Source organism: Callithrix jacchus, chromosome 5 (assembly GCF_049354715.1).
Source record: "Callithrix jacchus isolate 240 chromosome 5, calJac240_pri, whole genome shotgun sequence".
In the NCBI taxonomy this organism is placed as follows: domain Eukaryota; kingdom Metazoa; phylum Chordata; class Mammalia; order Primates; family Cebidae; genus Callithrix; species Callithrix jacchus.
This window is the reverse complement of record NC_133506.1, coordinates 42,696,636-43,273,351: the sequence shown is the minus strand read 5'-3', so window position 1 is coordinate 43,273,351 and position 576,716 is coordinate 42,696,636. Positions and strand designations below refer to the sequence as shown.

The 576,716-nt window shown below is 45.9% G+C and overlaps 4 protein-coding genes, 1 long non-coding RNA gene and 1 other non-coding gene across 71 annotated transcripts in view; 3 read left to right on the top strand and 3 right to left on the bottom strand.

The window, feature by feature from the left end:
- The window catches only part of LOC128932055 (uncharacterized), an 18,853-nt gene extending 1,457 nt beyond the window's left edge, over positions 1-17,396 (bottom strand). The window contains exons 1-3 of one of the 2 annotated variants that reach the window (XR_013536365.1): positions 16,966-17,396; positions 12,188-12,386; positions 11,022-11,117 (exon numbers count right to left, since the gene is read on the bottom strand). This is a non-coding gene — a long non-coding RNA (uncharacterized LOC128932055). The other variant, XR_008481333.2, reaches the window with a different exon arrangement.
- Positions 17,397-212,546: 195,150 nt separating this feature from the next.
- LOC118153477 (uncharacterized) lies at positions 212,547-216,958 on the top strand. The gene is made up of 3 exons (XM_054257139.2): positions 212,547-213,108; positions 215,149-215,331; positions 215,763-216,958. The coding sequence occupies exons 1-3, from the start codon at positions 213,051-213,053 to the stop codon at positions 216,239-216,241; spliced, it is 720 nt and encodes a 239-aa protein (XP_054113114.2). The 5' UTR covers positions 212,547-213,050; the 3' UTR covers positions 216,242-216,958.
- Positions 216,959-296,536: 79,578 nt separating this feature from the next.
- LOC144582801 (uncharacterized) lies at positions 296,537-302,985 on the bottom strand. Its single transcript, XM_078375400.1, has 5 exons — positions 302,929-302,985; positions 300,962-301,070; positions 298,447-298,531; positions 296,958-298,382; positions 296,537-296,711 (listed from the first exon to the last, which is right to left on the bottom strand). The coding sequence occupies exons 1-5, from the start codon at positions 302,983-302,985 to the stop codon at positions 296,672-296,674; spliced, it is 1,716 nt and encodes a 571-aa protein (XP_078231526.1). The 3' UTR covers positions 296,537-296,671.
- SULF2 (sulfatase 2) lies at positions 297,025-422,413 on the top strand. 16 transcript variants are annotated; one of them, XM_008996099.4, is made up of 21 exons: positions 297,025-297,069; positions 321,488-321,764; positions 341,942-342,181; positions 378,250-378,401; positions 391,130-391,299; positions 397,578-397,728; positions 399,266-399,441; positions 403,971-404,099; positions 405,634-405,687; positions 406,195-406,324; positions 408,975-409,170; positions 413,478-413,706; positions 414,757-414,853; positions 415,713-415,807; positions 416,754-416,813; positions 417,303-417,472; positions 417,749-417,891; positions 419,332-419,455; positions 420,383-420,416; positions 420,655-420,708; positions 421,724-422,413. In XM_008996099.4, exons 2-21 carry the CDS (start codon positions 321,590-321,592, stop codon positions 421,752-421,754), a joined length of 2,610 nt encoding a protein of 869 aa, XP_008994347.4. In that variant the 5' UTR covers positions 297,025-297,069; positions 321,488-321,589; the 3' UTR covers positions 421,755-422,413. The 16 variants fall into 16 exon arrangements, with proteins under 16 accessions (XP_008994347.4, XP_035154741.3, XP_054111413.2 ...); XM_035298850.3 differs by having other exon boundaries at positions 415,671-415,807; XM_054255438.2 differs by having other exon boundaries at positions 414,754-414,853.
- Positions 422,414-423,216: 803 nt separating this feature from the next.
- On the bottom strand, positions 423,217-570,407 carry NCOA3 (nuclear receptor coactivator 3). 50 transcript variants are annotated; one of them, XM_078371862.1, is made up of 25 exons: positions 570,300-570,407; positions 566,385-566,480; positions 494,071-494,149; positions 487,914-488,011; positions 456,215-456,316; positions 454,182-454,354; positions 452,777-452,877; positions 450,909-451,083; positions 450,342-450,527; positions 450,072-450,173; positions 445,970-446,110; positions 445,393-445,540; positions 443,929-444,320; positions 442,853-443,724; positions 441,804-441,939; positions 439,859-440,053; positions 439,169-439,423; positions 438,940-439,066; positions 437,418-437,589; positions 432,728-433,021; positions 430,974-431,093; positions 428,794-429,067; positions 427,388-427,562; positions 426,899-427,040; positions 423,217-426,630 (listed from the first exon to the last, which is right to left on the bottom strand). In XM_078371862.1, exons 5-25 carry the CDS (start codon positions 456,295-456,297, stop codon positions 426,619-426,621), a joined length of 4,275 nt encoding a protein of 1,424 aa, XP_078227988.1. In that variant the 5' UTR covers positions 456,298-456,316; positions 487,914-488,011; positions 494,071-494,149; positions 566,385-566,480; positions 570,300-570,407; the 3' UTR covers positions 423,217-426,618. The 50 variants fall into 50 exon arrangements, with proteins under 50 accessions (XP_078227988.1, XP_054111406.2, XP_078227998.1 ...); XM_054255431.2 differs by lacking the exon at positions 566,385-566,480 and adding an exon at positions 546,199-546,319; XM_078371872.1 differs by lacking the exon at positions 566,385-566,480 and adding an exon at positions 546,199-546,319 and having other exon boundaries at positions 430,986-431,078.
- Positions 570,408-572,288: 1,881 nt separating this feature from the next.
- On the top strand, positions 572,289-572,351 carry LOC118154316 (U7 small nuclear RNA). The gene has a single exon (XR_004744187.1). It is a non-coding gene; the product is annotated as a U7 small nuclear RNA (small nuclear RNA).
- The last annotated feature ends 4,365 nt before the right edge of the window (positions 572,352-576,716 follow it).

Sequence of the window (576,716 nt, the reverse complement as noted above, 5' to 3'; positions counted from 1 at the left end):
GTGAGGGTGGTGGGGAGGCACTTTCAGATTGGGGAGGAAAATTAGCTGGGTGTGATGGGGGGACTACACTTGTAGTCCCAGCTACTCAGGAGGCTGAGGAATGAGAAACGCTTAAACCTGTGAGGTGCAGGTTACAGTGAGCCAAGACTGAGCCACTGAACTCCAGCCTGAATGACAGAGTGAGATTTTGTTTCAAATTAAAAAAAAAAAAAAAAAACAGATTGGGGAGGAGTTTAGTGGTGAGGCAGTGGGGTGGTGTGGGAAGACATTGAGACCAGTCTGGATGTTGAAAATTAGCTGGAGCAAGGTGGGGGTGCCTGGTGGGAACAGCAGGTGCAAAGGCCCTGAGGCTGTGTCATGTTTTACACAAGGTGTGCATGATGGAGCTCTGTGGCTAGGGAGGAAGTCTGGAGGTGGGCAGTGGCCACACCATGGCTGACTGTGGCTGGGAATTTTTTTCTTCTAAGTACTCTGGGAAGGCCCAGCAGGATTTTAAGCTGAGTATATGAACATTCCAGAAAGTTCTCACCCACTCTTGGGGGCCTCTGCCTTTCCTGCCCCCTCTATCTGAAGTGCCTTTTCCCATTACCCCTTTCACCTGGCTAACAGAGCTTGACACTATTTCTTTCAAGAAGTTTTGCCTAATCCATTCTTCACATCACAGGACCAGTGCCTCTCTTAGGGCTCTCAGAGCCCCCAGTGCTCCTTCCACTTGGACACCTGCCCCATTATTTTCAGAGGCATTTGAACCAGAGCAATTCCATCTTGAATAGGGGCTGGGTGAAATAAGGCCGAGACCTACTGGGCTGCATTCCCAGGAGTTTACGTGTTCTTAAACACTTAAGTTACAGGATAAGATAGAAGAAGGTTGGCACAAAACACAGGTCGCAGAGACCCCACTGATAAAACAGGAGATGGTAAAGAAGCCTGTTGGGGACCCTCCCGTGTGAGACTGCAAAGCAGGTGTTCACTATACGGGAGGTTGGCCCCAGAAGCAGAGCCCCTAGGCAGAGGGAAGTTGAGATAGGGAAGTCGAGGACAGGAAAAAAGGAGAATCTAGCTAAAAGATAACCAGACGGGCGAAACCAGATGGCCCCCGGCATTCACGAGGAACAAACTTTTTTGATACAAGAAACTTGCTTATGACCAAAGATATTATTATCTTCCATAGCCACCTTTTGCTTAGCTGTCAATTTATTGTATAGAATTGATGATTTAGCTACTTATTTTTCTCCTTACCATGACATCAATCAAACCCTGAAAACTATATATTCTTAGCCCTCAGACAATAAACTTGATGATAGAGCAATGTCTCTTCATCCCTTCTGACCCCGCTTTCTGTCTCCTTTATTATTTCCTGCGCACTCCCCATTCAGGTTGGAACCCTCTTGCTGGTCAAGAGTTCCTGGCAGAAGCCCGCCAAAACCCACCAAGTCCAAGATGGTGATGAAAGTGATGTCTGGTCATCCTGGTTGCTCATTATGAGCTAATTATAATGCATTAGCATGCTAAAAGACACTCCCAACAGCACCATGACAGTTTACAAATGCCATGGCAATGTCCTGAAGTTATCCTATATCATCCAAAAAGGGGAGGAACTCTCAGTTCCACCCATTTCTCAGAAAACTCATGAATAACCCACCCCCTTGTTTAGCATGTGATCAAGAAATAACTGAGTATCCTCAGCCCAGCAGCCTGTCGCAGCTCTGCCTATGGAGTAGCCCTTCTTCTGTCTCTTCACTTTCTTAACAAACTTGCCTTTGCTTTACTCTATGGACTGGCCCCAAATTCTTTCTTGCATGAGGTCCACGAACCCTCTCTCGTGGCATTGGGACCCCTTTCTGGTAGCATTATGTTTTAATGAGTGGCTTCTCCACCTTCCTCCTCAGACTATGGGGTTCTTAAGCACAGGACAGGCTGTGTTTGCCTCTGGAGCCCCAGGGTCTGGCTTGGTAGGCTCAGCCCTGGATGCTCTTTAGCACCACCAGGGGGTCCCCAATCCCACACCCAGGCTGTACCCCACACTCTCTATGCTGTGACCCAGGCATCAATGTTTTTAAAGCTTCCCAGGAGATTAAAAGATGCAATCAAGTTGCCCATAAGATGTGCTCCAAATAAAGGAATGGATGCAGGTCTTCTGAGCTGCTACAATGACTGCTGCTGTGGGCATGAGTCCAACCCAAAAGCCCAGGCTGGCTAGAAACACCACTCCTCAGGTTTTCTGAAACTCAACCGAATTTTCATCTTAAGTCCCCATTTACCTTTGTGGGGGACACTCAGTCTCAGTCAGTATTGAACTCCCCCTCATGCCAGGATCCCAGCTGGAAGCGAAGGGCATGTGCCCATGAGGACTGCTTAGCAGATGCTAAGGGTCTCAGCAGGAGGGGTAGTGCAAGTGCCTTGGGCCAGGAATAGAAGAGGCAGGGGCTGTTGCTTGCTTGGGTCCAAAGGATCCTGGGAAGAGGTAGGTGACATAGGCTGGGAGAGGAGAGTCAAGTGGAGAAGGTGGCCTGGGAGGAGGCTGGGGTCTCTAGTCAAGGGACACAGGCAGGCTGTGCTAACCCCACAGGGCAGAGTCTAAGAAGTAAGCCCCCTGCCCCTCCTGCAGCCACCTGCAAAGCCTCCAGCAGCCAAACCCAGAAGCCAGAGGCCACAAGGGCCATGCTGCAATACACATGTATCAACCTCCGAGGGCAGAGAGCAGGATGGAGGAAGGGTGAATGGGCCTGGTGGGACAATGTGACAATGCCCAGCCACCCCCTTCCCCAGATCATGCTCACCATCTCATGATAGTTGAAAACACGGCGACTGGGGGTGGTGACTGGTACACAGTGGCACCTGTACACCCTGGAACACACAGAGAGGTCCGCAGGGACGACATCAAAATATCCACACAGCACAGTCATGACCAGCCAGAACACTGGTCATGGACCTCATGGTGCTCCAATGCTGGTGGACACTGAATCCCCTAGTTCTGGCTGGCATGGGGGCATTCCCCTCTCTCTACACCCTGGCTAGGTAGTTGAAGATCATCCTGCTGCCTCTGCAAACACCAGGAAATGGCAAGCCTTATTTGTAATATGTTCTAAATGTGATTTTGAATTTCGTGTCTAAAAAACTGCTCTCATGAATAAGTGATCAACTTCCACATTAGCACACCTTGGAGTAAAGTTCATAAGTAAGAATGTGCCCAGCATCCTGGAAGCAGAAAGGAGGGAGAGACAGAGGACTGAATCTCCACCTCTGTAGACCTGAATTATGAGCCCTAGCTTGGGACTCTGTGCTGCAGCCCTTGAACAGTTCAGGCAGGTGCTGGGGATGCCCCAGTGACTGTCCGCTGCACCAGAAGCTGAGTCCAGCAGCAGAGAGGGTGGTCACAGGCTGGGATATGGTGCTACATTGCCTTCATCTGCCTGAGAATATCTACAGCTCCTCTCGGTCCTGGTGGCCTCTGGTAAATCTCAGCAGGTTTCCAGGCATAAGGATGGTGTCGTGACTGCCACAGCACCCTAGCTGGGCAAGTGGCTGGGGGTGACTGGTGTGAGCTGAGACCACAGAGGAAGGAGGAATGGGGAGGAAGGAGGAAAGGGGAGGAAGGAGGAATAGGGTAGCCTTTCTGAGATGAAACAAACGTCAGGGAGCATCAACAGGTAGCAGGTGCTACTGGCATTTGAGGCAATTGTTCCAGTGCAAGGCTGCCCAGAGCACTGTGGGAGACTTAATGTCCTTGACCCGGTCCCCTGGAATGCCAGCAGTGCCCTTCAGTTACTGTGACAACAAAAACACCACCTTATCTTTCCACAGGACCCTGAGAAGGTGGTCCTCTTCTGGCCTACCACCATCTACCTATCTCATAGGTGACAGTGAGACGGGATAGTGACCTTGACCTGCTTCACAGGCAGGAACCGGAGCAGCTCATTTTACTCCTCTCACCACTGGCCACTCTTCATGCTGGAACCGGCCAGTCGCTCCTCTCTGGTGGGAGCAGACTCTGTGAGGACCCTGCGGCAGCCTCCAGGCATGTTACCACCAGTGCTCTTTCAGCTCTGCTGTCCAGGGATGGCCAGGTGACAACCAGCCCGGTGGAGGGTCAGGTTGGCAGCCTCTGCCCTCTTGGCACCTAGGTTCTTGTTCAACAAACCAGGAAGAACCAGGTCACACGAAGTGTTTGAAAGGTGATAAATGTGGAAGACTCTAGTGAGCAGTGGGTGGCTCTCAGTGGAAAGGGGGGCTGGAAAGGGGCTGGGAAGGTGATCTGTCCCTGAAGCCCAGCTGTCTCCTGCCAGGCCCCTCCCTGAAGCCACACTGTCTGAAGCTAGCTGTGTCTATCCATGATCTCCACTGCTCAGTTGCTTCTCTCCTTGCTGTTCAGCCACTTGTATCCTTGACACTCAGCCAGTCATGTTGCTTTTGCCAGCTGAAGTCTTTAATGGAGCACAGGATAGGGGTAGGGCAAGTGAAAAAAAAAGGCAACATTTGGGCAGAAAAACGAGGTCAGCTGTTTTCACTTAGGGCCATGATTCCAGGCTTAAGGGCAAGGTTTCACTGGGAGCCCAGCTCTGTATCAAGAGCGCATTCTAGAAATGCCATGATCTGTGTTGCAGCCTGTGGAAAGCCAGGACTATCTATACCCCAGGTCTTCCTTTGCTCCTGGTCCTACCATCTTCCACTTTATTACGGTAGAGCTGATCATAAGGGTCAAGTTTCCATAGGATTAGCAAGACCTTCCAGTAACAATTAGAGCAGTCATAGTCACTCACACTCTCGGCTGTCTACACGACAGCCATCACCTCCCACTTCTTCCCTACAAACAGATCCCCGATTTTGTGTCAAGGAAAGAGATGGGGATCTCAAGATCTCAGAGAAGCTTATCTTCAGTCACAGAAGATTAATCTCTCCTGAAACCACCACGGCACATCCTTTCCTTTTGCCAGTGACTGGTGCGGGAGTTGCCGTGTGAATCTGTTCTGGCTAATGAGGTGTAAAGAGAAGTATGTTAGTGGGTTGCCCACTTTGAAGTAAAAATTGACAAAATCTCAGGACAAAGCTTTTTAACACTGATTCTTTTTCCTTTCTAGGGGTGTGAGAGCTGGAGCTTGGCAGCCGTCTTGTGACCATGAAGATACAGACGTAAAGACGGAAAGTTAACATCCTGAGGAAGGCCGGGAAGAAACATGGAATGGCCCTGTATCCATGGGGGGCATTGCACTGTTGCCACATCAGCCCTGGAATCTCCAGGCTTCAGAGGTCTTGTTCATATGAGACAAGAAGCTGTCTGAAAAGAACACAAGGTGGAGCTAGTCAGGGGTTCTGCAGCTGCGGCCAAGTGCATTCCCGATGATGTGAGTATTTTCTTGCGTACAGAGGGCTCTGTTGAGTATCTCATTCATGAAAAAAATCAACAGACATGTTTACTGAGCCACAATTATGGGAGAAAAACGTTCTAGGCCCTTAGAATACAAAGACAAACCTAGTTTCTGATCTCACAAAAACTGAAAACACAGGAAAGGAAACACAAAATGGTCATATTCATAATAGCTGCCCTCAGGACATGCCATGCCAGGCACTGGGCTAAGTCACTTGATCCTGGGTGGTCAAAGCTGAGTGGAATAGCACATGCCTCGCTGAGTAGTAGCTGTTCTGCTTCTGTTCATCACCAACCCTGGGTCCGGTGTAAGTCTAGAAGCAAAATTCCAAGGGTGTGACTCCTCAGGCCTAGGGTGGATGGGAGCCTGAGACTGAATCTTTCTTTTCTTTGATGGGGTGGGGTGTGCAGACCCTGGCCATCAAAACTGCAATGAGGGAAAATTCCAGAAATCCCAGCTAATGGAGACTTGAGCCAACCAGCCAAATGGGACTCCCAACTTCCCATCTAGAGGGGACACATGTCTGTTGGCCTCTAGAGTGTATGTATGGCAGGAAGGTTATCAATAACCCCCACCCTGCCCTGCCACCCCACCCTATGAATGCCAAGCTCTTGGTTTTCCCTCCCTCTGAAAGCCTTGCCCAACCTGATGCTAATCCTAATTAAAATCACAGCCAGATTGACTCTTTAAAAACCATCTTTAATTCAACAGCCCTTTATGCTAAAAACCCTCAATAAACTCGGTATCGATGGAACGTATCTCAAAGTAATAAAAGCTATTTATGACAAACCAACAGCCAATATCATACTGAATGGGCAAAAACTGGAAGCATTCCCTTTGAAATCCGGCACTAGACAAGGATGCCCTCTTTCACCACTCCTATTCAATATAGTTCTGGAAGTTCTAGCTAGAGCAATCATGCAAGAAAAAGAAATAAAGGGTATTCAAATAGGAAAGGAGGAAGCCAAATTGTCTCTATTTGCAGACGACATGATAGTATACCTAGAAGACCCCATCACCTCAGCCCAAAAACTCCTGAAACTGATAAGCAACTTCAGCAAAGTCTCAGGATATAAAATCAATGTGCAAAAATCACAAGCATTCGTCTACACCAATAACAGACTTAAAGAAAGCCAAATCAAGAACGAACTGCCATTCACAATTGCTACAAAAAGAATAAAATACCTTGGAATACAACTCACAAGGAACGTAAGGGACCTCTTCAAGGAGAACTACAAACCACTGCTCAATGAAATCAGAGAGGACACAAACAGATGGAGAAACATTCCATGTTCATGGTTAGGAAGAATTTACATCGTGAAAATGGCTATACTGCCCAAAGTAATTTACAGAATTAACGCTATCCCCATCAAGCTACCATTGACTTTCTTCACAGAACTGGAAAAAACCACCATGAACTTCATATGGAACCAAAAGAGAGCCCACATAGCCAAGTCAATTCTAAGCAAAAAGAACACAGTGGGAGGCATCACACTACCGGATTTCAAACTATACTACAAGGCTACAGTAATCAAAACAGCATGGTACTGGTACCAAAACAGAGATATAGACCAATGGAACAAAACAGAGGCACCGGAGGCAACACAACATATCTACAACTATACAATCTTTGATAAACCTGACAAAAACAAGCAAGGGGGAAAGGATTCCCTGTTTAACAAATGGTGTTGGGAAAACTGGCTAGCCATGTGCAGAAAGCAGAAACTGGACCCCTTCCTGACACCTTACACTAAAATTAACTCCAGATGTATTAAAGACTTAAACATAAGACCTGGCACGATAAAAACCCTAGAAGGAAATCTAGGCAAAACTATCCAGGACATAGGAGTAGGCAAGGACTTCATGAACAAAACACCAAAAGCATTGGCAACAAAAGCCAAAATAGACAAATGGGACCTAATGAAACTCCACAGCTTCTGCACGGCAAAAGAAACAGTCACTAGAGTGGATCAGCAACCAACAGAATGGGAAAAAATTTTTGCGTTTACCCATCTGACAAAGGTCTGATATCCAGAATTTACAAAGAACTCAAACGGATTTACAGGAAAAAAACAAGCCCATTCAAAAGTGGACAAAGGATATGAACAGACACTTTACAAAAGAAGACATATATGAGGCCAACAATCATATGAAAAAATGCTCATCGTCACTGGTCATCAGAGAGATGCAAATCAAAACCACATTGAGATACCATCTCACGCCAGTTAGAATGGCGATCATTAATAAATCTGGAGACAGATGCTGGAGAGGATGTGGAGAAAAAGGAACACTTTTACACTGTTGGTGGGAGTGTAAATTAGTTCAACCATTGTGGAAGACAGTGTGGCGATTCCTCAAGGCCTTAGAAATAGAAATTCCATTTGACCCAGCAATCCCATTACTGGGTATATATCCAAAAGAATATAAATCATTCTACTATAAGGACACATGTACACGAATGTTCATTGCAGCACTGTTTACAATAGCAAAGACCTGGAATCAACCAAAATGCCCATTGATAATAGACTGGATTGGAAAAATGTGGCACATATACACCATGGAATATTATGCAGCAATCAGAAATGATGAGTTCGTGTCGTTTGTAGGGACATGGATGAATCTGGAGAACGTGATCCTCAGCAAACTGACACAAGAACAGAAAATGAAACACCGCATATTCTCACTCATAGGCGGGTGATGAAAAATGAGAACACATGGACACAGAAAGGGGAGTACTAAACACTGGGGTCTATTGGGGGGAAAAGGGGAGGGCCAGTGGGAGGGGGAGGTGGGGAGGGATAGCCTGGGGAGAAATGCCAAATGTGGGTGAAGGGGAGAAGGAAAGAAAAGCACACTGCCATGTGTGTTCCTACGCAACTGTCTTGCATGCTCTGCTCATGTACCCCAAAACCTAAAATCCAATAAAAAATTTAAAAAAAATAAAATAAAAAAATAAAGATAAAAACCATCTTTATGATGAAACGTCTTTATTAAATTTGAGTAAAATATGTAAACAAAGCACTTACTACTAGGAAAACTAAGGGAAGAGGATATGATGGCCACAATTGCTAAGTTAATTTCTGAAGAAGATTGTGGGTTCTGTCTAGAAAATGTTCCAAGGCCTCTGTTGAAGAGACCATATTTCAATTTCTTATTTTTTTAATTGTGTTAAGTTCTTACCACTTAATATGAGATCTACCCTTGTACAGGCTTTTAAGTGTACAATACAGTATTGCTATCTGCACACACAATGTCAGATGGCAGATCTCTAGAACATATTTATCTCACTTTAGTGTAATGTTACACCTGTTGATTAGAAAGTTCCCCTTTCACCCTCCCCTCAAGCCTCTGACAACCACCATTCTACACTCTGCTTCTATGAGTTTTGATACCCCGTATAAATGGAATCATGTAGCATGGAATCTGTGACCAGCCTTTTTCACTCAGCGTAATGGGTCATCCATGTTGTCATAGATTGTAAGATTTCTTTCTTTTTAAAGGCTGGATAGTATTTTATTACATATATATATTACATCACATTTTAAAAATCCATTCATCCAGCAGTCAAGGTTGTTTTCACATCTTGGCTGCTATGAAAAATGTTGCAATGAACAGGGTAGTGCAGAGATCTCTTCAAGGTCCTAATTGCAGTTCTTTTGAATAAATACTCAGAAGTGAGATTGCTGGTTCATATGATAGTTCTAATTTTAGTTTTTTGAGGAACCTTTATGCTTTTTTCCACAGGAGCTTTCCCACCAACAGTGTAGTAGGGTTCCAGTTTCTCCACAGCCTCACCAACACTTGCTGTCTTTTGCTTTTTTGATAACAGACATCCTAAAAGGTAATGTGAGGTGACATCTCATTTTGGTTTTAATTTGCATTCACCCGATGACTAGGGATGCTGAGCATCTTTTCACATGGCTGTTGTATGTGACATATAGCTGTTGTATGTGATACACCACATTAACAGGATGAAGGAGAAAAATCTCATTATCATCTCAAGGGATAGAAAAAGAGCATTTGATGAAACTCAATACTCTTTCATCATAAAAACGCTCAAAAACTAGGCATAGAGAAAAATTGTTAACTCAACATAATAAAGGCCATATATGAAAAGCCCACAGCTAGCATTACAGTCAATGCTGAAAAACTGAAAGCTTTTCTGCCAAGAATGGGAAAAAGACAAGGGTGCTCTTTTTCACCACTTCTATTAAACATAGTGCTGGAAGTCCTAGCCAACACAACTAGGCAAGAAAAAAACATAAAATCCCTCTAAATTGGAAAAGAGGAAGTTGAACTTTCCCTTTTGCAAATGACATGATCTTATATATGGAAAACCCTAAAAGAATGAAATTAGACCCTTATCATTGTCTTGCACCATTTACAAACATCACCTCAAAATAGATTAAAGACTTAAATGTAAGACCTAAAACTATAACGCTCCTAGTGGAAAGCATGGGGGAAAGCTTCATGACACTGGTCTTGGCAGTGACGTCATGGATACAACATCAAAAGGGGGGGCAACTAAAGCGAAAATAGACAACATGACTATGCCAAAGCAAACAGCTTCTGCACAGCAAAGGAAACAATCAGCAGAGTAAAAAGGCAGCCTGCAGAATGGGAGAAAATATTTGCAAACTATGTGTTTGATAAGGGTTAATTTCCAAAATATATGAAACGCCTACCACTTTATAGCAAAATAATCCCTGATAAGCCAATTAAAAAATGGCTAAGGACTTCAATAGACATTTCTCCAAAGAAGCATGAATTTCAATTAGCCTAAGCAGCCTCACAGAAGGTGTGGATATGGAGCAGGGTAATTGTGCAGAGAGACTTTCCCCTGAAGAATCAACTGCCCTGGATGTTCCAGCCAGTGGGAGGATGTACAACCCATGCCAGGGCAGGGCTACAAAAGGTTTGAGCTGAACATAAGCAACCACAGCTTTCGCCTGGGTGTGTGTCTTTGCAGCAAGGAGGCCATAACTTTTAATGGAGGGTTGCAGATTTATTTCATGTATGCTAAATGGGATTTTAACCAGACCTCAAGGAGCTAAGACAACTGCCCCCAAAAGGGCAGAGCTGGATTTTCTATCTTGGATCAAATAAGCAGGGATGAAGGTAGAGGAGGGGGGTATAGAGAGAGCCAAACCTGCTTTTTATGGCTGGGAAGGGGGAAGGGGAGTCTGAATCTAGACTTAAAGGGGGAAATAAATAGAAAATGAAATCCCTTTTCTTAACAAATAAAATAATCGGGGCACAGTGATTTCTTAAAGCAGAAATTATTTCACTCTTCTTCCTTCTCCAAAGCCATAGATTTTTCTATTCCTTTGCTCATTAATCAACTAGAAATGTGTGGCTTGGGGGAGGCAGAGTAACAGCATTTTTTGCTCTGGAGTTCATTAGGAATTCTGAAAGGCTGACATCATAACTCACTCCTAGTGTAGCTGGCTGCCAACTTCCCAGAATTCGAGGCTGGGGAGCCCATTTAAAGCTGCAGGCAGCCTTTCTGAAAAAAAAAACTCAGCTCATATAGAATGTCTGTTTATAAGCAGGACATCAGGATTTCCCTAGGAGTCTAGACTTCAACAGCTCCCCTGGTCCAGGGAAAAGTTGGCTTGAAAATTGTATTATGACAGGCTGGGTGTAGCGACTCACATCTGTTATCCCAGCACTTTGGGAGGCCAAGGCAGAAGGATCACTTGAGGCTGGGACTTTGAGGCCAGCTTGGGCAACATGGCGAAACATCCAACTCTACAAAAAACAAAAACAAAAAAAATTAACCAGGAGCGGTGGTGCATTCCTGTAGCTACTGCAGGCCCTTGGTAGGTTGAGGTGGGAGGACTGCTTGAGCCCAGGAGTTCAAGGTTGCAGGCAGCTGTGAATGTGGCACTGAACTCCAGCCTGAGCAACAGAGTGAGACCCTGTCTCTAATTTAAAAAATAAAAATTGTATTACGTACTGCAAGAGGGGCAGACCTGGAAAACCCTATAGTTAGTGAGAGAGCGAAAAATAAGTTAGACCTGTCAGAATTAATAACAACAGCCAATAGGAAAATAAGATTCTCACTGCTAAAAAGCAGACGCTCATAAGACAGATACCTACACATTGCTATTTTGCCAACCTAAGTGTGACATATAAATATAATGTAGTAGAGTTGGTTATTGACAATCTTTTCCCTTAAAATGTTTAAAAGTCTCTGTTCCTTACTTTATGAACTTGACATTTTTAAGGAGGCAAGATGGATTATTCAATTCATCAAATGGGTAATGATCTACAACAAAAGGCTACTTTGTTTATCTTGAATTTAAGAGGTAAAATAGATGTGGGGTTGCGGGAAGGGGTTGGTTGTCTTGATGCCACAGTTCTCCAGGCAATGCATATCTAAAGTGTTGGGTTGTCTCAGCCCTCCTTAAGGGCTGAGATCATAAACTCTTTCAGAAAATACAAGAGGAAGAAACACTTCCTAACTCATTTTATGACACTATAATACTCAAATATGACAGTCAGATTGCGGCACAGAACAGTCAGATTTGGGTATTATAGTTTCAAGACATATCAAATATATTCAAATGTCTCTGGGCTATGCTGTTTCCAGCAAATGGCTACTGGGAGCTTCTGTGATAGGTATGACCCATTTGGTGGAAAAGGACATCTACTCACTACCATTTGTTTCCTCCCTGGACTGGTGTCATCTTCCCACAGACAATAGCTGTTTTTATTTAAGTCACTTTTGTGAAACCCTTCTCATCACTCCATTGTCTTTGATCGGCCATGATGTTCGCCAGGTGCACAATTATGTCGGAGAGAGGCAACAGCCTGACCTTGCTTCTCCTCCTTCTCTCATGCTGGATTCGATGTGTCGGAGACTCCTGTTGGTTCTTCCTTCCAGTTCATCTGGAATCCGAATGCGACGCCTGGTCTCTGCCACTGTCATCTTGGGTCAAGCTTCATCCTCCTCCTCCTGGTTTGCCAACAGCCTCCTAACTGGACTTCTTGCTTCCCTCGTCTGTAGACTCCTGTCTATAGAAACGAAACTGTTCAGGGCTATGCTTTTTAGCCTTTTTATTTTAAAATTAAACACAGGTACAAAAAAAAAGCACAAAAATGTATAGCTTAGTGAAATATTACAAACAAATGTTCTTATCACCAAGACTAAGTCAAGAAAGAGCACCTAGCCAGAGTCCCCTCCATGGCTGTGTCCCAATCACAGTCTCTCCCTCCCTCCAAAAGTAACCCTCATGCTGATTCTCACAGTCAATCACCTCCGTACAGCCTGCATGGCTTTCTCACCCCAGTGCCTCCCTAGAAAGCAGAGGTCATGTTACCCACTTGGTAAATCTTGGTAAGTCTCTTAAGTTTCCAGGTTTCCCTTTTATGCCTGTCTTTTTTTCAGAACTCCTTTGTCACAGTGCCTGGGCCCTGTGACCTATGAAGATTTTCACAGTCTGAATTTTGGTGATTCTGTATTTATAATGCAGTCAGCACATTCCTGTCTCTGTCCTGTGTATTTCTTGCAAAATAGCAATTGGATCCAGCAACTTATTCAGAATTAAGAGTGATTATGGGGGCGGGGGGGGGGGAATGTCCTGAACTCTAAAGAAGCTCTTGGGGAACACAGAGAGATAAAGTTAGAAAGTTAGATGATGATGTTAGAGCCCACCCACCAAAGACTCCCAGGAACTTTCCTGCAGTCACAGTAATAAAGCAGATTTCCATACCCATGACCACCTGGGGGCATCTCAGTAAGAGGGAAGGGGCAGGGCTTCTTAGAGGACCAAGGCTTCTACTGAATGATTAGAAAAAGGAATTAAGGAGGCTAGGTCAAGAAGTGAGGGCAACTTGGTGATTGCATATCTTAAATACTTTATCTCAGGGGTGGGAAGCTTGAAGTAGGGCTAGAATTGTCATTGGTAAAGAGGCAGCTGTCACTCATGTTAGAAAAGGGGCACATTCAGTCACTTCTGCGGCTGCAGAGTGGTCTAGTCTTTGCCTCCCTCCAACCATGGTCAACTTGTGGCCTTGTCTGAACACGTTCATATTCTTTGAGCATTGTTCATGTTGACTCGGGAAGCTCATGGCTTGGAGGGTTGTGTTTCTCAGTTTCCTCCATTGACTAGATGCAAACAGGACTGTTTTTGTTTTTGTTTTCCTTACCAATGGTCATAGTATGGAAAGCCTTGGCTTTCAGCAGGAGAAGGTTTGTGTCTAATTTGGTAGACAAGACAGAGTTACCAAAGATACTTGGGTGCTGGAGCAATCAAGTTAGAGTTGTACTTGAGAGATCAGGCATCAGTCAGTCTTTTGGAAGAGAAAGGACAGGAGGTGGAGTGTTAGAGGCAATTATGGTCCAGGCTAGAGAAGGTGCAATGTGAATGAAGGTACCAGGCATAGGAAGAAAACAAACTGACCAATGGAGGAGGCATCTGAAGGAGGGAAATGACAAGGCTGTCCCCTGTATTGGATGCTGCCAGTGTAAGAAGCTAAAGTGGGAGGTGCTCATGTTTGCTCACCCAACAGCCATCCCCTCCCAACTCTTAATATGATTTTTTCTCTAGGCAAATGGAAATGGATCACACTTGGTCAAACCCAGTCTTGACTATGCCTATCACCTTTGCCAGATATTTCCCAGCTCCCTTTGCAGTGAGGACTTCCCTGTGACTCACTGTGGCCCCCAAGACCTAAGAGGATTGTGGCAGGGCTCCTGAGAAAGTTTTTCATTTCTTATAAAAAGAACAGATGTCGTTGGAAACAGATGCTCAGTGCCACAAAGAAAAATCAGCACTGAGACAAAGGATCTCTCAGCAAGGCAATTTTACTTTCTGCAGAAAGAGTACACTCACCAGCAGTCTTGCCACAAGAGTACAACGAACAAAGTAAAAGCAGACATATTTATCACTTACACATTTGGGGTCATCCTTACTGCTGTGTCTGATCTCCATTAGTTGGAGTCAGACCTCACAATCTAAAGCTGAACTCGACTGGCTAATAACTTAAAACTTCCTTGAATAGGTAAAGGCAGTGGAGAGCAAAAGGAATAGAGGAAGTCCAAATAAGGAAGGGACAGGAAGTTGCTTGCAAAAGGATATAGAAAAGTAATAGCATGAATATCTTGGATAAAGTAGAATGTACTACATGCCTGTGAGCATGTCTAACAGCTCCATAGGATAGGGCTTAACAGAGGGTTATTAGCAAAAAGCAAGAAGGCTTTGAAGAAAGTCTTTAAAACAAACTATTATTTCTAACATGATTTATTCTTTAACAAGAAAGGAAACTTTGAAGAGAAACTATTCTACTTCCCACAGGTGTAAAGTGGGTGTTCCCTTGATATTTCCTTGTTTTGGCTTTGACACTAAACTAGAAGCATGGAAGCCAAGCTTTTGATTAGCTCCCATTTTCTACAATAGGAAAATGGAATACATAATGCCTAGAGCGGCCCTCTCCCCTCTTTTCCTAAAACATTGGTATTTTCTTTTTTTTTTTTTGAGATGGAGTTTCACTCTTATTGACCAGGCTGGAGTGCAGTGGTGCAATCTTGGCTCACTGCAACCTCTGCCTCCCGGGTTCAAGCAATTCTCCTGCCTCAGTCTCCCGACTAGCTGGGATTACATATGCATGCCACCACACCTGGCTAATTTTTTGTCTTTTTAGTAGAGATGGGGTTTCACCATGTTGGTCAGGCTGGTTTCAAACTCCTGGCCTCAGATGATCCACCTGCCTTGGCCCCCAAAAGTGCTGGGATTACAGACGTGAGCCACCGCACCCAGCCAACATTGGTATTTTCTGACAACTGATGGTTGAAGGTGCTGTTCCCAGTTGCCCAAAGCATCCTAATCAACCCCAGGGGGAGCCACAGATGACAGGAATATCTTTGAACCTGGACAACTCATGAGATAGTGGGGGCTGCATGGAAATAAGAAAGTCTAGGGAAAAGCTGTATCAAGGATGGGAAAGAAAAGATATTTGAATCTTCCAGGTTTAAATGTACAGAAAATAAAATCTAGAGTTTGAGAGAATGGCAAAAATGTAAGGATATGGCAGGTAGGAGGGATCCAGAGGTAATGGTTCAAAGATCTGCCTCAGGTCTGTTTTGGGGGATCCTAGAAAATGTAGACTTTAATCCTTTCCCACATAGTCAGATACTTTTAGGGTGTTGTGAAATCATTGCCTGGCTTGGTTTTTGCACTTCCAAAGCCTTGTTAGAAAATAAATTCACATCCCTTGTATCAGTATAGTCACCAACCACTTCCCACTGAGAACTTATTTCCATTCTTCTGTGTATTTGTTTACTTTTTGAAAAACTTTTTCTTCATTTTCAGTTTTTCAAATGCAGCTGTTGCCACAGTCTCTGGGAGTCTGTGAATCAACAGAGCAGCCTACAAGGAATGATGGATCTTGGTGAAGCAGGAGGAGGAGAGGATGATGGCAAAAGGGCCAGGAGCCCAGGAGAGTGAATCAGGAAGGACAGGTCCAAGCAGAGTCAGGGAGGGGTGCCGGAGTTTTAGGGGTACGCAGACTGCTGACCCCTCTACCTCTTAAAATATCCATACCTAACAACTTAAAATAGGAGGAGATCTTAGATGAGAGGTATATTACTCTGTTTTCACACTGCTGTAAAGGTACTCCCTGAGACTATAATAAACAACATTTATTCTTTAAAAAAGAGGTTTTTCTAAACAAAAGAGGTTTAATTGACTCACAATTCCACATGGCTGAGGAGGCCTCAGGAGACTTACAATCCTGGTGGAAGGTGATGGGAAAGCAAGGCACACCTTATATGAAGGCAGGAGAGAGAGAGAGAGAGAGAAGGGGGAGGTGTCATATTTTTAAACCATCAGATCTCATAAGCACTCACTTACTATCACAAGAACAGCATGGGGGAAACAGCCCCCATGATCCGATCACCTCCTACCAGCGCCCTCCCTTGACATGCGGGGATTACAACTCAAAATGAGATTTGGATGGGGACACAGAGCCAAACCATATCAAGAGGAAACTGGGTGATGAAGACAGATGCCCACTTTTCCAAAGCCAGGGATGAAGTTGGCATAGGAGCTGGTTCTCCAAACTGTTGCCCATTCCTCTCTTCCTCTCCCCTATCACCTTTCCTTCAGGTTGAGATGTGAACTCAGTGGAACATTTTGAGCAGAGGAATCACAAGTCTGTTTTGTGTATAAATATATCACACAGAATGCTCTGACAAGGCAAAGAGGTCAGGATGGGGGTGATGGGTGGAGGACAGGAGGTGAGAGACTAGAGAGGGGTTGCTGCAAAAACCAGGTGAGAGATGATAGTAGCTTGGCCCAGAATGGGAGCAGTGGAGGTGGTGAGAAGTCACTGGACTAGGGATATATTCTGAAGATGGAGCCTACACAATTTCCAGATGGACTGGATGTGGTGTATGAGAGAAAGGAAGGAATATGAGAAAGAAGACACCCAGGTGTAGATCCTGAGCACCTGGAAGGCTGGACCTGCTTGGGCCGAGATGGGAAAGACTGCAGAAGAAGTAGATCTAGAGGGAGGATGTCACCATCTGCTCAGGCTTCTGTTACAAAATGCCATAGACTGGGCAGCTTGACAACAACAGAAATTTCTTCCTCACAATTCTGGAGGCTGGGAAGTCCGAGATCAAAGCGTCATCAGATTCAGTGTATGGCAGTGTATGGTAGGTGTCTGCTTCCTTGTTCACAGTTAGCACCTTAACCCTGTATCCTCGCCTGGTGGAAGGGGGTGAATGAACTCCCTCGAAGTTTCTTTCTTTGTTGTTTTTTCTTTTTTTAGACAGAGTCTTGCTTTGTCACCAGGCTGGAGGGCAGTGGTGTAATCTCTGCTCACTGCAACTTCTGCCTCCCAGGTTGAAGCAATTCTCCTGCCCCATCCTCCTGAGTAGCTGAGGCTATAGTTTTGTGCCACCATGCCCAGATAATTTTTGTATTTTTAGTAGAGAGGGGGTTTCACCATGTTGGCCAGGATTGTCTCAATCTCTTGAACTCATTATCCACCCACCTCCACCTCCCAAAGTGCAGGGATTACAGGCATGAGCTATGACATCTGCAATTAGTCCTATTCAGAAGGTTCTACCCTTATGACCTAGTCACCTTCCAAAGGTCCACCTTCTATATCATCACCTTGGGAGTTTGAATTGAAACATATAAACTCTGGGGGGACATAATCATTCAGATTGTGACACAGATATAAAGAATTTCATTTTGAACAGATTAAGTCTTGATATGTCTGGAGAGTTAAGTAGATGAATTCTGAATCCAGGGGAATTTCAGGCCAGAGATACAAATGTGGGTGCTGTCAGCATAGAGGAGACATTTAAAGCCTTTATCTTGGAGAAGATCAACCAGGGAGAGAGGATCTGATTTTCTCAGATAAGTTTACTGCATGATCTTGGGACTATTCCTCCACCCTTTGAACCTTTTGCTTGTTGGTAAAACCATGGGTTGAAGAACTTGATCTCCAATGTCCTGTCCTGCTCCGTCATTCTAGAATAGAGGGTCTTCAGGATTGACTGAGGCAGGCTGATGAAGTGGGTGCTGTCCACAGATTGGTGTTTATCTGCATTAGGGTGAAGACCTGGATTTACATGGATTTTCACCAGGTTGACAGACCCCGATGTACATGGACTGAGACATGGGACGTTCCCAGTGCTTCAAGCTGCTAAACTGGAAGCATTAACAGCCAAGCCTTTGATTAGCTCCTGTTTTCTACAACAGGAAATCAGAACCACAAGACAAACCAGTAGAGCTGGGAATCTCAGCCAGCATTCCCAGAGAGAACCCCCGCCTCTGTGATCAACCACATCACCAGGAACATGTCTGGCAACCTGTTGATCAGCTGGTGGTGAAACTGAGTGCTGTGCACACATCCAGGCCGGGCTGCTCAGCATGCTCTTCCCTATCAACAAGGGCCCTGTCATTCTTATTTCCTACCCAGGACCCTATAAAGGCAGTCATCTAATAATGATTTTACATGATGACCCAAGCTTGGTGGGGCATGGTAAACTTCTGCTCTAATTAGACGATAGCTCCAGCTGGTGCCTTAGAAATGGGGACCTGGAAAGTGAGAGAAAGTCTTTGCTTCCAGGCCAGGCAGCCTAGGCTGTTTGTGGCGAGAGAATAAAATGGGGGCTGGAATAGATTGGAGCGGCATATTGGGGTGGACTGAAAACTGCCTGGCACTCAAAAGGTCAAAGTCAGGAGGTTGCCTAATAGGTTGTACTGAGGAGATCAACATGAAAACCTGTGCATGTATCCCTCCAAGAGACAGTAGGTGTGATGGTTAGGAACCGGAATTCAGGAGACACGCTGCCTCAGTTGGAATCCTGGCTCTCTTTTTCTACCTGTGTCACCTTGGACACTGTGTTTAAAAGCTTCACATGAAAAATGGGTGCGATATTGGTACCCATTCCATCAGGTTGTTCTGAAGATTAAATGAGATAACATACCTAAAGTCCACAGACCAACACCTGGAGCACCGTGAGTATTACACAGGCTTGCTGTTCCTAAGGACTGAACCCTTAGCCAAATTCCAAATTCTGCCTACTATTTGAAAAATCACCCGACACCTCTAGACCCAGAACACTCTCAGTACATAAGAGGAAGAATTGGGCTCATGGACTTCTTACCTCTAGTCTTGCTCTTTAATCAGATAAGTCAATAGTTACTGATTAGGAAGCTGCAGTGTGGGCAGCTCTGGGCTGGATGTACAGAACATTCAAATCAAGATGTAGATCCAAGGCACAAACATGCAGCTTGCTGAACAGCAAGAGAGGCACCAAGGGATGATCAGGATAGTGATGGGAAAAGTGTCACAGGGCAGCACATGGTTAGGAACCAGATGCTCAGGCAGAGAGTGAGAGGTGCAGGAATTTGAACAGAGTATTAGTAGATAACCTACTAGGAAAACCTAAGAGAATCTACAAGAAGTTTTGGAGCTTGTAATTGTGTCCAGAATTCCAATGAGCTATAAAATCAGCATGTGGCCAGACACCATGGTTCATGCCTGTAATCCCAGCAATTCAGGAGTCAGACTCAGGCAGATCGCTCGAGTCCAGGAGTTCAAGACCAGCCTGAGTGACACAATGAAACCCTGTCTCTAAAAAATACAAAAATTGTCCAGGCATGGTGGCATGTGCCTGTAGTCCCAGCTACTCAGAAAGCTGAGACAGGAAGACTGCCTGAACACAGTAAGCAGAGGTTGCAGTGAACCAAGATCGTGCCACTGCACTCCAGCCTAGGTGACAGAGCCAGACCCTGTCTCAAAAAAACAAAAACAAAAAACAAAAAGAATAGCAGTTAAACTACAAACAGAAACAAATCCAATTTTAAGTTGCAACATACAACATTTTGATATTATTATAGAAAGTCTTTGGGATCCATATGAATAATACCATAACAAAAAATTAAGTAATAAGTGCATAGCACATTCCTTGATGTGGAGTTAATATTGATTTGATGTCTATTTCCTTCCACTCTATAAAATGTAAAATTCCAGTAAATTATCATGAGGAAAATGGTCTATAGTGAATTTAAAAACTTAAGTCATAAAAAAATGCTTTTTGGAAAAGAAAAGAAATTATGGATTTAGTTGTACCAGGTATTCTCACACATGGAATTATAAAAACTGAACTGTCAGGCTGACTGGAAACAAGGCCAAGAAAACTCAATAGGAAGCTCAAAAAGAGACCTGCAGATATAAAACTGCAACGTGATGAAGGTTGCATTTCCATTATTTGGAGGAAGATGGATTATTCAATAAATGGTATTCAGATCATTTTGAAGGTGCTTAATGATCTAGAGAAAAATATTAAATCTGATCTATATCTCATTTGTACATCAAAATACACTCCAGATGCATTGGTAAATTAAGTGCAGGAAACATAAAAGTCCTGAAAGGAAATAAATGAATGTTTACATAATATTGGGGGATGTTTAAACATAAGTGTGGAAAGCACAAGAACAACGTTTACTGGATATAAGAAACAACAATGGGAAACTTTTTTTTCGATATCTCTGAAATGTATTCATGTTTCAATTTCATACACTTACTCCAAGGTATCATTTCTTGCCTGAATTCATTCATTCATTCATTGAGTGACTACTATATGACAGACATTGTTCTTAGTGCCAGAAATACAGTAGTTTTTAAAAAGGGCAAAACTCCTGGCCCTTATGAAGCTTGCCTTCTAGCAGGGGAGACAGAGCAGGAACAGGATAGATAAGTGACATATACAACATGTCAGATTGTGTTTGGGTTGAGAAAGAACAATAAGGGAAGAGATGGAGACAGGGCTTGGGGGAAGTACTTTGCAATTTTATAAAGAGGGATCAGAGGCTGGGCATGGTGGTTCATACCTGTAATCCTGGCATTCAAGGAAGGAGGAATTTTTTTTTTTGAGCCCAGGAGATTGAGACCAGCCTGGGCAACATAGTGAGGCTCCATCTTGACAAATATTTTTGAAAAATTAGCCAGGCATGGCAGCACACACCTATAGTCTCAGCTACTCAGGAGACCAAGGAAGCTTGATTGCTTGAGACCAGGAGTTAGATACCATCCTGAGCAATGTAACAAGACCCCATCTCTACAAACCATAGCAACATTAGCCGGACATGATGGTGCACACCTCTACTCTGGAGGCTGAGGTGGGAGGATCGCCTGAGCCCAGGAGGTCAAGGCTGCAATGAGCTGTGATGGCACCACTGCACTGCAGCCTGGGCAACAGAGGGAGACCATGTTTCTAAGAAGTGGGGAAAGGTGTCAGAATAGCTTCTGTGAGAACTTGACATTTGAGCAAAGCATTCTAGGAAGAGAGCAGGTGATTTATGTGGACAATTTAGGCAAAGTATTCCAGGCAAGGAAACAAGGAAAAGGCAAGAACAAGGCTCCTGTGGCAGTCATGTGTCTGACAGTGGCTGAGGATCCTCAAGGAAGCTGGCGTGGCCAAAGCTAAGCAAGTGAGGGAGAAGCATAGCAAGAGATGAAGTCGGGAAATACTGGAGCTGATCACGTACACTCCTGTAATCCATTCAAGGAATGTTGGCGTACAGCTTCTTCCAATGAGAGGCTGTGGTTAATCCAGTGAATGGACAAAAGAGCAGATGGATGGGCAGATGGGGAGATAGGTGGGTGCATGGATGAGTGGATGGGTGGGTGAGCAAGTGGAAACAGATTCTGAGGGCACTCATTAGCACGCAGGAGGATTATTAGGGAAGAGGGAAATGGTCACTCAAGAATGTGACACGATCTGATGTCACTCTCTCTACTGTGTGGACAATGGGTCTTATAAAGAAAGGAAACAGGGAGGTCCATCAGGAGAGGTTGCAATCATTAAGTTATAAAATGATGGTGGTGCAACAGGCCGTCTTCCAGGGACAAAGGCCAGTCAATACGAAGTACTTGTATGGAGAGCATGAGACCAAGCATCAGCCTCAGGGGTCCTGTCTCCAGTCAAGGTCACTGTTAAGCCCCATGTGTATGCCCTGCATCTAGTTGGCTAAGCACATCTGGGACAAGGTGGGACAGGTCTAACCTTGGCATGAAAACACTTGAGTTTATAGACTTTGGGGCCTGTTCATATACAAGGACCTGGGCAAAGTTGATGAGGAAATGCAGTTTCTTCCTGACTTTCATTTAGGAAATAAGAGTCCATGAAGTGGAAGGATCAAAGGTCATCTACATACCTTGCCACAAATATGTCATCTCCCCAAAACACCCAGCTCATATTTCCAGAGTGCCTTCCGGCTTGACATTCAAAGCATTTTCATCTCCACCCGCACCAATATCTCTCTTGCTCTCTTTTTTTTTTTTTTTTTTTTTGGAAACAGAGTTTTGCTCTGTCACCCAGGCTGGAGTGTAGTGGCGCAATCATGGCTCATTGCAGCCTGAACTTCTGGGCTCAAGGAATCCTCCCACCTCAGCCTCCTGAGTAGCTGGGTCTAGAAGCAAGCACCATCATGTTTGGCTAATTTGGATGCAGATGCGTGGCAGGCAATCAGGAAATCCCAGGACAGGAGGGGCTTGGGTTGCATAAAGGTTCTATTACTGCTGTCACAAATCACCACTAACTTTGTGGTTTAAACAACCTAAATGTATTACCTTACAATTCTGGGGTTCAGAAGTCTGAAATGGGTCTCACTGGGCTAAAACGCAAGGGTTAGCAGGGCTGCATTCCTTCCAGAGGCTCTAGGGAAGAATGTGTTTCCCTGCCTAGCTCGGCTTCTAGAAGCCACCCACATTCCTTGGCTCATGGCCTCCTCCCTCCATATGTCCTTCATGTCAGGCCAAGTCCTTCTCATGGTGCCAGCTCTCTGGTGCTGCCTTCCTCATCTACTTTCAAGGACTCTCATGATTATATCAGGCCCACCCAGATAATCCACAATCATCTCCCTATTTTAAAGTTAGCTGAATTCCACAACCTGAATTCCATCTACAATGTTACTTCCCCTTTGCCATGTAACCTGGAATAATCACAGGTTCCAGAGATACAGATGAGACCATCTTGTGGGGCAGTTACTATTCTGCTTATCATGGAGGTCACTGAAACTGAATAGCCTCTTCCATCCTGCAGCAGGAATGCTGAAGCCCTGGAGAGGCAGGGAACTGCCCACAGTGCTATCGCTGTCATTGATGGTGATTAGACCCCTCCCCCACAACAAACCCTGCCTCCCAGGCCAAGCCTTTTCAGGTTTAGAATATTTTATGTAATATATTTTGCAACTGAGTTATTTAGAGGATGGTTGTCTATAAGAGGCAGTGTCATGACTGCTGTGGGAAGTACCTGGTGCGTTTTCTCAAGCTGCTCAGCTTGGAGTCTTTCCTTTTAGTAATAAAGGGTAAAAGTAAACCCAGTGACTGTCAGTGACTTTCTCTGTTGCTGGAAGTCACATCAAGTTCAGCAGGAATCATTGCTGAAGCACCCTTCACAAATCACAGATTCATTACTAAACATATTTCAAAATAAATGTCCGCTTTCCAGCCCTAGAATAGAAAATCAATACCACAGTCGTGCTCAGGCAGATGGCTGATTTAGAAGCTGACTTCGTCATATTCCTTCATCAGAAAGGTCACTCAGGAACTTCCATCATAAGCACACACCCTCTCCAACCCAAGCCAGGAAGGGACAAGAAGGTGGTAATTTATACATGTAATTATCCTCATGCGGTGAACAGATGGGAGATTTTCTCCAGGGTACATGGCGTACAACATCCCATTTCTCATGGGGGCAGCGGGAACAGTTCCAATTAGCCAACTTCCCATGAACCAGCCCCCAGCAGAACTCAGAGGAGGGAAAGGAAAGAGAAAAATGTTCAAGGCTTACATTAGCTTCTGTTGTAGCGTGGTGCCCACTTGAAAGCTTAATGTTCTTGCCACAGTCAGAAGCAATGTTCTCTGGTTTTTGATTCAAAAAGAATCTGCAAATTGTGCTCACATCAACTATAGCCCACAATGGCCTATCCTGTCCTCAGCAGGGAGACAATTGTGATGGGGCCTTGACAGGCTTCTCCACCTTGTAGTGGGAGCACAAGTCTCAGTTCTGACCTTGAGGACTGTGTGGTGTAAGTGGGAGAGATGTGTTATCTCTCTCCCAGTTAACAGGAGAACTTGCCATGAGCATTCAGTGAGCACTTACTCAGGCTACCTGGGGCTTCCATGGGAGCACGGTAGAGAGGAAAGGGCAGGCACTTGCAGGTGGAACAAACCCAGGTTCACATTCCTGCTGAGTCTCATAGTTAACCATGACCTTGGCAAGTCACTACTGTCCTCTGAGCCTTGGCTGCCCCGACCTACCAAGATATTCTTTCTGCAGCACCACGGCAGGGTTTCAAGCTGACATAGGTAAATCATTTCATTAGATTCTTTTTTTCTCTTCCTTTTTCACTTTAGTTTCTCAGGAGCAGATAGGCAGCCTATGCAGTGAGGATAAAAAGAGGACACGGTGGGGTGCAGTGTGAGCTGAGCCTTAAAGGTGTGGCAGACACTGCCAGTTGCCCAGTATCCACTCCTTTCTTCTACCTAAAGGACCCTGGCTTTGTTCAAGATGGCAAAGTGCCCAGCTAAGGCACTCACTTTCCCAGCCTCCCTTGCAGCTAACAGTGGTCACATGACCCAGTTCCAGTCAATAAGATGTAAACAGAGAGCGGCAGGAGGGTTCCCGAGAATGCCTTCCTACCCCAACTCCCTACCCTTTCCTTCCTGCCTGAAGGTGAAGCAGCCATTTTAGAATCAGACAGCAGTGCACCTGTGGGTAAAAACCAATGCACTGAGGATAAAGAGCAATAAGTCAGAAAGTTCCGGGCCCCTGATGCATCAGTGATTGACACAGCACTGGCTCAGGACTGCTCGTCTCTGAGTTTCTTTATTTAAACCAACTTTAGTTGGATTTCCTTGCAACTAAAAGAATTCTCAAAGGTGAGCCATATGATATTTCGGAATAGGTCAGGCATTCTGCAGGAGGAATGGCTGAAGCAAGTGGAGGAAAGTAGAAAAGCACAAAGCATGTGCAGTGGCCAGGGCTGCTGGCTCCCCAGTATCCAGTGGGTGCCAAATGAGACCAATCATGGCACCCTCACCACCCTTTCTGCCAGTGACTGGTCTAGGAAGGTGCATGTGACCCCATAGTGGCCATGGAGACCCAATGCAGAGTCTTCTACAAGATTCTGGAGAATGTTTTCAGGCTTCTAAGAGAATAACCAAGAAACACCAACCCCCTACCCCTTTATTGTACATTTCTCACATCTGGAGCTGCCTGGAACTGTGATCTGCCATCTTGTTGTCAACAGAAGGGTTGGCCTATGGATGGAGCTGATGCCCCAAAGATCACAGAACAGAAAAGGAGAAAGAACCAAGTTCTTTACTTATGTCTTTGAGCCCCTGGATGAACCAACCTCCAGTTACCTGAACTCCTAGGTGAGTAATACTAATCATTAAAGTCATGGTTGTTGAAAACACTTTGAGTTGGGTTAATTGTTACTTACAGATAAGATCATCCTAATTCCATTTATTTGAAGGAGAACAGCTTGATTGATCATCATAAGTTAACTAAGTAGGTAGCATGTGTTTGTCTTAAGTTCTTGCATACATGGCTTCTTTTTAATCTCCCAGAGTAAATCAGAAGCACTTGCTTCAGGGCAAGAATCTATCTGTCTTTGATTAGATCTATATCATATTGGCAGGCAGCATGGCATGATGGTAAGAACAAGAATTGTAAGCCAGACTGCTTAAGTCTGAATGTCAAGCTCTGTGACCTTGAGTGTATTGTTTCAACTCTCTTTACTTTGCTTACTTTACAAAGTAGAGATAACAATAGCATCTCCCTGCTGGGCTGGTTGTAAGTATGAAATGAACGAGTCCACATGATGAACCATTCCTGGAATGTGATAAGTACTGTATAAGAGTCAGCTTCTGCCACATTGATACCCAGGCAAACAGCACTGTTGATCCAATATGTCCTTCCACTGTTACAGTGAAAATATTCCCATCTTGCAGATAAGGAAATGAGGCATAGAGCATTAAAATTCTTTGTCAAAATCTCACACAACTGGTAAGCAGATAAGCTTGGATCTGAGCCCAGACAGTGGGGCCCCAGGTCCAGATCTCTTAACTACTGTTCTAATCTAGATCTTTTGCATGGTGGTCAAATTGAATGATCCAGGCAGCTAACTGAGGGGCTCATTAAGCTGGCTGGAATCCATCTTGCTTTGCTGGTCCATGAATACAGCTAAGTACCAGCGACAATGGCATGTTCCTTCTTTGCCAGGCTCCTTGCCATCTCCCAGCTCCAGTCATTTCAAAGCACCATTATCATTTCTCTCTTGCACTTTGGAGCCTCTGAATGGGTCAGCGGGCTTGCAGATAGAGAGGGAGCTCCGCCAAAGCCCCACCATCTGGCACAGACTGAGAGACCGCATATGCCATGGCCTTCTGCATGAGGCATCCTTTGCAATGAGTCCAAATGAGGTCCTAAATGCTCCCGATCAAGGATCAAAGCGGGTGGCCCACAAGGCCCCTGCAGAGAAGTGCCAGCTCCCCACAGCTAATAGGCCCCCAGGCCCCCAGGCCTTCTTCAGCTCCTGGGCCAGCAGCCCAAAAGGGAATCAAGTGTGGTGGGCAGCGATCTTCTACTTGCTCAGGCTGGAACAGTGCCCTTTATGTGGGAAGCATGAAAGAAACAACTGACATGAGACCAGACCGCAAGCACAGGACACCTATGTGGCAGCTCACAGGGCCAGGCATTGCATGGGGTGCCAGGAGCACAACGGTAAATAAAGCCTGGTCTGTGCCCTGAAGACACTCATAGTGTTGAGCTCCAGACAGGCAGTAAACAACTAAAAGGAGCCAACATGTATTGACCACTTCTTGCATGCCAGACACTGTGTAAAGGATGAACAGATTGGTTGGGTCTCCACACCTACGCCATGAAGTGGCTCCTATGATCATCTCCATTTTTGCCAGGAAACTGAGGCACATAACATACAGAGAGGTTAAATCACTTAACCAAGTTCACACAGCTCCTAAGCAGCTAGAGCCAGTGGATAACCCCAGTCCATCTGGTTCCAGAATCCAGCCTCTTAAGCCAACACTCTGCCTGCCTGTAGCACTCAGAAGAGGCATGTGCCTTAAGTAAGGACTGGGTGCAGGTGCCCTGGGAGCCCCGAGTGGAAAGCAACGATTCCTCCTCGCACTGGAGAGAGGATTCCCAGAGGAAACAGGAGCCGTGAGAGGTGGGCAGACGTGGATTTTGCCAGATGATGATGATGATAATGACAAAAAGAATAGTGGCCAACATTGACCATGTGTGCCCTAAGTGACAGCTACTCTTCTAAGTGACTTATCTGTGTTTTCTGTTATTCTGCTCAACACACTTAAAGGGGCTACCATCATCATCTTAATTTCATAGACAAGGCAACTGAGCCACAGAGAGATTTGGTGATTTGTCTAATCTCAGAAGAGACAGAGTCAGGATTTGAACCCAGGAAGTCTGGCTTCAGAGCCAGACCACAGAGATGGGGAAGACAGTTTGGGCAGAGAAAGCTCTCTGGCCAAAGGAGGGTGTGAGGGATGGTACCTGAGTTGGGGAGGCAGCACAGCACAGGCACAGCGTAGTGCAGGAATATGCTGTAGGCAAAGGGGCATTGGGGAAAGGGGGTTTACAAGGACCTTTCTTTCAGCACAAAGGAGAAGGGACCTCAGCCTGAATGTGGTTGAGTGGTGTTGATGCTTTCTCCAAAGCAACACCATGTGTTTGATGGAAGGGCGGGAGACCTGAGTCCTGATCCTGGCTCTGCAGCATCATGTGACCGTGTCCATGAGACTCAGCTGTCTCTTCTGAGAAGTGGGCACATCACAGTCATCAGTAAGATAAAAATTTCAGGCCGGGCGCGGTGGCTCAAGCCTGTAATCCCAGCACTTTGGGAGGCCGAGGCGGGTGGATCACGAGGTCAACAGATCGAGACCATCTTGGTCAACATGGTGAAACCCCGTCTCTACTAAAATTACAAAAAATTAGCTGGACATGGTGGCGCGTGCCTGTAATCCCAGCTACTCGGGAGGCTGAGGCAGGAGAATTGCCTGAACCCAGGAGGTGGAGGTTGCGGTGAGCCGAGATCGCGCCATTGCACTCCAGCCTGGGTAACAAGAGCGAAACTCCGTCTCAAAAAAAAAAAAAAAAAAAAAAAAAAAAAAAAAAAAAAAAAAAAAATTTCAATACACAGAATAGCATAAGAGGAGGAGCAGTGCAGAGCGTAGAGTTGGCGTATACTTGCAGTACAAATGTGAAATGAGGGCACCAGAAGGACAGGCTAGAGGAGTGGACAGGCAGGCAGGGGAACAAATTAAAACTTTTGTGTAGGCAGAGTTTGTATAGGAGAGTGATGTGATCTGTATCAATCAGTCTGCTTCATTGCAAGGAACAGAATCCACTCTGATTTAAGCAAAACTGGAATTCATTAAAGGGTAGTAGGTGGCACAGAGACTCTTCCAAAAGTCCAGGGCATAGGTCAGGAAACACAACTAGGAGTTGCACCCAATCATGGGGCACTCTGTGCCAGAAGGTGCACCTGCTACCCCAGAACAACCAGATGACTGCACTCCCTTGCTTTAAGAAAACCTCAGTTCCGTCTGTCTAAGATGCCTCCATATTCCCTTCAAAATCATAGCCTCAAATGAGAGGATGTGACTGGAGAATCCAAAGTCACATGACTGCCCCTAGCAGCAAGGGAGGCTGGAAGAATGTCTTCTGGTTTCTCTCCTGGAAAGGTAGAAACTGCACCACAGGAGACTCTCTCAACAGCAGGTGGACATTCAGAAGCTACTGGGAAGCTTCAGAATACCTCAGATGTCCCTTACATGGTCTTATTTGAATTTTAGTTTGATTTCTCCAGCAGGAACCTGGAATTGGGATTTTAGGACAAGGCTGGGAGATTAGCAGCAGATGACAGCAAGATAAAGGAACCTGAATGAGGGCAATGGCTGCAGAGAAGCGGGTGGATATAGGAAATATCTGGGAGACAAGAACATCAGGGGACACAAGTGGAATCAAAAGGATCAGCAGTACCTAAAGCACTGAACCCCTATTTAGGCAAAACTGAACTCTAGGGAAGGATATAAACCACTGGCAAGATTGGCTTTCAGACAGGGAAGTGGAAGTGAAGGGGCTTTCACGGTTTTATTCACAGGACATTGATCTCATTGATCTTCTTTGATTTTTTTGCAACAAGACTGTGTGCTGCTGCTGCTGCTGCTTTTTTTTTTTACAGGATCTCCGGAAATGGGATTTAGGACAAGACTGGAAACAAGGAGATCAATACCAGATAGGGACCTGAATGAGGCAGTGGTTGAGTGCAGTGGTGAAATCTTAGCTCACTGCAGCCTCCACCTCCCTGAGCTCAAGAAATCCTCCAGCCTCAGCCTCCCGAGTAGCTGGGACCACAGGCACACAACACCAAGCCCAGCTAATTTTCTGTAGAAAATTTTGCCTTGTTGCCCAGGTTGGTCACAAACTACTGGGCTCAAGCGATCTGCCTGCCTCAGCCTCCCAAAGTGCTGGGATTACAGGCATGAGCCACCACGCCCGGCCAAGACCGCTTCTTAGTTAGCCTTCTTTAGCTGTTGTGCTCGGATAGTGCTTTTCAAGGAAATAGAAGCCATAGGAGTTTGGTGAGAATGGGCAGCAAGATCTATGAGGGGGCTGGCATCTGTGGTTTGTTCACCATTTAATCCCAGGATCTTGGCATAAGGGCTGACCCACTGCGGGCACTCAGCCACAGCTGATTGTGGATTGCCACACTGGCTTGAGTTAGAGCTTCAAGAAGGCCAGTTACTTTAGAAAAATAAGGAAAAAGGAATGTTCTATGTCCCTGACCATCCTTTTAGGCAAGGATGTTCTCCATATATTCACTCTATAAGGTTTGATGATACATCCTCAGTAAGCCAGGCTAGGGTTCGGGGCGGGGTAAAGGCCACAGGACAGGCCTGTCCTCATTAGCTCTGCCCACTACAGGATTTAGATTTTTCAAGCCTCTATAAGATTTAAGGCTTGCTGGTAAAATGGAAGTGCAGAAGGGGAAGGAATTCCTAGTCTGGCAGGGAATGGAGGGAGTTCCAAGCCTGGCTCTATTGTTTACCAGGAGTGGGACCTGCGCAAGTTGACTAAACATCCCTGGGTCTCAGTTTCATGCTTTGTAAAATGAAGAAGAAAATCATGCCCACCACAGGGTGAAGGTTAAAGGATTTGGCACAGAGGAATGTCAAGAACCATGCCTAACGTGCAGTAAGCACACTGGGTAGCTCTTAGGATCTTAAGCTTTTCCTTATGAGAATGTGCCAAGCTGTTCCTGCCTCTGGGATTTTGCCCCTGCTGTTCCCTGACCATAAAGCCTTTCCATGCAGCTTCTTCTCCACTTGTAGGTTTCAGCTCTGATGTCAGCTCCTCTGACCACTAAGCGTAAAACAGCCTTTCCCACCAGAGGCCCTGCTTGCTTTCTTCAGAGGGCTCACCACTCACAGAAAAATATCATTTTTGTTTGTTTTTAACTTATTTATTGTCTGTTTTCTCACACGGGAATGGTCAGCACCATGAGATAATGTGCTGACCAGATTGTTTCACCACCTTATTCTCAGAGCAGAACAGTGCCCAGCCAAGGGCAGGCTCACCCTGCCTGCCTGCTGAATGCGTAGGCAGAGCTTAGATTCTATTCCATCTCACCCTAGGTCCAGGGGTCTGTCTCTGTCCTGACTTCATTCTTCTGAAGGGCATTGGTATGCTTGAGGGGAATTCTCTGGATTCTTCGAAGAGCTGCTCTATATGTGAGGCTGCTGCTACAAAAGACTCAAAGCAACAGTGACCTCAACAGGGGGCAGCTCCACTCTGCAATGGGGCAGGCAGGCACCAGGCTCCCTCTGCCTTGTGGTTCCCATCCTTAGGGTGTGGCCCTCTGCCACATGGCCCATGACAGCTCCCTAACATGTCTGGGTTCCAACCACATGAAAGGGTGAGCTGCCATCCTTGCCCTTTGAGAGCTCCAGAAGGGAGTCACACTTACCACTTCTGCTCAGTCTCATTGGCCAGAGTCTGGTCACATGGCCACACCCAGCCCCAAGAAGGCTGGGAAATGTAGTCTTCACTCTGTGCAGCTGTGCACCCCACTAGAATTCAGGAGTGCCATTATTATGAGAAAAGTGAGTAATGGAAGACATTCCTAACTTCCAGCCCATCTACCCCCACCTCTTTCCTTGGGGCCCTGTAAAATCAATGTCCATGTGAAAGGAAAGAGGAGAGAGCAGATGAGCCCTGGAGAGAGTCCTGAGGAATCCGTTCCCACTTTGGGGTTGTAGGAGGGTTTGAGCTGCCTCCTGGTGTATTTCCTCTGCCCCATCTTGTTCTCACCCCCTCCAGTCCTGCTTAGGGATTGTATCTGAGTTTCTCCTGTTGATGGGGTCAGAGTACAGTGATCTCCCCACCAAGCAGCTGATGCCCTGGTGTGCCCCAGCCGTGGCTGCCTGGTCTTGCTTTCCATGCCCAGTGCACAGAGGCTGGCTCTGTCTGGGCCAGAAGGACATTGAGCCATGCGTTTCACACTCAGTCCCACTGGGTCATGCCACTTGGCACAGACCCTGAGAAGGTCTTGGCTGCCAGGACTGGCAGCCCTGTCAAATGCCAGCCTCTTGGCCAGAGAGAGAGGACCAGTGCCACCACTCAGTCTCCTTAGAGCAGCGAGTGGGCTGCTTGTCTGTGAGGGTGTGGATATGCGGTCATCTCACTGGGGTGTCCGAGGATAGCCTCTCGGGGCAACGCTAGGTCTGCAGAAGGATCTGGCCAAAGGTTCCCTGTCCGCCATTATTCCTTGGAAGCTACAGAAAACAGGTTTTCTACTGTCTGTTAGCCTCCACCTCCTTCTCATGTCTGAGCCCAGGAACCTGGTGCCACCTTGTCCAGTGGGTCTTACGGAGAAGGAGCACTGGCATGGCCTTCCAGGTTTTGTCTGCCCCGCATGCATTCTGTTGCAATAGCAGCAATTGTCTTTCCCTCTGGAAAACCACCTCTTCTCCCTGTAGTTAGTGTGGGGCTGACCCCACCCTTGGCTAGAGTGGACATGTGACCTCAGCCTGGCCAATCAGAGTCATCCATTCTGCTGGGCCCAGTGTTGAATGGGAGATGGTCATTTTACCATGCCAAGCCAATGAGAGTTTGCACTGAGGGGTTGGCCAGCCCTCAGTGCTCTGAGGACTGAGGCGCTTTCTTTTTTTCTTTCTTTTTGAGACAGAGTTTCACTCTTGTTGCCCAGGCTGGAGTGCAGTGGCATGATCTCAGCTCACTGCGGCCTCCACTTCCCAGGTTCAAGGGATTCTCCGGCCTCGGCCCCCCAAGTAGCTAGGATTACAGGCACCCGCCACCATACTTGGCCAATCTTCTTTGTATTTTTAGTAGAGTTGGAGTTTCACCATGTTGACCAGGCTGGTCTCGAACTCCTGACCACAGGTGATCTACCTGTCTCGGCCTCCCAGGGATCTCTTTTATACTTCGGAAATTGCTGAGCTGTAAGATGTAGTCTAGAGCTTCTTGTGACCGTCTCTGCCATCGTGAGGGAGGAACTTGCCAGAAATTAAGCGAAAACAATGGAAGAAAAGCAGACGGATGGAATGAGAGAGGCAGATTCCTGAATGCAGCTGTGCCCAAAGCCTGTTATCCCTTGATGTCTCAGTCACATGAGCCAGTGAATTTCTTTTCGGCTTACACCAATTTGAGATAGGTTTATGTCTCCTGAAACAAAAAGATTTCTTGCCTATGATCTTCTTCCTGACTCCACAGAGCAGCCCTCCATGGATAAGGCCTAGGTCCACCCCAGGCACTGGGAGGGAGACTGGGGTTCCTATGACTGTGGACGTCTCTTGCCAGCTCAAGGTCAACCTGGCTGGATCTCAGGCCCCTGCCCTGTGAGGTGTTTCAGAACAACTTCACCCCCGGCCCTGACCCAGCTTTCTTTCCCTCAGGCCCCAGTCAGCCCCTTCCAGCTGTTTCTCACTCTCCTTTCTCCCTTTTCCTCTCCTTGGTCTTTTTGAAGTTGAGATCCCTTTAGCCAACCCCTGAAATAATCCCATAGTTGCCAAAGACCACTATTGTGTTTTGTGGCAACATATGACACTTCTGGGAGCCTTCTCTCTCTCTCCTTTTAAGCCAATATATTTATTTTATAATTGTAAAACAATACATTTAAAAATTAACCATGTTAATGGTTTTTAAGTGGACAGTTTGCCCATGAAGCACATTCCCATTGTCATGCAGTCATCACCAGCATTCGTGCACAGAATCCTTTTCATCTTGCAAAACTGCAACTCCGACCTCATTCAACACTAACTCCTCATTCTCCCCGCTCCCAGCCCCTGGCAACCACGCTCTCCTTCCTATCTCTATAAATTTTCCTATCCAGGTACTGCATTTGAATGGAATCATCAGCACAGATGGTCCCGACTCACAGGATTTTTCAACTTTACAATGGTGCGAAAGTGACACCTATGCAACCGAAAGCCTACTTCAGGTTCCCATCCGACCGTTCTGTTTTTCACTTTCAGCACAATATTCAACAAACGACATAAGATATTCCACCTTTCATTATAAAATAGGCTTCGTGTTGGATGCGTTTACCCAAAATCAGCTAATGTAAGTGTTCCGAATGAGGCAGGCCGGGCTCAGCTTCGATGCTCTGTGTCTTAGGTGTATTCAATGCGTTTTCAGCGTACATTATTTTCAGCGTATGAGGGGGTTACCGGGACGTAACTCCACTGTAGGTTGAGGAGCATCTACATTTGTTCCTTCATAACCGATTTATTTTATTTAGCATTATGTCATCAAGGCTCACCCATTGCATAGCATGGGCCAGAATTTGCCCATTTTTTGAGACTGAACAATGGTTCATTATACGTATGTACCACATTTTCTGTATTTGTTTGTCATGAGTGGCACAAGGTCAGATGTAACCAGGTCCTTGCACTTTTATGTCTTTTCACAAGGTCAGACTTTCATTGATGCTATTTCAACCAAAAAAGCCACAAGCTACATGGAGTTCCCAAAGTGGTAATTCTCTTTAGTACCCCCACCCTCCATTCACTTGGTCATCAAAGCCATGGGCACACACATTCAAGACAATCTGGGAATCAGTCAGTATTACAAGCCATACATAGTAATATATTAATTAAATATATAAATGTGTATTAATTAAATATATAAATGCTATAGATAGTACTACAGTATATGAATTAAATATATAAATGCTATAGATTAAACATTCTACATGAAACAAAATAAACATTTGACATCAAGAGAAAAGGGGATAGGAAACGTGGTTAATAAACCAGTCCACAGAGAGCGATATGGACAAGAAGAGCGTCCCGGCCTGATCTGGACGGATATCAATGATGTGCAAAGAACAAATTCAGTGGCAAATCCTGGGTGCCGATCACAAGGCACAGCAGACAGTGCCTCTTAAGACAGCTATCTCAAGCTGGCAAAGCTCTGCTCTCTTTATAGCTCCAGGGTCCCCTGGTGATGATAGTAAAAGGGCATGCCCGGTTATGTTCTTATCTGATTATGGACCGTCTCTGTTTATTAGGCAAATATCTGGTCCCTGTTGACATGACACTGTTTGACGTATAAGATGGAGTATTTTCCCAACATGGAGTCACTTATGTCAGGGGCACTCTCTACCCGGTTCATCTCTCAATAGACTCTTGTGTTACTTATACCTTTTGCATATTGTAAATAATACTGTTCTGAGCACAGGTGTACAAATCTCTCTTCAGGTCCCTGCTTTCAGTTCTTTTGGGTACGGACCCAGAAGTAGAATCCCTGGATTATGTGGTAATTCCATTTTTCATGCTTAGAGGATCTGCTCCAGTGTTTTTCATTGCACCAGGTTTCAATTTCTTCTCATTGTCACCAACACTTGTTCTTTTCTGTTTTCTTGTTTCTTCCTTTTTTTTTTTTTTTTTTTTTGAGACAGAGTCTTGCTCTGTCACCCAGGCTGGATTGATTTCAGCTCACCACAACCTCTGCCTCCCAGGTTCAAGCGATTCTCCTGCCTCAGCTTTCTGAGTTTTTTTTCTTTTATAATAGCTATCCTAATGGTTGCGATGTGGTATCTCACTGTAGTTTTGATTGGCTTTTCCCTAATGATTAGTGACATTGAGCATCTTTGCATGTACTTTATGGCCATTTGTACATCTTCTTTGTCAAAATATTCATATCTTAGAGAGTTCCTTATTCACTTTATTCATTCTTTAGCTTATTCATCCATCAGTATTTCTCAAGCACCTATGGTGTGTCAAGTATTGTTCTATGTGCTAAGCTACAACAATGACAAGACAAAACAAACGAAAAACAACCAAACAAAAGAGGCTGCCAATCTTCATCTATTTATAACATAATTCTTGCCTTGGAGGGCTTGTCACAAGAATGAAATAAAGTGATGTTTGTAAACCTCCAGCAGAGGATGGACCTAAGTCAGCTCCTCCCTGCATCTCCTCCCCTCACTTTCAGGATGTCCACACTCTCCCTCTGCTCTTCCTCCATCCCCTCTGCCATCTTCTCTCCACACCTTTTCCTGCATTTTTGCTTTACTGTGTGAATTTCAGTAGCTGGTGCATCTCAGAGCCAGGGCCACCATGCCTCCAGGGTCCTGGTGGGCGATTTCCACCCCTGCTTCAACTTTTCCTCTGAAATATCAGACCACATTTCAAAACACCAAATGTTCATTATTAACCCTTCCATGGAACCATTGTATGTCTAAACCCAGATGGAACCTCTATGAAGAAAGCTGCCATGTCACAATAACAGCCTTTGTCCGATACACATATTAGGAAGCAAGAGATACGTCAAGGCTGGAAACAGAAGAGAACTCAAATATCTGCAAGGAAGATGGATGCAGCATGTGAGTGGGAGCAATCGAGCATTGACCCTGAGTCGTGAACAACTGGCTAAAATACAAGCGACCATCCATCAACTTCTGGAAACTTCTCCCGATGGAGCGGGAGGGTCTTACAGCAGTGGCTAAACAAGTCTTCTTGTGTCCTTAGGAAGAGGTGAGTGGGGCCCTGATAAATGGCCTCTTCTTCTCCAGGCTTCTCCTGGGGGCTTATTTCCATGTGTCCAGTGAGTGGACGGGCCTCAGAGGCTGCCAGCTTTCCCCATTCTCTGGAGAGATGCATTCCACACTGTCTGCTGCTCCTGGACAGAGAAATTCTAGACGGGAGGGAAAACATGTGAAGCTGCCAGCCCTGGCCTCCTCCTCCATCAGGAGCTCCTCAGGCCCCTGTGTCCCGGCGCCAAGCAGCCCACACAGATGGGTTCTGTTCACTTCTCTCCGGGCACACATGCCCCAGATATTGGATTCACCACCAGCTTTGATGTATGGTGATGGGAGCTGGGACTCTGCCAGGCGCAGATGACTTGGAGGTGTTCAGATGACAGATGACTCTGGGTCTGGGACGGGGCAGGCATGAGCCTCACAATGTACCTTTCTGCTGGAAAAGAAGCATCCACAAGGGTCCGGGCCCAGCAGAAAAATGCATCCCCCTGTGAGGATGTGGGGGAGGGACTGTGACTTCAGCATGTCCCCATCACACTTCTCTCCATGGCCACCTCCCAGCCCCCTTCTAACAACCTTGCTCCCTGACTGTCCTCCGACCCCCAATTCCCAATTTCCTGGAGGCCAACCCTTTGTCCCTTCCCTGGCTGCCCATCCCTGGTGTCAAAGCTTCCTGCCTTCTGCCCCATTGAAACTTCTCTGTTTTCTTAGACCTCATCAAAAAAACCAGATGCTCTTCTTAGAGCATAACTAACCTGGTAAGTGAAGGTGCGCCAAGTATTGAAAGACACATGGCTGTGCAGCTGAGTGAGTGGAATTCCCGTTCAGACATCATTTCTAATTAGCATGGGAGATTAGGAAGCCCTTGTTTTCTGTGATGATAAGACATTGTTTGCACCCAACTGAACACCTCTCATTGGCTTAACCAAAAGAATGGAAAGAAAACAAGAAAGATGGGAACTTCATCAGTGTGTGGTCCACTGTTCAATTTTTCTTTTCTTTTTTTTTTTTTTTTTTTTGAGATGGAGTCTCGTTCTGTTGCCCAGGCTGGAGGGCAGTGGTGCAATCTTGGCTCACTGCAACCTCCGCCTCCTGGGTTCAAGTGATTCTCCTGCCTCAGCCTCCCAAGTAGCTGGGATACAGGCAGCCACCACCACACACAGGTAGTTTTTGTATTTTTAGTAGAGGCAGAGTTTCACCATATTGACCAGGCTGGTTTCGAACTTCTGACCTTGTTATCTGCCAGCCTTGGCTTCCCAAAGTGCTGGGATTACAGGCATGAGCCACTGTGCCCAGCTGGTCCACTATCATTTAATGCTCTTTCTTTCTCTGGGATGTTCTGTGCTGGTGGATGCAAAAGCATTTTGTAAACTGGCAGGACACAATCTCGGGAAGTGACATTCTCTGGTTTCTTGGTGGAGAAATTTTGTTTTCTTTTCTTTTCTTTCTGAGACAGGATCTTGCTCTGTCACCCAGGCTGGAGTACTGAGGCATGATCTCAGCTCACTGCAGCCTCAACCTCCCAGGGTTCAAGCCATCCTCCCACCTCCCACCCAAGTAGCTGGGACCACAGGCTTGCGCCACCATGCCTAGCTAATTTTTTGTATTTTTTTGTAGGGGCAGGGTTTCTCCATGTTACCCAGGCTGATCTCGAACTCCTGGATGCAAGGAATCCTCCTGCCTCAGATTCCCAAAGTGCTGGGATTACAGGTGTGAGCCACCACACCCGGCCCAGTTGTGCTTCTGACCCTAAATTCTGATGGTAAGAGGCAGAGTTTTAGCAAATCTCCAAATTCAGGTACCCACTTGAAGCTGGGTAATCCAAACCCCACCAGAATAATTGTAGCTGCTGTATATTGAACGCCTGCCATGGGCCACATCCTATGTCAGGCAGGGCGTTCTAACATACATGTACCACTGACCCTCACTAAACACTGCTGAGACTCAGATTTATCAGCCCATTTTTCAGATGGGAAACTTGAGGTTCAGGAGCTTGCCAAAGGCTGCATGACAGGAAAGAAGCCTGGGCCGGTTGGAGCCTCGCTGGACTCACATGACCCCAGGGTCTGTATTCTCTCTGTGGCCCATGCTCCTTCCTGCTTTGTGCTGGACTCTCTGTGTAATGAGAATGTGTGTTCCAAATAAGCCCAGCTCAAACCTTCGCTGTGTTTGTAAAGGGATTTTCTCTAAGACTCACAAAGAACTGTATTTTCTTAGAAGGCAGAATTGCCATGTCTCCTGATGTATCATTTGAGCACTCGGCATGCTTCATCTTCATCTCTCCTTGCCTTTCCACCTTGTCCTCTTCTCTTCTGACTACCCAGATAAAAAGATCCTTTATTACAAGAAACAAAATCTCCAACACAAAATGATGTAGAAATCTATGAAAAGAGTTGCTGGCTTTTGTCATTGAGAGCTGCAGCAATAGGGCTGGCTTCAGATACAGCTTGATCAAGTTAAGTATTCAACTGATGCCATCAGAATCTGGTGTCTTTATATCTTAGCTCAGACAGACTTTCCTTGTGTGGCTGTAGCATTTTTCATCTCTTCTTAGATTCAAGGCTTCTGGAAAAGAGTGATCATCTTTGTACCAGCATTCATATATTGATTCATTCATCTGGCAAATATTTAGGGAGTATTACTTTGTTCCAGAGTTTTTCCAGGTGCCGGGTATACAGGAGGAAAAACAAGACAAAAATCCCTGCCCTCCTGGAGCTTTCAGTCCAACTGGGGGTACTAACAATAAATGAACTGACAAATAAAAATATCAAAGATGTTGTATTTGGTTAGTGCAAAAGTAATTGCTGTTTTTGCCATTGCTGGCCCCATCTGTGTGAGCCTGCTGGGTCCACATGAAGGAAGAGGGAACCTCAAGAAGGGCAGTGGAGATGAGACCCCAGAGTGGGCACCAAGCAGGCTCACACAGATGGGGCCAGCACAGGCGACATAAGGCAGCCATGGTCTCTATTCACACAGCTATGTCTTCTTGTCTTCTCTGCTAGATCAGGAATTGGCCACCTATCACCCCCAGGCTAAATCCAGCCCACTCAGCCCATTTCTCTCCGGCCCCTGAACTAACAATGGGTTTTTGTTTTTTGTTTTGATACGGAGTTTCCCTCTTGTTACCCAGACTGGAGTGCAATGGCGTGATCTCGGCTCACCGCAACCTCCACCTCCTGGGTTCAGGCAATTCTCCTGCCTCAGCCTCCTGAGTAGCTGGGATTACAGGCACGCGCCACCATGCCCAGCTAATTTTTTTTTTTTTTTTTTTGTATTTTTAGTAGAGACGGGGTTTCACCATGTTGACCAGGATGGTCTCAATCTCTTGACCTCGTGATCCACCCGCCTCGGCCTCCCAAAGTGCTGGGATTACAGGCATGAGCCACCGCACCCGGCCTAACAATGGTTTTTATGTCACACACAACACACACACACACACACACACACACACAGAGAGAATACATGGCAGAGACAATAAGTGGCCCTCAAAGACTAAAATATTCACTATCTTGCCCTTTATAGAAAAAGTTTGCCCCTGCCCTAGATTACAAACTAGTTGGGGAAGGCCCTCCCCATCTCTGTGTCCCTCATATAATTGGTTCCAATGGCAACATCTGATTGTATGATGATATGTCCGTGATTATCAGTAATGGATACACAGTGTTTTACAGAGTGCAGAAAGAATTCAGTTTTGCCAATAAGTCTTTCATACAAAGGAGCCATAACAAATGGCTGGCCTTGAGAGTTAGGTTGGACATCTGCCATTTATCCGTGCATACCATCCATTCTACTTCTCTGGATCACAGCACTTCCCCCACCCTGTTTTAGTTGAGCAAAATTCCCTACTCTCAGCATTTGAGTTTCCTGGGGCATCAGCCGAGGTTCTACCAGAGAGTTCTAGACCTACCCTGGGCCAGTGAGCTGAAATTCTGATTTCTGTTGAAACTCTTGGTCAGGGGATGTCTCTTTTAATTGACTTTGGAAGTGAAAGGAACTCAGCCTGGGCAGCCTGGGGCCACAGGGTCCTCCCTATGGAGTAGGATCACCTGAAGGTGAGCCCAAGCAGGAAGGCAGAGAGATGGCGAAGGAGGGAGACTGAGTCTAGTGATGTCATTGGACCTCACTAGTGTGTCCTTGTCATCCAAACTTCTGTTCCTGGCTGTATGACCCTAGTAGAATGATGATTGAATCCACTGACTTTTGAGAATAAATGGGGGTGCTCATCATCATTGTTTTGGGAATAGCATTATGTTGGGACTGTCCCAGGGAAGCCAGGAGGGATGGTCAGCCTGGACCTGGGCAGGTTACTTTAGGCCTCTTTATCTCATATTCTTCATCCAAAGAAGACCAATCTCTGAAGGAATGTAGTGAGGATTAAATTAATGGACACAAGATCTTAGAAGACTTCCAGGCATCTAATAAATTATTGAAATGTGTTCGCCATTGTTGTTAATATTGTCTTTATTATTGTTTGCCCCCATTTAAATCTTCTCTCATGTTTAGAGAATTTTCCATCTCATAATTTCATGCCTTTCTAAATGAAAAATTAGCATTCAATAAGGCATTTATACTTAACGACTTAGATTGATTTCTCCTGCTTGTAACTAAGATTCATGATGGATAAAACCCCCTAGATGCAACCATGCCTGCAATCATCTTCTGTACTTTTCAGTTCAATAAACCAATCCTTCACAACCATCTCCTCTTATCTTCTAATGCATTTTAATTTAGATGCCTGCTGCTTACAGACGAAGCTTACTAATGAATACGCATACATGCTCTCAAAATTGGACAGACAGGAAAGGTGCTTGGAATAGAAAAAAAAAAAACCATCATTCTTGTGGCTGAGCATGGTGGCTCACGCCTGTAATCCCAGCACTTTGGGAAGCTGAGGTGGGCAGATCACTTGAGGTTAGGAGTTCAAGACCAGCCTGGCTAATATGGTGAAACCTCATCTCTACTAAAAACACAAAAATTTGCTGGGTGTAGTGGTGCGTACCTGTAGTCCCAGCTACCTGGGAGGCTGAGGCAGAAGAATCACTTGAACCCAGGAAATGGAGGTTGCCATGTGCTGAGATCGCACCACTGTGTTCCAGCCTGGGCAATAGAGTCAGACTCCATTTCAAAAATAAAAATAAACAAATAAAACAACATAAAAGTATTCTCACATAAAACTTTTAAACTGCAGTTCCTTAAACACGTTTCTCTCCGTTATGCAATACTTCCTCCCTCACTCACAAGCCATTTAAACAGAGTCCCCTGACCACCTAAAAACAAAGCTAAACACAGGCAATAGGTATTTCATATCTTACTACTGGTATTTCTTTCCTGATTTCTGGCTGAGAAAATGCAAATAAAAACTCTAGTCTGTTGTTGTTTCCTTTGGGAGGGCTCTATGAATACATTGAATCTTTGTGTGTGCTTTGAACAGGGATTGCTTTTGCAAAAGCCTGTCTTCCTTCTCACCTTGGTTTACAGTTGCCCAAGATCTGGAGTGCTTCGTGAATATATGAAGGGAAAAGAAAATACAGCAAGTTCAAAATGTCATGTAACCCACCAGTGCCTCCCATCCTCTAGAAAATGCACAGCCCCAAGAAGAGGTTCTCCGACTTCAGACCTTTGTGAAAACCCCAAAAGATTTATCCTCTTATCAACATCCCCAAATAATTTATTTGGATAAGATTAAGGGTTTCAACCCAAGAGAAAAAATTATAAACATCTCTGGAAATAGAATTCTCATTCATGCTCAAAGTTTACACTTCTGACACTTATTTCCATATGCCCTGTCAGAACCAGGAGGAGGAAGAGGAAGAAAAATGAGGCTTTAAGATCAGGACTTTGCTTGTCCTGCATTTTTAGAGGTAGGAACAGTGCTTGATGCCACCTTTGAAGTCAGGGCTGAGGGTCCTGTCCTTCTGCAGGGGTTTGAATATACAGATCCAGGCCATGTCTAGATGAGATTGGGGCCTGTAGGGTTGTCCTTTAAAAAAAAAATAACAGGGAATCCAACTAACACTTTCAGAGAGATCAGTTTTGTGTGAGTGTGACCTTAAATGTTATTTAGAAAATTATTATACAATAAAACTGACCTTTGTGTAGTGCACAGTGCTATGAATTTTAATGTGTGTATAGGTTTGTGTAACCACCATCATAATCAGGATACAGAACAGCTCAATCCTCCAAGGGAAAAAAAAGCCTTATGCTAGCTTCTCAAAGTCACCCCATCCCCTTTCTCATATAATCTCACACCCTTCTTGTATTGTGTGGTTTCTTTTTTTTGAGAAAGTCATATAAATGGAAATGTACAGTATGTATTCTTGAGACTGCTTTCTTTCACTCAACATAATGCCTTTGAGAATCAAAGAAGTTGCTGTGTTTATCAATAGTTCATTGCTTTGTATTGCTGAGTGGCATGACCCCAAATGTATCTGAAACAGATCTCAATCAATTTAGAAAGTTTATTTTGCCAAGGTTAAGGACGCGCCTGTGACACAGTCGCAGGAGGTCATGGTGGCACATGCCCAAGGTGATCGGGGCATAGCTTGGTTTTATACTTTTTAGGGAGACATGAGACATCAATTAATATGTGTGAGACACACACTGATTCTGTCCAGAAAGGCAAGACAACTCCAAGCAGGGAGGGGGCGTCCAGGTCACAGGTAGATAAGAGACAATCGGTTGCATTCTTTTGAGCCTGTTTATCCTTTCACTGAAAACACAATTCACACATGACAGGAGGATAGAGGAATAGTCACTTATGCCTTATGGCTTAGTGAAATAATATGGCAGAGGAAGCAATCAGATTTGCATTTATCTCAGTGAGCAGAGGGGTGACTGAGTTCTGTCTGTCCTTTGTCCACAGGAATTGTGGAGGCAAGTTTGCCTGACTCAGGTCCCAGCTTGACTTTTCACTTTGGCTTAGTGATTTCGGGGTCCTGAGGTTGATTTTCCTTTCACAGTAAAAAAAAAAAAAATCCCCACTATTTTTACCCCAGCATCTGATGAAGGCCATTTGCTTTCCTTCCATGTTTGAGTAATTATGAAGAGAGCTGCTATAAACATTTGTGCACAGGGTTTTGTGTGGACATAAGTTTTCTTTTCTCCAGGGTAAATACCCAGGAGTGGGGTTACTGGATCATCTGGTAAACGTACGCTTAACTTCATAAGGAAACACAAAACTGTTTTTCACAGTGACTGTGCCATTTTGTATTTTTCAAAGCAACGCATGAGTTCCAGTTGCTCCATAACCTCTTTACCACCTGGTGGTGTCAGGGTTTTTATTTTAATAAGTACAGAGTGGTATCTCATTGTGGCCTAATTTGCATCTCCCTAGTGACTAATGAGATAGAACGTTTTATCATGTGTGTGTCTGCCATCCGTATATTTTCTTTGATGAAGAGTCTATTCAAGTCTTTGCCAATTCTTTAATTGGACTGTTTTCCTATTGCTGTATTTTGGGAATTCTTTACATATTCTGCATTCAATTCTTTGTCAGATACATGATTTGCAAAGATTTTCTCCCAGTAACAAACTTGACTTTTTATTCTATTAATAGAGTCTTACACAGAATAAAAGTTCTTAATTTTATGACAAATATATTATTTCTATCCATTTTTTAATGAATTGTGCTTTTGGTATCACATCTAAAAGCTGTTTTCCTAGCTGCATATCCCCAAAATTCTTTTGGTTTACTTAGAATCTATTTCCCATTTGTTTCATGAGTGCTCATCATTGCTCATCGGAGGATTTTTATCATGGCTGCTTTAAAGCCCTTGTCAGAAAATCTCTATATTTGTGTCATTTCATTATTGGGGTCTATTCATGGTCTTTTCCTATGGATATTGGGATTTTCCTTGTTCTTAATAAGCAAGGAATTTTGGGTTTTACCCTGGACGTTTTATATATGATGTTATGGGACTCTGAGTCCTGTTCAATCTTGTCCACCAATATCATAAGGTTGCTTAAGAGCTTGGGCATGAGGAAATGGAGAAAAGAAAAAAACCACGGGGATGTCCACGCACTCTCTGAGTGTAAAAAGTTCCCTGAACCAGAACTAGAGGGCATCCCCGAGATCCCCCTGGAGCTCTGTCTTTGCCCCAAGGCTCACTTCTGAGTTTTGGGATCAGGTCTGGTGGTACCAAAGGGCAAAACACAGCAAAGTCACCACCAGTGCATTTGGTTTGGTTCTGTGTCTCCACCATCCCACGTTGAATTGTAATCCCCAGTGTTGGAAATGGGGCCCGAGAGCAGGTGATTGGATCACGCGGGTGGTCCTCCAGGAATGGTCTAGCACCATCATCTCCATGCTGTTCTCGTGATAGTGAGCACACGAGATAGAGATCACAGAGTTCTCATGAGATCTGGTTGTTTAAAGGTATGTAGCACCTTCCCCCTCTCTCTTCCTCCTGCTCCTGCTACGTAAGACATGCCTGCTTCCCCTTCACCTTCCACCATGAGTCAAAGCTCCCTGAGGCCTCCCCAGAAGCAGATGCTGCCATGCTTCCTGTACAGCCTGCAGAACCAGGAGCCAATTCTTTTCTTGATAAATTACTCAGTGTGGGAAGTAGAAAAGTTCCTTTTGAAAGTCTCCTTTCTTGTTAAAGAATAAGTGTGCTAATAACTTTGTTAAGCGTTATCCTATGCAGTTGTTAAAAGACATACCATGCTTACAGGCACCTCGTACACTCTATGTCCTTGTACTTTAACCAAAATATCTGCGGACGTGCTCACAGGCATGTCCCAGCTCTCCATGGCTTTTACCTGTTTAGAAAAGTTTTAAGTTGTTAGCCAATCGGGTTTTAGTTTAGAATGTGAGTTCTGGCTCCAACCAACAGAGATGAGATACAGCAGTAAGGACGACCCTAAATGCGTAAGGAACAAATTTGTGTGTATTCCCTTTGTTCTTTGTACTCTCATGGCACAATGGCTACCAGGAGTACCCTTTCTGCAGCCCAGGAAGTAAAAATTGCATTGCTGAAAGATCCTTTGTCTCAGTGCTGATTTTTCCTTGCAGCACCGAGCATCCATTTCTAACATCTATTTCCAACACTCAGTCTCAGGTATTTCTTTAAGCAGTGTGACAATGGACCAATACAAAGTTTCATTTGGTGAAACTTCACATTCTGACCTTCTTCTCTGAATCACCTACAACTATTTACTTTTCAGAGTCCTCAAATTACTGTTCTGCACGGTCTTTCCAGGTTCTATGTCTTTATTCAGCGGGAGAAACAGAGTAGACTATATATACATATATGTCAAACAGAATCTGTAACTATCAGTTTTTGATTTAAAAAAAAATTTTTTTGAGTTGGTCTGTCATTTGTTGCACAGGCTGGAATGCAGTGGCACAATCATGGCTCGTTGCAATCTCAAATTCTTAGGCTCACACAGTCCTCTCTCCTCAGCCTCCCAAGTAGCTGGGACTACTGACATGCACCACAAGGCCCAGGTAAGTTTTTCTATTTTTTGTGGAGACAGAGTCTCACTATATTAGCCAAGCTAGTCTCAAATTCCTGGCCTCAAGTTGTCTTCCCACCTTGGACTTCCAAAGTGTTGGAATTACAAGCAAGAGCCAATGCACCCAGCCAGTTTTATTAAAAAAATGATTCATTCATTCATTTAACATATTTATTACAATTATTCTTGTGTCGCAACCCCATGTATGTTTGCTACCTCTGCCTCTGGGATGTGAGCTTCTCTAGTTCACCTACCTGGTTTCATTCATTCCAAGTCTATTCCAGGACTAAGTTTAGGATGAGACTTTGAAGAAACCCTTATAAGAGTATTTAACATTAGTATATAGCAAAAGTCAGAAAATCTAACTCAAACTCGTTTAAACATTTTTTACACTGATAACTGAGAAGCCCAGAAGTAGCAGGCTTCATGACAGGCCGAATCCAGCATTGTGCATGATTTAATGCCTCTCCTTCATCTATTTTCTGCAACATTGGCTTTCACCTGTGGCCTTTAACTTTGGACAATTCTGAGTTCTCATCTGTGGCAGTAAAATGGCTCCTGGATGTCTAGAATGCAGATCTTCACACCACACAAACTAGGGGAAGGAAAATGGTCTCTTATTGTACCTACTACATAAGTCTTGAGATTTTTACCATTTCCCTAGTCATAATTGTTTTTTTTTAAATTGTACTTTAGGTTCTGGGGTACACGTGCAGATCTTGCAGGGTTGTTGCATAGGTACGCACATGCCATGGTTGTTTGCTGCCTTCATTCCCTGTCACATGCATCAGGCATTTCTCCCAATGTTATCCCTCCCCAACCTCCCCACCCCCTGCTGTCCCTCCCCTAGCACCCCCATCCCCAACAGACCCCAGTGTGTGATGTTCCCCTCCCTGTGACCATGTGTTCTCATTGTTCAACACCCACCTATGAGTGAGAACACGTGGTGTTTGGTTTTCTGTTCTCGTGTCAGTTTACTGAGAATGATGGTTTCCAGATTCATCCATGTCCCTACAAAGGACACAAATTCATCCTTTATGGCTGCATAGTATTCCATGGTGTATACGTGCCACATTTTCTTTGTCCAGTCTGTCATTGATGGGCATTTGGGTTGGTTCCAGGTCTTTGCTATTGTAAACAGTGCTGCAATGAACATATGTGTGCATGTGTCTTTATAATAGAATGATTTATAATCCTTCAGGTACATACCCAGTAATGGGATTGCTGGGTCAAATGGAATTTCTATTTCTAAGTCCTTGAGGAATTGTCACACTGTCTTCCACAATGGTTGAACTAATTTACACTCCTACCAACAGTGTAAAAGTGTTCCTATTTCTCCACATCCTCTCCAGCATTTGCTGTCTCCAGATTTTTTAGTGATCACCATTCTAACTGGCATGAAATAGTATGCCAATGTGGTTTTGATTTGTATTTCTCTAATGTCCAGTGATGATGAATATTTTTTCATATGTTTGTTGGCCTCATATATGTCTTCTTGTGAAAAGTGTCTGTTCATATCCTTTGCCCACTTTTGAATGAGTTTGTTTGTTTGTTTGTTTTCTTGTAAATCTGTTTTAGTTCTTTGTAGATTCTGGATATTAGTCCTATGTCAGATGGGTAGATTGCAAAAATTATTTCCCATTCTGTTGGTTGCTGGTTCATTCTAATGATTGTTTCTTTTGCTGTACAGAAACTCTGGAGTTTAATTAGATCCCACTTGTCTATTTTGGCTTTTGTTGCCAATGCTTTTGGTGTTTTAGTTATGAAGTCCTTGCCTATGCCTATGTCCTGAGTGGTATTGCCTAGGTTTTCTTCTAGGGTTTTTATGGTATTAGGTCTTATGTTTAAATCTTTAATCCATCTGGAGTTAATTTTAGTGTAAGGTGTCAGGAAGGGGTCCAGTTTCAGCTTTCTGCACATGGCTAGCCAGTTTTCCCAACACCATTTATTAAACAGGGAATCCTCTCCCCATTGCTTGTTTTTGTCAGGTTTGTCAAAGATCAGATGGTTGTAGATGTGTGGTATTGCTTCCAAGGCCTCTATACTGTTCCATTGGTCTGTATCTCTGTTTTGGTAACAGTACCATGCTGTTTTGATTACTGTCGCCTTGTAGTATAGTTTGAAGTCAGGTAGTGTGATGCCTCCAGCTTTGTTCTTTATGCTTAGGATTGTCTTGGCTATGTGGGCTCTCTTTTGGTTCTGTATAAAGTTTAAAGTGGTTTTTTCCAGTTCTGTGAAGAAGGTCAGTGGTAGCTTGATGGGGATAGAGTTGAATCTGTAAATTACTTTGGGCAGTATGGCCATTTTCACAATATTGATTCTTCCTAACCATGAGCATGGAAGGTTTCTCCATCTGTTTATGTCCTCTCTTATTTCATTGAGCAGCGTTTTGTAGTTCTCCTTTAAAAGGCCCTTCACATCCTTTGTTTGTTGTATTCCTAGGTATTTTGTTCTCTTTGTAGCAATTGTGAATGGGAGTTCGCTCATGATTTGGCTCTCTGTTTGTCTGTTATTGGTGTATAGGAATGATTGTGATTTCTGCACATTTATTTTGAATCCCGAGACTTTGCTGAAATTGCTTATCAGCTTAAGGAGATTTTGGGCTGAGACAATGGGGTCTTCTAAACATACAATCATGTCATCTGCACATAGAGACAATTTGACTTCCTCTTTCCTAATTGAATACCCTTCATTTCTTTGTCTTGCCTGATTGCTCTGGCTAGAACTTCCAATACTATATTGAATAGAAATGGTGATCAGTTCTGCTCTGATCTTAGTTATTTCTTGTCTTCTGCCAGCTTTTGAGTGTTTTTGATCTTGCTCCTCTAGCTCTTTCAATTTAGATGATAGGATGTCAATTTTAGATCTTTCCTTACTTCTCATGTGGATATTTGTTGCTATAAATTTCCCTCTAGATACCACATTAAATGTGTCCCAGAGATTCTTGTACATGATGTCTTCATTCTCATTGGTTTCGAAGAACATCTTTATTTCTGCCTTCATTCATTGTTTATCCAGTCATCATTCAAGAGCAAGTTGTTCAGTTTCCATGTAGTTGTGCAGTTTGGAGTGAGTTTCTTAATCCTGAGTTCTAGTTTGATTGCACTGTGGTCTGAGAGACTGTTTATGATTTCCATTCTTTTGCATTTGCTGAGGAGTGATTTACTTCCAATTATGTGGTCAATTTTAGAGTAAGTTTGATGTGGTGCTGAGAAGAATGTATATTCTGTGAATTTGGGTGGAGAGTTCTGTAGATGTCTATTAGATCCACTTGGTCTAGATCTGAGTTCAAGTCCTGGATATCCTTGTTGATTTTCTATCTTGTTGATCTGTCTAATATTGACAGTGGGGTGTTAAAGTCTCCCACTATTATTGCATGGGAGTCTAAGCCTCTTTGTAGGTCATTAAGAACTTGCTTTATGTATCTGGATGCTCCTATATTGGGTGCATATATATTTAGGATAGTTTTCTTGTTGCATTGATCCTTTTACCATTATGTAATGTCCTTCTCTGTCTCTTTTGATCTTTGTTGGTTTAAAGTCCATTTTATCAGAGGCTAGTATTGCAACCCCTGCTATTTTTTCTCTCCATTTGCTTTGTGAATCTTCTTACATCCCTTTATTTTTAGTCTATGTGTGTCTTTTCACGTGAGATGGGTCTCCAGAATACAGCACACCAATGGGTCTTGACTTTTTAATCCAGTTTTCCAGTCTGTGTTTTTTAATTGGGGCATTTAGGCAATTTACATTTAACATTAATATTGTTATATGTGAATTTGACCCTGCCATTTTTGTTACTGGCTGGTTGTTTGGCCTGTTAGTTGAAGTGGTTTGTTCATTGCATCATTGGACTTTACCATTTGGTATGTTTTTGCAGTGGTTGGTACTAATTGTTCCTTTCCATGTTTAGTGCTTCCTTCAGGAGCTCCTGTAAGGCAGATCTGGTGGTGATGAAATCTCTTAACAACTGCTTGTCCATAAAGGATTTTATTTCTCCTTCACTTATGAAGCTTAGTTTGGCTGGATATGAAATTCTGGGTTGAAAGTTCTTTTCTTTAAGGGTGTCGAATATTGGCCCCACTCTATTCTGGCTTGTAAGGTTTCTACTGAGATATCCGCTGTGAGTCTGATGGTCTTTCCTTTGTGGGTGACCTGACCTTTCTCTCTGGCTGCCCTTAGCATTTTTTTCCTTCATTTCAACCTTGTTGAATCTGACAATTATGAGCCTTGGGTTTGCTCTTCTTCAGGAATATATTTGTGGTGTTCTCTATTTCCTTGATTTGAATGTTGGCCTGCTTTGCTATGTCAGGGAAGTTCTCCTGGATAATATCCTGAAGAATGTTTTCCAGCTTGGATTCGCTCTTCCTGTCACATTCAGGTACACTGATCAAAGATAGATTAGGTTTCTTTTTACATATCCCATATTTTATGGAGGCTTTGTTCATTTCTTTTCAGTCTTTTTCCTCTAATCTTGCCTTCTCTTTTTATTTCATAGAGCTGATCTTCAATCTCTGATATCCTTTCTTCTGCTTGATTGATTTGGCTACTGAAACTTGTATATACTTCGTGAAGTTCTTGTGCTGTGTTTTTCATCTCCATCAAGTTGTTTATGTTCTTCTCCAAGCTGGTTATTATAGTTAGCAGTTTGTCTAACCTTTTTTCAAGGTTTTTGCTTTTTTTGCATTGGGTTAGAACATGTTCCTTTAGCTCAGAGAAGTTTGTTATTACCCACCTGCTGAAGCCTGCTTCTGTCAATTCGTCAAACTCATTCTCCATCCTGTTTTGTTCCCTTGTTGGAGAGGAGTTGTGATCCCTTGGAGGAGGGAGAGGCATTCTGGTCTTTGATGATTTCATCCTTTTTGCACTGGTTTCTTCCCATCTGCATGGATTTATCTACCTTTGATCTTTGAGGTTGGTGATTTTGGATGGGGTCTCTGAAAGACTATCTTTTCTGTTGATGTTGAAGCTATTTCTTTTTTTTTTTTTCTTTAGTTTTCCTTTAGTATCTAACAGCCAGGCCCCTGTGCTGCAGGACTGCTGGAGAGCCACTCCCGACCTTGCTTGCCTGAGAATCACCCCCAAGGGCTGCAGAACAGCAAGGATTGCTGCCTGATCTTTCCTCTGGTAGCTTCATCCCAGAAGGGTACCCACCAGATGTCAGCTAGAGCTCTCCTGTGCAAGGTGTCTTTTTGGTTATATAAGGGTCAGGGAGCTGTTTGAGGAGGCAATCTGTCCCTTGTATGCCTGCAGAAGCACTGCTGGACTACCAGAGGCTCAGTTCAGCTGCTGTGTAAGCTTCCTCTGGCTTTTGTTTACACAGGTAAGATTATAACTGCCTCAGCAATGGGGGACACCCTTTCCCCCACTGAGCTCGATCATCCTGGGTCGAGCTTGAGCTGATGTGCTGGCTGCAAAACTATCAAGCAAGAGGGCTTCAGTTTGCTGGTCTTTGTGGGGGTGGGACCCGCCAAGCTGTATCTCCTGTCTCCCTTCTTTCAGCTCTCCCTCTTTCTGGGAAGCAGGAAGCTCCATCCCACAGGCACTCCAGGCATTAGTCAAAATGTCCACCCACATCTGTGCTGAAAACCCATGGCACTGGCCAGAGCTGCCTCTCAGATCTGTGCTGGTAACTCACGGTGCTTTTCAGCCCAGAGGGATCTCCTGGTCTGTGAGTTGCAAAGGCCATGGGAGAAGCACAGTATCTGAACCAGCGTGCCAGAGGGGAAAAGCGCCCAAGCCTCCAGCTAGCTGCACTTCCTTGGTGAGGCAGTGCCCTACCCTGCCTCAGTTTGCCCTCCTTGGGCTACACCCACTGTCCAACCAGTCCCATCAAAATGAACCTGGTACCTCAGGTGGAAATGTGGAGATCACTTGTCTTCTGTGTTGCTCTCACTGGGGAACTGCGCTCTGGAGCTGTTCCTATTCCACCATCTTGGCTCAACCCTCCTTAATTGGGTTTTGTGTTTATCCCTAAACCAACTGTCAAAGCCAAAATGATAGAGTATGCTGATTGTTTTAAGCTAATCTAAACTGTCATATACAGCTGAATGTGGTAGGACTCCCACTCAAAACACATGCCTGAGAATATAGGAAGTTTACATTTCCCAAAAGAAAATCAGACTATAAACAATGGGAGAAAGAATAGATGGATGCTATGGAGCAAATCATTTAAATTAATTTTTAATGTTGACATCAAAAAATATTAATTCACCCTGGCTTAATTATTTTAAATCATCTATTGGTTCAGGTAAATAACAAGTCCAGAAATTTGAACATCAGGAGTGGCTTAATCAAGTTCCCTCTCCAATTTATCTCTTATCTTCTGTATTGTACCCTTCTCCTCATGCTCAGCCTGACCTTTCAAAATGACCCAGCAGTTCTGGGATCCAGATAACCATGTCTTTCACATTTAGATGGAAATTTCCAAAGAAAATATGAGTTTTTCACTGATTGAGCCATATTATGGGAGAGTATTATATGTTGGTTGGCTTAAGCCTGGTTTCACTGAATGAATCATTGGTTCATTAAAGTAGGATTACTCTAGTTAGCTTAGACCAATCAGGGTGTACCGCTGTAGTTGGGGGTGGGGTCAGTTTCCCTCAGAGATATGAGCTACCCGGAAAACAGGTGAATATCCACAGAGAGTACTACAAGGAAGGCGCATGGGTGATTTTATACTGGCTAGGCACATACACACACAGAAAAATTGTCAAAACTACCAAGTATCGCTACCAAATCTTTCCAAAGAAGATAATGAATCTTGTTCATTTTGAAATTCCAGAATGTTCAGTGTATGGCACTTAGTAGGCACTCAATCAATTTTTGATGACTGAATTAATGACTTAAAACAACCAGGCTCTAAGGAATAAAATTCTAATCACTCTTAAAATAGGATTCACAATTCTAGGACTAATTCCAGTTGTAGGCACTATCACTGAGAGATATACTTTGCTATAACTGTGTCTATGAAGAACTGTCAAAATATTTTGAAATTAGGTAATAATCTGATATCTATTGAGATTCTATCTCCTATCTCTAAAAGTCTTTTCTCAGTGAATACAGAGTATTGAGGACAAAGCAAACCAATGTAAAAATGTTCATTTCATATCATCTTATCTTGGCTTTCAGGCTAGGGGCTGTCATAAATCGACATGTCATAAAACTCAAAACATGGACGGTTCTTAGGAAGGAAGATGATGGTCGTTTATAACACCATGCTCGATAGGTGATTCTCATATCAAAGGCTACTGAATTCCAAGGAGGGTAAGAACTCTTCAGAATTCTTGGTCAAGGTGAGATTTGAACAGAGTACTGAGGATCAGTAAGATCATCCTAAAAGTCAGGGCCGGGGTCAGATGTTAGGTGAGATGAGGTATTAGGTCTCCAAAGCAAAGGCTGAGAATCCAGAAAAGGCAAGGTGTGTGGTACCCAAGACCACTCACAGGACTGATGGCTGACTGTGAGGATTCGCAGTCCTCAGCATAGTGTCATCCTCTTGGCTATGATGTAGTGCAGAAAAAAGCAAAATCAACAAAGAAAAAAATGGTGCATAGGTGAAGTCTAGGAGGAATCAGGCCCAAGCTTCCAAGGGTCTTTCCCACTGAAGTCATACAAGATGTGCTACATTCCCCCAGCAATGAGGTGTGGCAATGCATGGGAAGTGTTGTCTACCAGGGAAGATTATTAGAGACTCAGTGCCTGGGATTTTTATTGGGGGCTGGGTATGGGGCAGTCTTGGCCTGGCATGCACCAAAATTCCAGACTCTGAGAAGAAAAACCTGTTTACCAGGAACCATGTTGTTTTGTGTAAAGAGTTTAGGCATAAGGAGATGTCTCAAACGTCACATGCTACCTCGACATCTTTGAGCCTCACAGGAACCCAAAACTCTAACCATGCGTTCTCCGGCTCTCACCAGATGTGAATAGTCTAGGCTGGGCATGGTGGCTCACGCCTGTAATCCCAGCACTTTGGGAGGCCAAGGTGGGTGGATCATCTGACGTCAGGAGTTTGAGACCAGCCTGACCAACATGGCGCAACCCCATATTTACTAAAATTACAGAATTAGCCAGGAGTGGTGGCACATGCCTATAATCCCAACTACTCAGGAGGCTGAAGCAGGAAAATCACTTGAACCCAAAAAGTAGAGGTTTTGGTGAGCTGAGATTGCACCATTGCACTCCAGCCTGGGCAACAAGAGCAAAACTCCATCTCAAAAAAAGAAAAAAAAGAAAGCACCTCTACTTGGCCAGTTCCTCCACCAGCTACACCAGCTGTACCCCATCTGATTCTCAACCTCATGGTTGCACCTGCCTGCCAACCCACAGAATAATTGCAACCAAGCCAATTGCATCCTCCTGCAGCGGCCAGGGGCACCTCAACCTCTGGTTGCTACAAAGCCTGCCACCCACAGCCCTGGCTGGTTTTCTGTGCTCCCCAGCACAACTCTAGTAACTCCCCCCAGGTGTTACTAGACGTGACTGATGAGCTGCCACCATGGTTCATCAAGCGGTTGACTGGGCTCAGATCTGCTCGACACGTGTGCACACTGGACCCAGTATAAAGGGGCAGTACCTCCTGTTATAAAGCGCACATGCTCATCACAGCAGATCCCCAGGTGTGACAGCAAGACAAGCTGCACATTTAATCCCTTTACTCTCATCAGTCACTTCTGCTGACTTACAAAAGGTCAAAGCAAGTCACAGGGTCAAACATCAACAGGATGGGAAGTGTTCTCCACCTGCAGTGTGAAGGCAAGAGAATGAATATTTACTGAATGATCATCTAAACTGTCACACAAATCCTGGCCCTGGAGAGTGGCTCGACCAGCTTTAATGTTTTGATGAGTCATGATCTAAGAGGCTCTGAGATTGCTATTGCTTTAAAATTAATTAATACACGAAAATAAATGCCAGAATCTGACATCCCCTGAAGGATGAGTCAGTGGCAGCTAGTGCAAGCACACCCCACAGCCATCTGCCAGGAACTTCCAGTCTCAGAGGCACCAAGCATGTTGGGCAATTGACCTTGGAGGTTCTGGCCAACCCAGTGACGGGAGATTTGAAATTGTCACTTGCCCCTGCAGGTGGAACCAGCACATGCTTTAATAATTTCAAATTCAACTTGAAGCTGCAGCTGCTGTCGTCACCTGGGGACCCCTATCTTTTCAGTTGTTATTGTAGATCAGTTGCCCGCTGCTGCAATAAAGAACTCTCAATGGGTTGCCTGGAACTTCTAACTCAGTGTCGCAGAAAACCTGGTGGATAAACCAGATGGGCTCCCGTTCAAGGGTGATTGGTGCTAGACTCAAGCAGGCAATCCTGGGGTCTTGGCTTCCTGGAGGCAGCCCCCACTGCACATGTGGGCTCATGGGAGGACGTTTGCTTCCCCTGCAGATGAGGGTAGTGGTGGTGTGGCTGGGCAGCAGTCAATATGGAAGGTACTGGACAAACACCGTGCTGTATGGCATTCACCTGTATCATCTGGCATCCATGAAAAGGCACTTGCCAGCTTTTCTTAATGCTTGTTTGGTTCCCAACCACGTCCTTACCACTGTACAATGAAAAGAACAGGGGTGGTTTGTCAGGCATTAGATCAGCCATCACCCCATAATCAAAAAATCAAAAAAGAATAGATGTTGGCATGGATGTAGTGAAAAGGGAACAATTTTACACTGCTGGTGAGAATGTAAACTAGTACAACCACCATGGAAAACAGGGGTAAGAGTCCCTAAATAACCAAAAGTAGAATTACCATTGAATCCAGCAACCCCCCTACCAGGTATCTACCAGGAGGAAAATAAGTCATTACACGAAAAACATACTTGCTCACACATGTTTACAGTAGCATGATTCACAATTGCAAAAATGTGGAACCAATTCAAATGCCCATCAATCAATAAGTGGATAAAGAAACTGTGATCTTTGTGTGTGTGTGTGTGTGTGTGTGTGTGTGTGTGTGTGTGTGTAGTATACATACATATATACTAATCAGCCATAAAAAGGAATGAATTAATGGCATTTGCAGCAACCTGGATGGGATTGGAGACTATTATTCTAAGTGAAATAACTCAGGAAGGGAAAACCAAACATTGTAATGTTCTTGCTCCTAAATGGGAGCTAAGATATGAGAATACAAAGGCATAAGAATGACACAATGGACTTTGGGGATTCAGGGAAAAAGGGTAGGAAGGGAGTGAGGGATCAAAGACTACAAATTGGGTTCAGTGTATACTGCTTGGGAGCTGGGTGCAGCACCAAAATCTCACGAAGAACTTACTCATAGATCAGGCTTCCTCAAATTGGAGTACTCACACCCTGGGGGATACATGACAATTGTCTAAGGGTTCGGAGGCATAGACAGTTTTAAGATCATCAATTTCCAGACCCTCTATTCATATGTGTCTTATTGTTCACTTCCTCCTTCACAAATACCCTCTTTCATTATATTAAAAAATGGGTTATCAGTCAGGATACTAACACAAAACAGAAAGCATCCTCGAATTGGGTAATTTGAGGACAGTTTAATAGAGGAAATGTTTATAAAGGTATAGGTGAAGTAAAGAAAGCCACAGAGGATAGTGCAGCTCTCTGGGGATAGTGGGGCCCTGTGCAGAGTTAGAGAAGAAAGAGGTTTCTAGAATCTGGAGACAGGAGAGGCTGTGTAGAATGTGAAGGAGCTGTGACCTTCCTGAGAAAGATGCAGCCACCCTAGGTCACCCCACAGGTGGAGCCCAACTTTATTCTTCCCTGCCCTCACTTCCAACCACTGTCAGGGAACATGACCTGGAGGCAGTGGGGAAGGGAGCCCGTGGCTGTGGTCCATGCAGCCAGCATCCCAGGACAGAAGCAGGATGGGGAAGGGTGGATGGTGGAAGACATCCTCACACAACAGCCATCACCCAGCCTGCATCTTACAAAGGTGTCTTCCCCTGCTGGGAAATGTCCTTCAGGACATTTTGACATTTGACACCGGGCAAAGACACATTTTGAAATATTAGCCTGGACACGGAGAACATAAACATCTCTGATAACTGGGTACCCCCCATCTGGGTCTATAACTGGAACCACATCCCTTTACAGTCAGCTTGTTTTCAATTCTTCACTTTCACTGAAATTGAAGAGGAACCTAATAGGAATGTCAGTTTATAGATTATCAAAAATATTTTTATTATAAATCACTGTGTGATTTTTGGCACATAACCTGGAAGGAGTCCAAACAAGTGCATGGCTTCCAGCAGAAGGCCCCCCATTCCCATCTGCCTGTTTATGTGAACGAACATGCAGTGCTTACGCCAATAAAAACAAAAACCGTGCGAATAAAATTGATGATGAAACCTGCCTCCTTAAAATAACAAGTAATATTCATGAATACACTAATGGAAAAAAAACAGTCCCACCTATCATACTAAGAGAAGAATAGCCAAAGAATTTTACTTTTCTCCGATTAATAATTCTTTATCCTGAGCTCTGCCATACTTACGCTGCTTTGATGAATTGTGCCCCATGAACAAGCAGAATGATCATTCAGAATGATAAGTTTTTTAAAAACTTATTTTAAAATGTAAAGACTTAGAGAGACATTTTTTAAATTTAAATTTATAAGCATATTTTTGTTGCAGTCAATGATATGTGATAATCAATAAAAAAAACTTCCAAGAATAAAACTATGACACATTATGATCAAGTTGTTCTAGGGGAGTATAAGTTCAAGGGGAAAAAAGAACAATGCAAAATTCCTAACCCTGCAAAGCTTCTGTGTATTTTTTTTAATCAGTTATGGCAGGTATCAAATCACAATGGTATTGAGCCTCAGTTGGACATTCTTTGAGTTATATTACAGTTTTCTCTTAAAATATCCAGTATTTACAACATGCTGAAAATTTTACCCATTTATTTATTTATTTTACATAAGTAACTATCTTAAAAATATAAAATATATATGTAATTTATAAATATATAATTACATCCAAATATAAATTTAGACTCATAAAAATTTTAATTGGTAGCTTAGGAATGCAGAAGTATAGACGTGATTTTTCAAGTTGAAAGAGGTGCTAGGAGATGCATCTGCAGAAGTCAGCGGGGTCAGATCTTTTTTTTTCTGAAGGACCTTGTTTGCTTATTACATGCTGGGAAAACAAGGAACGAAATAAGATAAAATTCACAGAGGATGTCAAAGGATGTCTATTTCAGGTGTCCAATGACAAGGTAATAATGTGCTGTCAGAGAAGGAAAAGATTGCTATGGGGCAGGGTGATCACAATGGGAGGCGGAGGGGAACTGAGATTAACCTAGGATCTGGAGGAACATGTGTGAATCAGATCTGAGTATTGGAGAAAAAGTTGCCAGGGGTTGAATGTTGACCTGCTTTGCTAGTTTAGGAAAATTTTCCTGAATAATATCCTGAAGGGTATTTTCCAGCTTAGATTCATTCTCTCCATCGCATTCAGGCACACCTATCAAACGTAAATTTAGTCTTTTCACATAGTCCACATTTCTTGGAGACTTTGCTCATTCCTTTTTATCCTTTTTTCTCTAATCTTTTCTCCACGTTTTATTTCATTAAGTTGGACTTTGACCTCTGATATCCCTTCTTCTGCTTGAACAATTCGAGTGTTTAAACCTGTGCATACTTCTCGGAGTTCCTGTATTGTATTCTTCAGTTCCATTAATTCACTCATACTCCTCTCTAAGTTGTCTATTCTCAATAGGATTTCATCAAACGTTTTTCAAAGTTCCTAGTTTATGTTGGGCTACAACATGGTCTTTTAACTCACCGAAGTTTGTTATTATCCGTTCCTTGAAGAGTGATTCTGTCATCAGGATGCGCTCGTTCTCCATCAAGCCTTGTTCCATTGTTGATGTGGAACTGTGATCATCTTTAGAGGGAGAGAGAACACCACAAAGATATTCCTCAAGAAGAGCAACCCCAAGGCACATAATTGTTAGATTCACCAGGGTTGAAACGAAGGAGAAAATACTAAGGGCAGCCAGAGAGAAAGGTCAGGTTACCCACAAAGGCAAGCTTATCAGACTTACAGCAGATCTCTCAGCAGAAACTCTACAAGCCAGAAGAGAGTGGGGGCCAATATTCAACATCCTCAAAGAACAGAACCTTCAGCCCAGAATTTCATATCCAGCCAAACTAAGCTTCACAACTGAAGGAAAAATAAAATCTTTTATGAACAAGCAAGAACTCAGAGATTTTATTACCACCAGGCCTGCTTTACAAGAGCTTCTGAAAGAAGCATTACACACAGAAAGAAACAATTAGTATTAGCCTTTCTAAAAATACACCAAAAAGTAAAGAGCACCAACATAAAGAAGAATTTACACCAACGAATGGATAAAACAGCCAGTCAACATCAAATGGCAGTAACCCTAAATTTAAATTGACTAAAACCCCCAATCAAAAGACACAGCCAAAACCCAATGGCATGTTACATCCAGACCTGTTTCATATGCAAGGATACACAAAGACTCAAAACAAAGGGATGGAGAAAGATTTACCAACCAAATGGAGAGCAAAAATAAATAATAAATAAAAAGCAGGAATTGCAATTCTCGTATCGGATAAAATAGATTTTAAAGCAACAAAGATATAGTGGTAAAAGGATCAATGCAACAACAAGAGCTAATGATCCTAACACCCAGTTAGGAGACTTAGATTCAATGAGACAGAAAATTAATAAGCATATCAAGGACTCGAACTCAGATCCGGAACAAGTAAACTTAATAAATATTTATAGAGCTCTCCACTTCAAACACACAAAATATACATTCTTGTCAATACCACATCACACCTACCCATAATGTTTAAATGAAACATTGATTGGCCATTATTAATACTCAATTTTTTTCAAAATAAAACAATATTTCCATTTACTCTCCCTCTTTCTCTTCCTCTTTCTTCCTCTCCTTTACTTATTTTTTTTTTCTTTTCTTCTCTCAAAAAAAAAGAAATCAACTTGTAAACCTCTAGATCCAGGTCGGTAATGTCTCTCTCATTACTTGATTTCCTTCCCTCCCTCCCTCCCTCCCTCCCTCCCTCCCTCCCCGCTTCCTCCCTTCCTTCCTTCCTTCCTTCCTTCATCCCTTCCTTCCTCCCTACCGTCCTTCTTCCCTCCCTTCCTGCCTTCCTCCCCCCCCCCAAAAAAAAAAAAAAAAGAAAAAGTTGCCAGGGAAGCTGAGAAAAAGGGGAGTGACATAAGGAGCCTGGAGTACTCCCATTGGGACCAGATCAGCCAGGTGACACTCAGTTATTCTCAACCGTGACAATAGTAATAATATTCGTAGTCAATATTTACTGAACACTGTTTATAGGCATTGGTGTGAGACATCTGGATATACAGATCTAGGCTCTGGGATCCCAGCACCCATCCTTGGCCACTGCTCCGCACGGCTTCTCTTGTGTTTCTTGGGTTGTTATTCATGCAATCTTCCTTCCTTTCTTTTCTTTTTTTTTTTTTTTTTTGAGACGGAGTTTCGCTCTTGTTACCCAGGCTGGAGTGCAATGGTGCGATCTTGGCTCACTGCAACCTCCGCCTCCTGGGTTCAGGCAATTCTCCTGCCTCAGCCTCCCGAGTAGCTGGGATTACAGGTGTGCACCACCACGCCCAGCTAATTTTTTAAATAATTTTAGTAGAGATGGGGTTTCATCATGTTGACCAGGATGGTCTCAATCTCTTGACCTCGTGATCCACCCGCCTCAGCCTCCCAAAGTGCTGGGATTACAGGCTTGAGCCACTATGCCTGGCCCCTTCCCTTTCTTTTCTTTCTTTCCTTTTTTTTTTTTTTTTAACGGAGTCTCGCTCTGTCACCCAGGCTGGAGTGCACCAGTGCATCTCAGCTCACTGCAACCTCCGCCTCCTGGGTTCAAGCAATTCTGTCTCAGCCTCCCAAATAGCTGGGATTACAGGCACCCACCACCACGCCCAGCTAGTTTTGTATTTTTAGTAGAGACAGGGTTTCACCGTGTTGGCCAGGCTGGTTTCAAACTCTTGGCCTCAAGTAATCTGCCTGCCTCAGCCTCCCAAAAGCACTGGAATTACAGCTGTGAGCCACTGTGCTCAGCCCCTTTTTTCTTTCTTTTAGCAAATAATTGTTGCATGTTGACACAGGCCAAGCCATTGGATATATTTATCCATCTTAACAGTTGCTAAGTTCTCATCTGCATTGCTTTCCTTAGAAAAGCCTCGTTCTTGGCATGGTTTGATTCTCCCCTTCTAGCTTAGGAAGGAGTGGTGACTCCCTTCTCCTAGCCTTGGAAGGGAACCATGGTCTCTCTGCTCCAGGGTCCAACTAGTCCTGGCTAATTCTTCGAGTGTCCACTGTAGAGGGGACAAAACTCCACTTTCAATCTCTTAGGGTCCCAGTTGGGCTCTAGAATGAAATTGACATAAATAGATTAAGAAGAGAAAAGCATACAAATGTATTTAGTACAAGTTTTATGCGGCACAGGAGCCGTCTTAAGGAAATAAAGACCCAAAGAAGCAGTGAGAGTCAGTCCCTCACATGCTGAATTGGACAGAGAATAGTAAGTTGTGAAAAAGCAGCTCACTCGTGGGGAAGCTGAAAAGATAAGAATTGTTTTAACAAGGTCTGTACAGGATTATCTTGGCTAGGACTCCCCATCAAAGAATGTCTCTTTTCCCCTGGGACAAGGAGGGCATTTTTCACATGGGAATTTTTATCTCCTGTCTTCAGGAAGAAAATGTGGGATCAGAATGCCCTTCTTGCATCTGCTGTTTCCCAAGCACCTTCAGCTCACAGTAATCCTCAAGTTGAAGCAGCATATTTGGAGTGGCATTCTCTCTCACCCTTAACCACCTTTCTCAAAACCCCAACACCTCTTCCAGTCTGCACCACGCTCTCCTGCCCAAAGTTTATAAAGTTTTGCACGGGACATCTAATCATTTGGACACAAATAACACTTCTAAATCCCCCCAATATTTCTAGCTCAGAGATACCCTCTAAGATGAGATTTGAGCTCTTGTTTAGTTGTGAGTTCCCCCGAAAATGGACAGTACCCTAAACAAGATAAAGTGTCCCTGTGTCTTATGTAAAGGTGGACGGTCTAAGGCTAATATAGCGGCCCCTATGCCATTGAGGAGCCAGGTTCCTTCTAGCTTGTCACTCTGCCATGATCAGCAAAGGGTTTCTCACTCATAGCTCAAGGTGCCTGCTCCAGATCAGATATCTGAGTCTGCATTCCAGCTAGCAGATGGACAGAGGGAATGTTCTCACTCCTTAAGATGCCTCTCAGAATCTGAACACAGCAAATAGGTTTATATTCCCCCAACTCAAACTTCATAGCCACATCTGCCAGTAAGCCTGGATGGAAAATGGAGTTTCTATTCTATAAGGCCATATGCCAAGTAAAATATCTAATAAAAAAGAAGGAAAACAGATACAGAGGAGGAGCCACCACAGTCTGCCAGAGCATCTCAACATATCCTCTCCATCTTGACTTGACCCATCTCTCCAACCCAGCCCCATCCTCTGGTTCTATTTTCCCCCGAGGCTTGGAGATCAGGGCACAGAGCCTCCCTGTCTGTGAGCAGCCCTCCTCCCCATCACCCAGGAAAATCCTATCTCAGAAGTTACTAATACCAATACTGAGCATTTCCTGGGTCCTTATTCTCCTCTGACTTGTTACGTTTAGAAACTAAGAACATATTCACAGATGGGCCTTTCCATTAATTTATAATTTAATTTAATTTTCATCTTTTGAAGCAAAAATGAAGGTTTTCTGCCCAGTTTGTCTGTCAGCTGTCACCAGGAGGTGAGCCGGAAGAGACCTTACACGTCAGATGCTTGGGTGGTGGCTACACAGCCACCCAACAGCTGTTTGAGCATGGCAAGGAGGAGCTTGTGACTACACAAGGTCTTAACCAGAACATCTGCCAGGATGCTTGCAGAAAAGGAATTTAGTCACTGTCGGTGTCGAGGATCCTCTAGAAGGAACAGTAAATCAGCTTTTTGGAGTCTGAAGAGCTGAGAATAATGTGTGTTATCCCGTGAAGTACTGACATTTCCACTAAAGACACAGGAACTATGAACTGGAGCAGAAGCCCTGAGAAATTCCAAATTTAAAAATAATAATAATTTTTTAAAGTAAGCAGCTTAGGTGGTGATACCTGAATTAGTGCCACCCTTGCTCCTGGATCCCAAAGTGGAAGCCTTGATAAGCTCCGTGTACTAATAATCTCAAATATTTAGTGGAAGTAATAGTACAAACACCCACACTACACCCAATTGTTGGACCACGGGGCATTTATTCTAATCATTTGGTTAGAAAGCAATTTAGACTTTAGAAGGGCCCCATTGAAATATTTGTACGATAGGAACCAAGAAATAAACAATTATGAACTAGGTGTCAGTTTACTCCTCCAAGTTACCATATACCTTATTTACTCTTGAGTTTATCTACATTGTTTTTTTCCAAAGAAAACTTCTAATAAAGATTCCCCAGCGCATCTTTCCCTTCTTTTTCTTTTCTTGTGTGTGGCAAATAAACTGTTGATTTTGTTTTCATGGTAATTTAAGAGGTGATTGAGTTCCAATTTGATAACTACCACCTTAACTATTCAAAGTAAACAAATTTTAGGGTTTCCATTACTTATTTTTGCCATGAAAATCGACCACATGGTGACAGGCACTGTGGAGATTGCTGTGTGGGCTGCTTGGGCCCTAAGCTGTATGTGACGTTAATGATTTGGAGACCAATTGCCAAAGGGAAAAATTGGTATGAGACGCCAGGGAGGCTCATCCAGAGTTGTGTGCTCTTCAAGGGTAAGTTAGCACTGGATTCCTTAGTGAACTGGAATGCGGGAATTCAACAGAAGTGATTTCTAGTTAGGCCAAAAACATCTTTTGAATGTCTTTGCAGAGTGAGTGTGTTACTGGTTCACTGTGAAGGGAAAGAACACCCATTTTTAAAGAGGACACTCTATTTTGAGGACAGGAGTCCCCAGTCCCTAAGCACAGACCGACACCAGTCCATGATCGTTTGGGAACCAGGCCACACATCAGGAGGTGAGCAGAGGGTGAGCGAGCATTATTACCGCCTAAGCTCCATCTCCTGTCGGATCAGCAGAGGGATTCAAGCCTGTCCAACCCACGGCCTGGAGGCAGCATGCAGCCCAGGACGGCTCTGAACGCGCACAACAAAAATCTGTAAACATTGTGAATTTTTTTTGCATTTTTTTTTTTAGCTCATCAGCTATCGTTAGCGTTAGTGTATTCTATGTGTGGCCCAAGACAATTCCTCCAATGTGACCCAGAGAAGCCAAAAGACTGGCCATCCCTGCATTCGAGTCCCACAGGAGCCTTCACCTTGTTGTGAACTGCGTGTTGGAGGGGTCTAGGTTGTGGGCTCCTTATGAGAATGTAATGCCTAATGATCAGAGATGGAACAGTTTCATTCCGAAATGATCCCTCTCCCCTGCACCCCCCATGCATTGAAAAATTGTCTTCCATGAAACCAGTCCCTGGTGTGAAAAAGTTGGGGACAGCTGTTTTAGGAGACATTAGGTTGTAAGTGACACAAAACCCATGTCCGACTAAACAAAGGAAAGGAATGTGTTGCCTCATGCCAAGAAAAGGCCAACGACGAGCTGGCTTTGAGCATATCCAAATCCAGGGACTATGACTCTTTTTCTCTCCAACTCAGCACAACCTTTTTGACATCACCCTGAGGCACAGGCGACCCCCCACCCAGGTGGCTTAGCAGGCAGAGTTTATATCTTCCATCCTTCGGCCCCAAGCGAGGCCCAGGGTGAGCTCTGATTGGCTCTGAGTGGGTCACATGTCATTCCTGAGCCAATCATTGTGACCAGAGAGAGGTGGAGCTTCGTTGGTCAAGCCAGAGCCACATGACCACTTCTGGAGTTAGTCTGAGACCTGCAAAGCCATGGTTCCCAGAGCAAGCTCAGAACATGGCCCCAGAAGCATGGGGTGAGGGCTGGGCAGGCAGGCACAAGGCATCTGTCCACCACACGTCCATCCAGACATACACCTCTTCACCCTCCAGAGTCAACCTGAAATCATTGTGCCCCTGTCCCCATTGGCCTTCGGATGCTGGGCCTCATTACCCCATCTCTGTCCCCAGCTACGAACACAGGCTCCCCCCGAACCTCTGCTTCAGAGTTTGGCTTTGCCCACATGCCTCCCTTCCTCCCCTCTTCAGTTCCAACTCCTGGGAATGTCCCACATGCCCTCTTCTGACCCCAGCTCACTCCACTTTCCTCTCAGATGTCCTGACTGGGCTTCCAGCTGTGTCACCCGTCAAGCATCTGAGCTCCCTCATCCATGTTTCTGTCCTCTCTGATATCAGCTTGCCAACGACCAGTGAGCACATGGGTGAGAACCGTCTGCAGAGAACAGCCCTGCTCCCTTGCCCACATCAGGAAATACCAAACATGAACCCACCATTTTCTTCAGTCATTAAGTGGCCTTGGGCCAAAAGCCATAAAACTCTGACGCAATCCAAGTTTTCATAGGAATGAAACGAAATGGTGACTGGCTTGTATGGATGTATTGTGTAAGTGCATAATTTTGAAATAAAATGCGAGGTTATTGTTTCAGTCAGAGCACACATTTTTATCATTTTAAAATATGAAGAATAAAAAAAGAATTAAAATACAGTACAAAATGTCCTTATACTGTAGGATTAGACCAGACCAAAACAAAATTTAGGGTTTTTTTTCCTCAACTTCCTCGAAATAGAGATCATTCCCTTTGAGCAACTCCAGCCTTATTGTTCTGTGTAAGTGGTGGAATTCCAGCTGCTGACATAATCAGAAGAGTTTTATTGTGTTTTCCGCAGAGGCTGCAGGATGCAGAGTTCAGTGTGTGGCTTTTGGAGCCAGATATCTGGGTTTGAATCCTGTCTTGGCCACTAACTGTATAACCTTGGGTAAAATATTGAGCTCAGTTTCCTTATTGTGAAATGAAGATAATCATGCTGTGAGGATGATTATCTGTAAGATGTCTGGACTGAAGCCGGAACATCTATCCAAGGTGCTATTAATATGAAGTCGACTTCATATTTTAAAATGCTTTGCAAACTGTCAAGTCTTGTGAGGAAGTGTGTTTTTGGTTTTATTCTTATTCCATCCATGAGTTTATGCAGCTGGGACAATCATTATCAGCAGACAGGTCATGTTTTCCCGGCTGGTTTCCCGGCCTCACATATGTATATACTCCTTCATATTGTGTAATCCAGATTTCCCCAAGAGACATCAAGCCAGACCCTCCCCATTTTCTCCTTACCTAACAGGAAGTTCAATCTTTTCCTGGGTTCCTAATCCCAGATGATTTCGCAGAGCTTCTGCCCTCCCCAGGCTCCACCCCACTATCCTGGTGCTATCCCTGCCTCGTTTCCCTTATGAAGCAATGACCACAACAGTTCCAACCCCCTTACCTGCACAATACACGTGCTTCTTTAGGCACAGTGTCTGTAGGACTTAGACCTTGTTCAAGCTGACAGAGCTGTCAGCAGAGACGGGGCCAAAACCTGGGTCTCCGTCTTCCTCAGGCTGCACTCTACGAAACACAGTCAGCATTCCAAGAAGATTCCTGATGTCATGGGAGAGGCGCTGCATGGCCCTCACTCATTTGGCCAGTCATTGATTCGCTAATTACTTAACAAATAGTTACAATGTCTGCTGTGTGCCAGGCACTGTTCCAGGTAAGAGGACATTGGCTCTGCATTATGTAAAAGAGAAGAAAAGAAAAACTGGCTGATTTCTTCTGGAAAACACATTTGTTCCATACTGTGAAAGCATTCGTGGTTGCAGGATTTTTTACAGGAGGGTCTCAGATACGGTAATGTTCTGGAAGGAGGAACGATACAAACGTTGGGCACGCATGCATATCTGCTCCTCCCCTCCTTCTGGAAACAGAGGAGAACACCTCCTGGATTAGGCTGTTCTCACACTGCTAATAAAGACATATCTGAGACTGGGTAATTTATAAAGAAAAGAGGTTTAATGGACTCGTAGGTCCACATGGCTGGGGAGGCCTCACAATCACAGTGGAAGGTGAATGAGGAGCAAAGTCACATCTTACATGGTGGCAGGCAAGAGAGTTTGTGCAGGGGAACTCCCATTTATAAAACCATTCAGATCTTGTGAAACGTACTCGCTACCATGAGAACAGCCTGGAGGAAACTGCCCCCATGACTTAATTATCTCCACCTGGCCTGCCCTCAACACATGGAGATTATAATAATTCAAGGTGAGATTTGGGTGAGGGCACAGCCAAACCATATCACCTCCCCTCCCCTTGAAGTTAGGTGGAGCCATGGGGCATGTTCTAGGCAATTGGCATGGATGGAAGAAGATGAAGCTTTCACTTCAGAGTGAAGCGTTTCTGGGGCTCTCTGCCCTGCAGCATGATGGTGCCGGAGCTGCAAGGTGGACACTGCAGGATAGAGGCCACCTGGGTGGCTGAGTCCACACAGAGAATGCTGCCCACGAGGGTCATCTGGACTCACAGTTGATGTCTTGTGAAAAAGAGAGAGAAATGTTGCTGTGATCAATGGCTGCAATTCGAGGGTTATTTGTTATTAGAGCATTTCACAGTCTTTCCTGACTGATATGGGATTGGCAGAAAGAGGAGAAAGGTTAGGATACTGGTCTTGAAGCTGAATTTGAAGAGTGTCACACTTTCTACTTGGAGTGTAGGTCCCTAGAAGCAGCAGCAAAGCAGTCTCCTAGATATTCTTTTACGTAACTTTGTGTGTGTATTTTCCTTAGTACCCTGTGAGGCAGGATACAGAGAGAGCGCTGCCTGGGAAGTGAATGAACTAAAGCTTCTCTTTCCAAGTCCCTCCCTAGAAAACACTATTAATTAAAAAGTAGTAAATAATAATAGAATCGGTAAACACATTTTACTTTTACACTAAGGAAAGTTAAATATTAATAAATAAACTCAAGGCCTTGGATGTTTAGGAGTCTCTTTTTTTTTTTTTTTTTTTTTTTCTTTTGAGACAGAGTCTCACTCGGTCGCCCAGGATGGAGTGCAGTGCTGCGATCTTGGCTCACTGCAACCTCCTCCCTGCCAGGTTTAAGCAATTCTCGTGCCTCAGCCTCCTCAGTAGTGGGATTACAGGCTCCCACCATCACACCCAGCTAATTTTTTTGTATTTTTAGTAGAGATGGGGCTTTACCATGATGGTCAGGCTGGTTTCAAACTCAAGTGATCCACCCACCTCGGCCTCCCAAAGTGCTAGGATTAACAGGCATGAGCCACTACGTCCGGCATGTTTAAGAGTTTCTTAAGAGCCAGCTCTCACTGTGGCTTAATTAAGAAGCTCAGCTGAGAAGCATCGGGCCATTAAACAGAGGTTGACAGAGCCACGGTTGATTCAGGGCTGGGTAGAAGCATGGCCTTTATTAGTCTTCTTCCCTTCTATGAAAGCAAAGCAGGTTTGTGTTCCACTCGGGGACTAATCCATTTGTCACTGTGAAGTCTCTAAGGACAGGGATGTCCATTTCAAACCTCATTTGCAACTGCTCTTAGTGGTTTTGGAATGGAATTCATCTGCTTCGACCTCTTGTATATTCGGTTACCTCCTGCAAATATCTAGTGCCCACAGTGAAATTCCTATATAACACTAACAATTTGTTTTCCCTGATATCAGATCTGTTTGTCACTGGCTGGAACCCAGGCCCATAAAGAAATGTCATTTTCAGTCTCTTTGTAATAGTTTTATGCAAATAACATCCAAGCCTTCGCTCTGCGATAATAATTTCAAGAAGAAAGAAGACTGGATGAGGAGGAGTGGGGGTGGAAGGAGGGAAGTAGAAGGTAAAAGAGGAGGAGGGGAAGAAGGGGGTAGTGAGGGGGAGGTGGAGTCATGGAGAGAAGGGAGTCCTGGGGAAGGAATAGTATGAGGGTGCCCATGAGCAAATCAAAACACACCTCTGCCTCTACAACATGGTGGAGTGGTGGTCAAGGCCAGTTGCCCTGAGCAGCCTGGAGCATTGTCAGGGACAGACGGGATGCGGTGTGAGCAATGCTATGGAGAGGACTCAGTGCTCCTTACACAATATTCCAGTGCCAGCAGTGGACGGAATGCCAGGCCAGTAAGTCAGAGAGCAGAGAAAAGGTTTTTGAATTCAGATCAACTCACTCCTGAGGAGGTCACAAACACCGTGCAAGAGTACCTGGGTATGGACCTCAGACTCAGTGTGTTCTCACGCCCTGCAGTGCTCACCCTGATAACACACTTGCTGTACTTTCCCATCTCCCCTTTAGGAATCGCTCTTTTCCCTTTTAGAAAAAAAAAAAACAGTACCATCTTCACTTATCCAGAGCCTTCCCAGAATGCTTTGCTTTAGCCATGCAAATCCCTCCACCCCACATTCTACAAGAGGACAGCTTGTACGAGTGGGGTCTGGAGCAAATATCCTTTCATTAAGACTCCACACTCCCCTCCGTCCATCTCCTGAAGACATCACTTTTAATAAAGTATCACGTTGATGCTTAGTAATTATTTATCAAAATTTACTGTGTGTTTGTGTTGTTTGGATCACTTGATTGTTACAAATAACACCAATGATAACTCAGTTCAGATGAAATTGCAAACACAGTATATTTAAAGTAACACAATTGATAGCATAAAAATAAATTGAAATAAGATAAAACTATCAGGAGGAGGTAGAAGGAGGAAAGGAAATGATACACATTTCTAACTATTAACAAAATCTTGTTAATACACTTTTCAAGGACCATGCATATTAATCAACTGTGATTCTTAGCTTCCAGTGGATGCATTTCAAAGGACGATACAACAGTTTTATTGCAAGCATCAATATTTACACTACTCTGTCATTTACACAACCTTGTCATTTTTGTCCTTTGTATTTCACTCTCTGTTTTTTTTCCCTTGCTCTTTACTTCCATGACCAGAAACTGGCTTCTCATCAGGGCTCATTTTTCACAAGGAATTTGAATTTAAATCAAGTCATAAGAAATATACAAAGCAGATGAGAGAGAAGCTCAGGCTTTGCTGGCACCCACATTCTAAGTAGTGGGCCAGCCCTGCTCAGCAGCCAAGAGGACTGGGTCTACCCACCAGTCCTGCTCCACATTTCTGCATACCATGGAGTATGGTGGTTGTGACTGTTGCTCACCAAATATTCCCCCTGTTCCTCCAAGCACTTTCCCCCATATGACTGACTTTGCCCATGACATGTGGGAGGAAACGGCAGTGTTGCTCTTGGGCAAGTATTTTAAAAGGCAATCTTTATTAAGCCACGTTATCTTCCTCCTGCCACAGTGATTGTAGAAGGATGTGCCAAGAGGGACGTGCTGCAAGCCTGGGTCCCAATATACAGAAGTCTCAATGTACAGAAATCTCAGCTGACCTCTGGAAATGCAGCCTTCTTTTTTAACCTACTGATATTTTTGGTCTTATTTGTTACTGCAGCAAAACTTCACCCACCCTGAGTAGTACCATGAGTCATTTGCAAACAGTTGAAACTTCACATGTTAACTCTGTGAAATGCAAAGTTATTCCACATTCAGCTCCTCTTTATAACCATTTATTTTTATTTACAAAACCCACCATGCTTTGTCAAGTTAATTTTTTGTATCTGCCTTTTTGGAATAAATTTCTCAAATGGACAAATTTGCATTTTCTTTTCTGATTTGACCTCAGGACCTCTGACCGAAGACCAGGGGATTCACCACTCACCCTGCTGAGTTTTGCTACTTCCCATAGATCTTTGAGCTTGAAGTCAGTGGTGATCACTTCTTGGCTCCTGCATTCTATGCCTCTTGTGACAATTTCTTTAAAATCCTGTTTCCTGCTCTGAACCCAGGTCAGAAGCTCCTCTGCATAAGCAGGCCTGGTGCCCATCAATATTCGCTATCAAACAAGAATATCAGTGTGAAGGCCTTTCCCACAGAAACACCAGGTGAAGCTAAGGGAAGCCAGAGGAAGTGGGTCATTAGCCCAGAAGAGTGAGGGAAACTGATTCCTGGCCAAGTGAGGCATAAGGGAAGGGAGGCATCCAGCAGAATGGAGGGAGGTTCTGGATGGATCGTCAATACAACGTAACGACAATGAGGGGAGCCATGGGTGAAGCGCTTGCTATGTGCCAGGCACTATGCTAATTACTCTCTGTATATTAGCACATTCACATCTCACAACAATTTTAATGTTTATCAAACTTATTTCCATTTTACAGTAAGACAATTGGGACACGGAGAGCTTGATACAGCTAGTGGTGGTGATGCTGAGACTTGAACTCAGGCCGTCTGTTCCAAAGTTCACATGCTGAGACAAGATACCTAAGAATCTGGAACCAGAATACCAGAATGGTGCTGCTGGCAGTAGATGCTGAAGCTCCTTAGAGCAACTCTCTCCTCATGAGTGATGGGGAAACTGAGGCTTCTATACGTGGGCACTGTTCTACCCCAGGATATTAGTTAGGACCCCTTCCTTTGGTCCAGGATATTAGTTAGGAGCCCTTCCAGCAACAGAAAATGCATACCAGACTTGTTTTAATAAGAAAGGAATTTGTTTTCTCTGAAAACAAAATAACAAAATATCTAAGTATTGGGCTGGTTTCAAGGACAGTAGATTCTGGACTCAATTCAACTTGACTCAGTTTCTCTGATGCCTCGGCTCTATCGTCAGCTGTGTTAGCTTCATTCTAGGCTCTAGGTGGCAAGTTGTGGCAGCTCCAGCCTCATCATACAAGTTTCAACCCTGCGGAAAAAAAGCCACAAGCTTCCAGGGAAGTCTGGAGACTCATTCTGATTGGGTCACCTTAGGCCATGTGCTCACTCACCCCAATAAGTTGCTGTTGCCAGGGCACACCAGGTGGTAATTAGCTTAGCTCTGGAAAAGCTACATGCTGATTAGCTTAGCTCTGGAAAAGCTGCATGTTGATTAACGTACCTCTGGAAAAGCTACGTGCTGATTGGCTTAGCTCTGGAAAAGCTACATGCTGATTGGCTTAGCTCTGGAAAAGCGGCATGCTGATTGGCTTACCTCTAGAAAAGCTACATGCTGATTGGCTTCGCTCTGGAAAAACTACAAGCTGATTGGTTTTGCTCTGGGTCTTGGGCTCCAGTTCTGACTGCAGGTCATATCAATTGAAATATATAGGGGAGATTTTTCAAATGAAAGTGGTGAAGATGGGATTTTTCTGTTTCTAAAATAAAGCAATAGAGGTGCAAGGAATAAAGAACAGCTGTTCGTAATACCCAGTCTCCCATGTGAGAAAAGTTTATTTTTTTCTTAGCTTATATTGCAGCAAATTCAAATGCATGTAACACACAGTGACCTCTTCCAGGCTGTTATCTTGTAGGGTGACCCATATCTTTTCTTCTATTTCCATACTCACCTATGTGTGTTTGGAAAATGGATTTGAAACCATGGCCCTTGGATTTATAGGGTCTCTTGATTCACATATGAACTCCCTAGTCACTGCTGGTGAGCTCTTGTGTTGGTGTGGTCAAGCCATGTTCCCATGAAATTTGTCATCTGCCTCAAAAGAAAGGATGATTCCTTCTTCTCATTCCTGGGGCATGATTGGAGAGCAATTCTTTTATGGCAGCCAAGTTTTCTATGAGGTCTCTGCAGAGGAAGAAATGGAGACTGATATTTCTTGCCTACATAAAATGCACACCTATGGGAACGCTCTCACTGTGCTCATTTTGAGGACCTGCAGCCCCTTATGAGAATTCAATTCAAGCTTTCACTGGAGCCTCCCCAAGGGTGAAGAACCTATCTTCCCTATCAACACAGTGCCTAGCTCTACACGGGTGCTAGTTAAATATGACTAACAGCTCAGAATGATTTTTTTTCCTACTTAGGAATTGGCCACCTTACAAAAGAGCCATGCTCCAACTCCTCTTTGGGGCTGAATGGCTTGAGGCAGGAGAAGGGGAATAGTAAGGGCATCTGCCTGTGCTGGGTCCACTGAGAACCTGCCCACTTGCTATGGGCACATTCTATGGGTGGCTCTGCCAGTCTGGGATCTTTGGTTACATCCCACAGACACTGGGTCTACCCAACTTAAGCCAACAAAGGGGAGTTCGTGGAAGGATATGGGTCACCTCAAAAACAGAAAAGAAGGGAAGGCTTAGAAGGACAAGAACTGAGTCATCTCTGAGATTCCATAAAGGGGAATTATTTCCAAGGGCTCCACAATGGGTGCCAGTTATTCCCAGGCTACATCTTATTCCTCCCCACATTCAAATTTCCTGGAGAGAGAGCACCTGTCTCAACCAGGACAACACGCCCAAGTTGGGGACAGGAAGACCACCTTGATAAGTAGGTCCTACCAAGGATTCACCTAATGGGGAAGGATAATTCTCCAAAAGAAAGTCAAGGGGAGTTATCAAAAAACAGCAATGGCCCAATAGCTGGCGTGCAAAGCCTCCAGGAGGTCAAACACAATTGTCTGCCTGTACCGTGGTTCCCTGCCTCTATTGGGCGTCTTCCCTGGATCAACACAGACATAATCTGGAAATGCAAGCCTCTCTCCCGCCTAGGTAAATACCTAGAGACAACCCTGTGCAAATGCCCAGGGACCCATACCCAGAATGTTCATTGCAGCTTTGTGAGAGCAAAACATGATGGCGTCAAATTGGATATCCAAAGGCTGGAGACAGTGGCATGGTGGTTCAAGTAAACCAGAAAAATAGATACCAGCAAGAATCGAACTCAAAGACATTATGTTAAATAAAACTAAGCAAGGTATAGAAAAGATGCTTTCAGTATGATATTGTTACTATAAAGATTTGAAATATGTACCAATGAATATAATATTTGGGACTATTCAAAAATTCAGTAAAAATGTTACTCTAAAGATTTGAAATATGCCAACCAGTAAATATAATATTTGGAACTATAAAAAATTCATTAAAATATAATATACATGAACATGGCAAGAAAACAAAGTTAAGAGATGGCTACTCCCTGGGGAGAGAGCAGGAGATCTAATGGGAGACAGGGGCCCAGGAAGCCTCAAATGTACTTCTGAAGTCTGCTTTCTTATGGTGGAGTGGGAGTACCCAGGTGCTTGTTAACTAACATTTTGTTAGTCTGTATGTCTAAAAAGCTTCTCAAAAAATAATAATAACAACAAAAATCAAGTAGCAAGTGCATGGCCCATGCAGTGCATCATCTTTCCCCTAAGGTGATGTGATGTCTGCTCCACATGAGTCTGTGCATCTTCTTAGATAACCTCAGAAGCGTGAGGATGCTCGACTCCTTCTCCTTAGCAGTAGGCTCCTGCCCACTCTGTCCTCCTGGATCCCTTTGGATTTGTCTTGCTGGGCTGTTGGAGAAGTGGAGAAGCCCTCCTCCCTGCAGCGCTTCCTCACATGGTGATTTGTCTATTGAGCATCAGTCAGGATCCCTGGAGGAGCTGCGGGTGCGGCTGTCTCCCCACAGGGACCTGGACCTCCTCCAGCTTCCCAGAACCAGGAGACCCATTGTCAAATGCGACTCTGTGCTGGGATCCAAGTGGAACCACAGGTCTGTGCAGCAGAAGGTGAGAAGCTCATGACACAGAGAGAGGCATGGCTGGGGACCCGGGACCTCTGCCCTGTCTCTATCTCTGCACCTCAGGGCAGCAGAACACTCCAGGCCTCTCTCACAGTGGCTAGTGTGGCGTGAGGCTGCCCATCTCCCCACCAGCCTGTCCTGGGTGTGAAATTCCAGCATCAGAGATTCCTTCCTTTTTGGTCTTCCTTTTTTCTCTTTTATAACTGAGCATCTCCCAGGCAGGATGGCTGATTGAGCCACACCTGTTCACCTGCAACAGGGCTTCTGGCTGGCCTGTGGAGGCATGTCTTTTGGGTAGAGCAGAGCTCAGGGTGGGGACAGAACAGAGAGAGCTGGGAGAAAGGAGAAAGGAGAAAGGCACAAGCTTCCGTTCCTTCCTGCTTTTCCCTGAGGAAACCCAAGTCTCTGCTGGTGGCGGGGGCAGGGGAAGAATTGCTTTATCTTGAAGTCAATCATTGATGACACCTCCTATTACTGAGTATTGATTGAGTTAGGGTGGGTCTAACAGATAAACAATTCCTAAGAATTCAAGTTTAGAAAGTCGTTTATAACCAGAAGCTCTTGCATTACTTACAGAAAACAGATAACAAGCCTGGGGCAGAGGCAGAAGATCAAGTACCATGAAGGAGGGAAAGATTTATGCTGCCCTAAGTCAACAAGAAAAACCACAGTGGGAATCAAAGTGTCAGCATCTGCAAAGAAGATGCCCTTGGAGCTCTTCCCTGTGCTTCCAAATGAATGGAACTGAGAAAAGTACATCTATTAAAATGCGTGTGGCTGTCAGCACCCAAAGACCTGATTAACAGACTTGAAGAATCACGTAGATTGTCCCCTATAACGGAGGGCATGATGGATGCAGCTCAACCATATCTGTCTCTCTGCTCTGCCTTCCTTAGCAGATTGGCTTGTCCTTAAGCCTGGTAAGCCTGGCTCCTCATGCTCACAGAAAGGCTACTTCGGTTCCAGAATGCTGTTCTCCACTAATTATTCTCGAAGCCAGGAAGGAGAGTTTCTTCCTGTGTATCTGTTGCATTAGAGAATAAAATTTTTCCTCGAAGACTCTTCCCACTTCAGAATATTGACTCTTCCAATGCATTGGCCAGGCTTGGGTCCCATGGCTGCTTCTGGCTGCAAAAGAGGCTGAGCAAGATGCATTTGGTATATTTGGGCTTTAGAAGAGGAGAAGCAAGCATGTGCAAGACAGACACAGGAGACTGGGGCAGCGGCTGGCCACAGAGAGGAGGGCCCTTAGCTCCCACCTTGGAAAGACAGCTAAAGCCTGTCCAGTTTTGTTTTACCTTGGGGGCTACACGGGCATTTGGACAGGATTGTGTGTCATGCATTACCATCCCTGAACCTTTACACTAAATTCTAGAAATGACACCCATCATGAGTTACTGTGACAATGCAAAACTCCTCTAGATGTTTTTGAATGAGCAGAACTGTCCCTGTCTACACCAGATTCTTAAAATCTGTGAGTTTTGTCTGCAGTACTAAGAGACTATGGTTCAGGTCAGTGTGGTGTCTCACACCTTTAATCTTAGCACTTTGGGAAGCTGAGATGGGAGGATTGCTTAACTCCAGGAGCTGAAGACCAGTCTGGCAACACAGTGAGACCATGTCTCTACAAGAAATCAAAAAATTAGCCAGACATGGTGGCATGTACCTGTGGTCCCTGGTACTCAGGAGATTGAGGTGGGAGGATCGCCTGAGCCCTGGAGGTCGAGGGTACAGTGAGCTGTGATTGCTCCACTGCACTCAAGCCTGTGTGACAGAGAGAGAGAGAGGAGAGAGAGAGAGAGAGAGAGAGAGAGAGAGAGAGAGAGAGAGAGAGAGATTCCTGATGCCCAGGTCAAGGGGAGGGTTTCGGGGCTGTAACGTGTTTAATGTTTCACATGGAGCACCCACCCTTAGTTTCAGACAGAGCAACTGGGTTTCTGGCCAGTTTTACAAACTGAGATTTTATAGAAGGTTTTCCTTGCAGGAAATATTTACATTTGGAAATAGCTGAGAATGACTATTTGAGTCTCAGCTGGAGTTGGGTGAATTCAAACTGTCTATTTCAGGAGAACAATCAGTCAACATGGTTATGTTATTCAGCAAATATGTCAGACTAAATTTTTGATAGTTGATAGAATAAATTGTGGTTAGTTGACAGATTGGATTTTCTTCTGTTTCTTACTTTTAGGGGGCATCTGTTTTTCAAATTCAGCCTTCATTCTCACCAGAAATGGATCTTAGAAACTCTTGTGTGTGCTAGCCTCAGAGTCATGGAAAACATTTCAGGCAAAGTAATCTTGGCTGGTGGCCAAATTATTTCTTTTTGTTTGGGTTTTTAACAAATTTTTTCTTCTAATTCATGTATCTATGGTATGTTAAGGAAAATGGAAGAATTTGAGTTGTGCTTTGTTTTCTTCTTCCTTTAGAATGGAAAAATAAAACTTGGCTAGAGTTGACTGCCTCCTAATCCCCAGTAGGAACCTGACATTTTATTTTGCTTTTACACCCTCTCCAACCTGGCCTGAGGTGCAGGTGGAGAGCTGCTGGCAGAGTGTTACCGTAATCCCACCCAGCCATGACAGAGACCTGCCTGAGGGCTTCAAGAAAGACTGAAGAGTCCCAAACACATCTCTTGTCTAGAGTGACGAGAAGCTGATCTGGGCTTGGTACCAAATGTTATTTATCAGATTCCAAGTGGCATTATCTTCATGGCACCTGGTCCTGCCAGAGTGCTTGCTGAGGGTGGGCTCTTTCCAGAGAGCAGGAGGGGTGTCTGGGCACCAGGCAAGGTGGATTCAAGACCCCCGGTTCAGGTCCTGGCTATGACCACTGTTTGGTTCTGGCCATGACCAGATCATTGTGGAGATGGGGAAACAGAAAAGAAAATGATTCATCTGGCCGGGAGCCCAGAAAATGTATGCTAATGCCTTCGTACAGACAAAAATAAGATTATAAAGAGACATTGCAAAAAAAATGCCCAACCTTAATCCATAACATGGAGACTAATAATTTGCTGAGATTCAAAGAGTCAGAGAGAGAACCAACACATGAGTCAAGTTGTCAATAAAGCCAATTATTTCCTGTCCACATCCCATTCTCCTGGGCACACATTGCTAGAGCTCACAAATAGCCCTAGCCTCCTACTTATTCAAGGCTCACAGGACACATACACGTCTCTACCTGTTAAAGTCATGAATAAGCATGTGACCTCTCTCAGCCAATGAAATCTGTTAGAAAGCAACAGGTGCTATTTCCTTCTTTTATGATACAATTTTATTATACAGGATATAGATCAACACAAGCCAAATGAGGAGACACATAGTTCAAGGTCTCAGAGGGTCTTCAACATGAAGCATCTGTGCCCTCTCTATGGAATCAGGGCGCCTCACCTGCCTGGCACATCCAAACAGGAAGTTCCACTGAGCTTCTAACAGGTGCTAGTTCTAAGCAGAAGCATTTAAGAACTGCAGTGTGATTGGCTATGCTGTTTCCATGCTGTGGTGATCGTGGGAGCATGCATTGAGATGGTGAAGCCTCCATCAGACTGGATCACGGAATGACTACAATGAAGGGAGCCCTTCACAAGGAACCCACATGGGACATAAAGTATAAGTAATTTTAAAAACATTTGTTGTGTTTAGCCCTAGAGACTTGGGTCTTACTTGCTACTGCAACCTAACCTTGTCCATCCTGATTGATAGACTCAACATCCTCCATCATAATATCCCATAGATGGACACATTAGAGGCTCATGACTTCCTCTACACTTACACCCCAAAGATTATCAGTTCTCAGCTTCCTCCAGGCAAAAGAATCAGAATTGTTAGATGAGATGGCTGTGACCTCAGCACATCAGGGACTGCTGCTCCAATGCTGAATCTGACGAAAAAGAAAGGAGAATTTAAAAGTGCAGATATTGGAGAAAAACACTTTAATGGTTATGTCAAAGGAGATTTCAACTCAGAAATAGAAATACCGTTGATTCTTGAACAATACAGATTTTAACTGCATGGCTCCACTTATACACAGTTCTTCCACCTCTGCTACCCCGGAGACAGCCCCACCTCTTCCTCCCGTTCCTCAGCCTGGTCAACACAAAGATGATGAGGATGGAAACCTTTATAATGATCCACTTCCATTTAATGAATACTAAATACATTTTCTCTTTCTTATGGCTTTCTTCATAACACTTTTTCTCTAACTTATTTTATTGTAAAAAGATAGTATATAATGCATATAATATACAAAATAGCTTTCATCAACTGCATACATCATAGTCAAGCTTCTGGTCAGCAGGAGGCTATTAGTGAAGTTTGGGGGAAGTCAGAGTTATACACAGACTGCATGGGAGCATCAATGTCCCTAACGCCCACATTGTTCAAGGGTCAACTGCATGGGAGCATCAATGTCCCTAATGCCCACATTGTTCAAGGGTCAACTGTAGTCTGGTGACAGGTGGGAACAAACCTGTGGGACTTGGGTGGTGATGCTATTTGGGATTATCTGAGCTCAATAATTATTGCCACCTCCCATTGTGAGTATTTTAAATCCATTAAGAAGTGAGAGGAGAAAAATACGTTGTAACAAAAGGCTGGACAACATGTCTTACCCACAGCTACCGAAATCAAAAGTCTCTAGTTGCTTTTGTTCCTATAAAGGATGAACTGTGGGCTGGATGCAGTGGCCACCCCTGTAATCCTAGCACTTTGGAGAGGTCAAGGTAGAGTGATCACTTGAGCCCAGGAGTTCAAGTTCAGCCTGGATAACATAGCAAAACCTCACCTCTACAAAGAAATACAAAATTAGCTGTGTATGGTGGCCAGCTACTCAGAAGGCTGAGGCAGGAGGATCACCGGAGCCCAAGAGGTTGAAGCTACAGTGAGCTCTGATTGCACCACAGCACTCCAGCCTGGGCGACAGAGCAAGACCCTGTCTCAAAAAAGTAATGAGCTGTGAAGATATGTAAAAAGGTTGGCAAAATGCTAGTATAAAACACCAAAATCAATTTCATTTTATTAAAAAAAAAAAAAACTTGGCTCAGTGTAGTAGACAAGTGTTGATTTTGGCCCACATACACATACACACAAACATTATTTTTAGTAACAAAATATTCTCCATATATTTTCCAGGAGACCACCCCCTATCCTGCCATTTCAAGCCAAAAGAAATGGAAACATATGTCCAAATAAATATGTGTCTATGAATGTTCATAACAGCATTATTCATGGTAGCCAAGAAGTGGAAACAGCCCAACCTCCATCAATTGGTGAAAGAACTTAAAAAAAACAAAACAAAAAACAGAACTGTGGTGTATCTATATTATGTGCTATTATTTAACAACAAAAATAAACAAACTATGACACACACCATGACCTGAATAAGTCTCACAGACATTATGCTAAGCTAGAAAATAAAATTAATAAATAATGTTTGTAAAAAAGAAGGAAAAGTCAAGTTTAAAAAGTCACAGACTTATGACTCCATTTATAATCACGTTTTCGAAATGAAATTTTCATTTCGAAAACGTCATTATAAATAGATTAGGAATCAGATTAGGAATAAGGATTAGGAATCAGATTAGTGGTTGCCAACAGCTGGGGAGAGAAGATTGAGTACAAAGGGGCCACGCGAAGACATTTTGAGGGTAATGCAGCTGTTTTGTATCCTGATTTTGGTGGCGGACAGGCCAATCAACACATGTGTTATAATTCCGTAGGCCCATATGCCTACGGAAAGGTCAATTTAGCCATAGGATCATTTTATAAATAAAATTATTCTTAAAAATCTTATGTGGATTAAATCAGGCTTTGGGCTCTAAAATTGATCTCCTGAATCAGAAGCTCTTTGGAAAATAATTGGATGATCCTGCTTTATTAAAGCTGGATCTTTAAAGAAAATATATATATTCTATTCTTGAGCGAGCTGATTCCCTGAGGTTTCTTTTTAAAGTAAAATTTAACATTAAGCATTGATTTTGTTGGCATTCCAGCCAATTAGCATAGTTCGTTCGAATGTTTGGTTCAATCCAGGCAACTAAAAATGTTTATTTATGTAATTAAATACATATGTAAAAAAGTCACATTTCAGAAAATATGTAAATGCGATTTTTTAAAAATGAAGGTGCTTGATTTATGAGGTTCATCTTTCTTTGGGAGCTCTGAAGTTTCAAATCCTTCTCCAATATTTATGATTGTTCAGCTGTCTCTTAGAGAGGAGACCATGGGGTCTCTGTAGCCCAGATCCTATTTACTTTTTTGGGGGGTTTGTTTTGTTTCTGATACAGAGTCTCTCTCTGTAGCCCAGGCTGAAGTGCAGTGGTGCGATCTTGGCTCACTGCAACCTCTGCCTCCTGGGTCCCGATTCAAGCAGTTCTCCTGCCTCAGCCTCCTGAGCAGCTGGGATTATAGGCGCGTGCCACCATGCCCAGCTAATTTTTGTATTTTTAGTAGGGACAGGTTTTCACCATGTTGGCCAGGCTGGTCTTGAACTCCTGACCTTGTGATCTGCCTGCGTTGGCCTCCCAAAAAGTGCTGGGATTACAGGCGTGAGCCACCACGACTGGCCTTTTCTATTTAAATATATTTATTATTTATTATTATATATTTTTTATTTAAATATATTTATTATTATTAGATACAGGTCTTGCTCTGTCACCCAGGCTGGAGGGTATTGGCATGATTATGGCTCACTGCAACTGTGACCTCCCAGGCTCAAGGGATCCTCCCACATCAGCCTCCTGAATAGCTGGGACTATAGGCACACACCACCATGTCTGGCTAATTTTTTAAACAATTTTTATTTCATTTAACTTTTTTCCAGATGGGGTCTTGCTATGTTGCCCAGTCTGGTCTCAAACTCCTGGCCTCCAATGATCCTCCCATCTCAGTCGCCCAAAGCATTGTAATTACAGGCATGAGCTAGTGTGCCCAGCATTGGTCATGACTTGTGGGTGTCCAGAACCTTTTGAAAAAGGATCCAGCCACAGATCCTATTTGATCTAATCATTAAAGGAATAGGAGGAAGAAGAAGTAGAGTAAAAAAGAAATAGATTGTGCCATGTATTAGTCTGTTTTCACACTGCCATAAAGATACTACCCAAGATTGGGTAATTTATAAACAAAGGAGGTTTAATTGACCACAGTCCTGCCTGGCTGTGGAGGCCTCAGGAAACTTATGATCACGGCAGAAGGGGAAGCAGTCACCTTCTTCACAAGGCTGCAGGTGAGAGACAGTGAGCAAGAGCAAGAAAAACTATCTTGTAAACCCATCAGATCTCGAGAGAACTCCTTCACTATCAAGAGAACAGCATGGGGAACCACGCCCATGATCCAGTCACCTCCCTCCACTGACACGTGAAGGTTACAATTGGAGATGAGATTTGGGTGGGGGCACAGAGCCAAAGCATATCATGCTGCTTCTTGTCTTTGATGGAGGTTGAACAATAAATATTTTTTTTAAAATATGAAGAAGACAGAGGAAGCACTGGCAAAGAGGAAAGGGAGAAGTCAAAAGCACTGCCAGGTGTTAGAGCAAACTCTATGCAAAGAGACACTCAGACGCATCAGAGGCTCCAGACTGCCTTTCCTTCTTCCTTATTAACTGAACCCTGGTGTTATTTGGAGGGATTGTATTCCCAGCTAAAACTATTTCCCGGGCTCTCTTGCATCAAATGTTCACATGACACAGATCTAGCAAATGGTTACTCAACATAAGCTACTGGGCGGGGCTTCCGGAAAAACACTTTAAAAGGAGCTGACTCAGCAGGTGTCCATTGCCATTGCCAGTCGTGTTGGCTGGAGCTGCAGCAGCCATTTCGAGGGCATGAAGACGGGGCTCACAACAAAGGTGGGGTCATGGAAATCCAGAAAGGACATGGGTCCCAGATGTTATCATGGAGCTACCATTCTATCCCTGGACTGCCTGCCTCTAGACTTACTAACATGAGGAAGAATAAACCCCTAGGTTACTTGGTGAGGGGTGAGGGGGTCTCTGTAACTTGTAGAACTTGTAACCAAAACAAGTCTCAAGAAACTTCATTCCTGTTTTTCAACCACCCATAACAAACCACCTCCTGATGTGACAGTTCCTTTATCTCTCCTCTTTCCAGGGGGGCCCTTCCTTGAACTGAAATGATATATATTTCTGCTACTTTTCCATTTGCATGGAAAACATTAAATTATAATGTATCATTTTCAGTTCACTGTACCATCAAATACTTCTTTGAGGTCAATAAGAATAAATCTCATCCCAGAAGTAATTTCCCGATCATCAAATTTTTGAATATATAGTTTAATTTGCTATCCTGCTGGTAAGACAGTTGGTGGGTATGCTAAACCCTGGAGATTTCACTGTTATTTTTCCAAAGGGATACAAGTCAATCTTCAGATAACTTTCAATTGTATGCATTTGTTAAGAGACATCATAAGATCTGGAAATCAAAGAGCTAGATAGAACTTCAAGAATAATTCAAGCTGAGATATTGCTTATGTAGTAGGGTAAACATTTGTAAGAGTTGTCCACAAAGTAATCTGGTGGCAACTCAGAGCTTTTTTCTCAGTCTTCTGAAAACCTATAGATATCCTAGGACACATTCAGGAGAGTGAACTTTCTGTGGCCTCTTCCCAGTTGTCCCTGATTCCTGCATATCTGGGGTCCCCATGCCCCTTTATTAATGGTGTGGATCAGACTTGGCTATGAGTTGCAAATAGCAGAATCTACCTAACTAGTTTAAGCCAAAAAGGAATGTATTCAGTGGCTCCCAGGAGCACTGCAAGGCCAGAGAATCCGGCTTGGAGGCTATATAACAGAAAAAAAGGCAGACCCACTGCTCCTGGTGGTGCTGGGCACATCGCTGACACTGACAACAGGGGACAGTGTGACAGCCCCCCACACTGCCCTACAGCTTCTGCAAGCCCCGTGTGTCTCTTCAGTCCTCTGCAGAAAGGACTCTGCACGCTGCCGTCTTTTATACAACCTTCCCTTGTTAACGAGAGTCTAGTTTGTATCCTCTGATCAGTGTACTCCGTGTCACATGTTGGCTTTTTAGCTGTAAGGCAGATGGGAACGTAGATTTCTGGCTTTTCTTTTTGGGATGTGCAGACACACTGGGGAGAAATTTCCCTGACATGTAAGAGTTTTCAAAAGGTTCTAGACGCCCACAAATCATGGCCAATGCCATTATCAGTCATTCTCCCTAGCACAGGTATTGCAGCTCGGCTCTTGACCACAGTAACGTCACTTCCCATTTCCAGGCTAAAAATTGGCAAAGGAGCATAAGAAGAAAAGGAAAACAAAGCAGATTCAAATTCCCAACTGCCAGGTTGAGAAATACAAAGAAGGGGGCTAATGATTGGTAGAGAAAAGCCACGATGTAAATTCCAGAAAAAAGGTGTTTTTAGCATGAACTTGTAATTCTAACGTAATAAAAACCATTCCATTTCAGAAGAAACAGTGTCTAGTTTTCCGAATATGTGCGCGTGTATCAAAGTATGATTCTCAGATGTTGAAAGCATAATTTATAAGAGCTAGATGTAAGCATTTGTCAAATCTATTTCATTAATAATGGAACTAATAGGCTGGCAAAGTCGTTTCAAAATAGGGTATAAGAACAAGGATTCCGTGCAGTCAATCAACATGAAGAAAGGCTGCCATTCAATTGTTGATTTAGAGATACAATCACTTCCGTGTCTTAATGGGCAGTAACGTCATGATTTGGGGATTATCTTTGGTGCCATCAGAAAAGAAAAACATTCTACTTTATACATTTCGTATGTCTTAACCTCTAATTTTCCAGAGATAAAATGTCTGGGCCCTAATCAATGGTAAATAGGAAGTCAAACAAAGCCACATCTCATGAGGGACTCAGGTGCCCCTACATGGACTTGTTAGACTGCCCTATACCCCAGCCCTATGTGTCTCGATCATCTTTATACCTTATTTTCAAGTTTTGAGTATTTTTTAAACATATATGAGCTTTCCCCCGCATACCTCAAAGATCATTATATTGGTTTGATGAATACCTGTTCAGTCATTCATTTATCCAACAAATACTGATTGGGCTTCCATTCTGTGTCAAGAACTCATGTAGACAAAATTAAATTAGGCACAATTCCAACCCAAAGAAACAAAAACCTGAAGTTCATTCTTACAAAATGCAATAATGGAGTTGTTTAAAATACTAACAAAGTGCTGTGGGATGAAGGGGACGAGGAAGCAGGTTTGCCTTCAGTTTGGAGGTCAGAGGTGCAAGTAAGTTAGGCAGCCTCAACGTTTCTCAAAAACCTACTGAGTGGGCCAGATGCAGGGGCTCATGCCTATAATCCTCACACTTTGGGACGCTGAGGTGGGTGGATCACTTGAGGCCAGGAGTTTGAGACCAGCCTGGGCAACATGGGGAAACCCCGTCTCCATTAAAAATTAACCAGACAGTGGCACATGCCTATAATCCCAGCTACTTAGGAGGCTGAAGCATGAGAATTGCTTGAACCCAAGAGGCAGAGGTTGCAGTGAGCCGAGATCGTGCCACTGCACTCTACCCTAGGCGACAGAGTGAGATTTCCTCTCAAATAATAATAATAATAATAATATTTAAAATGGCTACTAAGTGCCAGACACATCCCAGGCTATGAGAATCCCAGGATGTGTTGCTCGTGCATATGGGCTGGGGCAGGCCTCTGGTGCTGTGGACAGGCCAGTGCCCATTCCCTACATTTCTGCCCTAGACAATTTCCCCTTGAGGATTCCATGCCCGCTTCATCACCATCTCAGTGGAATGGATGACCAAGGTGCTCTGCCAGAGAAGGGGTATGAGGCCCAAGCCCACACTTCCCTCCTGGGGAATTTTGCCTTGAGGGGACTGACACAAGAAACAAGAATGAGTAGACTCTCACCCCAAAATGTATGCCTCTAAGAGATTTCCCAGAGTTGACACAGATCTAGTCCTTCTGTCACCTGGTCCCTTAGCCCTTCTGTGTTCTCAGAGCACAGATCTGTTACATCCTTCCATAGATCCCTGTTTTGATAAGGCTGGTCAAAGCCAGCTTCCATTGCTTGCAAAAAGGATCCTGGCTGGTGAATGCAGCAGCTGGAAAAATGTGCCAAGGAAGGGAGATGGGTGGCCTTGCAGAAGATCCAATACTAACAATCCCTGCCCTATCCACCCCTCACCCCACTCCAGTATGTTCACAGTCTTTACCATGGGATGGGACTATGGCATGACTCTTTTGAGAGACTGACAAATCCCAGCTAGGGGAATTCACCTTATCAGCCCCAAAATCATAGTTTTCAGTCCCTTTTGGCTTCCAGTCATCATGCCAGGAAAAGAGGGTGTAATTCCTGCCCTTGAGGAGCTTCTGTAAATGATTTAGAAAAACACTCACAGAAGGGACCCACATGAGCTCAATGAGACAATGCTCCTATCATGTGCATTCCACACCTTATAGGGTTTGGATGTTTGTTTCCTCCAAATCTCATGGTGAAATATGATCCCCAGTGTTGGAGGGGGTGCTTGGTGGGAGCTGTTTGGATCACAGAGGCGAATTGCTCATGAAATGGCCTGGTGTCCTCCCACAGTAACGAGTTCGCTTGCCATCTGATTGTTAAAAGAGTCTGGGACCTCCCCAATCCCTGCTGTCTTGCTCCCTCTCTCATCATGTGACACCCAGACTCCCCTTCACCTTCTGCCATGCATAAAAGCTTCCTGAGGCCTCACCAGAAGCAGACGCTTCTTATGATTCTTGTACAGTCTGCAAAACTGTGAGCCAAATAAACCTCCTTTCCGTATAAATTACCCAGCCTCAGATATTTCTTTACAGAAACACAAAACAGAGGAATGCAACATCGAAAGGAGAGAACTGACTTGTGGAAGCCCTAGCTTCCTCGGGATGAGCTCCCACGGTGTCTCACAGCGGGAAGGAGCTCCCCTTGCTGTGAGGCAGGCATCACGATTCTGTCAACACGGCAGACCAAGCCCAGTGCTTGAAGTGTGCAGAGAGTTTGTGTCATCAGCATACAAGAGACCCACATAGGCCACGGTCAGTGATTTCCAATATGTTTTTCAACACCAAAGGATGATTCTCTTGAGGGGAGTTGTGCCTACCTGGATTTTGTTTGTTTGTTTTTTTTACTGCTTCATGGAGCATTTGAAGCAATAAAGTGCATCCTATTTTATATAGAAGGCTGCCTCAAGAAAACCTGCTGTTTGTCTTCTCAGTATTTATTCATTCAACAGATATCTAACGAGCTTCCGCTGTTGAGTGTTATCATTCTAGGTGCTCAAAATACAGCATTGAACAAAATGGACAAAAATCCATTTTGTTCCACAAAAGGGCATGCATTTTGGTGAGGGGAGTTTACGGCAGCAACTTTATTTTCATTTAGAAAACTCTTCCCTCCCCTCCCCAGCCAATGTGGTGTGGAGAGAAAGACATCCCAGAGTCAGGGTCTTGGACCTACGATCCAGTTTAAACCTACCAGCAACAGCGTTGCCCTGGCAACAAGAATTTATCACAGCTGGGCACGTGACCTAAGCTGATTCCATCTGAGTTAATCTCTGGCTTTTTGAAAGCTCCTGGAAAACCAGCTGACCCTAACTCATTGTTTGACAACCTCAGGAAAACAGATCCTGGGGCAATTTGCACACCCATCTAATCCCCAAGAGTTAAGCCCACTTTAAGATGCCCTGATGACCTCTGGATTTGCTATGCCTGATGATGATGCCAAAGATGACCAGATAACTTCCTCGCCAACTCTGGACATGTGTAAGTGTGAAGGGCAGCACCATTCACACTTACAGCAAAACAACCAGCATTGACCAGGACCACCTTGTGCAAATCAAGTGCGCTTAGCCAGTTCCTGGTTGATTTTTTCTTATTATATGAGGCAAGAAATTACCTCTTCATTAAGCCTCTCAATATTCTTGCAATGAAGTTCCTTTGCTTGGGCAGGGAGCAGCACTGAGGTTTAGTGATAGATTGCAGTTGTAAGGGAATGCTATTAATAATTAAGGCAGCAAACAGGCACACACAGGAACACCCCTGTTCAGACCAGGACAGAGGCTCCCATACACACTGAATGTCTGCTAGGTGCTGAAAGTGTGCATGCTGGGCATGGAGGTTCTAGGATGATCAAGGCACCAGTATCTTCCTCGAGGAGCTCACTGTCTTAGTCAGAGACATGAATACCTAAACACAATGGCAGCACAGGATGCTGAGAGGGAGCCACAGGTGAAGCCACCTGCTCAGCCGCCTCTTTCAATCATGATCGTGTTTGCAGAGTTTGGCTTTGTTCAGTAAAAACCCAGCGATGATGAATTGCTAGACAGAGCAACTGACTTGACTTTCTTACCTCCCCCAGCCTTAACTGAAAATTCCAGCCCTTCAAGCAAAAATGGCAGGCCATCTGTGGTTTACTTTTTGAGCTGCTTTGTCTCTCTGCTATTAGAATTTTAGCCCAGGAGATTTAGAAATGGAAGCCCCTCATCTTTGGTTCAAGAAGACAGTGGGGAGGGAACAAAGAGTAAGCTTAGCCTCTCCCTCCCTTCTTGCCCCAGAAGGTTTGGAGGAATGGGAGGCGTTTCTGCAACATCCACTCTCAATAGTACCTATTCTCGGTGTGCAGGGGATTGCCAGGGTGACTTCTCAACAACTTTTATTCTAAAATTCAAGCAAAAGCATAATTTTCCAAAGAGGAGAAAGACATCAGGTAGCACGGGCCACGCAGCTGCGTCTGATTGATTTCCCCGGCAGGAAGCACGCAGCAGCACAGGAGGGAGCCCTTGGCACTGGCGTTCAGCATGGCTGCGTTGGTTTTATTAGTTTGTCTTTTGTATTTGGAAAAATACAGAGCATTTGGCCAAGGATCTGTCTTTATTGAATGGCCCCGCATACCGTGGTCAACACATCAAGCTGGCATCTATTCCAAAACACGCCATGAGGAAAAGCAGAGATACGACGTCTCTTATCTTCCTGAGCGGTACAAGCCGTGTGACAAGTAAACGGGTGGGTTTGATGAAGTGTAAGACAGCTTGTCATCCAACAGCTAAGTGGCCTTGTTTCCTTTCCCTGGGATAATATTGGATTTCATACCGATAGCATCAACAAGAGAAAGGCTCGTACCTAACAGCTAATTTCTGAAGAACATATGTCTCTGCTCAATTTCGGCACCTTTATGGCCCCATGTGACATTGCAATACTTTCTGCTGCAAAACAGACCTCATTCAACCCATCTGTCTTACATCTAATTCAAGTCAAAACCAGTGAAGCGAGCCAACTCCTGGCCTATTTGTAATTCTTCCACAAATTATTGTCACTGATTCTCTCGTGCTACACTTTTTTTCAGGAACCAGCAGCTGAAAAAACAAAACGCTGATCAAGTTGCACATCTCATTTCCTGTTCCATATTATTCTCTTCAAAGAGGAGAGTCACAAATTGGGATCCTAATGGGACAACAAGTCTCATCTGCATAGGTAGTGTATTGTTATTTTTTTTTTTTTTAAATCACAAACCCGGGTACATGTCGACCTTTAACTCTGTAAACACAAAGCGAATCCTCTGGCAATCTGCATACTTCTCAGTGAACACAATACACTCCCACAGCTCAGCTTTCAGGGTGCTCAGACCAGAAAGCTTGGAGTCAACCTGTATCAGGGTTTTATTGTTCTCATTCAACCCATTTTACAAAAACATCCAGTCCGTTTTACAACCACTTCAAACACTTCCGTCACCACAACTGCTATTGCTGTGGTCCATCGCTATTGAAAATGAAACTGTGTCCTCTCTCATTTCCCAGAGTCTACACCTGCCCCTGCTGCTCCCCTATCCAATTCTGAGCACAATGGTCAGAGAAATCTTTCTATAGTCACAGACAGAATTGCAAGATGGCCCCACAATTCCTGCTCCTCCCCCACTGGAGTCTGGGCAGAAACTGGAAATGTGATAGGATGTCATGCCATGGATTTGATTGCTAACCAGCTGACTTGGAGCTAATCAAAGGAGGAAGTGTCTGGACGGGCCTGACCTAATCAAGCAAATCCTTGAAAGGAGCTGAGATCATTAGGAAGGAACGATGGAGGAGACCATGTGGCAAGGGCCTGGGAGCAGCAGCCAGAGGCTGAGTGCGGTGGCAAGCTGACAGCTAGCAAGGCACAGGGTCCTTGGCCCTTCAGGCCCATGGAAACTGATTCTGTCCAACCTGATGGAGTTTGGAAGTGGATCTTTCCCAGGTGGAGCCTCTGGATGAGGATGCAGCCAACATGTGGATTTCAGGCTTGTGAGGACCTGAGCAGATGGCCAGCTCTAACATGCCTGACTCCTTTACCCATAGAAACCACACGGTAATAAACCTGTGTCATATTCAGCTGCTCAGATTGTGGTCATGTATTACACAGCAATAGAAAATGAATATTAGAGAAAATAATATTTCTTCCCTCTGTTCAAAACCCCCCAAAGGCCTCCTAAGTCACTAAGGTAAAACCCAGATCCATGGCCAGGCGCGGTGGCTCACGTGTGTAATCCCAGTACTTAGGAAGGCCAAAGTGGGCAGATCATGAGGTCAGGAGATCGAGACCATCTGGCTAACATGGTGAAACCCCATCTCTACTAAAAATACAAACATTTAGCTGGGTATGGTGGCACGTGCCTGTAGTCCCAGCAACTCAGGAGGCTGAGGCAGGAGAATCACTTGAACCCAGGAGGCAGAGGTTACAGCGAGCCTAGATCTTACCACTGCACTCCAGCCTGGGCGACAGAGAGAGACTTCATCTTAAAACAAAACAGGCCAGGCATGGTGGCTCAAGCCTGTAATCCCAGCACTTTGGGAGGTCGAGGTGGGTGGATCATAAGGTCAAGAGCTCGAGACCATATTGGTCAACATGGTGAGACCCCATCTCTACTAAAAATACAAAAAATTAGCTGGGCATGGTGGCACGTGCCTGTAATCCCAGCTACTCGGGAGGCTGAGGCAGGGGAATTGCCTGAACCCAGGAGGTGGAGGTTGCAGTGAGCCGAGATTGCGCCATTGCACTCCAGCCTGGGTCACAAGAGCGAAACTCCATCTCAAAAAAAAAAAAAAAACCCAGATCCTCGCAGCAGCCCATGAGGCTTTGCAGGCGCCTGGCCTCCCTGCCTCTCTCGCTTCTCTGTCCATGAATCTCCCTCCACTCTGCTGTGGTCACACTGGTCACTCACTACTGCTTGAACATGCTCCTGCCTCGGGGCCTTTGCACTTACTGTTCCCTCTGCCTTTCCCCCAGATATTAGCCTGTCTCCCACTTTTGTGGCCTTCAGGTCTCTACTCCATGCCAGTATTCTCTGAGGATCTCTACTTGCTCCCAACCCCCCTTGCTGGCTTCACTGTCCCTCTCAGCATCAGCCTCCTCCAGGTACACACAAGACATATTTTGTCTTTTTATTGATTGTCTTTGACTGGAGCATGAGCTCCATAGTGTCAGAACCTTGGTTTTGGGTCCCCTGCTTTAGACTTTGAGTGAAGAACAATGCCTGGCACATGGAACGCACTCAGAAACCTCTTGAATGAATGAATGAATGAATGAGAGGTTAATTGGGAAACCAAGCAAAACACAGCATTCCTTGGAGTCTTAAATGCCAACAGAAATGCGACATGTGAACCTCAGGGTGTCTACATACAGAAAACGCTGAAACCACAAAATTCCATGAGACTGCTTTTTCAGCACCTCCCAATCTTTGTGCTTTTCGAAGAAGCCAATTAAACAGTTTCCACCTTGGCATGTGCTTTTTGCCGTTTTGTTTTGTTTTGTTTTGTTTGCAGATGGAGTCTCACTCTGTTGCCCAGGTCGGAGTGCAGTGACACAACTTCAGCTCAAGCGATTCTTGTGCCTCAGCCTCCCGAGTAACTGGGACTACAGGTGTGTGCCACCACGTCCAGCTAATTTTTTTGTATTTTAGTAGAGATGGGGTTTCACCATGTTGCCCACGTTGGTCTTGAACTCCTGAGCTTGGGCAATCTACACACTTCAGTCTCCCAAAGTGTTAACATTACAGGCGTGCGCCACCACACCCAGCCTTGATGTGTGTGTTTTTAATCAGCCTTTCTTTGCCTGCTCAGCAGCTACTGGAGCTCCTGGGTCCCTCAGATGCCCGTCTCATCATGAGGCCATTTTCACTTTGGAGAAAATGAGTTGGACATGAGCATTTTGCTGCCTTTGTCAGTCAGGACCAAGTTACATAGCACCAAATGTCAGCCAAAGATGAGATCCCAGCAACAAGGGGCTCTCGGTTGAAACATTTTATATAATCGGAAGATGAGGTTAACAGCAATAAGGAAAGTTCAGGTGGACATCCAAGGGTGTGTGAAGCAGATGCTGAAAAATAAACAGATCAGGAGGCATCCAACCAGCCCCGCCTGACTCTGAGATTTCTTGGAGAGTGATGGTGCCACGGGGAGGATGTGTGTTTGGTTAAAAACAAGAGCTGCAGAATTGGATCAGGGACTTGGGTTGAAATCCCGCTGCCTGCTCTCCAGCTGTGCAACCTTGACGAGGCTCGCTCCCTGACCTTTCCCTAGTCTGTAAAGTGGAACAACATTCCTGAGAAAAGCATGTCTACCTTAGGGGCCATTGGAGGGTCCATAACCCACTGGAGACTAGACATCTTGGGGCTTTCCAGGCCTCACAGGTGCAGGGCACTTTCCCACGCAGGGCTCCGCTGGCTGGATACTCATGTGCTCCAGGGAAGCCCCTCATCCACCCCAGAGGGTGGGTACTGTCACTCTCCTGCTTTCCAGAGGAGGAAACCAGGCATGCAGAGGGAGCCTCTTGCCCACAGGACACATCAAAAGCCCAGTGTCCTGAGCTCAGGGGCCAGCCTCATCCCACTGGCAGTTTTGCTTCTATGAAAGGATCATTTTCCCTCCTGCTATTGGCTTGTTTGATAATCAGTCACTGACGTCTGGGCCATTCCTTGAGCTGTAAATCTGAGGAGTCTGAAAGATTGATGCCTAGGCAGCTTGGGTGTGCCGAGAAGACCTAGTTTCCCTGACAGCCCACCCCAGACCCAGGGCAAAGTGAATTGCCCTCTGAGGAGCCAGTGTCAGCCAAAGCAAAGGAACTATGGCTGATGGAGGCCATACCAGGGGTCACTGCTCAGTGACGATGTCACATGATGCAAAATTCATGGGATAATGGAAAATAAATTTTCTGCAGGTCATGGGATGTCAGCTTTTCCTGAAAACCCAAATGCATAGAAAGGAAGAAAGTGGGAACAAAGGACAAGCACTTTTTAAAGAGAGGAAGAAAGATGAAAATATTTCTATTAATTACTCCTGGAAGACTTCATGAAATTATAGAAATTTTTAAGTCCCCAAAATGGATCTTGGCCAACTACGCCCCTCTCAGATTTAACTCCATGGTCAGAGGCTGGCAGGAGGCTCTCCCAGTTACAGGATCTGGCACCAGCCCATCCGCAGTGAGACCTACAGGGTCTGAGAGAATCCCCCTTAGCTCTTTGCTGAACCCCTGAGTCCCTGCTGTTTCCAACTCAGCAAACACAGGCACCTCAGAAGATCACTAGCATGAAGAGTTGGCAGCTTCGGGAAATACCCTCACTATCAGAGTCTGGTCATACCACAGGAAGGTTTATGAGCAAGATGGTTTGTACCAGAGAAGTCAGTGTTCTTGTCCTAGAACTTTTTTTTTTTTTTTTTTTTTTTGAGACAGACTCTCACTCACTTTGCCCAGGCTGGAGTGCAATGGTACAATCTCGGCTCACTGTAACCTCCACCTCCCAGGTTCAAGGAATTCTCCTGCCTCAGCCTCCCAAGTAGCTGGAATTACAGGTGTGTGCTGCCACTCCTGGCTGATTTTTGTATTTTTAAGAGACAGGGTTTCGCCATATTGGCCAGGCTTGTCTCAAACTCCCAACCTCAGGTGATCCACCCCCTCAGCCTCCCAAAGTTCTGGGGTTACAGGAATGAGCCACCATGCCCAGCCTTGTCCTAGAACTTTTCTCCTAGTTTAAAGCTTATGCTATCCTTTTACTTAGGTTATTAGTAACTATCACTAATCTTAATAACAAATGGAATTAAGGATAATCATTTTATAATTAATACCTACATACTAATAAATTGATTAATAATAACATAATTACTTTAATTCTTTACAAAATTGTGCAAAACAGCTCTCACATACTACATCTAGTTTGATCGCTAACAGTGGGCAGGGGAATTCTTACAACTCTACCTTATTGTAGATGAAAAGTAAAACTGGGCACAGAGAGGGGAAGTGACTTGCCTGAAGACACACCGTGAGTAAGGGTCCGAGCTGAAGCCTGGATCTGAGCACCTCTCCTAGGTCCAGGCTGGCTACTGGTGGGAGGAGGAGCACTGGAATGGGAGTCAGGAGCTCTGCACTCTCCCCGGCCTTCTCCCCAGCTAGCCCTGGGGCTTTGGATAAGTCACTCCTTCTCAGAACTGAGCTGTACCATTCTGGACATGCAAGCAATGAATCATGGAGCAACAGAATGCCCAAGGATGTTTTGAGTTCTGTTAGTCTGAGACACCGACACCTCAGCCTCCAACTCTCTTTGGTGCTTTCCCCAGCGCACCCTCCACTCTCCCCACTCCCACACCTAGGGAATCTTTAACAGTAATTTTATTCTACCTTTGGTAAGACAATTGCAGACAATAACTAATGTATTCTCCCCAGGTAACAGACAAAGGGACTTTATAATTATTCAAATATAATATTGTCACCTTTTAAAAGATCAAAACACTATAAACAGGAGCAAAGTCTCCCCTCATCATCTCCTTCCTGGGCCTGACCCCACTCCATAACTGTCCACGTGGTGATATCAGCGTGCTGCTGTCTAGACCTGATTCCACAGTTCTACCTGTTTGTGTGTCTATAAAGACAAGACCATGTTTTTTTAAGTACCTGTTTCTAAAGATGGCTTCTCACATCACATATGGTCCAGCATCTTGCTTTTTCCCCCTCAACCGTATGCACGAGAGACCTGTCTGCCTTGCTGCATAGATACCTCCTCCCTTATACCTGCTGTGCTCTGTATGTGTCTATGTCTATGGCTAACTCCCATGTATTAGTTCATTCTCACACTGCTATAAAGGCACCCCTGATACAGGGTAATTTATAAAGACAACAGATTTAATCAGTTCAAGGTTCTGTATGTTGTACAAGCTTCTGCTTCTGGGGAGGCCTTAGGAAACTCACAATCACAGTGGAAGGTGGAGGGGAAGCAAGCATATCTTTATTTGGCCAGTAGGAGAGAGAGAGAGAGAGAGAGAGAGCGAGAGAGAGAGAAAAGGTGCTACACACTTTTAAACAAGCAGATCTCAAAAGAGCACTATCACAAGAACAGCAAGAGGGAAGTCTGCCCCCATGATTCAGTCACCTCCCACCAGGATCCTCCTCCAACATTGAGGATTACAATTTGACATGAGATCTGGATGGGGACACAGAGCCACATCACATCACTCCATTTCATATCCCCTTTTGCTAAGGATGGCCATTTAGGCTGTGAGTGGTCACGAGTACGTTTGTGAACTAGTTCCGGTTCTCTGCCCTTCCCTGCCCTGACCTGAAGGTAGTCATGGTCATGGGACTTATACTGACCAATGAAATGGAAGCACAAGTCCCATGTGTCCCTTCCAGGCAGAAGAGGTAGTCCTGATTTTGCAGGTGTCCTTTGTCCTGCTGTCAGAGAGCATGAAGAAAATGTCGCCCTCTACAGGACCCCAGAGTAGGCATAGGTAGAGCAGAAGCCCCGCCTACCTGAGGCACATGTGGCGTGAGTGAAAAACCACCTTAGCTGTTCAACTCCCCTGGTGTTTTTGTGGTGCCTGTTATTGCAGTATAATCTCATCCGTTCTGGGTGCTGTAAATTCTTTTGGGGTGGACTGAATCATGGCACCCCCAAAGCTGCCCAGCAGATTCTGTTCCACAGAATCTGTGAATATGTTATCTTACATGACAAAAGGGACTTTGCAGATATAATTGAGAACATTAAGATGGAAAGATCAACCTGGATTATCCAGAAGGGCCTAAGGTAATGGCAAGGACCATTCTAAGAGGAAGGAAGGTCTCTGAGGAACCACCACCCTGGTCTTCACAATGGTTGAACTCATTTACACTCTCACCAACAGTGGGTAAGGGATCCTTTTTCTCTGAAACCTCACCAACCACCTGTTGTTCTTGACTTTTTAATAGGAGCCAGTCTGACTGGGTGTGAGGTGATAGCTCACTGTGATTTTGATTTGCATCTCTCAAATGATCAGTTGTGTTGAGCTTCTCATGTTTTTCTTGGCCGCATATATGTCTTCTTTGGAAAACTGTTCTGGGTATATACACAGAGGAATGCACATCATTCTATCATAAAAACACATGCACTTGTATGTTCATTGCAGCACTATTCATGACAGCAAAGATATGGACCCATGAATGGCAGACTGGATAATGCAAATGTGGTATATATACACCATGAAGTACTATGCAGCCATTAAAAAAGAACAAGATCATGTCCTTTGCAGGGGCATTGAGAAAGCTGACGGCCATTATCCTTAGCAAACTAATGCAGGAAGAGAAAACTAAATACCGTGTTTTCACTTATAAGTGGAAGCTAAATGATGAGAACACATGGACACATAGAGACAACACACAGTGGGGCCTGTTGAAGGCTGAAGGGTGGGAGGAGACAGAAAAGCAGGAAAATATAAGTAATGGGTACTAGGCTGAATACCTGGGTGATGAAATAATCTGTACAACAAACCCCCATGACTCACGTTTACCTATATAAAAAACCTGCACATGTGCCTGTTAACCTAAAATAAAAGTTTTGTTGTTGTTGTTGTTGCTTTAAAGAGGGAGACTGATTACAGTGTCTCACTCCTGTAACATCAGCCCTTTGGGAAGCCAAGGCAGGCGAATCACTTGAGGCCAGGAGTTTGAGACCAACCTGGCCAACATGGCAAAACTCCGTCTCTACTAAAAATACAAAAATTAGCTGGATGTGGTGGCAGCTACTTAGGAGGTTGAGGCATAAGAGTCTCTTGAACCCAGGAGGTGGAGGTTGCACTGAGCCAAGTTAGTGCCACTGCACTCCAGCCTGAGCAACAGATTGAGACTCTGTCTCAAAAAAAAAAAAAAAAAGGCAGGGGGAAGCGGGGTCAGAGTCAGAAACAAGTGACAAGGCAACAGAAGCAGAGATGGAGAGATTGGAAGATGCTCCATTGCTGGCTTAGAAGATGGAGGATAGGGCATGAGCTAAGGAATGCAAGTGGTCCTTGAAAGCTAGAAAAGGCAAGGAAATGGGTTCTCCCCAAGAGCGGCCTTGTCAAACCATTTCAGTCTCCAGACCCATAAGAGAATAAATGGTGTTGTTTTAAGACATGAAGTTTATGATGATTTGTTACAGCAAGAATAAGAAACTAATACATCTTCCAAATTTTTGTAAAACAAACTATGTTCAATGAACATCCCTCCAAATCTCTGTGCTATATATGGGTGTTACTCAAATTAGATTTTTAAACAAAAGATGTATCCTCTAAAAGTGTGTATTCTTTTTTAAGAATTAAAATGAACTTCCTGCTGAAGAAAATTTTATTTGAAATTTCTGAAATATCTGAGGTTAAATTCAGAATACTACGTCATAACCCACCACTCCCTGTTAAATATGCAGCTCCAGGTAATCAGCATCCATTCTCCCCATCTGATATTTGTATTGAATTAGGCATAGTCATAGTTTGTGGTTAGCCTGGGGATGGTGACTTTTGTTTCTTGGCCTGAAAGAATTCACAGAGAACCCCTTGCTGAAAAGAGACAAATTTGGTGTCCTCTTCTCCTACCCCTTTCTCCGTATTTATTTTCCCTGATCATAAATGTGTACCCTCTCTTGCCTGTAGATGGGAAATGACAAGACGGTCACCTTATAGGGTGTCCCCTGGTCTCAGAATTCCAATGTCATTTTGCATTTTGCTCCCCTGTATTTAGCCCAGGAGGGGGTTAGGGAAAGTCACAAACTGCCGGTGGAACGAAATCTACAACCTTGCCGACCTTTGTCCAGACCTGCCTGCCTGTTCCCTGCATTTATGGCTAAAACTTGTTTCCTTTTTCTTTTTCTCCCCGGGACCCCTGAGACGGAATAGGCCTATGGACGAAGCAAGATTCTTAATAGCTGGTTTGATTGATCAGTTCTCAGCTGGTCTCTCATTTTTGTGTACAAAGGTTACCTAGCTCCAGAAACAATCAATGGATCACTAATGTATGCGGGCATGTTCTCACCCCCTTTCAGGCTACAGGACATTTTATAGACAGACTGCCAAGTCATTTTAAAGCTGTGAGCACTCAAATGTTTTTATAGCTGAGTCCATCCTGGAACATGCTGATTTCAAGCCTTTGTGTGGCCCTGATTCTTTATAAGCTGCTAATGGGTACGTGGAGAGAGGAAAATTAGATTGGATGGCTTGCATTTAGGATGGTGGAGGTAGAATGCCCAACGGAAGATGGAGAGATGTCATTATGCTTCACAATGGCATCTGCCTCTACAGAGGATCTAAAGAGGTAAAGGCTAGAAGTGAGACTCTTTGAAAGATACCTGTGGCTTTAACGAGCATTGAGCTTGGCCCACAGTGACACTGGTCTAAACTGAGGCTCCCTGAATTCTCACCTAAAAGACACTGATTTCTAGAGAGGCAAATGGCATGGGTGGGAGAAGATGAGAATAAGGGAAGTACAGCGGAAAAGGAAAAGAGCTCATTAAAAAGTCCCTTTCACTATTTGCTGCTGAGAGAATAATGGGATGGAGAGAAAGTTACTAAAAGTCAGCATTAGCCAGAAACTCATGCTCTGAAATTGACATGACCACCAAGAATGATTATTCCACGTGCATGTGGTTTCTCTAGCGCAAATTTCATAATGTAAGTTTCTGGCACTCATTTCCCCATCTTCTGCTAACCAGATCCTGATAACTAAGCAGTTACTCTCCTGTTGCCCATCACCGGGTTCAGGATGAGCTCCATGTTTGGATCTAAGGGTAGAAATGTGACCCGGTCTGGCCAATTAGCTGGTAAGTTCCTCTGACCTGGAAGTGGTTCAGGATGAGCATGTGACAGGAATTAATCCAAGTGGAGTGAGCCCTGGCTCGGGAGCAGGAGTGGCTGGGAGAGATGCTCCTGGGACAGGCACTGCTGGATGTCCACCGAACAGCTCCCTACCCCTTAGAAACCCAATCCAGAGTCTGAGAGCGCTGGTTCCTTGCTTTCCCATCCTCCTTTGCAGGGAAGGCAGAGTCACATTTCCCAGTCCGGCCAGTGGCTTCTGCAGGAGTGTCTGTTGGGGTATGGGGTGGGGAGGTGGAGGGTTCTGGAGGCATTTGCCCTTTCTGGTAAAAGAGAGATGTACCTGACAAGAGGCTTCCTTTCCTGCCTTCACTGGACATTGTTGTGTGAACACAGCAAGTGGCAGCCATTTTAAGGCTGCCAAAATACTCACGGAATTACAAATAAATCTCCCTAGAGCCTTACATTTTGAGTTACTGAGTCATTCTCTGAGCTGACTACCTTCAGGCTTGTTATGTGCAGGGTGGGGTGGGGAAAGGGGGAACTAGGCCACTTTTTAGACTGAAGTTCTATTATTCTGCTCATATCAATTTAAGTGGACTTGTAACACAAATGGATCTGGAGCTACTGGAAGCCGTCTTACCTCCCAGAGAGCCCAAGAATGACTCTGTCATGGAGGAAAACAGAGCTGAAATAAATAATCCTGGCAGCATTGTTTAATCCCCTGAATCCACCGGAAGTCTTACCTCTTGAGTTTTTCAGTTGTATAAATCAATACTTTTGCTTAAATCAGTTAAGGGTGTCTTTCTCTTGCAATCGACTACATTAAACTTTAAAACTTTTGCATAACAAAGGATATCGTTAAAAATTTAAAGATGTTCTCTACAGTAATATTTATAACAGCAAAAGTAAATGAATGAATGAATGAATTATAAGCAAATGAAAAATACTTAGATGTCTATAACACAATGCTTAAATAATATATGGCACACCCATACTGTATGTGACTATGCAGGCATCTAAAGGAATAAGATGGGTCAGTGTGTATTTGCAAAGGACTATCTCCCAGACATCTATGACATGAAAAAAGGAGGCGAAGAATAATATTTATAGGCCAAGTACTTTTGAGGGGAAATCACTTGAGGTCAGGAGTTCGAGACCAGCCTGGCCAACATGGTGAAACCCCATCTCTACTAAAAATACAAAAATTAACTGGTCACGGTGGCCCACACCTGTGATCCCAGCTACTAGGGAGACTGAAGCAGGAGAATTGCTTGAGCCCAGAAGGCAGAGGTTGCAGTAGGCTGAGACGGTGCCATTGCACTCCAGCCTGAGCAACAGAGCAAGATTCCATCTCAAAAAAGAAAAGAAAAGAATATTTACCTGAATGAATAACTTACACATGTGTATTTTGCATGCCCACATTTATAGGAGTACATGCATAGAAAATAATCTAGAAGAACATAGACTATTTATATGAAATATTACTGGGTGAGAAAGTAGTGAAATTGTGGGAAAGGAGGATGCTTTTACCCTGTACGTTTCCAAATTGTTTCAATGTTGATAAAAGTCTATTTTTCGTATTCATTGTAAGATTAAAAATAAAATTAAAATTTGAAAAACATCTAAAATGGCTGTGATGCTCTAAGTGGGCTCTACTTAATACAGAACAACTCCTAATACAGAGAGAAGAAAGAAGGTAAGCAGTGTGGGCAAGTGGACATGCAGCATGGAAGCTGCAACGTTCTCCTTGGCTTTCCACCTTGGTCCTTCAGTCTCCATGATTGAAGCCCAAGAACCAACTAAGAATGTGCTTCCTGCCAGCATGTTGGGAGCACCCCTTTGTCCCCAGGGGGCCAGCCCTCCGACACTGATGGAACCCAGTCTTTGCCCTCTGCCCACCAAGCTCTGGCACCTTACAGCAGCTCTCCAGGCCCCCAAGCTAAACATGGCTATAGAAGGGCTTTTCTGTTCAGGCCCTCTGGTCCTTGTGGCAGCTCCATCCAGCCTGATTCCTCAGAGGCAGCCTTGAAAGGCATCGGTTCCACCCCCTAGGATGACGAAGAAGAGTGACTCTCCATCATTTTGTGTTTCCCTCCTACACAAACCCGCCGATTTCCTTCTGAGAAACCAGAAGTTGGGGTAGCCTGTTTCATGAGTATAAAGCTGCCACTCAAAACAGTATAGACCAGCCACATTGGCTCACACCTTTAGTTCCAGCACTTTGGGAGACTGAGGCGGGAGGATCATTTGAGCCCAGAAGTTTGAGACCAGCCTGGGCAACATAGGAAGATCTATTATTCTTAATGAGAATCACCATGCTGTACATTATGTCTCTGGAAATGTGTACTCTTTTGACTGTCTCCCCATTTCTAATGTACTTGTTTTGTTTTGTTTTGTTTTTGAGACAGAGTCTTGCTCTGTTGCCCAGGCTGGAATGCAGTGGCATGATCTTAGCTCACTACAGCCTCAATCTCCTGGGTACAAGTGATCCTCCCACCTCAGCCACCTGATTAGCTGGGTCTTCGGCCAGCTAACCACCACACACATGCCACCACACCCACCCATCTCTATTTAAATTTTTTAAAATAAAAAAATAATAATAAATTTAAAAAAAATTTTTTTAACTAAAAACAAGTATAGAACGCCACAGAAGTCAGCAAGAGTCTCACAAGGTGCTCACATTCTAGAATAACAACGTTCACAGTGGCCACAGTAGCAGGCGCTTCCTCATTCACCTGCTCAGTTAGAGAAGAAGAGTGTTCTGCCCTGAGCCTTGGCCGTGCTGAGTCTGAGAGGTAAGCTACCATCATGCTCCAAGGCAGATAGATGTGAGGAGAATGGTGGGACCTCGTGGATTCCATCATTGCCTTTTACTCCATGGGAGGTGACAAGCCACAGGCTTCTGTGAGCTGAGGAGTGGCAGAGTTGACTCCACTGTTGGCAGACTCTCAGAGCCCCATGGGGAGTCAACCATCTGCAAGGCAGTCTGAAGTCAGGGAAGAGCAAGAAGACCCGGGAAGAGGCACCCACAAGAATCCAGCGGGAGATGTTGGCAGTTAGGGCCAAGGTGGGAGAGGTGGCATGCTGAGAGGTGAACCAATTCTGCATGTGTTTTGAAAGTGAAACAGACAAGATTTGCTGCCAGGTGGGGGATGAGAAGGACAGAGAAAGGCATGAGGGCTGACTCTGGCTCAGAGGCGTCTATTTACACATGAAATCAACACGAAAAAATACATATTCTTTCCAATTTAATTATAATTTTTATCAAAGTCATCCAGGGCAAAAGGATTATATGACGGATCATGAAGAGCTGCCATTTCCCAACCCCACTACTGCTCTCCAGAAACAACCATTCCAGCACCTTTAGCATGTCCGCCATTAGCAACCTCTACGTCACTGACTAATACGTTCAGGTTGCCATTTGCTCATTTTTCTAGTTCACTACCTACTGCCTACTGGCTATGAAGCAAAAATCACGAGGGTTTCATTCTCAGACCACAGCCTCTCACACATTCCCCTTTTCTCATCATCCTGGGAGAGCCATATTGAGCCTTCACATACTTAAGAAATATGGAGGAGCCTCCCTCCCTCCCTCCCTCCCTCCCTTCCTTCCTTCCTTCTTCCTTCCTTCCTTCCTCCCTCTCTCCCTCCCTTTCTTCCTTCTTTCCTTCCTTCCTTCTTTCACTTCGGACCTTGGACCACCATGCTGGGTGCTCCCAAACCTGTCAGGCTCCAGGAGAAACTCACACCCAGGCATGTCACCTGGGCAGCCTGAGGCAAGGCATACCTGCACTCCCCACTCCTCGTGGCCCTCTGCCTGAGATGGCCTCTATCCGAGCAGTTTTGTGGATCTAGAAGCAGAGCCAGCCCTTCCTGACCGCCACAAAAGAACCTTCCAAGCACCTTCGGGGCTGGCACGAGCCCCCTCCTGCCTTGGGATGTAATCCCAGTCTTACCTTCTATTGCTGAGGGCAGGGAGCCTCCGGGAGACCAGGAGCAGGAGGCCAACCAGCTGTGTCAGCCTCTGAAACCGCAGCCCTCCCTGTGCAGAACCTCACCACTTGTGTTCTGTGGCCAGTAGGGCCCTGGCCCAGTGCACAGAAGACCTTGGGGAGTCGGGCATCCAGGACCAAACAGAGTCTCACAGACACATATGCAGTGTCAGGCTCCGTCTCCCTGCCGGGGGCCAGCCCTGTTTTTAACTTTCTTTGCTGGAGCTGCATAAATAAATAAACACACAAGTGTGTGGATGGATCCTGCCCTGCTTTGGATTCCTAACCCCAGCTGGTCTGCTCCCAAGTTGCCAAGATCTGAATAATTAAGATGAGAGAAAACCTCTGACTCCTCTCATCTGCCATTTGCAGGAGGGCAAAGGCCCCTCCTAGAAGACAATTATTTCACAATTTCTTGCATTGCATTGAGTGTGTGTTTGTATCAGCCCCTTGCTAAGCTCCAAGCTCCATAGCTAAAGCAGTCTGTTAAGTTTATCCCTCATCCCCATCCTTCCCATTCCATAGGTGAGGTCACTGTTTCTCCAGGAATGCTCTAAGTCTTATTGAAAATTCAGATTCTCAAACCCCAGCCCTAAACTACTGACGCTGGGCTCAGAGAATTAAACATTTTTAAAAGCTCCTCAGGGGATTCATACACACATCTATCTTTGAAATATTTTGGAGTAGATGACCCATTTATCCCTATGGATTAAAAATCAGACTGGTCTTTCTGTTTATATTTGATGCAGTTATTCATACAATTTAGGCCTAGTTTCTTACTATTTGCTTTCAATTTGCATCACCTTTCTCTCTTTCTCCCTTATTTTTTATAATCAAGTATTTTTATTATTCCATTTTGTCAATTCTAATTAGCTCATTCATTTTAATCTCTTCATTATTATTGTTGTTGTTATTATTATTTTGAGATGGAGTTTCACTCTTGTTGCCCAGGCTGGAGTGCACTGGAGCAATCTCAGCTCACTACAACCTCTGCCTCCTGGGTTCAAGCAATTCTCCTGCCTCAGCTCCCAAGTAGCTGGGATTACAGGCATGTGCCACCATGCCCAGCTAATTTTGTACTTTTAGTAGAGATGGGGGTTTTCCACATTGGTCAGGCTGGTCTTGAACTCCCGACCTCAGGTGATCTGCCTGCCTCTGCCTCAGCCTCCCAAAGTGCTGGGATTATAGGCGTGAGCCATCTCATTCAGCCTAATCTCTTCACTACTCTTTCACTGAAATACTAGGAAGTATAACATATCCCCACATTCATTATGGTCTGCCCTAAATTAGAATCTTGCCACTTCCTGGACCATGAAGAACCATAGAGCCCTGTAACACCATCACACATTTTTCTGGATAGATGCATCATCCTTGTCACACCATCTAATTCTACAGATATGCGGGGCCCCACAGGACATTCTTGTTGCTGTTTTGTGTGCTCATTACATTTACTGATGTCTTAACCCTTTCTGTGGCTCACCATTGTTTCTTGCACCTCTCCACTTCCGGTTAGAATCGTTTCCTTCTGCCCGAAGAACTCCCTTTGCTGTTGATTTCAGTGCAGGTCTGCTGCCAATAAAGTCTCTCAATTTTTGCTTCTCTAAAAATGCCTTTATTTCATCTTTGCTTTCAAAGCATATTTTTTATGGTATAAGATGGTAGGTTGGCAATTACGTTTTTTCAGCACTGGAATCTATGTCATTCTGTTATCTTCCAGTTCCATTGATCTTATTGAGAAATTCGCTGTTTACTTATTATTTCTTCTTTGAAGGAAATGTGTGGTTTTTCTCTGGCTGCGTTTAAGATATTCCCTTTGTCTTCCACGGTGGCAGTTTTACTACGGCGTGGTGAAGTGTATCTTTCCTCGTTTATATTGTGCTAGGAGTTCTTGAATCTTTGATTTGACATATTTCATTAGCTTTGGAAAATCCTCCGCTAATATCTTTTCATATAGTGCTTCTGTAAAATTTGTTTTTTGTTTTGTTTTTTGAGACAGGATCTCACTCTGTCACTCAGGCTGGAGTGCAGTTGTGCTATCTCAGCTCACTGCACCCTCTGCCTCCCAGGTTCAAGCGATTCTTTTGCCTCAGCCTCCTGAGTAACTGAGGTTACAGATGCCTGCCACCATGCTAGGCTAATTTTTGTACTTTTCTTAGAGACAGGGTTTCACCATGTTGCCCAGGCTGGTCTCAAACGCCTAGGCTCAAGCAATTCACTTACCTTGGCCTCCCAAAGTGCTGAGATTACAGGCATGAGCCACTACATCCGGCCTTAGAATTTTAATTACATGTATTTAGACCTTTCGCCATATTCCATATTTTCTGATGCTCTTTTTTATGTTTTCAAAGTTTTTATGCCATACCTTGGCCTGTATATTTTCAACATACCTATCTTCTGCTTTATCTAAATTGTTGATATACCAATCACTTGTACTTTCCATTTTAGTTATTTTCAGTTTGAGACTGTTCATCTGATTCTGTTTTATAAATTCCATTTTTCTGATGAAATGCTCCAGCTTTTCATTTTTTTAGTTAATATACCACTAATTGTTATTTCAGAGTTTGCATCTGATCATTTCAGTAACTAATCATCTGTGGGTCTTTCCTTGTCTTTTTTTGTTGTTGTTTTTACTTGGTTTCTGGTCATTTGCTCCTGCTCCTGTTATTAATATCTCTGGTGACTTTTTTGATGACTTCTGGATATTTTGTTTGAAAAATTGTCTCTTGATATATTTTCCTAGAGAATAAATTCTTCTGTCAACTACTATGGTAGGCACAGATTACCTTAATCAAATCTGGGATTACAGTAATTTAAGGCTGATTTTCTGTCTTTATAAGGCCTAGTTTATTTTGATCTTTCATTTTTTTTATTTTTTATTTTTTGAGATGGAGTTTCGCTCTTATTACCCAGGCTGGAGTGCAATGGGCACAATCTCGGCTCACCGCAACCTCCGCCTCCTGGGTCCAAGCAATTCTTCTACCTCAGCCTCCCAAGTAGCTGGGACTACAGGCGTGCGCCACTATGCCCAGCTAAGTTTTGTATTTTTAGTAGAGACGGGGTTTCACCATGTTGACCAGGATGGTCTCGATCTCTTGACCTAGTGATCTACCCGCCTTGGCTTCCCAAAGTGCTGGGATTATAGGCGTGAGCCACCGCGCCCGGCTATTTTGATCTTTCTTGTAGGGCAGTTCCTTGGAGGAGCTCAACTGAAAGACTTGCATATTTTCCAGAACACCTGTTCGTTGAGTCTTAAACTCTGATTTTTGTTGTTATGGCATCATAATACTGATGAAAACTGCTTCGTTTCTTAGCTTTTGAGGGGCCCACTTACAGCTTGGCTTCTGAGCATCTCATTCTGAATCAGCAAACGGTGATACAGAAATTCAGACTCACTGTCGGGGGTTCCATTTTCTCTGACATCTCTGGCCCTCGGACCCTAGCTTTCTTTTCAGCTTGAAAGTCAGTTGTCATCTCCCCAGATGTGTGAACTTGCCATGCAGCTCCGAGCCACCACTTCCTGCTTTCTCAATTCCTCTGCACTTACAAATTGGCTAGTAGCTCAAGGAGACTCAAGGCTACCAGCTTGCAGGGCTCACCTCTTTGCAGTTCATTTTTCCATGGGATTGTGGATCCTCAAGTCCTGGCAGCCTGGGTTGTTTTCTGATGCCTTCAAACAACTCCCAAATGCCTACCAGCACCAGGAAGTTAAGTCAAACAATGAAGCAGTCCAAGCATGACAAAGAGGGTAAATTCAGTTATCAAAGATGAGCTATATTCGGCCATGATGGGGAGACTCTGGGACTGGAGGGACTGAGGTAGACCAGGAAGAGAGCATTCTACCCTAAGGGCATGTTGGCAACAGCTTCCTGTGGCAAGGTAGGAAAGCAGACTGAGTACTGAGAGAGCTTGATTATTGCAACATATAAGCTATGTTTGATACTAGAAACACACACACGTAAATTTCTGACAATTTGATTTTAAACATTGTGCCTCCAATAATAATAATAAAACAGTTTGGCACAGAAGTTTACAGCATAGGCTCTGGAACCAGACCACCTGGGTTCAAACCCTGCCTTACTGCTGCCTGGTAGGTGACCCATAGTAATGCATTTAACCCCTCTTAGTCTGAGTTTTCCTATCTCTAAAATGGGAATAACAAGAGTGCCTGTCTCAAGGGGTGTTGGGAAAATTAGGCAAGTTAACATACATGAAACACACAGAACCCAAAATCGTGAGTGCTAGGAAAGTGTTCACTAAACAAATGAATAAAACCGTTAGCCAGACAGAGCCCCTCTTTAGGCTGATTTCAGCCCACAGCTCACATGTTGAAGCCTCTGCCCTGGTCCAGCCCTCCTTACTCTATGGATGGGGGCAAGGGGCGGTACAGAAAGAAGAGGGGACCTGCTCAGGCATTTGCACAGGTTGTTAGTTGTAAAACCGGCTCTAGGGCTGGAATTTTCTTTTCATACATTTTATCAATTAAATTGTGTGCTCTGTAAGCCAAGCAGCTAATTTCCCTTGAAGACAGAGGGGTCAAATCTTGCTCAAACTATAGATAATTTTCTAATTGCCGTGTCTGCCCCAAATCCATTGTGATCATTAGCAGAGCCCCTTGTGCTCTGGCTGGGAGAGGAGAGGGAGGCTCAGGCTCATCATTGCTCATCTAAATGTTTAATAATGTTCCAATCTGCAGATCACTGGGGCAATCAAGCCCAAATTAGCCTGATAATCAAAGCCACGAATAACAAGAGGCGTGAAAGGGATAATGTTTCTTTAATGAAAATTTTATCAATGCATATTTCTCATTGAATATTAAGGTTTGGGCTTGAAGACAGCATCAGAGTGGAGTCTGCTGTGACACTGACCTTTATTTATCCCTCAGAGACACAGGTGCAAAGTCAGGCTGGTTTCGCTGAGTGACAGCACAGTGGATCGTCCTGGCAGGAAGGTCCTGAGCCTGGGGTAGAGTTGGATCAGCCCTGTTCTTTTTTTTTTTTTTTTTTTTTTCTTGAAACAGACTCTTGCTCTATCACCCAGGCTGGAGTGCAGTGGTGTGATCTCAGCTCACTGCAACCTCTGCCTCCCCAGTTCAAGTGATTCTCCTGCCTCACCCTCCAGAGTAGCTGGCACTACACACACATGCCACCATGTCCAATTTTTTTTTTTTTTTGCATTTTTAGTAAAGATGGGGTTTCACAATTTAGTCAGATGGTCTCGATCTCCAGACCTCGTGATCAGCATTTGACCTCCCAAAGTGCTGGAATTTCAAGCCCCGTTTTTTTCAGGGAGTTTCTCTGCAGGTCCCATCAAAGCTGTGCTTCCCCATCACAGCTGCACTTCCCAAATCTCCCACTCCTCAGTCAGCAGCTCCTCCCTCCTTCCAGCTGTGCAGCCCAAATCCTGGGAGTCCTCCCTGATCCAGGCATGCTGTCCTCTTACTACCGCTGTTCAATTCATCCAAAAGTGCAGTCAGCCTGACCTCTGTGAAGACCTGCCCAGAGGCTCCAGTCACGACAGTGGCAGCCAGTGCCCTTTCAGTAGCATGCAAAGTCACGCACAGATCCAGTCCCGTCCCCTCTGACCTCAGCCCCAAGTGTCCTCCTCGCCTATCTCCCTCCAGCCACACTGGCCCCTGTCCCTCAGACATGCAGCACACACCTGCCCAGGCCCACAGTGGCTGTCCCTCTGCCTTGGACCATCTCCCCCAGAATCCATGAGACCCCCATTCCTTCAGCATCTTTGCCCAGTGTCACCTTCTCAAAGGGGCCTCCCCAGGTGTATGCTTAGAGCCTGGCTCCTGACATCACTATTGTTTTAAGTTCATTGTCTCCCTCCCCTGCCAACCTGGGAGCTCCCAGAGAACAGGGTTTTGTTTGCTTTTCCCCCACTGCCTGGAAGAGGCTTAGTCTGCAGCAGGTGCTCAGCAGCGAGGCTGAAGGAAATAGACATGAATAGCAAGAATCTGTTAATTTCTAACAATAAATCCACCAGGAGTGGTGCAGCACCTACTATGTGCCAGGCTGGGTCTAGGTCCTGGGGATACAGCAGAGGACAAATGAGCCAGAGTCCCTGCCCTCGCCAGCTGCCCCTCTGCACCTACAGACACTGACCTCCAGCAGGATGGGGAGGAGCCTTGGCTACAGGCACAGCTCTCAGGGAAGCCCTTTGGCGAAGGGGCCATTGAAGTTGAGCTCTAGAGAACAGAACAATCCACCAAGTGAAGATTGATGAAGAGGGCAAAGGTTCAGAGTTTTCTGGAAACAGGGAGGAGGGCTTTGCCTCCAGCCAGAGTGATGCAGGAGGACAGTGTGAGATGGTGGAGCCCTGTTTCCAGCTAAGTCACACACTGAGGTTCCGGTGGACCTGAATCTGGGGTGGGGGTGGAAACTCTCCAGCCCAGGACAGCTTCCCCTTTTCCCCAGATCAGCATCCAAGCACACACTCTGACTCACCTTTGCAAAGACCTTCAGGTCCTTAGGGAGGTCAGTGAATGTTCCTGGCGGTGAATTAAATTCCTGAGGGTTTCCCTTGTCTGTGTCCTTGCCTACAGCCGCCCAGGAGTTGAAGGTCACATTTGGGGCTCACCCACCTTCAAGTCTCCTCTTCCCTCCTCATCCTCAGGGCAGCCTTTCTGTTCCTCTGTCAACCCAAACACCCACTCCATCTCTGCTGAATGGCACTGTCTTTAGTCGTTTGCATTTTGAAAACTTTGTGCCCTTTGTCCCTATTTTCCTAGGCAATGAGTCAAAGGGCAGGAGAAGCCCTGTCACTCCCAGCCACACATCACCCTTATACACACAATAGCACAAAGGGTCCCTCTTCCATCAGAGCAGGGAGAAGACCCTCAGGCTTCGGGACGTGGAGCAAATCACTTGTTTCTCCTCAGCCTCAGTTTACCCCTTTGCAAATGAATAAGTTTGCCTAAATGACTTCCAAGGGCTTCTCCTGACTCCAACATTCTAGGATTCAAATATTTGTTGTAGAATTCTGAGCATTCCATTCTCTGAGTCTTTCCCTCATTCAACTCCTCAGCAAATCCTCATCCAGAGCTCACTCTGCCACAGGCCCTTTTCTTACAGCAGGGATCCAGCAGTGAAAAGACAGATGGAATTCCACTCTCATATGGGTGACATTCCTGTGGGTGCAAATGACAATAGCAAAATGGGAAGAGAGGGAATCAATTCCAGATGGTGACAGTTCTGTGCAGGTCACGGGGACATGGTGGCAGAGTGCAGAGGGCTTACTTGGGATGGTCAAGGTGTTCTCTGAGTGGGTGACATCTGGGTGAGGAACAAAGGGCAAGGGGTGCAGGTCACAGGGCGGCTATGGGAAGAGCATTCCAGGATGTAGGAGCAGCAGGTGCGCAGATCCTGGGGCAGGAGGACTGGGGCGGTGGAGGAGGAGCGGGAGGCCAGTGCAGCTGGGATGGGGGAGGGAGGGGAAGTGGTGGGAGGTGATTTCAGGAACCAGCAGGACTCTGTCAGGCCTTGGGGGAGGTGATGAGGAGGTGGTGTGTGCTCTTCCCAATGCAGTGGGAGCCGCTGAAACATCCACTCAGGGCCACGTGGTCATTTTCAGGAGCTCACTCTGGGTGCTTGCCGAGAGTAGATTTCAGATGTGGGAAAATGAGGGAGCAGGGGGTCCCATGGGGGCTGTTGTAGTGACCCAGGTGAGAACAGAGGTGCAGACTCGGGGACAGCAGCAGGGTGTAGACAGACAGAGAATGCATTTTCAATTTAATGGCTTCCATGGAAGCTGGAAGATGAGGGAGGGCCCAAGGACGCCACCTGCTCACTGGCTTGAGGAACAGGGCATTTGGTGGCACCACCAACTGGGAAGGGGCTCTGGGTCTTTGGTGGTTTTGTTGAAAAGTTGCCACATCTGAAAGCCTGAGAGGCTCTGAGGACTGAGCCTCCAAGCTCCCTTCCCAAGGCTCTTCTGGACAGGAGGCCGTGGGTATAGAAGGACCGGCATCCTGGTTCCCATACACCAGGCCCGACCCAGGGACTGAGCCCCGGGCAGACCACAAAACAGCACAAAGCCCAGATCTGGTGCTGCCTGGGGAGAGCTGAGCCTGGGATTTAGGAAGGAAACTGGCAGGAGCATCACCATCCTCGGTGGCACCCTCAACCGCAGGAAGGAGAACAGTTAGAGGATGGCGTTGTCACAGGGTCCTTCAAGATTACCATTTGCATTTGAACAAGGCTTTCTTAGCCCCAGCCCCCTCTCTAAGCCCAGGCTCTAAACTGGAAATAAATTTAATGGCATACAAATGTCAAGATTTCAGATACCTGGCTTAACCAAGGACATATTCTTTATTACTCGGCCTGTTGTACTTACTTCTCAGGAGACTCAGGGGCCCTCATTAGTGACTGAGTCATCTTGTAAGTACAATTGGAAAGATAGAAAGAGAGAATGAAAGCTGGAGAAAGAAAATAAACGAAGAGAGGGTGACAGACAAAATGAGAAAGGAGAAAAAGGGCTTTCAATATCCAGATGAGACCCAAAATTTTCGTTGACTTCTTCAAATGTTCTCTGGACAGGACTTTAAATATTCAGCCAGTTTTGTTTATTTAAATTTTTGAGACATTATTTGATGCTGTATATTAGACACAAAAACAGCCTCCTGAGCACCAAGTCTTTGTCTACGTTTCCCCTTTTGCAGGGGTGTCAGTCCATGTTGTGTGGATATAAAGGAATACCTGAGACTTAGTAATGATAATAAAGAGAGATTTAAGTGGCTCATGTTTCTGCAGGCTGGACAGAAAACATGGTGCCAGCATCTGTTTTGCTTCTGGTGAGACCTCAGGAAGCTTCCAACCATGGGGGAAAGTGGGCATTTCACATGGCAAGAGAGAGCAAGAGGGAGGGGAGGTGCCAGTCTCTATTAAACTATCAGATACTGAGTGACCTAACAGACCGAGAACTCACCCATTACCATGGGGAGAGCACCAAGCCTTTCATGAGGGCTCTGCCCCCCCATCACCTCCCACCAGATCTCACCTCCAACAATTGGGATCACATTTCAGCATGCAATTTGGAGGGGAAAATATCCAAACCATATCAGGGGCACTGGTAACTTTCTCAGGTCAGCACTAGAAACTCCCCTTTGGCTACAGTAGTCACCAACATAACACTAACTCAGACACAGGTAGCTCTACCGCATACCAGTTTGAAATGCTCAGCACGCAGCAACCAATTCCTGCCTTCCAGGACCTATGGAGGCAGAGATGCTCTCAGCCCACTCCCTGAGAAAGCACTGGAAAGGAAAGAACGGGAGGTGGAGAACTTTCCTGGGTCACAGATGAGCCCATAGGGCGGGTTGGGCTCCCAGGATCCCCTCCCATGGGCCCTTCTCCAAAGAGGTGGACCAAAGAAGGCAGTGGATTTATTTTCTGGCCAGATAGATGATTTCTGGCTAACCCCGGCCTTTGGAGGACTGGCCCTGGATGTGAATAGTGGGTTTGCCAAGTGAGACGAACTGTCTGTTTTTGGCGAGTTCCTGGTCAGTTCTGGATGGAGCCAGAGCAGTGGAAACCTGGCAGTGAAGCTCAGGTTGCCTCTTGGAGAGGCCTAGAGATGATGTGTGCTCACCCTGCTGGGACTGCACACACCAGCCCCCAGCAGCTATCCGCTCTGCAGGACCCAAAGACAAAGGCAGAGAATCAATGCTGCCTCCTGTGCTGTGACCATAAGGCAAGAGGTACTCAAGATGCATCCCAGCAAAATCTAGAAAGTTGGCCTCTGCGAAGAGTCTTAGGCTCATGTGGGATCACTGTATGTTTTCCCAGGCTAAAGAATTTAAACCAGTATCTCTATTACTGATGCTGGAAGGCTGCCTTTATTACTCCACATTTACAGTTACACAAAGCAGCGAGTTATTATTCACTTTAAGCAACCTTCCAACCACAGGAAATTTTGAGCCAAAATCCTGCCTCATCTTTCTCTCATGACGATCCTGGTCTTTGTGGCTTCGGTTTATGGAAGCCACTGGTGGGAAAGATATGAATGTTTGACGTCTTCTTTCCCCTATGACATACACATTGCAATGCCAAGATTATATTTTACGCATTGTATTGCCAAAATTCATTTGTATGCCTCTGAATAAAAGATTTCATTCACTAATAGCAGAGAGCATTGATGGAATTTACTTATTTAGGGAAACACATATAAATTATTTTTTCTTTGGAGATAAATTTTTTTGTGCATATGACAGCAAACTATGAGACAAATGAGGAGCATGAACATAACTCAAACAGAAGGAAAATCAGTGCTTTATAAAGAAATAGGTAAACAGTGCATAAAACAACACAGAACAGGGTGTGTTTATGGATTCTAAATCTTGCCAAATCAAAAAGAACTTTTAAGAAAATACTCAAAGTATCCTGGCAACCTTGAACATATCATGTTTAAATGTCTTTAGTAGACAATGGGACCCTCCAGGAATTAAAGCCGGTATTTAAGAAGAAACAAAAAATGAGACAAAGCTAACATTTTAAACCCGTAATGAGAAGGAAAAGTGTAGACACAAAGGAAAGTCCAAATCAAACAATGTTTATGGGAAGTTTCCAAAAAAAACCAAGGTCTTAAATTTTAATTTAATGTATCTGTTCCTGCCAAATATTAACTATTGTGTCTTTTGCATTTCTTTCAGGAAATAATAAAAAGGCTGATGAGTTTCGGGTGTGGTTCAGCCTGCGAAGTCTCCTTATTCACAGGAAGCCACTCCCACCTGAATTCAGGCAGCATCAGCACATCATCCACCACACTGTGATCTACACTGAGGCCTGCAGAAGTAGAAACAATATTAAGATGAAAGCTGAAATCAGCCCCAATTAAAAGATGATATTTCGCTGGGTGCGGTGGCTCACGCCTGTAATTCCAGCACTTTGGGAGGCCAAGGCAGGCAGATCACCTGAGGTTAGAAGTTGAGACCAGCCTGGCCAACATGGAGAAAACCTGTCTCTACTAAAAATACAAAATTAGCTGGGTGTGGTGGCACATGCCTGTAATCCCAGCTACTTGGGAGGCTTAGGCAGGAGAATCGCTTGAACCTGGGAGGCGGAGGTTGGGGTGAGCCGAGATTGCACCACTGCACTCCAGCCTGGGCAACAAGAGCAAAACTCCATCTCAAAAAAAAAAAAGATGGTTTGTTCTCTCCATTAATCAGGACTCTAGATTACAAGCGAAACAAAATAAATCAAATGGTTCAAATTAACTGGCAGACTCAGGATAGTCAGACTTCAGGCACGGTAGCTCAGGATTCTAATAGCAAGTGTTTTAGCAAATAAGGAGGAAGCTAAATGGTCTTTTATGACCAAGGCTTGGAAAGTCACATAACATAACTTTAGCTAGCTGGAAGAGTCACAGGAAAGGAGAGGGTGCATAGAGCCCACCTCTAGATTGGTGGAGCATCCAACATCTGCAGCCATATTTTAAAACGGCCACACAGTAACTAACTCAAAATGCATCCTCTGTTGGCTTCTTCTCTGTCTCCATTTCACGCTTTCCAGTCCTTCCACTTCAGTTCCTGGGATTTCTTTCTTTTTTTTTTTTTTTTTTGAGATGGAGTTTCCCTCTTGTTACCCAAACTGGAGTGCAATGTCGTGATCTCAGCTCACCGCAACCTCCGCCTCCTGGGTTCAGGCAATTCTCCTGCCTCAGCCTCCTGAGTAGCTGGGATTACAGGCGTGCACCACCATGCCCAGCTAATTTTTTGTATTTTTAGTAGAGACGGGGTTTCACCATGTTGACCAGGATGGTCTCGATCTCTTGACCTCGTGATCCACCCGCCTTGGCCTCCCAAAGTGCTGGGATTACAGGCATGAGCCACCGCACCCGGCCCGGGATTTCTTCCATAATCTATCTGAACACAAGCTCTTGACTCAGGCTCTGCTTGTGGGAGAACCCAACCAAAGTCACTCCCCATAGCTTCAACCTCAGACAATTTGGAGACCTTCCAGGTTTTCAAGATGTGGTTTGGTTTAGGCATTAATGAACTCTAAATTGAATTCCCTTCCATTGGAATTTCTAATGGTCATTGGAGCAAAGGAAACACCCCAAGATACAGTCTGACGTAGTCACACACTCTTTCTTTCATAGGACTACCTGAGTTTTCCACTTTTATTTCTCTCCTCCTTAGCAGCTGCCTACTTTTACTGGGCAGAATAATACATGGAAGAGCTTTATAATAACCTTTAAATTCTCTACCTTATGAAGAAAAGGAACAATAATGAATGCACGAATATTAACACAAGTGAATGTTTCCCCTCTCTTTTGATTTGGCTTCATAAACCCCGTGACATGGCAGGATTTGGATCAAATCAAATTGTATCAAATCTGAGTGGTCTCACTTTTTAAAACTCCTTTGGGAATTCACATATGTTTCCTCTACAGGTGATTCATTTTTCTCCCATCCACTTTGAACATATAAAATACAGAATATGTCAAGCACAGCATCAATTTATTTCAAAATTCACCATTAACTAGGACCATTTTTAGATCCTGTGTTGTTGCCCTTCCCTAAAAGTACCCTGCAGCATTTTCATAATAAAGAGAAGTTAGCATGCTTAAAAATCTCAAATGAAAATTATTTCCAAGAAATCCATGGGTCAATTTATAAGCAATAAGCTTTTTTTTTAAATTTGAGGTGTGCTTTACATTTTCCTACCTCCTCCAACTCTAGGTGATGGCTACTGATTCTGATTGTGGCTGAAACAATGATGATGAAGGTAATAGTGATGCTGATGATGGCAGAGGTGGTGACAGTGATGATGAAGTTGATGCTGCTGCTGATGGTGGAGGTGATAATAAAGTTGAGGGTGATATTGATGATGGTGGCTGTAGTGGTAGTGATGATGGGGATGGTGATATTGTTGGTGGTTGTGGCAGTGATGATGATAGTGAGGATGATATTGATGGTGGTTGTGGAGGTGGTGATGAAGGTAATGGTGATATTGATGGTGGTTGTGGTGGTGGTAATGATGAAGGTGATGGTGATATTGATAATGGAGGTTGTGGAGGTGGTCATGTGAAGGTGATGGTGATGTTGGTGGTGGTTGTGGTGGTGGTGATGAAGTTGATGGTGATACTGGTGGTTGTGGTGGTGGTGATAATGAAAGTGATGGTGATATTGATAATGGAGGTTGTGGAGGTGGTCATATGAAGGTGATGGTGATGTTGGTGGTGGTTGTGGTAGTGGTGATGATGAAGGTGATAGTGAATTGATGGCAGTTGTAGTGGTGGTGATGTTGTAGTGGTGATGATTAAGTGAAAGCAATACTGATGGTGGTTGTCTTGGTGGTGATTATGAAGGTGATGGTGATACTAGTGGTTGTGGTGGTGGTGATAATGAAAGTGATGGTGACATTGATAATGGAGGTTGTGGAGGTGGTGATGTGAAGGTGATGTTGATGTTGGTGGTGGTTGTGGCAGTGGTGATGTGGTGGTGATGATTAAAGTGATGGTGATATTGATGGTGGTTGTGGTGGTGGTGATGAAGGTGATAGTGAATTGATGGTGGTTGTAGTGGTGGTGATGTGGTGGTGATGATTAAAGTGATGGTGACATTGATGGTTTTGGTGGTAGTGACAATTACGGTGATGGTGATATTGATAATGGTGGTTGTGGTGGTGGTGATGTGAAGGTGATGGTGATATTGATAATGGAGGTTGTGGTGGTGGTGATGCAAAGGTGATGGTGATACTGATGGTGGTTGTGGTGGTGGTGATGTTGTGGTAGTGATGATTAAGGTGATGGTGATACTGATGGTGGTTGTGGTGGTGGTGATTATAAAGGTGATGGTGACATTGATAATGGTGGTAGTGATATTAATGATGGTGCTTGTAATGGTGATGATGATGAAAGTCATGGTGATATTGATGAAGGTGGTGGTGCTGGTTTCTCACATGGGAAACACTGGTTGAAGATAAAAAAGTATTAGCTGTGGATAGTTCATTAAAAAATATAAAATATTCCTTTCACATTCCTGGTGCGTCTGTTTACACTCTTTTTTGGGGAGGGACAGAGTCTCACTCTGTCGCCCAGGCTGGAGTGCAGTGGTGCGATCTCAGCTCACTGCAACCTCTGCCTCCTGGGTTCAAGCAATTCTCCCACCTCAGCCTCCTGAATAGCTGGGGCTACAGGTGCACACCACCATGTCCAGCTAATTTTTATATTTTTAGTACAGATGGGGTTTCACCATGTTGGCCAGAATGGCCACAATCTCTTGACCTCATGATCTGCTCACCTCAGCCTCCCAATCTGGTTACCCTTTTAACCTCATTGAGATATTCACAGGTAATCACCAAAGATTCTAATTTGAGAACCTTAACCAAAGGAACACCTGAAACCAGATGAGTCTTTCCAGACCAATAGTACAGGTCACATCACTGGATCAGGGTTTCCTTGGATGGGATTGCAGAGGGAGTTACCATGGAGATCTCCAAGAGAATGCATTGCTTCAGCTCAAAGGGAAGCATTAGGGATTCTTGAGTTGGGCCAACTGTGGAGTTACTTAGGAAAAGAAGTCTGTTTGAAGACACACCATATGCGTGAATCTATCTCTTGAAAAAATGAGCCTTTGATATGGTTTGGGTTTATGTCCCCACCCAAATCTCAAGTCAAATTGTGATCCCCAGTATTGGAGGTGGGGCCTGGTAGGAGGTAACTGAATCCCTGGGGAGGAATTCCCCCTTTGGTGCTGTTCTTGTGATAGAGATTTTGTGAGATCTGGTTGTCTAAAAGTGTGTAGCACCTTCCCTCACCCACCTTCCTCCTTCTCTGGCCATATAAGACGTGACTGCTTCTCCTCTGCCTTCCACCATGATTGAAGGTTTCCTGAGGCCTCCCCAGCAGCCAAGCAGATGCCAGCATCATGCTTTCTGTACAGCCTGCAGAACCATGAGTACATTAACCCTCTTTTCTTTATAAATTACCCAGGCTCAGGTATTTTTATAGCAATAAAATTTATAGCAATGCAAGAGGAGACTAATACAGCCCTTCTTTATCCGCCCTCAGTGGAAATTGACTCCTAAGGAACACATCACATCACAACCAGATGTCAACCTTTACAAAAGCATCTCAGGCTGTACTCATCTGGTGGAAAATTTTTCTCACCATTTGTGAGAGGGACCATAGGACCTCCTGCACCATCATGCCTTCATCTAAAGCAGACCAGCCAGGTTCACGAGTCATCTTCACAAGCTTGGCCAGTGTACAGTGACCTGGTTCGATGTAGATGACCACGAGAAAGATACACACGAAGAGTCAGTTCACCTGGGAGCCACCATACCCTATTTTCCTTTTCTTTTCTTCCAAAATAAATGAATAACTCATGCGGCAGTTTCACCCGTTATCAAAGGCAAGGAAAAGATGGGTATGGAAGTGAATACATCAGTCAAACTCAGCTCACAGACCTACACCCTGCTTCAGTTGAGCCTGTGATTTGGGTGCCGTGATTTTCAAAGTCAGTGAAATGCTAAATAGAAGTATGTCAGCTGGTATCAAATAGATCCCCAAAATAACATTGCTGGGAACAGATCCTTTGATAAAATACTCCTAAAAAGTTTCAAGATACATAATGATTTTTTCCCCAAAAACTTGGCAGAATTTTCTTCTAGTTTCCAGCTTTACAAGGATAATTTTCATTCCAAAATGTTTTTCAGCTTGCAAAATATCTTACTTCTTACACTCCCCCTATACTGAGTTGTCTCTTTTGCATTTTGCAGTTAATTTTAAATCTGAAATGGATGACTTCTTTGGTGCTGAGTCACTGGAACATAAATGGCCTAATTTTCTATTACATGTAAGCAAAATGGGGAGCCTGGAGCTAGGATATGGGCAGCATAAAATATCCCGTAAAAGACTGAAAACAACAAACTCTGCTGGTCAGAAAAATCTTTGATGTTCTCCAAGCATGACTTTTCTCATGTAGGTTTTTCCTAGCAATAAAAAAGGGAGGGTTTTTTTTTAATTAAATACTTTATACAAAAATTAAGTATTTTTATCTTTCCAGCTAGGCCATATGTGTCATGAATTTAGCATCTGATTCTTAATTCTCCTAGTGCCATTCAGTGTCCTTTGAATCAGAATAAGTCCTGGTAAATTCTTACTGACAGCTTGATTAATGACTGAAAATAAGGAGATGACAGATTTTGGTGTGAGCTGGGATCATTGAAAAAGAAGGCAAAGGCTTGCTTTTATTAAAAACAAAATAGCTGTTATGGGCTGGTTTGGATTCCCTTCCAAATTTATATGTGAAGAACTAACCACCCAGACCTCAGAATGTGATGTATCTGGGGACAAGATCTTCAAAGAGGTAATTAAGGTTAAATGAGGTCAGTTGTGCCTGCCCAAATCCAACAGGACTACTGATATGGTTTGGATTTGCCCAAACTTCATGTCTAATTGTAGTCCCCAATGTTGGAGGTGGGACTTGGTGGGAGGTGACTGGATTATGGAGGTGTTTCTCATGAATGGCTTAGCACCATCCCTGTGGTGCTGTTCCTGTGATAGTGAGCAAGTTCTTGTGAGATCTGGTCATTTAAAAGAGTGTAGCACCTGCCCCTTCTCTCTTGCTCCTGCTCCCACATGAGATGCCTGTTCCCCCTCTGCCTCCCACCATGATCGGAAGCTTCCTGAGGCCTCCCCAGAAGCCCAGCAGATGCCAGCATCATGCTTCCTGAATAGCCTGCAGGTCCATGAGCCCATTAAACCTCTTTTCTTTATAAATTACCCAGCCTCAGGTATTTCTTTACAGCAATGCGAGAACAGACTAATAGAACTAGTGTCTCAAAGAAGAGATGATGACACTGACACATGCAGAGGATGCAGGAAGAAGATGGCCGTTTTCAAGCCAAGGAGAAAGGCTTCAGAAGAAATCAATCCTCTAGCTTCCAGAACACCGAGGAAATAAATTTCTGTTGTTTATGCCTACCAGTCTGTGGTAATTTGTTATGGCAGTCCTTGAAAATGAACACAGTCACTATCTTCCCTTTTGCTGAGGTTCCATTCTCTGAGAGCTGATATTGCTTATTCACATGCAGTCCACGAGTGAAATATGACATGTTTTCACATCAAAGTCAAGGATGACTGACATTTGAACTTGAGCTTGAACGTTCAATTTGTACCTGGCCAGATAGAGTGTCTGTAAAAAATGTGTTGTCCCCAAAGAGTTCCAAATGATTTATAATCCCAACAGTGAAAAAAGGAAGTGGCCTTCTTATATTAATGTTAGAAATGCTTTCCAACTCCCACCAAAAAAGTAACAGGCAGTGAGATCATATCTCAAAAACTAATCTGAGCAAAAATGAGCCCTGAACCGGCCAGCCTCTCTATTAGAAAGCAGACCTGCAGGGACCAGTGTTGCCAGCTGTTTCTCTCATGTTACCTAAACCTTATAATAAGAGTATGTAACTTGAAAAAAATTAATGCATTAAAAAGAGAAAATATAGAATAGCCCATGTTCAGTGCATGCTGAGCATGGAGCCTACTCAATGTTCCTCAGTCACTGCTTCCCTCCCTCCACTTCCCTGATCACATAGCTCCAGCTCCCCTTAAAGGCTCTCTGCCAGCTTTCCCAGCTCTCCAAACTCCCTCTCCTCCCCTGCCTGGCACCCACTGCCCCTGTGCTCCCAAAGCCTGGACTGAACCTGGAAGGGAACTTCTCTATTCTCCTCCACCTTCTCCCTGTAGCCTGGGACACAAGTGTGGGGAGAAGGTGCAGATGCCTCAGCTGGTCATTCCCCTTCTCCCTCTCCAACACTTAGATTCCTTCTCTGCCCGGGGATCCCTGTCCCAGAACTGGCCCCTGAGAACCTCATCTCCTGGGCTCCCTGCCCTCTGGTGTCTAGTTAGGTTCAGCCAAGGAGAGGCTTCCCTGGAGGTCAAGGGCAGGAGGGGAAAGGTTGAGGTGCCTCTTCCTGTGATGTGACCACAGCCCTGCGGGCAGCCCCTTCCCTGCAGGCCTCTCCAGGGGTTGCCCATGCACTCTTCTGCACCCGCCCCTCCAGCCCTGGGCTCTGGGCAGCTCCCTTTCTTGCTGGTGCTTTCATCATGTATTAGTTCCTTTAATTCTGCCCCAAACCTCCACCATGTATGCCTCTGTTTCCCATTGAGGCTCGGTCTGAAAGAAACTGCTAGACCAAGGCCAGACACAGTGGCTCATGCCTGTAATCCCAGAAATTTGGGAGGCCAAGGCAGGTAGATCACTTGAGGTCAGGAGTTCAAGACCAGCCTGGCCAACATGGTGAAACCCCATCTCTACTAAAAATATGAAACAGCCGGGTATGGTGGTGCATGCCTGTGATCCCAGCTACAGGTGGGCTGAGGCACAGAATCACTTGAACCAGAGAGGCAGAGGTTGCAGTGAGATCATGCCACTGCACAAACCAGAGCCCAGGAAACAATCAGGAACTGAGTTGCTGACCCAAAGGGGGCTCAGCAGAGAGGACCCTGAGTCTGCAGCCCTCTTCCTGCCACGGAAACCTGCAAGGCCACACATGCCCACAGTCCTCCACCTCATTGGCCTGCGCACACAATGCCACAGGGTACCCCAAACCACAGCCTGCCCTGGGGCTTGGCTCCTGCAACTGAGCCAGGCTACACAGCAGCAGGGAAGGGTGCGGGGTCTCCCCAGAACCCTGGCCCAGCCCCTTCCAAGCTGTGTGACTGTGGGGAGGTCACACAATCTTTGTGTGACCAGAAACTGAGGCTCTCTGGCCTCAGTCTTTTCCCCTGTACAATAGGTGGCATGATGGACCTGCCTTGTGGGGTAGGAGGGGGCTTCAGTGAGATGCTGCAGGTACAATGTTCAGGTCTGGGCCTGCACAGGACAGGATCAGCACAAGTCACTGTCAAGTATACAATTTACAAATGTCTTCTTCCCATCTGAGATTTGACTTTTCACTCCCTTTCACTTTCTTAATGATGCTTTTGATGAATAGAACTTCTTAATTTTAGTGAGTTAAAATTTCTTAATCTTATCTTAATTTCTTAATCTAATCTTTCATGGTTAGACTAAGAAATTGTTTGCCTACCTCTGCATGCAGTTTGGCGGTTTCTGTGAATCAAGTGGTTAAAGTGTTGTTGAAACACCAGAGGTTTGGTCTAGATCCTGCTGCTTGCTGCACAGAAAGCCAATCATTGATACAACAAGTCTTATCTTCAAAATCAATTAGCATAATCCATCACATCAACAGGCTAAAAAAGAAAAATGACATGATTTTATCAATAGCTACAGAAAAAGCACTTACCAAAATTCAACAGTCATTCATGATTTTAAAAATTCAGTAAACTATGAATAGAGAGGAACATCCTCAATTTAATAAATATCTACAAAAATTCCATAGCAAACATCACATTTAATATCAATATCAAGAAACTCCACTTAGCTTTCCTACTAAGATCAAGAACAAGAAAATGATGTTCCTTCTCCCCAATGCTTTTCAACATTGTACTGGATGTCCCAGATAATGCAAGTCCTGGCTAAGACAAGAAAAGGAAATAAAAGGCATACAGATTGGGAAGAAAGAAATAAAACTATCTTTTCCTATAGATAATATGGATTGCCTACACAGACAAACTGAAAGACTCAACAAAATGACTCCTAGAACTAATAAATGATTATAGGGAAGTTGCAAGGTACAAGGTTAATATACAAAAGCCAATCACTTTCCTGTATAGCAGCAATGAACAAACAGAATTTGAAATTTAAAATGTAATACCACTCACATTAGCACTCTTCAAAATGAAATCATTATAAAACTAACAAAATATGTACAAGTTCCATATGAGGAAAACTCTGATGGAAAGAATTTTTTTAAACTAAACACATGGAGAGATGGTCCATGTTCATGAATAGGAAGACTCAATATTGTCAAGATGTCAGCTCTTCCCAACTTGATCAATAGATTCAATGTAATCCCAGTCATAATTCCAGCAAGTTATATTAAGGATATTGACAAACTGATTCTAAAGTTTTTATGGAGAAGTAAGACACCCTGAATAGCCAACACATAGTAAAGGAGAAAAAAAATTGGAGGATTGACACTACCTGACCTCAAGACTTACTCTAAAGCTACAAGAATCACGACAACATGGTACTGGTCACACTGATAGATCAACGAAACAGAATAAAGAGCCCAGAAATAGACCCACATAAACAGAGTCGACTAATCTTTGACAAAGGAGCAAAACCAATACAAATGGAGCAAAGACAGACTTCTCAACAAATGGTGCCGGAACAACTGGACATTTGCCTACAAATAAAAAAATGAACCTAGTTATACAGTTTACACCCTTCACAAAAGTAACTCAAAATGGAACACAGATCTCAACATAAAATGCAGACTATAAAATTCCTGGAAGATAACATAGGAGAAAATCAAGGTGACCTTCGGTTGGGTGATGACTTTATAGATGCACCAAAGGCATAATTCATGAAAGAAAGAATTGATGAGCTGAACTTATTAAAATTGAAATACAATGCTCTGCAAAAAATACTGTCAAGAGAATGAAACAACGAGCCCCAGACTGGGAGAAAATATTTGCAAAAGACACATCTGGTAAAGGAACTGTTACCCGAAATATAAAAAGAACTAAGAGTTCTTTTTGAAACAATAAGACAACAACCCGACTAAAAAAAGGGTCAAAGATCTTAACCCACACCTCACCAAAGAAGATGTACAGATGGCAAATAAGCATATGAAAAGATGCCTGCTGTAGTATGTAATTAGGGAAATGCAAATTAAAACAATGAGACGGGCCCCGGTGGCTCATGCCTGTAATTCCAACACTGGGAGGCAGAGATGGGAGGATCCCTTAAGCCCAGGAGTTTGAGACCAGCCTGGGCAATGTAAGGAGGCCTCGTCTCTATTAAAAAAAAAAAAAGAAAGAAAGAAAAGAAATTAGATACCAGTACCCACCTAGAGAAAATCCAAACTGACAACAAATGCTGATAAGGATGTGGAGCAACAAGAGCTCTAATTTGCTGCTGGTAGGAATGCAAAATGGTACAGCTACTGTGGAAGACAATATGTCAGTTTCTTACAACACTAAACCTACTCTTACCATACAATCCATCAGCAATGATGCTCCTTGGTATTTACCCAAATGAGTTAAAAAATCACATCCACACACACAACAACCTGCATGTAGATATTTACGGCAGCTTCATTCATAGTTGTCAAAACTTGCAAGCAACCAAGATGTCCTAGAGTAGGCAAATGAACAAATAAACTTGATAAATCCAGAAAATGGAATATTATTCAGCACTAAAAAGAAATGAGCAATGAAGACATGAAAAGACAAGAACCCTAAATGCATATGGCTAAAAGAAAGACAGCCTGAAAGGCCACGTACTATCAATTCCAACCATATGACATTCTAGAAAAGGCAAAACTATGACAGAAGATCAGAAGATTAGTGGTTTCCAGGGATTGGGGAAAGGGAAAAATGAACAGGTGGAGCACAAAGGATTTTTAGGGCAGTGAAAATAGTCTGTATGATATTGTAAGGATGGACATATGTCACTGTATGTTTATCCGAACCCAAAGAATGTTTGGTGTGCATGCCTACCCTCAAAATGCTGAGGAAGCTGAAAGGCTGAACACAAAGGCTGACAAATCCAGTTTCTTAGAAAGAAATATTTGATAGGAATGTACAAACAAAAGCCATGTCTGTCTCCCGGTTGGAGGCAAGACAAGCTGGTGGATCCGCACACCATTACCCACTACACCCATAAGGAAGGGGTGATTCAGAAGGAATGTGTAGAACTATTGAAGTAAGACAGCATCAAGGTTGTTTGAACTAAGGTCAGGGTTTACAGTAAGTACCTTCTCTTACACAAGAAACAACAGATAAACTGGAAATCTTAGACATCTTCCTGAAATTTGGGTTAATCAGAAGCCAACATGGTGGATCCGCTTCCAAAATGGAGCTTCTCTGGCCTCCACATATGTACACATGGGCATACACACACACACACCCAGCACATGTGTTCACAGGCACACACCCCAGTGCACATAGACACATGCACACGCATACACCATGCACTTCTCTGGAAGAGAGGGATCTAGGGGCTAATCCACTTCCTGGAGACCCTCATGGCTTCACCATCACAATGTGGTTGACAATTTGAGGTACAGATTAGTCCACTTCTAAAAAGTAAATTTTTTTTTTTACTTTTTAGTATGGGGCTTCGAAACTGTTGCACAGAAATAGGTGGCCAGGATGACATCCAGCAAGAAAATCCTCTGTATAAAAAGATTTCTGTCACAAGAGAGGCCCAGAAGTCAGGGTAATGACCAGGAAGGACCCCAGACAGATCAAAGGAGTCCCATCCTGATGCCGAGTGCAGCGGCTCATAGCCCAGTCTCCCTGCAGGACCTCACTCACTGAGGTACCTGCCCCAACAACAGAGCAAATCCAAGGGCCCCTTGTATGTCAATATTCCATGAGGCTCTTCAATGATGAGTTTCCAAGAGCAATTCATGAGAAAGGAGAAAGGAAGAAAACAGGCAGGCAGGCAGTTAGGGTGGGTTCTTGGTTGAATTCTTTCAAACAAAAGAACCGCCTGAGAACTCAAGCTTCAGGCACAGATAAGGGAACTTGCATAGGGGTCTGCCTCAGACATGCTCCCGGCTGCACAGATAAAAAAGGCTACACAGGTGACTTGCCCAGACATGCCCACAATGGAAAACTACATCCCCTCATACATGCACAGTAAGAAGAACAAACAATATGGAGTAACTCAAGCCAAGGGGCCACATGTGCATTAGGAGGATGGGGTGGAGCTACCAGAAATTCTAGTCTTATGCAAATGAGATGCCCAACCCTCATCAGTTTCTTATAAAAGCCTTTGCATTCAGCTGTTAAAACAGCAAACCTCTTTCAGGCCCCTTCTCCATGGCAGAGAGCTTTCTTTTACTGATTAAACTTTTGCTCCAACCTCACCTTTGTGTCCATGCTCCTTAATTTTCTTAGTCCTGAGACAAAGAATCCCTTAGTCCTGAGACAAAGAATCCCTACAGTCTTTTCAACTGGAAAGACTGTAATTTGGAATTGACATGCTACATAGGGAGGTCTTTAGTCTCGAAGCCTAAAGAAAATACTGTGCTACTGCTCCAACCTCCCCTGTCACAATTTTTGGCTGGGTTTGGGGTGAGGTGGAGGGTTGTTCTTTGGGTAAATAGAGGCATAGAATGAAAAATAAACTACTTTTTGAAGCTTTGCATCTGTTTGTACCTACAGTTACTTTTTCTCTAAACTTAAAAATCCCCTTTACAAAGAAAATCACCAAACACTGTAATTAGGGCTTTTCAAACCAACTCAGCACCCCCTTACAGAGCCAGCTGCACACGAACTTGAGAATGGTTGTACAGCGTAGCAGATACTTGGTAGCGAATGCGATGGTAACAAGAGTCCAAGTTGGCCGATCTCACTGGCGAAGAAATGAGACTTCTGAAAACAGCATTCGTCTGTAATGTGGGTGTGTCATTCAGTCCCATTTTAAGGGTTTTTGGGTGTATGTGTGGTTTTGTTGTTTGCATAAAGTGATTTGCTGGTGCCCTTCTTTTAATCCTCTCCCTCCCTGCCTGGAAGGTGATGTAGATGTATTTGCACTCCCAGCAGGAGACACAGCCCTTGGCAAAAGAAACCCTCAGCATAGGATAAGTAGTTCCAAGCTCTGGCTCTGAAAGTCATGCAGGCTGTAGCATGAATCCCATGGCAGAAAACCAGAGAAGAATGTGCCTGCAGCTCTTTCAGCCCTGAGGCTTCCTCCTCTCCTGGAGAGGGGAATAGTTCCTGCACTCCCACCTTGTAAGTCTCAGAGTCAGAGGCTGGTCCTACCCCTAGAGCAGTGGACTTGGGGTGGGTCTGGATGGAGTCTGTGCCATTTGAGAGGCAGGTGAGACAGCACACTCCCACACAGACTCCTCACCTTGGACTCTTCAACTGGGAGTCTTGCATTCTGGCCATTTAAGCTGAACTTGCATATTTCAGAATGCTTTCTCAAAATTCTTCTGATTATTGTCTTAATACTGCCCATGTCAACATATTATTCAAATAGATTATTGCAAAGGTACCAATTTTGGAGAATGTGCTTAGGGTAAAAGCCACATCCCAGCTTTTCTTCTCCTGCCCCAGCTCTATTTCCCATGACCACAATGTCACAGCCCTCAGGGAGACATGGTTAAATATCCAAGGATCTCACCACTGATAAATCCTAAAACATTGCTTAGAAGCATATTAGATAGAAGCCAGAGGACAACTGTCTTATTCTCCAAGGGCTGCAGGCAATCTTCTCCTTGTCCCATAACAGATTTCTAGTTAACAGATAACATTGCCAATTGTCAGAAACAGGTGGCCCCTCTGGGACAGGCCCACAGCCCTTTCGTGGCTTGGCTCCATTCATCAAGCTGAGTTTGGTCTCTCAGGGGTGTCACATCCAGGTTAGTGTCTCTGCTTGCTGCTTCCTCAGTTATCTCCTTGAAACAAATTACTTTAAATTGACTCTGCAGAATCCCATTCCAGAACTTGCCATCATTTCTAATGAATATAAATTTCCATAACAATTTTCAAAATTGGCCACCAGCATTATAGATTCCCGTCATCCACATTATAAATTTCAGAGGCTTCCAGACCTGTATATCTTGCCACTGAATAGATCTGAACTTAAAATCAGAAGAACTGAATCATCATGCACTCTGAGGCTTAAAGAAACATTTAATCCAGGTAATCAACACGCAGTAATAAAAACACATTTATAGTCACTTTATGATATTCATTTGTAAGGATACTCAATTAAAAACCTATTGATTGATCAAACATTTAGCCCTTTGAAAAGTATTCTTTAACAATTACTTTGTGCAAAACACTGTTAGGTGTGATGAAGTGTACACAGAAACATAATACAACTAAATGAGGCAAATAATGATGACTTCCTGCCATGCATCAAGAATTCTGCTAGATCGTGTGATCCGGAAGTGAGCAAAATGAAGATCTTGTCGCTGTCGAGATGACAGAGTAAAGAAGTGTATCCACTGAATCAGTAACTCTCATTTAATAAAGGCTTTGTGCTAAATAGATGAGTTAACGTTGGACACAGGCAAAGGCTGGGAAACACTTTCATTTCCTACAAGTTACGTGAGTGGTGCTCAAGGAGACAGAGGGCCTACGAGAATCATGGCTGTGAGCACTGTCCCTAGACTCTCACCCCTCAGGCAAAAGCCAGCTCTGCTCCAACTCACTATGAATGTGCTTAGGACATTAGAATGCTCTGGCCTCAGTTTCCGAATCTCTAAAAACCAGACACTGATACCAAATTCATTGTGGATGAGACAGTGCGTGTAGAGAGCTCCTGTGAGGCATGGCTGAGCCCAGAGGTGGAGAGGATGGCTGTCATTATTGGAGGGTCACAGCACAGTGGTTCCCACTGGATCCACCGAGAAATCTGTCCTTCACCACAGCCAGCAAGTCTGTCTTCAGTACAAAAGCACCATCCTGCCTCAGGAACAAGATGTTGCATCCAGACATGGTACCAAGCTGTGCACCTCCCAGTCTAGTAGAGGCTTTGAGGCCATCAAGCCCAAATGTGCATCTTGCCATGTTCCCTGTGCACTGAGCCATCCCTATGCAGTGCAGGAGACAACATAGTGTGGGACCAGGGTAAGGGTTAACCTGGCTGCTCTCTGGCTGGCTACAGTCTGCCAAAGCAATAAGCAGCAGTGAGAAGTTAAGTAAACATTACAAAGTCATTAAATTGCTATGGCAGTAAATCTCAGGTTCAGAAAAGGTGTGGCTCTCAACCAGGGTAATTTTTCCCTCTGGGTGCACTTGCTAATGTCTGGACACGGCTTTGTTTGTCTTGACTGGGTAAGGGAGTAACTGGCACTTACTGAATAGCGGCCAGAGATGCTGCTAAGCATCCTACAATATGCAGGACGGTCCCACAACAGAGATTACCCAGCCCAAAATGTCAATAGTGCTGAGGTTCAGAAACCTCGAGATAGCAGCAGCAATGGCTGGTGCTTTTTGTGGGAGGAGGGTGGTTTAATCTGAGTCTTGAAGGACCGTGAATGTCAGAAGAGCAGACAGGAAAGGGAACCCTTTCTGGGACAGGAGGGGTCCCAGCACAAGCAAGGATGGGAGGGAAAGATGTTTGAGGGACGGTGGGCAGGTTGGTGCGACTGGAGGGGTGTTCATGCAGGTGAAGATATGTGGGGGGCATGTGGCGTTTGCTCTCCAGGCCTGAGAAAATCCTTGGGCTTCTGCTGAGAAACTCCCCATCCCTGTCTATGTGGGCAGGAGGCACTTTCAGTCAAACTACAACACCTTCCCCCAGTCCAGGGGGTAACACATGCCCAAGACAGGACCATCCCATCCTCCTCCAGAGACCTGAATCGTGAACAGTGACACATGAGTGGATTCATCATGACGGCCACACAGAGGACCCAGGAGCTGCCCTGATGCTCTCAAGCCCCCCAAATCTGGCTCTTCTCATTTATATTTTCCTACAAACTTACCCCATTCCTTCCAATAAATGTTAAGTGAGTTAAAGAAAAAAAAAAGCCTTTGTAATGTAAGCCAGTGCTCCTTGAACTTCAATATTCAATAGTCTTTCAACAAATAGTATCAGAAAAATCGGACATCCATAGACCAAAAAAATTAATCACACCCTGTCATACAGTGTACAAAAATTAACTCAAAAATGGATTGTGGACTCATAAAGTAACATGTAAAACTTTAAAACAAAATATATAGGAAAAAAACCTTCAGGACGCAGGGCTTAGACTTGAAACAGAAAACGCAACGCACAGAAGGAAAAACTGATCAAGTGGACCCAATAACATGTAAAACTTTTGCACCGAGAAAGGCCTTGTAAAGAGGATGAAAAGACAAACTACATACTGGGAGAAAATATTTCCAAACCATGTATCCCACAAGGGATTTAATACCTAGAATAATATAAAGAATTCTCAAAACTCAACAGTAGAAAAAAATTCATTTAGGAAATGGGCAAAAGACATGAACAGATATTTCACCAGTGGTGATACATGAATGGCAAGTAAGTACACAAAAAGATGTTCAGCATTATTAGCCATAAGGAAAATGCAAATTAAAATCACTAGACACCCACATGAAAGTAGCGAAAATAAAATTGTGATAATAGTAAGTGATGGCAAGGGCACAGAAATATTTGGTTGTTCATACAATATATTGATGATATAGAGATGCTCTGGAAAAGAGTTCAGCAGTTTCCTCCAAAAATTAGACATGCACTTACCATATAACCCAGCACTTGCACTCTTGGGCATTTGTTCCAGAGAAATTGAAAACTTATATACCGATAATCATAGCAACTTACTAATAGTGAAAAATTGGAAAACAATCCAAATGTCCTTCAATGAATCGGTTAAATAAACTGGTGCATCTATACTATGAAATACTATTCAGCAATGAAAAGGAGAAAACTATTAATACATGTAATGGTATGGATGAATCTCCAGGGAATTAAGCTCAGTGGAAAAAAAGCCAGTCTCAAAAGGTTATGCACTATATATATGATCTCACTTATACAGAATTCTTTTTTTTGTGGGTGGGGTACTGAGTTTTGCTCTATAGCCCAGGCTGGAATGCAGTGATGCAATCTCAGCTCATTGCAACCTCCACCTCCCAGATTCAAGCTATTCTCCTGCCTCAGCCTCCCAAGTAGCTGGAATTACAGGCACCTGCCATCACGGCTGGTGGATTTTTGTATTTTTAGTAGAGATGGGGGTTCACCATGTTGGCCAGGCTGGTCTCAAACTCCTGACCTCAAGTGATCTGCCTACCTCGGCCTCCCAAAGTACTGGGATTACAGGCATGAGCCACTGCGCCAGACCACTATCAAAATGGAGTGGAATCGTGGTTTCCAGGCATGGAAAGGAGAAGGGTGTAGCTATGTGGAAAAACAACATTTTGTGTGGCAACAGTGACACCATCTTGAAGCGAAACCACCATGATGACCGGTGTTTGACTCTTGCTTACTAAGATGTTCCCATCGTGTAGCTAACCCCTCATCAAGAAACAGTGCCTACAGCATGGATAACCCCTCATAAAGATGTTTATCTAACCTCCTTAGTGGTAACAGGTGTCACAATGTGTGGTGTGACTAGTTGCACATATTTTACAAAAACAAAGTCTTTCTATCAACAGATATTTTCTGGAGGGCGAGTGCAGAGATCTACAATGTGGCAGCCACCTGAAATATCACTTTAGTACGTTCCTACTAAATGTTTCTTTCATAGAAGCTGGATTTGTCAGCCTCTTTCTTCAGCCTCTCAGGTCTCTGGGACTTTGGGGATAGGTTTGCATAGACCTGCTCTCCATGGAACAAGCTATAAAAGGACAGAGTGAGGAATGCTTAGGGAGGAACTATTTTAAATCTTAATGGTGGTGGTCAGACCAGAACTAAAAACACACTAACTAGTGCACATAAAACTGTGAAACCTGAGTCAGACAGATTAATTGTATCAAAGTCAGTTTTCTGGTTGTGAAATTTTACTACAATTAGGTAAGGTGGCATTATTGGAGGGAAATGAGTGAAGTGAATGTGAGATTTTTCATATTTCTTACAATCACGTATGAATCTAAAATTATTTAACCAAATTGCACTAAATGTTTTGTGGATCCAGGAATTAATGTGGGTAACCCATTTTCTGAACTGAACAAAGGCAGTTAAATAAAATATATTACACATTAGAAATCAATTCCTTTTGGTATTGTGATTTTTTTTTCAAACAGGAAAACGTAGTGAGGGTTGGGGAGGCTTTTTAATTAATATATAATTAGATTTTTACGCAGGTAGGAAGCTTAAAATAAATTTGACTTTAAGTAATTAAAAATTTTAATGTGCATGTGAAGCACCTGGGTAATCTTGTTAAGAAAAGCAGATTCCAATTCAGTAAGTGTTGGGCATACCTGAGATTCTGCATTTCTAATGAACTGATATTGCTGGTTCATGGACCCCATTTTACGTAGCAAGAAAATAAACCATTTTTAGCTGCATATTCCGTTACTTACTGCCAAAAGCATCCTAACTCTTTTAGTCATTTGCATATCAGCCCCGCCCACTGGATGGAATCCAGAGTCTTATCTTCCCACCAATCAGATTCACTCTCCGCCTGTGGGAGGAGCCAAGAGACAAAGGCAAGAGCACTTCCCTGTGTTGTGAGCCTGGATGAGAAAGAGACCAAGGAGGATGGAGGTAGAACCAGATGGCAGGGACAGATGCTGATTTGGGGCTGTTCTGGGTCTTCAGTTGCCTCTTTATGGTCTGTTTATGAAACCCAGATGCCCTTTCAGTGAGAAGCAATTCTGCCATGTTTGTTTTGGGGGAGAGGAAGAAACCATAAAACCCAAATATTTGTGTCCATTGTGCAATCTTCAGTTTCCAGGCACAGCTTCCTTTTCTACATCTTGGAGAGCATTTCAAGCCTCCTGAAATTTTTCTTCAAGGAAGGGCCTCAGGGTCACAGCAACAGAGTGACTCATTGAGCTGCCCGGAAGTCAGGGCTTCTTCCTGGAAGTCAGGGGTCCCATGTGAGCCTCTCAGACCTTCCTGTGAAGCTGAGGGCTTCAAGCGGGTCTTCCAGGGAGGTGGAGAGATAGAAGGAGTATTGGAAATGGCTCTGCCACTCACATGCTGTGTGTCCTTGGGTGAAAGATTTGGACTTTCTGAAAACTAGTATCGTCTGAATGGTAGGGGTTGGGTCAGGTGATTTCTTAGGATCCTGCCTGCTCTAAGTGTTTCATGGTCTCAAAATTCTCATAAATAGGACTTAGCTGAGGTCAGCGCTCTCCATCTTGGCTGCATATTTGAGTCACCTGAGGGACACTAAAGCTACTGCACCCAGATGATCTGATCTGATACATGTAGGGTCCAACGTGGGCATCGGGAATCTTTAGACCCTCCCAGGTGTCACTAACATACAGCCAGGGTTGAAAGCCACGGGGCTATGCCTGATTTTACAGAAGAGGAAACTGGGCTCACATCTCCGGTCAGCAGGTCGGCCACCTGCGGGATCCAGGGACTCCCCCTGCAGGTGTGGGACCCCACAGCCGCCCTCTGCAGTCCAGCCCATCCCCAGGACCCGGTGAACATTGCGCCTTTCCATTCTTCATCATCTTTCCTCTGTCTCTTTCCCTCTCCACCCGCTCCTCGCTCCAATGAGCTCAGTCTTTCTCAAATAGCTCCTGCCTCTGTCCTGTGACCACACCTGCTGGGAGTCCCCATACCCGGTTACCTCCTTGAACTAGGGAGGAAGGAGGGAAATACAGGCAGAGACACGCGGAACTCAGGGTCTCCCATGTCACTCTGCCTCCCGCCCAAAGCACCCTGCTCTGGGTTTGTCACAGGACAAGGGGAAGCTGCTATGAGGACACTGAGGGTGATGAGAAAGTTGAAGAAGAAAGAGGAGAGAAATGGCACTTCTTTAATTAGACATTCTCCCTGGATGCTTCTTTGCAGGTTGGGAAAGCCTTGCTGCAATCCAGAGTCATGCTTAGCCCCTTGGGGTCCCTGGTGCAGTGAGTCCAGGACCAGGACTGGGGGCTTTACTCACAGTTGCTTTCCCAAGTCATGTTGACCTTTGAGCATGTCCTGCCCGGGAGAGCGCTGCAGCCGCCACAGATGGCATGAGATGCTTCTCTGTCTGTGCCCTTCTGTGCTCCTGATGGCGGAGGACAGAAAGTGGCTCTTCCCGGCAAGCATTTTGGGTCTCTGAAGGAGAACACCAAGCGGGAGAGGCTTCCCACGTCCCTTCACTCGGGACTTATCCATGGCCGATGTTCCTGGGGAGACATACATTTCATCAGTCACTTTCCACCTCACTCCACTCTCCCTCCTTTCCACAAGCTTACACTGCAGCCTGATGGAATTACACACAGTGCCTTGCATATGTTAAGGTTCTTCCACCTCTAGTCAAGCCATTCCCTGTCCTGCAACCCCCTTTCCAACTCGATCTTGCTGAGCAGCCTGGGATCTGTGTACAGGATGCCCCTCAGTCACCCAGACACAGGGAGAGCTGGGGTGTTTATTCCCCACCCCTCAGTCATGGGCGCAGGGCTGCTCCTGGGGCACTCGACCCCCAGCATCTCCAATGCCAGGCAGCCCAGAGAGCCGCTTCTCTGTCCAAGGAACCCTTAGAGAACATTCCCAGAAGGAACGAATGCCTGCCCTGTGTGGCGTCCTCCTGGGGCACTCCTTCTGGTGGGGACCCCAGTCCCTCCTATACTTCCATTCAGACTCCTCCTGTCTCCTGAGTGAAAACTGGGGTCCCAGCTCTGCTGTGTTTCTGAGACTCTAGTGTCAGAATCCTCTGGATGCCTTGTTAAAACTCCGACGGCCAGGCCCACCCTGAGGTTCCAATTCAGGAGGTCTCAGCAGAGCTGAGAGCTGGCTTTCCCAGCAGGGTCCCAGGGTGTTGATGCTGCTGCCCCTAGGACCACCCAAGAGCCCTGGCTTTCCGCCGGAGCCTGCCCACCTGGAGACAGTGACCACAGCCCGCAGGTCACCTCTCACTGCTTCACTCCATGCCCTCTCCTGTGACCTCATCCTCCCACCTTCCTCTCATCATACGGCTCCAGCCACATCCACCTCCCTGCTGTTCTTCACCCAGGATCACCAAGGTCTCTCCTGCCCCTGCCCCAGGGCCTGTGTACCTGCTGTGCCTCTGCTTGGGGGGCTCTTCCCAGGGCTGGCTCACCTGACATGGCCCTGCCCTTCACCTCTGTCGTCCTTTAGAGCAAGCCTCACCTCTAGCACATCATGCAGTTGCTGGTTCAATGGCTACTGCTTGTCCTCCAGACTCAAAAGTTACCTCATGGGAGTGGGGCACGTGTAAAATAATAGTGCCTTAGAGAACAACTGGGAAAAAAATGGGCTTTCAGACACAGCAGGTGACCAGATCCAGACCCCATGCTGTGGCCCTGCAGGGACTGCTCTCACTCATTTATTTTTATCTTTTTCCAAGAGCAAACAGCTCTCTCCCGACTTTAATTTTCATCCATTTAAGTTGAAAAAAAATTCAAAACAAATGAAATGCACTTAAGAGAATGCCTTGAGGAGTTAGCGGGCCACCCGCAGTGAATGGACTCCTTTTGGGGAGTTACCAATTGTTTTTATCAATTATTTATTGAGCCATGATATGTTCCTGGCGCCACTAAGACAGAGAGGAGACGGATCCCTGCCCTGGGACATCCCAAGGAAGAAGAGAGACTTTTCGAAGCTTGAAAATGTCTCAGCTGAAAAGACAGTTACACGTCACACCTCAAGGCTGCTCTATGCTTTTATTATATTTTTACTCTTAAAAGTGTTCATTTATTTTCTGATTTTAAAAAGTAATTGAAAAGTTTATAAAATATTCCTGGAAAATAGAGAAAAAATAAATCTAACTCCAGTGTATTTGATGCACATATAAAATCTACTTGGTTTATAAAATTAGGATTTATTCTAAATGTTTAGTTAGTTTGAAAGTTTTGTTAATTTACTGATCAGATTCTGCATTGAGTTGTATTCACATTATACCGTGTACATTTCCCTAGGCCATCATGCAGTCTTCAAAAACATAAATTTCATTAGTTGCAATACATTTCATCATGTAGATATGCAATAATGGCCTTCAATAATCTTCTATTTCTGGACAATAAAAGTTTTACTTTTTTCTCTTGTTTTGCTCTTGGTTATTATAATCGATAGTGCTGTGAATATGCTTAGTTTAGAAAGCCTTGACTTGCTGTTATTATAATTTCAGTTTATACTCAAGAGGAGGGAAAGCCTAACTCTAAGGTTAAAACTAAATCCTAACGCTAGTTATGCAACCTCTCTGAGCTTCGCTTTCCTCTTCTGTCCTATGGTAGTCATGATCCTGAGGTCCTGGGGAGCTGTGAACCATGCCCTGTGAGACAACACAGCGGAGCAGCCCAGCCCAGTCAGAGCCCTGTGGGGAAGCCCTCAGGGGTCAGCAGCTCCCGTCCCGATCCGACTTGACTCCTAAGAGGCTGGGACAGAACGTTGCCCTCCCTTCCCCCTTTCTCAAAGACGCACAATGATGATGCTGACGGCTATTTAGTAAGAAACTTCCCAACAGGAACAGTCGTCAGGAGCGGCACAGTTGGATTCTCTCCAGCGAAGAAGTCAGGGTGGACAGAATCCAGCGAAGATGTCAGGGTGGACAGAAATGTCAGCGTGATCCAGAGAGGACAGAAACACTCCTGCCATTTTCTTGTCACCAGGAAAAGGTCAACTCTAGGTTTGACGAATGTTTAGTCAAAGTCTGCAAAAGTAGAAAAGAAACTGACATGATCATAGCCAAATAGGCTCTCTCTGCATTAGCAGAGCTCAGTGGGCCCTTGCGTGTCTGATTAGAGAGAAACAAAACAAACAAGAGAGAGCTCCTCCCGAACTAGAGCAGAAGAGCTTAGGCCTGCCCCTTGGGAACAGGGGCCAACATGATGTGCTGGGCAGGACCCATCATCTGACATGAAGAAGCCCAGGGGGCAGTGGAAATCGTGGTGTGTGGGGGAGAAGATGGTCCTGAGGGCAGGTGCATTCCAGTGCTAGTGAGCGCTGCAGCATGTTGGGTCTCTAGTTTTGTATCAGTCAGCTACTCTCACAATCCTGCTGTGTAACAAACCACCCCCAAACTCAGTTACAAACAATAGCGTTTATGTCTCAATCACATGTCCACTAGTCTGCTGGAGTTCATCACATCTGAGCCAGAACTGGATACATGTCTGCTGTACTGAGGGTCTCCCATCTTCCTCAGACTAGTGACAATCAGAGGCCTATTTCTCTCATGGTGGAAAGCAGGAGAACAAGCAGGCAAGACCAGCTGTGCTAGCACATGCCACCCCTCTGCCCACGTGACACCTGCTAACGTCCCATTGGCCAAAACCAGTCACACAACCAAACCTGACATCAACAGGACAAGGAAACAGACTCCAGCTCCAGAGGCACAAACTACAAAGTCACATGACACAGGGCACGGATCCAGGGAAGGAAGGTGGAGAATGACGACAATGACCAGCGATCACGCAACCTCCCACCGGTTTCCAAATCCCCAACCCAGGCATATTTCCAAGGAAACAGAATCATGGGTTTTGGAGCAAACAATTTCTGCTCTCCCAGCTTACTTGCCACGCCCTTAAATCAAGCACTTATGTTATACCAAATCATATCAGTTTGTGATGACATTTAAACCACTGAACACCAGAAAAGTGCTTAGGGCAGGGCTGGGTAGGAGGGGCAGAAGCCAATAGTAACTGTTAACATCACTGTTAACCCACAGAGTTCTGGGAATTTCCTTGAAACTCTAATTAGAGAATCATGTCCCCAACAATTAACATTTATTTTGTTTTCTTTGAATCTGAGCAAAAGCTAATTATCACAGGACAAAATATTTATCTGGCAAGCAAATGGAGGTTAAGGGCTCCTTGGAGTCACAGTGCTGGGTTTGGGCCTCATCCCTCCTCCTACCTGCCTCTCTGAGCCTTGCTTCCTCATCTGTAGAATGGGTACAATCCCAGCTTCATGTGTTTGTGGGCAGTCAGGGTTAAATGGGCTAATGATTCTAAAGTGTCCCATACAGGCCTGGCAGGTGCTGAGCGACCTCGGGCCATAGAGAGAGCACTGACTTGGGAGTCAGGAGCTGGGACCTCAAGTCCTATTCCCTGGGGATCCAGGAGAAGTTCCTTGGCTTCCCTGAGCCTCATCTGCCCGGCATGCTAGTGAGGTGGCTGGACCAGTCAGGCCAAGGTCGTCCCTGTGGCTCTCTAACCTCCCCTTACTCCCTGTTCAGTGAAGGGCAGACGCTGGGCCTGGCCAGGCTCCCACAAAGCCCAGGGGCAGCCGTGCTCAGCTCAGGGCGACTGGGGGGGGGGGGCATGCGTTTCTGTCCTCAAAGGACTGAGTTTCTTTCTTCGCTGAGTCCTTTGCTCTCTGCCTGCAGCTAGGTATTGAAGATATCTCACATCTGCAGGGGCCTCTTAGAGAACAAACAGGAGCTCATTCCTTCGTGCAGCACAGGCTTTATTGGGCTCGTTCCTGCCTCGAGTGGCCAGACCCTCCCTGAATGGAGTCGCCCCACTGGCCCCACACCTGGAGAGGGGCAGCCAGGAGCCCCCGTGGCTCTGCCCAGCCTGTCCTGAATGTGCTCCCTGCCCTGAGTGGAGCGCTCACAGCTACCCCCATCAAGGTTTCTGTCTCCCCGAGGATCTTTCTCATAAAAATCCTTCTTCTCCCAGATCCCACAAACCCACGTTATAAAAAACACAATCACACAACAAACACCACGTAAATTGATCACATACAAATATATCCAAAAAGAAGAACCTGTGTAGCCACTTTAAACTGTTAAACATATCTGCTGGGATTTATGGCCGATCGTGGATTACAGCCTCTTCCTGCTCCTGGTTCAGCACCGGGAGAAATGGAAGCAAGGTTCACCTGGAGGACGGGAAAGCATCAGCTGCTACTCGTGAGGCTTGGGGGTGGGGGAAGCCCTGTGTCCGTGGACACAAACAGTCGTCCTGACGTGACTTCTGTGAGCAGAAGTGGACAGACAGACCTGGAAAGCTGACCTCACGAGGCTGACAGCCTGTCTTGAGCTCTGCCTGACTACAGAAACGGAAAATTCTCTTCTTTCAACCTCAAATCTTCCGGTAAGAAGCAAACGAAATCCAGCCTTTGCGTTCTCCCCGCCAGCTCCCGGCTCACCCACCCAGCGGCTCAGCACCTGTGAAATCCGTCTCCCAATGCACTCGCTAACCAGGTGGGAGTGAGCTCAATGCTGGGACACAGCGCGAGTCCCCTGAATGCAGACTCAGGAGTGAACCTGCCTGAAGAGTGGAGCCTAAGGCACACGCCTTGGTCAGCTCCACCCTCTACGGGTCCTAGGAGTAGGAGCAAGGGCATAATTTGCTTGCAGGGCAGGTGTTCCATCCACATGATTGCAGGAACAGATGAATTTAATTAAAAGAACGCACAGTGGGCACCTCTTCCCGGGATGCCTCCCTCTAGGAACATGACACTGAGATGATCAAGAGTCTAAAAGGGCGATCGAATTACTCTCCGAAAATGAAACTGTTCAGACAGGATGACAATTAAATTAATAACGACAAAGACACTGCCCAGATTTCATCTCTGCTCACAGCCCCTCCTGTGTGCTGTGTGACCAGGTTCCTGGGGGTGACTCCAGGTGCCGGGAAGAGTCAGGATTTATCTGCAAGTGTGAGCTGACTGTCAGTATGAGGGTCCCTGAGATGGAGCCCACCAAGGTCCGTGGCTCCCAGGGGACCCATTCCAGGGCTAACAGATGAAGCGTGGAAACGCAGTGCAGAGTGAGCTGAGCGGCTGTTCTCAGGAGAAAACAAATATTCCTGCGCTCTGGCTAACCAGCTTTGTGGCCTGTTTTATGTCATCTTTGCTGAGCTCACTGGGTCACCCCTCCCAGTGGCTTTGTGATACTGACATTTCAGGCATGATACTGGCGCGGATGCACTGGCCTTCCTGGCTGGGATTCCACAGGCAGAGTGGGCAGTGCTGGCTTCGAGGAGCTGTGGCTGCACAGGGCCTGTGCTCTCAGCTAATCAGAACCTTGATGGCCGGGAGAGTACTGTCCTGACCCCAAAGGGTCCTCGCAGTTCTGTTTGAAATTGCTCTTGCCATCTTAGGAACAGATTCCTCAGTACATTTCAGACCTATTGTGACTTTGGTTTCAATCCAGGGACACATCTTGGCCAAATGGAGTGTCTCAACAGCATCTATTCTTTCCCAGAGACAGCATTTTGGATATTGATGCTGAAAGAGAAACTGCAGCCTGTCCCCAGGTGGCAGGAAATAGTCCATTGTAATGACAATTTCATTAAGTGGCAGATGATTTTTATTATAATTTTCTGGTGAAGCTATGAAGTGGAGGCAGAGCCAGTTCTGGGGCGTCAATGCCTTTATTAACTCAGGGAGGCCTCCGTCGTGCTCAGCAGGAACACTAGGTCCATGGAAAACAGGCCCTGGGCCTGCTGATGTGCATGATTCCACATCTGCCCCCCACATAACCAGGATGGTAAATTACAGGTGTCAGATAATCACGCTCTGGAGTGGCTACTTGAGGATACGATCGACCAGGCTCCATCTGACACCTGATCAATAGGCCGTGATGCTGCACGGAACTGCAGGCACAGCATCTGAACCTGTAGAGCAGTGGCTCCCAGCTGGGGCAAACTTGCCCCCCAGAGGACATTTGGCAGTGTCTGCATAGATTTTCAATTGTCATAGCTAGAAGGGGAGATGCTACTGGCCTCTGGTGGGTGGAGGCCACGGATGCTGCTAAACTTCCCATGACGCCCAGGAGAAGTCCCCACACAGATACATCCTGCCAGACTGTCCGCAAAGCCTGGGTGAGATGCTTTGACCTAGTGCCACCGTGAACATCACATTCCATCGTCTGGGTATCTCTGGGGATGTACGGAGCTGGATGTCTTGCTTTTCATCGGGGTATCACCAGCCTCACGCAGAACCAAAACGGTGTGTAGATCGAATCTCTTGTTTGCTCTCCTGTTTCCTTTCATTGTAATTTTCTCCTTCTCACTAGTTTTTTTTCTGTTATTGGAGGAATGGAATGAAAACATAAAATGTTGGGGAGTCACTAACGATTTTTTTTCTTCAATAAAAAAGTAATTTGCAAGTGCCTCCTAAAAAGCAGAAAATTAATGAGAGAAGACATGAGATCCATCAAAAAGCTGATCAACTCAGGAGAGAGGCAGAGAGAAGAGCCCAGATGGGAGCTGGTCAGTTTCGGGAGAGTGTACAGAGCAGGACCTCAACGGACTGACCCAGAGCTCTTCAAACTAACGTCAATTCAGTGGGTGCAACTGGCATTTTAAAACATTAATCACAGAGTTGAGTAGAAAATATCAAATAGTATCAGTATTATTTTGTGAAACTTTATATTCACATATATGAGGTGCGTGTGTGTGTTTCCATTGTAAAATATATATTTCTTATGATGGGTTGTGATCAAAACACCTTGGAAAACACTGGAGTGGATTCAATGATGGAGGACTGAGAAATAAATAAGTATCTGTAAGCAAATTTTACAAATAAAAAGAAAATTATGAACTCTAGGAAAAACGAAAGGTGTGTAAGAAAGAAAATACCACTATATTACACTACTTAGCTCTGCAGAGAATAACGTTTACCTGGTCACATGACAGAAAGGCTGATTAAGATGCAATTAAAAATAGTGGAGTATCATACAGGGTGGCAGGAAAGGAGCTGGTGGGTGGCTAACTTCTCATCTACCTTAGCAGACATTAGGTAACACTAGACCATGAAAGCTCTATGAATAGCTTCCTCAGCTTCCTCTTCTTTTCTTTTCTTTCTTTGAGACAGGTCTCGCTCTGGTTTCCCAGGCTGGAGTGCGGTGGTACAATCTTGGCTCACTGTACCCTTGACCACCTGGGCTCAGGTGATTCTCCTAGTTGGGACTACAGGCCCACACCACCACATCCGACTGATTTTTTGTGGTTTTAGTATAGACAGGGTTTTGCTATGTTGCCCAAGCTGGTCTTGAGCTCCTGGTCTCCCAATCCACCCACCTCAGCCTCCCAGAGTGGTGATTACAGGCACAAGCCACAGCGCCCAGCCATGCTTCCTCTTTCAAGATTGGAAAATAATGTACAGAAACAGCTAAAGAATTATTTGTGGATGTCTCTGAAAAGAGGTGAGCAGGGAACAGACAGATTCAATGGTGTTTGATTTGGAGACCCTGTATCTCTTTCATTTAAAAAGGGACCATTCAGGACAACTGAGGCCATGGTGGTGTCCACTGGAAAGAGCCCAGGGACACAGGTGGCTCTCTTGGCTCCAGCACCTACAGCCCCCTGACCTTGAACAAGTAAGTCCCTCTCCAGCTTTTGACACCAGTTGACCAACCTCTATAACAAAGAGGCTCAGCCACATTATTTTGACTTGTCCTTGGAGCGCTGTGAGTCTGAGTCTCCCCGTGGAGTGACTTTGGATCCTGGGCACCACCCACCCTGACTCCGTGTCAAATAATGTGCACATCTCAAGCCCAGAGTCTGGCTCTGCAAGGGCAGCAGGAAAGCTGCATGCTCTGCATCGGGGTTGGACACCATAGACAGCCTTTGCTCTTCCGAGATGGGGCGTCCTGTACCGTGCCTTAGGGAACTGCTCGTGCCTAAGCTCCCACCCTCTCCATAGTAGTGTGAAAGGATGCTCTCCTAATCAGCTGGTTTTGACAAAATGTGGGATGCTCTGGTGGGATGCTCTGGTGGTAGAGAAGATAACTTCCAGGAGCATGTAGAGGGGGCAGAGGCTGCAGGTTGACCCTTGATGCCCCTCATCCCCTTCATTTCATATGAGAAATCCTGATGTTTAACTGCCCAGACCAAAACTGAATTTCCCATCCTGCCTTGCAGCTGGTGTGTACCTTCCCAGTGTACCCCTAAATGCATGGGTACACCCCACTTTCCCTTCTGCTCTTCCCTCCTGTCTGATGTGACTTGCACCTCCTTGGACCAGGTGGACAAGAAAAGCCTCTCTCTGTCAATGACAGAGCACAAGACCAGAGGGCTGCGGCTCAGCCCCGGGAGCCGCCCAACCAGCTCAGCCCCCCTCCCCATCCCAACCCCAGATGCCCAGGTTGTCATGTGGGAGAGAAGAAAACCTCTGGCTCATGAAATCATAGGTACTTTGGGGTCTGATGAATTTACTTACAAATATGGGAATTATGTTTTTATATCAATAGTTATTTATTCACTTTAATATCCATAAGAGAAAAAGATCTCAACTAGTGGAATGAACCCCGAAATTCCACTAGGTGAACAGACCAGCAATCCAGAGGATGCTGAGGACCTTCCTCAGCTCACGGCCCTCCTGACTGTGGGGAAAGCCAGCACGAAGCCCCCTTGGCCACCCGGCTGGCCCCAGCTCCTGCACTCAGCCTTGACTGACGCTGACTCTGCTCCCACAGCGGCCACTTTGTTCGTGTCCTTTGTGGACACTTAGTGCAGCGCCCCTGCTGCTTGGCTGTGACCTGACCTCCAAGGGTCAGCCCCTGAATTTGCTGGCTGTGGCCTGTGCTGCAGACCCCATCAGGAAGCTCCTGGTCCCCCCTCTGCCCCCCACCCCCCGCCTCATTCACACAAAAGGTCTCATTGTTCTGCAGGGTCTGATTCAGACCTGCTCTGGCTCGAGTTTCCGCAAATGCCCAGTGCTGGCTGTGGGTCAGGGGTCACGCTGGAGTGAACAGATGCCCCGAGCAATCCCACATGGCTGCGTGATCCCAGCTCATCCACAGGAAGCCTCAGCACAGGAATCCAATGGGGCCAGAAGCAGACCAGATGCAGCATGGACAGTGATGGGGGGATGCTGCTGACATCTCAAACAGTGGGAGAGAGGAAACTTTCCACTTTTAATGAAGCCAGTTCTCTTCTCCTCCAGGGTCAGGGGGACAGAGAGTCTTCACTGACCATGTTGGAACTTTCCGGGGAGTGAAGGGAACATCCCCAAGACCAGGGATTGACCTTCACTTTGCTGATATTTGAAATTCTCTTATCAATCTTTAAATCTGTACACTCAGGAATCTGTTTTATATCCAGCCATCCCTGTGACCTTAACGGTTCCTTAACTTGTTTGTGTTTCCTCATCTGTGAAGTGGGAATGATGACCTCGAAGCCTCACATGCTTGTCAGAACCAAATCAGGCAATGCACAAAGACCCATCGACCCAGAAAGCCGCAGCTGGGCTGTGACCAGGCCCTGCTATCCATCTGGGGAGGGGAAGTTCATTTCTAATTCTACTCAAAGGAGGAAACCTGAACGAACTCCTGAGCTGAAAGAAGGCACGAAGCCAAGTCCACCAGGCCACCGGTCTCCTCAGGAAATGGACAATGAGGGCGACATTGAAACTGCAGAGAGCAGCAAAGCCCATCACTACAGCTGCCCGGACCCCGCAGCAGCTTCTACGCCACCAAAGGACAGGGCCAGGAGCCAGTTAGGGAACAGCCAGCTCACCTTCCAGAAAAGCCGCTCCCAGGGGCTGATCCCAGAATGGCCGATTTGCTAACAGCAGCCACACAGACACCTCAGGCAGGGCTGCACAGCTCAGCGAGGGGGATGACTGCCCAAGCAGGGGTGGGGCAGGGCAAGGCAGACCCAGTCACATGGTGGGAAAAGCCAAAAAAAAAGCTGCCTGATTTGGTAAAATGCCAGAACTGCCTGAATTGGGCATTTTAAAATTCGTTTTTAAGGCATAGCCATTTGTTGGGATTTTTGCCTTGTACTCTCCTGTCTCCCTCCTCAGCACACAATAAAGTGTCTCCAAGGCAGCCGGCCCTCCCCCTGCCCGTGCCCCAGCAGGACTGCGAGGCAGGGAGGTCAGGAGCTCTGCTCTGAGGGCACCACCCGGCTTCCGGTTTGTGCAAGAAAGCCCGGCTCAGCTTTTCCACTCCGAGAAGAGTGGACTTCTCCAGGCTGCTGGGTAAATAATCATGGACCCCACTGTGAAAAGGAAACACCCCGTCTCCACTGCGCACCCAGCCTCCGGGTGTTTTCAATCTCTCAAAGAGCCTAACTCCTGAAATTTAACAACTAAAATATTAGTTTTCATTTCCTGAGATTCTCTTCGTGGAATCAGGCAGCCTGGCAGTGTGCAGCGTCTAGGGTGGCTCATGATGAAAAATCCAGAGGGGCTTTTCCTTCCTCATCTCCCTTTGTCACCAGAATCCAGGGACCTAGCAGGACCCAAAGCTCCCTGCAGGATCAGCTGAGTCTGGGAATCACCATCTTGGGCCCAACTGAACTTTTCAGATAAGGCCCAGCTGGGCTGGGCGGTGGGAAGGACAGAGGTGCTGATGGAGAGAGGGAGGGGAAGGGGAGTCACAGCAGGTCCTGGGGGAACCCCATGGGTGCCTTTGGCCTCTCCCTGCTCTGCCTACCTCTCAAGCTGATTAAATTCCCCCTGAAAGTTCCCCATTGGGCAAGTCCAGCAAGCCTGGGCCAGGCCCATGACGTCAGGGCAGGTGGATTCTGGAAGGCCTGGCCCTGGCTCCTGGAGTCCACATTCACCCTTAAGGCAGTGGAAGGCGCCATTCTGCACATCCACTCACTAACTAGCTTGGAATGGTTTCCATGGTTCCTGTGTCTTAGACCAGCTCCCTCACGGTGACATGAGATGCTCTGAGACCCCGAGTTGGTAGAGTGACATTAATGCATTAAATTAGCCTCTGTAACACAAACACATTTCCTTGTGGAGCCTGTGACGTTCTTTGGTAAAAGGGATCATTACATGTTTGCAAACATTCCATGCAGCTGAGGAAGGGCCTCAGGTTCTGACAAGTGATAAATGGGAAAATTAGAGGCTTCAGGAAAATGTAAATATCATCCTTTGTAAGTCTGTCCCTTGGCAGGAAATAAAAAAAGGTTTCCACAAAGCAGCGAGGCATTCCTTCTATTCTTTCAAACGCCAGGAAGAATGGCTGTGACTCTTGGACGCACTTGCACGGATCTTCATTTGTCTTCCACAGTCTTCCCGATGTCCTGGCAATGTGTGGGAGAGAAGCCTGTGATTTCAACGGCCTCTCCGCTAATTCAGTGTTTCTCACCTTTAATTCATGATCATCCCCTAAGGAACCTTTATAGATGTTTTTTCCTTCTCAGCCCCGCCATGAATTTAATACCACAGAAATACTGCACAACAGTTTATGCACTGTGCGTACATCTGCATTTTTACATAAAAAGAGAAAAATCCTTTCACCTCCAGGAACCAGCTCTGGCCCCCTTGGGAGCAGTGTTCCCCGCTGAGAATGCATGTTCTCATTCCTTCTTTTGTTCATTCGTTGAAATGTGCAGCAAATGTGTGCATCTGGTGTAAACTCTGGTCCCTGGAAGGAGGTGCAGGAGCTGCCTGAGGCCTGGGGGCAGAGCCTTGAGGGAGAGGGGACAGCGAGGATAGAGTCCAGAGAGGGGAGGGGAGGGATGAGGCTGAGGAACAGCCAGGAGCCCAGTATGGCTGGGGCCAGGAGGTGTTAGGAAGATGAGGGCAGAGGCGTGATGAGTCACAGTGGAGCAGAGAGAGAGATGGCAACCCTGTGAAGACGTCAGCTTTTACTTTGGGGAAAGTAGGAGCCATTGGAGGGTTTGAGCAGAGACAGGATATGGTCCGGTTTACTTTTTTTTTTCCTTTCCTTTTCTTTTCTTTCTTTTTTTTTTTAAGGCAGAGTATAACTATGTTGCCCAGGCTGGAGTGCAGTGGCTATTCACAGGCGCGATCCCACTACTGATCAGCACGGGAATTTTGACCTGCTCTGTTCTGACCTGGGCCAGTTCACCCCTCCTTAGGCGACCTGGTGGTGGTCCCCCGCTCCGAGGAGGTCACCATATTGATGCCAGACTTAGTGCAGACACGGGATAGGCAGAGCGCACCACAGCTCAGAACTCCTGGGCCCAAGCGACCCTCCCACTCCAGCCTCCTGAGTAGCTGGGACTACAGGCATGTGCCACCGCGCCAGGCTGGTTTACTTTTTTTTTTCTTGAGACGGAGTTTCGCTATTGTTGCCCAGGCTGGAATGCAGCGGCGCAATCTCAGCTCACCACAACCTCCGCCTCCCAGGTTCAAGCAATTCTCCTGCCTCAGCCTCCCGAGTAGCTGGGATTATAGGCATGTGCTACCACTCCCGGCTAATCTTTGTATTTTTAGTAGAGACATGGTTTCTCCACATTGGTCAGGCTGGTCTCGAATTCCTGACCTCAGGTGATCCGCCTGCCTCGGCCTCCCAAAGTGCTGGGATTACAGGCGTGAGCCACTGTGCCTGGCCGGTCTGGTTTGCTTTTTAAGGGGATTCTCTGTCTGAGGACAGTTTGGGGGTGTGGAGGAAGGGCTGGAGCAGCAAGACCAACGGGGAGGCCAGGTGGAGGTGATGGTGACTGGAGCCACGTGGTCAAAGTGGAGAAGGTGAGGGAGTCCAGTACTGCAGAGCTCTTGCAGGTATTGCTGGCGGGACTTGCTGATGGATGGGAAGTGGAGTAAGACAGGGAAGAGTGGAGAATGACTCCCAGGTGTTGGCCTGAGAACTGGGAGGGTGGGACTGCCATTTATAGAGATGGGGAAGGCTGCGAGAGGACTGTGTGCTGCCAGGGCCCCCTGCTGACTCCGAGAGACACAAGAGAGTGGGACAGAGTAGAGGAGGGTGACACCTAGTAGATTTATTACATTCTCCCAGCAGATCCAAGTACATAATTTTCAGAGCCTGTGCAAAGTGAAAACATAGGCCACATGCTCAAAAGCAGGAACAAAATGTCATTACAGGTACTAAAATAATAAAGCTTTTGCTTTCTTTCTGCAGTCTCTCTCTCGACCTGTCATGGTGTTTATTATTTGCTACTCAATGTTGCACTCCCTCGGATACGGGGATGCCCGTAGGGTAGCTCAGACCCCCACAGGTCAGGCTCCTTCAGGGGCAGAAGGTGGAAGCAGTTCCCAAGCAGGGTTAGTCTCCTGAGTAGCATCTCCAAGGTGGCACTTCTTCCATAGTCTTTTCCAAAGGAATGAGTTAGTATGACAGCTGTCACAACTTCAATGAAAAGCAGACGATGCGATGGGAGATGCAGGAATGAACCGTCAGTGACGGGAACATGAGACACCTTTGAAAGGTCGAGGGCAAGCAAATGCTTTATATGGGCTCAGCCCTTCTACAACCTGCAGCATTCTTAGGGCAGCAAGGCTCCGCCCCCACAGTGGCCCCGCCCCCACCCAGCCCCCTCCATGGTGGCCCCGCCTCCATCCTGGACACACTCCCGTCCTGGCCACGCCCCTGTCTTCAGCTTGGCCCGGCCCCCTGCCTTGCTTTGGCCCTGCCCCTAACAAAAGCATGTTCCTCAGCCTCCGAAAATCTGGTCACACCTCCAGGCTGTCAGGCATCTTTTTAGCTAAGGTAGACCCTGACGAACAGTTTTCAGGAATGAATCTTCTCTTTCTGTGCAGATGAAACCTGTCCAGACAGGAATTCTTGCATTTCTGCCCCAGCCCAGCCGCCTCCTTTCTTGACTCCCTGGAGGCCTCCTCGTAGTGTACTTGGGACAGGAGGGCTCCGCATCTCTATCAGATACCTACTGAGATCTGCTTTGTGCCCAAGCTCCAAGTCCCGGCCCCAGCGGTGAAGGAAGCGGGTAAAGCCCCCTCCCTCTGAGGTGACATCTCCAGGGCTGCTCACAGGGACTCCAGGGCCACGAGCACGTGGGTGACCACTCGTCGGATTGTCCCAGTCCTGGGGCAGCTCCGGGCTTTCTGGGTGGTTTCTGCCCCCGTAGGGCAATTTACAACCCAAGTCCAGAGAGGGAGAGGTTGATAGGAGGCCTGGCCTGTCCCCATCTCAGGGAGGAAGGAACCTCTTAGAGCTCTAGGCGCGGGGACCAGTGGCTCTGACGAAGCCTTGGTCAAACTCTGCTTCCAGACCCTTCTTCTCACCCAGTCGCCTCCTTCTTACAGCATCTATGGATGCTCAGCCCCAGGAGATGGACCCTCCTGAGTTTCTGCGAGTCCTGGAGCAATGGCTCCTGGGTCCTGTGCAGATGGCACTGGGGAGCCTTGAAGGCCCCTACTCGAGCTGAGTGTGGGGGTGGGCATAGGGGTGGGCATAGGCTCAGTCCTGACCCCACCACCACCACCTGGGGGACGGAGACAGTCCAGCCTACATTAAGTGAAACCCTGAGCCCGAAGGGATGGCCCTGCCCCTTCCCCACGGCCTAGCCCATCCTGTCTGCCGGTTTCCATAGTCAGTTGTGAAGAGGATTGAGACTTGCAGGTGGGGTTAAGCCAAGTGACAGAAAGGTTAATTGTGGGTGTGTAGGGAATCTGAAGATGGAATTGTGAAACATTCATGGATTAGCCCCAGTATTCCAGCCAAGCACACCTCTGTGTGTGTGTGTGTGTGTGTGTGTGTGTGTGTGTGTGTGTGTGTGTGTGTTGGTACAGGTGTTGATCGTGTATAGTCACTGACTTGGGACTCTTGCCTCCTAGCCTGATTTAACACAGGTTGAGCCCACAGGCCCTAGTGGTTAACATAGTCTCTGGAGCTAAACTGCCCAGGCTCAAGTCCCAGCTCTGCCTGCTAAGCGAGTGCCTTGGCCACTCTACCTCAGTTTCCACATCTGTAGCAGGGGGAGCTTAGTTATAGTGCCGTACCTCTTGGGATTGGTGTGAGAACTAAGTGAGATCATAGAGGGCAGGTGGAACAGTGCCCTGCATGTGCCAGCTGCCACCACTCTACAAGAAAGACACGTCTTTCCTCCCCACAGCCAACTCACACTCAACAGCTTCTGCATGGACGTGGGTAGAAAGAATCTGCTATTCTCCAGGGACCTCCATAAACCTGACTTCAGCCTGGCCTTCAGGGGTCATTCTCAGGGCAAACTCAACCCCATTCATACCCAAAGGAATTCGAACACTGACTGGGGATCTGCTGGGTCTTCACTGATGAGCATTCCAGAGGAAGCGATCTCAGGTCAAATCTCCCTTTCTGAGAATTTAGGGTGGTGGTAGACTGGGGAAGGTAACGGGAGACTTGAACTTATCTCTAATGTCTTGGTTTTCTTACAGGGAAAGACATTTATGTATTTTGTCATGAGAATTAATTTTAAATCTCAATTTCATGCAATATAGATTTCACCATCAAGTAACAGAATTTTTAATTCTTTTGAGATAGTTGACACCAGGCACTTCATCATTCAGAAAGAACCAACTTCACAGTAAACAAATTTTGGTGCCTTAATAACGAGATGAGTAACAGCTACAACGCCTGCCCCTCCTGCTAAGAGCTATGCAGGGCTTTGCTCATACCAAAGCTTTGCCTCTCATGACCTCTTTCAGTCCTTATGACAAGGTCGGAAGAAGAGGATTATAATTGTTTCTCTTTTGCTGAAGGAGGTGGAGTGACTTTCTTCCTGCACTGCACTCCTGTTGGAGGATTACAGCCACAGTCACCAGGCCCTTCTTCACCTGAGCCCAAATCTCACAGCCCAGTAGCCCATAGCCCTGACCCTGCCCAGCCCCAGCAGTGGGCTGTGATTGGCCTGATGCGGTCAGCTCTTCCCACTCTCTGACCTTGACTGATTGAAGGATGGGTGGGCCAGTGAAAGGTAAGATGTTGCCTGGGTTCCCTGGCTTTTCCATGGTTTCCTCTGGATAACTTAAATGGAATGCAGCTCTTAGAACCACCGCAGCCTTCTCTGCTGCCACGAGAGAAGGCAGTCTGAAATCATGACCCATGAGAGAGGAAAGAACCAAGAGAACTTCAGGAAAACTGACCCACAGCCTGATCCAGTCATTCCTGAGGCTGTTTATGTCTGGGATTGTTGAAGTCTTGAGCCCACGAATCTCCCTACTGCTCACACCGGTTTGCATTGAGTTTTCCGTTCCCTGTAACCACAGCTCTCTATCTGATTCTGGCTCTCGTGTCACACGATGGTAAGGAGTAGCTTTTTAAACCAAGGGCTTCCCCGGCTGGCTACACCTTCTCACAGCCAACCTGGTTCTTTACATCTAAACTTCAGAATCAGAGGAAAGACCCTAGAGGTCATCTAGTGCAGCCCCTTAGTGTAACCCCTGAGCACAGTGAGGCCCAAGAAGAAATCATGAGTCCAGATCACAGGCTGGACTTTCTACCCCTGGCTGCTCCTGTTTTTAGGTTAACATGACCTAAGAGACCACCCAGCTTCATCTGTCAATGCAGAGTCTGTATCTGCACACCCAAAATGAAATGGCAAACATCAACAATTGCAGGCCACTCAACCAGAAAACCTCCTCTGCTCCAAGTTTCGGGATACAGTCCCAATTGTAAATTGAAGAGTGACTTTACTATTTTGACCATCTGGTATTTTTGCTTTTCTCTGCTAAATTCGATGACTTTTCAAAAAATTATTTTTATTCGATCATATCAGTTGGGTACAGAGCTGAAGTGTTTTTCTAAGCACATATTTCCATACCAACAAAAAAAATCTTAAAAAGGAGCAGAAATGGAGAATGGATTAACTTACCTTTTATATTATCTTTGCTCCCTGTAGACTGTCTCACTGGGCTGGGAATTTTGTTTTTCTTCTCTTCCAATTTATATTAAGATAAGGACACATGGACTCAGATGCAATCTCCAGGTTACCTGAAGCATGGCTGTGAGTGATGCATCCCAAATTGGGACTTTTCTGTGTGTGGCCATGTTCAAGGGTGAAAAAAGCGGGAGCCGCTCAGACAGTAGCTTGCCAGGGTTTTGTGTCACTGTCCAGGTGAGATTTCTCTCTCTCTCGGAGTCTCACCTGGTTGAAAATGTTCATCAAGGCAACGCCAGGATCCTTCAAGTCTGTGTCACTCTCACAGCAAAGACGCTGTGTTGAATTTTTATGGCAAAAACAACTGCAATTTTAGGCCATGGCAAAACACCTTTTGTTTTGTGCTGAGCCACAGAGAGTCAGAACTTATGCGATAAACGCTCAGCATCTGCCATCCTTCCAAAGCCTCTTTCACATTTACTTACTTCTCTCAAACCATTCAGAATAATGTCATACAAAAGTGATTTTCAGGCCAGGCACAGTGGCTCATGCCTGTAATCCCAGCATTTTGGGAGACCTAGGCAGGTGGAACCCTTGAGGTCAGAAGTTCAAGACCAGCTTGGCCAACTTGGTGAAACCCCATCTCTACAAAAATACAAAGATTAGCCCAATGTGGTGACTGGTGCCTGTAATCCTAGCTACTTGGGAGACTGAGGTGGAAGAGTCCCTTGAACCCGGGAGGTGGAGGTTCCAATGAGCCGAGATCATGCCACTGCACTCCAACCTGGGTGACAGAGTGAGACTGTCTTAAAAAAAAAAAAGTGATTTCCTAGTCCAGATATTCCTGGAGGGGACAAGATCTTATAATTAAGTTTTTACAATGTTATAATCAATTTTTAATGAATGAGACAATGATGAAAAACAGACTTTGTGAAAAAAGGAAAATCACTCATGTAGTTGCAGTTACAGCCAATACGTTTGAGACTGAGAGCTTTGAAATTGGGTATCGGTGTTCAAATCCTGACTCCATCATATCCCTGACATGTGACTCTGGGGATGGTACTCACCTGAGGATATCACTAGCATGACAGTGTCCCTTACCTGAGAGGCCACTATCTGGGGAGATCCCTTACCTTCTCTGAACCAGTCTTTCTCAGTTGTAAGGATTATTATGAAGGTTCACAGTCAAAATATATTATTAAGGTCTTGCTTCTTGAAGTGTGGTCTGCAAACCAGCAGCTCAGTCATCACCTAGAAGCTTGTTAAAAAATACAGTATTTCAGGACCCATCCAAGTCCTACTGAATGGGAATCTCAAGTTTAACAGGTCCCCCAGGTGGTTTGTGAGCACGTTAACATGTGAGAAGCAGGTGCATGCTGCTAGGTGCACAGCAGGGCTCGACTTAGCCTCCAGATCGGAGTACATCCTTATCACAGCATACTATTCCTTACTTAACAAAATGTATTTCTTGCTGTTTTAGAGTTTTCACTTGAGTTCATACTGCTTCCCAGTCTACATGGAGTTATTTTGAATGTCTGTGCGATAGTCTGTGGAATCATTATAGCACGCTTTCTTCTCCCATTTCCCCATCTTGATCGTTCCCAGCATTTTGCTGTTAGAAAATAACACCTTACTCAATGACTCACACCTGTGATCCCAGCACTTTGGTAGGCCAAGACCGGTGGGTCACCTGAGGTCAGGAGTTCAAGACCACCCTAGCCAACATGGTGAAACCCTGTCTCTACTAAAAATACAAAAAAAAAAAAAAAAGCCAGGCATGGTGGCAATCACCTGTAATCCCAGCTACTCAGGAGGCTGAGGCAACTCTCTTGAACCCGGGAGGTGGAGGTTGCAGTGAACCAAGATCACACCATTGCACTCCAGCCTGGCAGACAAGAGTGAGACTGAGTGTAAAAAAAAAAAGAAAATAGCACCTCACTGAAACAGGAGAATCTCCTGAACCCAGGAGGCAAAGGTTGCAGCGAGCCGAGGTTCACACCATTGCACTCTAGCCTGGGCAACAAGAGTGAAACTTCATCTCAAAACAAAAAAAAAAAAGAAAGAAAGAAAAGAAAATAACACCTTAGTGAGCATCTTTTTCTGTAGAGCTTTCCAGAGACAGGGAAGGAAGAGGGACAGAAAAAGAGAGAGAAGAGGAAAAAAGAAAAAGAAAAGCATATATATGTCTCTTTAAAGTCAGCAGTGTTGAATGTCCCCTTTAATCCCATTGTAAACTAATCGAGAAAACCAAGCCCCTGACTGTATCTACTGGGCAGTGATGGGGACACAGAGACAATTACCCCACTGAGTCACAGCACAGAGCTTCAGGGATGCAGGATGCGACCAGGGCAGAGGTATCAGCCACACCTCCACTACACCAGTGCCTCACAATCACCTTACAGAAAACTTATGTTGAAATTGACTTACCTGCTTAGGAACTGAAACTGGGGAGAAACCTGGATCCCTGGGGGCACTTGTATTTAAGGGCCACCTCATGAATGGTCTCTGCATGTACAAATCACGGGGCCTCTCAGAGTTCAAAGCCCTGGCCTGGCACTTCTTTCACAGGCTTGCAGGAGCTGACATAATTATGCATTAATGGGTGGCTCAATTGCAGGGAAACCTGGTGACAAGGGACTTCCTTGCCACGCTTGGAACCAGAGCCCCGCGTAGCCTCTCCCATTGCCTGTCCAGAAAGTTAGAGACAGGCAGCACTTGAGCTCTGCTCTTCCGTCCCTGCAACCTTCACTGTCCCCCACAGCGCAGGCGCCTATGACCCTGAGCCACTCCTCCAGTGGCCAGCCATGGCACTTCTCCCTCTCCAGAACCATGGCCTGTTTTACATGAGATAAAAATCTGCAGAAAAAAAGCGCTTGCTGCTCAGAGCATGCATTCTAGAACTCAAATAAGTAAATGAGTTTTACCTATTTACTCATTTGGAAAGTATCTGGAAAGGGCTCACTATCTGGAAAGGGCACTTAGCTTCTCTGAACCAGTTTTTCTCAGTTTTAAGGATTTTAAGTTTTAAGAATTAAAACTTGCATGTGCAAGGGTAGTCACGCTATGGGGAAAAGAAGGTGGAGGTAGGATAGCAAGGGGACCCCAGTCTCAGGAGTAGGAGGAGGGCAAGGAGATCAGGAAGAGTTGGGGGGTCTTCATGCCTCAGAGCTGGGGGAGATTGGAGTGGGGATGAGGGAGGACTTGGGTCCTGGGCTCCTTGGATGCTGACATGACCAAGGATAGAGGGAAGATTGGAACAGCCTGCCAGGCTCCAGGAGGCAATGGCAGAGCCATGGCTGTGAGCAGACAAGGGAACTGCATCTTGCAGGGGCACAGAGCTCTGGGGCAACTCAACCATCCCACCTCTGGGGCTGAGTCTGGAGGAGCCTGTGCAGCATGTTCCATGGTGTCGCTGCCCCTGTGGAGTTTCAGGAATCCCAAGGGCTGCCCAGGGCCCAGAGCATCTCCTGTGACCTCCCCGCACCCAGCAGAGGGAGAACGTGGGACCCTTCTCTTTTGGAACACTCCTTCCAGAGGCAGCTGTGGGTGGATTCTCCTCTCACAAGAGACAGTACCACTCAGAACCCCTTGAAGGGCCATTGATTAAATGGCACAGAGGACAACGGTGATGAAGGCAGTACCTAGCCAAAGGCAGGGCGGGTGATGGACGGCCCCTGCTTTCAGGAACGCCCCAGGCCCCACTGCTCCCTGCCCTTGCTCAGGTTGCTCTGGAGTTTAAGAGTCATTAAGAGAAGTCGTTCTTTTTTATAACCAGTTCTCTTTTCTCTCTCAGGTGGTTCTGGAATAAAAACATGAAAGCTATATCAGGTCACAAGGAAGAAGCCGCCACGAGTGAGTCTGGCTTCAGAGATGGGGACTCCTGAAGTGAAGCAGGAAGTGAAGCTGCCTTTAGCTGGCTCAAAATGCAGGAGAGGAAAATACTGCATAGGCCAGTCTCCCTGTGCCTGGGGATAAAGAGGTCTCCTGCCCATCCAGGGCTACTCAGAGCCCTCATCAGGGTTCCTTGGTGACTCCATCAGGCCTGAGAACATCCTCTGGGATAGAAAGAGGAGGGAAAAAAAGAAAGATTTATCCAAAGTTCTTTGAAATTTAATGATAAAGAAGATAATAAACAGGCAAGGGGGGCCAGGAGCAGTGGCTCCGGCCTGTAATCCCAGCACTATGGGAGGCTGAGGCAGGAGGATCACTTGAGGCCAGGAGTTTGAGACCAGTCTGGGCAACATGATGAAACCCCATCTCTACTAAAAATACAAAAATTAGCCACATGTGGTGGTGCAGGCCTTTAATCCCAGCTACTCGGAAGTCTGAGCCACAAGAACTGCTTGAACCCAGGAACTGGAGGTTGCAGTGAGCTGAGATTGCGCCACTGCACTCCAGCCTGGTCAACAGAGTGAGACGCTCTCTCATAAATAAATAAATAAAAAGCCAAGGGTCCCTATGCCCTGAGAGGGCCAGTAAGTGGTCTTCATGCCCCCAGAAGGGCAGGCAGCCCTGTGCCAGCCATAACATGGGGCACTGCTCTATCCACCAGACATAGAAACAGTGTCACAGCCATGCCACCATCCGGTGGAAATCCTTGGAGTCTGTTTTCACTTCTTCCTGCTGGAATGAAAGTCCAGGGCCACAGCCCGGCTTCCCCCAGGCAGCATTCTATTGTCACTATTCCTTTTTTTTAACATTACTGTATGACTACTTGGGAAAGATGACTCACATTTACTTTGGTTATAATTCATTTATTCAGACCTATTTCACTTATGTATCCACAGTTGTCTGAGCAAAGTATTTATTTATTTACGGAGCAACTTCTCTGAGCGCTAGAGCTGTGAACAGACAGACCTGGCCCTGGTCCTCAAAGGGTGAGTGTTCTAGTAAAGGAGACACAATAAACCCATAAATAAAACACAAGATTGGTGAAGAGGGTGAGGCTGCTATACAGGAAATAAATTGGGAATTGAAAGAGCAAAGGGAAGAAAGGCCACATTGGATGGGGAGGTGAGGACCTCTCTGAAGAGGTGAGCTTTGAGCTTTGAGCTCAGGCTGAGCACTGAGAAGATTCCAGCCCAGTGAAGGCTGTCAGGAGAGCACGCCAGGTCAAGGGCACTGCAGGTGGCAAGGCCTGGAGATGGGACTGGGCTGGACGAGTGCAGGGAACAGAGAGGACGCCAGGACTGGGGAGGGGGAGAAATCGCGTTTCAGGGATGCAGGAAGAGGTGGGGGATGTGGGTGAGGCAGAGCCTCCTGGGACAGGGTGAGCCCCCCTGGGTTCACATGGGGAGCAGTGGGAAGGGATTGAAGGATTTTGTATGGTAGGGGCACAGCAGCTTGTGTGCATGTCTGGACAGCCACTGATTGTCTGCTCGGAGGGAATGGAGGGTTGGGGCAAGAGTGGAAACCATGGGTCCAGGCTGAACGCAGACTTACAAGATGTGAGACCTTGTGCAAATTCACCTCCCCTGAGCCTCAGGGTTCTCATCTGTGAATGAGGGAATCACCAACCATCCTGAAGCTGTTCTGAAGATATAATAAGAAGGTGCCCACGGCAGAGCCCAGCACACAGGGTCAGTGTCTTTCTGTAAGTATAACGAGTGAACCTTGATCTTCCCAGACCCATGCCCATGACTCAGGAGATTACTCAGGCCGAACTAAAGTTGCCCTCTAGGTGTGCTTGTATAGACCCAGCCCATAGATCAGTCCTTCATTCATTCTGTCTCAACTGTTAGGGTTTCTTCAGGTGCTGTGAACGTGGCCCTGGTATTGGGAGTGCAAATTCTAATTTACATCTCACCGGGGAAAGGCAGGGCAGCTCATTAAAGTGACTCAACTGGAACAGAGCTGTTAGGGAATTAGATGGTAAAGCCTGGGAGAAAACACCTGCCTTGCTAGTTCAACAATAATCCAGGAAATCGTCTTAAAACACACACCTTTACCTGCTCAGGCAATTGCTTGGCGATGGCTCCTTTGAGCTCCAACACCCCATTCTGGGTTTCACTGAAACTGACACACCTTGCCAAAGATATCCAATGGCATCTACCCATGGAAGGAATCAAAATGACACCATGAGGCAGTAGACGGACAAATTCTGAATGTGGGGCATCCCACAGAGCAACTGCTCCCAGGAATTCAACAAGCAGTGACATTAAGAGTAAAATGAAGGCGAGGGGATCACCGTCAACCAAAGAGACATGAGAGACTTCACAAGCAAATGCCGTGTGGTCCTTGTTAAATTTCTGGAAAAGCAACTGGAAAAAGATATCTGTACAACAATTGGGATTTGAACATTAGCCGTGATTAGGATATTGCAACTTTGTTCCAAAATGTCCACTTGAGGTCTGGGGTTTGCTTTAAAATAATTTGGCAGAAAGAGGGAAAGGAGCTGGAAGGAAGGGGGCAAACCCTGAGAGCTGTTGAACCTGGGTGATGGGTATATGACGATTCACTATATTTCTCTGGTTGAAATATCTTTAGTGATTGTTTAATTGTGCTCAGTCTATTTTTAAAGATTGCAGATTTCTTGAGCAAGCATTGTGGAATATTGCAGAACATAGCCAAGGAATTGTCATGGTGTCATTTTTGCTCCTGCTCCTGTAGCTGGGTATGAACAGGGCATTTCACACCGGCATGAGGCCAGGACTGTAAAATATGACCACCTCTTCTGCAGATGTGGTTCTCTCTGCAAGCCCCGGCCAAGTCCTGGATGCTGGGATCGGATTTTATGTGCACGCCGTCTGAAGCTACCAGCTTGCTCATTACACAAGTTGACAGACTGACATGACTGTATGCAGCGCTGAGCACAACAGCCGGGGCCTGTCACCCAGCTCGCCAGCGGAGAGCCAGGGGTATTTGCAAGCGGAAATAATGGGCCACCGTGGCCTTTTAAAGAGATGTGATTTATCTCTGGGACGGCGTCCAGGCTGGAGCTGTGGCTGGAGGACAATGACAGGCTCCTGGGTCAGCGAGGAGGCTTTCATACCTCAGCTTGTCTGCAGACGGAGGACAGCTGGGGCTTCGCAGGCCGAGGCGCCCAGGGCTTGCGGTGATCAGCGCAGCCAACCCTGCACCCCGAGGAGGGAGGAGATTTGGAGAATTTCTGTTGGATTTGAACCACATGACGGTTCCTTGGAGGAGCCAGGAGTCCAGGTGGAATCTTTGCTGGCAGGGTCATGTGGTTTGGTCGCCTTCATTACTCAAACGCAGGAATCTGTGTTTGGGAAGATGTGAATTATGTACTTTTGATTGAAAACAGCTGCACACACACAAATCCCTTTAGCCAGTTAATTGGACCATGACAGGCACTCCAGATGCCTACCCACATGCCCTTTTCTTACCCACAGGACCCTCACGATCACATGCTCCCTGGATGGTGCCCAGCTCCTTGGCCACTCAGCCCATGTGACACAGTTTTAGCCCAGTGGAGGGGGAGAACAGGCAGCTGCTGGGGATTCTGGGAAAGTGTGGTCTCCTAGGTAAGCGCCTTCCTCCTCTCACAACCTCCTTCCTCCTCTCTCATCTGGAGGCAGAATGGAGGCCAGTGCAGCAGCACCAGCAACCACAGGAGGCCTCGAGGTGAAGGCACTGGCTGAGGATGGCAACAGAAAGGCAGAAGGAGCCAGGTCCTGGGCGATATCCTGTGACCCCACACCTGCCCTGGCCCCTCTGCCCCTGGACCTGTGAATCTGGAATAAGGCAACTTCCCCCGGAGATGCCACTGTGCCTGGGCTTCTGTGGCTTTGAGCTGAATGCAGCCCTGCATGATGTCAGCCCTCGGTGATGGAGGGAGACAGTAGCAGTCACCCTACCCAGCAACCACCTGCACAAGTGTAAATTTCAGGTCGGCTAAAGCACTCAAAGCTAAATCCAGAATTTATGAACCTCCTACTGTGCCAACCATCCCATTCCTTCAAGATTCTCTGAACGTGTGGCTAGGCTGTCTCACGAGCGCTGTCAAGGCAGGAACAGGTCTTGTTGCATCCTCCTGCCTCCACTTCCCTTTCTGTATGACAGAACCTGATTATCATTTGAGAATTCGCCTTCCCCCTCCATCCATGTGCCTTGGGTGAGCTGACCCTGAACCTCAGTGTCTAGGGGTGGGCACAGGAGCTGGGCTAGGCCCAGCCAACACCACTTGCCCTGGACAGCGATGGGCTCAGTGAAGCTAACCAGTTAGGGTGACTCTCATGGCCTTTGTGGGATCCGCTCTAGTCCCTGGATTTGAACCTGAGAGTGTGAGGCTAGAGCTTGGGTAGGGAGCTGGCACCAGGCAGGGGCAGCTGGAGCTGCTAGGCCTTCTCCTGCTGAAGAGCCATGGCCATGGCAGTGGGTGGACACGTGGAGGCCAGGGAGCCCAGGGCACAGTGTCCAGGAGTCAGACCCACTTGCCTGAAGGTCGAGCACGAGTGCTCAAACCTATTAGCACACTCCCAGCTAAGCCTCCTGAGTGATCAGGTCTTCTGTCACTCGTTCCTTAGAAACCCTGCAGCCATTAGAGCTGAAGCTTCACTGGCCCTTGGGAGACCTCCAGCTTCCCAGAAGCCAAGAGAATATTTCCGCCTGCTGAGTTTCCCACCACAATCGTCCTCTGCGGGCCTCGCCAACCTCCACGTGAGGCCATTTCGTTTGGCTGAATTCACTGGACAGTCAGGGAAATGCAGCTGGGGTTGGCTTTCTCGCTTCCGGGCAGGAGAACACATTTTGGTCTGTTTTAAGACCTAAATGATACACGTATGCCCTGCGTAATGCAGAAATGGCAAGTTCCTGTGTGCTGGGGTCATCGTAGGCATCTTTGTTTCTGAGGTTTTGCTCAAAGAAAACAAACCTGCAGCCAGAGCTCCTTGCTGGGAGGTCAGACTCTGCTGCTGCAGCTGCACTGAGGACTGATGTCTGTCATCCCAGGTCCAGCTCCCCTGGGTGGCCTCGAGGCTCAGTCTCTCCTGAGGGCCTCTCTGCTCCCCCTCCTGAATTTAAGCTTTGATTAGGGAACTTCACTCCCCACCACTGAAGGCCCTGGCCTCCTGCCTCCTGCAAGCTTTGTTTCTGGGGATTCAAAATGCCTCAAGGATCTTGCAGCTCTGTCTGCAGAGGCTAAAGGAGCAGGGATGTCAGCAGCTGTTTCTTAAACCACAACCAGCCACATACTTGAAGTGGGTAAGATACTGAAAGCCCCAAGAGAAAGTCCACTCATGGAGGTTCCAAAAGCAGAGAGGCCAAATGCCTCTGAAACACGCACTCATCAAACAACCTTCACAAACCATGAGTGTCAGGTCACCATCACAGGTGAGGGCCGGCCGGGGGTGTCTGTTCCTCACAGCCCCTTTGTATTTCTGTCCATGAAGCAGACTCCACGATAGCCCTGTGGCCACTTCTGAGCTTGGCTTCTTCTCTACTTCCTGGAGGCCCCTGTCCACTTCCTTTCCTTGTGGTTGGATCCCCTTCCCAATTCCTAGAACTCCGTGCTTCCCCTGGACCGGGGCTCCCCAGCCTTCCATGGAGCAGGCTCCAGAGCAGCACTTTCCTCTCCTTTCTGTATGTCTGAGGTTTTCTGTAATTTTTAGTTGCCCAAAGATAACATGTTTCCCCAAACCTGAAGCCTGATCCTGCACCAAAGACGCTGTGTCCTATTACCTGCTCTCTTTTCATGTCGGCATTTATTATTTTCTGGAATTGTCTCGTTTCGTGACTTATTTACCTCCTTTAGTGTCTACCTCCCCAGACTAAACATGAGCTCTGTGTGCTCTGAAGCTACTGTCTAATTCTCTTGTGTCTCCCTGGAGCCCCTAACCATAGAGGGTGCCTGGTAGGAACTCAAAAAATGAGAGGGGAAGAGATGAGCGAAGGAAGGATGGAATGAATGAGGAAGGACCTCCCTGTCACAGGCCTACTTACTGTTGCTCTTTTTATTATTGCTAGTGTCTCTCTCCAACTTGATGTCTTCTGGACTCAAAACCTTATATGTCTGTCTAGTGTTGTCCAGTATAACTTTCTGCAAATGGTGAAAATGTTCTGCGTCTACACTGTCCAATATGGCTGCCACTAGCCGCCTGTGACTACGGAGCACTCAGACTATGGCTACTGTGACTGAGGAACTGAATTGTTAAAGCTATTTAGTTTTAATTGATATAAACTGATTTAATTGATATAAGCCAGGTGGCCAGTGGCTACATGGAGGACAGCACAGGTCTTGATCTTCAATGTCATTCCTGGCTGTGACCTTCGGATCTCATCCTCCTGTCTGCCTACATCTGGCCCATCCAGACTCCCAGCTCTCACCCCACCATCAGGACACCCAGGCTTAGGGGTCCTGACCTCCTGCTAGGCAGGCACCTTATTCATCTTGGGTTCAGGGGCCCACAGGGATTGGACCAGGTCTCAATTTGATTAGAGTATCTGAGGCCATTTCAGTCTAGTCTTAGGTCAAAGGTTTCCCAAGAATACAGGACAAATATGAATCTGCTTCCTACAGTCTAGGCCTCCCCACAGCAGACCTCCAAAAGCTCTAAAAGTCACTAAGGCGAAAAAGGGGAATTGTCATAGTACCAAGCAGCACTCTCGATCACAAAGGACAGAACGCCGACTCAAAACTGAAATAAGCCAAAACGCGAAGATCCTCACTCCAGAAATGTAATGTCCCTGCAGAATCTGGCTACAGCACAGCTGGATCTCGGTGCAAAATGATGTCATCAGGAAGGGGTCTCTTCCATTTCTCAAGCTGGTATCCTCCCGGGTGAGCTCCACTCTAGGGCACACAGTTCTCACAAAAGGAAGCCCACTAAGAACTAGCAAAACAGAGAGAAATGGTCCAGGTGGGTGAACCCCAGAGATGCCCCTTTGGGTGCTCAGAAGACCCCAGCCCCAGCCCCCTGTGACATGTGCTGCTCTCCCCTGCCTACAGTGTCATGAGAAGTGTGGGGTATCAGATACCCCAGAAGAAAATGACATGTCCCCACCACAGGTGAACGCAGCCCCTCACACCATGTCCCTGTCCCATCAGAACCTGCAAATGGATTGTCTGTGCTTGGGTTGAAGGTCTTGTCGGATTAAAAACTTCTGTCCACTCCTCTACAAATACTAGATTGATCAATATCATATTTCCGGTGTCCCCAGCCTCCTCACCAAAATAGATTTAACCTAGAAAGAGAAGTGAGCTACAGAAAATTAATCATCTTTTTATCCTCAAGGGATTCCAGAGTGATATATTTAAGCTTTTATTGGGGAACTCTGAGTCAGAGAAATTGCCAAGTGGAACATGGAAACGTGAGTTCAGGTGGCCTGTTGTGCACAGCAGCATCAAGAGAGACCAGGAGGTTGTGTCACTTCCTCTCCCTTGCCTCGGTTCTCTTATCTGCAGAATGGGGATGACGTGGTAATGGCAGGGCTGTTGCAAGGATTAAGTGAGTGTATATACTTGGCACATAGGGAGAATTGGCTACTATTTATGGGGCCTGAATGGCAATTAAACAACATTAATAACATGCACGCACAAACACACACACACACACTGCAGACTTACGCCAGGTGGCCCATCACTGTGCTCTTCCTTAGCCCACTCCCTGACTTCTATCCAGGAGTGGGCCAGTGACTTAACATGGTCACGTCTCTTTGCACAACTCTCTGAGTTGGCCAAGCACCTTGACATATGTCACTTTGGTGTTTGCGCCCCAGCCGTCGTAAGCGATGGATATTGGAGTATTGGTTCATGCCACAAAGGAAAAATCCTTGACCCAGAGAGGAGACATCTCTCCCAAAGTCAGGTGTCTGGGAACAGCCATATCTGGACTTGAGCCCAGGACTTGAACGTCAGGCTCACCCTCGGAGTCATCCAGCATCATGGGCAGGCAGCACATCTGGGCTGGTTACCACACTAGCTGCTGGGGACCTAGATTCGTAAGTCAGGGCAGTCACTGATTTTCCTTGAAGCTCATACACAGGTAAGGAGGGGGAGAGATGTTCCCCAAGTCAACAAGCACTCAAGTTTATTTCAGATGGTGGTGAGGGGTCCTGAGAAGAGGAAATGGGGTGACATGCTAAGAAGTGCCTGGGTGGAGGGGGCTCCTGGGGACAGGGTGGTCAGGGAGGCTCTCACCCAGGAGGTGACACCTGGCAGAGCCCTGTAAAGTGAGAAGGGGCAGCCATGCACAGGGCTGGGGACAGCATCAGGAGGTCACACAGGGTCCCTGAGTCAGGAATGAACCTGGTCGTTTGTGGCACAAAAGGAAGGTCAGTGAGTCCAGGAGAATGGGGAGGAGGAGCAGACACGCCCCCGGCGCCTGCACGTCTGGAAGCATCGCCAAGTTTCCAAGCATCTTTCTAGGGCAGGGAAGGCTCCACTCTGGGAGCCTTGCTTCACCAGCAGGAGGGGTGGGCGAGCAGGAGGGAGCCCTGTCTTCCCGGCTGCAAGTCCAGGGCTGGTAAACCAGGTGGACTTCCACCGAGCCTGCTGCTTCCCCATCGGGCCTCTGCCATCTGGTTGGGGCATCTCAGACTGAGGAGCAGAAAGTGTGACTGTCACAGGCCAAGCCTGCTGACGAATCACCCAGCCCAGGCGGTGGACCTGTGGTGGGCTTCCCAGTGCAAGTGGAGGCAGCTTTGGTGAGAAAACTTCCCTCCCCTGTGAATTTCCTCCTGGTTCTGACCATGCAGAAACTGGGCTGGTTGGCTGGGCTTCCTCTACTTTATTTGGTTTTCTTATTCTCCGAATAAAAGATAAAAAGTCAAAACATATTCATAATGCTGAATTATAACACTTGGATTTAAGTTTATCCCTGCTGTTTTCTCGAGTGTTTTTGCATTGAAAGCACACCGTTGTATAGAATAAGACATGCTTTGGAGAAAGTGATATGACTCCCACTTCCAGGAATGGAAGGCATTTTTAATTCATGTGTGTGTCTGCATGTGTGTGTATGTGTGTATCATTTCTGTGTCTATGTATGAGTACTGACCATGTCTTTTATTTTCAGTATTCTGATGCTCTGACATTTCCAGGCCTTGCTGACCCTGGAGGGTGTGCTCTTCCCACGCCTTGCCAATTCCTAAGAGACAGGAAACAACTCACCTGGAGCATGTCTTGCAAATGAAAAATCAAAAGCCAGCAATCCCAACCACTTTTTTTTACTAGGCTCTCACTCTCCAGGGCCAGGTACCAGACAACAAGGGACAGCCCCTGTGTCCCAGCATCTGCTGAAATTACTCAAACTCACAACCCTAAGCCCACTTAGTCTGCCTACCCATTCATTCCTCAGTAAAGTCTCTTGCTCATGTCTTGCTTCCTCTCTTTTCCTCTTGAAAGCAAGAGTTCCCCACACGGCCCTGCATAGCACGGTTCCCCAAGTTCCCAGGGTTCCCCATGTGGCCCCGCATAGCATGTCATGTCTCCTGTTTCTTGGGACCTAGAGTATAATGAATGTCTCCCTGCATGATGGCCCTTTCTGCGTCTGTGTCTTACCATGCCTGATTAAAACAAATCCCTGATGAAAAGAGTGCGTCTCTGTGTCCCATTCTGCGGGCATGCACACAAGAAATACACACGTATTCACAGAGTCCCTTATGTGTGCTCAGACATGTTAACTTTGCATCACAAAACCACCGAGTGATGTCAGAGGCGCCATGAATCATAATGACAGCTCCAGGCCTGGTATCCAAGAGACCTCAACACGCTGCTAAGTCACTGTCCCCCGCTATGAGAACTGGTCACTCTCTTTGAGCCTCCAGTTGAAGGGAACTAAATTAATCCAGGATGACCCATATTGTGCTGCAGCTAATGACCCAGTTCACCTCTGGTTAATTTTCTGCTTCTGGGTGTCCTGGGAACGGGTGGTGTTTACTCCAGTTGGGACAAACCTTTATTAATGAGCCGGAGTGTTGGCTGCTCTGGGCCGAGTGTTTTAATGGAAATCGGCCCATGGGCCAGGGCCTGCTGAAGTTGCGGAATGGGAATGAGGTCCTTTTCTTTACCGTCTCTCCTCTGCCTTGATTTGCATGACTAAGCTTTTATGCCTTTTTAAAAAAATGTGTTTGTTTGTTTCTTGATTGTCACTGAATCTCCTATGGAGGAAACAAATTACTTACTCAACAGGCAGGGACCTCAGTTTGGCAGAAGTCCAGGTCTGTTCCTCCAGCAAAGGGGAGTGAGACAGCCACACTCACGCTAACAGGCACAGTTCTAGGAGAGCTGGCGTAGCCCAGGATGTGGGCTAAATGATCACACGGGTCCCAAGCAGACTCCTTAAGAGGGAAAAGACTCGCTCTTAAGGAGTCCCAGCAAAGGACAGTGGTTGAGAGAGGACAGAAAAGAGTCGTTCCTTGGAAAACATGGTTCAAACTAACAAAGCGCTCCAAGGTGTCTCTTGTGAGGTCGTGGGAAGAGAAGACGTTGCTCATTGTTTGTAAATATGTAGTTCTTGACTCTGTCAGAGTCAAGGCCAAACTTTTAAAACAAATATTTTATCACTTCCACTTTACTCAACTGAAATGAAATTCATAGAAAATATAACCTAGCTACATGCATATTTCTTAATCAATGTAACTTCCCAAGAGGGATATAAAGAGGAAAAGAAAGGAATTTATAAGAAAATAAAACACAGTTTAGCATGTAAGTGCCCTGGTGATATGGTTTGGCTGTATCCCCACCTAAATCTCATCTAGAACTATAGCTCCCATCATCTCCACATGTCATGGAAAGGACCTGGTGGGAGGTCACTGAATCATGGGGACGGTTACCTCCATACTTTTCTTGTGACAGTGAGTGAGTTCTCATGAGAATCTGATGGTTTTATAAGGGGCTTGTCCCCCCACTTCACTCTGCACTTCTCCTTCCTGCTACCATGTGAAGAAGGGTGTGCTTGCCTCCCCTTCCACCACGATTGTAAGTTTCCTGAGTCCTCCCCAGCCCTGCAGAACTGTGAGTCAGTTAAACCCCTTTCCTTTATAAATTACCCAGTCTTGGGTATTTCTTCATAGCAGCATGAAAACAGGCTAATATACCTAGCATGACCAAGCCTGAAGATGTAATAATGTCATCAGATGCTTGAACTTGGATGCAGAATCACAGTGAACAAAGCCACAGATGTGGACCTACTATAGCTGGACTGTTCTGGGCAACTCAGACACCACGAGACGCTCTGCCCTTGGTGAGGTGACTTTTTTCAAACTGGTGAGCAACATTCAATAAAGTCCTGAAAAGAACAGAGAACAATCCTCTCGTAGTTGACACCATGGGAGCGGTGTGAAAAAACTCAGTCTAAAACAGTAGGGACAAAAATTATTTCTGTGTAAAATGGAATTCGGTTCTGGGCTCAGATCATTTCAAGCAGCTTTTTAATCTATGTGAACATCCAGCAGGGCATTCAAAATTAGTGGCAATGCATGAAGCAGCAGCAGCAGTGGTGGGCTCCAGAGGATGATCCCGGAACTAGTCACTCAGGCAGTGAGTATTCCCATTTGTAGATGATGAAATACATGCACAGAAAAAAAAGACACTCACCCAAGACCCCACAGCCAGAAAGTGCCAGAGCCTAAATGAAATTCTGTGGGATTCTAACCCTAGTGTGGTTTCCTGCCTCTCTTCTAAGGTCCCTTGGCAGATCCTACAGCATCCCAGGAAATCTCACTGTCCCCAGCACAAGACTGACCCATTTTATCTTTGAACCTGAACTTGAAGAGGAGGACCACCTTGACCACTGTCTATTAATAGACTGTTGGAGTGGGAGTGGACGCTATCAGACCCTCACCTGGATCCCCTTTATTGAGCATGTGCAACTATGCCCCAGCTGCTTTGGATGAAATGGCTCACAGGTGTCCTTCTCCCCAGAGTAAGTCCCTAAGCCAAATGAGAACTTCCTTGTCCAATACCCTGCAACCCCATGTTTATCCTAGGGTAGCCCATAGCCAGTGACTAGCATGAGATGCAAATGCCAGCCCCCTGCCCCAGACTGGGACCAACTCTGGGGTACAATTCATGCCCCGGGGCTTTCCATGGGACCAGGCTGAATTTACTCTCCTTCCTTGCTTAGCATTTTTTTCCTGACCTGTTCTGCACCCTCACTTCCTTCTCTCAGGAGCAGCTTCTCAATAAATCATATGAATAAGCCCTCTGTCATAGGCTCTGCTTCTAGGAAACGACCTCAGACAGGGTCAAGACAGAAACTAAGAGACTAGTCAGGAGACTACTGCAATAGTCAGTTGAGAGATGACAATGGCTTGGACCAAAATGGCCACAATGGAGGTGGAGAGAAGGGATTGATGACTTTAGAATATTAGTGACTGCATTAGGTGCTCTTTCTGTATACCAATAAGCTAGGCCAGGGTCAGCAAACTACCTTCTACAAGGAGCTCTAAACCCCAGCCTTAGGAAGGGGCCCTTTTCCAAGTTTGCCCTTCCTTGGGTTCATTCTGTTAGCCCTAGGAGCCACATTAACATTCTAGTTAATTCTTTTATCATAGTTTAATCATTCTTTATGTAGCATTTTCTCTGTTTAAATCACTGTGTGGTTTCTATCCCCTGATTGGGTCCAGGCTGCTATCCCAAGTGGGTGGAACCCAGCAAGAAACAAACTTGATAAAGAATAAAAAGTCTCAGCTTCAGCATTGTAGAACACAATTTAGAAGGTCGAGTTTGGGGATGAGAAACAGTAGCTTAAGAACCAGCACAAGATCCTTTCCAGCTTTAACATTGTATTTTTTATAATCTTCCCAATCCTTCCATAAAAATGGCGTATTGAAAGATCACTTACTTGGAAATCAAAGAACACAGATTCCACGCTGGTGTCTGCAGTGAATTCTCTGTCTAACCTTGAAAAACAAAATACTTCCCCTCTCTGAGTCTCAGTTTCCTCATCTGGCAAAGTGCACGGTTATACACTCGATGTCTCCTAAGACCCTTTCTACTGTGAGTTGCCCATGGTTAAGTGAGAGAGGAGATGTATGAAGCAGCGTTCCTTGAACTCTAAAGTGCTTAATGATGATAATGGATTCTCCCATGATAATCTGTGTCCATTTGGCTAAGTCTGGCACTCACTTTCTCTCACACCTCATACCCAATCCATCAGCATTTCCTGACAGCACTATCTCCAAAGTAGATTCTTAGTCCACTCACTTTTCTCTTCTCTATCACCCCCACCTTTATCCAAGCCCTCATTCTCTCTTGGTTGGAAAATTACAATAGCCTCCTTACTGCAAACAATGTGCTTTCGGCTGGGCACCTGCTTTCCTGCCATGTGTCTGGAATCCTGGTGTTTGCTAAGCAGAGGGTGCCTACAGGACCTACCCCAGTAAAAATCCTGGGTGCCAGGTCTCTAAACAGCTCCTGTTTTAGTCTGCTTTGTGTTGCTATAAAGGAATACCTGAATCTGTGTAATTTATAAAGGAAAAATATTTGGCTCATGACTCTGATGGCTGGAAGGTTCAAGATTGGGCATCTGCATCTGATGAGGGCCTCGGGCTGCTTTCACTCATGACAGAAGGTGAAGGAGGGCTGGCATGTGCGGAGATCGCATAGCAAGAGAGGAAGCAAGAGCAAGAGGAGGAGGTTCCAGGCTCTTTTTAACCACCCACTCTCACGGGAAGTGAGAGAACTCCCTCGCCCACAAGGCAGCACATTCATCTATTTATGAGGGATCTGCCACCATGACTCAAACACCTCCCATTGGGCCCCACTCCCCAAACTGGAAATCAACACAAGGTTTTTTGCAACACAAGGTTTGAGGGGACAAACATCCACTCCACAGCAGCTCTCCACTCGTGTTAGGTGCCCCTGCTCCCTGCCACTCCCGCAGCCTCAAGCTCTACTTTCACAAATATACATCATGATGTCACTTCCTTGCTTAAATCTCACCAGTGACCCCCTACGGTAGTAAAATAAAACCCAAACTCCTTACTGTGCCCCCCGAGGCCCTGCACAATATGGCCCTTAGCATTCCTTTAACATGGAGAATTTTTCTGGCTCCAGACTGTTGCACTCATGGCTTCTCCCACCGCCGGGACACAGGCTCTCCAGCAGCTAGCATGGCTGGCTCCTCCGCCTCCCCAAGGCTGGCTCCTCAGAACCCTTCCCTGACCACCCTGGTTCAAGTAGCCTTCCACAGTCCTCGCTTTCTATCCCACCTTTCTTCATAGCACTTATCACAATCTGAAATGTTTATTCATTTTCCATCTCTTGCTGTCTCTCCAACCAGAATGGAAGCTCAGCAAGAACAGGACCTTTGTCTTGCTCAGTACTTTACCCCCAGCACCTAGGACAGTGCCTGGGATAGTGCGCAACAGATATTTACTCAATGACTAACTAAAAGGAAACATGTACGATCAACTGCAGGTGATAGCCCAACTCGTGTGCTGGCTTCCTGGTTCCAGGGTCCCTCTTTTTTTCCCATCTTCCTCTCTGGTATTCCACAGCCAGCCTCACACACCTGTACCAGGTATGAGTCAAGGCTTTAGTTGCAAACAACAAAACTCTGTCCAGTAAATTTAAGCAGAAACTTGCTAAAACATAGTGGGTAGCTAGGAGATCCATCCCACCCCAGAAGGGCTAGATAATTAGACTTAAAGCTACATATCAAGGCCGGGTATGGTGGCTCATGCCTGTAATCCCAGCACTTTGGGAGGCTGAGGCAGGTGGATCACTTGAGGTTAGGAGTTTGAGACTAGCCTGGCCAGTATGGTGAAACACCATCTCTACTAAAAATATAAAAATTAGCCAGCATGGTGACGGGCACCTCTAGTCCAAGCTACTTGGGAGGCTGAGACAGGAGAATCGCTTGAACGCAGGAGGGAAAGATTGCAGTGAGCCGAGATCGCACCACTGCACTCTAGCCTGGGTGACAGAACAACACTCTGTCTAAAAATAAAAAGTTACATAGCCAGGAATTTGGTCCAAGTCTTCCCACAGAGCTGTTCACATGAAGATACCTCTAGGTACCAACACCATAGCCACTACTAACCAAAATACACATACGGGACTCTGACATCTGACACATATCCCCTGTCGGTATATCTTATGGACCCAGATGCACCTTCTCCCACTAACAGGCCATCCAGAGAAATGATTCCATGAGGCTGCTGTTTCTTACAGTTACAAGATTCCAATTCAAAAAGTATGGGTACATAGGATTAATACAACCAGAGTCGCCAGGCCTAGCCCTTCCTGAGTAAGCTAGCAGGTCAGATAACTGAGTAATTAAAGTCTACAGAAGATGTAAAGTTTGCTGAATACAAGAAAGTAGTTTCAAGTTTCTATGTGGCTGAAAAGAAGAACAAATACTCACTGAACTCCTTAGGTGAGTGGCCATGGATGATCTGTTTTCCCCTTTAAGCAACTGGCTCTTATCACACCAGAAGGGATTGCAATAAATCATCCTCTAGTTACCTCTCTCCTCAGTGGTGACAGGCGGTGCCAAACCCACATGCCTGAGGCCCCTGTCTTTTCAGATGGTTGAATCGCTGTCAACGTGACTCCCATCGTTACTTATTCTTGCTCAACATACAGTCAACCTCAGTGTCGATGTGGCTGTGCCTGAATGAGTTTTATATGCTACAAATCTGGGACAGACACAGCCTTGGAGACCATGGGGTCACTCCCAGTTTGCATGTATAAAAGGGGAAATCAGTGAAGAAAGGGTTGCCCTGGCTCAAGACTCACCTTCCCTCTCCTCCCTTCTCTCCTTCAATAAATATTCACTGAGTATCAGCCATAGGCCAAGCAATGTGGTAGAAGCCGAACATACACTGCTGAGAAAACCATAGATGTGATTCCTATTGCCATGGACAGTTCATTTGGGGTAGAGGTTAGGGAGGAGAGATATTAACCTAACAGTCATTGAAATAAATATAATATGGAAACCAAGACAAGTACACCTTTTTAAAGTCAATAAAATCATGTGACTCCCTGGCTCCAAATCCTCCTGTGTCTTCATCCCACACACACAGAGTGCAATCCAGCCTCCTACCCTGAGATGCAGCTCCTGCCCACCTCTCTGACTGTCCTCCTGATACTTGGTCCTAATGACTGGGCCAGGCACAGGGGCCTTTTCTCTGTTTCTTTTACCTTATCTGGGCCTCTATCCTAGGTCTCTCTTGCTGACAATCAAACCCAATTCTGCCGACACAGCACATTCAGGAAATTCCATCTTTATTTTTAGGGCCAGGCGATGCCATAGAAGCGTTTAGACCGCAGGGGCGATGCGTGCGTGCAATGCATTGAACGATCACTCTGGCTGCATGGAGGAGATGGAGTGGGTGTTGGATGTGGGGTGTGGTTGAGGGAAGAAGCCACAAGTGAAGCACTTACGGGAGAATGGCCTACGTGATATCTGGGAGACTGACCTCGGTGAACTGCGACTGTTGGAGCTATAGCCCCTGGTACAGGCAGAGGCAGGGGCATCTCACAATCCTGATTTTTGTGGCTCCCACACAAGATCATCTGCCTTATTTTTCCAATGACAGGTTTTCAGATCAATCACTGCTCGTCACTATGCAGCCCTTGCCAGGCTCCTGGCGCCCATTTGACCCTCTCAGCAGCCTCATCGGGAAGGTGAGGCTGTTGTCCTCACTTTCCAGAGAAGAAACCCGAGCAAAGGGAGGTGAAAAACCTGGGCCGAGGTCACCCAGCTGCATCGGTCAACCAGGTGGGCCAACCAGCACGGGCTGTGAAACAGACTGCTGTTAACCCAGGTTCCCGCTCTCACTCTGTGAGTAAGAAACACTTCACCATTTCAGGCCTCAGTTTTCCTATCTGTGAAATGCGGCTAATAACATCACTTCTCTGCAAGGGCTGTCAGGCAGATTCAAGGAGATCATGGCTGTGACGTGTTTAGAGCCATGCTCTAAGTGCTTAGTACCCCCTAAGTGCACAGCAAATCCCTACTAAAATACAGACTGTCCTGTGCAGAAGCAGTTCCCTCCCTGACCCCTCAGCACCAGACAGCCTCAATGAGCCCTCCGAAAACAGAAGCCATGGGTGGTATCATTGCTTCGAAGTCTCATTGTTCCAACAAGGAAATCTCACACATCAACCAGAAAATCTCCCCCGCCTTTGTTTGGCCGTGCTGTGCTGATATGGATCCAAGGTCGCATGATTGTTTTTACTTTTCTTTGCCTGTTTCTTTTCTGTGTGGATCAATAAAAGAGATAACAACTGTACCTGGGTTTTCCTTTTTAACAATTTTAATAATGAACAGGAAATTGGATGGCTTAGGGACGCCACGTCACAAGGTGAGTCGACCCTGTCTACAGACCAAGTGGAAGATGAGATTCAAGGACAGGAAAGAGAAGGGCCCAGTGGGTGGGAATTGGATAATTTGATGGGATTCAATAATCTAAATTAAATTAAACCTTGTCAATGCTTTCTTCATATCACAATCTTCCAGTTAGGGAAAGAATGGGCCCCTGCAAGCAGTGAGTTGAAATGAGGAATTTATTTCATTGTATCTCCAGTTAGAATAAAGCCATGTCCCTTGCCCACAGTTTCTCTGGCCCTGCTGTTCCCCAAAATACACCCACGTGGCTGTCCTCACCTCCTAGCCTTGAACTCGCTGTGCCCTCTGAGAGATCTTTACATGCCCACCTTGTCCTCCACATCCCGGTCTCAGCCCTAACAGAGGTCAGAGGGGCTCCTCACCAGATACTACATTGAAGGGGGGCCCATCTTGCTTCCCCCACACCCCACTAGTCCACTGCCCTGCTGTACTTTCTTCACAGCACTGTCACTCTCTGAAAAGACCGTATTTACTCAGCTGTTCACGTTTATTTGGGTGAATTTTCAGGGTAAGCCCCATGAGATCAAGGGTCTCCTCATTCCTGTTGACCTCCCTTTCCCAGACACCTAGAATGTGCCAGGTACCTGATGTAAGTGCTCAATACATCCTCGTCAGGTGAGTGAGTGAATGAATAACTGAATTAATAACCTGGCCACTATCCAATAAGGTTTGCTACTTTTCCCTTGCCAAGTGAATTAGGCATAAATCCCCAAGCACGTGTGTTCACCCATCCTCTTGTGATGCCTTAAACACAAATCAGATCCATTCCTCTTCTTTGCCTGTAATATCAGCCTTCCTGGAAAGACCCAGGATGCCTTGAAGGCAAGGGGTGTGCTCTGTGCCTCTCTGCATCCTCCATGATGCTTTGCACTTGGCCAGCTCTCAAAAGATGCCCCAGATTGGGTCAGCTGGGGTTAGATCAGGTCGGGTTGCATTGCATTGAACTGAGGCATGAGAAGCTGAGATATCATCTAGAAAGTCTGGTCACTCTTAGCGTATTTCAAAGGACACACTCTTCCATCAATAGCAGCTCTTCGGCCTCTACACCTTTACTTAGACTATTCCCTCTGCCCAGGTGCCGTTCTCTTTCAGTCCCACTTCCAGTGAACTCCTACTCATCCTTCTATTTCTGTCACTTCTTCTGTGAAGCCTGCTCTGATTTCTCCCTTGATGTCCCACTCCCATCCTCAGCCCAAACACTGATCCCTCTGTCTCTATTATAGTTCAGTTTCCCTAGTGCCTCACCCAGTTTCTTCAAATGGTAAGAGAAACACACACAGAGAGATTGCTTTTTGAACAAATTATCAAAGTAACTCTAAAATGAGGTAGAATGAAATCTAAGAACTAGACAGAGACACAGCCATGTGTTTAACACCCACATTCCCCTACAATAATGTCAGCTCTGGGAGGCAGGGATTCTGTTGTCTTCCTAGATCCAGCCCTCGCCCAGTGTAAAACCTCCCACCCAGAGGCCTCCAACAGCATGTGCTGGCTACAAACATACGATGAGGCCACTGAGGGAAGAGGAACTGGGTCTGATGGGCACCCTAAGAGGATCAAGAAGGAGGTAGGTCTAGGCTGCTGCTTCAAAGAAGAGGAGACTCACGTTCATTCAGTAAATATGGGTTGAGGACCTACTGTGCATCATGTTCTGTCCCAAGCACTGGAGCAAAACAGGGATGTGAACAAAACACAAAACCTGCCCTTTTGGTCTTGACCTTCTAATGGGAAGAAAGGCAATAACCAACTTTAAAAAATAGATATACATTACAGACGATCCCCAACTTAATGTGGTTTGACTTAATGATTTTTTGACTTTACAATGGTGTAAAAGTGTTCTGAGTATGTTTAAGGTAGCCTAGGATAAGCTACGATGTTTGGTAGTCTGGGTGTATTAAATGCATTTTCAAATAACAGTATTTTCTATTTATGATGGGTTTATCAGGACGTAACCCCATCCTAACTCGAGGAGTGGCTGGAGTTAACGGCTGTTTGACTTAATGCATTTTCAACTTACGATGGCTTTGTCAGCACGTGGCTTCATCATAACTTGAGAAGCACCTCCAATGTCAAATCAAAAGTGCTATGAAAAAAATAAGGTGGGATAATAGGATCAAGAGGGATCAGAGGATTTGCTTATTTATTTATTTATTTACTTACTTATTTTGAGATGGGTTCTTGCTATGTCGTCCAGGCTGGTGTGCAGTGACGCGATCTCGGCTCACTGCAACCTCTGCCTCCTGGGCTCAAGCCTCTTGAGTAGCTGGGATTACAGGTGCCTGCCACCACACCTGGCTATTTCTCGTATTTTTAGTGGAGACAGTTTTACCACATTGGCCAGGTGGTCTCGAACTCCTAACCTCAAGTGATCCACCCACCTCAGCCTCCCAAAGTTCTGGGATTACAAGTGTGAGCCACCGCACCCAGCCAAGGAGTTACTTTAGACTGGTAGTCAGGAAGGCCTCTTGAAAGAGAGGACATTGGAGAAGAGACCTGATTTCATGGTGGGGAGAGGAGTCAGGATGTAACCCCATCCTAACTCTAGGAGTGGCTGGAGTTAACAGCTGTTTGACTTAATGCATTTTCAACTTACGATGGCTTTGTCAGCACGTGGCCTCATCATAACTTGAGGAGCACCTCCAATGTCAAATCAAAAGTGCTATGAAAAAAATAAGGTGGGATAATACCCTTTTTGATAATTTGGATCCCAGGAAAAGAGCGCTGCAGAGGGCTAAACAGAGAGTAGAAACAACGCAAGATGGGCATGAGTTTGGCCCTTAGAGGAAGAATAAGGGGCTGGGGTGGTGGGCTGGAGTGAGGAAGGCCAGGAGGGGAAGCAGGTGGTCCAAGAGCCTCACCAGGGAATGAGGGAGGTGCATACCCACAACATATGGGACCTGATGCATGGGTTACAAACCATCGTGCATTCACACGACACCTTGGGGGATTTCTTAGTATTTTTGAGTATTTGCTGCAATTTTTAGTATTCTAATGTCATAAAACCCTTCAAAAATGCTGAGAAGCTCCTCTCAGTATTGGAAATATATCCTACATTGATCAGAGTACAAGTATTTTAAGAAGGAGATCTCTTCCTGCTCCTCCTATGGGCACCCCTCCAAAAAAAAGGAGATCTCGTCTTCCCTACCCTCACCCCCTGATCTGTTAGCAAGACCTTTCTTTGTCAGGATGCTAATTTCACACAACAGAGCACAAAAAATACCCAAGCCCCTTGCCTGTCCTGCTGCCTACCTTGGGTGATGATTTCTACCCCTTCCTTATAAAAGGACCAGAGCTATGAAAACAAGTGCTAAACCCAAAGATCAAAGAATGGTCCCTTCGGTTCCAAGTAGCCAAGCAGAATACCTGGAAATATGAAACCTGCCCTGTCCCCCATTGTCCAGATGGAAGGAATTGGGCTTACAAAGGACCGCACAGGATCTCACCGCTAAGATGGTGCTCTGTTCCGTTTATGAGCTTATTCTGTCAAGGTCTGTTGGGTTTGGTTTTGTGTGAGGTTTAACAGGATTTCAGGCTTGGGGGTGGTCTCTGGATTTTTTCCTTCTTTTTCCTTTTGATGCTTAAAAATACCCCACAACACTAAAGAAACAATCGTGGCTGAGAAGATTAGAATTATACAAAATGAAATTCTCTTTCATAAAAATGATGAAGGGTGTCCGGTCACCTCTGGAATTGTGTTTTCCTCTCCTCGTACAAAAGCCAAAAAGCTGAGGATTTTGGTTAAAGAAAAATGACTATGAATAAACTGTGCCCATCTTGAGGTTCCAGTTTCAAACCCTAGTTTTCAAAAGCAGAATATTTGTGAAACAGAAGCGATACAGCATTGGGTCAACTTCCAGGTCACACGATACAGAGAAGAGAAAATAAATTGGGTATCTGGGGTTTATCACCTCTCTCTCTCTCTTTCTCTCTCTCTCTCTCTCTGTGTGTGTGTGTGTGTGTGTGTGCACGTGCATGTGTGTGTGTGATACACTGGCTCACAATGGGTACAGTATTGTCTTCTGGGAGTTTTGAAATGATGAGGGGTGAATTTGGGGCTTCACAATAATTGAAATTATCAAAGGCTAATTTTTTTAAGATAAAATCATGACTCTCAAACCAATATTAAATGAACGTGTCACAGTTTTATTTAACTCAGTAATGGATGAGGGAAGTAGAAAGGTTTTAAAACCAATTCAAAAGGAAATTCAAAGAGCAGACACATTTACAGGCTATTAGGAATGCTGAAATGCATTTGATTAATAAATGCAAAACTGGCTTCTTTCATAATGGGGGAAAGAAGTGCATTGAAACCCCCTAGACATAATGTGCATCTCTATGGACAGACATTGCATTGCTCTGAATTTGCTGCAGATAGACTTGTATCTATAAAGAACTGGAAAATAGTCTAGTTAGAGACAATGAAAGACAAAGATCACCTGGCTTGATGAGCTAGTCAAGACACACACTAAACTTAGAATTTTTCCCTATGTTTTCTTTATGAGGGCTCCCGGTATTCAGTAGACAGGAACACAGGACGCTATCACTCTCACCCCATGCAAGACAATCCCACACAACAAATAATTATCTCGTAACCCCCATGACTTTTGAATGTCTTTCTGGATATTCCCGCAGATAAAAACTCTATTTATAATAAATGAGCCTCAAATCTAACTCCATAGGAACACAAAGCATTTGATACACCTTTTAATGCACATTAAATGTGTTTTCTTCACGCCTCCTCTGTTTAATTTTCTGTACTTCTTAGACAGGGTGACTTTTGATTCTCTTGCATTTTTAAATCCAGACATATTCATCAATGGTAGGAGCAAACATTTCACTCATATTTTATGCCTCGTAGTGCAGCTGTCCCCAAGCACGTACTTATTATGCATTAATTTTGTGTAATTCTATTGTTTCGTTATTGTTATTATAAGCAATATTTTACTAGTTAGTTCCTTTTTATTTTCCCCTTGATAATAAAGCAAGGACAATAGCCTGATTTCTTCAATTCTGTGTACAGGTAGGTCATGTTATTTATGAATTTCATTTCAGGAGTGTAAGGAGCAATACGATATTTGCCATAAAGGTGGCTGTTCAGTTAGTCTGGTGGTGGAGAACCACTGTTTCCTCAGGCATTTCTGTTTCTCCAGTAACAGCACCACAATTCTCTTTGGGGGAACAAAGCTTGCCCCCTTGGATACAGTCTGGAGGACCTGCCAATCAAGGTGACAGGTCCCACACTGGCCAATCAGTGCTCTCTTCTCAGAAGCTACATCTTAAGTAGGGTGACCAAGACATCAAAAGCAGTTGAAACTGCTTAACTCTGGCAGCCTGAGTCAGTTCCTGTTGTTCACCAAGTGCCCCAACCCAACACATAACAAAGGAAATAAACGACAAGCAGAAACCCAATAAAAGACGTCTTACTGGCACGTCTATCTAAAATATTAATAATGATGCACTTGAAAACCTCAAGAACTAGTTTGAGGCAAAGAAACCTTTCATCCAGCTTTGACAAAGACTCTCTCCTTAACCAAACATCAATCAGGTCCTCTAAGCCTTCTTCTCAACTCGACCTTCACCTTGGCTCCATCCTTGCCAGACCTGCCTAGCCCAATTTCAGCAAGAATCCTGATAAGTCAGTTTGGAGAGCATCCCCTCAAGTCCCACCCTTGATATCTGGTCACCCTGGCCTGCCGTCAGCCAGAACCTCACTCAGTCAAGTCCAGCAGGAATCCCTTCACTCTTGATGTATCCTTGGTGAATTTCCATCCACAACCTTGCAACCTGCTCCTTGGCCATAAACCCCCACATGTTCTTGTTGTATTCAGAATTGCGCTCTGTCTGTCTTCCCTGTTACAATCATCTTGACACCCATGGTAGTTGTCCCGAATAAAGTCTTCTTTATCATTCTAACAAGCATGGGAATAATTTTCTCTTTTACATCTTTTACACAAGAAACATATTCTGGGCCCCGAATGTGAGGCAGGCCCTGTGCTGAGCAGTGGGAATAAAATGAGGACAGACCCAGGGAAGATCCCTGTCCCCACGGAGTGCATGGGGTGGCAGTGGGGAGATAGGACACAGGAACCGGGCAGGTTGATTACCACAGACAGGCCTTATAAGAGGATTGAAGGAGGTGTCTAAATGGAGTTTTTGTAAAACAAATTACATGTCAAGGTCTGCTACTTTGTAAAAATGATAAATTTTATGTACCATGGGCAGCCAACCCCTAATTTCTCTTGTCTCTGAAGTTCTGGATTTACTGTCTGAAGCGTTCCAGAAGCAGAAAGTCCTGGTTCAGCAAAGGTTGTTTTCATTTGCATTTTGAATACACCAGAGACTGCGGTGCCAATCAGCATGAAAAAATATTTTCTCATACAATCCTCAATTTAGGTAAAACAGCACTTTTCTCTAGTAGTCTTTCTAGTTCATTATAGGCTCCTGGTTGAGGCTCTGTCAAAACTAATGGCTGTATTCTCAGAGGGCACAGGTGACCTGCAGATGTGGGGCTTCATTCTCAAGGTCACTTTCATGGGAGATGCCCCCAACATGTCCCTCCCCAGGATTGAGTTTCTCTGCCCCGCCACTCTTGGACCATAGCCACCCAGTCCTGGTCACCTACATAATTCATTTCCTTCACTTTGGGCCCAGTTATGTAATTCCATGCATTTGATATCATCTCCTCCAAAATGGACTCTAGGTGTCTAAACTGAACTTAAGCAAGTGGGGCTGCCAGTTATTTAACTAGACTTCGGCTGGGAGTCAATGGCTAAAAAGCAGAAACAGTCCCTGGAAACATGATGAAATTAAATAGCATGGAGTTTCACCAGGCACAGTGGTTAATGCCTGTAATCCCAGCACTTTGGGAGGCTGAGGCTGGCAGATCATGAGGTCAGGAGTTCGAGACCAACCTGGCCAACATGGTGAAACCCTGTCTCTACTAAAAATATAAAAATTAGCTGGGCGTGGTGCCATGTGCCTGTAATCCCAGCTACTTGGGAGGCTGAGGCAGGAGAATCGCCTGAACCTGGGAGGCAGAGGTTGTCATGAGCTGAGGATGTGCCATTGCACTACAGCCTGAGCGACAGAGCAAGAATCTATCTCAAAAAAAAAAAAAAAAAAAATAGCATGCAATTTTTCCAATTACCAGACATGCAGAAAAGCTGGAAGTATAAAACAACTGTTCCTGGCCCCTGGTCCCTCACCTTCTGTCACATCCAGAGCCAACCACTTTTGATACTTTCTGAACCATATCTATATTTCCAAAAGCAAGACATCTCAAGAGTAACAGCTCTTGTCCATGGCACTGCATGGATCAGTACTGTGTTCCTTCTTATTGCTGAGTAGTATTTCATGGCATGAACAGTCTACAACTTAGTCATTCATTCCCCTATTGGTAGACATTCGGGTAATTTCCAGTGTGGGGCTGTTAAAAGCTGCTTATAAACATTCTTGTTGGCATGATTTGTTTCCCTTGTGGATATGCCTTGGAGCAGAATTGCTGGGTCATAGGAGAGAGGCATGATTAATTTTTTTAATTGTCAAAACACTTTCCGAAGTGGCTATCCCATTTCACATTTCCACCATCAATGTACGGGACTTCCAGCTGCTCCACACTCGCACTTGGCCAGTTGCAGACATCGGTTGCTGGCTTGCTGCTGTGACACATGAAGGATTTAGCAGAGGGCTCTTCCCAGTAGCAGAATTTTTACCTCCTACTTTAGAAGTAAGAAAGATGGCTCTGTGAAGGTAAACTCCACAGATCTGAAGCTTAGCTCTGTCACTTACTAGTAGCTGTGCAAACTTGGAGAAGCTGTTGCATTTCTTTGTGTCTCTGTGTTCACATCCATGAATTGGGAAGGTAATCATTTCTACTCCACAATGTCGAAAGTACCAATTTGAAGACTGTATTATATGTAGTAAACAACAAATGTTAGTTACTACTATTCTGTTATTCTAGTTACTATTAGTAACTGTTTCTTATAGGTACTGTTATTCTATTTGGGGTTTTCCTGGTCATTTTAAGGATTTGAACACCTTTATTTCTTTGTCCAACTATGGACAGTATCTCTTGGCTCCCTGCTTTGTAAGACAATGCTTCTAAAATACAAATAAAGATGCCTTCTATGTGCCAAGCACTGTTTGGGAAACATCATTTATAAAGAAATATAATCTTCACATCAAACGTCTGATTCAGGTATAATTAATTACGCTCAGGATGGAGATAGGGAAACATAGGAGCAGAAAGGTGAGATGGCTCACCCAAAGTCCACAGCCTGGAGGTGGCAGGGCCAGGACTCAGATCCAGGCAGGTGGAAGCCAGGGTCCACATGCTTCCCCACTGCTCCTAGGTCTCCTCTTTGTCCAGGCCCTCCTAACCCTCACCCACCTCCCAGCCTCTGCCAGGCATACTTGTTGCTACAAATAAGGTGTACACCATAAAAGTTTAAGGAAAGTGGAATTCTGTTTTCAAATCATATCAGACATCCACCCAGAGAGAATAAGAGGTATTTGAAGACATTCTTCCTGGCCTGGACCACAGAGACTCCAGCTCACCTGGGTTTGCTGCTCATTGAGAAGACTCTTCAAACGCACATGAGTTTCTGACATCCTCCACAGCCTCCCAACCCTGGCCCAACGGCCTTTCAGTCATCATTTGGGGGACAGCCCAGATGTCCTGAACTCAAAGTGCAGCTTTCTCTGCACCAGTCTGTGGACAGGGCAAGTCCTTGAACCCCTTTGCTTCAGTTTCTGCATCTGTGTCTCCTCCAGGCCTCCTACTTTCCAGGCGATCACATCCTGACTGAAGCCTTTACATACCATTCTATGCTGAGCATTCTAAAATAGTCTAGTCCTACCTCAACTTCTTCCAAAATCTCTACTTGTATATCCAACTGCCCACCTGACACCTCAAACATGGTCTTAACAAAGCTGAACTCTTGCTCAACTTCAGGCCCCAAACTTATTCTACTCACCGTCTACCACATTTCAGCAAACGGAAAGGTCACCATTCTGGTGACTCTGGCTGCAACCCTGGGAGTCTTCTTAGCGCCTCCCTTTCTCTTGTTTGCAGCACCAGCTGAAAATATGCAGCCAGAAGAACGGCCAGCTGAGCCCAGTTACCCCACAGAACCACGAAAGCTAATTAAATGTTTGTTGTTTTGAACCACAAGAGTTTGGGGTTGTTTATTGCATGGCTCTAGATAACTGAGACATGGTGCTTTCATAGACAAATGTTTTAGCTACATCCTGATATAAACTACCAGCTAGGTCTTCAAATATGCTCCCTTTTCTATGTCTCAAACTTCAGAGCTAGCCTGCCACAAGGACAATTTCCCTGCCACTCCTGGATAATAACTCTACAATTACTTAATATGGTTTTTTTTGCAAATGGACTATAAAACTTGGCTCATTTGTATAATATAGGCTGCTAAGAACTAGTAAAACTAATGATGGCCGTGCATATTGACTGAGCACACACCATGAGCCACCTGTAGCTCTAAGGGTTTTCCATATGATCCCTTGTCTAGTCCTTACTATGGCCCTATGAGGAAGATACTATTATTATCACCATTTTACAGATGATGACAATGAGACACAAAGAGGTCACCCAAGGCCTCACAGCTGGAAAACCAGGGAGGTGAGACTTGACTCCCTATTGTCCAGCTCCTAGAGTCTAAATTCTAGGACAACAACAATAATAACCACTGGTATATATTGACTTCTCGCTACCTCACAGATGCTTTTCTAGCTCCTTGTTGATTTCTCCCCACAGCTCTTGGAGATAGGTCTATTATTATATGCATGTTATAGGTGAGGAAACTGAGGCACAGCAGGGCTGAGTCACACACCTGGGAAGTCCATGGCAGAGTCAGGATTCAAGCCTAGGCATTCAAGCTGCAGCACTCACGCCCATCACCATTCCCTTGTGTATCCGTGAAATAATGTTCAAATACACTCATAACCATCAGATAGCAAGATTTTTCTGTGCTGTCTAACTCATTTCATGAACCACCCAGGACAGGTAGATCACAATGTGGGAAGCGTCTTCCCAGTCTCAGGTGCCTCCTACCTGGGGACCCAGTCTACTCACTGGGTGGACCTGCCTTATTTCCATCTAGGGCCCTGCACACACTCCATACCTAGCTGTCCCTGGATGCAAGGCCCTTGGTGCTTGAGGCTGTGCCTACCCAGGACCACATCCAGCTTCCGGGGCTCCCACCCTTTCTGGCCTGTCCCCACCCTCCTCCTCTGTGCCCTCTGTCCAGAACTCTTGTCCTGACAGCCGCCCTCTTAGCTGGAGATGAGAATGCAACTGCATCCACATTCCGCCTGGATTTGCATCATCGGGCACATTTACTGCCCTCTGTGCCATAATAACTCACTTGCTCTGCACTCGACACTTTTCAACTCCGTGCATGTCCCTTCTCCCTCCTGCATTTTTAAGGTGGTTATCACAGATACGGCAGACATTGGCTTTCCCAGACATTAATCTGGCTTTAAAAATGCAAACAGATCAATTCCCGACTTAATGTAATCATTGTTGCCCCTAGAATCAAGGGAAGGGCAGAGGGGCACACTTTGGGGTCAGCATACTTTCTAACTAGGGGAAGAGTTGAGGCCTGTAGTATTTTCCACAGCACGGTCTGCTCCATAAAATCACACAAATTCCTCATTGTCCCCTGCAGAGGGGTAGAATTTCCTGGTCCCTGTGAGTCAGACAGGACTCCTGGGCCAGGATTTTCATGAAATCTGAGTCAGACAGAGAAGTTTGCAAGAGGGAAGTGATCCAATTGGCTTTGAAGAAAAAAAAAAACAAACAGCAGGTTTTCCCCCCAAAATTTTGAAGCAGGATCCATTATAAGACACACAGTTTTCATCAGAACATGACTTAAATGTACACACATACAGATGCACACACAGAGAGTCAGGAAAGTTACGGACTTACGAAAGATGTAAGAAACAAAGTATGGGCTTCACTGAGTCTTTGTTTTAAAAAGCAGCTGAAAAGAAGCTTATGAGATAATCAGGAAAACTTGAACATTGACTAGATATTTGATAATATCAAAAGAATTATTGCTTATTATTTGTAGGCAAGCTACTGGTATTGTATTTGTGTTTTAATAAGGAGTCTTTCACTTTTAAAGACACATACTAAAGTATTATGTTAAAAATGTTATAAGGTCTAGGCCTCAAAATAATTCAAAAAAAATAAACAAATTAGTATAAGGTGATATAGAGATGAAATGAGATTTACCATGTATGTTAAAACTGGGTAATGGGTAAATAAATGAAAGTTTCTTACACTTTCTTCAATACTTTGTATGTATTTGAAAATATACATAATATACTTTATATTAATCAAATTAAAGGACCTGGGGGGGAACTACTGGATCAAAACTCATAAATAAATCAAAGAAATTCCAATCAGATAGTTTGCAATAATTATAGCAAGTAGTGTCTTAGAGCAAGACTATTCGGGCTTGAATCCTTTCTTTGACACTTACCAGCTGCATGGCTGTGGGCAAGTTACCTACCCTCTCCCTGCTTCTACTTCCTCCTCTGTAACTCATAATAATAATAGTATCTACATGCTGGAGTTGTTAAGAGAATCAACGTGTTGAGTGCTTAGAGGTATATCTAGCACGTAATAATCACTATCCTAGCAGTAGTCACAGTGGTGGCAGCAACAGCAGCAACAGTAGTATGCAGAATTCTGGAATCCTTTTTTCAATATTGAGGCCATCTGAAAAACATACTGCAGCTCTACGTTGGCTTTGAAGGTGTTAAAAGAAAAACTTTAGACAAAGTTAATTTAACAGAGGTTATTTGGACAAAGAACAATTCAAGAATCAGGCAGCACTCAGAACCAGAAGAGGTTCTGAGGGTTCAACTCAGCAAGGTGGAGAGCAAGTGTTTATAGACAGAAGATGTAAATAAAGTAACAAAGTAACCTGATTAATTACAGCTAGGCATTTGCTTATTTGGACGTGGTCTGACCTGTTGGCTGCTTCTGATTGGCTGAAGCTCAGCAGCTTGTGATTGGCTAAAGCTAAGCCACTGGTGATTGGCTGAGATCTGGCTGTTACAAAAAATCTATACTCCTAAATCAGGTTTCAGTTTGTTTATACACTAAGTTAGGTTGCAGAGCTTGATGGAAGAACTCAAAGTACAGAGACAGCCTTGAGCTAATGGCCTCCTGCTTATTTAATTTAATAAAGTTTATAGGGTAGAAGTGGAAGTGAGGTGTGACAGCTTGTTGGAATGCTCCTTGAAAAGAAACCTGATGCTTTGAGCCCTGCTGACTTCATTCCTTCTTTCATTCTGGTTGCTTTGGGGGCAACACGTCTGGGGCTGGGGCTGGAGCTGAAGTTGCCATCTTAGACCATGTACTGTTCCAGGGAATAGAAGCCATGCATTGCAGGAAAACCCAAATGAAGAAATCAGATCCCTGGATGCTTGGTCAACTAGTACCCACATGCCAGCCTTGAGCTATCGCCCCAGACTACCACGTGGGAGAAAAGTACATGCTCATCTGTTTAGATGTCTATGACTGGGAGCACCATTACTCATGGCAGTAATCTGGATCAGGTAATCCTACCTAGTACATTAAGTTGTAATTTGTTTATCATAAATCATAAGAGATGTCATCTCAGAGGAGAGAACATAAATTGATACAGTGAAACATTCTGCATCTGGAGATCCAAAGGGTGTTGTTCATCCTCTTTTCAATACATGGAGCTGAGAGGAGAGACAATGAAGTCATTCTGACTCATCCTGCCTCAAAGATTTATTTATTCCTGTCTTTTCTATCTTCTTGTCAAATTTCATGGTCTTAGGTGAAGCAAAAACATGAAAAGAAGATTCATGAGTATGAGCTGTGAAGCCAAGTTTGAAAGGAAACTGACAGGTTGAGTTAGAAAATATGCTTTTTCCTAGACTGCATGCTTTGTCCTCCATCCTTGGCTGACAGCCCCTGCTCTGAGCTTCCAAGCCCTACTTGAATGATATCCCTTCTGAGATGCCTTCTCTCCAACCCTAAGAGAGCATTGGTCAGACCTCCATCATTGGACAGACAGTAATACCTTCTAAACATCTGCAAACAAATCCTGAGCATTTTATAGTCTCTTGCCCAGTATCCATTCTCCTTTCTTTCAACATTAGCCTTTGTGGATGTTTTCCTTCCCAATTTCCGGTTCCCATGACCCAGTGGGGCCCCTCCCTTGACCTCAAGAATAGAAAACATCCTGAAGACTATTTGGGTTTGAATCCTTTCTTTGACACTTACCAGCTGCATGGCTGTGGGCAAGTTACCTACCCTCTCCCTGCTTCTACTTCCTCCTCTGTAACTCATAATAATAATAGTATCTACATGCTGGAGTTGTTTGCCAATCAGTATATACCATTACTCTGATTACAGTGATTGGTCCAGGAGCAGTCACATGACCTAAGCTGGCCCAATCAGAATGACTCTTGACTAGGAAGTTATGCTTCTATTATGGCCAAGTAAGCCTTTAGGAGGCCAGTCCTCTCACATGCAACAGCTATAAACTCAACAAAATTTTTAAAACAACAACCTGAAAGCACAGAATGAGCAAAGGCAGACAGATATGGGAGGAGAGTTGATGCTTAGACAGATTTTCACCTGAGAGGGGGTTCCAGTCTACAAAAGGGGGACAAGTAAAACTCCAAGTAACAATCAGTCATCTTACTCACTTGAAGAACCAGAGGACCAGGTTCTGGGAAACCACAGCCACTGGAATGGAAGAGGGAAATTATAAAAGCAGAGAGACATTGGAGACAGGGAGCCCCAAATTTTATGTATAAACTTTCCAAATGTCTAGCTGGTCCCTAAACCACATATGTGTAGACAGACTACAAGTAGCCCAGCTAAGGCTGTCACAGAATTGAACTGAAATTTGAGCTGCTTCCCAATGCAGAAGACACAAAACTTTTCCATTTTTTTCCTTTACCTTTAGTAGTTGAAGGCAAGACGTTTTCAATTTGAGTTCAGCCACTTTAGCCGCTTGCTTAAAAAATCAGCAGTCTTCACAGGAAACCAACAGAATCCAGAATTATTGTATTGGTCACAATATTCTGGATATAATGCAAAATTGCAGGAAAATAGGGCAAAACTTCAACATAAAAAATAAGAATAGAGACTCATCTGAAGATGACTCATATGTTCAAATTAGCAAACAAAGATTTTTAATAGCTGTTATGCATATGCTAAAGTACATAAAGGAAAATTTATTCATAATGAATGAATAGATAGGAAGTCACAATTAGAGCAAAACTCAGAATTGCTATGTAAACTACTGGAAAATACTTTAACCAAATGTGAAGCTAATTCTCAGGCAATTCTTTTAACCCAAAGGAAGAGATTGAAACTTCCCGGGACCACAGAACAGAACTTGAAAAAGAAACAAATACAGCAGAAAGAAAACCTAAGAATTAGAGAGAAACACAGTGTTCATAGGATTAAGTGTTTCAGTCTACCCATACCTGAAGCCAATATGTCCCCTGGGCTTTCCTGTGAATCATAGCATGATTCAAACAATCCTTGTTCAAGCAACTTGGAGTTGAGATTTTTGTCCTTTTAGTAGGAAGAGACATACTGATTGTCTTATGTAGGGCTCTCTCAGAGGCAGGAGACAAATTTGAATGGAAGTTATTTATTTGGGAGCTATAAAAGCAACAGCAGAGGAATTGGAAATTGAGACACGAAAAAAGAAAGGAAGCAATCCAAGGTGGCTCGTTAGGCAGGTTCTACAATAGGCAATGCAGACTGAAGGCTGTGTAGAACATGGTGAATTACCCCACTCAAAGGGCAAAGGAGCTGGGATTTTTAGCCACGAACTCACTTCCATCACTAATTGGGGGCTGTCCCTGGGGCACTGACTCTCTGGCACCTCCAACCTGCCCCCACGCACAGGCTGAGCACACTCCAACAGCCAGAGAAAGTTCTTAGGCAGAGAGCTGCAGGTGCTCACAGTGGATGTCACTGGCATTTATTTATAGGAACAGTGAGTACCCAGGAGAGGCGGGCAGGGCACCAACAGCATCTGCTACACACTACACACGACCTTGGCTTTTGTGTGATTCTGAGGGTCTTTGAATATAGAATTAGCTTTGCGATCACCTCCCTATCCCCACTGCATAGCAAGGTGTCTGACATGTACATAGTTGAAACCTAATAAATACTTGTTCTCTCTGAATGGCAGGAGGACTATTTCCTGTGGGGGTAGGGAAGACAACAAGGTCTGCAGTAACTGATTATCTACTTACTAAAGGCTAATGGAAATTCAGAATTAAAGTAGCAAGATGGCCGCCTTTAAATGATTTCCCACGTTAAGAAAATGGAAGATTTCCTGTGCTCTTGAGAACCAATGTTTTATTTAAGGAAAGGTTTGGACTGTTACAAGTATCTCAGGGAATTTCTTCGCTCTGTCCACGGAACTCAAATGGAATATTTCTCTCCTACCCGTGGCTGGAATAACAAAGCAAAGGGTTGATATAGGATATTGTAGGGTAGATCTTGGTGTCTCAGGAGAGTTCCAAAAGTGAAAGAAATGGCTCCTATGCAGGTTTTGCGCCCTCCCAAAAATGCTCCCAGTGTGTCAACATCTGGGCACTCAGACAAATGGGACCGTTGCCATTTAAACAAAGAAATACTTTCAACTCAACACATTTGTTGAGTGGCCCTTAGAATTTTCAACCCATAGAATTCTAGGATTGTGGATTTTATTTGGTCTAATCCCTAGCATCCTCATTCTGCATGACTCCATAATTCCGTTCACTCATTAAACAATATCTTCGGAGCACGCACTATATGCCAGGCACTGTGCTGCATGCTGAAGACACAGCAGTGAACAAGACAGAGAAAAGTCTACAGCCATGGATGCTGGGTTATGGAGAAGAAAGTGATAATAGTGAATAATTCTATGGCACTTAACACATGCCATGCGATAGGTTATGTGCCTTATAAGTGTTCTCTGGTGAAATCTTCCACAATTATTCTCTAATCTGATGTTCTTATTATCCTTAGTTTATAGATGGAAAATAAAGTAGGCATAGAGACCTTAGGAAACTTGCTCTGGGTCACAAAGCCAGAAAGTGGTGAAGTCTGGATTCAACCCTGCCATCTGACTTGATTCCAGGCTTTCGACCTCTACCCTCAGACTGCTCTGCAGGTTGTTTATTCTACAAATTTGTATTAGCTTTCTACTGTGGGCCACACACTGTGCTAGGCACTGGGGCTGTAATGAGGAAAAAATAAATGTGACTGCTGCTCTCATTAAGTTTACATTGTAGTCCTAGACAACATGGGTCAATAAATTCATTCATTTATCCACTAGCTGAGTTATTATTAAATGACCAGTATGCAGCTATCAGCTCTAGGATTGGCAAAGGTAAGAAAGACATGCTCCCAGCTAGAGTAGAGCAATTTGGAAGTGTGTATAATACTTGCATCACATCCCCAGCTAAGGGGATGGAATCAAGATGTGTGCATTCAGGTGACCCCTTACCCCCTGTAGGTGTATAGTCCAGCCATAGGGCAATGCTTATGTGGCCAGTAAATGGTAGCTTCTGGAGCTTAAGTTCATGTGAAGAGGAGGCTTCCCTGTGCCATTCTCAGCCCAAATAATAGGCAAGACAGGGTAAAGAGAGGGCAGAGACTTCCAGAAAGCAAGGGAAGCCAGTCTACAGAGAAGTTCCATGAAGCTCCCAAGAAAAACAGAGATTTTATTCTCTCCTGCCCGCGAAAATATCCATAGTTTGAATGGTTTTAATCAATTGAGGAACTTTAAGAGGAAACCATGTTCATGCAGAACAATGCCAAATCCATTTGAAATTCTAACCAATTCAGCACAATGTGAACATGCATGCACACACACATTTAGAGTGCTAATCAAGGTGACCAAGATATCTTTGGAATCTGATCAGGTGTAGTGGATACTGTTGACTGCCTACCCAACATTTCAATGCTATCCTTACAAAAAAAGAAAAAGAAAAAAAAAGGCCTTAACATTCCAGGAATTCTGCTTTCGCCACATTCCAGAGACTCAAGAAAGTTCATCCTGTTCCCATCCTAGCTACAACAGTGTTCTAAGGGCGATCTCAGTCATTTCATTGACAGGGTTTTGGTCAAGAGCACACATGTCATGCAGTTGAGGTCAAGGAGATTTGAAAAGGGTTTGCTTGTGGTTTCGAGGAACTCCCTGCTTGCTCTTCTGAGAATGCTTCCAAAGTTACCTGATTTCTTCTTCACCCAAGAGGAAGTCCAGCCTTGGGATGAAGTCAGCACACAACAGCAGGGCAAAGAGGGAAAGGGTCTGATCCGTGAAGACATGTTAGGATTGCCGGATTACCTCCAGTTTATATGAACCAACATCTTTTGTAATTGTTTAAGCCAACTTCCGTATGAGTTTCTGTGATTCGTACCAAAAACATCCTGATACACAGTTAATTTGCAGTGTGCTTTGGAGAGCTGTGAGCTGATTTTTATTTTATCTCACATTTTCAGCAAGATTGTTCAAAGTTCAAACCACATTTGGGAGGTGCCAAATACCTCACCATCATCAAAGAGGCCATGCAGGGAGAATATTCATTTTGAAGAGGAGGAGGTTTGTTAATGGTTGGTATTGGGTTGTCTCTTAAAAGCATAATACACCCAAAAATTGATCAACGAAACAGCTAAAAGTGCTGCTACTTCAAAAGATCCCTTCACCTGGGGCCTTGCTCAATTCTGCTTACCTAACTATACCTAGATAAATGTGTGAAAAGTGGTATTCACACTTTTGCTTCATTGCTGTGTGTGACTAAGTGGATGAGACTGAGACAGGTGGAGAGAGAATGAGGAAATGCAACAACTTCTCCCAATTCACTATTTCCTGAGTTTTCTCTCTTCTTTTAAACTTCCCAAAATGAACTCTCTGGAATCACAGCACGAGCATGGCAGGGAATGTGGACATTATTATCAATTGTTTCAGACCCAAAACCCAGACCCAGAGAATTCCTTGTTGCCCTTGGAGCTATTTTAAGGTTTAAGATTTAAACCATATTCCTATTTTCTATATATTTTCCAACATTCCGCTGAATGTAATCCATATGGATGGATTTTTTTTTCTTAAAAGAGAAAATATGGCCTTGGTGAGAATGCTGGTGTTGCAGCTGCCTCCTCCCCTGCACTCCACCCGTGCACGCAGCCCTAGACTCACTCCGGCTGGGAAGCAGAGAGGCTGCGTTCAATATAAATGCAAAACGCTCCAGACATTCATGATTATCTGTGCTGTGCATGAATAACGACAGCAGCTTGCAAGTGGGCAGGACTTGGCAGAGAGGCCCCGTCGCAAATCCACTGCCACACCAACACGCTCCGACGAAGTGCCTGTGAAATCTGCCTTCAGTCACTAATTTCACACTCCAGGGACAGAGCTGCGAACAGCCCAGAGCACATAATTCCCATTTTAATAACACTTTCCTTAACCTTCAGACATCCTGTTATGGCATTTTTTCCACCTTTAAAAAATTAAAATGCTCCATTCCTTTAAGGTGAAGTCTCAGGTTTGCTCTCATTTAATCATCTCTTTACTGTGTTGACTTTGTAAACAGCAGAGATTTTATTTTGTCTTTAGATCATTTGTGAAGCTTTTTCTGACTTGGCTGCATTTTTACAAAAACAAAGTGAATCGTTCGCATACTCTGCATTCATTTTTCCCTCTCCTGCAGCTTTCTAAATAATGTAGGTATTTTGGATGCTTCTGTCGTGAGCACGGAATGCATTTGCAATGCCCTGCTAAAATATGCTTTTCATCTTCCTTCAGATCATAAAATGAATTTTCTTCTCTGAGTTTCTGCAGACCTGAGAAATACCCTTCTCTTCTGGAACTTGTTGCAAGACACAGGGGACGGCCCTTTGGGAGAGAGGAAAGAGTGAGGATCCCAAGTTGACAGATGGGCAGACATCGACCCAAAGAGAGCAATTTGCAAGATTTCTGGTGGCTGGATTTATGAACCCCAAAAAGGTTTGCCTTGGAAATTAGGGTTTGGTCATTCCTGTTAACTCAATGGGGTGTTCCCCTCAATGACTCAGATATAACATCTATTCAGATGACTGGGTATTGTGAAAATCTGGTTCTGTTGCCTTAGAACATACATCACAAGTTTGTTTCTGATATAAATTGGCGTGTTGGGGTTGTTTTTGTTTTTTTAATAAGCCATGGTTCTCATCATAGTACTTTTAAAAATAGGATTAGTCTAGCAATCGGAATCTTAGAGGCGTGCATCTCAAATTTTAATCCCTGATAAAACAACAGATCCTATCCTGAAAGATTTAACATTTTGTTCTTTGTGGATTTTCTTGCTTCGGTTTACACATTTTGTTCTTTCAGATTTTCTTGCTTGACTTTTAAACTATTCCATTAAAATAATATTTATCTTGATTTTTCAGAGTTTCGGCATTCCCCCTCAAAAAAGCCCAGAGAAAGAGCCTCACTTGATTCATCTTAGTCCCAATGCAGAATTTACTTCAAGCCCAAGGGTGAGGTGAGTTTAGGGGTCCCCTTCTAAGGATAGGAGTTTTGGGGCCCCTAACCTTTCCCTCATTGAGATGGTGAATTTGGATCTTGATATGGTTTGGCTCTGTGTCCCCACCCAAATCTCATCCTGAATTGTTATCCTCATGTGTCAAGGGAGGGACCTGGTGGGAGGTGACTGGATCATGGGGGCAGTTTCCCCCATCCGTTCTCCTGACAGTCAATGAGTTCTCATGAGATCTGGTGTTTTTTTAAGTGGCACCTCTCTCTCTCTCTCTCTCTCTCTCTCTCATCCGCCTCCATGTAAGATGTGCGTTGCTTCCCCTTCACCTCCTACCATGACTGTACGTTTCCTGAGGCAGGTAGTTCTTTATAGCAATGTGAAAATGGACTAATACACCTCTGTCTTGGAAAGAGGGAAAATATAAGAGTTTGTAGCTGGCCCCAAGTCTCAGCTCTCCTGACCCTTACTAACATCAGCAATTTAATCCCAAGTGAGCCACTGATACATGCCATCCACTTCCCCATGACCTGTCTGTCTTGCCCTCTCTTTTCCCCTCTCTATGTTCTCATTGTGACCTGTGGCAAGGCTGGCATCGTACTTTCAGGATCATTAACATCAGAACAACAGAGTGCCAGAAAGTTCTTGTGTGAGGGTCTCTCAGATGAAACCTCCAAACACACAGATCCCAGTATCATCCTTGTGTACACAAGGCACACACCTGAGAAGAGGCTGGGGGGGTTTCAGGCAAGAATTTCAGATTCAGCTGTGATCCTGGTCCGCCCCACCCACCCTCCCCTGCTCTAAGACTGATGTAAAAGTCAGCTTTGTCACTCTCAGCACCCTTCAGCGTCTGCCAGATCTAGACAAAATACCAACCACAATTCTTGGATATTTGCCCTCCAAAATGCCAACCCTTCAGATACGTGGGAATGTCTAGAAATGTCTACTTGGGTAAAAGACGCCCCCGGCCGGCTATTGCCCATTTTCCCAGATGATTGAAGCCCTGGAGTTGTCTGGGACTGGTTATTACAGCGGCAGAATGTTCTTTTATTCTCCCAACACATATTACCCTTCTTCTCATAATAATGCAGAGGAACAAATCTGCCATGGAACCCTGATGGTCTTGCATGTATCAACATAGGCCATGCAAGCAAGGCTTGAACTATGGCTCATTGGAGTCTTGGCAGAATGCCTTAGGATCCTCCAGGGACATGAGGTACCCCAGGCATCTTCCACTCACTTCCCTCTCTCCCTGAGAGGCTCACGGGACAGTTTCTCACTACCAAGCAGGTTCCAGTAGGTTTTCCATCTTGCCCCTCAGAACATCACTGAAGACCATAAAACTGCTCGGCTGTACTTCAGGACTGGCTCCTCTGCATAGGGTGTCCCATCAATCATGGCAGTCATCCAGGCCCTTGCATTTAGGTGTCACCTACATAAGAGCCCTGGGAGCTTGTGTTAGGCTGCTCTTACATTATTATAAACAAATACCTGAGACTGAGTAATTTATAAAGGAAAAAGGTTTAATTGGCTCAGTGCTGTAAAGGCTGTACAAGAAGCCATAGCACCAGCCTCTGCTTCTGGGGAGCCTCTAGAAGCTTACAGTCACAGCGGAAGGCCAGGCGGGAGCCTGCATGCCGCATGGCAAAAGCAGGAACAAGAGGGAGAGAGAGTAGGGGAAGTAGGTGATGCTCACTTTTAAATGCCAGATACTGTGAGAACTCACTGTCATGAAGATAGCACCAAGCCATGAAGGGTGCGCCTCCCCATGATCCAAACCAGGCCCCACCTCCAGCACTGGGGATTACATTTCAACATGAGATTTGGGTGGGGACAGATATCCAAACCATATCAGAACTACCACCCTTGGCTACTCTAGGTAACTCAACAGCCAGCTGAATCTAAACAGAACTCATTGCTCCTTCATAGGCCAAATCTTTCGGGACTCACCTTACCTCACCTTGTCCTTGACAATAACACTCAGACATCATTGTGGAGAATTAACTTTCCCTGTTGTGAAGTCTGAGGCAGGTGGTAAATTGAAGTACCCTGGCCTCCCCTCACCAAACAGTAGGTATAAAACCTCAGCTGGGAGAACCCAGCCCTCTCTGGACCTTGGATCTTAAGAGAAGCAGCACAGACTACAGGAACAGCCAAGAACAGCAGCAGTGATGCCCTTCTGGGCCTGCCCGTGACTTCCTGCTCTCCATGCCCCCACATGGTTTTGGTTCCTATTCTTTTTCTAAACACGGTTTCTCGCCTTTCTTTTGATTCTCTGAGCTGCCCAATAGCGTTGCCGATCAATTCTCCTTTCTGAGAGTACAGCCTGAGTTGACTTCTGCTGCTTGCCATCAGACAATTCTTCCTGACACCGCCAGCCCGTTGTTCCTTGGCAATTCCTTCTTGCTTAGTTTCGGACCTTTCAGTAACCTGACTGTTGCCAAAACACCAGGAGTTTGGTCTAGGTCCTGCTGCTCGCCACACAGAAAGCCAATGACTGAGATGAGCATTACCAAGGAAGAAGGCTTTCACCAGGTGCTGCAGCCAACGAGACGGGAGCTCAGTCGCAAACCCATCTCCCTGACCAACTAAAGTGAGGGGTTTATATAGCAGAGAAGAAACATAACCATGTGTAAGAAAACGTGAGTTAGGGAAGGGCAAAAAAGCAATCATCTTGACTGCATCTCATTACCTGGATGTGGTGATCGGGTGAGTTTCAGTCCTTTGATACTTTTGAGAGGCCTGGGGATCCTTTCTTGAGGAAGAAACGCAGACAAAACAAATATAAGCTTCAAGCTTTAAGACCAGAAGGGCCAATTTCCATGTTTATCTAAAAAACTCCCACTCACGCCTGTAATCCCAGCACTTTGGGAGGCCAAGGTTGGCGGATCATGAGGTCAAGAGATTGAGACTATCCTGGCCAACATGGTGAAACCCCATCTCTAATAAAAATACAAAAATTGGTTGGGCGTAGTGGCATGCACCTGTAGTCCCAGCTACTCGGGAGGCTGAGGCAGGAGAATTGCGTGAACCTGGGAGGCGGAGGTTGCAGTGATCCGAGATCACGCCATTGTACTCCAACCTGGCACCTGACGACAGAGAAAGACTCTGTCTCAAAAAAAAAAAAAAAAAAAAAAAAAAAAAAACCTCTCTGTGGGACTTTTGGGTCCGCTTTGTGATTTCCTGTTTCCCATTGGCTCTCTCGCTCTTTCTTCATTCCCATCCCCCACTACAGTTTGGACCTCGTATCTTCCCGCTGACTATTGGAACCTCCTCCTGACCCTGGCTGCAGCTCCCTCTGCCAACACACCCAAAGCACTCCATCTACATGGAGTCTACTAAGACTGTGACCCTCTCCTTCCCCACCCCCCCGGCTTCAGAAGCCTTCCACAACTCTCCTTACCCCACTGATGAGTCCCGAGTATTTGTGTCCAGACCACCAAGAAGACACTAGATGATTTTACACATACCACGGACAAACAAGTTTTTTAAAGTCATGTTTAAGTCATGTATTTATTTCCTTTCACTCTGGGGAAACATTTACACTCAGCCATCCACCTTATGTTTTCACAGGTATAAACACCTGGGGTGAAGTCTTCATTTGAAGGAATAACGTACAAATCGCATGCTAATTGGGCAAGCACTGTATACAAGCTACCTATCGCTGCTGTAACAAATTTCCACAAAGTTAGTGGCTTGAAAAATCACATGCAAATGTATTATCTGGGGTCCACAGGGCTGTATCCCTCCATAGGCTCTAGGGGAGAATCTGCTGACTTGCCTGCTCAGGCTTCTGCAGGCTGCCGCATTCCACAGCTCATGACCCTTCCTCCCACTTCAAAGGAAGCAATGGCATCTCTCCCCGTTTCACTTTCACCATCCTACCTCTTTCTCTTTCCCCGGCTCACATCATCTCATCACTGCTGACCCAGGTCCTCCTGCTTCCTTCTTGTAAGGACCCTTGTGATTACATTGGTTCCCCTCTCCCCAGATAATCCAGGTCCATCTCCCCATCCCAAGGCCCCTCACTAGTCACACCTGCAAAGTCCTGTTTATCACGCCATGTAACATAGTTACAGATTCTGGGCGTGAGGACATGAACATCTTTAAGGGACTGTTATTCTGTCTACCACACATGGCGATGGTGGTAATAGGTTTTGGACGTTTAAATTCTAACTTATTTAGCTGGGCATCGACTCTGGACCCATCTGTCAGCCCAGCATAAATGACTGCCTCACACACCCCTCTTTGGTTTTGGCCAGATGACCTCCTCAGCAGCTGCTCCCAACCCACCTACCCCCTTCCACCCTGTTTCATGCTCACAGGTTCCCCCCAACACATACACATACACACACCTCTCCTCCCGCTTTACCACCCCTGCGAACCCTGTAAGGTTCATGCACCACCTCCTCCAGGAAGCCTTCCCTAAGCATGAGAGCCCACAGGGATCGCTTCCTCTCCTGAGCCTTCAGTACCTCATAAACAAGCACTTACTCAACACTTTCTCTCTGTACACTTCTCCCTCACGGACCTGACTAAATGCAGACTGTCCCTCTCACCATCCACACTGGGCAATCCAGAGGAAGTTCCTTTGGAAGACCCGTCCTAAAGGTATAGCTCTCCTTCAGGCAGAAAATCCCTTGAAGACAAGAACAGAACCTCAAGCAGAAATAAGCAAAACAGACAATTACTGACCCACATAACTTATGGGCAGTCTAGGACAGTGGTTCTTAGTGGAGGAAATTACGTCCCCCCCCGACCGCCGCCCAGGGACATTTGGCAACACCCAGAGACATCTTTAGTTGTCACGATGGGAGTGGCAGGTGGGAGGGTGGCATGCTGCTGGCATCTAGTGAGTAGAGGCCAGGGATGTTCTTAAACATCTGACAATGCTCAGGACAGTCTCTACAACAAAGAAATGCCCAGCTCAAACATTCAATAGTCATGAGGTTGAGAAAACCTGATGTAGGGCTATGGCTTCAGGCATGGCTGCATCCAGGCACTCAAATGATTGACATCTACAAGGCTCTATTTGCCTCTGCAGTGGCTTCACAGACAAGAATTGTCTGCTCTGTGGCCCTGCTTACACTCTCACAGAAACCAGTCCAGTAAAAAGAGACGTGTTCTTTCTAGTAAATCAAACCAAAGTCTGAGCAACAAGTTTCATTGGCCGTCTAGGAATCACTTTGACCTAAGAGAATGAAGGTGGAGGTGGAGAGAATACACTGACTGTCCAGGGCTGGGACATGAGACCAAATCTAGGACTGAGGGCTTAGCAGAGTCAACTCACACACATGATTGAAGACAGGAGGGCTGGTTGCTGAGAATAAAATTAGGGCCGTGCAATTAGGAGAAGGAATGAATATTGGATGGACAAGAGCAAAAACTGCTCATCCCTACACGTTTATGAGTGAGAGAGAGAGGAGAAGAACTGGTTTACAGCTAATGTTAAACACACACCATGGAGAAAGAAAAGGATGAAATACGAGAAAAGGAAAGAATGCAAATGTGAGTTCATTGTACTGACCAGAAAGTATGTGCAACTGAGGACTTGCAGGCATTTTCTTTTTCTTTTTCCTTTCTCTTTTTTTACCTGGTTAAGAAAACAACTATAAATAAAGGCAACATGCAAATACCTTCCACGAATTCAATGAGCACAAATGAACTGGTGCATGAGAAAATATTTTTGGAAAGCATGATACATTATACAAACAAAATGGAATGTGGAAATTATTGCTCCAAATGCTGGAGCTATTAAACACATATTTCCCTCTGGGTCCTGTTTCTGTAGAGTAATCATGTTTTATTTACCTGTATTTAAAGATTAAAGTTTAAATTTTAAATATGGCACCTTAATTCCTTAACAAAGAGAAAGAATGCATATCTTGAGGTAATGCTGACCAGCAGCTCCATTAATCACAGCTTTCTGTGGCTCCATCTACTTCAGGGTCTGAGTGATACATTTAATGTGCCTGCAAAAGCCTCTGGTAAACAGGGAGCAGTGTTACAAAGGCTTGCTGGAGCTGGTGGATATTTAAGGGAGCAGGTCAGAGCTCCTCCTGAGGCAGAATGAGAGGCTGTCCCCATCTCCTGACAGGCTGGACTCAAAGGGGAGAGAAAATTTTTTTAATGAAAAAAAAAAAAAAAACTGTCTTTGCAATGAAATGTAACAATTCTCTTTCCTTTTCTTTTTTTTTAATTTATTTTATTTGAACACAGGTTCTTGTTCTATCACCCACCCAGGCTGGATTACAGGGGCATGATCTTGACTTACTGCAGCCTCCACCTTCTAGGCTCAAGTGATCCTCCTGCCTCCCAAGTACCTGGGACCACAGGCATGCGCCACCACATCTGGCTTTTTTATCTGTAGACATGAGGTCTTACCACGTTGCCCAGGCTGATCTCAAACTCCTGGGCTGAAGGAATCTGCCCACCTCTGCCTTCCAAAGTGCTGGGATTACAGGTGTCAGCCACCACACCTGACTCCCTTCTCTTTCTATCTCACCTGACAGTATCTCTGCATCCCCATCTCTTACCCGACTTCTTAGATATCCTGGCCTCATCTCTGATCCTCCAGATGTCTGGCCTTTGCACTTGCTGTTCCCTCCACCTAGCACACTGTTTCCTCAAATCACCCATGGCAGCCCCTTCTTATCCTTCAGGACTCAGCCTACATGTCACCTCCTCAGAGAGGCCCTCCCAGACCACCCAGAATGAGACAGTAGCTCCACCCCCACGATTCTTTATCCCCACAACACTTTGGGAGGCTGAGGCAGGTGGATCACCTGAGGTCAGGAGTTTGAGACCAGCCTGGCCAACATATAGTGAAACCTCATCTATACTAAAAAATACAAAAATTAGCTGGGCGTGCAGGCGCATGCCTGTAGTCCCAGCTACTTGGGAAGCTGAGGCAGGAGAATCGCTTGAAACCAGGAGGCAGAAGTTGCAGTGAGCTGAGATCACACCACTGCGCTCTTGCCTGGGTGACAGAGTGAGACTCCAGAAAGAAAATAAGAGGGGAGGGGAGGGGAGGGGAGGGAGGGGAGGGGAGGGGAGGGGGAAAGCAAGCAAGCAAGCAAAAAGAAAGAAAGGAGAGAGAAAGAGAAAGAGAAAGAAAGAAGAGTGAGAGAGAGACACTGAAAACACAAAGAATGCTGCCCTCAGCACCTCCAGCAGGAGCCAGCCCTACTGACCTTTTGCCTTAGCTCAGTGGAGCTGACTTCAGACTCCTGACCTCCAGAGCTAGAATAGAGTCCATCTGTGTTGTTTGAAGCTATCAAGTTGGTGGTAATTTGTCACAGCAACCACAGGAAGCTAACATGCCCTCCCACATACCTGGAGCTTCCTATTCCCAAGCCTGCCAAATGTCTCCCTGAACTGTGGATTAGCAACTGACGTGAGTACCCTTCACTGATCTGTTTATCCCTCTCCACTTACTGAATATCTGCTCCATAAAAGTAGGAATTTTGTTTGTTGTGAGATCTCCCGCACCTAGCACAATGCCTGCAGATAGCAGGTGCTCAGCAAACATCTGCTACAAAGCTGCACCTGAGTCCCGAGGAGGGAGGAGGAGCAGATCCTGGGATAAGCCAGGGGACAGAGCTCCCAGGAGAAGCAGCAGCAAGGGTAGAACCTGAGCCACAGCCAACCCCATCCTTCTAGATGGCCACTGTAGGACCCACGGATAAACTTCCTCCTAGCCCTGCTTCTAGAGAAGTCCCTTCAACTAAAGCCATGGAAGCTGGGGGCTCACTTAGGAGCCCCTACAGTGAGAGACTAAGAGCATAGACCCTGAAGCCAGGCTGCCTAGGTTCAAATCTCAGCTCTGCCACTCACTAGCTGAGTGACTCAGGGCTAGATAATTAACCTCTCTGTGCTGATTTCCTCATCTCCAGAATAAGGATAATGATAGTGCCCATCTCATAGGGCTATTGTGAGGACTGAAATAGCAAATGCATTTAGCACAATGACTGGCACATGGTACACATGGTCTACTGCTCCTATTTGGGTGGAAAAGTCCAGCAAGTTGGAAAGATTGCTAAAAAGCAATGAGAGTATACCAGGGCGTCTAAACTGACAAGCAAAGGGTATGATTAAAAGACAAGCCAGGCTGGCAGCAAAGCATCAGCTTTCCCCGTGCCGGGGCCGTAGACAAGGAATTGAAAGTAGTCTGGCAATGCTTCGAGAAAAATTAATCACCCCGCTACCTGCCTGCCCCTGCCCATCCCATGTAACCTGTACTCTCCCACCCCCTCCCCCAGACAAACGGGTCCTGGAGCCTCCTGTCGCACAACCCAGGCTGCCACATTCACGACACACCCCAGCTCAGCCCAGCGAGTTGTTTTCCGCCCCATCTGCCCAGACACAGCCCTGTGAAAACAGGGCCAAATGCAGAGCCAGGACTGTGCTGACTGCAGAAAGGGCAGAAGAAGATAGGTGGGGTGTGGGTCTGCACGGTGGAGCTGCTACACTGTGTGGGTCTCACACGCAGCTTCCCTCCAACAAGCCCCTGCACTCCCCACCCACCAGATGTAAGGAGGGAGGGAGGGGTGACAGTGGGGTTTCCTGCAGAGAAGGCAGAGCTGGAGCAGGGCCCAGGCTGCAGGGACCTGTGTACAGGACACAGATGTCACCGGGGGCTTCCTACATGAGACACAGTGAGTCACCAGGATTCAGGATGGAGGTTCTGAAGGAGGAGCCTGGGGGAATTCAGGAAAGAGGTGACATGAGAATCCATCAGCTACCACCCAACTCCTTCCCTCCTCTGCCCAGGATCAGGACTGGGGCCCAGGAGACAGGGTGAGCTTTCTGCAGGAGACACCCGCCCTGAGAGGAACCTGGGCTGTCATAGCCACACAGACACTGCAAGCCAGGAGCAGTGGCCATGCCCATGGGGCTTGTCCTGAGGGCTATAAGCATCTGTCTTTGCAGTGACCAAGGGGAGACAAAGCAAGGGACAGAGACACCTTCTCATCAGCGGTGGTTCCCTCCATAGGTCTCCAGAGGGGACAGTGGGTCCAGGGAGCGGGGACAGTGGTTCCAGGGGGCAGGAACAGTGGGAGACTGTCATGGGTGCTGCATCAGGATGTCCCCTTCTGCCCTGAGCATCAGGCAGTCCCCTTGAGGATCTCACATCATCAGCCTCTGACTCAAGGACTTCCCAACAACCCCCTTGCTCCGTTTTGGGCACAGGCATCTATATCCATTTACTCCTGGCCCCTGGTGGGTGTGACCTGGGCCCTCCTGTCAGACACCCTTCAATCCCTTCCCACACAGCCCAGGGCCAAGCCTCAGCACCTCATGCACAGCCTCAGACGACGCCCCCGGGATCCAGGCACTGAGATGCTGCATGTGGTCCCATCCCAGTGTCTTAGAAGGAAATGAGGCTTGAATTTCTCCTGGGATGCTGGACACGCCGCATCTCACGGCACTGCATAAAAGGATGCTTGGCGAGGCATCCTCCCTGCAATAACCATCATTTAATAAGGCCAGAAGAAGTGGAGAAGGTGAGGCCGATGGAGCAGCCACGTGTTCAAAAGCAGCCCCCACCCATGCACCAGCAGCCCTCAGAGATGCAGGCAGCTCCACCCAGCAGATAACGGGTGCCCAGAATGTGCAGAGCCAGCCCAGATCACAGCCTGGATCTCAATTTGCAAGAAAGAACTTGCCGGGTTGAGCGGCTGCCACGAGTCCTGGCAGCTTGGCATTTTCTCCTGGAGGCTGTTTTCAGAGCCAGACCAGGGGCAGGGGCTCCCCCTGACCACCATGGGCCCCCACAGTCTGCACCAGGCTCAAGTCACCAGGCTGATTTCACGGACATTTACAGAGCCTGCAGGAGGCCATAGCTTAGCACGTCCCCTGCTAATTAAAGGACAGCGGCCAGTTGTTGCCCATCAGAGCTTACAAAGGATGATTGCTTTGGTCCCCAGGGAGTGGATGGGAGCCTATCAGATGCCAAAATCTGGTGCCTGCCACCTGGCATTCTTTGGAAATGACCCTTTGAGGAGCATTGGCCATTGTCGGGGAGACAGGTATTGGGGAGCCTCCCTCCCAGCTCTAGGGGCTCAACTTTGCCCACGTAGGGCAGGAAGATGATACCCTGAAATGATGCCTGTCCTCACACAAGGGAGGTTGGGGTCTTTGTATGGGAGGGGTGTGTATGCCTGCAGGCCTGGGGGTCAGGGGCCCCATGCAGGGCTGGAAGAGGGGGTGTCGGCCACAGGACCAGCCCTGCTTCAGCCAGGACAGCCTGGGTTTGAGTCCCTGCTACAGATAAAAAGAACCGAATCCAACCATTTGTCTCCAATCTGTTCTCAGCCTCCACCTCTCGCCCCTGCCCCTCCACTCCTGTGTTCAAGGAAGGCAGGGCCCGGAACCTGTCATGAGGGGCCTGGGGCTTTCCATGGCCTGATTGGTGACAGTCTCTGGGGAGCCCTTTGGCGGACACATTCCGACTCTCTCAAACGCCTCACACCCGGACTGCCATCCCCCATTCCACCAGCAATTTCAGGACTGCGCAGGAAATTTCATCAAATTTGCAAGTGTGTTGTTTCTCCTTTTACCCCACATTCTATCTGTGAGAGGCTCCAGAATTCACCAGATGTAATATGTCTTTGGGATTAATATTCTACGTTAAATCCTTTGAAAGCAGTCAACAACTGTAATCCAATTACTACTGGCTGTATCTTTCATGCTATTTTGCCCCAAACCTCATCCTGTGTGCCAAGCTTACCACACACACACACACACACACACACACACCCCACAGCAGATGCCAATTTTGTGCCTCGCTGCCTCACATAACATAGGAGCGTTGAGTAGTGAACAGCTGATCTGCATCAATTAACGTGGAAGATCGTGTGGGCCCTGAAGCTTTCATACTTACAAACCGGTGTTGAGCTGGGTTGTCATGGAGATTAGGTGGAGGGACACCAGGGCTCCCCCCAGAACTCCAGGCCTCCCTGATGAGCAGGTCACATGGGGATCTGGGGGAGGCACAGGCAGGAGCTGCATATTAAACACACCTGACTCACTGTGTCTGTGAGTGCATGGGCGCGTGTGGGTGGGAAGAGTGCATGTAGGAGTGAGCATGTGTGAGTGAGCATGCGTGTCTCTGTGTGCTAGTATGTGCATATGAGTGTGTCTGTGTGACTGTGTATGAGTGTGCATGTGTGGGCATGTGCATGTGTGTATGTATATGAGTGTATCTGTGAGTACATGGATGCATGAGTGTGTGAGGGGGCATGTGTATGCATGTGTGTGCACATGCGTTACCATGTTAGTTTGTGCACACATGTCCAGGTCCCACATGGGATGAAGATGGAATGGCTCTAAAGATCTGCCAGACACATTTCAGGTCCTAACGGAGCGCTTAAGCTCCAAGGGGTCACTGAATGGACAATGAGTGTTTCTGAGTCCAGGTGGCCCTGACTCAGCAACTCAGGAAGGCAGCTCCTGGAGTTCCAGGAATAGCCCCCACCCTGTCCCTCTCCCTCACAGTCACAGGCCCCTCCCCACTCCCCTGCCTCTCCCCGTCTCTGCTCGCACTTGTTCATCACTTCTTCGTCCTGAAGTTCAGTGCCCCTTGACCCCTCAGCGTGGACTGTGGGAACAGAGAACCACAGCCTTTTACCTGATGTAACGGAAAGTCTTGGCACCAGTTTAGACCTGTGTTCAGTCCTATAAACAGGCCTCAAATCAAGGAAATGTAAAGTTCTGAGAACAACGATCATTGCTGGGTGACCCCCTTTGTGACCCTAAGGCCGTGAGACAGATTCTCTAACGTTTTTAGTGCAGCATACCATAAGAAACATGTTGCAAACTGCCACCACACACACACACACACACACACACACACACACACACACACATTTATACAGAAACACATTTCCCCAAACGACACTCACCCTCGCTGCACACCACACGCTCTGATGTTCCCTGGTCTAGTCTATTCTGGTCTATTGCAGCTTTTCAATGCCGGGTTCAATCCTCTAAATTGATTTCAAGACCCACTAATGCATCACGGTCTGTGATTTGATAAACTCCACGCTAAGACACATCCTGTTGTGAGGTGTTCGACGCAGAGGCCATTTATCCAAAGCGATCAGGGAGCAGGATTAACCCTGAGGCACGCCTCCTCCTTCTCAGGCGGGCAGGGAGGAGGCTCTGTGCCATGGGACCCACAGAAGTCCTAGTCTCAGGGTTCCTTCCCTGTAGCTTCTGTGTGCCCAGCAGCTGGCAGGGCAGTAGGGTTGGGGTGGGGGTGTCACTCCCACAGACACACAGCACACGGCAGAACCCTGGCCTGAAGCCACTCAACCCTGGGGCCTCCCAGGCCCACCTGGGAGCAGGCCTTGGGAGACAGCTGTGGGGGACAGGGCCTCCCAGTGTACATAACAGGCCATGAGCTGGGCAAGCTGCTCCTTCCCGTAACCTCAGACCCTTCTTCTGACCCACTCAGGACCAGCTCCAGGGAGCTTGGAGACAACCCTGGGCCCAGAGAAGCAGGCAGATGCGGCCGTGGATAGACCAATGCGGCTGTTGGTATCATCTTGTGCTTCTTTTTACTTTACTCACTTTGCGGCAGCCAGACACTTGAGCCTGCACACTTCCCCTCACTTCACGCTAACAGGGTTTGCAGGATGGGGCGCATGCTCCCAGCAGGATAAGGCTGACAAACAGCACCTGACATTCCTGGAGCACCTGCTGGCACCCAGGCGGGGCTTAGTGCTCCATTTGAGTCAGGAGTCTTCATTCCGCAATAGCAGCTGTGTGACCCCAGGTAAGTGGTCTAACCTTTCTGTGCCTCTTCTTTCTCAACTCTAAAGGAGGATAATAAAGTTCCTACCCCCAAGGAATCCAAGATGTGTAAGAAGGGCCTGGCACATGGCAGGCAGGCAGTATAGATGGTGGGGATTAGCCCCACTATACAGATGAGGAAACTGAGGGTCAGAGGCACTGGCCTTTGGGCAGGAAATGGAACCTGCACCTAAGCTTATCTAATGCTGAGCTCTTTGACCTCACTCTCTTTTGGCTGCCTTCAGAAGGGACAGGGCAGAGGGCCACCCCCTTGCACACATAGAGGGGCTGAGCACCCAAGGACCCTGATCACCTGGCTGAGAGCACCCCTGCTCCCACAAAGACCCTGACCACTCGATGTGCTTACATTCAGGCCTCAAGCCACCCACTCCACACAGCACCAGCCCTCCACAGAACGCGGTCCTCCCCAGGAGCCATTTCTCTGCAGGATGGCACTGCTGCCATGAGGAGGACCCCTCCTCCCTCCTTCATGACGACCTCCCCTCACCTGGCTCATCTCTTGGCAGATGCTGTCATTTACACTCCACCATGGTGACAGTCTTCCTGGCCACTCTTGTGACAGGGCCTTTTAGTTTCTGACTGACACAGTCACAGCCCGATTTCACCTGACTTCACTTATAAAGGTAGGTTTTCCTTCCCAGCCTCACATGGGGGTGGTCTCAGTGCAGTTCTAGAGGCTGCGGGCTGGGAGGAGGGACAGTGAAGAACCCCAGCCCGCCCCAAGCAGGAGGTGGCAGGGACCGTCGGCTCACTGGAGACAGTCGGTGTCCTTGGCCACTGCAGTTCTCCCACCTGAGCCTGGGCCCCCCAACTCCACACTGGGACAGATGCTGGAGGGGTGAACCCCGAATACCCTCCCTAACCAGAAACCGAAACCCACCAGATCCCAGCCCCGCCTGGCCAGAGAGTCTCCCTTTCTAACAAAGTTGAAAATACAGATTTTTAGAATTAAAATGTCAATGTTGGCAACTAATTCAAATTAATCTTTATTTTTTCTGGTGAAAACCTGACCCCACCTGGGAGCAGGCCCCAGGGGATGGCTGTGGGAGATGGGAACCCCCCTCCCAAGTGCAAAGAACCGGCCACAAGCTGGACACAGATGCCTCTTCCCAAGCCTACCTGGGAGTGAAAACTGGAAAACATGCTAGACACATTCTGAAACAGCTGTGACACCTTACATTATTTTAAAAGTCCGCAGGTTGAGTTTCTCTCAGACCCTTGACAGCTGATTCCTTCTGATTGTTGAGGCCTCAGCTCATATGTCACCTCCTCAGAGAGGCCCTCCCCCATGGTCCTATTTAAGTAACCTCCACCAGAGTCACGGTCAGCAACATGCACCTTCATCTCCTTCTTGGTGCTGACCCCTACCTGCAAGTGCCTTGTCCGCTTGTGGTTGGCATGGGTGCTGTCAGCCTCCATCAGTACTTAGGCTCCGTGAGGACAGAGGCACATCGCCTCACGCCCTAGTGAATCCCAAATCCCAGCCCCAAGCACAGTGCCTGGCAAAGGACACACACAGGCAGTAAGTGCTGCTGAAATGTCCCCATGGAGCCAGTGGTGATCTGTCCAAGCTCTACAGTCCTCCCGATAATCATGTTGAGAGATGGGGACACTGGGACCATCCTCCTGACTCCACTCCTGGCAAACAGCCCTCAGACCCATAGGACCGGCTTGTCAACATCACCTTCTCAGAAGATCCTCATACATAAGCAGGTTCAGTGGGTGAATGAAGCCTACTTCTTCAACCCATGTGATAACCACACAGCACCAGGATTCTGCCATCAAACCTTTCTATCATCCGTCCTGCCTTGGGAATTCAGACTCACTCAGAATTTAGAGTTTCACAGCTCAGAAGAGAACATGATGCCAGACTGGTCTGAAATATTTGGTTTTAAAGCAAGATCAAGTGATCACATTTGTGAACTGAAATCATGTGTTTGCTTCGCACCAAACCAAGTGTTTTTCCAAATTATTTTCTTTAAATTCTCCCCAGAATGGTGAGCAATATTAATTGTTTTCAATAAAGAGTGACTTTCATCAAAGCCGTGAGCTTTATCTGCTGTTTTTGAGGAGAATGCTGGCTTGGGGAAAGTGATTGGAAATAGCAGGTCTTCTTTGTGCATTTTATGATTCCAAATGTGCTAGTTGGAACAAAGGGGTGAGAAGTTAAAAATCCTCTCGTGTAAATGTTTAGAAATGCACTAGAGCTCTTTCTTGCTCTTTGAGGTGAGAGGTCACCCTGAAAAGGTACAGTCACACCTGTTTGGGCTCCCCCGGGTTCTGAATGTCCCTAGATCCCCGCTTCCCCCCGACCTTGGCAGGTCAGACTCTGAAGGACGCTCCCTGTCTATGTGACCTCACATCAGGTACAGGGACCACTGCACCATTGCATTCCACTCTGGGTGACAGAGTGAGACTCCATCTCAAATAATAATAAAATAAAAAGGCAAAAATTCAGACAACTAAACAGAAACTGGGCAAAACAGTTGAACCAGCCCTTCACAGAAGAGGAAATGTGAAGAAAAGGCCAATAAAAACATGAAGAGCGTCTCAGCCTAACAGGATGAGCTGTCACGTGACAACCACCAGACTGGCAAAAATCCCACAGTCCAATAAATGCAAGCATTGGGGAGAGTGGAGAGCACCAAGAACACTCAGCCACTGCTAAGAATGATTGTGAATTTTTTTGTTATGCTTGTGTATGAAAGGGTGTGAGTTGTGGGTTATGAGGAAAATCACATTTCCTACCTGGGATGAAATTTTAAAGATTGAAAGCTACTGACCGGGAGAAACTGGCACATGTGTACAAAAGAAATACCCTGAATGTTCTAGCAACACAGTCCTGAGTGCCCCAACCCGGGCAAACATCCCCAGGAAAATGAAGACACTTCCCATGTCCCCCTCAAACCACAGGAGATCACGCAGCAGTGAAAATGAATAATGTCAATGTGGATGGGTCTCGGGAAGAGAATGGAGGACAAGAATAGACATGGAGCAAATGCTCAGACTAGGAGCAGCCAGACAGGAGAATTTCTCCACATCAGAGTTCAAAACTATGGCCGCGGTAGCAGAGCAAGACCCTGTCTCAAAAAGACAACAGAAAGATCAAAAACTAAATGGTATATTTAGGGATATACATGTATGTGGTGAAATGAACATACCATGAAGAAAAGTACAGGAATAAGAAAGACTAAAGCAGAAAGTGACTCCCTCTGTAGAAGGGAAGGGACTGGGACTCAGGAGGGGCCTCCAGGGAACATCCAAAGTTCTGTCTCTTCAATTCTAGTCCCTAAACTTGGTGGAGGTCCTGTGTGACCAATGTGTCAATACTCTTTATCCCTGACCCATATTGTACAAATGCTTTTTTCTATCCAGTCTTTAGAAGACAGTTATAAACAAGATGCATTAATAGCAAGATGGTGGATGAGCATAGAAAGGCACATCAGGAGCGTCCCTGTGCTCCATCCATGGAACCTCACCATGGACACCCTTGTGCTCATAGGCCTGGTCTCCTCTCAAGACAGTCAGTGGTCGGGGATCAGAGGCAGCACTCATCACAGCAGAGAGGCAGGACCAGCTGGGAGAGGCCCTTCTGTAACACCTACTGCATCACCAGGCTGTGCGAACAGACTCAGCTGCCAGAACGCACAGAGTATCATTCCACACTGAAACCTCACGGGAAATGGTAAGTTCTCAGTTTCTCCATCAATACAACTCTCAGATTAATCTCTGTCCTCCATCGCTTCTCCACGAAATGACTGTTTATGGCTTTGCTTAGGCCTATTTTTCCATTTATTTTTTATTTTACTGACTGAAAAGATATATATTGCGTGTGTGTGATTTTGTCTGTGTCAGTCAGGAAAATCATGGTTTAATTCGTATTGTTATTGCCAACATCATTGAGTTTTTCTTAAGCTTTTCAATTCCTAAGAGTATTAATGAGAGTCTCTCTATCTGGTGAGAAAGAAAACAAATCCAAACTGTGTAAGGGGAAAAAGAATGCATTAATCACTAGAACTGAGACTTTCCCAAGCTTAACTTGCTTGGGGTACAGCTACTCAACAGTTTCAAGAGGCCTCCTGTGACTCTACTTCCCCAGCTTTGGCTCCATGTTTAGCTCCACGATCCTCAGACTTAAACAGCAGCACCGGCTCCTCCCTGGATCTTCACCTCCATGACCCTCAAACTACAACAGCAGCACCAGCTCCTCCCTGGATCTCCAGATTCACAATCCTCAAACTACAACAGCGGCACCAGCTCCTCCCCGGGTCTCCAGATTCACAATCCTCAAACTACAACAGCGGCACCAGCTCCTCCCCGGGTCTCCAGATTCACAATCCTCAAACTACAACAGCGGCACCAGCTCCTCCCTGCATCTCCAGCTCAGTGACTCTCAGACGTGGCAGGCATCACTGGCTCCTCCCCAGGTCTCCCTGACCCTCAAATTTGAACAGCAGCACCAGCTACTCCCTGGGTCTCCAGCTCCACAACCCTCAAACTTCAGCTATAACACTGACTCCTCCCCGGGGCCAGCTGCTCCATGACCCTCAGACTTACATGCGATATCACCGGCTCCTCCCCGGTCTCCAGCTCCACGACCATCAAACTTGAACTGCAGCACCTGCTCCTCCCCGGGCTCCAGCTCCACGATCCTCAAACTACAACAGCTGCACCGGCACCTCCCTAAATCTCCAGCTTAACAACTCTCAGACTTGAGATGAAGCACCGGCTTCTCTGCAAGGCTCCAGCTCTATGACCCTCAGATTTGAACAGCAGTAGCAACGGCTCCTGTCCGGGTCTGCAGCTGCACAATCCTTAAACTAGAACATCAGCACCAGCTCCTCCTGGATCTTCAGCTCCACAACTCTAAGACATCAGTGGCAGCACTGGCTACTCCCTGGGGCTCCAGTTCCAAAACCCTCAAACTAGAATAAAAATCAGTTCCTCCCTGGGTCTCCAGCTCCACAACCCTCAGACTTGAACAACAAAAACACTTGCTTCTTCCTGGATCATCAGCTCCACGACCCTCGGCCTTAAACAACAGCAGCACCAGCTCCTCCCTAGATCTCAAGCTGGACAACCTCCAAACTAGAACAACACTGCTCCTCCTTGGGTCTCCAGCTCCTAGACCTTCAAACTAAAACAATACCACTCCTCTGTTAGTCTCCTGCTCCAGGAACCTCAAACTAGAGCAACACCGCTCCTCCCTGGGTCTCCAGCTGCTCGACCCTCAGACTGCAACAGCAGCACCAGCTCCTCCCTGGACCTCCAGTTTTAAGCCAGATCAAGTGATCACATCTGTGATCTGAAATCATGTGTTTGCTTCGCACCAAACCAAATGTTCTTCCAAATTATTTTCTTTAAATTCTCCCCAGAATGGGAAGCAATATTAATTGTTCTCAATAAAGAGTGACCTTTCATCAAAGCCGTGAGCTTCATCTGCTGTTTTTGAGTAGAATGCTGGCTTGGGGAAGGTGGCTGTAAAGAGCAGGGCTTCTCTGCGCATTTTATGATTCCAAATGTCCTAGTTGGAACAAAGGGGTGAGAAGTGAAAAACCCTCTCATGTAAACATTTAGAAATGCACTAGAGCTCTGTCTTGCTCTTTGAGGTGAGAGGTCACCCCGCAAAGGCACAGTCACACCTGTTCGGGCCTGAGTTCTGAATGTCCCCAGATCCCCACTTTCCCCCCGCCCCGACCTTGGCAGGTCAGACTCTGTGAAGGACACTCTGTGTGACCTCACACCAGGTACAGGGACGGGGGAAAGAGAGGCGCATCTGGCTCGTAGGATGGTCCTGCAAGGCCACTTTTCTGGCAGGGAGGTGACACCTGCAAAAAAGTCTCACATTTCTCCCAGCCTCAGTCAGGTCCAACAAGAGGTGGATGTTTTCCCCCTCTCAGTTATTACAGTATCTTTTTTTCTAATAATTAAAGTTACAACTCATTTCAAAGGTTTTTAAAAATAGCAGAAAACAAGCTTTTAAATCACAAGTGATTCCAACACCAAACATAAGCGGCATTCCCATTCTGATCTGTAGTGCTCCTATTAGACAATACACACACACTATCACACTCACACACTTATGCATTTTGCTTTATTAAAATAGAATAAAGCTTTATGGGGCAAGGCACGGTGACTTACACCTGTAATCCCAGCACTTTGGGAGGCTGAGGCAGGTGAATCACTTGAGGTCAAGAGTTTGAGACCAGCATAGTCAACATGGTAAAACCCTGTCTCTACTAAAAATAAAAAATATTAGCTGAACATGGTGGCACGCACCTGGAATCCCAGCTAGTCGGGAGGCTGAGGCATGAGAATGGCTTGAACCCAGGAGGCAGAGGTTACAGTGAGCTGAGATTATGCCATTGTACTCCAGCCTGGGCAACAGAGCAAGACTGTCTCAAAAAGTAAAAACAAAACTGGACGTTGTCTGTCTAGGGTAGTGTTAGGGACATTCATCTCCTTCCAGAAGACATTCTGCCATCCCCAGGATAGAAGCCTAATGCTCAAGGTTCAAGGTGGTAGGAATAGCTCCGACCATCATCTGTTTATTCCAGGAAGCAGGTCAAAGGAGGGAACAAATAAGAAATGACACTAAAGATATGTCAGTCCATTTGCTTTGCTGTAAAGGAATATCTGAGGCTGGGATATTTATTGAAAAGAGGTTTAATTGGCTCACAGTTCTGCAGGCTATACAAGCATGGTCCCAGCATCTGCTTCTGGGGAGGCCTCAGGAAGCTTCCAATCATGGCAGAATGGGAAGGGGAAGCAGACACATCACGGGGTGAGAGAAAGAGCAAGAAAAGGAGGAGGATGTGCCAGGCTCCTTAAACAACCAGATCTCCCATCAACTCAGAGCAAGAACACAGTCATTGCCATGGGGAGGGCACCAAGCCACTGTGAGAGGACTCTGCCCCCATCACCAGAACCACCAGGCCCCACCTCCAATATTAGAATTCACATTTCAACACAAGATGTGGAGGTGACCAACATCCAAACCATATCAAGACAGAAGTTACAGAAGGGGGTCTCCAAAAATGCCACCCAACACTTTCATTACCTCCCATTGGCCAGAACCTGGTCACATGGCCACAACTCACTGCAAGGGAGCCTGGGAAAATGTAGCCTGTGCCCACCCACTGGGAGAGCACTGGTGCCAGGGTGGGGGGCCACGACCAGTTGTTTATGCTTCCTGCTTCTTTCTTCTTATAAAAATCCTTAGAGATTCATCTTTGCATATTTTTCTGACTATTCTCCTAGGGATAAATGCCTATAAATGGAATTTGGGGCCAAAAGTTATGCACTTTCATTGGCCAATTGCCAAATTGCCCTCTAGAAAGATTGTACCAATGAACTCACCCAAGAGGTGGGGTTCTAGTTCATGAAATGTTTCTCCACCCATTTCCTTTTAATCCACACCCTTTGGCCTTTATTAGGCTTACACATCTCTTCAGAATCCTCACTTCCTAGATCATAATCTTGGGATTTAATACATGTTTTTCGTTCAAGTTATTATTAATATTAGATTTATCTGACTATGCGTGAGCCCAGCCACAGCCTTAGGGAAAGAGATATATCTTTCAGAGGTGAAGAGAATAAAAATTAATAATCCTCAGAGACTTTGAAACTGAAGTGGGCAGGGAAGGGTAGAAAGAACAGCTCTCATTCTATTAAGAGCATGGAGGGATTTTCACAGAGCACGTAGTGCTGAGCACAGGAGACCAGACACCCGGGGGCACCCAGAGAGCAGCCCTTTCTCAACAGAAGAGGAGTGAGCACTGCACAGAGCTGTGGAAAGGGAATCCCAGGCAGGGGTAACAGCAGATGCAAAGGCCCTGTGGCAGGCACTGGCTTGGCCTGCTGGAGAAGCAGAAAAGAGGCCAGTGTGTCTGGAGTAGAGGGGACCAGCTTGTCCAGGTTTGCCCAGAACTTTCCTGGTTTTAACACTAGAAATCCCCAGTCCCGGGAAACTTCTGAGTCTCAGACAAGCTGGGATGATTTGCCTGGAACTGCCCCTGCTTTGAAACTGAAAGGTCTGTGTCCCATGACCCCCTTCAATCCTGAGCAAGCTGAAGCAGTGGGTCATCCTATGCTGCAGAAATGTGCACAAGGGTGAGCAGAGCCAGCAACTCTCTCCCAGGTCCTCTCTCCCCTGGGCCTCTGGAGTGACCCATGTGGGCACTGGCATCCAGGATGAAGACTACACTTCCCAGAATCCCTCGCAACAAGCAGGGACATGTGACCAGGCTGTGGCCAATGGGGAGGTGGGCCTGTGCACAGCAGCTGCCTTTAGAGGAAGGAAAGTTTGTGCGCTCTTGTCCCCTTCTCCCCTCCCTGCTGGCTGGCAGGAGACAAGATGGACCCTGAGGTGGGGGGAAGCTACACACTAAGGAAGTCAGAGCAACAAGATGGAAGGAGGCTAAGACCCTGAAAACCGCACAGAGAAGAATCACCCGACTGGCTTTGACTTTCATGTGAAACAGGAATGAACCTCTATCTTAGTTAAGCCGCTGTGATTCAGGGTCCCTATCACTTTCACTGAGGCTGTAACCTAATTGGTAAAAAGAATAGGAGTGGGAGAGGAGATGAAGTTGGAGAGGCTGGCAGAGGTCAGATCATATGGGGCCTGAAGGCCAAGGTGGAGGAAGAAACAGGCGACATAGGACTCAAGGACAGCACCTGCTCCCAGGCAAAGGGAGTTTGCCGTGGGAGCTCCTCCCTGTTTGCTGGAGTAAGCGAATTTTACGACGTCCCTTAGGACTCTGTAAGATGCACGTCACAGTCACAGGTTCTCGTCTCCTAAGAGTCCTTCCAGGGGAGCTGCCCCGCCCATAAATAACCCAGCCCCACGTATTCTGTTATAGCAGCGCAAATGGACTGACACGTCTTTCGTGTCAAGAGACTGTGAAAGAGCAGGAAAGATCCCCTCTGAGTGTTGGGAGCTGTTGTAGTGGCTGCTATTCCTCATCCTGAACTGACACACAGACACCACTGTAGCCCTCGCTCCTGGAAACGCCATATAAGTTGGGTGAGGCAGGACCCAGGAAAGCTCCCAAGCCGGTTTCCCTCCTAGCCCCAGGGCCACTGAGTAGGGCCACATTATCTAAGATCAGTTGGACCCTGTATAGCTGCCATGGCCTGGAGCAAGTGCCAGGCACTGTGGATGATGAATGTGAGAACAGCATCATCCCTGCCCTCCTGAAGGTGACTGGCCAGACCGTGGGATTCCTCCACAACCACCTTCACACACACAGCTCACTCACGCTGAGCAAGAAGCAGAGCTTGGGATCGCCTGACCCACTCCCCCTCACCCAGGAACAGCTCATAGAAAAGCGCCTATAGTTCACACAGGGCTGATGGTTCCAGCTTCCAAGACACCCCGAGGCCTCCTTGGCTACTTCGTAATCAGACCAGGTACGTGCAAAGAGGTATGAGTCTTTCTTTTCACTTAATTGAAAACACCACATCAGCAAAGAGAGCATCCATGCCCAGTGGCCCTTTCTTCCCCCAACAGTGACCATTAACTTTTAAAAATGATGCTTTATGAGTCATTTGCCAAACCTCCTTCTTCATGCCGAGGTGTACTGAGGCTCATAAATAGGCCAGACTTGGGAAGGGACAAACGCCAGAAATGCTGCCAACGAGAGGCCCAGGCAGAGCCGGTCTTGGGGCTGCCCAGCCATGTGTGCGCCAAACGTGGATGTGTCAGTGGCCATGCCAGGAGTTAAGCCCTCCGCCACGGGCCTCTGGATGGACAAGGCCAAGTCTTGTTGAAGAGGTGAGTTCAGCTGAGCCAACCATAGCAGAAATACACGAGGGAGACCCCATGGCTGCTCTGATTAAAATCCCCTGCTAATCCCACCTGGCTCAGAGGAGGAGCCAAGTCCTCACGGCTGCCTGCGACCCCCGCCTGACTCGGCCTCCTCTCGCCTCTGATTCTCCATGCCCATCTACCCCTCTCTGTCTCTTCTCCCACCACGCAGAGGAGATCCTGAAGGTTCATTCTAGTGGATTCAAACCCATCTTTGCCACACAGATAGTCACTAAAATGAATGGGCATCATCTATAAAGAGTCCTCTTGAAAAAGAAAAAGGCAGGCCAGGCACGGTGGTGGCTCATATCTGTAATCCAAGCACTTTGGGAAGCCAAGGCAGGCAGGTCACCTGAGGTCAAGGCAGCCTGGTCAACATGGTGAAATCCCGTCTCTACTAAACATACAAAAAATAGCTGGACATGGTGGCACATGCCTTTAATCCCAGCAACTCTGGAAGCTAAGGCAGGAGAATCGCTTGAACCCGGAAGATGGAGGTGGCAGTGAGCCAAGATCGTACCACTGTACTCCAGCCTGGGTGACAGAGGGCAACTCCATCTCAAATAATAATAATAAGGCAAAAATTCAGACAACTAAACAGAATCTGGGCAAAAGAGTTGAACCAGCCCTTCACAGAAGAGGAAATGTGAAGAAAAGACCAATAAAAACATGAAGAGGGCCTCAGCCTAACAGGATGAAGTATCACGTGACACCCACCAGACTGGCAAAAATCCCACAGCCCAATAAATGCAAGTGTTGGGGAGAGTGGAGAGCAACAAGAACACTCAGCCACTAATAAAAATTTTTTATCACTGATAACAAATTTTTTTTGTTATACTTGCATATGAAATGGTGTGTGTTGTTATGAGGAAAATCACATTTCTTACCTGGGATGAAATTTTAAAAAGTGAAAGCTACTCACCAAAAGAAACTGGCACTTGTGTACAAAAAAATGCCCTAGAATATTCTAGCAACACAGTCCTAAGGACCCCAACCTGGACAAACATCATCAACAGGAAAATGAAGACACTTCCATGTCCCCCTCATACCATGGGAGATTACGCAGCAGTGAAAATGAATAACGTCAATGTGGATGGGTCTCGGGAAGAGAATGGAGGACAAGAATAGACATGGAGCAGATGCTCAGACCCAGTGCAGCCTAGGAGCAGCCACACAGGAGAATTTCTCCACATCGGAGTTCAAAACTATGGCCGCAGCAGCAGAGCAAGACCCTATCTCAAAAAGACACAGAAACTTCAAAAACTAAATGGCATATTGTTTAGGGATAAACATGTAGATGGTGAAAGAAATAAACTATAAAGAAAAGTACAGGAATAAGAAAGGCTAAACAGAAAGTGACTCCCTCTGTAGAAGGGAAGGGACTGGGACTCAGGAGGGGCCTCCAGGGAAGCATCCAAAGTTCTGTCTCTTTGTTTTTATTCCCTAAACTTGGTAGAGGTCCTATGCTTATTCTTTATCCCTGACCCATATGGTACAAATGCTTTTTTCTACCCAGTCTTTAGAAGACAGTTATAAACAAGATGCATTAATTGCAAGATGGCGGATGAGCATAGGAAGGCACATCAGGAGCGTCCCTGTGCTCCATCCATGGAACCTCACCATGGACACCCTTGTGCTCATAGGCCTGGTCTCCTCTCAAGACAGTCAGTGGTCGGGGATCAGAGGCAGCACTCATCACAGCAGAGAGGCAGGACCAGCTGGGAGAGGCCCTTCTGTAACACCTACTGCATCACCAGGCTGTGTGAACGGACTCAGCTGCCAGAACGCACAGAGTATCATTCCACACCGAAACCTCACGGGAAATGGTAAGTTCTCAGTTTCTCCATCAATACAACTCTCAGATTAATCTCTGTCCTCCATCACTTCTCCATGAAACAACGTTTTACAGCTTTACTTGGGCCTATTTTTCCATTTATTTTTTATTTTACTAACTGATTGAAAAGATAAGTAGTGTGTGTGTGTGTGTGTGTGTGTGTGTGTGTGATTTTGTATGTGTCAGTCAGGATAATCATGGTTTCATTCCTATTATTGCTATAACCAACATCACTGAGGTTTTTTTTTTTAAGCTTTTTAATTCCTAAGGGTATTAATCAGGGTCTTTCTGTCTTGTGGGACAGAAAACAAATACAAACTGTGTAAGAGGAAAAAGAGTGCATTAATCACCAGAACTGAGACATTCCCAAGCTTCACTTGCTTGGGGTACAACTACATCCTGTGACTCTCTCTACTTCCCCAGCTCTGGCTCCATGTTTTAGCTCCACAACCCTCAGACTTAAACAGCAGCACCGGCTCCTCCCCAGATTCCAGCTCCTCGACCCTCAAACATCAACTACAGTGCCAGCTCCTCCCCGGGTCTACAGCTCCACAAACCTCAAACTACAGCTGCAGCACCAGCTCCTCCCCGGGTCTCCAGCTCCACAATCCTCAAACTACAACAGCAGCACCGGCTCCTCCCCGGGTCTCCAGCTTCCTGACCCTCAAACATCAACAGCAACACTAGCTCCTCCCCAGGTCTCCAGATTCATGATCCTCAAATTACAGCAGCAGCACCGGCTCCTCCCTGGGTCTCCAGCTCAAGAACTCTCAGACTTGAGAGGCAGCACTGGCTCCTCCCGAAGCCTCCAGCTCCCCAACCCTAAAACTACAACAGCAGCACCAGCTCCTCCCTGGATCTCCAGCTCACAACCTTCAAACTTCAACTGTGCTCCTCCCTGAGGCCATCATCTCCATGACCCTCAGAATTGCATGGTGATAGCACCGGCTCCTCCCTGGATCTCCAGCTCAATGACTCTCAGACTTGAAAGGCAGCATCGGCTCCTCACCAAGGCTCCAGCTCCAAGACCCTCACACTAGAACAGCAGCAGCAGCTGCACCTTGGGTCTCCAGCTCCACCACCCTCAAAGAAGAACAGCAGCACCGGCTCCTCCCTGGGTCTCCAGCTCCACCACCCTCAGATCTGAATACCAGTAGCACCAGCTCCTGTCTGGGTCTCCAGTTCTATGACCTTCAAACTAGAACAACGGCACCAGTTCCTCCCAGAGTCTCAAGCTCCACGACCCTCAGACCTAAACAAAAACAACACTGGCTCCTCCCTGGGTCTCCAGCTTCAACCCAAGACCCTCAAACAAGAACAGCAGCACCAGCTCCTCCCCAGGGCTCCAGCTCCACCATCCTCAGACTTAAACAATAACAACAGCAGCTCCTCTGTGGGTCTCCAGCTCCACGACTCTCAAACAAAAACACCACCACTCCTCCCTGGGTTTCCAGCTCCATGACCCTCGAACTAGAACAACACTGCACCTCCCTGGGTCTCCAGCTCGACAACCCTCCCCCTAGAACAGCAGCACTTCCTTGCACCTCCAGCTCAACAACTCTCATACTTGAAAGACAGCACCTCATTACCAATCCCTTCTCATGAAATTCAGCAGTCAAGAAAACTGCAGAGGAAGTAAATGAATAAATGTTTTGCTTTCAAATCGATGTTTCTTTTATGTTCACACGAGTCAGGAAACTTTTCTACTTGCTGTCAACCTTGCAACCTACCTATGTCCTAATGTAAGATAGAAATCCACCATTCGAAATGACCTTTAAAAACTTAGCAATATTTTTAATATAATCTTATCTCACAGCTGTAGAAATGATCTTATTTCTCTGTGCCTGTGCAGAAGTCTTAGGAACATCCAAACTATGAATTCACTTTGTTGGCATTCCCGGAATACATATTATCCCCAAATGTTACTGCCCTCCTTAAAAGCTTCTAACATGTCCCCCTCACCGGAGCATAAATGCCAGCTCCCATCCACAGCCCACAGTGCCCAGCATGGCCCTGCCCTCTGCCCTGGCCTAATGGTCTCCCCTCTGCTGTTACTTTCCTGTCGGACAGGCCTCTGTCGGTTCCTCAAACCACACAGGTTCAGGCCTGACTCCAGGCTTTTGTCCCTGCTATGCCTCTGCCTGGGTTGCCTTTCCCCGGCTCCCGTCCTCCTCTCAACGTGCTCAGCTCCAGCCTGCTGGTTGCCCCGAAGGTTGATAGATACACAATGTCCTCCTCCCATAGGCCTTTGCACACACTCTTCTCTTTGCCTGAAATGCTTCCCCCTTTCACATCTGGGTTTACTTTTCTAATTACCAGTCATCCTTGGAGTCTCCACTGAAATATCGCTCCCTGCCCGCCCCCATCACTTGGACTTAACCTTGGCTAGGTTGCCAAACCCTGTCTCCTGACTCCAGGAAGCTAGATGCCATCCCAGCACTTGGAACTTGCCCATTGCAACGTTTTGCACGCTCGTAATTATTCTATTAGGTTGGTGCGGAAGTTACCGCAGTTTTTGCTGTTACTTTTAATGAACTGCAGCACCAGCTCCTACCCGCTTTTTATTGCCATTACTTTTAACGGCAAAAACCAGGATTACTGCTGCACCAACCTAATAGAATCATTTATATTTATTCATCCATCATCTGTCTTCCCCTCTAGAAAGCAAGCTCCACGAGTATAGGGACCAAATCGACTCAAATCGCTCCACCTTCCTAGCACATTATTTGTGGGTAATTATTTACCGACTGACTGATAGAGAAACACCTTCATTGTTGCTGGGAGGAAGCCCGTGACAGGACACTCCCCTTTGAAAGTCAGTGTCATGGGCCGTTAGCATTTGCTTTTCACTCCTGCACCCGGGGCTTGGCTGGGCTGAGGCTGATCTAGTCTGGACTTGACTCCAGGCTGAGGGTTGGAACCATGCGTGCTCCACATGCCTCTCAACCTGCAGTTGGAGCCGACGTTCCCTGGGGCACACTCATCTCATGGGAAAAATCAAGAGCATTAGAGGGCAGGCCTGGCAGTGCCAACACATTTCAGGCTTCTGCTTGTGCAGTGTCTATTAAAATCACCCAGGCACAAGCAGCACCTATGGGATGGATAAGTCTCTCCAGCCTCCCTCAGGCCCTGGCAAGGATGTGGATGTGTCATACTCTTACAAGAGGAGTGAAATATTGAGGCCCATCATTAAATCACCTACAGCAAGAAATGTCAGCCTCTGTGTCCCCACTCTGGGATCATTCTTCATCAGCAGGTTTACTGGAGCTGACTGCCCTTTGCAATGGTTGTCCGCAGGATTAGGCCAGTGCTGTTCCCCGTGGAGGACAAAGAAGCCTCAGTTGGCCTCCAACTGTTGGGAAGAAAAGGATATTAGATTGGCGTAAAACAACCACAAGCCCCAGGGGACCTGTGCCCCATGAGACAGGAGAGGGGCAGAGAAGAACCATGGGAGCTCAGGGACGCTTGCATCCCCAGCCCCACTTCCCCACTTACCCCCATCTCTGCTTTTTTTTTTTTTTTTTTCCAGACAGGGTCTGTCTGGCTGTCACCCAGGCTGGAGTGCAATGGTACAATCTTGGCTTACTGCCATCTCCGCCTCCCAGGCTCAAGCAATCCTCCCACCTAAGCCTCCCCAGTGGCTGGGACCACAGGTGCATGCCCCCACACCCAACTAATTTTTTTTTGTAGAGACCTGGTTTTGTCGTGACCAAACCAGGCTGGTCTCGAACTCTCAAAGTGCTGGGATTACAGATGTGAGTCACTGAGTCTGGCCTGCTTTATTTTTCTTTACAGTACTTGGAACCTTCTAATGTACTAAGTACACATGTATTTTCTCTTTTTTGTCTTCCCTAGAATAGGAGCTTTACATGAGCAGGTATTTTTGTTTATCTCATTTATCACCCTATCCCCAGTGCCTAGAACAGTGGCTGGCATGTGAATGATGTGTTCTAAGTAAATATTTTTAACAAATAAATAAATGAAATATCCTACAAGAGAAAGCTAGTATTGGGAGCTCACCCATCAACAGAACCAAAAAGCCAGAGACCTTTAGCCTGTCCCTACCTCTGAACGCAGCCAACCCCAGAGGAGCCAGCAGAGGAAAAAAAAAAAACAGGAACAAAGGTGGGGAAGGGAACAGGTGGTGCCCGCCCAGCTAAGGACCCCCAAGGCTTAGGCTGAACTGGAGCTGGAGAAGAGACTCATCTAGGAACTGGGTGTGAGATTAAAGTTTAGATTTGTCTGGCCTGGATTTTGTAACACCTAAACATCAGTTATTCCATTTATTTTTGTTTTTGTTTTTTTTGAGACAGAGTCTTGGTCTGTGGCCCAGGCTGGAGTACAATGGCACAATCTCAGCTCACTGCAACCTCCACCTTTCAGGTTCAGGTAATTCTCCTGCCTCAGCCTCCTGAGTAGCTAGGTTATAGGCGCTTGTCACCATGCCCAGCTCATTTTTGTATTTTCATTAGAGACGGGGTTTCACCATGTTGGTCAGGCTGGTCTTGAACTCCTGACCTCATGTGATCTGCCCACCTTGGCCTCCCAAAGTGCTGGAATTACAGGCGTGAGCCACCACACCCGGCCATATTCCATTCATTGTTAACAAGTCTGTTATTATAAATCAAAGTGATCAAAATCCTGGGGAAACTTCCCCAGATGTCATTAAGAAGCAGAGACCAGAGACCTGTCACCAGGATGGGGACTAAGGCGAGGCGGGGGACGGAGGCACTCATCTCTGGATTATCAGGTGCAGCAAGTGAGGCAAAAAATTTAAGGGGGTGCCAAAAAATTAACCGATCAAAATAAACAATATTTTAATGCAGAATTTTTTTTAAAAAATCAAATTTAATGCAAAAAAAAAACCCTAATGGAAAAAGTTATCAACATTTCAACTAAGACACAATCCACCCATGCATTTGCATGACTTGGCCTCACTTGCTCTCCCGAACCCAGCCCTGCCTCACGGAAGCTGCTGGAAGGCAGCAGCTGGAGAAAAATGAAGCTCTTTCCTCCTCATATCCAGTTCAGACCTTCCATAAACCAGCTGCAGGGGAGATCGTGATGACCCACCGGTGCCAACCAGGACCACAGTCTAACATCAGGACCATGATACCCAGGTCCATGTTGACTGTCCCCAGCTATGCCCAGATGCTTTGACTTAGAGGCTCAGGCCAGGACTTCTTCTACTGTTGACATCAAGCACTCGTTAAGAGAAAACAGACAAGGCCAGGCGCGGTGACTCACGCCTGTAATCCCAGCACTTTGGGAGGCCAAGGTGGGCAGATCACCTGAGGCCAGGAGTTTGAGACCAGCCTGGCCAACATGGTGAAACCCCAGCCTCTACTAAAAATACAGAAATCAGCGGGGTGTGGTGGTGCTCAGGGTGGTGCCCAGTTGAGGCACAAGAATCACTTGAACCCAGGAGGCAAAGGTTGCAGTGAGCCAATATCATGCCACTGCACTCCAGCCTGGGTGACAAAGTGGCACTCTGTCTCAAAAAAAAAAAAAAATAAAGAGAAAACAAATAGCCCCAAGTATGGGAACTCAGGCCTCCCCACAGACAAAATCAAGGAGCTTAGTTATTTGAAACACAGCCCCGTGTAGGGGTAGGATCAGGAAAGATTCTGATTTTCCACTTTATTCTCTTTCTCTGTTGCTTGGCGTCTCTGGCCATGAGCCCGTTGTTTCTGTAATCAGAGCAGATTGTGGGGAGAAAAAGGACAGGCCACCTGGCAACGCGGTCCTGTTTTTCCTGGATCAGCCTTTGTGTGAGGACTGTGCCCCATGGGTAGATTGGGGTCTCTGAGGAAAGAGGAGGAGCCAGATAGTGGGACATTGGAGGTGATGGCCCTTCCCCGGTGGCCCAGTGCCTGCTTGTCACCAATGGTCATTCCCAGCATGTTGGGATGGCCCTCAGGGATCTGGTTGTGACTCTTGGGGCCATCAGAGTCTGGCAGGCCCACGTCTGGGTGTGAAGACACCTGGGGCAGCTCAGATACTGTCTCTGGCCACTCACACACCCAGCACTGAGAGGCCACAGCATGTCTGCCCACGGCCCTGTCCTTGTTCACTCGGCAACTAACCAGTCATTGTAAACACTAACCATAGCTCGAGTGTAGGGTCCCCAAGTTCCTGCTAGGCCAGCAATCGTGCCCCTTGTGCTGCTGTATCTTGGGGTGCCCACAGGGTCTTCTTATGGATAGAGACAGCATCTCTGCACCCGATAGCGGAGGCACAGGTGTGTTTCAGTACAAACACCTGGGCCAGCCAGACAACACAGCCTGGGCCTAACAGCTCTGATTTGCCTGAATCCCAGAGTTGGCATGGTGGGGCCATTCATTCCAGCCAAACCAGAGAGAATGTCCCTGGGCAGGATGAGGAGTGCTCAGAGCAGGTGAATGAAGCTCTGCAGGGAATGACATCTCCTTTGAGGCATGAGGGCCCCAAAATCAATCCAGGGACACTATCTGAGCACCCCTAGGGTGCACATCCGGCCTCAGGAAGCAGGGAAATGTCAGCCAGCAAGGACAGGTCTGTGCTCCGTGGATGGGCCAGAGAGGGGGGTTGCAGCAAGGGAATCCTCATCACTGAGGAGAAAAAGGCCAGAGTCACAGCCTGGTTTGTCCCCTTCTCACTGGGTGCTGCCAGGAGGCCAGTCCAAGCCAGTGACTCCCGAGGACAGGGGTCAAAATGGGCTGAGATCCTCTCATCACTTCCTGGGGTCTTTAGATAGCCTCCCACCCACCAGCCCCCACCTCCGGCCCTGCACTGTCTTTTCCAAGAAGGCACTGGGAGGCTGAGGGGCTGAGCTTCAGGGAGACCTTCCACTCAGTCCCTGTGGACCTGTTGAATGTTTAACTTATCCTTAAAAAACATGCCTGCCTCTTTGCATGTCTGACTCTCTGTAAGGAGCATGTGTTACTTTGCTACAGAAGGAAAACATCACTCCAAACCACCTGTGCATTTAGCAAGCACCAATTCCCAGCCCAGAGTACTGGGTTCGCTGCTGCAGAAAGCAAAAGCTCAAAACTCATGTGAAGCCTTCAAAGGCCGCCTGGCCCCAAGCTCACCCTTCGGAATTCACTGACAGGTGTGTGGGGGGTTGTTTCTTCTCGGCATCTGGTGTCAAGAAAAAGAAGACACAGGGATGCTGGTTGATGGTTTAATCCCATCAGACCCAAACTTCGATTTTCTGTGTCCCTTACATTACCCTGCCGACACGCCCCTGGGGCTGAATGGACCACAAGCTGCTGTCCTGAGCAGGGAATCCAATCCATCCTTGATCAGATGGTTGAAGCAGCGCACGCCCTCTAGGGCCCTGCATGGGGGTGGGAGTCCCTCTTCGTTTTTTTTGTTTGTTTGTTTTTTGTTTTTTTAGTATATTTTATTGCGTTTCAGGTTTTGGGGTACATGTGAAGTACATTCAGGACTGTTGCAGAGGTACATACTTGGCAATGTGGTTTACTGCCTTCCTCCCCATCACCTATATCTGCCATTTCTCCCCATGTTATCCCTCCTCACCTCCCCACCCCCTACTGCCCCTCCCCTAGTTTCCCCCCACAGACCTCAGTGTGTGGTGCTCTCCTCCCTGTGTCCATGTGTTCTCATTGTTCAACACCCACCTGTTTACAATAGCAAAGACTTGGAACAGGGAAAATGGGCACACATACACCATGGAATACTATGCAGCCATTAAAAATGAGTTCGTTCATCCATGCATAGACATGGATGAACCTGGAAACTGACATGAGAACAGAAAACCAAACACCCTCCTCGGTTTTATCTCTCAAGGGATGACCCCTCACTGGGCGGCTCAGACCTCAAGGGAAACAGGCCTGGGGGAAGGTGTGTGGAAGGATGGCGCCCCTGCTGGGAGGACTCACAGGTGAGAGACCCCCCACCCACTCAGGCGATTCACACGCAGGGTCTTTGGGGCCCTCGGAGGAAACATTGTTTCACAGTGAACACAGGTCCTGCCATCCAGGGTCACAAGTACCGGGGGCAGGGACAACCACCCACTCCAGAAAAGATGAATTCAGTCAGGCAGAAACTTTAGCTCAAGATGAATTTTTATTGAACATGTTCCTTAGGCTGCCTGATGGAGTTTAAATGTTGTCAAATGCCTTTCAAAGGAGATTTGGTTCTTTATTGCTCTTCTTCTACTGTGGGGGCCGAGAAATGATCTTCCCGAGACGCCACAGGAGGGGAGCTGAGTTCACAGTCACCTTCACCTTCACTGCTGTGAGGCCGGGCCCCCTCGCCACTGCTGCTAACCCAGGTTCCCTTTGGGTAAACCCAGAAAATTCACATTCCCTTTCAATGTGATTTCTGATGGATGCATGAATTAAGTGTGATGTCTAAAAATGAAGCAACAGGAGTGTGGGGGAAAAATATTCTCGGGAAATGGGTATCCTGTGCTCCAGCCACATGGTCCCCCCACCTCCTATGGCTTCAGGGTAGCTCCATGGCCAGCTGCACCCCCTCCCCAGAGTCAACAGCAAGCTCAGGACACGTTCCCTTCTGCAGTTGCAGGTCTGCCCCCGGCCCTGGCTCCAGGCCAAGGCCCCCTGCATGTGATCTCTGGGAGTCCCTTTCTCTGTGGCCAGTGACATTGAAGGTTCTTGTAGGGGCCTAGAGCCTGTAGTCCCTGAGTTCCTCAGAAAGGCTGCCTGTGCCAGGCGGGTGGCACCAAGCCTACCATCCAACACCACAGGCTGCGAAGGTGAACATCTGTGCAGAGTCAGATGTGTAAGAGATGCTGTGTCTCTTTCTTTTCTTTAAGTCTGCCTCATTTTGACTGCAGCCTCCGTCCCCCTGGGCTGCTAGGAAACGCCATCTTAGCCATTCTTCCTCTCCCAGCCTGAGAGGCGGTCTATGTCTCAGGCCTTGCCTGGGTCTAATGCTGGGAATGAGGGAGGCCAAGCCTTCCTCTCTCTGTCCCTGGTTATCACTAGTGGCCCATGTCTCCCCCAGCCCTTGCAGTCCCTGGGGTGGGAGTGTAGCAGTGATGAGCACAGCTTCCAGAAGCCAACAGCCTAGGCTCTGCGCCACATGCTGCCACTTACCCCTTGTGTGACCCTGAGCAGTGATTTACCACTCTATGCCTCAGTTTTCTCATCTGCCCATCTGCTGAGAAGTTACAGTAAGTTCATAGGAGTTGCTTAGACCAATCCCTGGCAAATAGGGGTTCCTCGGGTGGTAGAAGCTGTTCTGTCTGAAGCCCAAGACTGGCAATATGCCCCTGACACTCTTGGGAACACAACACAGGTCTCTGCCACTGTTCAAACGCAGACTTCAGCAAGCCTGCGCAGCTCGGCAGAAAGCTCCTCGGCCCACCTGGCTGCTGCCCAAAGGCTTCCACCCTCCTGGGCACTTGGGCACATCTCTTCACTGGTTCAGGACTTTGCAAAAGCCAATAACTTCGGCCTTCTTTGACTCCCTTGCCATTTCCACCCAGTTCCTCTGGGCAGACACCACCTCTATCTGTTCCTATTGTCACAATGGCGCTGCATAACAAACCATCGCCCAAGGGAGGAGCTCATGAGAATCACCCTTCAAATGAAACTCAATTCGAGGGCTGTTGTATGAATGGCAAAGGAGGCTCCCTTTCCTCTGGGATAGGGAAGCTGGAGGAGAGAAGAGGGGCCCTTGGAGGTGTCATCACTACAAGGAGAGAGCCGTCCTCCAAATGCACCAACAACTCTAAGAAAACAAGCCTGGAGGGACGCAGAGACAGGGAGACTTCCCGACTTCATCTGAGCACCTGGATGCAGCAGTACCTGAAGGCAGCTGGCCTTTTGTGTTAATTTTCTATTCCTGTGTCAGATTACCGTGCATTTAGTGGTTCAAAAACACGCCCATTTATTAGCTCATAATTCTGTAGGTGAGAAGTTCGACCCAGCAGTACTGGGCTCTGCTCCGAGACCCACAAGGCTGAGGTCGAGGTGTTGAGTTCTTACTGGCTCTGGGGGTAAAATCTGTTTCCAAGCTAGTTCTTGTTGTTGGTGCAATTGAATTCCATTTGGTTACAAGGCTAAAGCTCCTCCTTCCAGGTATTCTGAAATATACGATAGATTATTGTAAAGTGCAGTCACCCTACTGATCTATACAATACTAATTATGTCTTCTACCTGACTATGGGTTCATGCCCATTAATCAAGCACTTGTAAGATTAATTAATCTCTTCATGCCCCGCACCCACTTCCTTCCCAGCCTCTGGTAAACACCAATCTACTTTCTATCTTCATGAGATCCACCTCTGTGGCTCCCATATGGGAGTGAGAATGTGATATTTGTCTTTCTGTGCTTGGCTTATTTCCCTTAAAATGATGCCTCTAGCTCCAGCCACATTGCTGCAAATGACAGGACGTCATCTTTTTTACGGCTGAATAATAACCCATTGTGTAGATAACACTTATGTAAATCCATTCACCCACTGACAGCCACTTAAGGGGATCTCATAGTTTGGCTATTGTGAGTCGTGCAGCAATCAACATGGAGTGCAAAGAAACATAACGAAACCGGAAAAGACTGAGTCTCAACTTCCAGCCAATGCTCACCAGGAACCACTCTCAGCTCTGAGAGGCCTCTTGAATCTTTGGCATTCAGGCCCCTCCTTTTTTTTTTTTCTTTGCGATGGAGTCTCACTCTTTCACCCAGGTGGGAGTGCAGGGGCACTAACTCGGCTCACTGCAACCTCCACCACCCAGGTTCAAGCGATTCTCCTGCCTCGGTCTCCCGAGTAGCTGCCACCATGCCCAGCTAATTTCTGTATTTTTAGTAGAGATAGGGTTTCACCATGTTGGCCAGGATGGTCTCAATCTCTTGACCTTGTGATCTGCCTGCCGCAGCCTCCCAAAATGCTGGGATTACAGGTGTGAGCCACCACGCCCAGCCGCCCCACCATTTTTAAGCCAATGGCATTTTGACTCACTCTTGTGATTTGAATTCCTAACTTCTGCTCTGATCTCTAGGCCCAGATTTAAACAGCTAGTGTGATTAGGCCAGGTACACCTGATAATCTGCTTTCTGATTTGCTCAGAGTCAACTAATAGCCTTAATTAGAGCTGCACAATCCCCGTTATCATATGATGTCACAGTAGTAGCCCACCCACAAGCTCCACCCACATTTAAGGGGAAGAGTCTTGACAAGGACGAGGGTCACTGGGAATCATTTTGGAACCTGCCCACGCACCTCTGGATGCTTCAGTGATGTGAGGCCTAACATTCTTTTGTTTGTTTAAGGTAATTTGAATTATTCCTCACTTAAAACCAAAAGAGTAGGCCAGGTATAGTGGCTCATGCCTGTAATCCCGGCACTTTGGGAGGCCAAGGTGGGCAGATCACTTGATGCCAGGAGTTCGAGACCAACCTGGACATTTAGCAGCATGGTGAAACCCCATCTCTACTAAAAATACAAGAATTAACTGGGTATAGTGGCATGTGCCTGTGATCCCAGCTACTCAGGAGGCTGAGGCAGAGAATTGCTTAAACCCAGGAGGCAGAGTGGCAGCAAGCTGAGATTATGCCACTGTACTCCAGCCTGGGTGACAGAGTGAGTCTCAAAAAAACAAAAAAGTTATCCAAGCAATGGAATATTATTCAGTCGTAAAAAGGAATGAAAATGCTGGTTCATGCAACAACATGAATGAACCTTTAGACCATTATAACAAGTGAGAACAGCCAGACACAAACGATCCCCTGGGCATAAGGTCCCATTTATGAAATGTCCAGAACAGCCAAGTCCATAGACAGAAAATAAGTTCGTAATTCCCTAGGACAGCTGAGGAGTGACTAACGCGTCCAGGGTTCTTTTCAGCAATGACGCTGTCCTGGGATTCGATACCAGTGAAGGTTGCACAACCTCAAGAATACTGAAAAACACTGAATTTTACACTGTTGAAGTGTGAATCCTATGTGGATTTTGATTTATATCTCAAAAACCAAAATGGAATGAAGAAACAAAGCGTCTCAGTATAAGAGGAGAGCTAGAAAATCAAAGATGTGGTCTGATCGGGAGAAGTAAGGCCCCTCTCCGGGAAGATGGAGCCTTGCCTCTGCAGTCATCCCCGTCACACTTTTCGCAGCCATCCCATTCGCTGGGGAGGCAGAGGTAAGGAAGAGAATCAAATTATTTTTTAAATTTCTCACATTATTGCGGGTTAGCCTGACACGCTGCTTATGAAAGCTCTTGCTCAAAACCACCTATTATTGGATAGGCTTGCAAAAGAGAAATTCTTCTGGAGTTCATTCCACAAAAGTAAAATGAATGGCTTATGAGGGTTACAAATCAGCCTGAGTGCAAAGGGAAACAGGCTTTGGCAGCAAGGCCCAGAGTCATCTTTTCCCCTAGGGCAGTTTCCGCAGAGGCCATTCATTAAAAGGTAGTTTGTAGATTTTCCCCATATGGGGGCAAATTCATTCTTTCAGCCATTTGGGGCAGAAGGTCCAAATGTCGCTGGCCCAATGTCCTCCTCAGAAAGGGGCACAATGCCCAGGGCTCTTGAGGGATGGCCTTGGGCCCATGCCCAGCCCTGACATCCTTCTTAGACAACAGCCTACTCACACTCCCAGGCGTGGCCTGTACCTGCCCTCTGTGACCTGACTCCTGTCCATAGCAGACTGGAAGGGGCAGAGCCCCCTGACTCCGGGGGCCAATAAGAATCTCTTCAAGGCACTGAACTGAGGAAATGCACATTTGGAGACCATAGAGGCTGCCATTTTCAGCCATGTAATCAGGGAGGCAGAAGGAAGAAAAGAATGAAGTGACACCAAAAAGCATGTGAGGCTCCGGGGAGAGGGCAGAGTGACCAGCAAGTAACCTGATGGCTTCCCAGGTCTGGTCCTGCCCTTCAGAGCCTGGACCCACCTCCCACCACTGACTTCCCTCAGATGGCTGGTGTCCTGGTCCCAGGTTCCTGTCCTCCCCTGCAGTTACCCTGAGTGTGTGTTCCCATTCACCTCACAGAGACCCTTTGTTTTCTACCAGAGAGAAGATTCCAGAGATTCTGAGGAGGAATCCTTTAAGAGTTTGCATGGGAGAGGTCTCGAGTCTTCTGGCAGCAGAAGCTCAGGGAAACCAGGAATGTCCTCACTAGAGGCTTAGACAGACGGCGAGGCAGCTGAGGGTCTCAGCCATGAGCAACAAAGACACACCTGAAAAGTATGAGCAGAAAAATCTTCATCAGCAGGATCTCCCACCCCACAGAGCAGATGAGGGTGGGGAAGAGTGGGAGGAACCACAGAATCTGCCAAGAGACAGCCCTCACACAGAACTGGAGGTCAGGATGCTGCCCCTGGGACAAGGGCCTCTCCCCACCCTGACCTCCATCTCCCTTCTTCCCCTCACTTGCTCAAAACTCAAAGTCCCAGGAAAGTGCATATGAAGGGCCACTTAGACCAGGGCTCACCCCTCAGGAAACACACGTGGGGGAGGCAGGGTTGCACCCTCAGCTTCCCTAGGGAAGTGTCACCAGGAATCCCACACACCCCTTCAACCCTGCCACATAGGAGGGGAATTCCCAAAAGGAAGTCAAGCAGCATCAGGGAGCGGAAGTGGATCATGGCAGCCAGAAATGATTTCTGTCACCCTACTTGATTTCTGTTCCCACTTGGGCTGGGACCACAGGGAGCCTTGAATGCTGGACTCACTCACAGCTCAGCTCTCCGTACAGCAGGCGGGGACAGAAATGCATGACAGGTCTCCACATGTGACAGGCAGGTCCATGCCGCCACCTTTCAGCATCTAAACTCCAGCTGACATGTGGCAAGGTGGTGCTCGGGGGATTTTACCATGAATCTTTTACAATGAATATTTATTTACTTTATAATAAAAGTGACTTTTGATTTAGAAAATTTGAAAGCTACAGGTTCTGAGAGTGGCAAGCTAGCAGTTCAGGCTGATGGGTACAGATGCCTCCAGTCAGGTCATCTGCACAGGTTTGGTCCCCATGGTGGCTCCAGCACTGTGCTGGATGCCCAGAGCTCAGAAGAGTGAGTCTTATGGACACAGCTGCCTCCAGGTGCCCAGCTGGGCTTCCCATTACCCTGCAGCCAGCCCATCCTTTAGATGTCCTGCAAGACTAGGTCAGGACACGGCACTTGCTGCATTTGCCCTGTGCAGACACGGGCAGCACATACGCATCTCGCTGCCGACATTTCTCCGACATGGCGTCTGTGAGATTTCTGTCTTCTGTGCAGCAGCCGCCTGCGTAAGGCAGTCATGCCTCCGGCTGAGCAGCACCTCTTTGGGGTCTTTCCCCCATTCCCTGACGAGCCACGCAGAGGCTGGCAGCTGTGAGAATGTGGATCCCTCACTGCAGACCTCCCAGGACAGTGAGCCTGTGACCGGGCATCAGTAGTGGCCCTGGGGGTTTGCAGTGCCAGTCTCACCAACCTCCCTCCCTCGAGACCTCAGATAAACCATTTCTGGGCCCTAGAATGTCAGATCTGGAAGGGGCCCTGGGACCACCTCACCCAGGGGCTTTATGTCCGTTTCATCTGAACTCTGTTCACGGTGGCCTGGCAGTGCTTCTGGGTCCTGGGTTTCTGGAGACATCACCTCCACCCCATCACTCAGCAGAGCAAATGCCAACATCATGTCCAGTCCATCATCCGTTGGGAAAGGATGAGGCATGCAAGACCTGGGGAGGAGAAACACTGACCAGGGATGCTCCCCGGGTAGAGCCTGGATGAATGACCGTGGAGCATTTTATAAATCACAAAGGCCTGTCACACCCTGCTGTTTCATCTGACCTTCATGATGGTTGGCCAATGGCGGTGATCCTGCAGACCACACATCTAAGACCAGATTGACTGCATGAGGCATCATTGTGCTATGTACCACCCAGAAAGAAAAAACATTGACAATTAAATTCTGGCCCGCGATCAGATCCCATCAATTATGTGACACAACCAGACTAGAGAGATATTAACATGGGACGAAGTGCATCTTAGAATCAATGAAACTCAGTGTTCTCTCCATTTTATAGACCAGAAACAGACTGCAAAGTGTTCCGATGTATTCTTGGAAGTCCAGCCTCTGTGTGACCTCAGCTTCCTGGAGATGATCTCCAGTTCATGGTGGACGTGAAGATGTGTTGCCCTGATCCCACTTCAAGGAAGGATTTGCTGCCCAGCACGGGAAGTGTGCTCAGCAGAGAGGCTCCCACTTCCTTAAGGCTACCCCAAAGCTCAGAGAAGAGCAGGCGGGTGCATTGCATACTCATTTCTACCCTGAAACATTGACCATAAGTGGCGGAACCAATGGAATGGGCTCAAGTGTTGGGTCCGAGGCAGCATCTGGGAAAGTTTCTTCCCAAGGCAGAGGGAGGAAGCTGGGGTTAGTGCAGGGACAGCGAGAGGAGGAAGGAGAAAGATTGTCACCATCCACCTGTCCACTCCATCACCACTTTGGGGAGAAACAGAAGGGCGAGAAGCTGTGGTTCGTTGAAGACCTGAAGGTTCTGCCTCCGCATTGCCTTCTTCAAGATCATTTTTTTTAAAAATGAAATATTGACAACTTTTCCTGCAAAACCTAGTGTTATGGTTAATTTTATATGTCAACATGAATAGAAGACAGGATGCCCAGATAGCTGGTAAACATTGTGCTAGGTGGTTCTGTGAGGACGTTTTGGAAGATATGGGCATTTGAATCAGTTACTGAGTAGGGAAGCTCCACCCTCACCAGTGTGGGTTGACATCCTCTATTCATTGAAGGCCTGGATAAAACAATAGAACAAAATGGTAGGAAAGGCCGATTCACGCTCTGTTTGAGCTGGGATATCCATCTTCTCCTGACCTCAGACATGAGTGCTTCTGGTTCTCCTCATTCTCAGATCTTGGGACTTGGACCAAATTCTACCACCAACCTTCCAGGTTCTCCATCTTGCAGATGGAGCGTCACAAGACTTCTCAGCCTCCACAATCACGTAGGCTCATTCTCATTATATATATATATATATATATATATATATATATATATATATATATTCTGTCTCTTTTTTTTTTTTTTGAGACTGAGTCTTACTCTGCCACCAGGCCGGAGTGCAGTGGCATGATCTCGGCTCACTGCAACCTCCATCTCCTGGGTTCAAGCCATTCTCCTGCCTCAGCCTCCCAAGTAGCTGGGATTACAGGCACACACCACCATGCCCAGCTACTTTTTGTATTTTTAGTAGAGACAGGGTTTCACCATGTTGGCCAGGATTGTCTCCATCTCTTGACCTCGTGCTCTGCCCACCACAGCCTCCCAAAGTGCTGGGATTACAGGTGTGAGCCGTTGCACCCGGCCTTTTTTTTCTTTTTTTTTTTTAAAGAGGGAGTCTCACTGTGTTGCTGAGGCTGGAGTGCAGTGGTGCAATCTTGCCTCACTGCAACCCCCACCTCCCAGGTTCAAGCCATTCTCCTCCCTCAGCCTCCCAAATAGCTGGGATTACAGGCATATGCCACCACTCCCAGCTAATTTTTGTATTTTTAGTAGAAAATACAAAATACAGGGTTTCACCATGTTAGCCAGGCTAGTCTCAAACTCCTGACCCCAAGTGATCTACCCACCTTGGCCTCCCTAAGTGCTGGATTACAGGCATGAGCTACCACCCTGGCCTATCTGTTCTGTTTCTCCAGAGAGCCCTGACTAATACACCTAGCCTCAATAATCATATCTTCATTCTTTCCCAGCCAGGGTTGTTTAGTGAATGCATTGGCTCACTTATTTATTCATTCCATAGATATTTACTGAACGCCTGCTACGTGCCAGAAATCTTACAAGTGCTTGAGACTCAGCAGTGGAAAAATGCAGCCTCAAATTTCTGCCCTTAAGAAGTACATTTACCACTAGAGAGAAACTGGAAAGCAAATGAGATGCAAACCCTCCGGGCTGTGTATCAGACCCATGTGGCATGTCGCCTCGGGTTTCCCCACCTACCACTGCAGGAACTGACTCAGTGCAGGTCCGCAGGACACCACTGTGTTCCGACTGCCTCCTGCTGACCCAGCGGTGAGGGAGGCACCCTCACCCTAAATAGTATGAGATGGCCAAGCACAGGACACCCAGTATTGGCCAGATGAGATGGGCAGCAGGTCAGTCACAGATACAGCCCGCAGGGGAGGACAACACCCTCCCTGCAGAGGCACAAGGGGTGCACCTGGGAACAGAGAGAACAGGAGGGGCTGGGGGAGACAGACCCTGTAGTTACAAGGGGGTGAGGTGCCCCTGGTTCCTGTGGGCAGAGAGGTGAAGGCTGCTAAGCTGAGGACCAGGTGGAAGGCAGCTGCTCCAGTTGACAGGGAACCTGCCAGGTGGGAGCCTTTCCCACTGAGCTGGGGGAGAGGGATTAGGCCTCTGCAGCCCTGTGAAGCTCAAAGACATTAAGGCCATACTTATTATTGCACCTCAATTTCAGGCCTTACACCACACACAGCCTGAGACCAGTGGCCCAAGATTCTGAATCCTCTACCAATTCTGGATTCAGTTAAGGAACCACAAATATGAGTGTGGGATCTGGCTTCCCCAGCAGCCGTCAAGGGACTGGGTGATGCACCCTGGTGTTGAGAAAGAGATGACTCCCTGAAGAGCAAGCCTGGACCCTCAAGGGAGAGGAGAAAAGAGGGATCAGCCATAGATGACTCCTCCCAACCATCCTTATATGGGCCATCCTGAGGGGAGTGTTTCTGTACAGCATGTCTGGAGATGGTCCACATGACTGGGTGACCGGCTAGGTCTCTGGGAGGCTGTCAACAGCTCGGCCATCACTTCCCAACCTCCCCACCTCGCTCCCCACTTCCCCACCATGGGCCCCTGGGACTGCATCTCCCCCGAAGGCACTGACTTTTGCGGTTGGCCTTGGGCTCTGGGTGAGGAGACCTGGGCTCAGATGATCTCCTCTGGGACCCACGGGAGACTGAGTCACACAGTGACAATGCTATAAAGGAAACTGACACAGAAACAGGGCAGGCAGGGCCAGAGACATAGGGCTCAGGCCTCATTTCTCACTGGGTCATGTGGGGCTGAGAGTCCAGGGGATGAAGGATGACCCAGGAGCCCCAGGCTCCACGAGGAGATGGACGTGGACAGGGCTAGAAGGCATCCTGCATTTAATTCCATGCTCTCAGGGTAGAATGTGCCAGGGAAGGTGTGTGTTTAGCAGCAGAAAGGTGGGGGTTTCCCAGGCTCACGTGGCATTGTGGGGCTTCCCATCAGCCCCTGTCAATTGTGGTGTGGGCCAGGGATGGGGTGGCCTTATCTGGAGGCCAAGGGACTCCCAGGCACTTCTGGGCTTGAAAATGGACTAGTCGGGTGTGGAGAGAGCTGATCCTTCCCAGAGGGAAATGCTGGCAGCAGGAAGGAAAGGTCTAAGAGCCACACATAAGCAAGTCCCCTGCTGGTCACCTCCGCCACTTGCCGCTGATGCCTGTGGCTCTGCTCTCCCTTCCTCTGTGCGTCTGCTTTCTCCTCTGCCTTGTGTCTCATAGAGACAAGATGGCTGCCGTGTCACCTTCCATGACATCCACTCAGAGCCATGACCAGAAAAAAGAAGATAGAAAAGACAGAGTTGCTCCTCACAGATCCCCTTAGAGACCCCAGATGTCCCCACCAAAAGACCCCCAAATTACATCTCATTGACTAGCCCTGACTCACATGTTTTCCCCCAAGGCAATCACTAAAGCTAAGTGAGATTGCCACGATGGGTTCAGACCAACAATAATCCACTCCCTGGTGTCAGAGAGCACATTGCTTCCCAACATCTGAGCAAAATCAGGGCTCTGTTTGCAAGGAAGAAGGATGTATGAATGTTGGGGTCTACACCAGCAATTAACCAACTTACTATGCATTACAGTGGAATGGCCAAATGCCTTGTGAATGAATGAGTAATGTACTCACAAAAAGACATATGAAGATTTCACATGCACTTCAGAGCCCTCTTTTTGGAATTTTTGGCAAGTCTGAAAGTTTGACTTTCCACTAGAGGCTGCGATTCCTGCACAATACATTCGTAACATCAAGGATCTGTTCTCCCCAAAACACATCTTAGCGTGCCCTGAGATCAAGATTTTTCTTCTGGGAACACAAGCAGAAACGGGTTCAACTTTTCTGCCACTTCTCCTTTATCTTGCATTGGGCAAAAACAAGGAATGTCAAAAGGAACGTGTAGTTTTAAATAAGGGAACTGAAGCCCAGTGAGGGAAGATGGTCTGCCCAGATCTCAGACAGGTCTGGGGCCCTGAACAGGTGCACCTTGGCTCAAGGAATTTCAGTGATGCTTCAATATTTTCACTGAATGTCACAGGGACATTTAACGTGTCCTTGTGTTGGCAAGAAACTTGAGGCTCATTCACAAGAAGACCTGATGGACGGACTATGGCTGCATCTTCCAGCCGTGCCTGGGTGTCTTTGATCTTCTGATAAAAGTCTTTTTAACCTGAATTATCTGGGGCACCACCCAGCTTTCCCTTTCCTGGCGTATATGGGTTCTCATGAACACCTGGGCGTGAATGCACATTTGCATCTAAGCCTTCTGTTTGTTTTCTTCTACCTGTTTGAATGAGGAAGAACCAGAGACATTTAATAACCTGTTTCCACTTGCTGGTTCCATGATAGTAATTTGACTACACAGGGTCTTTAACATTTCACCATCACAAAGACTCAATTTCATACGTGAATGAGTCAATGTCAAATGGTAAGAGGAGGAGGAGGGGGGCCTGTCATGTTTTCCTGACACCTCTTAAATGGTTTCTTATTTCATATTGATACAGATCAGGGACCGTGGATCATGCTGACAAGCTCATCAATTACCTGCAACTCGCCAACAATACCAAGGTCTTGCTTTCTTGGTGGGGTAGTTGATGACTGCTGAGGATGTCTGTGAACTTGAAATTGTGTTTATCTGCCAGAGACCTTGAACCTGAGAACTTCCTTCCATGCACAGTGGTACAGATGGCGAGCTTGGTGTGAGTATTGTCGAGGGACATAAATTAGAGCTATTGGAGTTGGAAGAGAGGGAAGGATGTATTGCTAATTGCAGCATCATTACAGGGCAGCCTAGAAGCTAAAAGAGACACAGTGTCAACAGTGAAACCCCAGAAGTGACAGACAGTGTCTATCTGAGCAGAGACCAGTGACTGCATTTGGAGGCAGAGGTCATTACCACGGGCAATTTACAGGCTCTATGACTCTGTGGGGGAGAGAAACTCACTCTGACATGCAACAATATGGTAAAGTGGGCATTTTATTTTTTTCAGGAGCCATAATTTTCAGATGATGACTTTTAGGATCCTTTAAGGAGGATAATTGATTACCTGACAAAGAACCTGTAGCATTTCCTCCATGCAATGGAAGAGAGAAAAACAGCAACAATCAGCTCTTTCAAGCAGAAAAGGAGCATTTTTCAGAGAAAACACCGAAAAGTTTATAACAATGGGAGCCCGAGGAAACACAAATACATCTTGCCTTCTTGACAAATAAGATTTAATTAAGACAATCCTCCTGCTGGAAAGGCAGGGCTTGCCTGTGCCGTGCAGGGAAAAGCGACAGGCTCAGGAGTGAGAATCTCCTTGAAATGCCGTCCTGTGTGGCCTCTTAATTATTCATGAGCATCCTTGTCACTGAATTTCATGGTTTCACCTATTTTTAGTTGATCTTTTTACTCCAAATGCTACTTGTATTACTTCATGACATAGGTAATGCGTCCACAATAGGCACAGATGAAACAGAGAGGCTTGTGCTCACCCCTGAGGAATTCCAACAGCGTGGTTAGCACTTTGCAGGCGGGTCAGGAACTCTGCCGTGGGAAGCGGGGGTCTGAGAGCAAGGTCAGGGACCATGGTTCGTGCCCATCCCCTCCTTGCCTAGTCTTATTCTTGGGACTGAACTGGAGACAGGGAGCCAGGAGAAGCCCCGGGCCCCTGCCCCCGGATGCTCACCATAGGCAGGCAGCTATGTGCAGAGAGATGCCTCAGTGAGCCCCAGGTTCCTCATGAAAACCTACAGCTAAGGTAAAATCTACACTTCCCGGCCTGGGCTGCTTCCCACTGTATGCTCCTGAAGCCAAACACCTTCATTCTGACCCCTTGGCAGGTCCCTGCATATCATATCCCCCCTACCCCACCATGTCTCAGGAGGGTCCTGGGGCTTCTCCTGGCTGCCCTGCCTCCAGTTCAGTCCCAAGAACTGACCTGGCTCTCAGACCCCCCGCTTCCCATGGCAGAGTTCCCGGCCAAGCATTTCCTGAAAATCAGTCTTCTTAGATTTTCTCCTGAGATGTGGCCGAGGCCCTAAAACAGAGGTCGGCCATCACACCCAGATTCCTACCAATGAGACAGGCCACGGTGGGAATGAGGAAGAAAGGATCAGCCCTAGCCAAGGAGGCCCTCCCATGGGCACATCCGAAAAAAAGATCAGACCCCTTCACACCACAGAGGCTGCCCTTGGCCCTCAGGATGGCGTCCAAACCCCCACGTGTACCGACCCCCTCCAGTCCACCTCCTACCACTCACTACTGTGTCCACTCAGTCATGGCCACACTGACCTCTTCGCTGGCCTTGAACAGACCAGGCTTCCTGGAACCTCAAGGCCTTGGCACATGCTGGCCTCTCCTCCTGGAGTATTCCCCCACCCCCACCCTGATCCTGACCCAGTTACCTCCAGGAGCCGCATTACCTATCAGGTCTCAGATGAATGTCACCTCCTTGGGGGGTTCATGCCCATCCCCTCCTTGCCTAGGCCCAGGGCCCAGGTCAGGTCCCCCAAAGCCCTTCTTATGTGGTGCCTCACTTTGAGAGGAAGCACTTGTTATCAAATTTAGGGCACCCTCCCCAGGGGCTCCAATACCCAGGGGCTACTCTGGAGGCTGAGGCAGGATTAACAACCTCCAGGGGCTTGTTATCAAATCTGGGGCTTTGGCCCTACGCTGAGACCACTCCCACTCCTCAGCACTGTCCCCTAACAGAACGGCCCCATGACTGTGCCCCTGCCTGAGTCCCAGGACACTCATTCAGTGGGTCCACAGAGATCTACTGAATGCTTACTGTGTCCTAGAATTGTCCTAAGAACCAGAGCAATTTTCTTGGGTGTAGTTGGTCACCAAGTAAGTAGTTCAGGAATCTCAGACCTATGAGAACGCACATTCTGGCTGAGTGCACTCATCAGAGAGGAGAGGAATGCCACCGTTTACAAAATAACAGGCCTCTCCTTTGCCATCCAGGCACACACACAAAGAAGACACAGTGAACAGTCAGTATTTCACCCAGATTCAGGCAGCGCACCCTAACCCATGCTGTATCCTCCCTGTGATGCAAGAACAGGGTAGGGTGGAAGTTCTCTGGCCACTTGCCTCCCAAGCTCATCCATGGGAATGCACCTCCGTCCCAAGCCGCCAGGGAGAACCACAAACCCCCCTCAGCCAGCAGGAAGCTGTCCCCACCCTCTCCCCCATTCGCCCCCTCATTTTCTCCCCTCCTCCATTGACACTCCTCAACTCCCCAGACCCCATCCAGCCCCAATGTGGCATGATGGTCAGTTATTCCTGCCTGGTCCCGAACTGTCCATGAGAGTGAGAGTAAGGGGAGGATAGGACCCCCCAGGGTAACCTGGCCTCAGAAAAGAGCATCTAAAACACCATCAGAAGCATCACCTTGTGAGGTTGCAACTGCCAGCAAGTCCCATCCACTGACTCCGTCTTTGCACAAACAGCTTCTCACTTCTTCCCGGCCTATTGCTACCAGAATCTCAAGATGCCAGACCCCAGGAAATGGGGCAGAGGGGCTCTGATCCATCTCATCTGCTTGACTATTTGATTAATATCCTCCTCTGCTCTGCCCTCCCCACCATTTCATCATCAGGCCCAGCCACACACCTGGCCCATCGCAGGAGTTGCACAGATACTTTCCTGAATGAATGATGGACACTTTGGTTTGGGCGGGGCTGTTAACTTTTTGACCTTGGGGTGAGCACCATTTCACACACTTTCAGTAATCAAGAAATCTTTAATTATAACTCACTCATCAAAGGTATTTTTTCTCTCTGAGATGTTGATTTAGTTCCTATTTTTGTTTCTCTGTCCATGTGGGAAGTAAACAGCAAATTGCCTGCATGTAGAATGTATTCAGTGAAGCTGCCTTAATTAACTAATTTACTCATGTCTCACTGGAGAGCAATCAGAAGGAGTCCTTGTTGGTGCTGTTTAAGTTTGCAAAGGTGCCCTTCCCTTCCACAGCCGCAGGTGTCCTGGATGGCTGAGGCTGGGGAAGGGGCAATGGATTCCCACCCACTCACACTAATTTCCACACCCAGCGCTGACTCCATTGTAACAGAGCACTGGGCAAAGGCTTCCTGTCCCTAAGATTCCTCCTCGAGAGCATCTTCAAATTGTGGAGGAAGCCCCTGAGTTTATGCCTGTGGAGCTCTGAATTCTGTAAAGCACTGGCCAGGGGTGGGGAGGCTGCACCCAGACCAGACCCACCCCCAACTCAGGGCTCACCCCAGCCACCAAGTCTCCCAGGGCCTCCATTCCTCACTGTGAAGCAAGGGGTGGAGCTCCCTGATGGGGAAGGGTCCTGCCATCGTCATGTCCTATGAACTGTGTAAGAAGCAAAGGAGACAGCACCTGCTTTCCAAGGCCCACCCACTGGGCCAAGGCTCAGCTTAGGTGAGAAGGCCAGTCTGTCCCTACCCATGTTTCAGCTCAAGGGACACAACTCTTCCTGCTACAAAGCTTCCTTTTACAAACAGGTAAATCCTGGTTGGGGTTTTTTATTTTTATTTTCATTTTTATTTGGAGACAAGGTCTCACTAAGTCACCCAGGCTAGAGTGCTGTGGCACAATCATGGCTCATTGCAGCCTCCACCTTCTGGGCTCAAGTGATCTTCACACCTCAGCCTCCCAAGTAGCTGGGACTACAGGCACACACCACCACACCCAGCTAATTTTCTTATTTTCTGTAGAGACAGGGTCTGACTATGTTGCTCAGGCTGGACTCAAACTCCTGGGCTCAAGCCTAGGCCACCCAAAGTACTGGGATTATAGGCATGAGCCACTATGCCCAGCCAAGGATTTTTTAAACCTCTATGTCCAGGTAGATTTCCACCGATATCTCCTTTTGGCTAATTAGCTTAATCATATTTCCTTGCTGAGCATCATCATATGAAATGCCCAGTGTTTATTTTGTGGCCAAGGGACAGGTTTGTGCTTTTCTAAGCTCTGATTTTCTTGCCTTTTAAAGATTGTCAATGGAAGGAGATGAATAATGTAAAAGCAAGTGCCTGACACAGGGCTTGGTTCAGACATGCTAATCAATAAATCCCTTCCTTCCATCCTGCCTTCCATCTTCCCTTCTTTTTTTCTTTCCCCCTTACAGGGGCAGCAGTGATAAAAGATATATTTTACAGGGCAGTCAAAGGGCCAAAGGTTTGTTTGTCCCCAACCTCAATACTTGTTTCTTTCTTTCTCTTTTTTTTTGAGATGGAGTCTTGCTCTGTCACCCAGGCTGGAGTGCAATGGTGCAATCTCGGCTCACTGCAACCTCCTGGATTCAAGCAATTCTTTGCCTCAGCCTCCCAAGTAGCTGGGATTACAGGTGCCTGCCACTACGCCCAACTAATTTTTTTGTATTTTTGGTAGAGATGGGGTTTCACCATGTTGGCCAGGCTGGTCTTGAATTCCTGACCTCGTGATCCACTCACCTCGGCCTCCCAAAGTGCTGAGATTAGAGGTGTGAGCCACCGTGCTGGGCCAGTGTTAGTGTATTTTATGTGTGGCCCAAGACAATTCTTCTTCTTCCGGTGTGGCCCAGGAAGCCAAAAGACTGCACACCCCAGGTTTATACAGCCCACATTTAGAGCTTTTTTTCCTCATTCTGGGATGCTGTGGATGATCATGCATTATCTTTGGTTGTCATGACTCATCTCCTAGGACAGTGCACCCTCCTTGTTTGTTTCTCGTGATATTGACGTGTTTTGAAGATTTCATCTTGTACCAGAAAATTAGTAAGTCCTAAAAGGGGACAATCAGAACAAGTCACAAAGCAGAAGCTGGAAGAATGGGGCTCCTACTGGCCAGATGTAGGCATGTAAGAACATAAAACAATTTCAGTGGTGGCTGTGAATGCATGGAAAAAAACAGAATCCCTGAGTCCAGAACCACACTGAAAATAGTGACTGAGAGAAGTGCAGTTCTTCCCGGAAGAAGGCCAGCTAATATTCACACAAGCCTGAACAGAGTTAGAAAATCGCTAATATACACACGAGCCTGAACAGAGTTGCAGCCATCAAGGTCATCATTATATGAAGACCATCAGTGGAGCAAAACCACTGGGGGAAAGATTTTGACAAACAGGATATCCACAAGGTCCCAAAATATCACCACACATGTTATTTGGCAATTACAAAGGAAAAGGGGTCCTTTACAACAGAGAAATCTGATGTCTAGCACCTTAACCAAGCACCCAACTCAAACTCAGCACAAAGGGTGAACAGAGTCAGTCCCAGCTGCAATGAGCTGGGGGAAGTTTCCTTCTACAGCAATCCTGGCCACGGCATTTGGGCTGAACCTCTCCCAGGGAAAGAAGCAGACTCAGCCGGACTGGGGGCCCTCCTGCAGGCCAGCAGTCTGGGCTCCCACCTAACCTCACTCGGACAGCCCACAGACACTCCATGCTTTGAGCTCTACCTCCCGCCTGGCCCTGGACTGGAGCTGGAGATGTGAAGATGGACGCTTTGGCACCTTCAAGGATGGGGAGGGTGCTCAGGAGTCTGTGTCAGGGTCTTGGGCACTTGGACAGCTTCCAATAAAATTGTGACTCCTCCGCTAAAGGAAAAAATGAAAATACACATTATATGTTGTTTCTTCTCCTGAACAAACCAGGTGGAACAGCTTCAAAAAAAATCTGTTGCTAGAGGTGCACTCAGGAGCAATTTGTGGGCTCTTGGTCATCCTAACAAGCGAGAAGCCAGGGGTAATAGGGACCATTATCGTCACTCTGCCATCAGCATTCATGACTGCAACATCAAAGGGCAGCTAAGCAGAATCATCGGGAAAACACCCAGTGTGATGGGAAATTTTATCAGCAGTCCGAGCCCCTCTCCAGAGCTGCTGCTGTTGGAAAAGCCAACTTGGCTACAAACAGCAGCAACAGGCTTCGGAGTCAGCCCAGAAGCAGCAGGAGGTGGAGTCTACATCCGCCAAATCAGGGGTGACTTTGCCTAGGATCTGGGTTCTTTAAAGATGCCAAATATCCATCCCAGAAGCCTGCAGAGGCAGACCCAGGAGGCGCCACTCACTCAGCACACATTTAAGCAGGGCCGACTGTGCGCCAGGCACAGTTGTAGTCTCTGGGCACAGCAAAGAACAAAACAGACAAAGGCCCCTGGCTTCAGAGAGCTCCCGACCCACAGAGGAAGACAGACGACCAGCAGGTGACAGCCCAAGAGCATGTGCAAAGCAGATGCTGGTAGTGCTGCCTGGGCCCTGCAGGCCTCATTGTCTTTGCCCTGCCATAGCTTCTTGCTGCCCCTACTCTCCTGCGGGACCTCCTCGTGCTACAGGAGCCCATGTGGCGTGGGAGTGGAGTCCTGGGAAGCTGCCCTGGGCAAATGGAAGCTTCAGGGGAATAGACCTGGCTTCCTGGCCTCTCCAGCGCACACCACTGAGGCTGCTCCTCAGTGCAGCTGAACCCCAGCAGCCCACAGTGGGCACCTGCTCCTTATCACACCAGGATGGGTGTCTTTTCCTTCCCATCTCCCTCCCCACCATCCTGCCCAAGCTTCCTGGGGACTTCTCCAGACAAACTGAGTCATTCCCAGTCTGGAAGGCACGAAGGCTGCACGATGCACGTCTGAGTTGTGGTATTTCTGCATCTGCCACACCTGCTGCCATGTCGGGTGTTGTACAGGCTCCCAGCCATGGGTGCTCATGTTCTGCTGCACGGAATCCAACCTAAGGCTGTGTGTGACACGCAAAGTGTGTCAGATGGCAGGAATTACACTGGAGAAATAAGCTGGGAAGGGGGAAGAGAGGGGGTGGCGGTGGGAGCTGTGATTGTTCATGGACACCAGAGGAGCCCCCCAAGAAGGGGGCCTTGCAGCAGGTGCCCAGGTGGTGAGGGCACAGCAGGTGGCCATTCCAGAGAGGAGAATTTCTGGGTGGGTGGGGTGGAGGGTAAGACCCCAAGCCGGGGAGCTCCCAACCTGTCCTAGAAAGAGCAAGAGACCGTGGGACTGGAGTGAGAGGACACAGGAGAGAAGCAGGAAAGAGACCGGCAGGTGGAAGACACCAGAGGCTCAGAGCTCTGTCGACCAGGGAAAGGCTGTGGCTGCACAGAGCGAGGCTGGAGATCTGGGCTCAGCACAGGGAGTGGCTGATCTGAGTTGTTCAACAGAATAGACTGTGGTGGAGGCTGAGCAGGGGGCCCAGGGAGGGCCGAGTGTGATCATCCTCCGAGAGCAGCGAGGCAGGGACACAGGAGTAGGCAGGTACTGGAGTGTGGAAATCAGTCCATGTGGACAGCAGAGGGATGGAGGTGCTGAGGGGTCAGAGGGTGCCAGGGGAGGAGAGGAGCTGGCCATGTCAGCTAAGCACCTGGGCAGGAAAAGCAGCCATCACGGAGGTGGGGAGTGCAGGGAGAAGGCGGAGAGGAAAACCCATGACTATTTGACATGGAAAGAGACCAATGACAGCTGAATGCATGAACCCGGACATCAGCTAAAGGTCTGGGCTGGGCACAGAAATAAGCATTTAAAAATAAAACTAAAAGGCTACTCCTGATGTCACAGGCAAATCAGATCAAAATCCCCAGAACATGACACATTATATTTTCCATCAACCGTGGAACCCTTCCATCTGAGGAATGCATGGGCTTGATGAAGACTAGGAAGCAGATGGGGACTCCTGCGGTTAGAGCTGGACCATGTGGATCCCCCACCATACCCCCCACACAACCCATTGCTCTTGCCTCGGGCTGTGGTCTCCAGAAGCGGAGACTGAGATGGAGTTTTCTGTGGAAGTTGTTTTTAGGGATCAACACTTGTGAAAGGAAGTGGGTGGCTGGTCGGGCAGGGGGAGATGTTGACTATGGTAGAGGTGGCTCCAGCTGCCAGCTGGAGGCCATCTCCCGACCATACACTGCCACAGCCCAGCAGCAAATTCTTCCTTGAGGGGAGACCATGTGTTGTTCTTCGTGTCTTCCTCTCTGCATCTGCTCATGCTGTTCCCTTTAACTCTAATGCCCTCTGCACAGCCAAACCCAACTCATTCCTCAAGAACCACTCAGCTGGCTCCTGCCATCCTGCAAACCCGTCACCAGTTCCCTGTGAGCTCCCACCCAGCCGTAACCTCTCCCCTCTCAGAACTCCCAGTGTTCCAGCGATGTCTCTCCTATTTTGTAGATTATAGTTTTTTCTATAAAGGAGTTCACATGGTCCGAATCTTTATGAATGGAGTCCCCACAGTTATTACAAAGTTGCATAGAGAGATGAAGCCATCACAGTCCAAAAGAGTTCACTAATGAACAGACCACTTATAACATTCCTCTCCAAAATCCACCCTGTAGTCACAGCTGCACTTCTGTCCCCTGTGCCAGTGCCAACAAGTCCTCGGAGGTCAGCCTTCCTGAGGGTGACATGAAAACATCTGTGCACACAATGCAAGTAAATGAAAACCAGTGCCAAACGGAAACGCAAATCTTGCAAAGACTATAGGATCTGGTGAAATTCATGAAAGTGAAATTGGTGAAAACAGCTCATGGAGCCATGGGCACATGAAGGCATGGCAATGAGACCAGTCACCAACACACTACCTGATGGGTATTTAAAAGGAATTGGCTGTGTATAAAGGAATTTAGTCCTTTGGGGAAATGAATGAGCTCTAAAACATTTTGCAAAACTGAATTTCTTTTGTGTAACTGTGAACGTTAAACATGAAGTGCAGGGGATTTATAGGAAATTGATACACCCAAATCAATGCCTCCTTCATTGCAATTACAGCATCAATTTTGTTAAATATAAGAAAATACACTTCCTCTAAAACTTTTCATTTGACTCTTCAAGATAAATCTCAACCACTGTTTTCTACTCTTTATTTTGAAATCTAAAGTCCCTGTCTTAAGTAAATTGACTTTAAGGGACTCTTTTTCTTGGTTGACAAAGACCTCCTGTGCTTTTCTTATGTCTCATACTCAACCAAAAAGACCTGAGGACATAGCGCAGGCATGTTTTTCAGCCTAGAACATAATAGATGCCAACTAATGTTAAATGAATGGGTAAACTAACAAAGCAGGAGCACCCCAGGACACTCTGTTCACTCAAGCTGGCTAGAGAGAAAGCAAAACTTATACCCAACATTCACGATGCTGGCTGACCTCCCAGGAAACCACCAGGTAACTTAAGACACCAATTCATTTGAAAAGGAAAAGGATGACTTGTTTAGCAAATGATGCCAGAACAACTTGTTTTCCATTTGCAAGAAAATTAAGGTTAAAACTAAAATGCATCCCCATCTCATGTCTTCTATGAATTTTAATTCTAATGACTTGGAGATTTCATTGTATAAAGTAAAATTAAAATTTTGCAAGAAAACCTACAATACTACAGATATAATCTAAAAGTTAGGGACATCTTACAAATCAAGAATGGAAATCCTGAAGAAATAAAAGAAAAAAATAAGCATATTTGAATATTAAAATGTTTTCAAGATTATGTATATTTCAAGTACATTTCAAGATTATGTAAATAAAATACACATACACACTATAAATCTGTAAAATTATTGTAAGGAAAATGATAGCTAAAGGTTAATTTCTATTATATATGGAGAGTTCTTACAAACTAACCAGAAAATGGCAAAGGTATAAAGAGAGCATTCCCAGAAGAGCAAATCTCAACATTTAAAAAAGAAAAATAAGGAAAGATGGGGGCGGGGGGGGAAGGAGGGAGAAAGGAAGAAAAAGAAAAAAAAGAATCAAGTAAAGGGAAAAAAAAGATGTTCGAATTCCTCAGTATTCAATAAATTTCATATTCAACTCTGAGTTATGGCTTTATGCCTAGTGCACTGACAAAAATGTAAAAGTACCATAAATCCTATTGCACTGGGGCTATGGGAAAGATGGACTCTCCTACAGTCTAGTAGAAACGTGGAATATACAATCTCTTCTGAAGGCAATCTGGCAGCATTTGGTAAAATTGTAAAAAGTGCATATACCCTGTGTATACACCCGGCTCTTGAACCGTTGAAAATCCATCCTATTTGTACCAAAATGTACGAAGATATTTACTGCAGTGTTGTTCATAGTGGCACAGAACCAGAAGCAAAACAAATTCCCATTACCAGGGGAATGGCTGAGTAATTTGCAAGTATATTTACTCCATGACATAATGCACATCTGTTGTAAAGAACTATCTTTAATTTGGAGCTATACAAGATGACTTGAAGATATTTCTACAAGATATTGAGTGAGAAAATCAAGATGCAGAAAAATGCATATTGTATACTATCATTTTTCCAAAACAGTGACATTTTCCCTTTAAAAAAATTACTTTTATACCTTTGTGTGTGTGTGTGTGTGTGTGTGTGTGTGTGTGTGTGTGTGCGCGTGTGAGAGAGAGAATGAAAAAGGAGTTCTGGAGAAAGAAATGAGCTTTGTAGGGTTATGGGATTATATGAATACAAAGGAAAACATGGAAGGTTATACTTTTTTAAATATAAGTTATATTTGGAGATGGAGGGGCAGGTGTGAGGGGAAGGGCAGAGAAGAAGAAAGTGTCTACAGTTGTCAACAGGAACCATATGATCCCTTTTATGTAAATGTGCATGTGTGTCTCTACATAAGAATGTTACAACTAAGAAACCATCTGGCCTCACATATGTAGTGAAGAAGGTAAATCCTAACCTTTGTCTGCCTGAAACAGTGAGGAAGTCATGAATGAGAAGGGAATCTGAGCCAGAGGATAAACAAGATTTTGATAAGCAAAGTGGGCAGCAAGATGGAAAGAACTCCTGGCAAAGGAAATACCTTAAACAAAGCAAGGCATTTGGAAGGGCAGGTGTTTTACCCATTCAACAAACTTATTGAGAGCCAATGTTGTAGGCAGAATTTTCTAGACGGCCACAAGATTTCCATCCCCGGAGCGAACACACCCTAACACCCTCTATTTGCATGTAGGTGAGACTTGCCCATAGGATGGGATTTCACTCCTGTGATTAGATTATGTTCTGTAGCTGAGATGAGATTTGCAGGTGTAATTAAGGTCCCTAATCAGTTGACCCTGAGTTCATCCAAAGGGAGATTATCTTAGTTGAGCCTGATCTAATCAAGGGAGCTCTTTAAAAGAGAATCTCAGGCTTTTTGAAAGAAGATATCTGAAACCAGAGACATGGCTCTCCCACTGTCCTTGAAGAGGCAAGCTGCTGTGAGTTCTATAGCTACAAGAAAATGAATTCTGCCAACAACCACAGGAGCATGGGAGAGGAGCCAAGCCTCAAATGAGACCCCAGCCCCAGCCAACACTCTGATTGCCACCTTTGAGACCTTGATCAGAGGGCCTGGCTAAGCCATGCCCAGACTTCTGATCCACAGAACCTGTGAGATCATAAAAGCACATTGTTTTAAGCTGCCAAGTTTATGACAATTTATTATGTCACAGTGGAAAACTAATCCAGTCTGCTTTGTGACTGCCCCCACTCAAAGCTGTGAAGAAACCACACTGGACAGTCAGACCTGGCTTTAACCTCATGGGGCTCATGGTCTGGTTGGGAAGAAAATCTGCACTCAAGAATTTAAATCAGTGGCTGGACACAGTGGCTCACACCTGTAAACCCAGTGCTTTGAGAAATCAAGGCAGGAAAATCATCTAAGGCCAAGAGTTCCAGGCCAGTCCGGGCAACATAGTAAGACCCCTATCTCTACCAAAAAAAAAAACATTTAAAAAAATTTTTAGATTAAAAAAAAGCCATGTGTGTAGTTCTAACTTACTCAGGAGGCTGAGGTGAGAGGATCCCTTAATTAAGGCCAGGAGTTCAGGGTTGCTATGAGCTATGATCATGTCACTGTACTCCAGCCTGGGCAATAGAGTGAGACCCCCATCTCTGGAAAAAAAAAGTTAAATCAATAAACAAGCTAGTTTTGAAAAGACTTTGAAGGAAATGAGTGTGGCTTTGAGTCGGAGAGTCACTGGGGCAGGGGGCTGCATTCGTGTGGCTGGTGGTCTGTGAGGGCCTTTCTGAGATGACTTTGATGCTAAAATCCCAAAAAAGAGAAGGAAGTGGCAGGTCAAAGAGCCACAGAAAGAGCAATCCCAGCAGAGGGAACAGTATGTGCCAAGTCCTGGAGGCACAAAATGTGGTCCTATTTGACAGACCATGTGTAGAATCACTTCTCACTGAGCAAGCCTCTGATTGTTGGTTTAGACCCTTGAATAATATCCATCATTTCACATATCAAGCTGATTCTACAATGCATAAAAATATCTTCATAGTCACAATCATCTAGTAAGCCACAGTGTGGGCTTGGGGGGTACAGGGAGGCACACACACCACCCGGGATGAGGATGTCTGTTTCCTTTTCATGTACTTTTTACATATATGTATTTCCTTTTTTTTCTTTTTTCTTTCTTTTTTTTTTTTTGAGATGGAGTCTCACTCTGTCACCCAGGCTGGAGTACAGTGGTGTGATGTTGGCCTACTGCAACCTCTGCCTCCCAGGTTAAAGCAATTCTCCTGCCTCAGCCACCCGAGTAGTTGGGATTACATGTTCACACCACCATGCCTGGCTAATTTTTATATTTTTAGTACAGACAGGGTTTTGCCATGTTGGCCAGTCTGGTCTCAAACTCCTGACTTTAGGTGATCCACCCACCTTGGCCTCCCAAAGTGCTGGGATTACTGGCATGAGCCACCATGTCCAGCACTTACATGTATTTCGTGTGTGTGTGTGTGTGTGTGTGTGTGTGTGTGTGTGTGTGTGTGAGACAGGGTCCCACTCTGTAGCCCAGGCTGGAGTGCAGCGGCGCAATCTCAGCTCACTTCAACCTCCACTTCCAAGGCTCAAGTGATCCTCCAGCCTTAGCCTCCCGCTTAGCTGCAACCACAGGCACAAGCCACTATGCCTGGCTGATTTTTATATTTTTTGTAGAGATGGGGTTTCAACACGTTGCCCAGGCTAGTTTCTAACTCCTGAGCTCAAAGCGATCCACCTGCCTTGGCCTCTCGAAGTGCTGGGATTACAGGAGTGAGGCACAGCACTCAGCCACATATATGTATTTCTTTATACAGTTGCCCGAAATTCCAGCAGGGAGCACTGATTTTTTTCATTATAGTAATTATATAATTGTCAGCTCTATGGGGGTATAATTTCATATAATAAATGTCACCAATTTTAAGTGAACACTTTGTTGCATTTTGACAATTGTATGCAGTCATATAAATCATCACCATGTAATCGTAATCCAGAATGTTCCCTCATCCCAAAAAAGTTATCTCCAGTTCCCTGGCAGTCAATCTCTTCTCTCCACTATCAGCCCCTGGCAACCACTACTCTTTGTCGCTTTCGTTTTGAATTTTCCAGAACTGCATGCAAGTGGGATCTACACTGGGACTGGCTTCTTCCTAAACATACTATGCTGCTGCTGTTGTTGTTGTAAATACATGTGTTGGGTGAGTGAGGAGGGCAACAGAAGTGGGAGAGATAGCGCTGTGCACAGCTGGTATAGACTTGGCTATTGAATGCCACACAGGGAGACACAGACACACAGACATGGCAGGCCGGGCAGCATTCTGGGGCCTGTAACACCCAGTTGATCGGTGAGAGGCAGCAGGAGGGCTAGAGGCACCCAGGCACCCTGGAGGATCCCTGGTCTGAGGTCCCAGATGGTGTTGGTGGCAGCAGCGGGCCTCAGCATACATCATTCAGGGCCTTGCAGGCTGGAGAACTCAGGCAGCATGAAGGCTGTGCAGTGAACGTCCGGGCTGTGGTATTTCAGCTGCATCTGCCCCGCCTGCTGCTGTGTCGGGTGCTGCACGGGCTCCCGGACACGGGTGCTCATGTTCTGCCACACAGCATGAAGCAGTCCAGCTGAAGAGGTAGATGGGGACCATGAAGTAGGTGTAGCCCACCACTGCAACTGGCAGAACTGCTGCATCTCCTTATGAGGTGCAGGTGCAGCCACAGCTGCTCTCCCTGGCAGCAGAGAATGCCATCCTTCTCAAGGGCCACCTTCTTCCACTGATAACAGGCTTCCATGAAGAGGCTTTTGGCAGGACCCATGTGGTCTGAGAAGTCAGTGATCACATCAAAGCCATCCTGGTTCTGCTTCATTAACTCAAAACCATCACCCACATGAAGAGATGGGCTTTGGGCTGGGTGGGGTGACCCACGCTTGTAATCCCAGCACTTTGGGAGGCTGAGGTGGGTGGATCACCTGAGGTCGGGAGTTCGAGACCAGCCTGACCAACATGGAGAAACCCCGTCTCTACTAAAAATTCAAAAAATTAGCCAGGCGTAGTGGCACATGCCTGTAATCCCAGCTACTGGGGAAATTGAGGCAGGAGAATCACTTGAACCCAGAGGTAGAGGTTTTGGTGAGCCAAGATTGCACCATTGCATTCCAGCCTGGGCAACAAGAGAGAAACTCTGTCTCAAAAAAAAGAAGAAGAAGGGTCAACTTTGAACTAGAGTAGCAATTGGCCGTGCCTGGCAGGAACTTCTTAGAGATGTGTATGATATCCTGTCAATGTCACACCGGACCATGCACTCCATGGAGAGGTGCTTTCCCCACTTCATGCAAGACACCCATCTCTGTCCCCAATGATCAGCACCTTTCGTGGGTGGGGGTGGCTGCAGAGCGGCAGGTTGGCTGTCATCTCCTAGTAGGAGAACTCATCCCTCTCTGTGCCTGGGGTAACGCCATCCAACACCAGCACATTGCTGTAGGTTTTACTGCAGAAGACAAGCATGTTCTGGTAGTGCGAGCACGGGTCATAGAGCAGAGACAAGGCCTGCCCAGACCACAGGCTGCACGTCTGGGATGGCAGTGAGGCCAGAGGCAGCAGGACCATTGGGGTCAGGCTCCATGGCAGGAAGACAATGTGGGGCACGGACCTGGAACTACAGGTCACATGAAGCCACAGCACACTGGGACCAACTGCAACATACTTTTGAACTCCATCCCTGTTACTTTTTTATCTTTTTGAGACGGAGTCTTGCTCTTGTCTCCCAGGCTGGAGTGCAGTGGTGCGATCTCGACTCAGGCAACCTTCGCCTCCTGGGTTCAAGCAATTCTCCTGCCTCAGACACCTGAGCAGCTGGGACTACAGGTGCACACCACCACACCCAGCTAATTTTTTGTGTTTTAGTAGAGATGGGGCTTCATCATGTTGTCCAGGATGGTCTTGAACTCCTGACTTCATGATCTGCCTGCCTCGGCCTCCCAAAGTGCTGGGATTACAGGCGTGAGCTACCACCCCCAGCCCAACCTTGTTCCTTTTATTGGTAAATCACTTCTTTTGCATTGCTGTTGAGTAGTATAATATTCCATTGTAACTGCATACACTGATGTGTTTACCCATTCACTGGGTGATGTGCATTTGTGTTGTTTCATGACGAATAAAGCTGCTATGTGTGGACATATGTTTTCATTTCTTTTGGATAAATACCGAGGAGTGAGATCAGTGGGTCAAACAGTAAGCATGTGTTTAACTTTATAAGAAACTGTGAACTGTTTTTACAAAGTGGTAATACCATTTGAACCACCACCAATAATGTAGGAGTGTTCCGTCTGCTCCAAATGTTTGCCAACCCTTGGTCTTGTCAGTCTCTCTCAATTTAGCAATTCCACTGGGTGTGTCGTGCCATCACATGGTGATTTTACAAAGACGTTGAGCATCTTTCCATGTGCTCAGCTGCCACTCGAATATCTTCTTTGCTGAAATGTCTGTTCAGATCTTTCGTCCTTTTTTAATTGGGTTTTCCACTTCTCAACTTTGAGTTGGTCTCCATAACCTTCACCACCAGATGTGACTTTCACTATTATGTTACCTTGCAGAGCAAAAGGGATTCTGTCGATGTAATCAAGATTAAATCGTCAGCTGACCTTAAAATAGGAATATCATCCTGGATTATCCAGGTGGGCTCAAGATATTTACATGAACTTTAAAAGGCAAAAAGGAAGGCAGAGAGATTCCAAGCATGAGAAGGAGCCCACCCACCATCGCTAGCTTGAATATAGGGAGGACCCCATGGAAAGCATGAGAAGGAAATGAATTCTACCAACAATGGTGAACTTCAAAGAGGCCCGGAGTCCCAGATAAGAACCATCTGGCGGATACCTTGATGTTAGCCTGGTCAGACCCTCAGAGGAGCTCCCAGCCACGTCATGTTGGAAAACCAGTGAGATGAGACATGGTTGCTGTTTTAAGCCCTTACATTTGTGGCAATTTGTTACACAACAGCAGAAAAGTCATACACCATCTCTTTATTAAAAGCAAAAAAAAAAAAAGGTAAATTAAGAGATCTACAAATTTCAAGAAAAATGAGAGTGCATATTCTTATGTGGAACAGAAGTTTTTACACTCACGTGTTGCTATGCAAACAAGACACACTTGTGTTGAAAAACTACAGCCAACTCCTTCCTGAACACGCACCTCCTACCTGGCCCCTGTGGGCATCTGAATTCATACCTCAGTTTTTAGAGTTCCTGGAAACCAGTTTCTCCTCCTCAGAGCCTCCCATCCCAGGAAGCCCAGGCCCCTCAGTTCTCAGGCAAGGTCCTGTTCACATTTTCCAGATGACATCATCCCCGCAGGAGCCAAGGCTCTATTTGGAGGTGTTTTCTTCCATGCTCTGTGTGTTTTGTTTTGCTTTGTGTTTTACCTTCTTAGACCCAGCAATGTGTGCTTCTCCAACATGTTAACGCAAACAGCCACTTCCCAAACTGAAGAGGCACATGCTACCTTAATTACGCGGTTGCTATTGAAACACTCGAGTGATAGACAAAACCTTTCATGTGGGGACAAAATTAATTGTACACAAACAAGAGCACATTTTATCTCGAGTTAAAGTCTCCAACGTTGCCTTGGCAGAGAACTCTTCGGCCATTTCTCTCCTTTTCTTTTGGTGTTAAGTCTCACCCCTTTTATGAGAGATTTTCTTAGCAAACAGGGCCAGGCTTCAAGGTCCCCAGAGGGTTTTGCTGTCACTTCCCTTTATAGATCATTCTGTGCCTTCTGTTGAAGCTTCACTGGCTCCGGCCCACGTTGAGCTATGGCCCTCCCACCCCAGCCCTGTCCCGTCCTAACGGAGTCCCCTCCCCCAGCCTCTAAAGTGTAAAACTGTCCCAAGTCTATAATACCCTACCGTCCCCAAGGCCGGCAGCAGTCCGAGGTAAGCGATTGATTAAACATGATGAATAACAGAGCGGAAGATGAGGCGTGGGGAAAGAGCTCACTTTAGCTGCAACTCTGAGATTTATTGCTGAGTGCCACAAATAATGAAACCATCAATCTTCCCTGAACTAAAAAAGGAATCCACCACAGCAAGTTTGAAAAAGGCAGGGAGGAAACGTCCTGCCCCCTTGTTGCAACAGCATAAGGCCTGGTTGCTCTGTGATCTCGCTGCCCAGCTAATCCACCCCAGGCACCCTGGAGACTATGCAGAGGGGACATCGCTGACCTGCCACCTGCCCGGTTGCTCTGATCCTGAAACCCGCTGACTCACTTACAAGAGGAGACGATGGTCTTGGGCCGAGAAGATGTGTTACTGGCATGACAATGGGTGTTTTCCGGTTCACACATCATCACAACAGCACAGTCCTTGAAGTCCTTGACCAGTGCCAGGAAGGTCCTTTTTTTTTATTTTTTATTTTTTTTTTTTGAGACAGAGTCTTGCTCAGGCTGGAGTGCAATGGTACAATCTTGGCTCACTGCCACCTCTGCCTTCTGGGTTCAAGCGATTCTCCTGCTTCAGCCTCCTTAGTGGCTGAGCTTACAGGCACACACCACCACACCCAGCTAATTTTTGTATTTTTAGTAGAGATGGTGTTTCACTATGTCGGCCAGGCTGGTCTTAAACTCCTGACTTCATGATCCGCCTCCCTCGACCTCCCAAAGTCCTGGGATTACAGGTGTGAGCCACTGCACCCAGCCAGGAAAGGTACATTTCAAGCCTCCCACACAGGGACCTCTGCAGCAGGCTTCCTAAATGCAAGGTTGCCCAGACCTGTGGAAACCTGTTCTTCTCCAGCCCTTCCTTCCTTTAGCTGCCCGTTAGCCCTGGATACTTCAGCAGCCGTGACCTGGGGCCCTTTCCACGCATCTCACTGTCCTGGGTTGAACTGTGTCCCTTTCAAAATTCCTTTATTGGAATCCTAACCTGCAGTACCTCAGAAAGTGACCTTCTTTGCAGAGGCAATCAAAGTAAAATGAAGGCCTGGAGCGGTGACTAATGCCTGCAATCCCAGCACTTTGGGAGGCCGAGGCAGGTGGATCACCTGAAGTGAGGAGTTCGAGACCAGCCTGGCCAACATGGTAAAACCCCATCTCTACTAAAAGTATAAAAAATTAGCCAGGCATGAAGGTATGTACCTGTAACCCCAGCTTCTCGGGAGGCTGAGGTTGCCTCCCAGGTTCAAGCAATTTCCCTGCCTCAGCCTCCCGAGTAGCTGGGGCTACAGGCACGCACCACCACACCCGGCTAATTTTTGTATTTTTAATAGAGACAGGGTTTTGCCACGTGGGCCAGGCTGGTCTCAAACTCCTGACCTCAGGTGATCTGCCTGCCTCAGCCCCGCCAAGTGCTGGGATTACAAGGGTGAGCCACTGTGCCCAGCCCATTTCTTTCTTCACAGCAAACTGAGCCCCATTAACTCAAAAGCCCACTGGCACCAAACTCAAATTTGTACACACCTGATTATCTTTAAAATAACCCAAAGAGATTTTTAGCCATTTGCTGCCTGCCTGCTTTGCCTGACCTGCAAAACCTCACGTGACAGCTCTTACTCATACATAAGATAGAAAGCCCTGTCGTTACAGGGCCCCCAAAATTCCTCTGCCCTTGGGAGCACCCTGACCCAGGGAGTCCGTGGCAGGCTGTGCTGCTGAGCGACATCACTTCGTCACACAAGGCCCTGCCCCAGAGTTCCCTTGCCCTCCCTGGCTTCTGTTGCGAGGGACCTTCCCTGCTTGCAAAGCTGTCAAAGTCCTGCCCAGTGACGTGAGTCTGTGCTACTGCCACCTCATGGTCAGGTTTTTCCCCTGATCAGCCCCCACACCCCTGGAACTAACACAAATGGAATGGCCACGCCCTGGAACCCTGATGCAGAAGACCCAACCCTTCCCACTGTGCTGCAGGCTGGAGGCATTAACCAAAGCAGGGACCTCAACTCCTCCATGTCCAAGAGACCGGGAAATGCAGGTTTTAGCTATCCAGCCTCTGCAGCTCTGGAAGCCAGCCAGGTGGAGGTGCCCACCCACAGCACTCATCACACACTGACCTCGGGCTGCAGCTTCTGCTTTCCTGACACAGGCCCCCTTAATTCCTGTACCGGGGTCCAAGGAAGCCTCTTCACATCTGCCACATGGTGAGGGCTGGGAAACCAACTGGGCTGGACTCTGATCCTCCAACTTCCTCTCCAGGGTCACTGACTATCCAGGGTCTCCCAGAACTTTCCAGTTTTAGCACCGATAGTCCCATATCCCAGTAAACTCCTCAGTTCTGAGCCAATGAGGATGGGTGGTCCCCATGCTCCTCTCTCAGCAGAGCCGCCCCTACTTCTTCTGTATATGATTCCAGTGAACAAGTGTTCTTTGCTAAAAGTGACTGCAAATAATCAGTCTCCAGCACCCCCCAGATAGAAAAGAACATTAGCTATGGTACAGAGTTTCCCAAAATAAGGCACAGATATGGGTCTTTCACAAATGAATGCTGCTTTTTTGTTTGTTTTTTTAAATAAAGATGGGGCCTCACTGTGTGTCAAGGCTGGTTTCGAATTCCTGGCCTCAAGTGATCCTCCTGCCTTGGTCTCCCAAAGTGCTGGGATGACAGGCACGAGCCACCATACCCAGCCTGTGCTGCTTATTTTAATAGTATAAGAGTACTTGGGCCCAGCACAGTGGTTCATACTTGTAATCCCAGCACTTTGGTAGGCCAAGGCAGTTAGATCACGAGGTCAGGAGATCGAGACCATCCTGGCTAACACAGTGAAATCTCATCTCTACTAAAAATACAAAAAATTAGACAGGTATGGTGGCAGGCGCCTGTAGTCCCAGTCCCTTGCACTCAGGCGGCAGAGGTTGCAGTGAGCCAAGATTGTGCCACTGCACTCCACTCTGGGCGGCAGAGCAAGACTCTGTCTCAAAAAAAAAAAAAAGTACTTGTACATTAGACAAAAATAAAACTAGTATATGAAACATGAATTTTAAAAATTTAATAACAGAAGAAATTGTATAATGCAAATGATAAAAATCATGGTAGTAGCTCAGGAATGTCTGAGGTTGAAAGCTTGCTTGCAGTAGGAAAATCTGAGCCTGGGAGCCCGTGGGCTGGGATAGGCAGCCTCCCTTGGCACCTGCTGGCTGTGTGACAGTGGATGCGCCGCATGCCCTTTGACTCCAGCTCCTCGTGTGAAACATCTTGGTTCTGTGGGTTCTTCTCCCTCAAATGCAAAAAGACCAGTCAGGTCATGGATGCCAGGGTGGGGCCTGCACAGTCTGCCCCCCAGTTCCTGCTGCTGAGACCTCCTGGTGTGGCCCCGGACTTGTCCTCTCTAATCCTGGTCCCCAGCCCCCTCTGTGTTTGAAAACGTCCCATAGAGTCAGCCACTAAGTCCCTGTTTGGATTGAGTTAGGTGTCTGCCACTTACAGCCAAAGGGCCCTAATGGATATAAATGGCTCTAGACCAGGGGGCCCCAACCCCCAGGCACAGACCACCACTGGCCTGTGGACTGTTAGGAACCAGGCTGTACGGCAGGAGGTGAAAGCCTGAGCTCTGCCTCCTGTCACATCAGCAACAGCACTAGATCCTCAGAGGAGCACAAACCCTGCTGTGAACTGAGAGTGCGGGGGATCTCGGCTGCACACTCCTTATGAGAATCTAATGCCTGATGATCTGTCACTGTCTCCCCTCATCCCAAAATGAGATCGTCAAGTTGCAGGAAAACAGGCTCAGGGCTCCCACTGACTCTACATATGGTGGGTTGCATAATTATTTCATTATATATCACAATGTAATCATGATGGAAATAAAGGGCACAATAAATGTAATGTGCTTGAATCATCCCGAAACCATCCTCCCACCCCACCCCTGAGTCCGTGGGAAAAAATACCCTTCATGAAAAAGGTCCCTGGTGCCAAAATGGTTGGGCACTGCTGCTCTAGATGGTCCCATCATCCTGCATTGTGTCCCAGATCACTTCCCTCTGGCCTTGCCGGCTGCACTTTTATACATCCTGGACTTTCTCTCTCCTCCTGGGACCCCCTTTCTCACTCTCCCACTTTCCCTGCCCAGCCCGGCTCACGTAACAGCTCCTCCTGGGAGACCTCCCTGACCTCCCTTCTCTGAGCCACACGGCACCTGCTCCCCTGGACAGGCTTACCTGCAGCCCTGCCTCCTCTTGAACTGGCCGACCACAGCAGGGTCTGGGTGTTGCCACCTCACCCAGCCTGGGGCTAGAGAGACCACAAGGCCTTCCTCCCTCTGTGGACGGGGTACTAGACACCCTGCTTGGACTCATTCATCCCCGTAGGCTCCATCTTTCTGTCTGAACTTCTATTTCCCCTGACAACAATGTCTCTGGGTTTGTAGCAAGCAGCCTGATCACCTCCTAGCACATACACAGCCACGGGATGCCTCCCCTGACACATGTGGGCTTTTGCAGCACGAATTTCATGGGTTGAGGGGTGAACATCATGAGTGTGGGGCTCACTCAAGCTTTGTTTTCCACCATGAGAACATTCTAAAGAAGGCCTGGAAGCTTGTGGCATCTGCCAACATACTCTCAAAAGTAAATTCATCACAGCTAGTAAGTCCCCATGTTTTGAGCATCTCCATAGGAACAGTGCGAAGTGACCTTGGATTTGCTCTTGACGCCTTTCTCCCTCACATCATTTCCAACTGATCAGAAAATCCTGCCGGCTCTACTTTCAAAATTAGTCCTGATTCCCACCACTTCTCCCAACCTCCACTGTCCCACCCTGGACCAGGTCACCCTCATCTCTCGCCTGGAATATTCCAGAGCCTCCTTGCTGCCTGTGTCTCCTTCTCACCCTCTATGGGGCCATTTTCCCCATGACAGCCATAGGGCTCCTGTTAAACCCATTGGATCACGTCCTCTCTCTGCTCAAAACCCTCCAGTGGCTCCACCATGCTTGAGTCAAATGCACATTTCTCACTTTGGTGACGAGGCCCTGCACGTGGTTCAGAATCTTCCTAATTTTTGGACTTCATTCCTGACTTCGCTTCCTACTTCTTACTCCACACAGGCTCACCAGCTCCTCAGTGACATTCCGGCATCCCATGCTCGGCCCACTCAAGCCCTGCCCTCTCCGGAACACTCTCCCCATACGTTTCCATGGTTCACGTCTTAGCTCAGCTGAGACGTCACAGAGGGGCCTTTCCTGGCAGTCCTCTTGGGCTATCCCTGTCTCCCTATCTCTTCACCCCAAAGGCTGGTTACTTCTCTCCATGCCCCTTGTTCACCTTACTTGGTGCCCAGGAGCCTGGCTTCTAGGGACTTTCCCAGCCTCCCTGGCTTCAGCCCTCAGGTTCTCTGGCAGGGGATGGAGGATGGGAGTAAAGACAGTTGCCCTAGCCGGGTGCAGTGTCTCACGACTGTAGTCCCAGCACTTTGGGAGGCCAAGGCGGGCAGATCACGAGGTCAGGAGTTTGAGACCAGCCAGGTCAACATGGTGAAACCCCAGCTCTACTAAAAAATACAAAAATTAGCTGGGCATGGTTGTGGGTGCCTGTAATCCTAGCTACTCAGGAGGCTGAGGCAGGAGAATTGCTTGAACATGGGAGGCAGAAGTTACAGTGAGCCAAGACCGCACCATTGCACTCCAGCCTGGGTAACAGAGCGAGACACTGTCTAAAAAAAGAAAAAAGAGAGTGAGAGAGAGAGAGAGTTGCCCCTTCGGTGTTGGCAGCAGCTGCAATTCTCAGCACCCACAGCGTCTTCTGTGGCCCCTTCCCCTGGCTCATGTTCAACCAGGTTCGGCTACACTACCTCCTCCTCTTGCCCCTTCAGGCCTCAGGAGGCTGGAGCCAGTCTTAGGGACCGCACCCCTTCCTTGGTGCCCGCAACCCAGCCCCACCGCTCGTGGTCACAGAACAGTCTCTTCCTTAACTCTCCCCAGCTCCTCTTTTCCATGAGGCTTTCCTGTCCCTCCCTGAAGAGAAGATTTAAAACACTCAAATAAGCTGTGACACAGCATCAACGCCTAAGATAGATGCCGATTTTAGAGACGTTAAAGATGTGGAAAAACACACACCTTAGAGCCAACGGAAGGTGTTATACATTGATGCGTACCTTGTCTCTTTTACTCCTCCAGTGGGAACTCCATGAGGCAGGGACACTGCCTGTTTTCCTGTTGACTTCTCAGAGACCAGAGTGATGCTTGACTCATGAGCTCACTACATACTTTTTGGGGGTTTTGTTGGTTTTGTTCTGTTTTGTTTTTTTGAGATGGAGTTGCTCTGTCGCCCAAGCTGGAGTTCAGTGTTGCAATCTCAGCTCACTGCAACTTCTGTCTCCTGGGTTCAAGCCATTCTACTGCCTCAGCCTCACAGGTAGCTGGGATTACAAGTGTGCACCACCACGCCTGGCTCATTTTTGTATTTTTAGTAGAGATGGGGTTTTGCCATGTCGGCCAGGCTGGTGCCGACTCCCCCCTGCAACCCCATACCTCGGCCTCCCAAAGTGCTGGAATTATAGGCGTCAGCCACCATGCTCAGCCATTTTTTGAATAAAAGATTGAATCGAGAGACACCCAGTTTGTGGTAGCTGGCCTCCAGTGAGCGCCCCTTTCTGGGACTCAGCTGTCCCCTCACATTTGGTACCATGTTTGGTGGGGTGACCAACAGAATTTGGAAGAAGTGATGATGTGCCACTTCCAGTATTATGTTATAAAACCACAGTTTCTATCTTGGTCTCTTCTTTCCCTCTCTCTCACTCTGTATCTCTGTCATCTCTCTTCCTCGCTCAGCAGCCATGTGGTGGAGACGCTCAGGTGGTGAAGGACCAAAGCCTCCTGCCAGTAACCACATGAATGAGCCTGGAGGCCCAATCGCCTCCAGCTCTTACGAATCTTAGAAGACTGCCACCCCAGCCAACAGCTTGCCTGCAACCTCATGACAGATTCTGGGAGCTAAGTTACTCCTAGAATTCTGACCCTCGGAAACATGTGTGATAATAAATGTTTATTGTTTTAAGTCACTAAGTTTTGAGAGTAATTGTTTAAAAAACCAATAGATAAACTAAGCCGCAACTTAGTTAACCTTCTATATCTCAGAACATAACCCTGGCACAAAACACACTAAGCTCGATCAAGCATGTATCACCTTCTTACAGTGACCTAGCAATGTCTCGTCCTCTCCGCCATCAAGCCTTCCAGAATCGACTCCATTGTTCTCTTTCAGCCTGAGCCCCAGGACTGACTGAAGGTGGGGGCTTCCAGACCTCCCACTATACCACCAAGGTCCAGTGAGCTTTGCCCTTCCCCAGTCCTGACGCTGTTGCTGGTTAATTTTCCTGCAGACCCTTCTACATGGGGCCCAAAAAGACTAAGGGAAAAGAAACAGACATATATACCATGGAATAGTATGCAGCCTTGAAAAAGAAGGAAATCATGTCCCTTGCAGCAACATGGCTGCAGCTGGAGGCCATTATCCTACATGAATTAAAGCAGGAACTGAAAACCAAATACCACATGTTCTCGCTTATAAGTGGGAGCTAAACATTGGGTACACAGAAATCTAAACATGGCAATGATGGACACTGGAGATTACTGAAGGGGAGAAGAAGTGAAGGGGAAAGGGCTAAATTGCCTATTGGGTGCTATTCTCAGTACATGGGTGATGAGATGAACTGTACCTTGAACCTCAGTATCACACAATGTACCCAGGTAACAAACCTGCATATGTACCCCTGAATCCAAAACGAAAGTTGAAATTATATTAAAAAAAAAAAAAAAAAAAAGGCTGGGAGCTGTGGCTCATGCCTGTAATCCCAGCACTTTGGGAGGCCAAGGAAGGCGGCTCTCCTGCAGTCAGCAGTTTGAGACCAGCCTGGCCAACGTGGCAAAACCCTGTCTCTACTAAAAAATACAAAAATTAGCTGGGCATGATGGCAAGTGCCTGTAATCCCAGCTACTCAGGAGGCTGAGGCAGGAAGAATCTCTTGAACCCAGGAGCAAGAAGTTGCAGCAAACTGAGATTGCGTCACTGGACTCCAGCATGGGCAACAAAGCAAGACACCATCTCAAAAACGAAAAACAAGAAACAGACATTTATATGAGACAGTCTGTAGAGGTTTGAAATGTAACATGATCCATCATGCAGAGATTTTTAGAGAGAATTAATTGTTCCAGTTCAGTGTGAAGGGACTTAGACTCCTTTTTTTGTTAGAATTTTCCAAACTGCTAAGGGTATATCTGTAATTGTCACCTGCATCACATGTAATCAGGGACCCATATGAAAAAGTGAAAGGTTCCTTTCTTACATAATTGTTTTTGGTGAATTGAGAAGTTTTGTATCCATCATTCAAAGTGCACAGGCCAGGGGAATGCCCAACATTCCCGGCTGCCCACCCTCCCACCGCAACTAATGTAAACTGGGAAGCAACGGTTGTTGATACCGACACAATGGTCATCATCACATTTCAGGGGGTTTTGTTTGTTTGCTTTTTTGTTTTGAGACAAAGTCTCACTCTTGCCCAGGCTGGAGTACAGTGGCGTGATCTCAGCTCACTGCAACCTCTGCCTCCCAGGTTCAAGCAATTATCGTGCCTCAGTCTCCCCGAGTAGCTGGGGTTACAGGTGCCTGCCATCACACCCACCAATAATATTTGTATTTTTAGTAGCAATGGGGTTTTGCTATGTTGGCCAGGCTGGGACAGGACAGGGCGGGACAGGAAAGCCTCAGGAAAAATACAAACATTTTTAGTAGCGATAGTGTGTCACTATGTTGGCCTTCAACTTTTGGCCTCAAGTGATCCGCCCACCTCAGCCTCCCAATGTGTTGGGATTACAGGCGTGAGCCACCACACCCAGCCAACATTTCAGGGTTGTTTGTGTAAGACAGGGTCTCTCTGTTTCACAGGCTGAATGCAGTGGTCTGATCATGGCCTCAACCACCACAGCCACAGCCTTCTGGGCTCAAGCGATCCTCCTGCCTCACTCTCCTCAGTAGCTGTGACTACAGCTGCATGCCACCACCCCCAGCTAATTTTTGTATTTTCTATAGAAATGGGGCCTTGCCATGTTGCCTAGGCTGGTCTCAAACTCCTGGGGCTCAAATGACCCACCCACCTCAGCCTTGCCAAGTGTTGGAATTACAGACGTTTCTGTTTTTTAAAAAAAAGCATGACTGGATACAATCAGGATTTCAGTAGAAGTAGGAAATATGGGAATGCCGGTGAGCAAATCAGTCCAGAGAGAACACGCGATGAGAACAAGGACGTGGGAAGATGGGATGTAGGTGGAGATGAGGATGGGGGCGGGCTGGGGCTGAGGTCCAGAGTTCAGGCGACAGTCAGGAAATCTACAGCTGCCCAAAGCAGTAAGACTGCCCAAGCCAGAGGCACATAAGGCAGTTTTCAAGAGTATAAAGAGCAAGAGATCATTAAACTCACTTACCAGGAGAGACAAGAGACAGTGGGAATCATTTAATGAGAGGCCTTGACACTGCAAAAACTCTAAATTCATTCTGTGTTCAACTGTTCACAAGGGAGGAGGAGGAAGCAGGTGCCTTCAGAAACCATAATACATTTTTCTTACTGAGGCAGAGTATACAGAGAGGAAGAGATGGGAAAAAGAAGAAACTGGGTGATGGGAAATGGAACTTACCGACTCTTGGTATTGGAGCAGCCATTTCTCTGACACACATATACTTTAAAAACCAGCTGGTCCCTCTCCACAGGTCCCAGCCAGTTCAGAGTTTTCAAGGAAGCAGCTCCCAGGCTACTGTCACCTTCCTGGGAACTGTGAGCAGCTCATCACCCAAGCCAGCAGAATCCCTTTAACTCACAGGCTCTGTGAGCATAAGGTGGAGGGCCTCCTCCACCCAGTTGGCCGATTCCCTGGGTGGATTTTCTTCTGATGATCAGAAAAATATATCAACCTTTTCCAGATTTCTGGCATTACATTCTGTCATTTGGAGTACAACTGATTCTTGAACAACGTGGGAGTTAGGGGCACCAAATCTCGTGCAGTCAAAATTCACGTATAACTTTTGACTCTGCAAAAACGAAACTCCTGATAGCCTGCTGTTGACCAGAAGCTTTACTGATAGCATAACAGTTTTTGTATGTTATATGTATCACATACTATATCCTTACAATAAAGTTGTCTGGAGCAAAGAATGTTGTTAAGAAAATCAGAAGGAAGGGAATACACATGTACTCTGCATTAAGTGTCAGTGGATCATCATAAAGGTCTTCTTCCTTGTCGTCTTCACATTCAGTAGGCTGAGGAGGAGGAGGAGGAAGAGGAGAGGTTGGTCTTACATCTCAGGGTGGCAGAGGCAGAAGAAAGTCTGCGTATATGCAGACTCTGGCAGTTCTAACCTGTGTTGTTCAAGGGTCTATTGCATTTGTTACCCAGTGGGATGAAACCAAGATAAATTAAACACAGGTAAGTTCCTTTTCAGTTCAATACATTAAAGTCTGCACATAGAATACTCAAATTAAACAACAAAGATCCAAGGCTCTTTTGGATCCAATTTCCTCAAGACTGAAGAGGAGAATATGCCCCTCTGAGAGGCTATTCAGATGGTCTCTGTGTATTAGTATTCTAGTATTGCTGCTGCTTTTTTCTTTTTATTTTTTTGAGATGGAGTCTCACTCTTGTTGCCCAGGCTGGAGTGCAATGGTGCAATCTCGGCTCACTGAAATCTCCACCTCCCAGGTTCAAGCAATTCTCCTGCCTCAGCCTCCTGAGTAGTTAGGATTACAGGCAAACGCCACTACACCCGACTAATTTTGTATTTTTAGTAGAGACAGGGTTTCACCATGTTAGCCAAGCTGATCTTGAACTCCCAACCTCAGGTGATCCACCCACCTCAGCCTCTCAAAGTGCTGGGATTACAGGCGTGAGCCTCCGTGCCTGGCCTGCTGTTTCTTTAGCTAGGGTCTGGGCACAGGTGTGTGTACCTGGTGATGATTGATTGAAATGTACTCTCATGGTCTGGGCACTTTTAAATAGAGATGAGGTCTCACAGTGTTGCCCAGGCTGGTCTCAAACTCCTGACCTCAAGTGATCAGCCCACCTCAGCCCGCCAAAGTGTTAGGATTACAGGCATGAGCCACCACGCCTGGCTTGGGCACTTTTCTTATGTATGCTACAATTCAATATTTTTTACTCCAAGTGGGATTTTGATTGAGGAAAAGCAAGGCTTTTTTTTTTGAGATGGAGTCTCGCTCTGTTGCTGAGGCTGGAGTGCAATGGCACGATCTCGGCACACTGCCACCAACCTCAGCTCACTCGGCCTCCCAAAGTGCTGGGATTGCAGGTGTGAGCCACAGCACCTGGCCAGGGCTATCACTACCATTGATTTATTTAGAGATGGAGTTTTGCTCTTGTTGCCCAGGCTGGAGTGCAGTGGCAAAATCTTGGCTCACTGCAATCTCCACCTCCCAGGTTCAAGCGATTCTCCTGCTCAGCCTCCCTAGTAGCTGGGATTACAGGTGCCTGCCACCCCGCCCAACTAATTTTTTTTTCTGTATTTTTAGTAGAGACAGAAAATGTTGGCCAGGCTGGTCTCAAACTTCTGACCTCAGGCGATCCACCTGCCTCACCCTCCCAAAGTGCTGGGATTACAGGTGTGAGCCACTGTGCCCAGCTCTACTATTTATTTTAATGTCATTTGTCATTATCAGAGTGTGGCCTATAAAAATCTTTATTTTTAACATTTTTTAAAGGTTTCCTTTGTACTCAAAGAAACAAGAAAAAGGAAATGATTTATTAAAACTTCTTAAGCATCAAATATCCTCGCCCTGGTGTACATTTCCAGCTCTCTTCTTTCCCTTCCATGAACTTCCTCTTGCTGGGCTCCTAACCTGGCCTCTCCATCCTTAAACTGTAGCTCTCATCATGCCCCAAACACCCTCCCTTTCAATAGATTATGAGTAACTGAAGGGTCTGAGGCCACGTGGTTTCCATCTCTGTGTCCCTGCAGCTAGACCAGTACCCAATGTGGCAGAGGCACTCCACCAACATTCACTGACTACAGGTGAATTAAATACACCTGTGCCCTGGGAGGGGGCTATGCAGGAGGGCAGGTGGTTCAGAGAACCCTTCCTCCAGCTCCAGCGTCATCTCTACCTTGGGTCCATTCACAGCAAGATATTTCAGATTGTCCTTCAGAGAGCCTAAATAATTAAGGGAAAACATTCTAACATTCACCTATTGGCTTCTCTGCCAAGCCCCAGTGGCTTGAAATAAGTAAATCATTTAAACTATCCCATCCTTCTGTCTCGGGGAAGGCGTTGATAGACAGGGAATCAATAGATTCAATCAGGGAAGTGAGAGGCATGTGGATAAAGGTCCCAGGCCAGGGCCTCGCTGCGGCCCTCGGGGCTAGAGATGCCTCCGAAATCCAATCAGGGCTCTTCACAGGGGACATCACCACTGCCCATCACTACATTCTTATTCCTGAGCTGGCCAGGGGTCCCTGTGAGAGACAGGGACACATGCACTCAGCAAATGAAGACAAAATCTCCACTTATCCCACAGTACAGCCTCCGAGGGATTCGGGGAGCACCTGCTGGGAGGGAGGGGCAGAGGCCACACTAAGGGTGGCACATGGGTAGGACCCAATCCTGCCTGGCTGAATGTCCCCCCACGCTTTCTCCTTTCCCCAGGCCACCTGGACTTTAAGAGCAGTCACCTGGTGCCCTCATGCCCCAGCTTTCCAGCCCAGCAGCACCCTTGACTGCAGCTGCCAGGCTCTGTACCATATGGCCCCTGCCTGCTCTCCTCTTTCACCCCCTCTGCCTTCCTGCTTCGCTGGCTTCTCTCTGTTACTTTTTTTTTAGACAGTCTCATTCTGTTGCCCAGGCTTCAGTGCAAGGGCTCTATCTCAGTTCACTGCAAACTCCACCTCCCGGGTTCAAGCGATTCTTGTGTGTGCCTCAGCCTCCCAAGTAGCTGGGATTACAGGCATGCATCACCACCACACCAGGCTAATTTTTGTATTTTTAGTAGAGACTAAAAATAGTTAGGGTTTCACCATGTGGGCCAGGCTGGTCTCGAACTCCTGGCCTCAAGTGATCCACCCACCTTGGCCTCCCAAAGTACTGGGATTATAGGCTTGAGCCACCACACTCGGCCTTCTGCTACTTCTTTGGACCAAGGGTCCCACTCTCCTGTGAAGCCTAACTGATGCTAACCCCCATCACCTGGAAGGTTCTTCTCCCAGTCACTCAATAGCCCTCCTAGCTCAGGACCTCCCGGAGGATAAATGTGAGATTATTTCACAGAGCAAACGGGGCTAGCACTAAGATCGCTGAATCCTGTAGTGGTTCTTCTCCAATTCTTCAGTCACCTCAAAGAAAACATCTTGATTTGGTGCTGATACGCCTTTAGCTCCTTTCTCCCTGCATGTCATCCTTTTGAACAGAAAAAAGGACAGGCCCCGGGCTTTCTGTAGAATGAAACGCCTCTGTTTAGGCTGATTGCTTTTATTTCTACGGTCATCATCCTTTTGCAAGTAAGAGATGCTGGTTCTCTATTTACTCTGGTGATAGAGTTTTCCTTTCGAATTAAAGTTTCTTTGTGAAAACAAAACTGGGGTTGCTAAGCAACATGCCCTGATGTTAGAGTTGGCAGAAATGGCCAAAGGACCGGGGCATGGATGAAATCACACTCTGGGTTGCTCCAGAGTGTTCAGTAAAATGTGCCTCTAGCAGCTGCTTGGGGATGTGGAACTTAGAGAAGTAAAAAGCAGAAGAAGATGCCAGGCCTGGTGGTTCATGCCTATAATCCCAGCGCTTTGGGAGGCCAAGGCGGGTGGATCACATGAGGTCCAGAGTTCGAGACCAGCCTGACCAACATAGAGAAACCCCACCTCTACTAAAAATATGAAATTAGCTGGGCATGGTGGCTCATGCTTGTAGTCCCAGCTACTCAGGAGACTGAGGCAGGAGAATCGCTTGAACCTGAGAGGCAGAGGTTGTGGTGAGCCAAGATCATGCCATTGCACTCCAGCCTGGGAGACAGAGTGAGACTCTGTCTCGAAAAAAAAGAAAAACAGAAGAAACCCACGATGTCATTAAATGGAGGGGTCCTCGCAGAAGCGAGGAGGGCAGCTGTGAGATGCAGAGTGAAGAATTCAAGCTCAGCAGAGACCGGAAAAAAGTGGAGAGGAGCAGAAACGTCAGCTCCATGAATGGCAGTAATCTTAATGGTTTTGGACATTCCATGCACTCAGGATTCAAGCACTGGCTTACAATAAGATTGTGTGATCCTTTCAAGATGGAATTGTTGGTCACGTGAACAAATTTGCAGTGAACGTAACAGCCACCTGAGGCAGGTCCCCCCAGGCCATGGATAAACAGTCATGCCTGAGTCACCCTCTTTCTTAAACATTTTTTCCAGTTACCTGAGCCAATAAATCCACGTTTGCCTTAGACCACTGGGGTTTAATTTTTCGTCACTTAGCAGGTGAAAGAATCCTAAATTACAGAAACCAGAGAACATAGGTTCAATTACTCCTCCATTTTACAGAAGAGGAAACTGAGGCCCCACTTCCTTCTATCTTGATCCTCAGATTTTTGAGACTGTCTCTGTTTTCTCCCAGCCAAGGAGAAGAGAAAAAGAGACAATGCTCACACCTCATTAGCCGTGTTTTGGTCACAAGAATGCCTGGGAAATATAATCTTTATTCCACGCAGCCGGACTTCCTGCTACCAGGAGGGATGCTGAGGTCATCCAGCAGTCTCTGCCACACCCAGGTAACCCCTGCCCTGCTCCTGTCCCCCATGGGGCAGCCTTGAGTGAGGGACAGAGGACCCGCAAGCCCCACTGCAGCCTGACAGGGCATCTTCATCACATGGCCTGGCCAGGTGATCCCCAAAGGAGGACAGCACTGGGGTCTGGGCAGGACCAAGGCTCTGGACAGGCCAGAGAGAAAAGGCATGAGCAGTGATGGAAGCAATATCCACAAAGGCCCCGCCCCCTTCCTGGGTGTCCAGGGAACCCCAGAGTCTCCCTTGGTGACGCTGGCTCCTTCCCGCACCAGGCACCTGAGACAGAGGCTGCGGTGAGAGGACCCCATGGTCAGTCCCTCTTGCATTGGATGGGAAACTCCTGCCTTTGAATGAAATGCTAATTATAGCCTCCATGTGTGCAGTCTGTTACCTGCTAAAAATATGCTGTCTTATTCTTGTCTGCACAGGTGCAGCCAAGTTGGGGGAAATCATGCTGTTTTTAGCAGTGATGCAAGCAGACAACTGAATCCTAGACTCTTGGGGACGGCGTCTGTCTGCCTGGGAACTTGTTTTCAGGAGTGTGAACAATGCAAAGGGTCAGTCAGAGGAGGTGCTGCAACCCCAGGGGCACAGCAGAGCAGCACTAACGGCGGGAGGAAGCGTCCTTTCAACAGTGGTGTAAGCCTCACGGTGGAGGCGGCCTCAGCTTCCAGGGATGACATTCGTCATCGTAGCAGGAGGGAGGCTGTTAAAACAGGCACTGGGGGAGCATAATGGGATCCCCAAGCCACCCAAGAAAGCCTGAAAACAGGGATGTTGGAATGAGATGGGGAAAAGAGGGTCCCAAAGACAGTAGAGGAGGCAGGTATGGGGAAGGATTGAGAGACGTCATTCATTCATTCATACAATATTTATTGAGTCCTGCACATGCCAGGCACTCTGCTAGGTGCTGGGCTGAAAGGGACTGATAAGGTTGCTGCCGTCGTGTTCATTAAAATAATGTTTCCATACATATTGAGGCAGGAACTGCCCAAGGCACTAGAGACACACACTGAACAAAAACCCCTTCCTGGGGCTAAATTCTAACAGTGGAAGGGGGATCTGATGTCCCCTCCCCCAAGAACAAGTGAACACAGAAATGATGACAAGATTTGGGGACTCCCATGGGACCCTCCCATCCCTGTCCCTGGGTCTCCAGTTCAGCCTTCAGGGGTCCAGGAGGTGTCAGCTTTCCCACCTGGCTGCGTCTGCTCCTCGGTTTGTCTCTCATGCTGCTCAAAGGCTCAAACCAGCATCCTCAGTCCTGATGCACTCCCTCACTCTCGGAGGGGGCACAATCACAGGATGCAAGTGAACCACATATTGGAAAAGGTGAAGACCTTCCGGATCTAGACAAGAGGATCCCATTGGCTAAGCCAAATTTGCGCACGACACCTGAGTGAGAGGCAGGTTCTCTGGGCTCAAATCCCAGCCCACCGATTACTAGCTGTGTGACCTTGGGCAAGTTATTTAAACCTCCCTGTGCCTGAGTGTCCTTGTCTGTAAACTGAAGATGATGATAGTTCCCATTACTTAGGCTTATTGGACAGGTTAAGGCAAAAAATATCAGCAAAGTGCTCAGTGCACTGTCTGCCCATGGAACGCAAGGGTTCAAACTGTTAGGCACCATCACCCTCATTATGATTGTACTGAATTTTCTATTGATTATTGGCTTTATATTGATTACTAATTGATTTTCTATTGATTATTGGCTTTATATTGATTACTGATTGATTTTCTATTGATTATTGGCCTTATATTGATTACTGATTGATTATTGGCTTTCTATTATTTCTGATTATTGCTGACTGGTTTTCCATATTCTACGGCATCTGATAACATTCTCATGACCTTCATTCCTGGCCCTACAGCATCATGTGTTTTTTATGCTGGGACCGATTCCATTCCCTGGATCCGACCTTTCCCTGTAGAAACGCAGGCTGGGAAGGGAGCTCTGAGGTCATACCCACATCTTTTTTTTTTTTTTTTTTTTGAGACAGAGTTTCACTCTTGTTGCCCAGACAGAAATGCAGTGGTGTGATCTTGGCTCACTGCAACCTTCACCTCCCAGGTTCAAGTGAGTCTCCAGCCTCAGCCTCCTGAGTAGCTGGAATTATAGGCATGTGTCACCATGCCTGGCTAATTTTGTATTTTTAGTAGAGACGGGGTTTCTCTATGTTGGTCAGGCTGGTCTTGAACTCCCAACTTCAGGTGATCTGCCCTCCTTGACCTCCCAAAGTGCTGGAATTATGGCATGAGCCACCTTGCCCAGCAGTCCCCCAATCTTTATCACAATCAGCAGCCACGGATGTCCCTGAGCCCAGGGCTGGAGCTGGCCCATCGTCCCTCAGGTATTCCACCTTCCAGCATCTGCTCACCCTGGATGGCTGTCCTGCCTCACCCTGGCATCCCAGGCACCTTTCTGACCACAACCCTCCAGGGCCCCCATCACGGGACTGATGGGTCAAGCTCTGCCCCCCTCAGTTCCTGTCTCTGCCCACACTCCCCTCACATCCGCCCTCAGTGCCTCCAGCCTCCCTGCCCTGTCCAACCATCACCCCCTCTTACTCCCAGCTTATCCCTCCTCAGAGCCTTCTACCAGGAGTGACCTTTCCTAAATATGCCCACCCTCTGCTGGCTCCTCCTTGTCAGACAAGGCAGATCATGTGACACCACCTCAGGAGCCCTCCCATCTCATCCAATGTCAGCCACACTCTCCCACCGGTCATGCCACTCTCCCTTGTTTCATGGGTCTAAGATGGCTGCCAAACTCCAGCCATCACACTGACATTCCAGATAGCAGGAAAGCACAAAAGATAAAGAAAAGAATGTCTCTCCCTTTAAGGACACATCTCTGACATTGCATATGATCCTTTTGTCTACTTTCCCACTGTCTAGGACTAAGTTCCCTCACCATGCTTAGCTGCAAGGGGACTGGGAAATATAATCATGACTCTGCGTGACTGGAGGCACAACGGATAGTCAGCAGTAGTTCTATCACTAAGGAAGAAGGGGGACCAGCTAAGCTATTAGGGAACCACCTGGACTCCCTGCTGCTGCCCCCTGCTGGCTATTTCACCTTGGGCAAGTCACTGGGGCTCTTCGTTGTGAACCTCAGATTTCACATCTGTAGTATGAAGCGCAAACTCACAAGGTCCAGCCTGCTCTGTCCCATCTATCCTTGCAGCCACACCTCTTTCCAGTCCTCTGCCTGATTCACTTTGCCCCAGGAGCACGGGACTCCTTCGTCTCAAATGTGCCAAGCTCATCCCTACCACAGGGCCTCCGCATTTGCTGTTCCCTAAGCATGCAACTCTCTTCTGGCCATGTTTCCAAACTCTGGCAAATTACACACACAACGTAACCATCTTAACCATATCTAAGTGTACAGTTCAGTGGCATTAAGTACATTTACACCATGGTGCTGCTGTCACCACCATCCCTCAACAGAACTTTCCATCTGGCAAAACTGAAACTCTGTATCTGTTAAATACAACTTCCCATTCTCCTTCCCCTCCGTCCTTGACAGCCACCATTCCATCCTGTCTTTACGATTCTGACTCCTCTAGGTGCCTCCTATATGTGGAATCATACAGTATTTGTCCTTTTGCGACTGGTTTATTTCATTCAGCTTAAAGTCCTCAAGGTTCATTCACGTTGCAGCATGTGTCAGAATCTCCTTCCTTTCTAAGGCTGAGTAATGTTCCGTTGTATGGATACACCACGTTTTCTTTATCCATTCATCTGTCAATGGACATCTGCATTGTTTCCATCTTTTAGACAATGCAAATAATACTGCTATAAGCAGGTAGCCCTTCAAGTCCCTGCTTTCAATTTTTTGATGTATATACCCAGAAATGAATTGCTGGACCACATGGTAATTACATGTTTAAGGTTCTGAGGAACACCCATACTGTCTTCCATATGGGTATACAATTATACCCCTATGGTATACTCCTGTGGTATACAATTATACCCCTATGGTATACCCCTAAGGTATACAATTATACCCCTGTAGTCTAATTCCATAGGGGTAAACAATTTACATTTCCTTCAACAGTGCACATGGGTTCCAGTTTTTCCACACTCCCACCAACACTTGTTAGTTTCTGTTTTCTTGATAGTTGACACCCTAATGAGCGTGAGGCTCATTGTGGTTTTGATTTGCATTTTCCTAATGACTCGTGGTGTTGAGCTTGTCTTGTGTTTATGGGCTATTTGTATATCTTCTTTGAGAAATGTCTATTCAAGTCTTTTGCTCGCTTTATAATAGAGTTATCTCTTTTTCTGTGGTTGAGTTATAGGAGTTCGTTTAATATTCTGGATACTAGCCCCTTATATATATTAAACATTGTCTACCACTTCAGAGGTTACCTTTCCACTCTGCTGTGCCCTTGGATGCAAAGTGCTTCATCTTGCTGTAGTCTAGTGTATCCGTTTTTCCTTTTGCTGTCTACACTTTCAGTTTCACACCCCTCAATACATCGCTGCAAAACCCACCAGCGTCAGGAAGCTGTTCCCCTTATGTTTTATTCTAGGAGTTTTATAGTTTTAGGTTTATGTTTAGGTTTTTGATCCATGTTTTGAGTTAATTTTTATGTAGGATGTAAGGTTCTTGTGCATGTAGATGTAGCTTTCCCAACACCATTTGCTGAAGAGAGTGTCCTTTCTCCATCGAGCGGTCTTAGCATCTTTGCCAAAGATCATCTGCCCTGCATGTGAGGGTTTAATTCTGGGCTGTTTACACCGTTTCCTTGTTCTACAGGCCTATCCTTATGTCAGCGTGACACTGTCTTGATTATTGTAGCTTTGCAGTAAGTTTTGAAATCAGGAAGTGTGGTATCTCTGTGTTCTTCTTTTTCAAGATTGTTTTGGCTATTTGAGGTGCCTTGAGATTCCATGTGAATTTTAGTATAAATTTTTCTAATTCCACAAAAAAAATTGGAATTTTGATGGGGTTGCATTGAATCTGTAGATCGCTTTGGAAGGTTAGGTCATCTTAACAATTAAGTCCTCCAATTCTTGAGCAAGCACCTGGTGTCTGCGATTATTTGTGTCTGCTTTCATTTTTCAGCAATTTTTGTAGTTTTAATTTTGTATAGTTTTTTATAACTTTCAGGATATATATCTTTTGCCTCTTTGTTTAAGTTTATTCCTGTCTTTTATTCTTTTTGATGCTACAGTAAATTGAATTGTCTTCTTAATTTTCTTTCTGAATTGGTCATGTTCATTGATTTCTGCATGTTGAGTTTATATCCTGCAACTTGTCAGATTCACTTGATAGTTCTAACATGGAAGGTTGTAGAATCGTCAGGGTTTTCTACATATATAAGGTCATGTCACCTGAGTACAGAGATAATTTTACTTCTTCCTTTCCAATTTGGATGGCTTTTATGTATTTTTCTTGCCTAATTGCTCTAACTAGGAGTTCCACTGATATGTTGAACAGAAATGGTTCTTTCACTACTTTTTGCTCAGTAGATTCCTTTCCTGCATTAGAGTCTCAACTCAAACATGGTCTCCGTACAGAGAGAGCCATCCTTGATGCTCCCTGATCCCCAGGCCCTTGCTATCACATCAACACACTTTATCTTACACCACTTAGTATGATCTGAAATTACACTCCGTATTTGTTTAATTGTTCATTTCCTGTCTTGCCTCCTGCAGGGGGCTCCACGGGTAGAGGGACCTGTCCTTCTTGCATGCCCCATGCCTAGGATGGAGTTCGGCACAAAGACATTCCTTGATAAATGTTTGTTGAATGAATTAGTCAAAGATGGGACTGAGGCACCAGCAGATGTAGACTCCCACACCCCTGGCAATGCTTCCTTCTCTCAAGAGGTTTCTTCTCTGCCTGCCCACAAAAGGCCTTCATCCAAATAGGCTGATTCTTCGCCATCCTCTATAATTGCTCTGAGCTGCTATAGTCAGTCATCTGAGAGAGGATGCCCAGGACTGGAGGGGCAGAGGACATGCCTTTGTTATCAGGGACAGTCAGAGTAATAATATCACATTTACAACCCGCCTCACAGCCTGCACGTACTTAAGCATCTGCCGTCCCTGAAAGAGAAAGATAAACACAAATTGAGGCATTTCGGCAGAAAATGAAGGGAAGATGAAAAGGTTTAAAAATGAGCAAGGGATGCAATTTCCAGCATTGAATAAGAACATATGTTTCTTCCTGGTCTCAAGATAAAAGAGGATAACTGAAGGAGAAAACCACTCAAAGAAGGTGATGTTTTAAACTAAAGATTAGCCCACAGCAGAGTGTCGGGGAATCTGTAGTAATGGAGACTCTGAGATAAACTTTTTTAAATTAAGAAGCAGAAGGAGAAAAGGCAGCAGCCCTGAATCTGGACTTTGAAACGTCCTCCAGCCATCTAAGTCTGTCGAATGTCGGCAGAGTGGGCGCGTGGCAGGGGAGCCGGGGCCGCCGTTCCTCCCCTCAGCCTTTCCACTCTCAGTTTAGGGATAACCCATGTTTTATGGCTTGTCTCTCAAGACCGATTAGAAGCAAAGCTGCCCATTACAGGCTAAATCTCAAAGCGCTCCTACAGAAATCTCCCTTCCTAAGCCCAAAGCCCTGATTCCGGGCTGCCTCTTGACCTGACTCATCGGTGATCCTGACCCTGGCAGAGGACGATGGGCTGATGCACACAGTGCTTCCTGCGGGCTGGGACTGCAGTTCTGAGCTCTCCAGGTGCATGAATTTGCTTAATCCTCACCTGAACTCCACTATGCTGTTGGGATCCTGCTCACAGGTGAACAGAGCTGGGCTGGGGGGAATCAGTGCTTCCCGGGCCATAGCTGCAGGACAGCAGAGCCACTTCAAGAACCCCCAGCCAGCACCAGGCCCACACCACTGACCACTGACGGCGCTCTGGCTCTGTGACGTAAGAGGGGCCTCAGCGACAGCCCCTGATACCAATATTGCTCCAGATGCCTCTTTCCAGGAAACAGTCCTCTTCTCAGACAGTGAAGCCAACATAACAGGACAGTGAACCAGACTCTTCCAGAGCTCTCAGAATCGTGACTTCATTCCCATAGTTAGAAGGGTGAGAATGAAATTAGTTGGGTGTGGTGGCACACACCAGTAGTCCCAGAACCCATTTGTTTTAAAGAGAGGATGGAAGTGTCTATGAAAGCCATCAATCACCACCCTAACGTGAAAGAGGAACATTCAAAAGATTTCTAGGAGGGAATTAGCAGGAGGAGACACTTTGGCCCAAGACAAGGAGCAGGGCTTCAGGAAACCACCTGCAGAGGCTAGGCTGCTCTCCACGCAGGACAGAGGCTCACAGACTCCTTCCCCCAGGAGTGCTGGGAATATCCATGGGCAGAGTGGATGCTGGGCTGGACCCAGCTGGAAAGGGGTCCCCTGGGTGAGGGTTCCCTGGGCTTTACATGAGGCAGGAATCGAGGGTGAGGTTTGCAACAAGGGGTGCATTCCCGGTGCCCCAGTGTCTGGAAAGCATGTGGTGTGGAGGCCCAGGGTCTCTCTGAACCCTCCCCTACCCCCCCCCACCGCCCCCGCACCTATTTCTTGTCAGTTTCCCTTGAAGCAGATCCTGAGAAGAGGAGCATCATGCAAGGACTGGATCTAGGATCTGCACCAGGGTGGATGGGAAAGGGGTGGGAAAAGGGGAGCAGGAAGAACCAGAAGCCGGGCCAGGGTGGGGCCTTAAGCCAAGCCCCTCAGGGAGGGAGGCAGGCTTCAGCCCACCCTGCAGGGGAGTCCAGCCCAGGGTGTAATGAGTCACAGCCACTCCTTGTCCTGCCTCAGCGCAGGGAGCTGGGCTTCCAGACACCTGCACTCCAGACACAACCAGCTCTCTGTTGAGGCAGGGCGGATCCAGGAGCCCCAGGGCCATCCTCTTATGAGAGCCAGAGGTGTGGCCCATGGAGGGGAAGGAAGGCACAGCTATGAGGGCCCGGAGGTTAACACAAAATGCAGATGAGGATCCCAGGGCACAGGGGCTGGCACCCCCGCTGGCCGAGCCTTATTTCTCTGCTCACTGCCTGTGGGAGCCTCAGTGTGTTGCACTCCCTCCCTGAGCCTCAGTTTCCCCAGCTCCAGAGTGAGAATTGTCATACTGTCCTGACCTCCAAAGGCTGCCATCAAACCAGGAGAAACTGCCAGAAAATCCAGCACAGCTGGGACCAGCAGCGGGCCCATTAAGAAAGCTAAATATGCCAAAGTGGAGAATCCAAAAAAACCCATTTACACTCACAGCTTTATACAGTTAACAGAAAACACATCACTCTCCTATAATTGGCAAATATTTTCATGCCAGGGCTAATGACTTTCTTCATAATGTGGGCCTGCTGTTGGATTCGCCCATTGTCTTTGTTCTTTATATAATCCTACAATGTTCAGTTTTAGCTTCTTTGAAGCGGAATGAGGGCATAAACACACTTGCCACGCACTCCAAGTGCAGAATCCTCCCACACTGGCATTGTCCAATAGAAACAGAATGTGAACCACAAACATAATTTAAAATTTTTCAGCCTGGCATGGTGTTTCAGGCCTACGATCCCAGCACTTTGGGAGGTCGAGGTAGGCGGATCACGTGGTCAAGAGACAGAGTCTCTCTGTTGCCCAGGCTGGAGTGCAATGGCGCAATCTCAGCTCACTGCAACCTCTGCCTCCTGGGTTCAAGCAATTCTCATGTCTCAGCTTCCCGAGTAGCTGGGACTACAGGTGCAAGCCACTACATCTGGCTAATTTTTTTGTATTATTAATGGAGACAGGGTTTCACCTTGTTGGCCAGTCTTGTCTCGAACTCCTGACCTCAAGTGATCTGCCCCACCCCCAGCCTCCCAAAGTGCTGGGATTACAGGCTCTCCCACCCAGGCTGGAGTACAGTGGCATAATCATAGCTCACTGCAGCCTCAAATCCCTGGGATCAAGCAATCTTCCCACCTCAGCCTCCCAAGTAGTTGGGACTACAGGTGTGCACTACCATGCCCAGCAATTTCTTTTAATTTTATTTTTAGTAGAGACAGAGTTTCCCTACGTTGCCCAGGTTGATCCTGAATTCCTGGGCTTACATGATCCTCTGGCCTCAGCCTCCCAAAGTGCTGGGATTACAGACTCGAACCACCGTGGCCTGCCTGCAGCAATGACTATCATATTAAGCAGTTACTGGACAGTTCTAGATACTTTTCCAATCTCTTTTTCAGCTTTTTGTCCTTAGCAAATCTTGACAGACAATTCAACTTGGTTTCCATAAAAACAGCGACTCCCTTTCTTTTTCCGCTCCTAATTATCCATTTGCTACGTTTATTAAGTTTTCCAATTGCAATGCCAAGTACATCTGGAGTAAACAGGTTTGGGAACAAAAGCCCTGACTTTCAGCAAGCAGAAAACACGATGGGCATTTCAGACAGTAGCAGATAGCCCCAAGCTGCGGACTTGTCCATCTGTGTTTTTACAGAGGAACGGAGGGCTTGGAAACATCAGGGGCATGAGTTAAGGGAGCTACCCAGAGAAGATTCCACTCTGCATTTAAAGCTCTACATTCAATGAGTGGCAGGCAAAATGTAATTGTTGTCATCTCTGCTAGTCTAAAAGCACACCACTCCACCAAAGCCCTGCTCAGGCGGCTGCCTAACCAACATCCTCCTCCACATTCCTCCTCCTGACAGAAGCCTGACTTTGTCCTGGTGTCTACCTGTTCCCTGTGCAGCCCCTTGGTTCAGGGGATTCTGATGTGGTCCTCAGCTTCACGGTCATCCCAATTAGCCTACGGGTATTATATTCAGCAATGTCCTGGTGATTGTCAGTGGTTCCTGGAAGGTCACATGGCCCAAGATGGCCAATTGTACTGAAGACAAGGAATACATCCCACACTTGAAGGAGTGATTTCTCTCTCAATGCCAGGGACCTGTGATAGGGACAGGAGGCAGGGAAATTCTGGGAGAAGAGGGTGGTCCCCAGCGAGGGTCCTACCCTCAAACCTGGAACCACAGCCCAAAGTGAGAACATGCATTCCTGTTTTCTCACTTGAATGTTGCCTTTTCCAAAACCGCCCATGACACACCCCAGTCCCCATCCTGTGCCGTAAAAACCCCAGGTTTCTCCAGCAGAGAAGAGGAGAAGTAGCTGGACATTGGGGAGAAACAGTTTGACTTCAGAGGAACGGTTTGATGATGTTGCTTCGGAAAGGGGTCCACCGCGGATAGCCAGACTCCAGGGAAAGGTTATCTTCCTGCTCCATCCCCTTTCCATCTCCCCTTTCATTGGCCATAAAATCCTCCATATTCACCACCCTTTGATTTGTTCATGAGACCTGAGTTTTCTTGGATGACACACAAGAGCTCAGGTGCCACAGGTGTGAACACCAAACGCTGTCACACGGACCCTCTGCCCTCGCTGGCGGGGAGCAACAACCTCATGCAAAAAGGCAGAGGGCCCACTGAGCTGTTTAACACTTAAGCCATCTGCGGACGGATGCCAGAGCTAAAAGAGCATTGTCACACATGTCCTCCGGGGTTGCAGGGTTTTCAGGTACTCCCCCTTAGGCACTGCCTCAGGGCCCACACAGAGTTTTACTTTGCAAAACCCAAAGGCACTCGTCCCAGCTCCTGAACCTGCTCACCTACATGCTTCCTCCCACAAGGGGTTGGGCACAACAGCTTCCAGTGAGTAGAGTTTGTCCTGCTGGCACCGACACTCCAGGTATCACCTGTGAAGGGGTCAGGGAAAATTTCCTTCTTCACCTGGACAAGGAGATATGTGGTCCCAGTTGCTGGTGGCAGCCACGTTGTGACATCCCACAACAGGCGATGGCAAAACAGAGAGACTGGTGGTGTTGCAGAGCCAGGCATGGTGGCTTGAATCAACCCACCCTCAAGTCGCCCTCTCTCTCTTTTTTTTTTTTTTTTTGAGACAGAGTTTCGATCTTGTTGCGCAGGCTGGAGTGCAATGGTGTGATCTCGGCTCACTACAACCTCCACCTCCTGGGTTCAAGCAATTCTCCTGCCTCAGCCTCCAGAGTAGCTGGGATTACAGGCATGCACCACCACGCCGGGCTAATTTTTGTTTTTTTAGTAGAGATAGTGTTTCACCATGTTGGCCAGACTGGTCTCAAACTTCTGATCTTGTAATCTACCCGCCTCGACCATCCAAAGTGCTGGGATTACAGGAGTGAGCCACCGCGCCCAGCCAAGTCCACCTGACACATTCACTTACCACATAAGCCAGATTCATTAGGGGTTTCAGTCACTTGCAGCCAATAGCAAGCTAACCCACACAGTCCCTCCTAAAAAGCCTTCTCTGACCCTCTCCCTTCTCTAGATCCTGGGACCTTTCTCCCTGCACTAACCCACTGCATCCTGTATGCCATTTATGTCTGTGTTTCTCCCACCCACCATGGGCCCACTGAGAACGAGCTGTGTTTCTTCACTCTTCTTAGCCCAGGGTTCTGTGCTTAGTAGGTGCTTTGTAAATTCCATTGCACAAATGTATATTTTATTGCAGTTGCTTTAGAAAGCTGGATAGCTGGGTGGAAAGCATTCCTTTGTTTTTTGCTTTTAAGAAACTCATCACTGTGATGTAAACTGCTCTGTGCGGTAACACTGAAGTACTTCTATGCCAGTAAAGACAGGTTTTAAGATGCTTTATTTCACTGGAACAAACTACATGTCCATAAAAGTCCCATCCGTCTTTTTTCCAGTTGATGGTAATTGAAGACTCCGCAATTTCCTTCCTGCCATTAATATCTTCTTTAACTTTCAAACTCCCTTAAACAGATGCAGCGCTTTCCCACAAAGCCATCTGGACAGGTGGCAGCCATGTTAAATCTCCCACATGGCCTGCGGCACTCTGAGAACTCACAGAATCCTCTTCCATTCATTCTTTTTTTTTTTTTTTTTTCTGAGCCAAAGTCTCGCTCTGTCGCCCAGGCTAGAGTGCTATGGCACAATTTCAGCTCACTGCAACCTCTGCCTCCCGGGTTCAAGCGATTCTCCTGCCTCAGCCTCCCTCCCAAGTAGCTGGGACTATGAGTGCCCGCCACCATGCCTGGCTAATTTTTGTACTTTTAGTAGGTACGGGGTTTCACTATGTTGGCCAGGCTGGTCTTGAACTCCTGACCTCAAGTGAGCCACCTGCCTCAGCCTCCCAAAGTGCTGGGATTATAGGCGTGAGCCACCATGCCATCTTCTTCCGTTCATTCTTTTTTGGTTTTTTTGAGATGAACGTTCACTCTGTCGCCCAGGCTTGAGTGCAGTGGCTCCATCTTGGTTCACTGTGATATGGCTCTGATGAGACAAGGTACACCAGGATTCTGGTCTCATATCAAATTAGATAAGACAACATGGAAACAGGTGGAGTTGTTTTAACAAGCAGAGAGTTTAATAGGCCAGAAGGGGCAAGAAGGAAAGGAGAAGGAAGGAGCTCCCCCGTACAGAGACACAGGCGCTCCAAAGCCGAAAGAGAAGGTACCCACCTGCCAGGGCTATCAGCCAGGTATATATACAGAGGCTGGAGGAGGAGGTGTCTGATTTGTATAGGGCTCAGGGGATTGGTTTGACTAGGCTTGTCATTCATGTAGACTGTGGAAAAAGCTGGCCCTCCCACCCTAGCCTTTTAATATGCAAATACAGGGCACCAAGATGTTCTACACTTGTGGCAGTGTAGAAAAAGCTGGCCAGCCCACCCTAGCCTTTTATTATGCAAATGCAGGGCACCAAGATGTTCCCAACTTGCCCCCCGCACCCCACCGCTGTGTTACCAGGATCATGTGGGGAAAGGGCAAAAAGGCGCAGGAATCTCCATGTTTGGGTGGACCCAGTTTCTAATGGCCTTCATTTGCATATCAAAGGTTGCTGGCCTGGCTCCAAGACCTGGGGCTTTACGAGAATCCGGAGTTGCTTTAAATAAATGAAAACTTCCCAAAGACCCATTTTCCTCTCTGTCTGCCTAAAATAATTTCTTAATAACTCCTACCATAACTGCAACCTCCGCTTCCCGGGTTCAAGCAATTCTCATGTCTCAGCCTCGCAAGTAGTTGGGACTATGGGTGCATGCCACCACACCCGGCTAATTTTTGTATTAGTAGAGAGAGGGTTTCACCATGTTGGCCAGGCTGGTCTCAAATTCCTGACCTCAAGTGATCCGCCCATCTCAGGCTCCCAAAGTGCTCGGATTACAGGTGTGAGCCACGGCACCAGGCCCCATTCATTCTTCCTCCACAGGTGCCGCCCATCCTTTCAAGATCGGCACCCTCACCATTAGAATAAAATCCAGCTGGAGTCTTTAAAAGAGAAAGCAAAACTGCCTGGGGCAACTTTAGGTTAGGAAAGAATGTTTTGGATTTAAATCAAATGTTAGGGTTTCAGGACCTTCTGCAGGTGGGGAGGGACCCCGGAGACTAAGGGTAGGGAGCCTGCTTAGCCTCAGGGTCACCCCCGGACATCAAGGTGCACTCCTGCAGGTTTCTAACGCCCCTTGTCTTCCCTCCAAGCCCATCACTCTCATTAAAAAAAGTGCTCCTACAACTTTCTGGCCATTAGGCCAAATCTTAGAGTCAGCGTGACCCTCGTCTTTCTCTTACTCCTCCACATCCCATCCATCCACCAAATCTGCGGGCTTTATCTTCCAGCGATGGCCACCATGTGACCACCTGCCCACACCACTCCTAACACGGAAGGCTGGGCACCCATCGTCCCTTCTTGACTGTGGCAGTCGCCTCCTTGCTCATCTCCCTACATTGACTCCCTGCATTGATCCTGCACCATCCATGCTCACAGGCAGCCAGAGGGATCCTTTTAAAATATTAAGGCAAAATACATCAAGCCCTCCATGCAAAACCCCCTTATCACCCCTTCTATCTCAGAATATGACCCAGATCTTTGCCGTGACCCAGGCTCTCCATCACCTCAGCTTGAGCTCTTCTCCTCCTTATTCCCTCCACGCTGACCCTCCGAGAACATGCCCAGCACATTCCACCACAGGGTCTTTGCACATCTGGTCCCTCTGCCTGGAAACTTCCTCCCCTAGATACGCACATGGAAGACTCTTTTAATTCCTTCAGTCTCTGCTCCAAGGTGACGCATCTCAGAGAGGACTTCCACACTGCCCAGTCTGAAGTAAACCCTCCAGCCACTTGATATTTCAAGTATATGTGTGTGTGCGCACGCGTGCACGCACACACACACACACACACACACCTATGTGGCTGTTCTTGTGGGGGCGGGCTGCACTTGCTGTTCACTGCCCCTTCCACCCCAACCTCCCTGGAACGTCAGCTCCCCGAGAACAGGGCCTTGGTCTGTTTCATCCATAGTTGCGTTGCTGGTGTCTAGAGAGTGCCTGGCACCTAGGAACTGCTCTGTAAAGAGCTGGCAAATGAATGAAGGTGCACTCTTCTGAGAGTGCAGCCTCTGCAGAGAACTCAGGGAGACGAACAGAAGCTGCCCGGCCCAGGGCATCTGAACCCAGGAGCTGGTGTCCCTGCAGGAAGAGTACCCAGGAAGAGAATAAGCTGTACTTTATCTTCTCAGTACAAAGGATTTTTTCGTAATTCTCTGGCCATGGGAACCATTCCAGAAGCCAGAGTCACCAAGCTTGGCCTCACTGAACACATTTCCTAGAACGAGCCTCAGGTGGTCTGGTCTGCCCGTCTCCACAGGTAGCTCCCCTATCCAACAGGACAGAGCCAGATGATGAGGGAGTGGACCTTGGTGCATCTGAGGGTTTATCTTGGGCCGCCCCTGCTCCAGTGAGGAACCTGCAGGCCGAGGACGTGACGTGACTGAGGGTGTTGCAGGCAGAGCCCGCCAACAGTGGCTTTCTCGTGCTCCAGGGCGCTTTCCTGTGGGAAGATTCTGGAAGCCTTTACTGATTCCATTCTCTCAGCCTTCTTACAAGTCAGCAGGGCAGAGGCCGGGGCAGCAGAGCCCCACTTGGCAATTGAAGAAACTGAGGCACAGCCAAGGTCAATGACTCACCATTCTTCAAAGAGCTCATTACTGTGGGGCCCCTAGTGAGGTGGTTACAGAGTGGGCCCCAAGCAGTAGCCTAGGCTCTACTCCTTTCAAGCTGAGCAATTGCTCACCCCTGTGTGCCTCCGTTTTCCCAGCTGCAGAACCGGTAATAAGCGTAATTGACCCGTGGCTTTTACGAGGGATGAAACCCAGGCATCACCAATGGGAGAAGCCCAGCCCTGGAGGAGATGCCTGTTCCACCTCACCCGCCCCTGCCCTGTGGGTTCTGAGGCTCCTTACCCCTCTGCAGATGGAGGTAATGGCAGCCCACCCACACAGGGTGGCTGTGAGAATTCATGGTGGTGTTTTGTTGATTCCACGTGTAGTCGATGCTTCTTGTTTTGTTTTGTAAAACAGCCAGAGCAGGGCCTCCGACAGCAAGCACAATATACGTATTTGTTAAATGAAAAACAGAACGCAAGTACGATTCTCAGGTCAGTGTCTGATGTGAGTGATGCTTGGTGAGTTTCAGCTGCTCTTTCAGTGATGAGGACCAGAGCGAGCGTGCCTTGACCTTCCCGCTTCCCTCCCACCCATGGTAACCCCCAGGCCGCATCTCAGGCTTGAGGGGCCGCCTGGACACCATTTCTCCTTAAAGGTCACCTTGCTCTCTCCGCTCCCGAAACCCACAGCCTGCCTCCACCAGACACCCTGTCTCTCACACACACACACATTCTCTCTCTCACGCTCACAAATACACACTCACATACACACATACACAGACTCACACTTATACACAGTCTTACACACAGGGTCACATACACAAGCTCATACGCACAGGCTCACACACACATTCACACACATACACAGGCTCCCATACACCTACACTCACACATGCATACACACATTCACACACACACAGGCTCATATACTCACATACACATACACAAGTGCACACAGGCATGCACCATCACACCTGGCTAATTTTTGTATTTTTAGTAGAGATGAGTTTTCACCATGTTGGCCAGAATGATATCAATCTCTTGACTTTGATCGGCCTCCCAAAGTGCTGGGATTACAGGCGTGAGCCACCAAGCCCAGCCTATATGCTTAAATTTACTGGAAAAAAATTAAGTAGAAACCAAAGCAGGCTGGGCACATTGGCTCACATCTGTAATCCCAGCACTTTGGGAGGTCGCAGCCTGAGGATTACGAGGTCAGGAGCTCAAGACTATTCTGGCCAACATGGTAAAACCCGTCTCTACTAAAAATACAAAAATTCGCTGGGTGTGGTGGTGCACGCCTGTAGTTCCAGCTACTTGGGAGGCTGAGGCAGGAGAATTGCTTGAACCCGGGAGGCGGAGGTTGCAGTGAACCAAGATTGCGCTACTGCACTCCAGCCTGGCACCTGGCGACAGAAAGAGACTCTGTCTCAAAAAAAAAAAAGAAATCAAAACAATATCATCAATTGCAGCTAGGAACATCTGATGGCCTAACAAAGGCTCTAGAGGCCCCACGCTGGCTCTTTCTTGGCTCCAAATGGAGAGGAGCAGCGTTGGAAAGGAGTTAAGATATATTAGCACCAAACCGGGACTCTTGTTGAGACAGTGGACCAGCTTTCTAACCATGTGTCTCCATGTTAGGAAAATCTGAGTCACCTAGTGTCACTTGTCATCATCCCCAGGGGAGCGGGTGCTGTTCGTGCCCTGAACATAGCCCTGGAACTCTCCAGCAGTCTCAGAGCCACTTCTCACTGCCTGCAGGTTTTTGTCTATGACCTCAGCAGGCCACTCTACCCACATCTGTGGCAGGTGGGCAGTGCCAGGGGATTAACACTCACCTCCAACAACCCCCAAAGAATAACTCATAGGAGTTGGCATATAAATACCCCCACTCCCTCGCTCCTGGGATCCTCCGTTGTGTGTGATTTTCTCCATGGGACTGAACTCCAGCTGTCCTCTGCTCTAGCTGGCTTTGTACCATGCCCTGAATTGGCCTCCTCCCTTTCCTGTTGTACTTCCTAAATCCCTGCCAGAGTTTCCTGAGGTCACCTTTCAAATAAACTACTTGCTCCCAAGTTCTTTCTCAGAGTCTGCACCTGGGACAACCCAAACTAAGGCATCAACCACCAGTGACATTTGTCCCAGTCACATCCTCAAGGTCAGATCTCAAATCTGAGAGGCTCAGTCCAAAGAGACCCAGAACACAGCTTGGCTCTTATAACTAGATGATAAATCAACCCAGGAGAAGCCTGCATGGCAGTTTATAACGGGAGGGGCTGGAATTTTCTGTGAAGTATTTTCATATGGCATTGATTACTGAGAGTAAAACTAGAAAGAAATCAATCAGAACTGCAGTTGGAAAAGCTCACTCTGGCTCCTGCCGTGGAATGTGGGTGGGTGGAGCCCTGGTCTGCACAGGAAGTCAGATCGGGTACCACTGCAGTTGTCAGAGGTAACACTGCAGGAAATTGGCAGAAGTGGCCGCCCTTGGCAGGTATTTAAGAAGGACAATCACAGGAATTTGAAATGGATTAAGCCAGGGGAGGAGACTGAGGAAGAGGTGATTTCTGACTTATAATGGATAGAAGTGGCAGTCACTCCAAAGACAAACACAGCAGGAGGAGAAGGTTTGGGAAGGAAGGTCAGGAGTTCAGACCCAGACACATTGGGCTTGAGTTGCCTTCCAAACATCCAGGTGGAGGTGTCAAGTCGTCTGTTGGATAAATGAGACCAGAACTCAGGAGAGGTAAGAACAATAGTAACCATCAGCCTGCAGACATAAATGAGGGAAAGGGTATGGATTTTAAGAGGGGTGTATGTGTTTCTCTTTTATTGTTTTATTTTTATTTAATTTTTTAAATTTTTTGAAGCAGGGTCTTGCTCTGTCGCCTAGGCTGGAGTACAGTGGTGCAATCATGCTCACTGCAGCCTCAACCTCCTGGGCTCAAGCGATCCTCCCACCTCAGCTTCCCAAGTAGCTGGAACTATAGGCATGTGCAACCACACCCAGCTAACTTTTGGGTTTGTTTTTGCTTTTGATAAAGACAGGGTTTTGCCATGTTGCCCAGGTTCAAACTCTTGAGCTCAAGTGATCCACCAGCCTTGGCCTCCCAAAGAGCTGGGATTACAGGCAGAAGCCACTAGGCCCAGCCATGTTTCTTTAAAAAAAAAAAAAAAGTTTAATTTTTTAAAACTTTATTATTTCATTTATATGGACATGGAAAAAATGTTGAATTATGATAAAACACACAAACATAAAATTTACCATCTTAACCATTTATAGACCCTTGAGTTGCTTTCACCTGTTGGCTATTGTAAATAATGCTGCTACGTCTTCATGTCCCGGTTTTCAATTCTTTGGGGCATATACCTAGACGTGGGATGGCTGGATCATATCGTGATTCCAGTTTCAATTCTTCGAGGAACTGCCATATTGTTTTCCATGGTGGCTGCACCAAAACGTTTTACATTCCCACCAACAATGTACAAGAGTTCTAATTCCTCCATATCCTCACCAACCCTTGTGATTTTCTGGGTTTTGACAGTAGCCATCATAAAGGATGTAAGCTGGTCTGGCCAAGATTTTTGAAATACAGATGTCACAAAAGGTACAGAGCAAGAAAAGGACTTGTGCAACATCATTAAGCCAGGAGATACTCTGGTCATACTTACATCATTACCAACCTCAGGAACCTGGATCAGCTGGGGATGCTCTTGGCTACAGGTGGCCATGTTTGAAGGCATTTGCTGTCTCATTAATAAGAACTACCTGGGCTGGTTCTTTTCTGCTCAGCCATGGTCAGCTGATTGGTGACAGTGATATTTTCCTTCCTGGCCATATGTTGACTCTCTTCAATCCCACATATATGTGCACCCAGGACCACACATAGAGCAGCAGGAAGGGGGCGTGAGGCAGGGCCTCCTTCTTCCAAGACTCTGGCCTTTTTAATAGGAAGAAAATGATGTCCCCAAAATCCAGCAAATACTTCCTGACATCTCATTGGCAAGAACCAGCCAAGTGCCCATGCATATGAATGGTACCGGGTGAGGGGTGCAGGTTAAAGCAGAGATGGCTGGGCCCTACCTGCAGAATTTCTAGATTCAGTGGGTCTGGGATGGGACCCATGACTTTGCATTTCTAACCAGTTCCCAGGTGATGCAGATGCTGCTTGTCCAGGGACCACTGGCTGAAGTGACCTTGAGCTGGGCACATTACCACCCAAACCAATCAAAGGGGAAAAGGAAGTAGATGGTGGTAAGATCCAAGATTCTCTGCCACAAACGCTGTGGAGCTCACTTGTGTCTTTTCTACCCACTAGACTCTAGGCCTCCTGGGAGCAGGGGGTCACAAAAGTCACCTTTTTGGGCCCTGGGGTCTGATATATTTACTGTGTCTTGGTGAACTTTAAACAGATTTTTAAAATGAGTGGATAAAGGAACATCTCACTGAAGATGTCCAAGGCTGCTGCACCCTCGGGTCACCTTGATCAAAACACCTTCCTGGAGCCCAGACAGGCAGCCTTCAAAACAGAAAGCAGCCCCTTCCCTACCAGACAACAACTCCCGTACAAAGCAGCTCACGTGTCTTCCCTGTCAGCCTGTCCTCCCAGGGAAGGCTGGCTCCCTGCTCTGAAGTGACACTGCAGGGTCAGAACTCAGCCTGTGGAGAACCCAAGAACAATACCTGTTTGGGGGTCTTCACTGGTGACACAGAGACCCTGTGACCATCAGTCCTAAATAGCACCTATTAATTGTCCACCGGGTTTGATCCCTTGTTGAAGTCAAAGAAACAAGCCCTTAATTCACTCATTGTCTAAACAGACACCACCAGCTGAGAACTCCTATAGCCCAGCATGTGTTGCTTTATGACCCTGAGCAAATGAATGCAGCTGCAAACAGGCGGTACCTGTTACCTATTCCTTATCCACAGGAGAACCTTCTGGAAAGTTGCTAACATGAAATACATGATTAATGAAGAAAACGCCTTATCCTTCTGTTCTGCACTCACAGTCACATGTGATCCACACAGTGGTCCTCAAAGGAGCTGAGGTTAGGGGAGACCTGGGAGCCCGTTTACCAATGAGGATCTACTGTTCAGAACTGACTTCCTGGATATGTGCAGTGAATATCCAATCAGCAGCTATAATACTCATAAATGCTCCCTCTAAGGTGAAGTGGAACAGACTAGGATAAGCCAGGCTTACCCCAGAGGCCTCTGCTGTAAGCCTGGTTGGCAGCCCAGCCCTTGTGGGTACCAGGACCTGCCAGAGCCACAGACAACCAGATATAAGCACAAATGGATGAGTCACACAAGAGCAATCTCAGGATGAGGACAGACCTGGGTGCCAAGGGGGCAGAGATTCCACCAAATCCTGGCAGATGAAGGGGCTGTGATGGACAGGAGGCACCTCTCAGGCCAGACACATGTGGCAAGACAAGGTCTTGCTGGAAGTCAGGCGAAGAAACGCTCCAGCAGGAGCCCAGCAGAGACTGGCCCTGGGTGCTGATAGGACCAAGCTGGCCCCAGCCTCCCTCCAGAGTCTGTGCAGGGCTCAGGGAGCTGCGCCAAGGTGGAACAAGAGTAGAGGCCAGGCATGGTGGCTCATGCCTATAATCCCAGCACTTTGGGAGGCCAAGGCAGGCAGATCACTTAAGGTCAGGAGTTCAAGACCAGCTGGCCAACATGCCGAAACCCCATCTCTACTAAAAATGATTAGCTGGGAGTGGTGGCGCATGCCTGTAATCCCAGCTACTTGGGAGGATGAGGCAGAAGAACTGTTTGAACCCAGGAAGTGGAGGTTGCATGGAGCCAAGATCATACCACTGCGTTCCAGCCTGGGAGACAGAGTGAGGTGCCATCTCAAAAACATAAAAGAGTAGAAGACCTGAGTCCTCTTCTCCCTAGTGTTAGCCTTGCTGTGTGTTCTTAGGGGTGGTGCTTTACCTCTCTGGGGACAGTGAGCCTGATGTACCTGACTCTAGGCCATGCAGAGGCCAGGCTGGGCCCCCTGACACCCACTGACTCCCCTCCAGCAAACCCGTTTCCCAGCTCCCATCCTCCCACCCTAATTTCCAGGGCAGGTAGCGTGTGTGCACTGGGCAGTGGACACAGGGCTGTCTCAAGCCAGGTGGAAAGGGGACCATCCCCTCCCTTCTCGACCCCTCCCCAGACACTATCCACAGCCCAGATGGGCTTTCGTCCACCTCAGCAGCCAGCCTCCCACCCTCTCCCTCCGCAACCAGAACTGCTTCTGTGGATACCTGTTGGCATGTTTTTAGGTTAGCTACACATTTATTTCAGGGTCAATGAGTCCTAAGCACCTCTGGGGAAACCCAACTCTCCTGCTCCCCTAGGCCTCCCCAGGAAGCAGGAGTTCTCAGCCCTGGCTCAGGCTGGAGCCACCTGGGGAGCTTTAGAAACCACCCATGCCCATGAGGGATGGAAGTAGGGTGATGAAAATGTTCTAAAACTGGATTCTGGTAATGGTTGCACAACTTGGGAAGTTTAAAAATCATTCAATGGTACACTTAAAATGAGTGAATTTTATGGTATGTAAATTATACCTCAATAAACTTGTTTTAAATAAAAATACCCAGGCGTGGGTCTGTCACTGAACCATTAAATCAGAATCTCTGATTTGGGGCCTGGACTGAGATTCTTGCTCTGGTGCCACCATGGAGACATCTCTTTCCCCTGCCACCATCACTCACCCTGGGAGAAGAGGAGTGGCCACCCGCCCCCACCCCATTGATGGGCATATCCATTTCCTAGAGCAGTTATAACAATAACCACGAACTGGTGACTTAAAACAGCATTAATTGACTCTCATAGTTCTGGAGGCCAGAAGTCCAAAATCAAGGTGCCAGCAGGGCCACGCCCCTCCAAAGGCTCCAGGGAGGACCTTTCCAGCTGCTGGTGGCTGCTGGAACCCCTGATGGCCTTGGCTTGCAGCAGCCTCATTTCCAGCTCCAGCTCCTCCTTCACAGAAGCTTCTTCCCTGTGTCTCTATGTCCCCACTTTCTCTCTCTCGATTTTTTCGTGTGTGTGTGTGTGTGTGTGTGAGGGAGTCCAGTTCTGTCACCCAGGCAGGCGCAATCTCAGCTCACTGCAACTTCTGTCTCCTGGATTCGAGCAATTCTCCTGCCTCAGCCTCCCTAGTAGCTGGGATTACAGGCCCCCGCCACCAATCCCAGCTAATTTTTGTATTTTTAGTAGAGATGGGTTTTCACCATGTTGGCCAGGCTGGTCTCAAACTCCTTCTCTTAAGTGATTCACCCATCTTCGCCTCCCAAAGAGTTGGGTTTATAGGCACAAGCATCCTCGCCTGGCCCCCACTTTCTCTTCTTAGGAGAACACCCATCATTGGATTGGGATCCACCCTAATATGAGTATAATCTCATCTCAACTATCTGCATCTGCAAGGACCGGAGTTCCACATAAGGTCACATTCTGAGGTTCTGGATTGGCATGACTTGGGATCTGGGGACGCCATTCCACTCACTACAGTGGAAATGAGAGTGAAGTCCACTGCAGTAAAGCCAGCCATCCCATCCCCTATATTACATACACTTACCTGAGTAGACTGCCTTTTTATTATCGTCCAAATTTCCAACACGTCTCTTAGTTTCCTAACTGGAGTGCAGTGGTATGATCTCGGCTCCCTGCAACCTCTGACTCCTGGGTTCAAGTGATTCTCATTCCTCAGCCTCCAGGTAGCTGGGACCACACGTGTGTGCCAGCACACCCTGCTGATTTTTGTATTTTTAGTACAGGCAGGGTTTCACTATGTTGCCCATGTTAGCCAGGCTGGTCTTGAACTCCTACCTCAGGTGATCCGCCCACCTCAGCCTTCCAAAGTGCTGGGATTACAGGCGTGAGCCACCGCGCCAGCCCTAACTCACTTTTAATTGTAGCTTTAGCTGAAAAGCATCTTTATCTACATGCCCCTGCATACGGACATCCAGTACCAAATAGTGTCTTTTTTAAAATGTGCAGGCTGCCAGGTATGGTGGCTTATGCCTATAATCCAGGCACTGTGGGAGGCCAAGGCAGGAGGACTGCTTGACCCCAGGAATTCGAAACCAGCCTGGGCAACGTAGTGAAACTTTGTCTCTACCAAAAAAAAAACAAAAACAAAAAAAAACTAGCCAGGTATGGTGACATGCCTCTGTGGTCCCAGATATTCAGGAGGCTGAAGTGGGAGGATCGCCTGAGCCCAGAAGGTCAAGGCTGCAGTGAGCCATGATTGCACCACTGCACTTCAGCCTGGGCAACAGAGCAAGACCTTGTCTCAAAAAGAAAAAAAAATGTACACTCCAGTAATTAGGTTAAAATTTGCCACAAAGTCTACCTACCAAAATGAAGTGGGAGGGAGCCCACAGAGTCAGACCCTTGCCAGTGGGTTCACTCTCATTTAGCAGAGGGAAGTCTCTGTTTGTCCTCTTCTCTCCAGGTTCCCTGCCTCAGCTCCTGTGTGAGCTTCCAAGGGCTGGTCTCAGGGGTGAGAATCAAAACGTTTAACCACAGGCCCTGACCCATCAGCCCAGATGCCCGCTGTAAACAACCAAAGCTTTTTCCAGGCAAATGTTGACCTAGCTGGTCTCACACAGGGCAGCATCAGCACTTCCAAGAAGTTCTCCCAGGGGCATTATGCTTGGAGACCGTTTCTGTGTGAGCCTGTGAACAGCCAGTGGTGCTTAAAATCACGGGCCTCTGGCCAGCCTATTCAACAGTAATTACAAGTGCTTAAGAAAGGTTGGTGTTAGATGCCAGACACTGTTCCAAGCTCTTGGTATATAAGCTCATTAATAACTCACAACAGTCCTAGAAGGTGGAGAGATGATTGTCATTGTCCCTATTTGGCAGGTGAGTTTAAGGGACAGAGGCCCACAGTAACACACAGCTGGTGAGTGGTAGCACTGGGATTGAAGCTGTGTGGATTTATCGCTAAAAACTGGGGTCCAATCACTGCACTGTACTACCTCTTCTGTTTGAAAACATCACATATAGGATATTCATTCATTCATTTAACAAGCAACTATTGAATATCCACTCTATGCTAGACAATGTTCTGGGCACTGCAGCTGCAACAGTAAATACCTGGAAGTGGAGAGGGGGACATAGACAGTGGTCACAGACACAAAATAAAAACAGAATTTCAGAGAGTGGCAGATGAAAGGAAGATGCTAAAATGGGGAGGGAGGATAGAGTGACTGGGAAACATTTTTAGGTGAAACAGACAGGGACAGACTCTCCCGGGAGGTGACATTATACTGAATTCTGAGTAGTGAGAAAGAGTTGGTGGAGCACAAGCCCTATCTGGGGAGGGAGATGCCAGGGAGAGGCCACAGAAATCGCAAAGACTCTGAGGCAGGAAAAGGCTTGAGGAACAAAGTGAAAGATACCTTTGTGGCTGTGAGCAAGAGAGTGATTATGGAATTACTGTTTATTTCCTTTAGTGTGATAATAATGGGGAGGTTACTTGGGAAAACAACTCATTCTTAAGAGATGCCTGCCCACGTCCTGAGGGGTAATGTGTCATCGTGTCTGAAACCACCTTTCAAATGGTTCTGCAATGTCTAAAGCACACATGGCCACATAGTAACAACTGTTGATTCTCGGTGGAGAGTCTAAGTGCATCCGCAGTACTATTCTTTCAACTTTTCCATGTGAAATTGTCATTCCATGTAAAAATGGAAGCAAGACAGCAGAGACAGATGTTGGGGTGTCAGGCAGGAGCAGGATGGCATTTCCATCTAAGAGGAGGAGATTTTAAGCCTAGGAGAGGCGTGATCTGGTTACCTTTGGCATCATTGCCTCAACTGCCCTGGATTTCGAAGTCTGGCTTTGCAGACCGTGAAGGAGTGTGTCTCTCAGGGGCGCATGACAGCATGTTTCCAATTCTGATTTAGTGAACACTCATTGTGTAGCTTCCAGCCAGGCATCGTGTGTGTGTTTTACTTTCATTAATCTCACTTAATCCACACGACAGCCTGCAATGTCCTTGATATTATCCTCGTTCTTAAGATGAGGAAACTGAGGCCATGAAGATCAGCCGAGCAGGGGCCAGACAGTGGAGGCAGAGCGTAGGTTCCTTAGAAACCTCTGCCCTGGGGGAGCACTAAGTCATCATTCCACTTTTACTAAATCATCGTCAACATTCATCATAATTGATTAATTAATTATGATCAAAGCTTGAAGGTGATTTTTCTGGAATACGATTGCAAAACTAGACGCACTGTTCCAAAAAGAGCCCTAAAGTGAAATGCACTAATGGTCAAATGGACCCTGCTTTTCCCCTTGAGAAAACTATCTTCCAGCAGAGTTCCACGTACTCCTCGACCACGGAGAGCTGCAGCTGTGCTGCCTGGGGCCACATTACTCATTTTAATCCTCAATTGCACATATACTGATGCTGTCTGTGTGCCTGGATTTCATCACATCACAAAATATGTGGAACCCACATCTTTAATCTTTCTTGCCTGCTTATCCAAAGGAAAACCACTATCGTGTTAAGCAACTAGACAAATTGTCCTGTTATCTGTGTTCTTAGAACAGTGTCTTGACTAGAGGCATCCCTACTGTCTGTCACTGGTAAGAATTCAGAATAAACATCATCATTCTTTGAAATCACTCATAAGCAGTCCCCAGGAGACTGCAATTATACCTGTTTATAATTCTCCTCCCTCCCAAACTAGCCCTTGATTCATAAATGTGCACTTTTAGGCGTTAGAGTAAATTAGACTATACAATTATGTGTAATTAAAGGGGAACATGGGTACCGTGCTGCAGAGATTAACTGTGTTTTGCTGAAGTAAAGCATGTCTGTGTCAGTGTGCTAGCCCAGGGAGGCAGCAGGAAATACAATTAATGTTCTTCTTACTTAATGGGGCTTTCTGGTACTGTTTTTCATTATCACAATATCTCAAGAAATATAAACAGTTTTTCTGTAATGCCATCGCATTTCTACCAACAACACAGCTTGGGTCTAAGTGAAAATTCAGCAGAATTAGCCACAGATTTATATTGTGAGGGATGATGCTGGAATTTGTATTTTAAAACCCATGCAAAACTGTCTGCACTCAGGAACTGAGAAGTTGGATCTCAGCCTCCTGAGAGTGGCTCTGCAGCCTCTTCTGCTCTTGTAGAAGCAACTTACAGCCAAACTTGTGCACGTTATTAAAGCCACCTGTGCCCCAGTTCTACGGCTCGCATTCCCAAGCCTCCCGTCTGCAGCCATGTTCCTACTTCTAATGTTTCTCCTTTACACGCCAATTTGTTTGAGACATGTTAAAAGCTTGACTTTTACAACCCTCATAAAATCCCATCGACTCCAACCCAAATCCAGCCAGAAGTGCTCGGACAATCAGATTGAGTTTCAGCCTCTTGATGGAGATAAAGAAACACATAGCAAGAATGATTTTTGTTTAATGGTCGCACTTGAGTCAAGGGAGGAAAATAGGAACCCTGGCTTTGCAAGGGAGATAGACCCCGACAGTGTTCTGCACAAAAGGACTGCCAAGGAATTTGCCGAGGGAAGAAACAAGGCATGGAGGCGTCAAGAGAAAGGTCCCCCTGAGGTTAAATCAACAATGCGGGGGAGGATGGGGCGGTGTAAGGAGCTTGAAAAGCCGGATTGTCCAGCTAGGATGGTCAGGATCATACCAAGAGATGTCATGGGGGTGACGGATTTGGGAGGAGAAAGGCTGTCCCGGTGTGAGTGAAGGCGGCAGGGGCTGGAGTATCAGGAAGCCACGGGGGTGCCCAGTATTCTGCTGAGCCCCACTGGGGGACATGTGAGTCCTTGAGGCCCCTCACGTCTCCCAGACAGACACTGAGCTCCAGAATGGGGCCAGCAATCCTCATCTGCCTGGAAGGACCTGGAAAACAGGCTGAGGCCTTGAACCCAGAGGACCAGGGAGTTTGTTGGGAATTATGGGGAAACATGGCCAGAGGAGCTTTGCAGACCCTCTGACCTCATGGGTGTCTGAGCCAGTGAGTTAAGTCCAGACTAAAACACATGACCCACAGCAGCTGCCTATAATAACACATACACACACATGTGCTCGGACACAGGTGCACATGCACACACACACAAAATCTGTCCCTGTCTACTTAAGGAAGGATAAGTTCTTTGAACAGCAACAATGGCAACAGAACATATCCAAAAAGATTAGCAAATGCTACATGTCAGGCCCGCAGTCCCAGAAGAAGGGACTGTAAGCTTCCCCTCCCTGACTGGGGTTACCTGATGAGCAGAGAAGGATGGAGGGAAACATTGTGGGCAGGAGAGGCATGTTGATGAACTCGAGGCCTGAAGGGCACTGTGCAGTAATGCAGTGGTTTTTTAAAACTTTTTTTGCAGTGGAAATTTCCCCACCCCTGAAATATTCTCCAGAACCCAACATAAAAAGTAGGAAACAGGCAGATCCCATTCCTGGGCCTCCCTCCTCCACTCCAGGCCTCAGAGGCACCCCCAATGGGCACTGAGGACCCAGTAAGAAAATTGCTTCTGCAGTGGGGTACATGTCCCAAAACCAGGGACAGCCTCAAGTGGGCTGAAATCCTACTGGCCAAGTTTTTGACTATAGGCCAGTCCATTTCTCTCTCTGGGCATCAGTTTTCTTGAAAGATTGTCAGGAGGATTACATGAGATGACCTGGTGGAAATGGCCACTGACCACTGAACCTACCAGAGTTGCATTGTCCAGCATGAGAACCCTGAGCCACAGGTGGCTGGTCCAAATTGAGATGAGATGTGCCGTCTGTGTAGAATGTACACCGGGTTACAAAACTTAGTAAGAAAAAATAATCTAAAAAGATCTCACTAATAATTTTATATTGATTACACATTGAGATCAATTTTGGACATACTAGGTTAAGTAAACAACAAATATTAAAATTAATTTCACCTGCTTTGTTTTCAGACAGGATCTCACTATGTTACCCAGGTTGGAGCACAGTGGAAGTCATGGCTCACTGCAGCCTTGACCTCCCAGGCTCAAGTGATTCTCCCACCTGAGCCTCCTGAGTAGCTGGGACCACAGGTGCATGCCACTACACCCAGCTTAACCTTTGTATTTCTTGTGAAAATGGAGTTTCACCATGTTGCCCACGCTGGTCTCGAACTCCTGAGCTCAAGCCATCCACCCACCATGGCCTTCCAAATTGCTGGGATTACAGGCTCCAGCCACTGTGCCTGGCCCTCACCTGCTTCTTTTTACTTTCTAATGCCACTACTAGAAAAGTCTAAACGATATATGTGTCCTTCTGCAGAGATGAGGCAGAAGGAGAGGGGTGTCCATTATTTTTTGGTCTATGATAGTGAAGCCTGATATTCTGTCCCAAGGCAAAGAAGATGGGAGCCGATCAGCCTTTTCAGTGATACCAAAAAGGCCAGCATTGGATTTGGAAAAGCAAGTTCAGGGTGTTTCTGATTTATTTAGGCTCTGACTTGATTGAGGTGGCTAATGGAGGTTATGGGGAGGAGCCTAGAGCCCCAAACCCAGTCAGGAGATCCGATTTGAATCTCAGATTAAAACAGGAAGACTTTTTCAGTATTAAGTTCCTCCCCGTGGATGTCTGTATTTATTTGTTAAGTCTGACAACTCTAGCATGGAAGATCACACCAGAGAAAGGAGACGCTGGGTTAAAAAGTATAAACATCCTTGAATTTAAGAGCATGAGCCTGCAGCTAAGGCTTCTTGGGTTCACGGGATCCACCACTTATAATTGTGTGATCTTCAGACAGTTCCTTAACCCCTCCTGGTTTCCATGGTAAAACGAGCAGAGTAACTTACTGTGTGAGATTGTCATAAGGTTTAATAAGTGACTGCTGCTTACAAGTGCTTTCCTACGGCAGCGTCTGTTTCCCCTTAGCAGCTCTGCTGTGTTTTCTGCAGCTGCTTTTGGGTTCTCTGTCCGCTCTTTGCCTAGCCGCGTCAGGCCGGGCCCCACTCCGGCCTCTTCCGTGGCGCGAGGGACTTCGGAAACCGCGGCAGACAGCACCCCCTTGAGTCGAATTCCTCCCCTTTCGGAGGAACCCGGTTTCTCTTTTCTTTGCTACTCCCGGGCCATTTCTGGGCAACGGCTGCTATTTTCACTCAAGCCCAAGTTAATTTTTCGGGGAGCTCTAGGGGCGCGCACCGGCAGCTCCGTTCGCCCTGCGATTGAGCTGCGGGTGGCGGCCGGCGCCGGCCTCTCCGACGGCCAATGTGTGTGGCTGGAGGCGAGCGCGAGGCTTTCAGCAAAGGCAGTCGAGTGTTTGCAGACCGGAGCGAGTCCTGTGAAAGCAGATAAAAGAAAACATTTATTAACGTGTCATTACTAGGGAAGCGCCCGGCCGGGCTGTCGCACGCCCAAAGGAACACTTGGCTCCCTCCAGCCCCGAGAGAGAAGAAGAAAGCAGAAAAGAGGCAGATTCACTTCGTTTCCAGCCAAGTGGACCGGATCGATGGCCCTCCTGAATGTATCACTATATTTGATTTATTAGAGATGCCCCCTGGTGTGTGTGTTACACACACACACACCCGCGCGCACACACGCTCTGGCTAGGGTCCCTCCCTCCTTTCCAGCTCCTGGGCGAATCCCACATCTGTTTCAACTCTGCGCCGAGGGCGAGCGGGAGCGAGTGTGTGTCGGGTGAGTGTGTGTCTGTGTGTCCCGGCGAGGGTGCGCGCTCGGCGCCGGGAGCGCGGCCAGCAGGGTCCGGAGGCATCGGGAGGCCGAGAGCCGCCGGGACCCCAGCTCTGCGTCCACTGCCCCGTCCCGAGCTGGACTTCGGGGCCGGGGCCGTGCGCCGCGGACTGGCAGGACCGGGTGGCAGGTCGCGCGTCCCCAGAGCCGGAGGTAAAAGCACTTGAGCGCGGAGGGCTCGAGGAGGGCTTCGCGGATGGGCCCCCGCGCCCGGGGCCCCCGCAGTCCGCGGCTCCCGGCCCGACGCTCCCCGCCCCGGCGCGCGCCCGCCTCCCCTGCGCGGAGGCCGGCGGCCGGCAGGCGGGCGGGCCGCGCGGTGCCAAAGGGCTGGCTGGGGCCGCGCGGCCAGCCGGGCTGGGGCGATTTCAGAGCGGCCAGGGCGGGGCGCGGAGCCGGACTTTGGCAGGGGCGGTGCGCGGGGCGGGGGCCGGGGGCGGTGGCGGCGCTGGGGGGCGGGGAGGAGGGAGGAGGAGGAGCAGCCGCGCTCGCCGGGGGATGCAGCAGCGGCGGCGGCGGCGGTGGCAGCAGCAGCGGCAGCAGCGGCGGCGGCGCGGAGTCCCCTGCGCCCCGCGGCCCGGCCGGCCTGCGGCAGAGGCGGCGGCGCCCAGCGCCGGGTGAGGCTGCCGGGGCAGTGCGCGCTGGTGAGTGGGGCACGGGGGCAGGGGCGGCGAGGGGGCGTGGGGCTCGGGCGGGGGCTTCCGGAGGCCGGAGCCTTCCCCGGCGTGAGCCCGGCCGCGAGCGCCGCCCAGGTAAGCTGGGGCCGGTCCTGACCGCCCGGCACCGGCCCCAGCGCTGCGCGCGGAGGTGGGACCCGGCGGGCAGCAGGGACGCTCAGGCGCCGGCCGGCCGCAGGGGGATGACCTGTTTGACCCCGCCGGCGGGCTGGGCGGGAGGGCGAGGACTTCCCGCCGCGCCCCTGACCCGCGGACGCGCCACCCCGAGCCCGGGCATCCCCGGGGGAAACGCGCCTGGGCCCGCCGTCCGCAGGGGCATAGCTTTGTTGACCCTTTGGGTTTAGAACCAAGGGACCGGCTAGAAGCCAGCACACGTGGGGCTTGTCCGGGCAGGACTCGGGGAAGCCGTGGCCCGGATCTTCAGAGTGACTGGAAACTCGCAGACACCGAGAGGACAAATAGGATCGAAAAGGCAGACTTCCTGCCAGGCCAGGGCAGAACCAGTTTCCATCGCGCGGCGGAGAGATGCTCCCCTCCCCAGCTCCCCGGGGCTTCAGAAGTCTAGCGGTGAATTCTAGGAGTGCACTTTTCCAAACAAACAGTCCTTATAGTAGTTCTTTCATTCGTTCTACAAGCATTTCTGGAGCACCCCCTCGTGCCAGGCACCGCGTTCTGTTCCAGGGAAACGCGGCTCAACAGGATCTGGCTCCTGCGCGCCAGAAGCTGCCGGTTCACTTGGAGGGCAGCAGGGTAGAGAGATGTCGTCTCAGAGTGGAAGGTGGGAAGAGAAGCCTGCAATCATGGTTTGCACAGTGGCCCCGGTCCTCAACTCCCCACCTGCCCAGAGACCGAGGACCACGCCCCCTGCACGCAGTAGGCCCAGCACACAGTAGGAAGAGCAAGCCAGACCTGCCTGTGACAACCCCCTCCTCTTCCTCCTCCCCCTTCTTGAAAGCTCTGATTCATTCCCTACCCCCCTTTCTGGACAGTCTTCCTGCAGCTTGTTTTAATCACTTTTTGAGTTAAAAGTCAATATTTAATTAACCAAGTAATTACATTCAGCTTACGTTTCAATCTGGGTATTTGCTCATCTGTGCGTGTTGGGACCTCCGCCCTCTCGCCCCTCCATCTGTCCCCTGCCTCTTTCCCACAGCCCCCCCCCCCCCTTTGGGGCAGAGATGGGTAGGCTGCGCTGGAGCAGATTCTCAGGGGGAGACGGAGCAGGTGAGAAGGGCTTTCTCTGGAGGACAACCCCGGATCTGCACTCTCTCCGGATTTCAGCTTGTAGTGAATAGTGAAGGGGATTTCTTTACTAAGCCTCCGCCCCCCATTACGGAACCACCAGAGGTTTCTAATTAAATTAGAGCCAATCGTTAAGTATAGGAAGGGGGGTGGGGAGGACAGAATGAAGGCCCTTTCCCTGTAAGAGATGTTCTCCTCAGCTTTGTCTGTCCCACATCATAGAGAAGAGAAAACTCAGCCAGACAGCCTGTCGGGTGTGTAATTTAGCGTTCTAATAAGCAGCTTGAAAGGCGAAGGTGGTGGGCTTGGCGGACAGCACGTTGGACCTTTGTACACCGAGGTCTCTTCCTTCCCCGGCCAAGTTTGTGTACATAAAAGCCATGATGTTGGCATCACTGCTGCAGCTGTGGGTCAGTGTGGGTTTGGGGTTTGAGCTTTGTGTGCACTTCTTGGGTTTTTTTATTTGAATTTATGGCTTTTTCTGAAACCCTAATAACATGTTAAATTTTCAACCTTGAGAGCAGAATGATGAGTTGATTGTAAAAGCCTGGGCTTGGGGAGGACAGCATAGCAGTGTGCGCGCCTGTACTCGTGTGCATGCGCGTCTCCCAGTTCAGCAGCTGTCCAAAGGACCGAGTTGATATGCGGTTTCACACCTGATTTGGGAGATAACATTTCCTTCTCCCTTTTTCTGGCACTGGTTTATCTGCCTGGACCTGCCTCAAGAGGGCAGTTGGGTTAACCAGGCAAGATATCACCCAATTCTGTTAGGCTGTTGGCTGTTATCTGATCTTAGAGGAGCCCCGCAGAAGGCATCCAGAAGCTCTGTCCTACACAAGAACAGCAGCACTTCTGACCAGCTTGTAGTTCAAAGGTTTATTCCAGACTTAAGATAATTGATAACATTTAGGTAGTTTTGTACAGGCCTGATCTGAGGCATTGATCTAAGCCCTTCTACCTCACTCATTAAATCCACACAAACCACTTACGAGGTAAGTACTGCAACTGTTGCCATATTAAAAACGATGCAGTGGCTCATGCTTATAATCCCAGCACTTTGGGGGGGCCGAGGCAGGCAGATCACAAAGTCAGGAGTTTGAGACCAGCCTGTCCAGTATGGTGAAACCCCATTTCTACTAAAAAATACAAAAATTAGCTGGGCATGGTGGTGCACTCCTGTAGTCCCAGCTACTCTGGAGGCTGAGGCTAGAGAATCGCTTGAACCCGGGAGGTGGAGGTTGCGGTGAGCCAAGATGGTGCCACTGCACTCCAGCCTGGGTGATAGAGTAAGACTCTGTCTTTAAAAAAAAAGAAAAAAAGAAGCTGCGGCACAGAGAGGATTGTGACTTGCCTACAGGTGGTCACCGGTAGAGTGGGAATTCAAGAGGCCCTCAAGCTCCAGGGTCCACTTGGAACCACTGGGCTCTCCGCCATGACCTTGGCTCTTGTCCCAGATGTAGAAGAAACACACACGCAGGGGAAGAAGACACCTCAGACAGTAAAACTTTGCAAAGTAAAAGCACCACAACTTTCCATAAACCTCACTGTTTGGACGGAGAGTCCTGGGTTTGTATTTGGGGTTTTTTGCCCCAAGGAAAACATGCACCTGCCTGGTGCTTTTTTCCTTCTGCTTGTGAGCAGACACACACTCCACTCTCCCTTCTCTCAGTCAGATGCAAAAGGAAACATCAAAAGTAACTGATAGAAAAGCCAGGGGATCTGAGATGATGATTTCAGCCCACTCAGAGCACAATGGCCAGAGGGTGAAAGTTCTCCTAGAGGTGAGACCTGCCTGTGGTCAGTGATGGAGTCGCTCACGCTGGCCTGCCCTCAGAAAGGTGGCCATTCGGGTGGTGCCAGGGTGCTCTGTGTCAAGCCTGGGCCTGTGTGGATGTGGAAGATGGGGGCCTCTCAATGCTGACCTGCAGGTGAGGGAGCCCTCCCTGAGACCTGCTTTCCCTGGGTCTCCTTGTAATGGGCCTTGGTGGAGATGCTGCAGACACCCCGGCCCAGCCGGATTGAAGGCACTGTCTAATTGGAAGAGCATTAAGATCATTATAATTAATTGGCATCCCGATAAATGGCATGGTTGCCTAATTGAGGTGGTTGCTAGGGAACGAGGCCTTGCTGGGAGCCTAAAGGGGAAGAGGCACTGGGCTGGCCACAGTTGGGTGTCAGGGTACAGAGCCGGCGGTGAATGGACAGGAAGGGAGCGCAGTCCATCCTTGTCTGCTGGCGTTCAACGAGCAGTGGCTGTGTGCAAGCTGCAAATGGAAAATCAGTTAGGGGTACTTGCCTAGGAGGACTGGAAAGTAATCAGGCTCCTTTCTCTTGCAAGCAACAAAGAGAAGAAAAAAACTCAAGCCAGCTTAAGGAGAAAAGAAGGGGACTTTATTGGTTTTCATAACCAAAAGTCCTAAGGTGACAAAAGTCCTATAGCTTCAGACACAGCTGGACCTGCGGCTCAGATTTTGTCATGAAAATTCATTCCTCTCCACCTCTACTCTGCCTTCAGTGGGGCTGGTGTCTCTCTCCAGCTCTGGGGAGGGCAGGCCCTGGCAGCTGTGGGCACCGTGGCTAGGAGAGCCAGACTGCCTGGCTCCCTGCCCAGCAGTGGGATCTGGTGCGTGCTGCCTAACCTTTCTGTGCCTTGATGTTCTCATCCAACAAATGACGATGATCATAGCACCTGTCTCCCACTTGTGGTGAAGCATGAAATGAGATGATCAATGTCAAGGGCTCAGCAGGGCATCAGACCCAGGTAAACCTTCAGTAAGCATTGGCTATTATCATAACTTAGGTTTCAGGCCTGTGATCCCAGCACTTTGGGAGGTTGAGGTGGATAGATCACCTGAGGTCAGAAGTTCAAGACCACCATGACCAACATGGAGAAACCCTGTCTCTACTAAAAATACAAAATTAGCTGGGTGTGGTGGTGGATGTCTGTAATCCCAGCTACTTGAGAGGCTGAGGCAGGAGAATCACTTGAACCCAGAAGGCAAAGGTTGCAGTGAGCCGAGATTGCCCTGTTGCACTCCAGCCTGGGTGACAGAGCAAGACTCCATCTCAAAAGTAAATAAATAAAATGGAAAACTACTGGAGGGTTTTAAGTCCGGGAATGAAATGATTTGTGTTTTGAAAAGATCCTGCTGGCTCCTCTGAGAGGTGTGCTGTGCAGATGGAAGTCACCAGGACTTTCAGTCATGTGGGAGGGACCGTGGTGGTGTCCATGGAGATGGAATGAAATGGGCACTGGAGATGTGTTTTGGAGGTAGAGCCCACAGGACCTCCTAGTGGACTGGATTTCAGAGGGAGGGAAAGGGCTTTGATTCTCAGCTAAGGGTGATTTTGACACCCAGGAAACATTTAGCACTCTCCAGAGACAATAGCAGTTGTCCCAACTGGGGAGGGCTCCCTACTGGCATCTAGAGAGTAAAGGCCAGGGGTGCTGCTAAACCTGCAGTGTAGGGGTGATCCCACAACGAAAAATGATTCAGCCCAAATATCCGTGGTGTATCCTGCCAGGGAATCAAAGAGGACGAGGCAGCCTGGTGCGGGGTGATTGCTAAGTAGGAAAGATAGGGGAGAAGGTTTTGGGGAGGAGGAGTGATCTGGAATTCGATGTGGAAATGTGGGGTTTGAGGTGAACCACCTGGAGGTCTGAAAGCGCCGCGGGTGGTGAATGTAAATGTCTGTAGCCGGTCGGGGCTGGCCACCCAAATTTGGGAGTTACCAGCCTGTCGATGTTATTTTAAGCTCTGGGACTGGACGCTATCACCCAGAGAGAATGTGTTTTGTTTTCTAGTGTGCTTTTCTCCCCCCAAACCTCCCCCTACTGCCTGTCATTAATCTGTTTGATGAATATTTTTAGCACATCCCACATGCTTACCTCTCTGATATTTCCAAGAGGTTCCCGAAGGCTCGGGCTGAGCCTCCCCTTGTCCATCGCCTGGTTGCTCAGTGATTAACAGACAGAACTAAATATTCTTTGCTCTGCCACAGTTGCCCTTGGGAAATTGCTTAAGGTCGTGTGGGATCTTGGACCTCATAGGCAGCACGATGCCTTCTGGGAGGAACAACTGTTGGCATGGCTCTCAGAGCTGCTCTCCAGCCCAGACCAGGACTTTGCGGAGTTCTCTCTACCCAGAATGTTTTGAATTCCCCACGTTCTCTTAATGTGATTCCAAAGCACACGTTGCCTAGTGGTCCTGGCCTCTGCCACGGAGCGTCATCGTATGAAAGGCCTGGCCTAGCCCCCTACTCAGCACGCCTGGGCCCAGCTTGAATCTTCTATAAATTCTATCCCAAACTCAGAGCTGCTATAGCCAGGTCTGTGTGTGCGAGTTGGTGCCATCCCCAGGGACCTCAAGTAATACCAAGGATGTGTTTGGCCAGGTGGAAGCCAGATGTGTTAGGGGAAGAATGTGGCTTGTGGTCAGGACCCCAGCGGGTGACTTGACCCACCCCAGGAGCCAGAGAAGTGGAGCTTTTTTGTTTTTGAGACAGGGTCTTGCACTGTCACCCAGGTTGGAGTGCAGTGGCACGGCCTCAGTTCACTGCAGCCTCAACCTCCTAAGCTCAAGTGATTCTCCCACCTCAGCCTCCCAAGTAGAAGGGACTACGGGCACATGCCCCACACCCAGCTAATTTTTTTTTTCTTTTTTGGTAGAGATGAGGTCTCGCTATGTTGCCCAGGCTGGTCTCAAACTCCTGGGCTCAAGCGACGTTCCAAAGTGCAAGGATTACAAGCATGAGCCATCCTGCCTGACCTGGAGCTTTTTGAAAAGAAGAAAAGAAAAGAAGTGGGAAAAACTGTTAGCTCACTGAAGCCTCAGAGATGTTCCTACTTGGTGAAAATCAGACCATCTGAAAGCTACATTTCTGGTCTGCCCTCAAGACAGACACTATCCACAGACTTCTGATAGCAGGCCACTTACCTGGGTATTTCAGAGACCAGCAAAGCCTACTAGGATTCTTAATAGATCATCTGAATGTGAATTAAAATGGTTTCATTGTGAGGAATCAAATCTCTGACAGTGGCTTATGCAATAGAAACGTTTAATTCTCACATAACACAAAGTCCAAAGCAGGGGAGTCAAGGGGCTGGTTTTTCAGTACAACAGTGTCATCCAGGGTCTCAGGATCTTTCAAGCCTCTGTTCCTCTGTTCCCATCATGTCTTTGGCCTTGTTGCCTCATGGTCTCGATGTGGCTGCCATAGCTCCAGATATCACATCTCCCTACAAAGTAGGACTATAGGACAGAACTCCTTGCTGTCTCTCTTTTAATAAGAGAGTAGAATCCTTGCCAGAACACTCCCACCCCAGCAGACCTTGCTTTACATTTCATTGGTCTGGGGTCGGGTTTTGCACTCACCTCTAAATCAAACACTGGGAAAGGGCCTGGCTCCTTCCAATCCTTCAGATCTCAGCTCAAATATCAATCACCTCCCTAGAATGCTAGAAAGACAACCTGTTTTATACTGATAACGCTCTGGAATTAGCTTGGTTTACTTATTTGCTTATTTGTCCTTTGTCCTCTCTCCCCTCACTAAAAAGTAAGCTCTGTGCCCATAGGGACATTATCTTGTTCATCGCTGTATCGCCGGCACCAAGAATGAGGCCTGGCAGTCTGTGGACACTCGGTTAATATTTTTTGAATGAAGGAAGCAAGAAAAGAAAGTGGCTTGGAGAGCTACAGGCAGAGCTGGCTCGCGTGCTTGCTCAAAGGTGACTGCTCAGGGCAGGGGTGTCAAAACCTGTTAGTCGTTTGCAGACAGCTGAGCAGGGCGGGTGGGAGGATTGCTTTCACACACTCACTTGCTCCCCAGTGCCAGAGCTGGGGTTTTGTGCTAGCATTGCTTACAGAGGAGGGATTGGCCCCTTTATGCTCACAGCAGGGACCTCATGACTTTGCAAAAGGGCTGGTGGGACCTCCGACTTCTGATCACTCTTGGACCAAGCTGGTCTTCCAGGTGGATGGTGGCATTCTAATGAGGGCTCGTGGGTTGGATATTTCTGCATGTGCCCTTGAAAAGACGACTCCCTTCCCTAAATTGTCTCTTCCTGAAAGAGCAGCTGTCACAGCCCAAGAGACCAGCCTCTTTGACCACCTCTCCCCAACCTACCCTCCTGAAAGCTCACATTTACCGAGCACTTCCTACAGGCGAGTGGTAGTTTAAGTGTCGCTCCTGTGAATGCATAACAACTCAGCGATGTAGGGATCTTCCAGCCTCATTTTACAGATGATGAAAGAGACAAAACGAAGTCTCCCCTTGCTCTGCCATCCTATTAGAATAGGCCATCACAGGCTGGCTAACCGGGGGCTCTCTTCAGCACCCAGAAAGGTTTTGTTTGAACCTTTTAGGTAGTTGTCAGATTTTTAACAACTATGAGATTTCACATTTTAAAAATTAGGGTTTTTAGCTTCTCCTGAAAAATGGGAAGATGTGGTCCCTATCATTCCCTATAGCCTGAGAGAGTGAACCAATTCATTTGGCTTTTCATTGTACTTTCCCCTCTGGTTTTCTCATTGTGAAGCAATATTTGTCTGTTCTACCATCTCTACCAAAAGTGGCCAAATTAGAGCTGGAGATGAAGAGGGGCTATGGGGTTTCCTTATGGGTCCGTTTCACCCATTGATGTTACCTGCCTGGCCCACATAGGCATTTGAGTTAGTCTCCTGTTGCGATACTTTGTACCAAATGGCTACACTTCTAGGAACATTGTAAGTGTGTAGTAGTAATAATGTCTAATATCTATTGATTACTTTTTGCCCAGTGTTTCATCATCACAGCAACCTTTGAAGAGGGCTTAATATCATCTTCACTTTATAAGTACAGAAAAAATGAGGCACTGTGTGTGATGCCCTCACTAGAACAGGAGGTCCTGAAGCTCGTTCATCTTTGTACCATCGGTGCTAGGCTTACTGGCTGTTTGAATGAAAGATTGAAGGAACGAATGAATGATGTTCTCCCCAGTGTTCACTGGCCCAGGAGATCGAAAGCCTTGACCTCATAGTCATTTGTGACACTCCTGTTGGGGGAATGGGCTCAATTAGTGTCATTGAGGGTTCTTGGGTTGTGTTTCTGCAACTTAACAAACCACTCCAAACTCGGTGGTTTAAGGTAACAACATTTTATTTCAGATGATTCTGTGGGTTGGCCAGGTGGTTCTTCAGCTTCATGTGCTATGACCTGGCAGGTCTAAAACAGCCCCACTCAAATGGCTGTCAGCTCTTGCTGGCCACCAGATGAGAGCTCAGTTATTCTCCACGTGTGCTCTGCCCTGTGGCTGCTTGGGCTTCCTCACAGCATGGTAGGCTCAGGGTAGCCTGACTTCTAAGAGTGCAAAAATGAAAGCTGCTAGGGCCTCTTAAGGCTTAACTGCAAAACTGGCACAGCATCACTTCTGCCACCTTCTCTTGGTCAAAACAGGTCACAAAGCCAGCCCAGTTTCATGAGGTGGAACCCACACAAGGGGTTGAATGCCAGGCAGTGTGGCTTTTTGGAGTCCACCAAAGTACCAATTTATCACAGATTGTAAGCAGCAGAGCCCAACACTTACTACCTCAAGCTGGAACAGGATTTACCGGGGGACTCAGGACAGGGCAGGAACTGAGGAAATTCTGGGGACCTCAGCATGGGAGTTGCTAGCAGCCTCCTGGAGGGTTTCCATTCCAATGCGACAAATGCACCCCTGCTTTTTCTTTCTGTCCTTGATCCTTCGTTTGAGAGTTGGGGACATGGTGAGAGAGTCTGATTGGCCGACCTTGGTCACATGATCAGCCCTTGGCAGAGAGGATGGAGGCATCTTGGCAGAGGAGAGAGAGTCCTCAAAAGGAAGCTGGGGTGCTATTGTCAAAAGAAAGGGACCAGATGGACAAAAATAGTGAGAACTCTCTGCACGGCCCCTGCGTAGGTGACTCCATCACTGGCAGAGCAATGAACATTTAAAAACCAATGAATGGACTTTGAAAGTCTGGTATAAGTGGAATGCCCAAATCTGTGTGGCAGCTGCCTCAGCGCCAGGGCCCCATAGCTCAGGGGCTGCTGGAGGTCTCGAAGCTGCTCTCCACGTTATGGGGCAAAGTCAATTCCTAGAACCCCTTGCCATGCCTCAAAATCCCTCTCCAGAAGATGGGGACAGTTTGCTTCTGGCTCCTGAAGAGAGCATGCGTGCTAATAAGGAACCCAGGCTCAACGCCTGCACTCCCTCCTCCCAGACCCCGCCCCGCCAGTGAGTCTGCCTTCCACCCCCACACCTGGTGACACCCAATGATTTCCCCCTCTTCCCCCGGCAGGGAAGGCTGCTTGTTGGAAAAACGGATCCAGACTCATCTCAGCTCGCAGAGCCCCTGACCCGGGCTCTCCTCCCACTTGCCGGTCTATTTCCGGCTGCTAATTAGATTGCACAGCACTCCACGTTGGGAAGCCGACCTGTCATTCCAAAGGCACTCCACGCGCATCTCCAAATGTAGCGGGTGATTTGGTAAAAGTTGCTTCTGACTCCTTCCCCCGGCTTCTGAAGTAATTGTAAGCGTCGGGCCGTTTCCAAGGTGAGCTAATGAGCAGCTCATCTGCTAATAGCAGGGGCGAGCTGGCTGAGGACGGCAAGCTCGCCTGTGGATTGGGTGAAAAGGGAAGAAGTAATTGGATTATTAATACCGAGCTGTCAAAATACCTTTTATTCCTTTTATATTCTTCTGGAAGGAAACGACAATCTCTGCAAACATAAATACATGTTCTGTGGGGGTAAACAGGGCTAAGAAAATGTGGAGCTGAAAAGGAGGAGGGTTGGAAAGGTAGAATTGACAGTCCTCAGCGTGGCGGTCTACACTGAGAACCAGCCCACAATTAGAGCTGAATAATGACTCTGTTCAAGCCGGACTTTATTGCTTTTGGCCAAAGGCCTTTTGCAGAAATAACTTTGTAATTCTCTGCCAGGGAAGCTTTTGTCCACAGCTGAGACAAAGGAACAAAGAACAGAGGTGGGAATTTCTGTATCTGATTCGCACTTCCTCTAAACAGCTAGAAAGGACAGTGGGTGTGGCCTACCCAGAAGGCGTAGGTTGGGGCAAAGGGGTGTCCAGCCTCCTGTGGGCCATACTGCTGTGCTCCGGCCAGGTAATGTTGGTTTCATTCTGCACATTCCCACCCCAGGGCCTTTGCACTTTTACTTCCTCTGTTGCATAGAAAGCATTTTGCCCACAACTGGCTTCTTGCCCACCTCTGCTCTCAGCTCTAATGCTACCTCCTCATGCCAGAGAGACCTTTCCCAATTTACTGTCCATCCTATCACCTGACAGCTTTCTTCAAAGCTTGTAAGACAGTCTGAAATTTGTCTTCATTCATTGTCTCCACCACCAAGGTGTCACAGCTCCCTGAGGACAGAGGCCTGGCCACAGCTCCCTGAGGACATTTGGCAGAGTCTGGAGATATTTTTGATTGCCACAATTAGGATAGGTGTGACTTGCATCTCATGGACAGAGGCCAGGAACACTGCTAAACACTCTGTGATGCCCAGCGCAGTCCCCCAGTGAGGAATGATCCCGACCACACGGCAGTAGTGCCAAGATTGAGAGACTCAAGTTTATAAGCAATGGGTGCTGGTTCCTCCACGATAGACTTTTCTTTCTAAATAAATTTACTGAAATAAGAGAGGGAATGAATGAATGAGTGAATTAATGATTTTAGGCCCAGATTTGGGTATTCTACTTATACCAGACTTTTAAAAATTCATTTGGGCCAGGCGCGGTGGCTCAAGCCTGTAATCCCAGCACTTTGGGAGGACGAGATGGGTGGATCACGAGGTCAAGAGATCGAGACCATCCTGGTCAACATGGTGAAACCCCATCTCTACTAAAAATACAAAACATTAGCTGGGCATGGTGGCGCGTGCCTGTAATCCCAGCTACTCAGGAGGCTGAGGTAGGAGAATTGCCTGAACCCAGGAGGCAGAGGTTGCAGTGAGCCGAGATCGCGCCATTGCACTCCAGCCTGGGTAACAAGAGCGAAACTCTGTCTCGAAAAAAACAAAAAAATTCATTTATTTGTTCCAAGACCCTGGCATATGGGATGGAGCACAGAGGGTAACGATCAGCTCTGCTGTCCCTTTCAGAGCAGATAGGGCTGTACCGTTTGCCTCAAACCAGGAGCCCCTGCCCTGGAAGCTGCCATCTTGCCAGAAACTTCCTGGGAGCTGCCTGTAAAAAACTCCAGCAGTAGTTGATTCTTGCCCAGGTAGAGAAGCTGTGTTATCCTAGGCGGAGTTCTGGCGGGTTGGGAAATGTTTCCAGGTCACCTGCCTAGCCAGCATGATTAGTATCCTTCCAAGCCTGGTCCCAAAGCCCTGGCCCAGCACCCCACATTTGAAGCCTCCAGATCTTCATCATCACCTCCCTGCTGTGTCCTGCCACTGAAGTGCCAATACCTGCCTGATGAGGGGGGCTCCCAGGGACAGCAGCCTTCCCTCCTGGACTCCAGTGCCACCTCCATGTTGACAGTGGCTTCAAGCACAGGGCTCAAGGGCAGAGCCTGAGCTGGAGAATTTCTTGTCTCTGCAGAAGGGAAGAGCTTGGGGGAAGTTGGGGCCTTTTCCCCAAATGAAGTCTTATCGTTCTGTTGGGTTTTCTGGGTTTGTTAGATGGCTTCCTTTCTACTTAAAAATAAGCCGGGGGTGGTTAAAAAAAAAAGGGAAGAAAATGTTTGCAACATAGATAGAACTGGGCAGATGTGTTCTCTGGAATAAGCAGGAGAGGTTGTTGCTGTGACGCTAGCTCCCAGTACAGGCCCTTCAGTTCACCCTTTGGCCCCACTCAGAACCCCCTGGACCTGTCATCATGGCTTTAACCCCCTTGGGTCACATGAGAAGGAAGAGTAGGGTTGGGGCAATCTTCAGGTTGCCCCAGGACTTTCCAAGGCTCAGGGATCACCCAGCCCTGACGGTCAGGGATGGACAGAGGCTGACTCAGATGGGGTTTCACTTCCAAGGAGGGAGGATGCCCTGCAGGGGAGGCCCACGTGGCTGCCCCAGGCCTGGCCGGCCTCTGTAACCCAGCAGGACTGACTGTTTTCCAGGATGGCCACACAGCTCTCTGCATCCACAGTGGGACCTTGATGCTTCTCTGTCAAGAATTAAGTCTGTGTCCCCCACCTTGAATCTTGCCAGACTTGTGTAGCCCTGGTGGAAGGAGCACCATGGGACAGCAGAAAAGATGAGGCAGCTTCCCCTAGACTGCTGGGACCCTCACTGTTGCGCAAGAAATCAGACCCCAATGCAAGGCCGCCATGCTGTGAGGAAGCCCAAGCCACACTGAGGTCACATGGTGCCCACTCTGCAGCCCCTTCCAAGCTCCCAGCTGACTGCCAGCAACAACTGCCAGACAAGCCAGTGCTCTGCTGAGCCTTCTCAGTGGTGGCCTCAGACATTACAAAGCACAGACCAGCCCTTACTGCTGTGTCCTGCCCAAGTTCCTGGTCAGGAGCCTCTGAGTGTTGAAGAAAGATTTTATTTCACCACTAAGTTTTGGGGTAAATTGTTACACAGTAATAGTAACTGGAGCATTCAGCCAGTTCCAGTCTTCCTACTGTGCAGTTATTCATTCATTTATCCACTGAACAATATCCAGAAACCATCCACCTCTTGCCCCTTCCTTTCTCCCACATAGTCATCTCAGTGGCCTCCCTCATGCCCCAAAGTCTGTTCTCCTCACGTAGTCAGAAGGATCCTGTTAAAACCTACATCAGGGCTGGGTATGGTGGCTCATGCTTGTAATCCTAGCCCTTGGGGAGGCCAAGATGGGAGGATTATTTGAGTCCAGGCGTTCAACACCAGCCTGGGCAGCATAGCGAGTCCTCATCTCTCCCAAAAATTTAAGAAGCAGTCAAGCATGGTTGTCCTCACCTGCAGTCTCAGCTGCTTGGGAGGCTGAGGTGAGAGGATTGCCTAAGCCTGGGAAATGGAGGTTGCAGTGAGCTATGTTTGTGCTACTGTACTCCAGCCTGGGCGACAGAGCAAGACCCTGCCTCAAAAAAAAAGAAAAACTATACCAGATCACATCACCCGCAGGGTAGAACCCCCAGCCCCCCTCACTCAGAATCACAAGGGGGCCGCCATGCTTGCCCCCTTTCTGCCCCTTCCTCAGGCGTCGTTCTACCTCAGGACAGTCATGCTTTCTGTTCCCTGTGCCTAGGATGCTCCTCTCCTAAATATACACAAGGCATGTCCCCTCCCCTTCTGCGGGGATCTGCCCAGTTGTCATCTCTCAGAGAGGCCTTTGCTGCCCACCCTATTTAAGGTTACACCCCCTTGGCCAGGCATGGTGGCTAATACCTGTAATCCCAGCACTTTGGGAGGCTGAAGTGGGCAGATCACGAGGTCAGGAGATCGAGGTCAACTGACCAACACGATGAATCCCCATCTCTACTAAAAATACAAACATGAGCTGGGCGTAGTGGCGCACACCTGTAGTCCCAGCTACTTGGAAGGCTGAGGCAGGAGAATCACTTAAACCTGGGAGGCAGAGGTTGCAATGAGCTGAGATCGTGCCATTGCACTCCAACTTGGGTGACAGAGTGAGACTCCATCTCAAATAAATAAATAGTTACATCCCCTAGCGCTCCAGCCTTCCTCCTTAGGACTTGATCTCCTTGGGACACATTGCCTCATACGCCATGTAATGTATTTTGGTGTCTGATCCATGAAGGCGTGTTTCTCCTGATCCCCAGCACTGAGAATAGGGCCAGCAGCATAGTAGGTGCTCAGGAAAGTTCGGTTGACTACCTGGAAGAATTAGCACCTTGGCTGTGCCAGAAGCTGGGGCTGCGGTGGGGAGCAACCAAGAGACCCCTGCCCATGGGAGCTTCTGGTGGACGCAGGAGCCTCTACAAAATAAAAACCCAGGCCTCACGCCTGTGATCCTGCACTTTGAGAGATCAAGGTGGGCTGATCCCTTGAGGTCAGGAGTTCCAGATCAGCCTGGCTAACATGGTGAAACCCTGTCTCTACTAAAAAAAAAAAAAATACAAAAATGAGTCAGGTGTGGTGGCGGGTGCCTGTAATCCCAGCTACTCAGGAGGCTGAGGCAGGAGAATCACTTGTACCAGGGAGGCAGAGGTTTCAGTGAGCTGAGATTGTGCCACTACCTTCCAGTCCGGATGACAGATTGAGATTCTGTCTCAAAAAACAACAAGAAAAACACCTCAGGCCAGAGAGTAGAGGAATCACAAGTTGTGGTAAGTGCTCTAAAGAGAGCAGCATTGGGATGGAGGGTGGGAGTGACAGAGCAGGGCCTGCTTCAGGGACAGAGGGCCAGGGAAGATGCCGTCTTCACCTCCCAGACTCTACCCAGCCCAGTCTGCAAGGCCGTGCCCAGGGAAGAGTCTGTTTTCCTTGGCAGATGAGGAAGCCGAGGCCCAAGTCACAGCCAGAGTGGCCGAGTCAGGCCCAGAATTTGTGATTCCCACACCCACGTTCCTTCCGCTTTTTCACAACTGCTCTTATCAGTTGTCAAAGAAGGATGGTCAGGTTGGCCCTCTGCGTCCTGCCTGCCCCGCTCCCCGGCCGCCACCGCCGCCCATGTGGGTTCAATTGGTTGCAAGTGACAGAAAGAGCAACTAGGTATGACCTAATTGAAGAAAAGGAATTTTACTCCTGATCTTAAAGAGTCAAAGGATGGGGAAACTGACCTAAAAAGAAAACAGAAACTAGTTAAAGAGAAAGAATTTATTGGGCCTGAAACAAAGAACCCAGCAGTAAATCTTCCTCTTTCAGGCTTGGCTGGATCCAGGTGTCCAGTGCCATTAAGACCCAAGAATGTTGCAGTTCACAGCACTGCTCTGTGTTCTTTGTGTTGGCTTCATTCCTGACCCCACTCCAGGCAAGATGACAGTATCTTCCCTGGTCCTCACATTGGAGTGAGTTAGCCAGTTGTAAAAACTGGGTGCCTCTTCTGACCAGTCAGGCCTAAGCGCCTGGATTACTCTGGCCCATCCCCAAGGCAGGGGTGGGGAGGCTTTGATTGGCCCAGGTCTGGAACTCACGGTCTAGCCTTGGCGCCCCAGAGCTGGAGCCTAATTTGAACTTTGTGGACCAAGGGTGGGGAGAAAAGGATCCCCAATAATTTTTTTTTTTAGATGGAGTCTTGCTCTGTTGCCCAGGTTGGAGTGTGGTGATGTAATCTCAGCTCACTGCAACCTCTGCCTCCTGGGTTTAAGCAATTCTCTTCCTTCAGCCTCCCAAGTAACTGAGATTATAGGCACACGTCACCACACCTGGCTGATTTTTGTGTTCTTAGTCACTTGTATTTTTAGTACAGATGGGGTTTCACTGTGTTGGCCAGGCTGATCTTGAACTCCAGACCTCAAGTGATCCACCTGCTTTGGCTTCCCAAAGTGCTGGGATTACAGCCGGCAGCCATCACACCCAGCCTCAGATCCCCAAGAAAATCGGGAGCTGTTATGGAAAGGAGGTGAGATAATAATGCTGGGTGGCCCAAACCTGGCAGAGAACACAAGCCAGCATTGATTGGGCACTCTGCATGCAGATCTGTTAAAGGGCTTCGTGCATGTGAAACCATCCACTCTGTAGCAAGTGCCATAAGTGTCCTCACTTTCTGGATGAAGTCAGTGAGACAAGAGGTCAGACACTTGCCCGACATCTAGGAAGTGGTGGAGCCAAGATCCAAAGCCATGCAGGCTAGTTCCAGATTATCACCCCTCCTCCCACTCAGCCTGTTCCCTGCTGTGTTTTCCCCCAAGTAAGTATTGGGCTGTTCACTTGCCTCTGTCTGCTTTGTCAGCTCCGTGAGAATCAGAAGTTCTGTCTTTTTTTTTTTTTTTTTTTTTAAGTGATCACGAAACAGTACAAGGCACGTAGCAGATGCTCAGGTATTTGAGGGTGTGAAGTATACGACCTGTCAGACATCTACTTACTTGACATGCAAAACATTTTGGTGCTCCGCTTCCTAAGACTTGAATATATTGTTTCTAAATTTCCTTTGAGCTCTAGCTGCGATCCGCAGCCACCCTGTTCTGAAAGTTTGCCTGTGATTTGCCATTATTTCCAGCCCTCTTTTCTGATCATTCTCACGTTTAGCTGGAGTCTTTCAAGTCCAGCTTTTCATATGTTGACTCAGAATATCACTTCCAGGAGGGCAGGGAGTTTTCTTTTCACTATTTTACCCACAGTGCCAAGAACTGTGCCTGGCACGCATGAGCCTTCAGGAATTTCTTGATACATCAATAGTTAGGCAGGCAGCTGGGTTCCTAAGCCCTGCGTTTTTGGCCTACGATCTTTGTGCCCTAATTTCCTTTCCAGATCCCGAGCCCTCGTCTTGAAACCTGATCTTTCCCTCCTCCCTCTGAATGACCCTTCTATTGTCCCCCGCCCTGCTCTTGGGAGCCGACTTGGTTCTCTGCCTCCATTTGGAATTCCAGGAACAGGCCAGGAGAGCTACCAGATGGCCTGGGCCGGGGTAGGGGAGACAGGGAGAAGCTATGGGCTGTAGGTCACAGAAGCTTCTGTCCTTTCTTTGACAGCCCCAAAGAGGAGGAGAGAAGGCTGGAGAAACTGTAGCCAGGAAGAAGGGGGGACACTGGAGTGTAAAGTTTAACAGATGTGTGTGTGTCATCCCCTGTCTAGACAGCTTCTGGGCTTGTGAGGTTTGGGACCACACTTTCCCATCCCTCCAGGGGCCTCTCTCTGTTTCCTCTGCCTGCTTTGCCCAAACTCTTTCTCCTGCTTGAAGCATTCTGTCCTCCACCCTCCTCTTCACGGGCTATCCAAACCCTGTGGATTCTTCAGAACTTTGCTCCTTTTAGGCTACTCAGAGTTTATGCTGAGTATGCCTCCAGGCAGCCCTCCCTGACTGCTCCCAGGCCAGCAGTTTCCCCTTTCCTATTCCTGTTTATGCAACACACTTAACCTCAGTCCTTGGTATCACTTGTTGCCTTCCAAGTCAGCATATATCAAACAAGTAGGCTCTGGGATCGGAATGTCTGTGCAAATAGCCATGCTGCTTACTGGCTTTATGTGTCACCTGGAGGCGGCACATCAAGTGAACCTCCCAGGGGACAGGGAAGAATATTACTGTTGTAATCAGGGCAGGATTCTATCACCGAACACTGCCTCACATATAGCAGGCCCTTCATAGATATCTGTAAAGTGAATGAAGGAAGAGAGAAATAATCAGGCTCTCCGGACCACCTGGGGAGGTCCCCAGGTCTGTTGTTCTGGCCCCGGCCCCTGGGATGTATCTGACACCCACCATTTCCTTTCTTCCAGCCTCTCATGGACGTTTCCCATCTGACCAATGCCTCCTCCTGCCTCTGGCCCCTTAATTCTGAGCATTTGCCGTTTCTAAATGCTCAGGATGTTAGGTGTTTCCAGAGATGTCTCCTGGGCTAGGGAGCCTTTGCCGAGGTCCTGGAGAAGACTCAGAATAGAGAGGAGGAGCCAGAAGGACCTGGAAAGGAGCTGGTGGGAAGAAGAGGGGGTGTCCTTGGGAGGAATGGAGGGGCAGGCGGCTGGTGCTGCACGGGGTTGCTGGGTACTCTCTCAGTTCAGCCCCTTTGAATATTTTACCAAGAAGAAGAAAAAAAGGCAGAATCCCTTGTGTCATTTTTAATTGATTTCTTCAGCATCCGGAGAGAGACTGGCGTGAGGCCAGGAGAAGTCTGAGCCAGGGGAACTCATCAAAAATCAACCCACTGATGACTTGGTCTGATGAAATAATTAGCTCCTGTTATTCTCTGGCTTCTGGTGCCAGAGCTTTGACTTCCATCCAGAGGATAGCGGGTAATAGCTGCTCAGGAGTGGGGGACACCCTGAAACCAACATGGGAGCCAAGTCCAGCTGACCACGCCCCTAGGCCCCATCTTGACCTAGCCCAGAGCTCCCAATGAAGGCTGCCCTTCCCAGCCCCCCTGCACCTTGGCATCACAGGCCCAGGGCCAAAAAAGCCCTTAGAGAGCACCTGGCAAATGAGGAAACTGAGGCTGGGAGACTCTTAGGAACTTGCTTGAAAATCTGCTTCTGGGAGTCCTGGTTGAGCCGCCCACATCGGGCCAGACTAGGTTTGAACCCCTTCTCTGCCATTTACATACCCATATGATCGTGGGAAAGTGATTTTGACTCTCTGTGCCTCAGCTTCTTCATAAAATGGGTGAAATATTGATGGGTGGGTGTGCATATTAATTGGGTTGACGCTTGCAAACAGAGCAGACACTGGAGTGTGTTGCAAGCTTTCAAAAAGCTTCTGTGATTGGTTTTTGGTTTAAGAGAGTTGCTATTTGTGGGACATCCCATCGAAATTCTTCCAATATTAGCGCTCCATGTCTGTCTCTCTGAAGGAACGTGAACATGCATTTTAGCAAGCTCGTTGGTGCATCCATAGATTCAAGTGCAAAGATCCCGTAGTGTTTCTTGATGGAGGGACATGGGCCACTGATAATGTATTAGTCCATTTGCACGCTGCTGAGAAAGACATACCTGAGACTGGGTAATTTATAAAGAAAAAGGCTTAATGAGCTTATGAGTTCCACATGGCTAGGAGGCCTCACAATCGTGGCAGAAGGCAAAAGGCATGTCTTACGTGATGGCAGACGAGAAGATGAGAACCAAGCAAAGGGGAAACCCTTTATAAAACCATCAGATCTTGTGAGACTTACACACTACCACAAGAACAGTATGGGGGAAGGACGGGCACTGTGGCTCATTGCCTGTAATTCCAGCACTTTGGGAGGCTGAGGCAGGTGGATCACAAGGTCAAGAGATCTGGACCATCCTGGCCAACATGGTGAAACTGTGTCTCTACTAAAAGTACAAAAATTAGCTGGGTGTGCTGATGCATAGCTGTAGTCCCCACTACTCGGGAGGGTGAGGCAGGAGAATTGCTTGAACCTGAGAGGCGGAGGTTACAGTGAGCCGAGATTGCACCACTGCACTCCAGCCTGGGCAACAGTGAGACTCCGTCTCAAAAAGGAACAGTATGGGGGAAACCACCCCAGTAATTCAGTTATCTCCCTCCCACTGGGTCCTTCCCACAACACGTGGGAACTATAGGAGCTACAATTCAAGATGAGATTTGGGTGGGGACATGGACAAACCATGTGAGATAAATAGCATGGTTTGGGGATGGCTGATCTGGGCTGGTTCCGGGATGATTCCATGGCTAGCGCTTGTCTCCTTTCCAGCTGCCTTGCAGCCTCCAGCTACCTCCAGCAGAAAGTCTCAGATGGTGCTTTGACCCTTTTCAACACCTGTTAATTTCACTTCAGAAGAGACAGAATGTGTGAGCAGGAGGCCACGTGAAGCCTGGGAAGCTCTTTGAATCAAGTTCCACTGATTCCGCTTTCTTCAACTTTTATGTGTACAATTAGCTCTACAGAGAAGCGATGTCCACTTTCCATTTATCTTTGGATAGGAAGTTTTCTCTTCCCAAAATAGGTGTTTGTGTTTTTATTTTAAAATCAGGCCATTTAAGGAAGCACATTAAGCCCGTAATCATCGAAGGGCTCTGCAGATTCAGCGGAAATCGGGGCAGTGGTCTTTGAATGGAGAGAGTTGGGAAACCTGAGTCTCGTGATGAGAAGCCCACACTGAAGGGTAAGGGAGGGCAGAATTCACGTCCCATCCCTGCCATCTTCTCTCTGGGTGGCCTTAGGATGGTAATGAGGCCTCAGTTTTCTCTAGGACTAATAGTACTTGCACGAGAGTGCTTTGGTGGAGGTTGAAGGCGATTCCACAGAGTGTCAGACGTGGGACACAGCTGCACCAGTAGGAACCATCTTCTAATGATGGTTTACACTGGATTACGGGTTCCAGTGAGTTACCATAGGCCAGGCTCTAGCCCCAGCACACTGTATCAACACATTTAATCCTGCACACCCATTTTATGGTTGAGGAAACTGAGGCACAAAGACTTTGGAGTTACTTGCTAAAAGACCCTGAGCTAGTACTCAAGCTTTCAGCAAGTGACTCCAAAGCCCATGTCCTTAACCATCATGCCACGTGGCACAAAGCAGGTGCCCAGCAAACAGTCACCACAGTGGCTCTGGCTGTCATGAAGTGTATGTTGCTGCAGATGAGGGATTGAGAAGGAAGCTATTGTTTGTCCTCTGGTCCTGTGAAACACAGTTCTCATGTCAGATGACTGTATCAAGTGTGTTCCCAGCTCCCCTGAAATTGTGACTCTCTCTCAGAGCCACTTGGGAAGGAGGCACTAAGTGAAGTCTGCTTCCTGCTCCCAGGGAAGGTGCTAGAAGGGAAATGGGCTGTCCTGGCCAGGCTGACACAGAATCCAGGTCCCTGAATGAAGTAAATTAGGGTGTGCATCGGGGCAGCTGGGAGAGTTGATTGAAAGTACCATTTCCAGAGGCAGGTGGAGCAATCGGAGCAAACAAGTGGTGCAGCACCCCGGAGCTGGCAGCAGAAGGAGCCCTTACTTTCCCTCGACTTGATGGGGCAAGAGGAGGGAGAGGTGAACTCAGAACTGGGTAGACACGAGAGCCAGAAGGGGCCCCCGACAGAAGCTCTGTCCACATGCAGAGAGAGACACGAAGTCTACTGTCTGGGGAGCTGCTGCGTGCAGGAGAGGGAGAACAAACCTCTGACTTCCTGCCGCCTCCTATGCTGCAGCCTCCCAGCCTGAAGCCAGAGAGCTGGGGTGTGCCGACCACGCTGTCCACAGAGCTTAGCCTCCCAGGGTGCCGAGCAGAGCTGGGGGAGCAACAGAGCAGGAGGGAACTTTCCTGGGGTTTTTCAATCATAGCACTGCCCAGAGAATACAGTGGCCAGCTCCTCCTTGGTGTCCGTGGAGGGTGGCCGGGGCAGGGCATCAGTGATGGATGCCTCTGAGCCATGTAGACCCAGGACATGGCACAGCCCTGCCGAGCCCGGCTTCCCTCACTCTGCTGAACTCAAAGGACCTTAACAGAACCTCCATTTCTTTCTTTGTCTAATGATTTCTTTGTGCCAAGGCCTGGAGACATAAGCCTGTCTCTGTCCTCAGGGAGCTGACCCCCTAGTAGGGAAGAATTGGACAATAAATAAGATAAATTGCAGACTGTAGTGGTGATCACAGGAGAGATAAAACCGGTGATAAAATGCGGCGAGTGCTGGATTGGGGGCCCACTTTAAATAGGGTGGTCAGGGCAGGCCTCCCTGAGGTGATGAGGTTTGCTCCTCTGACAGAAGAGAAAGAACCAGGAGTACAAAGGAGGAGGGTTTTGTTTTGGTTTTTTGAGAGAGGCTCGCTCTGTCACCCAGGCTGGAGTGCAATGGCACAATCTCTGCTCACTGCAACCTCCGCCTCCCAGGTTCAAGTGATTCTCCTCCCTCAGCCTCCCGAGTAGCTGGGATTACAAGCATGTGCCACCACGCTTGCTAATTTGTGTATTTTTATAGAGATGGGGTTTCACCACATTGGTCAGGCTGGTCTTGAACTCCCGATCTCATGTGATCCACCTGCCTCAGCCTCCCAAAGTGCTGGAATTACAGGTGCGAGCTACTGCACCCGGCCAGGAGTTACTTTTAAAAGAGCAAGTGCAAAGACCCAGGGGCAGAGAGAAGCTTGATTTGTCCAATCAACAGAAAGAAGCCAGTGGGGATGGAAAGGAGAGGTTGGAGAGAAGTGGTCAGAGGCCAGATCTCACACACCCAGGCAGCCCTGGCGAGAAGTTTGCGTTTTATCCTGTGAGCCATGAGCTGCCGGGGAAGGTGCAGCAGGCGGGCACGGAACTGGCACTAAGGTGAGGCAAGTGCCTGGCACTTGCACAACCTGGTGGCGAGCATCCCCTTCAGTTTGCGCCTGCAAGGGGCGCTGTGCCCTCTCCTGCCCAGTGCTGTGGCCTGATCTGCACTTTAGGAAGATCCCTCTGGCTGCCCTGGGAAGAATGGAAGATGAGGGCAGGGAAGAGGGAGGCAGGAGACCCCTCAGGCCGCCTTGTAGTCCCTAGGAGAGACGAGGCAGGCAGCAATCCCCCTGCCAAACGTGGAGCCCTCGCTGAGTCCCTGAATTGTGACTTCAAGCTGATAACCAGGTTCTCCCATGGAGGGCAAGGACAAACAGACCCTCTCAAGGTCACAGCGACACAGCCGCCCCCATGGCACTTGGCTTCCTCCTGGTGCATCTGCAGGCTGTGGCTCTCTGCTCACTCGCTCTCTCGTTTTAAATAAATGATAACAAAAGTCTATATCTGGATAGGACTTGAAGGCTCATTTCCTCAAGAAGTGAAAAAATGACCACAGAGAGCAAAGAGCAGAGTGAGATTAGAGACCTGCTCGAGCCAGAGTCGCCTCCCCGCCTCCCACACCCACATTCTCTTTCGACCTAGTCTGACCTGGGGCCAAGGGGATGACTGAGGGCAAGTGGCCCGTGGCAGGTCTTCCCCTGTCACCTTTTATGCTCAATTTTCTCTTTTGTCATTTTGTTTATTCTGCAACTTAAAACTAATAGGAGGCCGGGTGCGGTGGCTCATGCTGGTAATCCCAGCACTTTGGGAGCCCAAGGCGGTGGATCACCTGAGGTCAGGAGTTTGAGACCAGCCTGGCCAACATGGTGAAACCCTGTCTCTACTAAAAATACAAAAAATTAGCTGGTCATGGTGGCAGGCGCCTGTAATCCAAGCTACCTGGGAGGCTGAGGCCTCCTCCTGGGAGGAATCGAGAGGTGGAGGTTGCAGTGAGCTGAAATTGTGCCATGGCACTCCAGCCTAGGTGACAAGAGCGAAACTCCATCTAAAAAAAAAAAAACTAATAGGAATACCTTTTTGTCCAGTTACAAGATCCCTTAACAAAGGGTTTTCACACACATCCCCAATGGACTGAAATCTTTTAATGGCCCTGTCTTATGACGGCCATTTTATTCATGGGGAAACTGAGGTTCTAAACTGGCTTGCTCACAGAAAAACTGAGCTGGCGAGTGGAGTATCTCGCACTGGAACATGCCAGTTTTCCAGCCCAAAACATCCAACTCTGGGTTCTCATTGAATCCCCTGCTGCTGGGGAGCTGAGTCTTCATCTCCCTCACCTCTCTACCCCATGGGGAGGGCAGATGCAAGAGGACCACAAGTGTTCGCTCCCCGAGCCCAGCCCACCGCTGTCCCTCTCCCTGGGGACGATTTGTCAGTGGAATTTGGGGGGATTATTCAGACACAGGCTGATGATTTGACTCGGGTCTCGGGCTGCCACTGACACATCAGAGGCTCACTGGATCCAGGGAAGAAATTCTTTCTGCAGAAGTGGCCACAGAAGGCTTTTCTGCCAGGCTGTTGAGCAAGCAAATTGTAAAGTTTGCTAACTTCAGCGGCGTTCGGTTTTCACTCTGCCGTAGCCACCCGTTCAAAGAAACTCCCATTGTTCGTGCCAGCCGCCGTACAAATCATTATGCAAGAATGAGCAGCCGGCAGCCTTGACATAAATATTGACCTGATTCTTCCTCCTCCTCTAGATCTGCGAGTAAAGAGGGACAGGGGACAAGAAACAGAGCCACAGACACAACTTCAGACTCCTGCATCCCGAAAGAAGCACCAGATCAGCAAAAAAAAAGAAGATGGGCTCCCCGAGCCTCATGCTGTGCTTGCTGTCTGCAGCCGTGTTCTCCCTGCTGGCTGGAAGCTCAGCCTTCCTGTCGCCCTTCCGCCTGAGCAGCAGTTTTCAGAGGGAACGCAGGAACATCCGCCCCAACATCATCCTGGTGCTGACGGATGACCAGGATGTGGAGCTGGGTAAGCCTCAGGGTCCCAGGGTGGCACCTTGGCCCCACAGTGCAGGGTCCCTGGGCTAGGCTGAGGCTCCTGAGGCAAGGCAGTGGTGGTGACTCATAGAGCTCACCTTTGAGTGCATTGAAACCAAGACATGGGCTACCCACACATGTTTGGGGTCACAACTGGGTCCTCAAGGTTAGGGGTCTCTACCCTTCTCCAGTTGCAGAGCCGTTCCTGGATTTCTCCAAAGAGTTCAAGAAAACAGGCCAGGCGCAGTAGCTCACTCCTGTAATCCCAGCACTTTGGGAGGTCAAGGCTGGCAGATCACCTGAGGTCAGGAGTTCGAGACCAGCCTGGCCAAAATGGCGAAATCCTGTCTCTACTAAAAATACAAAAATGAGCCAGGCATGGTGGTACATGCCTGTAATCCCAGCTACTCAGGAGGCTGAGGCACTAAAATCACTTGAATCTGGGAGAAAGAGGTTGCAGTGAGTGGAGATCATGCTATTACACTCCAGCCTGGGTGACAGAGTGAGACTCTGTCTCAAAAAAAAAAAAAAAATATATGAGACATGCGCCTGGAACCAGATTTTGGAGGCTCTTGTGGGTTGTGGCAAAGACTGCCAATCATTGATCTGGTGAAAAGCAGTCCCTTAGCCTCTGTCCACTCTCTAAAGATAACAGTACATTGTTGGTGGCAACAAATGGAAAGGCTGACTAGGTTAGCCTTGGCAACCTGAATCTGTCTTTTAGCTACCAGGAAAAGGTAATTTACATGAACCAAGTTGTTCCTTGCAGTGCTTTGTATTAATGACCACAAGTATAGATCTTTTTTTTCTTTGGGAGCTTTTCCGCGCAAAAAGAATTTGTAGCCAGGAAGCAATCAGAGCCCAGAGCTTTTATTGACAGTTTGACACATAGGTACCTGTCTCCTGGTAGCATTTAGAATGAGCCGCATTTGATAACCATGGAGAGTCTACAGACTATGGCCAGAGAGGTGTGTTTTGTTTGTTGCAGAATTTTGCAGTGAGATCTTGCAGGTAACACCTGTAGCTCAGAGCTTCTCAGTCTCACATTATGTAGCCCCCACACTGTTTCGGTTGAAGTCATGCCTAGGAATTTCCGATGCCCTGCACGTTCGTTCATTCATCCAGCAGATGTTTATTAAGCATTTGTTCCATTCAGTGTACTGTGTCAGGAGCCAGAGAACTGGGGGGAGGTTCATTCCAGGTGGAGAGAACAGGAAATTCAAAGATACTGAGATAGAAATGAGCTCGGTGGTTTGGAGCAAAAGAAGAAGAAGAAAAAAAAGTGCCAGGGAGCCAGAGTGGAGGGAGCTGGGGCCGTGATGGAGAAAGATGAGGCTGAGGAGTCCACTTGGGCCGGGTCGCACAGGCCTTGCGGCCATGGTGGGGGCTTTGAGTTTGATTCTTAGTGAGGTAGACATGGATGAGGGTGCCTGAAAAAGAGGAAGGCCATCACCTCACTTAGGTTCCAACAGGACCCCAGCTCTTTTGATGAAATGAAATTGCAGGAGGTAAGGGCAGAAACAGGACACCTATTGGGAGGCCAGTGCCGTGATAGGGTGGGGGCGATGCTGGAAGCTGAGACCTGGGCTTCATCATGTGATGAGGTTTGCTCACCTGATGTATGTTTGGGAAGTAAACTGATTGATGGGTTAGGTATGTGGATTAAGGAAAAGAGAAGTTTCAAGGGAAGCTCCTAGATTTGGAGCCCGAATGAGAAGGTGAGTGTCTGAATACCCACTCTTAGGAATAATATATTTTTACTACAGCAATATGATCCAGCCAAGTCTCATGTCTGAATCTGACTAAATTTTGCATCTGTGATTCATGAATAAAACCAACAGTGTATGCAGATAAAGGAATCCAGTGGTGTATGCAGATACAAGGAAAGGAGCCACGGTTATGAAGTAAACACAGGAGATAGGAGAGCAATGAAAGCCATGGCTGGCTTAAGATACAGAGGTTTCTTCTCTCCTTCTGACAGATGGAAAAATTGAGGCAGAGAGAAGCCACCTGTCCAAGTTTCCACAGCTAAAATGTGGTTAAACAAGATTTGAGCTGGGTGCCGTGGCTCACTCCTGAAATCCCAGCACCTTGGGAGCCTGAGGAGGGAGGATTGCTTGAGGCCAGGAGTTCGAGACCACCCTGGGCAACACAGTGAGCCCCCGTCTCAAGAAAAAAATGTAAAAATCAGCCAAGGATGGTGGTTGGCTACAGTAGCAGCTAGCTAATGGGAGGCCGAGGTGGAAGGATCACTTGAGCCCAGGAAGTCAAGGCTGCAGTGAGCCTAGGTCACACCACCGCTCTCTAGCCTGGGCAACAGAGCAAGACCCCATGTCAGAAAAAAAGAGAAAAACAATATTTGAACCCAGAACCCATGCTTTTAACCACTGCTCTATTTAGCCAGACTTCTGGGATGGATATTGAGTTGTTTCCAGATTGGTAGTGTGTATGTTTGTTAGTTTTTCACTGTTACAGATATTGTTGCTGGAAATTTAAACATGCATCTTTGCACAGGCAAGAGAGTGCATCTGAAGGATAAATTCCAGGAGGTAGATGCGGTGGGTTTAGAGCCTCTGGTGTTCAGTGGGCTCTGTCAGCTCTTGCCCAGTAGCATTACACTGTATAGATCAGAGCCTGCAAGTCTTGACCTCTACAAACAAGCCAGACCTCTTCCACCAGCAGCACTGGGTTTTAAAGGAGGCTGAGCTTCCTCCAGGAGGTGAGGGCTGGGAAGGTGGTCATGGGAGGGGGATGACAGGCTTTTTATAAACCACTAGACAGACCCAGATCAATAATGCATGTCCCAAAAAAGCCCAATACATTATCTCACAGTCTGCTACAACTGGCACACAGCAGGTGGTCCTAAAAAATTTATCATTTGCTATTTTCTGCTCATCCGCACAGCAGTTCTGACAGTCCTCTGGGCTGGAGACTTCTCGACTGAGATAATCCCAGGATCCTTCTAGTCCCAGGGCAGCAAAGAGCCTTCCATCCTCATTAGGGTCTGGTTGGGAGGACTGGTGCCAGGCGCACAAGACGAGGGGCTTGTTCTGTTTCCTTATTGCAGGCAGGGTTGCAGGGTCAGGGCTGTACCACATATATTCAACTTTCTTTTCCCTGCACGCATCTGACTTCCTGAGGTGTCAAATGCCCAGGGGAACTGCTTCTAGGGCCTACTAGTCTGTGAGTGGCCTCCATTATCAGTACATGTTCAAAGTAGTTGGGGATATCCCTGTGTTTCGATGGCCCTTGGAGACCAGCTGACTTTTGCTGGCCTTCCGCTCCAAAAGAATAAGAGAGGGAGAGGCATGTGGAAGTGGTCTTGTTCACAGATATCCTTCGTTCAGGGGCATTGTAGAATCTGTGGGCTCTGCCAGGGTTTACTGGCTTAATTTGAGCCAACCTCTGGGGAGCCTCTGGGGCTCTGACAGGCTCCGAGACACCAAGAGGATTAAGACATGGTTCAGGCCTGGAGCAGGAGAATTTCTGCAGCATCCCAGTTCTGATCTGTGACTTGAGCATTTCTTTAACTGGGCTTGTTTTTGAAGTTTAAATATTATTTTAAAAGGAACCTCTAAATTCTGACTGTAAAGGGAAAACCACTACCCATTGCCTTTGGTAAACGATCACTGCTAAACCAAACACAGTGAAAACCAGTGCTTTTAAATTTCAGCAAGATGCTGCCTCCCACGAAGCCGGTGTGTCTTTGCTGTAATGAAGGTGATGGGCAGTTTCAGAAGAGGTGTTAAAGGTGAAGGAGCGCCTCCCAAGACGTTCTTCTTGACCTGACTAGCAGGATAGAGACTGGAAAAGAGACAAACTTTCTCAAGCTTTCAATGTAGGGTCCCCACTTACATGGACACCACATGGTGGTGGCTCTTGTGTCAGAGGGTTTTAAGGGCACAGCCAGACTCCAAGTCCCAGAATATTTGGGCAGATTCCCCACTGTCCATTTTCCTGAGTGTTCACGCCAGGCAGAGATAGCTTTTAGTGGCCCTTTCCAATATTAGATTTGAGTATGCCCCATGAGACTGGATGCAATGTTTGCATTTCTTTTTTTCTTTTTCTTTTCTTTTTTCTTTTTTTTTTTTTTTTTTAATTTTTTGAGACAGAGTCTCGCTCTGCTGCCCAGGCTGGAGTGCAGTGGCGCCATCTTGGTTTACTGTAGCATCCACCTCCTGAGTTCACTTGATTCTCCTGCCTCAGCCTCCCAGGTGGCTGGAATTACAGGTGCGCCACCACCACGCCCAGCTAATTTTTTTGTATTTTTTAGTAGAGACAAGGTTTCACCATGTTGGCCAGGCTGGTTTCGAACTCCCAACCTCAGATCATCCACCTGCCTCGGCCTCCCAAAGTGCTGAGCCACTGCACAGCCTGATGTTTGTATTTCAAAAGAATTATTTGCCTTTCAAAACATGTTTATTTTTATTTATTTATATATATTTTTTGAAACAGGGTCTTGCTCTGTCACTCAGGCTGGAGTGATCACTGCTCACTGCAGCCTCAACCTCCTCGGCTTAAGCAATCCTGTCACCTCAGCCCTGAAGTAGGTGGGACTACCAGCGCACACCGTCACACCCAGCTAATTTTTGGGTGTTTTTTTTTTTCTTTTTAAATAATGATGGGGTTTTGCCATGTTGCTCAGGCTGGCCACAAACAACTCAAGCGATCCGTCCCCGTCGGCCTCCTAAAGTGCTGGGATTACAGGTGGAAGCCACTGCACCCAGCCTTTCAGAACCTTTTTAAATGAAAGTGCTTCCAGGTGACTGAGGCAGGAGCATTGCCTGAACCCAGGAGGCGGAGGTTGCGGCGAGCCGAGATCGTGCCATTGCACTCCAGCCTGGGCAACAAGAGCGAAACTCCGTCTCAAAAAAAAAGAAAGAAAGAAAAAGAAAATGCTCCCAGTAAAGAGAGCTGTCTCCTAAGACACTGGATTCAAAGCCTCACTCTACCTCTGAATGTTTGTCCTTGGGAGAGACTTGCCCTCTCTGTGCCTCAGTTTACTCCTCTATAAAGTGGAGATGATGATCTGTCTTCCCGGCATTCTTGTGAGGACGGAATACCTGGCACCTGTCCTATTGTGTGACAGTCTGCTCTCACTCGGATTGTTAAAGCCATCCTCTGTTAGAGCAGCCTGGGCCAATGCCACAGAGTACTGTTTGTCTGTAGCAAGCGTTACCTATCAAAATGACATGAAGGTCGGGCACGGTGGCTCATGCCCGTAATTCCAGCACTTTGGGAGAATGAGGCAGGTGGATCACCTGAGGTCAGGAGTTGGAGGCCAGCCTGGCCAACATGGTGAAGCTTTATGTCTACTAAAATATAAAAATTAGCCAGGCATGGTGGCAGGCGCCTGTAATGCCAGCTACTTGGGAGGCTGAAGCAGGAGAATCCCTTGAACCTGGGAGGCAGAGGTTGCAGTGAGCCAAGATCGTGCCACTGTACTCCGGCCTGGGTGACGGAGCAAGACATGGCAGTGAACGGTGACATTACTGTAGAGTCTTGGCCCAGCTGACACAGTGGGGTGGGTGCTGCCCATGCTCTGCCCATGGCTCAGGTGACCTAGCGCACACTTTGCCAGGTACGTGAGCCTGGCATGGCGACATACCCCAGAATGTGAGTGATCCTTGTCAATTAGGTTTGCCATGGGTTCTTCTGCTGTTACTGCCTCTGCTGATGAACAGAGTTGCACCATCATTGCTGGCAAAAGGCAGCTGAGTGGTGGTTTTGGGGCCTGCAAAAGTGTCATGGGAACCAGCTTCCACTGGATGTTAAAAACGTTTGTGTCACAGCCACTCTCTATCAGTCTAGATTCTCTCAGTTATGAGTGACATAAACCCAACTCAAGCAGGACTGAGGAAACAAAAAGGGGACTTTATTGGACTTGTATAAATCAGTCCAAGGATCCAGAAGCTTTGTCTCTGGATGGCCTCTGTCCCTCCGTCTCCCTGGTCTCTCAGCTTTCCTCCAAGTTAGCTTCACTGTCAGGCTGGCTGTCCAGGCAGCGTTCCTGGCATTGCTAGACATATGTGAATGCCATATAGGTGCAAGCCATCCCTGTGGAAAGAGAGCTGCTCTCACCTGGGAGTGCTAGTAAGTCCCGAGATTGAGGCTTTTTGGTCTGACGTCTGGGACATCTGGTCAACCAGATTCAGGGGAATGGAACACTATGGTTAGCCAGACGGAGTCACGTGCACATTCCTGGAGCCAGGACTGGGGCCAACTCCACTTAAACCATGAGGACTGGGATTGGGGTACAGCAAATTCAAGACATATTAAGTCTATAGTACATAAGAGAGCAGAAAGTGAGGAGGAGAATAAAGCCAGGAGGGGCAATCAACCAGGAGGACAAAGGTGGAGAAAAGAGTTGCTGGGATTTTATATAGGGTAATCTCATTGGGAAGGGGGAAATCTGAGCAAAGGAGGTAAGGAAACCAGTCATGGGCATCCCTGAGGAAGAGCATTCCAGGCAGAGGGAACGGTATGTGCAAAGGCCCTGAGGCAGACACTGTCCCAGCAGGCTGAGAGCAGCAAAGAGGCCAGAGCACTGTGTACAAGGGCGGCAGGAGGAGTGAGCAGTAATGCGGAGGTGGAGGTTGGATGGACCGTGCAGGGCACGAGCCTTTGAATGGAAGGAGGATTTGGGCTTTCTCAGTGATGATGGACACCAATAGAGGACATTGAGCAGAGGAGGAGCATCATCTGAGTGGTGTCTTCATAGGACCCCTCTTGGAGGGTCATGAGACTAAAGAGGTGTTTGTTATGAGAGCAGGGTGTCCAGCAGTGAGGAGTCTACTGCAACAGTCCACGCATGAGATGGGCCCAGTGAGGAGTCTGTTGCAGTGGTCCAGGTGTGAGATGATGGTGGCTCAGGCCAGAGTGAGGAAAGTTGTAGGTGCTGCTCATATTTCAAAGGTAGAGCTGTTGCAAGTGCTGATGGAACTGATGTGGACGGGAAAGAAGAGTTGAGAAGGACTCCAAGGTCGTGGCCTGAAAAACAGTGAGAATGGATTTTCTGTGTACAGAGCTGGGGAAAGCTATGGTTACAAGCTCAGTTCTGGACCTGGGAAGCTGCGGGAGGCTGAGGCAGGTGGATCACGAGGTCAAGAGATCGAGACCATCCTGGTCAACATGGTGAAACCCTGTCTCTACTAAAAATATAAAAAATTAGCTGGGCATGGTGGCGCGTGCCTGTAATCCCAGCTACTCAGGAGGCTGAGGCAGGAGAATTGCCTGAACCCAGGAGGCGGAGGTTGCGGTGAGCTGAGATCACACCATTGCACTCCAGACTGGGTAATAAGAGCGAAACTCCGTCTCAAAAAAAAAAAAAAAAAGAAAAGCCAGCAGGAACTGTCCAGTAGGCAGCCACATCCGTCAGATGCTGAGGAGAGAGGCCCAGGCCTGGGTGGGCTTAGAGGAGGGGAGGGTGGGGATTGTATGCAAACTGTGTGCTTGTTTGTGCTTTACTGAATCTGAGACCCTCCCCAGACTCTCAGAGGGGTCTCAGATCCTGAAAGTTGCAGGGATCCAGCCTGGAGAGCTGTCCAGTGGGAGAGGCAGGTTTTTAAAAGAAAGGCGTGGCAGAGGTCTGGCTGGCCTCCTGTTTTCCACTTTCCATCTGTGCACACAAGGAAACCACACCCTATACCACAAACTGATAGCTAGGAGATCAACTCCAAGTTGCAGGCTCAGATACTCTCTGTAGGGGCCAAATGGCTGGAAGCCAGGACAACACGCCCAGATTCCAGCTGCCAGATCGGTGGTAACTTTCAGCTCAGCCTCCCTGAGATCCCACCTCCTGGCATTCCTGTCGCTGGTCACTAGAGAAGTAAAAACGTGAATGCAGGTTATCTCAGGAAGAACAGAGGCTCATTTGGACCCACACTGGTGTTCAACTTGCCAAGCACGTTCCTGTAAGTTGATTTTTTTTTTTTTCAATTTGGTAACATTTGGGAAGATCGCTTGAATTCTGGAAGTTAAGTGTATCAGGATTAGGTTTGGCTGCTTGTAAAAGAAAACATAAAATAACAGTGGCTTAAACAGGATAGAGTTATCAAAACGTCTGGAGGTAGGCAGTCTAGGGCTGGTTTGGTGGCTACAAGGTTATCAGGGACCCAAGCTCCATATCCGCCTTTCTGTCCATCATACTTACTGTGTGGCTTCCATCTGTGAAGTCACCTTGTGCTTTAGAACAGCTGCTGCAGCTCCAGCTATCACAGACATATTCTAGGCCACAAGAAGAATGAAGCAGAAGGGTAGGAAAAAGGAAAAAAAAAACATCTCAGAAGTCACATGCAACACGAATAGAACTTAGCCACATGATCTCAGCAAGACTTACAAAGCACATGCAAATTTGAATTCTTTGTAGAGGATTTAAGTGTGTTTTTGCTAAGGTGTGAGCAGGTGTGAGGCTGGTTGCCCTAGGGATAATGCAGTGCTCCATGCTAATTAGTAGCAGTGGGACAAGAGGTTACTGGAACCCAGAGACACAGAGGTCCACCCCACGAGAGCTGTCACCCTCCGCTGGTGCCATAGAGAGGAAGATGGAGGCATCTGTCCTCCAACCTGACTTTCTTCTTTCTCTCATCTCCTGCCAGGGCCCTTGTCAGTCAAATCCAGCCCAGAGGGTGAAGGGGCTTGTTGAACCAGCAGCTCCAGGCCAGTGCTCTGGGGTGGAGACCGGGACAGAGAGTTGGGCTTGAAGGCCAAAGGCAGGCTTGTGGCACATCTTTAGCTGCAAGGGAATCTGGGAAATATTTCCTAACTGGATCCATGGAAACTAAACTCAGGGCCTGATCAGAGGAAGAAGGGGAAAGAGATATTGGTGGGCAGCCCAGGGTCTCAGCCACACCAGAAATCAGGAACGAGGGTCCCAGTGAGGGCAGCTCCCCCCGCCACAGCAAACAGTGTGGCCATGCAGCTGTGTGGCTGGATGGCGGAGAGACCTGCGTCATGTGGAATCCTGAGGTGGGAGCACTGCAGGCAGAAGCGCAGCACATGCAAGAACCCTGTGGCAGGAACAGGTTTGCCAGGACCTTGGAGGAGGCCAGCAGGACCTGCGAATGAAGGGCAGGAAGATGGGGAATGGGGCAGAGAGCAGACAGGGCCCAGCAGGCCGAGCAGCAGGTCTGGATTTGATTGCAAGGCGATGGAAGGTCCCCAAAATGTTCTGAGTGGGTCAGCTATGCGTGACTCCTGTTCTCAGAAGCGCACCCTGGCTGTGGATGAAGAGGAGGTCAGGGAGGGGAGTGGAAGCAGGGAGATCAGGTGGTGGTCACACAGTCCAGGTGGGAGATGCCGATGGCGTGGAGCCGGGCGGGGCGCTGCAGAGGGAAAGAGGTGGGTGGATTCCGGTGCTGCTTGGAAGGTCGGCAGGGCTTGCTTGATGGATTGTGAGTGGGCGGGTGAGGAAAGAGGAATCGGGGATGACTCCTGGGTTTTTGGCTGAGCTGTTGGGCAGATGGTGGTGCCATTTACAGAGATGGGAAGGCGGGGGCAGGAGGAACAGATTGGGAGATGTGGGGAAGGGTGGACATTAAGCTGCTTTGCAAACATCACCCACTAGGTCTGTGGCTTGGTGGCAGCTCTGTGTAGCCCCTTCTGAAAAGTGGGGAAAACGCCCTGGAAGCCCTGCCCCATTGAATAAATGTCCCCTGCCACGGGAGGTTGATTGTAGCATTTCAAGTTGGAGGAATATTTCTGGGTGGAGCTTCTCAGAGAGGAAATGACCGATAATTGCAGAGCCCTGTTAATTATACCCAAGTGCCATCTCCCCGCTATAGTTCACAGTGACTGTTGCAGAATTTTCTCCCAGGAACTTCTGCAACCAGAGGCAGCAGAAAGCAAAGGAGAAGAAATGAACTGCATGGTCTCTCTGACAACCCGACGCTTATTAATAGAATCTCAGTCCTGCCTCCTCAACATCTGCTTAATTGATTTTGGGTTTAGGAACCAATTTGGAGCCTTGGCTTTTCTAGCTGAAACCAGCAATAACACTTGACTTTATTTTGTAATGTCCAAGAGTCAGGAACCGTTCACCTTTGCACCGTCAAACGGAAAACAACCTCCTCACGGCAACAGGTCCCAGGAATCCAGTGTAAAGATTCTGGATTGATTACAGGCGTGGCAAGAGTTGCCACCAGCAGCAGGGAGCACGTGACTAGGTGAAAATATGAGATTCCCTTTGCCCACGTGCCACTGCTGATTTCTCCTGTTTGTGCCGCAGGCCTTTCCCCCTCTGCTGGAGACAGAGCTACTCTGGAGCAGTTGGTCAGGTCTGATGGGGCCCAGCCCGCTGCATCCCTTCGGCAGGTGTTGCCTCAGGCATGGCAGGGAGCTCACAAGCTGAATGCCAGCCTTGCCGACATTCCAGGGATACTTTTTTTTTTTTTTGAGACGGAGTTTCGCTCTTGTTACCCAGACTGGAGTGCAATGGCACGATCTCGGCTCACCGCAACCTCTACCTCCTGGGTTCAAGCAATTCTCCTGCCTCAGCCTCCTGAGTAGCTGGGACTACAGGTACGTACCACCATGCCCAGCTAATTTTTGTATTTTTAGTAGAGACGGGGTTTCACCTTGTTGACCAGGATGGTCTTGATCTCTTGACCTCATGATCTACCCGCCTCGGCCTCCCAAAGTGCTGGGATTATAGGCGTGAGCCACCGAACCTGGTCCATTCCAGGGTTACCTGAGGGCCAGGAGAGGGCTGCCGAATGAGTTCCAGCCTGGTAGGTAGGTACCAGTGGCCAGAGGACTGTGTGGGACACAGGGTCTTCCCCACCTGTGGCTCAAGCTATGAGCCACATCATCGCCTACCTGTCCAAGTCAAAGCTCTGTTCCAACCTGTACCTGACCCCTCTCTTCCCCACTGAATGCCTGTTCTCTGCAGGTCTCTGTGCCCCAGTAGAGCATTCCCTTTGCAGATTTATTTAGTTGGTCCCTTCACTTGGAATAGAATCAACTAAGGATTGCAAACTCCATGCCCACAGGGCTAGGCAGCTGCTGCCAAGGAGGGAGTATGCATGGTTGGGCCGTGGAGGACCGGAGTGGGGTCTTCTAAGTGGGCCTTCACTACTTGGGTCCAGCCCACTGTGGCCCCATCAAGGCCAGATCTTTGCATTTTTCAAACAAAGCCAGAAAGCTGAATTGATATGAAATCTCGCAATTTAAGAAAAAGGTTATTCAATTTTTAAAGTCCTTTCCTTTTGGGCAGACCTAAATCAAACACACCCGCAGACAAGATTAAGTCTAGAGGGACTCTGTTTTTGAACTCTGTGTAGGAAGATACTTGTTTAAAAGCTGACGTGCAGCCAGGTGCAGTGGCTCGCTCTTGTAATCCCAGCACTTTGGGAGGCCAAGGCAGGCGGATCACTTGAGGCCAGGAGTTCAAGGACAGCCTGGCCAACATGGCGAAACCCTGTCTCTATTAAAAATACAAAAGATTATCCAGGCATGGTGGTGGGTGCCTGTAACCCCAGCTACTCTGGAGGCTGAGGCAGGAGAATTGCTTGAATCTGGGAGGCAGAGGTTGCAGTGAACCGAGATCACACCACTGTATTCCAGTCTGGATGACAAGAGTGAAACTCTGTCTCAAATTAAATAAATAAAAGCTGACATGCATTAAGTTCTTTCTGTATGTCAAGCATTGAACTAAAAACCATTTATATATATATATATATGTAAAAATTTTTTTTCTCTTAAAACTCAGAACAACCCTAAGAAGGAGGCACTGTTATTCTTCTTGCTTTGCAGATGGGAAAACTGAGGTACAGGGTGGTTAAATCATTTGCACAAGGTACCTGGTTAATGGGAAGTGGCAAAAATCAAGATCTGAAATCAGGCCTTCTGACTCAAAACCTTTCATCCTATTGCATATGGTGACATAGAATCTAGAATTTCATAGTCCAGCCTTCTATCTAAAGTTATCTATGGGCTGTGTTTTTACAGAGGGGGAAACTGAGGCTTAAAGAAAGTCAGTGATTTAAGGCAGCTCACACCTCATTCTTGGTCTCTCAGTTCAGTGCTCTTTGCTTACCCAAAGTCTACAGAAGAGAAGGGGCCTGGCGATTCAGTCTAGGACCAAAGTGTGTGTGCATGTGTTTGTGTGTGCATTATACACACATACATATTCATTCATAGCAGCTGAATCCTTTAACTCAAAAAACTAAACAGGTAAGAGGAATGAGGAGAGGGGTGTGGCCTGGAGAGGGGTGTGTTGTGCCCCCTTCATCCTCAGCCTGTCCCATGCCAGGTGGACCTTAAGGTCCCTGTCCTCAAGGAAAGGGCAGCAGTCTGGCCCCAGGTAGAGTGTAATAGTGACATGTGACCACAGCAGAGTGTCCTGTTTCCGGGTTATCTGTAGGAAGCCCATGTGGGACCTCTTTCCCCAAATTCCAGGCCCCACTTCATGTAGGGACAGCACACAGACAGGCCTACAGACCCATGTAGGAATGCCAGGTGCCAAATCCTGCCCTCTCCCATTGTTCGAGAAACCTGTGGCCCTCTTGCTCCATCTCTTTTATTTAGTTTTTATTTCTTCAAGAGTTCAAGTCCATCCTGGCCAACATGGTGAAACCCTGTCTCTACTAAAAATACAAAAAAAAAAGTTGGCTGGGCATGGTTGTGAGGCTGCAACCTCTGCCTCCTGGGTTCAAGCGATTCTCTTGCCTGTAATCCCAGCTGCTTGTGAGGCTGAGGCAAGAGAATTGCTGGAACCCAGGAGGCGGAGGTTGCAGTGGACTGAGATCAAACCAGTGCACTCTAGCCTGGATGACAGAGGGAGACTCCGTCCCAAAGCAATCAATCCACAAAATTACACAAGCAAAACTTTAAAATATCCAAGTAATACAAAGCAGAGATAGCCTTGACGCCCCACCCACCATGTACACCACTCACCCCTAAAGGCACCATCTGCAGTCTGCACGCCCCCTAAGAATGTTTCCTCTTCATTTACTCACATAGAAGCACCAGGAGGAGCAGCAAAAGACAAGAAGGAAGGGGATGGTATGATTCTAATCAGCACAGTCCAGAGAAAGCCTTGCTGAGAAGGTGATATTTGCAGAGACCTGAATGCAATCAGGGACCAAGTTTGGGCTGAGGAGTGGCAGGTGCAAAGGTCCTGAGGCAGGAGCACACTTGGCATGTTCAAGGAACCACAAGGAGGTCAACATGACTGGAGCAGAGGAAGCTTCAGTGTGTGGTAGGAGTTGTAGCTGGGCAAGTGAGCGTCAGATCACCGAGGGCCTCATGGGACAGAGGGAGGACTCTGGCTTTAACTCTGAGTGGGGCAGGCAGCCACTGGAAGAGTTTGAGCAAAGGAATATGACGATTTCACTGACTGTTTTAAGGAGTCCTGCCAGGAAGGCGCAGTCGCTCATGCCTATTATCCCAACACGTTGAGAGGCCAAGGCAGGAGGATTGCTTGAGCCCAGGAGTTCAAGACCAGCCCAGGCAACATGGTGAAACCCTGTCTCTACAAAAAAAATACAAAAACAAGCCGAGTGTGGTCATGTGTACCTATAGTTCCAGCTACTTGGGAGGCAGAAGAGGGAGGATCACCTGAACCTGGGGATGTCCAGGTTGCAGTGAGCCGTGATCCCACTATGGCACTCCAGCCTGGGCAGCAGAGTGAGACCCTGTCTCAAAAGAAAGTCCTCTGGCCACCAAATGGAGAATAAAAGAACAGCTTAGGAGTCTACTGCAATAGTCCAGGCAGAGGAAACGGTGGTTAGATACGAATTTAAGTCAAGGTCCTGCGTTGACTGAGCCACCTTTGTTTTTCGCCTGATTCTTCCTTCCGAGGCTTTCCCTAGGAGACCCTGCCATCACAGACTCTGATTTGTCTATCACTCATTTTAAGAAACTAGACATAGGAAGGCACCATCTCATTAGTTATTGATCAAAATCCCCCAAGTTGGTGGCCACCGGAGTTTGTCTGGGAGGGGTGTGGGGTGCCCCTCCTCCCAGCTGAAACAGGCCTCCAGCTATAGGAGCCACCTAAGCCTCAGGAATGGTGGGGGGGGGGAAACAGTCATGTTTGAAATCCCAAAACTCCCTGGCACCTTGGTAAGTCCCCCTAGATAGTGGTTGCCCTGACTTAGACCTTCTTCTGAAAAAGGGCAAATTCATTCAGCATTTCCCCTGGCACTGGCAGTGTGGTCATCGGTGGCAGGTCAGCAAAACACTGACTTTGTCACCTGTGGACTTACTGGATAGAGCATCAGAAAGTATACAACTCGAACCTTCAGTCTCTAACTCCACATAGTTAACCTGGATTGAGATTAAAGGTTTTTTTCTTAAATCACATTAAAGAAAAGTATCAAATGATAGCACAAATGGGGCACAGAGAAGCCCCCAAAAAGCCATCCTGAATGGGTGGGCAGTTCTTGAGTGTCATGGGAGAAACTGCATTCTGGCAGTCGGGTGGTTTGGGTCCCCAAATTTAAGTCCCAACATATGGGAATGGGGGTGGGCCCTCTCCAGCCCATCAGAGTCCCAGAGGTGTCAGAGTGACCTTACCCTTGGCCCAGGGTGGTGGGAAGGTTTGGTCATGGAGAGAAACCGGGTCTGTTTTTGTCTGCATGTCCCTAGATTTATGTTGGACGAAAGAAGTTGAGGTTGGCTGGCCTAGCTTCATTGAAAAGCTTGAAAAGTGGCCTTTTCATTGCTGTGTGGCCACGTCGTTGAGGTCCTTCCCTCCCGCGGGAGCTGTCCTGCTGCGTTAGGGCCAGGACCAGGCACGGGGATGAGATCATATGTTTCTGTGTTAGAGACGTGGGTTTACACAGCCTCGTCGCTATGGCAGTTTTAATAAAGCAGGTTACTGTCCCCGAGGGGAGGCTTAGCACGTAGCACTGTCTGTGCACAGATGCTGCTGTCATTCCAGGGCACTGCTGTCCTTTACTCGTGGATTGACACAGTGCTCCTCCGCCAGCTGATCTGGAGAGGGTGAGTGCTGGACAAGAGCACCCCCACAGCTCACTTCCTCTGGAATGAGGAGGAGGAGATCTAAGCATGTTGAGACCCTGGATATGAGCCCATTAAAAACAAGAAATGGCTCTGCGGACTGTTCCCTGTTTGCCAAGGCAGCACTGGGGGCTGCGGACTGCAGGCGATTTCATCAGGTGGCAGCCTGCCCCGCGTTCCTTTCCAGGAGGAGGGTCTGACCAGTCAGGTGGGTGGCTAGCTTTTGTCCTTGCTGCAGGCTCTGGAGACGGAGAGAGGCTGAGCTCTCACTACCAGCTGCTTTGTCCTTTCTCCTTAGCATTTGGTCCAGGGGCCAAAGGATTGATTCCACTTGGGGTGCTCTGGACTCATGCACTTAAGAAATGCACCTGCTGCGTGTCAGGCACTGTTCTAGGCTTTGGGGCTAGAGCTGTAGAGGCATCAAATGTCCCAGGGAACAGAAAACAGGATCAATAAGTAAATAAAAGTATATCACATGTTAGATGATGAGTGCAGGGTTGAAAATGTCAGGCAAGGAAGGGAAGAGAAAATATTGGGGGCCAGGGAAGGCTCCATGGAGAAGGGAACTTTTGAGTAAAGACAAGAAGCAGATGAGGACACCTCTGTGTGGCTCCAGGGGAGAAGCATTCCGGGAAGAAGGAATAGCAGGGCGAAGGCTCTGCGATGGGAGCACACCTGGTCAGTCTGTGGACAGCGGGGAGGCCCCTGTGGTTGCGGAGAGGGAGACAGGGTTAGGGAGGGAGAGGCATTGGGTCCCACCATACTCTGGACAGCCGTAAGGACTTGAGCTTCTCCAAGTGAGCGGGAGCCCCGGAGAGCGTCAGGAGAGGAGACTCTGGCTGCACCGTGGGGAAGAAATGGCCAGAGTTTAATCAGGAAGCAATTGACCTGATTTCAGGGAGAAAGTACGATTGCCTGGCCCATGGGGGAGTGGCAAGGGTCTGATTGTGGATGTTTATGTTGAGAGAGAGCAACAGGCTTTGCAGGTAGATTGGATTGAAAGATGGGAGGAACGGTGGCCAAGATGATTGCCCAATTACCCAGAGGAAAGGGGAGTGGCTTCAGGAGCTGGAGGGGTGGTGACATCAGGGCTTGACTGTGGGGTGGCACTCAAGGTCTATTCTACAGCCAAATGACATCAACGGATGTCAGCGTTGTACCAAGTCACACATCAAGGGATGTCAGGTCCAGGTTGTGCCAAGCCAGTGATTGCCAAATTCTAGTCATTCCCTCACAATTTGCATCATGTATCTATGTGCCACTTGTGCTATTACTTATTTTTTAAAAATCAGCTGTAATTTTGTGGGGGGTTTTTTGTTTGTTTTTTAAAGAGGATTTCCACTACCCTAAAGGAAAAGCTGAGGTTACTTGCCCTAAGTAGAAGGAAACCAGGCCATGCAATTAATCTAAGGCAATGCCACCCTCTGCCTAGAGTGCCAAGCGGCCTTTCACACCACCAGCATCCCTGGTGTTTAGTGATGTGATCCTGTGCCATCCCCACCTGGTGTGCCTGAAGAAGTCACCACTGGGTTACCCCCTTCTGGGTCTCAAGGGACCATTATGAGCTTAACTGAAGCCAGGAGTAGCCTAAAAGCATGGGGACCTCACTGTACTTCCTCAGAACACTGTTACCCCGCCCGTGTGACCAGGACATTTCATGAACGTGAAACTCAGCACCCACCTCTACTGGGTTTGAGTCTTCACTGCCTTCCCAGCCACACAGCCTTAGCCAGTCATTCAACTCCCCAGGCTCGGTTCCCTCTTCTGTAAAATGGGCCACTGGGAGAATTGAGCGATGAATGTCTTCAGCCCAGCCATAAGCATTCAGCCAGTGATAGTCGCCACTATTAATTACAATGATGCCTGTTGGCATAGAAGACTGCCCTCTTCCCCAGGAAGCAGTTGGAGTGTTCTCAATTCCTTAGAAAAATCAGAAGGTTAGGCCAGGCCTTGGTGGCTCACGCCTGTAATCCCAGCACTTTGGGAGGCTGAGGCGGGCAGATCACGAAGTCAGGAGATCAAGACCATCCAGGCCAATATGGTGAAACCCCATCTCTGCTAAAAATACAAAACATCAGCTGGGTGTGGTGGCATGTGCCTGTAATTGTAACTGCTTGGGAGGCTGAGCAGAATCGCTTGAACCTGGGAGTCAGAGGTTGCAGTGAGCCGAGATTGCGCCACTGCACACCAGCCTGATGATAGAGCAAGACTCTGTCTCAATAAATAATCAGAAGGGTGCAACACCCAGACTTTCAGGGGTCAGGCAGGTAATGAGAGTGGGTACGGGTGGTGTAAGACTGTAGGGAGTGCTGGGGAGTGCGGCAAACTGGAGAGCATGTATTCTGTGTGATGCTATTTAACGTCAATTTTTAAAAATCCACTCTACAAGACACCAACAACACAAAGAGAGATATGTGGACACCATCTGGTTTGGACTCCTGAGATATGAAAACCCTAGAGTGTAAGATGATATTTTAGTTGTTAATTTAGCTCGTATCTGTTGAGCATATTATGTGCCAGGCACTGTGCTAGGCAGTGAACAAAGTAGGCTGAGCCCTCCCCTTGCAGAGTGCTCTGGTGAAGGCAGCAACATACAAATAAGTGAAATCAAAATGACTCACGTTCAAGGACAGTAACTGCTATGGAGAGACACGGAGCAGGAAAGCGGAGTGGAGAGTGCTAAGGGTCGGGGGAGGCAGTTTCAATACACGCCAGGGAAGTCCTCTCCAAGAAGGTGGCATCTGATCAGTACCTGGAAGGAGGCAGAGGGAGCCCCGTGATCAGAGGGATGAGAGCATCCCAGGCTGGGGCTACAGCTAACGCAGAGGCCACGTGGCCATTATGCAGTCCTGGACTTCAAGGGCACGACCTTGGTGCCTTGATTGGTGGTGAAAATTCAAAGTTGAAGGACCTGATTGGTGAGCAGAGGGCCTTCCCCAGATCCCAGGAGGCGGTGGTGGGTCTGATGCTTGTTTTCCGATCTCTAGGGGGTTGCTAGGTGAGTGGGATCACAGCGATCACATGCCTGGTAGACCCTGTTTTGGTTTCCCACTGCTGTCCTAACAGATCACAAACTGCGTGGCTTAAAACACCAGAAATTGACTCTCAACAGTTCTGGAGGCCGGAAGTCCAAAATCAAGGTGTTAGCATGGCTGTGCTTCCTCAGAGGGCTCCAGGGGAGAACTTTCCTTGCCTCTTCCAGCCCCGGGGGACCCCAGGAGTTCCTTATTCCTTGGCTTATACATGCCTCCCTCCAGTCTCTACTTTCCTTTGAATATGGCCTTCCCCTCTGTGCCTGTGTATCTTCTCCACTTTGTCTCCTGTGTGGACACTTGTCATTGATGTAGGGCTCACCGGGGAATCCAGAACAAATCTCATCTCAAGACCCTCAACTTAGTTACATCTGGATGTCTGTTTTCATGCTGCTGATAAAGACATACTTGAGACTATGTAATTTATAAAGAAAACGAGGTTTAATGGACTCACAGTTCCACGTGGCTGGAGAGAATGAGAACCAAGCAAAAGGGGAAACCCTTTATAAAACCATAGATCTCATGAGACTTATTCACTACCAAGAGAACAGTATCGGGAGAACCACCCCCGTGATTCACTTGTCTCCCATCAGATCCCTCCCACAACGCATGGGAATTATGGGAGCCACAATTCAAGATGAGATTTGGGTGGGGACACAGCCAAATCATATCACCCTCTTTCTAAATATGTCATGTTCACAGACTCGAGAAATTAGGGCATGGTCATATCTTTAGGGGATGGGGACACCCTTCAACCCACTGCACACCTTAAGAACTGCAAGGAAAAGGGGAAAAACCAAACCAAGGATGGCCATAGAAGGAAGAGAAAGGATTTCCATGGAATATTTCGATCAAATCACTAAGTGGGTACCAACCACAGCATACAACTGAGCATGTACTCTTCACACCTATGTTGAGTACCCACTGTGTGTCACACACAGCAGCAATGCTAAGGATTCAGTGCTGAGCAGAGCACATGGCCTTTGCCCTCCTGGGACTGTTGCCTGAACACAGTAGGGCCCCCATGTAGGTTCATTTGCTTCCTTCCTTCCTTTCCTTTCTTCCTAAGTGCCTTGCTCTGCTTACTGCTTAGTTGAGAAATAAGAGCAGGCATGGCCAAGTGAGGTGGCTCATGCCTATAATCCCAGCACTTCGCGGGGCAGAGGCAGGTGGATCACTTGAGGTCAGGAGTTTAAGACCAGCCTGGCCAACATGGTGAAACCCTGTCTCTACTAAAAATACAGAAATTAGCTGGGTGTGGGGGCTACTCGGGAGGCTGAGACAAGAGAATCACTTGAACCCGGGAGGCAGAGATTGCAGTGAGCCAAGATCACACCACTGCACTCCAGCCCAGGCAACAGAGCAAGACTCTGTCTCAAAAAAAAAAAAAAGAACGGGCATGGCTGAAACCTTGAAGCCTAGGGTATGATCAGTACTCAGAGCTCTGAAGCCCCAGCAGCCAGAGTGGTAGGCCGATAGGTTGAATTTGGGGTGAAGGGTAATGGGTTCCAAGCTCAAAGAAAAGTGGAGAAGAGGCCAGCAGGGTTTGTGGCTGATGGCAGGACACCTCAGCCAGGGAGTACTCAGGGAGAAGGTTTGCCACCAGGTTGGCATGACCAGATTTCAGTAGAAGCAAATAATTCCTGGGAAGATTCCAAAGAAAACAAAGTGTGATCTTCCCACAGTTTACATGGTGGTTGGTTTCCAAAAGAAAAAAAATGTATATTAATACCCTGCGAAAACAATGTTCTGTTTAAAATTTGTAAAACAGTTTGATTCCAGCCTCAGGTCATTTATAAACAGGTTTTTACCTGTCCTGCAGACAGAGATGCAATTACAGTACAGGACAGTGACACTACAGTCACTTATAGTCACTTACAGTCACCTTCAGCACTAAACTCCAGACCTAGACTGCAGGAGTGTCCAGGCAGACTCGGAACTCAGGGTTCTCCCTGACTGCACAGGACTGCCCCACCGTGCAGCAGTGGACCCTGCCCCATCTGCCCCGCAGGTCTGCAGAATGTGCCCTCTCCAGTCCTAGAGATGCCACGTGCCGAGAGCCACCTGGTGCCAGTGCCCCGGATCTTCCACCCCGCGCCTCACTTCCGCCTTCGCCTCACTTCTGCCCTCCCCTCACTTCCACCTTCATCTCACTTCCGCCCTCGCCTTGCAGGTTCCATGCAGGTGATGAACAAGACCCGGCGCATCATGGCGCAGGGTGGGGCACACTTCATCAACGCCTTCGTGACCACACCCATGTGCTGCCCCTCGCGTTCCTCCATCCTCACGGGCAAGTATGTCCACAACCACAACACCTACACCAACAATGAGAACTGCTCCTCACCCTCCTGGCAGGCACAGCATGAGAGCCGCACCTTCGCTGTGTACCTCAACAACACCGGCTACCGCACAGGTGAGCAGGGCGAGGGGCGAGCGCAGCAAGGTCTTTTGCCAGAGACCTCCTCTGGGCGTCCCTGGGTGTGGTTGGGCACCACTGCAGTATCCGAGATGATTCTGGAGAGCCCTTACAGCAACTCTCTCATATTTCAAAGTTGCGCATTTATTTCTGTGTGTGTGAGAGAAGTACATTTTTATTTGCTTACAGTAGTGATGTAAAGTGACCTTGTCAAAGGAATTTGAGTCCCCCAAAAAGTAAGTCTTTTCAAGATATGAATTACAGTGCAGAGAGGCCCCAAGGTGCCCATGCATGAGTTTGCATCTTCTGTTAATTGTTATTAAGCCCATCAGAGACTGTTTTGTTGACTTCAAACCATCAGCTTGGAAGAAGGTTCTGGAACATGGGAGTGGGGTTGGGAATTCGTGGAGAGGAACAGATACGGGTCTGTGCGGTTGCTGTCTACATGGGGGTAACCAGGGTGGTACAGATGCTGACATGGTGGTTGACTGCCCACACTCACCCAGTAAGTGTCATCCTGGGTGCAGGGCCCCCAGTTCCTGTCGGCTTATCCTGCAGGAGGGCGTCAGTGGGCTCCGAAGGCTCACCTGCCAGGCTGGTTGTCTGAAGTACAGATGCAATTATAGTATAGTCACTGACCTCCAGCACCATTGCAAAACCCTCCAGACTCAATTCATTTAACTTGCTTTAACTAAAAATAAATAAATACTCCCCACCTTGGGTAAGAAGCCGCGACAGTTGTGAAATCAAATATTGTGGCTCAGATGTTGCAACCCCAGGAAGTTGCATCCAAGTGACAAGGGGTTTGTTTAGGAGGGAGTGCCGCAAGGGAAGGATGGATGCCTCCTTCAGCCCTGTTCACAGCTCTGAACCTGCAGCCCTCGAGGCTGGGCACCTTCCTGTCAGATACACAGTGTGGGCTGGTAGGGACACAAACCAGCAAGGTGTGTCTTCTTACAGCCTCATCCCACCGCCAGAATCGCCTAGAAAGTACGTTCTGCTGAGAACTAGGGATGCCTCATTCGTATACCTTGTTCCTGTATATCATGCATGCCACTGTGCAGAACCAACCACCTGTTGGTTCCCCTGGGCCTCTGCAGAAAGCCACTTGTGTCAGAGGTTATCGTGGCCACCACCCTAGATGGTTGAGGGGCCTGGATGTTGCTAGCAGAAGCAGGACAGGCAGGCCTGCAGCAGAGCAGTGGGCCCTTATTGAAGACACACCTGCAGCTTGGGTCCAGAAAATACAGCCATGCATACTCAAGAGTGGCCAACCTTGAAATATTTTAAAGTCTGAATATTTCACCGAAAATCTCCTTATTTTTAAATATGCCAGTACAACTTATTTTTTCTTTTCTTTTTTTTTTTCTGAGACAGAGTTTCTGAGGCTGGAGTGCAATGGCACAATCTTGGCTCACCGCAACCTCTGCCTCCTGGGTTCAGGCTATTCTCCTGCCTCAGCCTCCCGAGTAGCTGGGATCACAGGCACGCACCACCATGCCCAGCTAATTTTCTGTATTTTTAGTAGAGACGGGGTTTCACCATGTTGACCAGGATGGTCTCGTTCTCTTGACCTTGTGATCCACCCACCTCGGCCTCCCAAAGTGCTGGGATTACAGGCTTGAGCCACCGTGCCCGGCCTATTTTTTCTTTAATGTATACTGGGAGCCAAAGAAAATATGTCTGAGGAGTGAGTGTGTGGCTCACAGACTCTCTTTTCACAACCTCTGGCTGAAAGGTCAGTACAGAAACCTTTCATTTTGGATGCTGGAAGATTAGTAAAGACCGTAAACCTGTTCTTAGCACTCCCCCTCATTTCACAGCCAGGGCCACTGTAGCCCAAAATAGACATCTGCCCAGAATCAGAGTGAGGTGTTTGTGGCATAATCAAAATGGAATGCAAAATCATGGGAATTCAGAGGGGAACATGGAAATCGTATTCATCAAATTGAAAGGAAACTTACATATTCTGTGACATATTGAGGGCTCAGAGTGGGAGCTAAAGGTAAGTGTTTCAAAATCTTACAGGCAACATGAGAAAATGAACCATCTCAAGAGTAAATATTCTCTGCAGTGGATTCCCAAACTTGTCCTTGAATGTACGCAAATCACCAAAAAGCTGTCTCCCTAAAGAAGTGCTTTTATTCAACTATGCTTCATTATTATACCCTCATGAAGACTGGGAGCATAATGTCAAGTGTAAAGAGCCAGACACAGATGACGTTTACATTTTTGTAAAACCACTACTGAGAATTTTATTCATTATATTTAGAATGCCACTCTGTACAAGGAATCCCATTCCAACCTTACTTTCAACACTCAGGTCCCTGAAAACACCTGTTTAATCTCATGAACTGGTGTACTCCTGGTTATTAAATAACAAGAGCCACATTCCCTGTGTTCTTTCCCTCTTTGCCCTGGCAGCTAGGAAGCTCAGGTTTGAGTTTTATATTAAGTTGTTGTTTAAAGTGGAAACATTTAAAAACCCAACTGCATTATGTGTTATACTGATCAGTGTTAAGAAAAATGACAAAAAACTATAATGAATTCAGAAACCTTTTAGATTTTTTTCTTTTAGATTGATGTGTACACACATATTAGAATATATAGTAAATTTTTAATCCCCCAAGCATCAAAAGTAAATCATTCCTGCTGAGTCTTCAACCATATTAAACCCTGTGTTCATGTGGCCACGTAGCAAAGTTGGATTTAAGTTTGGCTGTGTGTGTGAGAGAGACCCAGGATGTCAGCTAAAATTCCAAGTTGCCCTGGTAGCCCTGCTCTATGAAGTGGTCAGAGACTCACACTTTATTTCTCCTTACTTCCCATTGGTGAGAAACAAGTCACATGGCCATGCATTGCTGCAGAGGGACCTGGGAAATGTAGTCTTACTCTGGGTATACATATGCCCAGATGAAAACTATTTTACTACAGGAGAAGAAGAAAATGGATACTGAGGGACAAGTAAAGTCTTGGCCACCCTAACAGTTATTAGCCATTTGTATTTGTGATACCTGTTTGAATAGAGGAGGTCAGCCCAAACTGAGGAAGACTGACCCAAGAAAAATGCTACTTAAGTGGACCAACATTTCATAATAAATAATGCTTTCAATGTATTTAGTAAGGTATTTGATCTTGAAATGAAACTATAGTATTTCAAGAATAACTCTTACGATATATCTTTTTTTTTTTTTTTTTTTTGAGACAGAGTCTCTTGGTCACCCAGGCTGGAGTGCAGTGGTACAATCTCAGCTTACTACAACCTCCGCCTCCTAGGTTCAAGCAATTCTTCTGTCTCAGCCTCCTGAATAGCTGGGATTACAGACACCTTCCACCACGCCCAGCTAATTTTTGTAATTTTTGTAGAGATGGGTTTTGCCATGTTGGCCAAGCTGGTCTTGAACTCCTGGCCTCAGGTGATCTACCTACCTTGGCCTCCCAAAGTGCTGGGATTACAAGCATGAGCCGCTGCACCTGGCCCTCTTTAGGTTGCATCTAATGGTATTTAACAAAGATTAGACTCTAGTTGTAACTAATGAGTTTATTTATTTATTTATTTAATTTGAGATGGAGTTTTTTGCCCTTGTTACCCAGGCTGGAGTGCAATGGAGCCATCTTGGCCCACTGCAACCTCCACCTCCCAGGTTCAAGCAGTTCTCCTGCCTCAGCATCCCAAGTAGCTGGGATTACAGGCATGTACCACCATGCCTGGATAATTTTGTATTTTTAATAGAGACAGGGTTTTGCTGGTCTTGAACTTCCGACCTCAGATGATCCGCCCACCTTGGTTTCCCAAAGTGCTGGGATTACAGGCATGAGTCACCACACCCAGCCATGAGTTGATTATTTAAGCAAGTGAGCTGATAAAGTGTAGGGAGGAGTACCATGTGTTTCACAAATTTAAATGGATGGCAAGATGATATCCTGTACTTCACCAGGGAAATTTCTGCAAAAGTATTAGAGGATTTGATCAGTTTTTCCAAGGGCCTCTCTCGATTCTTTGACATCTGAATCTTCCCCTGTGAAGTGCATATTGTACATCATCATCCTTCTCAATAGTCTCTTCTCATTCATGTAGTATCTGCATGAACCAGATAATTATCTGTCAGTGGATTTGCATGTGGTTTTTGAGCTATCTTCCAGCATCACTTTAATTAATTTCACAAACCCCGCATCTTTTAAAAGATTTGCAACTTCATTTTGCAGTGATGGGGCTTTGCATTGCCCCATGTTTCCAGTGGAAATTGACAAAGGACAAAGTTGAGAGATGCTAAGTTAAAGCAGGATAAATATCAATTTGTTTATGAATATTTCTCTGTATGGCTTCTTGCAACTTGGGGGACTCGAATCTCAGATATGAGTACCCTTGGAAGAATAAATTGCATCCTCAGGTTTTTTTGTTTTTGGGTTTTTTTTTTTTTTTTTTTTTTGAGATAGGGTCTCACTGTGTCGCCCAGGCTGGAGTGCAGTGGCACAATATAGGTTCACTCCAACCTCCACTTCCTAGGTTTGAGAGATTCTCCTGCCTCAGCCTCCCTAGTAGCTGGGATTACAGGTGGATGCCACCATCCCTGCTAACTTTTTTGTATTTTTAGTAGAGACAGGGTTTCACCATGTTGGCCAGGCTGGTCTTAAACTCCTGACCCCAAGCGATCCACCCACCTTAGCCTCTCAAAGTGCTGGGATCACAGGCGTGAGCCACCATGCCCAGCTGCTCACCTGTATCCTTTGTTTAGGGAGCAAAAAATTCAATGTGTTTTTGAAACCAGCTGCAGTCAGGGTTCCTGTCCATTGGATCTAAAGGCAGTCTATTGCCATGAGCATCGCACATCTGCAAGGGCAAACAGGGCAGCCAGGAAGTGCATTCAAGTGCACTCGCAGAACTCACACATTACCTTCTCAGAATCGAGGGGGACAGAGCCAGAGTAGAATTGCTGAGTGGAAGGAGATGCCTGTTTTCAGCTTTGCGCAAATTGCTCTTCAAAGTGGAGGGACTGACCCATTTGCTATCCCATTGCTAATGCATGTGACTTCCTGTTTTCCCATGTCCTCACCAACATTTGGTGAGATTGTACCTTTTCATATTTGCAATGGTCACGGCTGAGATGTGATAATGCACTCTTGGCTTTGTTTGCATTTTGCTGATTCCCAGAGAGGCTAAGCACATGCTGCCACATTTGGATCCATGAATGCAACTTACTGTGACATAATCAGTACATTGGCCTGAGGTGGGCCATGTGATGTGGTGCTGTCATGCCAATCGATCATCGTCATTGATCCCATGGTATCACGGGTTGGATCTCGGAGTATCACGACCTTGTCACAAGGCTGGAGGTCTGCAGATGGTGGCTGGCACTCCAGTGGCTCTGCGCCTCCTTGTTCAGTCCAGCAGGAGCAATAGAGCATCCTTTTCCAGAATGCTCAAGGCATGAGATTCTTTCTGATTGGACCAGCCTGAGTCACATGCCAGCTCCTGAGCCAATCATCATGGAAAGCACATGGACTGTGCCAGTTCACCCAGCATGGGTCACCTGCTCTGCAGCCATGGCTGAGTCCGTTTTTCCCCAGCACTTGGACTGCCAGGTAGAAATCTAGGCTTGCTGGGAAGGGTCAGAAAAAGCATACTGGAGTGTCGATCACAGTTTTACTACACAGTCTTTGGCCAAAAAAAAAAAAACAACCAAAACACAAAAAGTAACATCAACAAAAAAACAACCTTTTCCAGCCATTTCTGATGAACTAGATTGGCGTTCCATTTCTGTCACCATTGGGATAATAATGCCTTTCTCCTTCCACACCTGAATTTGGCAGTTGAGGTTGTTTCCCGGCCCCGGCTTCTGCCATCTGATCCAGACTTTTGTAGAGATGGTGGCAGGCCGTCTGCCTTTCTGCATCATGTTCTAGAATGTGCCAGGGGAGCCGGAAGTACATCCTCCTTACAAGACTGGGCCTTGCCAGGGCTTTCAGTTGGAGCCTGTTTTGGGGTTTAGCCCTGAGCATCCTAATTATTTTCACTTTTCTCACACACAGCTGGGGAGAGAGGTCTATTGAGAACTGGAACCTGGCCATCAACCTTGGGCAGCCACCCTCACTAGGGGATGAAGGGGGGCCTCTGTGGCCTGATGACCCCTATCATGAGACAGGGTTTTCTGAAATAGGGTCTTGCTCTGTCACTCAGGCTGGAGTAGATCTCTTGAGGTCAGGACACATGGGGCATCCCACTGCCCTCTCATGCGGGAGGGTGGTAAGGCACCCACTGGGCATTTTGGCATCCCCAGTAAAAGACGTGCTGCTGTGTGTGAAGGCAGGGGTGTGAGCGTGTGTAAGTGAGACTTGTTCTTTCCCTAAAGTGGTTTCATTAAGGACTGCAGGGGCAGGAGGGCTGCTACGTAGGCCATCTTCATCTGTGATACTATGACGTGGCTCCACACCCCTCTCTCCCTGCCACTGTCTCTGGATCTGCCTTTCTGGATCTGCCTTTCTGGATCTGCCCTTAGCCTCTGGCCCTGAACCCCACCTGCCCTCACCCCCCTGTATGCTGACCATTGCCCCTGAGGTCTCTCCGGCACATCAAGCCTGAGTCCAGTATCACTTCCTGGTCACGTCCCTCCCTCCCCAGCGCCTCTCACAGGCTTCTCCTTGGCACCTCCAGTTTTCCAGTTGCTCAGGCCAAAACCTTCATGCCGTTCTTGTTTTTCCCACTCCTCTCCTACTTCACATTCAGTCCATCAGCAAAGCCTGTCAGCTCTGCCTTCAAAATATATCCGGAGTCACCTCTGCTGCCACCATCTCATCTGTACCACTGTCTTCCCCTGTTCTGGGCTTCTGGGATCCCCCAGCTTCTGCCTTTATGACCCCTTGGTCTGTTTTCAACGCAGCAGCCAGAGGGATCTGATCAGAACTACTTCAGATGCTCTCTCCTCCGGGTAGAGCCCTCTGTGGCTCCCACCTACTCAGGGTAGAGGCCCCCACAGCCACCCCAGGGTCCCAGTGATCTTTCCCTTCTCTCCGACCCCTCTGAGCCTCCTGGTCTCCCCTCAGCCACTGCGCTCCAGCCACAGCTCCTCAGGCATCAGCCACGCCTGACATGCACCATGCATGCTGCTTTGCACTTCTTTTCTTTGCTTAAAAACTTCTACACGTCTGCACTTGCTTCAGGTCTGTGTTCCAATGCTACCTCCTCAAAGAAGCCTTCCTTGACTACCCCATGCCTCCTCTTTGTCCCACTTTGTTTCCCACCAGTGCCCCCGTCGCCACTGAACGCCACCAACTGTGTCTTCTGCCCATTTGTTGCATTGATTATCTCATTTATAAAATGCCAGCTCCCAGGCCAGGTGTAGTGGCCTACGCCTGTAATCCCAGCACCTCGGGAGGCAGAGGTGGGCAGATCATTTGAGGTCAGGAGTTTGAGACCAGCCTGGCCAACATAGTGAAATCCTGTCTCTACTAAAAATACAATGGACGTGGTGGCAGGTGTGCCTGTAATCCCAGCTACTTGGGAGGCTGAGGCAGGAGAATCGCTGGAACCCGCGAGGCAGAGGTTGCAGTGAGCAGAGATCATACTGCTACAGTCCAGCCTGGGCAACAGAAGGAGACTCCATCTCAAAAATAAATAAATAAAATAAAATGCCAGCTCCCTGGAACAGGGGCCTCTGTTCTGTGTCCTCGTGGGTCCCCTGGCCTAGAGAGTGCCCACCCCATCATAGGTGCTCAGGAGAACGTCCTGGGATGAGTGGTAGCTGAGTCTCCACATTCTGTCCCGGCCAGCAGCCCATCCCCCATCTCTTCCACACTTCTTTCTACTCCAACCCCCACTTCCACCATCTCAGCCTTTTCTCCTCTTTCTTCTCAGCCCCTCTGTGCACACAGGGAAGAGAAGGCTGAAATGATTCCTGGGATGCAGTCCCTGGGCCACTGGTGCAGCTGTCCCTGGCCTTCACAATGGCAGCCTTCTCTTCACTTGGCTCTTCTCCTGCATTTGCTCCCTACTCTCTTCCTCTCCCCTCGAGTGCACACAAGTGTGCACGCACGCACCCACGTGCGCACACACAGCTCCCTTCTTCCCTCAGTCCAGCTGCCTCTCATCTGCCCGTCTCCCCTCCCCCTCTCCGGCCTGTGGAGAGCCTCTCCATTCACCCTGTGGAGTGCATCCGCTGCTCACAGCAGGGAGCCTTCCTGTCTCTGTCTCTGCACAGAGGACCAGCCTTCCCCACTGTGGGGATCCGAGCATCCACAGGGATTGCCCAGCCCCTCCTCGCAGGACCCAGGCTGACCCAGCGTGTCCTGAGAGGCACGGGTTTGCCGTCTCCGTGTGCATCTACAAGTGAGTTTCTTCCTCTAATTTGTTAGTCACTTCCTTTCTCCAAGACCTCAGATTTCAAAACAAGTGAAGTGCTTGTTTTGAATTGGACCAAAGAATTAGTCTCAGCCTTAGGCGCCTTTGTGACCTTGAGCTGAGATGTCATCCCCTCTGGGCCTCAGTCTCCACATCTGTGCAGCAGCGTTGTGACATATAAGCACTAGTCACCTAGTGCCCGTGATAAGATGGTACCCTGAGTGACATGTGACTTGTGCTCACAAACCCAGGAGGAGAGGTTTCCTGCACCATAAGAGGGAGTGGTCACTGGGAAAGGAAGCTGGTGTGAGGCTGATGGGACAAGGTTTCCATTTGTTTCCAGGCAGCAACCTCTGTCCCAGCCCTTAGCAGGTGTATCTGCTTTCCTAGCAGACCACAGACTGGGCAGCTTAGAACAAAAGGCATTTTCACAGTTCCAGGGGCCAGAATTCCAAAATCAAGCATCAGCAGGGCCACACTTTTCCCGAAGGCTTCAGGGGAGAGTCCTTTGCCCTTGAATTCCCGGGGCTTGCTGGGAATCTCTGCACCCCCTGGCTTGTGGCCACATCCCTCCACCCTCTGCCTTTATCTTCATGTGGCCCCCTCCCCGTGGGTCCCTCTCTTCCCATGGCCTGCCCCTCTCTGAATCAGTGTCCAAATTTCCCTCTTCTTTCAGGACACCAGTGGTTGGACTATAGCTGGCTCTGATCCAGCATCATTTCATCTTAACTTACAAAGACCATATTGCAAACACAGTCACGCTCACAGGTACCTTGGCAAGGACCTGAGCATATATTTTGGGGAACACAGTGCAGCCCATAATGGCTGGGTTCTTTCACACGTTAACCCTGCCCCCCCACCCCACCCCCGCGCCAAAGGCTGCAGAGCCTTGATGTCAAACTGAGCAAACGTGCCACCCTTCCCGTCTTCACTGCCCCAGCTGTGGTCCTGAGTGGGGAGCAGTGTGGCCGCCCCGCAAATCAGCTCTGTGCACATCCTTCCCTTCCCAACCATGGTTTCTCACAGGGAATCTCCACCTGCTCTGGTCATTGAAACAGCTGCAAGATGAAAAGAAAACGGAGGGGAAGGGTGACTGTGGTGGGCGACACATACACCCTGTCTCCTGGGCCTCAAGAGGCTTCCAGGGGGTCTCAGAATGCACGGGACTTTTGCAGTCCTCTCCCAGGTGCTAGCTGCAACTCCCTGAACATTCTGGAATGAATTAGGCTGGAGCCACACGGCCCAATACCGTTGCCACTAGCCATGGGGAGCTATTTAGCTTAACATTAATTACAATTAAATTAACATTTCAGTTTCTCAGGTGCACTAACCATGCAAGTCTCCAGTAGGCACATGTGGGTTCTACACTGGGTAATGCAGATGTAGAATGCTTCCATTGGCACAGAAAGGACTCCGGGACAGCATGAGAATAGAGCAGCCTATGGCTGGGCCTGTAATCCCAGCTCTTGGAAGGTCAAGGCAGGAGGATCTCTTGAGGCCAGATTTCTTGGGCAATACAGCAAGACCCCTGTCTCTACAAAAAATTTGAAAAAGTAAATAGCTAGGCATGGTGGTCCACACTTGTAGTCCCAGCTACTTGGAAGGCTGAGGCAGGAGGATCACTAGAGCCCAGGAGTTTGAGGCTGCAGTGAGCCATGATCGCACCACTGTACTTCAGCCTGGGCAGCAGAGCAAGACCTTGTTTCTAAAAAAGAAAAAGAAGAATAGATCCTAATCAAACGAAACCTTTTGGGAGTGGAGAGTGGGGAGTGAGGAGTGACACAAAGCTTTGAGAATGGGCAATAAAAATGCAGGTGGTGGTAGTTATTGAGCTTTAGGCGAGTGCTTTCCACGATTCCTCATCTGTAATCTGGCATCCCCCTCATCATCCCTGCACTTACTTCCCCTCGTGCTCCCGGCACCTTGATCTGTCTTCCCTAACTTTCCCAAACCATGCTGGGTCTTGGGTCAGGGTCTCAGGACAGGTTCCTGTTCTCTGAGCAGCAGGCACCATCCATCCTGGGGCCGGCAGGTTGTGACAGCTCAGGCAGAGAGTCCTTTGGGACCTTGTCTGTGCTGTCGCAGGCAATTTGAGCAAATGAAGGGAAACTGAGCTACTCTACATCCGCCCTTCTGAGGCGGGGCGAGGGGCCTGCTCTCTGCCATCCCTGTGTGAACCCATTCTTGCCTGGAGGCTCCAAATGCATGGAGGGCCAGGCAGGTAGCCCAAAGCGGAGAGGCAGGCTGGGTGGGGAGGGGGTGCCCAGATTTCCACTGTGGACTGTTCACTCTACTTTTTAAGAATGAGCAACTGAAAACACCAGGCAGGCCCACAGCAAATGCACCTGAGGGATAGATGAGTCCACAGGCCACCAGCTTGCAAACTTCTTTCTAACCTGGTGGTTCTCAAGGGAGCACACCGCCCCCTAGGGGTTAAACTCTGTGATGGCATTGCCGGTGGTGAGGGATTTGAGGCTGCTGGCTTCCTAGGGCCGGGACCTGGAAGGCCTTTGATGTCCAGCCCTGCACAACAGAGCCCACGTGGCCCCCAAATTGCATTGCATTCCACACAGCTTCTGAGTTTCCTACCACATGATTCATATGGGTAGATTATTTTATGTTTATTGTTATCTGAGCTTTGAATCTATGTCTATTTCATATGTAAATACTGGAGGGTTTGCATATTCCTGGGAATGTACCGGACAAGAAAATGGAGGCAATGTTATACTTGAGTGCAAAACTTCCCCAAGAGTCATTCCTTATTTCTGAAAATCCCATCCCCAACGGCAGTGCTACCGCAAAGGATTTGAATGGCAAATGTCACACACCCACCCAGCTGCACTTGTAACTGTCACACTCCCAGTGAATCTGTGTCTAGGTTCAGGCGTCTGCCTGACTACTCTGTTGCGTCTTCTTGATGGATGTGCTGGAGAAATTTTATATTGAAATTTATCTTCGTTATAAATTGCTTTCCTTTTCTTGTAGATTGCACTTAGAGCATTATATTGATTTTTTGGAAATGACATGCATAGGTAGCTTTTGTTACCTATAAATTTCATTTCAGGAAAACAAGGGAGTGCTACAAAATATTTGTCATGGAAGTGGGAGGTCAGTCTAATGGCGCTGAGAACAGCTCTTTGAAGGATCCAGGTAGTGTCAGATTCCTCCAAGGTGATAATTAAATATCCATTGAGTGACAGGCCTTGTTCTGAGGATCTGTTGTGGATTTTGTCCCTGCACTTCTAGCTCATCCAGCTGAACAAAACCACACTTTAAAAGGCACAAGACAGATATTTAAGATACAGCTTGTCCTGGCGGTGACTCAGCAGGCAATAAAACCTGTCGCTAGAGACGGAGTCTTCCATACCCAGCTAATTGAGTTTCCCGGGAATGGATGGGTCTTGTCCTCATTTGCAGGAGCTGCATGACCCTCCTAGGAAGCGGGTGGCTGGGGCCAGCATTTAATAGGCACAGGCAGCCTGCCCTCCATGCCACCATCACCCAGAGCTCCACCTGGCCCTGCTACAACCAGTCAGCAGGCCCTTGGTGCCCTCTGCAGCTCAGTCTTCCTTGATAGCCACAGCCTTGCTAAAAACAGGCAAGCGGAAGACAGGAGCACATGGAGTGGCAAGACGGAAGCAGCCCTCGCCTCTCGCCCTGGTGATGTGCTTGTCCCTGTTTGTCCCCAGCAACTGGCCATTCCTTCTCCCCACCCACAGCCAGAGGACACTGAAAAAATGTAAACCTTACCACAGCACTTCCCGCTGAAAACCTCCCATGCTGGCCACTACTCTTTGGATAAACTGGCATCTCCTCTCCAGGGCTGTCAAGACCTTGTCTGGCCTGGGCCTGCTCACCTCTCTGTCCACACCTCCTGCCTGTCCCTTCCTTGATGGCAACACTCAGGCCACCTAGCCTCCTTGTTGTTCCTCAGACCTTTCAAGGTCATTCCTGCCTCAGGCCCTTTGTACGTGCAGTTACCTCTATCTGGAGCAGTGGCCCCCAACCTTTTTGGTACAAGGGACCGGTTTCATGGAAGGCAGTTTTTCCAAGGACTGGGAGTGAGGGGATGTTTTGGAATGATTCAGGCACATTACATTTATTGTCCACTTTCTTTCTAATATTATTACGTTGTAATATGTAATGAAATAATTGTGCAACTCGCCATAATACAGAATCAGTGGGAATTCAAACTTGTTTTCCTGCAACCAGATGATCTCATCTGGGACATGGGAGACAGTGCTAGATCATCAGGGATTAGATTGTCATAAGGAGCCCACAACCTAGAACCCTCCCGTGTACAGCTCACAACAAGGGTCCACACTCCTATGAGAATCAGCTGCTGATCTGACAGGAGGCGGAGCTCAGGCAGTGATGCGAGTGATGAGGCTGGCCACCTGCCTCCTGCCGTGCAGCCCAGCTCCTAACAGCCCACAGACGGCCCCCTGTCTACCTGTCTTCAGCCCAGGAGTTGGGGATTCCTGTCCAGAGCACTGTTCATACACCATGGAGAACGTCCTCCATTCTCTCTTCCTTCCTGCCCTTCCTGTGCCAGTTAGTACTTCTCATCCCCATCATTCTTGACCATGACACCCGACTTTCTGTTCTTCTTAGGACTTCTCACCCCCTTGAAGTTATCTTAGGTATTTGTGAACTTTTTTTTTTTTGAGATGGAGTCTAAGTCTGTCAGCCAGGCTGTAGTGCAATGGCTTGATCTCGGCTCACTGCAACCTCCGCCTCCTGGATTCAAGCAATTCTCCTGCCTCAGCTTCCCAGGTAGCTGGGACCACAGGCACGTACCACTACACTCAGCAAATTTTGGGTTTTGGGGTTTTTTTTTTTTCTTTGACATGGAGTCTGGCTCTGGCACCTAGGATGGAGTGCTGTGGCAAGATCTCAGCTCACTGCAACCTCCACCTCCCGGGTTCAAGCAATTCTCCTGCCTCAGCCTCTCAAGTAGCTGGGATTACAGGTGCATGCTGCCACACTCAGCTAATTTTTTATATTCTTGGTGGAAGTGGTATTTCACCATGTTGGCCAGACTGGTCTCAAACTCCTGACCTGAAGTGATCTGCCTGCCTTGGCCCCCCAGAGTGCTGGGATTACACGTGTGAGCCACTGTACATGACCAGTTAACTTATTTTTTACCTGTTTTGTTGGCTGCCCATCCAAAAATAGCACCAGGCAGGTATTGGGCACTCAGTAAAGATTTGAACAAGTCCCCAAACTTTGGGACGCTATGGTGGGAAGATCACTTGAGCCCAGGAGTTCAAGACCAGCCTGGGCAACATAGAGAGACTCTATCTCTACAAATAATTTTAAAAACTGGCCAGATACATTGGCACACATCTGTGGTCCCAGTTCCTCAAGAGGCTAAGATAAGAGGATCACTTGTGCGCAGGTCATCAAGGCTGAGTGAGCCATGATCGTGCGACTGCACTATAGCCTGGGCAAGAGAAACACCAACTCAAAAGAAAAAAAATCGAACAAATGGAGAACTCTTGGGCCTTAGGCTTGAAGTAAGCAAAAAAATGAAAACAAGATCACTATCTCATTTATCCAGCATGAAGAAACATAATTGAAATTACTTCAGGCAAACCTTGCCAGGTCCCAGTGCTCAAATGCTGTCGGAACCCTGTCTTTCTGCTTGGGTTTTCTGTCATTTGGGTTGGCTTTATTAGAAAGGTTCCCTCTTTGTGATGGCCGGATGGCCCCCACAGGTCCATTTCCCCAGTATAGTGACCTCAGCTGAAAGAGAGGCCTCTTTCCAAAGCCTCCAGCAAAAGTTCCAGGGAAAGCTCTCATTGGCTCAACTAGGGTTCTGTGTGTCTTTCTCACCCAATCACAGCAGCCAGGCAAAAGGGGATACCTTGATTGGCCAGGCCAGCATCATGGGTATGGCCCAGGAGTCAGAGGTAGAAAGTACCTCATCAGAACATGTAAGGCTGAGAAGGGGGAAAGATTGGTTCCCTCCCTCTTTTTGGTAACCAAAGGCACAATTATGAAAAGACAGGAGAATGGATTCTGGGTGGAAAAATAAAACAGATGTCCACTATAAAATCCAAATCCAGGCTGGGTGCGGTAGCTCAGCCTGTAATCCCAGCACTTTGGGAGGCCGAGGTGAGCAGGAGAATCACTCGAACTTGGGAGACAGAGGTTGCAATGAGCCAAGATCACACCACTGCATTCCAGCCTGAGTAACGAGTGAAACTTTGTCTCAAAAAAAAAAAAAAAAAAATTCTACTTAAAGGGCAAGTGGGAGGAGAGCATTTCTCCCAGCCCCCAGCTCTCCCTGCTTCCAACACAAGAGGCCTTCTTCATGTGGAATGATGACCCCACCTTCCTCTTTTGTTTCCACACAGTTCTCAGTTCAGCAATATCCCATCTCGGGCATCCAGAACTTTTACAGCACTGATTTATCACTTTGTGCAGTGATTTGCATTTAGTGGTGTTTTTTCAAAAGCAGAAGAACAGGACTCAGGCTGTAACCTTGCAAAGCAGCACAAAGTTAAAAGGATCCAGTTACAGAATATCAGAAATACCCCCGCCCTGAGAGCTTTGGAACTCTGGGTTTATTTAATGCATTTCTTCCCAGCCCTGCCTCCTCAGCCAGTTTGTCTGCCAAAAAAACACAAAGACTTCAGTCCTGTGGCATTTCACATCTAATATTTATGCTGTTCTAGAGTTTGCAAAAGGGCTTCCTTTTCATTTATCATTGTTCCTCAGGAGCCTGTAGCTCCTCTTCCAGGTTAATGGGATTGTTCTCTGCTGCCCAGACCAGGAGCCCCAAGAAGCCAAATGACAGATGGTGACAGTCACCCAATGGAGGACTCTTCTGCTGGTGGCAGGGGTAGAACCAAAACTCAGCCTGAACCAGCTCAGTTTCTATTTTGTGGCCCTGGGGCCCAAATATGGATCTTGCAAAATGACAACTGGCAGCCTGAGTCTACACTTCAACGCAGAATTGCCGGCAGGAGTTATGGTGCTTTTTAAAATCTGGAAATATCACCAAAAATATCCAGATTTCAAACTTCTTAAAAAAAAAAAAAAAAAATAGGCTGGGCATGGTGGCTCATACCTGTTATCCCAGTACTTTGGGAGGCTAAGGTGGGTGGATCACTTGAGGCCAGGAGTTCAAGACCAGCCTGGCCAACTTGGTGAAACTCCATCTCTACTGAAAATACAAAAAAATTAGCTGGGCATAGTGACAGGCGCCTGTAATCCAAGCTACTTGGGAGGTTGAGGTGGGAGAACCACTTGAACTGGGAGGCGGCAGTTGCAGTGAGCCAAGATCATGTCACTGCACTACAGCCTGGGCAACAGAGTAACACCCTGTCTCTAAATAAATAAATAAGGCCGGGCACAGTGGCTCAAGCCTGTAATCCCAGCACTTTGGGAGGCCGAGGCGGGTGGATCACAAGGTCAAGAGATCAAGTCCATCCTGGTCGACATGGTGAAACCCCGTCTCTACTAAAAATACAAACAATTAGCTGGGCACGGTGGTGCATGCCTGTATTCCCAGCTACTCAGGAGGCTGAGGCAGGAGAATTGCCTGAACCCAGGAGGTGGAAGTTGCGGTGAGCCGAGATCGCACCATTGAACTCCAGCCTGGGTAACGAGCAAAACTCCGTCTCAAAATAAATAAATAAATTTTTAGATGATGATGGTATTCCCGTTATTGGTAACATGGTGGGGTCAGTAAACTATGTCCTACAGGAGTCTGCTGCCAGGTTTTATCAATGAAGTATTTTGTACACAACCAAAACAAAACTTAGCTGGGCACAGTGGCCCGCACCTGTAATCCCAGCTGCTGGGAGGCTGAGGCACAAGAATCACTTGAACCTGGGAGGTGGCGGTTGCAGTGAGCCGAGATCGTGCTACTGCACTCAGCCTGGGTGATAGAGGAGACTGTGTCTCAAAAGGAAAAAAAAAAAGCTCCTAGACATGACCAAAATACCAAAAATGCTTTAGTGTTATACCTGTTATGAATTTCATGGAAATTTCGAGTAAGAGCCTGTTACAATCTCAGGCCTTAAAATACTGAAAACATACACAGTGTGACAGTATGTAAACTTCAAGTCCCAGTAAGTGGGAAAGTCCAACATGGGAAGTAGTTGGTAGTGTAGGTCATGTCTATGCCGCTTTGTCTCTGCGGTGGCAGAATTGAGTCGCTGCAGTACAGACCATAGCGCTGCATAGCTGAAAACGTTTACAGTCTGGACCTTCGCAGAAATAGTTTGCTGAGCCCTCTTAAGTGGCACTAGCCCACTGGATTTGTGCCACCGGGTACCCCAGGATTTATTAGAATGTAGGTGGAGTTTAGGGTACTTCAGTCCCAGTTAACAGTGGGTTTGCGATGATAGGTGCTTAATTCTCTCCCGTTTGACGGTTTGGGCATAAACAGCCCAGAGGTGATGTGGCGGACATCATGTTGGCTCCCAGGTACCTGATTGGTGATGGTCAGGTGGCATTCCATCATCCCGGACAGTCATACTCATCTAAAGCAGCATCCCATCCTGTCTGTATCCAGCCAGCGGGATACAAAGAATTACAAAGGAAGACAATTACATCAAAACACATTTATCAAAGTATTTTATAAACTGGGATATGTATGCTTTTTTTTTTTTTTTTTTTTTGGAGACGGAATGTTGCTCTCTCGCCAGGCTGGGGTGCAATGGCATGATCTCAGCTCACTGCAACCTCTGCCTCCCAGGTTCAAGGGAGTCTCCTGTCTCAGCCTCTGAGTAGCTAGGAGTACAGGCACACACCACCACGCCTGGCTAATATTTGTATTTTTAGTAGAGACAGGATTTCACCGTATTGGTCAGGCTGGTCTTGAACTCCTGACCTCAGGTGATCCACCCACCTCAGCTTCCCAAAGTGCTGGGATTACAGGCGTGAACCCCCATGCCCAGGCTACATATGCTTCTTTACACATAAAATGGCATGATGTAGTGGTTATTTAATGGATAAATGATAAAGTTTCTTCCGTGATTTCAAAGTAGCACTGACTCAAATGATATTTCCAGATGTCCAGGTTAACTGCAATGTGATATGAAAATATCCGTGATTCCCATTGGTCACAAAGTCGCAGGGATAATTCATAATTGAAGGGAATCCTAGTTACAGGTTAATGAGAATAAACCAATATGACTATGGCTCCTACCTTTGTCCCCCACCAATGCTTCAAGAAAGGCAGAGTACTCAGGTGTGGGACTGACCTTCCCTCAAAAGCCCACGGCCAGACGAATTCTGGGAGAATGCAGCGTGGAAAAATAACCTCAGTGTGTAATTTCCCTTCTGGAATTCTGGCAGAAAGCACTTCGGTGATAGTCTGAGCTCGTGGAGAACAGGAGCTCTCAGAGACTGAGTCGCATTTGTGTGTGTCCCCGCCATTAGCCGTGGGGCAGTCCCCCTGCTAGTCCCTCTTCCCCGAACAGTTCCCTGTCTCTCCACCTCCCTGTGGATGGGAAATGCTCCAGTCTGCACTCCCTGGGGTGCTGCTGAGAGACTGCACAAAGCAGTCACCAAATGCCAGGTAGAGACAGACAGCTTGGGGTTGAGCCTCATCTCAGCTCTGACACTTAGCAGTCATGGGATGTTGGGTGAAAAAGAGTTTTTGCCGCTCTGTGCCTATACAGTAGGGGCCAAAAAGGATCTACCTCACTGAGCTGTTGTAGATCGTCATCTAAACCAGTGATTCTCAAAGCGTGGTCCCAGGACCTCTAGACTCAAAACTATTTTAATGGTAATACCAGGACACTACCTTTTTACCCTCATTTTCCTTCCAGTAGACAGTGGAGTTTTCTAGCAGATATAAAGCATATGTAGTTACCTAAAAAGTATTAACATACTCTTCCCTTTTCCATCTGCATATCCATTTTACTTTATTTTTTAGAAATAGGGTCTCACTCTGTCACCCAGGCTGGAGTGCAGTGGCACAATCACAGCTCATTGTAGCCTCGAACTCCCGGATTCAAGCCGCCTCAGCCTCTCGAGTAGCTGGGACTACAGGCAAACACCACCATGACTGGCTATATTTTATGTTAGTGTTTGTAGAAATGAGGTCTCACCGTGTCACCCAGTCTTCCAGCGATCCTCCTGCCTCAGCCTCCCAAAGTACAGGGATTACAGATGTGAGCTACTGTGCGTGGCCTCCATCTGCATATCTGTATGAGTCTGGATTTTTCATGTCAAACAACCAAAACAACATATCTAAGTGGACTGAATGCTGAAACAGATAAAAGAATCCTGCTGCCTTCCATTAAACAAGGCATTAAAGAGATTGGCAAAAATGTGAAGCAATGCAGCTCATCTTATTAGTTGCATTTTGTTTGGGGAAAATGTAGTTATTTTTCATTTTTTTAAATGTATGCTAACAAATAGTGAGTATATTTAAATGAGTGAACAAATATGTGTTAAATTTCTCAGGTTTTTTGTTTGTTTGTTTTTTGTTTTTTTTGTTTTGTTTTTGAGATGGAGTCTCACTTTGTCACCCAGGTTGGAGGGCAGTGGTGCGGTCATGGCTCACTGCACCCTTGACCTTGAGGGTTCAAGCAATTCTCCTGCCTCAGCCTCCCAAGTAGCTGGGACTACACGCACATGCCACCATGCCCAGCTAATTTGTTATATTTTTAGTAGTGACAGGGTTTCACCGTGTTAGCCAAGCTGGTCTCTATCTCCTGACCTTGTGATTCATCTGCCTCAGTCTCCCAAAGTGCTGGGATTACAGGCGTGAGCCACTGTGCCCGGCCCTCAATTTTAATCTCTAATTTAATAACTATCACTAGATATAACAACATAAACAAGACTCTGGGTTCCTTAATAACTTTTGACCATATTGAAAGTACTGCTGTTGCCTTATGCTGACCTTGAGCGCTTTTTTGGTTTTATAAAGCACACCCACAAACGGAAGTCATGTCCCACGTGGGCTAAATAGATCCAAACTCAGCCAACCAAACACCACACAATCACAAAGGAAGACAACAATTCAATAACTCTACCCACTCTTCCACTCACAGAGGGCATGTGCTGGGTAATAAACAGAAAAATCTACATTCTCAGCCAGGTGCGGTGGCTCGTACCTGTAATTCTAGCATTTCAGGAGGTGGGGGTGGGCAGATCACTTGAGGTCAGGTGTTGAAGACCAGCCTGGCCAACATGGTGAAATCCTGTCTCTACTAAAAACACAAAAATTGGCTGGGTGTGGTGGCTCATGCCTGTAATCCCAACACTTTGGGAGGCCAGAGCGGGCAGATCACTTGAGGTCAGGAGTTCAAGTGGCTGCACTTGAGGTCAGTGCAGCCAACATGGTGAAACCCCATCTCTTCTAAAAGTACAAAAATTAGCCAGGCATGGTGGTGGACACCTGTAATCCCTGCTACTCGGGAGGCTGGGGCAAGAGAATCTCCACGAGGTGGAGGTGGCAGTGAGCCGAGATTGTCCCACTCTATCGCCTCCAGCCCAGGTGACAGAGTGGGACTCCATCTCAAAAAAAAAAAAAAAAAAAAATCGACATTCCCTCACTCAGCCTCCCATCACGGGGTGTTCATTGGTTCAGGCATTCACCCATTGATTCCAGTGTTCATGGAGGCCTCACTGCTGACCAAGCTCTGCTCTAGACGGGGCACAGGCAGAAACAAGGCACGCAGAAGCCACTGCCCTGGCGGGTCTGATACTCTGGCGGGAGAAGCACGTGATACAAACTAGAAGATGAATTAATGTTGCAGGTGAATAAATACAGAGAGAAGCAATGTTGGGGAAAAGGGGAGAGCCTGGGCACTGTGGGGAGATGCCATTTTAAAGAAGGGTTCACACTGAGCCCCAATAAGTTAACATTTGAGGCCAGGCATGGCGGTTCATGCCTGTAATCCTAGAACTGAGAGAGGCCAAGTGGGAAGATCACTTGAGCCCAGGAGTTGAGACCAGCCTGGGCAACATAATGAAACCCTGTCTCTAGGAAAAAAAAAAAATACAAAAAATATAAAAATTAGCCAGATGTAGGGGCCTCCCACCTACTTGGGAGGCTGAGGCAGGAGCCTGGGGAGGTCGAGGGTGCAGTGAGCCATGACCGAATCACTACACTCCAGCCTGGGTGACAGAGTGAGACCCTGTGTTGGAAAAAAAATAAAAAGCTTCTTGCCAATAGCTGAGAAGAGTGAGGAAGCTGCCCGTGCAGGTGTCTGAGGATGGTGATTCCTTCTGGGGAACAGCAAGCACAGAGGTCCTGGGTCAGGCGTGAGCTTTGGGATTGGGCTGCTGGTGGGATCGGAGACCATGGGACAGGAGCACAGTGGGCTGGTGGGGGGAAGTGAGGGAGATGCGGTCAGGGAGCCGGATCAGAGACAGTTGTCGGACTTTGTAGGGCATGGCGAAGACCTCGGATTTTAGTTCAGGTGAATGTGGACCCACTGGGGTTTTGCACAGTGGGGGCTGGATCCAGTTTGTTATTTAATGGGATCCCCTGGCTGCTGTGGAGGATTGGCTGAAGGTGGGAGGGAGGAGGCAGGAGGACCGGGGAGGAGGTTCCAGCAAGATCCAGGCAGAGGCAGCGGTGGCTTGGCCCAAGATGGTGACAGGTGGATGATGGGCAGTGGTCAGACCTGGGTGTGTCCTGAGGGTGAAGCTGCTGGGACATGTTATGTGAGGGACGACAGAGGAGCCACAGTCCCCTCTGTGGCATGTAGCCTTGGACCCCTGACATTGGCGGACGTCTAGATCACAGGGTGAAAATCGAGAGTCCAACGTGAGGTGCTGGTTTGACACCAAAGGAATTGATTTGAAGGAAATTACTAAGTATACGATGGTCCAAATGATACATAAAAACAGCCAAACGTGTGTAAGAACCATGCAGACAACTGAAATTTAGTTTTCACAGACTCCACATGTGTGAAGTGGTGTGCTCTGTTTCGGGAAGGGTGGACTTTCCACATGGTTCTGCTTCATTTTTCACCGAACTTTCTGAATTGCTTTGGCAAACAGTTTATTGTCATTGGCTCAGCTCCGGGCTCCGCGCTCCAGCCCATTCTGCTAATAGATGTGTGTCACGCTCAGCCGACTTTGCTGTGCGGCCTGAGCTCCTCCCCAAGCTCATTACTGAAGTCTCGGAGGGGCCTTGCCATTTTCCAAAACGGTGTCACATCTGGTTTCTAACAACCATTTTTATTTCTCCAGAGGCCGGAGTTTTCATCCCCCTCCCTGAAAAAGGACAGCAGGCTATATTTTGAGAACTCACAGTTCCTTTTTTGGTTTTTTTGTATTTTTATTATTTATTTATTTATTTTCAGAGACAGAATCTCTCTCTGTTGCCCAGGCTAGAGTGCACGATCATGGCTCACCACAGCCCCGAACTCCTGGGCTCAAGTGATCCTCCTGCCTCAGCCTCCCAAAGTGCTGGGATTACAGGTGTAAGCCACCGCACCTGGCTCTTTCAGAGTTCTTTATGCACGATCTCATTTGCTGCTGCTCCCATTTTATAGATGAAGTCACTGAGGCTCAGAAAGGAGCACTGTTTTGGCCAAGGAAGTCAGAGTCCTCTGACTCTGGAAACCAGGCTCTTCAAAGCCACAGTGCACCCCTGTCGTTACTGGCACATTTGGACTTTTTACACTGTGCACCTCACACAGTTTCACAACCTCGGCACTGGTGACACTTTGGGGCTGGATCATTCTTTACAGGGAGAGGGGGGCCGTCCCATGCATTGGAAGATGGTCATCCCTGACCTCTGCCCCCTGATGCTTGTAGCATGTTCCCCGACCCCCAGGTCATAGCAGAGAAAAATGTCTCCACACACTGCCCAGTATCTCCTGTGAGGCAAAATCACCCCTGACTCAGTGTATTCTGCACACAGACATGCTTCTGGCTGGCAGCTCTACCTGCTGCACTGACCCGTTTTTCCAGCATGTAGCACTGTCGTCCTACAGTTACTTTAATAGAAATTCCTTTTTTTTTCTTTTCTTTCTTTTTTTTTTTTGTTGTTGTTGTTGAAACAAGGTCTTACTCTGTTGCCCAGGCTGGAGTGCAGTGGCAGGATGGCAGGATCTTGGTTCACTGCAGCCTCTGCCTCCACCTCCTGAGCTCAAGCGATTCTCCCACCCCAGCCTCTTAAGTAGCTGAAACTTCAGGCGTGCACCACCACACCTGGCTAATTTTTTGGTTTTTTGGTAGAGACAGGGCTTCGCCATGTTGCCCAGGCTGGCCTCAAACTCCTGAGCTCAAGCAATCTGCCTGTCTTGGCCTCCCAAAGTGCTGGGATTAGAGGTGTGAGCAATCATGCCCGGCCTAGAATCCCTTTCAGTAAGACATGCAGTGGCCAGCTCTCCAGCACTCCTGCATTCCTGGGCGAGGGGTGTGAGGCTTAACATTAGAGGGCACTGCCCCACCTTGTACGGCCCTTGTACCTCAATCAGGTCCACCGACCAGCCACCCTGTCGGCCGCTGCTCACCGTGTGCACACTCTGGGCCAGATACTGGGCTGGGGCTACAGTGCACAGGCAAGAGTCCTGCCTTATGGACCCCACACCCTAGGTGGGGAGATAAGGATAGACAAGGAAACAAATGCATCTGTAGGATACTTTCAGAGAGTGCAGAGTGCAGTGGAGGAAGTAAAAACCCCAGGGAGTGTAGAGGGACGGGTGGCCAGTGACAGCTTCTCATCTGACCTGAGACGCCAGGGTGAGGAGGAGACAGCCCATGTGAGAGGGAGGAGGCAGGTGCCCCAGGCAGAGGGAAGAGCAGGTGCCAGCACCCTGGCAGGTGGAGAGCCTGGCTCATAGGGAGCTCAAGGCCTGGAGAAGGTAGAGCAGAGTGAGCCCAGCAGCGTGTCCCTAAAGGGAGATAACCTGATGAGTCTTGGGCTCAGAAGGGCCCTCTGGCCATTTGGGGAAGTCTGGGTTTTGGGAAGGCAGTGGAGACAGAAGTCCAGGTGGAAGGTGGCTGTGAGAAGGAAGTAGGTGAAGACGAAGATGCACTTCTGTCTTTTTAGGGATTTTATCACCCTGCGGAAAGCCTCTTACATTTGGATTCCCAAACACCAGGGTGCAGAAGGGCCAGGACGGGAGACCTGAGGGTCCAGGGTGCAGCTTTTGAACAGCTGTCTTACAGGGGTTCTCCTGGTTCTCTGAGCATTCCTTCTGCTTCTGTGTCTCCCCAACCCATAACTCAGAGTCCCAGGGTAGAGTGATTGGCCAGGCGTGTCACATACCTGCCCATTGGGTGAGGAAGGGCACCTTGATTGACAGTGGGGGCTTTGTGTTTGGGAGACACCAATGGTGCTGTGGCTCTTCAGAAGTTATGTGAAAGAAAAAGGAAAAAAAGAAAAAATGGTGTGTGTGTTTATTCATGCATGTGTGTATATGTGTGTGTTGTATACTCATGCATGTGTGTATATTCAAGCATTGTGTGTGTTATATTCATACATGTGTTTATATTCATGCATTTTGTGTATTGTGTATTAATGTGTGTGTATATGTGTGCACGTATTGTATATGCATGTGCGTGTAACTTGTATGTCTATGCACATGTGCATATGTGTGTGATATATTTAAGCATGTGTATATGTATTTCATTGTGTATATGTGTGGTATATTCATGTATGTGTGTATATGTATGTTGTATATTCATGCATGTATATGCATATGTATCTCATTCGTGCATTGTGTATATGTTGTGTATTCATGCGTGTGTGTATATGTGCTTTTATTGTATTTTCATGCATTTTGTATGTTTGTATATGTACATGTATATTCATGCATTGCATCTATGTGAATGTTGTATATGCATGTATATATATGTGTCCCATATATTAATACATGTGCATATATGTTATATATTCACACATGTATGTGTGTTTATATTCATGTGTGTATATATGTGTATGTTGTGTATTTGTGCTTGTGTATATGTATTCATGCATGTGTGTATATGTATGGGTTGTATATTTATGCATGTGTGTAGATGTGTGTGTATACTTGTTCCAAAATAGGACAAATTGCCAAATTAAAGTGAATACATATTTAATCAAATGGTGTAGCATGATTCAGCAAGTCAGCTCTAGAACATTTGGACTCTTGGAGAGTTGTTTGTCAATTACCTTTGATGTAGGATGTGGGTGGAGATGGTGTGGGATGAACATATACTGAAAGTTGCTGATGTCCTTAAAAAAGCCCTATTGATATTTCCACCCAGATGGCCCGTCGTGGGGGAGAGAAAGTCCTCGGAAAGCAGTGCGTGCTTTATGTCCTGTCAGCTGCCTCTTGGGAGGCCCCTAGGACAGGTCAGGTCCTGTTTCACCTTTTGCATGCCTGTCAGCTCATCCGCATGCATAGCAGGGGGTGGTGGCGCACCGTTGTCTCACTCACTGCCAACAAGCACGGGGCAAAGTCCCTTGTCCCACAGCTAGGAGGTGGCAGATCCAGGATTCAAACCCAGACAGTCTGACTGCAGAGACACTTTGGCCACTCTGCCACATTACCACCTGTGTTACTGGGGAAAGTGGGGAACTAATATCGGGAGGAGCAGTGTGTTCCTGTGCCGGCCCAGCATAGCAGGGAGAGGTGGCCAAGGTTCCCAGTGGTTTCCAGTTGCAGGAGCCCTCTGTCTCCCCCATTGCCCTTGGCTATCCCCAGTGATACCTTGCGTGTTCCTGTACCAGGTTTATCACCAGCTAATTTTAGTCCCTGGTTGCCACGAGACACCACTTTCACACACCACAAATGCAATTATCACAAGGCAATTTCAGTTAGATTTGGGGCTGGGAGAGATAACAGAAGGGTCTCCTCCTCCCATCAGGCTCAGAATCATTCCCTAGCAGCACTTAACTCAGACAAATGGAGAAGCAGCTGTGTGAAGCTTCCACCGCAGAGCTGCCTGCAGGGGAAGTGGCCGACCTGCTGGGTCACAAAGCAGGGTGCAGAAAGGATTTGGGGGGACTAGCGATTCCTGCCAAGGGGGCAGAGGGACTCCATTAAGCCAGATGTTAACAGCAAGAAGTTGGCTGTAACAGGGGACCAGCCCATTGGTGGATAATGAAAATATAACCCCTAGTAGGCATTTGCTGTGTGCCAGTTCCAAACAGTATACAGCCATGTGTCACATGATAGGGATACATCCTGAGAAATGTGTCATTAGGTGATTGTGTCATTGTGCGAACATCATGGAGTGCGCTTACACACAGCTAGGTGGCATGGCCCACTACACACCTAGGCTGTATGGTGCAACCCATCATTCCTAGGCTACAGACCTCTACAGCATGTGACTGTACTGAATCCTGTAGGCGATGGTAACATAATGGGAAGTATTTGTGTATCTAAACATATACGTGAATGTATTAATAGAAAGTACAGTAAAAATATGGTATTAGTGGATATGGTGGCTCATGCCTGTAATCCCAGCACTTTGGGAGGCCAAGGCAGAGCCCAGGAGTTCCAAACCAGCCTGGGCAACATAGTGACACCTCGTCTCTACTAAAAATTAAAACATTAGGCTGGGCCCAGTGGCTCACGCCTGTAATCCCAGCACATTGGGAGGCCAAGGTGGGTGGATCACCTGAGGTCAGGAGTTTGAGACCAGCCTGACCAACATGGTAAAACCTTGTCTCTATTAAAAATAAAAAAAATTATCTGGGCATGATGGCAGACACCTGTACTCCCAGCTACTTGGGAGGCTGAGGCAGGAGAATCACTTGAACCTAGGCAGCGGAGGTTGCAGTGAGCCCAGATCATGCCACCGCACTCCAGCCTGGGCGACAGAGTGAGACTGTTTCAAAAAGTCACATTAGCCAGGGGTGGTGATGTGCATCTGTAGCTACTCAGTATGCTGAGTTGGGAGGAGCGCTCGAGCCCAGGAGTTTCAGGTTGCAGTGCGCCATGATCACAGCACTGCACTCCAGCCTGAGCATCAGAGCAAGATCATAGCTCCACAAAAAAAGGTATAATGTTATGGGACCACCATTGTATATAGTCTGTCATTGACCAAAATGTCATCTGTACATACATTCTCATAGCTACCCTCTGAGGTAGATATTGTTATTAATTCCATTTGACAGCTGGGGAAACTAAGGTATTAAGAGGTTAAAAGACTTGCCTAAGGACCCAGGGCTTTCAGTGTTGTAACATATTTCCACAAGCTCCTTTAATGTAAAGGGCTTTCTTTTTTTGTTCAGCATCATTTCCTTAAGAAGATGATCCTTTTCATCACAACTGCTACTTCATTTGTGTCACTTAAGTCTGCCTTCAACTAAGGTCTTCTGGTTGTGTAGAGTCCGTCAAACATTGACACCGTCAGCATTCCCATGCTCAGCTTCCGTTTATTCTGCAAATCCGCTTTACTTTAAAGTTTCCATTTCAGCATCTTCACTTTTCATTTCTTTGCTGGGCTTCATCTCTGTTGGCCAGTTCTTTCCTTCATGATCCACTTTTGTAAACTGCCTTGTAGATGTATTACTGAGAGACAAGGAGGTCACACCACTACACACTTTGCTGTCTGTGCATGACTGAATCATAGATGCATAGCGACCGGACACCTGTAATAGACTGAGAAACCATATGCTGGGCCATTGATCACAGTGTGCATCTGTCATATACAGCGACCTGTGCACTGAAGCGTGAGCAGTGATGTTTGTCCTTTATGCTGTTCCTCACAGTTAATAATATAACAGTGGTAGCTAAGTTTAACCTGTGCTGCGGGGGGACTGGTGTTATTTAACCGAACTGTGAAAGCTAAAGTTCGTGCATGTTGGAACCATGCAGCGCGAGGGCAGCCTGTGATTAGCTGCTCCTCTTGTCATCATTGTCTTCGTCCCTTCCATCCTCATTGTTGTGTCTTTGTTGCTTTTCCTTTGCACCACAGAGCCCTGTGCACCATCCTAGCCAGTTTAGAATCCAAATCCACCTCGGATTGATTGCCATGATTTCTCCCAGGTTACCACCATCCTATTTGAAATTCCAAAGGGATCCTTTGTTGCTCACAGGGAATTTTGCTTTACACCAGGGGTTGGTAGACCCTTTCTGAAAACAGCCACATAGTAAATATTTTGCCTTTCCCTGAACTAACCAGTTTGCCCATGATCACCAGGGGAGTGTGGTACTGATGGGTCAGTCAAGGATTTGCACACATCCCTGGAGTCAGGATTCAAGGTCAGCCCATGTGTACTTAAATAAGGAAGTGTCAGTGCCCAAAGGATAGCAGTCAGAGCCAGGCAGGTGAGGCCTCCACCCAGTGCCTGGCACATAGGAGGCAGTAAGTGCTCTGGCCTTTCGGTAGATGCTAGCCAGCTCATTGTCAATGGCCTTTCCTGGCCTGCCATTAATTCCTCTTAATCTGCCTGCCAAATGTTCCACCCCCATGCCAACCCCCAGCTTGCCCCTCCTCTCGTGCTGTCCCCACCTCCAAAGCTCAGCAAATCCAGCCTTCCCAGACACCAGCCACCTGCCACAATTCAGGCTGTGCTTTTAATCTTGGTTTTAATTCCAGCTCGTTCTCTTGGCTGTGTTTCCTAGCCCAGGAGCCCCAGGGCCCATGCTAATTTGCTTCTCCCACCTCAACTGGTGCTGGAATAACAATTTTTAAAAGGGCCTTTGGGAAATCTAATCAAATGAGAGCAAAATCTAATTTGGCACTAAAAGCCTCTGACAAGTTATTTTCTAGGGCCTGGTGGAGGCTGAATAATACACGCTTTTTGGGTTTTTAAGGGCTGGGGATTGGAGAAAGGAAAGACGTGAAAGGGGAGATTCTAGCAGAGGAAACAGCTTGGGACATGCTGACATCCGTGGCATTGAAAAGAATGGGCAGGAGAAGGACTCCCACACACTCCCTGTGAAGAAATTCTGATCCCAGGAGCCAGGCCAACAAGCTAAACTCTAGCATTCATCAGAAAGACCTTGGCCCAAGCCTGCGAGAACCAGTAGGTTCACCAGGTGGGGACTTGGAAGATGTGGGAGTGTGGCGGGGAACCCAGTTCCCCAGTGGGGAGTTCAGTGCAGCCTTTTTCTCCGGCTTTGGGTTCACTTTTCTGCAAACTGAGTGGGTGAAAATCTGTGTTTCTTTTTTTTTTTTTTTTTTTTTTTTTTAATTTTTTATTGGATTATAGGTTTTGGGGTACATGAGCAGAGCATGCAAGACAGTTGCATAGGTACACACATGGCAGTGTGCTTTGCTTTTCTTCTCCCCTTCACCCACATTTGGCATTTCTCCCCAGGCTATCCCTCCCCACCTCCCCCTCCCACTGGCCCTCCCCTTTTCCCCCTAATAGACCCCAGTGTTTAGTACTCCCCTTTCTGTGTCCATGTGTTCTCATTTTTCATCACCCACCTATGAGTGAGAATATGCGGTGTTTCATTTTCTGTTCTTGTGTCAGTTTGCTGAGGATGATAATAGACTGGATTGGAAAAATGTGGCACATATACACCATGGAATATTATGCAGCAATCAGAAATGATGAGCTCGTGTCAAATCTGTGTTTCTTAAATGACATGTGGTCTGGGCTCCTTTCAGAATGTGTCAAAAGTTGTGGACCTGTTTCCAGGAAAACGCCCACAGAAGGCACAGTCTGGCAGGCAACATTCCAGGAGTGGTCCACACCCTCATTCGTGTTCCCCATCGTGCTTCCTGTCGCCACGCCTCATTACAGTCTCCAGGGCCCTGTGGGATCTGTCCCTTCTTCCCTGTGATATCATTCCCTCCCACCCTCATTGTCCCTCTTGGGTTCCTCGATGCCCCCACACTTGTTCCGGCCTCAGGACTTTGCACCTGGCCGTTCCCTCTGCCTGGAGCAGTTTTCCTCACATCCCCACTGCCTCCTCCTCATCAGCCCAGCCGGGCCTCTCACAGCAGCGAGTGCGGCCACTCCGCCCTGTCATTCTCCTTTATTCTTTTCATCACATTCGTCACCATTTCGCACTAGAACATCAGCTGCCTGAGGGCAGAAGAGACTCTGGTGGTCTTGTTACTTCTGTGATTACAGTGCTGGGACAGCTCCCTGCATGCCGTAAGTGTTTAATAAATACTGTCAAATGGATATAGGCATGCATCCCTTCCCTAGGGCAGCGGGACCCCAAGTTCAGCAAGTTCAAGTGCCACCCTCATGATGTTTACCACGCCCAGGTGCACTGATCCTATTATTATTTTGCCCCAAATGGTTTCACTCTTTGGACTTCATTGTTTGGAAAGGAATCTTTGTCATCACTGCCAATATTGTTTGCCATGAGTAGCAAGTGTTGGGGCTCTGTAGGGGGTATAAGCAAAACGCAGGTAATATAAGCGAGATCTGGTAGAAAGAAAGTGATTTTTTATTCCAAAGCTAGCTTAGGAGAAGTACAGTCTTCCTGCCTTAAGGGTACTGCTTTGCTTTTGGAGCAGAAAGGAGGTGCTTTTGCTTGTTGGTTGGTTGGTTGTTTGTTTTGAGACAGAGTCTTGCTCTTGTTGCCCAGGCTGGCATGCAGCGGCCCGATCTCGGCTTACCGAAATCTCCATCTCCCAGGTTCAAGCAATTCTCTGGCCTCAGCCTCCCGAGTAGCTGGGATTACAGGCATGCACCACCACATACGGCTAATTTTATATTTTTAGTGGAGACGGGGTTTCTTCATGTTGGTCAGTCTGGTCTCGAACTCCCAACCTCAGGTGATCCACCCGCCTCAGCCTCACAAAGTGCTAGGATTAGGAGGTGCTTTTAAAAGGGGGGCCTGGCATGAATGAATGGCACACGGGGGAGGAAGTGAGTGGCGGGGGGTCCGAATATCTCACTTGAGTATGTCATCTACTGGGAAGTCAGCTGGCGGCCACTGGTGCCTTTATGAGTGGAACTAGGTTGTAAGGGTGGCCAGAAACTCTCCACCTGGGAGGGGTTTTGCAGCTGGCATACTTTGGGCTGTAGATGGACCATTGTCTCTCCAGGCAACCTCCCGGTGAGTGAGAGTTCTGCTCCAGAGCCTCTAAGTGCATGGCTAGATGAACTTGCCCTGTAGAGAGTGTCTGGTGTTGGGGAGGTACAGGTTATAATTGCATTTCTAAAGGGCTAAGTGGGAAGTGAGGCACAGGGGAAATGGAGAAAAGAGAAGAGTAAAAAATAATAAAACTCAGCCAGGTGTGGTGGCTCACACCTGTAATCTCAGCACTTTGGGAAGCCGAGGCAGGTGGATCACCTGAGGTCAGGAGTTAAAGACCAGCCTGGCCCATATGGCAAAACCCTGTCTCTATTAAAAGTGCAAAAATTAGCTTGTCGTGGTGGCAGGCACCTGTAAACCCAGCTACTTGGGAGGCTGAGGCAGGAGAATCCCTTGAACCCGGGAGGCGGAGGTTGCAGTGAGCCAAGATAGCACCATTGCCCTCCAGCCTGGGCGATAAGAACCAGACTCCATCTCAAAAAATAATAATAACGAAACTCATCTTTTTCTTAGAAAAATGGTAATACTGATTTATGAGGGGGCTTTATTAAAATTTACCCTCTTCCTTGTTGAGGTCCTGAGCCAATTAAAAAATCAAACCCAAGAGTCAGCAGATGAAAGTCAGTGCAGTGGTCTGATGAATCTGGTGAAGGCTGGGTTTGAGGGCATGGCTTCCTTCTGAGGGCATTTGGGCTTCCTGACCAAACTCCAGAGTGTGGCAGACTCACCACTGACACAGGTCCACACCTCTCCTCCCCACGAAGACAGGACAAGCGTCCTGAAAACTAGCCCTCCCTGGGGGCAGCTGACTCTCCAGAGGAAAAGCAAGGGAAGGATTGGGCTGTGCATGCCCAGTTTGGCCCTCCAAATCCACTAGACACATGCTGGGGGTCAGCAAACCACAGCCCATGGACCTCATCCGGCCTTCCATTTGTTTTTGTAAATAAAGTTTTATCAGAACAGAGTCCCACCCACATGTTTATGTCTTGTCTGTGACTCTTTTTTCTTTTTAACAATAGCAGGGTTTTGTTGCCACAGAGACCCTCTGACCCACAAATCTTAAAATATTTACTATCTGGGCTTTTACAGGAAAGGTTTGGTGACCTCTGCTGTATATTGTTTGTCCCCTCAGAGGAGGTACAGGACAGCATGGAGAGAGGCCAGGAGTGTTGCCGAAGTAGAGCCATCAGCATGGAGGGCAGCGTCAGAGGTGGGGGACGAGGTCACTGGGTTTAGGAAATCTTGTTTCCTGAGCTGCACTTGGTCTCCAGGGATCTTCTCACAATATGGCTGTAAAGACCTGAGGGTGAGATACTGGAAGGTGGGACCATGGGCAGGTTTATTTAAATAAGATAGGGTTTCTCAGCAGAGCCCGGTGGCTCACACCTGTAATCCCAGAACTTTGGAAGGCTGAGGCAGGTGGATCACTTGAGGTCCAGAGTTTGAGACCAGCCTGGCCAATATGGTGAAACCTCATCTCTACTAAAAATACAAAAATTAGCCTGGCATCGTGGTGCACACCTGTAATCCCAGCTACTCGGGCGGCTGAGATAGGAGAGTCGCTTGGACTCAGGAGGCGAAGGTTCCAGTGAGACGAGATCACCCTATTGCCCTCCGGCCAGGGCGACAGAGGAAGACCCTCTCTCAAAAAGAAAGTGGGGAGGAGGATTTCCAGGAGTAGGCACTGCTAACATTTTGTCCTGGGTCAGTCTTGGTTGTGTGGGGCTGTCATCTGCGTCAGAGAATATTGAGCAGCATCCCTGGCCTCCACCCTCCTGATACCAACAGCACACCAAGTTCTGATGAAATCAAAAATGTCTCCAGACGTTGCTATGTGTCTCCTGGGGACAGAGATGAACCCGCTTCCAGCCAAGAGCCACTGCTTTGAGGAGCTGGATGCATCGAGGCCTCTCCAACATGCCAGGTGCCATGCTGTTGAGAGAAAGAGAAGCGCAGGCCTTGAGCTTGCCCAGGACTTCCATGCTGCCTCCCACTCAGTTACTCCCTGACACCCAGCCAGGGACGCCCCGTCGCTGTTTAATTAGGCACCCACCACCTAATTACATTTCACTCTGTGAAAACTGGATGTGACTCAGACTCAGAGACGGTGCAGCTGGTTCCCCGCCTCCTCCTCTGTAGAACGCCAGGTTCTTCCGGTTTATTTTTGTTCCATCCTTCCACACAAAGGGAGGTTCCACCCGGACCTTACCTCCGAGGCTGCTGGGGGATCTTCCCTTCCTATCTCACCTCCCCTGTGTACCCAGAGCCTTCTGTCTCTGGAGCAGCCACCTCCAACCTTGCATGGTGGGCACGTCATTTCATGAGATGCTTCCCCTTGCCATGTACTTTGGGGGTTCCAGAATCCAGCTGCTTGGGTTCCTAAGGGGTCTTCCCACTCCTGGAAAGTGTCAGCCACCTGCCAGGTCACCAGGAAAACCCCTGCAGAGGGAGCCAGCCCTATCGAAGCTCTTCCAGGCCAGGTAGCTCTCCCCTTTCTCTGAGAACACAAGTGGAGGGGTTGTCCTCTCCTCTGGGGGTGCCAGAGCCCCGTCCCACCCAGTCTTCTCTTTCCTCTGGGCGTTCACCTCCCCTGCCTTTCTCTTCCCCTCCTGGGTTCTCGGCCGAGCACTCACGTACACAGGACCCAGCACCCAGCTGTCTGTTAGCAACATCTCCTTACATCCCTACAACCACCTTGAATGCCTGTATTCTGGGCTGTCAACAATACTCATCAGGAATCTCAGTGCCACAGTATCCTCATCTAGAAAGAGAGGACTAGAATACGATTGCTGTCTCTAGACTCAAATTTTCCCAGTTCTTAAATACGACTTATTATGATTTTTTTAAAACAGAGTCTGTCGCCTAGGCTGGAATGCAGTGGCGCGATCTCGGCTCACTGTAACCTCTGCCTCCTAGGTTCAAGCAATTCTCCTGCCTCAGCCTCCTGAGTAGCTGGGACTACAGGCACGTGCCACCATGCCCAGCTAATTTTTGTATTTTTAATAGAGATGAGGTTTCACCATGTTGGTCAGGATGGTCTCGATCTCTTGACCTTGTGATCCACCCACCTCGGCCTCCCAAAGTGCTGGGACTGCAGGCGTAAGCCACTGTGCCCACCCTATAGATTATTAAAAAGTACACATGCAAGCCAGGTGCCGTGGCTCATGCCTATAATCTCAGCACTTTGGGAGACTGAGGCAGGCTAATCACTTGAGGTCAGGAGTTCAAGAACAGCCTGTGCAACATGGTGAAACTCCTTCTCTACAAAAATAAACCAGGCATGGTGGCATGCGCATATAATCCTAGCTACTTGGGAGGCTGAGGTGGGGTGATCGCTTGAGCCTGGGAGGTTGAGGCTGCAGTGAGTCTGAGTCATGATCGTGCCACTACACTCCAGCCTGAGTGGCAGAGTGAGACTTGTTTCAAAGAAAAAAAATGAACATGCAAAATAAAAACAGAAGAGGATCATGAAGAGGTCTTGCCTGTTCCCTCATCACAGAATTTATAGGCACATCGCCTTCCTGATGAATTAGGGTGATTTTATTTTATTTTATTTTATTTTTTTTTTTTGAGACAATGTTTCACTCTCGTTACCCAGGCTGGAGTGCAATGGCACGATCACGGCTCACCACAACCTCTGCCTCCTGGGTTCAGGCAATTCTCCTGCCTCAGCCTCCTGAGCAGCTGGGATTATAGGCACACGCCACCATGCCCAGCTAATTTTCTGTATTTTTAGTAGAGACGGGGTTTCACCATGTTGACCAGGATGGTCCCGATCTCTTGACCTCGTGATCCACCCGCCTCAGCCTCCCAAAGTGCTGGGATTACAGGCGTGAGCCATCGCACCCGGCCATAGCGTGATTTTCTTTAAGCTTTGTCATTGATGTAAAGCGTGCATGTGGAAAAGTGCACGGCTCCCAGATGACCAGGTCAGTGAGGTGTCACCAACTGAACCACCAGCAAGAAACAGAAGACGACCATCGCCCGAAAAACCCCCTTTCTCCCACCCACCCTCCCCCCGTCTCCAGGACACCCACTGTTTCTATTCTAACACCATAGATTTGTTTGGCCTGTTCTTGGATTTCACATATATGAGATCACACAGCATGTATTCTTTTGTTTCTGGTTTATTTCTCTTCACATTCTTAGGTTGTCAAGATGCATCCATGTTCTTGAATGTAGTGCTAGGTCTTTCATTCAAGTTTCAGTGTAGTCTTCCATTCTGTAAATATGCAACAATTTCTTTACCCATCCTTTTGTTGATAAACGTTTCATTTGTTTCTACTTATTTACTATTATAAATGTGCTGCCATGAGCACTTCTTACACCTGACTTTATGTGAATGTGTGAATACTTTTCTGTTGGGTAAATAACCCAACAGTTATTAAACAGATTTAAATTGCTGGACAGAAGTTATCGATGAGTGCGGTGGCTCACGCCTGTAATCCCAGCACTTTGAGAGGCCGAGGCGGGTGGATCACGAGGTCAAGAGATCAATACAAAAAAATTAGCTGGACACGGTGGCACGTGCCTGTAATCCCAGCTACTCAGGAGGCTGAGGCAGGAGAATTGCCTGAACCCAGGAGGTGGAGTTTGTGGTGAGCCAAGATCGCGCCATTGCACTCCAGCCTGGGTAACCAGCGAAACTCCGCCTCAAAAAAAAAAAAAAAAAAAAAGTAGCAGACACAGCCAAAGAGGTTCCCCCGGTGGAGGGACCAGTCAGCTCGAGTTGTCCCACGTTCCCACCAGACTCCAGCCTGGGCGACACAGCAAGACCCCGTCTGCAATAAAACTTTTAAAGAGACACGCTATATTACAGATGCTTTTAATGTTTTGATAACCATATTTCCAAACCACTGATTTTCTCTGTAATCCTGTATCTTGTATTCAATGCATGTAAGAGCGCTGGAGAAGGGATCCATTGTCTCTGCGTTCCACAGGTCTCCATGGCAGAGCAGGTGTGCATGTGCGGACCTCGGGCACGTAGTGGTTTAATACAAAGTGTTGCCTATTTTTTTTATGTTAGCCATTCCAGTTTGCTGTGTAGTAGACAGAATCCAAGGCATCCATGAACTTCAATGGGAAAAAAATTGCAGATTCGTTTTCACTGACCTACAGCGGAAATTTAGCATTTGCTTTCAATATGAACATAGGCCATAAACCACAATATGTTGGCAGAATCTGTAGCTTTGTCATCTGTAGAAATCATCAGTATTTTAATGTCCCATTGTAGCTGTTGCAGATATGGCAAAATCAAATATTTTCATGCATAACTATTTTGAGATGATCATTCTCTGCAAGGTGTTAAAAGACACGCTAGGCCAGGTGCGATGACTCACGCCTGTAATCCCAGCATTTTGGGAGGCCAGGGCAGCTGGATCACTTGAGGTCAGGAGTTCCAGACCAGCCTGGTCAACATGGTGAAACCCCATCTCTACTAAAAATACAAAAAAAAAATTAGCTGGGCTTTGTGGTGGTAGATGCCTGTAATCCTAAACTCAGGAGGCTGGGACAGGAGAATTGCTTGAACCCAGAAGGCAGAGGTTGCAGTGAGCCGAGGTCATGCCATGGCACTCCAGCCTGGGCAACAGAGCAAGACTCTGCCTCAAATAAAGATGAAAATAGAAGACACCCTGTATCACAAATGCTTCTAATATTTTGATAACCATATTTCCAAACAACTGACTTTCTCTGTAATCCTGTATCTTGTATTCAGTGCATGTATCCATTGGCTTTCCCAGAGGGCTCCATGGCAGAGCAGGTGTGCGTGTTCAGGCCTCAGGCACACAGTGGTTTAATAAACATCATCAGGCACATTCTCACGTGGCCTCCTGATCCCTCTCCCTCCGCAGCTTTCTTCGGGAAGTATCTTAATGAATACAACGGCTCCTATGTGCCGCCTGGCTGGAAGGAGTGGGTCGGACTCCTTAAAAACTCCCGCTTTTATAACTACACGCTCTGTCGGAACGGGGTGAAAGAGAAGCACGGCTCTGACTACTCCAAGGTAAGCCTCGACCTCTCCGGGCCTGGGCGAAGCTGCGCGGCCCAGCAGCTAGGGTCCCAGCCCAGGAGCCAGACTGCTTGTGTTCGGAGTGTGACTTCGACACTTAAATGTGTCACCTTAAGCATTTTACATACGTCTTCTTCTCGAGTTTTTTCATCTCTCAGCCAGGCACAGTGGGTCATGCCTGTAATCCCAGCACTTTGGGAGGCTGAGGCAGGCGAATCACTTGAGCCCAGGAGTTCAAGACCAGCCTGGGCGACATGGCGAGACCCTGACTCTACAAAAAAATTACAAAACTTAGCCAGGTATGGTGGTACATGCCTATGGTCCCAGCTACTGGAAAGGCTGAGAAGAGAGGATTGCTTTAGCCTGGGAGTCTGAGGCTGCAGTGAGCCAAGATCTTGCCACTGCTCTTCAGCCTGGATGACAGAGCAAGACTCTCTTTAAAAAAGAAAAGAAAAATGTATTCATTTCTCAAAGAGTAGTCTCTGTTTCCCAGAATTTGGTTTTTTAACATTTTGCTAAGGCAGAATATTCTTACAGAAAATATATATACAGAGTGTACCGTTCAAAGGCTTGTCACAAACTCAACAGACGTGTAATGAGCACCCAGCTAGGCCAAGAAGAGAATGTCACCACCACCCCCAGCAGTCCCCTCATGGAATTCCCCCGACTCGACACCCTTCCCACGAGGATAGCAATGATTCAGACTCCCAGCGTTATAGATTCACTCTGCATCTGGCTTCTCTTGCTCAGGATTACGTTGACCTCATTCTCGCTGCACAGAACTCCATCGTGTGCTTACACCACAACTTGTTTATTTCTTCTACTTTTATTGGGCATTTATGTATATCTAGTTTGGGGTTATTACAAATGGTGCTGCTGAGCAGAGTCTAGAACCTGGCTCCTGGAGAGCCTACAGGCTCATTTCTGTTACATATTTTCCCCACAGCAGCATTGCTGAGCACAGGGCGTGTACATGTTTAGAGTCAGTGGGTGCTGTCTGAGCATTTGCAGAAATGCTTGATCCTCAGTCATAGTTTTTTCTATTTTTAATTTAAGATTGACATGAGGTAACATACACAGATCTTAAGTGGATGGCTTGATGAATTTCCACATACGTGTGCATCTGTTTCACCACAGCTTAGATCAAGACATAGAGCATTTCCAGAAGACTCCCTGGGACCCCTCTCCAGTCATAACCCCCACCCTGGGGATGACATCTAGGTCAGGAGTTCCAGATCAGCCTGGCCAACATGGTGAAACCCCATCTCCACTAACAATATAAAAGTAATCTGGGTGTGGTGGCAGACACCTGTAATCCCAGCTACTCAGGAGGCTGAGGCAGGAGAATCACCCAAACCAAAGGAAGCGGAGGTTACAGTGAGCCGAGATCAAGCTGTTGCACTCCAGCCTGGGAGACAGAGCAAGACTCCATCTCAAAAACAAAAAAAATGCCAGTTTATACTCCCAGCCAGAAATGGGAGGCGCTGTGCCTCCCTTATCAACACTTGGTGTCTTTTTTAACAGGGCTGCTTTGCTGGGCAGGTAATGGTATTTGGTTATGGTTTTACCACAAAAGATTTTGAGGGTCACATGAGTTAATACGTGTAGGACATTAGCGGAGTCCCCTTGCACGTAATAAATCCTCAGTATGTAATAGCTTAGATCAGAGCAACGAACGTTTCTGTAAAGGGCCAGACACTAAATACTTCAGGCTTCACAAGGCATGCAGTCCGCGTTAACACGGCTGAAGTCTGCCGTTGTAGTATGAAAGCAGCCGCAGATACTGTACAAACAAACACGGCTGTGCTGCGAGGAAGCTGCATTTACCAAAACAGGCAGCGGGCCTGCTTGGTTGGAGTTTGCTGACCCCTGGCTTAGATGATGAGGAGGAGGAGGAGGAGAGGCTGACAGTGATGTTTCATTTATTACCATTTTAAAAGAAATAAGGAAATGAACAAATCTTCCTGCCCCATCTAAATCGTCAGAGTCAGCTCTGACATCCCCCCACAGCTGATACATTCTTTCCCCAGACCGTCTGCCAAATCCATCCCTCTTTCTCTTTTCCCATCCCCACTGCCATTAGCCCTGGGCCCGGCTTGCTGTGACTTCCGAGGTTAAAGTCAATAGAGAACAGGTGATCACTGCAAGAGGGTAGCATGCCAGGAGGGAGTAAACGATAGGGAGTAGTGGGGACTGTGGAGAAGGTATCTGTCCAAAAGGGGCCGATCGGGCCCAGGTAGAACTGTGGGCCCAGATGGCCAGCTTTCCTGATTTTTCAGCAGAAGCCACAAATTTGTCTTTTTTGCCTATAAAATATCCTGGTTTGTATCTATTGGCACCTAACTCAGGCTCTTCTGGAAGCCTGCATGAATCGGGCAGGCCTGACCACAGTGCTGCGGCCCTTGCAGCTCATCACGTCGTTCTTCCTGCACCCTCCAGGGACGGTACAGTGAGCTTCACCTCTGGGGTCAGTGAGATCACGTTCAGAGCCCCAGCCTTGACTCATGTTATGTGACCTTTGACAGGCTGCTTATTCCTAAGAGCCTCCACTCCCAAATCTGGAAAACAAACTTACCCTCTCATACTTAATCGTATGCATTTATTGAGCACCTACTGTGTGCCAGGCACCGTGCTGGGAGTCAAACATGTAGTACTTCCGCTATTTACAACAGTCATGTGCGAGGAGTGGACTAGTCAAACTTGATTTCATTATTCATTCACCACCCCCAACAAATATTCATTGAGAGCCTGCCATGTGCCAGGCACCATGCCAGGTGCTGGCTATTCCCGGGTGCATGAAAACAGACCCAGTCACCATCCTCCTGGAGCTCACAGTCTGGCATGTGAAGATGTGCTATAAACTACTGAGTGATGTGCACACAGCATTAATGCGCACACACAGACACATCACACCTCTCTATTTTGTCATCCCCACTATGAGCCATTTCAGCCTCCAAGCTTGCTAGTTATTACAGTCAGCTCAGTTTTGTTGTTGTTGTTGTTGATTTGCTTGTTTGAGATGGAGTCTTGCTCTGTCGCCCAGGCTGGAGTACAATGGCGTGATCTTGGCTCACTGCAACCTCTGCCTCCCAAGTTCAAGCAGTTCTTGTGCCTCAGCCTCCCGAGTAGCTGGGATTACAGGCGAGCACCACCACACCTGGCTAATTTTTGTATCTTTAGTAGAGACAGGTTTTCACTGTGTTGGCCAGGCTGGTCTCGAACTCCTGACTTCAGGTGATCCACCCGCCTTGGCCTCTAAAAGTGCTGAGATTACAGGTGTAAGCCACCCCACCTGGCCTTCAGTTTTTTTTTCTTTTTCAACTTTTCTTGGGCACATGGGCAGCTTGTCAGAAAGGGGAAGTGCATGCTGCTGGGGTTTGGAGTACAATTGAACCCACTTTCCAAGTGGTGAGCACAATACCCAGCAGGTGGTTTTTCAGCCCTTGCCCCTCATCCTCCCTCTTTGCCCTGTTTCCTGGCACGTAAAGATGTGATATAAACTTTTTTTATTTTTTTGAGATAGAGTTTCGCTCTGTTGCCCAGGCTGGAGTGCAGTGGTGGGATCTCGGCTCACTGCAACCTCCACCTCCTGGGTTAAAGCAATTCCCTGCCTCAGCCTAGACAGCATAGAATGACTGTCCTTCTGCCCCATTTCCTTCCCCCTCTTGTATCTGTCTGTTGTTCCCCTCTTTATGTCCATGAGTGCCCAATGTTTAGCTCCCACTTATAAATGAGAACACGTGCCTTTCTGTATTCACGTTACTTTGCTTAGGATAATGGCCTCCAGCTTCATCCATGTTACTCTGCAAAGGACATGACTTCATTCTCTTTGAAGGCTGTGTAGTACTCCATGGTGTATATGTATCACATTTTTTTTACACAGTCTACCACTGATGGGCATCTGGGTTGGTTCCGTGTCTTTGCTATTGCAAGCGCAGGTGTCTTTTTGGTAGAACAATTTACTTTCCTTTGGGTATATCCCGGTAATGAGATTGCGGGATTGAATGGAAGTTCAACTCTTAGTTCTTTGCATCTCACGATCTTTTAGTAGTGCTTTCCTGCCCTGAATTTATCAAGTCTTATCCATCTTCTCTTCCATGAGTCTTCCCAGATTGCCCTAAACTATAGGGTAAATTTTTTTAATCAGACTGGGCTCTCGCAAGTTGTTTATGAACAGAAATTGAACTCCAAATGGCTTAATCAAAGAGGAAATATATTCAATTGTTTAACTGAAAACCAGCTGTAGTAGTGTCAGGTATGGGTGGATCCAGGAGTTCAAATGAACCCCCAAGGAGTTGGTTTCTCTCGACTGTCAGCTCTGTTTTCTTCTGCTCAGCTCTATTCACAGAAGCTCTCTCTCCTCCTGGTAGCAGTGCGACCTTCCTTACATCCTCCCAGCTTCCTGTCCAGCTGCAAGCTGGCGAGTCTCTTTCCCAGGATTCTGAGTGAGTCTTGGTCCATCTCATTGGCTCTGGATCAGTCTCATGTCTGTCCCTGAGCCAATCAGTGTGGCCGGGAGGATGCCTGGTTCCCTGGACTATTAGTCATATGCTCTGCTCCTGAGCTAGACATGGGCATAGCAGGAGCTCTACCCTGGAACACTGGCTGAGAATAGAGCCCCAAATAAGAATGGAGTTTCCACCAGAAGGCTGAGTAAGTGTTCAGCCGCCAAAAAACACTCTGTCCTGCTTCTGTTCTGGAAACCCCAGCACACATGGAGATCCCTCTGCCTCTGACAGGTCATCCTGGGCTTCCTATAAGTCTGATGGGTCCAGGCCTAAGTGGCAGAAGGCCCCACCTGCACTCTGCACATAGTAGGCCTCCAGCCTCCCAGGCGAGTTAACTCCAAAGTTCTGATGAGGCGGTCTAGCAGCCCTGCTGGACTCCCTGGAATATACACTACAGTCCCAGCGCTCAGCACACTGTTTCCCTCCTCCCAGCCTCAATGCAGGTGGATTCTCTAAATATCCTGAAAAATACATTCCCTCCTTTTTAAAATTCTTCACCACATCCATGCCTCGTCTCAGAGAAGCCCAATAATCAAATTATCCAGGGGTACTCAGGGCTCTTCTGGGACTAATCATGGGGACATAGAATGTCTGTCCTTTTGCCCTGTTTCCTGCCCACAAACATCTCTCCCTTGAATAAGAACATCCCCATGAGGGGTGTGAGGATTCCTGGGCCCCCAGTTACCAGGGCCTGGGAACAGAGCTGCTCTAACAGGAATGTGGGCAGTGGGCGGGGTGGTGAAGTCAGAACTGGCTCAGGTCCAGGGTTTGAATCCTGAGGGTAGCCATGGGCAGCAGTAGGCCAAGAGTCAAGGGAACAGGAGTGAGCCTGGGGTTTCCAGCCGAGGCAGAGCTCAGGAGCCCTGGGCCCCAGACTCGTGCAGTAAGATGCCTCTGACAAGGCACTGCTGGCCTCAGAGGGCCTTGTTGGGAGACCCAGGTGGGGAGGAAGCAGCAACTCTTCCTACCTAAGCCCCCTCAGAAGGCCTCTGAGGACTCTGTCCCAAGTCACTAATCCACAGATGGGCGCACATACCACCAAAGGGGTCCAGATGTTAAGGGCAGAAATGAGATAGTGGTGATGAGAAAAGAGTGATACAGGACAGGCACTAATGGCAGAAGAGGGTCGGAGAGGGGAAGACAGTTATCAGCGGGAAGGGGAGTGAGAATGACCTAGGGTTGTCACCCGAAGAAGCTTCCAGGTAGCTGGTAAAAGCGGGCCTGGGTATTGGGCGGCTCTGGGGATAGGTGATGGCAGTGCACAGCCAGTCTGGTGGCAACCTGGCAGATTCTATGACCTTAAATGTGCCCCACCCCTCATGGCAGCATTGTATACTTCTCTGTCTGGGAAGCCTCAGTCGTATGCAGGAGGTGGCATGACTGAGCAGTTGGTTGTAGCTTTGTTTGTTACTGAAAGAAATCAGCAAAGTTCACCAGTGCAAGAAATAACTAAATTGCTATGAAGCATCCTTCCCCTGGAGGATCCTGGGCAAAGTATGAGGCAGGTCTGTTTATGTTCTGAGCCCATCAGGCAGAGTGGGAAAAGCAAGTTCCAGAACTCCTCAGGTCCTTAATCAAGTATCAACTCACTGCAGCCTTCCTGGACCCCCTTGTATAAGGGCACCCCCACACACTCCTTACTGTAGCAAATCACCATCTGATTTGTTACACCCTGTGTGTATTACTAATTGATTTGTTACATCTGTCTCTTCTCAGAATAAAAGCCCCATGAGGGCAGGAATGTTCATCTGTTTTGTTCACTACTGTATTTGTCAGATAGATAAATGAATATGTACAGTATGATGTGATTAATATAAAAAAGATGCATAAAGTGACACTATAACGTACCTAACAAAACACTGGAAAGGTTATTCCCAGTAGGGGACAGAGGAGCCAAGGTTTGGGGGTGGGGCAGGTAAGGAGTAATCTAATCAATGGGACTTCACTGTCCTTTGTACTATATTAATTTTCACAAGGAAAATGCAGGCAGGTGGTTCTTGAGGAATAATGACTAACACTCATTTAGACATATCATGTACCAGATACTGTTTGAATCATTCTTTCTGTTTTTTTGGTTTTTTTTTTGAGACCAAGTCTCACTCTGTTGCCCAGGCTGGAGTGCAGTGGCTCGATCTCGGCTTACTGCAACCTCTACCTCCCAGGTTCAGGTGATTCTCCTGCCTCAGCCTCCTGAGTAGCTGGGATTACAGGCGCATGCCTCCCCGCTCAGCTAATTTTTGTATTTTTCGTAGAGACAGGATTTCACCATGTTGGTCAGGTTGGTCTTGAGCTCCTGACCTCATGATCCACCCACCTCAGCCTCCCAAAGTGCTGAGATTACAGGCATGAGCCACCGTGCCCAGCCTGTTTGAATCATTTTACATAAATTAACCCATGCACGTCTTACCATAGTCTGTGAGGTATATACTGTTACTATTCCCAACTGTCATAGAGAAAACTGAGGCCCAGAGAGGCTAAGTAAGTTAACCAGGCCCCACAGCCTAGTAAGTAATAAAGCAGGATTCGAACCCAGGCCATCTGGCTTCAAAGTCCACTAAACCACAACCCATGGGCCAAGGCTGGTGGTTTTTGTATGGCCCTTGAGCTAATAATGTTTTTTACATTTTCAACTAGTTGAAAATAACAATCAAAAGAAGAGTATTTTTCACTTGGTATATACATAAAATGGAATGTTATTCAGCCTTTAAAAAGAAGAAAATCTCGCCAGGCTCATTGGCTCATGCCTGTAATCCCAGCACTTTCGGAGGCTGAAGCAGGTGGATCTCTTGAGGCCAGGTGTTTGAGACCAGCCTGGCCAACATGGTAAAACCCCATCTCTACTAAAAATACAAAAATTAGCTGGATGTGGTGGCACATGCCTGTAATCCCAGCTACTTGGGAGGCTGAGGAAGGAGAATGTCTTGAACCCAGAGTGCAGAGGCTACAGTGTGCTAAGATTGAGCTACTGCACTCCAGCCTGGCTGACAGAGTGAGACTCTGTCTCAAAATAAAATAAGGAAATCCTATCCTATGCAGCAACATGGATGAACCTTGAGAACATTATGCTACGTGAAATAAACCAGACACAGAAGGACAAATGACTGCATGATTCCACTTACATGAGGCATCTACATTAGTCAAACAATAGCAGCAAAAAAGAGAATGGTGGTTGGAAGGGCCAAGGGAAGGGGGAACTGGGGATTTCCTGCTCAAGATGTATGAGGTTTCAGTTATGCAAGATGAAACAGTTCCAGAGATCTGCCGTGCAGCGTGCTGCTTAGCGTTCACAGTACTCTACTTCACCCATAAACTTCGTTCAAAAGTGTACCGCTCATGCTTTTTACCACAGTAAAGCTTTTAAGAGAGTGATTTTCATGACGTGAAAAATATATGAAATTATATTCATCCGTACGTAAAGCTTTGCTGGAGCATGGGCATGCCCATTCATTTTCCTGATGGCTGTTTGCAAGCCACAATGGCAGTAATGAGTAGTTGCAGCTGAGACATGGGGCCTGCAAAGCCTAAAATATTTACTGCCCAGCCCTCTGCATCCCTGCTGTAAACCACTGTGGATGCTTCTCAACAATCATTTTGTTTGTGGAGCAGGTCGAGATGGGCCTGACCCAAAAATACAAAGGCCTTGGCTCCAGCTCTGGAGGCATGGCTTACTCGTTTTGGGACCTCACTTCCTTATCTGCAAAATGGGTCTAATGTCCATTTGTCAAAGTTGCCATGACGGTCACTGAGCTAAGGTACTTGATAACACTAAGAGCTCATGTTCATCGCGAGTTTTCTGGAGCCCGTGGAGCCACCGCTGCCCACACACAGTGCCTCAGCCTTGGAGGGAAGTAGTGCTGAGTGCCCACTGGAGGAAAACATGCTTTTGCCCAGGGCCAAAGCTGGCAGTCTCCACAGACATGGCTGCTCAGTCGGTGAAGCCTGTGGATGCCTCCAGGAATCACCTGAGGCTCAGAGAATGCCAGAGGGGGTGGGATGCACCTGGGGGTCCCGGCTGTGGCTTCTCAGCTCCATGGAGCTGCACAGGCCAGGAGCACCCAGGGAGAGCCTGACTCCCGGACACTGGGTTCTGGAAAATGTGCCTATGTGGCCCCCACCCGTCTCATCCTTCTGCTCACTGCTCTGAATCTCAGAGTCCTTCCTTGTGGCTCACCCTGGGCACCCCAAATGCAGCTTGCTCATATCTCAACTTGGCCTTTCCCCCCAGCCCAGGCCCTCCCTGTACCCTTCCACTAACTGCCCAAACCAGAGACCAACAGGGAATGGGGGTTGCCTGTCCCTCCGGTAACCCGCACCCACTCAATGGCTGTGTCCTGGCTACCCCCAAGCATTGCTGGATGTCACCCCCCACCAGCCTGGTCCAGGCCCCCGTGGCTGAAGTCCTGAGGCCAGAGGGATGGACAGCTTGCATTGACCGGCCCAGCACTAACTGCCCACCAGTGGAGCTGGTGGCAGCTTTGCAGGCAGGTGTGTCATATGGCATTGTAGGGGTCCCATGGAGTCAACAGGGACTGGGGAAGACTTAGCCGAGGAGTGGCCATTGAGAAGGACAGATAAGGAGGGGAGCTCTCAGACATGGAGAAACTGCCCAGCCACCAAGACAGTCCCAATTCTTAGCTGAACGGTGACAGAGAGCTGGCTGTGCACAGGACATATTGGCAAGAGCTTCACATCTCTCAGCATTGCAACCCGCCTGCCAGTCTGGAGAGGCAGGTACCATAATCACCCCATACACACTTCCACACGAGACTGTGGGAGCCCCTGATCTACCCTCCTAGGTCTCATTCCTCCCCTGGCCTGAACCCTTCCCTGAAGGTAGCTGGTATCCTAGAGCTTCTTCCCACACATGCCTTGATTCTTTCATCCTATATGCAGATATCTCAAACAACGTACAATGCTGTGTGTGTGTCCTTAGACCTTTTATAAATGATAGCATATTATACATGTCCTTCCACGACCTGCTGTTCTCACCCTATATAACATTGTAAGATTCATCCATGTTTGATTTGTGTTCATCCATGTAGCTCTGCCCTTTTTCACTGCTTTACAATCCCATTAAATATCCTCTCCTAGGAATGGAGGTTAATGGTAGCTTTATTTTTTAAAAAGTTTAACCACGGCCAAACAGGCGTATAGTTCTAAGATGAAGTAGTGAGGTTGAGTCTATTATGAAGAGCAACGGTGGCTTCCCACCCTACCCCACTGGTGAGTGGCAGCAAGTGTCTACTGGTGGTTCCACCTCGTTCTCATGCCATTTCCTGACTTGACCCCTTCAGGCCCTGACTTGATTTCAAGGTACAGAGCTTTGCAACATCCACTGTAAGTTACCTTCATCATTTTAAGAACTTGTCTAATACCTTTAGATCATGTTCGGAAACTATACCAGCAGCTCTTTGATTTATGTAACATATATTATTTTATGTAATAAATTCTATAGAGCCCCCTTATAAAATTGTTTTTACTCCCCAGAATTAATCCATAAACAATATTCAAGGAGCAATACGTAAAGTAGCAAGTGACTTTCTCTGCTTCTCTCCTCTTTTCCCAGTCTTCAGTCAGCATTTTTGATATCTATCCTTCCAGATTTTTCCTTGATGCTCAAAAATATATGAGGTTAGAATTTGGTTTCTCCTCTTCATCCTCCCTTCCCTCTGCCACCACAAAAAAACAGAATGTTTCTGGGTTTGACTCTATTGCTTGCTCTTACCTTTAATCATGTATCTTGGACAAGTTTACATATAAGTAACTACAAATCTAACTGCCTCTTTAATGTCTGCTTAGCATTGCACAGTATGGCAGCAATGCCACCAGGTGTGTTGGCTTATGCCTTAATACCAACATTTTAGGAGGCTGAGGCAGGATTGCTTGAGACCAGGAGTTGGAGATCAGCCTGGGAAATCACTTGCTAGCTGTATCCACTTGGGCTAACCACTGTTAGACACTCAAGACTCTCTTTGTAGAGACCCTGTCTCTCTACAAAATAAAAATGAAAAATTCACTGGGTGTGGTGGCACATGCCCATAGTTCTAGCTACTCAGAAGGCTGAGGCAGGAGGATCGCTTGAGCTGAGGACCTCAGGGTTACACTGAGCCATGATTGTGCCACTGCACTCCAGCCTGAGCAACAGAGCAAACCCTGTCTCTAATATGTATGTGTGTGTATAATATATATACATGTATATTATTATACATACATCCTCCTGGTCACTGCAATGTTTTTGTCTTATAAACAATATTACAGTGACCATTCTTGCACATATAGATGTGGTGGATGAGTATACCTGAAAGAGTGTCTGTAGATGTATGAATACATCATAGTATGTATATATGTTGTATACTTCAGGATAGAAGGTGTAGCCACCTCTTCACCTTTTTTTTTCTCGAAAATAAGTACTTTTTGAAGTGAGGGCAGAGCTGCTTTCTAGCAGAGGGTAAATTTCAAGAACCCGTTACCTTCAATTAAGATTAGTAACTAAAGGTTTACTAAGTTCAGGAAGAGTTGTATGGTGCTGTGGCTCATGCCTGTAATCCCAGTAATGTGGGAGGATCACTTGAGCCTGGGAGATGGAGGCTGCAGTAAGCCATGATTTCACCACTGCACTCCAGTCTAGGCAATGGAGCAAGATCCTGACCAAAGTTTAGGCAAATCTCAACTTCTTAGCTGAGCTTTTAAAGCCTCCAGTTCTGGCCATTTATTTTTCCTCCACCTCTTTTCTTCTTTTGCCCAGTATGTAAGTTAGTTCCTTACTTTCCTAGAGATATTGCTGCATCCCCATCCCTTTTTTTGTGCAGCTCCTTGTATCATCTCTGCATTTTACCCTCTGACGTTTTACCCTTTTTCCAAGGAGCCAGTTGCCATATGCCCTCTTTTCTATTTCTAGGACACATGGCAAGCTCATTCCTGCCTCAGAGCCCTGTTGTCTCTGCCTGGAACTCTTCCCCTGGATCAGTGATTCTCAATCCTGAATACACATTAGAATCCCCTGGAGAGTTTTTAAAAAGTCTGATACCTGGGCCAAACCACAGGCCAGTCCAGTCAGAATCTCGGGGTCCCAGGTATCAGTAAGCTCTCCAGGGGATTCCAGCAAAATCCAGTGATGTAGATCTTTCTATGCCCAGCTCCTTCTCATCATTCAGGTCTCAACTGAAATGTCACCTCCACAGAGTTGCCCTCCCTGACTGCCCCAGCTAAAATATGTGCCTTTTTGTTACAGCTCTCTGTTTTATAATATTTCCTTCATCTATCACACCTTTTAACTACCTTGGTTCTTTATTTACACATGTATCTGTTCCTGCCCCAGCATAGGCATCCCAGGAACTTAGGGATATACCTACCCTGCATGAGAGTGTCCCCAGAGCCTTTAAAAAACTTCAGACTTAGGATCCAACACTTAGGAGTGCTGGGTCCAGCATTTACTATAGCTGTGTACCATTGAGCAATTTACTAAACTTCTCTGTGCCTTAATTTCCTGTTCTGGAAAATAAGGATTATTATCGTACCTACTTTCTATAGTTATATAAGAATTAAGTGAGCAAATACAGGTAAACACAGAACAGTGCTTGGCACATTGTAAGCACTCAATAGTGTTAGCTATTGTTTTTTTAATATCTTTTTTTTTTTTTTAAGTCAGAGTCTTACTTTCTCGCCAATACTGGAGTCCAGTGGCGCAATCCCAGCTCACTGCAGCCTCTACCTCCTGTGGTCAAGTGATTCTCATGCCTCGACCTTCTGAGTAGCTGGGCTTAAAGGTGCCCACCACCATGCCCACCTAATTTTTGTATTTTTAGTAGAGATGGGGTTTTACCATGTTGGCCAGGCTGGTCTCAAACTCCTGACCACTGGTGATCCACCTCAGCCTTCCAAAGTGCTGAGATCACAGGTGTGAGCCATCCCACCCAGCCTATTATTTTAATATCTATCATGAATGATATATTGCAATTCCTGCCCTGTCCTACCTACCCACTTCTCTGCTTTATCCCCAATGAGCTTAGCACCATTTGCATCATTTGTTTGACATGTCATTTATTTTGCTTATTTCTTGTCTGTCTGCTCCCTAGACTGTCAGCTCCATAAGGGCAGGAATTGTTTTGTTCACTGTTATGTCCCCAGTGCCTAGCACGATGCCTGGCACATAGCGGACACCGGCATGAATACCCGGCTCCTCACCTGTTCTCCTGTCTCTTCCCCACTCCCCAGGATTACCTCACAGACCTCATCACCAACGACAGCGTGAGCTTCTTCCGCACGTCCAAGAAGATGTACCCGCACAGGCCAGTCCTCATGGTCATCAGCCATGCAGCCCCCCACGGCCCCGAGGATTCAGCCCCACAGTATTCATGCCTCTTCCCCAACGCATCTCAGCACATGTAAGCCGCAGCATTCTGCCTGCCAGAGGCTCTGCTTAGCATGAAGGGGGAGGGAGAGGCCTTACTAATGGTAACGTCACCACAGTGACTTAGCTGTGCTTTCTCTCTAATCCTCCTGGTTTAAAGACCCTAAGCACACACTTCTTGTCCATGGTGAAACTGGGATACAACTGCAGACAACCTGGCCAACAGACCAAGGCAGGAGAGTTTTTAACTTGAGATACATGGCCTCCCACCAAGATGTCTGTAGATGGAACTGTGAGGAATAGGTTTCCTTTTAATGCCATGTGTATTTTATTTCAGACACCTAAAAACATTCTTTTGAGGAGGGGGTCTATAGCTGTACCAGACTATCTGCCACCGTTTATTGAGCCATGGGCTCTGTAGCAGGTGCTGTGCTAAGCCCTTCACATCGTGTCCAGTTCCGGAATACTCATCAGGGCCCTTGGGGTGCCAGTTATCTATTGCCATGTGACAAATCACCCCAGAATCTAGCAGCTTAAAGTAACAAACACGAATTATTGCACAGTGCCTGTGAGTCAGGAATCTGGGGGTGGCTCTTCTGAGGCTCTGGCAGGATCTCCTGAGGTTGCAATCAAGGTGTCAGCTAGGGCTGCAGTCACCTGAGGGTTGACTGGGGCTCAGTCCCATGGCTGCACCTGGCCACATGGGCCTTTGTCCATCGGGCTGTTTGAGTGTCCTCACCTAATAGCTGGCCTCACCCAGAGCAAATGATCAGAGAGTGAGGCCAAGAAGGAAGCCACAGTCACTTTTACAACCTAAGCTCGGAAGTGGCACCATCGCTCTGCCATGTTCTGTTAGTCACACAGACCCTCCTACAGTGTGTGGGTCTACACAGCGGTGTGAAGGCCAGGAAGTAGGGATCATTGAGAGCCATCTCGGAGGCTGCCTGTCACACTTGCTGTTCCCATATTACAGATGAGGAAACTGAGGGACAGAGAGGTGAGATGACTTACCTGAGGTCACCCAGCTCTAAGTGGCAGAGCCAAGATTCCAGTCCAGTTCCCTCTTCCACTTCCCATGTCTCTGCGCACCCCTGCAGTTCTCCATCCGGCTGGCTGGGAAAATTCCTGGAAAGTTCTGCCTCTCTGCCTCACACCACCCCCTGCTTAGCAGTGACTCCACAGCCCTTGCTCTGACATGTTGGGGCCACAAGGATGGGGTGGTTTGGAATCTGCCTGAATATTCAGGGTGTTTAGCTTCATTACAGTCGGAATACATTGCCCTCCTCAAGCCCCTCCTGTAATTACTTTCTGACAGCAGTCAAAGCAGCTCAGAGAGAGACCGAAGGCACTGTGTTCACCTCCACATCCCCGGGTCTCTGGGGAGGAGGCTTTGACAGATGATGAGCTGGGTCCCAGGGGCTGCAGCATTGCCGCAGTGCACATCTGACTGTCTGGCTCCCCCTCCAAATCCAAGCCCACTCCTCTCTACCCTAGAAGGCCAGCCTCCCCCACCCCCACTTACAGCTCATCCCGGCAGGGGGTGGAGGCCACTCAACCCCATCTAAGGAAGAAGCTGTGGGTGGGGTGAGGGACGCTTTGCTTCAGCAGCATCTCCTTTAAAAGAGGTACTGGCTTCACCCAAAGCAGCAGCGGGCAGTGCCGGAATTTTGTGATGAAATTGTTTGACATTGCCTGCTGGTTTATTTTCCCTTTGAAATGAAAATTACAGAAATTGGAAATGAGCACTGTCTGCTCTTACGTGAAGCCCCCTTTGCCTTATTAGGGGCATGTTTGGAAGGCTCTCTTATCTCTGGGGTATAATCATTTCCAACAGAAACCAAGAAAGAGAGTTCTGCAGCTGGGATGCTTAATGATGACAGTCATGAAGGGGTGAAGAGGGCCGGACACAGATAGAGCACTAGGGCTTTCTGTCGGGGTCTCCTATCTCATCTCTCCCTAGAAAGCCAGCCTCATGCCCGGTCCCAGGGCAGGCTTTGTGGACTATGGCAAAAGCTGGTAGATGGTGGTACCATCCATCCCACAAACCCCAGGGCCCTGCACCATTCCCATCCCCCCCCATACACACACAGTAACATACATGCAGACACACACAAAGACATGCAAATACACAGACAAGCTCACAGGGACATGCCACACAAGCACACACACACGAGGAAACACAAGCAGCCTGGGCGTCATAGTGGGGCTGTCTCTACCGAAAACTGTAGGGTCCAGTCCTGCATGGTTCTGTGAGCCCCTCCCAGCTGGTGCAGAGACAAGAAATTGTAGCAATAAAAGGCACAAAACATGGAGATCGAGAAAAGAGAGTTTGGGCCCAGGGGTCCACTGCTACCCAGATAGCGGAGACCTGCAGTGGGAACGCTCTCACTCTTATTGAGATGCAAATCTGGGGGCAGGGTAGGTAGGGCGAGGTCTTGGTGGTTGGAAACTGGGGGCAGGGTAGATAGGGCATGGCACTGATAGGGTCAAGTACATCACGTGTCATTCAGGTAGGGGCTCAGGAATTTCTGGCACCTGAAGTGAAGTAAGGAGCATAATGCATCAGCACCTTTTCCATACTTATCAAGAAAGAACTAAAACATTAAGATTTATATTACCATTACTGATTATCTTTTCTAAGACAAAAGGAACCAGGTGCAGAAGCGGAACATCACCCCTGAAACACAGCATCACATAGAGACGGTTAATCCCCGGATGTCTGCGGGCCTCCCTGACAGCCGGCAGGCCTTGCCACAAGAGAAGCGGAGTTTTCTTCTAACTCCTACGGGGAAGGAGACGTCTCAGTCATTTTGGACAGCTCCTTCCCTAACTGGCTAAACAGCAGACGCTTTCCGAGGGCTGGCGCTGCCACACAGCCAAGGCACCCTCCAGCAGCCCTTACGCGGGTGCGACAGAGGGCTTAGAGCATCTTGCCTTAGTGTCATTCATTTCACGGTGTCACCCCAGGTTCACGCTTCTGACCTGAGAGGCATTAGTAAAAGCATTAAGATCACATATGAATAATAACTACTACAGTTATATTTCTAGTTACTTTCTTCTTCATTATTTATATGGAAATAGGCTGAGGCTTTTTGCTTCTGCCTCGGGTCTAATGGGGTCTTTTCCCTACAGAAAATTTAAAATTAGCCAGGTGCATGCCTATAGTCCCAGTTACTGGAAAGGCTGAGGTGGGAGGATCACGTGAGCCCGGGAGGTTGAGGTTGCAACGGTACAATCTTAGCTCACTGCAAGAAGAAAGTAACACAGTAAGACCGTGTCTCTTAAAAAACAAAAGAAACACACACCTGCAGGCACACACCAAAAAATACACAGTTACAGATACACACACAGACATACAAACATGCAAACAGACATAGGCAGAGACACAGAGATACACACAGACATGCCCACAGACACCCCACCAGCCCTCCAAGCTTCCCTTCAAAGTGCAGTATCCGACTGTGGCTTCAAGGGATGTCAGGGCTGCTGCTGACAGCCCCAGACACGTGGTGGAGGAGGCTGTGAGGACACCGCCCTCTTCCTGCTGTTCCCCCCAGTGGAAAGGAAGGGGGATGTTCTCCTTCACACCCTTTTGTGAACCCACCAGACATTCCTCGGATGCTGGAGGAGGTGAGGTTTTCAGATCTTTGTTGAACAGGCAGCTGGGCCCTTGGGAACATGCCCACATCCTCCCTGGGAGAGCCTGGCTTGACACGGGCAACCGGCCCCAAGCACCACCCAGCTCTGCTGCCTCCTGGCCTCAATGTCCTTCTCCAAATCGTTCTCTCTGAGCCTGGGCTGCAGAAATCATCACGCTCCGAACAAACTCACCCCTCACTGTTCTCAAGGGATGACCTTAGCCTCACTTCTCATGGGTTCAGGGATGATTGCTGGAAATTACATCCTGGAATCTGGGCCCTTGGGCCTGCAGGAACGATTTTCCCACAGGCTGCGAGGCTCTGAGAGTATCTCTGCCCGACTGCTGCCCCCAGCAGCCCCCAGTCAGTTCCTTGGTGGGAGAGAGCTGAGAGTGAGGCTGGGCTTGTTCCTGGGAATGTTCTCCACAGCGGATCAGGCCCTGAGACGGCAGAGCTGGCCCACAGAGAGCCTGGCGGTTCTGGTAATGAAAGGAAGTGTGGGCCCTGATGGATTTAGTGCTGAGAGGCTGCAGATCAGCCAGGGCCTCAGAAAGCCGAGTCCAGGGGAGCCTTGGAGATAGTGACTCACCTCCCGCCTTACAAAGCAGCAGCGTCCACTGCTGCCACACCACCCAGCGGCAGCGTCACAATTTCTGTCCCGGATGATTGTGATATTTGAGACACTGCTGAAGTCCTGACATGGCAGGCCAGAGGGAGATGAGTCAGTGCCCTGCTCTGACCAGCCTTGCTTTTCCTCCTCCTCCTTCCCAGAAGCTCCTTGCCCCCGGAACACCCCTGTGAAAAGCAGTAGAAACTCAGCCTTTATCTTCCTTGCCTGGGGAGAGGGGTAAGATTCGCAGGGAACCTAGTCTTCAAGAATTATCAGGCCCAGGGTGAGGAGACCCATGTTTTGTGGGACCTTTTTTTTTTTTTTAGATGGAGTTTTACTCTTGCTGCCCAGGCTGGAGTGTACTAGTACAATCTCAGTTCACCACAGCCTCCGCCTCTGGGTTCAAGCAATTCTCCTGCCTCAGCCTCCCAAGTAGCTGGAACTACAGGCCCACGCCATGACAGCCAGCTAGGTTTTTTTTCTTTTTTTTAGTAGAGATGGGGTTTCTCCATGTTGGTCAGGCTGGTCTCGAACTACTGACCTCAGGTGATCCACCCGCCTCAGCCTCCCAAAGTGCTGGGATTACAGGCATGAGCCACCACGCCTGGCCTTGTGGGACTTTAAACAGTGCTTCCTGTCAGTGGTGCACCCCTCCCAGAAGACCCCCACATGCTGGGTTTTCAGTAGCTCAGATGCGGGGCCCCTGCGTAAGCTGAGGTGACAAGGAAGTGTTCATGGTTTGGTCATGATGACTCCTCTGGTTTCAGTTTAATGTCTCATTGACTAACCAGGGAACAGAGAAGGTCAGAGAAGTTTGAGGACCTGCCCACTGTCTCACAGAGTGAGTGACAGACCCAGTGTACCTGACTTCTGCCGTGGGGTCACCTGTGATTACTAATGACAAAGGGACACACCACTGATAACCTCTCCCCAGCAGTCATCATGCAGTGGGCATAGCCTCTCCCTCAGTGCTCACAGCCGTCCTGGGAGCTGGCACTGTCTGTGTTGTCCTTGGGTAGGAAGCGAGGGAACTGATGCCTTAGGAGGGAACTAACCAGCCAGAGACAGAGCTGGGGTTGGAACCCCAGCAGCTGGTATGGCCAGCTGCCCTGGGGTCCCTCCGTCCCTCATGTCCTGGGTGCTCAGACAGAACTTTGCCCAGCACACTCCTGCTGCAAGATTAAGAGGCACAGTGGCTCATGCCTGTAATCCCAAAACTTTGAGAGGCCGAGGCAGGTGGATTACCTGAGGTCAGGAGTTTGAGACCAGCCTGGCCAAGATGGTGAAACCCCATCTCCACTAAAAATACAAAAATTAGCCAGGCATGGTGGTGGGTGCTTGTAATCCCCGCTACTCTGGAGGCTGCAGTCAGCCAAGATCGTGCCACTGCACTCCAGCCTGCGACAGAGCAAGACTCCGTCTGAAACAAAAAAGAACGTGGCATTTCCCAAATGTACACATCAGGTGCCTTCCTCACAATTTTGGCCTTAAACATATAACTATAACTTATTTAACTTTTTAAATCAATTTCCATTATTTTAAACTAAAATCTACTGCAAAAGGATATTCTGTGGTCCTGCCTTAGCCACAATAACTGCAGTCTGCAACTCACCAAAGGTAACTGCCATCTACCAAAAACAGGTACAAGGTACGCAAAGGAATGCTACAGAATTTGAGTTGGGTGCTGGCTCCTGATGAACACTCTGAACTTGATTTTCTTCCCTTTTTTTGAAAAGGGAGATGAGCAAAGTCTAGAGATGTGTTAAAGACAGACTAGCACCAGTCTGAGACTGGCCTGAGGGAGCCAACAGGGCACTGACTGTCTCACTTTGCCGATCAAGATCCCATCATGCTGTGCCTCTCACGCGAACACCTCACACATGGAGAAACGGGGTTTGGAAAAGCCCCTGATGTGCCAGTGTCCCCTTTCGCACCAGGGGAGCACGCCTGGCCCTGGGCTGCAGACACAGCACAGGGAGGCTGCTCCTCTGGGCTGGTCTGGCAGGGACCGGGCTGGGTCCATGCTGTCCCGGCCTGACCGATGGGTATGTCCTTGCCCACCAGCACGCCGAGCTACAACTATGCGCCCAACCCGGACAAACACTGGATCATGCGCTACACGGGGCCCATGAAGCCCATCCACATGGAATTCACCAACATGCTGCAGCGGAAGCGCCTGCAGACCCTCATGTCAGTGGACGACTCCATGGAGACGGTAGGCACCCCCTGCATGCCTCTGCGGGTGGCCGGGCCCGGCCTGAAACCTCCCAGCCCGAAACCTCCCAGCCCTTCAGGCTTTTCCTGGAGGAATGGCACTCACAGGCAGAATGGAGAGGCCCATGCTAGACCTTGGGAAAGGCTTGGAGCAATCCAGACAAAAGCCTCTTCATTCATGAAACATTCTCAGTCTGTGCTGCCCAGTACAGTAGCCAGGTATTCCAGTTACGTTTTTTTCCCTGCTATTTACATTTTTGAACAGCTTTACTGGGATGTAATTCACATACCATGCAACTCACCCAATTAAAAAGTGTGCAGTTCTGTGCTTTTCACATGCCCAGAGTTGTATAACCATCACCACACCCATGCTAGCGCATTTTGGCTACCCCAAAGAGAAACCTCACAGCCCTTAGCCATGGCCCACTAAATCTCCCTCACCCCGCAACCCCAGACAACTGGTGATCTCTTTCTGTCTCTATAGATTTGGTTCTGCACATTTCCTATAAATGGAATCGTACCTGCTGTGGCCTCTATGTCCCGCCTCTTTCACTCAGTGCCCTGTATGCAAGGTTCACCCCTGGTGACGCGTGAATCAGTCCATTCCCTATTACTGCTGGATAATATCCCGTTGTATGTATATTATCACATTTTATTTATCCATGGCTATTTAACTCGATAGGGTAACAATTTAAAGTCAGTTCCTCTGTCACACAAACCTCATTTCACATGTCTAGTAGGTTCAGGAGGCTGGAGGCCACCTGTCGGACAGCACAGACATTAACACGCCACCAACGCAGAACATTCTGCCACACAGTGCCCTTCCGGATTGCAAGCTCCTGCCATAGGAATGAAACTATCCCAGTTTCTTTCATTCATCCATCCGTCCGATAGCATTTATTGAGTGCTGGTGTACATGGGATACAGCAGGCAGAGAACAAAATGACAAAAGTCTCTGCCTTAATGGAGGCAGCGTGCCAAGGCAGGGACACAGACAATCCACAAATAAGTAAAAGAGGCTGGGCGCGGTGGCTCACGCCTATGATCCCAGCACTTTGGGAGGCCAAGGCGGGTGAATCATCTGAGGTCAGGAGTTCAAGACCAGCCTGACCAACATGGAGAAACCCCATCTCTACTAAAAATACAAAAATTAGCCAGGTGTGGTGGCACACACCTATAATCCCAGCTGTTTGGGAGGCTGAGGCAGGAGAATTGCTTGAACCCAGGAGGCGGAGGTTGCAGCAAGCCAAGATCATGTCATTGCACTGCAGCCTGGGCAACAAGAGCGAAATTCCGTCTCACAAAAAATAAAAGAGATGGAGGCTGAGAAGTGCCATGAAGAACCGTGGAGGGGAGGGTGGGGCAGGGAGTGACAGCAGGCAGGAGGGTGCCGTTATCAAGGGGATAGCCCCTGGGGAAGTTGAGCGAAAACCTAAAGCAGGGGAGGGATGGGCCTGAGATCTCAAGCGTCTGTCACCCAGGGTTGGAGCGCTGGTCACCCAGTCCTCACTGCCCCCCTCCTCCTGCCTGTGTTGCAGATTTACAACATGCTGGTTGAGACGGGCGAGCTGGACAACACATACATTGTGTACACTGCTGACCACGGCTACCACATTGGCCAGTTTGGCCTGGTGAAAGGGAAGTCCATGCCGTATGAGTTCGACATCAGGGTCCCGTTCTACGTGAGGGGCCCCAACGTGGAAGCTGGCTCTCTGTAAGTGTGTCACCCCCCCAGGGACCCACAGAGGCCTCCAGGCTCAGCTTGGGGCTTCAGCCATGCTGACAAAACCCAAGCCACACCCCGGGTGGCTCATGATTTTGGCAGGTGGACCCCAGGGCCAAAGGAAAGCAATTATGTCATGCATTTTATACCCCTCTAGTGGGGAAGGAGAGGCCAGGAGCGTTAGCACCTGTGGAAACAGATTGTGGTAGGGCTGTCTGCCAGGAAATCCAGGGAGCTGGGTTGTGTACGTGTATGCACGCACGCGCGTGTCACCAGCGGATGGGAATGGCACTTGGATTTCAGTTCTGGGCTGGGCAGTCATTGATAAGGGGCTGGAGGTTGTCAGGGAGGAACCCCAGACCTCGACACAGGCAGCTGGTTGTCAGCCGGGATCAGCTGAGCCAGCTCCGGGCAGCAGCACAAAGGGAAACTCTTTTCCCTCCCATCCTTCCTGGAGGACCACGTGGGCCGAAGCCCTCAGCAAGCCATTCTCCTTGGGTTCACCTTTGAGATGACACGTTCTGGCAGCAAAAATGGCTACATCTGGGGCAGGGGAGCAGACAGGCCGGTATTCATGGCAGCAGCTTCCTTGGATCAGCTGGGAAATTATGAACTGGCTCAAATGGGTCTTTTGAAAAGCAGATGTGTTGCTATTGAGATTCTCAGTCGGCCTGACTTCTACCCTCGCCCAGACCCAGCACTCACACAGGGCTGGCTGCAGACTTCCTCCTGAAAAGGCATTGACAGTGCAGCATGGAATTCCAGACTGACATGTTCCCACTGCCTTGGACACATTTTGAGAATTCCAGGAGGCAGGCTGCATGAGTTCAAGTCCAGAGAAAGTGATGACTCTCTGTTGACCTCATCAGATCATGTGTGTCTTGGGCTCTCAGCATCCCCACTGGAATAAGAGCTGTAATAATGATAGCCCATTCGTGTGGAGTACCTATTCTTCAAGGCCTGGTCTAAGAAACTATGGAATAGGCCAGGCATGGTGGCTCATGCCTGTAATCCCAGCACTTTGGGAGGCTAAGGCAGGCAGATCATGAGGTAAAGAGTTCGAGACCAGCCTGGCCAACATGGTGAAACCCCATCTCTACTAAAAATACAGAAAATTAGCCAGGCGGGGTGGCATGCATCTGTAATCCCAGCTATTCTGGAGGCTAAAGTAGGAGAATCACTTGAACCCAGGAGGCAGAGGTTGTGGTGAGTAGAGATTGCGCCATTGCACTCCAGCCTGGGTGACAGAGCAAGACTCTATCTCAAAAAAAAAAAGAACTACGTAGTATTTCATTGCAGGCTGGTCCCGATGGCTCACACCTGTAATCCCAGCACTTTGGGAGGCTCAGGTGGGCAGATCACTTGAGGTCAGGAGTTCGAGACCAAACTGTTAACATAGTGAAACCCTGCCTCTACTAAAAATACAAAAATCAGCTGGACATGGTGACATGGTGCTGCACACCTGTAATCCAAGCTACTCAGGAGGCTGAGGCGGGAGAATTGCTTGAATGCAGGAGGCGGAGGTTGTGTTGAGCCAAGATCGCACCACTGCACTCTAACCTGGGCAACAGAATGAGGCTTCATCTTAAAAGAAAATTAATAATTCATTTCAGCATCAAAACAGCTCTGTGACATGGATGCTTATATTAATTCTGTTTTATACCCAAGCACACAGAGGCACAGAGAGGTTAAGTTGCCTGCATTCACATAGCAAGTCAGGGAAGGGGCTGGGGTTTGAAGCCAGGCATTTTCTATCCCCCTCTGCCACACCTCTCAGAAACCTCGAACCATCCCCGTGAACAGAAAGAATCTGACCCACTGAGGGCTCTACAAACACTGACGTGGGGGGTTGGTCAGCTTCAGAATCTGTGATCTGACTCATAGGACCCAAAACCACATCCCATGTGGTCAAGAAAAAGACAGTGCCAATGTCAGGCTTGGTACCAAAGACACACAGTGTCTGTCAGCCGGGACTACTTTGGTTGCAACCAGAAACAACCTTTGAACCAGATGAGCTGAATGAGAAAAGGAATGTAGTAACTACAGTAACTGAAAATTCCATGCACAGCTCTAGCCTCAGGCATGGCTGGATCCAGCAGTCTTACCATGCCATTGGGAAGCTCTCATTTCTTATCTCTCAGTCCCATTTCCGCTGAATTGGCTTCATTCTCAGACAGGTTTTTCTCCTTAAGGCAGAGCCGGCAACTCCAGATGTTCAGAGGATACAGAAGTGACCACCTGAGCCAGGCTTCCTGCAGCTTAGAGTCTAACTGGGCAATAGACAGTAAACCATCCTGTTGAGGAAGCCAGACTGCTTTGAACAGAAGACCTGAGGCTAGTTCCCACTGGCCAGACTGAGGTCACAGGTCCTTCCCTGAACCAATCACTGTAGTCAGAGGTGACAGAAACCCTTGAGTGACCAGACTGAGTGCATTGGACAGTGGCCTCTGAATGGGGTCAGGTAGTTCCTCCAGAATTAGAAGGTGCTTCACGGAGCAAGGCATGGCCAGGAGAAGCAGCCACTGTCCTCCCCCCGAGCCTGAGGGAGCGGGGCCAGTGGACAAGCTCAGCCCCATCGGCTGGTGGTTGCTGGATTCGGCAGAGCGCCCTTCACTTAGCAGCCTTCCCAGCTCCCTCGCCTCCAGGTTGTTTTACCACCTCACACTGGCCTTTGAGCCCCCGTGACTCAGCTTCAGCCCACCTTCCCCAGCTGCACACAGGCTTGGCAGCCTGTCTGATGTTCACAGGGCACTGGACTGGGGAGAGATGGAGGGTTAAAGATTACTGACACTCTAGGACCTAGGCCCTGCCCTGATTGCCAGGGAACTGGCAGGGAAGGCACTCAGGTGCTCTGATGGCGCGTGTGTCCACCATTCATTCCACAGGAGCTGGACCCTGTGCTGGGCACACCCCTCAAGTCCCTTACCCTACACTGGGAATGCCATCAGCCAGAAACTGAGCCAGGCGAGGTGGCTTATGCCTGTAATCCCAGCACTTTGGGAGGCCAAGGCAGTTGTATCGCCTGAGGTCAGGAGTTCAAGAGTAGCTTGGCCAACATGCTGAAACCCCACCTCTACTAAAAGTACAAAAATTAGCCAGGTGTGATGGCACATGTCTGTAATCTCAGCTGTTGGGAGGCTGAGGCATGAGAATTGCTTGAACCCAGGAGGTGGAGGTTGCAGTGAGCTGAGATCTCGCCACCACACTCCAGCCTGAGCCTGGGTGACACAGCAAGACTCCGTCTCAAAAAAAAAAAAAAAAGGAGCCAGGAGAGGTGGCATATGTATGGGAATTCACTTCGCCAATATTTAGTGAGTAGCTACTGTGTGTCTAAGGGTACAAGTCCTGGGGATACAGAAGTGACCACCTGAGCCAGCCTTCCTGCAGCTTGGAGTCTTACTGGGCAGTAGACAATAAACCAGAGAAATAAGTAAAGTCTATAGCTTATGAGATGGTGATAAGGCTTCAGGAGAAAGGTAAACCTGGGAGGGTGGGGAGGGGGTGCAGTTCCAAATAGGGTCCTCAGGAGGGGCCTTGCGTTGCAGAACAAACTGCCAGACAACACACACACACAAACTTACAGTGTCTGAGGGTCAGAAGCCTGGGCCCAGCCCTGCAGGGTCCTCTGCTTAGGCTGAAATCAAGGTGCTGGCCAGGGCTGTGGTCTCATCCAGAGGCTTGACTGGGGAGCATCCTCGTCCCTGCTCCTGGAGCAGGTCCAATGCAAGCAGAGGACTTGAACCCATGCACTCTGCCTCCCAAACTGCTCACAGTCCAGCTGCTGATTTAGAGTGGCTTGCTTCTTCAAAGCCAGCAAGGGGACAGAGTCCAGAGCAAGACTGCCGACAGGATAGAGATGCCTATCTCATAACACAGCCCATCACCTTCGCCATGTCCCACTGTTGGCAGTAGGTCCAGGTTGGTCCATACCCAAGGCAAGGGGGTCACATTAAGGTGTGATCACCAGGGACAGGTGGGGACCACCAAAGCCTGTCATGGGCCTCCTTGGTAATAAAGCAAAGAACTAAAGAGGGGAGGGACAGTGGCACACCAATCTCCAGGAAAAGGATGTTCCAGGTACAGGGGACAGTAAAGAAGAAGCCCCTGAGGCTGGGCTGTGCCTGGGCTGTTGAGGGACAGTGAGGACCAGTGGTGCCTCAGAGGTCCTGGGGAAGGACTCGGGAAGGGCCAGGATTTGGGCTGGCTGTCAAGGTGGGTTGTCTTCACTCAGGAAGTAGGGGCAGGGAGGGCAGGAGGGGGACAGGGTGGGGCTGTCAGCTCATGCCATGGCATGTCTGAGGTGCAGAAGCTAAGGGGGGGGGGCAAGTGGAAAATGGTGGTTCGGCTGAATCTGAGCCACAGCGGGGAGCTGCTGAGGGTCGAGGTGCCAGACCGCAGCTTCCATTCCTGCAGGTGTCAGCCCCCTGCAACCTGCTGCCCACCACAACCCCCTAACCCCCGAGTGAGGCTGAGGCCCCACCACCCAGGTGTCTGAGTCCCTGATCTCCTGCCTCCCCCAGGAATCCCCACATCGTCCTCAACATTGACCTGGCCCCCACCATCCTGGACATTGCAGGCCTGAAAATACCTGAGGATATGGACGGGAAATCCATCCTCAAGCTGCTGGACTCGGAACAGCCGATGAATCGGTGAGGAAGGGACAGGGCCGGTGCTGGGGGGGCCGGACACTGGGATCCTGACCTGCAGGAACTCAGGGCAAAACCCTATGGGTCTAGAACATGAGGTCCCCAAGGGTCGGGAACTAGGGTTCTCAGGTCCCCCCACCCCAACCACTTACCTGCTGTGGGAAAGAAGCATGGTCCCCTGTCTGAGATTCTGTCTTCCCATCTGGAATGTGGCCAAGGTGACCAGTTGGGGACCTTCTTGGAGCTAAAATTATACAGAGCTTGAAATAATAGCAGCAGTGATGGTTAGTGCTAACTATGCATCGACTGTGCGTGAGGCGCTGTTCTGAGGACCGTGTGGGGATTCTATGAATTTGATCCTCACTGTAAGCCAGTGAGGTGGGCATTAGTGTCATCCCCATTTTACCAGCTTGGAATCTGAATCCCAAGACGATTGAGTGACTTGTCGGAGATACCACAGCAAGTCTGGATGCAGCTCCGGGAATTCAGACACTGACTTGCCATGCCCCTAGCTTTAATGCTGGAGGGTGTGACAGGAACATATTCCTAGGTGTCCAGAGAGGCAGAATAGGAACCGTGAGGGTGAGCAAGTCACACAGGTGCAAGGCGAGCTGAGGCAGGGCACGGGTGCCAGCGTGGCCGCAGCGACATCTGGTGGCCAGCACTCTCACTGCCACCAGGTTCCTGACCTCCAGGTGCTATGTCAGCTCCTGGCTTGCACCTCTGGCAGCGGAGCCCTTCCTTGGTGGCCTCCCAGAGGCACTATGTGCCCACATCTGGCTGCCCTGTAGGGGGAATACGTCCATTAAGGCTCCAACCCCAACTGAGGCCAGGTGAGCTGTAATAGTATAAAATGGAGACATCTGGGGACACTGGCCTGGGAGCCAGGCCACCTAGGGGTCAGGGGACAGGGTGGAAGCTTCCCCTCTCGACTTCAGAGTGCCCATCTAGGAAATGGAAATGACCAAGTGGCAGTTGGTGAAACACACAAAATACATACATGCAACAGCAAAGCATTAAAGACGAAAACACGCAGCAAAGTGTCAAAGACGAAAACACAGAAAACACACAGCAGAGCGTCGAAGACGAAAATGCAGAAAACACAGCAGAGTGTCAAAGACGAAAACACAGAAAACACACAGAAGAGCATCGAGGAGAAAACGCAGAAAACATATAGCAGCGCTTCAAAGACGAAAACACGCCAAACTCAGTGCAATGAATCTGACACCAGGACAGCCGCTGACCTGGCACTGAACTGAAGACAGCTCTTCCAGCTCCGGGGCAGTTGTTGGGCTTCCTGTGCGCACACACTGTTACGTGGGTGGGACTTAGAGTGACTGACCTGGGTCATTTCTGCCCCATGTGCCTCCAGACCCAAGTCTCTAGGGGAAGGGATGGATCAACTTGCAGAAGGGTGCAGAAGCTTCTGACTGGAAACGGAGGCTGACTTCAGGCGTCATCCCTGCTCCTGGGGGTCATCGGGGGTCGTGGTGAGCCCTCACATAGCTGAGAAGCAAGAGCTGTGCTTTTTTTCCAGGTTTCATTTGAAAAAGCTGAAGGTCTGGCGGAACTCCTTCCTGGTGGAGAGAGGGTGAGTGCTGAGTCCTGGGAGGGCCACCACCTGCCCACCTGCCTCTCTCCCTCCCTCCCCCCAGGAAACTGCTGTAGCCCCACCCATCACGGTGTTCAGACCTCCCACCGGGGTAGCAGGGAGAATAGAGCCATGGAGCTACCTTCCAGCAGTGGCTTTGCAGCTGTGTCCAAAGACCCCTCAACACAGAGCCCATTCGCTGCTCCTATAGATGACACAGAATTAGGGTCTGAGGTCACGGGCAGCCTTTTAGCATGTTATATTCAGCCTGTACAATGTCTTCCATGTATTTAACTTATTGCAAACTCATGCCGTTTGGGAAGTTTCTTATGAAATTCTAATATCTTAAGTCTCCTAAACATCAGGAGGTCAGAACAGGGTGGCCCTGCGTCCTCCACTGTGAAGATAAGCCAGAGCCAGGGGGTCCCCTCTAAGTGGACACGTGCGCTTCCCGTGCTCCTCAAAGCTGAGAGGCTGTCCCCGCGGCTCCTGCTGTCTGCCCCACAGCAAACTGCTACACAAGAGAGACAGTGACAAGGTGGACGCCCAGGAGGAGAACTTCCTGCCCAGGTACCAGCGTGTGCAGGACCTGTGTCAGCGTGCCGAGTACCAGACAGCATGCGAGCAGCTGGGACAAGTAAGAAGGCTCCCTGTCCTCCTGACGGCCCCTCCCGACTGTAGCCAGCCCTGGCCTGCGAGGCCCTGAGAGTTGCCCAGCCAGCAGGGCCGAGGCCTCCCAACAGGTAGCCCTTTGCTGCCGTGTGACGCCCAAGATGCTGTTTGGTGATGCTGGGTGACACTAATTATAAGTAATTTTTTTTTTTTTTTTTTTTTGAGACAGAGTCTCACTCTGTCACCCAGGCTGGAGTGCAATGACGTGATCTTGGCTCGCTGCAACCTCCGCCTCCCAGTTTCAAGCGATTCTCCTACTTCAGGCTTCCAAGTATCTGGGATTACAGGCGCGTGTCACCACGCCTGGCTAATTTTTATATTTTTAGTACAGATGGGGTTTCTCCAGGTTGGTCAGGCTGATCTCAAACTCTTGACCTTGTGATTTGCCCAACCTCGGCCTCCCAAAGTGCTGGGATTAGAGGTGTGAGCCACTGCGCCCAGCTAGTGATTCCTTTCTCAGCAGCCTTGGGACCTGACCATGTCAGAGGCCAAGTGTCCCATGGGTGTGCGTGTGCCCTTCACGCCTCTCTGGCCCTTGGCGACCCCTCTTGCACAAAGGGCCCCAGCAGAAGTTAAATAATTTTATTTTACTGCGTTCACTTTGATTTTTCTTTTATAGAAGTGACAAGCAATGGCTTTTAAAAATAAATTCATATACATTTTTTAAAAAGTGAATTGATTGCAAGAGAAATATTAAGGAAATGATGGCCAGGAACAGCCATAATTAGCAGTTTGCTGTGGGGCAGAGAGCAGGAGCCGCGGGGCCGCCTCTCAGTGGCTCAAGCCTGTGGTCCCAGCTACTCCAGAGCAGAGGTGGGAGGATGGCTTGAGCCCACGGGCTGGAGGCTGCAGTGAGCTATGACTGCACCACGGCACTCCAGCTTGGGTGACAGAATAACGTGTCTCTAAAAATAAGAAAAAAGAAAATTACCTGGGAAGTATTCAGAGATAGCAGAAACTGACACGTTTGAGAAAGCCTGAACAAGGCTTTTCTAAGGCTGGAAGGCCAAGGTGGGCTTGGAGAGGAGGGTGGGGGAAGAGCAACACCAGCCGGCAGGGAGGAGATGGGACGGGAGATGGGCATGACAGGGGCAAGGAGAGCAGGTGAAAGGCAGGGGGCCTTCAATAGCAGTGAGTTGGGGGACACAGCAGAGGGCGGAGATGGTGGCGCCAGGTTCCACACTATACCCTACAGCCCTCGCATGCCCCAGCTGTGTGACCCAGGACACGTCCCTCTACCTCTGTGTGCCTCGTCACCTGCCTTGTAGGGTCGCGTGAGGTATAGTGAGCAAGTTAGTATCAACACACAGTGCTGGGCACATGCTATGTGCTGGAGAGATACAGGGAGCAGATCCGACCCGTGGCCTGGAAAGGTCACTTTAGCACAAAATAGGCCCTAAAGAGTCATGTGGTGAACGGGCTGGAGCAGGGTTGACAGACGGGAAGAGAATCTAGTTGGCAGGTCGGTCATTGCAGAATCCCATGAGGGGATCCAGGAGGCTGGAACAGGGGAGAGAAGAGGAGCAGTTTGGACGGTGATTCTGTTTACATTAAGCTTCTGACCACAGTCTGTGGGAAGGCGGTCAGGGTCCTCTTTGCGCTGGAGCAGAGACAGAAGGAAGAAAAGGCCCTGGCAGCATGAGGGCTGGAGACAAGGCATCTAGGGAGAAGGAACAGCGCACCGAGGCCCGGAGGCAGCAGTCCTTGGGATACTGGAGAGCGAGGGCCGGGCTGAGGCAGAGCAGGGGCAGGAGAGGAGGACCCGTGGGTAGGCAACGGCCTGATTGGGAGAGTGTTTGAAGACCTGTATCAGGAGCTTGGGTCTTGTCCTAAAGACAGTGGGAGCCATTGAAAGGTTATGAGTAGGAGAGTAACATGACCTGACTTGCCCTTTGGAAAGATTCCTTGGCCAGGTGCGGTGGCTCACGCCTGCACTCCCAGCACTTTGGGAGGCCAAGGCAGGTAGATCATGAGGTCGAAGATAGAGACCATTCTGGCAAAACCCCATCTCTACTAAAAATAGAAAATTAGTTGGGCATGGTGGCGTGCGCCTGTAATCCCAGCTACTCAGGAGACTGAGGCAGAAGAATTGCTCGAACCTGGGAGTTGGAGGTTGCAGCAGTGAGCCGAGATCGCACCACCATACTCCAGCCATTCTGGCAAAACCCCATCTCTACTAAAAATAGAAAATTAGTTGGGCATGGTGGCGTGCGCCTGTAATCCCAGCTACTCAGGAGACTGAGGCAGAAGAATTGCTCGAACCTGGGAGTTGGAGGTTGCAGCAGTGAGCCGAGATCGCACCACCATACTCCAGCCTGGCGACAGAGCAAGACTCCGTCTCAAAAAAAAAGAGTCCTCTAACTGTCCTGTGGGTGGATTTTCGGAGCAGAGAGAAGCAGGCAGCCATGAGTGGTGGCTGTCGTAGGCATCTCGCGGCAGGTGATGGTGGTTCTGCCCGAGGTTGAAGCATGGCCAGAAGCGGCACTTGCAGATGCAGGTGTAGGGCTGGGTGCAGGCAGGGCGGGAATGTCTCTGGGGTGGATGGGGGTGGCAGGGGAGAGGCGGGTCTGGAGGAGCAGACAAGCAGCTGGCTGAGACCCTGGTGTGCCTTGCAGAAGTGGCAGTGTGTGGAGGACGCCACGGGGACACTGAAGCTGCACAAATGCAGGGACACCATGCCGCTGGATGATGGCAGAGCCTTCTCCAACCTCGTGCCCAAGTACTACGGGCAGGGCAGCGAGGCCTGTGTCTGTGGCAACGATGACTACAAGCTCAGCCTGGCCGAACGCCGGAGAAGGCTCTTCAAGAAGAGTAAGTGTCACGACCTGGCTGAGTAGGATGGGAGGAGAGAGACCCTGCCTGGGAGCCCCATTCTTTCATTCACACAATTCCACAGAGACTGTCACTTTGCCAGGTAGTGATCTAGGGACTGGGGACACAGCCATACCTCCTCACAAGCCACCTGTGCTAGTGGAAGCAGTAATAATAAAACAGATAAGTCCAGGCATGGTGGCTCATACCTGTAATCCCAGCACTTTGGGAGGCCGAGGCGGAGTTCGGCCTGAGGTCAGTAGTTCGAGACCAGCCTGGCCACATGGTGCAACCCGTCTCTACTGAAAAGACAAAATGAGCTGACATGGTGGTGCACGCCTGTAATCCCAGTTACTTGGGAGGCTGAGGCAGGAGAATCGCTTGAACCCGGGAGGTGGCGGCTGCACGGAGCCAAGATCACGCCACTGCACTCCAGCCTGGGCGACAGAACAAGACTCTATCTCAGAAAAAAATCTCCTTAGTTTATAAGACCACGGCCTCATTAGAGACTGAGGTGTCCGGGACGGGTGCGGTGGTCTCCTCCGGTCCACCCAGCCAGGCAGCAAACATCTTCACCATGGAGCAGACACGTCTCTCGCCATTAACACCTAGCCCCTGCTCCAAACAGCGCTTCCCAGTGATGATCCGCCGGTATATTTCCTGGCCAGCTGATTGGAAACTACTACATTAACTGTCCTAGCTGAATAGGACGATTGGTTTCCAGATTGGATTACACAGCCAGCCTCTCCTTGCTTCAGCGTGTGGCACAGTGGATCATCTTTAAATAATGCAAGATCTCGCAGGGAGAAATTCAGCTTTTTTCCCCCCTTATTAAGGCTTAGAGGAAAGAAAAATGTCCCTAAGTAGCTGAGAGTCAGCTCAGCCCTGGTAAGAAGTCCTCGGCAAGTGTGATGTCAGAGGCTGGACCTCCTGTCAGCAGCCTGTGAGTGAGGCAGGGCGACCACCCTCATGATGGACAGGAAAGCCTGGCTCATGTGGCTGATCTGGGACTCCAGCCCTATCTCCTGCCCAGCATTCATTCCTCCCCTGCCAGGGTCTCCCACAAGACACTCTGTCCCTCTATTTTTTTTTTTTTTTTTGAGATGGCGTCTTGCTCTTTCTTCCAGGCTGGAGTGCAATGGCACGATCTAAGCTCACGGCAACCTCTGCCTCCCAGGTTCAAGGGATTCTCCTGCCTCAGCCTCCTGAGTAGCTGGATTGCAGACGTGCACCACCATGCGTGGCTAATTTTTGTATTTTTAGTAGAAATGAGGTTTCACCATTTTGGCCGGGCTGGTCTCAAACTCCTGACATCATGATCCACCCATCTTGGCCTCCCAAAGTGCTGGGATTATAGGCATGAGCCACCACGCCTGGCCTGTCCCTCTTTTCTGAGCAGTCAGCCTAGAGCAGGCTGAGCCTGGGGGCTTTCTGTCCTCCAGGGGACACTGGCAATGTTTGGAGACATTTTTGGCAGGCACAGTTGAGTGTGATGGACGGGTGCTGCTGGCCTCTAGTGAGCAGAGGCTGTGGTGTGGGGAAGCCAGGCCAAGCTGGCCAGCCCACAACAGAAGACGGAGCTGGGAACAGAAGGAAGGGACCAGGACTCGGGGGATGAGACCAGGTTGCCGGGGTTCATTCATTTCTTGAACTCTGTGCAGACACTGAGATCAGAGTTGACCTAGAGAGACACTGACTCTCATGGACCTCGTGGATGAGACAAGAGGTGAAGAAGTTAGCAGAGAGGGCCACTTTCCCAGTGAAAAATGCGTGAAGGAGATGCAGCGGTGGCAGGATAGGGCAGAGGGGTGGTGGCTGCAGGATGGTGCTCAGTGGACATTTATTCAGAACCCGGTACAGAAAGGAGCAGGCCTTGTCGGCCAGAAAGCAAGTGTTCTGAGGAGGAGGAAGATGAAGGACTTCTGTGTGCTCAGAATGGGCGTGGCGGTCCCAGCCACAGAGAGGTGACCGGTGTGGCTCAGGGTGGTGAGCGGCACAGTGGGCACGAGCAGCCATATCATGCAAGGGAATGCTGGCCTAGGGAGGCAGGGAGTGGGCCCAGGGTGTCACCTGAGGTGAGAACATAGCTGCAGGCAGCGTCCCCAGCCACCACGGTAGCTGGTCCACACCAGCTCATCACACCGAACGCTTCACTGGTTCTGTTTTGTGCCATCCTCCACAGAGCCCTGTAAGGCAGGCACCATCATGAGGATTTGCCCAAATCGCTAGGGCCCACACATGTGCTCAAGGGTTTGCAGCTGAGAATACTACTGCCACACCAGAGCTCTCGGCTGCCAGGCGATGAAGTCCTGTCCCATGCCCCGTTTGTGTGGCAGGAAGGTGTTAGCTCCAGGACTCTGGACAGGGACACAGTAAGAGGAATGGGGAGAACAAGTCGTGTGACTTCAGTCCAGGAAAGGATTGACACAGGGCGGGGAGACCATTTCTGTGGAGAGTGGAGAGGAAAGGTCGTGAGCTTTGCCGGCCTTACCGTGTCAGCGGCTCAGCCCTGCGCCTGCAGAGGTCTAGGCAAAAGGCAGCAGCTGTGCCTGGTGAAACTGTGTTCCAAAGACAGCCAGAGGCCGGTCTGGGCCCTTTCGCCGTGGTTTAGAGGCCCCTGGGTCTAGAGCTGGGAGGAGGAGGGTGGTAGAAAGAGGAAAGCAGCTCACTCCTGAGCCCACTGAGACAAGAGGAGCAGAGAGAACACGCTGGGCTATGTCCGGTCCGGGGTCTCTCAGGGCAACCCGAGAGGCACAGGGAGTGCCCTCAGACTTTGTGCACTGGCTTCAGGGAGACTAAGCCGAAGGAGGGAAGGGCCGCAGAGAAGGCTTCCCCGGCGCCAGAAAAGGCCCAAGGCTTTGCTAGAGAGGGGATGCCTCTCCTGGGCCCTCAGGACCCTTTGGCCCTTGTTACTCGGATGAAGGTGTCTGAGAACTGAAAGATACAAAACATCCCCCAAGAACAGGGGCAGCGAGACCCAGGCCACGTGGGAAAGGAAGCCCTTTCCTCCCTCCTTCCACCACCTTCCACCACCACCTGCCTCCAGTAGGTCCTCCTTGGTCACCATCTCCAGGTCACTTGGGACCTAACAAAAGCTGGGCCACTAACTGGCTCCAGGCTCTTCTCCTTAAACCAGGTACATATGGAGAAGGATTACAACGCCAGTGCATGCTGGGGCCAGACACATGCCGGGTGGCAGAGGTTTAACACAAGAAGACGTGGCGGGGCTGTGGCCAGCAGGGAAGACACTGGCCAGCCAGAGGGGCCGCTCCCCTTCGGCTCATCCTGACCACGTGGAGCTGTGGGCATGGGAGACATCTGTTTCCTTTCCGGAAGCTGGAAGCCTCCACCCTCCGTCACCGCCCCCACCTCCCCTTTTTCTCTCTCATGTCAGCAACTCAGATTTGTTTTTGAGACAGAAGATGCAGGCTCTCTGGGGTGTCAAGTTAGCCTACACGCACTGAGTTTTTGGCATTAGGGTGTCCGTAAAGCTCCTCTCAGCCTCATGCCCCATGCACCTGGCTGGCAGCCTCCAGCTCACTGGGTCTCGGAGAAGCTAAGTGGCTTCCCCAGTCCCCATCCATGTCTCTCCAGAGACATGCAGGCACTGCAGGGCCCTTTTCCCAGTTCGAGGTGTTTTCATATCCATACTACTTTTTTTCCTTTTTAATTGAGATGAAGTTGAGATGACATAAAACCTAGCATGTTCACAGTTGTATACAATGCAGAGACATTAAATACGTTCACAGTGTTGCACACCCCTAACTAGTCCCAAAACATTCCATCACCCCAGGAGGGAACCCCGCACCTGCCCGCAGTCACGCCTCACTGTCCTCCCCATCTCAGCAACCACCGATCTCTCTGCCACTGTAGATTTACCTATTCTGGATAGTTCCTATAAATGGAATGAACAATACGAGCCCGCTTTGTGTCTGGCTGCTCTCACTCATCAGGATGCTTTTGATACTCATCCACGCTCTGGCATGAATCAGAACCTTGCTCCTGGTGGCGCATTCCGTTGTACAGATGATGTGCCATCATTTCTTTACCCGTACGCAGCTCTTGTTTGAAATCCTCTCGAGCCGGTGGCTTCTTGGCTCTAGGACTTCAGTGTTGCCGGTGTGATCAGCTTGAGGCCCTCCCAAGATCTGTGAGCAGGCGGGTAGATTTCATGACCCCTCAAGTCGCAAGCAGTGCTGAGCTTCATTCTTAGCAGCCTGGCTCTATCTTGATGAAGGAGCCACTGCCCAGACAGCCCGGCCAGCCTTTCCCGCCTCCCTGACTCTGCCACCCCTCAATGCCCACAGGGTACAAGTCCAGCTACCTTCGCTATCGCTCCCTCCGCTCAGTGGCCATTGAGGCAGATGGCAGGGCGCACCACGAAGGCCTGGGTGATGCTGCCCAGCTCCAAAACCTCACCAAGCGGCACTCGCCAGGGGCCCCTGAGAACCCAGACGACAAGGATGGTGGGGACTTCAGTGGCACTGGAGGCCTTCCCAACTACGCCACCACCAACCCCATCAAAGTGACAAATCGGTGAGTGTCCAGGTGGAAGTTGAGGGTGACGAGGACAGGACAGACCTTTGGAAGGGCTTCCCACATCTCTTGGGCCCCTAGGCTGGTCCTTCTCTTCCTCCACCACCTCTTCCTCCTCCATCACCTCCTCCAGCACCTTCTCCATCACCTCCTCTATCACCTCCACCTCCACCACCTCCTCTACCACCTCTTCTTCCTCCAACTCCTCCTCCATCACCTCCTCTATCACCTCTACCTCCACCACCTCCTTTATCACCTCCTCCATCACTTCCTCTATCACTTCCTCCACCACCTCCTCCATCACCTCCACAGCCTCTTCTTCCTCCACCTCCTACTCCATCACCTCCTCCAGCACCTCCTCCATCACCTCCACAACCTCTTCTTCCTCCACCTCCTACTCCATCACCTCCTCCAGCACCTCCTCCATCATCTCCTCCTCTACCTCCACCACCTCCATCACCTCCACCACCTCTTCCTCTTCCACCTTCTCCACCTCCTCCTCCATCACCTTGTCCTCCTCTACCTCCACCACCTCCACTACCACCTCCTCCATCACTGCCTCCTCCTCTGTCTCCACCACCTCCTCCTCCTCTGCCTCCACCACCTCCTCCATCAACTCCATCACCTCCTCTACCACCTCCTCCTCCTCTACCTCCTCCATCACCTCCTCCTTCATCACCTCCTCCTCCATCACCTCCTCCTTCATCACCTCCTCCTCCATCACCTCCTCCTCCTCCTCTACCTTCTCCATCACCACCTCCACCTCCATCACCTCCTCCTCCTCCTCCACCTCCACCTCCTTCTCCACCTCCTCCTTCTCCACTACCACCTCTTCTACCTCCTCTCCTCCACCTCCTCCTCCTCCTCCCTCCACCTCCTCCTCCACCTCCTCCATCACCTCCTCCTCCGCCTCCTCCTCTCCCTCCTCCTCCATCACCTCCTCCTCTCCTCCTCCACCTCTTCCTCTCCTCCTCTACCTCCTCCCCCATCACCTCCTCCTCCACCACCTCCACCTCCACTGAGCCACATATGATCCCTTCTCTCAAGCAGGTGCCACATCCTGGAGAACTATACAGTTCGGTGTGACCTGGACCTGTACAAGTCCTTGCAGGCCTGGAAAGATCACAAGTTGCACATCGATCACGAAGTGAGTGGAGTGCGGGTGAGAGGAGCGTGCCCTCAGCCACCACGGGCCTGACAAGACCCCCAACTCACAGTGGGAGGGCAGTGAGGCCAGACCCAGGGAAGAGGCTGGAGAGGTGAAGTAAGGTCTTCACAGATTCCTCAACCCAGTGACCGGTGTCAGTCCCAGCATCAGACAGCTTCCTACACAGGCTGAGGGAGGACGGCTTAGCCACACTGTCCCCCTTTAGACTTACAAGAAGTACTACACTGGCCTTGCACAGGGGCTCACACCTGTAATCCCAGCACTTTGGGAGGCTGAGGCGGGCGGATCACAAGGTCAGGAGATTGAGACCATCCTGGCTAACACAGAGAAACCCTGTCTCTACTAAAAATACAAAAAATTAGCCAGGTGTGGTGGTATGAGCCTGTAATCCCAGCTACTTGGGAGGCTGAGGCAAGAGAATCACTTGAACCCGGGAGGTGGAGGTTGCAGTGAGTAGAGATTGCACCACTGCACTCCAGCCTGGGTGACAGAGGGAGACTCCGCCTCAAACAAAAACAAAGACGTCTACACTACATTAAAGCATTTCACCAAGCCCAGGGGAGATACGGGAGCACGCAGTGGGCTCAGTGGGTTCCTGCGCAGGCCAGGCCAGGAAAATGACTCGCTTCCCTTGCATGCGCTGGCTGGAGGGGAGGGCGGGCTTCCTTCAGCAGGCGGAACCAGTGCCGCCTCCCCACCCACACGTGCCCGTGCTGGCCGTGGGGCTGGGCAGTGCAGCCGCCGCTGCTGAGCAGAGGTGCGGGGACAGCCGCCAGGCCAGGCCTTTCTCGCCCAGCCCGTGGCGGTTTCCAGGCTTCCTCTCCTGCCCCTCCCTCAGATTGAGACCCTGCAGAACAAAATTAAGACCCTGAGAGAAATCCGAGGTCACCTGAGGAAAAAGCGGCCAGAAGAATGTGGCTGTCACAAAATCAGGTGAGGCAGTAGCAAGGGGACCTGCCTCAGACCCCACTCTCCTACAGGGCAGTTCATCTCCTCTCATACTGGCCCCCTTTCATCACTTTTTTATCTTCATCTTCTCCCTCATGGCATTAAAAAAAACTGTAATTCACATCCTTATTGTCGGCCAGGCTGCGCCCAGGTTCCAGTCCCGCTAGCTAGAGGCCCACACTTGCTATGCAGAGCCGGCTCCAGGCCGGGAAAGGCCTCTGCCCAAGGCCCTTTCAGAAATTGCCCACGTGGTCTGAGGTCCACGTTCCCAGCTCAGGGGTCCCCTGGCCCAAAGGACTGAACTCTTAGAACAGCTCTGTCCAGTAGAACACTGTGCTGCTGGAAATGGCCTGTACCTGCCCTGCACCCCGTGTGGCTGCTGCACCCTTGAAATTGTGGCTAGTGTCACCAAGGAGCCAAATTTTTTATTTTGCTTAATTCAAACTGAAGCAGCCACCGGTAGCCAGTGGCTCCTGTACTGGACAGCACAGCTGGAGAAGCCTGACCGTTCCAGAAAGTCTGGCAGACATAGGCTCCCCTGTGCTGACCCCAGCCAAGCATGTGCAGGCAGGTGGTGGGGAAGCAGCCTCAAGATGCCAAGGCTTTGACATGTGAAATTAACCCTCCAAAAAGGAAAGGAAAAGGCTGCTGAGGCTGACGCCACCTAAAGCCAGGCCCAGCTTCTAGCCGTGGCTAAATTACCACGAACCTGACCTTTTAAAGCCTAGCCTGGGGTCTTCAGGCAGGGTTCTGGTGCATGCTTGGAGAAAGAAGCCAGCCAGGCAGGTACCTGCTGCCCCGGGGATAGGACAGTGTCCTCCCACCACCACCCCAGAAGGGGAGGGCAGGGGGCAGGGCAGCAGCTATACGCCGGAGTCCCAGGGACCCTCTAAGCCATTTCTGAAGGCTGGGGCTGGGGGGTCTCTTACAGCTATGACACCCAGCACAAAGACCACCTCAAGCACAAAGGCTCCAGCCTGCATCCTTTCAGGTAAGGGCAGCTTGAGGTCCTGGGGAAGAGAGGCCTGCGTGAGAAGTTCTCCTTTAAGCTTAAAGAAGAAAAAGCAAGCCCTGGCCCTTCCCTGGGAAGTCCGTGGTGACCCCGAAGAGGCCTTACTTCCCAGTCCACACTCAGCGGGCCTCTGATGCCCCCTTGTGGCTAAAATGGGGTTGCCGCAACTCCACCAAACAGGGCAGGACTCGGGAAGGGAAAGGGGTGTCAACGGGAGTCCCAGTAGCCGCATAGTTCTGTCCCCACCTCTGTGCCCTCTTGGGAGTTAAAGTAGGACGACGGAAGACCCAGGTTCTGGCCCCGGCTGTGCCTTGGATCAGCATTGGGACTTGGGACCCTGAACTGCTATGCCCATGGGTCTCTGTTGGAGAAGCCTCAACCCAGCCCCTAGGTGGACAGAAAGAGCAAAGACGTGGGGTCACTGATCCCTCAGTGGCCCAACATGTGTCTGGCCCTCTGCGCCCATAGGAAGGGTCTGCAGGAGAAGGACAAAGTGTGGCTGTTGCGGGAGCAGAAGCGCAAGAAGAAACTCCGCAAGCTGCTCAAGCGCCTGCAGAACAATGACACGTGCAGCATGCCAGGCCTCACGTGCTTCACCCACAACAACCAGCACTGGCAGACTGCACCCTTCTGGACCTGTGAGCGAGCCCCGGGCAGGGATGGACAGGCTGGGGCCCAGGGGGCCAAGAAACCTCCATTTCGCTTAGTGACTCACTTGGCCCCAAGCTTGTAAAAGCTTCCACTCCCAGACCTCTCCCAGAAAGGGGGTCCCTGACACCAGGGATCCATGGTGCCTGGGGCAGCCTCTTGGCATTCGAGAAACTGGTTGGGGGGGCGTCCCTGACAGGAGTCACTGTTGGCAGATGGGGCTTCCTCCCACAGGCACTCAGGATGTGCTCTGTCTTCCTTGGCAGTGGGGCCATTCTGTGCCTGCACCAGCGCCAACAATAACACATACTGGTGCATGAGGACAATCAACGAGACTCACAACTTTCTCTTCTGTGAATTTGCCACGGGGTTCCTAGAGTACTTCGATCTCAACACAGACCCCTACCAGGTACAGACAACACAAGCAGCGGGGCAGGGGTGCACCCGTGCCACCAGGTAGGCCGTCCAATCTCAGGGAAGTGATGACAAATTGTCCAAGTCCCATTGAGGCCCTGAGCCAGTGGGAGTAAGTTGAGAAGCCACTGAGATTGGGGGAATCTGTGTTCAGCCTTTTTTGCCTCCATCACGCTGCATGTGTAATATATGCAGCTTCTTCCCTCTAACTTAACATGTCAGCATTCAACCAGGCTTGGCAGGAATTTGTGACGACTCCTGAAACTGTCAGGCTGTAGGGTCAGGCCAACTGTTACCTACTGCAGGGCCTGCACAGACCATGCAGATAATGTAACAGTCACACACGGCACCATGCACTCTGCTAAGTGCTTCTGTACAGTAAGCCATCTAAACACACAGGCGACTGGGGTGGCCCAGGGCCACACGAAAGACCAAAAGGGACTAGGCGCAGTGGCTCACGCCTGTAATCACAAGGCAGAGACAGGCAGATCACCTCATTTCAGGAGCTCGAGATTAGCCTGACCAACATGGAGAAACCCCGTCTCTACTAAAAATACAAAAAAAAATTAGCTGGGTGTGATCGTGCATGCCTGTAATCCCAGCTACTTGGGAAGCTGAGGCAGGAGAATCACTTGAACCCAGGAGGCGGAGGTTGTGGTCAGCCAAGATCATGCCATTGTGCTCCAGCCTGGGTGACAGGCTCTGTCCCAACCAAAACGCACAGTGGGGCATCTGCTGGCCGGAGCATGTGAGGCTATAGGGGCCTTCACTACTGAGCAGCAGCACCAGAGCTTCCCTGCACTGTGGCTTTGGGATTGTCCAGCCTTCAACCTTTCAAGAAAAGCCTGAAATAACTTTTTTAAAACAAAATCTGATTTTTAAATGTCAGCAGCTCAAATGCTTTAATTACCATATAGGCTTCCAGTCTTTCTCCTTAGATAGGTTCACCCTCATACTTTAACCAAAGGGGTAAGTTGGTCACCAGTAGCTCCCAGACTACTACCCAAGAACCCAGGCCACTTACACGTCTATTCACCAAATGGCTGCTTTTCGATCAAGAGGAGCTGGGGGGCTTCGATAAAGGCTGCTGATAAACCCAAGACTTGGAAGGCTTTCTTTCCAACATGGGAAGTTTCCTGACCAGTGGCTGCAGAATTCCAACATTAAATACATAGACATTGTTTTTATTCTCCTGAGTTTTCATTCTCATTAAGAGAGACCCTGGTGAGACTAGAAGCAAAAAAAAGAAAATCACCTAACTCTTCCAAACTCTGGCTCCTGGAGAAGCTGAGGTGGGAATAAGCAGGTCACCAGCCCATATCACCTTCCACCCGCAGCCTGCCTGAAATATGTCCCCATGTTGGTAGAACGAAGGCGGGTGTCGGGGTGGGTCCCTGTACTTATCTTGTTGACAAACTACCCTTTTTGCAACCAGCTGATGAACTCAGTGAACACGCTGGACAGGGGCGTCCTCAACCAGCTACACATACAGCTCATGGGGCTGAGGAGCTGCAAGGGTTACAAGCAGTGTAACCCCTGGACTCGAGACATGGACCTGGGTAAGTAGGCACCCCAACATGGGGCCTGTGGAGAGCAGGGACTCAGGAGGTGGTGTCTACCCCAAAAATGAGCCCGAAATGCCTAGGCTTTGGGAGGTGATACAGATCCAGACAAGACATGGGCGCCCCTGTCCATAGCAGCCAGATGGCCTTTGACAAGCTGTGCTTCCTGAAAGAGGAACGCCTGCACCACCGGCCCAGGAGGCACATGGATTTCCCTCTCATTTCATTTTCTCCCTTTTGTTCACTCATGCTGCATTCAACAAACATTTACTGAGGACTTACACCTGAACCCATGTTAACTGAAGGTGACCCCGACCTCCCTGATTCAGGTGGAGCTGGCGTTCTCCTAGGAAGAGCAGTCTTGCTTGTCTGGACAGTCTAACCGGATGGTATCATCCAATATGACTGGGCAAGGGCCCCATTAAATAGAGCCAGATGTTTGTTGTGTGCCCAGCTCTGTGCTGAGTGTTTATCTGATAAGTCTTTGAAGTGAGTCGTCCTATCATTTTATGGAGGAGTAAAGTGAACAAGGTGGGCTGACTCCAGAGCCCACGCACTTGATCCTGCCCCATCCTCAGGAAACCCTCCCAGGGAGGAGGGAACTCCCTCCTGCACTTGTCAGGGCTCTGGGCTTTCTGTCACCTGGAGCATAGACGTTCAGGCCCATGTCCACCTCCCTCACCATGACTATGGTCAACAATGAATGAAGCCATCAGGGTCCTGAAACTCATAGGGTGACCCCAGATTGTGGGCAATGCTAGGAAGACTTCAGGTGGAGTTCCGTCGTAATTCAGTCTACTCTGAATAGGGAACACCATCAACGTCATGGGACTGTGACAAAAAAGCCGAAGATGGTTTTCTGGTTTTTTGGGTGGTTTTGCCTAAACTATCTGCTCCTGTTTTTTCATTTTCTCCTTCAATTAGGACTTAAAGGTAGAAGAGGCTACGAGCAATACAGGTATTTCATTTTATTATTAAAGCCTAAACCAAGTTCTTACATCTTGGCCCATCCTTCGGTCTCATTTCTGTGAGGCTGCACCTGTTGAGAAACTTCCCTTCCTCTGGTCTGCCCAGGATCATGCACCAAAGATAGCTGTCACCTAGGAAACTTTCTTTGTATAGTTCTTTGGGGACAACTTTTTCTTTCTTGGTGATGGTTTTTTCATTCATTCTCCTTTTGACACTTGAAAACTTAGGATGGTTCAGCGTCGGAAGTGGCCAGGAATGAGAAGACCTTCTTCCAGATCACTGTGAGTTGAGGAACCGGCTTACAAATAGAGATCTGGTTCTGACTGCTTCATTTTGCCAATGCTATTCTACATGCATGCCATTTCTACTTATCACCCTTCATTTGTTCCCATGATGAGGGTGGTGGGGGGAGGAGTACTAATGTAAGTCTTTCCCTAAGAAAACACGTGAATCCATTTCGGGTTTTAGATCAATGCCTTGTCCAGTACACTACTGTTCTCACTATAGTCTGTGTTTGGGAAACTCGAGCTGTTACTTAGAGTTGAGAAGCATTTAAATATTATAAATTGCCAGGCATCTTGAAGGCTATGGCTGCAAAAGTGCTAACTGGTACACAACATCAGCGGTAGGATGGCCTCATTAAATGGTTTCCAGAAAGCCCAGGCTACAAACTCTCACTCCAGTGCCATTGGAGGCTGGCAGGCACTAAGAGACTGGCAACCTGGAAAGGTCACCTCTATTCTAAGGGAGCAGGCCAGTTTGTTCCCTGCAGGAATGGGCTGAGGTTTGCAAGATTTTCTCATTCATCAAGCACATCCAAAGGTGCAGGTATGTGTGAGAACTCTTTAACATGGTCATCTAATTTGACATTAAGTTAACCATGTGGACAAACAGTCCCCCTTGGTGAGCTGCTGTTTGCAACCTCCGGTCTACTCATTTCTTCCTTGATGTGCAGATAAACCTATGTGGCTTTCACAGGACATGAGTTAACAGGCCAGCTAAGGCTTTCTCTGGTACTTCTAGAATTAAGGTACAGAATCTTTACATATCACAACCTCCTTAGCCACTATTCTAATAGATCCTTCAATGCCATTCTTGCCAGGCATTGAATATTTAAGTAAACTACCAAAAACTGAGATGATTGGGTGGTAGCAATCACTTTCTTAGTAACCTAGAAATATTCATTCTCAGCAGCCACATCCTTGAAGCAAAGCTTCCTCATCTATAGCACTGATTAGGAAGTCATGCTAAAGACGATGGTAACTAAATGCTAAGATGAGTTTGTTTGTTCTTCAGGGGACGACTGTGGGAAGGCTGGGAAGGTTAAGAAACAACAGAGGTGGACCTCCAAAAACAGAGGCGCCACCTGACTGCACAGGCAACGAAAAAACATGTGGGTGATTTCCAGCAGGCCTCTGCTGTTGGTCAGGAGGCCTGAGAAAGCAAGCACTCACTCTCAGCCAACATGACAGATTCTGGAGGATAACCAGCAGGAGCAGAGAGAACGTCAGGAAGTCTATTTTTGCCCCTGTTTTTGCTTTGGATTATACCTCACCAGCTGCACAAAATGCATTTTTTCCTATCAAAAAGTCACCACTAACCTTCCCCTAGAAGCTCACAAAAGAAAATGAAGACAGTGAGAGATTTCCTTGGAAATTGGAATTTTTAAATCATAGGGGAAAAACAGTCCTGTTCTAAATCCTCTTATTCTTTGGGTTTATCACAAAGAAGGAACTAAGACGCAGGACAGAGGCAACGTGGAGAGGCTGAGAACAGTGCAGAGAGTCTGACAGTGAGTCAGTAGCACAAAAGAGATGACACTTAGCACTATAAACCCTGGTTGCCTCTGAAGAAGCTGCCTTCACTGTATATATGTGACTATTTACATGTAACCAACATGGGAACTTTTAGGGGAACCTAATAAGAAATCCCAATTTTCAGGAGTGGTGGTGTCAATAAACGCTCTGTGGCCAGTGTAAAAGAAAATCCCTCGCAGTTGTGGACATTTCTGTTCCTGTTCAGATACCATTTCTCCTAGTATTTCTTTGTTATGTTCCAGAACTGATGTTTTTTTAAGGTACTGAAGTTGATGTATGTCCCAAGTTTTGATGAAACTGTATTTGTAAAAAAAAAAATTTGTAGTGTAAGTATTGTCATACAATGTTCAAAACTCCAGCCAATGACCAGCAGTTGGTATGAAGAAACCTTTGACATTTTGTAAAAGGCCATTTCTTGGGAGTTTTTGGTGTGTGTGTTTTTTTTTTTTTTTTTTTTTTTTTTTTTTAAGTATTCAAGATACTGCCAGTCAACACCTTTTTTGGAAGAAAATGCCTTGGGTTTAGAACATTTTTTTAAAAGCGGAGTAGATGGTTGTAGATTAATGACTAAAGTCTACCATATTTCAAGGGACTTCACAGGTAAGTCTCATACCGGCAACTTTGGGACTTTTTAAAAAAATATTAATTGCAAAGCAATTCACCTTAGCCAACCCTTCTTTGTGTATCAGGTAGCGTAACCTGATACAAGTAGTTGTCAGATTTCCAGAATGGGGAAAGTAGAAACTACCACCAGTGCAACCCATTTCTCATTAATACATGACAGATGATAATCCCCAAAGTACTCACATTTTTTTCAATGCCCCACATTAGGCCAACACTCCCTAGCAGCGCCCTAAGCTGTGCTTTTAACCTCTCAAACGTATGTTACCATTATTTGAAACAGGCTTCCTTAACCTGTTTTACCCTTAATCCAACAGGGATATTTTTTAAAAAATGCTCTTTAGGCTCCAATTTTAAATAGAAACCTTTATTTACAATGACATCCAAAATGGTCAGCAAAGCAGTCGAAGCTTACCATCCCCCATAAGTCATTCATGTGGTTTCGATTCTTTGCAGGATAAAGAATTTTTTTTTTTTTTAAAGTAACACAATGTAAACTTGATGATTGAAACTGAATTCATTCTCAAGAGTCTAAGTCAATTCCTGAGAATTTAAATATTGCTCTCAGAATGACATTTCCATCTTCTTTGAAATTCCATGTATTAGAGGGAGAGAAAACACCCTGCTCGTCTGTATCAACAAGTGTGCCTTGGAGTTGAAGACAACTCTTGTTCCTCTGATTACATCAATCCTTGAGGTTTTGCTCTTATGAACCTCCTAATTGTGAACAAAACTCACAGCTTCTGCAAATAAAAAGGAACTGGGCAGTTACACATGTAACCAGCAATCCATTCTGTTCACCTTCAGCTGCCTCTACCTCTGGACCAAAGAACTTTTAGGACATCAAGCCAATTATCTTCTGTAATACCCGACCCCTAATACAGACACCCCCCAACTCACCTTAGCTATTAAATACTGATAAACTAAGTAGCACTGTTGTTGATATGTACACCTTTCAATCCAGATGTAGTTTAGCAAAGTGGCATCATAATATGAACATCAACAATGTAACTTCCATTTATTTTTTAAAGGAAGAAACATGTATCTCCTTTATATCATTCTGATCTTTATAAAATATATATTTTATTTATATATCTTTGGATTCAGCAAAAAAAAAAGTAGGTACTGGAAATATCCCACATTCTAAAAGCAGATGAAAAGAACAGATACCAAGGTTTGAAAAAATGGGGGGTGCAGGGGTGTGAAGAGAGGTAGACAGCAGGAGTACAAAGAATTATCTAAAAAAGGTAAAGGGCAATACAGGTAAAAACAAATTATCTCAAAGACTGCACCTAGTAAAAGAAATCAAAATCTTGAGTTTGCACCAATCAAATGAACAAGTAGAAAATATAAAAACTTATAATAAACTTCATTTTTCCACTATATAAAAAAGGGAGTGCTGCCTTCCAGTAAGCCTGGAGCCAGGTTTAAGGAAAGAATTTTTTATAGTCAAGAAAGGTAAGAGCACCACTCTATTTCTCCCCACACACATAACTTAAAGAAGGTTCAGACACAATTGAGCTGAAATACATGAGACAGACTAACTCGGCTGTGCCTGTCTCCACACAGGAGCACATACCATCTAGAAATCGCAGGCCACTACCATGAAAGTTTTGGGATTTACACTCTTAGATATAGTTTGAACTTGGTGGGGGGAAGAAGGCAAACTCATAATTGTCTACACTGTTTTGAAAATCCACTCTAGTGGTGGGTCTGGAAATACCAGGATTCACTTATTTGTAAGCATATCAAAGATATTAAATGATCTTACCTTCAGAGACATCTAGAAAGACTGGCTAAACGTGGAAATTTTTTTAAAAAATTAATGGCTCTCAGTTATTGCTAGAAAATGACACCAAGGCTAGCAGAGACCTTTGAAATTCATAGACATTCAAAAACCCAGTTCCTTCAACTATTCGAACCAAATGAAGTACCCCAGATAAAGGGAATTAAATTTGGTTTTTCCCTTACTCCCAACTGACTAAAATAGGTGTCAAAGGGAGGCAAGAGCAGAAAGTGGCCTGGGGCAGAAGAGGGAGGGGTTTAAAAGGTACTCAATTAGACTGTGGCTCTCAATCACAGTAAAACCGACTGTTCTGGGTACTGAGTTCCTTAAGAAATAACAGTGACCCTATTCTAATTCACAGGGATATTATGAAAGTATCACATTAGTAGAATGAGGGACAGCTGAGCAGACACCAGAACCCACACCAAGATTCTACTGGAGATCTCTGTGTGGGATTCAGATCTTAGAAACCAAAATCCAAGAACACTCCTAAAGGGGATGAAAAGGTAATATAACTGAACACACACAAACAAATCCCATGAATTGCTGCTATTTAACTTACGGACTGCTTAAAATCCAAAAGATTTTCTTTTCAATCAAATTGCTTAATTTTTTTGAATTCCTGATACCTTTTCTTTTTTTATTTCCCTGTATCTATTCTTTCCCCCCAAATTAACAAAGTGCTTAGTTCTGGTAGAGGAATTTTTTAAAAATTTAAATGCCTACATCTAAACAAATCTCTTTAAAAAGGATTTATATGAAGAGATTGAAAGAGTGAGACATCTAAGGCTGGGGGCTGGGGAAGGAAAAGCTGTGGAGCACCATCCCTCCCCCAGGCCACGAAAGTCAAAGGATGTCTCTTCCATTGGTAGCCTCACCACACAGCTTACTGAAATCAACAATGTTAAATATTTTGCTTCACAAACTCTGTAAAAATGAGTTGTGACCTACAAAAAAGGTATATACATATTTTACATAATACAGTATCTTAAAGGTCGTATTTACACACACCAAAAAAAATCTATTCACAGAAACACTGCGAGATTCTGATTCAGAATGCAGTACCTGGCCTTGGGTTTTCAGAAGTTTATTTTCAAATAGCATTATTGCTCTACCATATAGGCAAAGGGTAACACCAGTACTTAAAAAAAAATTCATAGTTCTTGTCCAACACATAAGTGTAGGCAAAAACCAGGAATGTGTTTCACTATTCCCTCAAGACCTCAAGAACATTGCATTTATCCATTACTTTTTAAATAAAGTGCACTCCGCTGCACATTAGCATGTGAAAAGTTTGCTTCTGCTGCAATTAATACTGTCATCTCATTTTCCCTTCTGCAAAGCCATTGGACATCAATGACAGTTCCTGGAGGTGAAGTATTACAGGACATGAGCGGTAAATGAAAACCATTAGGAGAAAGCCTAGGACAACAAATAATAGGGAAAGAGCAACTCAACAGCATCAGGGAAGGACAATTCAGAATCACCAATTCCACTGGACAAAGGGTCAACAGAACTACTTGGTAGTGACAAAAACACTTGAAGGCTGGGACTGTGCTCTTAGTCCAGTACTGCAACTAGCAAAAGCAGATGTTCTCATCTCTCGAGATTCTTCCAGTGTTCTCTGACCCACCTACATGGATTTAAAAGACTTTGGCTAGCAAGGCAGAAAAAAGTGACAAAACTTTTATGATCAGTAACACGCCACATTTCCAGAATTATATCCCTAGGAGGTGGAATGCCAAAAACATTTCTGTTTTGAACACCATAATACATAGGAGGGCAGGGGGAAATAGGTAGATATTGCAGTTCGGCTTAAAATCCAGTCCTGCTCAAATGACATCAGTTAAAATGCCCTTGACAGAGCTTTCTTCAAAAATGGATGCCCGGAACATGGTATCTTCCCAAAAATCCTAGTGCAGTGTCATTTGTACAGTGGTTTCCTTAGAAGTCCTGGTGCAGAGATGTCAGCAGTATTTCTGTTAGCAACCAGAAAAAAGCTGAGTTTTAAACACATGCTTTGCACAACAAAAAAATGTCCATGTCCACATTCATGGTTTTTCAGGTTCCTTAGATCCCATATTACCAAAAGTATCTAATGGCCCATGGGTTTTTTTAATTACTGTAGTTTTAAGTTATACATTCAAGTTAAAATATACCTAGGACCTTTTGATTATAGCTGAGGCTTTGGTTCTAACCACAGAACAAGACAAACTTTTTGAAAATGGTAAGGAACAGACCCCATACCTGATCAGGACCCATAGGCATGCCAGACATGGGCATGGGGTTCATGTTCATTGGCCCCATGTGGCTGCTGCTGCCGTTCACGTGCACCATACTATACATTGCAGGATTCCCCTGGTGGGCAAACTGCTGCTGGGAAAAGGAGCTGTGAAGAAACTGTAATGTTACCTCTGGAAGGCATTTTGGCGACAAAGGGCATGCCCACAGAAACTATCACAATTGTGCCAAACATTGCTATACTTAAGCTGGGAATGTCAGAGAGAAAACTCCCTGACAGCCTGTGATCCATTTTTCACAGCTTTCTGTACTCAATACCCTAATAGATACATGAAGGGTATGAAGGACTCTCAAAATGGACAAGCCAAAGAACACATCTAATATGAACCCAGTCCTTTCAATCTCTCCATCCAAAAAAGCTTGACTGAAAAATACAGTAGTTCTTGGACTTCTGGGACTAGGATGTGACTCACTTTAGAAGTCACTGTTCTTTACCTGTTCCTGGCCAAACTTCCTGAAGGCCAGCCCTTCATTTCTGAGGACTGATACATGGATGCAGCCTGGGGGTGTTGCATCATGGGATTCTGGGAGGGACCCATTCTTGACGACATCATTGCATTGGGAGGACTAGACACTCGACCAAAGGCTGGATCTGGTTGTTGTCCCATTCCTTACAAAAACAAAGAAAAAAGAAATAAAAATGCCCAAATGTCTTCTCCTTAAAATATCAGATTTCTGCAGTAACTTTTTTTTTTTTTTTTTAAGGGGAGTGGAGGGAAGTGGTAAGTATAAGATACAGAGTACTGTAAGATGCTGCCCCCCAAGTTATTCTAGATTCTCACCAAGATGACAACTAGAGTAACAGGCTTACTACAGAAAGGAGCACCATATCTAGATCACTGAACGGTTACTTGCTTCAATGGGCTTTCTGTAGAAAAGAGACTCCTTATCACTCAGCTCACATCATTCTGTCCCTCTTTAAAGTATAGGGGAGTTATAATCTTCAGAGGACAGGGCTCCCCAATAGACACCTTTATCCCCACCATGTTCCTGGAACCTTCCAAAGGCTGAACTGAAGAGGTATCTGCATTACTGTAATTAATAAATCCAAGTCACCAAGAAAATCAACTTAAAAGCCCACAAAATATATTCCTCTCACTGACTTGACCAAGCATTCAGAGATTAGAGAATTCTACTATACTGGAACATATATGAAGGAGCAAGGGAACAGTTCTGCTGTGTTTCTTCCAAATTAAGAGTTTGGAGACTCTTAATAAGTGGGACTGCCTGGGCGCAGTGGCTCACTCCTGTAATCCCAACACTTTGGGAGGCTGAGGCAGGTGGATCATGAGGTCAAGAGATCGAGACCATCCTGGTCAACTTGGTGAGACCCCATCTCTACTAAAACTACAAAAAATTAGCTGGGCATGGTGGCGCGCGCCTGTAATCCCAGTTACTCAGGAGGCTGAGGCAGGAGAATTGTTTGAACCCAGGAGGCGGAGGTTGCCGTGAGCCGAGATAGCGCCATTGCACTCCAGCCTGGGTAACAAGAGCGAAACTCCATCTCAAAAAAAAAAAAAAAAAAAAAAAAAAAAAATTGAGGTGCAGTGAGCTGAGATCGCAACATTGCACTCCAGCCTGGACAACAAGAGCGAAACTCCATCTCCAAAAAAAAAAAGTGGGACTGAAAAAAATACTCAACTATGGCAGGACACACCTGCCTCAATTACCTGTGTGCTACAGCATCTTTGTTTTCCAATAGTTTAAATTAATTTGGTTTTTCTTGTGAAGTAAACAGGGAGTGAATAGTATTTTTGTTTGTCATGTTCAACAGATGTAGTGAAGCTTATGTCCTTAGTAATGTTAACTTAGGGAAGCCATATTTTCACTATCAGATTTACCATAATTTGGTTGATATGTAAACTGCTGTGGTGGAGCTTGTGGCATTGCAGGTCCAGCCAAAAGCCCATCCATGCTGGGGGAAGCAGTCACATTAGGAGGTGGGCTGAAGGCCTGGGTTTGCTGCTGCTGCTGCTGCTGCTGCTGTTGCTGCTGTTGTTGTTGCTGCTGCTGCTGCTGCTGCTGCATCATCATAGCCACCCTCTGTTGTCGGAAGTGATGACTTAGCAGCTCTCTGCTGCGTTGGGCAACCATTTGGGCATTAAGAAAACCCTGCTAATACCCAAGGAAGAGTGCAATTACATATACATATAGCAAGAACCTGCCAGTTAAATGCATGTAGTACTCCCACAATACCACGAGGTGTAAGACAAAACACCCAGTGCCTTTTTTTTTTCCACAAAGGGAAAGAAAAAAAAAAATTTTTTTTTAAACAGGGTCTCACTGTGTTGCCCAGGCTGGAGTACTGTGGCACGATCTCAGCTCACTGCAACCTTCGTCTCCTGCATTCAAGTGATTTTCCTGCCTCAGCCTCCCAAGTAGCTGGGATTACAGGCATGCACCAACACTCCCGGCTCATTTTTGTATTTTTAGTAGAGATGGTGCTTCGCCATGTTAGCCAGACTGGTCTCAAACTCCGAACCTGAGGTGATTCGCCCGCCTCAGCCTCCCAAAGTGCTAGGATTACAGGCGTGAGCCACTGCACCGGCCAAAATATACAATTCTTTACATAAAAGCTTTCTGACCAGGTGAGGTAGCTCACACCTGTAATCCCAGCAATTTGGGAGGCCGAGGGGCGGGCAGATCACTTGGTCAGGAGGTTTGAGACCAGCCTGGCCAAAATGGTGAAACCCCTGTCGCTACTAAAAATATAAAAACAAGCCAGGTGTGGTGGGATTGCAGAAGTGTCTATAATCTCAGCTACTCAGGAGGTTAAGGCAGGAGAATCCCTTGGACCTAGGGAGTGGAAGCTACAGTGAGCCGAGATCGTGCCACTGCACTCCAGCCTGGACAAGAGACTGTCTTTTTAAAATTAAAAAAAATAAATTAAAAAAAAAAAAGCTTTCTGGCTATTGCAGGGGGAGGGGAAGAACTGAAGAAGAGGTACCTGAAAATTATTTAAGATTAGAAGACAAAAGATAACACACTGTCAAGCTTTAACATGGCTAGAAACACTGCATGAAGTTAGAGAACATTTAGGGGTGGAATCTGAGGACAAATAACTATGAAAGAAAAATATAGGAAAATGAGGATTCAGTGTGTTGGGGTGGTGGAGAGATGAAAGAAGCCAAAAAATAAAAAAGATGAGGTTATACTCAGATAAGCAAGGGTCCACCTCTGAAAATCTTGCACTTTCTTTAAACTTTCAGAAAGAGGGGCAAGGAGAAGCTGTCTGGAGGTTCAGAAGGTGACGTAACCAAAGTACAGCAAAGAAACTATACTGGGCTCCACCAGCTGTGGATCATCTCCAAAGAGCAAACTTTTACCTTCTTTTTGTAGGGCATTCTAGCTCAGCTGACGAAGATATTTTATTATCAAGATCATATAAATATCAGTACTTCCAAATAAGCATAAGACAATGAAAATCAAGCATTTCACAGTTGTTAATTTTTAAAAAAACAATTACAAACAATATTTTGAATCACAGGAGAGGATTGCTGTGTGGTCATCTGCCTCATGCACATTAAGAAAACCCCTCAGTACTATCTCCACCACTGGCTGGAAGTGGAAAGGAATTTTAATATTCTACTTCAGGAAACAGGTCATCTCAGAGGCTATCACTAAGAACATGATTATGTATTCTTTATTTTCTTCTTCATAATCTCAGAGTGTTACCCAGTGAGCATGTTGTTTCATAATCCAGGAACAGAGGAACATTTACAGATTTATTATTTTAAATTCCTAAAAAGCCAAGTGATAGCAACTAATCACAAGGGGAACCAATTTAAAAAACACTAATCAATGGTTTTAATAAAGAAACCTCTCCCTTCTCTGATTCCTCCCAGTCACCAGCCAGAGAGAAGAATGGAAGAGCTGAAAAATCTTTAAAGCAACTGCTTTCTTATGTAAGAAATTCAGAATTACCTTCATTTGTTTAACACACATTTACTGAGAGCCAACGACAGGCCAAGCCCTGTGCTGGGCACAGAGCAATGTATGTGGAGAGGCTCATCATCCTCACCTGGGAGCTCACCTGGGGCTGCATCATAGGCCTCATCACCGCAGCACCACCAGCAGTCGGGTTTTCCATTTTCAATTCAAGTGCCTGTCGGCTCTGATTCAAAAACTGAGGTGAGACAAGCTGGTCAGAATGCAAGTAGAGCATGTCAGTCTGCCAAAACAGCTTTCCAAACCCTCAACACCAGCCAATGAGGTAATGATATCTCCAAACACAATAACCTGGCTAAGTCACATCTAAACTAAACCAGTACTTTCACACTGCATAAAGGTCCATGTTAAAACGTCTTTGGCTAGCATAAGAAGGGCTATTGTTTGGCATTGGGAGAATAAAGTGAAATTTTGCATCTTAAACAGTACCTTCACACCTGTCATTCCAGCACTTTGAGAGGCTGAGGTGGGTAGATCACCTGAGCCCAAGAGTCTGAGACCAGACTGGGCAACATGGTGAATCCCATCTCTACAAAAAACACAAAGAATTAGCCAAGAGTGGTGGCATGCTCCTGTAGTCCCAGCTACCTGGGAGGCTGAGGTGAGGAGATCACCCGAGCCTGGGAGGTTGAGGCTGCAGTGAGCTGTGACTGCCCCACTGCATTCCACCCTGAGACCCTGTATCAAAAAATAATAAATTATATATACATATATACACACATACAACAGAAGCTCAAAAGATTTTAAAGCCAGGCTTTCTCTGGGATTATTCAGGCACAGGGGGAAATAGCTTTTACTTGATCAGAGTAATTCTGAATAATCTGCTTCCTCCATTAGCTTTCCCTAAATGACTTTGAGTGAAAAGAAACAGCAAAAAGTAAAATGAACCCATTAACACAGGTTTTCTGAGTACCTAAACTGACTTTTTTGGAATATTTATTCAATGGAGAGTCTCTGGATCTTTGGATTCCAAACTCAGGCATTTGGCTGCACACAGTGGCTCACGCCTGTAATCCCGGCACTTTGGGAGGCTGAGGCAGGAGGATCCTGAGGTCAGGAGTTGAGACCAGCCTGGCCAACATGGTGAAACCCTGTCTCTACTAAAAATACAACAACTAGCGGCACATGCCAGTAATCCCAGCTATTCGGGAGGCTGATGCACAAGAATCACTTGAATCCAGGACATGGAGGCTGCAGTGAGCCGAGATCTGCACTCCAGCCTGGGCAACTGAGCAAGACTCCACCTCAAAAAAAAAAAAAAAAAAAAACCTCAAGCATTCATCTACTTTTATATGGTTTGGTTCCACCACATTTAGTAACTCAGTATGCTTAAGACACAAACAATAAAAACAATTTTAAAACATTTCTTGTGAACTAACAATAGGGTAAACAGAAGTCATATTTTAGAATATTAAAAGAGAGCTCTAGTTTTATAAAACATCTAGAAAGAAGAGATTCCATTAAAAATACTGAAATCAAGAAGGTTGAAGTATTTGGTTATTAGTATTAAGGATTTTTTCCTAAACAAAATTATCTGCCTTTAAGACTACAAAGTCAGCAAGTAACATTTTTCTTCCCCCAAGAGCAATCCTTCCTGACATTTTTCTTTTTAACCTGTACAATGGAATATTCTCATAGAAAGTACAGAATTCCAATACAACTACTCCTTAACAAGGAGACATTTGCACAAATAAAACCTTACAGAGAAGTAAAACAAAAAGAGTTTCTTTAGTTGACAAGGGATAGAGTACACTAGTGGTAAGAACTCTGAGAATAGTCTGAAAACCACAGAAGGAGAAGCCAGAGGGAAGAACACATGACTGTTACCTGCTGGCCCTGTAGCCTCTGCTGAAGCTGCATTCTAAGTTGCTTGGGGGTGTTTGTTCGGGGTCTCATGATGTTGGCTCGTGGGTGCATTCCTTGGAGAGGAAAATTGCCTTGCTGGTTCATCTGATTCATCATAGAGTTAAAAGATGGTGATTGTCCCTGAAGATGAAAGCCTCCTTGCATTGGAGGCCCCTGTGCTGGATACGTCTGTCCATATAATCCTGGCTTCTGATCCATCATTACTGCTGCTTCTTGGCCTTGGAAAGCATCCTGTTTGGGTTCTAAAGCCTGTCCCTTAAACAACACATAAATGAACAGTGAAGAATATCTATGAAAGCAACAGAAGTCAAATGCTGTAAAGAAGGTGAAAAAAATCCAGGCATTCAACAAGTATTTAAGTAAATGCTTGTTATGTGCCCAGCATCACTTCTCAACATGCTAAGGATATATTCAAAATAACATCCCAGAGGTGATAGAAAAAGAAGGAAAAAATAGATACTCTGAAGAAGAGAACAACCTGCTGTACTAAGACAAGAGCCTACTGGATACTGTGCATTCACCTTTATCTTCCCATCCACAGGCACTGAATGCCAAGCATGCAGCCAACACCCTTGATATGTCTCACTTGAAAGCATTCTTCACCCCATTGAACTTTGCAACACTTCTCATTTTTCTCCCGCCTCTCTGGTCTTTCCTTGAATAAATGCTAACCGTTCTTCAGGGTTCAGTCCTAGGCTCTCTTCTTTTCTCTTAATACATTTTCTACTTAGGTGCTCTCATCCACTGGTGATAATTATCACATTTTTGTCTCCAGCCAAAACATCTCTGAACTTTAAATTTTCTTTATAGAAATGCCTACTTAACATCTTCACCCTACTATCTCAGGTATCTCAAACTAAACAAGCAGAAAACAGACATCACGTCCTTTCCCAACAGCTCTTCCTCCCAAGAAGCCTTGTTCTCCTCCACCCTACCCTACTGTATCACAATACACAGCTGGCCCTCCATATCCATGGGTTCGACACTCATGGATTCAACAAACAGGGGACTGAAAACATTCTGGGGGAAGGAAACCGTGGCTGCACCTGTACTGAATACACACAGTCATCATTCTTCTTGTCATAATTGCCTAAACAATAGTGTAACAACTATGTAACATACATAGCATTTATACTGTATTAGGTATTATAAGTAATGTAGAGCTGATTTAAACTATATGGGAGAATGTGCATAGGCTATATGAAAATACTGTTTTATACAGTATCTGTTTTATATGCAAAGGCTGTTTTATACAAGGGACTTGAGCATCCACAGATACAGGTATCCACAGGAGTCCTGGAACCAATCCCCCACAGATACCAAGTGATGACGGTACACAACCTCACCATCCACTGCCCAGGAACTAAAACCCAGCAATCTAGATTCTTCACATTCTCCCCTTCCAAAAGTGCACGTGTGCTTGCATACACAGAGCAAGTCCTGTCAGGTTTTCCTCCAGGGCATATAACGTATCCCTCCCTTCTTTCCATTTCACCCTCATGACCATTCCCAGGACACCTCTTGGACTCTTGCAGTAACTGACACCTATGTTTCTACTTTGTCCCATCAACTTGGGTTCATGTGATCCTCCCACCTCAGCCTCCCCAGTAGCTGGGACTACAGGCACACACCATCATGCCTGGCTGAAGATAACAAAGCAAATCTTACTTTAACTTAAACGTGGCAGACTGATCAGGCATGTTTACCTGCATTCACTTGCTAACCCTACTAAAATGACAATAGAGGGAACTAGGAGGTATACAGTTTATTAAAAAAATAAAATAAATAAAAGGTAGTGCTTATCCACCAAACAATAAGGAAGGCAACAAGATCATGTATTTGAATATTTATAACAGAAGATACTAAGTAAATAGAGGAGTAGGAACCAGTGCCTATAAAAACTTAGACCTATGTGCCTACAGAGGAAAAATACATATGAAAAATGAGCAAATGTATCCCACAGACCTAATAAAACTCCAATGAGGGTGGTAGGGATCAGAGTATGGTACTAAAATGGAGAGGCTGGTTAGGAGTCTGAGTGCGGAGCAGGAGGTTAACCACCTCCCTGCCTGCTCCCTGACTCCTGAAGTGCCTGTACCTTTCTACCCCATAAAGGTACTGGGGTTCAGGGACACAAGCAGAGCAGAGCAAAGGAGTGAGGCAGAGGCTGAAAACAGGAAATTTTATATTTTGCATATTTATAATAAATTATAAAATATAAAATTTTATTAGACAATATCTCACACTTGCCTCCCTAACCCAGCTCCCAAAATGAAATCAGGTAATAAACGATTACCGGGGGTAGGGTTGGTAGTGGTGGTTGAAAACAACTCTACATGTTGAAATTCAGGAAATCCTGGCTGGGTGTGGTGGCTCACACCTGTAATCTCAGCACTTTGGGAGGCCGAGGAGAATCACAGGGTCAGGAGTTGGAGACCAGCCTAGCCAACATGGTGAAACCCTGTCTCTGCTAAAAATACAAAAAAAAAAAAAAATTAGCTGGGGTTGGTGCCACATGCCTACATGTAGTACCAGCTACTGGGGAGGCTGAGGCAGGAGAATCGCTTGAACCCAGGAGGCAGAGGTTGCAGTGAGCTGAGATCCCACCTCTGCACTCCAGCCTCAGTGACAGGGAGAAACTCCATCCCAAAAATAAATAAATAAAAATAAAATTTGGGGGAGTCCTGAAATAAAAGGGCTAAGGCTACCTCCCCACTTAATTACCCTCAGAAAAGGCAACTGATGCTCCTCACACTTGCAGAGTGTCAACTCAGCTTTTTAATGTCTCACTCTTTAAGAACAGTCACGGATCACCAGATAATAAAAGTTTCCAATGCTTTCCAAGCTTGAATGTGACTCAAACAAATCAAAGACAAGAACAACAGAGAAGACTTAAAAATACAGAATGAATTTAATGCCCAACATGTCAACAGAAATCCCAGAAAAGTTGGTCAGAAAAAAACCAGGAGAGATAAAGTAAAGAAATTATACCAGAAAACACTCCTAAACCAACGGGAGCATCTGTGCATCTCATATCCAGCAGAACAAACAGAAGAAGACCCATACCAAGATACAGCATCATAAAATTTCAGAGGAAAAAGGTTCCTAAATCACTCCAAAAAGAATAAACGAGTCACATGCAAAAGAATCAAAATCAGAATGGAACTATGAAAGAAATCTTTCAAAAATGTAAAAGAAAATTATTTTCAACCTAGAATGTAATACCTAGTCAGACATGCAGGAGGGTGGAATAAAGATATTTTCAGAAACACAAGAACCCAAAATATTTCATGCAGAAGGGATGAAGAAATTAATAGAAGTTATGTTGCAGCAAAACAAAGAAGTAAATCAAGATAGAAAGTAACTTGAGATTCAGGATACTATGAGTCCAACACAGGAGAACAGTGACAATTATTAATTTCAAGATTTGCCTCGCAAGGACACAGTAAAACAGAGAGAACTATAGGAGGGAAGCAAGGAATTGATGGATTATTTAATGTGCCTGAACAAGTAAAGAAGAAACAAAAAGAACTTTTATACTTCTATTGGGAGTATAAAATACGGCTCCTGGGTGCCAAGGTCCTAGGTCACCCTGAAGTTGTACACCAGGACTCCTCAGCGTTTCCCACCTATACTTTAAAATGTTCTGTGACAGCACTTACCACATGGCAGTATAGTTCTATATGCACACATCTATTTCCCCAACAACTGAGAGCCTCTGATGATCTCTCCTGCTTACTGTTGAATGCACAAACCTATACAGTGCCCCCCCTCTATAGTCTTTCAGTAAAAACAGTCATGGCCAGGTGCAATGGCTCACGCCTGTAATCCCAGCACTTTAGGAGGCCAAGACGGGTGGATCACTTGAGGTCAGGAGTTCGAGACCAGCCTACCCAACGTGGCAAAACCCTATCTCTCCTAAAAATACAAAAAATTAGCCAGGCATGGTGGTGGGCACCTGTAATCACAGATACTTGGGAAGCTGAGGCAGGAGAATCACTTGAACCATGGAGGTGGAGGCTGCAGTGAGCCGAGATTGTGCCAACGCACTCCAGCCTGGGCGACAGAGCAAGACTCAGTCACAACAACAACAAGAAGTCACTACAAAATGTGTTTTTCAGAAATACAGATTTGTGAATGACATGTTTTCATAAGGCTGGGTATATAATAGGAACAGGAGACAATGATGTTAGGATGCTCAGATTGGCCACTGTAAACAAGTGTTATTTAAACCAAAAAAAAAAAAAAAAGCTTGCCTCACCAGAATACACACTGCTTGGCTAAGTAGTAAAGACAGCTATAACAATGAGAACTTTTAACATGAATAAAAAGTTGCATTTTAAGAACAGTACAGTAGTTTCACTTAATCACTTCTACAACTGCCTAAAATAGTAAGTTGTTGAAAGCAGTATCACAATCATAAGTATAATTTCCATTTTGACATATGAATTGAGACCAAAAAAGGATATTTTCCAAATTTATTACTGGTATCCATGAATGTAGTGATATAACACAAGTACTAGGAAAGACACACACAGGCATTCTTGTTTGTGGCTTCATGTGTACACACTTACGTGCATTCACACACACACACACACACACACACACACACACACACACACTCTCCTGCTTCTATGTTAATGCAACCTACCTGATTGACAAGTTCAGGGATGCCTAAAGCTCTGTCAATTTCTTCCAGGCCTGTGGCATCTGTGTTGCTGAGAAGAGTGTGTAGCTGGTCCAGTAATGCTCTTTCATCACTCTGGCCTTCCAAGTTGGAAGGCGGCCCGACAAGATCATCCAGGGAATTCCTGAGAAGGGGCCTAGAAAGAGACTTGCAATCAATTTCAATAGTACTCCTCTCTTAAAAAAAAAAGTAACAGATTACAGCAACCATGCATAATATTTTTTAATGAACAGTAACTCAAATACTACAAATACCAATAATAAACCAGTGGTTAAAAAAAAAAAAAAGTGAATGGCATCAATTAAAGTTTAAGGCCCACAATTTAAAAACTTCACGGGCCACTTTAGACCACCATAGACAGTTTAAACCCCCACCACGAAAATTTAATTGCTAAACACTAGGCATTTGAGGTACAGCAAAAATGGGGACCAGGGGAGCACAGGTAAGGATGGGAGAAGATACCCTCAAGAAAATAATCAAGGAGGTAGTAATTATAATACCTGAAAATTAGGGAAATCAAAGGAAGTAAAAGAAAGGATAGAAATGCGCTATCACTGATTGAGTCTGGAGAAACGCCCAAAATAACTCTGTCGTACTTGCCCAGAGAGCTCATTATTGGCAGTGTAATACAAACCCCAGACACCCACAGCAAGTTGCCTCAGTTCTCCAACACATAAAAGGGCATGAAGTTAAACATTTATCCTGCCTCAGAAAAGTTCTGTTAACTTCAAACTATTTGCTCTCTACTGAGTAGAGAAGCATTCAAATAAATAAATTCATATAGTTACCTCACTGTCTGCTCAATAGGTAAGTTTATTTTTGTTTTCCTTGCTTAACTTAATGCAAAATTCTGGTTAAAGTTGACACTGACACTGTCGTCCTCTTGCATGCAAGTAAGTTACTAAGCTAAACAAAAACGAAATATAATCTGCAATCTTACTTTTATGAACATTTTAAAAGATGCACAGGCATTCTTGTATGTAGTTCTTTCACTATCATCACTGAAATGTTTAATTTTAGAAAACAATTGGCCAGTCCTTAAAAATGAATTTTCTCAACAGGCAGCAGGTAGTTGGGGGAGGAAAAAGTTTAGAAAAAAAGTTAATTCTTCTGGAAAATTGAGGCTAACCCTCCGAAGAACATTTCTAAAAGCACTAGAAACACATACTTATATGTTTTCCCCTCCTCATGGGACTTACATTATGAGAGACCATCACCTCACAGAGAGGCTCTCAGATGGCCACTGAATGGCCCTGATGGCTGGACAACATGGTCGTATCTACTCCCCATCCTGTGAATGCCACATGCACTGCTTACTGACTCAGCCTTATTTTTACACACAATTATATGAGAAAGGCCCAGCTGGCAACCAAATACCTCAATTACAGGGAATTCTCATTCTCTTTCACGTTTGGCTCCTATGCTCCAACTCTTTTCTAAACTACCAATGCAGAGATTTCTACAGAGTAACAAAATAAAGCCCCACCTATTTTGAGTGCCATGAGGAACTTGTTCCATGGACAACATGCCATCGGACCAGGAACCGAGTTGGTTAGATGATGCTGCCTGGCCATAGGGATTAGCCCCCATTCCCATGGGGATTTCACCAGGCCCTGAAGGAGCAAAAAGAAAGCACAAATTCTCGAATAAGAGCAAAAGTTATCCTGAAATATCCAATTTTCTTTTTACATAAAGGGGGAAAGAGGGAGACTTACTCATTTGAAGCATCTGCTGCTGCTGTTGCTGAGGCTGCAACATTGGTCTCACACCTGGTATGCTATTAGACCGAAGAGGCAACGTGGGCACAGAGCCACCCAGTGCAGCTCTGGGTAAAGACGTATTATAATCCCCTCCTGGTCTTCCCATGGAGTTTGAATTCATAGGTTCCATTCTGCTGGCCTTTGAGTTTGGTAAGCCCCAGTCTCCTGAGGAAGGAGTCTGAGTCACAGTCACATTTCTGTTTGGTCCACCTAAAACAGGTAGAGATACTTAGGTCTTTTGCATATTATAAAGAAATCCTTCTTATACCACATAAATACAGCCATTACACACATTATCAGCCTTGACAAAACAGCACTTTGTCATGGTAAGAGAAGGGCTAGCCAACTGTGGAGACACAGGCCACTATTCCCACGTATTCAACAAGTTGGAAAATGTCATAGACCAAAAGACTCAAGAGTTTACATAACCAAGACATAGAATAAAAGGCTGGAAAATGTCATAAACCAAGACCCTTGAAGAGTTTACATAACCAAGACATAGAATAAATGAAGGATATTCATGGAAGAAACATACTTAGGTTATTCAAAAAGTTATTATTAACTCCCAATTACTTAGATGGCTTTAAGTATTTTAAATATGTCTTTCCAAAAATAACTCATAAATACTAATTAGAAATAACATACCCATACTTGAGCCATAATTTTCCTGACTATCCATCATTCTTGGATTCCCACCCAACATGGGTTGCTTTGGTAACATGGGGAAAGCACTGATATTTTTTACAGGAGGACTTGAGCCAACAGAAACAGGGCTATCCAGAGACACTGCTCGGTTATATGGAGGACGAACAGACTGCACAGACTGTGGATTTTTCAAACCTGTTGAAAACACAATGCAAAAATATTCCTTGGTGATTTAATACATAAATAATCAAGTAAAAAACACAAATACTACCACTCCCCATCCAAGAATGTCCTTCTTACAAAAACAAACACTGTCTTCCTTTACAAAATAAGTACCAGCCCCCACCTCCCACCCTCCCAAAAAAGGTCTCATATTCCAAATAAAGTAGAAACAACAATCTCTGTGTTGGCTAAAGTACTGAGAACTCTTCTGTAGCCTGATATGGTCACTGATATCCTGCTTCGCTTAATATTGAAAAATTCACAAATGCTCCAAACTTCTGAAGGTTCTTATATATTTGCTTATTAAGTATACTGTTTATAATTTTACAATAAACTTAACCAGATAAGTTGCCTTCTGATCAAAAAGAAATAAAATTGCCTTCTAACCTTTTTCCCCCCTACTCTATTCCAGCTTAGGAAATAATGCCACTGAAAATGAACAACGACCATTCTGAGTAACTGTGAATCCTGCCTTTTCAATTGATACATGTCTCTTTTTTTTTTTGAGATAGAGTCTGGCTCTGTCACACAGGCTGGAGTGTGGTAGCACGATCTTGGCTGACTGCAGCCTCCGCCTCCTAGGTTTAAGTGATTCTCCTGCCTTAGCCTCCAGGGTAGCTGGGGCCACAGTGTGGGCCTTTGTTAAATTGATGAAGAGGGGGCTAGATAAGAACTAGCAAACACCAAAGAAGAAAACTCTCTTAATTAAATGACAAGATTCTGTTAAGAACCAATAGACAGGTTTTAGTTAGAGTTTGAGTTGCCTTTCTTTTTTTTCTTGAGACAGAGTCTCACTCTGTTGCCAGGATGGAGTGCAGTGGTGCGATCTAAGCTCATTACAACCTCCGCCTCCTGGGTTCAAGAGATTCTCCTGCCTCAGCCTCCCAGGTAGCTAGCTGGGACTACAGGCGCACAACAACACACCCTGCTAGTTTTTGTATTTTTAGTAGAGATGCTGTTTCACTATGTTGGCCAGGATGGTCTCAATCTCTTGACCTCGTGATCTGCCTGCCTTGGCCTCCCAAAGTGCTGGGATTACAGGCATGAGCCACCGCACCCAGGTGGGTTGCTTTTTAAACCAATTCTCTGTGACTAAGAAAAATATATGCCCTAGTACCTACTCTACTCATCTGGAACAATCAAAGATGAACATTTTTCTGTAAGTGCCATGATTACTGGTATATTAGTTAGAAATGGGAAGTTTATTTAAAAGTAATTTTTTAAAAATAGGAAAATGTCGGCTGGGAGTGGTGGCTCACATCTGTAATCCCAGCACTTTGGGAGGCAGAGGCAGGTGGATCATGAGGTCAGGAGTTCAAGAGCAGCCTGGCCAATATGGTGAAACCCCATCTCTACTAAAAATACAAAAATTAGCCAAGTGTGGTGGTGTGCATCTGTAGTCCCAGCCACTCGGGAGGCTGACACAAAAGAATCCCTTAAACCTGGGAGGAGGAGGTTGCAGTGAGCTATGATCATGCCACTGCACTCCAGCCTGGGTGACAGAGCGAGACTTCGTCTCAAAAAAAAAAAAAAACAAAACAGGAAAATGTCCAAAAAGCTTTCTGAAGCACATACAATATAAATTAGTACAGAAAACAGAGGCAGAATATATGTTCTGAAAGCTACAAATGCTATTTATATCCCGGTCTCAGTGTTAAGAGTGTTTACAGGTATGCAGAAAAGTTTCAATGGCAGCAAAAACTAAACCTAGTTCCTTTCTTACCCAGAGAATTTGTTCCTTGAAACATCTGTTGCTTGGTCCCCAGATGACTACCATTTGTGGATACAGAATTATTATAAAAGTCAGAACTAGTCAGATCACCAAGAATAGCATCTAGATTATCCAAGTCTCCAGATCCCTGAAAATTAAAGTTTTAAAAATTAGCCTGTGTACATTACTAGACACATAAATATAAACATACCCATAAGAAAAAAACCACATATGAATAGAAGTAAAATACAAAAATTACCTACAAAGATAATGCCCAATTTAAAGGCCAGTTTATGATTAACCCCCATCTCTAATCTTCCTCCTTGAAAGTACAAATAGTTTAAACTACTGAGATTAAATCACTAGATTTAGTCCTTTCCAAGGGGCATTTTTAAAATTTACACAAGACATTTAACTGCAGAATATTTTGCAAGTAACATTAGTCACTAGCAGTGCCTTGATAATTAGCTAACAGACATCTGCATCTATAAATACCTTCTGAAAACAAGTGTGTTAATTAATAAAAGGGGCAAGTTGAGATATTCACAGGCATGCTCTAAAAGGGCTTTGGTCAATAAATGTGGCTCATAGTAGGTTAAGCCCAATCCTAACTTTAAGCTTTTCATTTGCTCAGGTGCATATTAAGTATCTCCTAGAAGTTTGCGAAGTACTTATACAGAATGTCACCTTGTACATGAAATTTGATCCTACCTTAAAATCAAAATTATGCTGCTTAATACAAGTTTTTTTTGTGATTACTTCTACCATTCTCTTAATGACCCAATGTACCCATTCCAGCAATAAACACCTCCTTAAAAATTTCAAATTGGCTACTACAAAGTTATAGTCACATTCTAAAACATACACATCTGTTATTTCCAAATTAAATCATAATACATTTGACTGGTGCCCAAAATAATTATAAAGAAATGACAGCTGAAGATTTGACTTCCTTTAAATAAACCTAAAATGGAAGAATTTGTATATCACATATTATCTTTCTAATACAGAAGAAAGATGAAATACAATGACTAAGCTGAAATATACAGAAAACAAATTACCTCTTCACTGGTTTCTGTCTTAATTTTAGGGTCTTTCTCTTGACTTGAGCTAGGAATGGTAGAGCTGGTACACTGACTCATTTTATTATCCACTCCTTCCACTTGGGGCTGTAGTTCTTTAGAGAGTGCATCACTAGGATCATCCCTGTCCAGCAGGTATCTAAGAAGTGCATTATTCTCCTTCTTCTTAGGACTCAGTTGCTCCTGCTTGACAACATTTCCGTCCCCACAAGAAGTTATACTGCTGGTGTCTTTCCCAGTGGCTTCTGCAGTAATCTTGGCTACTTCAGCTGGTGAATTCCCATTCTGCAGCAACTTGTGTAAAATCCGGTGCTTCTCTTGTAACAGTGACCCATGCATACTGGATGTGGAGGATACTCCTCCAGATGTTGAGGAGGAGACGCCAGAGGGGCTGGTAACACTAACAGAAGATTCTTTACAATTTGAATCTAGTGGGGAGTTGGTCAAAGAGGAATGACCCCGGTCATCAGATGAACAGGTAAGTAACTGCAGTAATTTTTTATGACCTTTGCTTTCCAAAGGACCCCTTTGATTCTCTGACCCCTCAACACTACTCTCCTTATTTTCTTTGTCACCGAGGTGATCTCTGCTATTTGACTGACACATTGAACTCTCCACTGGATTTTGGTCACAATAAAAGCCTAGGGGACTCTTGGAATCCTGACTGCTTACTTTACTTGGCTGGGTTATATTCATATTGGGAGAGTTATCCAATTTGGGGCCTGGTGATGACAGAGTAGATAAAAGAGAAGTCCCCACACCCTCACTGATGGCTTGCAGGGCACTGAGAGAGCTGCTGGAAAAGCTGTGGCTCCCAGTATTGCCAGAAGATCCCATGGGAGAGTGCACACCTGAATTGGAAAAAATTTAGGAAAAGAATTAGACTACCAGACACTGTAACAAAATACAACGTAATTCTTCAAAGTTTCTATTCATCTGTTTTAGAATAGAAACTTTGAAGAAGTTTATTTCTTTATATTCTTATTCTTTATAAGAATTACACTAGGATGGAAAGAAGAATTACTTAAAAAAAAAGGAAATGTCAACACAAATACCTGCAACAGGAGAAAACTGATGTGAGGCCATCTTTGGACTCCCACGATTACGAGGAGAAATCATGATATTCTGCTGGTTGGGGGCAAGACCAGGACTCCCATGTGGGGGGCTACTCATGTTGAGCCCATAGTTGTTGTTCTGGTAGGAAGATGGTGATTGCATGCCTGGCCCAGAGGTCACTGAAGCTATGTTACTGGAACCCCCGTACCTAGCTCCACTCATCTGCCCTGTGGTGCTAGGGTCTGCCAAGCCATAGGCCCTGCTGCTTGGCATCTGTAAGCCTTGGTTTGGTGACATACTCATGCCGCCTACTGAACTGTTGCATCCAGCCATAGGTGGTCTAATCCCTTGTCCAACAGGATTTGGGTTTGTTCTATATCCATTCTGTTCTCTGCAAAACAAACAGCAAACATTTACTAAAAAATTATAAGTATGCCTGAAAACAGCAAACATTTACTAAAAAATTATAAGTATGCCTGAAAACGGCCAGCCACAGTGGCTCACACCTATATTCCCAGCACTTTAGGAAGTCAAGGCAGGAGGATCACTTGAGCTCAGGAGTTAGAGAGCAGCCTGGGCAACATAGCAAGATCCTATCTTGCCAAAAAAAATTTAAAACTTAGCCAGGCATGGTGACATACATCTGCAGTCCTAGTCACTCAGGAGGCTGCAGTGAAGGATTGCCTGAGCCCAGGAATTCGAGGCTGCAGTGTGCTGGGATGGCACCACTGCATTCCAGCCTGGGTGACAGATCAAGGCCCTGTCTCTATTTAAAAAAAAAAAAAAGAGAGAAAAAAGGGATGAATTAACTACCCTGGAACTTATCTTTTTAGGCAGCATTCCAATACCTAGTGACAATTCCAATCTACATATTGATCAATTATTTACCTAATAACATATTTTTCAGTAAGCCACAGAATCTGTATGAGTGAGCCCACTGTAGTATTATGAAAGACCAACAGTTTGGTTAACTGGAGTATCAGATGGGCTTTATTAGAGTTGCCACATATATAGAGTTGCTTCACCTGGAGGTACCTGCAAATTACTCAAGATAATTAATGGGTAAATAGCCTCCCCTTCATGAGTTTCTTATTTGCCACTACCAACACCAACAGTAACTACCTTTAAAGTGTACCCTCAAATTTTAAATTCAGTCCCCAAAGCAACAGGCATCATCAGAAATGAAAGGTAAGACATGTAATCAGATTTTATATGCTCTTTTATCCATCCATTAGCCTTCCCATCCCCTAGCTTTCCTGTAAAGTATTTAATAAATAATCACTTTCACATAAAAATACAACCTTAAACATATCATAATCTGAATCTAAACTCATTTCATCAAACCCAATAACCTTCCTGTGTTTTGACTCATTATTTTGTCCCTTCCCTTTTTACTTAAATAATAAAGCATTTTGAGAACACTGCTGCATTCAGTGTTAGAATACACAGTAATCTATCATTACCTCTGAAGAAAGTGGGTTGAAACAAAGCCATGTCGATCATTTGTTACGGGATTTCGGAAGAGTTTGCTTTTTGTCTGTGCAGTCACTATAGTTCCATCAGCCAATGAGAATCGATATACTGGGGTTTCTGCATGGCCATTAAGATAAGCTGTTGAGGAAAAGATCCCATCAGTAGTAACTACAGTCAGCAGAACAAATATATATATAGGAGGCATTAGGAAATATACTTCAAGTACAACATTTCTAAAAATCCAAGGAAAGACTGGATCTGCACCAAAATTATGAACAGGGTAAAAAAAGAACACTCAGGAATCATTTTCCTATCCCACACTGACAAAACAGCAACTACACTCATCATGTATATACCAAACATAATGACAAACAAGATCAAGAATAAACTCCAAAACCAGGTATGGTGGCATGCACCTGCAGCCCCAGCTACTCAGAAGCTGAGGCAGAAGGGATCACTTAAACCCAGGAGTTCGAGTCCAGCCTGGGCAACATAGCAAAGCCCTGTCTCTAAAGAATAAAATAAAACAAAACAAAAAGACAAAGAATCAACTCCAAAATTCTTTACCTTCTTGATAGTGACGTTTCTGGGACCATGACTGCCCATCATTTAGACTAAAAAATCTCTGAATACACCTTCGGATTATATCTTCAAAGCCAGGCCTCATGGAGGATCTCAGTGAATTTGTATCTATATTGACAACCTTTCCTAATTAAATGGAAAAAGGAAAAAAGATTTATATCCAGCCCACAAGTATTTACTGGCTGCCTACACATGGCTTAGAAAATAAAATAAAAATATGAAATCTTTGCTCCACCTTCTCTGATCCAAATTTCTACTATACTCAGAGCATTTCTCCTTAAGGACATAGTACCACAGGATTCTCCCAACATGTTCTGCTATGGAGCATAATAAAAAATTTGGTCTTTGTCCAGATTTCTAGCACAGAGCTCCTATCTAAAATCCTCAGAATTTCCTGAGTAATAAAAGTATCTTCAGGTTATTCATAAAAAGACCCTCTGGAACAAACCTCAATTTGCACCAATGAGGTGACTTACTTAGGGTGAGGCCTCTAGATCACCTCAGGATGAAGCTGGTAATCAGAAAGACCAAGTAATAAAAGGATTAAAACTTTCTGTTAGTAGTTCCACCTATTAACCTTCAGGAATTGGGGGTGATGGAGAAAAGAGAGCCTGGTGATTAAACTCTATAAAAAATTATTGGCAGGGTGTGGTGGATCATGCCTGTAATCCCAGCACTTTGGGAGGCCAAGGAAGGCAGATCACAAGGTCAAGAGATCAAGACCAGCCTGGCCAACATGGTGAAGCCCTGTCTCTACTAAAAAAATACAAAAATTAGCTGGGCATGGTTGGTGGCGCATGCCTGTAATCCCAGCTACTTGAAAGGCTGAGGCAGGAGAATCACTTGAACCTGGGAGGAAGTTGCAGTGAGCAGCGATTGTGCCACTGCACTATAACACCTATGAGGAAAACTGTTTGTTCAAAGAGATTCTATCCCTGCAACTATGAAGCAAGAGAAAATACCTGCTTAAAGAGCTAACAGGGACAATTGTTTGCATCTGAGAGATGATCCCATTTTTCAAAACTTAATACCTAAATTTGGAGAGTTAACCAAATACTCATTTCCTCAATACTGGAAGCTTCTGACAACTTTTGCTTAATATCAAATACAGTGGAGACACAAACACATACTCAAAAATACTATGAAATTAAAGGAGGTTTCATGACAACAGATGGTCCTTAAAAAATGTCTAGGCCTTTTCACTCTAAGCAGCGCTAGGGTGGCTGGCAAAAACAAGTGCCTCACAAAAAGTGGCAGAAGGGGAACAAAGAAGTGGCTGATCCATTTTCTAAAAAAGATTGGTATGATGTGAAAGCACTAGCTATGTTTAACGGGTAACAAACTAGTCAAAAGGGCTCAAGGAACCAAAACTGCATCTTATGGCCTAAAGAACTGTATTTTTGAAATGAAACTTGCTGATCTGCAAAACGAAGAAACTACCCCTTGGAAAATTCAGACTAATTACTGAGGATGTCCAGGTCAAAAACTATGTGACCAGCTTCCATGGCTGGTCTTGGATCAGCTTCCAAGCCTTTTCTATGTCTCTGAACACAGACAGATTGATCCAAGCCACGGAACATGGCCTGGACATCCTCAGTAATCTTTTCAGTGACAAAATATGCCCCACGGTTAAATGTGGCAAACTATGAAGCTCCTGCTGATGTCAAGATTGCTAATACTTACCTGTTTTGTCTGTTTTGTGTAGATTTAACTAAGAAATGCAATAATCAGATCTGGGCAATCTCTTATGCTCAGCACCAACAGATATGCCAAATCTGATGATAATGGAAGTTATGACCCAAAAGGGACAGACAAATAGGTTGAAAGAAGTGGGCAATAAACTGATTCTAGAGAAATTAGGAAAGACACAGAAAAGCTTGTCCATTTATTTATCCTTTCTATGACATATTCATTAGAAAAAGTAAAAATACTGAAGAAAACCAAGTTTGGTTTGGGAAAATTCATGGGGCTTCACAGTGAAAGGTAATTCTGGAAAAACTGTTGAAGATTTGAAAGGTGCTAGTATTGAACAAGCTGATAAAGATAAAACACCAGTCCAATATCTGTTTAAAAATCAGAATTTTAAGGGTGACCAAAAGTCTTATTAATGGCGGAAGGAGGCTAGGGAAAGGGGACAAACGCATTCCAGGAAACAGTAAATGCCTGTGCATTCGTGCCCAAAATAGAGCAGATTTGTCCTCAACCACCTACCCTAAGTTCAGCCCTGGGCCACATGACAAATACAAAATAGATGTTCATAAAAAGTTTATTAAATGAAACACATCAGGGAAAAAGAATAAAATATCTCCAGAGGTCACAAAAAAGTATCGTATTGAGTGCAATAAGCCTCCTATAAAACAAGAGATACCCACTGGAAGGCATTAACTATAACTATGGTAAGATCTCAGTTTTAAATTATATTAATCACACAAAGCATTTGATTTTTCTTGCTTGGTCATTTTTTTCTTTATCATGTCCTGTTTTCTTTCATGTTTGGTAATTTTTAAATTTTGTAATAAACATGTATTGTTTATATATATACTATGAAATAATTTTCAAAGATGCTACTTGCTAAACTGCTTCAACATGTTTTCTTTAGTATTTTCAGTAACAAATGTAAAACAGGGCTATTCAAGGAGAAAATTTAAAATGCCAAACCATAAGAAGGGCAGAAATAGACCCCCTCTAAAAGAATAAAATAATATATAAAAATTGCTATCACTATGCTTATCTGAAGGTGAGCAAATGGAAAAAATGTTCAAATATAAAGTAATATCCATCAGCGTACACAGACTATACACTGAATTGTCAAAATAAGTCTTTGCTATTTTTTTTATTCTGTGAAAATTAATCTCAAGAAGTCTGAAAACAGGTAACTGAGGATGGCACAAAATGGTTGAATGACTGCAAAAATAGCAATATTTCTTTTAAAATATTCTGTATTATGTATATTAGATATACATATTACAAACATATACATGTATATATAACAGCTACAGCTATTTTTATGTTTATGTAAACCTACTCCATTTTATATCACTTGTTAAAGGTCCATATTGTAAAATTAGTGTTACACAAAGCAAAGAATACAGGCTAAGTCAAACTGACTTAGCTATAAATTTTCTTATTAGACATGATCTTGGACAATAACCCAATCTCTGTCACCTCTGTTTCTTTATCGCTGAGATGGGGCATATATGACAAACCCTTGGCATCCCCATTTACAGTTAGGTGACCATAAGAGTAACCCTGAAGGTAAATAAAAATAATATTGCCACAGTATCTAACATCATTAATGCATCTTATCAACCACGATGTGTTTAATTTTTTATTTCTATGATAAAAAGTAGCAGACCAAGACTGAAACTCAGGTTGATGTCAAGAATTACTCCCAGCGAGGCACGATGGCTCACGACTGTAAGCCCAGCACTTTGGGAGGCCAACATAGGCAGATCACTTGAGGTCAGGAGTTCAAGACCAGCCTGGCCTACATGGTGAAACCCCGCCTATCCTAAAAATACAAAAATTATCTGGGCATAGCACATGCCTGTAATCCCTGCTCGAGAAGCTGAGGCAGGAAAATCACTTGAACCCAAGAGGTGGAGGTTGCAGTGAGCCAAGACTGCAATAAGGCACACCTGCACTCCAGCCTGGGCAACAGAGCAAGACTCAATCTCAAAACAAAACAAGCAAACAAAAACAAGAAAAAAACTTCTCAATAATTCTTACTAAATTACCTGTTTTTTTTTAACACGTTTATTTATGATAAATGGGCTTGAAGTTAAAGAAATACTAAATTCTGACCAAAAAAATCCCATTTGGAGAGAAAACCAGGTATCCCTAAACTTGTTTTTTTTTTAACTTATTTGGGGGATTTAAGGTGCCAAACATACCCAGCTCAAATGCCAAGAGTTTTAGTGAAATCCTTTTAGGGTTGCATAAGAAACATGAAAAATGATACACGTAAAGCACTCACTACAACAGGTAAACATTTCTATGATAGCACAGATGAAAAATAGTTAACATTGACAAAAATTTCCAAAATAAAAATGTACGTACGTACACACACACACACACACGATTTTACCTGAAAGATCATGTCTGGTAATAAAACTCTCAGGGTTTGATGGATATACTCTTTCTCCTGTAGTAATGCGGCGTGCCACACAGATCATACAAGATTGCAAATCTACAATAAAAAATTCAGCCTGATAAGTATTATACTTAACTTTTGGATATGTATGTTCAATTGGCAAGCAAGAACACAGAAATCAGTAAGAAGAGTTTTAACAACATAAGTTACAAGTATGTCCCCCTATTTGTTTCATGAACATCAAAAACATATGATAGCTCTTACCTTCCCCTTCCTCCATCATAGCTCGTGGCTGAGACAGAGCAAAGCACTGCATTGTTTCATATCTCTGGCGCATTTCAGGACCGGTGTTTATGTCTTCCAAAATATCATGTGTTTTCATCAACATACGGCAATTGAATGTATGGCTTTTTTGTCTCTGGGTCTCATTTGTCCAGGAAACTCCATTAACTTTGGAAAACAAATTGAAATAACATTTTGAAAAGCTGGTAACTCAGTCTATGACCATCATCAAGAATTCAAGCTGCATTTTCTCATTATGCATGTTTTCCATAGTTGTATCTATACTAAACTTCAGGCTGGCACTATATAAAACATGTGAATAACAGAAATCTTACTGCCTATTTTGTAACTACACACACACACACGCCTCTTAAAATGTATACCAAATTATTAATTCACTGACTCCATATTTGAAAATTTTGCTATTAAATCACATGCCTTTCTATGCTCATTTGATCACCTGACTTCCTAAAAAATACATTGAATTTCCTAAGAAATGATCAAGGAAAAAAAAATTAACCTATTAGAAAATACACATTAAAAGTCTACCTGTAGATTTTGGTAAATTTTTAAGAAAATCCTTTCTGTCTTCTTCATGTAAGATATTGTAAACACTTGTGTTAACCAGGTCCTCTTGCTTATATTGCAGGTATTGTGTGACATTTTCTGACACAAATACAATGTTTCCATCTCGATTCACCACAAACAGGAAACCGTCCAGCGCCTAAAATAGCATACATTAATACAGGCTATTATGGACTAAATTGTATCCCCCTCCCCATAATTCTTAAATTCAAACTCTAACCATCAATGTAACTGTATTTAGAAACAAGACCTTCAAGGAGATAAATGAGGTCATAAGGGTAGGGACCCTAATCCAATATGACTGGTACCCTCCCTATGAGGGGAGAGGAAGACACCAGGTATGTGCATGCAGAGAAAAGGCCATGGGAGAACATTGTGACAAGGGGAATCCAATCCTGCCAAAACCTTGATCCTGAACTTCCAGCCTCCAAAACTGTAAGAAATAAATTTCTCTCCAGCTGGTTTAACCTACCTAGCTGTGGTATTTTGTTATGGCAGCATCAGCAAACAGCAGCCACAGGAGTAAGTACAATGTGTAAAAACTACTGCTGACTTAATTATTGCAAACAACTATAAGCCACCATTACTACTAACATTAGCACCATTTCTACATGCCTTGTTAATAAGAAGAATTGGGGGTGGGGGAGTGCACACATAAATGTGTTCAGCATGAAATCTGAATTAATGCCTAACCTAATTTTTAAAGAATTATATCTTCAAAGGAGATTTTTAAAATGAGAAAAGCATCCTTAGCTCTTCCCAGTTTCCCATTTGATGCCAAGTCAAGCTACAGAAACTGCTACACTATTCCTTAATGAGAATTTATAAAGAGGAATTTCAAAACTGATCAACTAAAAGTAGTTAGAACAAACTACCTGAAACAAAAAGAAGCTGACAAGTTACCTTTATGAAGGGCTTCAGCCCCTAAACAAATACAATGCATATTTTTTTTTCTGAGATAGAGTTTCATTCTTGCCTGGGCTGGAGTGCGACGGAACAATCTCAGCTCACTGTAACCTCCGCCTCCTGGGTTCAAGTGATTCTCCTGCCTCAGCCTCCCAAGTAGCTGGCATTACAGGCGCACACCACCACGCCCAACTAATTTTATACAATGCCCATTTTTAAGTCTTAACAGTTCCTCAAGTATAAAAAACTGCAGCGTGCCATATGATCAAAAAAAAATTTTTTTTAATGTGATCATGCAAAAATTCACCAAAAAATGTCAGAACTAAAACATACAGTCATCATATCCCAGTATCTATGGAAGATTGGTTCCCAGACCTCCCAAAGACAGCAAAATCCAAGGATGTTCAAGTCCCTCGTATGAAACAGTGTATTTGCATATAGCCTATGCATATATTCCAATACACGTTAAATCATCTCTAGATTACTTATAATACCTAATACAATGTAAATGCTATATAAAGTTGTCACACTGAAGTATTTTTTATTGCCTTAACATTATTTTTTATTTCTTTCCCCAGCCCCCAAATTTGTAGTGCAAAACCCATGGATATTAGGCCATTTGTACCCAAATATCTCTGAAATTATAGGTTAACCTTTCTTTCCTGCTTCTTTGTATTTTTATGTTTATATGTGTGTGGTTTCTCAGTTTGCAACTATATTTTTACTAGGGAGGCAAGGCTTCCTGAATTATGTATATTGTAAATACAAGAGCATTTTACCATCATATTCAGAATACTGAATTGTCTCAAAGAAAGAAATGTTTTCTTTTTCTTCTCATTTCCTGACCAAAATTTCATTTTTTGTAACTTTATAATAAACCAAAAGGCAACACAGCTTACTGGACAGTTAAAATTGTTTGCACTTGCCTGAAGTAACAGTGGTCCTAAAGAGTCTTTATCAATAACTCCCTGCCCTGTAGAAGACACATCAGCTTTCTGAACATCATCATCACTGGAAATAGTTTTTCCTGAAAAGACAGAAGGCAGTACAACAAATAGCACATTTATCAGTTATAGACTAAATCACCTTCAAATAGTCCCCAGAATAGACATAAAGATACACAGACACATGCCCCATATACATACAAAACATTTCCTCATAAGAAAATGATGCCTGAATTTTATAACATCAAAACTAAACTTCACAGTTACCCAGGAAGGCAGAAGACACCTAAATTGTTTCACTTCTAAATGCACTATCCACAGCTTCCTGAACGGGAACTAACAAATGACAGGGGCAAGGTGGAACAACACTGGCGTTTTCCAATTGTTTGTTAACCATTTCTAAAGGGTATACCTGGAGGCCCGGCACAGTGGCTCACACCTGTAATCCCAGCACTTTGGAAGGCTGAGGCAGGTGGATCACCTGAGGTCAGGAGTTTCGCCTGGCCAACATGGCGAAACCTTGTCTCTACTAAAAATACAAAAATTAGCTGGGCGTGGTGGCAGGTGCCTGTAATCCTTGCTACTCCAGAGGCCAGGGCAGGAGAATTTCTTGAACCCAGGAGGCAGAGGTTGCAGTGAGCCAAGATTGTGTCACTGCACTCCAGCCCAGGTGACAAAGCAAGACATCATCTCAAAATAAATAAACAAATGCACAGCTGGTCAACACATCTGTCTATTCCCATACTTGCTAGCCTCCATCAGTTGTACTCCCTACCCAAACAAAGGAGCAAAAAGGCAAATATAGGAGCAAGTTCCTTCTAAAACAGGGGTCCCCAACCCCCCAGGCCACAGACCAAAATCAGTTTGTGGCCTGTTAGGAACAGGGTCACACAGCAGGAGGTCAGCAGCAGGCAAGTGAGCAAAGCTGCATCTGTATTTATAACAGCCCCTCCACATCGCTCACATTACCACCCGAGTTCCATCTCCTGTCGGATCAGAAGTAGCATTAGATTCTCACAGAAGTGCAGACCCTAGTGTGAATTGCGCATGAGAGGAATCTAGGTTGTATGCTCCTTATAATTCTCTAATGCCTGATGATCTGTCACTTTCTCCCATCACCCCCCAGATGGACTCGTCTAGCTACAGGAAAACATGCTCAGGGCTCCCACTGATTCCTCATTATGGTGAATGGTATAATTACTTCATTATATGTTACAATGTAATAATAATAGAAATAAAGTGCACCATAAATGTAATGTGCTTGAATCATCCTGAAATCATCCCCCCTACCAGGTCCATGGAAAAACTGTCTTCCACAAAACCAGTCCCCGGTGCCAAAATGGCTGGGGACCACCACTGTTCTAAAAGACATTAGTGTTTTTATTACCTTGCTCTTTTATTTGACGTATCTGTCTTACTGTTTCCTTTAAAATCACACATTTATCTGGTTTGACATTGAAATTGTCAATATCACTAAGATTAGCAGATATCAGCTCAGCCAATTCTTCAATATATTTACTCTCCTGCTCCCGTCTCCGCTTTTCACCACTGCAAATAAGACTAAGGGAAAAGGGGTAGAAAAGGGGAAAGAGAGACATGATATACATATCACAAAAGAGCTGTCAGTGGAATCAGCCCCTATTGTTACTATTGTTTCTTATAGTGTAACTATAGAAAGTAACACTGTTACTTTTTTGGGGGGGGGTGGGAAGGGAGTTTCTTTCCCTCTTGTTGCCCAGGTTGGAGTACAATGGCCTATCTCAACTCAGTACAACCTTTGCCTCCCACATTCAGGCGATTCTCCTGCTTTAGCTTCCCGAGTAGCTGGGATTAGCTGGGATTACAGGCGTGTACTACCATGCCTTGCTAATTTTTGCATTTTTAGTAGAGACAGGTTTCACCCTGTTAGTCAAGCTGGTCTTGAACTCTGATCTCAGGTGATCCACCTGCCTGGGCTTCCCAAAGTGCTGGGATTACAGGCATGAGCCACTAGGCCCAGCCTATTACTTTCATATGTAAACAAACTAAACTCAGCCAACAGAAACTAAGGAAATGCTGTCTTGGAGAAATAGTACAACATAATAGAGATTCATGTAAACCTAAATTCAGTTCCACCTTTGTTAGCTAAGTCACCTTAGGCATAGTTAGCCTGTCTTCTACTTCCTTCATCTAGAAAACAGAGATAAATCGGGCAGGCACAGTGGCTCACACCTGTAATCCCAGCACTTTGGGAGGCCAAGGCAGGCTTGAGACCAGCCTGACCAACATGGAGAAACCTCATCTCTACTAAAAGTACAAAATTAGGCAGGTGTCGTGGCGCATGCCTGTAATCCCAGCTACTCTGGAGGCTGAGGCAGAAGAATCACTTGAACCCGGGAGGTGGAGGTTGTGGTGAGTCGAGCTTGTGCCATTGCATTCCAGCCTGGGCAACAAGGGCAAAACTCTATTTCAAAAAAAAAAAAAAGAGAGAAAGAAAACAGATAAATCATCTTCACCTCTTAAAGATAAACTAACAAATAAGAACAAAAACAGTGGTAGCTACTTATAAATGATGAGGTTTTATTAATTGTAGTTTGTTATTTTTCAACTATCGCATTAAAGCTCAATTGACACTGACTTTGGAAATACTTTAAAAACTATGTAGTGTTACATAGCTTACATTATTTTGTTTCTAATTTTTAAGCTTCTCATTTCACTTAGTAAAAACAGGATGCAACCTCACAAGTAACAAAATATCAACTGATTCTTAATCTTAAACTCATTATTAAAAGATACCAAAGAAAGATGGCTGGGCGTGATGGCTCACTCCTGTAATCTCAGCAATTTGGGAAGCTGAGGAGGGTGGATCACTGGAGGTCGGGAGTTCGAGACCAGCCTGACCAACATGGAGAAACCCCATCTCTACTAAAAATACAAAATTAGCTGGGCATCGTGGTGCATGCCTGTAATCTCAGCTACTCGGGAGGCTAAGGCAGGAGAATCCCTTGAACCTGTGAGGCGGAGGTTGCGGTGAGCCAACACTGCACCATTGCACTCCTACCTGGGCAACAACAGTGAAATTCCATCTCAAAAAAAAAAAAAAAAAAAAAAAGATACCAAATATTCTTACTTATAATAACCTTGGTTATCTATTCATAACTCCTACTCCGCCTTCCATTCAGAAATTCTTATAGGACCATGAATTGTTAATAGTCTACCTTCTACCTGCATCAGCAATAAAAAAAAAAAAAAAAAAAAAAACTTCTATTACATCAGAAAGATGTCCATCTCATCAGTAACACTCTATTTACCACAAAGTGAAACCACAAAAAAAAAATCTAACCAGAGAATGTAAATAACAAGAAGTTAAAATGTTATCCTTAAACAAAGGCAGAGAGAGGGGAACAAGTGTGGTAAAACATCCAGAAACAAATCACCTACCCTTGTCCTGGAGTATCACATGGCAATTTTCGTTTTCGTGAATCAGTGGCCAGTGGATCCAAGTTTTCTCCTAATCCACTCATCTTGAATATACATCGGCAACTAAGAAATATTAGAAATAAGCACATTAAAAAATATACATGATTCTATGAAGGTATGACTGAATGACTGCCTCTTGTAATTCAGAACTACTTTCTCTAAACAGGTAACTCTCAATATTCTTTTTCATAAATGACTATACTGAAAACAACCTCGGATTTCTTATTCTAATATAGTTATGCAGAACATATGTACAACTCCAAAACAGAAATGTTCCTCGAATCCTACTAAAAATGTCTATCTTGCAGTGTGTGGTGGCTCACGCCTGTAATCCCAACACTTTGGGAGACCAAGGCAGGTGGATCACCTGAGGTCAGGAGTTTGAGACCACCCTGGCCAACATGGTGAAACCTTGACTGGCCAACATGGTAAGACCCCGTCTCTACTAAAACTACAAAAATTAGCCGAATGTGGTGGCAGGCACCTGTAATCCTAATTATTTGGGAGACTGAGGCAGAAGAATCACTTGAACCGTGTGGTAGAGGTTGCAGTGAACCAAGATGGCACCAATGCACTCCAGCCTGGGCAACAAGAGCTAGACTCAGTCTCAAAAAAAGAAAAAAAGGCTGATGGAAAAATAATATGCTTTCATTAAAATTTCATTGATGAAGAAGATAAATATGGAGTAATAGTTGAGAAAGATGAGCAGGTTTTAACATTCAGATTACTCAGTAACAATTTAAGACATCTACTAAGCTTTCATTTACTAAGAATTTTATCTTTACTAAACTTTGGTTTAGGACACGACAATCACTGTTGTAAAGAATAAAATTTCAACTAATGAAGCACAACAATTCTAAACTATTTTTTATATATTAAAATGCATCTTGCATTCCAGCTAAACTCTTAGACACATGCTGGAGGACATAAATTTCCACTAGGTGGCAGAATGATACCAAGAAGGAAGACACGAAAAATTTTACCCAATATGCTGATCAAACTTCAAATGTGTAGCTTTAAATTAAAAAAAAATCAAAAGCAAAAAATCCAAAAAGTTAAAAATTTTAAAACCACATGATAATAACATAGATCAGAAAATATAGATTACAACATTGTCTTTACAGCTGCACTAAATAGTATTAATTACCAAGGAAATTCATTCTATAATTTTGGTTGTAAAATGGAAAGGCTAAAAAGCTGAGATTATTTAAATATTTGTTTCTTCCCCATGACAAGTTTAAATGAAGAAGAGAAAATGGCTTAAAATAACTTTTACTAGTGGTGGCTCACTATTATGATTTTTAAACACAGTCAGATCACACAATCTCAAGGGTACTGTATTTTCAAATGTGTTAATGTCATAAAAGACAAAGTCTGTGAACAGTCCAGATTTTAAAGGAAGCTATAAGAGAAATGACAACTAAATGCAATATTTGATCCTAGACTGAATCCTGTACTGGACGGTAGAAAATGCCATAAAGAATATTATTAGATCAACTGACAAAATTGGAATATGGACAACAGGTAAAAGTATTTACCTTTGCCAGGCACAGTGGCTCACACCTGTAATCCCAGCACTTTGAGACGCTGAGGCAGGTGGATCACGAGGTCAAGACATCAAGACCATCCTGGTCAACATGGTGAAACCCCATCTCTACTAAAAATACAAAAAATTAGCTGGGCATGGTGGCACGTGCCTATAATCCCAGCTACTCAGGAGGCTGAGGCAGGAGAATATCCTGAACCCAGGAGGCAGAGGTTGCGGTGAGCCAAGATCACGCCATTGCACTCGAGCCTGGGTAACAACAGTAAAACTCCGTCTCAAAAAAAAAAAAAAAAGGTATTTACTTTTTACCTAATGTTGTCAATATTCAATCTACTTAAGTTGATATATGAGCTAGCATTATTTAAGAGACCAATATACTTAGTACAATATTTGGAATTAAGAGGCTATTACACATGCAAATTAACCTCAGATGGTTAAGAAAAGTACATATATTATGAGTGAATGAATAGGCAGGGCAAGGATGAGGAAGGGAGTTGACACTATGTGATCCACTGAAGGGAGAAACTTAAAAACTCTTTGTACTATTTTCTTGAAACTTTGCTTTAAGTTTGAAATTATCCTCAAATAAAAGAATTTTAAGCTTAAAGGTATGTTCAGTTTTGATTTTCCAATTTTCAAAAGAGTAGCTTGAGTAATCCCAGTGCTTTGGGAGGCTCAGGCAGGAGGATCACTTGAGTTTGAGACCAATCTGTGCAACACAGTAACACCTCATCTCTAAAAAAATTTTTTTTAATTGGCCAGGCATCATGGTGCACACCTATAGTATTAACTACTTAGGAGTAAAACAGGAGGACTGCTTGAGTTCAGGAGTTTGAGGCTGCAGTGAGTTATGATCACATCAATGCACTCCAGCCTGGGCAACCAAATGAGACTGTCTCTTAAAAACAGTAATGATAATAAATAATGATTAAAAAGAATAGTAATTCCATTCCTTAAGGAAAAAAACAGAATAATTCTTGCTATGTCTCTATAATGGGTTTTATATTTTCTTTTACATTTCTTTCAAAGGTTATTTTTAAATTGAATGGCAAACTATCCATTGAGTAAAACCTTTTTTTTTTTTTTTTTTTTTTTTTTAAGACAGAGTCTTAGTATGTCATCCAGGATGAAGCACAATGGCATGATCTTAGCTCATGGCAACCTCTGCTCCCCAGGCTCAAGCAATCCTCCCACCTTAGCATCCCAAGCAGCTGCGACAACAGGTGAGCACCACCACACCCAGCTAATTTTTGTATTTTTTGGAGAGAGGATCTCACCATGTTGCCCCGGCTGGTCATGAGCTTCTGGGTTCAAGTTACCTGCCTGCCTTGGCCTCCCAAAGTGCTGGGATTACAGGTGTAAACCACCACACACAACCTACATTTCTTTATTTTAAAGATTTAGGCTGGGCATGGTGGTTCACGCCTGTAATCCCAGCACTCTGGGAGGCTGAGGCAGGCGGATCACAAGGTCAAGAGATTAAGACCATCCTGGTCAACATGGTGAAACCCCGTCTCTACTAAAAATGCAAAAATTAGCTGGGCATGGTGGTGCGCACCTGTAGTCCCAGTTGCTCAGGAGACTGAGGCAGGAGGATCACTTGAACCTGGGAGGTAAGGTTGCAGTGAGCTGAGATCATGCCACTGCACTCCAGCCTGGCAACAGCAAGACTCCATCTCAAAAAATAAATAAAGATAGAATTTATTCCACATTCTAGATATAATTTCCTTACTTTGGCTTTTGTATATAAACTGAATACCTGAAAACAAAGGGAGAAACTATTCAGCAGATAACAGTACTTCTTTAATTTGAAATATATAATTTAGCCTATGTTCTCAATATTATTTCCATTCTTTGGTGTTAAATATAAGTTGAATACTCAGTACAGAGTAAGGGACCTACCATATAACAGGTGGTCAATAAACGTCTTGAATAAGTATTGAATAAATATAAAAGCAACATTCAACCTACTAAATCATATTTTAGAAGTTTCCTTTATTCTGATCTATAACAATCATTCAATGCAATTCTACTGCTTTAAACTTTTTAAATGTTTACTTCTACAGTTGACATACAGTGTTACAATAAATTCTGGCAGCATAAATTAAATCAACAAAAACTAAGCCATCAAAATATCTTAATATACAAAAAAAATTAATAAGCACAAATTATCAGTTAAAACCAGAAATGCATACATATCATTTGTGTTAAGTCATGTTTATGTGCATATAAAACCTAAATATGTCTACGTATGTCTACAGACACATGCAGCTTTTTCTCTTCATCTCAAAGAACAAGCTACACTGTACACATATGCCTGTGCAATCTTCCTGCTACCAAACTTACTCATTCATGGAGTCTAACCTAATTATCCAAAAAGATACTAAAGGAAGGCTGGACACGGTGGCTCATACCTGTAATCCCAGCACTTTAGGATGTCAAGGCGAGTGGATCATGTGAGGTTGGGAGTTCGAGATCTGCCTAACCAACATAGGAAACCCCATCTCTATTAAAAATACAAAAGTAGGCCGGGCGCGGTAGCTCAAGCCTGTAATCCCAGCACTTTGGGAGGCCGAGGCGGGTGGATCAAGAGATCAAGAGATCGAGACCATCCTGGTCAACAAGATGAAACCCCGTCTCTACTAAAGATACAAAAAGTTAACTGGGCATGGTGGCACGTGCCTGTAATCCCAGCTACTCAGGAGGCTGAGGCAGAATTGCCTGAACCCAGGAGGTGGAGGCTGCAGTGAGCCGAGATCACGCCATTGCACTCCAGCCTTGGTAACAAGAGTGAAACTCCGCCTCAAAAAAAAGAAAAAATACAAAAGTAGCCAGGTGTGGTGGCGCATACCTGTAATCCCATCTACTCAGGAGGCTGAGACAGGAAAAGCGCTTCAACCCAGGAGGCAGAGGTTGCAATGAGCCAAGATTGTGCCATTGCACTCCAGCCTGGGCAACAAAAGCGAAACTCCATCTCAAACAAACAAATAAATAAGAAAAAAAGAAAAAGTACCAAGGGAAAATAACTTAAAATTATGAAAATGGTGTTTACGCAAACATGAAGGTATAATTATATGAGATATAAAATATTTCTTATTTTTTGTTTCGTTTTGCTTTTGAGATGGAGTCTCACTCTGTCACCCAGGCTAGAGTGCAGTGACACAATTTTAGTTCACTGCAACCTCCGCCTCCCAGGTTCAATTGATTCTCCTGCCTCAGCCTCCTGAGTAGCTGGGATCACAGGTATGAGCCTCCACACCCAGCTAATTTTTGTATTTTCAATAGAGACGGGGTTTCACCATGTTGGCCAGGTTGGTCTCAAACTCCTGACCTCAACTGATCTGCCCCCCTCAGCCTCCCAAAGTGCTGAGATTACAGGTGTGATCCACCATGCCCAATTACTATCTTGGTCTTTTAGAACGGGTTTGACAAATTTGTAGTTCTTACTCAGACATGGACAAACTTGAAGTACATGTACTGTACATATGTGTAAGACACCACAATGTCTAAGAGTAAATGACAAAGTGTTCTACAACAAAAGCAAAGTAGAGCAAACATATCCCGAATTTCATTAAACTGACAAGAATGTTCAAAATGAGGAATAAAAAAGCATTTCTGGTCCCCAAAATAATAATTTCGGTATATACAATAATATAATTCCTGAGCACAGATGTCTATGACAAACACTTCAGGTACAGCTTTCTATTTAGTATTAATCTTAGATATAAACAAAAAATCAAAAATGCCACACCTGTTGCCACATTCATTGCCACACCTGTTGTCTCCTTCTGAGAGGATATGTTGTTCAGTTTGGTAGATTACTTATTTTAAGACATAAAAGATAAATGCCTACCACAGACGCACTAGATCTAAATCGCTTTCAATCAACAGTCAAGAATGAAGATGAGAGAGGCGAACAAGGCATGTACCAATACCATGAAGTTCGTAAGGGGTAAGAAACATGGATCAATAACTGCCTGAGACCAGCTTACATTTTGACATCATAAACTACAACTCATCTAGTGTGGAGAATATATGGAGTTGATAAAATCCATCTTCAAAGGGGAAATGATATTGTGAAGCACAACAGCTTCACAATAAGTTTGACTGTAAGAACAGTCTACGTCAGGCACGGTGTCTCATGCCTATAATCCCAGCACTTTGGAAGGCTGAAGTGGATCACCTGGGGTCAGCCTGGCCAACATGGTGAAACCCATCTCTACTAAAAATATAAAAATTAGCCAGGTGTGGTGGTGTGCACCTGTAGTCCCAGAAAATCAGGAGGCTGAGGCAGGAGAATTGCTTGAACCTGTGAGGCAGAGATTGCAGTGAGCCGAGATCACACCACTGCACTCCAGCCTGGATGACAGAGTGAGACTGTCTCAAAAAAAAAAAAAACCCTGCCCCCAAAAATAAAGTCTATTGGCATTGAGTCCTTTCTTAATTCTGACTCCCTACAATTAGATATTATCACCTATAGTTGAATAGAAAAAGAAATTAGGACCACAATATGTACTTGCCCCCAAGTAATCTGTCCTCCCGAAATTGTATCATACATTCAAATAGTGAGATGCATCCATATTTTGAAGTTTCCAATGCACCTCGAATGCACTTACAAGAAGATACACAATCCAGTCTCAGAGGCCTTTTCAAGGCCCTGGCACCACTGTATAGAAAAGAGCTATAGTGAGGAACTTTTCATTTTATCAGAATTTAAAGGCTAAAACCAAGTCAATCTTTCAATATAAACTCTACCACCCAAATCCATGGGCCGTTTTTACAATTATTTTCCTCATCTAAAATGTTTCTACTAAAAAAAGTTCTATGCTACATGACTTAAATGTATTAATATGGCAATACACACTTTAAGACTGCATTTAAGCAATATATTCTATGCAATTCCTTTATTTTTTTTAGAGAGAGTCTCACTCTGTCACCCAGGCTAGAGTGCAGTGGCACAATCTCCACTCACTGCAACCTCCACCTCCTGGGTTCAAGCAATTCTCCTGTCTCAGCCTCCCTAGTAAGCAGCTGGGACTACAGGCGCACACCACCACACACGACTAATTTTTCTATTTTTAGTAAAGATAGGGTTTCACCATATTAGTCAGGCTGGTCTCAAACTCCTGACCTCAGGTGATCCACCCACCTTGGCTTCCCAAAATACTGGGATTACAAGTGTGAACCACCGCATCCAGCCACAATTACTTTAATATAGAATAGTAACAATTAGAATATCTTTCAATGCTATCAAAAGCTAATGCTATTTCTATATTATATGGAAAAGTCCAAAGTACATCAGTAAGATTTAAAATGACAAGTATCTTAAAAAACTAGATAGAATGGTTCCTATAAATACTATAGGTCTTTCTATACATATATAGGTCATCTTTCTATGAACATGTTGAAGCTTAGATATTAACGGAATGTATAATAAATTGCTAGAAAATGAACTTTCATGGAACAACTAATTATTGAAGCTAAAAAGCAGCAAAGAATTATACTTGCTACCTCAAAAACCATGACCATTTTGGTTTACGGCTCAGCAACCCTAGTCAGCTTTACTTTTGGTTATTTGGGATTAAGACAAGATGGTAAATGCTTCATTACACATAGCAAATTAGCCAAATGGACAAGGATACAGGAAATACTCCCTGTCCAAAAGGAAAAGATATCGATCAACATTACCAGTGTTCATTAGGCAGGCAAGAAGTTATTTTGGGGACGTAAGAAAGGCTATACTGCCAAAATAGGAGATGGGTTATCCAGTAAATCTAAACTGACATAGAGACCAACTAAATTAATAAGGCAGAAATGAGATAATTTTGTGGCAGTACAATGTTAGGCATCTCAAGTATACTGGGTAATTTATTTACCATGACCCTCCAAAGTATGAATTACTACATTTCCATTTTACAGATAGAGAAATGGCTAAATAACTTTCCACTAGATCACACATATTCTGGACGGCAGTGCTGGAACTATAATATGTTTTCAGACTTCATAACCAACGAAGTATATATCAAATGTTTCTGGGCATTTTATTCCCCCCGCCCACAACCACCAAAACAAGTCATTTACTATAACTTGTTTTGGTTATATATCCAACCAAACTATATCCAACCATAAGTATATCCAATCAGTTAGCCAGAAAATTTCTCAGCTTATCTGTAAGAACACTGAGAGGTTATGACAGCCATAGTTTAGGGGCATGCAGTATTAGGGACAGGGGCAAGGAGGTGCTCAAGCTCAGCAGATACTAATGCTGCCTTCAAGTACCTTACCTAACCATTACCCTCCAATGTCACTAAATTGCCCTTCATGGAGGTCTAATATTATCCATGACCCTTACTGCCACTTGAGATGGGCAGTGGCTCACATAGCAAGAGCAAAATTTGAGATCAAAAAGTACAAACAATACCCTAAAATGGTCAGTCAAATGTTGTTATTCTTGGGTTTGCTATGATTAAACGGTGAAGCTACTTAACTATCCCAGCAGTAATTCAGTTTACCCATCAGGTTTGTTTCCCTAACTTATACAAGGTATGATTAAATACACTAATTAGAGAGAGGTTTGCTGTATTTCTTGAGAATCATGGCAACTTAAGGAATTTTTTTCAAAGAGCTGTGGATCTGAACTGGTTTATTAAAAACTGTTTTCAAGCACAATGCAAAAGCAGAGACTGCTCAAGCCAATCAGATAAAAACAAGTTCTTGGGAAGAATGAGACAGTCATACATAAAAGTTCTACCCAAACTGACATTCCTCATCAGACAACTTAGAAAATAACCACCACTAGTTAATACAAGGGCTTAATCTTACAAGGTTTTTTCTCTATTCTAAAAATATCAAAAAGTTTCTTAATCTTCTTTGTTTCAATCCATCGTCCATACCCTTACTAATAAAATAAGTGGAACTCCAAGAGAACTGGTACCATGGAGAAAAGGACTGAAGAGAACTATAACATGTATATGTAAGAGACAGGGGAAGGCAGGGAAGAGTCAAGTTCATAAACATGAAACTGTTATAAAAGCATCCCAAGTGGATGACTCGTCTAGTTAGTATCCCCTACCTTTGTTTACCTTCTACGCTGGTAAGGAAGAGCTGTGAGGAGACAAAGCAGGAGGGGAAAGAGAAGGACATTTTTAAAAATTTATTTACTTACTTTTCTTCTGCTTCTTCATCCTCTGTCAGAGAGGCAAATTTTTTATATCATTTTGTTTTGTGGTTGATAATTTGCTATTATGTTTTGTACGATAAACTATAATGCAATCCCTCCCCTTTTTTTTCAATTTAATTCCATTTCAGCTTACACAGTTTGCATGTCCAGAATCATTTTAGACCCAGAAAACAGAGATAAAATGACACTACCAACTTCTAGAACTCTCACACTAGCAGAACAGGAAATCATAAAAACAATTAAATTTGATAAGTGTTTAAAAAAGAAGGAATCATATGAACACAATGAATAGGAAAGCTAGGAGCCTACAGTTTTTAGAAATAAAACATATACATGCTGTCTACAAGAAACTACCTTGGTGGAGATATATACAAGAAAACAGTATAACCTCAGTTCTTGGTAATACCTTCTCCACTATCTTTCCTTTATAATGCCAGCATATTGGGTGAAGGGGTAGCAAGGAACAATAAAGTAAAACATCCTATTTTTAATATATAAATTGAACAGAAAAGCATCTGAATGTAAATTATTTTATGCACAAGGTTTCATTCTCTTCTCCCTTCTTGCACATTATGTTCCAGTTTAAACCTGATGGTTTAAACCTGATGAAGTTGAATTCAAACATAAACTCCCCAGAGACTACAGTACCAGAACTGGGCATACCAATTAGCCAACACAGGTGTTAGTTGCAACTGGAAGCTTGTTGCCAGGAGACCTCTCAACCTCTACATGAGCAACAGAGTTGAAGTTCACAGATATACACTGTGCAGAGGGAGTTAAGGAAGCCAATTCCATCTAAATCTAAATCAAATTACCCTCTCCTGACAGCATACTAACTAGCGGGATAACTTTTGTTTTAAAGGTTACACTGACTTCTAAATTTAATACACTAAATCTAACTCATATACAAGAACAGACTTAAGTCTGAGTTTCATAAACTTGAATTTGGCTTCATTTTAAACAACGTATTAACAGTCATACTTCTTCCTCATCAATCACCACCAGCAGCCCCCAAAATGACCTTTATATTAAAAGTTTTTAATAAAGGTAACTGAAACATTTCCTATTTTATTTTTAACCTTAAGTCATTAATTCTTTTTTAAATCTCTCCCACATCCTTTTCTATCTAGAATATTCCTGCAAGATTAATTTGTCGCTTCTGGTAAAACCAACCCCAACTCTCCCAATTAGACAAAGTTTTCCCTTCTTTATCCTAAGTACTTTCCATACTTTTATTATAACATTTTATAAATTACACTATTTCTGTCTCTTCTTCCTGCCTTGTAAGCCCTAAACCATAGCATAAACTTGTATGTAACTCTATTTTATTATAAACTCCTTTTCTTTTTAACTACTACCACCATTCCTCTTCTCTTTTCCAACTCCAGTTCTCCTTTGCCTTCCCACCAGCTATACTTTTGACCAACTCCACATCTTTTTTGTTGTTGTTTTGGTTTTCTTTTTTTTAAACGTCTTCTTGAAATACAGAGAAGATTCTCCTTTTGCAGAGGTATAAAGAGAAAATTTGGCCAGGTGTGGTGGCTCACACTTGTAATCCCAACATTATGGGAGGCCAAGATGAAAGGATAGCTTGAACCCAGAACGTCAAGACCAGCCTGGACAACATTGCAAAACTTCATCTCTACAAAAAATACAAAACACTTAGTTGGGAATGGTGGCGCACACCTGTAGTCCCAGCTACTCAGGAGGTTGAGGTTGAGAGGATCACTTGAGCCCAGGAGACAGAAGTTACAGTGAGCCAAGGATCGTGCCACTGCACTCCAGCCTGGGCAAAGGGAGTGAGACCCTGGTCCTGAGGGGTGGAAGGAGTGGGGATTTTTGTCATCGTCTGTATTGCTGCTTAGTCTGTGGCTCAGTCTTTTTTTTCCTGATCTCACCACTTGTTACTCCTCAACAATTATTAAATAACTCTAAAGGTCAAAAGAATCCTTAAAAAAAAATGTTGCCGGGCCAGTTGCAGTAGCTTACACCTATAATCTGAGCACTTTGGCGGGGCAAGGCAAAAGGATTGCTTGAGCCCAGCAGTTTGAGACCAGCCTGGCAACAGAGTGACTCTGTCTCTACAAAAAAAAAACTCAAAAATCAGCTGGGCATGTTAGCATGTGCCTGTGGTCCCAGATATTTAGGAGGCTCAGGTGAGAGGATCACCTGAGCCCAGGAAGTCAAGTCTGCAGTGAACCATAATCATTGCACTCTAGCCTGGGGAAAGAGCAAGACCCCGTCTCAAAACAACAACAGTTTCCATATCCCTAGAACAAAATTTGTGTCTGATAACAAAATTTGTCTTTTCAAATAAATCTCCAAAGTCATTATTCATCTAATGACAACAACAATACCAATAACAAATAAGAAAATACACATCAAAAAGTCAAAAAAGAAAAAAGCTCTCAACATTGTTTTCTGGAGGGTGGGGTGGCACTAGTAAAAAGGTTAAAAGGTGTCAGAACTGAAATTCAATAAAAACCCTGACCCTCTCCATTCCTCTCTAAAAAACAGCTACTGTATTATGTGGAGCTAAAAACTTACACCATTAGGTCAAGATTGTTTCAGGGAAGAAATGTGCAGCAAGTAAAAATATAAAATACTGAAAACAAGAGGAGATGCATATCACTCAATTTAAAATACAGCATTAAAAAATAAGAGTAAGTCTGGTGATTAAACGCTATTAAAATATTCTTGGCTGGGTGTGGTGGATCACACCTGTAATCCCAGCACTCTGGGAGGCCAAGGCAGGTATATCACAAGGTCAGGAGTTCAAGACCAGTCTCACCAAGATGGTGAAACCTTATCTGTACTAAAAATACAAAAATTAGCCGGGCATATCAGCAGACACCTGTAATCCCAGCTACTCAGGAGGCTGAGGTAAGAGAATCGCTTGAACCCGGGAGGCAGAGGTTGCACTGAGCCAAAATTGTGCCATTACACTCTAGACCAGGCAACAGAGCGAGACTCTATCTCAAATAATAATAATAATAAATAAAATACAACACAGCTTGGTTTTTTTCTTTGTTGCTGTTCAAAGGTTAGTTTCATGATCCATTACTTTAAAGACCTTTTTTTCTGTACTTCACAAAACCTGCCTATGCATGTCTAGTAAATGAAGTCTATGCATTACTATTAGAGAATATTTGAGGCAAGAAAACTTTATTATGAACTTCTGTAAAATCACTCATACACCTAAACTGGTTAAAACCAAAACCTACTTCAGCAATTATCTTGTGGTCTCTGTTCAACATATTGGGTGCTGTCCACATAGAAAAAAGAAATTGCATCCCCAATGCTAAGTGCTTGGAGTAGATGAACTGCTGATCAAAACAGACAGGGTATTTTGCCTTCAAGGAGCTGATGACTCAGTGTCAGAAATTAACAAACTAGTAAGTAAATCATCAGCAACTGTATTATATGCTACAAAATGTCTTTATTTAAAATTAATGGTGGCCAGGCACAGTGGTTCACGTCTATAATCCCAGCACTTTGGGAGGCCGAGGTGGGTGGCTTATGAGGTCAAGAGATCGAAACCATTCTGTCCAACATGGTGAAACCCCATCTCTACTAAAAAATACAAAAATTAGCTGGGCGTGGTGGTGCATGCCTGTAGTCCCAGCTACTCAGGAGGCTGAGGCAGGAGAATTGCTTAAACCCAGGAGGCGAAGGTTGCAGTGAGCCAAGATCACACCACTGCACCCTAGCCTGGCAACAGAGCAAGACTCAGTCTTAAAAAAAAAAAATTAATGGTTAATCTGTGATGCAGAAACAGAAACAACTGAGTACCTGACATAGCCTATAATGTTATATAGCTATTCAAAGTCCTAAATTTCTGTAATAGATCTGGTTCTTACTAATAAAAGAAGTAGATTCAGGTTAACAACTAAATGCCCCTCAAACTGGCCAAACTTCAGATTGGTTACCTCAGACCTCCTCTGTATTTAACTTCTGCTCTGTGGGTTATGTCAGTATTCACTATGTTAGAAATTAAAACTTAGAAACATTCGCTTTTTTTTTTTTTGGAGACAGGGTCTCAGCTCTGTTGCCCAGGCTGGGTTTCAGTTGCAGCACAGAATAGAAGCAGTTGTAACAGGAACTGAATGTGCTGCTACAAGACATCAAATACAGCAAGGTGAAAGGTTTAAGTCAAATGTTTCTAGAGTTCCCACCAAATTCACTAGATCTCAAGCCTTTTGATCTCAGGATTCCTTTATCTCTTGAAAACTAGAAACCTGTAATAACTTCTATGTGGGTTATGTCAGTATTCACTATATTAGAAATTAAAACTTACAAACATTCGCTTTTTTGAGACAGGGTCTCAGTTCTGTTAGTCCACTGTGATGCGATCACAGCTCATTGCACCCTCAATTTGCTGGGCTGAAGTGATCCTCCCACCTCAGCCTCCCAAGTAGCTGGGACCACTGGCATGTGCCACGATGTCCAGCTGGTTTTTTTATTTTTTATTTTTTAAAGTGGAGACAAGGTCTTTCTATGTTTCCCAGGCTGGTCTCAAACTCATAAGCTCAAGCAATTCTCCCACCTCAACCTCCCAGGGTGTTAGAATTACAATTACAGGCATGAACCACCACACCACATTCATCAACCTTTTTTTTTTTTTTAGAAGGAGTTTTGGTCTTGTCACTCAGGCTGGCTGGAGTGAAAACAATCTTGGCTCACTGCAACCTCTGCCTCCCAGGTTCAGGCAGTTCTCCTGCCCCAGCCTCCCAATTAGCTGGGATTACAGGCAACTACCACCACTACCACCATGCCCAGCTAATTTTTGTATTTTTAGTAGAGACGGGGGACAGTATTTCACCATGCTGGCCAGGCTGGTCTCAAACTCCTGACTTCAGGTGATTTGCCCATCTGATTTGCCAAAGTGCTGGGAGTGCAGATGTCAGCCACTACACCTGGGCCTCATTCACTTTTTAAAGCCCATTATATATTAAAATAAATAACAATTTTTGCACACAAAAAAATTATGAAACAATATGAGAACACTGACAGTGTTTACATATTTGTAAATAATTAGCTGACTTAATAGAAAACAATTATTTACTTCTGCATTCCACCTGGTAAATTTTGATTAAAGGATATAAAGAAAATCTGCCCTCACAAAGACAAAAAGGAAGGATTATTTTAATAGCCTTTTATAAATAATTATGGATATTACTTCTGGTTATTACATTAAAATAAATGGTAATTTCTTAAAGGTTAGTTTTATAGAAAAGAAAAACATAATTTCCCTCTACCCTATCTGAGTTCTTAGTTGGGACAGACCCCTTAACAAGACAAATTAACCAAAGAAAATCAGAAATATTGTAAGTATACCTCATATATACATGAGAGATACCCAGAGAAATGAGTAAATTTGTTCATTTCTAAGAGCCGGCTTAGAATTCAGACTTAAATGCCATCTTCAGCTGAAACAAAGAACAAACGGCATGGGGGATCAGGGGCAGTGGTTATGGAGAGGTGAACAAGAAAAGCATGGTAAACAACAGTAAGGCTTGTTACATAGATTTAAGTCTATGCCTTCTCCATTAATACGTTTCTAGTGATTGAATCATCCTTTTCCTGGTAATGAGGAAGACACTCTTACAAGTGAGATTTCCTTTATAGATATAAATTTTCCCTTATAAAAGGGTAACGTCTACTCTGTTTTCAGAACTTCTCCTGTGTCTCAAAATAATTCTTACACCAAAAAGGCATATTTTAGGGCATATTCTAGTCTCCTACAGTTGCAAAGTGGAATCTGAAGCCATATAAATGAATTTTCATGTGGTCTCATTAAAATGCATTGGATCTAACTTGCACTCTGAACAGATCTTTAACCCAAGCATCACTGTATAATCAAACACTGGTCATTTAGATAATACGGGTTCATTCAGTTTAAGTAGATCTTTCAAATGCTGGTACATTTCATTATACTTTTTTTTTTTTTTAACCCATATTCATTAAATGTCACCATCTCTCTCATCAGGAAATAAAAAGCTGTCATGTTCATGATGGCAGATTCAAGTTTACTCACTTATAATTTCACTTGATGCTCAAATGTTATCACTGTCAACCAATAGTCAGATGTTTTCCCTGTAATGATAGGTCCATCTCCCTCAATTTCAAGACAGTCTCCAAATAACCAAGATACAATAGCCATGGTTTGTCATTCATTCAAGTAAAAATGGTGTTCCACGAAATAAGGAGATACTTCAGTTCACAATGCAAACAACTGCACAAGTGCTTTTCCTGGAGACAACCATCACACTTTGGTAGCAGAAGCCTTTGTGCATATTTTCCCATTCTCATCACACAGAATATTAAGACAAAAAAACTTAAGGGTAGAGATGAACAATGTCGCTGCTTCATCATAGACAATCCTAAGCAGAAAACTGACTTTTTTTCTTTATGAGCGCATGCCAGTGAAGAATGTAACATCTTCCTTAATAGAGTCTGGTGCCACTGCCCTAATTCATGGTAAGGTGTCAGCAATTTTATGCATCACTGCTTTTGCACCATCAGTGCAAACATCAACAGGATGAAAATAGCAAATAACACATTAGCATTATTATGAGAACAGTCTTAATCATGCAGACCCCTAAAATTCTCAGGAACTTCTAGGGGTCCATGCACCACATGTTGAGAGCCACTTTATCAGATTAAAGTTGAGGCCAAGAGCTTGAAAGGTTGAGGCCAAGAGCTTGAGGCCGTGGCTTCTCCAAAATATCCCCCACATTCATGTAATAAATGTTTTAGGGTTAGGAGCAGTGACTCATGCCTGTAATCCAATACTCTGGGAGGCTAAGGTAGGAGGGTCACTTGCCAGGAGTTCAAGACCAGCCTGGGCAACTCAGCAGGATCCTGTCTCTACAAACTACAAAATACAAAAAAAAATTATCCAGGTATGGTGGTAATAAAGTAAGCAGACAAGTAAGTAAATAAACAGATGCTTTAGTACCTACTAATCGCAGGTCTATATAAACAAGCCATGTTGTGAGATCAAAAGAACATGGAGACTTCTGGATAGGATAACAGAGAAATGCTGCTATCAATCAACAACACCTTATTCCCTTGCTCCAAACAATGACAGATTAAATACCAATTTTGTATTAACTTCAAAAGATACAGTTATGCTCAAACATGACAAACATATTTGTGGACCATAACAGAGGAAAAACATAAAGCAATAAACTAATAACACCATGAACCCAACTGAGTTCTAGGACAAGAAACAAGCAAACGCAGTCAGGAAATCAAATCATGCACAAGATAAGAGAATCAAAAGCAAGGCTCACAGGTAAAAACAAAAAAAGTTTCACAGGTGGAAACCAAGCAAAAAACTTCTGAAAGGAAAGTGAAAAAAGGTATTATCAACAGCTAAAGTTATTACTTCAAACTGCCACCAGCAGTTGCAGAGGATATAAAGTACTCTATTATATATGTACCTCATATATACATGAGGTTATTTTGCATTTTTAGTAGAGACTGGTTTTATTATGTTAGGCTAGTCTCGAACTCCTCACCTCAGGTTATCTGCCCACTTCGGCCTTCCAAAGTGCTGGAATTACAGGCGTAAGCCACATGCCCAGCCTCTATTTTAAAAATAATAATTGAAAGCCATTAAAAATGATAAAAAGAAATGGAAGAACCTTGCGGTGCTCACGCCTGTAATCCCAGCACTTTGGGAGACTGAGGCAGGCTTAACACCTGAGGTCAGGAGTTCAAGACCAGCCTGGGCAACATGGTGAAACCCCGTCTCTACTAAAAATACAAAATTAGCTGGGTGTGGTGGCAGGCACCTAAAATCCCAGCTACTCGTGAGGCTGAGGCAGGAGAATCGCTTGAACCTGGGAGGCAGAGGCTGCAGTGAGCCCAGACTGCACCACTGCACTCCAGCCTGGGCAACAAGAGCAAAACTCTGTCCCAAAAGAATAAAAATAAAAATAAAAACTCTGGTCTCAATTAAAAAAAAAAAAAAGAAAGAAAAGCAGTAAGAATAAATGGATGTTAAAAAAAACTATAAGCTTTCACGAATTAATAAGAATCTGAAAAGACAGTATCATCAATTATCCATGGCCAAACTCTGGATGGACATGGGATACTTTTATCTGAAACCAAGAATCATTAGACAAGGTTAATTCCTAGACTGGACACACAAACATCATCATTATCAGTAAACCAAAAAAAAAGATAGCTCCCACACAAATGGAGCATAGTGAAGTAAAGAGAGGAGAAAACACAGACTTGAAAGCTGATTTGAGCCCAGCATGATCTCACCAAATTTGTATCTCTTAACCTCAATTTCATCTTCTCTAAAATAGACAACCATCACCTTTACAAAGTTATTGAAAGGATTAAAAACCATAGGTAAAACAAAACTTCAGTGATGTTGGCAAGGCTCTTGAAAAATGGGTCCCGGCCAGGCGCGATGGCTCACGCCTATAATCCCAGCACTTTGGGAGGCCAAGGCAGGTGGATCACAAGGTTAAGAGATCGAGACCATCCTGGTCAACGAGGTGAAACCCTAAAAATACAAAAGTTAGCTGGGCATGGTGGTGCGCACCTGTGGTCCCAGCTACTTGGGAGGCTGAGGCAGGAGAATTGCTTGAACCCAGAAGGCGGAGGTTGAGGTGAGCCGAGATTGGGCCATTGCACTACAGTATGGGTAAGAACAGCGAAACTCCGTTGAGAAGAGAGGAAGGGGAAGGGGGAGGGGGGAGGGGGGAGGGGGGAGGGGGAGGGGGAGGGGGAGGGGGAGGGGGAGGGGGGGGAGGGGGAGGGGGAGGGGGAGGGGGAGGGGGAGGGGGAGGGGGAGAGGGAGAGGGAGAGGGAGAGGGAGAGGGAGAGGGAGAGGAGAGGAGAGGAGAGGAGAGGAGAGGAGAGGGGGGAGAGGGGAGGGGGGAGGGGGGGGAGAGAGGAGGGGAGAGGAGGGGAGAGGGGAGAGGAGGGGAGAGGAGGAAAGAGGGGAGAGGGGAGAGGAGGAAAGAGGGGAGAGGAGGAAAGAGGGGAGAGGGGAGAGGGGAGAGGAGGAAAGAGGGGAGAGGGGAGAGGAGGGGAGAGGGGAGAGGAGGGAGAGGGGAGAGGAGGGGAGAGGGAAGAGGAGGGGAGAGGAGGGGGGCGGGGAGAGGGGAGAGGAGGGGAGAGGAGGGGAGAGGGGAGAGGGGAGAGGGGAGAGGAGGGGAGAGGGGAGAGGGGAGAGGAGGGGAGAGGGGAGAGGAGGGGAGAGGGGAGAGGGGAGAGGAGGGGAGAGGAGGAGAGAGGAGGGGAGAGGGGAGGAGAGGGGAGAGGGGAGGGGAGGAGAGGGGAGAGGGGAGGGGAGGGGAGGAGAGGGGCGAGGGGCGAGGGGCGAGGGGCGAGGGGCGAGGGGAGAAAAGAAAAATAAGTCCCTCAAGAACCATATGATTTACAAACAGAATCAAGTTTACTAAGAAAAACAGAATTTGGCCACTTAACTAAAAAGTAACTAGGTCTACAACCTAGTTTACAATAAAAATTTACAAAAAAATTCCTGCATTACTGATACAGACAGGAGACAGGGAAATACTGCAGAGAAGAGGGCAGTTTCCTGGCAAAGGCCCCACGCTCAAGCCTGGAAATCCACAACCCTAAAATGAGAACAAGCATTCCTGTCTTGGTGCCTAAAAGTTGCCTTTTGACCAGCCACACTCCCATATAAACCTCAAGCCCAGCTCCACGAGGAAACGAATAGAAGAGCAAAAGAAATGGTGCAGCAGAGGAGAGAAGAGAAGGAACATCTGAACACTGAGAGGAGTTCGGCTGAGGACAGTCAGATGGGCCACTGGATGGCCAAATTCCAGGGAACGATCATCTTCCCACTCCATCCCCTTTCCAGTTCCTCATCCATCCCCCTGACAGGTATTTCCATCCCTCAATAAAATCCCGGCATTCACCATCCTCAAGTCTGTATGTGACCTGATACTTCCTGGATGCCAGACAAAGACCTGAGTACCAAGACAGCTCTGAGCTATTTAACACTTTAGCCATCCATGGCTGGCAGCAAAACTAAAAGAACATACTGTACACATGCCCACTTGGGCTTTGAGAGTTGCAGGCTCCCACCCCTAGACACTGCCATGAGGACAGAGCCCACAGGCACTTGCCCCAATCCTTACACCTGCCTGTATGCATGCTTCCCCTCCCAAAAGGGGTTTGAGAGGAGAACAGATGAGCCACAGCCCTGCTGGCAAGTCCTGCAAGATTGGGGGGGGGGGGCGGGGGGAGTCAGGGAACTCTCCCATTTCATTAGCTGAATAAATTAAGCAAATTGTCTAAATCTTGGTACCTATGAGAGAATTTAAGAGATGTCTCCTGAGAAATACTAAATTCTCAAAGATGCTAAGATCTTCAAATAGAAAAGTTTTATTAGTGCTCTTCAATTGTTCTGCTAGGCACTTAAAATGTTTCCTAAAAACCTCTCTGATACTGTACATTTCTCTGTCAAAAGAATTTGTAGAAACAGAACTCTTATTAGGAAAGGCATTTGGGTTACAAGTGACCAAGGATTATTTCTCCCCTGAAAAATCATGTTAACGTTCATAACTGATTGCTCTGCTTTTTTTTTTTTTAAATGTAAAGCCACTGGCAATTTAGCCTTAAAAAAGGTCCCTTATTATTCATCACTCTTAATAAAATGGCTTCCTTTCCAACTGCCAAAAGGAAAATGGAAAGAAACTTAGGCTTCTCATTTTTCAAATAAAATTAAGAGAGAGCTATTTAAGTACTGAAACACCAACAGTTTACATGGTGCCTTCACACCACAAACTACGCTTAACAAAAACCCAAGTAAAAATTATCATACACAAAAATAAATTTCAACTTTCTTCTCAGCACCTAGGAATCACAGCCTTAAACTACTAAATCATATCTGGAAATAAAAAGACAGTAGAATTACAGCTGTGCATGGCCAATTTATCTTCTGAAGTCAAAGCTTGTCACCTTGCAGCAAGTCAACGTGATCCGCATATCAATATACCAGATGGTGGCAGTGTCTGAAACCTATACCAACCACAAAAGGTGTTATTTTAATTAACAAGTTGGGGCAACATTATGAACCTTGCAGTTTTATTCTATTCTTTTTGCACTGTTATAATTTAAGGACAATTTTAAAAGGCTAAGAACCCAGACAAAAAAATTATGCCATTCCAATTCTATTTATGCCACCCTCCAGTAAAATAGCCTTATAAATAGCTTTGCAAAGAAAACAGCAATATACCAATAGTTGAGTTTAGAAAAAAAGTTAATTTCTACAATTAGTTTTCTACAATAGGACAAAATTTTATGGTAAAGATATTAAAGAAGGGCAAAATCAAAACAATATAACAAAAGAGCTATCTGGAATGTGTTACATTATTTGTAACAGCACAGAGACTATAAAGATAAATTCCATGGAAATGAATTAAGTAGTCTACATTGCTGATTTTCAAAGTCTACATTGCTCACTAAAGATTTATACTTAGTTTCTTGTATTAATGACAAGCAATACATGTAAAGCTCAGGAACATGTGTTGAGCATGTGTGTGCATACAAAGCTTTTGAAGTTGCTTTAAAATGTGAAAATGAATATGGCTCCCCTCGTTATCTTGATAAATGTCAGCTGTCATGTACTCGTGTCCAATACATACTATTTTTCACAGAGCAGAATCCCAGAAAACACAATTTTGAACCCACCAGAGCTGCATGTAATGGTTATACATAAGCAAATTCTATTTGAGGTCCGAAGTTTAAGGGATTTCAATATCAACTTCTAAACAATGCAGGCTTTATATGTTAAATATTACACAGATTCAAAAAACATACTCTAGAGGTTTTTAGAAACAGATAAAATCATAAGAAGGCAATTACTCTAAAAGTTTAGCACATGAGAGACAGGGTCATTTATAAGAGTGATACAAACTGAACTATTTGTACAGCAGTTCACCTTTTATTAGATTACTGAGCTGATATTTAGGCCAATTCTATTTCTTAAGATACAAAATTAAGTATTATAAAGCTATATATAACCAATCTAATGACTGTCATGTCTATATCTAAAAGCTTAGCAGAAAGTAAACCACCCTAACCTTTGGTCTTTGCTATGGTTTGAATATAGTTTATCTCCACAAAAACTCATGTTGAGGTGCCTTTAAGAGGCAATTAAGTCATTAAGATGGATTAATGCGGGCCGGGCGCAGTGGCTCAAGCCTGTAATCCCAGCACTTTGGGAGGCCGAGGCAGGTGGATCACGAGGTCAAGAGATCGAGACCATCCTGGTCAACATGGTGAAACCCCATCTCTACTAATAATACAAAAAATTAGCTGGGCATGGTGGTGCGTGCCTGTAATCCCAGATACTCAGGAGGCTGAGGCAGGAGAATTGCCTGAACCCAGGAGGCGGAGGTTGCGGTGAGCCAAGATCGCGCCATTGCACTCCAGCCTGGGTAACAAGAGCGAAACTCCGTCTCAAAAAAAAAAAAAAAGATGGATTAATGCCTTTCTCACTCCAAGTCCTTGATCCCACAGGTTTGGATTAAAGAGTGGGTTGTTATAAAGTGAGACCACCTCTTTTGTTGGTCACTTTGCACATGTTGCTTCCCCTTCCACTTTCCCACTGTGGTGTTATGACATGGCACAAGGCCCTCACCAGAAGCTGACCAGATCTTGAACCTCCCAGCTTCCAGAATCTTGTGCTAAATATACCTCTTTTATAAACTCCCTAGTTTCTGTTGCTGTAACAGAACACCACAAAACAGACTAAGACATTCTTTGACTTTAATAATAAAATATAACTATCAATAGAAATTCTTTTGAAAGCATCCCCTATATAATATGTGAACTCTACTCAGAATAGGTTGCCTTTTACAGCAAAGTTGTTATATGAGCAAAACTAAATTCAAGATAGTTAAGGTTTTTTGTTTTTTTGTTTTTTTGTTTTTTTGTTTTTTGCAGGCACAGTGGCTCATACCTGTAAACCCAACACTGTGGGAGGCCAAGGAGGACAGATAGCTTGAGCCCAAGAGTTCGAGACCAGACTAGGCAACATGGCAAAACCCTATCCCTACCAAAAATACAAAAAATTAGCTGGGTGTGGTAGTGCACACCTGCAGTCCCAGCTACTCAGGTGGCTGAGATGGAAGGACTGTTTCAGCTTGGGAGGTGGAGGCTGGAGTAAGCCAAGATCACACCACTGAACCAGAGAGCCTGAGTGGCAGACTATGACTCCATCTCCCAAAAAAAATTTTTAAAAGACATGTAAGCTTTTAAAATTATAAATGTGGCTGGACATGGTGGCTCACACCTATAATCCCAGCACTTTGGAAGGCCAAAGCGGGCAGGAGTTCAAGACCAGTCTGGCCAACATGGTAAAACCCTGTCTCTACTTAAAATACAAAGATTAGTTGGGCATGGTGGTGCACGCCTGTAATCCCAGCTACTCGGGAGGCTGAGGCACGAGAATCATTTGAACCCGGAGCTGGAGACTGCAATGAGATGAAATCACATCACTACTCTCCAGCCTGGACAACACAGTGAACTCCATCCCAAAAAAGAAAACAAAACAAATTATAAATGCATTAATCATCTCCTACACACCATCATAAAAACAAGTTATCTCCACATTTTAAATACAGTATCACTAGTCAGCAGTCTTCCTCACATAGAAGGTGACACTCTTAAACGTTTAAAAGATACATACAAAGGAAGAGATCTTCCTTTGTACTAAACAGCAGATCCACCAGGACTATTACTTTTTTGGATTTTTTAAAATTGTATTTATAAACTTGAGAGCAAAAATTGATTCCTGAAGGTACTATGCAAGATAGCATAAATATCTCACAAACGTTTAGTAAACAAATAGAAAAAGTGGAGATGGATCTGGGTATGGTCTTTTTAATAATACGGTCTTTTCAATGTAAACTTTCTTGAAACATGAAAAAGATATGCTGCTTGAATTTATATTGACCTTATAATTATAGGATAACCCCTATAAAGAGACTGAATAAAGTTTTTTAAAAATTGAGGTGAGGCTGGGCACGGTGGCTCACACCTGTAATCCCAGCACTTTGGGAGGTCGAGGCAGGTGGATCACGAGGTCAAGAGATCAAGACCATCCTGGTCAATATGGTGAAACCCTGTCTCTACTAAAAATACAAAAAATTAGCTGGGCATGGTGGTGCATGCCTGTAATCCCAGGTACTCAGAGGGCTGAGGCAGGAGAATTGCCTCAACCCAGGAGGCGGAGGTTGCCGTGAGCCGAGATAGCGCCATTGCACTCCAGCCTGGGTAACAAGAGTGAAACTCCATCTCAAAAAAAAAAAAAAAAAATTGAGGTGAGTGCAATTAACATGTTATTTTTGAAATCTAACAATGTTTGAGACAGGAAACATCAGGTTCATGAGAAAACAGTATTTTTCCATAAAATTTCTTTATGACATCATGGTGGTCTTAGCAGTTCTGAAAACATCAGTTAGATTCTTTAACAGCTTTACTGAGATATAATTCACATATCATATGCTTACAGTACATGACTGGCTTTAAGTATATTTCAGAGTTGTGTAACTCACTGTAATCAATTTTAGAACATTTTCATTACCCCAAAAAGAACTCAACATCCCTTAGCTGTTATTTCCCCTCCTCCCATTCCCACCCCTCAACTTCATATAACCCAACCTCCCACCCATTCACCCCTGCCCTTGGCAACCACTTAGGTATTTCTGTCTTCATGGATTTACCTGTTCAGGACATTTAATATAAATGGCATCACACAATATCTAGTTCTTTGTGACTCCTTTCTTTTACTTAACATAGCGTTTTCAAATACATCCACATTGTAGCACTTATCAGTCCAGTCATGCCTAGCTTAATGACAGGGATTCATTCCAAGAAATGTGTCTTTAGCCCATTTCATCATTGTGCAAACATCACAGAGTGCATATTAACAAACCTAGAAAACATAGCCTAAACTTATGCTATATGGTATAGCCTACAGCTTCTACACAATAAACCTATGCTGCATGTTAATATATTGAACACTGCAGGCAACTGTAATACAATCGTATTTGTGTATCTAAGCAAACCTAAACATAGAAAAGATTCAGTAAAAATACAGTATTATAGTCTTCTGGAACCACTGTGATATATGTGGTCCTAATCCTTCATTAACTAAAACACTGTTCTGTGTTACATGACTATATATTTCTGGCTAATACTTCATTGTATGGATACACCACATTCTATTTATCCACTTATCAGCTAATGAAAATTTAAGTTGTTTTTCTGCTATTACGAATACTGTTGCTATGAATATTTGTATACAAGTTGTGTGATATTGTGTGTGTGTGTGTGTGTGTGTGTGTGTGTGTGTGTGTGTGTGTGTGTTTTATATTTTTTTTCCTAAGGAGTCTCGCTATATCATTCAGGCTAGAGTGCAGTAGCATGATCTCGGCTCACCGTAACCTCCACTTCTCTGGTTCAAGTGATTCTCCTGCCTCACCCTCCTGACTAGCTGGGATTGAAAGCACACACCACCACACCCAGCTAACTTTTTTGTATTTTTAGTAGACATGGGGTTTCACCACGTTGCCCAGACTGATCTCTAACTACCGACCTCAGGCAATCCACCCACCTCGGCCTCCCAAAGTGCTGGGATTACAGGCGTGAGCCACCGTGCCCAGTCAATTATACATATTCTTTTTTCCTTTTTTTTTGAGACAGAGTCCCACTCTGTTGCCCAGGCTGGAGTGCAGTGGCACAATCTCAACTCACTACACCTCTGCCTCGGGGTTCAACTGATTTTCCTGCCTCAGCCTCCTAGTAGCTGGGATTATAGGCGTGCACCACCATGCCTGGCTAATTTTGTATTTTTAGTAGAGATGCTGTTTCACCATGTTGGTCAGGCTGGTCTTGAATTCCTGACCTTGTGATCTGCCCACCTCAGCCTCCCAAAGCACGGGGATTAGGCATGAGCCACCATGTCCAGCTGATTACGTGTATTCTTAAATAAGAAATCATGGGCACTAATAATAAAAAAAAGGTTTCAGCCAGGTGCAGTGCCTCACACCCAAACTGTAATCTCAGCACTTTGGGAGGATCACTTGAGGTCAGGAGTTCGAGCCCAGCCTGGCCAACCTGATGAAACCTATCTCTACTAAAAATACAAAAATTAGACAGGTGTGGTGGCACGCATTTGCAATCCCAGATACTCAAAAGACTGAGGTAGGAGAATCACTTCAACCCAGGAGACGGAGGTTGCAGTTAGCCAAGATTGTGCCACTGCACTCTGGCCTGGACAACAGAGCAAGACTCGGTCATAAAATAAAATAATATAATATAAAATAAGATAAAAACAGGTTTGATAATATATGCAAATGATGCTTCCAAAGTTCACTAGTAAACCCTAAAGAAGCCAGGTTCTTTAAAAACATTTATTGTAAAAATCTAAAAACCATCATGGAATCTTAACTATGATTAACACGCTAATAGGCTCTAATGGGGAAAGCAAACAACATGCAAGAAGAAATGGATAATGTAAGCAAAGAGACAAAACTCTAAGGAGGAATCAAAAGGAAAGGTTAGGCCAAGGTATCTCATGCCACTAATCCCAGCACTTTGGGAGGCCAAGGCGGGTGTGGATCATCTGATGTCAAGGGCTGGAGACCAGCCTGGCTAACATGGAGACTTCTCATCTCTAATAAAAATATAAAATATAGCCAGGTATGGTGGCAGGTTCCTGTAATCCCAACTACTTGGGAGGCTGATGCAGAAGAATCACTTGAACCCAGGCGGCAGAGGTTGCAGGAGCCAAGATTGCACCACTGCACTTTAGCCTAAGCAACAGAGTGAGACTCTAACAAAAAAAAAAAAAAAACCCAGATTAGAAATCAAAAAGACTAACAGAAATGCAAATGCTTTTGATGGGCTCATCAAAAGACCAAACATAGGAGTGGGGTACCAGTGAAACTTAAGATCAATACAAACTCCCCAAAACTGAAAAAGAAAGAGAAAATGAAAAAGAACAGAATATCCAAGAATGGTGGTACAATGATAAAAAGGTATAACACACACAAAATGGGAATCCTATTCATATTAGATTTTAGAAAAGGCAAAACAGTAGTGACATAAAGCAGACCAGTTGGAGGTTTCTTCTGGTTACTGGGGACCAGTGGAGATGACTGATTGCAAAGAGGCACAAAGAACATTAGGGTATGGTAGAAATGTTTAATACCATGACTGCGGTGATGGTTACATTTGTCAAAACTCATTAAATTGTAAATTCAAGGTTGGTAAATGTTTTGTATGTATATTATGCTTTAATAAAGTTGGTTTTTTGAAATCAACTACTTAAAGTTAAGGAAAATTACAGTGCTTATTGCTAATCCTATGATAAATAAAAAAGTTATATGAAATAACTTAGCTAATAAAACAAGAAACAATGTATAAAACATTTCAGTAGAAAAATTTACTTTTGGCTCAGCATGGTGCCTCATGTCTGTAATCACAGCACTTTAGGAGGCCAAGGTGGGTGGATTTCTTGAGCTCAGTTCAAGACCAGCCTGGGCAACATGGTAAAATTCCCATCTCTACCAAAAATATTTTAAAAATTTATCAGCCAAGTGTGGTGGCATGCACCCGTGGTCCCAGCTACTCAGGAAGGCTGAGGTGGGAGGATTGCTTAAGCCTGGGAGGCAGAGGCTGCAGTGAGCCAAGATCATGCCACTGCAGTTCAGCCTGAGTGACAGTGTGAGACCCTGTCTAAAATTTTCTTAAAAAGAAAGACTTTTTCTAAAGTAGTTCCACCACATTGAAAGTATATATGTCAGCAGTTAAAATCAAATTTATGTTTTAAAACTTTAGAGCAATAAAAATATTTTAAACGGGGCTGGGGCCAGTGGCTCATGCCTATAATCCCAGCACTTTGGAAGGCCAAGGCAGGCAGATCATGAGGTCAAGAGATCAAGACCATTCTGGCCAACATGGTGAAACCCCTAGTAAAAATACAAAAATTAGCTGGCTGTGGTGGCACATGTCTCTAGACACAGCTACTCCAGAAGCTGAGGCAGGAGAATCGCTTGAACCCAGAACGTGGAGATTGCAGTGAGCCAAGATCATACCATTACACTCAATCCTAGCAACAGAGCAAGACCTCTCTCTCTCTCTCTCTCTCTCTCTCTCTCTCTCTCTCTCTCTCTCTCTCTCTCTCTCTATATATATATATATATATATATATATATATATTTAAGATAACTCACACCTGTAATCTCAGCACTTTGGGAGGCCAAGGTGGGCGGATCACAAGGTCAGGAGATTGAGACCATCCTGGCTAACATGGTGAAATCCCATCTCAATTAAAAAAAAAATAAAAAATAAAATTTAATTTAAAAAACATATTTTTTTAAACAAGAGATGGAAGAAAGGATCATTGCAACATTGTTTATAATTCAAAAGCTAAATGAAACTCTAGTGTTTATCAACCGCAGATGTGAAAAATGAATTCTAATGAAACCATGCAAAAGAATACAATACATCAGTGGTAAAAATGAATTACACACAACATGACTGGATCTTACAATTTAGAAATCCACCATATTGGCTGGGTGCGGTGGCTCACGCCTGTAATCCCAGCACTTTGGGAGGCCAAGGCAGGTGGATCACAAGGTCAAGAGATCAAGACCATCCTGGTCAACATGGTGAAACCCCGTTTCTACTAAAAAAAAAATATATATATATATATATATATATATATATACACATACACACATACACACACACACACACACATACATATATACACATATATACACACACACACACACATATATACATACACACACACACACACACACACACACACACACAAAATTAGCTAGGTATGGTGGCGCATGCCTGTAATCCCAGCTACTCAGGAGGCTGAGGCAGGAGAATTGCCTGAACTCTAGAGGCGGAGGTTGCGGTGAGCCGAGATCGTGCCATTGCATTCCAGCCTGAGTAACAAGAAACTCCGTCTCAAAAAAAAAGAAAGAAAGGTAAACTCAACCCAAAGTCATACATCTAGTAAGAGGTGGAGCTAGAAATTAAATCCAAGTCATTCTAACTTCAGAGCCAACTTTTAACCAGTCCCACCAAATAAATAAATAAATAAACCCTTATGTCATGGTATCAATTTTTTTTTTCATAGAATCTCAGTATAACCACATCATTTATGGCTATTCTAACTGTTTGGATAGAACTGGCCTAACTGGACTTCCCAATAACAAATTATTGTTTTCCAGCCGCACCAACTAGAAACTCCCACCAATCTAAAAAATTTAAAAACAGTTAAATCACGGTCCTTTGCAAGTAATTACCAACCAAGGACTGTAGATTCTTGACCTATCCCTATAGACATCTCCTTTAAAAAATCATTTAAAGTCCAGGCGTGGTGGCTCACATCTGTAATCCCAGCACTTTGAGAAGCCGAGGTGGGCAGATCATCTGAGGTCAGGAGTTTGAGACCATCCTGGCCAGCATGGTGAAATCCTGTCTCCGCTAAAACTATAAAAATTAGCCAGGTATGGTGGCACATACCTGTAATCCCAGCTACTCCGGAGGCTGAGGCAAGAGAATCGCTTGAGCCCAGGAGGCAGAGGTTGCACTGAACCGAGATCTCACCACTGCACTCCAGCCTGGGCAACAAGAGTGAGACTCTGTCTCAAAAATAATAATACTTTTAAATATCTTCCCCACAACCCCCACCCCCACCAAGATGGAATCTCTCTCTGTCGCCCAGGATGGAGTGCAGTGGTGCAATCTCGGTTCACTGCAACCTCCACCACCGGGTTCAAGTGATTCTCCTGTCTCAGCCTCTGGAGTAGCTGGGATTACAGGTGCCTGCCACCACACCCAGCTAATTTTTTCATATTTTTAGTAGAGATGGGGTTTTGACATGTTGGCCAGGCTGGTATTGACCTCCTGACCTCAAATGATCTGCCCGCCTCTACCTCCCAAAGTGCTAGGATTACAGGTATGAACCACCGTGCCAGGCAAGACTTTAATCTTCCAATCTGACTGGTTATCATACATTTTGAGTGATGTAGTAGCAGTTTAGCAGGTAACTAAAAGGTTCTGTAATGTAAAATCTGATCTCTCAATCATAGAACCTTAAAGCTGGAAAGAACCTGAGATCACATGTAAAACAAGTCAATTGATCATTATGAGGAAACTGATGCCAAGATGAATGTACTACTCTTCCTAGTTCCCATCTGGCATCATGTGTTTTCTGGCTTTAAATGAGAGATATAATATCTAAGGCAACATTAACAAATGTTGATTTTTATACATACGACACTATAGAGGCAGGAGAGAGAAAGCTTTAAAATCAGAATTTAAAAAAAAGACACTATAAACCTAAAGACAATTCACTTAAGTGTTTGGTTTTCAAGTAATCATTGCTTTGTAAGATTTCTATGAATTTGGTTCCTATTTTAATTAGAAGGCATGAATGTAGAATTCATAAACAACCTTAAGGTATACAACAACCTCTTGGTACATAAAGAGTACTAATCATAAAAGATAAAAATATATATTAAGTTGTACTCCAAAATTCAAAATGCCTATTCTTGAAATGAAATTAAGAAAATGTAAAGAAAAAAGACTGGAAGAAAACACTTTCAAAACACGTATCTGAAAAGGACTTGCATCCAGAATATACAGTTTTTAAAATGTATACAACTCTGTAAGAAAACAAACCACCAAATTTCTTAAATAGGCAAAACATTCAAACTTGGTTTAAAAAAAAAAGAGAGAGAGAGACACAGAAATGCTTAATAAGAAAAAGCAACTAATCTCATCATTAGTCATCATAAAAATATAAATTAAAACCATAATGTGATACCACTATTCCCATATTAGAATAGCTGAGATTAAAAAGACTGACTATATTAAGTGGAAAAGATGTGAAACTTACTCTTACATATTGCAGATGGAAAATACAAAGGTACAGCCACTTTAAAAAACAGTTTCATAATTTCTTATAAAAGTAAGCATATATTTAACACCCTGCAATTACACTTTCAGGTATTTACCCAAGAAGTAAAAAAATTCACACAAATATACACAAACTTGAATGTTCATAACAGATTTATAATAGCCAAAAACTGAAAACACAAGTTATGATGTATTAACACAATGGAATGCTACTCAGCAATTAAAACTACTGATACAGTAACATGGATGAATCTTTTTAAAGTTATGCTAAGTGAAATAACTATTACAGCATGGCTGTGGAGAAACAGGCTCTCTCATATGCTGTTGGTAAGAACCCAAAGTGACAAAACATCTATGAAGTGCAATTTGACAATCCAATAAAAAACTAGACATACATTTACCCTTCAATCCAGAACTCCCACTTCCAGAAATTTATCCCAAGGACATAACCCCAAAACTAGGAAGGTGTATATATACAAGGTTATTCAATGTAACATTATTTTGATTACAAAATATTGGAAACAACCTAGATAATAACCACTTAAAATAAACTGCAGCCAGCCACAGTGGCTCACACCTATAATCCCAGCACTATGGGAGGCCAAGGCAGGTGGAGCAACTGAGATCAAGAGCTTGAGGCTAGCCTGGCCAACATGGTGAAATCCTGTCTCCATTAAAACTACAAAATCTAGCCAGGTGTGGTGGCATGCACCTGTAATCCCAGCTACAGACTGAGGCATGATAATCACCTGAACCCAGTAGGCAGAGGCTGCAGTGCACCAATACTGTGCCACTGCACTCCAGCCTGGCCGACAAAGTGAGACTCTGTCTCAAAATAAAAAGAAAGAGGAAAGAAAAGAAATCACTCCAGTAAACTGAAGTACCTGCGCATGTAAATGCATAAATGAAGACTGCGCATTTATGTAACAATGAACGAGATGGGGCTAGAGGAAAGAGAATAAGTACTCAATGTGAGGTGTGTGTGTTTACACACCTGTCAACTCATACCTAAGGAGATAATATTTCACAGGTATACAGTTTCTATTTGAGAAAATAGGTTCTGGAGATGGAAGATGATGATGGCTGCACAACGATATGAATGTACTTAATGCCACTTAACTATACACTTAAAAATGGTATATTTTTTCAAGACCAGCCTGGCCTACATGGTGAAACCTCACCTCCACTAAAGAAAATACAAAATTTCACTGGGCAGGGTATTGGGCGCTTATAGTCCCAGCTATTTGGGAGGCTGAGGCAGGAGAATCACTTGAACCCAGGAGGTGGAGGCTGCAATGAGCCAAGATTGCACACACCCCTGCATTCCAGCCTGGTTGACAAGAGCAAAACTCTGCCTTTTTTTTTTTAAAAAAAAAAAAGGTTTATTTTATGTTCTGTAAATTTTACAATTAAAATTAATGGGAAAGATCTCTTTGGCATGATATGGCATTTTTCCAGGAGATACCAATTAAGTGGAGAAAAAAGCAAAGTGCAAAAGAATATATGTAGTATGCCATCTTTTGTGTTAAAAAAAAAAATTAAGAGATATCATCAAAAAAAAGAAACAGAACGGATAAGACAGAAAACATTTAAGTTGGTTACCTATCCAAACTGAGGAAAAATGGCATGGAAGGGATACAAAACCAATGTATGCCTTTTGTGTAAAATTTGGACTTTTGAAAGCATGTTATTCTACATATTACAAAAATAAAAATCAGAATGGGAAGCAGCATAAGTAAACAAGTAAATAAACTTAATTTTGGCTCAAATGAATACCTCAGCTACAACATACAGAAAGTAAGAATGGAAGTAAAAGTAGGGTGGAGATCGGGCATGGTGGCTCACGCCTGTAATCCCAGCAACTTGGGAGGCAGAGGTGGGCAGATCGCCTGACATCAGGAGTTGACGAGTCTGGGCAACGTGAGACCCTGTCTCCACTAAAGATACAAAACTTAGCCAGGTATGGTGGCACACACCTGTAGTCCCAGCTACTCAGGAGGCTGAGGCAGGAGAATCGCTTGACCCCAGGAGGCAGAGGTTGCAGTGAGCCGAGATCGCGCCACTTCACTCTAGCCTGGGCGAAACAGCAAAACTCTGTTTTAAAAAATACAATAGTGGGGTGGCGAAAGAGTTTGGAGGGCTAATCCAAGCAATTAAAATTTTAACCATTTACTCTCAGTCTTGGGTAAAACTGGGGGGTAAAGAATTACAGACAAATGTTCCACTCATTTTCAGTTTCTTTATTGTAGTGAAATGGAAAAAGCAATTCTGAAATTATTTTAGATGTATTAGAGGATTGGGCAAATGAGTAAATGTACTAATGTTGAGAGTCCGGGTTCCCACACAATAAGGAACATAAAAATTAAAAATGGGATACAAAGAAAAAACGCTGTAGACATGATAAAGATGTAAATACTGATATAAACTCATGATTTCTAAAATATGTATATCCGGCCGGGCGCGGTGGCTCAAGCCTGTAATCCCAGCACTTTGGGAGGCCGAGGCGGGTGGATCACGAGGTCAAGAGATCAAGACCATCCTGGTCACTATGGTAAAACCCCGTCTCTACTAAAAATACACAAAAAATTAGCTGGGCATGGTGGTGCACGCCTGTAATCCCAGCTACTCAGGAGGCTGAGGCAAGAGAACTGCCTGAACTCAGGAGGCCGAGGTTGAGGTGAGCCGAGATAGCGCCATTGCACTCCAGCCTGGGTAACAAGAGCGAAACTCCGTCTCAAAAAAAAAAAATATGTATACCCATATTTCAATGAACACATGTGCAGTCAGCCCTCTGTCTCCAGGGATTCTGCATACAAATCCAAATCAAAAATACTCAAGAAATAAATTTTAAAAATACAACAATAAAATACAGACTAAAAAATACAGTTTAATGACAACCTACACAGTATATACACTGTGTGTTAGATGTCTTATAAGTAATCTAGAAATGATTTAAAGCATATAAGAAACTGAACATGAGTTCTGTGCAAATACAATTGCTACCTTATAGTTTAAAGAACTTGGGCATACACAGATTTTGATGCACACAAGGGTCCTAGATCCCATCACCCTCAAGTAGGAAGGGATGACTGTATGAGTATGTGTGTAAGCATGCATATTATTTCCTAGCCCTATCCACTAAAAAGGTCAAGATGAGAAGACAGCCCAGAAGTAGTGAGGACACCTAGAACTCAGAAATCTTGGTCTCTCAAACTTTTATTCCCCACAAGGACACAGCGGCACACTTACAGGAGCTTCACTAGCCAAACCTCTAGAATAATTTGAGCACCAAAATAATTAAGTGGGGTAAGTGAACTGTAAACCATTAAAAAAATAGGAATTCATTAACCTATAACCAATAGATGGGGCTACTGATTACGAAATATGGCCAAGAGTTGACTGGTAATATGAAAGGAAGGCTGGAAAAAAAAAAATGACCATTTTGCAATCATCATAATAAAAAACTGGATCAGACAAAAGTCAATGAATGCTAAATCTAGAGGAAACTGTGAAAATAATCAGAATATCTGCATTGTTTCCCCACAGGCTGCTTATTGCTTGGCAAAAGAGGCGCGGAAAAAAAAACATACAGTGGAGAAATCTGGCAACACCTTGACCAAGGGATCAAAATTTGCTTCACAATAAAAGACAGATGGAAGTCATATGACTCCATCTCTGAGTATCACATTACCTATGCAGTATTCCTGCCAATACGTTACATCTTAATCTAATCACAAGTAAATTTCAGACAAACATAAAATGAACATCTCCATTAAAGAGAGTAAGGGTGTTAAAGAAGGGTTGTATACGTCAAGGTCGTAAGAGATAAAGGCTGTGAAATAGCCCAGGAAAAAGGAGCCTAAAGAGAAATAATAACTGAATGCAAAACCTGACCCCAGACTGAAGTCTATACAGGAAGCATAGAAAATGCTACAAGAGAATTTCTTAGGTTAACTGACAAAACTGGAATATGGGCAATAGATTTCATCGATGTCCATTTATGAAGTTAGTAACTGTACACTGGTTATATAGGAGAATGATTTGTGGGAATGACAACAGAAGTATTAGGGGAAAGAAGCATAACATATGTAACTCACCCTCAAATTGTTCAAAAAAAAATTGGTGTGTTTATGTTTGTGTGTGTAGAAAAAGAGGAAAGAAGGTAGGATGGCACAAATGCAAATAATAAAGCAAGTGGGTGAATCTGGATAAAGGATATCCAGATGTTCTTTTTATTTTTGTAACTTCTGTAAATGTGTATTTCCAAATAAAAGGTTTTTTAAAAAAAAAAAAAAACAAAAAAAAACTGGCCAAGCGCAGTGGATCACACCTGTAATCCCAGCACTTCAGGAGACCAAGGCGGATGGATCACTAAGGTCAGGAGTTCAAGATCAGCCTGGCCAACATGGTGAAACACTGTCTCTACTAAAAATACAAAATTGGCCAGGTGTGGTGGCGGACGCCTGTAATTCCTGCTACTTAGGAGGCTGAGGCAGAAGAATCACTTGAACCTGGAAATAGAGGTTGCAGTGAAACAAGATCACACCACTGCACTCCAACCTGGGCAACAGAGTGAGACTCAGTCTCCAAAAATAAATAAACTGTGGAGATAGTTGTCTGCTATGTTCAGGAAGAATTGGTATATATCACAATTAACTGAGAAATTTTATAGAGAAATTGCAAGACCTATAACCAGTGGCTTGGATAGATTCTCAGATAAAGTACCATTTGAAATGTCAGAGAAGGGAGTTTGCACTTTTTTCTCTGTAAGCCAAGGAAAGGCAGCCCAAACTTAAGAGCACAACAGAAGCTTCGCTAAAAGTATACATTTAGGAAAATCTGCTAGCAAAAGTTTAAGTGGATATGGAAGCAGTAAAGACACAAGAACAAACACAATCATGAAATTATGGGGTCTTGGCCTTGGAAGCTAAAATCGGCAACAGAAAGTGGATCAAATGCAGGAGACATGAAAATAGAAAGCCAGATAAAGCCTGCTTGCCAAATGTAGCAGAGTGGGGTGGGATTCAAAGACAACTCCGATTTCAAGCCTAGCTAACCAAGAGAATGATGGTATTACTAAAGGAAATTTAACTAAGCAAAGCATGATTGCTTTCTCAGCAATCAGACAGCTTTTTCTATTCTCATTTTTCCTATTCTGATGTACTATTACAAGTTAAGAAAAGGGAATAGGCGCAGTGACTCACGCCTCTACTCCCAGCACTTGAGGCCAAGACAGGCACAACATTTGAGGCAGGCACATGGTCAGAAGTTCAAGACCAGCCTGGTCAACATGGTGAAATCCCATTTCCACCAAAAATACAAAATTTAGCCAGCCAAGTGTGGTGTCACACGCCTGTAATCCCAGCCACTTAGGAGGCTGAGGCCTGAGAATTGCTTGAACCCAGACGGTGGAGGCTGCAGTGAGCCGAGATCATACCACTACACTTCAGCCTAGGTGACACAAGAAGACTCTGTCTCAAAAAAAAAAAAAATAGGCCAGGCACAGTGGCTCACATATCCCAGCACTTTGGGAAGCTAAAGTAGGTGGATATTCTGAGGTCAGAAGTTCCAGACCAGCCTGGCCAACATGGCAAAACCCCGTCTCTACTAAAAATACAAAAATTAGCTGGGTGATGTGGTGGGTGTAATCCCAGCTACTTGGGAGGCTGAGGCAGGAGAACTTGAACCCAGGAGGCAGAGGTTGCAGTGAGCCAAGATCAAGCCATTGCATTCCAACCTGGGTGACAAGAGCAAGACCTTATCCCCCAAAAAAAAAGAAAAGAAAAGAAAAAAAGAAACAAAGGAAAGGATTAGATGAAATGTTATTTGCCAGCACAAGCTATCTGGGGAAATTCACCTTCACAAGGTGAAATAGTAAATATAACTTTAAGCTAATTCAGATGTTTGACTAAATGCCATTAAAATATTCACACATGGCCGTGGTGGCTCACGCCTGTAATCCCAGCACTTTGGGAGACTGTGGCGGGTGGATCTCCTGGCTACGTGGCAAAACCCTGTCTCTACTAAAAATACAAAAAAATTAGCCAGGCATGATGGCACACACCTGTAATCCCTGCTACTCTGGAGGCTGAGGCAGGGGAATAGCTTGAACCCAGGAGGTGGAGGTTGCAGTGTGCCGAGATTGTGCCACTATACTCCAGCCAAGGCAACAAGACCAAAACTTTATCTCAAAAAAAAAAAAAAAAAAATCCACACATAAGAAGAGAGAATTTCTTCTCTTCCCCCAAAATTATGTTTGTATATGTATATATACACATATATATAAATACCATTACCGTTTGTATGACACATCTGAACTGCAATTGTTCTGCTATATGCAGATTTTCTCTATTTCTGCCATGCCTAAAACATCATCTCCTCTTCTTTCTCCTTTTCAAGCCTGCTCAACCTCACAAGAATGAGTATACATTCTTCATCATGATCCATTTAATGAATAATATATAATTTTCTCTTATGACTTTTTTTTTTTTTTTTTTTTTTTTTTTTTGAGATGAAGTCTCCCTCTGTCGCCCAAGCTGGAGTGCAGTGGCACAATGTGAGCTCACTGCAACCTCTGCCTCCTGAGTTCAGGCCAATTCTCCTGCCTAAGCTTTCTGAGTAGCTGGGATTACAGGCACATGCCAACACGCCTGGCTAATTTTTGTATTTTTAGTAGAGACAGAATTTCATCATGTCTGCCAGGCTGGTCTCCAACTCCTGATCTCAGGAGATCCACCCACCTCAGCCTCCCAATGTGCTGGGATTACAGGCATGAGCCACCAAACCAGGCCATGACTTTCATTTTTAATTTTTTATTTATTTATTTTCTAGAGACAAGGTTTCATTCTCTTCCTAGGCTTAAGTGTAATGGTACAATCATAGCTCACTGCAGCTTCAAACTCCTAGGTTCAACGACTTTCCTACCTCAGCCTCTCAAGTAGCTAGGACTATAAGCACATACCACCTTGCTGGCTAATTTTCTTTTTATTTTTTTGTAATACTGGGGATGTTATTATGTTGTTTAGGCTGGTCACCAACTCCTAGCCTCAAGTGATCCTCCCGCCTCCAATCCCCGAAACACTGGGATCATAGGTATGAGGGTATGAGTGAGCCACCATGTCCAGCCTCCTTATAATTTTCTCCTTTTTCTATTTCTTTTTTGGAGACAGAGAGGGTTTCATTCTGTTGTCCAGGCTACAGTGCAGTAACACAATCACATCTCAGGCACAGCCTCAACTTTCTGAGCACAAGTAATCCTTCCACTTCAGTCTCTCTAGTAGCTGGGACTAAGGCACAGGCCACTATGTCTGATTACTTTTTGCAGTTTCTATAGAGACTGCAACTCTGTTGCCCAGACTGTTCTCAAACTTCTGGACTCAAGTGATCTACTCACCTCAGCCTCCCAAAGTGCTAGGATTATATGCACTTGGCCATAATTTTCTTAATAACATTTTCTTTTCTCTAGCTTACTTTAAGAATACAAGACATAATACATGTAACATACACAATACATGTTAATCGGTTGTTTACATTATCAGTAAGGCTACTAGGCAAAAGTAGGCTCCTAGTAAAGTTTGGGGAAAATCAAAAGTTACGCACATTTTTTACTGCACAAGGGGTCAGTGTCCCCAATCCTCAGTTGTACAATGGCCAACTGTATATATACATACATATTCACTCAAGTACTCTAAGCTCATTCATTTAACTAATAATCATTAAAAAGAAAAACATGGCTGGGCGCGGTGGCTCAAGCCTGTAATCCCAGCACTTTGGGAGGCCGAGGCGGGTGGATCACGAGGTCAACAGATCGAGACCATCCTGGACAACATGGTGAAACCCCGTCTCTACTAAAAATACAAAAAATGATCTGGGCATGGTGGCGCGTGCCTGTAATCCCAGCTACTCAGGAGGCTGAGGCAGGAGAATTGCCTAAACCCAGGAGGCGGAGGTTGCAGTGAGCCGAGATCGCGCCATTGCACTCCAGCCTCAAGAGTGAAACTCCGTCTCAAAAAAAAGAAAAACACGAAGCATACAGAGTTTTAATGAAATCATATATTAAGGGAGAGGGAAATACCTTCAGAAGGTTGAAGACAAAAAATTACAAAGAATCAAATCAAAATAAAGCTGAATTACCTGGCTAACCAGTCAAAAGATGCTCAAGCAGTTTATTTTTATTCGTCTCTGAGTCCACCGTCCAGCAAGTATTTTGATCCTGAAGACAAAAAAAAGAGGAGAGATTGAATTTTTTAATTGTATTTTCTTTATTTAAGCATTATGATTAGTCACACACAAATTAAGTCTTCTGGCCAGGCACAGTGGCTCACACCTGTAATCCCAGCACTTTGGGAGGCCGAGGCAGGGCAGGCAGATCACTTGAGGTCAGGAGTTTAAGACTGGCCTGGCCAACATGGCAGAACCCCAACTCTATCAAAAATAGAAAAATCAGTCGGGTGACATGGAATGCGCCTGTAATCCCAGCTACTTAGGAGGCTGAGGCAGGAGAATCACTTGAACCCAAGAGGCAGAGGTTGCAATAAGCCAAGAACAAGCCACTGCACTCCAGCCTGGGTGACAGAGCAAGACTCCATCTCATAAAAAAAAAAAAGCCGCATAAGTCTTCCCATTTTTCCCTTCCCTAGGCATATAAAACAAAAACTATCAAGTACAACACCTCTTCTTAGGAATCAGAGCAGATGTCTTATTGTACCATTTATCACTACTTCTATTTAAAAAGTCAGGCACAGGGCCAGGCACAGTGGCTCATGCCTGTAATCCCAGAACTTTGGGAGGCTCAGGTGGGAAGACCACTTGAGGCCAGCAGTTCAAGACCAGCCTGAGCAAAATAGCAAGACACCATCTCCACCAAAAATAAATAAATAAATAAATAATAAAAGTCAGGGTCAGGCACAGTGACTCACACCTATAATCCCAGCACTTTGGGAGGCAGAGGTGGTTGGATCACCTGAGGTCAGGAGAATTTGAGACCAGCCTGGTTAACATGGTGAAACTCCATCTCTACTAAAAACACAAAAAATTGGTTTGGTGTGGTGGCATGCACATGCCGTCCAGCTACTCGGGAGGCTGAGTCAAGAGAATCGCTTGAATCCAGGAGGCAGAGGTTGCAGTGAGCCAAGACCATGCCATTGCACTCCAGCCTGGGCAACAAGAGCAAAACTCCATCTCAAAATTAATTAATTAGGCCGGGAGCAGTGGCTCATGCCTGTAATCCCAGCACTTTGGGAGGCAGAGGCAGGCGGATCACAAAAGGTCAGGAGTTCGAGACCAGCCTGGCCACATGGTGAAACCCTGTCTCTACTAAAAATACAAAAATTAGCCAGGCGTGGTGGCTCATGCCTGCAATCTCAGCTACTCGAGAGGCTGAGGCAGGAGAATCACTTGAACTCAGGAGGTGGAGGCTGCAGTGAGCCGAGTTCGTGCGCCTGGGCAATGAGAGCGAAACTCTATCTCAAAAAAAAATTAAAGTCAGGCATAGTATATACAATATATACTCTATCACAGTTTGTAAAGATGAATAATACCAAGTGGAGGTGGTGGAAACCAGCTCCAAATCTTGAAAACTGATCAAAACAGATGGGTACTCTGAACTTGTAGGGATATTCATTTGTCCAAAATGGGTACTCAACAGAGAATAAAGACAACATTAATACCCTGGCAGAAGCAAATGCCTAAATGCCCTAGTCCAAAAATTATCCAATGGAGGGAGGGGTGGATAAAAAGCAAGGAGGCAAGGGCCAGAGGAAAGACTCAGATGTTTTCTTGTCTTCTGCAAAAGGATGCATTTTGATCACCGAAACAAAATATTAATTGGGAAATAAGAGACCGTTCTTCAGAATAATCTGCAACAAAATACATGAACATATAAACAGCAGGCTTTTGCACTTGAAGACATGGTGTGCAGGTTCTGTTGTGATAAATAAGTGAGCCAATAAGAACATTCACCTTACCTTATGAATTTCCAAATTTAACAATAAAGCAACAATCTGACTGCCACTAATTCCAATGGTTTGGAATCAAGATAACAATTGTAACTATGCCCTAAATTTAATAGTTTTCATGCTGGAATTGGTAGGTCTGTTGGTACCAGGGAAAGGAAAAATGATACATTCACAAGTTACAAGTAACATATTACAGCCATGGCCATTCCATGTAGTGTACAGTCTGCAGACAGCGTAGAGAGCCAACCACAATCTAGCTGCATGATGGAAAGGTCTGTTGCACTTCTAAAACCAAAATTAAAGAGGAGAAAATCAGGAAATGGGGAATAGGAGGCATATTATATGTGGTTCACAAAGAAAAAAGAAAACTCTAGATAGTGCCAGGTGACTCTCCCTTACTCAAAATGCTTGGAAGCATAAATTTCTTGGATTTTTTTTTAATATTTGTATATGCATACTGAGATATCTAGGGGAAGAAACCCAAATCTAAACACAAAATTCATTTATGTTGCATGTACACCTTATACACACAACTGGAAGGTAATTTTATACATTTTTAATAATTTTGTGCATGAAACAAAGTTGTAGCTTTTTTTTTCTTTCTATTTTTGAGACGGAATCTCACTCTGTGCCCAGGATGGCTGGAATGTGGTGGCATGGTCTTGGCTCACCTCTGCCTCAACTTCCCAGGCAGCTCAAACCATACTCCCACATCAACCACCCAAGGAGCTGGGACTACAGGCACATGCCATCATGCCCAGCTAATTTTTATAATTTTTATAGTGACAGGGTTTCACCATGTTCCCCGGGCTGGCCCTGAACTCCTGAGCTCAAGTGATCTGTCTGCCTCTGCTTCCCAAAGTGTTGAGATTAGAGATGTGAGCTACCATATTCCGCTGAATGTGACTTTTTTTAACCGGAATTTTTTTAATTTTTTTGAGATGGAGTTTCGCTCTTGTTACCCAGGCTGGAGTGCAATGGCACGATCTCGGCTCACCGCAACCTCCGCCTCCTGGGTTCAGGCAATTCTCCTGCCTCAGCCTCCTGAGTAGCTGGGATTACAGGCACGCGCCACCATGCCCAGATCATTTTTTGTATTTTTAGTAGAGACGGGGTTTCACCATGTTGACCAGAATGGTCTCGATCTGTTGACATCGTGATCCACCCGCCTCAGCCTCCCAAAGTGCTGGGATTACAGGCTTGAGCCACCGCACCTGGCCTTTAACCGGAATTTTTATGCTATCCAATTTAATTCTTGTAAGATAAAGGGAGAAAAGGTAGGCAGAACTTCTGTAAACAACTTCTAAGATCTTCTGGCCCTGTTTTAAATCAGGTTTCACTTCTAAAATGGTTCTCTTATTTTTGTTTCTTTATTAGGAAAAAGGAAGGAGGGTCGTGGGGTGGGGGTTAACACCTAAGGGGCAAGAGAGGTGGCATCAGGAAAGGATTTTTTTTTGTTTTTGAGGGGAGGGGGGTAAGGGGATAGGGGGCAGAGTTTCACTCTGTTGCACAGGCTGGAGTGCGGTGGCATGAACTCAGCTTACTGCAACCTCCACCTCCTTGGTTCAAGCAATTCTCCTGCCTCAGCCTCCAGGGTAGCTGGAATTACAGGTGTGTGCCACCACATCCAGCTAATTTTTGTATTTTTAGTAGAGACAGGGTTTTTGCTATATTAGCCAGGCTGGTATTGAACTTCCGACCTCAAGCCATCTGCTCACCTTGGCCTCCCAAAGTGCTGGCATTACAGGCATGAGCCACTGTACCCAGCCAGGAAAGGAATTTGAGTCAGAAATTATCTAACAGCATAATGGACCTAGGAAACAATTACTGCTGCCTAGTGCAGAAGGCTGGTGAGAGGGCCTAGATTAATACTCAAATATTATAGTACTGGTTTTTGTACTTACCAAAGGAATGTTGACCCCACCAATGTGCACCCTTAGACCCAAATGTTAAGTGCTGGACCCCCAGGTGGAAGATCATACAAAGTCAGCATGCCCAGATGAACCAAGAATGCAACCATGGTGGAATCTAAATGATCACACTAAGGAACACCGAATGAACAACCGCAGACACCACATGGCAAGATAGAGGATCCAACCAAATCAAGCCTTGGCATCACCCCATGGCAGAATCCATTTAGATCACACCTCATTACTCTCCAAATATAAAACCTGCATCCAAATTCCATCTCAGAGAGACAGAGTTGAACCCAACTCCTATCTCCTTGCTCAGCAGCCTTGCAATAAACTTTTCTTCCTACAAAAACTTGGTGCTCAATGTTTGGCTTTCCATTGCATGCACAGGGAAATACACCCAATTTGGTTCAGTAACGCAAAGACAAGCCAGATACAAAATTCTCCTCTCAGAAGAAGTGTATAATTAAACCAGAGAGATTCCCAAACAGTCACAGAACTTGACTACCACGAACCTGGAAAGGAGTACTACTATACACCAGGATCCAGTAAGCATGTTAGTAAAAGTGCTGGTGAGTTAAACTTGCCTGGAACCAAGATTCTGCAAAGGCAACAATCCTAGCACATTTCTTAGGACAGTATTTTTTTTCTTTATCAAAAACCGTATTATCCCTTTTCACAATTTAGAGTTTAGTCAATCACACATACAAAAACCAAATTATACTGACATGAAACTAAATTTGACAAGTTCCAGAAACATTAGACATCTAAGAAAGTGGCAGGAACATTAATTTTTCTAACAGACGGCCGGGTGTGGTGGCTTATGCCTGTAATCCCAGTACTTTGGGAGGCCAAGGTGGGAGGATCACTTGAGGTCAGGAGTTCGAGACCAGCCTGGCCAACATGGTAAAACCCTATCTTTAAAAAATAAAAAAAATAAAAAATTTCTAGTAGAATTAACAGTTTACTGATGAGACCTACATTACCAAAACCTGCATGACCAGGCCAGGCATGGCAGAGCACACCTACAATGCCAGCTACTCAGGAGGCTGAGGCAGGAGGACCACTTGAGTCCAGGAGTTTGCATCCAGCTCGGGCAACACAGCCACTGTATTGTTTTTTGTTGTTTTTTTTTTTAAACCTTCATCACCAAAGACCTAAGAGGAGGTGGGGGGAAATGAAACATCAAATTAAGCCTTGTTGATGGCAAGTCTGAGAAGATGTGCCTCAAGGCCAGAACAAAGAATAAAATTGCAGGAGAGAAGCTGATACACAGGAAAATCCAAACTATGCAATATATAATGCTGATGTTTAGAAATATATAATGCTGATGTTTAGAAACACCAACACGGCAAAAAGCAGCCACTGAATATTACGAACATGTTTTTCTTTTGCTGTTGAACATGGAAAGGGGCAGGACTCCACAATTAATCATATTAAACCCATTGTTCTTTCTAAGCTCCCACTGGCATTGCTCCCAGGAACTCCTTCCTCACTTCCCTAAAATCACAGAAAAGGGGAACCACTGTCATTGGGAAAAGCCAGCTGTTGCCCAGTAATCTTCAAAGCACTACGGAGTAGACCGGTTCACCAAATGAATTTCAGGTTACTTAAAGGTTGCATAATATTAGTGTTAAATTTAACATCAAAACCCAACACTTTTGCAGTTGGGATTATTTATCAAGTGGTAAATATCTTTGGTCAAAACTCTAACCATAGATTTCACTTGCAACAATCAACTGCAGCTAATCTGTAGCTATAATGAAAGGGAAAGACCAAATGCAAGTTGAAAATCATATGAACATTTAAAGTTATATAAAATGGGACCAGGTGGACTGGCTCATGCCTATAATCCCAGCACTTTGGGAGGCCAAGGTGGGCAAATCACCTGAGGTCAGGAGTTTGAGACCAGCCTGGCCAACATGGCAAAACCCCATCTCTACTAAAAATACAAAAATTAGCTGGGCATGGTGGCAAGCACCTGTAGTTCCAGCTACTTGGGAGCACGAGCCAGGAGAATAGCTTGAATCTAGGAGGCAGAGGTTGCAGTGAGCTGAGGCTGCAGTGAGCCGAGATCACACAGCTGTGCTCCAGCCTGGGCAACAGAGCGAGACTCTGCCTTAAAATAATAATAATAAAGTTATATAAAATGGTGCCACTTTTTTGAGCTATGTAAACTTAACTCAATTTAAGAATTTTTTCCTATATTCAATTAAGTAAAAATGTATTTGCTTCCTAGGAGAACACTGGTAAGACATTTATTACAATCTTTTTTAAATACTATAATCTTCTTGACAAGGGTGTGGGGACAAGGAATTATTTCAAATTATAGCATATGCATGTCTAGTAAAATAAGGACAGGTATTACCCACATATCTTGTGATATATACTTGAAAGAATCAAGCTGACTTACAATTTATTCTACATAATTATTTAATAAATTAAACATTTAATTCTATATGGAATCAGCCTGAAAATTCTTAATAATGCAGTGAAAACAAGTCTTGGCTTCTGAAAACCTAGATTTTGTAAAGTCCTGCTTCTTGAAATGATCTTGTGTGAGACTTTAATTCTATTTCAATTAAATGCTTGCTGTGTATCTATTAGATGTCAGGCACTTGGAAATAAGCAAATCACAGTCTCGGCCATCAATTAATTAGGAAAAGGGAAGCAGGTATAAACAGACACTAAAGTTCCTAAAGTGAAAGCTATGTTCATTCAGTAAGCATCTCCTACACATCAATGTGCCACGCTGTGCTAGACATCAGGAATAAAAGGAAGAATCAAAAAGACCAGAGTCCTATAAGGGTGTAAGGGAAGAACAGAGAAAAACTACCCTGCCTTTTTTGTAGGATTGTTGTGTTAACTGTTAAGCACTATTTACAAGTAAAAGCAAGACAAATCCAAAACCATTTATCTCAGCCAAAGGGGGAGGTATTAATTGTACGATTTTTACAATTATGCCGAGCTGTCATAACCAAAATGCCTTTGAGTTTCTTTACAATAAAAGGCAAAGGAGAAAAAAACTTCTAAGAAATGGCCATTTGTGTAAAAATTACATTGAGAAACAGGAAACATAAATGGAGTATATAAAGGTAGCTAAAACTGAAAATTTATTTTTAACATATCCAGGAAATTATGCCATACATTTTTGCTTATACAACGATATTATCAACTGATGAACAATGGCACTAGCCTAAAGTTTTTTTAATTACCTTTAGATTAAGGAGAAAACTTAAAAATCTGGTTGGCAGATTAGCTTAACATGCCCGATATCCTTGGCTGAGTTAAAGTTACCAATGGCATGGTTACCATAACAGGCATGCAAGCAAGCTTGTGCTTGTTCTACCTCTCTCTCCCCACCACTTTGGAAAAACTGCATGCAGTGCTGCAGGATCACACAAAATAAATACAGGAAAGAGTGGGGGAGGGTTGGGTGGAGAGGTGAGCAAAGCTCTACCAGTGGAAGGCGTTCCACAAGAATTGCTACAGGGTCAAAAGTTTACAGTGGTTTCAATTTCACCTTTCAGCAGCCAATCAGGAAACAGAGACTGCATGCTGACCCCTAGGGCTGCAAATGAACATTAACTCATTGGCTACCAGGATTGTACATTTTCCTTTTCTTACAAGGCTTTCCCTTTTCTTATAAGGGCAGGGGAGTGGAGAAGTCAAAGAACAAGATAAGTTCAAGGTGACAATTTTATTTAAGACAATATATTTTAAACAGGTGTATGAGGGGAGAAATGATCAAGTAATTATCTTCTTTCTCCTTGAAATCTGAGTTTCTTTTATCCTGTAGTATCTAACAAACCAATCATTAATGCTACCATCAAGACAAAGAATGAATTTAGGCAGGTAAAGGAGATGTATTTGCCTCCATGAGGCTGCAATTCTAAGAACAATTTATAGGATGGTAAAAAGACAATATTGGTTGTGTATCCAGTAAATGCTTTAAAAATAACTCAGATAATGAAGACATTTAACTGAAGGATTTACCTATACCAATTTTTTTATTTGCATAGATTCCCTACCCTCTCCTCAAATCATTAATACACACATGCAATGTTCCTCTATCCTTTTCATAATGTGGATCTACAGAAATGCAGGCAGAGCTCCAAAAGTTTAAATTTTCTTTTCTTGTATTTCAGTACTCGGGAGTAACTCTATACAATAAACTCAGGAATGAACCATTTGTCAGTAGGTACAACTGCTCCCTAATTCATTTATGTAAATTTCTTCAAAATATAGAAACCAATACACTAATCCAGTAAATACTATTTTCAACATTCTATATTTAACTTCAGCAAGGCTAAAATAAAAACTTCTACTATATACACCTTAACTGGACTACATTTAAAAACTAGATGCCTTTGAAGCACCACAGGATAAAAGCGAAATTGCTGTATTAACTGTTCTCCTATCAAAATTAGTCAAATCCCAAATGAACACATTGTGAATTTGTAGTTAGCAGTATTTCTCTCTTTGACACAACAGGTAGTTGAATTTTAACATACTCATTGACTTAAATTTATGTTTACATTAACAATACTCTGTAGGCACCACCACTGCCTAACAAAACAATTTCATGTAGGATATTAGTTCTTATCCAAACCAGCAAAGTATAACACCAGTTATTTCTGGAAACATGAAAGTAAGCAAATGTACAAAATGCTTTACTCAACTGCTGAAGGGTTCCAAAGTAACTTCAGTGTTTAAAGTTTATATAGCAATATAATGTCAGTTAAGATAGGAAATAAACTCAGTACTGATACAGTATTTTCTTAATTCAGCATCAAAAGAAGTAATTTTCTAGAAACAACTCCCAAACCTTCATGATTTAGGTTTATGCATATTTGGCAATAAAAAGACTACTTTAAAATAGACCTAGTTGTTTTTTTAACATGGCTTGCAAAAGTTTTACATATACATATATATAGATATATATATTAAATTAGGGGTCTTCTGTATATCCTTTTTACAAAATGGCCTCATTTTGAAAGAAAATGGATGCGATAAAATTTTACATCAAGTCAGCATGTTAGCAAGAAGCTTTTTTGTGTGTTCTGAATTTGATTAATACAACCCAAGGTCACTTCCTGAAAGATGCCTAGCACTGCAGCTGCAGGCAAACTAGGCTCTAGCACAAGGCTGGGGGAAGGGAATGGGTGATGGCATTATTATTAACACTCTGATAGGATTCCATCTCCACCAGCAGCTACGGGGAGAAGTGGGGAGGTTGGGTAAGATTCCAGAGTTCCTAGCATATTAAGATTGAAATATTTCCATTCCTTAATACTTAAAAATAGAAGTGTAATTAAATATATAATGCTGATGTCAAAATTGTATCAGATATCCTCACTGCCACAATGTACAAAAACATTTTACATAATACTACACAAATCATTTAATGCCAGACATTGTGTTGAATGCTGAGTTTACACTAAAGCATTCAGTTTACACTGAAGTCAACTCAACATTCAACACAATGCTAAGTATGACCTGTACTTGCTATGCAAAGCGTATACAAAGCAAGATACAGGCCCTTGAAGAAAATAGAATCAGATTCAGATTTCAAAAACCAAGGGTGGCCTTAAAGTTATGAAGGCAGAAATTTAAAACACAAAAGCCTATATTGGAAAATATTTGATAAAGTTTTGTTCTGAAATTCAATTTAAATTTTCATTTTACATGAAATTCTAAATTTTTGTTTTACCAACATTAATACAAATATTACTGTGCCTCTGTGCTCAAAAAAAATCAAAATATACATAGTAGCCACTAGAAAAAACATCTCCCTGGAAAAAACATCTCCCTGAATAATTAATAATAATTTATTAGGCAGCCACAATGCATAGCCAGTAAACCATAGTAATTACTTTGTTGTACTCTGAGGTTCTTTAGACATTTTGATTCATTGATAAAACGGCAGGTACAATCAGGAAATCTACATGTTCCTTGTAATTTTATACACATAATCTTAGAGAAATTTAATTTTGTATGCCTTTTTCCTATGTACCAAATGTGGTTTATACTTTAACCATGATATTCCACAGAGACAAAGAAGCAGCAAAACACTGCTGTATTTTTAATGGCTGCATGACAAATGCAAAACCTGTGCTTTTTATCTTGTCTGCATGTTCAAAAGTGCTATTTGTATTTTCTACACAACTTGATAATATAATTTTGTCACTCTGTTGTGCTCCCCACCCTTTCTTTGAAGTCTGATTCAGTAATTTCAACAACAAAACTGAACAAATGATGTTAGATGCTCAAGTTCAAACAAATATGACTGCTTGAATTTTTGAACGTCAATGACTGGCAGGAAAAGGGTTGTTATTTAATGGTCACGGAGCATTCTATATGTGCAAAGGACTTTTTAAATCATTTTAGGAAAAGGAAAGCAACCAAGTAAAAACATACTGTGAGAAATCCCTGTATTTAGAGAATCTATTCCCTAGGTGTGGCTAAGAAAGCCACTTCAAAAAGATCCCATCACAGGCCTCTGAAATAGGACAAACTCAAAAGACAAGGGTAAAATTAAATTAGTTATTCATATTCCCTCTTTCTCCCCAAGACACCTGTGGGGCAGTGAAGAGGAATGAATTTTTCCTCAATTTTTCCTGGCCCCTACAGGCATACCTCATTTTATTGTGCTTTACAGATATTGCGCTTTTTACAAATTGAGGTTTATGGCAGCCCTGCTTCAAGTAAGTGTATTGGTGTCATTTTTGCAACAGCATTTGCTCACTTTGTATGCCTCCCTTACATTTTGGTGATTCTCATATTATCTCAAACTTTTTCATTTTTGTGGAAGGGAGGGGAAGGGAGGAGAGGGGAGGGGGGAGGGGGGAGATTTCTCACTTTAAATCAAAAGCTAGAAATGGGCCAGACACAGTGGTGCATGCCTGTAATTCCAGCATTCTGGGAGGCCAAGGTGAGCAGATGACTTAAGGTCAGAAGCTCAAGACCAGCCTGGCCAACATGGTGAAACCCCATCTCTGATAAAATAAAAATTAGCTGGGAGTGGTGGCGCACACCCACAATCCCACCTACTTGGTAGGCTAAGGCATGAGAATCGCTTGAACTCGGAAGATGGAGGTTGCAGTGAGCTGAGATCTCACCACTGCACTCCAGCTTAGGCAACAGAGCGAGACTCTGTCTCAAAAAAAAAAAAAGGAAAAAAAACTAAGCTTAGTGAGGAAAGCATGTCAAAAGCTGAGCCGGGCTTTAAAGCTAGGCCTCTTGAACCAAACAGCCAAGTTGTGAACGCAAAAGGACAAGTACTGTTTTTTTCTGTTACTAGATACTGGGTCTCGTTCTATATAGTCCAGGGTAGGGTGCAGTGGTGCAATCACAGCTCACTGCAGCCTTGAACTGCTGGTTGTTCAAGCAATTCCCCAACCTCAGCCTCAGAAAAAGTTCTTAAGAGACATTGAAAAGTGCTACTCCAAAAAACACAGGAATAACAAGAAAGTAAAACAGCCTTATTACTGGTAAGAAGAATGTTTTCATGGTCTGGATAGATCAAACCAACCACAATATTCCATAAGCCAAAGCAAGATCGTAACGCTCTTCAATTCTATGAGGGCTGAGACAGTCCAAGAAGCTGAAGAAAAGTTAGAAGAGGTTGATTCGTGAGGTTTAAGGAAAGAACCCATCTACATAACATAAAAATGAAAGGGCCAGGTGCAGTGGCTCACACCTGTAATCCCAACACTTTGGGAGGCCAAGGCAGGAAGATCACATGAGCCCAGGAATTGGAGACCAGCCTGGGCAACATCGTGAAACCCTGTCTCCACAAAGAACAAAAAAATAAGCCAAGCATGGTGGCATGTGTCTACAGTCCCATCTACTCAGGAAGCTGAGGTGGGAGGATCACTTGAGTCCAGAGGCAGAGGCTGCAATAAGCTAAGACTGCACCACAGCACTGCACCCTGCGTGACAGGGAGATCCTGTCTTGGAAAAAAAAAAAGAACTATGCTTAATCTAGTCTGCCTGTGCATTATAAATGGAACAATAAAGCCTGAAGGACATCTGTTTACAGCATGGTTTACTGAATATTTTAGGTCCATTGTTGAGACTTACTGCTCACAAAAAAAAAAAAAAAAAAACTACTACTGCTGGAGGGGGCACTGTGGCTCACGCCTATAAACCCAGCACTTTAGGAGGCTGACACAGGTGTATTGCTTGAGGTCAGGATTTCAAGACCAGCCTGGCAACATGGTGAAACTCCACCTCTACTAAAAATACAAAAATTAGCTAGGCATGGTGGTGTGTGCCAGTAGTCCCAGCTACTCTGGAGGCTGAAGCACAAGAATCACTTGAACACACGAGGTAGAGGTTACATACAGTAAGCCAAGATCATGCCACTGCCCTCCAGCCTGGGCAACAGAGCAAGACTTTGTCTCAAAAAAAAAAAAAAAAATTAACCAGGAGCAGTGTTTTACGCCTGTAATCCCAGCACTCTGAGAGGCCAAGGCAGGTGGATTATCTGAGGTCAGGATTTCTAGACCAGCCTAGTCAATATGGTGAAACCCCATCTCTACTAAAAATAGAAAAATAAGCCAGTCGTGGTAGCTCACGCCTGTAATCCCAGGTACTTGGGAGGCTGAGGCAGGAGAAGTGCTTGAACCTGGGAAGCAGAGGTTGCAGTGAGCCAAGACTGTGCCACTGCACTCCAGCCTGAGTGACAAAGGAAGACGCTGTCTGAAAAAAATGTATATGTATATATTACTGCTCGTTGACAATACACCTGGTCACCCAAGAGCTCTGACAGCAATATACCAAGGGATTAATGTTGTTTCATGCCCATTAACACAGCATCCATTCTGCAGCCCATGGATTATGGAGTAATTTTAACCTTCAAGTATTACCATTTAAGACATATTTCATAAGGGTATAGCTGCCATAGATAGTGATTCCTGTGATGGATATGGGCAAAGTGAAAGGAAAACCTCCTGGTAAAGATATGCCATTCTAGATGCCATTGAGAACATTTCTGATTCATGGGAGGAGGTCAAAATATCAACACAAATTGGAGTTTGAAAAAAGCTGATTCCAACTCTTAACGAATGACTTTGAAGGGTTCAGGACTTCAGTGGAGGAAGTAACTGGGAATGTGGTGGAAACAGGAAAAGACATGGAATCTGAAGATGTAACTGAATTACTGTAACCTCATGATAAAATTTCAACAGATGAGGAGTTTGAGGAGTTGCTCACCCTTTTTTGGAGACAGGGTCTTACTCTGTCACTCAGGCTGAAATGCAGTGGCCTGACACAGCTTACTGCAGCCTCAACTACCCAGGCTCAAGCAATCCTCCTGCCTCAGCTTCCTGAGGAGCTTGAATACAGACAGGCATGTGCCACCACACCTGGCTAATTTTTGTATTTTTTTTTTTTTTTTTTTTTTTTTTTGAGACGGAGTTTCACTCTTGTTACCCAGGCTGGAGTGCAACGGCGCGATCTCGGCTCACCGCAACCTCCACCTCCTGGGCTCAGGCAATTCTCCTGCCTCAGCCTCCTGAGTAGCTGGGATTACAGGCACGCGCCACTGTGCCCAGCTAATTTTTTGTATTTTTAGTAGAGACGGGGTTTCACCACGTTGACCAGGATGGTCTTGATCTCTTGACCTTGTGATCCACCCACCTCGGCCTCCCAAAGTGCTGGGATTACAGGCGTGAGCCACCGCGCCCGGCCAATTTTTGTATTTTTTATAGAGATGGGGTTTCACCATGTTGCCCAGGCTGGTCTCAAACTCGTGGGGGCTCAAGTGATCCACCTGCTGGGATTACAGTTGCAAGCCACCACACATCCAGCCTTAAGGAGTTGCTTCTTACAGACGAGCAAATAAAGTAGTTTCATGAGATGGCATCTACCCCTGGTGATGATACTGTGAACATCCATTGAAATCATAAAAAAAGGACCTAGAGTATTACATAAACATAGTTTCTTAAAGAAGTGACAGGTTTTGAGAGTGCTGACTTCTGTTGTTGCTGTTGCTGTTGAGACAGGGTCTCTCTCTGTCATCCAAACTGGAGTGCAGTGGCACAATCTCAGCTAACTACAACCTCCACCTCTCGGTTTCAAGCAATTCAATTCTCATGCCTCAGCCTCCCGAGTAGCTAGGATTACAGGCATCTGCCACCACGTCTGGCTAATTTTTTATATTTCGTAGAGACAGGGTTTTACCATGTTGGCCAGGCTGTTCTAAAATTCCCGACCTTCAGGTGATCCACCCGCTTCAGCTTCCCAAAGTGCTGGGATTACAGGCATGAGCCATGGTGCTCATTTGTCCCAATTACCCCAGTGTTCATTAACCACCACCCGGATCAGTCAGCCATTTAAAAAAAAAAAATTATTTTTCATCTTAAATTGTAGCAAAATAAAAAACAAAAACAAAAAATACATGTATTTTATTTTTTTGGAGGGGGAGGCAGGGTCTGGCTGTGTTGCCCAGGCTGGAGTGCAATGGCACAATCTTGGCTCACTGCAACCTCTGCCTCCCAGGCTCAAGCGATCCTCCCACCTCAGCCTCCTGAGTAGCTGTGACTACAGGCATGTGCCACCATGCCCAGATAATTTTTGTATTTTTTTTTTTTTTACAGAGATGGGGTCTTGCCCAGTTGGGTCTCAAACTCCTGGGCTCAAGTGATCTTTCTGCCTCAACTTCTCAAAGTGTTGAGATTATAGGCGTGAGCCCATGCCTGGCCAGTTTTTTAATTAATTATTATATATATTTTTTGGTAGAGACAGGGTCTCCCTATGTTGCCCAGGCTAGTCTTGAACTCCTTGGCTCAAGTGATCCTCTTGCCTCAGCTTGGGAGGCTGAGGCAGGAAAACTGCTTGAACCTAGAAGGCAGAGCTTGTCATGAGCTGAGATCATGCCACTGCACTTCAGCCTGGGCGACAGAGCGAAACTCTGTCTCAAAAAAAAAAAAAAAAAAAATTAAATTTGTCCCAGCCACTGCAGCCTTCATTAATTGCCTTCCTGATCAGTCAGCAGCCATCAATACTGAAGCAAGACACCCTCAGCATCAAGATTTACAGCTTTCTAAATGTTAAGATGAGCATTAGCATTTTTTAGCAATTTTTTTTTTTTTTTTTTTTTTTTTTTTTTTGAGACAGAGTCGTCAGGCTCTGTCACTGAAGCTGGAAAATAGTGGCACAATATTGGTTCAATGAAACCTTCGCCTCCCACCTCAAGCGATCCTCCCACCTCAGCCTCCCAAGTAGCTAGGATTACCAGCACACACCACCACCACACCTGGCTAATTTTTATATTATTTTGATAGCGATGGAATCTTGCCATGTTGCCCAAGCTGTTCTCTAATTCCGGAGCTCCAGGGATCCACCCACCTCAGCTTCCCAAAGTGCTGAGATGAGCTACCCCACCTGGCCACAATAAAGTGTTTTTTTTAAATTAAGGTATATAAATTGTTTCTTTAGACATATGCTACTGCACACTTAATACAGTGTAAACATAACTTTTTATACACTGGGAAACAAAAAAATTTGTGACTCATTTTATTACAATATTCATTTTATCACAGTGGTCTGAGGTATGCCTCTATTTCCTTCTACCATGTGAACTATTACAAAGATAACACAGAAAAAAGCACAGACTTACAGTAGCTACCTAGCTTCTTGCCGCAGTCTGGCACAAAGGAAGTGCCATCATTCCTCCCTGGTTTTATTCAATGCATTCCTCACTTGGCAAGGAAAGTAAATTCAACTGGAGCCACAGCAGTTTGCTGCCTGGTCTTCTTCCGGAACCAATGCAGCTTCTGTGCCAAAAATAGAACTTGAAAAGAAATACTGACTATAAAACAAAAGCAAACAAAATAGTGGCCTGCATGTCTTCTTACTCTGCCAGAGTTGTTTTTAACAAAAGACTCAAAAGCCACCGGGTACGGTGGTTCATGCCTGTAATCCCAACCCTTTGGGAAACTGGAGGAACACTTAAGGCCAGGAGTTCAAGACCAGCCTTGCCACAGAAAGACCCTATCTCTACAAAAAGAAAATAAAATAAGTAGCCAAGCATGGTGGCTCACACCTGTAATTCTAGCACTTTGGGAGGCCACGGTGGGTGGATAACCTGAGGTCATGAGTTTTGAGACTATCCTGGCCAACATGGTGAAACACTGTCGCTACTAAAAATACAAAAAATTAACCAAGCATGGTAGCAGGTGCCTATAATCCCAGCTACTTGTGAGGCTGAGACAAGAGAATCACTTGAACCAAGGAGGCAGAGGTTGCTGTGAGCCAAGACTGTGCCATTGCACTCCAGGCTATGTAACAACAGCGAAACTCAGTCTCAAAGAAAAAAGAAAGAAAAGAAAAGAATTAGCCAGGTGTGATGACGTGGGCCTTTAGCCTTAACTACTTGGGAGGTTGAGGTGAGAGGATGACTTGAGCCCAGGAGTTTGAGGTTGCAGTGAGCTGTGATTGCACTACAGCTCTGCACTCTGGGCAATAGTGCAACACCGTAACTCTTTTAAAAAAAAAAAAAAAAAGACAAATATTTTCTGTTACATCAAACTGGAGAGACTGGCCATCATATAATTTTAAAATTCTGTTTAAGAAAAATACAAAGTATGGCCAGGCATGGTGGCTCACACCTGTAATCCCAGCACTTTGGGAGGCCAAGGCAGGTAGATCACAATTTCAAGAGATCCAGACCATCATGGCCACCAAGGTAAAACCTTGTCTCTACTAAAAATAAAAAAATTATCTGGGCATGGTGGCACACACCTGTAGTTACAGCTACTCAGGAGGCTGAGTTGCCTGAACCCAGGAGGCAAAGGTTACAGTGAGCCGAGACTACACCACTGCACTCCAGCCTGGGCAACAGAGCGAGACCCTGTCTCCAAAAAAAAAAAAAGCCAAACTAGAGAGACAATGAAATGATCAATGGTTGCCTGAGATTGCAGGGAAGTGGGGAATGAATAGGTGGAACATAGATTTTTTTTGGGTAGTTAAACTACTCTGTATGATGTTTTAATGGCAGGTCATTGTAAATTTGCCCACACCCACAGAATATACAACATCCTATGAATTAACCCTAAAGTAAGCTATGAACTCTAGGTGATGATGAGTCGGCATAAATTCATCAACTGTAAAAATGCACCACTCTGGCAGGGGGTTGTTGATAATAGAGGAAGATAAACACATATGGGAAACCTCTGTACCTTCCTCCAAATTTTCCTATAACCTTAAACTGCTCTAAAAAAACATAGCCTAAGCAAGGTGCAGTGGTTCATACCTGTAATCCCAGCACTTTGGGAAGCTGAGGCAGGAGGATCACTTGAAGCCTGGAGTTGTAGACAAGCAAGCAACATTACAAGACCCTGTTTCTATGAAATTAAAAAAAAAAAAAAAAAAAAAAATCACTGGGCATGCTGGCACAGGCCTGTAGTCCTAGCTTCTTGGGGAGGCTTAGGCAAGAGGATCACTTGAGCCCAGGAATTGGAAGCATCAGTGAGCTATAAACATGCCACTGCACTGCAGTCTGGGCAAAAGATCAAGACCCTGTCTCTTTTAAAAAAAAAAAAAAAAAGTCTACTTAAAAAAAATTGGCCAGCCCAGTAGTTCAAGCCCATAATCCCACACTTTAGGAGACTGCAGCAGGCAGACTGCTTGAGCTCAGGAGTTCCAGACCAGCTTGGGCAACATGGCAAAACCCTGTCTCTACAAAACATATAAAAAATTAGCAGAGCATGATAGCATGCATCTGTGATCCCAGCTACGCAGGAGGCTGGAGGCTGTAGAGGGAGGATCACCTGAGCCCCAGAGGTCAAGCTGCAGTGAGCCAAGATCATACCACTGAACTCCGGCCTGCGTGACAATGATACCCTATCTCACAAAAGAGAAAAAATCACGAGGGATGAGACTACATATTGGGTACAGTGTACACTGCTCAGGTACACCTAAAAACTCAGAAATCACCACAAAAGAACTCATCCATGTAACCAAAACCATCCATAACCCAAAAACTATTGAAATTTAAAAATCTTCTTAAATCAAAGCAAGCCACAGACTGAGAAAAAGGTTTAACACATCAAGGATTTACTCCAAAATACATAAAGAACTCTTCAATGACAAAATGGTAACACAAGAAACCAGTTAAAAGATGGACAAAAGACATCTCACTGAAGATACACAGATGGCAAATAAGCATATGAAGTTGCTGAACATCATGTCATTTTAAAGGACTGCTAATTACAACGAGATACTACAACATACCTATTGGAATGGCTAAAATCTTTTTTAAAAACTGACAATACCAAATGTTATGAGCATGCAAACTAAGAACTCTCATTCATTGCTGGTGAGGATGCAAATGGTACAGCCAGTTTGGAAGACAGTTTGGCAATTTTTCACAAAGCTAAAACCTAGCTTAACCATATGATCCAGCAATCACACTTCTAGGTATTTATCCAATTATGACCCAGCAATCATACTTCTAAGTATTTATCCAATTATGATCTAGCAATCACACTTCTAGGTATTCATCCAATTGAGTTGAAAACATGTCCTCATGGCCCGGCACAATGGCTCATGCCTGTAATCCCATCACTTTGGGAGGACAAAGCGGGCAGATCACTTCAGATAAGGAGTTTGAGACCAGCCTGGCCAACATGGTAAAACCCTGTCTCTACCAAAAATACAAAAAGCCAGCCATGGTAGCACACGCCTGTAATCCCAGCTATCCAGTGGCTGAGGCAGGAGAATTGCTTGAAACCAGAAGACAAAGGTTGCAGTGAGCCAAGATCATGCCACTGCACTCCAGCCTGGGCAACAGAGCAAAACTGTCTCCCCAAAAAAATGTAAGGTCAAGTGCAGTGGCTCCCACCTGTAACCCCAGCACTTTGGGAGGCAGAGGCGGGCAAATCACCTGAGGTCAGGAGTTCAAGACCAGCCTGGTCAACATGGCAAAACCCCATCTCTACTAAAAATACAAAAATTAGCTAGTTGTGGTGGTGTACACCTATGGTCCCAGCTACTTGGGAGGCTGAGACATGAGAACTGCTTGAACCAGGGAGGCGGAAGTTGCAGTGAGTGGAGACCGTGCCACCGCACTCCAGCTTGGGTGAAAAAAGCAAGACTCCATCTCAAGGAAAAAAAAAATCACTGAGTAGTAGTAGACCAAACGTGGTGGCTCACAGCTGTAATCCCAGCACTTTGAGAGGGCAAGGTGGGAGGATGCTTGAGCACAGGAGTTCAAGACCAGCCTGGGCAACACAGAGAGATCTCTCCCCAATCTCTAAATAAATAACTAAAGAGAAAGAAAACCTGCCTGAACAGATTCTTTTTTCTTGAGACAGAGTCTCACTCTGTCACCCAGGCTGGAGTGCAGAAGCCAAGATCTGTTCAGGCCGGACACGACCTCAGCTCACTGCAACCTCCAACTCCCTGGGGTTCAAGCAATTCCCCTGCCTCAGCCTCCTGAATAGCTGGGATTACAGGTGCACACAATCACGTCTGGCTAATTTTTTGTGTTTTTAGTAGAGTCAGTGTTTCACCATGTTGGCCAGACTGGTCTCAAACTCCTGACCTCAGGCAGTTTGCTTGCCTCGGCCTCCCAAAGTGCTGGGATTACAGGTGTTAGCCACTGCACCCGGCCTGAACAGATTTTTAATGCAGGTGAGAATGCCCTATTCTAGGGAATAAAAAAATGCCACAAAGAACATTTATCCAGTAAGAAAGAGAAGCAAACATCAGGATATAAGGCAGGAAGGGACAGGCTAAGCCTACTGTTTTATACAAATGCAGTGGGGTTTATGATCAGGACTGACCTCAACTAAGAAGCTGCTAACCGCCACCTCCCTTCCCTGACCCAAACCTTGAAGGGAAAAGATAAACACCAGCTGCCAGTTTTGGGGTTGTATAAGAAGGCCTGCATGGATAACAAGAACCCTTTTTCTGGGCTGAATCCATCAATGCTTTGTCCCTGAAGTCAGGAAGTGCCTTGCCAATAAGGGATTGCCTTTTAAAGTTCTTTTACCATTGGACAATGCCCTGACCACCCAGAAGCCTACAGGTTCAACAATGAAGGCATCAGGTTGGTTTACCTGCTCCCAAACATGATAACTCTAACTCAATCTGAAGATCGGGGGTCATAAGGACCTTTAAGGCTTATTACACATAGTACTCTATGGGAAGGATTACGGATGCTATGGAAAAGAACCCCAATAGAGAAAACATCATGAAAATCTGGAGGGATTATACCATTGAAGATATCATCATTACAGAAAAAGTTGTGAAGGGCATCAAATACAAAACAATAAATTCCTGCCGGAGAAAACTACGTCCAGATGCAGTGCATGACCTCACAGGATTTACAACAGAGCCTATCAGCGAAATCATGAGAAGTTGTGGATATGGAGGGGGATAAAAGTAAAAAAAAGTAGGGAGTGAAGGGTTTTAAGATATGGATCTTTGAGAAATGTAACTGCTAAAAGATACCACACACCAGAGGAATTCACAGAAGACAACTTGATGGAGATGAGGGCTTCTGAACCAGTGCCAAACAATTAGGAAGATGACTTACAAGAAGCAGCATCAAAAAAAGAGATTGACATTAGCCAATCTGGCAGAAGGGTTCCAATTATTCAAGACTGCTTTTGACTTCCTTTACTGATAAGGACATTGAAACTGATGCAAACAGTGGAAGAAGAACTGGTAGAGTATAGAAACATTTTGAGAGACATGAAAAGGCAAACAAGTCATAAAAAACTACAATGTATTTCTGTAAAGTCATATCCAGTATACCTGTCTCTCCCTCCACTTCCACCTCTCCCACCTTTCACCCCTGAGATAGCAAGATCAAGCCCCTCTTCTTCCTCCTGCTCCTCCAACATGAGGATGAGGATGAAGACCTTTAGGATGATCCACTTCCACTTACTGAGTAGTAAATAGACTCTTCCTTATGCTTTTCTTTCCTCTAGCTTACTTTATAGTAAGAATATAGTATATATGGCCAGGCATGGTGGCTGAAACCTGTAATCCTAACACTTTGGGAGGCTGAAGAAGGCAGACCACTTAATTAAAGGGGCAGGGGGCTGGAACAGCAGAGAGATACATATAGTCAATATATATAACATTTCCAGAGATCCTGGAAGAGAGAAAATCATTTCACATTCAGAGGTCAAAACATCTGGAAGTTGCTTAATATTTAAGAAATCTCTAAAAATAATCTCATAATATTTGAGAAATTCTCTGAAGAAGACATTATGTTGTATATAAGACTACTGTTTTGGTTACAAGGATAAGGAAAGAAACACTATCGAAAAACAGGAACAAGGCCAGGTACAGAGTGGCTCACACCTGTAATCCTAGCACTATGGGAGGCCAAGGCAGGAGGATCTCCTGAGGCCAGGAGACCAGCTTGGTAGCAAAGAAAGAAAATTTTAAATATTAGCCAGGCATGTGGCAAATGCCTCCATACTTGGGAGGCTAAAGTGAAAAAAATCTCTTGAGCCCAAGAGATCAGGCTGCAATCAATTATGATCACATCATTGTACTCCAGCCTCGTGACAAAGTGAGACTATCTCTTAAGGGTGTGGAGTGGGGGGAAGAGAATAAATTTTCCATCAAATAATTTATGGTACTGGTATAAATCTGTACTCAAGAGGTTAAAATGCAGTTAAAAGACATCAACACAGCTACTACAGTTTTCCAGAATTTAAAATACATACATACACACTTAGGAATTAATGTCATGCTATAAAACACCAAATGTCTTTAGTCTTCTGTTCTAGGAATGGTGGCTGGAATTCTGCCAAACACAGAGGAGAAAACCTCTGACTCCTCTACACCTTGCAGTATGTGAGGAGACTAGCCAGCCAAGAAAAAGATGCACTCATTTATAGCATGGTAGAGACATACCATAAAATGACAAACTTAAGTAAATAGAAAATTAGAAGGCAGACTTTGGATACAGTCTGTCTAGCTGAGGGCTTCATATTAAAATAGACATAAAAATACCTTATGGAGTTTTTGTGAGAATTATGTTAATTACATGAAGGACTTAAAATACACAGATCCTAATATTTGTACCAAGTGCTTAATAAATATTGATAGTATTGTTTTATGAAAGAATAATCTCAGGAAACAAAGATCCACATAGCAAAAGTTACATTCTGAGAGTTACGCTTTTTCTGTCACTACTAACTGTTCCTCATTCCCTTAGCTTCTCCTATAATAATACTTTTCTAAACTGTCTCACCTCTCCTCGCCAAAAACAAAAAAATTCTTACAAAAATTAGTTATGAATGTAGTGGCTCACGCCTGTAATCCCAGCACTTTGGGAAGCCAGGAGGACAGATCATTTGAACCTATGATTTTGAGACCAGCCTGGGCAACATGGTGAAACCCCATCTCTGCCCAAAAAAATATTAATAATACAAAAATTAGCCAGTTGTGGTGGCACGAGATTGTGGTCCTAGCTACTCAGGAAGGGAGGTGGGAAGATCGTTTGAGCCCCAGGAGGTGGGGGTTGCAGTGAGCGGTGATCCTATCACTGCATTCCTGCCTGGGCAACAGAGTGAGACCCTGTCTCAAAAGAAAAAAAAGTTATTAGAATTACTGACTAAATAAACTATGTTTATATTTAGTAGATCAGAGAATGTGTTAATAAATTTTTATTTTATCTTGTTGCATATCAAGTAAATACTATCATAACGCTATAAATCAAAGTCATTTCAAATGTAAAAAGGGCACTTAAAAATCACATATTCGGTCAGACATGGTGGCTCACACCAATAATCAACACTTTGGGAGGCTGAGGCGGGAGGATCACGAGGTCAGGAGTTTGAGACCAGCTTGGACAACATGGTGAAACCCCACCTCTACCAAAACTACAAAATTAGCCGGGCGTGGTAGCCCACATCCGTAATCCCAGCTACTTGGGAGATTAAGGCACAAAAATTGCTTGAACCCGAGAGGCAGAGATTGCAGTGACCCAAGATTGCACCACTGCCCTCCAGCCTAGGCAAAAAAGAGTGATACACTGTCTCAAAAAAAAAAATACATACATTCAAACATTGCAAAGCTTCCAAAATCCTTAAAATACGGAAGACAAAATGTACTACTGGCCTGTTAGGAACTAAACTGCATCCTGCCAAATTTCATGTTTTAATCCTAACCCCTCACAATGTGACTGTATTTAGAGATAGAACATTAAAGAGGTGATCATATCAAAATGAGGTCACCAGGGCGGCCCTAATCCAATATGACTCATGCCCTTGTAAGAGAAACTTTAGGACCAGCGCAGTGGCTCACACCTATAATCCCAGCACTTTGGGAGGCTAAGGCAGGCGATCACCTGAGGTCAGGAGTTCGAGACCAGCCTGACTAACATGAAGAAACCCCATCTCTACTTAGGAAAAAAAAAAAAGAATTAGCTGGCGTGGGGGCACACACCTGTAATCCTAGCTACTCAGGAGGCTGAGTCAGGATAATCACTTGAACCTGGAAGGCAGAGGTTGCGGTGAGCCAAGATCATGCCATTGCACTCCAGCCTGGGCAACAAGAGCGAGACTCCGTCTCCAAAAAAAAAAAACAGATGAAATTTAGACAAAGCCACGTAAAGAGTGAAAACCATGTAAAGACACAGGGAGATGTTAGCCATCTACATGTCAAAGAAAGAGGCTTCACAGAAGAAAGCAACCCTGCTGACACTTTTGATTTTGGAATGCTAGCCTACAGAACTGTAAGAAAATAAATTTACTGTTTAAGCCACTCAGTCTGTGGCACTTTGTTATGCATCCTTAACTTGACTGGGTTTATAGATCAGCAGTATATTTCTAGTTGCACTCACTGGTTCCTCAAGTTAAACTTGAAACCACTAACTATTATACTCATTTCAAAACCAAAAATCTAAATATCTAAAGCCAGAGTCAGAAATTATACCTCATATATATCTTGTCAATAAGCTATATTATCTATATTGTTGGACTATGGCTGATTTGAAGGACTATTAATTTTCTATGTATTATCTGACTATATTACTTAATTTGAAGGAAACTGTATACCTTCTCAATTTGTGTATATCCACCTATTTAGAGATGGTTTTCTCAATATTAGAAACAGTTTGTGAACAAGAGGAACACAGACTTCGGAATCAGACAGATGGCAGTTTCAGCCCCAGTGTGTTTTACCATTTACTAGTCATGTGGCCTTAACCAAGTTATTTCACCTCTCTGACCCTCAAATTCCTCAACCGTAAATGAAGATGAAAATAGTATCTTACAGGATTATCAGGATTAGAGAAAGCCAAGTTAAGCACCTGACACAATTCCTAACACACAGTGGGCACTCAATAAATGGCTGCTATGATAAGATCATCATCCAAAGAAAACAGACATAAGAAAAGCAGATGTCACTGTTGACAGGACTGTAAACTATTAAAGCTTTCTGAAAAGCAATTTTGAAATATCCAACCAAACATGAAAGACTGGACATTCCCAGATCCAAAAATTTGACTTTCAGGAATCTGTTCTATGGAAATATTTGCATAAGAGAGTAAAGATGGGTGAAAAAGGATGTTCTTTGTGGCACTGTTTTAACAGCAAATAGACAGCTAGTTTTATTATTAGACTATCCACAGATTCATATTTGCCATTATTTTAAAAATGAAGACAATCTCTATGTACTGACAAAAAGATGGCAATGGCAGAGTACGTATAATGTGAGCCAGCAAAGGAAAACCTGTGTGTGTTTATATATGCACAGAAATTGTATGAAATTTTTTTTTTTTTTGAGACAGAATCTCACTCTGTCTCCCAGGCTAGAGTGCTGTGGCACGACCTTGGCTCACTGCAACCTTCACTTTCAAGGTTCAAGCAATTCTCCTGTCTCGGCCTCCCAAATAGCTGGGACCTCAGGAACCCACCACCATGCCCAGCTAATTTTTGTAGTTTTAGTAGAGATGGGGTTTCACCATACTGGTCAGGCTGATCTGGAACTCCTGACCTCAGGTGATCCGCCTGCCTCTGTCTCCCAAAGTGCTGGGATTACAACCGTGACCCACCGCGCCTGGTCAAAAACAATGTTTTAATAAACACTGATGTCCACCATCTTTTGAGACTATAATGCTTTCCTGGGCTATAGAATGGGACATTTTTTTTTCCAGGTTACCTAAAGTCAAGAATAGGATATGTTAAAGAAAACTTCAGCAGCCTGGCCAATATGGTGAAACCCCATCTCTAATAAAAATACAAAAAATTAGCCAGGCATAGTAGCAGGCACCTGTAATCCCTGTTACTCAGCAAGCTGAGACAGCAGAATCACTTGAACCCAGGAGATGGAGATTGTAGTGGTCCGAGATCTCACCACTGCACTCCAGCCTGGGCAACAGAATGAGACCCCATCTCAAAAAAAAAGGAAAGAAAAATACACTGCACATTAGCCCGCCCTCCTCATTGAAAAAGTCTAGAGTCTACATTAAGCACAAATTCAAAATATTCCAAAATCAATTTCTACTCTATATTTTTTCAACGGCTATTTCTAAAATCAATTCTAACCGTGTGGAGTTAATCATAAGACATTTTAAAAACTGCTAATTATTTGCCACATAAACAGTCACATCATAAAAACTCTCCCCTAAAACGGCCTGTTTAAATAGATTCATGGAACACAAAATAACTTTAATAGGCCTGGCACAGTGGCTCATGCCTGTAACCCCACCACTCTGGGAGGCCAAGACGGGTGGACTGCTTGAGCTCAGGAGTTCGAGACCAGCCTGGTCAATACAGTGAAACCCCATCTCTAATAAAAATACAAAAATTAGCCAGGCCAGGTGGTGAGTGTCTGTAGTCCCAGCTACTCAGGGGTGGGGCGGGGCGTGAAGCAGGTGAATCACTTCAACCCAGAAGGCAGAGATTGCAGTGAGGCAAGATCCCACCACTGCACTCCAGCCCAGGCAACAGAGGAAGACTCTGTCTCAAAAAAAAAAAAAAAAAACACCATAATACTACCTAAGGAAAAACAAAATAAATCTGCATCCAAAATCAAAGGAATCAGTTTGAAAGCTTCAGCATTTTAGATTGGTATGAACTGCAATTCTCTCCATTACTGAAAATAATCCAAATTTTACTACACAGAGCAATACTGATACTGACACTAGAATTATGGATGGTCACAATAGAAATGTAAACATCTTGCTTTACAGATGAGAAACATGAACCACAGCAAGGAACTTGACCAAGTTCACATAGTAAGAGAAAGATGGAAGATCAGTGCAGGGCCCTGGCCTCCCAGTCCAATATTCTTTTTTCTAGATCACGTTGCCTAACATTATAACTCCTTTTACGAAACAAATTAGTAAATATAGCATCAGATAACATACTTGGCTTCATAAATATGCATAAATGAAACAAACGTTAGCTGGCATATACTACCTGGCATATTTGCAACACTATCTAGAGCTTTGCATTGACTGAAATTTCAAGAATGTAAAAATATCTTGATCAGACATTGCAAAGGTGTCTGCTATACAGAAGCAGAGATGAAAAAGCTACAGGAGAACCAATTGATCCAATTCCCCTGAAAGTAGAGGAACTAGTTAGATTCTAATTAGCTAAAAGACCAAATTTTCGGGCCAGGCACGGTGGCTCATGCTTTTAATCCCAACACGTTGGGAGACCAAGGCGGGCAGATCCCTTGAGCCCAGGAATTCAAGACCAGACTGGGCAACATGGTGAAACCCTGTCTCTACAAAAAATACAAAAATTAGACAGACGTGGTGGTGTGTGCACTTGTAGTCCTAGCTACTCAGGAGGCTGAAGTGGGAGGCTCCCTTGGGCCCTGAAGGCAGAGGTTATGGTGAGCCAAGATTATACCACTACACTCCATCCATCCTGGGTGACAGAGGAAGACCCTGTCTCAAAAGAAAAAAAATTCTAACCACATATTTTGAAAAGTATGTTTATGTTTGTTTTAATCACATTTTTCCTTTTAACTGTAATACTTCTCATCTCTGATTTCAAAGTCACCTTTCATCCTAATGAAGACACATAGCTCTGATTCTTCTCTCTCTAGAACAAGACCCAGATGAAATATAGTCCGGGGCATTTCTTTTCATCTTTTCTTTATTGAAAACTGGTCTGATAATAACAACAAAAACTGTGATTACTACCCCCACCGAATTCAACTATTCACCAAATCAGCACTAGCTCCATTAATAATCCTAATAATAAAGACCCTCAAATGTCAACGCTTGACTCTTAGCAATTTATTTTGCCCATATAGGAAACAGCTTTAATGAACAGCTTTTCTGGTATAATGTTTGCATATAACAAAAAATAATAAAGCCTAGAAAGTAAGGACACGGAAAATTAACAGCAGTATGAGACAAAGAATACATGAAATAGAAGCCAGGTCGATGGTAGATCTCTGAAATCTAGTGTAGGGAAAATACAATGATCATCCTGTTCTTATATGGACAAGGGCTTAAGCAACTGGCAACTTCAAGCTGAGTTTACCAAAAGAAAAAATAAATGCTAAGAAATCTTTGCTCTTGTCTCATATCAAGAAGCAAATATTGAGGGAAATATGTTTAGGTATCTTCAAACATAAACACAGTAAAATTAAATCGCTGCATTTTTAAAAGTCAGAAATGGAATAAAATCAAAGTATTACAATACAGGCTATGCCTAAATTATAGATTTTCCATTAGCCTTCTACTCTGGCAGGTTAAAACTCAATATTCAAAAAAATACAGTTTATTTTTAAAATACTAACACAAAATGCTGTTTATAGGTATAATTTTGCTAGATTTGCTTCGGTAATGTGATGTGATAATTTCATTTTATCAACTGAGTGTTGATATTTTCCTTTAACAAAATCCAAGTATTCAGGGCTATGAGTGATAAGTGACCTTGAGACAGCACTTAGAAAGCAGTCGCCATGGCAACACTACCACAAAAGTGCCTCATCCCAAGCAAAAGGGCCAACCTGGTGCATTAGGATTTAAAAACCTAGAGATATAGAGCTTCCTTAAAGTCCAAAAAATACAGTAAAATTAAAAATTTCTTAAACCTAAAAATTTAATTTCAAAAAATGTTTACATTAACCTTCCTATTTTAGCCTTCCTATTTATTCCTCATGGAGGGATACATACAGATTAAGTTATCTTAATGGTGAAATACCGAACCATATAAAAATTCTTCTTTTCCCTTTCTGTTTCCCATATGGGCAAAATAAATTGCTAAGGTATAAACAAATGTTTTTCCATTTTTTTTAAATACATGTTTAAAATTTTTCAGCCAGAATCACCACTATTCTAATCATCTTTTAATCACTGTCAAAAAGAAACATTCACTTTAATAAGAAAATTTCTCTTCCAGCCTGCACTTTCATAAAGACACACACACATACACACACACACACACCCCTTGGGAAGGGGTGGGGAAGGTGGATCTTAAAATTCTAAATATAAAATATGCATTTGTAATTCTGTTTATGAAAACAAAATTTATCTTTAGTGTGTATAGTTATATGTATTTGCTTCAAACGTAAATTAAGTAGGTTGTTGTAGAAAGTCTACTCTTGGAAAGATGGGACTGTGTCACTTCAGGCATTTCATCACCAACACAGCCAGCACAGAGCCTGACAACGAACAGGTATCAAGGATTTTAAAGTTTTTGCTCAAGTACTTACCAGAAGATTCTTGAAAAGCTATGACCCCAGAATATTTCCAAGTTGACATTTAAATTTTTCATCAACTTAGTTATAAAGCAGTCACTTCAAAGATACTATGAGTATTAGCATTTTAATAAGTGTTATATCATTCTTAAGTATTGAAAAGAACTAATCTCATCTCTAAGTCAGAAATCTCACAACTGTTCTTTCTCTTGAAATATAAAATTTCTGTTCTTCTTCCCCAGAATTTAATCATGAGAAAATATCATTTTATGCTTGAATGTGTTTTATTATCCTATCTTTGGGGGAAAAAAATATATATAAACTGAAATAATTGAATTTCATCTGATCATAAGGTCTAAGTATTGAAAAACATCTTTTTCTTCTTTTTTTTTTTTTTGAGACTGAGTCTCACCCAGGCTGGAGTACAGTGGCGTGATCTCATCTCACTGCAACCTCTGCCTCCCGGATTCAGGCAATTATCCTTTCTCAGCCTCCCCAGTAGCTGGGATTACAGGTATGTACCACTACGCCTGGCTAATTTTTGTATTTTTAGTAGAGATGGGGTTTCACCATATTGGTCAGGCTGGTCTCGAACTCCTGACCTCGTGATCCGCCCACTTCGGCCTCCCAAACTGCTGAGATTACAGGCGTCAGCCACCGTACCTGGCCTGAAAAACATCTTATTCTGTGTTACATAATCATTATTAGGATGTAATTGTTCAAAACATAAATATATTACAATTTGGGGAATATATACATAAAAAAGTACAGTTTTCACTGTCAGTAAATCTGTTCAGCTGCAATGGGCAAGATGCTTTGTCCTTCTCCCCCCACCAATATACATTAATTTGTTTGTAAGATTAAAAATAAAATGTGCTGATATAAGTAGATTAAATACTGGAAGGAGTTATGTGAAAGCAATGTCATTCAATTCTTTTAGCACAATCTTAAACGATAAAAGTCTCAGTGAACTACCATCAAAAATCATTTTTTCATTATCTCTCAGAGAGCAATTTGATTAACTCCCACTTCAATTCTGATGGAAACATACTTAGAAACCAACCAATAGGTCATTTGTTAACCAGCCATGAGTCTTTCACTTTTTTAAACTCTGACACCAACATTTCTAATTGCCCATGTGTTCCAAACCCTTTTTAAAATAAAACACACACACACACACACACACAAACACACACACACACACACAATTTATACAACACAGTAACATGGGAGACTTCTTTCTTTTGGCAGTTAGAAAAACAATTGTAAAAAGAGACATCTGAGGAATAAGACTCTGCAAACTTTCTCAGACCAACTTAAAAATTTAAAAGAACAGTCAGGCACAGTGACTCACACCTGTAATCCCAGCACTTTGGGAGGCCAAGGTAGGCAGGTTGCTTGAGCTCAGGAGTTTGAGACTAACCTGAGCAACCTGGTGAAATCGCATCTCTACAAAAAAATTACAAAAATTAGCGAGGCATGGTGGTGGCATGTGCCTGTAGTCCCAGCTATTTAGGAGGCTAAGGTGGGAGATTATTTGAGCCTGGGAGGTTCAAAGCTGTGATAAGCCTTGACTATGCCACTGCACTCCAGCATGGGTGACAGAGGAAGACTGTCGCCCAAAGAAAAAAGAATTTAAGAGAATAAAAGTTTGTGAATTTGGAGACCTGGAAACTGATCTCATAAAATGATCTGTGTTCAAGCCTCTCGATCCAACCACCACCAATTTGCAGAAAATACAGATTTTTTTTTTTTTTTTTTTTTTTGAGATAGTCTTTGCTCTGTTGACCAGGATGGAGTGCAGTGGCACAGATCATAGTTTGCTGTAGCCTTGACCTCCTGGTCTCAAGTAATTGCCACACCTCAGCCTCCCAGGTAGTTGGGACCACAGGTATCTGTCATCCTGTGACCAGCTAATTATTTTTTACCACACCATGACCAGTTAATTTTTTAAATTTTTTGTCGATATGGATCTTGCCATGTTGGCCAGGCTGGCCTCAAACTCCTGGGCTTAAGTGATCTTCTCACTTCAGCCTCCCAATGTGCTAGGATTACAGACAAGAGCCACAGCACCTGGCCTAAAAACTTTTTTATTACAAAGTTAATACATATTTGCCATAGGTGATAGAAAATTAAGGCCGGGCGTGATGGCTCAGGTCTGTAATCTAGCACTTTTGAAGACTGAGGCAGAAGGATCACTTGAGCTCAGGAGCTCGAGACCATCCTGGGCAACATGGTAACATCCCACCTCTACAAAAAAAATTTTTTTTTTTTAATTTAAATAAACATTTTATTTATTTGAAGTCTATGTATTACGTCCAATGCAAACAAAGAAAGCACTAATTTAACCACTGTTCTCAATAATAACTCACTAATAATTTTTAAAACTCGTTCAATGGTAATGTTTGTTTGTTTGTTTTTTGTTTTGTTTTGTTTTTTTTTTTGAGACGGAGTTTCGCTCTTGTTACCCAGGCTGGAGTGCAGTGGCACCATCTCAGCTCACCGCAACCTCTGCCTCCTGGGTTCAAGCAATTCTCCTGCCTCAGCCTCCCGAGTAGCTGGGACCACAGGCGCACGCCACCACGCCCAGCTAATTTTTGTATTTTTAGTAGAGACAGGGTTTCACCATGTTGACCAGGATGGTCTCGATCTCTTGACCTCGTGATCAACCTGCCTCGGTCTCCCAAAATGCTGGAATTATAGGCGTGAGCCACCACACCCGGCCATTAAATGGTATTTTTAAGAGACCCTTTAAAATGCTAATTGACTTTATCATATTCACCAAATGAAGACCTCAAGGATATTATTTTACATCTTGTGCCTAACAGCACTATGCAGAACAGAGTGGGCCTTCTCGGGGTGACTACACAATAAACCATCATGACATAATTAATCCTTTCTGGATTACTGCAACTCTTCTCTATTTGCTGAAACAGAATTATAAAAACACTGAGAAGACATAATATACACGTATTTTTTAAAAGGATGTTTCCATTGCATGTTAATGTCTATTGATACGTACCACTCCTTCTCAAACTGCCACTGAAAATGCAGTAAAGAAGAAATTTTTAAATTTTATTTTTATTTTTTTGAGATGGAGTTTCACTCTTGTCACCCAGGCTGGAGTACAGTGGCATGATCTCAGCTCATTGCAACCTCTACCTCCCTGGTTCAAGCAATTCTCCTGTCTCAGCTTCCCAAGTAGCTGGGATTACAGGCATGCACCACCATGCGAAGCTGATTTTTGTATTTTTTTGTAGAGACCAGGTTTCACCATGTTGACCAGGCTGGTCTCCAATTCCTGACCTCAGGTGATCTTCCCACCTCGGCCTTGCAAAGTGCTGGGAATGTAGCTGTGAGCCACCGCACTTGACCTAGAAATGATTTTTTTTTAAAAAGGAACCTTTCCCAGCCTGACCAATATGGAGAAACCCCGTGTCTACTAAAAATACAAAAATTAGCTGGGCGTGGTGACGCATGCCTGTAATCCCAGCTACTCCAGAGGCTGAGGCAGGAGAATTGCTTGAGCCTGAGAGGTGGAGTTGGCAGTGAGCCAAGATTGCGCTACTGCACTCCAGTCTAGGTGAGAGAATGAGACACTGTCTCAAGAAACTTAAAAAAATTAAAAATTTTAAAAATTTAAATTTTTTTTAAAGATGGGGTTTAACCTTGTTGGTCAGACTGGTTTCAAACTCCTGACCTCAGGTGATCCACCCACCTTGGCCTCCCAAAGTGCTGGAATTACAGGCGTGAGCCACCATGCCTGGCCACAAAGGAAACTTTTTTCATTATGCTTATGGAGTAAGAAAATAAACAAGAAATTCTCTTATATATATGATAGGTGGTAATTCATAATTCCTCTGTATTAAACCACCCTAACTTTATTTAACCAATTTCAGAGTAACTTCCATTGTGAATGGATTTCTAGAAACAGTTCCAGCCTAAAAAGACTTGAAGCTAAAATAAAACCAACAAAGACTGGACACAGTCTCAAAAAATAAAATAGGCTGGGTGCAGCGGCTCATGCCTGTAATCCTAGTACTACAGGAGGCTGATATGGGCAGATCACCTGATGTTAGGAGTTCAAGACCAGCCTGGCTAACATGGTGAAACTCCATTTCTACTAAAAATACAAAAAATTAGCCAGGCATGGTGGCACACACCTATAATCCCAGCTAATTGGGAGGCTAAGGCAGGAGGATCGCTCAAACCCAGGAGGCGGAGGTTGCAGTGAGCTGAGATCACACCATTGCACTCTAGCTTGAGCCAACAAGATCAAAACTCTAGTCTCAGAAGAGAAAAAAATAATAAAACCAACAAAGATTAGGAACTTTCCTAATGTACTCCCACACAGGGTTTAAAGAGAAACGATATGCTATGACCCAGAAAAACATCTTAATGCCACAGATAGGGGCAGATAGGGGTAGGAGAATGGCTTTAGAACATCATCCTTTCAAGTAAATATAGAGTATATTTCTCCATTCAACATGCGAATGATGAACATCTATCATATGCCAGGCACTTATCTAAGTGTTTGACATATATCAGTGAGAAAGGGGGACTAAGATTCTTGTTATTGTGGAGCATATGCCTTATAATTAAACACAAGAAATAAGTAAATATGTGGCCAGGTGCAGTGGCTCAAGCCTGTAATCCCAGCACTTTGGGAGGCAGAGGCAGGAGGATCATGAGGTCAGGAGATCAAGATCACCCTGGCCAACAAGGTGAAACCCCGTCTCTACTGAAAATACAAAAATTAGCTGGTCGTGGTGGCATTCACTTGTAGTCCCAGGTACTGGGGAGGCTGAGGCAGGAGAATCACTTGAACCCAGGAGTGGGAGGTTGCAGTAAGCCCAGATCATGCCACTGCACTCCAGTCTAGCAAGAGAGCCAGAATCTGTCTCAAAAAAATAAATTCAAATAAAAATAAGTGAATATGTCAAGCCCCAGTGAGGTGAAAACGAAAAAGCAAAAAAATAAATTTAAATTAGTAAATATGTTACAGCATTAGTGCTATAAGGGCAGAGGGTCCAGTACTAAAAAGGGTGGTAAGGACTGGCCTCATTAAGAGTGTAAGAACTGAAACTTTAAAGAGATGAGGAACTTAATCAGATATATGACAGAAACAACATTCCAAGAAAGGGTAAATCCAAAGGCAAGAATGTGCCTGCACTGGATGAAGAACAGTACTGGATCAAGAATGAACAAGGAAGACAGGAATGGTAGGTGAGAGCACAGATTTAGCAGAGGCAGGCCGGGTGCAGTGGCTCGTGTGTGTAATCCCAGCACTTTGGGAGGCTGAGGCAGGTGGATCAACTGAGGTCAGGAGTTCAAGACCAGCCTGACCAACATGGAGAAACCCCATCTCTACTAAAAATACAAAATTAGCCGGGCGTGGTGGTGCATGCCTGTATTCCCTACTCGGGAGGCTGAGAGGCAGAAGAATCACTTGAACCCAGAGGCGGCGGTTGCACTGAGCTGAGATCTGCACCACTGCACTCCAGCCTGGGCAACAAGAGCGAAACTCAGACAAAAAAAAAAAAAAAAGAAACAGAGGCAAATCAGAGTCTCATCAATCAAAGTAAGAACTTTCATTTCTACTCCAGGTGAAATAAGAAACCTCTACAGAGTCTAAAAGAGAGGAATGACAAGCTGGTTTAGGATTTTAAAAGATCCCTCCAGCTGTTGATGTTACTAACATGCTATAAGGAAACAAGAGCAAAATTCAGAAAGACCTGTTAGGATGTTATTACAATTACAATAATGCATAGAAAAAGTTGGCTCAGTGGAATTACTGAGATGTGGCCAGATACTAGATATATCTTAAAGATAGAGACAAGGAGATACAAGAGTGGTCAAAGCTTTTAGGCCTAAGCAACAGCAAGAATGAATTACTAACAATGAGAAAGAAAAGGCTTTGTTGAAGATCTTACAGGGATGATAAAGAGTTTAATTTGGGACATGCTGAGTTTGAGTTGTCCTTTAGGAATCTAAAATGAAAAGGTTCGGAGGACAGCTGGATATACAACTGAGGAAACAAAAGAGAGGTTTATCTCACATAAACAATATACAGGCCTGGTACAATGGCTCATACCTGTAATCCCAACACTGGAAAGTTGAGGTGGGAGATCACTCGAGCTCACGAGTTCTACACCAGCCTGGGCAATATGGCAAAACCCCATCTCTATAAAAAATACAAAAATTAGCCAGGCATGATGGCACAGCCATTCAGGAGGCTTAGGAAGGAGGATCTCTTGAGCCCAGGAGTTGGAGGTTGCTGTGCGCCATGAACACACCACTGCACTTCAGCTTAAGCAACAGAACAAGACCATGTGTGTATGTGCGTGTTGAGTGTGTGTATCTCTCATAAAGATCATCCAACATTTATACAGTAGGAGTCCCAAAGAAGAAAACCAAGGCAATAAAAAACAAAAAGCAAATAAAAAAGTGACAAGAGCACTAAGAAAACCTTCATGATATTGAGAAAGAGAAAGAGACAAAAAGTAGAGGGCAGGGAAACTTGAGACAAGTAATACATACTGAAAAGACTCACTGAATCCCCAAGGAAAAAGGTGTCAGACCAACCAACACCAATAAGTCCACAAAGGCCGGGCGCAGTAACTCACGCCTGTAATCCCAGCACTTCAGGAGGCCAAGGCAAGTGGATCACCTGCGGTCAGGAATTCAAGACCAGCCTGATCAATATGGCAAAACCCCGTCTCTAATAAAAATATAAAAATTAGATGGGCGTCATGGTGCATGCCTATAGTTCCAGCTACTAGGGAGACTGAGGCAGGAGAATCTCTTAAACCCAAAAGGCAGAGGTTACAGTGAGCTGAGATCAAGTTACTGAACTCCAGCCTGGGCAATAAAGTGAGACTATGTCAAGAAAAAAAAAAAAAAAAAAAAAAGACTACAAAGAAAAAAATCCTATGGATATCTCAGCCAGCACAAAAAAAGCTACATTCAAAGAAAAACAGGTCAACATCACACTGTAACAGCTATGCTCTGTGCCAGAAGACAGTGGAATGAGTTATTTCAAATACTCTGGAACATAATTTTTTTTTTTTTAGATGGAGTTTTGCTCTTGTGGCCCAGGCTGGAGTGCAATGGCACAATCTTGGCTCATCGCAACCTCCGCCTCCCAGGTTCAAGCAATTCTCCTGCCTCAGCCTCCCAAGTAGCTAGGATTGCAGGTGCCTGCTGCCACTCCCAGCTAATTTTTGTATTTTTAGTAGAGACAGGGTTTTCCCATGTTGGCCAGGCTGGTCTCAAACTCCCAGCCTCAGGTGATCCACCTGCCTTGGCCTCCAAAAGTGCTGGGATTACAGGCATGAGCCACTGCACCCAGCCCTGGAACAGAATTTTATCATCACCAAGCCAGCTTTCAACTATTAAAGTTCCAGACAAACTTCTCAAACATAGTGGAACTCAAGGAATACTGTTCCCATAAGCTCTTCCTGAGGAATTTATTAGAGAAAAATAATTCCAGATGACCCAAATAACTGGGAATTCCATATCAACATAAAAATGTTAGTGGACATTAAATATATATTTATCTGTAAAAAACTGATTGATGGCTATGAGTGACACATTATACTACATGCCTTTATATGCTCCAACAATGTAGATAAAGCCCAACTATCCAAAAACTGAAGTATGAAGAGATAAAAACTAGAAAAATACTGGCTGATTACTTGGTATTAACTTAAAGTAAAACATATTACTTTAATCAAATGCTTAGGAAGAAAAAGAGGTTACTAGGTAATTTCAATAGTACTCAAAGAAAGAAACCAACAGAAAATCACCAAAAAACTTGGGAGGGGCACTAAGTCTATTACATAAGTGTTTTAATATAAAGGCAACATCTAAAACAAAAATACAAACTTTGTAAATTTTTTTTCAATACCCAAAACAATTAGCCAGGCATGCTGGCATATGCCTGTGGTCCCAGCTACATAGAAAGCTGAGTCAGGAGGACCACTTGAACCTAGGAAGTTGAGGCTGCAGTGAACCGTATCAGCAGCACTGCATTCCAGCCTGGGTGACAGTGAGACCCGGCCCAAAAAAGAAAGGATTATTAAATAAAGGGCAAATAAAGATATATTAACATGGACACCTTACACCTAACTGAAAAAAATACCAAAAAATTACAAAATAAACCGCCCCTCCAAAAAAAAAAATCTTAATAAAGAATAGGATTGGATCCTCAAATGGAAAAAAAACCACAACAGTGGAAAATCTGACAGCATCTGCTATTTCGTTAACAGTATCATACCAATGTTAGCCTTAGTTTTGATCACAACAACATGACTATGCAAGTTATTAAATTGGGGGAACCTAGGTGAAAAGTATACAGGAAAACTCCACTATTTTTGCAACTTTCCCAAAGTCTAAAATTATTTCAAATTAAAGGTTTTTTAAAACTTTAAGAAAAAAAGTTTTTTACCACAGGAAAATATCAGCAAACCAACTTGTTATTTTAAGTACTAGTAAGTAAAGAGAGTCCAACATATATCCCATCTTTCCTATGAAAACTGTGCCCACACCAGGTAATCAAACCCATTATTAGAAAAACATTTTCTTGGCTGGGCACAGTGGCTCACGTCTCTAATCCCAACACTCTGGGAGGCCAAGGCAGGTGGATCACCTGAGGTCAGGAGTTCAAGACCGGCCTGGCCAACATGGTGAAACCCCGTCTCTAGATACAAAAATGAGCTGGGTGTGGTGGCGCACACCTATAGTCCCAGCTAGTCAGGAGACTGAGGCAGGAAGATAATATCTGCTAATATTAACTCAAAGGAAAACAGACATCATGTGTCTTCTGACAAACCACATTCCCTGAGAAGTAGTCTCACTGTAGTACCCAGCATCAAAGTAACACCCGTCTCCAGGTATTCATTAACTTAAGCAGTCCCCTCCCACACTGTATCAAAGTGTGGTTTTTTTGGTCTATGTGACCAAAAAAAAGTGACAAGCTGTCACTTCTGAGGTCATAAAGACATTTCAAATTCCCTCATCCTTTTCTCCCTCTCTTTGATCACTATCTCTGCAGGATCTTTAGGACACTCAGGCAGAAATTGAGACCTCCCGCCAATGACCACTGAGTAAGCCACCTCAGAAGCAAATCCTCCAGCCTTTGTTAAACCTTCAGATTGGGGTCCAAAGTGGCTCCCGCCGGAGGTTGTGGCACTTGCGAAGGTGAGGTCATGAGTTCAAGGCTAACCCGAGCAACTTCATAAACTCAAACTGATTGGCAAAAAAAACAAAACCTTCAGATGACTGCAACCTGTAAGCGTCCTAAAGTCAGAACCACCCAGCTAGGCTACTTCGAGTACTAACCTTCAGAAACTGTGGAAGATAATAAATGCCAAGGGGTTTGGGGGTTTGGACAGAGTCTTGCTGTCACCCAGACTGGAGTGCAGTGGTGTGACCTCAGCCAAATGCAACCTCTACCACCCAGCTCAAGAGATCGTCCCTCCTGCCTCAGCCTCTCAAGTAGCTGGGACTATAGGTATGTGCCACTATGTCCTGACAATTTTTGTATTATTTGTATAGATGGGGTTTCGCCATATTGCCCAGGCTCGTCTCTAACTCCTGACTCAAGTGATCCACCCACCTTGGATTCCTGAAGTTCTGGGTTACAGGCATGAGCCACCATGCCCGGCCAATTTTTATTTTTTAGAGACAGAGTCTTGCCTAGGAGTTGCCTATTCACAGGTGCAATCACAGCTCACTGAAGCCTCAAATTTCCAGGCTTAAGCACTCCTCCCACCTCAGCCTCTTGAGGTCCTGGGACCAATAAATGCTGGTTTAAGACATCAAATTTGGAGATAATTTGTTACACAGCAACAGCTAACTAACAGACTTGTCAAAAATAAGCAGAAATTGATCAAGACTTAAAAGCTAACTACCATTTTAAAATAGAGAGAGAGGGTGGGCACAGTGGCTCACGCCTGTAATCCCAGCATTTTGGGAGGCCAAGGTGGGCAGATCACGAGGTCAGGAGATCAAGACCATCCTGGCTAACACAGTGAAACGCTGTCTCTACTAAAAATACAAAACATTAGCCGGGCATAGCGGCACACGCATGTAGTACCAGCTACTGAGGCAGGAGAATCACTTAAATCCGGGAGGCAGAGGTTGCAGTGAGCTGAGACCACGTCACTGCACTCCAGCCTAGACCACAGAGCGAGACTCTGCCTCAAGAGAGAGAGAGGAGAGAGAGAGAGAGAGAGAGAGAAAACAGGGGACACACTGAAAAACCACCATAAAGATATACTCAGCAAAAACTAAATGGTAAGAAACTCTACAGGAAGCCGAGCATAGTGACTTGTGCCTGTAATCCTGGCTTTAGGAGGCCAAGACAGGATAATCACTTGAGGCCAGGAGTTCCAGACCAGCCTGAGCAACATAGCAAGAACCTCTTCACCACAAACAAAAAAATTTTAATTTAGCTGGGATGGTGGTATGTACCTTTAATCCCAGCTACTTGGGAGGCTGAGGTGGGAGGATCGCTTGAGCCAACAAGTTTTGAGACTACAGAGAGCTATGATCCAAGCACTGCTCTTCAGCCTGGCTGACAGAGTAAGGCTGGAAGGAAGGAAGGAAGGAAGGAAGGAAGGAAGGAAGGAAGGAAGGAAGGAAGGAAGGAAAAAAAAAAAAAAAGGAGGGAGGGAGGGAGGGAGGGAGGGAGGGAGGGAAGGAAGGAAGGAAGGAAGGAAGGAAGGAAGGAAGGAAGGAAGGAAGGAAGGAAGGAAGGAAAAAAAAAAAAAACCCTACAGGACAAAAAATAATTTAACAAATTGAAAGGGAAAAAGGGATGGAAGAAAAAACCTGTATTAACAGAGACAGGATGCATAAAAACCAAACTGCAATGTCTGCATCTCATTTGAATCTGATTCAAACAAATTAAAAAATGAGGAGAGAACTAGAAAACTGAATAGTGACTGTGTATTTGATGCTACTAAGGAATTAACGTAGTTATTCCAGATGTAATAATGATATTATAGTTTCCTTTTTATGAAAGACAGCCCTTATCTTTCATAGATACTTAAGGAAATTATATAATGTCTAGTATTTGCTTCAAAATGGTACGAAAGATCTTGCCTGTAATCCCAGCACTTTGGGAGGCCAAGGCAGGAAGGTCACCTGATGCTAGGAGTTTGATACCAGCCTAAGCAATAACATAGAAAGGCCTCATCACTACAAAAATTTAAAAATTAGTCAGGCACAGTGATACACACCTGTGGTCCTAATTACTCAGGAGACTGAGGTGGGAGGACCCTTTGAGCCTGAGAAGTCAAGGCTGCAGTGAGTTATGATTGCAACACTGCACCCCAGCCTGTGCCACAGAGTGAAACCGTCTCTAAAAAATAAAAGTACATATATACACTCACACACACAACACAGAGAGACAGAGAGAGAGAGAGAGAGAGAGAGAGAGAGAGAACCTTAGTAATGCAAAAGGGATTAATGCTTGTTTCCACCCTTTAGAAGTTAATCGTGAATGCTAGAAGTCAAAAAAAGTAACCTTGGCAATGGCTCACAAAGCATAATTGACTGTAAACGTGACAAGAGTGACACTCAAGGAACTTAGAGACAGGGAGTTCCCCTTTCTTTTCATCCAAAGATTTTTCTTCTAAAAATGAGTATTTTCTCCATCTATACAATAGAAGCAAATACATGTATGTAGAAAGCATGATCTACTTTTCTCTGGGGCAGTAGTTCCTATACTCTCATATGGAGATTTTTTTAAAAATTAAGATAGAACAGTTCATGTCCAAATAGTTTGCAGTTCCGTTTGTAACAAACATTAACACGACTTTAAAGGTAAAGTAAATAATCTCACTAACTGAAAATATCTCCCAGGAATTCATTTAAATCCTTCCCTAGATTACCCCAGCCCCAAGCAATCACTTCTTCCTCTGAACTCCAAAAGCAATTATTTGTACAATTTATTTGGCAATTAATCCTTCATTGCCTTGTTAAACCTCTTGCATTATTCTCTGAAATGTTATTAAAATCTTCTCTAGTTTATCTAACTTTCATGTTTATTTCTCATCTCCCTAAACAGACCACAAATTCCTTGAGAAAAAGAGATAAGGCCTTATATTGTTTTGTATACACACATACACACAGAGTAGCTAGCACAGAGTAAATATAAAGATATTTGATTTTAAGAGAAAATAGGAAAAGTCAATTACAAAGAAAATGTTTAAAGTCATGCCAACTAAGTATCTCCAAGCCAAACTTGACAAACAGGCCAACGTGGGGTGGGGCAAAAAGGGTATGGCCTCTGAAATCTGAGAGACCTCAATCTGGATCCTCCACATGGAGAGCTTCCATAATTAACCCATGAGCTTCAACTTTCTCCTCTCTCAGATGAATATAATATCTACCTCTAGAAGGTTTCATGACTGTTAAATGAGATTCTATGTAAAACTAGTATCCCTTAAAGATAAGGGGTTTGTTCATATTTTTACATCTTTAAAATCAGAACATGTTATGCTACTGACAGTATCCCATTATTTATTTGGCAGCTTTACATTTTTTTCCCCAGAAGTACATAAAATAGGCCAGGTGTGGTTGCTCACACCTGTAATCCCAACATTTTGGGGGGCCAAGGCAGGCAGATCACTTGAGGCCAGGAGTTTGAGACCTAGTAGTACATAAAATAATGTGTTCTATAATTAATGATATCTTAAACTTGATGAAATTTGGTAATAGCTAGCAGCATCCTCAACAACGCTGGCTTCATCTCTTCATCTCCTCCCTCCTCCCTCACACCCATTCATAAACTATCATATGGACAGAAAACAAGCTATAAAATGGAAAAACCACCAAATCCATTCAAAGAGCTTAGCACTTTTCTATTCAGTATATGCTCAATAAAAAACCTACTGCTAATACTCTAATTTGTTCAGCAAATATGTGAGTAGCTAGCTACTAAGTGCCTGCCACCATTCTGAGCACTAAGGATACAGCAGTAAACAAAACAGATTAACTCACAGCCTGCAAAGAGTTTATGTTCTATTAGTACAACTTTTATCTTATTTTTTCCTAGAGACAGGGTCTCGTTCTGTCACCCAGGCTACATACAGTACAATGGTATGACCATAGATCACTGCAGCCTCAAGTTCCTGAGATCAAGCCATCCTCCTGCCCTTATCTTACCAAGCAGCTGGGACTACAGGAAAGTGCCACACACATACGAATTCTATGGCACAAGAAATAAAAAGCCAAAATTCACAACTAAGTCAACAGATTGTCCCAAAGGCTGAAAAAGCTAAACAACCCAAGAAAGATATTAAAACACAGCTTAGGCAAACGAATAAGGAAAACCTTACCCAAAGGCGCAAAGTGAAGTCTTGAAAGCAATTCATCCAAGTTTTTGCTCTAAATAAAAGGTCTGGGAAAAAGTAAAGCAGCCAGAATGGATGCTGAAACTTAACAGGAAATGAGGAGAATACAACGTCTTCTCTAGTTTCTGACAACAAAACATGTATCAGATTGATCTGAAAGAGAATAGTGGCTGGGCACAGTGGCTCACGCCTGTAATCCCAACACTTTGGGAAGCCAAGGCAGGCAGATCACAAGATAAGGAGTTCGAGACCAGCCTGACCAACATAGTGAAACCCTCGTCTCTACTAAAAATACAAAAATTAGCTGGGCGTGGTGGCGCATGCCTGTAATCCCAGCTACTCTGGAGACTGAGGCAGGAGAATGAATCACTTGAACCTGGGAGGCAGAGGTTGCAGTGAGCCAAGATCATGCTACTGCACTCCAGCCTGGGCAACAGAGAGAGAATCCGACTCAAAAAAAAAAAAAAAATAGTAATAATCCTGGTTATTTATGAAACACAAACTTCTTTCAGGAGGCAGAGAAAATTATATTTTAAAAATTATCTTAAAAAATTATCTTACATGTCCACAAAGCATTTTTCCAAAACTCTTCCATTACACATTGGAACATCAGACTCTGTTAAATAAAATGTTACAAGCTCAGGTTCACCACTACTCTCTAACCCAAATAAACTAATGTTACATATTCTTTGCTTCTAACATGGTGCCTAAAAAAAAAAAAAAATCACACCATGAATTACTACAGCAGTCCAGACCCAAAGGCTTGTGTCAAGTCAACTAAAAGTCATCTAAATGGGACATTTTTAATCATCTTGGGTTTTCCCCCCCAAAAGTTAGAGCTTAAAAACCTAAAACCTATGCTGGCTCATGCCTGTAATCCGAGCACTTTGGGAGGCTGAGGCGGGTGGATCACCTGAGGTCAGAAGTTCAAGACCAGTCTGGCCAACATGGTAAAACCCAGTCTCTACTAAAAATACAAAAATTAACCAGGCATGGTGGCATGTGCCTGTAATCCCAGCTACTCAGGAGGCTGAAGCAAGAGAATCACTTGACCCCGGGAGGCACAGGTGGCAGTGAGATCATGCCACTTGACTCTAGCCTGGGTGAAATAGCAAAAAAAGTCTCAAAAAAAAAAAAAAATAAACCTATTAAACCCCTTGGTTATTATGATGGTCATTTGTTGAACTAACTCATTTGGCAGTTTTACATTTTCTTTCCTAGTAATATATAAAATAGTCCGGGTGCAGTGGCTTACACCTGTAATCCCAATACTTCCCCCCAGTTTATCATAAAAATGTTTGAGTTACACTCTATAACCTTTCTATAGAAAAATAGTCACCAGTGTCAGTGGCTCACGCCTGTAATCCCAGCACTTTAGGAGGCCAAAGCAGGTGGATCACCTGAGGTCAGTAGTTCAAGACCAGTCTGGCCAAATGGTGAAACCCATCTCTACCAAAATACAAAAATTAGCCAGGGATGGTGGTGGGTGCTTGTAATCTCAGCTACTCAGGAGGCTGGGTGGAAGAATCGCTTGAACCCAGGAAGCAGAGGTTGCAGTGAGCCAAGATCACAAAAGTACTCCAGCCTGGGCGAAAAAGACTGTCTCAGGAAAAAAAAAAAAAAAAGGAATAAAAGAAAAATACTCCATTGCCACATAAGTGATGACCACAGGCAAAAATAAATTACACTCAATTTACTTCTCGGATGAGTTCTACACAACTCTGCAAGTAAAGAACTTAACCGAAAAGCATTACTTTTACCAATTTTCCTTATTATCTAAAAGATTTAATCCCTTCCAGACCAGGGAAATGTTAGGAACTCAGATGTACTTAGATGATAGCATAATCCAGACAGCATCTATAAATATGAAGAACTTATTTGCTTAAAACAAAACAATGAGGCCAGGCACAATGGCTTATACTTGTAATCCCAGCATTTCGGGCGGCCCAGGTAGGAGGAGAGCTTGAAACCAGGAGTTTGGGACCAGCTGGGGCAACAAAGTTAAGACCCCTCTCTAATAAATAATAACTCAAAGGCACAGACATCAATCATCACTTAATCAAGAGGCAAAGACCCTCTATAAGCTTTAGCATGACAAAGGCATAACAACAATTTGTTTTGCAGTAAACGATAATACAATGTTATGCTGTAAAGGAAACAAATTTGTGTACGGGATATACTGTCTGCACCAAAGAATAAACTCCTTTTTGGGCAGGGACCTTTTCTCGCAAAACTTTGTCTCCTAGGATGCTTTGCATTAACGTTCATTATTGGCCGAATGGGGTGGCTCATGCCAGTAATCCCAACACTTTAGGAGGCCAAGGCAGGAGGATCACTTCAGGCCTGGGCAACATAGCAAGACACCAACTCTACAAAAAAAATTTATCATATTAGCTGGGCCTGTAGGTACGTACCTGTAGTCCTGATACAGGAGGACAGGGAAGTAAGTGCTGGGTAGAGAAGGGTAGGGTCTGTGGTGAGACCTCCACCCTCAGGCCTGTACCCACAGACCTAAGTGAGAACAAGCATTTCTGTTTTCGTACCCAAAGTTGCCTTTCAGCCTGCCAAGCCCCCACATCCTGTGCCCATTGAAGCCCGGGACCTTAAGCAGATACACACACAAGCGGCTGGACATCCAGAGGAACAGAGGAGCAGAAGAGCACACCGACAGATACCAGCAGATGCCAGCAGGCCATCTACAGCAAGTTGGCACAGAATCTGGTCAGGTGTGGTCGGAGAAGAGTCCGGGCACTGGGCAGCCCAACTCCAGGGGAAGACCACCTTGCCACTCTATCCCCCTTCTGGCTCCCCATCCATCTGCTGAGACCTACTTCTACCGTTCAATAAAACCTTGCACTCATTCTCCAAGCCCATGTGTAATCCGATTTTTCTGGTACACTGGAGGAAGACCCTGGGATACAGAAAGCCCTCTGTCCTTGTGATAAGGCAGAGGGTCTAACTGAGCTGATTAACACAAGCCACCTGCAGACAGCAAAACTGAAAGAGCACACTGTAACACATGGCCACTGGGGTTTCGGGAGTTGTAAACAGTCAACCCTAGACCCTGCTGCGGGGTCAGAGCCCAAAAACACTCTGCATGACCTGACCGTCTGCACGCTCCCCCTAAAGGCTTGAACAGTGGGGGCACACAAGAAGTGAGCCAAACTCCTGTCACACACCCTGCAAGAGGGAATAAAGAAACTCTTCCTATTTCAGTCCTAGCTACTACTTAGGAGGCTGAGGTGGGAAAATTCCTTGAGCCCAGAAGTTTGAGGCTGCAGTGAGCCATGACTGTGCCACTGCACTCAAGTCTAGCAAGAAAGCAAGACCCTGACTCTAAAACTAAGAATAATAATTATGCTCAATATTTTTAAAAAAAAAGTCTGGGCAATGCAGCCAGACCTTGTAATGGTTTGTTTTTGTTTTTGTTTTTGTTTTTGGAGACAGTCTCACTCTGTTGCCTAGGCTAGAGTGCAGTCGTGAGATGTCAGTTCACTGCAACCTCTGCCTCCCGGGTTCAAACATGATTCTTCTGCCTCAGCCTCCTGAGTAGCTGAGACTACAGGGCACACACCACCACACCCAGCTAATTTTTGTATTTTTAGCAGACACAGGGTTTTACCATATTGGCCAGGCTTGTCTTGAACTCCTGACTTCAGGTGATCTGCCTGCCTCAGCCTCCCAAAGTACTGAGATTACAGGCGTGAGCCACCACGCCCAGCCATAATGATTCTTACACTGGATATAAGGAAACTATCCAAACACCTGATTTTTTTTTTTTAGATGGAGTCTCACTCTGTCACCCAGGCTGGAGTACAGTGGCATGATCTCTGCTCAATGCAACTTCTACTTCTCAGGCTCAAGCAATCCTCCCACCTCAGCCACCCGAGTAGCTGGCACTATAGGCCAACATTCCCAGACAATTTTTTGTATTTTTGGTAGAGATAAGGTTTCACCGTGTTGCCCAGACTGCTCTTGAACTCCTAAACTTAACTGATCTGCCCACCTCAGCCTCCCAAAGTGCTGGGGTTACAGGCGTGAACCAGCTCATCTGGTGCCCAAACACCTCATTCTCAAAAGACGTCAGTAATTTTAAGTAAAACCATTTACTTTGAAGTTTTCTCATATCTTATTCTTAAGCCTGAAAAAAGTACAATCAACATTTTCTGAGTGTCCACAATGTACTCAGAAAGTTACAGGTCACTGAAAAGACTCAAATTCAGCATGATCCAGGAAAAGGATGCTCACTACCCAGTTAGGGAAACTAATACTAGTGAAACACTTGTTATATACAGTATCTTGTGATGGGTACCAAGTGCCAAGTTGGACATTACAGACTAAAAGCTTAGTGAAAGAAATAATCACAAGTTCAAGCTTTGGTTTCTCTGTAGAGCAAATAAATCTTTTGCCTTTTATAAAAATAATAATAATAATCATGAGTTCAAATGGACAGCAAGAACACGATAAAAGACAGAGCTTTGGATGGGTAGTTTAACAAGAAAGGAAAATGAAGCCAAACAATTCTAGTTGCTCAAGCCAAAAACTTTTTTTTTTTTTTTTTTTTTTTTGAGAAGGAGTTTCACTCTTACTACCCAGGCTGGAGTGCAATGGCGTGATCTCGGCTCACCGCAACCTGCGCCTCCTGGGTTCAGGCAATTCTCCTGCCTCAGCCTCCTGAGTAGCTGGGATTACAGGCTGTGCCACCATGCCCAGCTAAGTTTTGTATTTTTAGTAGAGACAGGGTTTTACCATGTTGACCAGGATGGTCTCAATCTCTTGACCTAGTGATCCACCCGCTTCAGCCTCCCAAAGTGCTGGGATTATAGGCGTGAGCCACCACGCCCAGCCGCCAAAAAATTTTGAATCACGCTTGATTCTTCTCTTCCGTCCTTCCCCTCCACTGAAACCAACACAAAATCCTGTTGGCTCTACCTTCGGAAGATGATACATAGAATCTGACCACTTCTTATCACCCCTCTTGCCATAACCATAGTCTAAGCCAACATAAATTACTGTAATGGGCTTCTAATAGGTCACCCTGTTTTTCTGTGTTTGTGTTTCTGTTTTTGAGATGGAGTCTCTTTCTGTCCCCCAAGCTGGAGTGCAGTGGTGCAACTTCGGCTCACTACAACCTCCGCCTCCCATGTGTGTTTTGTGTTCAAGTGATTCTCCTGCCTCAGCCTCCCGTGTGTTTTGTTTTTTCATTTGTTTGGTTTTTTTTGGAGACAGGATCTTGCTCTGTTGCCCAGGCTGGAGTACAGTGGCATGGCTACAGCTCACTGCAGCCTCAAACTCCTGGGCTCAAGCAATTCACCCTTCTCAGCCTCTCAAAGTGCTAGAATTACAAGTGCGAGCCACTGCACCTTGGCCTAGCTCTCCCTGCTTCTACCCTTGCACTCTTAGCAGGTTACTCTTCACAAGACTGCTAGAGGGTGAAGAAAGTGACAGAGTTTATTTGCTCTCTGCTAAACCCGTGTACTGCCCAAGACACCGTGTATGTGTACAAGAACAAATGAAAACAGACTGGAAAGATACACATACAAAATTTACAATAATGGATGATGCAGTTACTAATAATCCCTATTTTCTTCTTTGTACTTTTCTGGATTTCCCGTGTTTTCCACATGAACATGAATTAATCACCTTTACAACCAAAGAAAAAAGACATACTTTAATATGAAGGGGAAAAAAAAAAAAATCAGTGATCTTGTATATTTTTGTTTTTTTTAGACGGAATCTGGCTCTGTCACCCAGGCTGGAGTGCAGTGGTGCATACTTGGCTCACTACAACCTCACTCTCCCAAGTTCAAGTGATTCTCCCACCTCGGCCTCCTAACTAGCTGGGATTACAGGCGCGTGCCATCATGCCCAGGTAAGTTTTGTATTTTTAGTAGGGCCGGGGTTTCACCATGTTGCCCAGGCTGGTCTTGAACTTCTGATCTCAGGTGATCCGCCTGTCTTGGCCTCTCAAAGTGCTAGGATTATAGGCATGAGCCACTACACCTGGCCAAATTATCTTTTTGGAATAACCAAAAATACAATTAAAAACCTGCAGCAAGCTAGGTATGGTAGCTCACACCTGTAATCCCAGTGCTTTGGGAAGCTGAGTGGGAATATTGCTTCAGGCCACACTGAGTGATAAAACAAGACCTCGTCTCTGCAAAAAATAATAATAATTTTAACTAGCTGCACGTATCAGCACTCACCTGCAGGTCAAGCTACTTGAGAGGCTGAGGTGGGAGCCCAGGAGTTCTAGACCAGCAATATAGTGAAGTCCCATCTCAAAAAAAAAATAGAGGAAACCACGCATTTATGTGCTATTATGCTATTTTTTAAATGATTTTTTTTAAGCTGAAGCCCTTACAACTGTCTGCAAGGCCTTACTTACTGTTACCTCTCAGACTTCTCTTGCTACTTACCCCTTTGTTCACTATGCTCCAAATACTGTGCTCCAAAACACTGTTCACCTTGCTGCTCTTCACATTCACTAAGAATGCTCCTAACAAAGGGCCTTTGCACTGGCAGTTCTCCCTACACAGAATGCTCCCCAGCCCAACCCTACCCCAACCAAATCTTCTCCAGGCTGATTTACCTCCTGGTGTCCTTGTTTAAGTATTACTTACTCAGCAAAGTTTACCATGATATTGAAAATGCAAACATACACACACACAAATCCTCCTACAAGACTTTATTTTTTTTCCATAGCCATTTTGATCACTGGTATATTCCTAATGTCTAGGGAACAGCCAACACATGACTAGCACTCAATAAATCTTTGCAGAATAAATTAAAGCATGGAAGAAGAAATGAAAGTTAAAGGATTTTGGAGAGTGTGAGGATGTACATATTTGAGGGGTCAAGGACTAAACAAAAATCAATCTGACAGGAGCAGAGAACACATGCAGTAAAGAGACCTTCCAAAAGTAGAGACTTGGTTAACAGTGAGAAACCAGAAAGTGAGGGACCTGAAGGATAGAAAGTTGACAGAGATAAAAAGGTTACAAGTGGGCCAGGCGCAGTGGCTCAAGCCTGTAATCCCAGCACTTTGGGGGGCCGAGGCGGGCGGATCACGAGGTCAAGAGATCAAGACCATCCTGGTCAACATGGTGAAACCCCGTCTCTACTAAAAATACAAAAAATTAGCTGGGCATGGTGGTGCGTGCCTGTAATCCCAGCTACTCAGGAGGCTGAGGCAGGAGAATTGCCTGAACCCAGGAGGCAGAGGTTGCGGTGAGCCGAGATTGCGCCATTGTTCTCCAGCCTGGGTAACGAGAGCGAAATTCCGTCTCAAAAAAAAAAAAAAAAAAAAAAAAAGGTTACAAGCCAGAGGGAAATGGAGGCTGAGAGGGAAGGGATAATACAGCTGGAAACAGAATGAAAGCTGAGAAGGGGAACTGCATGAAGAGGTCAAGAGGAAAGTTATAGATACAGGAAAAGTCAAGAAGAAGGATGAGACTGTACAAGGGAGGAGCAGATCATAGGGAAGGGGTGGAGAACAGTTATGTCACAACACTGTTCTTGCTCAAATCTAGGCCCTGACAGTCCAGAAGAGATATACTTCTGCAGTAATATGGCTTTATTTCCAAAATTTAAGTGACTGGGAGCCACGGTGGCTCCGGCCAGTTGTCCTGGCGCTTCAGGAGGCAAGGCTATGAGTTCAAGGCCAACCTGAGCAACATAACAAGCTCTCATTGATTAACAACAAAAAAAAAAAACAAAATTTAAGTGACATGCGAGTGTAAAAACACACAGAAGATATCTATAATGCATCTGTTTTATCACTTTGAACCCTCAAATTCTTCTCTGAAGTGTAAAACAGTTTAAAGATTAATTTCTAAATCCTGAATTTCTCAATTTCTTTTCGTTTGTTTAAGACAGTCTCGCTCTGTCGCCCAGGCTGGAGTGCACTGGCACAATCTTGGCTCACTGGAGCCTCTCTGCCCCTGGGTTCAAGTAATTCTCCTGCCTCAGCCTCCCATGTAGCTAGGATTACAGGTGCCCACCACCACGTCCAGCTAATTTTTTATTTTTAGTACAGACATGGTTTTACCACATTGGCCAGGCTGATCTAGAACTCCTGATCTCAAGTGATCTGCCCACTCTCAGCCTCCCAAAGTGTTGGGATTACAGGCATAAGCCACCACACCCAGCCAAATTCCTCAATCTTGTTCCTCATAAATTTCAGGGAGCCAAACAAAAACACAATATCAATTTTAATATAAAGTCTACTGACATTTTAAAAGATTGACAGAAACCTAGAATAGTTAAATTATTGCTCGGAAGCAGTGGCTCACGCCTGTAATCCCAACACTTTGGGAGACCGAGGCAGGTGGATCACTTGAGGTCAAGAGATCGAGACCAGACTGATCAACATGGTGAAACCTTGTCTCTACTAAAAAAAATACAAAAATGCCGGACGCGGTGGCTCATACCTATAATCCCAACACTTTGGGAGGCCGAGGTGGGCAGATGACAAGGTCAAGAGATGGAGACCATCCTGGCCAACATGGTGAAACTCTGTCTTGACTAAAAACACAAAAATTAGCCGGGCGCGGTGGCCTGCCCCTGTAGTCCCAGCTACTCAGGAGGTTGAGGCAAGAGTACTGCTTGAACCCGGGAAGCGGAGGTTGCAGTGAGCCAAGATCGCACCACTGCACTCCAGCCTGACACCTGGTGACAAAACAAGACTCTGTGTCAAAAAATTTTTAAAAATACAAAAATTAGCCAGGCATGATGGCAGGCACCTCTAATCCCAGCTACTTGGGAGACTGAGGCAGGAAAATAGCTTGAACCCAGGAGGCGGAGGTTGCAGTGAGCGGAGTTGACGCCACTGCCCTCCAGTCTAGGTGATAGAGCGAGACTCTGTCTCAAAAAAAAAAAAAATGCTAAGCACAGTGGCTCATGCCTCTTATCCCAGCACTTTGGGAGGCCAAGGTATGTGGATCACGGGGTCAGAAGATTGAGACCATCCTGGCCAACATGGTGAAACCCCATCTCTACTAAAATACAAAAAATTAGCCAGGCACGGTGGCGGGCGTCCGTAGTCCCAGCTACTTGGGAGGCTGAAGCAGGAGAATCGCTTGAAACCAGGAGGCAGAGGTTGCTCAGTCGAGATTATGCCACTGTACTGCAGCCAGGTGACAAAACTGAGACCCCATCTCAAAAAAAAAAGTTAAATCATTAAAAATTTCTTGAATCAAACCAAAATATCTGAGCTATGCAAATCTTTTTAAAACTTTGTTCCATTGCTTTGCTTTTTATACACTGAGATTTGAAAAAGAAAAAAAGAAAACTTTGTTCCAATTTTCTCCTCTAGACAAATCCTTTTAAAACTTTAACTTTCTCATCAATTCTATATGTATAAAACCCTATAGAATTTTTATTTATGCAGCACTGTAAAAGAATGATTCAGTATCTTCTCAGATAATCTACTGAAATAAAACAATCAAAATCATTTAAAATAATTAGAAATTTTGGAATCAGAAGTTTTTAAAATAATTTTATAATTTCAGTGTTTATGGCCACACTATTCAGGCAGAGATGAAACAAACATACAATACCTTAGAAATGCGCAAATTTATGCACTGCTCACTAAAAGCTGGCCAGATGCCATTTTATCATTGATAAAGTAGCCTCAAATTCCACTCCGAGTGCAATTGCAGTTGCACTGAATCTAGCAGTATAAGCATGCCTGCATGTTATTATGGGAAATAGTGGAAAATTTCACAGGCTGACATCCAGAATGTCTGTGATTCTTTTTCATATTTCTTTCTTCCTGCAAAGCAGTTAACAGACCAGAAATTGAGTTTTTTTTAAAAAGGTGGAAATTTCCACTGTTTTTTTTTCCTTAGCCTTAAGTGTAAGTTAAGTAAGTAAAATGTTCCAAAATTCCAGCATGAGAGAGAGAATAATTCAGAAAGAAAATAATTATTTATCATCATCCAATCAGACCTGTAATCCCAACACTTTAAGAGGCTGAGGCAGTGGATCACTTGAGGTCAGGAGTCTGAGAACAGCCTAGCCAACATAGCAAAACCCCACCTCTACTAAAAATACAAAAATTAGCCAGGCATTGTGGTGTGTGCCTGTGGTCCCAGCTACTTGGGAGGCTGAGGCACAAGAATCTCTTGCAGGAGGCAGAGGCTACAGTGAGCCAAGACCGTACCACTGCACTCCAGCCTGGGTGACAGAGCGAGACTGTCTCAAAAGAACAAATTTTTTTTAGAGGTAGGGTGCAGTAGCTCATGCCTGTAATCCCAGCACGTTGGGAGGCTGATGCGGGTGGATCACCTGAGGTCAGGAGATCAAGACCCTCCTGGCCAACATGGAGAAATCCCATCTCTACTAAAAATACAAAAATTAGCTGGGCGTGGTGGCTCATACCTGTAATCCCAGCTACTCAGGAGACTGAGAGGCAGAAGAATCGCTCAAATCCAAGAGGTGGAGGGTGCAGTGAACCGAGATCATGCCGCTGCACTCCAGCCTGGGTGACAAAAGTTAAACTCTGTCTCAAAAAAAAAAAAAGAAAGAAAAAAAATGTAAACAAACAGAGGTATTACCCTTTCTGAGTAAGAAAAAAAGTGTCCAGGGAAATACTTGGGGAATATAGGGTTACGATAGTTTAAGTACTAAATGTAACATTAGTAAATCACATTGTAAAGCTGATTGTTTTTTCTCATTAGCTTATACAGCATGCATTCAAAAATTAATTCAAGTCAATAGAACAGTTAAGCATAGAAAGAACAAAAGTATGTGTATGTATCTTGATGCAAAAGGAATATATTATATATGAACAGAAGTAAGCCATAAAGATTAGGTTTTTCAGGGCTGGGCGTTAGTGGCTCACACCTGTAATCCCAGCACTTTGGGAGGCCAAGGCACGTAGATCACAAGGTCAAGATATCAAGACCATCTGGCCAACATGGTGAAACTCCGTTTCTACTAAAAATACAAAAATTAGCTGGGTGTAGTGGCGTGTGCCTGTAGTCCCAGCTACTCAGAAGGCTGAGGCAGGAGAATCACTTGAACCTGGGAGACGGAGTTTGTAGTGAACTGAGATCGCACCACTGCACTCCAGCCTGGGCAAAAAGAGCAAAACTCCACCTCAAAAAAAAAAAAAAACTGGGTTTTTCAGTGAGGGTCAAAAAGCGAACAATGGCAAAAGCTCATAGGCAAAATTAAGTGTTTATTTTGGCAACTTTTCAAAAGGTTTATACCAGACCAATATATTCAATGTTTTTCATTTTTTTTTTTTTTTTTTGAGACAGAGTCTGGCTTTGTCACCAGGCACCAGGCAGGAGTGCAGTGGCACGATCTCAGCTCACTGCAACCTCCACCTCCTGGGTTCAAGCAGTTCTCCTGCCTCAGCGCCTCCCGAATAGCTGGGACTACAGGCACATGCCACCACGCCCAGCTAATTTTTGTATTTTTTAGCAGAGACACGGTTTCACCATGTTGGCCAGGATAGTCTCGATCTCCTGACCTTGTGATCCACCCACCTCAGCCTCCCAAAGTGCTGGGATTACAGACATGAGCCACCGCACCCAGCCTCAGTGTTTTTCATTTTAGTTTGTAATAAATAATGAAACAGACAATGAATTATTGAGTCATTTTTATTAGAGAGATAAAAAGATTAAGCTCTAGGCCATTTAAAATTATTTAACATAAATACAGTAGAAAATTTACTATGTTTAAGAATTTACATGTTCTAGATTAACAATCTTGGTTTTTCTTTCAATTTATATGAATTAAAGACTGCAGTTTATGGTATATGTTTGCATAACTGTTACTTTGAGCCTTAAAATACTTGTTATTCCTCAAAACACACGCGAGCCAAGAAATTGAGCATTACTACAGAGACAAAGCTGATCAATCAGGATTGTACCACAAAGCCTGGGAGAAAATATCTGCAAACATTATCTAATAAAAGATAGATATCTAGAACTTTAAAAAAAAAAAAACAAGTTTTTTTTCTAAGAACTCAGTTTTTTCTAAGAATTCAGTAAGAAGAAAGCAACCTGATTTTTAAGACAGAAGAGGGAAGAGAAAAGGAAAGGAAAAGAAGTCAAAAGATTTGAATAGACACTTCACCAAAGAAAATGAATTTAAAAAAATTTTTTTTTTTGAGATGGAGTCTTGCTCTGTCTCCCAGGCTGGAGTGCAGCGGCACTATCTCAGCTCACTGCAACCCCCACCTTCCAGGTTCAAGCAATTCTCCTGTCTCAGCCTCCCAAGCAGCTAGGATTAGAAGCACACGCTGCCACACCTGGCTGATTTTTTGTATTTTATAGTAGAGACAGGGTTTCACCATGTTGCCCAGACTGGTTGTGAACTCCTAACCTCAGGAGCCTCCTAACCTCCTAACTCCACCAGCCTCGGCCTCTGAAAGTGCTGGGATTATAGGCATGAGCCACCACTCACAGCCCAAAATTTCAAATTAAAATCACAATGAGATACCATTACACATCTACGAGAATGGCTAAAAAATAAGAGAATATTAATACCAAGTGTTGGTGAAGATATAAAACTGAAACTATGCTATACTGCTGGTGAGAACACAAAATTGAACAGACAAGTAAACAATTTCATAGTTCCTTATAAAGTTAAAAATACATTTACCGTATGATCCAGCTACCATATGATCCAGCAATTCCACCTCCTGGGTATTTGTCCAAGAAAATGAAACCTCTGTCCACACTAAGGTTTGTATTCAAATGTTTACAATAGCTCTATTCATAATAGCTAAGAAATGTTGCTCGACTAATAAACAAATTGCCATATACACTGTCCATATACTGTTGCATACATACTTAGAAATAACGTAAGAACTCCTTATATATGCAACAGCATAAATGAATCAATCGCAGGGGATTAAACTAAGCAAAACAAGTCTGACACAACAACAAAATACATTTAAAAAAAAGAAGCCTGACACAACATACTTTATGATTATAATTACATGAGGTTTTAATGAAATTCTAGAAAAGGCAAAACTGTATTAATACAAATCAGACCAGTAGACCTATAACTAACATCTTAATACTTGCCCCAAAGATTGAGAAGAAAACAAAAATATCTACTCCACATCGTAGCTCGGAAACAGGTTTATAACATCGGGGAAAATCCATACCGAGACAATGGATTACTTAGCAAGGCTAGTTTACTTCCTGCAGGAAGGGCGCAACTTTCCCATCTCTGACATTGTACTAGAGATACTAGCTACTAGAGATACTAGCCATAAAAACAGAGCAAGAAAAAGAAAAGGTACACTGACTGGAAAGGAAGGAATAAAACTGCCTTTATTCACAGACATGATCACCTACATATACAATCTTAAGCAAACTACATAAAAGCTACTAAAATTAGCAAGGTTACAATGTATTAGACAAACATACAAAAATCAACTGTATTGCTATATACTAACAACAAAGCATTCAAATTGAAATTAAAAAACCAATACTATTTATAATCTCATTTAAAAATATGGAACTGCCCAGGCACAGTGGCTCACGCCTGCAATCCCAGCACTTTGGGAGGCCAAGACAGGTGGACCATAAAGTCGGGAGTTCAAGACCAGCCTAGCTAACATGGTGAAACGCTGTCTCTACTAAAAATACAAAAATTAGCCACGTGTGGTGGTGCGTGCCTGTAATCCCAGCTACTAGGGAGGCTGAGGCAGGAGAATTGTTTGAACCCAGGAGGCAGAGGTTGCAATGAGTGGACTCCACTCATTGCACTCCAGCCTGGGTGACAGAGCAAAATCCCATCTTAAAAAATATATATATATATATGTATATGTATGTATGTATGCATGTATATATGTGTGTGTATGTGTATATGTATGTACGTGTGTGTGTGTGTGTGTGTGTGTGTGTGTGTTTATCACTGGTCATTAGAGAAACACAAATCAAAACTACATTGAGATACCATCTCACACCAGTTAGAATGGCTATCATTAAAAAATCTGGAGATAACAGATGCTGGAGAGGATGTGGAGAAATAGGAACTTTTTACACTGTTGGTGGGAGTGTCGATTAGTTCAACCATTGTGGAAGACAGTGTGGCAATTCCTCAAGGACCTAGAAACAGAAATTCCATTTGACCCAGTAATCCCATTACTGGGTATATATCCAAAGGATTATAAATTGTTCTACTATAAGGACACATGCACACGAATGTTCATTGCAGCATTGTTTACAATAGCAAAGACCTGGAACCAACCCAAATGCCCATCGATGATAGACTGGACAGAGAAAATGTGGCACACATACACCATGGAATATTATGATGCAGCCATCAAAAACAATGAGTTCGTGTCCTTTGTAGGGACATGGATGAACCTGGAAACCATCATTCTCAGCAAACTGACACGAGAACAGAAAATCAAACACGGCATGTTCTCACTCATAGGTGGGTGTTGAACAATGAGAACACATGGACATTGGGAGGGGAGCATCACACACTGGGGTCTGTCGGGGGGGAAATAGGGGAGGGACAGTGGGGGGTGGGAAGTTGGGGAGAAATAGCATGGGAGAAATGCCAGACATAGGTGATGGGGAGGAAGGCAGCAAATCACACTGCCATGTGTGCACCTATGCAACAATCTTGCATATTCTTCACATGTACCCCAAAACCTAAAATGCAATAAAAAAATTAAAAACAAACGAAAATATATGTATGTGGAACTTAGTGATAAATTTGACAGAAACGTTGTAAGATCTGTACACTTGGGGGACCTCCTCTTTCAGCTTTGGAGCCCCCCTCCGTCTTTGTACTGAGTAGCTTCTTCCTTCTGTCTTCTCCCTTCACTTCTTGCCTATTAAACTCTCCATTCCTTAAAACCACTCCACGGGTGTCCATGTTGTTTTATCTAAACCAGCATGAGGACCAAGACCCTGGTGTTCCTCCACTCATTGGAGCCATATCATTTTGGTACATGGGCTGGGAAAGGAAATTCAATCATCAGACTGGTGAGTATGGAGTGGATTTCAACTTTAAATCTGTCCTTTAATCTCAAGGCTCTCTTCCAGCTACCCTGTTGCCAAACTTTCTTTCTCTTTCTATCCTCAGTATCTTACCCTCGCTCTGTGTGTCTAATGTGCTGGAATCTTTACAGTTTAAGGAAACCGGTCTGTTAGAAAAGATCTTGAATCACAGCAGGCAGTAACCCAGTAAATATCTCTCTCTACAGTCTTCTCTGGAGAGAGCACATAGTATTTTTAAGCAACCTAGTAGAAATCAGTCTCTAGGCCTCCTCTGGGAACAGGAAGTTTTCACTTTTAACAGGAGTAAAACACCTTCTGTAGACAAATTTTAGTCTCAATATTGTACCACTGGCAGGAAAACGGCCATTTGGTTCCTACATTCCTTTAAGCCATCTATTCTGGCTCCCATTAAGGCAGTACTTAATTAGTAAGGAGATTTTAAGTTCAGAAGTTAACTGGAACTGTTCTTCTATGGGTAAATGCTTTAGCATGGGCTATGGAAATTATCTACCACACCACAATTGTGGGAATTGGTGTCCTCACTCTACTATTTGCAATAGGGTTATACATAGTAGCACTTTCTAACTGAAATATTGGACAGTTTCCATTTGCTTAATTATCCATATGGCAGGGATAATAGTTGACAAAAGCAGCATCAAAGTTTTACTATTACTGAGTCTACTAGGACTTTTTTACTGGGTTTACTAATGCAGTTTTAAATGAAACATGCTGATTTGGATTAACACCTCTAGTAAAGTAGAGGAAAATCTACAGGTACTTAAAAATCAAATCAAAATTATTGACAGGCTCAGGCAAAATGCTGGCTCCTGCCCCGAGTGGCTACAATCCCTCTTTAATAAATTCAAGTCTTCTTTATGTAATTGGTTAACTCCTTTATTAAGCATTCCTTGCTTATATGTCTTATATTGATATTTGGACCCTGTATACTCAATACTATAACTCGAATTGTTTATTCTCACCTAGAAGCAATCAAACTCTAAATGGTGCTGTAAACCGAGCCACACATGGACATGCCATTCTTCCAAGGACCCTTAGATTCACCCCAGGAGGAGCCCTAGCTGCTGTTCACCATTCTATGTCCCTTTTCAGCAGGAAGTAGAAAGTCGTCACCTGAAACTCTCTAACAGCAGTTAGTGTGGCATCACCACAGGGGGAATGTTGTAGAAAAAGGGGTCCTTGGAAATTTTTCTCTTTTTTATTTTATTTTTTGAGACGGAGTTTTACTCTTTTGCCCTGGCTGGAGTGCAATGGCACAATCTCGGCTCACCGCAACCCTCCATCCACCTTCTGAGTTGAAGCATTCTCCGGCCTCAGCCTCCCAAGTAGCTGGGATTACAGGAACCTGCCACCACGCCCAGATGATTTTTGTATTTTTAGTAGAGACGGGGTTTCACCATATTGGCCAGGCTGGTCTCGAACTCCTGACCTTGTGATCTGCCCACCTCAGCCTCCCAAAGTGCTGGGATTAAAGGCATGAGCCACTGCGCCTAGGCCTAAGTTTTCATTTTTTAAAGCATCTCCAGAAAAGTTTGTGAAGCCCCGGCTCTTAGGGCCAGGCTGGCAACCTTTGATATGCAAATGCAGGCCACCAGAAACTGGATCCACTCAAACATGGAGACTCCCGTGGCCTTCTTGCCCTTTTCCCACGTTTCTGGCAACATGGCTGCCCCCACATAGCCCCACATGTGTAGAACATCTTGGTGCCCTGCATTGTCTATTAAAAGGTTAGGGTGGGAGAGCCAGCTTTTTCCATCAGGCTTGAATGACAAGCCTAGCCAAACCAATCCCCTGAGCCTTATGCAAATCAAACACCGACTCCTCCAGCCTCTGCATATATACCTAGTCGATATGTGTGGCAGGTGGGGACCTTCTCTTTCGGTTTTGGAGCGCCCCCTCCCCCGTCTCTGTACAGGGGAGCTTCTTCCTTCTGTCTTCTCCCTTCCTTGTTACCCATTAAACTCTCCACTCCTTAAAACCACAAAAAAAAAAAGATCTGTACACTGATAACTACAAAACACTGCTAACAGAAACTAAATAAGCCCTAAATAAATGAAAAGATATACAAGGTGTTCATAGAAACAAAGGTAACAATACTGTTAAGATGCCAATTCTCTCCAAATTGATCAATCGATTCAATGCAATCACAATCAAAATCTCAACAGAAATTTCATAGAAATAAGCTGATTCTAACAATGATATGGAAATGCAAAGGGCCTAGAATAGCCAAAACAACTGGAAAAGGAATAAGTTTGAAGAATTACTCTGATTTCAAGACTTCCATAATCTATATGGTATTGTACTGGGGTAAAGACAGAGAGTGATATTTATATAGATACAGATGTATAAACATATACTATATGAAACAGAACTTAATCAAAAAAACAGACCTATACATATATGGTTCAATAATTTCCTAGCCAAGTTAATTCAATGGTCAATGTATAATCTTCAAAAAATAGTTAGATGCTACAACTAGATGTCTTATGGGGGAAAAGTGCCAGAAAAACTCAGTAGCCATATACCAAAATACAAACCTCAACCCTTTTCTCACACCATATACAATTAACTCAAATAAATCACAGACATAAATTGAAGAGTTAAAACTTTGCAATAGAGGAAAAAAAGTTAAAACTATAAAACTTCTAGGAGAAAACCTTAATGATCTTGGATTGGGCAAAGATTTTTTTTTTTAAAGACAGGGTCTCATGTGTGTGTGGGGGGGGGGGGTGTTTTTTTTTGTCTTGCTCTGTCACCCAGACTAGAGTGTAGTGGCATGACCTCAGCTCACTACAACCTCTGTCTCCTGGATTCAAGTGATTCTCCTGCCTCAGCTACTCCAGTAGCTGAGGTTACAGACAGCACTACCACACCCAGCTAATTTTGCATTTTTAGTAGAGACATGGTTTCACCATGTTGGTCAGGCTGATCTCAAACTCCTGGCATCAAGTGATCTATCCACCCGTCTTCAGAAATAAATAAGTGGAACCTATACATACACATGAACATACACTATGAAATCATAGACAAGAGACTAGGAAGGGTTGAGGAGGGGGATGATAGATTACTTAATGAGTACAATGTATATGATTTGGGTAAATGATGCCCTAAAAGCCCTGACTTCACCACTAGGCAATCTATACAGGTAACAAAATTATACTTGTACCCCATAAATTTATACCAATTTTTTAAAAAATAAAGTAAGGCTAGGTGCAGGGGCTCATGACCATAATACCAGCACTTTGAGAAGCTGAGGTAGGCGGAATGCTTCAAGCCAGAAGTTAAAGACTAGCCTAAGCAATAAAGTGAGACCACCATCCTATTTTAAAATAAAAAGGGAAATAATTTTTTTTTTTTTAAGATGGGGTTTCACCATGATGGCCAGGCTGGTCTTGAACTCCTGACCTCAGGTGATCCACTCACCTCAGCCTCCCAAAGTGCTAGGATTACAGGCATGAGCCACCGCGCCCAGCTTTTTTTTAAGACAAAAAAAATTTTTTTTTTTTTTGAGACGGAGTTTCACTCTTGTTACCCAGGCTGGAGTGCAATGGCACAATCTCAGCTCACCGCAACCTCCACCTCCTGCGTTCAGGCAATTCTCCTGCCTCAGCCTCCTGAGTAGCTGGGATTACAGGCATGCGCCACCGTGCCCAGCTAATTTTTTGTATTTTTAGTAGAGACGGGGTTTTACCATGTTGACCAGGATGGTCTCGATCTCTTGACCTCGTGATCCATCCACCTTGGCCTCCCAAAGTGCTGGAATTATAGGCCCACCTATAAAAGTGAGCCACCGCACCCAGCCCAAGAAATAATTTTTACAAACAAACAAACAAAAAAAAAAAATCTAAGGACAAAACAAGTTTTTCATCTAGAAAAAGAACAAATTTACATCTCAAAACATAAAAACAATCTAACCTAAAAATAGGCAAAAGATATATATACAGAGACTTAACCAAAAAAAAAAAAAAAAAACCGCCAATTTTGTATTTTTAGTAGAGACAGGGTTTTACCATGTTGGTCAGGCTGGTCTCGAACTCCTGACCTTGTGATCCACCCACCTGGGCCTCCCAAAGTGCTGGGATAACTGGTGTAAGCTACCACGTGATGATTCCGCCTCAGCCTCCAACAGGGCTGGGATTACTGGCATGATCCAGTGTGCCCAGCCAATATTATGCAATATTGGCTGGGCACACTGGATCATGCCTGTGGTGGCATATGCCTGTAATCGCAGCTCCTCAGGAGGCTGAGGCAGAAGAATCGCTTGAACCCAGGAGGCAGAAGGTGCAGTGTGCCAAGATCGAGCCACTGCACTCCGGCTTGGGCAACAAAGTGAATCTCTGTCTCCAAAAAAAAAAAAAAGGCTGGGCATGGTGGCTTATGCCTGTAATCCAACCAAGCACTTTGGAGGCCAAGACAGGCAGATCACCTGAGGTCAGGAATTCAAGACCAGCCTGACCAACATGGTGAAACACCATCTTAAAAAAAAAAAAATTTTTTTTTTTTTTTTTTTGAGACAGTTTCTGTTGAGACAGTGGTACAATCTTGGCTCCCTGAAACCTCCGCCTCCCAGGTTCAAGCAATTGCCTCAACCACGGAGAAGCTGAGATTACAGGCACGTGCCATCACGCCCACCTAATTTTTCGAATTTTTGGTAGAGATGGGGTTTCGCCATGTTTGTCCAACTGGTCTCGAACTCCTGACCTCAAGTGATCCAGCCCACCTCAGCCTCCTGAGGTGCTGGTATCACAGGCATGTTTTATTTTGGGTTTTTTGTTTGTTTGTTTGTTTGTTTTTGAGACAGTCTCTGTCACCCAGGCTGAAGAGTAGTGGCACAATCTCAGCTCACTACTATGCCCAACTAATTTTTGGGGTTTGGCTCTGTTGCCCAGGCTGGAGTACAATGGCACAATCTCAGCTCAGTGCAACCTCTGCCTCCTGGGTTCAAGCAATTCTCCTGCCTCAGCCTCCCAAGTAGCTGGGACTACAGGCAAGTGCCACCATGCCTGGTTAATTTTTGTATTTTTTAGTAGAGATGGGGTTTCACTATGTTGGCCAGGCTGGTCTCAAACTTCTGACCTCGTGATCTACCTACCTCAGCTTATTAAAGTGCTAGGATTACAGGCATGAGCCACCTGGCCCGGCGATATTTTTGTGTTTTGTTTTGTTTTTGGGACAGAGTCTCGTTCTGTCACCTAGGCTAGAGTGCAGTGGCTCGATCTCGGCTCACTGCAGCCTCCACTTCCTGGTTCAAGTAATTCTCCTGCCTCAGCCTCCCAGAGTAGCTGGGACTACAGTTGCACACCACCACACCCAGCTAATTTTTGTATTTTAGTAGACATGGAGTTTCAGCATGTCGGCCAGGTTGGTCGTAATCTCCTGATCTCATGATCCGCCCACATCAGCCTCCCAAAGTGCTGGGATTACAGACATGAATAACTGAGCCCGGCCTATTTTTTTTAAGACAGGTCACTGGGTCACTCTCACCCCGGCTGGAGTACAGTGGCGTAATCTCAGCTCACTGCAGTTGGCATCCTAGCTTCAAGCGATTCTCATGCCTGAGCCTTCTGAATAGCTGGTACTAAAGGCATGTGCCACCACTCCCAGCTAATTTTTTATTTTTTAGTAGAGACGGGATTTTGCTATGTGGGCTGGTCTTGAATTCCTGGCCTCAAGTGACTTGCCCATCTCAGCTTCCCAAAGTGTTGGGATTACAGATGTGAGCCACTGCCCCCAGCATTAATACCGGTATTATCATCAGGCAGTAAGTAGTAGCTTTTCTGTGGTACATCCAGACAAAGGATTATTATTCAATAATAAAAAGAAATGTGCTAACAACTCATGAAGATAATGTGAAGAAAACTTAAACATACATTACTAAGTGAAAGAAGCCAATTTGGAAAGGCTACATACTGTCTGATTCTAGGCAACATCTTAGAAAAGGCGAAATTTTGGAAACAGTAGAAAGATCGGTGGTTGCCAGGTTAGTGGGGAGGAAAGAATGAGTAGGCAGAGCACAGTACTCTCAGGGTAGCGAAACTACTCTGTATGATAGATACTATAATGGTAGATACACGTTATTATAAATTGTTCCAAACTCATAAAATGCACAATACCAAGAGAAAACTCTAATGTGAACTATAGACTCTGGATAATGATATGTCAATGTAGGGTCATAACTCCTACACATGTACCAAGATGGAGTGGGGATGGTGAAAGGGGAGGCTGGGTTCGGTCAGGAGGTATATGTACCTTCTGTTCAATATGGCTGTTAGAGCTAAAACAGCTCTAACAAAATAAAGGATTAAAAAAATAAATAAATGGTAGCTTTTATCTTTTATACCAAGGAATAGGAATTGAAATACAAATCAGGACACACAGAAGAGAATTTTACTGGGAGTAAGAGGGCAGAAGACAGAGCAGGGGTCTAACTATTAAGCAACTGAAGTATAAATAAGATACACATAGAATTAGAAAGATGATGGTTGAAATGAAAATTAGAGCCGGGCATGGTGGCTCATGCCTGTAATCCCAGCACTTTGGGAGGCCCAGGTGGGCAGATCACAAGGTTAGGAGTTCGAGACTAGCCTGGCCAACATGGTGAAACCCCGTCTCTATTAAAAATACAAAAATTAGCAGGGCATGGTGGTGGGCACCTGTAATCCCAGCTACTCAGGAGGCTGAGGCAGGAGAATCGCTTCAAACTGGAAGGTGCAGGTTTTGGTGAGCCAAGATCATGCCATTGCACTCCAGCCTAAGCAACAAGAATGAAACTCCGTCTCAAAAAAAAAAAAAAAAAAGAAATGAAAATTGGAGTCAGATTATAAAAATCTTTGGGAGCTCCATGGGAAGTTTAGTTTCGAACTTTAGACAAAGAAAACAATGAGAGGTTTCAAGCAGTCAAGCAGTCAAGCAGACCGGGCGCAGTGGCTCACGACAGCACTTTGGGAGGCTGAGGCAGGCAGATCATGAGGTTAGGAGTTCAAGACCAGCCTGGCCAACATGGTAAAACCCTGTCTCTACAAAAAGAAATGCAAAAACATACAAAAATAGCCAGGCATAGTGGCACTCACCTATGGTCTCAGCTACTAGGGAGGGTGAGGTGGGAAAACTGCTTGAACCAAGGATGTAGAGGCTAAGCCAAGATTATACCATTGCATTTTAGCCTGGGCGACAGAGTGAGATCCTGTCGGGGGGAAAAAAAAAAAAAAAAAAACACAAGACGGGCAGATCACGAGGTCAGTAGTTTGAGACCAGCCTGACCAACATGGTGAAACCCCATCTCTACTAAAATTACAAAAATTAGCCGGGCATGGTGGCACTAGCCTGTAATCCCAGCTACTCAGGAGGCTAAGGCAGGAGAAGTGCTTGAACCGGGAGAGGGAGGTTGCAGTGAGTGGGAATCGTGCCACTGTACTCCAGCCTGACAGAGCAAGACTCAGTCTAAAAAAAAAAAAAGGCCACATACACTGCCTTGCACCTGTAATCTCAGCACTTTGGGAGGCCAAAGCAGAATTGCTTGAGCCCAGATATTTGAGACCACCCTGGGTAACATAGTAAAACTCCATCTCAAAAAAAAAAAAATTTTTTTTTTCTTCATCTCCACAAATAATAATAAAAATTAGAGGCCAGGCACAGTGGCTCACACCTGTCATCCCAGCACTTTTGGGAGGCCAAGGCTGGCGGATCATTGCGGTGAGGCATTCAAGAACAGCCTGGCCATCATGAAACCTCATCTCTACTAAAAAAACACTTAGCCAGGTATGATGGCACACGCCTATAATCCCAGCTACTCAGGAGGCTGAGGTAGGAGAACTGCTTGAGCCCAGGAGGCAGAGGTTGCAGTGAGCCAAGATCACACCACTGTACTTCAGCCTGGGTGACAGAGCAAGATTCTGTCTCAAAAAAAAAATTAGGCATGGTGTGCACACATGTAGTCCAGCTACTTGGGAGGCAGAGGCAAGAAAATCGCCTGAGCCCTGGTGGTCAAGGTTGCAGTGAGCCATGATCATTCCACTGCATACCACCCTGGGCAACAGAGTAAGACCCTCATGTCAAAAAAAAAAACAAAGAGAAAAAGAAAAAAAAAATTTTAATCTTATTCTTCAACGCGCTGCACCCTGATAACATGGATCCATAGTAGTCCCTTGCCTTCTCTGAACTTCTCTACAATTTTTATAGGCAAGACCAACTTATCACAGATTGCCTTATACTGAAGTGATGTGAGTACCTGATTGTACACACTTGGAGGTCACAAACTTTAACTCTCACAGTGCCTTAATGTAAAGGCATAATAATCACTGATTAATTATGTCTGTGCATGGAAGAATAGGCAGCAACCAAGCAACAGCAAATTAAAGATGACTGAAGTTTAAGACCTCAAAACTTAAGAAAATAGTGATATGAACACTCAATTTAGGCTGCCCGCAGTGACTCACACCTGTAATCTCAGCTCTTTGGGAGGCTGAGGAGGGTGGATCACTTGAGGTCAGGGGTTCAAAAGCAGCCTGGCCAACATGGCAAAATCCCTACTCTACTAAAAATACGAAATTAGCCAGGCCTGGTGGCGCATGCCTGTAATCTCAGCTTCTTGGGAGGCTGAAGCAGAATCACTTGAACCTGGGGGGGCGGAGGTCGCAGTGAGCCAAGATCATGCCACTGCACTCCAGCCTGGGCAACAAGAGTGAAACTCCATCTGAAAAAAAAAAAAAAAAAGGAGGGAGAGAGAGAGAGAGAGAGAAAAGAAAAAAAGAAAGAAAGAAAGGAAAAGAAAAAAAAGAAAGAAATAGAGAGAAAAAGAAAGGGAAAGGGAGGAAAGGGAAAGGGAAAAGGAAAAGAAAAGAAAACTCAATTTAAGAAAACTTAAGAGGCTGGGCATGATGGCTCACATCTGTAATCCCAGCACTTTGGGAGACCTAAGCAGAAGGATCATCTGAACCCAAGAGTTCAAGACTAGCCAGAGACACATGCTCTACACAAAACAAAAACATTCATCTACACGAAACTTAAAAACATCAGCCAGGCATGGTGGCATGTGCCTGCCGTCCCAGCTACTAGAAGGCTGTGCTAGGAGGACTGCTTGAGCCCAGGAGGTCAAGGCTGCAGTGAACCGTGATGGTGACACTACACTCTATCCTAGGTGACAGAGCAAGACCCTCTCTCCAAAAATTAAACTTTTTTTTTTTTGAGACAGTGTCTCACTCTGTTGCCCAGGCTGGAGTACAATGGCAGGGTCTCGTCTCACTGCAATCTCTGCCTCCTGGGCTCAAGCGATTCTCCTACCTAAGCCTCCTCCTGAGTAGCTGGGACTACAGGTGCCTGCCACCACACCCAGCTAATTTTTGTATTTTTTAGTAGAGACAGAGGTTCACCATGTTGGCCTGGCTAGTCTCAAACTCCTGATCTCGTGATCAGCCCACTTCAGCCTCCCAAAGTGCTGGGACTACAGGCTTGAGCCACCTCTCCTGGCCAATTAAATTAATTTTTACAAGTCACCTGTTGGCACTATATTGTGATTTTGGGGAAAGAAAAGGGAAACTGAAGGTTACTAAACAAGTTCATGCTTACAGGTTTACCAAATCTTGGAATCCACACACCCAAGGCTTCTACAATTCAAGATGTAATTGTGATATAATTGTGTACTTTTTTTTTTTCTTTTTAAGATGGATTCTTGCTCTGTCACCCAGGCTAGAGTGCAGTGGTGCAATCTTGGCTCACTGCAACCTCCACCTCCAGGGTTCAAGTGATTCTCCTGCCTCAGCCTCCTGAGTAGCTGGGATTACAAGTGCCCACCACTGTGACTGGCTAATTTTTTTTGTATTTTTAGTAGAGACGGGTTTCACCATCTTGGCTAGGTTGGTCTCAAACTTCTGACCTTGTGATACACCCACCTCGGCTTCCCAAAGTGCCGGGATTACAGGCATGAGCCACTGCACCCAGCCATGATTGTGTACTTTTAAAATAGCTTTCCAGATTCCATTTTATTCACTCCTGATGAAAGTAGTTTTAAAGTTAATATACTAAGTCAGCCGGACGTGGTTGCTCATGCTTGTAATTCCAGCACTTTGGGAGGCCGAGGCAGGCAGATCAACTGAGATCAGCAGTTCAAGACCAACCTGGCCAACAGAGTGAAGCCCCGTCTCTTAAAAAAAATTTTAAAAGGCCGGGCACGGTGGCTCACGCCTGTAATCCCAGCACTGTGGGAGGCCGAGGCGGGTGGATCACGAGGTCAAGAGATCGAGACCATCCTAGTCAACAAGGTGAAACACCATCTCTACTAAAAATACAAAAATTAGCTGGGCATGGTGGCGTGCGCCTGTAGTCCCAGCTACTCGGGAGGCTGAGGCAGGAGAATTGCTTGAACCCAGGAGGCGGAGGTTGCGGTGAGCCGAGATCATGCCATTGCACTCCAGCCTGTGTAACAAGAGTGAAACTCCATCTCAAAACAAAAAACAAAAAAAAATTAAAATTAAAATTAAAAAATAGGACCGGGCACAGTGGCTCATGCCTGTAATCCCAGCACTTTGGGAGGCCGAGGCAGGTGGATCACAAGGTCAAGAGATCGAGACCATCCTGGCCAACATGGTGAAACCCCATCTCTACTAAAAATACAAAAAATTAGCTGGGCATGGTTGGCACATGCCTGTCATCCCAGCTACTTGGGTGGCTGAGGCAGGAGAATTGCTTGAACCCAGGAGGCGAAGGTTGCAGTGAGCCAAGATTGCGCCATTCACTCCAGCCTGGGCAACAAGAGCCAAACTCTGTCTCAAAAAATAAAATAAAATAATATATTTAAAAATATATACATATAGTAATAGTCCTGTCTTATTACAAGACAAAGATATCACTGACCCTCCAGTGGATGCAAGACATGTGGAGTTATTTTTCTCACTGGTGGAGTTCCTCACTGGTAGATTTTCCCAGATGGAGCCAAATACTTGCTCCAAGTGCAGTGAAGACAACTACCTCAGTTAGGATTAAAGTATTGCCATAAAACACAATTACCACCAAGCAGGTAAGAGGAAACAGATGAGCTGGGATCGAACAGAGAGTGTGTAGTATACTAAAGGGACAATTTGATAAAGAATACTGAGTAAATCTTATAACATTCTCAAAATTGCCAAATTTTTTAAAATAAAGATGGGGTCTTGCTATGTTGCCCAGACTGGACTCCCGGGCTCAAGCCAGTCTCTGGCCTCAGTTTCCAAAGTGCTGGGATTACAGGCGTGAGCCACTGCACTCAGCCCAAAATTGCCAAATTTCAACCTGGAAACAAACTCAAGCTGATACAGCTACTCTACAAGATGACTTAAATTCAATAATCCATTTGGAATAATGGCAATTTCACTGAGTAAAGAAAATAACACTTGCTTTTCTTACACCAGAAGGAGAAGGCTGAATCACACACACTCTTCTCTCTCTCTCTCTCTCACTCTCACACACACACACACACTTTTATCCACTTACAGCATATACTATGATGAAGTCAGGAGATTAAAGTCCCTTGAGACCGGGTCTCATTCTGTCACTCAGGCTGGTGTGCAATGACACAATCACAGCTCACTGCACCCTCTACCTCCTTTGCGCAAGTCATCCTCCCAGCTCAGTCTCACATGCATCTGGGACCACAGGCACACATCACCATGCCCAACTATTTTTTCCCCCCTATTTTTTGTAAAGACAGGGTCTTACTTTATTACCCAGGCTGGTCTCAAATTCCTGGGCTCAATAGATCCTCCTCTCAAAGTGCTAGGATTACAGGTATGAGCCAAGGGACCCAGCCTCTAAATTCTTTGAGTCAGCACTGAAAGCTGCATCTGACCTCACACTATTACCTGGTGTAAAGAGCTTAATTCGTTTATGTTTGATCAATAAAATTTAAATAAAAGACCATTCTGGCCGGGCGTGGTGGCTCAAGCCTGTAATCCCAGCACTTTGGGAGGCCGAGGCGGGTGGATCACGAGGTCAACAGATCGAGACCATCCTGGTCAACATGATGAAACCCCGTCTCTACCAAAAATACAAAAAAAAAAAAAAAAAAAAATTAGCTGGCCATGGTGGCGCATGCCTGTAATCCCAGCTACTCAGGAGTATGAGGCAGGAGAATTGCCTGAACCCAGGAGGCGGAGGTTGCGGTGAGCCGAGATCGCGCCATTGCACTCCAGCCTGGGTAACAAGAGCGAAACTCCGCCTCAAAAAAAAAAAAAAAAGACCATTCTACCTATCTATATAATGCCTTAAGTTTACAAAATTTTATAAAATAAGGAACCTTGGAGGATCATACACAGCATCCTTTGTTTTAAAATTTTTAAAACTGCCTTAGAGAGACTGATGTGCCGAAAGCTTATAGTACACACTTACAAATTATTCTCAACTCTGCCCTAGGTAAGTCTTTTCAAAGTAACAAGCTAACAAAATATATTAATCAGGTACCAAAAGGAGGAAAAAAAGGGTTTCGTATGTAGATTTCTTTTTAATCAAAGTTCTGTTTTGAAACTAAACATATGATCATGCTGCTCTTTCCACCAACAGCAATTCACTTTCATTTATGAAAATGTCAGTTTATTCTGTATTAAAGTCTTAACTGCAGTGGTAAAAGAAAAAAATTTTTTAAAAAAGAAAAGAAAAGAATGTCAGTTTAGGACATTTAGATTGTGATAAATATTTTCTCTCAAAGTAAAAATAATTTGGCTTTAGATTTTATTTAAACAGAAGAGCAAAGAATATTTACTCCAAAAGTGCCCCTGTTTTTGTTAAAATCCTTTCTTCCCCTCCCCATGCTTTCTCCTCTTTTGTACTGAAGTTCTCAAATGCATGAGATGGAGGAACAATACCACAATACAACTGCAGGCTTCCTGCCTACTAGTCAGTCATTATTCTTAAATCTTGAGAGTTTTCAAAACACTGCTTGGGATGCTTTGAAATTCCTTCTTTCAGATTTTCCCTCCTTCATGGAACATCTATTTAAAAGAATGGCTTCAAAAATGTTTTGCTGCACCCAATCAAAATTCTCAAACTAAAAATGCTAGCCTTAGATATGAAGGTGGGATATAAATGCCTGAAGCTTGGCCAACACCAATCTAAAAGTACAGGACAGAAAGTAGTATATTTCTGGCCAAGCATTAGAAGTCCTTTTCTTATATGTATAAAAATTAAGCTTGTTTCTGAAAATTTTCACATTTATATGGATAGTATCACAAAGTTAAAAACGACATCATTACTATCCCTCTTTAAAAAAAAAAAGTATCATTTAGAAACCTAAAGGTCTCAAACCATTGATAGCTGAGGAGGAAAGGGCGAAGTCAACTATTACTGACTTAAATTTCACACTAAAATGATGTATATTCATTTATTTTTGGAAGTTGTTGGCCAGGCACCGTGGCTCACACCTGTAATCCCAGCACTTTGGAAGGACAAAATGGGGGGATCGCCTGAGGTCAGGAGTTCAAGACCAGCCTGACCAATACAGAGAAGCCCCATCTCTACTAAAAATATAATACTGCCAGGCGTGGTGGCTCACGCCTGTAATCCAAGCACTTTGGAGGCCAAGGCGGGTGGATCACCTGAGGTCGGGAGTTCAAGACCAGCCTGACCAACATGGTGAAACCCCATCTTTAAAATAAATAAATAAAATAAAAATAAAAATATAGTATTAGCTGAGCATGGTGGCACATACCTATAATCCCAGCTACTTGGGAGTTTGAGGCAGGAGAATTGCTTGAACCTGGGAGGCGTAGGTTGCAGTGAGCAGAGAGAGTGCCATTTCACGCCAGCCTGGGCAACAAGAGTGAAACTCCATCTCAAAAAAAAAAAAAAAACTTGTGTGCTCTAAGGATCAGGGAATTAACAACAAAAAAATTTGTTGGGGACAGAAAAAATTAACAGCACCAGCCACCCGCAAATGTGCGGAATTTCCCATTCTTCCAACCACACTTAGATGGTGGTAGTACTTAATAACAAACTCATCAAGTTGTTGACATAAACCAAGATCTACTCAAAACATGGTGTAGATGGGGTGATATAAATGCTCTGCCACTGCCCAGCTCAACATGCATTCTTTCCTTTTTAAAGGCAACATTAAAAATGGAAGGTTCATGAACGATGACTTGTAAAATTGTTACAATAAATGGAAATTTTTCCAAAACCTCTAACACTTCTAACAAAAAGACTGCTTTAAACAATATTTAATAAAGCCTAATCCCAGTACAACAAAATAATTTAGCCAGTCCCCTGGAGTTCGTTATAATGGGATTTAACCTGTACACTCAACATTCAATTAACCATAAGGCTTATCCTAATTGAGGATTATGCTGACTTCTGCAGTCCTTTCCCTCTATCCATCTACCACTCCAACTCAGCTGCCATAGCCACCAAAAGCAAAGCCCCAGGGAGTATATTATCCATTACTGTGTGATACCCAGGCCAATATTCCCTTTTCATCACTATGTGGATAATCAATAGTTAAATTCAGTAATCTAGTCAATGTGGTTTCCAAAAAGTGAAGCTGCATAACCTACACTCATAGCCTCTAACCAAGGAAATGAAACATTTAAACAGAATACCTTTTCATAACATTAGCAGATGAAAAATGTCACACCCTTTCCTAGAACCTATCAATAAAAAAAAAATTTAACAGAAAAAATAGGACACAGCTGTTCCTAACAAAAATATTTTAAAAGCCAAACAAAAAAGACATTAGTCCATTTGCTCTTAGAATATTATTTTAAAGGGGTAAAACCTGTTTGCCAGTCAGGTCAGGTCCTTTCCTTTGCCTTTAGGCCACAAAGTTTACTACACAGTCAGTTAAATAAACCCTTATTATTGCCCCCCACTGTAAATTGACCTAGGCTGGCAGCACCTACCAAACTGAGTTAATGCTAACAAAGTTAGGTACTGACAGTAGGTAGTACTACTTTATCCAGTTTGTGGATAAATCGGCCTTCTACACATTGCAGGTCTCCCTTTCTACTCCTGCTGTGTATCTTCTGGCCATTTTCCTGTTCGTTTAAAAACTCTCCACCAGAAGGTTGGAAAAGGGAAAGCCAATTAAATTCAATTCCATAATTTGTTAAGGGGCTGAAAACAAGGTTAGGCTCTGGATAAATTGCATCTTTAAACCAAAATAATCTTCTCCAAGAAATCCTCCCAGAAAAACAATGGACAAAATGAATTTACCTAGTAAAAACATTTACCAAACTCATGTATTTTCAGTAGAGACAAGATTTACCATGTTGACCAGGCTAGCCAACCTCAGGTAATCAATCCCTACGGTAATACAAACTCATTACAATGCCTCATTACCACAAAGCCCGTCCTCTGCCTTAATTCTGAAATGTTCATTTTGCAACCCCTCCCCAACCCTAAAAAGCACTCATAACGTGGGAGAAAAATGGGCCAGGAGCAGTGGCTTATGCCTGTAATTCCAGCACTTTGGGACGCTGAAGCGGGCGAATCAATTTGAAGTCAGGAGTTCAAGACCAGCCTGGCCAACATGGTGAAACCCCCATCTCTACTAAAAATACAAAAATTAGCTGGGCATGGTGGCTCACACCTGTAGTCCCAACTACTCACAGGGGCTGAGGCACAAGAATCAGTTGATCCTGGGAGGCGGAGGTTGCTGAAGCTGAGATCACACCACTGCACTCCAGCCTGGGCAACAGAGTAAGTCTCAAAGGAAAAGACAAGACAAGGAAGAGAAAGAGGGAGAGAGAAAATGCCTATATTTTACTGCAGCAATCAATATCAGAGGTATTCCTTAGAACCCAAACTAACATAGAGTCCCCCTTGTTTTTCAATCTTTTGAAGTATGAGAAAAAAGAAAGTTCATATACACTTCCAGTACTAATTTTCTGCTCTCAGAGCTTTAACCACTCAGTAATGCAAAAAACAAATATTTATACCAAGGATTCAAACAAAACTGGTACAGGTAGTCTCTTCAATCATGATCAACAAGTCTTGTTTCTCTAGTTCTAGGTAGCGTTACAGAGTAACAATTTTATTAAATTGTGACAAATTTACTGTTGCAGGGTAACAACTGTATTAAATCGTGAGAAATCTGCTGTTGTAGACAACTGCAACTGGAGGCTATACTTATTCTAAACTTGCAACAAATTAAAAGTTTCAAAACTACTTTACCTCCTCTGGCCAAAGTGTGAAATTACACAGTTTTTAAAAATGCAGGCCCAGTGCAATGGCTCACATCTATAATCCCGCACTTTGGGAGGACAAAGCAGGTGGATTACCTGAGGTTGGGAGTTCAAGACCAACCTAGCCAACATGGTAAACCTCATCTCTACTAAAAACACAAAAATAGCCAGTGTGGTGGCACACTGTAATCCCAGCTACTTGGGAAGCTGAGGCAGTAGAATAGCTTGAACCCCAGGAGGCAGAGGTTGCAGTGAACCAATATCCTGCCACTGCACTCCAGCCTGGGCAAAAGAGCAAGACTGTCAAAAAAAAAAAAAAGGCAAAAGGAACTGCCCCTCCCAGGGGAGGAAAAAAACCCCAAAGCCATTAATTTTAACAATTAATTTGGAAAAAGACAATAGTAGAGTTTTTTAAAATCTTACCCCATTGCCCAAACTAAAATTTATTTTTTATTTTATAAAAGACTTTTCAATAACAGTAGTCCACGTTTAAATGAATTATTCCAGAAACATACCAATGCACAAGACTGAATCCTTAAAATTAAAAAAAGACACACACTTAGGCTTTTATCTTTAATGTAATGTCCCTGCAAGAAAGCTTATTTCAAAATACCAGCCAAGAAGACATCAGTAAGGCCGGGCACCGTGGCTCACGCCTATAATCCCAGCACTTTGGGAGGCAGAGGTGGGTGAATCACGAGATCAAGAGATTGGGATCATCCTGGTCAACATGGCGAAACCTCGTTTCTACTAAAAATACAAAAATTAGCTGGGCATGGTGGCGCACGCCTGTAGTCCCAGCTACTTGGGAGGCTGAGGCAGAAGAATTGCTTGAACCCAGGAGGTGGAGGTTGTGGTGAGCTAAGATCGTGTCACTGCACTCCAGCCTGGGTAACAAGTGAAACTCCATCTCAGAAGAAAAAAAAAAAGGAAGACATCAGTAAGCAACCATTTTTAAACTACTTTTTATTTGCACATCTCCTAGAAAAAGGGTCCCAGGTGCAACAGTATTTCACTCCTTACTGAATTCTAATTTATCTGTTCAGGAAGTGGGCGGCACTTTTTAGAAATAATTTTTATACAGAGAAGGAAATGCACAGCATAATCACTTTCAAAATATAGCGAAATTATTTAATATAACCTTTAATAATCTAGCTCGAATATCACTGAATTTCCTTAACAAATTTTTAGTGTTGGCAAATTGTTTAAAAAAAAAAAATTCTAAAATATAAAAATGTAAATCTTCTTGTTGATGCTGAAGTTGCTGTACATTTTGAAAGCCCCTGTAGTTAAATATCTTATGGTAGAAACATCTCCTATAACTCCTCTAGAAATATTACAGCCTCCCAATTAGTCCATAATCCCCGTCTTCTATCTGCCAAAAGCTGGTATATGCCTCTTTTATTTCAAATGCTGATTGGACAATTAAGTCATTTCTATTTATACATAAAATACCCCTATAATTTAGGATCACGGGCAATTTAGATTACTGCTCATTTAAATGCAGAACCTGAAGCAACCTCTAGTGACAGAAGCTATAGTGTTCAATATCATTTTACATGTTACAAGCAGAGGCTTCATTTTACATACAATGAATCCTGGCAAGGTTCTTCATTCTGAAGCCCCACAGATTATTTCTTTAACGGTATTAATAGATAAGGTGACATAAGCAGTGAAGTCCAGAAGAGCTTTTTCCAATAGCTATCAACATTTTTTTTAAGAGAGTAAAAACAGTATTCCCTCATTTTCTGTTTCTTCTGTTCATTCTACTTCCCTGCTTTGGTACGCAACCGAGGTGGTTTCAAATGAAAATCTTAAAATAATTATTCCAAAGACCAAGGATATTCTAAAAACCAGTAACAGTCTCTGCCTCCGAGAAGGGAGAACTGGAGGGTTTGGCGTGGAAGAGAGACTCACTTTTCAATGTGTTTGTACCTTCCCAATTGGATATCATGCGGTAGAACCATATTCTAAATGAGCACACATTTAAAATATTTTCAAGAGCAATTCACAAACTTACAGGTTTCCATTAACATTTCCGTTTATGCAGGCTTCGCTGAAGACCTAAGATTTTTATTTTCCCAATCACCTTCTCAAAAACCTGCTGCAACAAACACTGAAGCTTTTTTGCAGCCAGGGATCAATTAGGTGGATCCGAGGCCAGGCATTTAAATCAAAGAGATGCAGCAATCTTACTCAATACTACTACCACTCTCACTCATCTCAATTCAACTCCATTTAAAACCACTGCAGTAAGACAGCTGGTACTCACCTTCCTGTTTCTTTACCGTACAGGCTTAATAACAAAAACAGGTTGGTTTTGAAGCCCTGCTCAAATACTGCAAAAAGGAAGTCTTCGCATTCAGGAAGGGGGGAGAAAAAGTTTCGACTTCGAGAGACTCTCATAGCTTCCGTGTCATTCCATTTGGGATTCCCAAACTCCTGCTAGTGAAATAGATGCTCTCTCTCTCTCGACTGCTCTCTTGGTTAACTTTTCCACCCTACGTGCTCTCAAACTGCCTAGGAAGCAACTAAGTCTCCCAACGCCCCATGGCTAGTTTGGTTAAGGCAGGTACAAGATAAGCAGCTTATTTAAACCATGACAAACTGAGTCGGTGTTCATAAAATGAGAGACGAGGAAAGCAAATTTTTAAAGTAGTAATAAAGAGGCCAAACCCCAAATTTAACCAACCAACTTCCCACTTAACATTTCCCAGCCTTCACACCAGAGGTTTTGTAAAACGCTTTTTACCGAGAAAACTAAGAACCCACCCGAGCCCAACATGAAAATTCCGCGGACAATTCGTGTTAAAATATTCGTAAAATGCCCTAGTGCAGGAGGAAACACAGCAACCAAATCTCACCCCGCAAGGAGGCTGGGGTGGGGGTCCCCGCGGCTTTTCCCTCCCGCGCTTCCCAATAGCCGCTAAGGAGCGGGGGCAGCAGGAGGAGGACGCGGGGAGCTTTCAAAAGGGCTGGGGGAGGCAGGCGGGAGTGAAAACTTCAGGGACAGAAGGGAAAAGTGGGCCCCTGCAGTCCCCCTGCAAACTCCTCGGGTGACCCCTCCGCGCAGGAACCCCAGCAGATCCCCAAGCGGGGATCCAACCCGCCTCGTCTCCGCTCCGACCGCCGCGGACCGCCCCCGGGGCTGAGGGAAAGCAGCACGGCCCCGACACCCCGAAACTACCTCAGAGCGTCCCCCGGCCGGCGCGCCCCTCGGTGCCTCGGCAGAGCTGAAGCCGCCGGCTCCCCGCAGCCTGGGGAACTCGCCCCTCTTCCCTCCGTCTCGCACTCCACCCCCTCGCCCGCCGCTGCCGCCTCCTCCTTTATCTCCACTCACCTCCCGCCGCCATTTTCCTCGCAGCTCAGCTTTAAATCGGAAACTCGCCGCTCAGCCCGCAGCCGCCGCCGCCGCGACCGACTCAGCCGCAGCCGCCGCGGTCGCTCTGGAGGGGCTGAGGCGGCAGCAGCTGAAGCCGCCGCGCGAGGGCCACTGGGATATGTAGTCCCGTGGCCACGCCCAGCACTACCGGTCCCAGGGGGCCTTGCGCGGCCGGCCCAGGGTTCCAGCGCCCCAGCCCTGGCTTCCGCGGCGGAGGGCGTGGCCACGTGGGATCTTGCGGCCGCTTTCGCTTGGCGTCGACTGGGAGCTGCCTGGGGACCCGGAGAACGGGAATGCAGTCCTAGCCCTGCCCTTAATTTTTTTCATATTTGCCTTCGTCCAGTAATACCTAACATTTGTGGAGCGTTTCTGGTATGCCAAGCACGGATCCTCAAAACAGGCAACCCGTAGGGACCATGATCATCCTCATTTTTCAGATGAGCGAACTGAGGCACAAGGTCGGAAGCCACAAGGCTGTTCCTCAGCTGCTAAAGTCACTGGGTGAAATGTTGGGCAGCAGTAAGTTCACGGTATATTCACTCCCGAAGTATCATCCCACAGCCTATTTAAGACTTACAAGAAAGAACACCTTGCTTTACAATGGAAAGATCTGGCAGGCACCCCCTCAATCAAGTGATCGAATTTAGCACCACCAATGCTGGGTCAGACTTGTTTCCTGTCTCCTAGTATGATGCAGTGGGGAAAGCATATTGCTACCGCTTGTATTCTTGCCATACACGTACACACATAAAAAGCTAACCTGAATCTAACCATGAAAAAAAATAAACGAATTCAGAATGTGGGACATTCTACAAAACATCTAGCCTAGAGTCTTAAAAATATGACAACATGAAAGAGGTGAAGACCAAAAGCAATAGGTGAGACTTGATTGGATTCAGAATAATTTTTTTTCCTTTTTTCTTTTTTTATTTTTTGAGACGGCTTCTCGCACTGTCGCCTGGGCTGGAGTGCAATGGCGCGATCTCAACTCACTGCAGTCGCCGCCTCCCGGGTTCAGGTGATTCTCCTGCTTCAGCCTCCGGAGTAGCTGAGATTACAGGCACATGCCACCACGACCGGCTAATTTTGTATTTTTAGTAGAGACCCGATTTCACTATGTTAGCCAGGCTGGTCTCAAACTCTTGACCTCCTTAGCCTCCAGCCTCGGCCTCCCAAAGTACTGGGATTACAGGGGTGAGCGAGCCACTGCAGCCGGCCAGATTCAGGATAATTTTTTTATGTAAAAAGAATTTGGGGGGCAATTTTAATATGGATTGTATGTTAGAAAATATTGAATCAGTACTAGATGTGTTGAGTGTGAATAAAATAATCTGAAAACATAAAAATAAAAAATAAATAAAATAATCTGACCACTTACTATCCACTGTCAGCACCATCACTTCCCACCTGGACCACTGCCTCAGGCTCCTCAGTGTTCTCCCTGCTTCCACCCTTTTCCCTTAGCGTCTATACTCAACACGGCAGCCAGAGGAATCCTGGTAAGAACCAAGTCAGTTTAGGTCCCTCCTGCAAAATTCTTGCAGTAATCTGCAAAGCCCCATATAGCCTGTTTTTTGCCCTCCCCTTCTCTCAAAACTCATCACCTTCTTTTCCACTCACTTCTGTAATTCAGCTACAATGGACTCCTTGGGCCTCTCCAACACTCTTAGCACACTCTGGCCTCAAAGATCATGCACTTGCTATTTCGTCTTTCTAGAACACTATTTTCCCAGAAAATTCAAATAACCCATTCCCTCATCTCCCCATGGTCATTGTCCAAACGTCACTTCTTCGGTGATGCTTTCCCTAATTGCTCTATTTTAACTTCCTGCCCACTCTGATCCCAGCTTTCCCCACTCCTATTCCTTTCCTCATTTCTTTTCAGAGAATGAATTATCATTGAAATCATGACATATTTCTGTTACGTTATTTAAAATATCTCCTTTCTAGTGTTAACAGCTCTTTTAGAATTTGTCTAGCAGGCTTTCCAGTTTTGGCCGGAAAGCCATCCCCCCCCCAAAAAAAAAATCTCCTTTCTGCAAGGGCACAGTGGCTCACACCTGTAATCCCAACACTTTGGGAGGCTGAGAGATCACTTGAGACCGGGAGTTCAAGACCGACCCTGGCAACAAAGCAGAGACCCAGTCTACACAAAAAAAATTAAAATGGATGTGGTGGTACCTGCTTGTACTCCCAACTACTCAGGAGGCTGAGGTGGGAATATGCCTGAGTAGGGGAGGTCAAGGCTGCAGTGAGCCATGCTTATACCACTGCACTCCAGCCTGGGTGACAGAGTGAGACCCTGTCTCAAAATAAATTAGTTTCATTTAATATCTCCTTTGCTCACAAGAATGAAAGCTCCATGAAACCTCCATGAGGCATACTCAGTCAATATTTGTTGTGTGAATGAATTCCTTCCATCACCAAATGTCAAACAAAAAATACTTAGTGGCACATGACTGTAATCCCAGCTACTTGGGAGGCTGAAGCAGGAGAATCACTTGAGCCAGAGAGGTTGAGACCAGCCTGGGCAAAAAAGTGAAATCACACTTCAGATAGTAATAATAAATTTAAAATACTGTGAATTAATGGAACTGAAGAATACAATATGGGAACTCTGAGAAGTATGCACAGGTTTAAACACTCAAATTGATCAAGCAGAAGAAAGGATATCAGAGGTCAAAGTCCAACTTAATGAAATAAAACAAGAAAACAAGATTAGAGAAAAAAGGATAAAAAGGAATGAGCAAAGTCTCCAAAAAATATGGGACTATGTGAAAAGACCTAATTTACGTTTGATAGGTGTACCTGAATGCGACAGAGAGAATGAATCCAAGCTGGAAAATACCCTTCAGGATATTATTTAGGAAAACTTTCCCAATCTAGCAAAGCAGGACAATATTCAACTCCAGGTAATACAGAGAACACCACAAAGATATTCCTCAAGAAGAGCAACCCCAAGGCACATAATCATTAGATTCACCAGGGTTGAAACGAAGGAGACAATACTAAGGGCAGCCAGAGAGAAAGGTCAGGTTACCCACAAAGGGAAGCCTATCATACTTACAGCAGATCTCTCAGCAGAAACCCTACAAGCCAGAAGAGAGTAGGGGCCAATATTCAACATCCTTAAAGAACAGAACTTTCAGCCCAGAATTTCATATCCAGCCAAACTAAGCTTCACAACTGAAGGAAAAATAAAATCTTTTATGAAAAAGCAAGTACTCAGAGATTTTATTACCACCAGGCCTGCTTTACAAGAGCTTCTGAAAGAAGCATTACACATAGAAAGAAACAACTAGTATTAGCCTTTCTAAAAATATACCAAAAAGTAAAGCGCACCAACATAAAGAAGAATTTACATCAGCGAATGGACAAAACAGCCAGTTAACATCAAATGACAGTAATCCCAAATTTAAATAGACTAAATCCCCCAATCAAAAGATACAGCCAAAACCCAACAGTATGCTACATCCAGACCCATTTCACATGCAAAGATAGACAAAGACTTAAAACAAAGGGATGGAGAAAGATTAACCAACTAAATGGAGAGCAAAAATAAATGAATAAATAAAGAGCAGGAGTTGCAATTCTCACATCTGATAAAATAGATTTTAAAGCAACAAAGATATAGTGGTAAAAGGATCAATGCAACAATAAGAGCTAACGATCCTAACACCCAGATACATAAGACCTATAAAGAGATTTATACTCAACAAGACAGAAAATTAATAAGGATATCCAGAACTTGAACTCAGATCCAGAACAAGTAAACTTAATAAATATTTATAGAGCTCACCACTTTAAATATACAAAATACACATTCTTGTCAATACCACACATCACACCTACTCAGAGGTTTAAATGAAATATTGATCGGCCATTATTAATACCCATTTTTAGAATAAAGCAACATTTCTGTTCTCTCTCCCTCTTTTTCTTCCTCTTTCTTCCTCTCCTTCACTCCTTTTTTTTTTCTTTCCTTCTCTCCTTTAAAAAAAAAAAGAAAGAAAGAAAAGAATAAAATACTGTGTTAGGCCAGGCGTAGTGGCTCATGCCTACAATCTCAGCACTTTGGGAGGTCGAGGCTGGTGGATCACTTGAGGTCGGGAATTTGAGACCAGCCTGGCCAACATGGCGAAATCCTGTCTCTACTAAAAATACACAAATTAGACAGAAATGGTGGTGCGTTCGGGTAATCCCAGCTACTTGGGAGGCTGAGGCAGGAGAATCACTTGAACCAGGAGACAGAGGTTGCAGTGAGCTGAGAGATTGTGTCACTCTACTCCAACCTGGGCAACAGAGCAAGACTCCATCTCAAATATATATATATATATATATATATATATATATATATATATATATGAGCACACACATATGTATATAAAATAAATTTTAAAAATAAAATACTGTGTTAGATGCTGGGAACCCAGAGATGAATTGCTTACACCTGTATGGCCTTTCACCTCAGCAGCTACACGTGTCTCCTACCTGCTCTCCTTGCTTCTCTCCTATTGGTCCTCTACAAGGCACTCCCCATACAGTAGCCAGAGGGATCTTGAAAAATCATGTTGCAGTGAACCGAGATCTAGCCACTGCACTCCAGCCTGGGCGACAAGAAGGAGGCTCCGTCTCAAAAGAAACAAACTACCCAGACCCTAATAGATTTGGTCTCTGCTTCCCTCCCTGATCTCAAGTAATATATCTCTCTTTATTTCTCACCCCATATCACACTGACATTCCTGAACATACCAAGCACATTCCTGTCTCAGGACCTGTACATCTGTTGTTCCTTTTTTCTAGAATGTTCTTTCCTCCTGGCTTGCTCTCTCTTGCCATTCAGGTCTCTGCTGCAATGTCTTCTCCTCAGGTAGAACTTCTAAAGCACAAAACACACAGGCAGAAACAAACACAGTCACATCACCCTGCTTTGTCTTTATAATAATACCATACACCATCTGAAAGTTTTTTAGAATTTTTTTTTAAGAGACAGAGTCTCACTCTGTCTTAGAGCCTGGAATGCAGTGCACAATCATGGCTCACTGTAACCTGAAACTCCGGGACTCAGCTGAATCTTTTTGAGACAGAGTCTCACTCTATTGCCCAGGCTGGAGTGCAGTGGCACAATCTTGGCTCACTGCAATCTCTGCCTCCTGGGTTCAAGCAATTTTCCTGCTTCAGCCCCCTGAGTAGCTGGGATTACAGATGTGTGCCACCACGCCCAGCTTCTTTTCATATTTTTGGTAGAGATGGGGTATTGCCATGTTGGCCAAGCTGGTCTTGAACTACTGACCTCAAGTGATCCAACCTCCTCAGCCTCCCAACCTGCTGGGATTACGGGCGTGTGCCACTGAGCCTGGCAAACATTGGCAGAGTTTGATGGAATCTATAGGTGATCCTGTAGGGAGTGACATATGGAAACACTACTCTAGACTCAAAATCTAAGGTAATTGAGTGACACGCTTTAAAACAGACTGTGGAGGTGCCTGCCATCATTCTTTCCTGCTGTTTGCATGGGTCACTCCTCCATCAAGAGGTAGGCTTTTTTCCTCTTCCTTGAATTGGGGTTGGCTCTGTAACTGACCAATGGAAATGGTGGAAATGATGTGGCGGGACTTTCAAGTCTAGGCTTTAAGATAATTGTTGTGGCTCCTGACTGTAATCCCAGCACTCGGGAGGCTGAGGCAAGTAGATTACCTGAGGTCAGGAGTTTGAGACCAGCCTGGCCAACATGATGAAACCCTGTTCCTACTAAAAATACAAAAATTCGTCAGGCCTGGTGGCACATGCCTGTAATCCCAGCTACTCTAGATGCTGAGGCAAAAGAATCACTTGAACTCAAGAGGCAGACATTGCAGTCACCCAAGATTGTGTCACTGCACTCCAGCCTGGGCAATAGGATGAGACTCTGTCTCAATAAAATACAATAAAATAGGCCAGGGGCGATGGCTCATACCTGTAATCCCAGCACTCTGGAAGGCCGAGGTGGGCAGATCACCTGAGGTTGGGAGTTCAAGATCAGCCTGACTAACATAGAGAAACCCCGTCTGTACTAAAAATACAGAATTAGCTGGGCCTGGTGACCCATGGCTATCATCCCAGCTACTCGGGAGGCTGAAGCAGGAGAATTGCTTGAACCCTGGAGGCAGACATTATGGTGAGCCAAGATCACGCTATTACACTCCAGCCTGGGCAACAAGAGTGAGACTCCATCTTCAAAACTGGCCAGGTGCGGTGGCTCACGCCTATAAACCCAGCACTTTGGGAGGCCAAGGCGGGTGGATCATGAGGTCAAGAGATCGAGACCATCCTGGTCAACATGGTGAAACCCCGTCTCTACTAAAAATACAAAAATTAGCTGGGCATGGTGGCACG

Bases quoted from the DNA above. Each gene is read 5' to 3' on its own strand.
- NCOA3 (XM_078371862.1), bottom strand. From the start codon at position 456,297: ATGAGTGGATTAGGAGAAAACTTGGATCCACTGGCCACTGATTCACGA. The intron at 444,321-445,392 runs GTAATGATAGAT...TTTGTTTTGCAG, and splicing joins TCAACCCACTTTCTTCAGAG to AGAACAGAATGGATATAGAA. The intron at 433,022-437,417 runs GTAGGTTGCATT...GTGTTGTTTAAG, and splicing joins TCCCTGAACTTGTCAATCAG to GGACAGGCTTTAGAACCCAA.
- LOC144582801 (XM_078375400.1), bottom strand. From the start codon at position 302,985: ATGGACAAGGGGAGGCTCAGCCCGAGCCTTCGGGAACCTCTTGGAAAT. The intron at 301,071-302,928 runs GTAAGCATGTGG...TCTTCCAATTAG, and splicing joins CTCTTGGAAATATCAGAGAG to ACAGTGCCTTCAATCCGGCT. The intron at 298,383-298,446 runs GTGCTCCAGAAA...TGTTTGGAAAAG, and splicing joins GCGGTGCCTGGCACGAGGGG to TGCACTCCTAGAATTCACCG.
- LOC118153477 (XM_054257139.2), top strand. From the start codon at position 213,051: ATGGTTCCAGCTTCCAAGACACCCCGAGGCCTCCTTGGCTACTTCGTA. The intron at 213,109-215,148 runs GTACGTGCAAAG...TTGTGCTCATAG, and splicing joins CTACTTCGTAATCAGACCAG to GCCTGGTCTCCTCTCAAGAC. The intron at 215,332-215,762 runs GTAAGTTCTCAG...CTACTTCCCCAG, and splicing joins CCGAAACCTCACGGGAAATG to CTCTGGCTCCATGTTTTAGC.
- SULF2 (XM_035298847.3), top strand. From the start codon at position 321,590: ATGGGCTCCCCGAGCCTCATGCTGTGCTTGCTGTCTGCAGCCGTGTTC. The intron at 405,688-406,194 runs GTGAGTGCTGAG...TCTGCCCCACAG, and splicing joins TCCTTCCTGGTGGAGAGAGG to CAAACTGCTACACAAGAGAG. The intron at 414,854-415,670 runs GTGAGTGGAGTG...TTTCTCGCCCAG, and splicing joins AGTTGCACATCGATCACGAA to CCCGTGGCGGTTTCCAGGCT.